This window comes from Falco peregrinus, chromosome 11, assembly GCF_023634155.1.
Source record: "Falco peregrinus isolate bFalPer1 chromosome 11, bFalPer1.pri, whole genome shotgun sequence".
Classification (NCBI taxonomy): domain Eukaryota; kingdom Metazoa; phylum Chordata; class Aves; order Falconiformes; family Falconidae; genus Falco; species Falco peregrinus.
Window position 1 is genome coordinate 1,232,794 of NC_073731.1, and position 510,338 is coordinate 1,743,131.

General features: G+C 44.5%; 21 protein-coding genes and 1 long non-coding RNA gene across 44 annotated transcripts; 12 read left to right on the forward strand and 10 right to left on the reverse strand.

The window, feature by feature from the left end:
• Positions 1-15,605: 15,605 nt before the first annotated feature.
• LOC114010175 (GDNF-inducible zinc finger protein 1-like) lies at positions 15,606-28,752 on the forward strand. Of its 2 annotated transcripts, none has more exons than XM_027783271.2 (7): positions 15,606-15,684; positions 21,357-22,646; positions 23,765-24,697; positions 26,247-26,341; positions 26,573-26,740; positions 27,244-27,401; positions 28,179-28,752. In XM_027783271.2, exons 2-7 carry the CDS (start codon positions 21,358-21,360, stop codon positions 28,422-28,424), a joined length of 2,889 nt encoding a protein of 962 aa, XP_027639072.2. In that variant the 5' UTR covers positions 15,606-15,684; position 21,357; the 3' UTR covers positions 28,425-28,752. The 2 variants fall into 2 exon arrangements, with proteins under 2 accessions (XP_027639072.2, XP_027639073.2); XM_027783272.2 differs by lacking the exon at positions 15,606-15,684 and adding an exon at positions 15,754-16,179.
• On the forward strand, positions 28,188-41,231 carry GZF1 (GDNF inducible zinc finger protein 1). 2 transcript variants are annotated; one of them, XM_027783273.2, is made up of 6 exons: positions 28,188-28,320; positions 32,487-33,853; positions 35,755-35,849; positions 36,879-37,046; positions 38,177-38,334; positions 38,850-41,231. In XM_027783273.2, exons 2-6 carry the CDS (start codon positions 32,508-32,510, stop codon positions 39,201-39,203), a joined length of 2,121 nt encoding a protein of 706 aa, XP_027639074.1. In that variant the 5' UTR covers positions 28,188-28,320; positions 32,487-32,507; the 3' UTR covers positions 39,204-41,231. The 2 variants fall into 2 exon arrangements, with proteins under 2 accessions (XP_027639074.1, XP_055672175.1); XM_055816200.1 differs by lacking the exon at positions 28,188-28,320 and adding an exon at positions 28,884-29,035.
• Positions 41,232-41,668: 437 nt separating this feature from the next.
• On the reverse strand, positions 41,669-53,161 carry NAPB (NSF attachment protein beta). Its single transcript, XM_055816201.1, has 11 exons — positions 52,946-53,161; positions 49,992-50,071; positions 49,218-49,334; positions 48,117-48,163; positions 47,923-48,000; positions 46,844-46,899; positions 46,350-46,434; positions 45,495-45,599; positions 45,139-45,207; positions 44,634-44,684; positions 41,669-44,425 (listed from the first exon to the last, which is right to left on the reverse strand). Exons 1-11 carry the CDS (start codon positions 53,041-53,043, stop codon positions 44,321-44,323), a joined length of 891 nt encoding a protein of 296 aa, XP_055672176.1. The 5' UTR covers positions 53,044-53,161; the 3' UTR covers positions 41,669-44,320.
• A 4,512-nt stretch (positions 53,162-57,673) lies between these two features.
• On the forward strand, positions 57,674-66,805 carry LOC114011476 (uncharacterized). The gene is made up of 4 exons (XM_055816163.1): positions 57,674-60,579; positions 61,305-61,475; positions 61,781-61,953; positions 62,278-66,805. The coding sequence occupies exons 1-4, from the start codon at positions 57,703-57,705 to the stop codon at positions 62,402-62,404; spliced, it is 3,348 nt and encodes a 1,115-aa protein (XP_055672138.1). The 5' UTR covers positions 57,674-57,702; the 3' UTR covers positions 62,405-66,805.
• A 155-nt stretch (positions 66,806-66,960) lies between these two features.
• Positions 66,961-95,853, reverse strand: ZC3H6 (zinc finger CCCH-type containing 6). 2 transcript variants are annotated; one of them, XM_055816161.1, is made up of 12 exons: positions 95,166-95,853; positions 83,180-83,360; positions 81,704-81,829; positions 80,413-80,668; positions 78,506-78,627; positions 75,946-76,062; positions 74,341-74,454; positions 73,651-73,758; positions 72,631-72,884; positions 71,474-71,994; positions 70,947-71,186; positions 66,961-69,383 (listed from the first exon to the last, which is right to left on the reverse strand). In XM_055816161.1, the coding sequence occupies exons 1-12, from the start codon at positions 95,255-95,257 to the stop codon at positions 67,879-67,881; spliced, it is 3,636 nt and encodes a 1,211-aa protein (XP_055672136.1). In that variant the 5' UTR covers positions 95,258-95,853; the 3' UTR covers positions 66,961-67,878. The 2 variants fall into 2 exon arrangements, with proteins under 2 accessions (XP_055672136.1, XP_055672137.1); XM_055816162.1 differs by lacking the exon at positions 95,166-95,853 and adding an exon at positions 94,760-94,959.
• A 5,767-nt stretch (positions 95,854-101,620) lies between these two features.
• FBLN7 (fibulin 7) lies at positions 101,621-107,629 on the reverse strand. The gene is made up of 8 exons (XM_055816663.1): positions 107,451-107,629; positions 106,019-106,178; positions 105,282-105,452; positions 104,678-104,803; positions 104,458-104,595; positions 104,233-104,370; positions 103,246-103,384; positions 101,621-103,070 (listed from the first exon to the last, which is right to left on the reverse strand). Exons 1-8 carry the CDS (start codon positions 107,529-107,531, stop codon positions 102,698-102,700), a joined length of 1,326 nt encoding a protein of 441 aa, XP_055672638.1. The 5' UTR covers positions 107,532-107,629; the 3' UTR covers positions 101,621-102,697.
• A 1,071-nt stretch (positions 107,630-108,700) lies between these two features.
• MERTK (MER proto-oncogene, tyrosine kinase) lies at positions 108,701-129,537 on the reverse strand. The gene is given in 20 exon segments (XM_055816430.1): positions 108,701-109,055; positions 109,057-109,267; positions 110,900-111,036; positions 111,419-111,578; positions 111,780-111,889; positions 112,497-112,615; positions 112,744-112,836; positions 113,144-113,224; positions 113,527-113,622; positions 113,731-113,816; positions 115,227-115,380; positions 115,703-115,856; positions 118,938-119,089; positions 119,396-119,579; positions 122,077-122,192; positions 122,868-122,954; positions 124,589-124,762; positions 125,002-125,102; positions 125,395-125,758; positions 129,390-129,537. Coding segments are annotated over 20 exon segments (2,919 nt in total). The 5' UTR covers positions 129,460-129,537; the 3' UTR covers positions 108,701-108,785.
• Positions 129,538-135,512: 5,975 nt separating this feature from the next.
• On the forward strand, positions 135,513-169,111 carry ANAPC1 (anaphase promoting complex subunit 1). 4 transcript variants are annotated; one of them, XM_055816237.1, is made up of 47 exons: positions 135,514-135,905; positions 136,044-136,205; positions 136,384-136,435; positions 136,673-136,782; positions 137,163-137,245; positions 138,398-138,471; positions 138,752-138,900; positions 139,429-139,649; positions 140,225-140,434; positions 141,069-141,164; positions 141,628-141,718; positions 141,835-141,900; positions 142,828-142,965; positions 143,279-143,419; positions 143,777-143,837; positions 144,370-144,557; positions 145,392-145,466; positions 146,469-146,734; positions 147,691-147,782; positions 148,615-148,763; positions 150,432-150,510; positions 150,617-150,653; positions 150,759-150,829; positions 150,955-151,133; positions 153,811-154,037; positions 155,274-155,392; positions 155,911-156,182; positions 156,482-156,716; positions 157,915-158,006; positions 158,188-158,322; positions 158,485-158,567; positions 158,720-158,798; positions 159,217-159,291; positions 160,045-160,121; positions 160,359-160,449; positions 160,543-160,596; positions 160,904-161,097; positions 161,474-161,560; positions 162,102-162,219; positions 163,063-163,140; positions 163,581-163,648; positions 165,262-165,400; positions 165,781-165,867; positions 166,464-166,559; positions 166,908-167,106; positions 167,586-167,720; positions 168,757-169,111. In XM_055816237.1, exons 1-47 carry the CDS (start codon positions 135,693-135,695, stop codon positions 168,870-168,872), a joined length of 5,859 nt encoding a protein of 1,952 aa, XP_055672212.1. In that variant the 5' UTR covers positions 135,514-135,692; the 3' UTR covers positions 168,873-169,111. The 4 variants fall into 4 exon arrangements, with proteins under 4 accessions (XP_055672215.1, XP_055672212.1, XP_055672213.1 ...); XM_055816238.1 differs by having other exon boundaries at positions 148,624-148,763; XM_013297278.3 differs by having other exon boundaries at positions 138,755-138,900.
• A 2,038-nt stretch (positions 169,112-171,149) lies between these two features.
• Positions 171,150-199,852, forward strand: LOC114011477 (uncharacterized). 2 transcript variants are annotated; one of them, XR_003553381.2, is made up of 4 exons: positions 171,150-171,849; positions 177,788-177,913; positions 178,120-178,160; positions 199,711-199,852. It is a non-coding gene; the product is annotated as an uncharacterized LOC114011477 (long non-coding RNA). The 2 variants fall into 2 exon arrangements; XR_008749160.1 differs by lacking the exon at positions 199,711-199,852 and adding an exon at positions 193,104-193,243 and having other exon boundaries at positions 171,151-171,849.
• LOC129785304 (uncharacterized) lies at positions 172,227-180,821 on the reverse strand. Of its 3 annotated transcripts, XM_055816101.1 has the most exons (5): positions 180,592-180,821; positions 178,290-179,108; positions 178,089-178,135; positions 176,414-177,806; positions 172,227-175,475 (listed from the first exon to the last, which is right to left on the reverse strand). In XM_055816101.1, the coding sequence occupies exons 2-4, from the start codon at positions 179,104-179,106 to the stop codon at positions 177,492-177,494; spliced, it is 1,179 nt and encodes a 392-aa protein (XP_055672076.1). In that variant the 5' UTR covers positions 179,107-179,108; positions 180,592-180,821; the 3' UTR covers positions 172,227-175,475; positions 176,414-177,491. The 3 variants fall into 3 exon arrangements, with proteins under 3 accessions (XP_055672076.1, XP_055672075.1, XP_055672077.1); XM_055816100.1 differs by having other exon boundaries at positions 172,227-176,215; positions 178,290-180,821; XM_055816102.1 differs by having other exon boundaries at positions 178,089-178,149; positions 178,290-180,821.
• On the reverse strand, positions 191,635-204,409 carry BCL2L11 (BCL2 like 11). 3 transcript variants are annotated; one of them, XM_055816104.1, is made up of 4 exons: positions 204,280-204,409; positions 203,685-204,048; positions 199,082-199,194; positions 191,635-195,404 (listed from the first exon to the last, which is right to left on the reverse strand). In XM_055816104.1, exons 2-4 carry the CDS (start codon positions 204,037-204,039, stop codon positions 195,315-195,317), a joined length of 558 nt encoding a protein of 185 aa, XP_055672079.1. In that variant the 5' UTR covers positions 204,040-204,048; positions 204,280-204,409; the 3' UTR covers positions 191,635-195,314. The 3 variants fall into 3 exon arrangements, with proteins under 3 accessions (XP_055672079.1, XP_055672078.1, XP_055672080.1); XM_055816103.1 differs by lacking the exon at positions 204,280-204,409 and having other exon boundaries at positions 203,685-204,198; XM_055816105.1 differs by lacking the exons at positions 191,635-195,404; positions 199,082-199,194; positions 204,280-204,409 and adding an exon at positions 199,774-199,894 and having other exon boundaries at positions 203,685-204,220.
• Positions 204,410-213,356: 8,947 nt separating this feature from the next.
• On the reverse strand, positions 213,357-247,634 carry BUB1 (BUB1 mitotic checkpoint serine/threonine kinase). The gene is made up of 42 exons (XM_055816213.1): positions 247,229-247,634; positions 246,969-247,051; positions 244,349-244,463; positions 243,593-243,721; positions 243,233-243,349; positions 241,992-242,110; positions 241,712-241,813; positions 240,412-240,538; positions 239,443-239,644; positions 238,646-238,790; positions 236,873-237,058; positions 236,356-236,420; positions 235,984-236,071; positions 235,625-235,694; positions 234,839-235,058; positions 234,525-234,615; positions 234,113-234,226; positions 231,436-231,438; positions 230,409-230,465; positions 230,188-230,332; positions 229,637-229,833; positions 228,617-228,657; positions 228,238-228,344; positions 226,773-226,825; positions 226,473-226,663; positions 224,858-225,018; positions 224,161-224,495; positions 223,353-223,405; positions 222,690-222,827; positions 221,557-221,649; positions 220,807-220,897; positions 220,327-220,408; positions 219,468-219,648; positions 218,801-218,879; positions 218,075-218,280; positions 217,445-217,585; positions 216,660-216,775; positions 215,062-215,223; positions 214,712-214,869; positions 214,441-214,618; positions 214,088-214,194; positions 213,357-213,651 (listed from the first exon to the last, which is right to left on the reverse strand). Exons 1-42 carry the CDS (start codon positions 247,247-247,249, stop codon positions 213,456-213,458), a joined length of 5,265 nt encoding a protein of 1,754 aa, XP_055672188.1. The 5' UTR covers positions 247,250-247,634; the 3' UTR covers positions 213,357-213,455.
• A 1,635-nt stretch (positions 247,635-249,269) lies between these two features.
• Positions 249,270-267,223, forward strand: NPHP1 (nephrocystin 1). Of its 6 annotated transcripts, none has more exons than XM_055816432.1 (20): positions 249,270-249,373; positions 249,462-249,526; positions 250,073-250,133; positions 250,609-250,745; positions 251,193-251,388; positions 251,698-251,799; positions 252,634-252,725; positions 253,157-253,199; positions 253,774-253,858; positions 254,487-254,581; positions 255,229-255,357; positions 256,512-256,586; positions 257,326-257,436; positions 259,184-259,266; positions 260,540-260,616; positions 261,469-261,568; positions 261,970-262,082; positions 264,479-264,552; positions 264,999-265,043; positions 266,790-267,223. In XM_055816432.1, the coding sequence occupies exons 1-20, from the start codon at positions 249,305-249,307 to the stop codon at positions 267,066-267,068; spliced, it is 2,031 nt and encodes a 676-aa protein (XP_055672407.1). In that variant the 5' UTR covers positions 249,270-249,304; the 3' UTR covers positions 267,069-267,223. The 6 variants fall into 6 exon arrangements, with proteins under 6 accessions (XP_055672407.1, XP_055672409.1, XP_055672408.1 ...); XM_055816434.1 differs by having other exon boundaries at positions 266,859-267,223; XM_055816433.1 differs by having other exon boundaries at positions 261,472-261,568.
• Positions 267,224-267,364: 141 nt separating this feature from the next.
• Positions 267,365-271,463, forward strand: MALL (mal, T cell differentiation protein like). The gene is made up of 4 exons (XM_005235037.4): positions 267,365-268,910; positions 270,015-270,182; positions 270,451-270,579; positions 270,936-271,463. The coding sequence occupies exons 1-4, from the start codon at positions 268,809-268,811 to the stop codon at positions 270,996-270,998; spliced, it is 462 nt and encodes a 153-aa protein (XP_005235094.1). The 5' UTR covers positions 267,365-268,808; the 3' UTR covers positions 270,999-271,463.
• Positions 271,313-294,726, reverse strand: ASB3 (ankyrin repeat and SOCS box containing 3). Of its 3 annotated transcripts, none has more exons than XM_013297276.3 (10): positions 294,488-294,726; positions 282,113-282,315; positions 281,592-281,750; positions 279,998-280,110; positions 279,378-279,429; positions 278,329-278,506; positions 276,763-276,960; positions 275,316-275,567; positions 273,022-273,155; positions 271,313-272,030 (listed from the first exon to the last, which is right to left on the reverse strand). In XM_013297276.3, exons 2-10 carry the CDS (start codon positions 282,306-282,308, stop codon positions 271,762-271,764), a joined length of 1,551 nt encoding a protein of 516 aa, XP_013152730.1. In that variant the 5' UTR covers positions 282,309-282,315; positions 294,488-294,726; the 3' UTR covers positions 271,313-271,761. The 3 variants fall into 3 exon arrangements, with proteins under 3 accessions (XP_013152730.1, XP_005235105.1, XP_027639091.1); XM_005235048.4 differs by having other exon boundaries at positions 279,294-279,429; XM_027783290.2 differs by lacking the exon at positions 294,488-294,726 and having other exon boundaries at positions 279,294-279,429; positions 282,117-282,275.
• On the forward strand, positions 282,388-291,200 carry CHAC2 (ChaC glutathione specific gamma-glutamylcyclotransferase 2). Its single transcript, XM_055816443.1, has 3 exons — positions 282,388-282,570; positions 284,773-284,808; positions 288,283-291,200. The coding sequence occupies exons 1-3, from the start codon at positions 282,436-282,438 to the stop codon at positions 288,664-288,666; spliced, it is 555 nt and encodes a 184-aa protein (XP_055672418.1). The 5' UTR covers positions 282,388-282,435; the 3' UTR covers positions 288,667-291,200.
• Positions 294,727-294,805: 79 nt separating the features above from the next.
• ERLEC1 (endoplasmic reticulum lectin 1) lies at positions 294,806-308,761 on the forward strand. 3 transcript variants are annotated; one of them, XM_055816439.1, is made up of 14 exons: positions 294,807-295,050; positions 295,584-295,688; positions 296,954-297,034; positions 297,940-298,017; positions 298,164-298,227; positions 300,174-300,214; positions 302,646-302,869; positions 305,311-305,440; positions 305,863-306,024; positions 306,666-306,725; positions 307,214-307,338; positions 307,742-307,819; positions 308,016-308,091; positions 308,472-308,761. In XM_055816439.1, exons 1-14 carry the CDS (start codon positions 294,898-294,900, stop codon positions 308,541-308,543), a joined length of 1,449 nt encoding a protein of 482 aa, XP_055672414.1. In that variant the 5' UTR covers positions 294,807-294,897; the 3' UTR covers positions 308,544-308,761. The 3 variants fall into 3 exon arrangements, with proteins under 3 accessions (XP_055672415.1, XP_055672416.1, XP_055672414.1); XM_055816440.1 differs by lacking the exon at positions 296,954-297,034 and having other exon boundaries at positions 294,806-295,050; XM_055816441.1 differs by lacking the exons at positions 298,164-298,227; positions 302,646-302,869 and having other exon boundaries at positions 294,806-295,050.
• A 144-nt stretch (positions 308,762-308,905) lies between these two features.
• On the forward strand, positions 308,906-321,866 carry LOC101915501 (toll-like receptor 2). Its single transcript, XM_005235036.3, has 2 exons — positions 308,906-314,015; positions 315,135-321,866. Exon 2 carries the CDS (start codon positions 315,136-315,138, stop codon positions 317,752-317,754), a length of 2,619 nt encoding a protein of 872 aa, XP_005235093.1. The 5' UTR covers positions 308,906-314,015; position 315,135; the 3' UTR covers positions 317,755-321,866.
• A 285-nt stretch (positions 321,867-322,151) lies between these two features.
• On the reverse strand, positions 322,152-325,539 carry GPR75 (G protein-coupled receptor 75). Its single transcript, XM_027783314.2, has one exon. The coding sequence runs from the start codon at positions 325,459-325,461 to the stop codon at positions 323,854-323,856; it is 1,608 nt and encodes a 535-aa protein (XP_027639115.2). The 5' UTR covers positions 325,462-325,539; the 3' UTR covers positions 322,152-323,853.
• Positions 325,540-331,904: 6,365 nt separating this feature from the next.
• Positions 331,905-401,102, reverse strand: PSME4 (proteasome activator subunit 4). Its single transcript, XM_055815935.1, has 47 exons — positions 400,819-401,102; positions 393,237-393,377; positions 392,560-392,676; positions 387,621-387,665; positions 386,073-386,222; positions 384,827-384,890; positions 381,516-381,590; positions 380,936-381,058; positions 380,359-380,451; positions 379,179-379,444; positions 377,444-377,630; positions 376,663-376,752; positions 374,887-374,951; positions 374,643-374,793; positions 372,901-372,999; positions 372,485-372,554; positions 371,956-372,023; positions 371,183-371,398; positions 368,997-369,154; positions 366,761-366,856; positions 357,617-357,672; positions 356,463-356,519; positions 356,216-356,271; positions 356,035-356,133; positions 355,523-355,585; positions 355,267-355,362; positions 354,325-354,456; positions 352,635-352,844; positions 351,796-351,932; positions 351,405-351,458; positions 350,449-350,578; positions 349,740-349,821; positions 349,048-349,201; positions 348,450-348,519; positions 347,612-347,737; positions 347,109-347,261; positions 346,235-346,339; positions 345,297-345,388; positions 344,780-344,911; positions 343,918-344,126; positions 343,529-343,614; positions 342,453-342,581; positions 341,185-341,340; positions 336,474-336,636; positions 335,030-335,163; positions 334,150-334,288; positions 331,905-333,489 (listed from the first exon to the last, which is right to left on the reverse strand). Exons 1-46 carry the CDS (start codon positions 400,992-400,994, stop codon positions 334,154-334,156), a joined length of 5,466 nt encoding a protein of 1,821 aa, XP_055671910.1. The 5' UTR covers positions 400,995-401,102; the 3' UTR covers positions 331,905-333,489; positions 334,150-334,153.
• Positions 401,103-418,034: 16,932 nt separating this feature from the next.
• ACYP2 (acylphosphatase 2) lies at positions 418,035-460,344 on the forward strand. 3 transcript variants are annotated; one of them, XM_055815936.1, is made up of 5 exons: positions 418,035-418,256; positions 418,897-418,913; positions 419,982-420,091; positions 453,460-453,617; positions 459,382-459,516. In XM_055815936.1, exons 1-4 carry the CDS (start codon positions 418,187-418,189, stop codon positions 453,611-453,613), a joined length of 351 nt encoding a protein of 116 aa, XP_055671911.1. In that variant the 5' UTR covers positions 418,035-418,186; the 3' UTR covers positions 453,614-453,617; positions 459,382-459,516. The 3 variants fall into 3 exon arrangements, with proteins under 3 accessions (XP_055671911.1, XP_055671913.1, XP_027639104.1); XM_055815938.1 differs by lacking the exon at positions 453,460-453,617 and having other exon boundaries at positions 418,050-418,256; positions 459,382-460,344; XM_027783303.2 differs by lacking the exons at positions 418,035-418,256; positions 418,897-418,913; positions 453,460-453,617 and adding an exon at positions 418,365-418,774 and having other exon boundaries at positions 459,382-460,344.
• Positions 460,345-475,856: 15,512 nt separating this feature from the next.
• Positions 475,857-490,633, forward strand: C11H2orf73 (chromosome 11 C2orf73 homolog). The gene is given in 5 exon segments (XM_055816451.1): positions 475,857-475,926; positions 478,332-478,457; positions 488,393-488,490; positions 489,520-489,559; positions 489,562-490,633. Coding segments are annotated over 5 exon segments (657 nt in total). The 3' UTR covers positions 489,885-490,633.
• The last annotated feature ends 19,705 nt before the right edge of the window (positions 490,634-510,338 follow it).

Here is a 510,338-nt window from a genome sequence, read left to right on the forward strand (position 1 = left end):
GGTGTGAGTGCTGCGCCCTGTCTTTTAAATAAAAGGGTGAGGTTACTGCTTTGTTCGGTGCAGAAGCAAAGATGGGATGTTCCTTCCCATGCACTAATGTTTTCCAGAGGAACGGAATTCCCACCCTAATTCTCATGGCTCAACCTGCAGTGATGGGTACAGCGTGACTCTGTGCACCTTGTCCTGCTGCTGCTGGGCCTCTCATGGGCTGCTCAGCACCGGAAAAAGGCAGGAAACGTTTGCGCACTCCAGTGGCTGGCATTTACTGATGTGAGATTTCTGGGCTTATAAATGGCTGTTTGCTCATTTCTCGGTTCTAGGTGTGTGTCTTGAACTTCCAACCTCTTGCTCTGGAGAGGAAAGTGCTATTTGCAGAGCCACACTCACACGGGTCCACTCATAAACTTTTCCATAACCTCTGCCGACGAGTGCACAGTTCCCTTGGGAAGTTTTAAATGTCATGTTGTGCATCTACCATATCTCCTGGCAGCAAGGGGCGAGGAAAGATCTGCTGTGTTCAGAGGCAGCCGGTCTGCTCCTTGGCCCCAGAGCCAAGAAGTCCATCCAGGCAAGATGGACTTAAAAATCAAAGGTTGATGCTGGAGAACTTTAAGTTCTTTGCTTGAGACCATAAAGCCTTTAAAGCCAGTTGGTAATTGCTGTCAGCAAATGGTTAGTCTGGAGATGGTCATCCCTTGGGGGCTGTGAACAAATGCAGAAAGAATCTGGGTGGACAGTAATTTCTGGTGGCTTTCCATGGCCTCTGATTCTCCTCTGCTCTACTGTGCCACCAGCACGTGGGGAGGGGGGGAGCTCTGCCTCACAGTCGTTGAACATGCTGTGGCAATCTGTGCCATCGGAGGTCATTGGCTGAGCTGCAATAACTCATGAGATCAGCTTAAAAAGTAGTCTCGGATGTTTTTCACTTCCTCTTGGCTTCTGAGCCTTGCCAAGGCATTTAGGTCTCTCTCAGATTTTTCTCTGACACTTTAAGGATACAGCTTGTTTTCTTTTATTTATTTATTTATTTTAGGGTGGGTTTTTCATGTTTTCATGTGTCTGGGACCTAGGGCTTAAATACAGCCCCATCATATTTTGCGATGTTCTTCAGCCACCCAAAGCAAGCCCAGGCTTGGCAGCCTCACCTCTGGTCATGCAGCTTCATGGCATCCCGACTGCAGCTGGACCGGCACCATCCCACGCTCACAAATGCTGCCAGGGGGCTGGTGGCAGCAGAGATTTTGGCTAGTTATGTGTGCCAAGGGGACATGCTTGTTTAGCCACCAACACGACCAGAAAAGCAGGGAGCAGCGGGTTCAGCGCAGCAAGATGTGCTTCACTTGTGGTCTAAGCCTGGGGTGGGGAGCAGGTTGCATGTGTCTCCCGAGGAGAGAGAGCGGAAACATGGGATGTCCAGGAGAGCCTTTGATGAGGGAAGCATCCTGTGCAGCAGCGGGGACACGGCCAGGCCTGCCCAGGGTGGTGCAGGAAGGCTTCGACACGGCTGGCACGCACGGCTGGCGCACCCTGCCCTTCCTCCCACCCCGGCTGTCTTGCAAAATGCCTTGCCCCGCTGCCTCCTCGCTGGTGTCCCCAAAACTGGGGGCAGGTGGCTGACCTCAGAGCCAAGCCCCCCAGTAAAACGGCAGTGGGCTCTGGAAAGGGAAAAGCTTTTGCAGAGTTGCCAGCTCCTCTGTAACAAAGCATGTTAAGTTTCCTCTGCTTTCTGCCAGTGGTGATCTGCTGCAGAGCGGCCAGGAATGGTGAAATACCATTTTATTTATAAAATCCCAGAAAAGAGGCTCTGGCCACACAGAGCAGCAGGGCTGCAGCTTGCAGCGCTTCCCTGAGCTGCCTGGCAGGACTGCAGGCGAGGCTGAGGGGCTGCAGTGGGTATTGCCTGCTCCAGCTGGGCTTCCACCTCCAGGAACCCATGTCTTCTCCTGGGAGAAGCCCGCAGCAACCTGGTGAGACCACGCAACAGCTTCAAGCTGAGGTCCTCCCCTTCATCGGAGCTGAAAATCACCCCATAGAAATAGCAAGTTCAGAAACCTTGTGTTCATCGTTTTATCTTCGACAAGTGAAAAGTCTCCAGGGTCACCAGCATTAGTCAGCACAGGGTGGGTGGAGAGAAAACAGCCTGGCAACTGAGCAGCATGCCAGTGGGAATGCTGTCGTGCCCCTTGGGTTTGGTAGCGTGCAAGTCATCTGGGATCAGTCTTTGAATATGACTCTGTAATGTGTTACTGTGAGTGGCGACAGCCTGTAATTGCTTCAGAGGTGTGGAAAGCCCTCGCCATGTCACAGCGCTTTTGCCAGCTCAGCTGCTTGTGGGGAAAGATGACTAAGTTCCCTCTCCTTCCTCACCTGTCATGATTTTAAAGGCTCGGCCCCCTCGGCTGTGCAGCGGTGATGCTCGCTGTGGCTCAGGGCAGGGTGCTCACCATGGCTCGGGATGGGATGCACGCCTGGGAGCAGCTCTCCTTGCAAACCCTCCATGGGTTGAAAAAGTGATTTGGGAATGCTCTGCTAGCACAACCAGTGCTCCATAAATCGGTCTCCAAGGCTCTGTGTAAGTGTGGTTGGGATGCTTTGGCACATCCCTAATAAAGATCATTATGCTAGCTGTAGGTACCTGGCACTGAGGAGTGCTTTACAACCATGACCCAATTAATCTTAATTATGTTTCAGCATGATAGGTGAAAACTTTCTTCCTCTACATAAAAACATGCTGCTTAATGCACTTGGAGAGCCTCCTAGAATAAGAGCAGCACAGCTCCAGGTCTGGCGTGCCTCTGTTTCCACGCTGAGTGGGTACTGAGGTGGCAGGGACGCAGGGCCAGCTTTCGGCTGCTGGCAATCCTCGTGCCCCCCGGCATTCCTCTGAGCTTCGCTGCTCTGACAATTTCTGAGCTGCAAAAATGGATTCACAAAATATTGCCTGCCTTTTGGACACTGGTGGGGACCCAGTCCCTCTGCCGGTGTGATTCCTTAAAAAAAAAAAGTTTTAGTGTGAATAGATGTCTTTGTCAGGCCTGCGTTGTGCTGCGAGCCAGTGTAAAACCTCTTTTGCCTCTCCAGTGGCTTCGTTATGTTGTCCAGCTTCTACAGGAACCGGTTATTCAAGATGATTTATACAGATTCTCTACATAATTTTTACAGCTTTCAAACCATGAGATAATTGAACTCTCCAGGCCCATGCAGCAATTAAAAACACATTTTGATGAAGTGACATGGCTGCTTACAGAGCCTACCGTTAATGTCAGAATGCTTTATTGCTGATACGGCTCGAGCACAAAGATGCAGAGGAGCCTTGGAAAGACAGCACACACCTAGTCGTATTTAACCAAAAGCCCCTGTATTTGCCCCATTTCTGAGGGCACTTAGAAATAAATCAAACTGAGCTGAGGTTTTTGCGTGCATTCGGGGAGGGCTGCAGCTCGTTATCATCCCTGAGCACGTTCGTTTCACTGCATGGGTTTATGTAAATGGTGTGTTAGCTGAGTGAGGGGGTGGCTGAAGGAGGGAGGCAGGTCGGCCCAGCCCTAGGTTGATGAACGAAAGCCCTGGTCTTTGCTTTATTTCAGAGCTTCTGGCAGGGAGTATTATTTTGAGAGCACTAATGGAGAAATGAAGCAAACTACAACTCCAAGGTTGTCAAAATAAAACCAAAAAGAAACATCAGCCCAGTATAAGCTTGTATTGCTTCATCTAGCCTCACCCCACTGTGATTTATCTTTCTTTTTTAAAAAAAAAAACCAAAACACTAGTGAAAAGGCAGGAGTTTCCAAGCTGCAGCTGCAGGAGGGTCAGGGTGTGTTTAGGCTAGTGTGGTGACTTGGCAGTAATGCTGTTTTGTGCAGCTGTGTGTTTTTGGTGCAGCGTGGATTCTCCTCCCCTCACGTGGGAGGTTGGAGGAGGTCAGTAATAACAAGACCCCAGCCACGCAGGGTGCCATTGTTCATTTTCCAGTTAAGCAAAGCTGACTAATAAATTAATAGATGTTAGGTCTGGGATAGGAAGCTGCCTGATCATGGCCGTGATATCTGTAATTGTTCAGTGGTCCTTCTTTCCCAGCCTGACTTTGCTCAGCCCCTCTTCTTGCTGGCTTTTCCTTCCAAATCATATCAGCAGTGCCCAGCTGACCATACCTAAAGGTCCTGTCGTGGAGGAGTCCAAGTAAAGCTGGTTCTGTTTGCATTTCAACTTTTTCCCTGCAAAACCCTGCACTTGCAGCGCCGTCTCCTCTGCATGGCAGTATCACTCGCACCCTTCTCTGCTGTCCTCTCCCTTTGGTTTCTGTACAGCCTCCAGCCAGCGCAATCTAGGGACCGACGGAATTTACATCTTTTTGTTTTGATATGTGGGATTAAGAAAGCAAGGCACACCAGTGGTGGTGTTGCAGGTTGCTCAGCAAGTCTATGTGCACAAAGCAGGGTTGCTTTGCTTATGCGCGTGCTCAGCAAAACTGTGATTTTCCTTACGTGTGTGTTTCACCTGGTGTGAAGGAGACAAAAGGATGGTGCTCAGCATAGGAGGGGTCACATCTGTACCTTTAGGCGTTAATTTTGTCTGTGCCTATCCCGGTAAACTCAGCCTTGCTCAGAGCCTACTCCAGCCCTGCACCCATCTTCTGGACTGGCTTGCACCCTCGCTGCTAGATCCTCCCCTTACTGAAGCTCAGCATGTGCAAGCTGCCTTCAGTTCCTGCTCAATCTAAGGCCTTCCCAAAGCACTGTGAATATTCGGGTGCTGCCTTGTTCAGGCAGTCACTTAGATCAGGCACATCTTTCTTTGGACAAATCCTGACTTCAGATGGACAGGTTCAGCGTCGCTTGCAGAGGGGAAGCCAAGCTGCACCACGTAGATACAGCACAGTTCCTGCTTCAGGTACAAAAGGTTTAGGCTCATGTTAAATTTCCTATGACAGCATGTTTGCAGAAACATTTTCTAATTTCACTGCAATGCTAGTTTACAATCTTATAAAGAGTTACAAGAATGCAAAAGCCCATCAGTGCATAACATTCTGGGATTTTAATTAAGGTGAAGTCAAACTTCAACTCAAACTCTGTCCGAAGGAGTATTTTTACTTTCTCCACACTGGCATTTCTACAGCTCTTGAATTTGTGCATTTCTGGCGCTCTACAATCATTAAATATCCTGAACTAAAAGCAGATGCTTTTAACAAAGAGCTCATGGCCCAAACAAAAATCACTGCCACCATACTGAATATGACTTCTTAGTAACCCTATTACTACTTAGAATTTTTTTTTTTTTAATGGTAGTTGGGGAAATATTCTTTTTAAAAAATCAGGCATACATCTGGAAACATTTCTGTATATTTATTTTGTATATTTGAAGAGCAAGGTGGCCATCGTTCTGCAGCAGAGAACAGCAGGTCTCAGCTGAGCTTATGCTTGGTCCTGCTTCCAGCCACAAAAACTGTCCCTGAGATTTAGTACCCTGTAATTATTTGAAATAAGCACAAAGCTGGTAAGTTATTGTGAACTTGGTGAAAAACTTGCCAACCCTTCTCCTCCTCCTTCAGCTGGAGTTAGGAAAGCCCCCTCACCTTAGGCATGGATTAATTCTGACTTCCACAACTTACAAAGCCAGCTGTATCTTGACAAAAACAAATGCAAAAAACAGCCTTCGGTTTAAGCTGTTGTTCTGTCTGTTCAGTCCATTAACTCCTGCACAGATGATGCCGCATGCCGCTGACCCATTGTGAATCTCCTTAGACAGATCAATCCTCCTGTTTATTAATCATCCATACGCTCAGGCAGTGCGACCCCACGGACGGCTGCTGAGCGGCGGTAATGCAGAGCAAACCCTCGGCAAGGCAAGCGCTGCGTGCTGACCGGGAGGAGAAGCAGTTCTACAGCCAAGGATACGTGCCGCAGTTCTACAGCCAAGGATACGTGCCGTGAAAACCAGTGGGGAAAAGCAACAGAACAAAAGCAGAGCTCAGAGCACCAAACTGCCAGAGGTTCCCTCCCCAGCCTGCCCTTTTAACCCCGAGGGTGGCATAACCCTGAGCTCTATTAGATACCCTGCCCATGAGAGGCTGATGGAACGCCTGCTGCCAGCTTCCCCCTCGCGCTGTCAGAGCCCTAAGGCTGCCAGGCTGTGCTCGTGCTAACAGACCTGTGCTGGGACCAAGGTGCGAGCAGCCTGCGTCTGTGGCACAAGACTCCATCTCCTGCGCAGGTGGTGGGCCTTCTGGCACATCCAAGCCTCATTTCCCAGATTGCTTTTTACATTTTTCTGGCAAATCAGGAAAGACTGTAATCTCTGATGGCTCCAGTTTTTATCATAATTAATATCTGCAAGAGCGAACAGTCCCATCTATGCTGAAGGCTCCTGTACAAGTGGGGCATCAGTGCCGCTCCATCGTGGCTGGAGCGCAAAAGATCAGGTCTGCCCCTTCCCACCCTCCCAGGAGAGCCAGACCCACCTCCTCCTCATTCTCATTTATTTCCTTTACTTCTCTTTGCTGTTATTCTACAAGCAAAATAATGAATTATTTCCCATCCAGACATGGAGCCGTGGGGACTGGGGAGGGCAAGGAGGGCTTAGGGGAAAAGCAAAACTCTCTGCGAGGAGTCCAAAAATAACCAATTTGTTAACTTCCAGCACAAAACTTCCCTCCTCCTTTTCAGTGTTTAATGACCATGCTGGGAACAAATATTGATGGTTAAAAGGGGATTAATTGTGTTTTTAATGAGCTTGAACATTCCCCTTGCACAGAAACTGAAGCTCACCGCAGACTGTGTGGACATCACGATGTTCCATTGGCATTTTCTGTTAGCAGTGACAAGGACGGCTCTCGGCGTGGCCCTCCTCCAGGCAGGACAGCCAAAAGGAGCACACAAAGATGGAATAAAATATGAAGGCAGATGAGAAAACCGGACTGAGCTGATTCTGCATCCAGGAAACCTGAGTCAGGTTTTTACACTAGTGAAATACTGCAGCTATACTAAATGTGTCATATGCTTCCATTTATGTGAGTCTGTTATCTAATTACCCCTACAGGAAACATAAAGCCAGTGTTATTTCAGTAGTCTAAAGGAGTTTTCATGTCTTTTTTTCTGTTTGATATCTGGTAGATAATTACGCCCAGTGCTGTAGTGTGAACTTGTGGTAGTATCAGAGGAGATACTGCAAATTACAAAACCTCTGGAGTTATGCTTGACAGGTAATTTGATGAATTGTTGACAACAAAACCAGAGGCTTGAAAGGTATTGCTGTTGGGTATCTGTGTGAATCGCGTATTTAAAAAGGCAAGCTTCGTCCCCAGGCTGGCACTGGTAAACACAATGTGCTTCGTGAGCAGCCGCTGCATGACACAGCAGTTCATTGCCAAGAGTTCCCCTTGCCTTCTTTGCAGTGCCGCTGTAATTTGCCACAAAATTGCCTCTCTGAAGCCAGAAGCGATGTAAGAACCCATTTATCTGCAGGTTTACGAGCACGAAGAGCATTCTCAGAGTCTGACGGCAAATGCTTCTGATCTCCAGTTGCAGCTGTGAGATGACAGATCTCTCTGATTCAAAGATATCTCATGTCAAGAAAAATTGGGGCTTTCAGGCTGCGCCCTACTGGCGTGTGGCTGGGTGAAGCCCACCAGCCCCACCTGGTGCAGTTTCCCCAAGGCGGGGAATGCAGAGGTGACACTGGTATATAAGTACAGAGTTCATTCCCTGAACCAACCTCTGCCTGGGTAGGGTCACCCAGAGCTGGTCTCCAGGCCCATGCCCAGATGGCTTTTGAATATCTCTAAGGGTGGGTGGAGACCGCACAGCCTCTCTGGGCAGCCCACCCCAGCATTTGACCACCCTCACCATGAAAAAAAGATTTTTCTCAGACCACTCCCAGAACAAAGTGGCTGGAGCTCAGCAGCCAGCAGCAGAGCTCCCAGAGGCAGGGGAAGATGTGGATCACTGCTGAAGGTTTTAATGGGGCAGCTTTCCTTCCAGTGTACCCACTGAAATGCCTTGCCCTCAAATTCTCCCTCTCTTTGGCGTAGCATCTCCTTCTCCTGGTGTGTCTCCTCTGTGTTGTCTCTTTTTTCCCTTCCTGCAGCATGCTTGCTTTTTCGTATTTCAAAGTATATGAATCGGGTTTCTTGGATCTGAATCCCGGAGCTCCACATGTGGCTGCTTGTGCTGACTTTAACCCAGATTTCTGGCCAAAGGAAGAACATGGCATTGCAGGACCTCGTGGTGATGACCAGGAAGTGCCCACTCCCATATCATAACAATGACAATCCAGCGCTTCCCGCCCAGCACCTTGGACACTCACCACAGAAGGGCTGCCACCTGCTTTGGAGGGAGCCCCTTGAACCCTGGAGCAACCCTCAGATGACATTTCAGATGCATTTAGTAGTTAAAGTTTGTACATGCCGTGCCTTGGCATGTCCTCAAGTACATGCTTTGTTTTCAGACTGCCAGGCGCCCTGCAGATGCGCTTGCGTGTTTTCAGGTAGCTGTACCTTCAAGTCCATCCTCGCCTCCTCACAGGGGTTCAACAGCTGGGCAATTTACACACATGAAAATTCACGCAAATGTGCTCTGACCAACAGTGTCAGTCCATCAGCTCGAACCAAGACGCCTTGGTTGTCTTGTGAGGGTTTGTTCCCCAGAGCTATTACCAACTGATGTAGGAAAGGGGCACCTTCAGGCCAGCATCCATGCTGGAAAACTGAGGTTATGTTAACATATTATGCCTGTTGACTACAGATGCCGCCTCCGGGAATGCTCCCTGTGACCCAAGCTTCACAGCTGGGGTCCAACCAGACAATGACTAATCGTGAAATTTCCAAAAATATTTTGCCAGGTGTTTATTTCTCCAGGCAGCTGCCTTTTTCATGTTTACTCATTGCAGGCAAAGACTCCACGCCCGATCTGGTGATAAAAGGGCATTTTCTCATCGCAGGCAGAGAACAAGCAATAGCAGTTGGAGGTACGAATACGCCCACGGCAAAAAGTTCAGAGCCAGATCATAGCTCCCTGAAGACGCTTGGGTCCAGGACATTGGTTCTACCCCTCCAGAGAGAGCAACCAGATGCAAATCTAGATTCTCATCTTTTTCTAAATAATTTGGACTCTCAGATCATGATGAGGGCCCTTCAGTAAGGAAAATAATCATGCCAGAAAAAAATATTATTGCTGCAAAGACAGGAGTTGTTTACATAACAAACAAACAAAAAAAGCATAGCCTAATGCAGGTGTCTGAAAGTCAAGGGGCTTCTCTTAGATGACAGAGGGGGCAAATCCCTCCCAGGGTGAGTCTGTTCTTTTGGACGCGTTCCCCTCTGCTGTATACGAAGCACCCTGGGCTGGCTTATGCTGGGACTGAGATGGGTATAGGAACGCAAACTGAGACCTTGGCAAAATTGATAGCCACGTTATCGTTACAATACTGAACTATGGTCAGAGGTGAGGAAAGCAGCACAATTGTCTTTTTTTTAAAAAAAATCTTATGGTGGCAAAAGCTTGGTTGAGGAAGAGCTGCAGGAAGATGCCTAGCTCTTAGCTTACTCCACTGTTTCCCAGTCCCAGGCAGTAGCCCAGCTTCTAGGGATTGGTGTCGGTGCACAGCAGGGATTTAGACACCAGATGTAGCCTGTGGGCACACGGGATGCTTTGCTGCTTGCCTGGGCTTCACAGGAGGGTTTTTGCACTGATTTCAGCAAGTTTGGGGTCTTGCAAGGCAATGCTGCTTTCTGCTGATCAAAGGAAAATACAGCTAGTTGTTGCCCGAGAGCCCTCGTCCAGTGTATTTAGACTGACTTTTCCTTAGAATTCTCAATGGTCAACAGCTGGGATCAGGTGGAGTTTGTCCGGCATCATCTTAATCAAATTGGCAGCTATTTTAATAGAAGTCTTGATCAAAATAAAGTGTGGTAACATTAACAGTGCAAGGCTGGGATGGTAAATCTGGCAAGAAATTGCTATTTTCTTGCCATTAGGAATAACTTGGGGGGGGGGGGGTATACTTTATTTCTTTTGGCAGGGAGTAAAGTGCTAATGTTAATTTATTCTCTGCAATCCATTTGGCTTTGGGGGGGGGGGGGAGAAGCAATTTTTTCTCTCCCCTGCTGATTGCTTTTTTTTATTATTATTTAAGTGTCTGTAAACAGGAGGCAGTTTGTTTCCAAGAGGAGGAAGCACTAGCATCCTGCAGATACCAGCAGTGTCTGTTAGCCAGAGACTAAACATCATCCACCTGCTTTTTAGATTCTTGACAGAGAAACAAGATCTTTATAATCTTTCGCAAACTCCCCAGACTTGGCAAACTATTTGAATATGGGCTTGACTGGAAATGTGAGGAGTTACACAGTTAAAAAAAGTCTTGTATACAGACGGAAAGCTTGCCTGACCTCTCCAGAGTTACATCAGACCTTCAATATTTTCTGGAACATGCTAGAAAATTGTATGCTTCCAAAGGCTGGTTTTGATGCCTGTGGGTTTAGCACGGGTTAAAATATTTTGCTTCTCTGGAAGGTACAGGAAGAAACAGAAGTTTACAATGTGCCAACAGCTTAAATATGTGTAATAAACAAGGGCACGTAACAAATGAGCTGTGTGGAGAATTTATTTGGTAACAAAGGAAAACCATCCACTGATGGACCTCTTACGTTTGGTTTTCCATCGACCTAACAGGCCACTTGTCAAGAGCATGGTGTCAGGGTTGTAGTGAATTAACTCAAAACCAGTGCCCCCCGAAGCTGTGGGAATATATCCTATCACAAATGCCTGAAGGCAGGAATGAGCCTCAAAGAAAAATTAAACAGGAAAAGCACTGCTGTCTTTCAGTAATTCACAGGCCAGAGCCAAAATTGCAGACACCCTAATGCCAATCAGGTGATGCTCACCTGGCTCTAAGTTCATTTCCAAGAGACCTTCACAAATAAGGGTCTTGGCTAGGGCCCTTGACCTCGGTGGGAGCCTTTTATAGACCTTGGATGTGTCCCCACATCAGAAACGTGAAGTTATTATCAAAACTATTGTCTCAATAGCATGAGAGAACAAGAAATGGTGAAAAAAGCTTTTCCCACCACTCCAGCACACCGGACCTCTTCTCACAACCCCTGCACAAAAACGGGGCTCATTGAGCAGGCTTTCTTCCTTCCTATGCAGCAGCACTCAAAACTGCTTGCTGCATTGGTTACCGTAAGCCCCATAGTAGGTATGTGCACTCAGCTACCTGATAGTCCCATATCAGGAAGGTGACAAACACAATTATGTTTTCCAAGTGACAGCTTAGCAAGTGGTTATTCGTTATCTTGGTACCAGACGAAGGCAGACATTAAGGTCATCAGTTTGTAAAGTCCCAAGTTCTTATGGGGAACCAAGCTTCAGGTAGGAAAGGACTGTGATTTTAACCACTCGGTTGAACTGACTCATCTAGCATAGGCTTGGAGAACTTGATAGATCTTAACAACACTCACAGATTTTGAAAGCCAGGAGGGGCTGTGAGTCCAGCTAGTCTGATCTCATTTACCACAAACCATACACTGTTATCTGGCTATTGAGTACAGTCATGGCTGTCTAAAGCTTTCCTTCTGAAAGGGCACTTGAAATCACCTGGAGATGAAGAAGCCACCTTTTCCTTTTGGTGTGCTCCAGCAGCCAGTGAATCAAAAACTGTACCTTGCCGACAATTAAATTTTGCTTCCCTTTAGTATTCTAACATCTCCTTTTTAAGACAAAAAACACCCAGGAACTTTTATCAATTCACGTGTTTTTCAAGTGACACCAAGATCTTAGAATTTTTGCCAGAATATATGTTAACTGCTGCTTTTTGAGACTTAACGTAAAAGCAGCATGAGGGGGAGTATGTATGGTAAGTTTGATTTGTAGCAAGATCATATGCCAAAATGTATTATGTAGAATAGCATTAGAGGCTAACCAGTATGCACTACTGACATATGGACCAAGAGCCTGCTGTTTGTTTTTCATTAGGATTTTGTCTGGAATTTGCATTTTTAGACTATGCTGAAAGCTCTGTCTCTGTTTTGGGGACAACACTAAGGTTTGCTGAGTGGTGGCTTGGCTCCCATTCAGGAGAGCTTCAGTTTCATCAGCTCCAAACTTGGGAAAAATGCGTTTTAAAGGCCTTCTCCTCCTCAAAGGCTCTGCAGACATGCGGCCAGATTCCTCCCAATGCAACAGTCAGCTGAACAGCATGGGGGATGAATTTGTCCGCTATGGGAAACTATTCAGATCGGCCTTTCTCTATTCTTCCTAGAATATTTTCACTCCAGGATCCTTAACTATTTAACTCATCTTTTTCTTTTCTTCCTGGCAAAGGGGAAGCCCGGTATAGACTGGGCTCCTGCTGTGAGGCTGTCAGGTAAGGATACCCTTCACAGGTATGCCTCTACTCTGCACAGGTCTGGCCAGCACTCCCTGCCTGCAAATCTGGCGGTGCCACCAGCACACCAGAGAGCTACTGTGCTGCCGGTGGGACCGAGCCCACCAGCCGGTGTGGAGAGGCCGGTGGGAGCTGGTGGTGATCCCGAGCAAAGCTGCGCGGTTCGTTTCTCTGACTGCAAGCCCGTTAAAGTTTCATCTTGCATGTAAGGAGGTCAGGGTTATGTCAGTGAGCAACTGGACACTGATCTCTGGCTCCTGGAAAGGATGAGCAGGTCTGGGCTGATCTTTCCAAAGACTGCAGCATCCTCTGGTGGAGCCATAAGGAAAGGATGGCCAACCAGGGGAGAGGCACGATGAGGTTTTGTCTTGCATTGCCAGGGATTTGGCACCTCTCAAAATACACCCCAGCTTTGCTCATCTGCAGCATAACTGGGAAGAGCCAAAATCGCAAACGCCCTAATGCTGATCAGGTGATGTTGTGCCTGGGGAGCTACCCGCTGTGCTCCAGCGAGGAAGAGGCAGCCCAACAATCAGCCTGGGATCTGGGGACATTTCCATTTCTTAGTTTGCTGCAGACATCCCGGCTGACTTTGGGCAAGCATCTGCAAATTTCTGATGGTTCAGCACAGCAGGAGCAGAACCTGTATCCAGAGTGGAGTAATCTGCCTGGCGGAGCTGCTTCCCAACTTCTGCCTTTTCCTGGTCTTAGTCACCATGATTAAAGCCTGAGGTGTTCCTTTGCTCCCAGCCAAAGGAAGTACTCAGATAAAATCTGGGTTCCCAGGCTGCGATTCTTTCCTGGACTTTGCTGTGTTTTGGCTTAAAGGGCAAAATGGGTTGTTGCGTCCTGTTTTATTACAATGGCCCTGTGTCTGTAGCGCTTGCCCCATGCACAGGGCACCTGGGTTCAGCATCTTCCTCAGCACAACAGGATTCAGACACCTCTCTGCTGCCTCTCAGCTGTTTCATCCCTCCTGTTGAAACTGCAGAAAAAAATTAATGATTCAGAGAGAAGCGAGTAAGACACCCTTCCTTCCCTCCCCATCCAGCAATCAGGATGTTCATCAGGGATGAGCGAGACAGGGCTCAGTCTTCTGCTCCCTGATGCATCTGAGCACCCAGGGCATTTGGAGAATCAAGTTCATCTCCTCCAGCCTGAGAAATAGGACTTGATGGCAGGAGGGTAGGGTGAAATCCATCCTGGAGTCACACAGCTGCTGGTGTGCAGGAGTGTGGGGAGAATCCCTCCTGGGCAGCTCCGCAAAGATTGACACACTGATACAACCCAGCGCAGCAGCGCTGCCAACTTCTGCAGCAATTCACTCAATCCTTATGAAAGCAAGACTAAATTGGACAGGAGCCTGCACTTCATCTTCTCTCCCAACTCCTCTGGGTGAGAACTGTTGAGCAGACCAGGTTTCCGATAAAGTAAAAGCAAACACCATTCCCTTGTGCTAAGATACAGGAATATTATCCTGACATTTTAGCATGGATCACTCATATTGCTGCTCATTCTCTCCACTCCTAGAGCTGTGTCTTGACAATAGAAACATTCCCCGAATACAAACAAAATAATCAGGGTTGAAAACCAAATTCATGGTGGAAGCACACACTCCTTGGTGGGAGCTATGCTATCTGTCAGGCTAGATCTGCCTCTCGGCCTGTACAAGTCTAAGCAAGCTGAGTTTGCACTAATTATTTTTATTCTAAGTATTTTTATTTTGTCTTTCCTATGATAGTCTTGTTTTCACACAAATGTGTGAAAGTTTTCTAGTGTCTGGCCAGCAGCCTGGTAATTATAGGATCTAGGTTCAAATTTGCGTGACAGAAGTATAGAACAGAAAGGTGAATAGCATAATAACTTGCAGTGATGTCTGCCTCTTCCTGATTACCTTTTTTTAATGGAGGAATTTATTTCACATTACCTCAAGGAATTACAATAACCATCCAACATTTTTACGGGCTGTTAAAATTTAAAGATTAAAACCTGCACTTATGTAAAAAAATGTTTCTAAGGAGGAATTTATCTGTCATTTGTCTTGGAAACAAGATTTGTGTGCTTAAGTACTTGGCAGCCCATATTGCGACTCGTCCCATCCGTTGGCTGTTTAAAATCATTTCACGTGATAAATGACAGCAGTATGGGGTCACCAGTGAGAAACACCATCTTGTCCTGCAGGAACAGCAGTTCTGGGAGACGTGAGACGCTGTTTGTGCTTCTCCTACGCCCAGATTTACCACACTAAAGTTCAGACCCTGAAGGTAGTAGTTCCTATAAACCTCTCTTTTAGCACTGGCAATAATCTGCCAGTATCCATACTGGGAGATGGTGGGGAGCCGGAGCTGGCTGGCAGAGCAAGATGGGCTGTATGGTAAGTAAAGGCATTTAACACACCTGAGGAACAAACCCACCACAGCCACTGGCAACAGAAGCAATTAAACCTGATTAAACAGTGAAACACCGTGCTTTTGCAAATGTGAAAACGTATTGTTTTGACTTGATTGGAATTTTTTTCAGCTTTGTAGAAACAGCTAAGCACAAGCTATGAAAATTCATGGATTTCCTTCAATCAGCTCTTCCTAATGAAGATGTGGATGGATCACTGGGAAAACAAAGTCCCTACAGGTATGAATTTTGTTGTAGTTGCGGCTGGAGACAGAGCATGGTACCACACCTGAGTGAACCGAGCCCTGGCTGGCAGCTTGTTTTGAGGTCTGGGGCCCTGAAAGCTGATCTGCTGTGAGCCTGGAGCGAAGCTGGTTTGTCTTCTCACAGCAACAAAAAAAACCCCAAAACACTCGCAGAAAGATCTGAGATTTTCTTCTACCTGGGGCACGGCACCTCCCAATAATACAGCTAGGGGCTGCTTTATGTGTGTAGGCAAGAGCGAGGCCTGGCACCCTGAGGTGACCAACGCGGGAGTTACTGCGGATTCTGGAGAGGAGGTAATTGCAAGCGTAGCGGCAGGCACTCCCACTAACGGGGTAAAACTGACCCCCGCTTGCAATTCTGAGGAGCTGTGAGGGCTTCGCCCGCGGGCCGAGCCCAGCTGCGCCTCTCCTCACGCAGCGCGGGAACGCCGCCGGTGCCCGCGCCCAAGATGGCTGCCCGCTCGTGGCCCACCGCCTCCCTCACTCAAGATGGCCGCAAAAGACAGGCGGCTGCCGTGGTGACGCTGTGGCGGCCATGTTCCTTTCGGGCAGCGGCGTCCCTTTCCTCGGGCTGTACCATTCCGCAGGTGGGGGAGCGGTGGTTGCGCCCGGGGCCGGAGCGCGGCGGGAGCGGGGCGGCCCGCCTGGCAGGGTAAGGCCGGGAGGCGGCCCTGAGGGAGCGACGGGGAAGCGCCGCCGGGAGGCGGGGGAGGGGGCCTGGCTGCTGCTGCCACCGCCCTGCCCGGCGGGAGGGTGGCCGTGGCCCTTGGGGTGCAGGCCGGGCCTCGACGCCTGAGGCGCAGGCAGCATGGCGGCGGCGAGGCCTCGGCCTGCCCCGCGGCTCGGCAGGCCCTGAGGAGACCTGCGCTGGTCTGAAGCACAGGGGAGGTGTCCGCCGTGTCCAGTTCCCCTGCGGGGCTCGGGGGTACCTGTGCGCTGTGGGCCGGCGACGTGCCTAGGAATCTGTTGGCCGTGCAAAGTGAACGGTAAAAGCCAGAAGAAGGTCGCACCTGCATGTGGCCCATGGTGCGAGGAGTGACGCGGCGTGGCACCATTGAGCGAGGTGCAAGCGTTAGCACTGTGCCCCTGCGAGCGTGCCCAGCCGTGAGCTCCTCACGCGAGGGGCAAGCCCTGTTGGGGCTCACAGGTAATGTACCTGGGGTTTAGGAAGGCAGAAGTCAGAGTTCTGTACGTTTTAAAAAAAGACCCCAACAACTTTAAATGATTGTTGGAGGAATTTGTCCAGCGGTGTGCTGGAGGATGAATTGGGATGCTCTGGATGGCAGTCCCTCAGCTTGCCCAGCAGTGCACAAGCAGGCCAGAAACTGTAGCGGGGTGGTGGTGGTGCAGTTACTGTTTGCTCAGTCTCCTGACAAACCTAACTTTACATATCTGCGTCTTGTGGGAATTTATCTGAATAAGCTCGATTTTTCAGATGATTGATTCAGTTGAGTAACTGTAGCAGTTACGTCCCTGTAATGTTCTTTTTCGCCTATGTTAGCCTTTTATCTCACTGTTATTAATATATTTTTACCATCACAATCCACCTTAAGACAGGTAAATGTTACCTGATTTTACAGGGGAAAAAAAGCAAAAATCAGAAAAAATACCACAGGTATGGCTTATTTAAGGACTGAAGTTAGGTCTTACACATCTGTGACAATGAGTCATTGCCCTTTACATAGGGAGGTTTGTGTGCTCTTAAATATTCTGCCTGTTGTACTGCAGTTCTGGTTGTTTAACCTGATCTCTTGAGCAGTTCGTTTTATCAGTCAGGATCCAGGGTGTTGCGCCGCGCCACTGTTACGATCTACCTGTGTTGTTCTTATTTTACCAAGTGATAGCCCAGGCATCAAGAGGAGCAATTATATGCTCTTACACCATATCAACACCTCAAAAAGATACTTGGGCCATTTGTGCAAAGGATAAAGATGATTAAGTAAGAGCATATTAGGACTTTATATTTATTATTTATTCACCTAACACGATTGATACTTCAAGGATTCTCATTTTGGTCCTTGTCAGAACCCTTTTTTGTACATGTACATGCAGCTTTTGAGAGTTTAAAGGAAGCCTTCCCGGGAAAGTAAGTTAAGGAAGAATTTCCTCCTCACTTCTCTGAAGAGAAACTTAAGATCTAATTGAAAAGGCTTGGGAAGAATCAACCAACCAAAGGTTAAATATATACTTTGCAAAAAGCAGGAGATATTTATCTGAAATAACAGAATTTTTGAGAAGTGTGCGGTTCAATTTTTTGTGGGGGTTTTCTCCCCTAGATAATTGGGTCTATGTATCAGTGTACCTTCGCTGTCTTCACTTCAAAAGGGCTACACTGTATCATACCAGATAAGGCTCTGGCCTATCGAAGTTGTAAAGTAGGTATGAACAGTGAAAGTCCAAGAAGCAAAGATGTTTCAGAAACATCCTTCCTAGAAACATCTTCACGCAGCACATATAAATCCCTTCTTAGAGCTTGGAAACCACCATTAAGCTTTAGTTTTTAAAACAGTTGTACTTATTCTAGTGGCCTTATCGGGAACTGTAATTGAATTGAAATACGTTTTGGTTTTTGCAGTGGTTCTGTTAAATTAATTATGTTTTCTGTAAATCTTACATACATGCAATTTTTTAAAAGTATTTATTTCCTTATTACTGGTCAAAGAGCTGAACAAAGTTACAAACAGGCAAAATGCAATATGTGGAAAAAAATGTTACTTTCATTTAAATCTTCCCATTGAAGTCGATGCCTCAGAGGGCAGCAACTTGCTGCTTTCAGAAATAGCCTCAAGGTACAGCAGAATGATTGTTTATTGGAGCTGTTAACCTCAAACCAGCTGCGCTTTGCTTCCTGGTTTCAGAAGCAGTAGCGGGTTCAGGATGACCCGCAGTGATCAGTGGGCTGTGAACCCTGCTGCCTCCCAGCAGCCGCTCTGAGAGGGTTTCTGAGGGGGTGAGATAATAGCAGAGGGGTTGTGGACTCCTCCTGCTGCATTGCACTTTTTCCACCTTTGTGACTGTCCTGTGTCACCGGTTGGGAGCTTGTTCTGCTGGGTTAGGGGCATGTGTTTGAGGTGGAGCAGGAGAGAAAGTGCCAATCATTTTGAGATTTGGGCTGTCAAGAGTGCTGGAAAGTGAAACACTCGGGGTGCAGCTCGGAATGATTAGTTTACAGACGCAGTTGGGAGTGAAAATCTGGATTATGAAGACTACACTGTCTTGTCTTCATAAATGGAGGGACACAGTTAAACCTTATGCTATCAATAATGTTACCACTATTTTTCCTATTTGTTTACTGGTGGTTAATTCAAGCCAACATTAACCTCCAATTCGAACAAAACATGTCCTACTCTTTGATTCAGTAACTGATTTACTGCAATGTTTGTCATCCTTATTCCCATTGCTGTGCATGGGAATTCCTCAAGAATCTCTCTTGTCATTAAGTGGTAATGAAGTGTAAAGAGTAAGGAAATAGTTTTCCTAATCCTTTGGGGGTAATAAGCTTCTTCCTTACCCCCAAAATGTAAGCAAAATACTCAGAAAACTTTCATTACTTGAACTTTTTTTTTGGGGGGGGGGGGGGAGGTGTATAATCTTATATACTGTTTTATACCCCAAAACATTGTGTTCAACTCTCAACCTCCTGAAACTGTAAAAACATATGAAAACAAACTATATTCAACACCACTTCAGAAAACTAGATCAATTTCCAGTTTTGATCTTCCTCTTCAAATGGTAACGAAAAGTAGTCTCATTTTTTCTGAAGAAAAAACAGAGTGAGGATTGATGAATCTGTGGCATTTTTCAGTGGAAAGACTTTTTCAGCAAACCATTTCTGGGCTGGTTTAATCTAGAACCAGCTGAATTAAAGAGATGATGTTGGAACATGCCTCTCCATTTGGCTTAGTATCAGATATTAGTGTTAGCAGAGCTCACATGGGAGCATGTATTGAGAATTTATCACAGATGGCAATCTGAAAAAGGAGCTGGAGGAAATTAGCACGTGCTCTGCTCATTGATTTCTTTAAGCGCTACTGATCGGTGAGCAACCCTGGGGTCAGTTCTGCACAGAAGTTAAGGAGGATATCCTGTTGGAAAACATTAAGAAGGGCAAGCCAGGGGACAGATTAAGTGGAAGCTTTTGTGAATTTGTGGTCTGAATATAGGTATTAAACCCTGATCTGTGCTTCTACCTACAGCCTGCAAGTCTGCTGCAGGAGCTGTTAGGGTTACGTCTCCATGTAGCTGGTGATCATTGGTAGGGAATAGTTGGCAAATCTTGAGTCGGGAGCACTTCAAAGATGCTCACTGGCCAGAATTCATAAGGCAGAGATGGTGATCATGATGATGATTTGTAGGAGTCTGGGTGCAAGTGGTCCTTTTCTGATAGAATTTAGACAGTGCTGTTTTGCACATCCCCCACTTTCTAGCTTCTGTGCGATGTTTCAGCAGAGGCTTTGTCTTTTTCTTTTAGTTAATTTCCCTCAATATTTTTCCTATAGTAATATTTTTGTTTTTTCTGAGTAAGCATCTTTGAATTTGCCACTAGTGAGGAGTCCAGGAGTGAGGAGGTTCTGCACCAGTTAGGTGAGAAGGCTGAGATCCCCAGCAGTCCCATTGATTGGGGTGGGACTTCTCACAGCAGCTCATCGAATACTCGGGATCAAAGCCCAGACTAAGTACAAGTATTTGAGGTTCTGCATAACTCAAATATACAGACCTTTTTATCTGGTAGGAATCTTGTCCGTTTCCTAAGAATGTAGCTGTACGTGCTCCAGCAGCACTTAATGGGGTCATTAGAAAATTCGTTTAAACCTTTAAATGCGGTTTTTAAAAAATTATTTGGGATGTTCCAAGCATTGAGTGATTTATGCCTTGCAGATTAGAAGATGATTGTCCTCTACGGTGCTCTGCTGCAGTAGCTTGTAACAGGAAGAGTATTCTCAAAGCTATCTCTTAAGCTTGCTATTCAGACCTATTCAGTCTAGGCTATGTATTGTATTTGACTTCCTGGTACTTTATGTTGAAGGCACATTTGTCGTCTTAATCAGACAGTTTATATCTGCAAGGAATGTATTTAATGTAACATCAAACACAATTTAGATGAGAAGTGAAAGCAGAGCTTGGTGTAATTTTCTGCCAACCATTATTACTGTGAGAGGGAAGCACAGCAAGCCAAGCTTAAACAGAGCCTTTAAGCAATAACAAGCTGATTCTTCTGTTTATTTTGGCCTAATGTTCTTCCCTTGGTTACAAAGCTGCTGTAAGCATGTGCTAAATAACAGACATTTAAAAACTCTGCTGGATCAGGAGTATCAGCATAGAGGATCAGATCAGAGCATCTTAAGGCCTCTTGGGAAGGTTGACAGCATCTTTGTGGTCCTTTATGTGCAAGGGTAAATGAGACTTCTTGTTCCAGTGGAGTAGGTGTCATATGCGGGCTGACACAGGAAAGCCACAGAGTTCTCAGGTGTAAGATTCACTGTGAGGATAGCTAGTGTCCGTCTCTAGAGGTGGTGGGGAAATGCAAATTGTTCTTTCTGAAAATGCCAAAAAACTTCTGGCCCCTATGTTTGTGGATTGAGAAGGAGCAGTTTTGAGATATTTTTCAAATAAAATACTATTGCCTCCTCAAAAAACTTGTAGCTTTTTCTAGATAAGTAGTTTGTGCCTGTATATTATTTAAGTGGCCAAATACAATAGAAGCTTGCTAACTATCGTTATTAACCCTTAGGTCTGATTGTTTACGGGGGGGGGACGACGACCCCAGAAACAAAATCAAACCAAATCCAAAGATTTATGCCCCTGCTTTGGCACAAGGGGCTGCCTGGCACAGTGTGTGGAGCCTGATGCAACTGTGAAAACACAGGCCCTGTTTCAACACCAGCCTGGAAACAATCGAAAGTGACTTGCTATATACTTCAGTTCCCCCTCTGTGCAAGAGGGGTGGGGAAAGATGCTCATAAATGGTTGTGACCTCTACTGTTGAAAAGTGCTTGTATGAAGAATGTTTTATTATTTAACTGGGCCAATGCTGTTACCCTTATTTTGTTACTGTAACCATCTGTGCTACAGAATATTCACTCTGAGGAGTTATCCTAGAGTGTAAATCTAAATCTGTGACTGTAATAAACCAAGCATGTTTGCAGATGGTGGTTGCATTGATAGAAATAACCTTAAGGTCTTTACTATGTCTCGTAAATGAGGAATGAGGACGTGGATCTCTGCTGAGCTTTTTCTTAAGTGATTAATGTAATACACAAGTAAAACAGTAGCTCATTGAAAAGGGAGAGCTGGCATTCAAACATTTGTCTGTTTTTCTGGCAGGATGGAGAAGAGGAAGATTCTAATGAAATCCAAGGTTGCTGCTCCTAACCTCTTGAGGGCACTGCATTCTCTGTACCAGTTCGGTCACCTCTGTGATGTGACTGTTCACACACAACATTTGGGAATTCAGGAGGAGTTTCTGGTTCACAAAGCTGTCTTGGCAGCTTCCAGCAACTATTTCAAGGGGCTTTTCCTCCATGATGAGATGTTGGACACGAAGAACTGCACAGTGACTCTGCAAGATATTTACACGGAAGAGTTCACCTCCTTCCTGGAGTTTGTTTACACTGCAGAAGTGGAGATTGAGGCAGAAAAACTGCAACGGATGAAAGAAATAGCTGAAAGACTTGAATGCAAGGATTTGCTTGACATTTGTGAAGAAGTGAAAGCAGAGGGCAGGAAGGGTTTAGATTTGAGCCTCCATCTGAAAGGTCAGCCACAGTGGACTCATATCCAGCAAGAGGAGAACTGCAAACTGAGTAACTCTTCCCAAGTTGCGGCAATACCCATGCAGAGAAAACTTTGGGATAGGCAAAAACATAAAAAGTTGCTGGCTGGCTATGACCTCATTGAAGGGCAACCAGCAAGCCTGGAGCAAGAGGACACTGCTTTTCCAGGCCCAAAATCCAGGGCAGCAAAGCTACCAAAATGTAACAAGGCAGATACCAGAAACAGACTTGGCATGGATATCGTTAGTCTGGAAAATGAGAATAGTCATCCTCTCCTAAGTCAGACTGAGTCAAAGGAAGCCCGCATAGCAGTTAGGAACACTCTGCCTGAGCAGTGGGAAGATGAAAACAGTTTAACTTCCAAATTTTCTAGTAAAACGGAGCGCAGGAAGACACCGCGGCACATGGAAAAAGTCTTGCCACAGATTGCGTGCGAGAAGTGCAATGAATCATTCCGTGTTACCAAGCAGTACCAGTCGCACATGGAGCTCAAGCATGACATTCATCTGGCTGTCAAGTACAGCTGCAATATGTGTGAGCAGCTCTTCTCCACTCACCAGAACCTCCGGCAGCACCGCCTCACCGTTCATAGCGATGAGCAGGGCTTCTCCTGTGTGTTTTGTGACAAGAGTTTTAAGCGTCAGAAGGACATAAAAGACCATATCCGCAGGGTGCATGAGAAGAAGCAGGATCCCCAGGCCTGCCCGTACTGCGACAAGGTCATCGGTTCCAAGTGTGGCCTGACGGTTCACATACGAACGCACACGGGGGAGAAACCTTACAAATGTGAACGCTGCTCTGCCAGCTTTGCTCAGAGGTCTGCTTACAATACTCACGTAAGGTACAGCATTCTCTGTGTGTGTGTCTGTGTGCATGCAGGGAAATGTGTTTTCTCTCTGGGTGCCAGGCTAAAAGCATTCCTGAAGTCCTCTTTGCTTTAGTTTCAGAATTCCTTGGATCTGATCAGGAGTGTGTTGAAATCGGCACAGATTGTTTCTGTTGACCTCATCAAGCTCATAGTCCGGATTAGTGGGTTGAGGTCTCCCAGAGCGGGAATGTGGGCAAATGTTTCCTGTTGACTCAAAGGGGACTTGTGCAACTGGATCTCTTAGGTGATTTCGGAAGCCTCAGGTTTGGGTTTTTTAATAGGACCCTCAAAAGAACTGGCATCTGTTTAAAATGCACAAGAAACTGCCCATTTCAGAAACATCAGGGCAGTATGGAGCTTTTTAGTATGGTTTTCATGGGCCAAGTATCCTGCATGCTGTTCTGCTGGGTAGTGTGAGCTTCCAGATGGGCTTATGAAGTGTTGCCTGACTGAAAACAAGATGTTGAAATTGCACGATAGTTTTCAGAGCTGCAAAAGCTACTGTACGTGTCAAACGTCACCATACCCTGCCTCTGTGTTGCAGGAGATAGGTGGTTTTTCGCTGGATCTCATCGTCCCTTTAAAAAAATGTCAAAATTTGTTTGTAGTTCAGTCCAGTAGCGGAAAAAACGTTCCAGTTGTGTTGCAATTGCAGTGACATAGCTTGTTGCATGCACTGAGCAGTGGTAAGTGGATTAACTGCTGAAGTTGATGGCTTACAAGGGGATATGTTTTATTTTTCCATACAGGCATTTAATCTATATTTCCCTTGGTTTGAGTCCATAATTTCTTATCCTTTCCATCATGGCCTTGGAGGAAAATTTACAGTCTGTCCTATGTTAGTAGTCAGACAACAAATATGTATACTTGAGAGGCTCCATCCTTGATGAACTAAGATATTTTCTTCAATTATCCAGTCCAACTCTACACAAAATTTCCCTGTTGTTCAGCTCTCCAAACATGCTGTTAATTTCTTAAATGTTTTGAAGAACAATTAAAAGGAAGCAACTCTTCCTCTAAGGCAAACATGTCTGAATTGGAACAATTAAACTCTCTGAATTTGTGCTCTGTTGTTTGTTTTATTTTGACAGAAAAATCCATGGGTCTGGGCAAGAGAGGAAACTCATGCCTGTTTATTGGATGGTCATTCCGCCTGCCCATAGACCAAACGCAACGAGCTGTGACAAAGATCCTGGCAGAGACACGTGGGATGGGACATCAGAGGCTGAACAACGAAAGCGTGTGAGGCACAAAGAGGCCAAAAGTTGTGAGGAAGAACCTGGGCATTCATCTGTTACCGAAGCAGACTGTGGCGATGGGCAAGAAGAACAGAAGCGGAAACGTAAAGAAGCTGCAGCAAGAACTGAAAAAGTGAGTGAAGAAGGGAATGAAGGTGAAATGAGTGTGAAGGGCGAGGAGGAGGTAGATTACGAAGCAGGCTATTCAGAAATTGAAGACAGTAGAGATAACGAGGAGGTCTGTACTGAGGAGGATGATGAGGATGATGAATGCCCTAATGAGAAGGATGGTGAAGAACATGAATCAGATGAGGAGTTTAAATTAAAGAAGGTAAATAAAAGCAGGGTGAATAAGAAATCCACCTATGTAATAAGATGTGATAAGTGTAATGAGCAGTTTCTTTCCCGGAAAAAGTATGTGGATCACTGCAGAGATGTCCATCAGTGCTTGCCTGGCAAAGTCTATCAGTGTGACATCTGCAGCAAGTCGTTTGCTAGTTACAACAGCTGGAAGGAGCATCGAGCATGTGTCCACACGGAAGAAAGGCAGTTTGCCTGCACCCTTTGCAATGCTACTTTTAAAAGAAAGAGAGATGTAAGGACACATTATATGCGGAAGCATGAAGGCAGAGTCAAACGCCCTCTCTGCTCTGTCTGCGGGAAGATCCTCAGCTCCCGAACAGCCCTAGTATTTCATATGCGGACACATACAGGAGAAAAACCTTACGAATGTGGCATTTGTCATTCAAAATTTGCTCAGCCATCACAACTTAAGATCCATACCAGGTCAGCCTACAGCACTGCTGTTCCCGTTACCACGCCCTGCATGCCCAGTGTACTTCAGCACTTCATTGTCCTCTTCTAACTTCCCAGTTTTGAGTCATTCTTGCATGTCCTTGTAACAGGAGCACTGGGATACAATTTGTACTGTAGTGTCTATGATTAATTCTTTTACGTAAAGGCTTTGTTGGCATCTGGTCATTGCATCAGGTTTGGTAGGGATTTTGAAACAGATGCCCTGTCCAGATTTGTAAGCAAAAGCCAATCATTTGAGATGATCATAAGATGATGGCCCTCACTGATGAAAAGTAGCATAGGCTGGAGAATTACTCAGGGACCTCAGAGCCCCAGATGTGGAGCCCTACTCGCTCTTTATCACTCTGAGCAAGTCATTTAGTGTGGGATTTAATTTCTGGTATGCAATACAAAACCTGGACTTATTTGGGCTCCCTCTGTAGTCAGTGGAGCTAGACTGGATGAATTGCTCTCTGGTGGCATCGATATTAAATGTGTCCTCTCCCAGGAGAGGGTGAATCATGCCATGGAATTTCCCATCTTTTTCCAAACAGAGAGCCTAGCAGATGGCTTATAAGAGGAGGTTAACTGTTGGAGGGCTAAACTAGGTGAGAGAAATCCTGTTACTAAAGACTGTGGACCCATACAATAGGGACAGTGGCTGTCCTCTGTCTCCCAAGTGTTCTTACAGTGATTTAAAAAAAAAAATTGAGGTATACTGATTCAGGACCAGCAAAACATCTGAATCGTCAAGATAATCTGTCAGCTGAAACACAGCAGAGCTGCACTGCGTGTGAGATGCAGTGTGACTGCAACAAAACGGTGACTCATGGGGTTTATGTTGGGTAACTGGCTGTCTCATATTTGCAGCATTTTGCCTGACAACTCAAAATTATGCATGGTTTTGCACATCATACTGTTTGGGTTGGAATAAGGGAAGTCAGCATAGTGTGAAGACCAAACATGAGGCTTAGGCTTTCTCTGATTTGAGCTAGTTTAAAATCAGGTGTCCAGCACATGTTCAGAAACACTGCCTGCCTGCCTTTCCTTAGTGTCTCTTGTCTTAAAAATAGGAATATCTTGCCAGTTAAAAGTTTGCAGGGCAGAGGATGTGGGGCTCAAGGGTTGCAGAAGCAATAACTTGGCCCGCGATGTCCCAGGAGGTCTGCTGCTGGCATTGTGCTGGGGATGATCTGGATGCACTTTCAGTCTCTAGCACAACAGCAGCTTGTCATCTTCCCTGCTTTCTGCCTTCTGATGCTGATCCCATGAGCTGTAACTTGTGGAAAAAAGCTGGATTGTATAGTGCCCGAGAGTGAGGAAGAGGTAAACCTTACGTGGGAATTTTAGTCTTTAGTGTAGCACCGATACTTGTGAACATTCCATTTCCTGAGCAAGCAGAATGTCCTTTTTTCCACTTCATTTAAAAAATGAAGCATGCTGCCTGTAGTGTGTAGAATGTAATTTCAAATACAGTATTTTAAGAATGCACTACAAGAGTTAATTTTATTAGTAGTCATTTGTGTTTTGCTTCATTTAGGTCCCATACTGGGGAAAAGCCATATATTTGTGAGGACTGCGGGGCCTGTTTTGCTGATAAAGGCAAACTCACTGGCCACAAAAGGACACACACAGGTAGGCATTAAGCACTTCTGTTCCTTCCACCTGCTTTCTCCTATCACCACCCTTTATACTGCTACAGATTGCTAGTTGGGATATTTTTATTTTTTTATTTTTTTTTGTAACTTACAGAAGAGACTTCAAGTACCAGGAAAGAACTACTAGGGATAGAAAGATATTTGAAAACCAACTCTGAAGTACAAAATTCTGCTGAAAGAATTCAGGCTGTCTTTTCTCTTTACTCAGGAGAGCGCCTTTTTAAATGTGATGTGTGCGGAAAACATTTTGCCACCAATGAATACTTAAAATGCCATAAACGGTGCCACATGGGTGCGAAGCCCTTCAAGTGCGAGGTCTGTGGGAAGACATTTGGACTGAGAGCCTCGCTAGCCCAGCACAGTAACGTCCATGCAGGTAATGAAACAAACTGTTCGGGGCTGGGAAAATAACTGGCACTGCAAGCTTGGGTCTGAAGTACTTTTCAAGTTTGGATGGAGGTGTTTTATTCCACCACCACTTTTAAAAGGTGCTTAAATTAGGTGATAGGGAGAAGCAGGGCTCACAGCTCGTTACACAGGGCACGATACCATCTTGTGTCATACTGGATGGTGCTTGCCCAGAAGACTGAGGCCTGTTCTGTGCTGCTGAAGGACGTCACAGCAGAGAGTGGCTGTAGTTGCTGCTATTCCCCTTGCAAGATCAGAGCGCTGTTCTCAGGCTTTCCATTGCAGCCAAGAAGCATTTGCTCTATCACATAACCTTAAAACCCGGGGCCTCAAGCATCTATCTCCCATGTACGCTGCTTTATCAATATTGGATCTTTTAAAAATCCTTTACGCTTTTTGTCTGCTGAGATCAGGTCCAAAAGAACCCGCCTTCTCACTCTGTGCTTCCTAGGTTTTTCTTGTTGTTTTTAGAGACCCGTCCGTATTTCTGCGAACAGTGTGGGAAAACGTTCACCCAGCAGGGCGCTCTGCGGCGGCACCAGCGTATTCACACCGGGGAAAAGCCATACAAGTGCAGAGCTTGCGAGAGAACCTTCACAGACATGTCCACCTTGCGCAGACACGTGTCGGTATGCTGCCCCTTGGGTGTCTTTGTGGCAGGCAGACCACGGTGGTGACATTTAACTACTGAGAAAAGTTTCTTGCCTTAATGAGGGTTCACATTGGTGATGAATAGTAGGGTTGGGGGATTGATCTGCCATCTGTGCACAGCTTGTATTTCTGAAGCATGCAGTTTTTTCTCCGACAGCACAGCAGCTCCCACTACTGGCTGTCAAACCAGTCATCTCCCAGGTACTTCAATTGTCTTCAAAAGGAAAATCTGATTTTATAAAAATGTGTGACAAAGGACTGGTTATTTAAAATGCTTATTACTGATTGAATCCTTTTCTTAAAAAAGGAATGGTTCCTGCATTTTATATTACTGCAGTCTCTTAAACCTCTTCCACAGAGGCCACAACATGCTGGTTGATCACACCTTCATGTTGCAGATCAACATGATTTTACATGTTTCCAGCAGAAACATGTTCTCAGAGACCTTTGGGTCCTTGAAGTGACCGCTAAGACAGAATGTAAAGGTTTTTTTCCAGTTACAAGTCTTTAAGTTAATATATGTCTGTGTGCTAAAATTCTAGCCACTTCTCGAAGCACTCTGCAGCAGCAGAGCCAGGAAATCAGCTCATAGTTGGCAAAACAGACTTGTTCAGCTTTTGCGTTTGAGCCCAGTATCACAGAGTTAACCCCAGTACTATTTGATTTTGTACTGGTTTAAATCTTCAGTTATTAAAGTTACTGTTAGGAAAAAATCAGATGTAATTGTTTTCCACTTTTTTTCTCCCCTCCTCTAGATTCACGACCGGAATGCTCACTGGAGGAGTTTCTTAATAGATCTGACGACCAAAAAGGACCATAACTGGTCCAAAATAGAAACGTTCTCAGAAGCCTGTATGGGTGAAGACTCTGTGCCAGAAATTTGGTCGGTTGACCAAGGTAAACTTTATAAACCTGAAAGCATTATTCGTAAAAAAGTAGAACATGTGCCATCTGGCGTTAGTAACTCAGAAGACACCGATCGCTCCCTTCTTTACTTGTAGAGTCAATTACCGCCAGAAGACCGTGCGGTCTCTCCAGGTCGTACCAGGCTAAATTGTCTCAAGTGTTAATTGCGGCTGCCTCGTCACCCTCTGCAGTGCAGCGGTGGCTTTGTGCAGGTGAGCCGGAGTTACGGGCACTGCAGGCAGAGAAGGGAGCTGTAGTTCCACTTCGCAGTGTTTATGCCAGGTAGAGTTTAGATCCGTACCGGGTTTCTGGTTTGTAGTGCCCGAGCACACCGTGGGGTACCTCTGCGCGGCGGCCGGCCTGGGGCAGGGCGCTGGCCGGTCCTGGCCTGGGGCTTTAAATAAAGATGCGCTCATGACGTAAGCGGCCCTCCATCCCGTAGCTGATTCGTTCGCACAGATCGGACCGCAGAGACCCGGTGATGCGCTGAGCAACACCCAGGAACGTGGGGTCCCGGCCCGGGCCCCGCCGGGCCGCGCTGCCGAGCAACGGGGGTCGCAGCACTGACGCCACTTCCCGCGCGTCACGGCCGCGCCCCGCCGGGGCCGTTGTCAGGGCCGGGGCGCGCAGCTTCCGGCCGCCGCCCGGAGCCGTGAGCTGAGGAGCGGCGCGGCCCGCTCCGCCTGCGGGGCCGGCGGGGCTGCCGGTGAGTGCGGCCGGCGGCGGGGCGGGCTGCCTGCCCCGGCCCGTGCCCGACAGCCTCCCCCTCGCGGCCGCCCGCCCTCCCCTGCGCCGGGAGCAGCTCCCCGCCCCGCCGCCGCCGTGGGGAGGGAGCCGGGGCGGCGAGATCGCCCTCAGTAGCCTCGTCGCCTGCGCTGGGGGCGAGCGGCCGGCGGGGCACCCGCTCCCCGTTACCTCGGGGACTCCTGCCCGCTCTGCTGGCGGCGGACGCGTGCGGCCGCCCTCGGGCCGCCGGGGCAGGCGGGGCGGCCGAGGAACCAGCCCGCAGAGGAGAGGGGCTGGCGGGCCTTGTCGTGTGAGCGGGGGGGGGGGGGGGGCACACAGCGGCGCCCCGTCCTGCCATGCAGGGCCCCCCGGCCTGGGCTGGGGTCGGTGTGCGGCTCCGAGTTGCCCCTGCGCTCACAGAGGCTGGCGGCTCTTGGGGTGCGCAGGCCTGGCACCTAGGCGGCGTGCGGGGTGTCTGCTGCAGCGCGCCGGCCTCTGCTTCACAGGGCTTCTGCCTGCGCCCGGCAGGCGGTGCCCGTTGCTGTGGCACCGTTATTGCAGCTTCGGTGGTGGGAGCAATCCGGAATGGGGCGGGGTGGTGCTAGCAGTAATGCCTCTTAATAGACCCTGTGGAATTGCTGGTGCAGGAGAACAGACAAGCTTGCGGGTCCACAATCTGTGAAATCTGGCTGGCTCTTTTTACCTCTTTTTATCTCTCCAGCTAGGTTTGCTACTGGGAGGGGACGCGTTCATGTGCGTGATGAATGACTGACCTTATGCAAGAGTTGCTTTTATTTGCATCTAGGTTCTGACAGGCTAGTCCTAGTGAGCAGGCTCAGTCTGCAGATCTTTGGGCTCTGTCTTTTTTGAGGTGAACATGGCTTACTTCTCTTGAAGATGCTTTGCCAGCCCAGTGCTCAGCAGCTCAGTATACTTGCCAGAGGAGTGGTAAGCCTTCACAATGAAAGGCCTTCATGGCGCAACGTATCTTACTGTACATGTTGGATTAATGCTCCTCTGAACAAACTCAAAACCAGCGGGAGGCTAGCAAAGAGAGCAAGCGATGTGTTTTCATAGTGGCTTTTGATTCTGCAAATACTATGGAGGGAAGAACAGGAGGTTTCTGCTTTGCAGCCCTAAGAAAAAAGGAATTGGCACAATGTGTCTGTTAACACATGCGCCTGTGGTCAGCTCCTGAAACGAACGGCTCGTTGAATATTTATGAGCTCATTCACCCCAGTGGGAGAAGTTTGTGGTTTGGGTTCTTGTTTCCTGCTGGGGATTGCTGTTGTCTACACATGACCACAGTTTTGCCGTGCGATCAAATGGAAAATAGATGGATAGTTGTGAAATGACAGGATGAGTCGTTCAAAAATAATTGTTATTGAGGAGGAAAAGTTATGTTTTGATATTGATTATTTCAGATAAAGCATTCAGAGAGTCTTTGCTTAATTCATCCTTGCATACTTGGGGTGCCAGTGTGTCGTATAACTGAGAAAAAAATCGCAGAGTGTGGAGAAAGGGAAGCAAAGTTTAAACATGATCTTTTATGCTTCTTTGAGTCAGCCTTTCAGTCAGGAGTCAAATCATGTCATTCTCATTCATATAAAATTTCTATCAAAACTGAAGTGCAGCATTGGGGTTTGCTTGTAAAAGTGGACAATGTTTTGAGATGCCTGTTGAGCTCTGAGCTGGCACAGGCGATTCTTTATCCCTTTCTAGGTCTTTTGGTTTAGGTGTAGTAAAAGTAACAGTGGGATTTAGGTATTTGTTAGAATAATGTTAATAGAACTATTTAAATCTTAATAGTAAGCTGACTGAGCTGAAGATTCAAAAGCTAGGAAATGGGAAAGTTTCATTCTGAGAATAATCTTTTTCCATAGAACCTAAGGAAGGGGTTTGGGTGCCCACGGTGGATTCTGTTTGCTGTTCTCCCACTTGCTTGTTGCATGAGGTTGGGGAAATGATTCTACTTCCCTCACGTCCTGCCTACCTTACTTGTAAACACCTTGGGGCAGAGGCTCCCTGGGGCTTTTTGCCTTGCGTAGTATTAAGTTCACAAAGCACTCGTTTTACACAGCTGCTGCCAAACTGCACAGATTGGTGGAGATTATAGCTCTTCATTTTACGGTTTTCTTGAAAATATTTTATCAAGATGGTTTTAACAGGAAATTGTATTGGGATGCTAGTCTAACTTTTGGTTTGTTGGAATGAGTGTAGACTAAAAATTTGAGTTTATAGCTCTATTGGAAGAGAAGGAGCCTCCTTCTGATGCGATGAATATTATTCTTGTGTCTCTTTCCTGTTTAATATGGTTTCCTTACTGTTATATTAATACAAATTTTGTTCCATTTGTACACGTTTTTTGTTTGTTTGTTTTTTTTTTTTAATTTACCTTCCTGAGCAAGATTTCTGGTGTTTTGTGTATAAAAGACTGCAAGTCTACTGTACCTGAGCATGAAGAAAGAAACCTTAGTTAACTTTCAGGAAGCAGAAAGAAATTTTTCAGATTCAAAATGCATGCATACATAGTAGTTAGGAACACAGGAAAGCGAGATAGATTGCACGGGGGGTATTGCTCAGAGTGTCTTCAGAGTTCATAGAAATATTGTTTCTTCTGGGATCAAACCTTTTAAAAAAAACCCACCACACCTCAGTTCTTTTGAGAATTTTGGAGCAGCTTAAAACATTACTAGGAAATAGGACATAACCTGAAGGTAAAGGGTAGTGGAAATTGTGAAGCCCTTGAATGCCCATTTGCAGCCTTACAAAATTTAAAGGGTGTAAATCCATTTTGAGTGATGAATATTTTAGAAAAGAAAACACTTTGGGGATTTTTTTAATGATTTCTTAGGTTTACAATTTGCAAATATGATTACATGGTCTCCTTTGCTTTGGTCGGTTAAGCATTTGGAATTTTATCCGAGTCTTGTTTAAAAGTCTTATCTCAAAAGCCTGTTTAAGGAAGTGTTTATTTAGGATTGCAGTTAACTTTTACTTAATCTTACCTTTCTCTTACTGCCTGATTAAGAGGGAGAATAATTTCTTGATTCCACATGCCTTAATAAGAACATTTCTTTTGATCTTTCTCTGTTTGCTTCATCCCTGTTGCAGGTTCTAATAGTCTGTGGTGTTCTAGGAAAAATTACAGTTGAGATTTAAACTTAAATGAACTTCAGAGAAATCCCTGTGGATGACTGGTGGTATGGGTTTAGATATGACTGCTCATGGTGACGCTTTCTGAAATCTGCGCTTCTAGCCAGACTTTTCACAAAGCTTCTGTAAAAGTCTGGTCTCCTGAGCTCAATTACCTGAAGTGCTTAAATCTGAAGTGAAGCACTCTCAGAAGTCTGGACATGACTTTTGGCCGTTGAAACCTTTGAGTTTTGTTAGCTTCCATGCAAATAACTAACATGCAGTGTTGTTAACAGCTTTTTGCAGAGAGAAGAAAGATGGAAAGTAATGCAGTTTTATTGGAATCCAAGTCCTCCCCTATCAACCTGCTGAATGAAATGCATCAGCTGCGTCTCCTGGGCCACCTCTGCGATGTGACAGTCAGCGTGGAATATCAAGGCGTCAGGGCAGAGTTTGTTGCTCACAAGGCCGTATTGGCAGCAACAAGCAAATTTTTCAAGGAGGTGTTCCTTAATGAGAAGGGCATGGATGGCCCAAGGACCAACGTGTTCCTGAACGAGGTCCAGGTTGCCGATTTTGCTTCGTTTCTTGAGTTTGTGTATACTGCTAAGGTAGAAGTGGAAGAAGACAGAGTGCAGCGTATGCTGGAAATAGCCGAAAAGCTGAAGTGTTTGGACCTCTCAGAAACCTGCTTTCAGTTGAAGAAGCAGATGCTTGAGTCAGTGCTGTTGGAGTTGCAAAACTTCTCAGAATCACAGAACTCCGAGGAAGAGAGCACGGCCCAGCCAAGCATTTTGCTCGAGTCCAAAGGAGCTGCTGTGGCAGAAGCGGACCAGGCAGACTGTCCTCTGGATCCTCCAGATTCGCCAGTAGACAGGCCCAGCAACGCAGCATCTCCTGAGATGCCGGTTACCAAATCAAAAGAGAAAACAGACAAAAAGAAGGAAATGATGAAGCCTCCTTATGCCAAAATCAGAAGGGCGAGTGGGAGACTAGCTGGGAGGAAAATATTTGTGGAAATCCCAAAGAAGAAATACACAAGGCGGCTGAGAGAGCAGCAGAAGAATGCAGAGGTTGCTGTTGAAGAAAACAAATATCCTCAAGATCAGGATATGTGTGACATGGAGAGAGAGGAGGAGCAAGCGGAGAACAGCATCAAACCTGAAAGCGAAGAATGCGATGGCAACTTTGAATTGGAAGAAAACCTGAAAAAATCTGAAGAGGATAAAAAGAAACGAGGCAGTAACTTCAAGTGCAGCACATGCGAGAAGGAATTCCTCTATGAGAAAAGTTTTCTCAAGCACATAAAGCACAGCCACGGCATTGCAGCTGAAATCATTTATCGGTGTGAAACCTGCAGTCAGACCTTTGCCAACCGGTGCAACCTAAAAAGCCATCAGCGCCATGTCCACAGCAGTGAGCGCCACTTCCCTTGTGAGCTCTGCGGTAAGAAGTTCAAGAGGAAGAAGGACGTCAAGAGGCACATTCTCCAGGTTCATGAGGGTGGTGGGGAGCGTCATCAGTGCCAACAGTGTGGAAAGGGGTTGAGCTCCAAAACTGCCTTGAGGCTCCATGAAAGGACGCATACAGGCGACAAGCCTTATGGGTGCACAGAGTGTGAGGCTAAATTTTCTCAGCCTTCTGCACTTAAAACACACATGAGGTATGAACAGACTTAACTGGCCTTGTTAGATTCTGGGGGGAGAAGCAGAATCCCCTGGAACACACCTTGGGCCTTCAAGTGAAGTGGGGATGTAAAACGTGACTGACTGGAAAGTGTCCGTATTTCCTTTTTTCAGATCTCTTTTCTTTTTTTTTCTTCCCTGCTTTTTGGGTTAAGTGAGTTGCTGTCATTTTCTTTAAGCCGAAATAGGGGTGCGTGGGTCGAGGCCTGCTGCTGCCAAAGGGCACGGTTAACTTTTCCCATGGGAGTAGAGTATTAAGAGTCAGTGGGACGTTTCACATGAGAAAAGCAACCCCCGTGCGGAATTATTTGTAGGATTAGGGCTAGAATTATTTCTGCTAATTTGATGCCTCTTTAGTCAATAGAATAATGTTATGCAATAAGCATGAAAATATTCTAAAAATATTTGGTCACGCATTACATTGAAGAGTGCCCAATTTGGGTCCTAAGCTTAGAAAACAACCGATAATGTGCCTAGAAAGAGGCTGACACGTCACCGTCTGGAGGTGAGTGAAGCACCGAGGAAACCCACGCGGAGCTAGTGAAATCAGTTGTAGTGCTTATATTGCAGTGAGACCCAAAGGTGGAGGTGCAAATGCATGGTCTTGAAAGGTCAGGGGAGAGACATTTTTATCAAGGCAAACATTATAGCTGTTACGGGCTTTAGCCTGCTTTGATCAGTCTGCCACAGGGGTCATCTGCAACCAAAGTTGAGATTAGAGCCAGGGAGTAAGCATGGAGAGGGAGGTATAGAAGAAATATCCCTAAGTACTACTACTCTGATCCACGAAAGGAACACAGTAGTGTCAGTGTGTTCCCTGGTGGCATTCCCTGCGAGGTCGAAGGGTTCGTTAGCTTTTGCTTTCTTTCACCGCCCCTTTTGAAGTCAGCGGGTTTACTCCCAGTGGTACAAACCACGTCCAGAAGGGGAGCACTGCTGTGGTGTTATTGCTGATGCAGGGGTATGGAATCTCTCTTTCAGCATGTGTCCTTTCCTAACCGCAAGGAACTGCTTTGTACTGCTTAAAAATTATTTTTTGGCAGAAGGGGAGTTCCTCCTCCACTGTGTACCACTATGACTACATAGTAAGCTTGTTGAATGCTGGAAATTCAGTGCTGTTCTAATTCGTGTATCATGACAGTCTGTGGTGGGAATTTCTCATCTTTTTTGTGTGTATTTTTACATCTGTGCTCTTCCTGTTGATGTATATCACCGTGAAAACTGACTTGTGCTGGCTGCATTCCTGCAGCGCTATTCAAAAGAGCCCTGATGCGTGCAAAAATCTAAGCAAAATAGTGAACTGCCCTTCTTGTACACACAGCCTTCCTCAGGAGGTGATGCCACAGCTTGGGGTGACAGCAAGAAAACTGTGTAAAAGTGACGTCTTTAATCTGCTCCTTGGGTGCCACTTGTTCCAGGGTAGCCAGTGACTCTGTGTGTTGGCCTGGCAAGAGCAGCATGCCAGGGGACATGTCGCTCATGTTCTGTGTGGAGGGTTTTATTAATAGCGTTAGCAATATAAAGATAGCTGCTTTCCTTCAGATCCCAGAAGACCGTTACATTTTTATTTCAGTCTATCTGGATACAAGTTTTCTACACGTTACTTAATTTTTAATTTAAAAATTTGGTTTTACCCTAAAGAAATTTCGGGATCTGGCCTTGATCATGCAGCACACACATGATTGAGCGATGAAAGCAGCACTGCAGAAACCACCACGCAGATTTTGGCCCAGCTGAAGGTATTTTTTAAAAGACAGGAAAGTCTTGTGCAAGCATACGGTCACTCTTCAGAGAACAGCCACAGAGTAAAGACAGCTTGCGTTGTGCTGCAGAGGAAGGAGGTATACCTTGGTGCTTTAATGTTGCCTTCTCATTTCAGAATCCATACTGGTGAAAAACCTTTTGTCTGTGATGAATGTGGTGCCAGGTTCACGCAGAATCACATGCTTATATATCACAAACGATGTCACACAGGTAAGGCTTGCTTTTGTGATGTACTACGTGTAGGAGGAGGCCTGCAGTGAAACCAGACCTTAATTTCATTCAGAAAATGCTTTTTTCTTGTCGTTTTGTATATAAAATCAGATGTTCTCATCCCTAGGCGTGATTTTACTGAGAAAGGTTCCTATAGCTGGATAGGCAGACAGCAGAGAGAGTAAAAGGAGCTGATTAAAGAGAAAAGGCGGCGTTCCCATCTGGCTGGGCTCCGCCATCTGAGGCATAGACTGGGGCTGCTTTGAATAGCCTTCAGTGTCCACAGATCTGTCATCAATAAAAGGTGCAGTTGAATTCTTAAGAGAAAAATGATTTCTCTATGAATCTGGAACAGTTAGCCAAGGAATAAAAAACAGCTGTCTTGGCTTATCCTGATCTGCAAAGAAATCTTTTTGAAAGCACGTGTCCTTCTCCCAGGTATCCTTTGTAGTATAAATTGGTGTTTTGAATCGACCCTTTGTACCTCCTGCAAGTTGTGTGTGGTACAGCAGCATCTTTCAACTGACCTGCCTTAGAAAGGTCTGCCTTCTGCCAGTAACTCGTAACTAAATGTGGGCAGCAGAAAACCTTCAAATGACAATGAAACAGAATTCCAGGCACACTCAGCAAGATGCGTGTAACTAAAATGTGCTGCTGGCAGGTGGAGGCCTTGCACCAGAGGCATGCAGCCTCATGGTTATGATGAAAGTAAGCCAGAATGCTCCCAAGGCGGCAAGAAGCTGCTAGCTAGCTGCAGATCTCCCTGGGCTGCTCGTGCACTGCGCAGCGCTGTCGGCGTGCTGTGGGATGGGTGCGGTTGCCCTCACGCTGTGGAGGGTTTTGTGCAGGTTTCTGGGAGGCAAGCTCTGTGCCATACGCAGAGATCGCTGCTGTGGCCCACACAGATCCTTTTGTGAGGCTGGCATGTGCTTCGTTGTGTGTCTAATGGCGTTTGGGTTTTGCATGTGATGTTTAATAGTGTTCTGAAACACTACATGGGTGTAATTCTCCTTTTCACCCTCGCTGCAGGGGAAAGGCCTTTCATGTGCGAAACGTGCGGGAAGAGCTTTGCCTCTAAGGAGTACCTGAAACACCATAACAGAATCCATACGGGATCCAAACCATTCAAATGTGAAGTTTGCTTCAGAACGTTTGCACAGAGGAACTCGCTGTACCAACATATAAAAGTTCACACAGGTAGGAGGAGCTCTTTTTGTTTGAAACAAACCACCACGATTTAAAGACGTAGCTCTCACGCTTGCATGATTTGGACAGGGAGTGTCTCAACTAGGATTTCCCAGTACTTTAATTCCTACCCTGTGCGTGTATTTTGATTCTTGGTGCGTCACGTTCTTTTCATCTGCTTCTGGTGCCCCCTGCGCTTCTCACCAAGTTACAGCAGTTCTCTGAAACACTTCCAAGAGCTGGAAGTGCATTGTTAAGAATGCCGCCAGGATTATTAGTGACCAAAGGACTATGTCTGGTTTGGCTCTGAGCAAAGCGCTGCGGAGTGCTGATTGCGTTCTTGCCCACTTCTCATGTTTGCATTCTCTCCTCCTTGGATCTACTCTTCAGTGTCTGTTCTTAAGTTTTTCTTACCTGCTCTAGTCCCTGTTATTCAGCAATACTGTAGGTTGCAAATGATGGTCTTGCTTTCATCACATAATAAATATGCTTGCTTATCCCGTGCCACCCCCTAGGAAGTGTCCTTGCCACTGTTCTCGGTGTTAATGAAATCCCTGTTCTGTTGCCGTGCCTTCCATGCCTCTCCGTGTCTAGTGTGGCATTACTGAGGGGGACCAGGGGACACTGGCATGGCAGCGCTGATGTTGGCGGGTTTTTCCTGTTCTGGAATATCACCTCTCTTTCTGTGATGCCACTTGCATCTGTCAGCAAGTTTTCTGGTATCTTTTCTTACCCTAACCAAGGAAGGAGTAAAGGTGGTTGTTTCAAAAAGTGTTTGATAACACAGAGAATACAGCAGTATGATGTGTTATGGGCAGCTCTGGTGTTCATGCTTACAGAATGTACCTTGTAAATAGGAAAACTTGCATTCTGGGCAAGACTTCAGTTGCTGGTGGAAAATACGTGGAGGCTTCAGTGGCTGTACAGATTTATGCAGGCTGTGGGTCTAGCCCTTACTCTGTCAAGTATCTGCTTATTTCGGATGCGTCCGTTACCTGACTGTGAGAATTCTGAAAACATCGTGGTTTTTTCCTGAAGATGCTTGTGTGTGTATTACCATTGCACAAAGTACGGGGGTTCCCCAGTGAGCAGAGCTCGTAATACCCCAACATCACCACTCTAACGCTGCGCTCTGCTTTCAGGTGAGCGACCCTACTGCTGTGACCAGTGCGGTAAGCAGTTCACGCAGCTGAATGCGCTGCAGCGTCACCATCGCATACACACTGGGGAGAAGCCGTTCATGTGCAATGCCTGCGGGCGAACTTTCACCGACAAGTCCACCCTCCGGCGGCACACTTCGGTAAGAGCCTGCCAGCCCACTTACGAGAACCTTCCTCTGCGGCCACGTACTGACCCATCAGCACCTCTCGGGCCTGGAGGGCAGTTCCTGTGTGGTTTTTGCTGGGTTTAGCGCGTCCTGCTCTCTGGCGTGGCGTTTGGTGTTGAGATACTCACATGGTTTGTGTGCAGTCCTGAGGCCACAGTGAAGCTGTGCTTAATCCATTGTGGCACAGCCCATGTAGGTCACGCCTGAGGACTGTTCAGAGGCACAGATTTGTTCTGTGACCTCTGAGCACGTTCCCCGTGCCACTGGCAGGTGACAGGATTCGCTTTCTGGGCCAGGCTCTCTGCTGGACCAGGTAGATGCTGTGTGAAAAGGGGAAGCTCACCAGGGACACAGATTAGTGCATGGATGTATACCAACCTAGTTCTGGGATAGTTATGTGGGATGACAACGTGGAGATCTTTTTGACCAGCATTGAGCTTTTGCCTCCTAGACTGTCATCTGGTTCTTTTTATTTTTTTTTTTCCCAGATACATGATAAAAACACACCCTGGAAGTCCTTCCTTGTCATTGTCGAAGGAGCATCTAAGAATGATGAAGGTCACAAGACAGAGCTTCCCGATGAAGAATATGATGTGTCACCTAAAATACCCGAGAAGCTGCTGTCTTTCTCCGAGAACAGCCACTATCCAAACTTGACTGCCGTTGCGGGGAGCGTGACTGCACTGCACGATAGTTCTACCACGGGAACAGACTGTAAGTCAGACGGGACTCCAGGGCCACAGGAGGCCCTTATAGCCACCACTCTAAGTGAGCTGACAGTGCTGCAGACACAGACAGATGCTATGCAGCCACAGCTTCATGCTCTGGTGAATATGGAATAATTTGGTATTTACAAATCCAGTTTAAGCTGCACCCTTTGTATAGTCCTTTGACTTTGCCGGTAGCCTACTGAGGGAACTAGGGGAAGCTACAAGGAAGCAGGCACTGGATTTCCAGAATTTCCTCTGAAAATTCATTACCTGCCTCCAACACATACAGCTCCATCTCCTGAAGGCAGGGCAGAGTAGCACCACAGCAGGGCAGTGGAAGAGGAGGCAGAGGTCCCAGTAAGTTTATTTCCGACAAATAAACTTTTTTTATTTTTTTATTGTGTAGCTCAGCTCCTTTGCTCTAGCCGGCCTGTACTGAAAGGAAGTACCTGTATTTGGGTAGGTTATAAAGAAGGTGTGAATGTGATTTCCAGTTGATTTGATGACACGCGTACAATCAAGAGAAATTATGTTGTGTTTCTCAGCCTAGTAGCTTAGCGGAATTAATTGCGTTTTCCCTTAGTGGGAATTGATACGTAAAATTTAATTTGTACTAAGTGGCTTTTCAGGAAGTGTTGGTTTCTCTCTGCTTTTGCCAAAGATCCAAGCAGTGAGCCAGCTCACTCCTTGGGAATATGAGTGGGAGCAAGCTTCGGAAAGACCTGGAGTCTCGATTCTCTAGTAGCAGAAGGGGCAGGTGGGATCCAAGTGCTGCATCTGTAGGGGCGGTGGTGATTACATTTCCCTGAAACCTGGCGCAGTTTGACACTTGCATTCAGTCTCCATGTTCTAACGGCTCCAGCTTACATATAACGTGGCAATTAAGACTAAAACATCTTTGGTAAAAATGTCTGTGAGAGGTAGTACCTCAGTGATGCTGGGAAGGCTGGTGTAGGAAGACAGCTTACGGCGTTCTCCTCTTGTACCCGAGCCGTTTTCTGCTGGTTCAGATAGGTCAGCAGCGCACTTTTCTCCACCGTGGCTCAAACACCGCTGCTGCTCAGAACTGCAGACCTGCTTCTAAATTACCCACTGCTCTGGTGGGGAAAAAACCTCTTACTGTTTTGCTGCGGACTTGCTACAGGGAATTCCACCAGCGCAAGAGTCTCCAGTGGTAAACCCAGCTACACACAGGAGACAGGCCGGGTGCGTTTGACTAACGGCATAGAAAGATGCAACCAAGTGAAAAACGTGGCGGACTATTCAAGGGGTTCAGGCCTTTGTCTCCCAGGTGGCGCAGACCTTGTGAGTAAGACGGGGTTGGGCTCTGAACAGCAGTTCCAGGCTGGTGTGGGTTTCACTGTCCCCAGCGGGGCGGGGCAAGGGTATGAGGCTTTTCCCCGTTAGCATCGGCTGCTCAATTGTAATAGAAAACCCTGGCACTGCGCCTTTGTTTTAAATAAGGGAATGTGGCAAAGCCAGCACTGGGATGGAGGGTCCCAGCTGTGACTTGGGTGACCGCAAGGTCACACAGCCTGCTGCAGCAGCCCCAGTCTCTGCAAGAATTGCGCTTTATCTTAATTCATCCTAATCTAATTGCAGCTTGCTTGTATGGCTAATGCTTCAAAACTGGGGATCACATCCTAGCGCCACCATTTAAAAATGGAGCTTTTCAGAGTCATTTTCCCGTTTCTCTTCATTTTGCTGTTAGTGTAGTATTTCCACAGAAACTCTCTCAGCTGAAGCTGTGAGAAACACGGAACGACTGCAGCAGTGTAAAGGTAAGCACAATCAGGCCTTGCTGAGGCCCGTTCCAAGGCTTAGGGGTTGGCAAAGCAATAACGATACCTAGACTGTGGCACAGAGCTATTTTTGGACCTTAAAGGGATGTCTGATGCGTTACCATGGAATCATAACTTAATCTATAGAAAGGGAATTTTTTTAAAAGATAACATTTCCAAGAGGTTATATTTGAAATATTTATTCAAGCAGGCAGTTCCTGTCGAAGCTCAGTATTCCCCATGACCAGTGTCAGGAGTTTGTAGATATATTTAAAGCCTGAGCATTAGTACCTGTAGCCAGGGAAACTTTTGTACTCCATGAATGTACGGAAGTGAGTTACTCGTATGAACTGTTCTTATTAAAATATTGAAACCTTCATTAAGACTGACCCTGGCAGTGATTTGATGATTGTATGGCATGTTTCTATACATACAGGCCCTTGTTGCTGCGAGCGCGCCACATCCTAACTAGGCCCTGCCAGAGATGCCTGGGCTAGTCCTGCCCTTCCCGCGAGGGATCCATTTCGCTTACCTTTTGCTGGGCATTAAGAAACACGCCAGAAAAACTCTTAGTGCGATGCCTGGGCCCGTTCCCCGTTCCTGTGACCCGTTGTACCACAGGCACGCAGGTGGTGCAACCGGCGCTGTAACGCGGATCGGCCAGCACTGTCCCGTACGAGGGCTCACCCGAGGCACGCACCGGGACGGTAAGGGGAAGGAAGCACCACATGCACCAGCTGGTACCGTCACGCCGCCAGCTTTATGGCAGGCTGTAGCTTTAGCCTGCGTTTTCCAGGAAAGAACGTTTATCCTCACTTACATTGATGTTTTTTACTTTATTCATGTACAGATTCACACAAAACATTATTATTCTTGCTAAGGCCATTTCATTAATAAGTTTTCGTAGTACAGAGTTGTGTTGGGGGGGGGGGGGGGAAATACAGCGGAGTTGCAGATTGTCATCTTAAAACTGTCACGATTTACCACTGATACACTGGAGGACATGCTTTAGCCTACTTATACACAACTAACATTTGTATTTTAATGATATTACTCCAGAGCACAGTAACAGACCTCGCAACCCCACGGGTACGGTCCTCTGGTCCACCAGCTCCGTACGCATCTTATCACAACTGTGCATAATATTGACAACTGGAAAAGTGAACCACAACAAAAACAACAACAGCATAAAATACTTGCCTGGGCTCTGTGTGACACTAGGAAAAGCTCGCAGCCTGCGCTTCCCCTCACCAGGGCTCCAAAGGTGATGGATACAAGTCAAAACAAAGCCATCAATGCGAGGGGAAAGAAACGAGTAAATTAAATAAAAATTATTCCAGCTCCCTCCGTTCACCACAGGTGAGTTCAGCGGCACTTACATCTTTGGGCCCTCTCGTCCGAAACACGAGCAAAGCCGCAGCGAGTCTGACTTCAGCTAATCCAATGACCCCCTACCGCGCTAGCTGCACCCTAAGCCTGGTATTTTCTCTGCCCAGCGGAGGCGGCACAGAAACGGGTCGCCCTTGGAAAACGCCGGTTAATCCTCGATGCGTGCCCGCCTCTCGGAGTGCCGCAGGCCACACGCTAAAGGGCATGTGAAGTGTTTTTCTGCCGTGTTTGTGGGAAGGAGGGGCGTGAGGCAGGGTGGTCTGGGTTTGAGTGATGGTTTGCTGCGGACAGAGGGCGACTGCAAGCAGCGGCCTTAAAAACACATCTGAGAAGTGAAGACACAAGCTGCTTGGAAGAACGAGCAGCATCCAGGCTTTTTCAGTGCATTCAACTTGCCCGTTAGCAGAGCTCACGGGTCTTTTCTGTCAAGGGAGGGTGCACAGAGAATGTCTATGGAAAATAGACTGGGGAGATCAGGCAGGAAAACAAAAAATTAACAATAATTTGACATGTACCAGGAGTGATTTTTGGTTTTCTTTTTCATAAGCCACTGGTAGAGATGAAGTACCACTTAAATACAATGCAACCCTTTCGACCAGTAAGCCAAACCGTGTTCTACTCAAAGCAAGAACCTAGATGAAAAACAAACCAAAGAGAAGCACAAGAGCTGGCATGGTGGTCACCAGACACTGTCACTTCAGCAAGAGAAACAAGGGGCAGTGCCTGCCCTGGGCAGCGCTCCTGCCCTGGCTGCGGAAGAGGGCCCAGCTTAAAGAGCAGTTGTGCCAACTAAAGCAGTTAATGAATTACTTTTTCATTCTTTGCATGTCAGTAGTGCAGCTGAAAAATCACTTCATTACAGGGAAATACCGAGTGACAGCTCCCGCTGACAAATGGCATAGGCTCCCAAGTCCTCCTTAATATGTCCAAGTAACAAGTAGCTTAATTACCTCCTGTTAAACAATGCATTGCAGGGAAGCGTCTTGGTTGCAGACACTTTAAAACCTGTTTCTAAAATGAATGCAGGCATTTTTAAACATGTCTGTGCCTTTTCAAAGCAAGCTCAATTCACCTGTCACCCAGACAACTAAAACGCGGTTTCTGTGCAACATCAAGTCTCAGCCAACACCTTGGCACGTCCCAAGAACGAGGCGGCTTCGCCAACAGCAGAGAGGTCAGAAACTAACAGGTATTGCCCAGCGCACACAAAAGACCTGTAGTAAAGACAGCAGCGGGAGTTCACATAAATGAAACGTTAGAAAAATAGATTATTACTTGGGTCAAGTCATCTCGGGGGAGGAGGGATGGGATGCGCCACAAAATAAAGTGGAAAAATAGATCCAAGAAAATATAGAAGAACCTTACATTTTTATATTTAGATCTGAGATACAAAACACCATTAACTAGGTCTACTGGCGATGACTGGCCGAGGGCTTACACCAATCTAGGCGGTCCTGTCCTCTCACGTGTAATGCTTTCAGCTCTAAGTCATCAGGTATGCTGTATACGTGCACACGTGTATCTGTATAGGATGTACACACACACGGGCACACTGTATTTAAGAGTCACACTAAAAGCCTTCCACTAGCACCGTTAAAAAAGCTCAATCATTTTAAAAAAACCCCCAAGATCCAAGCATATCTGACAGAGGCCCATTTGGAAAAGAAAACTGCAACGAGACAGCAACAGATCAGAAGCAATCACTTGTACTGCACTGGTGCAGCCAAAATATTTACGTGCTGGAATGAACGGTACTGAGCCCGAAGACAGAACAGCGGGGAAAAACCAGCAGTTGCTGAGTGCAGCCTTTGGGGTTGCCTGCTAATAAAACCAAGAAAGGATTTCTGCCAAAAAGTTCTTATTTCGCCTCAGAAAGATGTGCCAGTGCTACCCAGAGCATCGCTTCTCATCTACCCACATTGTCACGACAAAGAGCAGGATACTAAAGAAACACACAAGTCATTGGATTTGTAAGCGACAAAATAAAGCTAGGTATTTTATCACGTATCCCGTAGTGGTCCTTGGCTGTAACACAAGAACGGATTACATAGGCCGCATGCCACAAATACCGCACACAATTCACTTCAGGTCCCCGTCCCCTTCTCCTTGGATTGACTTCTTGATGCGAAGCAACATGGTTGTAAGCCACTGATCCAACCGCGATATTGAATCAAATTCTTTAACCTATGAGTGCAAAAAAAAAAAAATTAAAAATCAACACACTTTTAAATTAAGATACTGGAAAGCAAACGAGACAGCTGCAAAAGAAGCATTCTGCAGCCCTCGGGCAACAAGTTACCCGACATTTAACAGTGCACACACTCCACTAAAAAATAAAAAAAGAACAAGCTGCCATCCACGAGCGCGTCTCAACAAATTTGTGACTACTTACTGCCTCGGTGTACGCCTCGCAGTTCTGCTCCTCGTGGGCTTCCAGCAGTTTCTAGGAAAACACCATTAAAAATCAGAAAATAAAGTATTCCCACGTGTCCCCACACAGCCGGTGCACAGGGATCTCACCCCCAGGAGAGGGGACCCATGCGTCCATGCCACGTGGCACCCGCCTGTCCAGCAGCAGCACCTTCGCAACCACCTGCCGCCAACGCAGAAGTAGCTGGGGTGGGGTTTTTAAGTTACAATAATCATCTTTCTGCTGCAGCTGCTTCCTGGTGCATATAGATACATATATATATGTCTGGTATAAACCCAGCACAAAGAGAGTCTGATGTCCTCAAGAACATTAGAATAAATGACCGAGATCTATGGCACAGTGAAAAAACAGAAAGTGAAGGGCAGTATGTCTTTTCAAGTGTGACTGTATATAATTTTATTGATAATATATATAATAAATAAATCTATAAATATAAATATAGAATTTCAATACTAGCTTTACTCACTTTCAATAGCTTGCATTCCCGTGAATCTGTGAACGCTGGGAACATTTCTTCGTATTTCTCAAGTGCGAGCTGAAAGAGAGAAGATAACCCTTAACGCCTGTTTCACAAAACCACTTGCTTTGTAGTTCAGTTTTTGCCTTCCAGTCCTAAAACCACACAGAGAGCTTGGAAAAGTATTCCCGGTACGCCCAAGAGCAAGTATTCCCAGCAACTCCAGTGCGACACAATGGCATCCAAGCTTCAGTCCGTGCAACAGCCACACAAATCCCTGCGCATGCAAGAAGGTGTCTCAGCCGGCAAAGGTTGATTTGAGAGGGATGCGGGAAGCCTGGGACAACCACCCTGCGCCCACTGACCTTCGCGTTCAGCTCATCCACGATGAAGTGGCACAGGGCGGCTTTGAAGAAATACTCCTTCGCGCTATACTTAAGCAAAGGATTATCCATCGTGTTTGTTCCGACCTAGGCACAAAAAGATATTACTAGTGCTGGGAAAGAAAACGGCATCATCAAGCAATGAATTAAAAACAGGACAGCTGATTGAAATTACATGCAGTGCCACACAGCTTTCCGTGAATAAAGACCGTGGAAAAAATGCCAGCGTCCATACCAAAAGCTATTGGGAAGCCAGACAGGTTTTTAACTAATCCCAAGCAAAGTCAGAGACTCGCAGGCAGCTGCAAGAGCGCAGCCAGGCAGCCCACCCTCCTGGGGAGCTGCTGCCCACCCCAGGGGTATCGTGCCGATACCTCAACACATCCTGGCTGACGCAGACCGGGGAAAGCAAGCTGACATGGTGGAAACCCCCTCCAGTATGGGCTAACCCTCCAGAAGCGCAAAAGCAGCGCTGCCAGTATTCCCAGGTAAACACCTGACACAAAGGCAGAGCGATCAAGTTTCCAAATCCGGGGGGAAATTTTCTGCCAAATGTATTTGTAAATACAATCGAAAGTGTAATTACGGATTTCCCTCTCCCTGCTTCCCCCAGCCTTTCTCTAGAAACAACAGAATTCAGGAGAAAAAATGCCTTTGGCAAGTTACAGCAGCTCCTAAAAGCAAAGGAGCAAACCGTGTCTCGTAAAGGCATCATCAGCCCAGAAATAAGCAAGGTTAGGCGCTTCCAGGCCACGGCGGTTCTGCGAGACCACCACACTGACCCGCTTTTCACTTTCAAGAATTTTTTGCCCCTTCAGACAAAGCACACGTTCTCACCTGCTCGTAGATTTCTATTGCCTTCTGGTACTGCTCCAGCTGCGCGGCATAGGCAGCCACCTTCAGCAGACACTTGTTGGCTGAGCTGCAATCAATAGCGTTACAGTAAGTAATTGCGTCCCAGGGACAACCAAATCCACCCCCCGGTACCTCCAAGCACTACCTGAACTAAGCGTAAATAGAAGTGGGGCCCAAAAGCTGCGAATTCAGGGAATTTTCTTTTTCACAGCCAGAATTAACACACACGGAAAGGCAGCACGCAGACCTGGTACCGGACACTGTTCAACTGCTCCGTGCCCAGGACGGGTGCCCAAAGAAGACAAGCCCGCGTGCAGGATCGAACCTTTCAGGGCAATCTAAGCAGGACTCGGGCATCCCACCGAAGGAGGTTCAGCAGAGGCTGGCAGGCGAGGCGGGCGAGAGTGCGGGCCATCTAGGACAAATCCCTGTCTCCATTCTTTCCCTGCTGTGACCCTCTTTGTAAGACCACTTGCCTGTTAGACTCCTCTCCTTTGTAATAGTCCGCAGCCTGCTCGTAGTGTGCGATCGCCTGGGGACAGAAACATCGTGCTTGAATTCCAGTTCTGAAATACAATTTTTGGTCAGACCAGCGTACAGTGAGCGCGTTCCCGAAAGCTTTTCCATTCTGAGCACAAAGGGAGCAGCAGCACCGTGTCTGGGGGGGGTTCTGGTGGAGCGAGGAACGGCCACGCATCCCCTGCACACTCAAAATTTTGTGAGGCTGCCCTTGGAAATTTGACCATGAACGTGTTAAGCATCCCGAACTCCAGTGCAGGTTTAATACAGGTGATGCTGCTCTTGAGGTACCATCTACAAACGCTTATAATCATAGCATGACAAGGCTTCTGCCAGGTTTGCCACCATAGAATAATTTATTCTTAAATAATTTATTCGTAAATCACTTAACAGCCCTGACTTAGCAGGGCTTGATGTAAGTGGGCCTGCACATGGAGAGGCAACACTGAGGTCATTAATAGAGACAGATGGGATCCAGTGAAGTGGAGCTGAGGAAGCAAATGACAGTCTAGAAAATATCTAGAAACCGTAAATTTTTACTCTGCAAACTTCAAACAGAAGATCTGCAGACAGTTGAGCTGCTGCAGGATTCCTGCTCAGGGCTCTCTGTTATGGGAACAAGAGAGCATCGGTGTTGAGCTGTGAGCTAAAAAGGCAAGTTTCCTCTGGGTGCCATCAGAAAAAAGCTATAAAACCGCCCCGCAACTTCCCCAAAGCACTTCTCGGATGTGAAATGCCACTTTGGTCAAGGTTTTGCACCTGGGCGCTCCTGCTGGCCCTGCCGCGCTGTGGCTCAGCAGAGGGACACGCCAAAGAGTCAGGATTGCCCCACGAGAGACGCGTGCTGGGCAAAGCACCACTAGCCCTGGTAAGGCTAACTTCCGAGTTCAGGGCGACGATGTAAAGAGGCCTGGTGCCGGACGGGAGATGGGTTTTATCGGCCACGCTGAGCTCGGCGCTGCTCTGGCCGGGGAAGGAAATGCAGCCGCTGCCGCAGCACCTGCAGAGTAGTACCAGCAGCACCCGGCGCCCTCACCTTTTCAATGTCTACCAGCTCGGCCTCATAGATCTCCGCAATGGTGATGTGGTGCTTGGCAGCGATCGTGAATCGCCCCTAGAGAAGGCAGAGGGTGCACGTGAGGCAGGGGCTCCCCCCCGGCCGGCACACACAGCAGTTACCGAGCTCTTTACAAGCACATCGGCCCGCGAGCTGCCAGTGCAGCTTCTTACCATGTCAGTGTAGATATCGATAGCTGCATTTAAGCAGTTGATGGCCTCTGCAGCATGAGTGTTCAGGAAAAACAACAGTCAGCCAGCACGTCAGACCGCCCAGCCCAGCCCAAGACAACCCCCTCCAAAAATCAGACCTCTGTAACCACGACTCTTCATCACAGCACACACCAGCTTCTCAAATTAATACCTACTCAAAAGCTCCATGTATATCTGGAATGACAGACCTAACATTTTCAACCCCTAAGACCTTCAGATGTAATGTCCCCACCGTTTTTGTATCTATAACTCTAACCCCGATTCACCCAGCCCCTACAGTCAAAAATTTGGATGAGCAAAATACAAACAACTCACACCCTGGGTTTGTTGGGCTGCATCCTCAAACAGAGCAAAATACAAAACACCGAGCTCCTAGAAGTGCAGGGGCTGCCATTTTCTAGGAAATTTGGGTGTTTTACAGCCCTGAGTTGGTTTCTTCAGCCCCCTGGCACAGGAAAGCTAGCTGGTGTGTTTCCAAACACTCAGCGAGGGTAAGGGGAATCAAGCCTTCCAGAAAACCACAGCCCAGCTCTCTATGAACCAGATTTAAAGAATCCAGATCCTTTATCCTCATCCCATCAAAGGTCAGTCCATTTTCCTCCCATCTCTCCTCTGTCCTGGGGAAACCCCTGGGAACGGGGCTGGGGCTAAGGGCATGGATCCCACTGCGATCCAGACCCAAGACCTGCCTTACATCTTCCTTAAGTGAGTATTTCTCCAAAGTCAAGCTACCGAGGGGCAACGCTTCCCACCCAGTGCGCTGCAGTCTACCAAAGCTCACCAAAGGCTTTGGTTCAGCCAAAGCACCAGAAATCACCTACAGGAGACAACACCCCACACATGCTGGTCCACGCGGTAGACCAAGATGATGCTGACTAGCTTGTGTCATCTGAAAGCCCATCCCAGAGAAGCCAAAGCACAGGAGGTATCACGGCTTCCGAGTAGCCTGTAGCAAGGATCCACTGCCCCACAGAGCTGGTGACTACCCAAGGCCTCAGCGCACCACCTCCTCTGCTGCTAAGCAGCTTTGCAAGAAACAATCTCGGATTTCGCCCCCCTTACCTTGTGGATCTGCTTTTTTGTAGGCGTTCCCAGCGTCCACGAAGCTGGTGGCCGAGTCGTGTTTACTCTGCAGCTGCATGTGCAGCTTGGCCGCCTGACAAAACGCATTTCCTGCAGCTGGGAGAGAAGCACGCACCGACCCGATGTACCCCTCCAGCCTAGGAACCAGAAGGATGGCCGCAAACCAGCAAAGCACGCATCGCTTCCCAGGACCCAGGGAGGTTTAGAGATGCACCAACCCCAGACTGTCTGGCTCCAGGCCTGCTTGCCTGCCAGGAGCTGCACCTGTTCCCATGGGCGCAGTGGGAGCATCCCACATGCATGCTCATCCTTGCCCACGAGCGTCTGTCTTTGCTACCGGCTGCACCCTGCACCTACTGGATCAGCAAAGTGGATCCCCTGGATCCCAAAGCCCATCAGACACGACGCCCTACCCCGAAGGTATTTCCTTGCTCAGAGAGCGAGCCCAGGGCAGCACCCCTTTAGCGGACTTACTGGCTTTCATTTTAAAACGGTAAATAGCACCCCAGCCCATTTAATGTCAAGAACATTCGGGTGACACCCCCCCTTTGCCCACCCTCCCAATATTTCAATTCATCAGAGGGTCGGGCAAAGTGGAGGAATCGCATTGCCATAGGGACCATCCCTGTGGAAACAGCTTGGGATGTAGAACTCCACTGCAATAATTTGCAGGAAGATGCTCAGGCGCTCGTGGGTCACCCCAGCACCAGCAACCCCCTAGGCAGCCCCCCCACCGGTGGGGGCTGTACTCACCACTCCAGTTTTTGGCAATCTTGAACATGTTGGCAGCCCTGGTGTACATCTCGCAGGCTTCCTCCACCCTGGTGTTGCCCCTGAAACACAGCGAGAGCTCCCCTGACGCCGTGCCGGAACGGAACGCTGGCCCCAAAACGGGGGCGGAGAGCTGGGGGTGCTGCAACCCCACGTGCTCAGGCAACGAGGCCCCCCCGGGCCTGATGAGGCTGATAATTTTAAAGTGCAGGGTGAGCACCAGGCTGCTCAGAGAGGGCAAAGCTGGATTTAGGGGACCAGCAGCCCCCCGCCTCTGCCAGCCCGTCTCTCCTAGGGTGCCAGCTCGGTACCAAGGCACAGTACAGGTAGCAGAGACTGGGCTAGTGCCCAAGGGGGCCCCGGGGCCAGCAGCGAGCAGGTGCAGCTGACACACACCAACCAACCAAGCCCTCGCTACAAAGGGGAGGCAGCGTTTTTCACTGCATAAAGCAGGAGAAGGCGGCAGACAAAACTCACTCCTGACATGGCAGCTTCAGGTTTTTACATGTTCCTGAAGAGTTCGGAGCCTGGAGTAAGCCCATCTGCTCCTTGACCCAGGTCCCTTCTTTTTGGGCCAGAGCAGCTGGCTCGTAAGAGTCTTGTGAGACGCTCAGCAAAAACACCCGCAAAAAGCAAACTCTAGTTCACAACCGACTGCTCTGTAATTTAGAGAACATAAAGCAAATCAAAAATTAAGCGATGCTGGACAACTTGCTGTGGAAAAACAACTCAACACAAGCCTAACTGATGGGGTTCAGCAGCGTCACTCAGCTCCCCAAACCGGACGATTCATTTATCTCGAGAGAGGAGTTAAATATTTTTGTTAATGAAATGCAGACTTCTTCATGGAGCAGCTAAGGGGGCTGGGGGTGTTCAGCGTGGAGAAAAGGGGGCTCAGGGGAGCCCTTCTCGCTCTCCACAGCTGCCTGAGAGGAGGCTGTAGGCAGGGGGGGTCGGTCTCTTCTCCCAAGTCACAAGCAATACAAGACGGCACAGCACCAAGTTGCACCAGGGGAGGTTTAGCTCGGGTATCAGGGAAAATGTCTTCACCAAAAGGGTGGTCAAGCATTGGAACAGGCTGCCCAGGGAGGTGGTGGAGTCACCATCACCAGACATGTAGAGATGGCACTTAGGGACATGGTTCAGTGGTGTCACCATCACCAGACATGTAGAGATGGCACTTAGGGACATGGTTTGGTGGTGGCCTCGCCAGTGCTGGGCTAACTTCCCAGGGTTGACTTCCATGATTTGAAACACCTTTTCCGACCTAAATTAGTCTCTGCCTTGCTCCTACGAGCTCAGTACTGCCTCTGCAGCGCACGCTCCTGCTGACCCCGGGCAGGGCTGCAGCGCGGGAGGCGACATCTATCACTGCTTTATTTTTTTCCCCTTTTCCTTCTTCTGGCAGAAGACCACATTTCATTTCTAAGCACAGGCGGGTTTTTTGGACCGCTCCTTTGCCCTTGAAAGCTGCCTTTGGCATGAACTACAGCCAAAAGAGGCAGCACGAGGTAACGCTATACCCTGTACGGCATCCAAAACCAGGTGGTTTTCAGTCTTTTAGTCTCAAACAAAAAACCCAAAAAAGAAAAGCTCTTGTGCAAGCTAATGGAGCTCTTCAGGAAATAGCCTGGCTGTCGATAACGCTTTTGGCCAGGTACTCGGCGGCATGGGTACCCCCTTCACCCAGGTGCCAAGAGCAAAGTCACCCACCACCTTTTCTTCCATTTTAAAAGCAATTTTTCTTGCGCCTATTTTTAGCCCAAGAAAATGAAAAATTTGCCTCTCAAAATCTCCGCCAGTTGACTCCGAGGATTTTCAGCAATTTGCCACCCGGATTACGCCCCTGGAGCACGCCCTGCCCGATTAATCTGCCAGAGGCCAGGAAGGAATTTATTTTTAAAAATTCTGCTTTTAGGGCTGCGGGCACTAGATTTTTCCAGGCTGTTGTTTAGAAACATCAGGGCCTCCACGGGAGCATCGCTCCATAAATGCTCTTTCTTTAACATTAAAAAAAGCCAAGACTGAGGTGGCCAAAAGGGCCTGTTTTTCAGCCCCCTTCCAGGCACAGCTCCCGCACCCCCAGGAATATCTGCTCCGGAACAGAACGACCAGGACACGGGGAACTCTGCCATTTGCTGGGGTATCGCTCCCCCCGGGGGGCTCCATGCCCCACGCCGCGGGCTCGCTGCCGAGCTGGGCAGAAAATCATCCATAAACCCCTGAGCCTGGTCCGAAACCCCCTGGAGATGCCAAAAGCCTCATGGAGGACGGGGGGGGGGGGTCTAAGCCTCGCCTCAGCACCCTTCGCAGCAACCCGAGCAGAGCCCTCGGGTGCCACTGCCGCCGCCCAGGGGGCGAGGGTGCCCCCAGGATAAGGGGGAGCCCAGCCCTCGCCAGCGCGAGCCTCGGTGACGCCGCGGCCCTGAGAGGATTACCGGCAGCGAGTCCCCACCGGGGTAAAGCTGGGATGAGCGCAGCTGCCGCGGAGCTGGACCTGGGGACAACCCCCGCCAGCCGGGGGGGACGACGCCCCCAACCTCCGCCGGCAGGGGCCCGGCAGGAGCCCCGAGCTGCAGAGGGCTCGCTGCGGGCAGGGACAGCTGCAGGCCAGGCACCCCGGGGGGGCACGGCGCGGAGGGGGGGCTGCTGGCGCACCACGCCGCTATGCTACGGGGGCTGCGGGGCCCCTCGCGCTTAGCACTGCCCACCCGCTGCAGAGGCTAAGGGCGACGCGCACCCACGCCGGGGGGGCACAGCACCCGTGCGGGGCAGCGGGAGCCGGGGTGCCCCCCCGCAGCCACCCGCACACAGGAGGCCCAGCGCCCCTCGCACGTCCCCCACTTGCACACCGCGCACCCCCTCTTGCAATCCCCCCCACCGCCGAAGCCCGCTCCCCCCGCACCCCCTCTGCAAACGGGCATGGCCCCGCTCACCCGAAGAGCCCCCGCAGGAAGGAGTGCGAGCCCTTCACCCGCTTCTCGGCCTCCGCCATCAGCTGCACGGCCTCCCGCTCCTTCCCCGTGCTGTCCATCGCCCCGGGGCTCCTTCGGCCTCCGCCGCCGCCGCCGCCGCCTCCTCCTCTGCCGCCGCCGCCGGCGCTGCACCGGCGCGCGCGTGCACGGGGAGGGCGGCGGCGGGCGCGTGCACGGGGGCGGGGCCTGTGCGTCATGCACCGGTGTTGCACAGTGCCTGCTGCAGGATGCGGGTTGCACGATGCACGTTGTGCACTGCACAGCTCACGCTGCACGACGCCGGCTACGTGTTGGCCCATTGCACAGTTCTTGCTGCACGCTGCATGCTGCACGCTGCACAGTTCATGATACACGATGTGCATGACGTGCTGCACAGTTCATGCTGCATGAGCACATTGCATGTTGCCCACTGCACAGTTCATGATGCATGATGCACGACACACACTGCATGATGCACAACACTCGCTGCACACTGCACCTTGCAACGTCACCCATGGCCCAGTTCATGCTGCACAATACACGTTGCATGTTGTCCATTGCACAGTTCATGATGCGTGATGCATGATGCGTGATGCACAGTTCATGCTGCACAATGCATGTTGCATGTTGCCCATTGCACAGTTCATGATGCACAATGCATGATGCACATTGCCCGCTGCACACTGCACCTTGCAATTTCACCCATGGCACAGTTCATACTGCACAATGCACGTTGCATGTTGCCCATTGCACAGTTCATGATGCACAATTCATGACGCACATTGCCCGCTGCACAGTTCGTGCTGCACACTGCACCTTGCAGTGTCACCCATGGCACAGTTCATGCTGCACAATGCATGTTGCATGCTGCCCATTGCACAGTTCATGATGTGCGATGCATGATGCACAATGCATGATGCACAGTTCGTGATGCACAATGCATGACGCACGTTGCCCACTGCACAGTTCATGCTGCACACTGCACCTTGCAATTTCACCCATGGCACAGTTCGTGCTGCATGCTGCGCACCCCCTCAACTCCCCAACATCCCACACACAACACCCACCCAAAGGGGGGAAGGCAGGCACACCTGGCAGGGTTCTACCTCCAGCTCTCCAGCGTTTTGGAAGTGGTGGCATCAAGACACAGGCCTTTTGTATGCTGCAGGCAGGTGGTGCAAAGGCCTAGAAACTCTCACAACTCATTTGCAGCTCCTTTGAAAGAAAGGATCCCACACCTGCACCTACAGCTGGACTCAATCAGCTTTTGCACCTTCACGGGGGGGAGACTCTGCAAGAAGGTAAAACTCGCACAGCTGTGCTGCCCCAGAGGCTCTGGAACCCTCAGCATTACAATAGTAATTTCTAAAGGTAGAGTCATTCATGACCTCCGTGAAAATGTAGGAAATCAACTGTCGCTAGGATGGAAGTGCTTAAAACACGAGGAAATTGGAGCAAGATCCAGCTCCAGCACTTTATTAGACAGACATCCACAAACAGCACACCTTGCTAACGGTCAGATCTTAGTCAGGATCAATCCTTACCACTCCACAGCAAAGACACTTACCCACTCCCACATTAGCTGCAGCACAAAGAACAAAAAGTGGATTTTTCCCAGCCTGAAGGTCTTTTTTTTCAGCTCTGATTTTGCTTTTATTTACGTTACTCTCTGAGTTTCCACAGAATTATTTCAGCTTTAACGCAGCAGGCAGCGCTGAGGCTTATGCTCCCGGGAGGGTCGTCATTTCCCAGGGATATTCTCCATTAAGTGGAAGGATACAGAAAAAGTTGGGATTTATCTGCCTTGCATTTGTGTCCTACCGCCCCAGTGAGCACAGAGATGAGACCCTGCCTGTCTGGAAGGGCAGCTCAGCACAGGGCTTACAAACCTCGCACAGACGCAGCTCGGGAGGAGAGAAGGTGGGAATCATGCCTGCTCCACCCTGTAAAGCCGCACCAGCCTCGCTTCTTAACCGAAGGCGAAGCAGCCGAGGCCCTGCGAGCAGGCCCGGGTGAGGAGGGTCCCGGCCGGGTAACAGCTCTGCCTACGCTGCCGCCTTCTCTCCTCAGGTTTTTAAGGCAAGAGTAGCGCGTCCCCGGGCGCCCAACCCCACGGCCGGCGGCGGGCAGCGCCGGCACGGAGTGAAGGTTCGGGCGCCGGGCGGCTCGGCGGCCTGGGCCGGGGGCTGCGCCTCAGGCAGGCGGCGGCCCGGACTACAGCTCCCGGCGTGCCCCGCGGCCGGGCGCCGGGCGATGACGCCACCGCGCCGGGACGCCCCCGGCCCGTCTCCATGGAGACGCTGGCGCATCCCGGCGGCCGGGCCCCCCCCGCACAGCCATTCCCCCGTCCCCGGCCTTGAAGCACCGCCCAGTAACCCCGGGGGGGCACCCCCGGCGGCCAGGCAGCCCCCAGGCCCCCGGAAACGGCCTTGGCCTCGAAAGAGCCGGGGGGGGGGGGGGGGGGCCAAGGGGTCGTCAGCCCGCCGCGGCCGGCACTGGCACGCAGGCGCTGGCCTTCCACCCTGTCGCAACAGGAACCGAGTTAATGGTAATGGAGGTGTAATCAATCCCCGCACCGCCCGCCCTGGGTGCGTATCCCTGCCCAGGAGGCCCGTGGGGCAGGTAACGTCACCACCCCGCCAGCACCCCCGCCCCGGCAGCGGCCCGCCACCCTGTCCCAGCGCTCGCCCGCAGGACTGTCTGTGCCCGGGTAAGGACACAGGGGCTCTGCTGTCCCTGGGCCCTCGGAATGATGTCAGTACAGGACCGTGGGGTGGGCCTGGGAACACGGCTGTGCCGCGGAGCCGGGCGGCGCTGGAGGCCTGCCTGGCATTGCGGGACTGCGGAGCTGGGGTCCACACCGGGAAAGCCGGGGGAAAATCCTGCTGCAGGGGAAACGCAGGCTGCTTAGCTCGTTGCAGGGCTGGGAGAAACTAAACCCAGTAGCAGCCATCCAAACCCAAGGTCACTGGTTAAAACTGGTAACTGTTACCCATTGCAAAGGATCCCAAACAATCCCACCTTTTGTTTCCCTTTTCCAGGCGGGACAAAATGGAGCCTTTTTATCTCTATGATCTCGGGCTCCTAACAGAAAACAAAGTTATCCAAAGGATCCTCTGCCCCATGGCTGCACAGCTCTGCCATCTAATCCTCGCCCTGGAATGGGAAGATGGGTTTTGTCAGGCCTTTCCCAATTTAGAGAAGAATGCAGAAAAATTAGCCAAAGCCACAGAAGAACTCGCTTCTGTTGCAAGAAGGTAAGTTTGCTGGGTGTCTCCCAGGCAGATCTGGGGGCTAGGTAAGGAAGAGGAAGGGATGGCAAAGAAATTGGCAGGGAGCCTGCCTCTGTAGCCTGCCCGCCTGCACCTCGCTGGAGAGGTGGGAACGTGAGGGGTAAGGGATGGGCAACACGACAGGGGGATAGGATTTAGGAAGGGAAAAGGAGAGATAGGACAACGCAAGGGTTTGTACCTGGAAGTGGCAAAGTATGCATAACCTCAGCAAGCAATGTTTAACACACCTTAATAGACAACTAACTGAACACTTCAGTAAATTTACTGAACGTTTCAGTAAAACTGGAGCCCTAATCCACAGATCAGGCACTTGCCACTGACTTATTTTGCTGTTACAGCTAGGAGCCGGTAGAGAGCAGACACCCCATCTTAAAGTGAATTTCATCCACTGCAACAGGTTCTGAAACAGTTCTTGCAAATACAACTAAAATTAATTCAAGCCCAGTTAAAGTCTGGCATGGCTAATTGTTTTGCTAAAGACTGAGACTGGCACAGCATCCTTGCTCCTACCCACCGAGGCTGGTACTTACGGGATGGCGAAGAGCTGAGTGCAGTGGCTACTGTTCCAGGTTGGCTGAGGAGTCCAGCGACAAGGTGTTCAAGGAGGAGACACGTCCTGCGGCAGAGTCCCTCGCCCTGGCAGGGAGGTGCATGCTGCTGGCAGCCCGCAAGCTCCAGGTACAGCCAGACAACCCCAGCGACAGGGAGGAGCTGGCCATGTCGGCGAAGAGGGTCTTAACAGAGACAGCGAAGGTAACCGGTGGAGGGGGCCAGTGCCAGAGCAAGGAGGGGAGGTCAGGATGGGATGCAGCAGTGGCTAAGGGCGCAGCTGTAGGAGGGACAAGAGCTGCCCTTCACAGGGACAGGGGCTGGGCCTTGGGGAAGCTCTAGCTGCAGCAATGGCTGCTTCTTCACCACATGCTCCCTAGGGCAGGTCTGCTGAGCAAAATGTGCCTCGCCTCTTCCCTACGAGGGCTGCAGTGTCATCTGAACTGCACGGGGGATGAAACAGTGAACAGGGATTCTTGAGCCCTAGCCACAGTTTTTCTCCCTTTTGTTTTTTCTGGTTAGATCCTTCAGATCAAAGATGCTGCTGGGACGAGGAGGATAATTCAGGCTGCCAGCTGGCTTCTGGAGTGCCTGAGCATGCTGCAGGATGCAGGGGACATGCCAGGACTGCTGGCTGCTTTCCAGGCCTTTTCCGAGGCCTTGCTTCTGCTGAGCAATCTGACAGCAAAGCACCTTGAGGAACTCAGAGATTGTCCTCGACAGAAGAGCTTGACCCAAACTCTGCAGCTCCTTCAGAAGTGTGTTCCATTGCTCCACGCAGCCAAGCACAGTGATCTTAAACACTCCTGGGCTCAGCGAGTCAACGTCTCCAAAGACGACGCTTTCCAGCTGACGGAGGGGACCATCAAAGAGCTCACTTCCCTGCTCATCGACAATATGGGCAGCAAGGAGCCACAGGACAGAAATGGGACCTTTTCCCAGCACATCAGCAGGCTGCTGGCTCTCCTCTTTCAACCAGACCCAGCGCACCTCTCCGACAGCGAGTTCAGTGCTCATGTGGAAGCGGTCATTTTCTACTGCATGCTTCTAGCAGACTCGTCCAGGCCAGATCTGAAGCTGGACCTGGTAAAACATTGCTGGGTTCTGCTACGGCTGAGGAAAAGCATCTGCAGCCACGTAAGCCAGCAGGAGGGACGGCCAGAGCAAAGCTGGGGAGAAAGCAGGCTGGAGAAGGAATGTCACACCATGAGAGAGGAGGTGGAGAGTCTCAACCAGGCAGTGCTCACAGCTACTCTGTGCCAAATCCTCGACACCTTCTTTGAGGGTAAGGAGCCCCTCAGGCAGTTAGTTGGAGATGCTCTTAGCTTTGCTGGTACAGGGTGTTTTCCTGCAGGACAAGAAGGATTTTTAGAGAAGCTTCAGCCCCTCACTGCCACCTTCTTCAAGCATGCCCAGCAGATGCTCAAAGTGGCAGACTTTGTTCTGGCAAGGTGCACCAAAAGCCAAACTGCCAGAGAAATCAGAGAGTGGGTAGAGTACCTGGAGAGACTCCTCGCCAGTCTCCCTCCACTGCTCACAGAAATGAGTGGAAACACAGCCCAGGTGAGTGCTGCTCAGCAACTGCAGTCCTTGTACCACGCTTGGGCTGGAGCAACAGAAAGCCTCTTGTGGTGTTTTGAGGAGACGGTCAGCATGCATGATTTCCTTCAGCTGTCCGTCCAGGAAATGGCCAAGCACAGGGACCAGTCTCAAACGGCTCTGGGAAGTCAGGATCCTGAGCAGTTCTCTTGGCATGCAACTCGCCTCACCAGCTGGGCTCGCTGGGTGGTTGAAGCTACCACCAGGTACGTGGACAGAGCCACAGACCCCATTTTCAGGAACGGCTTGCTGGTTTGGGTTGAGCAACTGGCCAACTCCATCCTTGAGCTGAAAGCGGTCACAGCCCTTTGTCCAGAGAGACTCTCCTGCCTCCAAACGAGGGATGCCTTTTCAAAGGCAGCCAGCTGCCTGATGGATACTGCTCACCACGTCCAAGATGGGCTGGATGGGTCCAACCACCCAGATATCCTCAGCCCTCTCCGGGAACAAGTGCGAAGCCCTGATGTTGCAAAGGGGCTTGAACTCAGCCCATTGCGGGCTGGGCTAAAAGCCACTACGGATGAGGCTGCATTGCCAGAAGACATCTTAAGTTGTCCGTCTTCACGACCAGGTAACTCACACCCATACACTGTTCCAAGGAAAGGAGACACACACCCTGTCATTACAGCTCTCCTAGCAGCAACAAGAGCCCATGACATGGCAGGTGTGAATGCTGCTTGCTCCGCCTTGCTTGAACTCTGCAACAGCTGTATCAACGTGGCAAAGGAAGCGCTGCCCGTTGCCAAGTCTCCCCAGGTGGAGACGCTGGGGCAGTACCACATGATTGTATTACTGACACCGTGTGTTATTTCCCTGGCCAGGGAAACAGCCCTAAGGCAGCTTCATCATTCAAGCAGACTTCTCCAAATGGCACTCACGCTCTCAGAAAGGATCTGTGAGACCAAAGAGTGTCTGGCAGCTGTGGCAGGCTCTTGGTATAGTCTGTCTCAGCAAATACTTGGCTTCATCTCGTCTGCAGACTTTCTGAGAGGCAAACAGGCTTTGGACGAGACCACAATGGGTTTAGCAGGAGCAGTTCAGTTAGCAGGACACATTGCAAGCATAGCCTGTAGTGAGGGAAATCCCATTTCCCCCAGTGTCTGGGAGAGCTTTCTACAGGTCCAAGCCAAGTTTTCACATGCTCAGACGAACACCAAAGTGTTACTTGAGAAAGCAGCGTCCTTCGAGGGCTCCTGCAGGGTGGGAAAGGCCAACCTGGAGTTGCACTGCATCGAGTGGGCTGTCAGCATGCATGTCCTGCTGGGTGCTGTGGATCGGTTCATAGGCAGGGACGTCCTGTTTCTGAGGGAGCTGAGAAGTGCCGTGAAGAACAAGCTTTGCTCACCGAGCCTCCTGGCTGCTGTGTCTGAGAACTCCCTGAGGCTGCAGGAGGCCGCCCGGCTCTCTTACTTGTCCTGCCCTGAAGACCATGGTCGCAGTGAAATCCTGGTGCTCAGGGAGGAGATAAAGGTGCTAATGGAAGCACTGCTGGATGCCTCCAATACTCTCTTGGTCTCTCCGCTCTCAACTGCCAGCTTGTACATTCGCTTTGAGCTTCTGCAGAGAGACTTGGCCCTCAGGGCCAAGGCGTTATTGCTTCACCTGGAGAAGGTCAACACCGAACACCTGCGCGTCATCCGAGATGTCGTGGGACCAGCCCTGTCCTCCCTCTCCCAAGAGGAGAGAGAGAGGAGCAAACAGGCCTTTGACGAGAAGGCAAGTCGGCTAATGGCTAATGTAGAGTGGGTCAAAACCACCCTCCAGGACATTCTGGAGGCCAGCGCTCAACTGCAATCGCAGGCAAACCTGCTCTCCCTTGCAGACCACCTTCTGGTCCTCACGTCTGATGCAGTGGGCAGCGCCAGCCAGCTCTTCCAGGGCTGCCAGGACGAAGGGCATCTCCGCCTAGACAGTACTGTCTGGTACTGGTCAGCAAAGGCACACTACCTTGTCACACAGCTTCAGGCTGCCCGGGGCATCAGCGGACATGTTCTGCAGCTCATCAGACAATGCTTACAGAACGCAGGGGACCAGCACTTTCCAAGACAATGCAACAGCAAAGCCAAGCTCTTCCCAGCCCAAGAGCCTGGTGCTCTGAGCCACACCACGCCAACAGAAACCTGCCCAGGCAGGAGCGGACAAGCAAGTGGAGCTGCCAGGGAGGCACATAAAATGGTAAAGTAGCTCCTTCCCCCATCAGCTCTTACTGCAGGGTGACAGTGAGGGCTGTCTGTCAGTCCTGGTACTCACACCACAGAGCATTAAGATAAGTGATGTTGGCAGGGACCTCTGGAGGTCAATAGTCCAACCCCCTGGCCACCATCAGTTAGATCAGGTTGCTGGCTGCCCTGCTCAGCCGAGTTCCGGATATCTGATCTGATGGGCACCCTTGCATAAAGACACGCGCATCTCCCAACGCTGTTTTGGAGGGCGGGGAGGCTGTACTGCTCTCCCTGCCCTGAAACACGACCTGTCTCTGCTCAGCTTGCCTCCCCACAAGCACCCTTTGGGAGTACCTCCAGCTCCACTCCCACAACTGCTCGGTTGTCAGGAGCTGGCAAAGGCTCCAGTACACGATCCAGATCACTTAGCACAGCAGTTTAGAGCACTTAATTGTACTTCAGAATCGTGAGCGCTGTCAGCTCATATGACAGCTACCACCCATTTGGAGATAGCTCCTGGAGACAACGGCACACAGGGTATTTGGATGGGATAGTCCCACTGTGGGTGAAGGCAGGGGAGAGAAGGGCTGGCTGGGAAGGCAGAGCAGACCCAGCGAGGTGGTGGGCAGCTCTCCCATCTCCTTTACTCACCAAAAACTGCTTCAGAAACACACAGGCAGAGGCTTCTCAGCACCAAATTCTCCAGACTTCGCATCTGTTCAGTTATTGTCTCAACAGCACCAGAACGGTCCTCCCAGCATCTCCCTTGCCAGCAGCCCTGCGAAGAGCGAGAGAGAAAACAGTGACACATGGCAGGGTGGCCCCAGCAAGATGTCCCAGGTCACCAAGGACATGGCAACAAGGATGATTCACATGACTCAGTTCCTGAGGAAGAAGGGCCCCATCTTGGTACGCAATGTTTCACCCCCTCCACCCCAGCACATTTTTTCCTCAAGAGCACAGTCAAAGCCAGTGAGAGGCATGCCCAGTGCCTGCTGAACCCCCTGCCTTACCCCACTCTTGTTAAAGAGTGGCACCAGCTGTATTTATGCAAAGCACTAGAAATTACTTCCTCCTGATTAGATGTGAACTTGGTGTCCAGTCCTTTCCTTGCTTCAGAATATATCCTGGCTTCCTGGACCCTCTTCCCTGTCTTGCAAGAGTCTTTTTTTCTTCTTCTCTCCTCAAATATATTTATTTCTATTTTGTTTTAGAGCAAGGACCAGCTCGTTGCCTGTGCAAGGCAAATGGCTTCCGATGGGCAGGTGTTTGTTAGATTTGCCCACATTGTTGCGAAGCACTGCCTCAACAAGAGATGCTCTGCGGAGCTGCTGCGCGCCGCAGAGCAGACCTACACCATCAGCAGCCAGCTTGGCATCGTGGCCAGGTGAGTTGCTGGGGTCAAGGACAATTCCTCCCAAGGCTGGTGTTCCCCTTTTCAAAGGAACAGGCAGGGCTGGTCTCCAGAGGTCCTTGATGGCTTCTGGGTGTAGCCCTTGGAGTTCAGTTACAATCCAGGGGGTTCCCTCTCCTCTTCCTATTGCTGTAAACAGCCCTTTCCTCCCCTGGTGTGCCCACCTCTCTGGAAACCTGCTTTGAGAGCACAGGGGACAATCTTCTGGGTTGGGAGGGACTGACGGAGTACTGGCCACACAGGGGAGGAACACTGTCTGATGTTCTCCCAGTAGAATCCTTTAAAATATCTTCTAAGGGTAAAAGCAGTCACAGCAGAGAGCAAGTCGTCTTCTGAGCTGCTCGTGAGCAACACACAGAACCTAATTCAAGCGGTTTTGCACGTCCTGAAGGCAGCAGAGGCAGCATGTATCAAAGTAAGTTAATGCTGATGCCATCAAACATGTTTTGCAAGGTGAGTCCACACCACAAGGAGCTCCTGCAGCCGGACCTCTGTTGACCCCAGCTGGGGGTAAACATTCCTCCTGTGATGTTATTTTATGCCTTTCTGTCTTTTTTCTGAAGCCCACTACACATCTTTCCAGGCACTGAATCTGCTCTGTCACTGCTACTGACTCCGAAGTCATCTTCAGCTGGTCTGCTTCCCCTTTCATTTTTGGATAGGGGAGCAGCAGCATCTTGTTGGAGGCCTTTATTTGGCAATAGTCCATGTCAGTGTTGGCCTCTATGTTGTCTCAAGGTGAGCTTTCATCAAAACTCCCAGGAGCTTCCCTTGCAGCTGCCAATGGTGGCTGACTGATCCGACTGTAAATAGTTTGTGAGAGCAGGCTTTATCTGAAAGCACTCAGAAAACAAGTGCAAGTACAACCAGACCCTCCACTGATGCAGTTTTCCATCCTGTACCCTGGCCTCCCATATGATCCTACAACTCTTGCTGAGCTCCAGCATGTCTTTTTAAGAGAGGCATGGTTTCTACTAGAATTCCGTTGGATAAACAAATCGGCTACAAGGGTGAAAAAGTTCCACCTGTGGTTAATTGCTCATGCTGCTAAAAACTTAGTATTTGTGTCCATTTTTTACTTTGCTGATGTTGGCCTGAAGTAACTGCCCATTCTTTCACCTTGACTGTCCAGATTACAAAGTCCTTTATGACCTGGCTTGTTCCCTTTGGAAATTTCCCTGCTTATCAATAACTTAACTATACTGCATTCCATTTATCTCTCTGTAAGCAGGTTTTTAACCACTTTTAAGCGTTTTAAGCATTAACAAGTAGAGAAGCCATGCCGATCACATACACATTGATGCATTCAGACTTGTGTATTATTTAAAATACTTCAAATGAGTTCATATACAACAGTACGTTAAAGCATATATTTTTATTCTAATAGGGTTTGCAACAGCCCCCGCCTGACTCTGAAGAAGAAGAAATAGCTGCTTTTTGCATGCAGTGGAGAAAAAAACTGTTGTGGCATAGAGCCAAGGAGTTTTTAAATTCAGACAGGGATGAATTAGGGCTCCGCAAGACTCAGGCAGGGGCTGAACCCACCCTGACAGCTATAGTGCAAGAACTGTCACCTCAGACGAAGAACATCCCCCAAGCATCCAAAACCTATTAAAGGACACACAATTACCGACAGCCACCCGTAAAAACAGGAAAGGGCATCTGCTGGAGGGGAACGGCATCGCTAACTGGCCTCAGCAGAACGAATGCGGCCCGCGCTGCACTCCTCCCTGCTCACATCTCTTCTGCTAGAGCTGCTCTTGCAGGACTGAAAGTGCAAGGCCTGAAAAGGCTTCTGTGTGCTGGCCACTCCTCCTGTGGCACCTTCTACCCTGCAGAGACACTGCTTCCTTCTGGCGACTGAACAAAGCAAAGGATAAAATGATGCCACACATTAGTGTATTTCCTAAGGGGCCTCTTATCCAGAATGTGTTTGCAGTTGAGTAATAAGATGCGATACCAAGACACAGAGGACATAGGAGCTGGCAAAGACTAAGATCCCATGAAAGGGAAAACAAAGGGTTTCCTGTTCAAGTAAAATATCATTCATTGATCTTTGTTACCTGGCACAGGAGTCACTGAAACCATTACTCTTGAATCAACGGCTACCAAGTGGAGCTACAGTTCTTTATATTCATATACTGCATGCCCCTGCCCAGCTGCAAGCCAGATCTGGCTCTTACATCATCAGTCAGGCTTTTTTTTTTTTTTTTTTTTTTTCTTTGGCAAATATTGCTAGCATTTGAAGAGGTACCTTCATCATCATCATTACTGTCAGTAACTGCTGGTTCTGCATTCTTCAGCACCCAAGATGTGAACAGAAGGATGTAGGAAGGCACTTGCAGCACTCTGTCAGCTCCTGCATAAGAAAGCCTCAGAGCCGGGAGGTCTTTCTCAGGCCCCTATCTTTAGCACACTATCAAACTAGTTTTGCAACCATCACCTTTTCCTGTAGGCATAGCAATCCCAAATACTGCACAGGAAGGGCAATCAGAGATACGTAATCCTGCGGAAGAGCCAGGGCACTGGGTGGGGCTCATATGCAAAATACGAACTCAGAGGGTAATGTGAACAAAGGCGCTACAAAAGCTGGAGGAAAGAAGAACTGAATGAGAAGGAAGACTAAGGGATAGGATCTGCCAAACAGGACTGTAATTAATTATTCTCTTCTTTGCAAGAATAAATGATTTAATTTGCACTATGAAGGATTCATGCTAGTCTTCTCATCATGGTAGAAATATTACAACAGGCTACCTAGTTTTAAAACAGGGTAGAAATCTCCCCTACATGTATTATCATGGGGCAGCAAACACCAGGTAGTGATCTAGCGATGCTCAGTTTTTCTGCAGTGTGGAGCACAGATGGGATCAGAGACAAACATTTCAGTTTCCCATCCCCAGCCCAGCAGAAGTGGGGAATATTCGACCCTGCAGAGAAACAAGACCTTTCTCCCCCAAATCCCTCTCAGCCCCAGGACTCTCTTTTACCCCAGAGCAGAACATCCAGTGGTGATGATCACCCACCTCACAGCTACATGCGTCCAGAGCATCCAGGACCAACGACACCGGCTGCTCCCGCTACTGCTCTCCGTGTCCGTGCTTCGCAGCCTCAGAGGGCCGAGTTGCAAGCGTCCGAGGGAAGCGGCGCTCCCTGCCAGCACACTGCACTGGGGGAAGGGACAGAAAAGAGCCTCCCCTGCAAAACACAATCAATCCGCACAACAGATCAGACCTGACTTTCCCAGTGGCCGCAGCCCATTCCAGCCCACCTCCATGTGGCAGGACTGTCCCCACCTTCCCCACGTCAGACAGTTTTTACCACTTGCGCTGTAGCAACAAACCTCCTCCATCTTTCGAGGGCAAGCAGTAGCAGCGGGCACACTGGAGACTCTGGGAAGAAAGCTGCAACAAATAAACCACCGGTGGATGGAGGAGCCAAGCAGCATCCCACAGATCCTCATGCCGCAGCTGGAGAGCCCCACGGGGACCTGCTGGATCAAGGCCAAGGCTGGATCTGGGAAGAAGGAAGGAGGCAGTTAGACATGGAGACAACGAGCCGCAAGGACTAGTTGGCCCCTTCTGAATTACGTTTCCTCCTTACTCCATACCCCTTCTTCTCCAAAATAAACTGTATTGTATTAAAGATGCTGAGGTGGCAGTGGATCTCCAAGGTTCAAAGGCAACACTCTGGACCACCCTACTGGAATACACCCTGCAACTCCAAAACAGGCGCTTCACCAGAGCAATGGCAAACCGCCCAAGATCCCCTTCAGTTGTCTCAACTGTAAGGCACGTCACTTCGCTCTCGGTATCAAAGCTTTTCCTTTGACTTTCATTTTTCTAGTACTTTCCAAAAAAACACAGAGAATCCAATTCAGTGATGGCGTCAGCACCACCCTACAAGAAGCTGTAACTTCAGGTCTGAGCTGCGCATCCTGCAAGTACTTTCCACATCTAAATGTGAAACCACACGTCTGGCTTCAGTACCGTCACTTTTCCTCTTTGTTCCCCTACCAATCCACATGGCATTTCCAAACTGTTTCTACTTTTCCCTGCTGTCCAATTTGCTGGCTTCTTTTTTTGATGAAATTCTCAAACAGCCAAACTTGTGACCAGATGAAGAAGAAGTAATTATGTAGGACTAACAGATTACTTCAAAACAGCAACCACATTTCACGTCTGTTACCTAGTTTTCAATTATTTGGATTGAGCATGGTTCAAAGCATTGTAAAATCAATACAATTTATACTCTGCAAAATTAGGAAGGCCATTATTGCTTTCCACGATGTCTCCTTTGCCATGTTTTGTGCATATAGAAATCAGCAGCTTCCCTCGGTTCATCCAAGCTGTGCTCATCAATGGAAGACGACACATGTGTTCTTGCCCGTTTGTCTCACAGGCACAAGAAACCAAGACCTCAGGATTGGTGATAAGCACTATACTGTCGCAGTCGCAAAGCATTACTTGGGCCAACCAACAGAAGCAAAAAGAAGGTCACTGAGGAAGAGACTGAATGCAAAGAAACATTCTAAGTGGGCGGGAACCAGGTGGCAATTGAGCAGACGGCAAATTTTTATTGTAAACGTAGCTAGCTAGGTATGACTACATTTCCTCTATATAAAAAGCAACCCAAAAGGCAAAACAAGAGAGGCTTTGAGGACAGTTGTGCTCTCGGCATGCAACATCTTCAGAAATGAAAGAACATGCACGACATTTCTCACAGCAATACTGTTAATCGTAGTCAGAGAACAATGACGACTCTCTAAAGCAGCAGTCTGATCCTGGAACCATGCCCCAAGCTAACTCTGGCTGGATCCAGTACGAGGTTAGTTTAAACCCCCACCACCACCTGACTGTATGGTGGTGCCGTGACTGCACTGAACCCAGGTTTAGTCACCTGCATCCTTCAGACAGCCCCACTGCTCCTTCCCCAATGCTGAGCGAGCTGCCAACATGTCAACATCACAGTCATTACCAGACGTTAACTGTACCCTTTTTAATTTTTTTGTTAAAAATGTCATAAAGACACCATGAATACAAGTACTGCAGTTACATCAATACAAAAAAAGCAATACAAATTAAGCAGCTGAATACAAAAATACATTGAAATACATGAACACCACAATGTAACTTATAGCACTAATCAGAATTGTGTATGCGTGAAAAAATTAAATAAAAACCTTTTTCGTATTAGACAACTTAGGTATTCTCCACTTTAACAGTAACTTTCTTCTAGTTATGTACTTCACAATTTCTTCTATATACAGCATAGAATAAAATACTTTTAAAAGATATGACATTTTAATCCTCAATATGCGATATAGGTCTCTTTTACACTAAGAATATTGACTGCATGAATAAAAACTGTCAATGTCTTACATCAACCGATCTGAAAAGGAAGATCAACGTTTTCCTTTTAAATCATTTATGTAGGTTTTGAATCAGTTAGTAGGTTTGGCTTGATGCGTCAGACAATCCTTGTCAAACAGTGTCTCTCACAGTAATGTACATAATATTGCTTGTATCTATACAATCATACAAATGTGGCAATCATATCTAAATGTTGTTTATGAAAGAGACAGCTCACACATATACAGGTCTCGGACTTTCTTAATGACTTATTTACAATGAAAGTGCTTTTATCAGCTCTAACACAATACATGGGGGGGTTCTACATGTCAATTATTAGTCTCCCTGAAATTGGAAAAGTATTATATAGAAAATACCACAGCTTTGCAAACACTATAGCATACTGTATAACTGCATGTGGTTCTGAGATTAGCAGCTGAAAAGTGTTGATAATTATAATTTAAAAATAAATAAAGCAAAGAGGTAAACCAGTTACAAAACAGCAGAAAACTGCAATATTCACAACAGTAAAAAGACTTAAAATCAATTGCTAACAAAACGGTGAAGCAGTCGGATCGAAAGTCTTGAAAACATCTTTTAATGACTTATCATCTGATTCCCCATTCGGATCATTATCCTGTGTCTGAGTTACCTGTCCAGGCTGTCTAACCTGCCTCGGGTCGCTGTACTGCGGTCTGATTAATCCCGACAAAGCTTGGATAGGAAGATTATGCACCGCAGGTGCAGCGCTGGAGTGTTTAGCCTGAGATTTACTGGTGCTATTTGCTTTATCTGAAGTAGCTTCCGATGATGATCCTTCTGTATTTTTTTCCACATTTGAGGCAGCCTTCTGGAGCGACGTATCTTCTGAGAGACTGGGTTCATTTTTACCAGAATTTTTCAAAATACTTTTTTTCTGGTTCTCTCCGTTCTCTCCTGAACTAGCTGGAGCTGTGTCCAATGACGAGCTGTGATCCCTTGGATCGTACAAACTAATACCGCTCAGTATCGAGCCTGGAGTTCCCAGTCTAACACCGCTTGACGATAATTTGGGGGCATATGGAGGCAGAGCATCTGGGTCAGGTTTAGTAGCCGCAGCTTCCGAGGGCTGTGAGGAGCCAGCAGCAGATCTGGCGAGGCGGGGGTCAAACTTCGGAGGGTGTGGATCCTTTGCGACTCCGTGATGCGTATCCGCGCTCGACAGTCTGTGGAGTCTGGGATCGACGTTTTTCTGTAAGCGGGGATCTCCTAATTTGCTTGAGCTACTGGCATGCGAATCTGCAGACGGATCCAAATAGCCGCTCCTGCCCGTTAAGCTGTTTTTTGCCTTTGCAGCTAGTCGTGGGTCAGCTGGCATTGCATTTGGATGGGGATCGTTTTTCAGATTCCGCAGTTTGTTAAGTCTCTGGTCAGCAATGAGTGGAGGAAGAGGTAAGTTGATTGAAGAGACGGGGTCAGGCTTAGGCAAAGGTATAGGGAGCAAGTCTTCGGGTGCCCATACAATATGCTTAGCAAAGTTTGGTTTCATCAGGGTAACATCCATTTTAATGTGGCTGAACTGCCTAAGCTGAGATCGGGGATCCCTTAACGTCACACCAGGCAAAGGTTCCAACGGTATCAGAAAAGCTCGTTCTCTCAGTTCTCTTTCCGAGTCCTCTTCGTCATCATCCATCCCTTTTTGCTTGACTTTAACTCCAGCATGCGCGTGGTGTAAATCTAGCTTTGCTCCCCCAAGGGACGAGCTGGCATGAGCACCGTCACTGACCTTGTGCATCCTGGGATCTCGGACGAGCCGTGGGTCCAGGGATGCCGACTCTGAAGGCTTTCTGGGGTTGGACCTTGGAGAGGCCCGAAGTCTCGGGTCAGCAGCCTGAGGCCCTGTGCCTTTTTCTTTTGCCAGCCGTGGATCGGTAGGAATACCGAGCATGTGCTGCTCTGTGGAATGTTGCTGACGATTCCTAAAATTTTCACTTTGTTTCTTTAATGTCTTTAGTATTGATTTAACACTGCTCCCCTCTTCCTCTTCACTACTGGAATACCAGTTGACATTGTCATCTAAAAAAAAAATATTCAAGCAAATAAACACCAGGGAATGCATCACATTTACTCATACAACAACTTTCCAGTAAAATCAAACAGAAAAGACCTGATATTAAATCATCACTCCCTGTATTATAACAACCGTAATCTAAAATGATAAAAATAAATTTCAATGAAGAACTGACATAACAAAAAAACTGTAGCTAGTTGAGATACTCCCCAGCTCTGCTGCATTCCCTCTACATATCTCTCTGTCAGCATTAAACTGGGAAAATAACCTGCTTTCAAACTATTATTTCTATCAGTACTAGTAGAAGAAAACTAACCCATTTAACATCTTGAGTCTTGATGAAAATGACCTTCATCGTGGGATGGCAGAATGAAAAGTAAAATGACACCTTACAGCAGCCTTGAAAACAGATGAATTACAAATGTGGAACTTGCTGCCTTATTACAATCCAAATCACAAGGTTTTAGGGAGAGGTCAAGATTCAGGAAGGGAAGAAATAAGAATTTTTAATTTTAAAGGATAAATTCTCAACTGTCATGCAATTAAGGAAGGCCTTATCGACACAGCTGTGTGCTCAGGTCCACACCTTGAACCTGCCTACTCACTGGAGACTAGTGGTCTGTTCTGGCTCAGTAAAATGAGAAAGAAGATGAACACCAGCGCCATCCCCAGTACCTAATGCACAATAACGCGTGGTTCCACGCTGCTAGCTGTACCACACGAATATCCAACAGGGAGCAGAAGCAGTTAATAGGAACGTTTTTCCTTTATGCTGCTTTCCCAAAGCCCTCCAGACAGGAGGACCAGTCACTCTAGAACACTGGTGAGAAGGCTTCACTTCCAAGTAGATAACTCTAGGTCACTCTGGTTTTGTATGGAGCTGCATCTCCAAGCTCACTCTCACCATTTGATCAGAATTATATTGGCAACGCCCTTAAAAACATTTGATACAGCCACTGCCTTTTGGTCACACAGAAGACGCGTTTCTGGTCACACAGCCTAGCAGCCTCAGAAAAGAGGGCAGCAAGCCAAGGGACAAACGTAGCCTGTGTGGCTGAATCTGATCGGCAGGCTTACTGCTCTGCGCCATCCAGGTTACAGAAAAGACACTCGAGATTAAACACTGCAGATTTCAGGTATCACAGAGGAAAAAAATACTGCTCTAGAGAAATGGAATATGCAAAAAAAGATCAAGAGGCATGACTGAATAAACAGAATCTAAGATGTGCCTTGCAGTACTGGCAGTCAGAAATAACCACCTTTCTGTTTCAGTCAGGGATTTTAAGAAGTAATTGAGCAACACAACCTTTTAAAAGTGCAGGCTATATCTAAAAATTACCCACAGATCTTTCTACTTGGAACTGGAATGAAGCAACTAAGCCTATACTGAAGTCCTAGAACAAGCTGGGAAGGAAAGCAAGGATATTCAGCTGAAAATACTGTGCTGATACTTGCACATTCACAGAAATTGTGAATGATATCATGATGAAAATCCAAGTAAACAGATTTGTCCCAGGCTAATACACAGACAGTAAGTATGTTTAGAACTTTAACAAAATTATCTTTACCTTCATCCTTGCTCATTGCCCTCTGACCCTGGCTGCTGACAGAGTCTCCATCTCTTTGATGCTTTTGACTAAGTCTTACGTACAGGGCCTTCTGCATCGCCGGAAGAAAATCCGGCACATTAATGGCTGGTTTGTGGCCCATATGGCTACTCATGCAGTCTGACTCGCTTCCACCTTGGTGCGACTCTTGAGCCATGAGGTGAGCCTGGTGATCTGCAAATTCTCCATGCCATGTTCCATCTGCAGTACAAAAAAACCCCAAAACAAAACAAATTAGAAGCTATCCTATAGAATTTTTTACAGCAGAGGAGATAAAACATAAAACGCCATCAAACAAAACTGATGTGACTTATATCACAGAACTGGGAAGCACCAGCTGGGAAAGCCTATACAGCAAAGACATTCCAGGAGGTTTGGCTTTCTATCCAAAATTCTTTCAGTTGCTCAGCTTTGGAGCCATGACGTTTTAATACTGCACAACTACAAAGCACCGTATCAAAGAACAATTAATTTTTAAATCTCCTTACCACCAGAGTTATTAGCTGGCTGGAAGTTATGTACAGCTTGATGAGAATAGTAATTGTCATAGAAATCAGCTGGGTTCTGAATAGGCTCATAATTCATATTGGGCTGCCGTTCACCAGGAATCTGCTGGTATTGTGGCCCTGGAGGACAATGATTCTCTCTTGGCACGTTCACCATATGTCCTTGAACTCCCGGGGCATTGTAAGATCCACTGAGACCCGGCGGTGTGAGAGGCGGACCACCCTGCTGTCCTTGCATAGGCATACCAGTCTGGTTCTGTGGTCCAAGAAAGCCTGGTGGAACACCCTGCATAGGAGGACTCTGCGGCATTCCTGGGCCTTGAGGCCCTGCGCATGGATGATGTCCAGGAGAACCTGGGTGCATTGGTGGCCCGTTATGACCTTGTGACATGCCAGGTCCTGGCCCTGGACTTGAACCTGGATTATACATATGCTGAGAGTGCGGGTCGTTTCCCTGAAACGGTGGTCTTGGCGGTGATGCACTGTTATAGAAGGTCGGTGGCCTGTAGGCAAAAGAAAATTAATGAGTCAAATTATGCACCTAAAGATCAACAGCCTGTTAGTTATCTCCTCACTCTTACAGACGTCTGCTTGTACTTATTTGATCTTCAGTTGGATAAACATTTGGAAGCAGCAAAATAATTTTTGAAGAGAAATATACAAACTATATACATCACATACACATCGTAACACATGAAGAGCTTGTTTGGAAGTAGAACATTTTTTCAATATAGCACATGCAGAACTGGACTTTGCTTCGACAAAGGGTTTTAAACATCCCAGGGCCAACAGTCTCCATCAGGAGTCTCCGTTAGGTTTGATCAAGAAAAAACAACCTATAAAAAGACTGCAGGAGAGAATGAACCTTGCTCAACCTACACATGAGGACAGGCAAGGCAGGCACAGAGCCAGAACAAGAACCAATGGAGTGACTTTCTGGAGGAAGGTCAAGGTTCAGTAAGTTCTCCTCTATGGAAAGCAATAAATAAGTAAATAATTACGATAGCCAACATTTGACAGATCATTAACTTAAGCAATACATTCGGAAGTATATACTGCTGACAGAAACAAAGAGAATTGTTTAAATATTTATGCAGCCATGCTTTAAGGAGAGTTCTACACAAAATTCTGAAACCTACTTTTTTCCAATTTTGTGTGCTAAATCCACAGTAGGCTTCACAACTATTTCAAAAAGAGATGGGATTTTCTTATATTCTCCTGAAGGATCTTGATAATTTTCAATGTCAGACTCAGAAAATGGATATTGCTCTGGCGGGGTTGGCAGAAGTCCAACACCCGGTGGTGGCTTAGGGAGGGGAACTATGCCACGCTTTCTGAGTTCCTCCAGTTCTTTCTCATCTTCATTTTGTGGTTCCTCCTCAGTATTCAAAACCTAGAACAATGCAATACAGCAAACACTTCATAAATTTCACAGTATATGCAATTCAATTTAGTCTTGCACTTTCCTTTTAAATATAATTGCCCTCTGCAATACTACTATATATTCACATCAAATTCAAATGCACTATAAATCTATTATTTCTTGTTTTGCAGGACACTGATTCGCAGTTAGGAAGAAAACTATTTCTGCAGCCAGGAAGGGACAATTTCACACAAGCCCATTTCCTTCACACAGTAGTGAGAGAAGCTGAACGACTCAAGTCTAAGATTCACAATGTTTCTAGTCTTAATGTAACTTTTCTGTTAAGGTCTGTTGTATAGTAACTGGAGAGACACGAATATCCTACTTAAAACAAAGGTCAGCATCTCATGAACTGTCCAGAGGAGGCACCTTGTTCTTTTCTCCACCCTGAGTGCAGAAGTCAGCTAAAGTCAGACAACATAAAACCCACACTTCTTGTTACAGACTACATGAAGATTTCCACAGAAAGGGACGCAAAAGAAAGTTCATGGGCAGAAAGATGAGTTGTGAAAATAAACGAGTCTGATGTGGCTAAAAATAACTGAATAACTGATGGTGAAGGAAATTCCTGGTATTGAAACTGGTCACAGATTTACTGTGCTAAGGAGCAACAGGGAATTTTAACATTGCTAGCATTTAGCATCACACTCCCTGAGAATTTCACAGAAATTTCCAGCACACACCCCCCGCTTCATTTAGCAACAAACCTTATGTTTACAGACCATAAACTGCTCACCTTATCCAACAGCTCTTTTGTTTCTGCAGTCAGGGGAGCATGAGAAAATTTGCACTTATCTCCTTGATAGCATTTTGCTCCTGTATGGTAGAACTTGCAAGGGAATTCATGTAAGCAATGTATTAAGGATTCCTAACAAAGGCTGATTTCTAGTTCACACTGGCAAGTTTATAAAATTCAGCTGTCAACTATCTTTCAATTTTTAACCAGTACTTAATCTTTCCAAAGCAATATGTTAAGAATTTTGAAAGCTAATAACCAACTTACTCCTAGTTCCATTTAACACTCTACTAATGTCCTTAACATTATTTTTGACTTGATTCTAAAATTACTATTAAAAGATGAAGGTGTCAATTCCAGAGTATAACACAAGTCCTTTAGAACAAAACAGATCAGGGTTTTAGAACTATGTGAACAAATGCATCTAACTTCAAGGGGGTTTATCTTTTAAAACATTACAAATCCTTAAAACATAAAACAAGCCAGTAATTTTATACATATCTTCTCCTCCTAAGTATATGAGCAGAAAAATAATCTTTTTGTAGTTAATCTACATAGTCTTTGGTATAGTCTCTTATGAAAAGAAATAGCTACCCTTAAAAATCAGTGATTTATCACTTAAATACTTAGAAATCAATTAAGAGTAAATATAACTTTCAGTTTAATTCAAGTGTATATATTTTTAAGGATATTGTGCAAATAAATGCAGTTCTCTCCTTTGGTGCAGTAACCCTGTATATAAAACTTGCAGATCTCCTTTTTCTTTTCAATCTCCGCATCATGATCAAATTTACACTGCTCTCCCTATAAATAAACAAACAAGAAAAAACATTATAAATCTGAAACACTGAGTAATTCCATTGCATATTTAAAAACAAGCATCCTCCTCAGCTGAATTTAAACTTTTTCTCTTTACTAACACAGAACTGCATTATTAGCATGTCCCTAAAAACTGTGAATAGGGCAGCCTGGACAGAGAGAAACACTTCCTGCATTGGGATTCAGAAGAATATACACAGCGGTCACAGAAAACAAGCTGCTCTTACTAGTCCCAGTTCTCCTCTCTCCACCTAGCAATCTGCACTAAAAAAGGCATTTGAACAAATACTTTACCAAAAATATTTTCTATCTAAACAATTATCTTGTTCTGAAAACCCGACTGTTTTAAGGGCATGCAAGAGAACTTTAAAAAGTCCAACAAGCAAAGTATTAAGACTCTTCATGTAGGAAAAACAGAGTCCAAATAATATCAAGTTTATATCAACCATATCATGTTATACATTAGGATAACTTTGCTGGAGAGGATTTTTGCGTATTTTTGTATTTGTTTTCATGAAAAACACACTAATTGCTCTTTCAGCCACTTGTTTTAAAACTGAAGGTGGCAGCAAACACTCATCTTGCTGAGGCACGGCATTCTGAAATATATAAAGGCAGCAGCATTGTTTTCAATTCCCCACTGGTTTGGGATAAAAGCACACTGATTTTCACCTTTACTTTGACCATTTGAATAAGAAAAAGAACATGTTTTATCTCTAAATACACAGAAGAACCAAACATAAATTACACACTCACTGATTCGAGAAGCATGCAGTTTTTCCTAAGTGTGTTTTATAACTGACTGAACTAGTCTGACATCACAGGATTCAACTCCACAGCAGCACAGGCTTCAAAATGAAGCAAAAGCAATTTTTTCTATGTAATAAGAGACTGTCTTGCTAGGGCTTTTCCTTGACAGCTGACTGCTCTGAATAGCACTCTCTTCTTTCTGCTGCTTTCCACTTGCTGCCTGAAGGAAGATGATTCTTTGGTAGGGAAACTATTACTACAACCCCACTTTTTACTTTAGAGAGAGAAATAATTTAGTGTAATTAAGCAATTCCTTCAATGTTTCAAAATTAGCAGTATCACATAACAGAGAAATAATCTAATACATTTGGAGATCATTGCCTATTTACAGATTCCATATTTATAAGATTTGATGTATATTTACATATGATACATTGTCAGTGGAATTTTATGATACTATCACAGATGTTTTTACTGTACATACTAATAAGCAAACAATTATTTTAAATAGAATTTGTTACAATTCAGAACATGCAACAGAGGTGCTTATTCTTCCACAAGTACTTCTGTTGACATTTATCTATAAATACTCAAAACATTAGAAATCAAAACACTGAGTTTCAACATGCAGGTTTTCTTTGTGTCAGCTGAAGTAACAAAGAACTAAGCATCTTCTCCCCTTCCTCACACCGAAGAAGCAGACTGACAGACACAGCGTATAATTACCTTAATACACCTCCCTTCAAGGAAATATTTACAAATTTGTTTGCCTTTGTGTTCCACTGTATGCTGATTTATGAACTCCTGACTCATATTAACCCATTTCTTCACTGGTTTGCCATCCTGTAAGAAAAATGAACATCCTACTGACGCTTGCTTATTAAGTGCAGTTGCAAAAATATTAGAGCATACTTGGTGCACCAGTTACCCCAAAATGTGATTAACTATACCATGATTTAAGTTCTCAAAATTATTATAACCACAGCTCAAACTAAAGGTAAATATACATACTTTTCCTTAGCTACTTTAATGCAGAGTCTTTTTTATAAATGCAACCAAATTAGAAACTTACAACACAACAGACACAAATAACTTCACTGAATAGACAGAGTATCTTGTGCTTCATTTGCCAATGCTGGAAAGCAAGGCTGTCACCTGGCACCCAGCTAAGTCAGCACCAACTGCCCCTGATTAAGGGCACCTCTGCAGACAGCCAGGAGTTGAGTAATCATCCAGGCTGCACCATCTTAGTCACAACCCTATGCTTTGCCAATTGTTCCCCTCTACGTGCTTCTCACACTGCTGTGATCTCCAGATTATCCACTTTCTTTTTTTCTCCTGTTAGAAGAAAAACAACCTGTTTGCTTATACCTTAAGGCAAAAAGAAAGGAAGCACAGCTCAATTGTAACCTAACACCTAAGAATTATTACGTACTTGGTGAGGCAACTAACTGTTCTTATGGTTTGATTCCCACGTGGCATATGCACTTGAGATAAACTAAAGAAACTGCAGTAAACCCATCTAACCATGGAGTCCAGGGCAGGTGCTGAGGGGGTCTGGCAGAGCTAACAAAGTCATGGAAGCAGATGGCCTTTAATGAACTGCTGTCTACGACACTGCGACAGAGGCTAGAACAAATGTAGTCTTTGCAGTGCAAGGTGGTTGCCTACTGGATGAAACAGGCTTTTCCAATTTCCAACATTCTCAAAAATGAGTAGGGATCTGACTGCTGAGTAAGAACTTCTGAAACGGAATGGATGTGGTTCTCCACAATCACCACACTGCATCATGAGCACACACGGGCATCAGTACACCACGTGTCTGATCTCATTTTGCTGGCAGATTAAGCAATGTCACAAAACATTAACACTAAGAATGATCTGCGGATTTTTGCTGATATTGAGAAGCAGAAATCTTTGAGCTTGAAATGCTACTCCTGGATCAGCCAAGATCCATGTTCTACTCCGAACACATTAAAACCAGAGAAATCTCAGTTGCTTTAGACAAGGCAGCTTCAAATCTAATAACTGATCCTCTTCACGGTTAACACAAATATCACAAACACAATGCTCTAAGGTCTCTCTGGGAATGTCCCACACCACAAAGCACTTGAAACAACCACCCAAGGAAGGTTGAAATGCTCCCAACCATGTCCCCAAGAATACCAGGGATGTCCCTGTGTGGCTTGGGAGTCTCGCAGTTACCCCTCCACACCACGCAGCTCTGCATCTGTGTTTCAGAATTCATTATTTTGCTGTAGCTGGCTCAGCTTTTTGTTTTCTGCCTGCTGGGACCTGCCTGCAGCTGCCTCCTCGCCTCCACCCTTCCCCACAGCTTGGGAGATGGCACTGGAGAACAGGGCATGCTCCACAGCAACAGGAAGGAGGAGTCCTATAAATGAGGCATCATCGTCCTAACAGATCAAACAGCTGCCCTTTTCCCTACCACACGCAGGGCAGGGACAGGAAAATCTGACCAGGACCACCCAGGAGCCCCAGAGACCAGGGCTGGAGGTCTTCATAGGCCAGCTGGAGAACACAGGGGAAAATTAACGTGGCTCAATTATACATCAATGCATCAGTGAAAAGCCAGCCGTGCGAGTTCTTGAGTGCACGAGGAGAACCACAGACATTTTAGTTGTGGCATAAAGACTTAAATATGATTTGGCTTGTATGTTTTTATATATATTTTATATATAAATAATGTTTTTCAGCTGTGGATGGATTTGATGAATTAATCATCAATTTTGTGTAGGTTTCATTTAAATGAAGACTGGAGTGAGAAGTTTACAAATATGAACGCTGAACTGCGATGTTTTCTCTAATTCCTGTTCAAAGAACAAAGAATTAATAAATGAAAACCAAGGTCACATATATTTCCATTTTCACAGTCACAGCTATGGCAAGAGAAGGAGAATCCTTCACGATTCAGATGGAAACTGGAAAAAGCTATTTTCTTTGCTAAAATGTCTTGAGGTAAACCAGTAGCGGCAAAACATCTTATTTCAGATACAGTTAACATTGATGTTCATGCACCATTCAAAACCAAAGCTCATGAACAACTTCCTGCCAGTTTTATGTAATGTTTTTGGTTTTCCTGGAAATATGAATTAGCTTATCAACCATATGTTGTACATCAAGTGTTCAAAAATTCTCGCAATTTTCTGGATAAGAGGAAAAAGTTTAAAGATACATACTTTAAAATACTCTTCTGTTAAAGCAAAGCATCCAATAATTTGAAACAAATACATAACTACATCAGGAATTCAGCTTCAATCCCACGTACCTCATGAAAGCCATCAGATCCTTTATTGCCCCCTCTTCCCCTTCCACGATCTTTACGCTTCAATTTCTTTTGCATGCCACGCCCTCGACCAACATTGTAATTATTACCTCTTTGAGAAATGCCTGCAAAATAGCAACGACCTCTTTAAATGACTTCAAAGTGAAGAAAAATGGCTATCTAGTAACATCAAATACAGACAAATCTAACACCTTTTTGCAGTCTGCATTGCTAAATACTATCTTGAGTCACAGCTGGCAAGCTCAACTACACCAGCCAATTGTAATTCTGTACAACTGCCTGCTCTTTGAAAAGCTATTCAAATCAATAGCAGACTGACAAACTGAATATAAAATTAATCTTGTTCAAAGAAACGCCTCACAATTAGAAGTGCAGTCATGTTCTTTCTAACCAGTCCAAATACTCGAAATATTTTGTGCCATTTGGTCATTTTTTGAACACAGAACTAACCAGTACAACTGGCACCCAGGTGTGCATGCACGTTTCACTGCCACAACATGCAAGAAACCTGAGAGCATAACCTAAGAAATACGACAGAACAGCTTTGAATATAAAAATGGTTAATGGTAACTGTTTGGAAGCCTTAAGACAGTAATAATCCAGCCAGCAGCATGCCAGGAGTCACAGTCTCAACTAAAACCACCGAGACAAGAGTATCTGCTTTCTCATCAATTTAAAATCAAAGAAAACCAGTTAGAAAGTCCTGTGGACATTACACCCGCTTCAGGTGGCAGCCACTCCGCCACAGCAAAGCTGATTCCAGTGAAAATGCCTTGACTTCATCTCAGATGACTTGCAGAGAGAGATACTGAAGCAGTATTGCCAAGCAGCACACGAAAAGCCATTTTTGTCTCAGCAAAAAAGATTCTGCCCATCTTTTGCCTATTGATTTTATTGTGAACCAAAACAGAATACAATAAATATTCACTGTGGTAAATGAAAGACAGCTTACTACCTTTGTGTAACACACAGTATCTTCCTGAAAACTATTAAGGTATTCATACCGTCATCATACAAAACCATGCTCAAATGCTGCCTGGGAGACAAAGTTTTAACCATGATTAACGGGTGTAATTTCTGCAAACCCAGTCAATAGTTGCTGAAATGACAACTTGGATCTCATTTAATAAGGCATGAGAACAAGTTCAGCACTTCTACGGAGGCCAGAGATGTAAGCTGGCTCCATGAACTGCACTGCAATGGTAAGGAAACGATCAGACACCAAATGAAAGGTGCAAACCAGAATGCTTGCATAACTTTGCTTATGTAAGTAAGGCATGAAATAAGGACAGCAGGACTCTTTCAGGAGTATGTTGCTTAAGAGGAATGCTTTTTCACCAGCATTTGTACCGGCCCAGCTTTGATTGCAAGTAAAATTGTGAAAAGAAAAGTAAAAGATGCTAGCATACTTGTGTGGGATATAGTAATAAAAGCATTCAGGCAACTATCAAAATTTCTAGTTACTTACTTTTTTGGGGAGGGGGCCCTAAATTAGATTTTGAAATCTATATATTTACATTCTTTCCCCCAATCAAGTCCCATTTCAGACTTTCAGAAACTACTACCAGAAAGTCATTTTACAGCCCTATGATTTCTTACTCAAACTGTTATCCAACAAAGATCTTGGCTTTTTAATAGGGTTTTATTTCTTTATTTCCTATGTACACTTTGCCCAACATTTGATTTTTTTCTTCACTATATGCATCAGTGCAACCATATGATATTACTCCCTTACGATGAACAGCATTATCAGCATATTGGGAGACCAACCGCAAGCTCCCAGGAAAGGCACCACTGGCAGTTTTCTTCAAGACAAACATCCCAAAATGATGCATGATACAACTGCTGCCACCATCCACTACTACAGTTAATGATTCAAATTATCTTACCTTTCTGGATCCCTTTCATCCCCTGTTTTTTCACTGGTTCTTTTGGGAATGGAGGTCCCAAATCAGTACTGGAGGTCTCTTTAGCTTGCCTGTATTGTTTAAGCTGATCAGCAAAATCTTCATCCTTTTCTTCTTCATTATAATTACCAAAGTTTTCATCACTGTAATGACTATAGTCATCATACTCCTTGCTTTTAACATTTTTTTTATGTTGCATTTTCTGTGAACTCATGTAATTTCCTGATACGTGTCCATGCTGCATGAAAGGGATTGCATTGTTCAGAAGCAACTCAATATTTCAAAAAACACCCCTCCAATCTGCTCTACAAAACCAGTTGCTTTTAAGCTGTTTTATTGTCACGCTGTCTACCTTGCACAAACAAGCATCAATAATGCACAGTGAAAACCAGTTATTCAGTGAAGATTACTACTTTTGATTCTGAACGCATCGAAATTGGAAAAAAAAGATAAAAAAGAACAGCATCAGCATCTATACTCCAGAACGTTTTTCAGTGAGGTTGACAAAGCATTTTAACATGCACAGTTCTAAGTGTTTTAAGTGCTACTTAGATGAATTATGATTAAAGTAAGTTCTTTTCCCTTCATGATCTCCAATCCAGATGCTCTTGGACACAGATGATGCAATCTGTCCTGTTTCTGTCAGTCAGGATGAAATACTGCTTATGGCCACTCCTAAACCAGCACTGTCCCTTCTCCTGTTTCTGCAGACAGGATCTTCAGTTTGTTAATAAATTCAGCTGGCTTAGAGGTTTCTGGAACAGTTTCAGGCTAAACAGAAAATCTCCTCTCCTCTGAAGTACCAGAGTTTCATCAAGCCTCTAGCCACTCTAATGCAGCTTTAGAGAATGCCAGTCTATTTCACCCCACGGTCTCAGAAGGGTTATCAAGCTGCACAGGCTGAGAAAAGCCAGGACAAATTGAGCTATCAGAAAGCAGAATCAACTCTAGATCTTTAAAGGTGGCTTTTCAGGGGCTGTTTCCTTACTACAGTCTAAATCCAAAGCAGGAAATAATAAAGGAATCTTAATTTTTGCCTGATGGGGGGAAAAAACCAGTATCAGGCTCGATTACACCACTTAAGATTCATGCCACAGAAGAAGCTTTACATTTGGAAATCTACCCAAGCAGATGAAAACTAGATGTGCTTCCTGAAATCTGTGAGAATGGGCACTGTGATCAAGTCAGCCTTCGAAAACCGCATCATTTACATCTGCATTTTTTAAACTGCACCTAAATAAAAACATGAGAAATTGGTTTAAAACCATACTACCTGACTGAACGAAGAATCATAATCTCTATATGAAGAGCTGCTACTCTTTTTATGTGGTCTTTCTGTCCGTTCAATATCAGAGTCATGGCTGTAGTCAGAACTGTCATCACTGGAAGGGGAATTATGCTGAAAAAAAGAAGAAAACAGTGCTCTCAAACATTATTATATAATTCCCTGAGTAACTCGGCTGCTGCATGTGAACTTAAAGGAAGCATTAGTCTAATAACTGAAAATATTTTCTTAAGTCTCACAAATCTCTGCTTCTGGAGTAAGCTAAAGAAAGCACAATCTTTGAGGACCCACTTTTTTTATCAGAGATCTGATCTGATGAGTCTTCCAAATGTAGTCATTGAGGGCTATGTGGTTTCTCTGGGTTCAGGCAGCTTCCTATGAGTGTCTGAGCCCTGCCTCTTTGCGACAGCAGGGATGCTGCTGGAAGGCTAACAAACCTGGGAGCTGGCTAGAAACTTGCACATGACCATAGAAATGATTAGCAGCCTGTCATTTGCTGTGGGGAGAAAACTCAGTGTTACTGCATTACCAATGTTTTATTAAGACATATTGTTTTGCAGAAAATTTAGAGGGGAACCATATAAGAACATTGCATTTTTGTGACCTTTAGAAAATGAAACCTGATGTTCCTTTTCTAGGACAAAATTTTGTCAATCTCTTGCATTTAAGTTGATTAAAATATATATTAGACACATTATCATAGTGAACTTTACTAAAGAATTTGCTTAGCCTGAAATGTTTTCTTCCCACAGATATGATAATTAGCATGAAGATTGAACTTCCTGAATTTACATTTTGCCTCTTATCCTAAAAAACTCTCAAATCTTTATGGTTTGGTTACCATTGCTGTGGACAGTAGCCAGTGCTTAATTTACACTGCTGCTTAAGATTTAAACAATTTAAGGAGAGGTTCAGCACTTGAGCCTTTCATGTCAGAACTAGCACAACCACTGACAAGGGCAGGGAGTAAAACGCTCACAAATGTCGGTATTTTGTAAACTGCTATTAAAAGAAATACTGAAATAAATAAGCATCCAATGAAGATGTGTATCACAAATAACACAGTTATGCCCACAATCTGATTTTGTACTTCTTTTAAATATAAACAGATGAAAACCAAGTTTATGAAAACGCATTTAGGCGAAGCTAACAGACAACTTTCCAAACTACCATTTGCAATGTGCCATGGCTGGATTATTTAATGATTTATTGTCTCTTACACCACATAAACTGTCACTGAAATGTGTGAATATGCACTTTCATGTGTCAAACGTCTATTTAAACAAATTGTTTAATATTGAAGTGTATTGGTAAGACAGGAATTCCCAAAACTTGCCCTTGGAGACCAAAGATTGCCAAAATTGTAATAAAACCATTTTAGTTTTCTTCACTAATTCCCTGGATTCTTGTCTAAATCTGGAATTAAAATAAGCACCTCCAATATTCTGGTTTGCATTTCCTAACCTTATGCTTATCCCGTCTTCTCCTTTTTGATTTTTTCTTTTCTTTTTCTTTTTTGCGTTTCTTCCGTGATTTTCTATGTCCTTTTTCATTTTTCTGTTTATCATCACCTTTTGTACCATGTTCTTTCACATCTTCATATGCTGCATCATCTATTTCACCATCTTCTAGCTCTCCATCTTCTCTGTAGGAGGAGAAATAGCAATACAATACAATTACATGTTATGTTCCACCTCATCTGTCCAATAGCACAGTAAAAAGAAACACACCCAGTATTTCTTTCCACCAGCTACATTTTTATGCATGTGCATATCCTTTTAAAACATGTAATACCCCAAGAACTATGTAGGATTTTAGAATTTTCTTTTACAGTTCAAGAAAAATGTAATGCAAACCATTAAATGGTCTTGAATTGTACCAAAAAACCAAAAAGTTTTAAACCAATGCATTTTTATTTTCCTTCTCAGAACAAAGGTCTTCTCTTCTTACAGTTTTCTCCAACCTAGATTAGAAAAAAACAACCTGCTTCGACACACAGGATTCTGTTGCCCTTAAACACATTTCGAACTGAAGAGGTCATTTAACTTTTTCTAGAAATACTTCTATTACAATGCTACTACATGCCTTTACAGTGCTGTATTTGCAGAACAGATATGATCAAAATTAAAGGCAATTAAAACTCTATGAAAGCCACACAGTGAAAGAGTAGCAATAATGAGAAATGGTTGGGTACTGCAGGAAAAACAACGCATAGTAATACAAACATGTTTCCGTCAACACACCAACTCCTGGAACTAAAGACAGGACAGCAGTTATCTAGGGTGCAATGGCCAATGTTATAAGCAATTTTAAAAAGGAGGATTAATTTAGCGCTTAGGTGAATTCTTCAAAAGAAATTAGTAGTTGACAAGAAAGGAGTAGTTAACACTTGAATTTCATTTGCTAGAATCTAAAAACAGACACCAGGCATCTGACAATGCTATTTTTCTAAGCTACCCAGGGTGGGGTTTGTCTTTTTAAAATGTGCAACTGACATTTGTAGGGGGTCATTTCATACATCAATAAATAATATAAATGGAACAATATGCATGTGAACATAACTTCTGCATATGAATGTGACTGTCTCAAAAGTCTTCAAAATGAAGTATTACCGAAAGATGATTAAAAAAAAAAAAAAAAAACACATAACGTTAACACTAAGTGCTTGTAGACCAAGTAACAGAACAGTTTGTGCTTATCGCCATCAGTAGGGAAAAAAAGTTGCTACAACTGGGTCAGACTTTATTTAATAAAGTTTTGTCTACTGACTGGAACAGTAACAACCCTAAAAATCTTTTGCCAGGAAAGAAACACTTCAACAAAACACGAGTTAACCTATTTCTTATCCCTATTTCGAACATACCGCCAAAGCGATCTCAACTCCCCTTCTATTTGGTACTTGCTGGGTTTTGGTTGTGGAAGAATTTACTGCTTTTGAACATTAATAATTGGCACTATATAATTATTTCTACATTACCACTGCTTCTGGAATTCAGCCTTTGCAGGTACTGTGGAACCCTGCAGAAACTCAGTCCTGAATTTTTACATGGAGATTGCTTGAAAATGCCATCAGTATCAGGTTCAGCAGATGGCGAGGGCAGCAAGGGGAGAAGCTTGTAGATATTAGAAAACGATATATTTAAAAAAAAAACAAACACTCAAACCCCAAAACAAGATCAAACTAGTGCTGAGGGCAGTAGAAGGTATTAGGACAGAGGCAGTAATTAGGCTATATTAAATTGCCTTACGATTTGTCCATCACAGTCTTGTATTCGCAGCATATTAGCTAACCTGACAATCAACTCTGTCTAGTTCAAGGTGGGACTGCGAACAGTAGGAAGGGGGAAGAACTCAAAAGGAAGCCAAGGACCTGAGTCTCCACAGGAAAAAAAAAACCCAGTGATTAAGAAGTTAGAAGCAACCCAAAGTTGTGACTTTTTGTGAGAGCAGTAATGGATATGCCAGAGAGAAGAAAAGGGGAGAAGACACGACTGCTGTATTGTCACCTCATACAGCCTGGAACTTCTTAGAACTACTCTTAACAATTGCAGCGCAAAAAGGAAGGAAAACAACCCAAAAAACCCAAACAAAAATAAATATATAATTCTAGAGCACTAAGCAGCCAACAAATGAAGGAGGAAAAAAATCCTCACATCCAGATTATCAACTCACATAAAGGCTCTGGAGAAAAACTAAGGAAATCCATCAATTCCAAGGCAGCACCTCTTCACCTTTCATTCTCAACTACTAGTGGGATCCTACAGCAACTGTGACACTTCCCCATCACCTCACGGCAGCCCACTGCAACCACATAAAGGCACATTATATACATCCAAGGCTCATGAGGATGTTTTGCTGTAGTACATAATCAAGAAGGGGGCTCTAAGAACACTTCTAAGCAATGCACAAGGGCAGCTTGCCTACCTAGCAATTGAAAAAAGCACACTGGAATATGGGAGAAAATAATCTTCTGGACAAATACTGAAGATAGTTTTGTTTTGCTAAGTACCATGAAGTAACAGGACTGGAAAGAAGGAAAGTTTGTAAGGAGCCTTCAAATGTCAAAATATTAAAAAGTGGCATAAAAAGAAATTTAATCTGAACAAGATGCTGCTACAGAAGGTTTAAAGACCATCATTCATGCTGATGGGCAGTAAAAGCTCACGGCTGTAGTGAGCGAACTTTCAGCACTGACTGCCACAGGCAGTTGCTGAAGTAGAAAGGGACTGGGCAGTTTCACAGACAACAAGGCATGGCTCTTCCTGCCAGCACACCGAACACAACGGGGCGCTAGGAAGGGAAAAGGGAACTCGGAAACAAGGTAAGAAAAACTGCTCAACTGCTATTTATTAAGTTTAGCTACACTGCAAATGCAATTGTCACCAGCTTTGTGTATGGCCTTAAACATTTACTTGGAAACACTTTGAAAAGGACAGTATATTTCAGTGCAAATATAAACCAGTAGGAAGCTCTGAAGCCAAGGTGAGCTTTTGAACACAGAATGGATATTAATAATTACAATGATAATAAAGGTATGCCTACTACCAAGCGGGCTCCGAATGTGGAGAGGTAGTTTCAGAACCCATTTTTATGATTTTTACAAGTGCTCACGGAGATCTGCTCATACACAATCCTTACGCTGCCTCACAAAGGACAATGTAACACCAAGACACTCCCAGACTTGAGATAAAAGATCTTCAGAGTATGTAACACAAGCATAAAACAAATCCTGTCTTCCAACACCACAGTGTCCATTATCTCCAACATTCCTTGACAAATTCTGAAGTATAGCAGACAATATCCCAAGAAAGCATTTGTCACATCTTTCCAGGAGGCACTTGATTAATAAAGTATGCCTAATGAAACTGGAACACAAATATTTATGAAACGCCTGCCGTTATTAGAAAAAAAGTCTTTTGTATTTTGACAACGTCAGCTAAACTTACTCTCTCAAGGACATCCACTCAATTAAAATATCCTCTCATGTAAAATGCCTACTGAAAACACTCTTTGGGAAATAAGGTATTTAGCAGTTACCAGTTCCTTTGAGAACTGCCCCCATATGTTTACACTTCTGGGATGCGCACAGGACACAAGTAACTTTCTAGGTAAAACAATTGTGCAGAATCTCAGTAATACTATCCTTTAGATTGCATTTCAAGGGTAAGATTACGGAAGTCCTCTAATCCCCAAATGCCTGAATTCTTTCCACAACATCCTAGAGTTTTCCAAGCATCAAACCTCAAGAATGCAAAAAAAAAAAAACAACCCACCCCAAAACCCAAAACCAAACAAAAAAAAAATGCAAAAAACCCCACCACCAACCCAGACATACACAAAAAAACCCTACGTAAATATGATTTGAAAAGATAATGGTCAAAAATGTATCACCTTCTTGAAAATACTTATTCTTCAAAGAAAGTTTAAAGGAAGTGATAGGACAGAAACTACCTTCCATTTTATAGGCTTTTTTTTGTCCTGTTTAAAATACAGACTGGAGCTGTACACTAGAAAGTGAGTGCAGAAACCACCCCCTTTAGAAGTTCACTTCCTAAATATATCCCACAGGCTTTGGGAAGGGCTTTCAGTGATGTAACCCAAGACTACCTCCTTTTCCACTATGAGTAACAGAAGTCAACAAACCCATGTGATCCAGAAAAAACACAGCTAGCAGATGATTTTCTAGGAAATGGGTCTGAATGTTAGGTTGCTTTCCCTCTGGCAGATATCTACAGCAAACAAATGGCAACGTTCATCTAACAAGAGACTATATGAACTTAGGTTTTGCAAAGTAGAGGTTCTTGCTTACAGAATAATCTGGGTTTACACAGTACCTTAGTATGCTTTATTATTGCTGGAAACGCCTGATACACAAAAATAAAAATTGTCTTGATCTAGTATAACTTTGTTGTCTTTTCCAAGATTCACTTCTCTTTCAACTACCCTGCCCCACAAAAGAATACCCCACAAAACCAAACTTCACTGCAATAATGCCAACAAGCTGTGGGCGGAACAGTTTACGATGCCTACACAACGCATACCTCTGGAGTCTAAAAGCCTCTGCGCTGAAGGAACAACACTTGCAATTTTTAACTTCTGCCCTGTCTTATTTTCTTGTATTCTGTACTAGTATATGCAAAGGCTGAACTAGATCTGATACATGTCTTCAGATTAACAGAAATTAATCCCTGGCCTATTACAGAGCAGACCTGTGGTATAAAATTCTGGCACTGAAAACAGCAGAAGAGGTTAACACATCTCTAACCAGAGATCTCAGCCAGCATTACCAAGCCTGTCCCATCCCAAGCCCCTTCCAAACACCCATATTTTGGAAGAGAAATAAAAGCATCTTTATTAAATACCCAGTTTAAATTGCTCAGGGGCGTTTGGCTAATGCTGTCTGACCTACTGGAATTCCTTCATAAAGAGCCCTGAACGATTTGAATGATTAAAACAAGCTGCCATACAGTACTACTCATAACCCATGGGCCAGCAAATGCAATCTTGCAGTCCAGAACACAGGAGATGCAAAATTAAGTAACATCACCTGGACGCCACAAGCTAAATAAATCCTAACTAAACAAAACACAGCATACTGGCCGTGATCTTTCTTATCAGCCCCTGACCAAGGACTAGAAAGGCACAAAAAATATTTGGTTCATCTCCAAATGCAACAGAAAGCACTAAAATCCCTGATGGATCACTCCCTCTTCCACAATCTCCAGATAACTCAGAGATTGATGGATATGTGAAAAGAAAACCTGAAAGCGCTTCCACTGTCACAAGTGTATTTCTAGAGTATCTCCAAAATGGATTAGAAAGGCACAGAAGCCAAATTGTCTTTCAGGGAGAATCAGCCTGGTGAAATCACCGAAAGAGCAGTTATGCAAATATTCGGTTAGGGAAAACAGAAATCCACGCATAAAGTAACTCACCATTACTCTAGTGTTTACTATTTATTTCTAACATTCAAACTCAGCTTTAACTTAACCTTTCCTGTCCTTAGTCTGAGGCATTTTTAAAAATAGCATTCTTTATGTTCAAAGAAGATTTACAACTCAAGCTCCTTAAGTCCAAGATACAAAAACAAGACACATTTTCTCAGTACACTGACAATTGTAGCTCTGAAATATTTTAAGAAAACTAAAAAGAGTTTTCCCTGTGGGACTGTTTTTCCAATCTTCCTAACAGAATTACTTCACATACTTGCAGGTAGAGCAGATGCTACATGAGAACCATAGCTCTGTATGTTTTAAGACGTTACATGAACAAAATTGTGCAACCAAAATGTGACTCTCCATCATCAAACGTTATTTTCTGTTCAGTCTGGTTTTGGTAGGCTTGATTCACAGCTGAGGTAAGGTCTCATTTAAAAATAATTACATTTTGGTTTACAATACGATGCTTTTGCCTTTATTTATTAGAATAAGCCTTAAAAATAATATTAACGGCCAAGACTTTCCGAAAGTATTACCAAGACCAGAAAAAGTACATAGTAGAAAATAATTAAAGGCTGCAAACATCTCCCATTTACTTCTTGTACACACAGAGAAAGAACACAGCAGCAGGAATGGAAACTTTACACATGAGAAGATCTCTAACACATTAATTAATAAATTATTTTTTTAGCTACCAATTTCTGGTGATGACTGAGTATTACTGTCCAAAAAGAAAACAAAATTGATTTCTTCCTAGAGTGAGTACATTGTTAAATCTTAACCTCTTTTTTCTGTGATTAGTTCTAGAAGAGATGGGTTATCAGAAAACATCAAGGATGTCCAAAAACTCATCTTCTCATACAGAAACAGTACGGTTAACAGCCCTTTAATTCACAGGGGCTGGTAACAGCATCATACACCTGCTCTGCTGACCTCTGAGGATCTGTGATAAGGACATACAATGCAGGAGAGAGTTTAACCTGATGGTAAGGTACTCGAGTGTTTTTGATAATGGTCAAGACTTATTTAGTGAAAAAGCCTTACACCCCTCCTGGACATTTTTCCTCCTTAGTTTCCTTTGGGCACGGTCTTCTTAGTACCCCAAACTAGTTTTCTCCCTTAACCCCTCTATTCTAGGCCCTCACACACTCCTGCTGCTTCATGTAACCCTCCTGCACATATTTTCCAAACCAAATGCATCTAGAATAACATGGTGCTATGCCACACTCGTGACCACACAGACACACACGGCTATCCCTTCTCATCATTACATGCTTTCTCTCTGTCCTGTTTGTGATCACAAGACAAATGTGCAATACTCTCAACAGGTAAGATTTTGGTTTTATAAAATTAGGAAGAGCACGATAACTCAGATGCATTTTGATGACATGAAATTACTCGTCCAAAATGAGGGCTAACATTCATTAAATAAATTTGTCCAAGCATGCTACTAAAGAATTTACAAAATAGGGAAAATAACTACAAAACTAGAAGGTGTTTTTGCAGTTAACACAACAAGCCAGCATCCACTGATAATCAGCACTGGCTTCTTTGACAATGTTACGCAGCTCACTCATGGCACTTTTCAGCCACCCATTAGTTTTGACCACTCTGTAAATATGAAGTTATTTTAATCCACAGCCAGGCGGTGAAAATGCATCACAAAAAGTTATAGGCTAGATTGCTTGGGTTTTTTAACCTCTGTTTTGTTTTCATCCCCAGAGGAGGCCGTAACAGATACGGTGTTCCCGTAAAATGGAGGAAGGAAGCGAGAAAGACAGCAGTGAGGCGTGCCAAAATATAGCTTCCTGTGGTGGTACTGGAGGCCAACGAGCAACTTCTGGCAAGCCCACATTCTCACCCTGCTGCCTAACCATCTCCAGGGTTGAATACCATAGAAGAAATTACTGGAAGTCACACAGGCCACCACCTTCTCCTCCCCAGGAGGATGAGGAGTAACAGCTACATAAGCCAGCTACGTTTCTGTCACTCCTGCAATGTTTGCTATGGATGGCGAGCAAGCCTTGTTTGCCCACAGGGCGTATTTGGGAGCGATTATCTCTTCGCTTCCTAGTTTCCTAATGTCAAAGCAAGGTTTGAAATCATGCTCAAAACCAATAAATCGCTACAAGGCTGCATTCAGTGATCACAGCCAACTTCAACTTAACACAGACACATTCCCCAGTGATTAACTATCAGTGAAACAAAAAATATCTCTAAGAACAGCTGTAAGTAAACATTTTCAAACCAAATATGCACACGTGGACAGAGGGCATTAAAGCACCAGGCTGAATAAAAGAGATACATTTAAGTAGTCAAGTTTAAATGAAGATGGTTGGAAGCCTTGTGGCAAAGGAAACCGGCAGAGCAGTCAGGCTGGACAATAGCAACTAGGATTTGAGATCTTTAGCCCTTCTGCTCCACAAACACTTCCCTGATCTGTAATGCTGTGGTGCTTCACAGAGCTGAGGAGCCACGCGGATCACAACAAGACACAGGCAAAGCCGCTTGCAATACAATATTGGCTAAGCAGTAACGGAGAAAACCTACAACTCAGGTACGTAACACAAATTTCAGTTTGCTGTTACCCATCTTGGTTACAAACCACCACTTGCATTTTTCCCTTTACTTGCCACTGGCTGTAATTTAGCTGAACAGGTCTCCATTACAGTGAACCAGACAGACCTGTTAGAGCAGCAGTGTAAATCATGCTTGATGAGGACAGGAGTGCAAAACTGGTACAGGGGAAGGGAGCAGGCAATTCCTAAGACAGCTGCAAGAGGAAACTGGGAAAATAAAAACAAAGGGGTGGCTGGGTAGAGCCTCTATTCACCTAGCTCATCTGGATGTACACCATGCACAGGCAGCTGGTGAAGGAGAGGCTTTGGAAGAGCAGCACCACAGCAGGTGGACTCGCATAACCAAACACTTCAGCTACACTTCATAAAACTCCAATCAGTTTATCTTGAGTAAGAAAGTGACTGTACCAACTTCATTTTAAAATGTAAAAATGGTATCAAATACGTAATGAAAGCGTACAATGAGGATTAGCCTGCCTCTCGGGAAAAGGAACCTGAAATGCAACAGACAAGCCCAGTTTTGAAGCGGCATTTCCAAACGCCCTCCGCAAAAATCAGGACAATTTTCTAAAGCAAGTTCCCTAGCCACTCAGGTGTCTGTCAGAGAGCTGTCTCCAATGTCGAATTTCCTTTATTGTACCAGGAGCATGTTAAAAGGGGCCTGATACTTACACTCGCAGTGCAGCTCATAAGACCATGCTGGCTACAGAAGCATTACTTGCACTTCTGTGATCTGTGAGTTAGCATCTCAATGTTCAGACCTATCGTTAGGTCACTGCTATTTTTACAGCAGATAATGGTTTAAGAAATCTCCAAGTCTGGAGATTAAATGACAGTAAAGCAGAGATAGCCAACAAAGTATCACTACCAAGCTAATATTTTAGATTTTAAAAATAAATGAGCTCCAAGTTATTTTCTGAAGTTCCTGGCAATTGTAAAACTGGCACCGATTTCAAATGTGGAACCAACTGTAGCAAACAAGTCCTTCTCATGCCTGTAATAGCTCACTATTAGTCAGACAATCAAAGTCCACCGAAGTCTGCACAAGGACTGATTGCTTTTATATTTGTGACGAGCATTTAGTTCTTCGCTTAGGCACGTACACTCACCAACAACATGACATATAGGTGGGACAATGCCTACAGAACAAGAGTTTAGGAGAAACGTGAAGCAGCCACTCCCGCAGATGATGGCAACAGCAACCACAAATTGGTGCAAGTAATCAGACCTTGCTGACCTCCAGAAGAGAGCAATAATCCTGCACATTTACACAAACTGGTGTTTTTCTTTACTGTAACTGAGCATGCCTGCACCCTGCCTCAAGACTTTTTTACCCTGCCTATGTAACAAGCAATCCTCAATAAAATCTAATCTTACAGGAAAAAATTTTAAAGGACACCCATTATCTATGTGTAGAAAGTCTCAAATACTTCATCAAAAGACAACGTCTCCATGATGAGTTAACTAAAAATATTCAGAGAATGAAAAACCCTCCTCACTTAATCAGGTGCCCCACCTATAAACCAGGAAAAGAAAGACTTTGGATTAAAACAATCTTTAACTCAGAACATTCAAAGCATGGACAGACAAGGTTTTTTTACTGCTTTCTACTGCTCAAAAACACTAACCAACTTTGTAATTCTACAGATCAGTTCAAAATCAAGCTAACTAAATGTTAACAGAAATGCTATTAATTTAGGCTGCACAAATTGATCTGTTAAATGATTTCAGCAGCTTCCTCTTATAGGCTGTACCTACAGTACACTAGACCTGAGCTACCAACGTAGTAAAAAAATGACTGCATGATAAAACATACTGAAACGAGACATGTTAATATCAAAACACCAAACAAGTATGACACTGAGACCCCAGTTCAAGGTAACTCAGAAGAATATGAGCTATCAGGTACTTGCATCCTTTCAGCAGACCTTGCAACTGGTTTTTCAACTGACAACAGAGACTGGACAAAACCAACACAGCACTAAAAAAAGAAAAAAAAAAAAGTGTTCATAGTTAAAGCTGTGCTGCCCCTCCCCTTAGTGAGTCAGCCATGTTGTCTGTGGACAGGAAAGACCCTGTTTCTCTTCAGGCCTTCACAGAGGGAAGTAGGGAAATCTTTTATCAACTTCAGAAAGTTAAAATATTAGATTTTGACAGGATTACGTTTGCGCACCTAATATCATACAAACACTTCTATTTGGGGCCTTTTTTAAACAATGGTCTAGGTGTATTAAGAATACACTTTACTACGCTCATCTCGGATTAGAGGGGAGCAGAAGTTTTATAGAAGTCTTGTTTACAGAAAGTATTATTTAACAGGTAGATGTGTTTATTGTCTTCTGCTCTACCAAGATTAAAACATTATAAAGCCATTTTAATAAATTAACCTGTATTAAAAGGACATTAGACTATTAGGTAGTACTTATTTATTCTATTTCATAATTTACCAGTGTAACAACAGGCGTACTGGTGAGAACAGCTGGTTAGAGGAACTCTACTTGTCAACATCACATGAGTAACTCCAAGTTAGAAAAACTACGCTTCCAGCAGAACAGCGGGTAACTTGGGCTTGTCCTCAAGGAGGACTTTAAAACATGAAGTATTTTCAATCCCTGAAACAGTAAAAAGTCACAGACTTACTAACTCCAAGAACTCTAAAACACTTTGCCTGCTACTGCTGCGCAGTTTTAATACATAGTTATGCCCTATCTTCAGCAATCCCAGTGGATTACTAGTTTGCTTTTTACACAACACTTTTTTTTTTTTCTTCCTTTTCTTTTTGGAACATACAGTATGACACAACTTAAACTGTTTCACAATTAAAAGCAGGAAGGTGAAAACAAGAATCAGCAGCTCGGGGATCTGCCCTGAACCTGTCACTAAATCGCAGTACAATTTTTGGACCAGTCATTCGGCTCGTGCGGCCCTCCACTTCCCAATTTGTAATGCAGAATTAGCGGCTCTTTCTCCAGAGAGGTGACAGTTATGCTCGCTCACAAGCCCCCTTTCCCCCCCCCCCCCCCCCCCAGTGTTTTTCAGTCTTCTGAAGCAAGTACCAAGCACGGTTGTGGAGTTGTGTGGGGAGGACAGACTGAAGCCCAGCTGCTGAAAAACCAGCATTTTTAACTCCTGCGGTTGTGTCATGAATGCTCTGAGTAGATGTAGACTGAAGGACTGCTAGCTGTCATCCTGGCATAGTATTTTTGGAACTAGTTCAGGAAGGCCAGGGCTGCCTGGAGAAAGGATCTGAATTTCCAGCAGCTGCAGGAGAGAAAGGGAGGGAGGAACAGAGGTCCTTTCACCAGGAACAGGACTCTGGTTTTCTGCGCATGGGGATTGAGAGGTAGGAAAGATAACGTCAGTCAGACCTTAATCTGCATAAAAAAAGATCCAGTTAAATGTGTAAGGTGTAATCTGGCAAGAAAATGAAGTTAAATATGGATCTAGTGAGAGATTATTGTATAAACAAAAACAACAAAAAAACCAACCCACACCAAACCACCCCAACTCAAAGCACCCTTTCCTACCTGACTAGCAGCGCCAGGGCAAGGGAGAAAAAGAACAATGGTGACATTCAACAGACACCCCCTGGAAAGTGCAATTTATGGAAAGAAATGGAAAACAGTCCCCCTTCCCAGCCAGAATAAATAAATGAAGATGTAAAAGGCATGCATTCCAAAAAATAAAACCTTACTAATAATGCACTTCTAATTCAGTGAGACCCCCCCCTCCCCTCCTCCTTGCATTCCCACCACCACCACCCCGGTCCTCACCGCTCTTCCAGCCTGAAGGTGACCTGCCCCCACAAAAACATTGTTAACCCCCTAGGCACATTAACAGACAGCATCATCATCATCATCATTATCAGCATCATCATCACCCCACTAGTATCATCATTATGAGAAGCGGAGAGAGAGAAGAATGTTACTCGACCTTTCGTCCCCTGCATGTTGCCTGTCAGAGTCGGGCATGTTTGGGTCAAGAACTGGGTTTGGGGGTTTGGAGAACAGGCTTTCAAAGGCCATTGTGCTGGCTGTGGTGTGGTGAGGAGGAGGGAGGTGGAGGAAGGCAGGACACTGCCGCTGCCCGTGGTGCGGAGGGAGGAGGAGGAGGTGGCGGCGGCGGCGGCGCGCACAGCCGCTCTGGGGGCGGCTCGGTGAGGAGGAGGGTCGGGTCCCTCAGTGAGGAGAGATGATGAAGGTTTCACTCACGGTTACTTAGTGAGACACTAACGGGCACTCAGTGCAGGGCGAGGCTGCACAGGCTGAGCCCGGCCGCCCCGCGCGGGCAGGAGGAGGAGGAGGCAGCAGCGGCGGCGGCTCGGAGGAGCAGGCCCGGGGCACAGGAGAACGAGAGGACACACACACGGGGGAAGGGAGGTGCTGGTGGCCGGAGATGGCTGCCCTAATTCTTCCTTACAAACATGGCGCCCGCTCGAGGCACTCTCACAAAATGGCGGCAGCGGCGGCGGCGGCGGCGGAGGAGGAGGAGGAGAACGGCGGCGGCGGCAACGACCCCCGGCGCTTGCCCCCAGCTCGCTCAGCGGCCGCGGCCCGCACGCGCCGCCACCACCACTGCGTCTTCCGCGCCCGTCGGGGCCGCGATGGCGTCGCCTCACGCTGGCCGCCGCTGCCCGCGGTCCACGCTCCTCCTCCGCCGCCGCCGCCGCGCCGCCCCCCGCGCGCCGCTATTGGCCGCCGCCGCGCCGCGTCACCTCACCGCCCGGGCCGCCCATTGGCTGCGGCGCGCCGCCCGTCACGCCGCCGTGACGTCGCGCGAGCGCGGCGGCGGGGCCCCGCCCTCCCCCGGGGCGACGTGCGCGCGCCAGCGGGGGGGCGGTGTGAGGTGAGGCGAGGGGGCGGGGCCCCGCCGCGTGCGGGCTGGCGTCACGTGCGCGCCCTGGCCGCCGTTATGGCGGCGGCGGCTTCATGGCGGCCGCTGCCCCGTTATGGCCCTTCCGGGCCGCCCCCTCCCCCTTCCCGGCTCCCCGGAGCTCGCTTCCGCCCCGCGCCGCCTCGCGAGAGCCCGTGTCCGGTTCACCTCGCCGGGCCGACCGCGGCCTGCGCTGGGCCCCCCGCCCCCCCCGGGAGCCCTAGGCCCGCCCCCCCGGCGATTAGTTGGTTCTGAGATTGCCGCTTTAATTAAAAATAACGTTTCCCTCCCCGGTGCGGTTGCAAGATGGGCGGCCCCCCGCGGTGGCGGCCGTCGCCCTGCCGTTCTTCAGGCCAGGCGGCATTTTAAGACAGAGGCCTAGAACACCGCGCTGGCTGGCGGGGCCCGGTGAGGGAGCTGCCCCGGAGGGGGGGGGCCGCCGTCACGGTGCCGTACAGCCGGCACCGGAGAGGGTGAGACAGTGACCGTAGCTGTACGAAAGCATACGGGGGTCAGGGAAGGCACATTTCTGCTGGCGTCACGCCAACAACTTGTTCTGTGTATCAGGTGGCAATTAAGTCACGTTAAGAAACCCACCTACGGAGCAGAGTGCTGAAGAGCGTTATTGAAGCCAATAAGGCTGGGGGGTGGTGGTGGTGGAGGGTGGACACCGCCAAACTTGCCATGTTTGCATTGATAACTCTTAATTTTCACTTTGTGCTTAACTCTGTAAGGTTAACATGGTGCTGTCGGCAGGGCCGTGACCAGACCCGCACCTTGCGCAGCTCCTGCCGGACCGCAGCCGCTGCAGGCCCGTACTGCCCCGGGCCCTCGTTGCGCACCGTCCAGGAACTGGCAGTAGCTCTTGGCATTTTGCATTTTCAGTGCATTTCATGCTCTTTTGCAGTACTGCATCTCCAAGTTCAGTACCTTCACTTCAGGGCGGTTTTGTCCATCTCCAATAGCATCAGCTGCTAATGTTGTCACCTCATTGCTCATCGTTTCTTCCATAAACTTTATGTGTCTGTTTACAACAACGCTGGCACCAAGACCGTGATATCCCACCTGCTAGATCCCCGCATGCTGAGAGCTGGCTATGTATCCCTACTCTGGTCCTGCTGACTCTCAGCAGTTCACAGTCCCCAGGAGAAGCTTGTTTGTTGTTCTCTAACCATTTTACAGTCTTTCTTTTAACATTGTCTTTTGAGGGACTTTGTCAAAAAGTTTCTGGAATAATCCCAAATAAGTTACATCAACTTATTTTCCTTTACAGGCTACTCTCCCTGGCTTATGGGGCTTTTTGGGACATATGACTTTTTCTTTCCAGTGCCAGCAATCCTAGCAAAAAAATAAAATTAAAAAAAGAGAGAACATCCACATCAGTTCCCACTGGGTAGGGGCATTTTTCCACTTACGCAGAGGCAAAGCGTGGCCACACATCCACAAGGAAAGAGCCATCTCCCCATGGTCTCACATACCAGGCTAGTACCTGAGCAAGAGGAGCAGGGCAGGAGATCATGGCCAAGTTCAACCAAGAGTCCAGGTCACCAGACAAGAGAGATGAGACAAGTCCAAAATCAAGCCACAACACTGAACTAAAGACCAACTCACCTGCGGCTCCAGGACTGAAATAGGGCTTCAGGGAGCATGGGAAGGGTGTGGGTGGCGGCCTCAGGTGGGGCTGCTGAGGGCCATTAGGGCTGATTAAGGCTAATTAGTCCCATCAGCAAGTCTCAGAGTGGTGTGCAGCCCAGGAGCTAATGTCTACAGGCAAGGGGGAGGGACGACACAGGGACACACCCCCAGAAAAGGGGGATTTAAAATTGAGAATGAAAGCCTGGCTCTTGCTTTTTTTGCAACACACACATGTACAAAAATTCGTTTTAAACAAAAATGTGTCAACACAAGCAGCGTGTAGCTGTTGTTTAAATGTTCCTACGCATGTTTACTTTGTCGGGGAAAAAGGTATGCTTCTGAGAAGCTCCTGAATGGCTCTTTTTTTTTTTTCAAAGTGTAACTAAATTTGGCAATAGCAGCTAAACAAATCTCCAGTACGCGCTCTCAGATATCACAAATACACTGGGATTTGGGGTACGGTGTGGGGAGCATAGCAACATACCTAGCAACCACAACAAATAAAAATGTCATGGTTCAGCTCTTCATTAAGGCCCATAACGGGATTAGTAAGTGTTTTGGTGTGTGTGCTTGTGCTTTTGCTTCAGCTACGATACGATCCTGTGGGGTGGGAGGAGATGTGGTAGCACTGATGGATGCACCGTGTACCAGGCATGGGCTTCTTGGGGACGCTAGCTAGGTCATAAAATTCGGATTTTATCACCTGCAGTTGAAAATAACCTGATGTTCTCTTGTGCGCTGAGAGAGAATTATCATTCTTTTGTTTGCAGGCATGTATCTTGTTAGGCTGAAGGGGAGGAGTGCAAGGATGCTCAGCAGGGAAAGGCCCATCAGGAATGCATTTGGGAAGGAGGAGGATGAGTAGGAGGAGGAAACAGGACGTGAAGCTGTGGTCGCCTCCTTTCACCCCTGCCCTGAGTTTGGGGCTTGTCTCCTCTCGTGGGGTGAAGAAGAAGAGAGGGAGTGCTTCCCCACACAGATCTCAGAATTTCCAAGGCACCGTATTTCTCTCCTGGCACCTCGGCAGGTGCCGTGTAGCCTCCCCCCAAGGCCACCTCCATGCAAGGTCTTCAGTGCTTGTATCCTCGCCCCCCAGCCATTTGGGGTCAGAGACAGCGGCTTTGGGGCTGGGGCAGGGCAGCTGCCCCCTCCCAGGGCACACGGAGCACATCTGGAGCCAGCTGTGCTGGCCACTGCCTGCCCTTAGCCCACGGACGGGGAGCACAGGCAAACCAGCTATTTTTTGAGCTCCAGAATATTATTATCCCGATGAGAAGTTGTATTTACTGGGGCCAGAAGAGCCTCTCTCTACACATTCCAGGCTTGGGAAGTCTGCAAGATGCCGGATCGGCTGCTGTGGGAGGGGGGAGGAAAAAAAAAAATCTCCTTTAGTCAGCTCAAATGCTGGCCAGAAGTATGCAGCCCAGTCCAGACACTGGAGAGCCGACCTTAAACGTTTCTGGGGCTGAAAGGGAGATCTGCAGCCAGCTAATGCTGGGAGAGGTGGCTGAGCTTCCCGGCTCAGCCCTGGCCCTCCAGGCGGGCGAGAAGCGGCTGGGAGGACGGGCACGGCTTCACAAGCCCCGGCGGCGTGCCAGCCCGTCCCGGAGAGGGGAAACCAGTTCACCCTGGCCTCGGGAATTAGGAAAATGTTGTCAGTTCGGGGTTGTGCTGCAACGAAAAGCCTCCAGTGCAAAGGTCCAAGCGCCCGTCTCCAGCCTCGTTAGCCAGTTAAAGCATCAGATGGAAACTATTCTGCCCCGTCAGGAACTTATCCTTTTAACGGACTCATGTATTTTGGCTCCTGGAGCCTGGCGAGGCGAGGTGGGGGGGAAAGTGCCGTTAGTGCGAGGACGATGAAACATCATTCACCCTGCCAGAGGTACCACAGCTAGGGACCGGTGATGGAGACGGCAGGAGTAAGGCACCGGGAGCTGCTCCTGCCATGCTCCCAGCCTCCTCTTCCACACCTCTTGGAGGGGCGCATCCCCAGGCACAGGGGTTTCTTTATCATCCCTAAAACATGGTAAATTGGATTTACTGTTGCAGAAATGCGTCCGACCAGGCTGGGCCACTGCGATGGGGCAGCCCCTGCTCCGGCAAAGCCACAGCCTCCGGGCTGCCCACTCCATAGCCTCCTTTCTCATAACTTTGTTTTTTTTCCCCAAAGCTGTCCATCCGTCTTCAGCTTCTCCTGAAAGATAAAAAAAAATTAAACAAAATAAAATACTCCTCATTTCAGCTCAGTTCCTTTCCTCTTACAGCTTTTGTCTTCCAGCAGTGATTTTCGGTGGCGTACGAGGATGCAGCCAGCCGCCTCCGCAATGCTGCTCTCTTATCTAAGGCGCTAATGTAAAACACACGCCAGGCTGGGTTCACGAGGATAACTGCTCCCTTTCCTGGACAAAATGCGACTTGGCCGGGGTCCGGGTAGCTCCGAGGAACACCTCGTCGCCTGCTGCTCGGAGCATCCTGGGATGCAGGCGCACGGTGGAGCAGTCCAGCGGCATGTCCTCCCCATTTGCTGTCTCTCCTCTGACCATGCCCGGCATCATCCTCTGCTCGCAGCCCGGCTGCACACTGAGCTGGCACGTGCAGGATTTCACCCCCAGCGTCCCGGCAGGGGAAGGTGAAGATGGGTTTCCCCAGGCATTCTCCCCCATGGACCAATTTTTTCCCAGGTGTTTTTCTTTTCCTGCATCCTGTGACCCTTTGGCAGAGTCTTGTCTGTTTGTGGCTACATCTGGCTCTGGCTCTGCTCTTACGCCACGGAGCTTTAAAGGATATCTCCCCTGGCAGGCTGCATCCGTCCCCACGTACGCTGGGGAAATCAAACCGGGCACGTCCCCTGCCATCCATATCGCATCCCAGTTTCTCTTGCAGCACAGCCTCCCGCTGGGCCTTCCCAGGCTGGCTCCACAAAGCTTTCAGCCTCCCGGTGCTGAGGCCAGCGGCATGGTGCTGGGTGATGCCACTGCACCACCCAGGGCTAACAGGGGGTCCCCAGCAGGACAGGGAGCGGACAGCCCGGCCCCCTGGGAGGGCGGCAGCACTGAGCCGCCCCACCAGCTGCTCCTTTCTCCTCTCAGGATGGTCCTCCTAGGCATTGTCCTCCTGCGCTGGGGGGTCTTTCCCTGCGGATCTCCACTCGCCCCCAGTCTAAAGGTGGGCAACCCCCAGAGCTGCTGCTCTGCAAGCACCTGCGCTCCCGCTGCAGCCAGGCCACCCCTCTCCACCACCACCTGCCTTTGAAAGCAGCTACACTTTCAGAAAAGCATTTTAAGTGTGTATATATAAGTTTTTGAAGCACTCGGGTGGAGCAGATAGCCTGTTGGGTTGTTTCCCTCCCCCGGCACAACCCTGGGATGCATTTCCCTGCCCAGCTCCGGAGCGCAGCCGGCGTGCCCGCCAACCCAAACATCCGCCGTGCCCGGGCTCCGGCAGCCCCGTGCCAACAGCGTGAGGAGCAGGCGCTGAATGTCCCTCCTTGTTCTGCAGCGAGAGGTCCTGCCCACCCTTCCGAGCTCCCACGGAAAAGCTGTAACCCCCTAAAAAAATCCAGAAGCTTGATCTCCCAAAAGACGCAGCACGGATCGGTCTGGTGAAGCCTTTGCCCCTGGGGCAAGGAGCGGGAAAGATTTTTGCAGGTGTAGCTCAGCCCCACAAAGGGACTCTGCCCCGCTGCCTTTTGTTTGGGGGGCAGCAGTGGGCTCCTCCCGAAGTCTCTGGAGGATGCTTGGGGACAAGCCACCCTGCTGTCAGCCAGCCCCTTCCAAGCAACGTAAGGCAGAGAAATAAAAATGGAGACAGGTTCTCACTCCACAGGCCCTGACCCCACCGGCCGCCCGTGCGCCGGGTACCGGATTCTGCTGCGCACCTGCTCAGAGGCTACATCATCCTTTAATTGTACTGAAACCAGCATAATGGAGAAACATGCATAACGTTGGGGTTTTGTGGTTAACATGCACAAGCGCTGCACCAAGGACCGGGTACCGAGAGGGCAGGGTGCAAGCCCAGGGTGGGGGTGCCTGTCCCCCGCCCGGCACATGCTGCCGCGGAGCCCCAGCTGTTCCAGGAGCTGCATACACACAGCGGGGCGCGGGCTGCGGCCGACTGGGAAAATGAAATATTCACACCTCGAGCTCCCTCGACACGAGCACCAAGCGTAGCCAAAGCCCTCCCCAGGTCACGGCATGGTGCAGGCGGGGATGTGCACTCATAACCCAGTCCGGGAGGTTTAAGGAGCGGCTGCCCATGGGCTGAAGCACAGGGCAGCCCCAGCCCATCGCCGGCGCCCACCACAGAGCCCCGGGACCCCTCCTTCACCCAGCAGCCACATCCCACACCAGGGGGGCACTGACAGCCAGCCAGGTCTCGTGGGGATGGATTTTCCGGTCCCAGTCAGTCCCCAAGGGATTGAGATGCCGGAGCAGCCCCCTTCCCATGGGCTGCCGTGGGTTTTCTTGGCATCCCAAGGGGAGCGGAGGCATGTTTTTTATGGGGCTGGGGTCAGTGTAAGCAAGCCTGGGCCAGCGGGGAGGAGAGCAGCAGCTGCTGTGAGCCTCCCTCCTCCTGCTTCACTTATTTCCTAAAGAAAAAAAAAAAAAGGAATTAAAAAGGAAATAAGGGCCGTGATTTCTATCCGCTGTTTTCGACGCTGTGTAGGCACTGAGACTGCAGGACACCATCCTCCTGCGCCTGGCGCGCGGGTCACCCCTGCACCTGATTTCTTTTGCACCTCATTTGCTTTCTTCTCCCCCACGTAGGTGGGTGTAAAAGCTGCCTGGGCAGAATAACCCTAACACGGAGGAGAGGATGGTTGGCTGCCGAGAGGCTTTGGCATGGGATGTCACCTGGAGCTCCCGGGATACGCTTGCCCCCAGGGCTGGTGCTTTTGGGTGGAGGATGCGGAGCAGGGACCATCGCCATCAGGGAAGCTGCTCCGGCTGCTGCCTCCCCTAAAACTCGTAGGCGGAGACGAAGACTGTGATTTTGGACACGTGCTTGGCCTGGAAGACACGGTCCAGGTACTCAGACATGTCCACATCCACCTGGATGGTCTGGGGACCCTTGAGGCTCTGCACCAGAATAAGCTCCCCAGTCTGCCGGTCCGAGCGCTGCATCACGAAGTGGCCGCGGTTGTTGCCCCCCACGATGCCGAAGCGCAGGCTGTCGGGTCCCGGCCGGCCGGGTGCCGCGGCTGTGGCCATGCGGAAGAGCGGGGTGGGTGTCAGCAGGTTGGATGGCAGGGGAAGGTAGTGGAAGGAGATGGTTTTGGGTGCTTGGTGGCATGACCGGCTCTCCATCGGGCAGGGGTTGCGCTCACACTGGCTGCAAAGGCAAAAGCCAGGGCAGGGGACACAGGTTTTCAGGGAGCCCCAGGGATGTGGGGTCTGTGTCCCCCACCTCAGTGGCACTGCATCCATGTGGATGCTATGCATGTATTTTTGGGACCCAGCACCCAAAAAATGAAGTGGGGACAGGTTTTGCGCCCCACCGCACTTACAAGGGTGATGTTTTGACGTAGGTGATGTTGCCAGCGGGCTGGGGGCACTGGGGGCTGACGCACTGGAAGCCCCCCCCCATGTTGATGCAGGTGGTCCCCCTTGTGCAGTTATGCTGGGACAGGGCGCACTCGTCGATGTCTGCAAAACAGGGGCGGACAGCAGGTCAGCCTCACTGGGCACCTCAAACCAGCCTCACTGAGGGGTTCCTTTCGGCAGAAAATGGGCAAAAGCACTTTGAAATGGGTCAAACATCAAATACTATCAAAAAAGTAGGAGAGTGTGGCTGAAAACACCTAAATTCCTGAAATCCAGTTCTGCGCCTGCTCTCCTCAACACCTACGTAACGACTGAGATACCTGGCAATAAAATCAGGAGCTCTGAATGCAGGAATTTGCTGGCAGCATTAGCAAGATGCTACGAAACATGCAAAAATCGGGGAGAAAAAGAGAAAGCATGAGTTTTCTCACTGTGAACTGCAACAATCAACACTTTATAGCACAAAAAACAATCCTTGTTTTTCAGGAGGAGACTTTCATACCAGCAGTTCTGGCCACCCACCTCCCTACCTGCTGCCACTTCTGCTTTGCTCTCAACCCGCACCCCAGCTCCCCTCTTTTTGGAGGAGACGCTGCCGGCCCCCAAACTGACCCCTTGCTGTGTAATTCTTGGGTTCTAACACAATTTGTGGTTTTTCCTTGGGGATGCCCCGGACACAGGGGACAGCTCCACCACCGCAGTGGGGCTCCCATGCTCTTTTTTCGGCGAGATGCTGCCCCAAAGCATCACACCGTCTTTGCCTGTGCTTGAACCTGCATCATTCTTCTCCCCTCCATGCCCAGCCCAGGAACCACCTCTCTCTGCAAACCCACCAAGATTTTTGTGTGCAGAAGTGCTTGCAAACCAGGAGAAAAAGGGGAAAAAATAAAACAGCAATAGTGCAAGTTGGGAAAAAGTGGTAAACCTGTGGATTTCCCACCCCGCCTCACCTTCGCAGCTCTTGCCATCACCCAGGAGGACGTACCCGCTGGGGCAGGTGCAGCGGTAGGAGCCAGGGAGGTTGACGCAGGCGTGGGCGCAGAGCCGGGGACCCCCGTCCCGCTTGTAAACCTCGCACTCATTGAGGTCTGCAGAGAGATGAGGGGAGTGGGCGCAGAGCCGGGACCCCACGGCCCCCCCCGTGGCCCCCCCCGGCGCAGCACGACTCGGCTCACCCTGGCAGAGGCCGTTGGCGGCTGTGCCGCTCATGTGGAAGCCGGGCTCGCAGCTGCAGTGCTGGGTCTGCTCGATCTGGGCGCAGCGGGGCTGCCGGCTGAACGCCGGGTCATCGGTGACGCTCCAGGAGGGGGGAGCTGGAGGGGGGACGTGGGGGGGCGGGGGTTTGAAATGAGGTGGGGTGCCCAAAACACACCAGGTGGGTGGAGGGTCACCCACCTGTCTGCGCCTGGTACTGGCAGGTGGCCCCGGTCCACTGCTGGGGGCAGAGGCACTTGTACTGGTTCAGCCCCTCCAGGCACATCCCGCCGTTCTGGCAGGGGCTGCTCGAGCACTCACTGATCTCTGCAAAAAAGGCAGCCACGTTTCGCTTTTTTTTTATTTTGGGAACAAGCCACAGGAACGCCACGCACGCCGGCCACTCCGATACCCCACAGCATGTCAATCATAGCCATTTGCTTCGCCAGAGGCGGACACTGGCTGTTCCTGACACGGCGGCATTGCCCTGGTGCAAAGGTTTGCTGCAACGCAAGGAGCCATCGTAGCGCTGATGTCTTTTCCCCTCATCTCCGCTGCCAAGCTGCAGGTGAGGCTCCAGCTGTAAATCCCAGCTTTCCTTGAGGATGAGAGACCCCAGATCACCAGCCATGGGAGCTGCAGCATCCCCGGGACGTCGGCTGGGACTCGGGGGCAGCTGCGATACCTCCCCGCCGGGCAGAGCTCATGTTTAATTAAATAAACCCACATCGCACCCACTCTGGCGCCTGACGCGCAGGGGCAGCCACACCATCCCCTGCCCCCACTCCTGCCCCCGCCGCAGTACCTGTGCAGTGGGGCTCCTGCCCGCTCCAGCTGCCATTGGCCTGACACGTCCGCGTGCTGGAGCCCAGGAGCTGGAATCCCGGGTCACAGGTGAAATGAACCTCATGCTCCACCAGATATTTGGTGCCAAACTTCTTCCCGTTGGCGGGGGCTTGCAGGGCAGGGCAGGAGGCTGCAAGAGCACGGCAGGGAGGGAGGTGTCAGTGTTCAGGTGGGTGTTTTGGGGGATCGCCCCCTGACCTTTCCTGCCCCCAACTCTACCTGAGCCACAGTTCGCCCAGTTCCTCCAAGACCTCCTCTTTAACTGTTATTTTTCCTTGAATATTGGCCTGCTGAGGTTAATCGGTAACATCCAGCCCCGCAGTGAAAGCCCAGCAGGGATGCTGGGGCTGAGCATCACCCGCAAGGGGCTTGGGGCCATTTTTGCCACCCCTCTCACACTGCCAGCATAGGGCTGTGGCTCTTATCGCTGGAGACGTGGTTCTCCAGCCCGCTCACCTCCAGAGCTCTGCCACGAGCTCTCTGCTTTGCGGCCAAGGGCTTTTGAGCCTCCCCATGCCCTACCAGGCTGGAGAAATGCTCAGATTCACAAGCACGAGTTGCCAACCTGGATACAGGTATCTCCACCCGTGGAGATGCCCAAGCCCCCACCCGTCATGGCCCCAAGCACCCCGACCTGCCCATCCCAGGGTCTTTTGAGGCCACAAAAGCAACCAGTGGCACCCAGGAAGGACTCACCGGCCGGCGGCTCGGGGGCAGCCTTGGCCAGGGAGGCATGCAGGGTGCTCAGCCGGCTCTTCATGACGCGGAGGCCCTCGGCGAAGCGCGTCTCCTGCCCCTTCAGCAGCTGCTGCATCTGCCGGATGGCAGCCAGGAGCTGCTGCCTGCTGAGGCAGCTCTGTGGGGACGGGGAGGCCACTCAGTGGGGGGCACATCACTGTGGCCCCCATACTGCCGTGCCACCCAGCACCCACACCCAGCACCCAGCCCACGGCACGCAGCCTGCCCCGGGTGCGGGTGATACTCTTGTGGGAGCTCTGCAGCATCAAAGGCCCCCGAGATACCTGATTTTATCCGCCCCCCCCCCCCCCCCCCCCCCCATTCACCCAGATGCAGGAGGTGTTTTAGCCCATGCGAGAAGTCCCTAGCTCAGGCGCCCTCTCCTACATCTAAACGGGTCACGCAGCTACAAGCAGGGCTGCAATCGCGCGCTTAGCCCTGGGAGAGATGCTATAACTCATGTTTCGTCCTGCTGGAGCTAGAGCCCTGTCCCACCTCCACATTACAAAATAAGCGGAAAACAGCTGTCTTGTGAGTTCTGCCGGGGCCAGGAACACTGGTGGGACTCCTGCCTGCAAACCCATCGCCGCCGCGGGATTGACTCATGCAGGAGACGGGCATCGTTATTGTAGGTTTCCTGCAGAATTGACTTAAAACCGAAGAAAAAGGGCAAGGGCCGAGCAAAGCCCGGCAGCTTTAGAGCTCAGGGGGCCGCAGAGCGCGCAGGGCAGTGAGCACAGGGGTCTGCTCTGGGCAGCGCCAGGCAGGGGGCAACGGAGCTGCAGGGGAGCGAGCGGAGCCCACCTGGCCCAAGGCGGGGTCTTTTAGCCCCCAGCCACGCCGTGAAGGGGTGAAGTCAGTCCTGGTCCCACGCAGCTACCGAGGGCTCAGGGAGCGCTAAAAGCCAGGTGAAGCGGCCACCCCTCGCTTCCCCCGGTGCAGCTGCGGGGGGTCCCGGGCCGGTGGCGGGGACGCGCCGGCCTGTGCCCACCGCCCCGGGGTGCCGGGGGGGGGGGCAGGGAGCAGAGCGGCCCCGGCCGCGGCTCGCAGGGATGCGCAGCTCTTTGTTGAGGCTGCTCTGAACTTGCAGCGCAGCGCGCTCCCCGCGGGATGCTGCGGAGCCACGGCAGCGCCGCTCGCCGGGACACGGCGGGGCCGGGCCGCGCCTGCAGCTGCGGGGGAACGCGGCAGAGGAACGAGCCCGGAGGGCACCGGGCCCGAGGTGGCCCCCCCCGGTTTGCCCACCTGTTTGCCGGGGCAGGGCCGGGCGGGCACACGGAGAGGAGAGAGGAGAGAGGAGAGAGGAGAGAGGAGAGAGGAGAGAGGAGAGGAGAGGAGAGGGACACCCCCCCCGCCCCGAGCCCCCCCCCAGGGCCCCGGCCCCGCTCACCTGGGGCGCCGGCGCAGCCGGGAGCAGCAGCAGCAGCAGCGGCGGCAGAAGCAGCGGGAGGCGGCCCCGCGCCCCCGGCATGGTCCGCTCCGGTACGCGCCGCTCCGCCGGGCGAGGGCTCGGCTCTCCGGGCGCCCGCGGCCGCTTCTCCCCCGCCCCGGCGAGCCCGCCCGCGCCGCCCCCGCCCCACGCGTGGCCACGCTCCCCCGTGGAGCCGGACGCCCCCCCCCCCCCCCGCGACGGGAGGACGGCGCTTCCCCGCCCCGGCTCTGCCCCCGCCCCGGCGACCCCCCGCGTGTCCCCGGCACCCCCGTCAGCCGCCTGCCCAGCCCCGCCGAGCGGGCGCTCCGTACCCCGCCGCGGTGCCCCCCCGGGGCGGGACACCCCCACATCCTTCCCAGCCCCAGCACCCCGCAACCCGGCACGCCCTGCTCCAGCCCGGTACCCCCCCAGTCCAGCGTCCCCTTCCCAGCTCCTGCACCCCCTTTCCCCAGCCCCAGCGCCCCCGCGCAGGAGCGGCCAGAGGCGGCCGGGCGGTGCGCGGGGTCCCGGCTCCATCTGCCGGGCACGGCGCGGTGGCCGCTGGCTGCAGAGCAGCCCCTGCTGTGGAACGCGCAGCAGCACCCCCCCTCCCCACAAATGGGGAAGGGGCAGCGGGAAAGGCCCCGGCGCGGAAGCAGCCCCTGCCCGCCCGGGACCCCCCTCCCAGACTCCCGTTTCCCGTTTGGGCCGGGACAGACGGCAGCCTGCCGTGCGGGACGGGGAGCTGCGAAGCTCCTGCTGGTGCGGCTGAGGCTCTGCTCCCGCTTTTCCATCGGGATGTCTCGAAGCGTGAAACCCCGCAGCGGGCAGCGCAGGAGGAGCCCAGACCATCCGCCGGGCTGCCCGTCGCAAAACCCACAACAAACGGCGAAAAAAGGAAAAAAAAACCAATAATGCCACGCGCAGCTAGCTGGCTGCACCCTCGCCGTTCAGTGCTGGGTGAGGGGAAGCCAACCCCGGCATGGGGATGCTCGCTGGGGACCACCGTGCGCCCTTGCACCTCAGCACCAGCCACCTCAGCCATGCTCTCTTACCCCTGGGGGGGGCAGGGGCTGCCCCTTACCAGGGAGCCACGGGGGGCTCAGGTACCAAAGCCTCCCGATACAAGAAAAAGTTACAGCACTTAATTACAAACCCGCCGTGACCTCAGCCCAGGCAAGAGTACCTGGTCAGGGCTGACTCCGCCATGAAAATCACGCAGGAAGAAATAAACCAGACTATTTTATTAAAATATACCCTCACTGTCCTTTTCTTGGAGGCCGTTTACACCCCGCTCTGTCCAGGCTCCCCCTTTCACAGCAGCACTCCGGAGTCCCCAGCACAGCTCCCGGCACACGGCAGCCCCGGTGTGAGCGAACCGCCAGCGGGCAAGGTGCTGGCCTGGCTCCATGCCGGACCCTCGCCAGCCGCCGCAGTGGGCAGCAGCGGGACGTAGGCCTCCTCCGTGGGGCCACCGAGCTGCTCCTCCAGGACGTACCTTGTCCCCCATGGTTCATTGTGGTGGACGTCCACGGCCACCAGCGCCGCCTCTGCTTGGGGGGAGCAGGGCTCGGTAATGTCCCCCAGGGTCCACATCAGAGTCCGCTTGGGGGAAGCCCGAATCCTGGGTGGAGTCTGGGCTCTCATCGGGCAGGCTGGTGTTGATGTAGATGACATCCCCAGATCCTCTGACGGTGGGCAGGTTTTCCAGCAGCTTCTCCAGATGGACCTTCAGCTGTGAGAATGTCGGGCGGGTGGCAGGGTCGGCTCTCCAGCACGCAGACATTATTTCATACCTGGAAATTGGGAGAAGAGCATGGTTATCACAGGGGATGTAGCCAGGTGCTGGGCAAGGGGATGTACAGGGGCTAATTCCCCACTTCTCTCTAAACTGGGCAAGCCCTGAGCTGCTTTGCATTAAAACAAAGCAAACCCAACTCCCTCTGCTCGGGCTGTTTGCCTGACAAAAGGGATTTATCAGCCCAAGCTGCTGTCAGGAGTCTCTTCTAGTGCCTGGCACTCGCTGAGGTTCAGGCAGACACAGCCAGCTGCAGCCCTGTGATCTGCTCCCCAGGAACATCCCAGTCCTGCTCCCAGGACACAGAGTCCTTCTTCCATCCCTCCGACAGGTGCCCATTCCCAGGCTGGATGTCAGGGCACACTGTAAGCACATCGGCGCTGGGCATGCACTGCCTCCCCTGCCCTCTGGCAAGCTGGATCTGATACAAGGCTTCTTTCCCACTTCCTTCAGGGACAGGCGTTGGAGAGGGGCCTCTTAGGAAACGTTGTGCAAGTCTGAGCAGCTTTGCTAGGTTAACTGTTTTGTATTTGCAGCTCTTAGCCATGGAGGGGGTTTAAATGCTCTCAGCTGTAATGGCACCAGAGAAAAACTCAGGAGAAAAACCTTTGCTGAGCTTATCAGCAACGCAACATTTTGAGGTTTTCACATTTTCCCTTTCCAGATTCATAGGTTGTAGGCGCTGATGGGCTCTCTCTGATTAACTAGAGGGAGTTTTGTGGGGCAGAGGAGAGCAAAGCCAGCCAAGACCTGCTGCCCAAAACTATCTTAAAATAAATAAATAAAATACTAAAAAGCCCGATTCCTCCGCCACAAACTGCTGAGGGCACTGCTCCTGTCCTTGCAGGGATGTGACCTCAGCACTTCCCACAGGCCCCACGCCACTGCGCGTCCACCCTCTGTGACAGCCCCACAAACACATCGCTTTCTCTCAGGATAGATATTTGTTGGGATTTCTGTGTGCCTGTTTGCCTGGAGTTAAGATGCTTCTTCCTCCCTGGGTGATAGGCTGCTCTGCTCTGGCATCTGCCTTTCACCAGGCACGTCAAAACTCGGGAGATCAACACAAGCATTAAGGGTTTTGAAGTTTTTGTTTCTGTGGTACTTTCATTTAGAATTTGATCCACAGCATTCTGGCTAGCTTTTGAGAGCTAACCTGCACGTGCATTCTTCTAAGCTCCCTACCTGTCAACCCCACAAGGAAGAACAGGTTAAATCCTTGCCAATTAAAAAAAAAAAAAAAATCCAGTCTTTAATAACTGTTGTTCCTGGGGACTGTGGAAGAAATGGAGGGGGTGAGGCAGAAGGTGACCCCCTCCCTGGTACAAACTCGTCTTATTCCACTTGGAAAGGCAGGTCTGCAGCAGGTGGGAGCACGGGCATGCTGGAACGGTCTTTAATTGCACTGTGACGCACGGTTTTGCAGGCTTTTGGCCACATGCAGTGCTAAGCCACAAATCCACAGCACAAGCAGTTGTGTCCTTAAAGAAAGGACATCAGCAACTGAGAGCCACAAAGCACAAAGAGCAGAACAACCTCAGCTAAGGGCAAGTGATGCACAGGTCACCTGCAGGCAGACAGAGAGCTAATGGGCTGCGCTACAGCCCACAAGCAGGGTTACAACACTCACAGCTCATCCAAGCAGTCCTCAGGCTTCTTCAGGCGCTGCCCGTGGAAGAGGTACTCATAGATCTCGTGGTTCTGCACTCCTGGGTAGGGCGTCATCCCTCGGGTCACTATCTCCCACATGGTAACACCAAATGCCCACTGCAAGGACAAAGGGAAAACAGGCTGAAAGGACATTTCCAGGGGGAATGAATGAATCTTTTCATGGGGAAAGGTCACTGCCCAGCGTCCACTGGGCATTCGCACAATGCTAAGAGTTGTCGCTCCAGTCCTGCCCTCCCCAAAATTGGAAATAATAAGCAATGCCACAGAAGAGGCAAGCAGCCCACTCAATAAACCTATTCCAGGAGGCTGAGCGGGCAGCGAAAGGTCAGCGCGTCCTATTACCAACAGCTCCTCTGGCTGTGCACTTCCAGGATACAAGAACAACTGTAACGAAGAGCGGCAAGGGTGGATGACAACCCAGGGATCAGTCCCCAGCTCTCACCTCCTGCCACCTGACTGCCCAGCCACAGGCACCTACCACATCGCTCTTGGTGGTGTAGACGCGGTCGGCCAGGGACTCAATGGCAATCCACTTCACTGGCATTTTTGCTATTCGGCCCTGACGGTAGTAATCACCGCTGTAAATCTTCTTTGACAAACCAAAGTCTGCCACGCATACTGTCATGTCGTCCCGTAACCTGTCAGGCAGAAACAGGGATGGCAAGACAGAAGAGTTTGAGGTGCCCAATTCTGAAGCAGAAACGTGAGGCTAAGCTCTTTTCCCATGTCTCCCAAAACCGAGGGAGACTTTACTGAAGGATGCCAGGTTGTGCTGTAAAACCACAGGGCTTCCACTGGTGTTTGTTTAGCCAGGAAGAAGCAGAGGAAAACAAACTCACATGCAGTTTCGAGCCGCCAAATCCCTGTGGAGAAAGTGCCGACTGCTCAGATACTCCATCCCCAGGGCGATATCGACCATGAACTTCACCAGTGTCTGCAGGGGCACAAACTGGGAAGGGAAGGTGCAGGTTAGGCAGTGCAAGCCCTTTGGGAAGCACATGTGGTTTGATCTGTAAGGCCTCCCTGTCCAGGGCTGCTGCCTGCCTTCAGATCACATATTTTTGGCTAGAAAACAGCTCTGCAGAAAAGGGCCCTGGTGTAGAGCAACTTGGCCGTGGTTCAGCAGTGCACCTTTATGCCAACAATGGCCAACCTTGCAGCAGGCTGTGCTAGCGAGGTCAAGAGAAACCGTTTTCCCCCTGAATCTGGCACTGGTGAGGCCACATCTGGATGCTGCGTCCCATTTGGGGATCCTCAGCAGGAGAAAGCCATGTTGGAGCAAACCCACAGGAGACTACTAAGATGGGGCTGGAGGAGATCGTGTACAAGAAGGATTTGAGACAGTTGGGCTTGTTCAGCCTGAAGAAGGGAAGGTGAGAATCCCACAGGCTCTTGTGGAGCTGGAACCCACTGCTGCCACCCGACAAAGGCAGGAAGCAGGACTACAACCAAGTACTCTAACATTCTCAAAAAACCAAAGGCAAATTTCCCAAAAGAGGCACAGTACCACCTTGCTCCTTGCAGACATGGGGCCCTCTGCTTCCCGTGCTCATTACCTGGGGGGCCATCTCCAGCCGTGAGCGAAGCAGGAAGCTGTGCAAGTCACCGTATTTCATGAATGGGAGAATCACCATGGGCTTGGGGACCTGCTGGGAGCTCAGCTCGATGCACACACCTGGAAAACACACACAGGTCGCACAGGCCCATGGGCAAAGGCACCATACTGCCCCACAGACATCTGTGTGGGATTCCAGCACTCCCCAGCCCAAATCCCAGCTGGAGGGTGGGAAGTGAAGCCCATACCTAGGAGCTTGATGACATTTGGATGGTCGAAGTCCTTCATACACGCTGCTTCACTGAGGAACTCTTCTATCTCCCTCTGGGAAAAGTTATCCACTGGGAAGCAGAGAAAAAGGAGGAGGTTTAAAATCCCAAGAGCTTTAACACTCCAAATCACTGCTGCCATCTCCCTTCACAACACAGCTCCTGTGTGGATGAGGGGGAAGGGACCACCGGGATGTCTCTACCATCCTTGGCCATCTGATATGAGTGCTGCTTCCTGACTGGCAGCAGGAGCTGTGGCAGAGAGGCCAGCATCCCCACAAAATGGTGCCAGAGAGAGCACCTGACATGGGTAGCAGGAATGCTGGCACCCACTGGGACAAACAACATTAAGTTCTGCAAGGCCAGGGTGATGACTTACGTTTCATGGTCTTCACAGCCACCTTCTGCGGGGTGCCTTCGGGCTGGCTGAGATGCCCCTCCATCACAGACCCGAACTCCCCTGCACCACGGGAAAGCAGCAAGCACTTTATCCACAGCCAGAAGCACCACCTTTTAGGACACCACTATGTCCCTGAAGATCTGAAATGCTCTAAGATGTAGACCTCGTCCCTAAAAGGCTATGAGGGAGGCTTCTGTCTCAGCGGCAGAAGGAGGAAATGAACCCAGAGGTCCTGGCACTCAGTCATCTTGGCCCACCATCTCCCACACATCCCCTGGGCTTGGAGCTTGGGGATGGTGTAGGCAACAGTGGCAGACCCTGCCCCATATGCCCATCCCCAGCTCTCCAGCCTCAGCACTCACCCTCTCCCAGGACCTTCCCCAGGCTGAGGGCATTCCTGTCCACGACAACATCCTGCAGCTTCTGCTGGAGCTCACTGCTGACACCCAGGCTGCCCACTGCGGGAGATGGGAATAGAAGTTCAGGTCACCTCCAACCTGCAGACATATTGCTGCTGCCATATCCCCATCAACCTCCCTGCAGAGGGATAAAAAAAAAATACTTACGCGTAAGTTCAATGGCTCTCCGGCAGTAGGACTTCTTGGCCGTGTAGTTCACTGCCAGCTCCGAGTTGTTCCTGCTGAAAGCATTCCTGGTGGGATAGAAACACACCCCGCTGGGCCACATGCGGCTGCTTCAACTCCAATGAAGGAACCGCCGCTGCAGCAACCACAGCACTACCAGGGGTATCGGCGGTAAAGGAGGAAATGCACATTCACCCTAACCTTTTTCACATCCCTCTTACTGGATCAGTGCCATTGTTTACAATGTCTGAGCAAAACAGTCACTTGATAAACAAGGCTGACCTGTCAAGGAGTGAGTCACAGAGGCTTTTTGGGGAGGAAATGGAATACTCATTTCCTCCTCAGAGAGCAGCCTGTGCCGGTAGGAATACGGTGCCCAGATCTACCACATCCTAAATTGATCTCTTCTCCTGCCCAATGCACAACTCCAGCCTGCCAGCGCTCTTTGTTAGCATATGCAATCCTCATCCATTAGCCAAAAAGAAACCAAAGGGAGCTTCACACCATGGCCCCAAAATGGTGGTGATGGGCATGCTGCTGGGAGATGCTGTGCAGCCCCTCTAGTATAGGGCTGTGCAGAGGTCCAGCTCCAGGAAACAAAACCACAGAGGATGCTCAAGAGGTCCCAGGTAGCTAGCATCAAAAGGAAAGAGTGACAACGCTACACCACTCAGGAAAGGGGTCCTTAGATACTACCAGTTTCCAAACTGGGATGGGGGTAATGCTATGGGAGATCAGAGTAGGTGGGATTCCTTCACTAGCTCAATAAACTCCCTTACTGAAATGATGCTCCTCCAAAGGAGTTAATTATATCACATTTCCAGTTTCACAGCAGACACTCGAACGATAGCGCTTGTAAGAAAAGCTGCTGGCACCACAGTTGTTTAAAAAAAAACAGCAGCATGGGGCAGTTAAATGCCACTTAGAAAGTCACAAGCGTGAGTGAGTAGCATCGTCTTATTGTAAAAGAAAACAGCCCTTTGTCCACATTATTAAAACACCACTTATGCAGTCCAGTGGCAGACTCTCTGCCTGGCAGGACTGGTGCCATGCTTAGCCATCGTACCAAGACAAATGCGGCATGTGACAAGGCAGGAGGGGTTTCTCTAGGCCAGAGGATGCAGGATATTATACATCTCTGGTCTCTCACCTCTGTGTCAAAATGCTGAAGCCACCCTCACATACCAAGCTGCGCAAGTTTACTTCCCTTTAAAAACAGGACTAGTGAGCAAAAGGTGAACTGCTGGGCTAAGGAACGGAGGGGAAGTACCACCACGGCAGTAAAAATACACTTAGTCCCTCATCACAGGCATAAAAAAATGCCATTTGTGGCAACAACATCAGTACTGGAGACAGAAACCTTGTCCCCCAGTCCAACACGGGCTGCTGGCCTCTCGCCCTGCCTGCCTGTGTCCCACATGCCTGTGACACCTGCCCAGCTCAGGGCACCTCTGCAAGCTGTTTTCCCTTCAGCTTACCCGTATTTTGTTTCCACGCATCTTTTCTGGATGACCACGGACAAGCAGAGGATCAGCCCAACGGCAATCGTCCCACAGATAAAGCCCAGGGCTACAATAAAGGAGTCTGCGTTTCCGGAGGCTGGAGTCGAAGAGGGAGCTGAGGTTATTAATCCTAAGAAAATATCCCATTAATGGAGCTGGTGAAAGAGTCAGCCTGCAGCACCCGGGGATTGGGGAGGATTTCCCAAGGGCTGAAACCAAACCCAGTAAAGCCCCAAGGATCACACGGGAGAAGAGGGCATGAGGACCAAGGTTGCATGTGGAGAGCGAGTCCCTCCTGGCTACCAAAGCACACTGAAGGTCCCAGATTCTTGGCCAATAGCCCATCTGACGGGGAAAGCGTCTGAAGGAGGATGGCAGGATGCCAAATGGTCTTGGCTGGGCAAGGAGAGCATGCCCTGTGTGCTTCCTCACAATCTCCCCCCCCTCCTCACCGCTGTCAGGGATGAAGACCTCCACTGGGCTGCTGAAGGGTCCCACTCCCCCTTTGGTGACGGCAGCCACACGGATGGAGCAGGTGGCGTTAGTGGCCACCACAGGCAGGATGGCCACGCTAGCATTCTGCCAGGCTTCAGCGGAGACGTTCTGCTGAAGAGAGGAAGGGAAGAAAAGCCTGGGCTGGGGGAGACAGCAGCCCATCCCTACAGCAGGAGGGAAACCTAGAGATTTATTGAGAATTGTCCCCTTGACAAACTTCATCACTGCTTTGCTTTCACAAGCCCAGAGGAAATGCAAGCGATTTACAGAGAATAATAGCCCTGCCTGCAAGAGCCGGATGGGATCTGGAAAGGGGCTGAGCAGCATTTCCCATTCAAACCCTTTGCTTGTCAACAGCAGCGAGACCAGCAGCCTGAGCCAGAAAAGAGGCAGGAAAGCTATCGCGCAAGGAAGGGGGAAGGCATTTCACGCACTGGTGGTAACATGGATTTTGACCCCCAGCCTTCATTGCAGTCAGCTTGGTCAGCAGAGGCTCGCACCCCTCTTTGCTGCCAGCCAGGGATGCCCGTGGCTCGTGCTGAGCAGCCCCACGAGCCTTGGCACCTGCAGAGCCTTGGTGCGCACCACCGCCGCTCCTCCATAGAGCATCTCTGACCGCTTTCAGCCACAGCGCTCCTGGTTTGATTGTTCAAGTGCCCTGCCACAGAAAGTAGATCTTAGGGCAGATATTTTCTGACTGTGGTTTTTGTGCCTAGCTAATAATATTTTCAGTCTTAAGAGTGTGTTTCCTTGCCTGGTAACATGGCAGGAGGCAATGTGCCCCATGGCACAGACCTTTTTCCTTGGTAAAAATACAAGCGAGTCTTTCCCTGCAATTCCCTGGTGTTTCCTGGTCTTCAGCTAAGAAAGTTCTGCTGCTGCTCTCCGCTGATCCCCAGGTGCAAACCAGCTGCCCAGCAGTGTCCAGGACATCTGGCAGGCTGCTGCAGACTGTGGAGCCTGGCTCCTTATCCTGGCTGAACATCACGCAGCCAAGCAAAAGCAGCAGCCAAGGGGGATCGGTGGGCAAGGAGGAGGAAATCAGAGCTGCTCAGAGTTTCTGTTTGCAGTCATAAAAAAGCCACAGAACTGGCTGTGAAACATGCCCCAGCCCTAGGAGCGTCCCTGCACCATCAGGCAGCGGCACAAGCTGTCACCCACTGCTGCCTCTGCTCCTGCACCCCTGCTTTCCTCGCACCTCACGTTCATGGCATCCTTTGGCAGAAATTCACACAAGATCCTTTCCCTACCACCCCCCAAAAATGCACCGGGATTCTTTCATATCGCAGACAGCTCTGCTGTGTCATCTGAGGACAGAGCCCAGCTGATATCAAACAGACCGTGGAGAGCATGAGCACACTGGCAAAGCAGACAGCCGTTCTGGCAGGACAGAACAGCCAAAGTTAATGGTTTTTTATGAGTCTTGCAAGTAGTTCTTGTCCCAGTTCCGGCAGCCTTGGCTCAAACAAGAGCTGCTGATTTAAGAATAAAATAAACGTGTTTTTTAGGTTTTAAAGTAGTTTTTAAGCTGGTTGTGGAGAAGAGGTGGCCTGCAGGTGGCCCTGCTGACACAGAAATACAGGACTCCCCTGCCTTTATCGCTGGGGTTGTTAAACTGATGGTTATTTTGGGGCATTTCATGTTTAGCCCGCCCAGAGCCAAAACTCAGAGACTTTATCTGAGAAATCAGAACTCCGATAGCAAGCACATTGCTTGTGTGCTTCAGACTGTCTATCCATCGGCTCAGGAGACCCTTGGAGCATGGGAGAACTGGGTACCACACCAGCCCACAGTGCTCTGCAGGAAGGTTACAGCACAGGCTCAAGCCATTCTCGTGCTCTTAATTCTGCAACAGCCCTCATAAAAAGACGTGCTGGCCCCTGTGCTCGGCTGGCTCTGACACATGTCTCTGCCTTCCATAAAATCTGGAGGCTGATTAAACAAACCAGCAACAAACACAACTGCTTCTTTTGGTCTGCAAAGAGCCAAGGTCCCTTGCACAGCTAGCTCCCACCTGAACTCACTCCCCACTGGAGGGGGTTTCTGACCTTCCTGAAAGACAGCATTAATGAGGACAACTATTGACCAAGAATCCAAGCAGAAATTTCACCCCATAAGCATTTGACTGGGGAAATTTACTAAAAACCACCACAACAAGAAAAGACAGTCTCCCAGGGTTTAAAGGGCAAGTCCTGTTCTTTGCTTTCTGCTTGAGAGACAACAAATATGTCAGCATTTTTTTTCCACACTAGTCACAAGACCATAATAATGTTTCCCTGACTTCATTCAGTCTGGATCTATACATGCTCTTTTTCAGAGGCGCAAAAGGAGAACAGAAAATGCAGCATCCTACAAAAAACAGGGTGTGAGTCACTTTTTCCACACCGGGTTCAGGCCATCAGTGCCTTTCTGTGCTTTCAGCCTAGGACAGAGGAAGATCAAACCACAGTGCAGAGGCGACAGCTGGACACATCTGCGCTATTATCCAGAGGCTCCTCAAGCACTGGCAGAGCCTGGACGGGATGCTCTTTTGTCTGGTAGCTGAGATGAACCAGGACTGCCCGAGAGGCCTGGCTAACCTCACCCTAGCAAATTCCTGAAGGCTGCTTCCCAAATCCTTGGAAAGGCAAGCAAGGTTGTGCCAGATGACTTCATACAGTCATGGACAGGCCCCTGGCCCCAGATTGTTCCTTGAGCTATGGAACTCTGTGCCATGGGTTTACAGATGAGTTAATGCATGGAATAAATCCCACCTGACTAAGGAACAATTCAAAATCAGGGAACAAATCCTCCCTAACACCTTATGATTGACTCCATTTCTGAAAGTGCCAAGAGATGCTGCCAAACCTTGACTGCCACTCCAAAGGCCATACCAAAGATTGCCAACACCAGGAAGAGTATCTCACTTCCACTTTAGAGAACAGGAGCCATGGTAGCAAACCTCTCGTCCCCTTCATGCAGAACTGTTTATTCACAATATTAATGACGTGGGGCATTACCATGAGTTACACAAACATGCGCAAGAAAGACCACTTTTATTAAAGAAGCCCAGATGAAAGCAAAAGACAGCAGACAAATAGGGTCAGGAAGAACATATGGAAGCACTAAGACCAAACTGTACATTCCTGCTTGATGCCTGCTGGGATTTTTTCTACGCTTTAGCCATTCTTCCCCATTTCCCCAGTGACTTACCAACCCCTTGGAGTTATGCCACCTGTACCAGATGTGATAGCCCTGCAGTTCCCCATGGATCCTCCCCAGGGATGGCTTCACCCATCGGATCTCCAAGGAGGAGCTAGATTCATTGAACAACACTGTGACATTCAGTGGTGGGGTGGTTGGAGCTGCAGGAATCGAAGAGAAAGAAGGTGAGGGGATCCAGGTGGATGAGTGCAGGGACATGGTAGGCTGATGGAGAATGAGCTGTAGCTCAGCCAGAAAACACAGGGAATTTCCTACAGCCTTTAACATTTCCAGCAGGTGACCACCTATGGGTCAATTTCCTTTCCCTGATCAACAGAGTCAAGATGTCCCAGCTCATAAGCAAACATGACTCTGGACCAGCACCTCATCCAGAGAGACCTGCACAAAGCACAACTGTGCAACCAAGGCGGGGAAACGCTTTTCAGTCTTCACTGCTCATTTCCTACCTCCCTCGGTGGTGCTGGCAGTTATCCAGGAGCTAAATGCTGACCAGCCGACTTCATTTCTGCAGGAAACGCAGATGTTATAGTTTGCCATGGGCTCCAGCTGCTGGATGTGATACATGTGGGGAGGCACCGAGGTGTTGAAGAGCAGAAGTGAGACGTTGCTTCGTGGAACAGCTTCCTTGACCTTAATTGAAAAATCAGTCCACAAACAGGGATTAGTCAGCAACAACCTGCAGCGTGAGATGGGCAGCATGAATTTTACATCTGTAAACAGGATCCAGAGCCCTCACTCCCTCCCTCCCTCCCATCCAAACACCAGCAGGGCTTTGTTCCTGCATGCTGGCTAGTCTCTGCCGAGCGGAAAGCTGACAGCAGGCCATTCACAGGGCCCAGGGCAAGGGCTCCAACACACACAGAGAAGAAAAAGGTGTGATGGGGACATGGCAGAGCTGTGGAAAGGAAGATGAAGGGATGATTTACTGTTTCTTGTGGTGCGGAGCAAAAGGAGCACCCATTAAAATTACCAGGCAGCAAGTCCTAAACGAACAAAAAAAAAAAAAGTCCTTTTTCATGCAACAGATCACTAGACTACAGGACTTATCGCCATCAGACGTTGCAAGACTAATCACAGACCTCGTCAGACTCCACCATTACATTTAGCAGCATGGATGAATTCAGTGTATCAAAACCAAGTCGCGCTTTTTACACAAAGAGAAATGGTGCTCTCCCCAAAGGACTGGCTGTTGAGGACCCACGTAGCTGCCAACACAGCCCTTGCAGCTCCCTGGAAAGCATCTCATTTCATGGGAAGCACCAGGAGAGTGGCCTGGGCCAGGACAGTGGGAGGAAAGAAGGAAGAGCAAGAACACCAGTGCAAGCAAGACAGTTACCTTGGAAGATAACGCACAGGACATGTTTCAGCGCGAACTTCAAGCAGAAAGTCATACAATCCTCCCAAAAGACCTCCATGCATGGTTTTGGGGCGGCAGAAGATCTGCCCTTCTGCTTAAGCAACAAGAATATGCCCCTGCCTAGCCCAGGACACTTTGGACAGTCTGAGAATCAACACCAGCAGTATCTTCCAGCCAAAATGAAAGAGAATAGCCTTCAGCCTCACAAACTTGAGAAGGTCCCCAAGCCATTGCTAGATGCTTTGAGGTAGGTGAGCAGTGATCAGATGAATGTGCAAGCCACTCCTGAAAGAGCCACTGGGACTCGCTGTTCTCCTGAGCATCAAGCTGAGCTCAGCTATCTCAGTCCTCAACTTGTCTTCTGGAGAGAGCCCATCAAGTTAATGTTTGGGGTTTTTTGTCAGGCTTTTTGCAAACTTAAACCATTTGAATTTGGCAGGCATGACAGCAACAGGTTCCCTTTTAAGCACCATCATCATCAGAAATGAGTCACTTGGTCGGTGGGCCATGCTACCAAAGCAAGGGGATTATCAAAGGGGACAGAAGCAAAAAGGCTTAGTCACAGCTGTGTTTTTGCCAGAAATCATGTCTTGTTTTCCAATTTGAAAGGCTATTTCCTAATGACAGACTGTGAATGTTAAGTCATAGGAAATTCCTTGGCTCTCCACCCCACTTCCCAAGCTCCAGCTGGAAGGCAGCAGCGGATGCGATGCTAATATTAGCTCTGGTACCTTTCCTCCCTGTAACTCCTTTCACTTTTAACTGGCTTCAAACATCGTCTCTCTTCACACGTAATCTCAGCCAGAGTATAGATTAGGCAGTATAAGAAACATATCCACAAGAGACCAAGCCATGGGTTTGAACTGTGAGACTCAGCAAAGTCAAACAGACAGCAGGGCTGTACCCACGGACATGGCATTCTCTGACTTGGTAAGGAGACGGGCAGCTCCACAGCTCCTTCCCAGTACCTGCAAGCAGTGGAGAGCCAACAGAAACCTCCGAGACTAAATCCCAGCGACAAGGCTGCTTGGTTGGGAATTGTTTGACCGGGAGGTAAAAGTAGGGACAAGCATGTGCCTGCAGCAACTCAAGGCTTGTAAAGTCTCCCAAAGAGCTACTTGGAGCAGTTCTACACTTCTCTCCATGAAGAGTCATGCCAACCTAACTGTCTTGCCCAAGGGGAGAGATTCTTGCGGCTCACTTCTGCCCGCATCACAAGCATGAGCCCAGATGGGCTCTTCCAGGTAGGCGGCTTGCCTGCTCCCATCACCCCTTGTTTCTATCCCCATTCAACCACTCCACTCCTGGGAAAAAAGCCTGCTTCACGCTCCCTGTGTCAATCTCTCTGTGGGACCCCTTCCACCAACCATCCCCCACTCCTCGCAGCTGTCAGAGCAAAGATGTGTTTTTGTGAGCTGACACCACGAAGCTGCTCTCCAGCAGCTCCTTCCAAGCCTTCTGTCCACCCTGGCAGCGCTCTGGCTGCCCCAGGTCCCAGCACCTGGGGACTGCTGGCTGCTCAACTCGGACTCCTCAACATCATGCCACCACAAATTCCACAGCCACCCGGATCGCAGAGCGTGGCTGCAACACACAAGGAGTGTGCCAGCTCCCCCTTTCAAAGCCACTGGGAAAGTCCAACTCAGCTTGCCCAAACAAATAGCCTGGTCAAATCCATGCAGTTCATGCCAAACGAACACCAATCTCCACCTGCCTCAGAGCATCCATGTGAGGGGGGTTGCAGGGGCAAGGGACGTTATGGATGCTTACCTGGATACTGCAGCTGTTCAAGGCAGAGAATGCATCAAAGCCTGGCACCCAGGATATCACGATACCATTGGCCAGTCTGTTGATGACATGCACGCTGTCAGGTGCGGATGGTATTCCTGCAGGGAAGAGCCAAGGGCAGTCAGCTGAAGGCCTAAGCACAAACATGGCCTGTCTGACTTCCCCCTGGCAGCTCCCAGGGCTCAGACTGAGGATGTGTGAACCCCAGGCACTGCTTTGGCTGCAGTGCAGCAGCATCTTTGATCAGTGTACCATGGCTGCTTCAGACAGGGAACCAGAAAAAAAAAGTCATTTGCAGGACTATTTTGACCACGTTCTATATTTGTGAGCTGAAACATCACTCTGGGTTGGACGTATATTGGGGAACACCTTTCCTGCATTGCCAGAGTGACTTCTATCAGGAATGTCAGGAATTTCCACCATTTCCTATGGAAAATTGTCAGCACTGCCCTGGTTTGAAGGAAGGAAAAGAGTGATACAGCCCTTCAGAAACCTGCTCCAGGGCTGACAGTTCTGCTTTCAAATGTCCTTTTTGGTGCTTCCTCCCACAGTGGCAATACTGGGATGACAGAACTGCACTGGGTGACCATGCTACTATGTGCATCCCGCCTGATTTTAAACAGAGGTTTAAAATGGGGAAAAATAAGTATGACAGTCCTAAAAACATCTCCTTCAGCTTGTGCAGAATGAGTGCCTGGAAGTGTGGGATCAGGACAACTCCTGCTTGGACACATTTACTTAACAGGTAAAGTGAGCATCATGTTGTCACTTACCTTTCACGTTCACCTGCCCTGGGTTGGATGCAGTCAGCCCTTTACTGTTGTGAGCCTCACAGCTGAACAGTGCTGTTTCATTAAGACCTGCAGGGGAAAAACAAGGACTTGTTCCCTGGACCCGCAAAAAATGCCCAAATCATAGCAATTCTCCACCTGCTGCTCACAGAAAACCCTTGCAGCTTCCTTTCTTGTACTGCTGCTTTATTTTATTCCCATCAACACAAAAGACCTTTTCTTTTGCACTCATTGCTTCCCTCTGTGGCACTTGTGTTGACTGCCTGGGCGTGACCCCCATGACCTAGCTCACCCACCTTCCACGCTGCAAGCATGTGCGTGCCATCAGTGCAAGACGTGGTGCAGTGGCAGGACTGTACGTTTCTACGGCACCATTGCACAACCTCCTGAGTAAGCACTTGTTTTGTGTTCAAAAAGGGAAAGGCAGAAAGCAGAAGAGCCCACCACCATGGCTTGAATCAGATGACTTATTGCTTTTCAAAGATTGCTCAAATCTCCCAGCTGATAATGGAGAACAACTGCTTTTGGGGGCCACTGGAAATACCCGAGTGTGGACAGCTGCTTGTTTCCCCGGGGGCGTTGGCATGGCCTGTGTGAGATGACCCTAGGAAACAATAGCGCTCAGGATTTTCAACTCATGCAAAGGACTTCACCAGAGGTGTAGGGCTGTCTCTTCTGGGCACATCACTTGCTGCTGCTGCAAGGCGAAGGGCTTGCCATGGTGTGCTGGACATGCCAAGCATATGCTCATGCCAGCAGCAGTGCCCTTCAGTGCAATAGGGCTCCTGGGCCAGGAGGAGGACTGTTCAAATGACCCGATCTAGCATGTGCCAGCCGGATGCAAGAACATCCAAGAGGAATGAGTCACTTCTTCCGGCTTTCACTGCCTTTTAAAGCCTGCCTTTGGACACCAAGATGAGTACGTTACAGTCTACTAATTAGCTAGCAGCCTTCTCCTCATAAGCAAATCAAGAAATCCCTCCTCTCTTCTGCCTCTGCAGCAAAACCATGATGGATTTTACATTACATGAAGGACTCTTCTTCCTGTGCTCTGCCAGGCTGGCACAGCGATATGCTGCAGGGGCCAACCCAAAGTCTTCCAGAGGCATTAAAAGGGGACCCCCAATCAAGCTGCCAATTAAAAGCAGCAGTGTACTTGTTGACATGACCACAGGCTAGAGCGAAAATCTACTTCTTGCTTAGGGAAGAGTAGTTTGAGTGTCCTGCCTTTCCCAAGGAAGAAATTTCTGGCAGTAGCCAGAGGGGGTCAGATGGGGGTTCCGGCCCCCAGATCATCCCTGGTAGAGTGGTCCCCAGGGCTGCCAAATGGTGCTGGGCAGAGCTGTGTTCCCAACGCTGAGGACAGAACAGTAACAGGCTGGAACTTGATTTTGCAAACTGATACCTCTGTGGTACCTCTTTTGCAAAGCTGGACCCCCGTGTTCCACTGTATACAACCTGATGGCTGCATTTTATGCCAAACCTCCTGGGAAATGTACCTGTGCTGAGCTTTCCAGCAACACACAGTGTCACAGAAAAACGAAGCAGGCTGCAATGGCCTTGTGATGGCGCACAGGAACACAGCCCCTGCCTAACAGGAGTGGCAGGCCAAGGGGACAGGCTGTGAGACAGCACAAGACACCTTCCCACCCTGCCCTTCCCAGTAGCCCCACAGAGGTGTCCCAGGACACTGCCAGGCTCACCTGGCACAGTCAGGACTGATGGGGAGATGTGGGGCTTCTCATTGACTCGGATGTTGTTGCGAAACCAGTAGATCTCCACAGGCTCCGGCGGGCCCACAGCTTGGCATGTGAGGTTGAAGGGGCTGTTTTTGGTGACGTTCAGCTTCTCAGGCTGACGAATGAAGTGCGGGAGCCCTGCACAGACACAAGCAGAGAAACAAAAGATTCAGAGAGCTTGGCAACACAGCCCTATCAACAACTCCAAACTGTCCTGCCCGGGGCTGTGCCCAGCTCCAGCAACAAGCCCCTTCCCAAGCAGGACTCCCCGTTTCTGGAGGGACAGCTCCCAGCTCATGGTCCCTGGGGCTGTCACTCAGCCAGGGCACAATGCTCCACATCTCCGGCATGTCCACCCTCGCCCTCCTCCAGCTCACCTTCCAGCTGCACCAAAATAGGATCCGACACCACCTCCATGCCAGAGATGTTGAGTTTGCAGACGTAGGAGCCATTATCTGAGCGCTGGGCAGCAAGGATACTGCCGGAGAGAACAGAGACCATGTCAAGGCTCTGGCAAGGAGCCTTGCCCCATACACAGCTCCCACAGGAGGACACAGTAACACTGCCAGCCTGGGCATGGGTTTCAGTCAGTACCAATGACCCCACAGCACCCACCAAGCAGAACCAGGCTTTGGGGGATAGGGAGCACCTGCCCATCCTAGTCCCAGTCTCAAGCCCTTGCTAGTTTTCTGGTCTCCCTTCTCTCCCCAAAAGCCAGCACTCAGGACATCCCTCCTCCCCATCTGCACAGGAAGGACAGCACCAGTTACCTGAAGGTGGAGGTCATCGCTACCTCCTCCTCGTCAGAGATCTCGAAGTGGCTGGTGGAGATACGGTCCAGAACATGCAGCTCCCTCCCATCTTTCCACAAGGAAATGCCCGAGGCATCTGGCCGGAGCAGCAGCTGAGGTACTTTGATAGAGCAATTAAACATGACATCCTTGTGTTCGTTAATCACAATGTGTTGCACTGTGGGGTTAAACTTAATCTGTCCTAGAGAGCTGGCTGAGGGCTCCTCTCGGGGCTTCTCTGTGCTCTGGTGAGGCCAGTGATCAACGGTGACCACACTTCGCTCAGAGCGGTGGGACTCTGCTGACAGGTACGGCCTTAGACCTGGATTTCGGTCAGCATCATCTGAAAAAAAGACCTTGGTTTTGTTACCATCAGGTAGCAAGCACCTCCCTCCAAAACCCTGCAAAGCTCCACTGCTGCCATCAATAATTAACAACTGCTCATTTACAGATGCTCCAAAAATTCAAAATCTCTGAAAACTCTTGTAAGAGCCCCAAGGACGAAACTTGGAGCAAGACTGACTATGTACAAGCAGCACCTCCAAAAAACCCCACTTTTAAAAACAAACTGGAGCAGCTCAGAAAGTGCTGGGCTGCTTCTCTTTCATCAGGGGAGAGGCAGGAGCTATTTCTGCTGCATTGCACCCCCGGGATTGGAATATAAAAGGATCCCTGGGCAGGAGGAATTTGGGACTTCACTTCAGTAAACCCCTTTTGGGGCCTCATCTCAAGCATTTTCAGCTGGGACAGAGAAAGAGTCCCTGGCGGGGATTTCTCTGATTTTAGGCGCTTTGCTGGTGACGCTACTCCCTTCCCAGAGAAGCGTCAGCTGCTTTGGAAGAGGGAGATGCTAAACGAACCACAAATGATTTTGCTAAGCTAAGTGCCTCCACCGAGCTGCTTTTCTCAGGAAAGGAGCTGCAGCTGGATGAAGAAATGCCTTCACACTACGTGTAGGAGCCCACTGCTGTTTAGTGTTGTTCTCCCAGGGTCTCTTCCCAGGCATTTTTCCCAAGGGAAGGCTATTTACCAGCTCTTTCTGAGGGCTTCATGCCCCCCACCTACAAATTGCTGAACATACCCAGTCCTGTAACGGCATAGTCCCCCCCCCTCCCAGCACTTCCCACCCCAGCCACGAACAAGATAAAGAGCAGCTCCATATAAAGCAATCCCTCCCCCCCCCCCCCGAAAAACTGTATATTTTTTAAGATACAAGGTCTAGAAAATATACCATAAGTAGATGCTTCTACTAGAGTGTTTCCAAGCTTTCTGAGGTTTTCACAGGCATACAGAAATCCAAAGCAGAGTGGTAAATCTCCCTTGCTGCTTTCAGCAAGCAAAGGCATTGTGCCAGACAGGAATTTCAACTAAATTCATTTGTCTCTTTCGAAAAGAAAACAATACTTATTTACAGTTTAAAAGATCATACCACAGGTCGAAAGCACAACCTTTTTATTTCACTGGAGTTCAGCTGAGTTTGTTTTGAGGCAGGTCTTAGTCCTCAAACAACAAGTTTTTAAAGCTACGTCATCACTATTGTGAGTAATGGGGCATGAGCCTAGTGTGCCTTCTCAAGAGCCAAGAAACACAAACTAATTTTCAGGCTGGATATAGTTCTTTGCTAAATTGCTCACTATTTTTAACTCTTGAGAAATGCTACTTCTAGACAGAAATTTGAGAGGGGTTTTTAAGTTCTGCCGGGTCTGTTGGTGGAGAGGAAAGTGCAAGGCTCTCCCTGGCTCTCTCACAAAACAATGGGTTTCCCTTTCAGAAAAGAAGAAAAAAAAAAAAGACCCTAAGCTTTTCTAACCTGCTTCCTAAGCTTTACCATCCCAACACAAACAAAGCCCATGTGACTGCTGCAAAATGCAGCCAGCTGCCATTTACTTGCAGGCTGGGTCACCAGCTCTCAAACAGCCAGACAGCTCCAAAAAGATTTGCCAAATGCAGACAAGTGAGCGACCCCAAACCCCCTTCCCTCCCCTGCTCTTTCCGGAGGTTACCCTGGCTGGAGCCACCCGCTGCCTGGCACAATCCAACCTCAAACAGCTGTTTTCATGCTCCATTTTGAAGTTTTCCAGCTCTGGCTGGAGCAGCAACTCCGGCAGGGACCCCTAGCTGAAGAGGACATGGACGCATGCTGGCCGTCCCTGCCCTTGGCAGGCACTCTGCCTGCTCTGGGATGATTTCTGCTCCCCCAGGCTGCTTCAAGTTTAAAGGCAATGAGGATCTTAGCCTCGTTTTCTACACTGATTAAGTGGAAAGAGGTGTTTGCTGGCTCAGGAATGAAATACTTTCCCCTCTGACTCATGTGACAACAGGAATTTCTCATGTCTAGTGCTGCCTTTGGGTACCCCTTCCATCCCCAGCTGTCTGGTATGCAGACACCTTCACAGCATCTTCAAAAGGGATCTACCCTGTGTGGCAGGACACCCCCTGCCTGTGTTCAGAGTGATTTTCTTAGGCTGGCTTTAAAAGCCCCCCCTAGAGCCGAGGAGCTGAAAGCTGGCATGCCTGCGTGGGAGCCTGCTACCCTGGAGCAGCTCTGCTCGCTTACCGCAGCTTGGCCAGAGGGAAAAGCTGGCATGGAAATAAATCCATTTGCAAGTACAGCGCTGCTCTCTTGAAACACCTGGGACCACAGCAAAACTAAAGAGCTATTAAAGACAGATCTTTTGTGCAGCCTGGCCAGTCCCGCATGCCCTTCTCCATTACTAGCCTGGAGAATGGAGTTTTAATGAGAAAATCTGCCTGCTATTAAGAGGCAAGGTACTCTATTACAGGTGAAAAACAAAAAGCAGGGAGTTGTACACCCCACGACTGAAATACCAAGTTGTTCTGCTGCAGTCACAGTAAGGAAGGTATCAGAAAGCATCCGGGTCTGCCAAAAAGCTCCCTACATCCTTAGCCTTGGATTTCCCATTACTGGAAATAGTTCACCTGCTGACAACAGCTTTCTGTCCAGGCACTTATTGAATGTCTCTTTGTACCTGGATAGGGCAGGAGGAATGAAGAGCCCCAGCCTGCAGGGTTTCCAACCTCCCCATCCCCTGGGAGCCGTCAGCGGAAGTGAATTTCCCGCTGGGTAACACCTGACTTCCAAAGAGACTCTCGGAGTTCAAACACCTTTATTTATAAAGCCAGGCCAGGATTCCCGGTTAAACTTGCAGTGAGTTGCCCTCCCGGCAGATTCCTGCTGTTGGAATCAAGACTTTTAACTCCGCCCTGGCCAAAGCAAACACTTGCATTCCTGCCTTCCTTGCTAAATCCCATCTGCACACCGACTCAGAGACCCCCCAGCATCGCTGAGCAGAGGCGATAGACTCCCAGGAGCTCACAGCCCACGACCAAACGTCGGGATGACGGCACAGTTTAAGGCCAAAAACTACGTTTGTCTCTGCATTTCTTTTTGCAGGTAACTAAGCACGTGGAGCTGAAAAGCCAGCAGACTGACGGCACCGCAAAGTGTGTCCCTGTGCCACAAACCGCAGTGTTTCCCCGTGTTTTTTTCCCAGTACCGGCACCCAGCTGGCTCACGGCTAATGGGATAAATCCCAGTCCCACTCATCTATCGCAGCGTTCGGTCCCTGCCCGTGGCGGTGTCCCCAGCACGCAGCGGCACCTCACCCAGCAAAGTGCCGGGACAGGACCACGCTGCGTGTGCCCCAGGCCAGCAAACGCGCTCCCGCTGGGGCTGGCAGAGCCGTGCTGCCCCAGGACCCCGCAACGGCACCCCGTGCTGAGCTTCCCCCAGGACTGCAGCCTCGCCGAGGGTCCGCAGGCCCGGGCAGCGGCAGGGCTGCGGGGGTGACCGGGGTGACCAGGGCGCCCGTGCAAACCCCCAGCCGCTGGCCGGGTGAAACGAAGCAGCATCTGCCGGTCAAACGCTCCCCGTGACACCCCTCGCCGGACACCCGGGCGCCTCCAACGGCACCCGAGCAGCCCAGCCCCCAGCCCCGCCGCCCCGGACTCACCGGCCCCGCCGCGGGGAGGGCGCAGGGCCGCCAGCAGCGCCCAGAGCAGCGCCCAGCACCCACCGCCCATCGCCCGGCACCGCTCCGCTCCGCCGCGCTCCGCCGCCGCCAGCGCGCTGCCACTCCGCCCCGCCCCGCGGTGCCCCGGCCCCGCCCACACCGGGCGGCCCCGCCCACACCGGGGCCCCGGGGCGGGGCCGGGGCAGCCGCGGGGCTCGTGGCCCGGCGTCGCTGCCGCCCCACAGGCACCGGCTGGGGGGCCCGTGCGCGGGGCTCGGCTGGCGGCTGCCGCTCCCCGGCTGCGGGCTGGTGGCCAGCCTGCCCTGCGCGGCGCTCGGCCCCGCGGGCGCGCACGGGGAGCCCGGGGCACCGCGGCCCACGGGAGGGCCCGGCTCCGGCCGCCCCTCCCCGCACAGCCCGCCGTGCCGCTCAGCGCCACCGAACCTGGTATCGGTCTCAGAACGCAGGTTCCTGCCCCGCCGGGTTTCTTTTCTCCGAGTTTAAAGGTCCCGGTGCAGCCCGCCGGCCCCCTGCAGGCTAGGGAGGGGATGGGGCGGAGCTCGGGCCCTTTGCCTGGACCAGAACAGCGGGACGATGGGGGGACAGAGCCAAACCAGAGCCACAAGGAGAAAAGGAGGAAGACCCAAGTGAAACAACACAAAGCGTTCAACATCTAGGACTGAAACAGAGCACTTCTCCTGATGGCACGGGAAAGAAACGAGGGAGTTTCTGGGTATTCAGAGCCTGACACAAACACTGGCTGTGCTCAAAGGGGGTTTAGACCAAGCTGTATTGAGACCATCAGCATTTCCCCCACCACAAATGGGAAGTGACTGGGATCTGGGGAACTGGCAGCCTGACTTGATGTGACTCAGTGTGTTTCTCTGCTTCAGCCTTTCTGCTCCCAGCTCATAAAATTCTTTGCAACTATGACACAAGTGTAACTATTTTTTCCAGCAGCCTGCTTTCATCTTCCCAAAGACCTGAAGTCAGGAAAGAGAGATACGCATTTTGCTCATTTAGTACTAGGTAAGCATCAGCACGCTGTGGAAACAGAGATATGGGAAGAAGACAGTTCTGTGTTGAAGCTGGTCATTTATGAGTGTAACTTATAATGAGAGCTGGGAAGGGCAGTGCAGTTCTCCGACTGTTACAAAGAAAAGAACCATACAAAATTCAGTCTGAAATCTTTTCCAATCGGGAAGAAAAAAAGTCTTAAGTTCTGTGAAAAAAAGAACAACTCACTCACAGACTTCCCTGACTTGCAAAGCTGCTTATTCACTGCATATTCTCAGGTCTTGGTGACAGAGATTGAATTTCCTCCCTTGCTGCCTCTTTTTCTCCAGACCAGCTTCTCACATCTTGAAGTGATCAGCAGCTTAGGAAGGGTGCATGTCACTAGAGGCCCAGATTAAAGGGGAGAAGAAAAATGTACCAAAGCTGTTGCAAGAAGGCTGAGCATCTTCAGCAGTGCCTAAGAGCCAGTGCCTTCTGTGCAACTCCAGCAGCGTCACTTTTTCTCCAGATTTTGAGTCTATTCCCCATGCAAGCAGCGTCACTCAGGGAGTAGGAGGAGACCAGGGGACAGGCATTTGTCCCTCTGTCTTTCCAGGCTGGCTGTTGATATAAGCCTGTCATTTGTGGTCAGCTTTTGCCACATGGGTACACTTTCATCTGGCTGCATTCGCTGTCCCTGCCGGCTTTGCAGTTTTTGGGAACAAAGCAATGGGAAGGCCTTTGGACTTTGCTGGCTGCAGAGTGGAAACAGCCCCTCACATTAGGATAATGTCATATAATTCCCTCGCTAACATGGGGTGAGGAAGAAGGAGCAATTTCTATGAAAGAAGAGGAAAAAGAAACAAACAATGAGAACACATGGGCACATAAAGAGGATTTAGGCAGCTCTCTAAAATCCCCTAATTTGGGTCATTTCTTTACAGTAGGTTGGTTTCTGCTCAGTGCTGGTGCAAACTAGTCTCCAGCTTGACAGGGTTTGTTGCAGCTCATTTGAGCACAGCTTGACATGAGGAAGAAGCCATTGCATGGAGGGGGAGGAAGAAGCAAGGAAGAGGAGAAAATAGAGGAGAAACTCTCAAGCGAAGTTTGTGATAGGAAAGGTCTCGAAGCAGCTGGCAGCAGACAGCCTGACCACCTTGGCTGCTCTCGGGTTGGTGATATGCAGCTTCTGCCTTGCCCAGCACACTGCTGTCCTCAGTCTTCTTCCAACAGCAAATGGAAGGTAGGCTCAGGAGCAGCCTCAACAGCCTTCGCCAGAGCAGATTACTGCCACAGCACTAGCCAGCTGCTACAAGGCTTTTACCATCACATACCAGGTTAACTTCAATAAGAAGTTATCACACCTTGCCCCAGCAAAGCCACCAACCCCCCACAAGGTTTCAAAAGTTTATCTACTGTCCGTGCTGTTTCTTCATACTTTTCAGACCAGTCCACCCTACTTCTTGCCTTTGCTGCATCCAGATTTTTCCTTCTCCAGGCTGCTCTTTCAGCCAGCCTCTCCTCATCCAGGCCCCCTGCTTCTCCCTGGGCCTCTCCTTGTCTCGCCTACATCCAGGATACTCTCTCACCTCCCGCTGCTTCTTCTGAGTTTCTCTTCCTCCAGTGCTCCTCTTCATACAGTCCTTAAAGCTATTTAACTACTTAGGAGGAACCAGCCACAGCTGCATGTTATCCACATCAACCAGCCCTCAACCCCTGTAGCCAGCCCACAGCTGTACATTATCAATGTTAATTAACCCAGCTTCATTCCTCTATAATTCCTTTACAGATTACGTATTTCCCTACCTCAGAGTCCAAACTCAACAGTTGCTCTGGGGGTCTCCACACAAACTATGATTTTTAGTCCCAAAGTACATGTGTGGCCAGACTCACAAGATCTCTCCAAATAGCATCCCCTGTTCTTGCTACCTGGGGCTGGGCATCAGTCAGCATTTGGCCCTAGAAAAAGTCTTGCAGCCCTCCTGGGGCAGTGGGAGAAGGAGAAAGGCAACTGATGTCAAAGGTTTCAGAGGACTGAAATTAAGGGAGAACCTTTAACTGGAAACAAAGGCTGCCTGTCTTCTCTGAGCGCCAGGAACCAGCTAAACCAGTCATGCTCACAGCTCTCCAGGTGCTGTAGTGCAACAGAGGCCATACTGGAGGGATCGCCTGCCTCTCCCCTTCCGAAGGAGGAGGGCAGAGCAGAGTGCAGGTAACTGCATGGGTACCAGCTGTTTCAGAGCCACGCTTTCGGCAGTGGCTCTCCAGTGCAAAGCTTATCAGATCCATCGCCCAGGTCATCCCACCCAGGAGAGGCCACTGTCCTTTGAGTCCCCGTTTCCTTGCTGGGTTGGTGCACCTATGCATGTGGAGTTCTGCTTGTGAGCAGAAAGATGCTTATCTTTATTACAGGCTTCTCCTGCCTGGATGAGAAGTTGTAATTCTCTTCTGATAACATCAGCAGCTGCACAGGTCCTCTCAGCTTTCTCTTAGCAGGATCCCAGCGAGCATTGCAGGTGCCCTAAGAGGCACCCCAGAGCATCGTGGTGCCAGGCTACCGCCTGAACTTGTCCCTTTAGTTTTTTTGCAGTTTCACTTCAGATCATTGACATAATTTCTTCACAAGACTATTCAGAAACTTTGGAGGCAACATAATACTTGTGAAATCGGACCATTTAGCATAAATGGCACAAGGCAATCAGACTTCAGGCTATCTGTTGTGATTTTTCCCCTTTGCTCTTTCTGTATTTTTATTTTCATTTTGCTAAATCTATTCTTCCCTTTAATTCTGCTTCCTCTTTATGTCTATTTTTATCTTTATTTGCAGGGGCTCTTGTTCTTTTAAATACCAAACTCTTTCGGCAGTATGTTTTTAGCTGAAGGCAGACGGCCTCTTTGTGTCAACTGTTACATCCCAGTCACAGGATGCAGCTTGCAAACAATTTGCAGAGAAAACTGAGTATTTTGTGGTGCTACTAAAATGCCTTTTTTCTTGTGCTGCTTTCTTTGGGCACATTGTACATGCTACGTCTCTTTTACCAGGCACATTCTGTCCTTTGGCTCAGCTGTTTCTTCATAGGACAATTTCTCCTGGTCTGCAAATTATTTCGCAAAAGCAGAAAGCCATCTCCAAAGGTTGGACACTGGCTTGAACCTTCCTTGTTCTGAGCCCTGGGCATTCTTACTTGCCCACAAAACTGCTGTTTGTATTTCACAGTCTTATTTGTGTAAATCCACCCACTTGTCTCCATATGGAAATGTGGTCTGTGGCTGGATCTGCAGATCCAGGCTACCATTTCTTCTGCTTGTCTTCCTGCCAGCAGCTGCAATAGGATTTGAAAGCACCCTGCAGCCTTGTGAACTCTTGCTTCTCCTAAACCTGGCTTTCCGCAGCAGGTTGCTTCTCATTTCTGAGAAAATGATAGTGCTTATTGTCATGACACCTTGAACCAAGAATTCCCCAAACTGCATGCTGGAACCATGGTTTCAAATATGCTTTCAATTCTTCCACAGCTTCTCCCTTCTTCTTTGACTTCTCATGTGAAACTAGTACATTGAAAAGAATCATCCTCATGAGAATGCACTACCCTTTCTGTTCCCGTCAGGGTACGTCACACAGGTTTTGTTCTGTTACTATTGCCTGTCAGACAAGCTCCTTTTGCACTTCTTTACCACAGATCTTAATTACCAAAAAAACCCAACAAAAAACCCAGCATTTTCTGGTATGGTACTTGCACACAAATGGAGAAAGTATGCTGCTGCAGGAACGGCACTATGCTGAAAGCTAGTAACTGGCTCTGATTTATAGCCAGCAACACCCTCTTGTTTAGGTGAGCAATTATAAAGGTGAAAGGTAAAGGGAAGAGCTGATTTTGCAATGTATGAATGGTTGAAAAGACTGCAGGGCATGTCCACGTGGGACAGATGCCTGTGTGCAGTAGTGCCTGCAAGATGGGCAGATTAACAGTACAGTGCTGATCGCATCAGTGAAACTTGTTCTTAAAAGAGTAAAAATAATCTGATTGTCCCACCCAATTTTGGCAGCTGAGTACATCCCAGAGCACTATTTCTGCATGTTTTGCCGTGACACCACAACTAAGGCAGAACAGTAGAGGCTGGAAGCCAAAGCCCAATTACACACGAGTGACATTTGATTGTACAGAAACTCACCTTTGGCAAAATCTGGCGGTTCTCATCAGAAAAGCCAGGCTAACTGCCTGACACCTAGTGCTGGTAATCAGAGATGCAGCTTGCAAAGGTTTTTTGTTTTTTTACAAGTGTGGCAGGCTGTCAATCGCCGGTTCAGGATTGAAGGTGGATGATACAACATCTCTTCACTCAAGACGTAACAGTCACTGCAGGTGCTGACCACCAGCACCTCAGGACCCGGGTTTTTAGCTGGTCTAAGTCAGCAGAGCCCAGACTTCTGATGAGTTACACTAATCCGTATCACAGGAACATCTGAAAGTTTGTGAAGAGGCTTGTACAACACGGCTGTTGATGACTGCAGAGGGACAGAGGGCTAGGACGTCCTGCCAGTCCTATGAAATAATTGAATGTTCTATTTTCTGTTTCCTAAGCACCATGCCTGCCTTTGGAAAGTAACTGCTCATACATACTGTTTAAACAGGTAAACGAATTCCACACTGCATGAACTTTTACACCTTAAAGCAAAAAGACATTGACGCACCAGTGTAGAAGCTGTTAAAATATTTAACTGCAGAAATACAGGCCCAGCCGTAAGGGGGGGTTCTGTTATAGGCCTCAGATTTAGAGGACAGTCCTTTGGATGGTTGCTAGGTACAGTTGGACAAGAAAGTGCAGAGAGACTATTCGGTTCCCGAGGGGTGCAGCAAGTCCAAGTTCATGAGGAAAACTGCCACGGGAGGCGGCGGGGGAGGGGGGGGGGGGGGGCAGCGGACGCAGAGGGCTGAGACAGCAGCTGTATGGGAAGTACTCTGCTGCCCGGGGAGGCCCGCAAGCCAGCGATCCCACGTGAAAGATCGGTGTGATTATTCTAGGCCAAAACGGCGTTTTGAGCAGGATTCCCCTCTGCAAACGGCCCAAAGGCCCTCGGGCCCGGCATGAGGCCCCACCGCCATTTCGCTCCCAGCGTCCTCTGCGCGGCACCGCGGGGCAGGGCGGGGGCGACAAGATGGCCGCGCCCATGTGAGGAGCCGCCGCCGCCGTCCGCGCTCGCTTCAGCCACACTGCCGCTTCCCGCGTGGCCCCGGTAGGCGCGGGAGCCGGAGCCCGGTCGCGGCGGCTGTGCGTCCGTCCCAGAAATAATGAGGATATCGGGCCCCCATGTCGGACCACTCTGACGAGAGGGCGACGATGATTGCGGCCGGCGACCTGCAGGAGTTCGCCCCCCGGGGCCGCGAGCACTGCCGGCGCCACCCCAGCGCCCTCACCCTCCAGCTGCGGCGGCTGCAGCCCGCCTCCGAGCTCTGCTCCTCCGACGGAGCGGCCGGCCTGGTGGGCTGCCTCCGCGAGGTGACGATCCACGAGCGGCAGCGGGTACGAGGCGGCGGGGGCTTCGGCCTGGCCTCCGGCTCCCTCAGTAATCGCCCCGCCGTGACCGCGCAGCGATGACCGGCTGCTGGGCTCACACCGGCAGGCCCCGTAGCTTTCCCTCAAAAAAATCTTGGTTTTCAGGAGAGTTGGCAGTTGAGGAAAGGCGTCAGTGATGTTGGGGAAGCGGTGGACTTCGATGAAGAGCTGTACGTGGCCAGCAATATGGTCATCTGGAGCAAAGGCAGTAAAAACCACGCGTCTGCAGTGTATAAGGCTTTCACGGTCGACAGCCCTGTTCTGCAGGTATGAGAACCTGGAAAGGTGGCGACTGAACGAATGCGCCTTAGCTAAAAAGGACCCGCTGAGTGTTTTCAGGGGGTGGCCTGAGCTGGGGTTATTTTGGGAAATGGGGAAACAAGAGATTGTGTAGTAGCATCAGCTAATAATCGTAAGTTAGTAATTATACTCTGTTTGGTTTTAGGCCTTATGGTGTGATTTCACTATACCCCAGGACAAATCTGAAAAAGCTGATGGTAAGTTTCCTGCTTATTGTAATGCTAGAACAGACACTTCGAGTTCAGCTCTCATGGCTTCAGAAGCTTCTTCACAATGCTTTGCTGTGTTAAAAGTCTAAAGACTTGCTGGTTTAAAGACTTACTGTGTTAAAACTGTTAACCTTACTCAAGTGTACTTTTTGTGTATAGGGGATGCCTAAAGAAAGAGAGAAACTTCAATGTGTAGGGTTTTTTTTTCTTTTCTTTCCCCCCCAGTTTCAGGCAGTGATGAAATAGTAGAGAAATGTATCTGCATATTGCAGAATTCCTGTATAAATGTGCATAGCATAGAGGGAAAGGATTACATTGCTGCTTTACCTTTTCAGGTAAGTGCTGTCCTTTTTTTTTTTTTTTCTTCCACAAATGGGCTTGTTATGTGTTTGCACACTGTGGTGGGGAGTTGTGCATAAAGTGCTGCTGGTGGTGGTCACCTGCGGGTGAAAGCGACAAGGCTGATGAAAGTGTGGCCTTGTGGTTTGGGCATTGAATACTGCTGGAAGTAGTGGAAGCTGGCTGTGTGATGTAGGAAAGTATGGGTATGACTGCTTCGTCATCTGAGAGCCTGTTCCAGTTTACATTACTCTTCTCTCAAGCAAAGGCCTAAACACCTTATTTTGCTACAATGAGATACTCAAACATGAAACATAATCAATATGGTAAGTACGTGATTGGTTTTTGTCATAAAACTATTTGTAATTTTTTATAGGTCGCAAATGTCTGGCCAACAAAATACGGTTTGTTATTTGAGCGCACCAGTTCTTCACATGAAGTACCTCCAAGTCCACCCAGGTATGTAATGAGCGGATTTTATTGTTTCATTATAGACAGTTTGCTAATCTAATACAGGAGAGAGTGCAAGAGTTGAAGAGCATTAATGAAAGGATCAGTGTGTTCATGATGGGGACAGGTAAAATCAGGTGAAACACAAGGAAATAGCAGGAAGGAACTGAATGCTGACAATCCATATTCCTCTGATACTGTGTTCAGAACTAGTTGGGAGTGATGATCCTGGGAATGGGATATGGGGGGCATGATATGGGTGTTACTAGCCTGATTTCATTAAGGTTTGTCTGGTGAATTGGTTTCAGGCTGTGATGGATGACTTGGAGATTCACTGAGGGATTGTCATTGAGACACTTTCTCTCAGCTGCAGAATGTTTTAAATATATGGAGCATTACCTGTTTGGTGAGGATCCTAGACCCATGCTCTGTGGCTGGACATACAGCTGAGAAGCAGAGTAAGAAGTTGGATGGTGTGCTGATGAGCAGCTTTAATACAGCCACTTGCTCTTTCGGGCTTTATGTGTCCATTCCTGGCGCTTGTGATTCTCTAGTCCTCAGAAGAGTTGGGATTAGAAATGGAGGTCCTGGAAATGTTTATTGAACACGCTCATGAAAATGTGCATTGCAAAAATCATGATTGACCCAACTCCAGCTGGCCTTCCATGAAAATTCTTCCTTTTGCTACTGCCACCACAGATGGGTGGCTTGATTGCTGCTCTGTGATGGATACAAATTACTTGATGGCGGCCGGCATGTCTGGGTCCTGGGAGCTGTGGAACCTAAACTCTTAAGCTGAGTCTGGGTTAAAGGCTTTCTCCTCTTCCTGCCTCCTCCTCCTAACTCGGCTGGTGCCACTCTGTTCGCTCGGGCCAGCAAAGCCTGTTGTGTGGCCACTAGGTGGGGTCATTCTCAAGTGCTCCGAGATGTAAAACAGGACCTCATCAACCTGTTTGATATCCCAGCCTTTGTCTGAGAGCGCTCCGTTAATCCAGCAAGCTTCTGTGAACGAAATATATGTCTCTACTGTTAAAATTCAGGCTTTGATTTGTTAAGGTCTGAAATGTTTTGGGATCGCAGCATATGTACCAGCTACAAGAGAGAGCAATTATGCTTGTTAGCATGTAGGTTTTGAATATGCTTTGTTCGGTCTCTTTCTAGAGAACCTTTGCCTACTATGTTCAGCATGCTACACCCATTAGATGAGATAACACCTCTTGTCTGTAAGTCTGGAGGTAAGTTTGCATCTTTAGATGTATCACTTGGAGTCTCTCAGTATGGTATCAAACGCTTAATGTGTCACTTTACCATTTTCTGTGTTACAAAACTTGCGAGTAATCACTCGTTCAAGAACACAGAAGCAGGGTGTTTTAGCTGCTTCACGAACAGGGAAACTGTTCAGGAAAGAAACGCAGATTGTGGAAGAAAGAGGGTATGAAAAATGCTGATCCTGTAACTGATAACACTGCTGTAGAAATCATCCTTTTACCTTAACTGAAGTTACTACTTCTTTAGCAGGTGTGTTTGGCTCTGCTAGAGTGCAGTATGTTGCTGACTATACCTTGAGGATCGTGTTTCTTAATGCTGAGCCTTCCATTGTGATGACCTATGATACTGTGCAGAGTTTACATACAGTTTGGGCTCTTCGGAGAGTAAAGCCAGAGGTACAAATTTATTGTTGACTGAATATCATTATAAAAAATTTTGGTGTGTGTTTACGTGTCCTTCTGGCTGTGTGTGTTAGAAATTATTTGTGATTTTGTGTGTGTGTGTGTGATTTTCTTTTATTTGAAAGAGAGTGTTTGTTGGTGTGTTTCTTGGTTTTTGGTTGTTTTTTTTTTTAAATAGTTTATTTCATGTATTTGCCTGGACCATAGCCAGGGAGATCACCTGATGGTCATGAAGTATATTGTGCTTATTGTGATATTCCTTATGTTGTACCAGAAGGTTTGGACTCCTTAAACTGTTGTGTTCTGTAAGAAAAGTGACAAACAATTTAGTGCCGTGAAAAACCATTGGAGTAGTTTCTGCGACTGAGAGAACATGGTTGGTAGAAATAACTTCTTAGGCTGAACACCTCCCTGGGCATGAATTTTTAACACCTAACTGATAAAACAAGCTCTTTGAGCATCTCCCTGGCTGTTACTGCACATGTGCTGTTTGTGCATAGACATCTCTGTTTTCTCTCCCAGGAGCAGAACATGGTGCTGAAGTTCTCGGAGCAGATGGGCACACCACAGCCCATGGCCACGAGCAGCTCTTTGACCGCTCATCTCCGAAGCCTGTCAAAAGGAGACTCGCCTGTGGGCTCCCCTTTCCAGAACTACTCATCTATCCACAGCCAGAGCAGATCGGTGTCATCGCCCAGCATGCAGTCCCGCTCACCATCTATCTCCAACATGGCTGCTTTGAGGTGGGTACTGAACATAATGTGTGGGCAGATGACACCGAAGAATACGAGCTATAGAATAGGGTGGACATCTGGTATTTCTGTCTCTGCTGGTGCAGGTGCCTCTTCTGTTACAGCATCTGAAAGCCTTCTTGTGCCATTATTCCTATAGCACAGAAGGATAATTGACGTGCAAGAGCCAAAGAGGCTGTTCTGTCATTACACAGCCGGTCTGTAGCAGAGTCGAGAACTGTCTGCCAGTTGTTTTGAGGCCCAGGAGTGTTTTCATTTAGCTTTTCTAAAGAAAGCCATATTTAGAGGAAAGAGCGTGGGAGAGATTTTTGGTGGAATGGACTATGCAATTTAAAACGTTGGGTTTTTTACTTTTGAAATCTCATCTATTGGATTCTGACAGAGATGGTTGGAAATTAATTAGTCAACTGTTTTCCTATGCTGGAGGAAACAGATACTGAAGTAGCTGCTGGTTTAGGGTGGCTTTGGTTTGTTTTTAAAGTTTCTACCAGTATATAAGCTCTCTGGGATTCTGTATCTATTTTGAAAATCCACTTTTCAGTAAGGTCTTTCATCTTTGCTTGCAGCCGCTCTTACTCCCCTGCCTTGGGAGTGCATTCTTTCTCAGGAGTGCAGAGGTTCAACTTTTCCAGTAGTACTCAGTCACCGAAGAGGCACAGTATTACCCATTCGCCAAACAGCACTTCCAGTGATTCCTTCCTTATACCAGAAACTGAACCAATTGTTCCTGAGCTGTGTATAGATCATCTGTGGACGGAAACAGTCACAAACATGAGGTTAGGTGCTTGTGTTGGGTTGTGAGAAGTTCTGTATTTCTTTTGCTGGGGTGGGAATAGAGTAAAATGACAGCTTTTAGTGTGTGTTTTCTGAAAATGGTGCCACCTTAAAGTAGATTCGTGGACTTGTATGTCCTATTTTTTTAAAAAAAAAAAATTATGCTCACTAAGTGCCCAGCTCCCTTCAAAAGAGAATTGGGGTAGTTGGAACAGTTTTGCCTGTTGTGTTATTTGTGGCTCTCTGAATTGCGGAATGGTTTTATGAGATCTCTAAGGCAAAGTAGGTTCTAACCGGGTCATTGCTTTGGGGTTTTTCTGATCTTCTAGGGTAGAGTATCTCTTTCTCTGTTACCATCAAAAGGAGCAAAACACAGCATGAAACCCTAAGGCTGAACAGGAGAACAAAGCCAAAGAGCACATGCTTTGCATGCCAAAAAGTGGGGAATGTGAAAATTGGAGTGCCAGAAAATCAGTTTCAGGCTTAGTGACTGAAACTGAGACTGGTGCCTTCTGGCAACTTGATGCGCTGCTAACTGAAGTCTAGTGAGACCCTACAGCTTGTGACACTGTTTTCCCTCATCAAAACTCTTACAGTAAACCAAACAGTGTGCTGATCATTTTGTGTATTTTACAGAGAGAAGAATTCCCAAGCATCAAAAGTGTTTATTACCACTGACCTTTGTGGGCAGAAGTTCTTGTGCTTTTTAGTGGAATCCCAGCTCCAGCTGCGGTGAGCATCCCTATCTTGGGGACAGGTGAACAAAGAGGAGATGTCTACAAATCACCAGCTAGATAATGGTTTTAACATACTTACTCCTCCAGCTAGTAGAATCTGTTATGGCAACATGTGGTACATCACTGGCTCTCACATGACATGTTTTTAACTGTGGTGGCATAGATGATTTGAGCTATTTAAATAAAACTGAAGCTGAGGGAGAACATTCACTCTAAGTTGAATGGTATTCTTACTTATTTTTATCTTTACCCTTGGAGTATGTTGCGGGCTTTAATTAGACTAGCAGAGTAAAAATAAGTTGACTAGCAGGGCAAAACAAGCAAAGGAAGGAGGAAGGAACCAGGCATACCACAATAAAAGTAACTGTGCCATGCAACACTGTTTTAATTCTCTGTCTTCTTTCCCTAACGACAGATAGGACAGTCTCTTTGTTTCTGTTGTTTTCTCAAATCTCTAGGTGTGTAAAATTTCAAGAGAGCAATGATAAGTCGCAGCTGATATTTGGTTCTGTTACCAGTATTCAAGCAAAGGATGCCGCTCCGGTGCAGGTATGTAACCCTGTGTGGACGATTAACTGTGGAGTATCCTGCTTTGTCACTTGTTGTCCAACTGTTGTCATTTGTCTTAAATACAAGAAGCTGAATACGCAGCTTGATTCTTACAGGGCATTGATATGCTGCTGGTTCTGGAAGGCAGCGGAAATCTAGTGCTTTATTCTGGAGTGGTTCGGGTAAGTAACAGTTTCTCTGTCCTAAAAGAAATGTTTGAATCTTTTTGGTTTATGAGGGGATCCTGTGTGCATCATACCATACAAGGTGTCATTTTAAGCTGCTGTAGGCTGCTGCTCACTTGGGACTTGCTTGGGAATGTGGCTGTGCTCACGTACCAAGTGTAGTTTATGCGCAGTGCTTGAAAGGTAGTTCTGAAGAATCAGTGACACTTTGTGATACAATTAAATAATCTCTTGGTCTTATTGCCAGTGCTGGTAAAATACTAAAGTAACAAAATGCTTTCAAAGAAAAAAACCCTTGAAGAATATGGAAAATAAGAATTGTTCCTGAACAAAAAAAAACTTTCAAACTTCTCTGTAGCATGCCAGATGGTTTTAGTAAAACTGTTAGATATTAAAGCAAATTGCTTTGCTTTACAGAGGGCTGTTATTGGAATGGACGTGATTTGATTAATCAAAAATAAAAGTTTTTCTTAAATTCTGTAGAGATGCACTATGCTCTCTGTGTGTGCAGAAACCTTGGACACTGCAATTTGTACGTGTATGTGTTTCCACACATTTGTGTGCATGTGTGTATATGTATATATAGACACACATATGTACACAAAAAAGCATATAGTCTCGAAAGTAGAGCTTTCTCAGTGAAGCCCTGCTGGAACTCTTAGTTGGAGTAGACCTGTAGCAACAACATACAGTGCTGACCATATATGGTAGTTTTTTCAGTGTGCCATCATCAGAAGAAAGTAATTACATGAAGTAATCTTTAATCTTCTCTTCAGAGACCTTAGTTTAAGTACGTTGCCATTTTTCTTAAAACATTTCCTTTAAGATGTTAAAATCTGATAATGTCTGTATATGTAAGCAAGCTTGTGGAAGCACAGGCATGAAAACCAACTATTTGTTTTCCTACATACTGTTCACAAAAAGGTGGGGAAGGTTTTTATTCCCGGGCTGCCTGCTCCATCCCTGACAATGTCCACCCAAATGCCTCGGCCGAGCACTCCCTTGGATAGTGTCAGCACTCCATCCAAGCCTTTAAATAAGCATCTGGGGCCCCTAGAAGAGGTAAGGAGAAAGGAAGTCCTGCCATGGAAGGGGCTTAGTTGTAACAGCTTCAAATGACTGCTTGATTTTTAACTCTCAAGGTATCTTTTGGAGCTAAATCTTTTATTTTTCTTCTGTAAATCCCCAGTATAAATAGCGTTTAAAGAAGATCTATTTAGTGTTGCCCTGTTTATGATTTTTATAAAACTTCTGAGGCAGAGATTGGATTTATAGTTATTTTCAAAATACTTATTAAAAATGGCAATTTTAGCTGTCCTTTGCTCAGAGCCTTGTATTTCAACAATTCTAAGCAATCACTTTCACCACTTTTCAGGGTGTGCTTTTGTCACCAGTTCCAGAGCTAAGGGATTCTTCCAAACTTCATGAATCAACTTACGTTGAAGACTGTACTTTTCAGCAGCTTGGGACATTCATTCATGCTCTGAGAGATCCTGTCCACAACAGAGTAACTTTGGTAGGCATATCCTGTTAATTTGAGTCGACGCTTTGTTAGCAAAGTGAAATGAGGGTAACATTCACTTCTGCATAGTGAGACATAGCTGGCAGCTCCTGATCAGCAGCAAAATACCACACCTGCATAGGCGGTTCCACCTTTTCCTCTGTAGAATACTCTAGAAGTCAGAACTTGATTCCTTCAAGTGATTCAGCTCAAAATCTATTTCAAGGGTTTCATCTGGGGTTGCAGATTTTTAACGTAGCAAATAACCAGGAATGAGGAATATGCTTAATAGATAAACAAGTTCTGAGTTGGTAGAAAAGGACCCTGGCTTTACACATTTCATAATTTGACTCTTACCTTCTTATTTTTCAGGAACTCAGCAATAATACAATGGTTCGGATTACTATTCCTGAAATCGCCACTTCAGAACTAGGTAGGGTTCAGAATCTGTCACGTGAAATATGTTCCATAATTTTTGAGGGTTCATTTTTGAAGTAGTTTGTGCATAGCCTAGGCTGTAATGATTCAGTGCCACACAATCCAAGCTCTAATAACTTACCTTCTAAAGCTGCTACCATTTATTTAGGTGCGCTCTGTTGCTTTCAGTCCTTCACCCACTGCTTTCTTAGAACTTCCTTTGTTCTTTAGATTGCTTTGCTCTCTACTATAGTGTATATTATCGTTCGAGGAGGGGCTGAGATGCCAGTTCAGACAGAAGTTGGTTTCAGTAATGAGCAACAGGGAACTTTTTTCCCCTTTTGTGTGGTGAACTAGGGGCTGTGCTCAACCTGAGCTAAAGGAACAGCCGTTCAAGGTTGTCTGGTGTGGCTTTTATTGAAAGAGTATCCGGAGAGTTAAGAGTAGGTCCAATAAGAGGACCTGTAGAGATTTATAGTACTGATTGGAAGAAGTACCAGGAGATAAGATGGAAAACACACCTAACTTTTTTTCTTCTTTTCCAACAGTAAAAAGATGTCTGCAAGGAGTCAAAGCTATTCTGCCCAAGGAGATAGCTGTACAGATGCTTGTCAAGTGGTACAATGCTTACAATGCTCCAGGAGGACCAAGCTATCACTCGGAATGGAATTTATTTGTAACATGTCTCATGAATATGATGGGTTACAACACAGAGAGATTGTCCTGGACACGTAATGTAAGCAAGCTCATGTTTGTTTATCAGCAGCTTCAACATAAACTAGGTGACTCTTCAAGGTTCAAATGGTTAGAGAGATAGTGAAGTCAGAAATAGATGGTGTCGTGTCTTAAATCACAAGATACCATCGAATCAATTCTGTATTTCTAAGTTTCAGGTATACGTTTTAGTCTGTGTTTATTATGCAATATATTTATAAGGTACTTGCACCAACTGTCTTGGTAAAATAAAAATAAATTCTGAAGATTTTACCCCAGTTTGTGACTAACACTGATGAATTGAAGATTTGATTAATCCATATTAAGCTTACCCTTGCTAGAAACACAAGTCGCAACTCAGACTCCTGTTTCCTAAAGAGGATTTTCCATGAAGTTTTCAAATTAGTGTTTAAGGATCTGTGTGTTTTCAGCTGCTGTACTTGAATGTATTTGGAGTTTTCTGCAAGTGGGTTTCCTGCTAGCAAGTATGTTTGCAGTACTTGCAGTGGGGGGGGGAAAAAGCAGCAAGGGTATGCGTGCAAGTGAAATGAAAGCAGTTACAGTACAGCTACATTACTAGCATTAGCTCATCCACAGTATTTCCTCAGTCCTAGTAAATGCCAGACGTTAGGCAGTCAAACTGTGGAATTTGTGCACTGTACGCTAGAATAATCTATACACAGCCAGTTAATCTAATTGCAGTATAGGTTTTATATGAAAGCAAAGTGTAGAAGTACTTAAAGTAACTGTCATGTGATATTCGGTTTGAATTCAGGTGATACAATTGGTGATTCACGTATGCAGCCTTGGGAATTTCAGTACTGAGGTACTTTTTGATATTTTTTATTTCTCACAGCTTGATTTTGAAGGATCGCTTTCACCAGTTATTGCTCCAAAGAAGGCTAGACCATCAGAAACGGGGTCAGATGAAGTGAGAAATGGTTCTCTTTTACAAATAAAAGGCAGGGGGTGGGGATGGGATGTTGGGTTTTGGTTGTTTGGGTTTTTTTAAGGGCAAAGCAGAGGAAACGCCCTCTTGAGTATTGCATTTCATCTGAGCTCATCTGAGATTACAGGCCTTTGGGGGAAAGAAAACTTCTTTTGCCCTGTGTAGTGGCTGCGTCATGTGACCTTGCTTGTCAGGGTTCTCGCTTCCAGAGGGGCAGGTTGAACTTGGGAATGGATTTAATACGGATCACAAAGCAATCCCAGATAGTCTCCTGACAATGTCAAATTTCTCCTAGATGCTTCATCCCTTTAAAGTGAAGCTCTTACTCCTCTGGTTACTCAGCTCCTTTAGCCAGTTAGTAGCAGCAAATTACATACTTCACCGAATGCACTGATTCTCAACAAACTTGTGGAGTCTTTAAGATCAATTCATGGAGCTCTGCCTAGACAGGAATAGGAAGTTTTTGTGTAACTAAACAGTAAAGTGGATGAGGCTTACCATCATCCCATCATAAGAGGCTTATGAGCTATGGTGGTCCAATTGTGCTGTTCGCTTTTTGTGTTTAGTCTGCAACCCCTACAGTCTACAGGCAACAAAGATCAGGATCTAATGCCTGATGTGCTGTGGCAGGGGGGATGCAAAGAAGGCTGGGATCACTAGGTGAATTGCATAAATACTCAGTGGGGTCTTATGCACAGAGTATTGGAGCAAGCAAGGTACTCTTGGCTTTCTTTTGTTCTTTTAAGTATAAGGCTTTGATTCTTTTATGCATCACAGGGGAGGTGGGGGAAAGGATGAAACTTAACGATTGAATCTCTGTGGCTTGCAGAGTTTGTGCAGCGCATTTACCATACAACAATCACATTTGTATTGGTTTATGGGTGGAAAAAAACCCTCCTCTGTAACAGTGCTTTGGAATTACCTTGCTTGAAGTTGATGTTCACTTTGGAACCTCTGCCTCTCTTTCCTGTTTGTTTGGTCTAGGACTGGGAATATCTCTTGAGCTCAGATTACCATAGAAATGTTGAGTCTCATCCTGTTGCCAAAGCTTTGCGACTGGACCCTCTGGAAGTTTTGGCTCCAAAGGATGATTTTTTACAGAGCCTTAGCTTGGATTCCTCAACCCTCCTTTTCACCCATATTCCTGCTATTTTCTTTGTTCTTCATCTCATCTACGAGGAGCTCAAACTGAATAGTCTTATGGGAGAAGGAATTCGTTCACTTGTTGTTCTTCTGGTTCAGCTGGCCAGGTATGCCCAAGTGACAAATTGTGGATATTATATCTTGTGCAGTGTCTCTTGATGGTGGGTGTGTACTATTTTTATGGGGAATTTGGGGATTGCCCAAATGGAGCAGACTTTTCAAGTATTTAAAGAAAATGAATGAATGTTTAAAACCTTACTGTGCTTGGATATTTGCCGTGGTAAATCTCTTGTATGGTTCTGGCCACTTCCCAACATCAGTGTGACTCACAAACCTCAGGTGCTGCAGCTTGTGTTTGTTTTCTCTACACATGGTCACACCTCAGCTCATGAGATCTGTCAAATATTGTTGTTTGTTGTGGTGTCTTTACTCCAGCCAGTGACTGCATCTTCTTGTCTTCCACAACCACCTTCAAGCTGCATTGCATGTTTAAGTTTTTAAGTGTTTAAGTAAAAGGCCAGGTAACATCTCCCAGAGTTGTATTTCCTATTTCTACCGGGTTTTTTTCTATGGTTATAGATTCTTCCCCAGTAGCACCTGCTATAGCCAGCTGGCTAAATGATTCCCAGAAGTGGCATCTACTCCCTTGTGCTGAAAAGGCTTTCGTCTGAAATGAAAGATGGTGTCTTTTGAGGCTGGTAGCTGCTGTATGCATTCATGTTTTGCAGATAACCCAGCAGGTTATCTAGCTTTGACAGTTAGAATTTGGAGGAAGCTGTAGTGACAGGAGTCACACCTTAGACGGTGGTGGAGGTGTGGACAAAGCTGAACAACAGCTGAAGAGAAGTGCACTGGCAGAAAAGTAAACATACAGATTTACTGCTTAGAGAATGGGCAGTGCCCGTGAGTGGTCTTAAAGTTAAGGAAGTCCCTCCTCCTATCTGCTGCATACACAAGCATTAAAAAAAAACTTAACAGAAAATGTCAGAGAGGTGCGGGAAGGTAGAGTAGTTTTTTGGTTTTTCTTTTCCCCCTCCAATGTGATTCACCTCTCTCATTCTAGGGACTTAAAACTTGAAGCTTATATAGATTATTACTACAGAGACTATCCAGCCCTTGTAAAAACCTCCAGACAGGCTTGCGTAATTGATCAAGGTGAGTTTAAGGCTTTTCAAAGCTGGGTGTTTGGTGATAATGACGTGGAGATTTTCTCTAATGCTGAGCATGTTGGTAACTGTTCCCTTTAAAGCTGGTCAGGACTTAATCCCAGTCCAGTGCCTCATGGGACACACCACAGAACAAGGTCTTGGGAGGGAATAGTGGTTTCATCTTGGCAAACGCCCAGCTCACGCTAGCTGACAAATCTTAGCAGACAACTGTGGAAAAGCCTGGTAGTGAGATGTGCCTCTCTTGTGGAAAGTATGGCTAGGCTGGCAGACTCTCAGTTTATAGTTCATAAAAACTAAATGAAAGCTAAACGCAGAAAATTTGAGATTAGGTTATGCATTGTCTGTGTACCTGTTTACTGTCCTACCAGCTGAAATTTACTAGCCATGTAAGGAAAACTACTGTTTCTCCTGACCGGAAAAAAAAAAAAAAAAATCTCGTAGCTTTGCTACTCCTGTTTGTGGGCAGGGAAGGCAAAGAGGTTGTAGATAGGTTGTATTCTCACTTAAGCAATTTGATGTCGTTGAAGAACAGTACAAGGCTGTTCTAGTGCAGTTTTTGAGAATGACTCTATATTTACTCCTTTTCACTGTGGGGTGAGGTGATTTTTGTTCTTGAAAAGGCAGGTAGGTGTCTCAAGTTTTCATTACTGTCTAGCTATAAACTTCCATCTAACAGGAGGAAGATGTGATCTGTAATGTTTTTGGGAAATACTATATTTTTGTTGTTGTAGAAGTGCTGTAGGGCTTGCTTTGGGAATAGTGGAGAATTATTGTGCGTTTGCCGTGAGCTCTGTGTCATTGCTGTTCATATGATTAAGTCCAAACAGGTTTCATGCACCATCCTTCATTTTTTTCTGCTGAGCCTCCAAGTATCTTTCAGTGGCTGAGTTCCTGTCTGAAGGGAGGAGGAGTGCAGCCTTATCCTTACCTACCAGGCATCTGTGAAAGGAGCAAACTAGTAGTACTGGTGCGTACTTTGGTAAAAAGGATATTTTTTGTTCTGCCACCACAGCAGCACTGTGGCCCGGGGTTTGCTCCAGCCACTTAATTTCGCGCAAGTGAAGCGTCCCTAGCGGGAAGTCAAATAACAGAGCGTGTAATCGCGCTGTGCAGAGCAGCAGGGGCATACTAGAGGGGTATGGAGCCTGTGATCAACAACTGCTGTAGCTGTACTGTTTGGAGACTTAAGCATCTCCAAGTGTTGCTGCTTTGTACTAAGCAACCTCATTTGTCTGCATGAAATCCTCTTGAGTATCCCTGCGATATAGTAAACTGTGCAGCGTCTGCCTCTCCACGGGGGGAATAATATGTATTTAGTAGGGAGAAATCCCTGTGAGTCCCCTCTTCTCTTTTATTACTTTAATGTTACTGAAGGGTGAGGATGTTTTTTTTAACAGATGGGAGGGAGGTATTTGAGGTTGGGAAGGAGAGCTCATGAGTACAGAGTGAGTAGCCTATGCTTCACTGCTTACGTGTATTCTTTTTTTTTGTGGTTTGCAGTAGTGGCATGTGCAAAGTAATAGTGTAACTCAAAGTTAACTGTATTTTGTAAGTGAGAATTTCCCGGCTTTCTTCTTGGGCATGTATCAACATAAATATTGAGTCGCATGAGTAGTTGTAAGTGCTGATGTTATCTCCTGGTCAGCCTTGCTCACTTATTCACAAAGCCTTTATGGAGAAAACCTGCTGATACAGGGCTTGGAGCAGAGGTGTTGAGCCTGAGGTGTTTGAAGGAAAAAAAACCAAAAAACCAAGGAGGAAAGACTCTGCTTTGACCCAGGTGTCCAAGATTAGTTGCAGAATCTCTGTTATGAGCTGCCAGGAGTCAGCCTGTCCTCTGCTTCAGAGCACAGAGGGTTGAAGCAGCAGCACTGAGTCTGTTAAAGTGCTGATGCTTTTGCTTAAAATTTGTCCCTGCCCTCGAGCTCTGAAGAAGGGTAACCTTCCCCTTGGATGATCACCTGTGTCTGTCCAGCTCTTTCTTCCTACCTCTGCCTGATTTGGCACTGCCGAGGACAGAGCTAGTGTGTTGGCAGTGCAGCTTATCAGAAGATCTTCATGAAAAACACAAAGGAATTTTAACCTGGATGTGATTTTTGCCTTTGGCATGCCAGGTTGTCTGGCAGTATCAAAAAGTAATAGGGTGACAGATCACTTTGATTTTTGCTGGCTAGATAGCTGAAGTGGACCCTGCCTTGAAAGGCAAACAACTTTTCACTCAGAGACTTCGCAAAGTAGACAAAATATTCAAGATGTGGAGGAAACTGAGTGAAAATGGTGTCTGTAGAAGTGTGTGTTTTGCAAGGAAAATTAAATGAAATGTGAGAAATGTTGGAAAGATAACTAGGAGCTGTTTAGAAGATCTTTTTACCTTTGAAACAATTATTAGGGAAAAATCAGTTAGTTGTTTCAGGATGTATTTTTTCCAAACTTCAAGATAGTAAACTTTCATGCTTTAGATTTCTTGCTTCAGTTGTTTCAGTCTCCTTTTACTAACAGTGTTTTCATACTAAACCTGTCCCCACTCTTAAAGTTATTAAAGTTATCTTCTGCCTGTGTTGATAGGCAGCATAGCAATTGCTACACGCTGCATTATATATAGCACTTTGTATTATGGTGTCTCTTTCCTATCCAGAGTGTGGCTCTGTATGTCCTTGGTGATGAGAGCGCTGTGTCTAATGAAGCTTCCCATTACTTGTATAAGATCACATCAGGTAATGATGCCTTAATGCCATCACAGTATATCCTAGTGTCTTGTGCTTCTTATGTGCTGTCTTTTGCTTGGAGAATGTGGAAGTAATGTGGCTTTGTCTTTCCTAGGACAACGAAAACAGCAAATAGAACAGGATGACAGTCGGTATGAGGTTTTTAGTATTATTTTAAACTCTTGAGGTTTTGACTCTCTGCTGACTTTTTGGACGAGCTTTTATTGGCTTCTCCTTTATTCCCCTTTATTTTACAGATGCAGTTTCAGACACAACACATCTGTTTCCAGCCTGGCTGAAAAATTAGTTATTTGGATGACTAATGTTGGTAAGAGCAGCTTTCATCATTGTGCAAAATGGTAACAATCATAAGTAATAGTCTTTTGCTTGCATAATATGAAATACCCTCTATCTAGCTTGATAAAAGAGGATTTTTCCCTCATTAATTTTAAGGTTTCACCTTAAGAGATCTGGAGTCTCTCCCCTTTGGCGTAGCACTTCCTATTAGAGATGCAATATATTATTGCCGAGAGCAGCCTGCCTCAGACTGGCCAGAAGCAGTTTGTCTCTTGATTGGGCGCCAGGATCTCTCCAAACAGGCGTGTGAAGGGAACCTGCAAAAGGGTAAATCTGTGAGTATGGGCATAAATTGATTTCATGGTACTGGGTGTTGGTTGGGCAGAGAGCTCTGGTCAGAAACTTTCCCACCATCTGCTGATGCTCAAGGCGTCAGAAGGTGCAGAATTCAAGACCGAGGGCAACACAGGGTTTACACGCATATGAGGGTTTCAGTATAAAAACCAGCATCCGGCACAGGAAGAGTATGTGCATAGCTGTGGAAACTGTCAATATAAAACAGATTTTGAACTTAATTTAGGCATGGTGCTCAAAAGTCTTTCCTACAGAGCTATTTGCTTGCCTCTGTAAGTCTTCCTCCTCTCCAAAACGGCCGCACCTTTGAGAAGTGTCAGGTTTTGGTACTCCGTCCAGAGCCTTTGCCATCAAAACAGCAGTGGCACAGAGAGAAGGAAGTGGGTATTTGTCAGTCTGTCTCCTTCTTGGGTTCGCATGGGTGGCATCTATCTCCCTGTCTTCTGGAAGAACTGGATTGCTTTCTGATCATATTTCTCTTTTTTTTTTTTTTTTTTTTTTTTTTCCTCTCAAAAAGGGTTTAGTTGTTTGTATCCTCAGGTAAAATAAAAACAAAAAAGCATGTGGTGTTTTTTCTCTTAAACATTTTCTTCTGATGGTGGGAATCAGTAGCATCTCATAGAGTTGTGGCTTGCTGAAGTGTCTTCTGCTGAGGACACTCTGGAAGCCAAAACTCTTCTTGAAAGTTGGCTAGTGGCATGCACAAAAACACTTAATAGTAGCAGATTGTCTGCAGACTTTTCGGAAGTCAGGAAGAGAGATTTTTAGTCTCAAGTACATCTTGGTCAAGATCTGTTTTGCTGTCAGCTTTGCAAGTGATGTTAAAATTATTCCAATTTTTATAACAGGAGCTTAATGACTAACTACATATCAAATTAGTTAATTCATTACTTGGAAAAGTAAAAAAACTACATGTTCAAATCCCACGCCCCACCACTCATGAAAAATCTGTTTTACTTTCTGCTGGTGAAGTTTTGCCCAGCAGTCACAGTACTGAATCTTAAAATGGTGATAAATTTGATTTTATCACTTACTTTATAACAATGCCTCGAATGTATGTAACCTTAAAAGGATAAAGTGATCTTCAAACACTAAATTGTTTGTCATTTCTCAGGAGGGCAGGGTGGAGTTTCCTGTTTCAAAACGGACGCTGGCTATATGGGTGGTGCAGTTATGTATTGAGATTTTGTGCGTATTTATCAGAAGAAATTGGTTTTCATTCATCAGCTGTTAATTTACTTGCACTCCTGGTGTCATGTGTTACCTGTGAGCCTTAGGGAAGACCCTGTGTTCAGTCTAGTCTGTGTGATTCTGTATCTTTCCGCTTGCTGCAATTCTGAGGTATAGAACAGGAAAATGACCAGTTTAGAGAGAGATGTGGGGGGGTTTTGTTCCTAGATTTGTCATCACTTGCCTTGTTTGGTTTTGTAAATTAATGTCTCATCTGTGAAAGATGCAAAAGAAAGAGGAATGTGCTGGTCCACCTTAGGGTCAAGTCCAAATTATTTTGTCAGACCATAAAGAAACCGTATATTCCGCAGGAAAGCTTATTTCTGCAGCTGTCTAAAAATAAAATGATCCATGCTTCGTGTAGAGTGACAGGCTTGTCTGAAGCGAGTGTGGGGCAAGCAGACTGGGCATCCTCTGTTGCATCCTGACCTATGCTGTCTTCACCATTCTTGTTGGTGGTCCTGTGCATTGCTTGTGTGATGTGAATAAACAGGGGAGGACAGAGACTTAGGTGAGAATTTCATAAATCTTGCATAGAAAGAGGACTTCCACAGCACTTCAGAGCACTTAAGTAGCTCAGGTGTGGAAGTTCAAAAAAATACTCTGGTACTCTGGTGAAACCCAGGTTGGCTGACGGCAACAAACATTTAGAATTTACTGCCATGCAGGCTCACTCTTTGAGTAGGTAACTTGGTTTTTCCAAGGTTGTTGCAGGGGGAAATCCAAGTTAAAGCTCTGATTCATGAAAACATCAATGATTAGAAAAATAACACAGGTGTCTGAGCAGAATATGCAGAACAGCAGCCCTGACTGAGTTGAGAATTTAAAGTACTGGCACTTTAAAAGCAAGTTGTCACCAGGGGACTCTGTCTGTGCCTTCTGGAGTTTAGTCTCCTTTTTAATATATATCGAAATGCTCATCTAGGTTTCTGTTTTTCACTGCTTAACTTGAAGAAAAAAACATGTGTGTTTTCTTAGCAGTCATAGACAATTGTGTAGGCAGGGAGGGGAAAGCCCTTTCCTACTATTGCTCTGAAACAAGAAATAGTTTTGAAATAAAGATAAGTATTTCATATGTCACCTCTTCAAGCTCCTACTTGTCTGTCCTTGCTCAACAGCCTTTGCTGCACGTTTAAGATGTCATCTCCTCCTGTCTTGATAGTTATTTATACCATTTAGATGTGCAAAAATGCTTGATTACAATGTTCGGAAATCCTTGTGGGTGCCTAAATTAACATAAGGACAGCACGAACAGTGTCATTGGTGATTTCATGTGTGTCAGTCCATTCTATTTACAGATCCGTCTCGATGCAGGTAACTACTGAGTGCGTGCAGGTTGTGGTGCTGGTATTTGCTGGCTTTCTGACAGTTCTCAATATTCGTGTGCACTACTGGAAATGACTTCATTCCGTTCTCTTTTGCTTGCAGTCTGTGGGCCCAGTGCTGTCCTCTGATATTCCCTCTGGAACTGAATCGGAAGAGGATGAGGATGGCATGAATGACATGAACGAGGAAGTGATGTCGCTAATATGGAGCGAGGATTTGAGAGTGCAGGAAGTACGCAGGCTCCTTCAGAGTGCCAGTCCTGTACGTGTTAATGTAGTGCAGATGCCAGAAGCTAGTGACCATGAATACATAGAAGAGAAAGAAAACCGGTAAAGAGCTCTGTTTCTAGCCGTTTCTCATTAGTATTTCACTTGGGTGAAAAATTGTGTGAATATTTCTGGTGGCTTAAAGTTAAGTACATCTAATTGAACAGTGCAATCTATTTTAGTCTGAACTGAACATTAAAGTCAGCAGACCTGAGCGAGGGACACATAGAAGAGGGCTGGATTTCATAATCCAGGTCTTTGAAGCTCAGTGTACATCAAAACTCTGCTGTATTGGAGTTGGAGGGCTCTTGGGATTGGAGCAGCATATGGGAAAGACTGTTAGTTTGAACCCCAGACAGCAGGTTGAGATCAGTTAGGGTCTGAAAGCAGATTGTAGCCATTTTTTTCCACCTAAAAAGTGTGAAATACATGCAGGACCTACTCTGTAGAGAAAATGCCTCTGTAGCAAACAAAGCAGCGTCCATCCCCTGCCTAAAACTGGGGGGCCTTTTGTTCAGGGCTGATCTTAGGTCTAAGCAAGTCTTGGGTCAGGGGACCTAATTTATTCTACAGAAAGCAAACTCACTGTCCCATCCCTCACTGAAACCTCCTCTTGGAGCCATTCTGTGCCCAGTAGCCTCACAGTTGTCCCTGTCCTGCTTCTTTATTCACTTATTTTGGAGGTGTTAAAAGTATTGTCTGTATAAAACAAAAAGAAAAAGCAAAATTTGGAACATCATTAACATGCAGAACACTCTACAGAAATAGGAAGCTGAAGGAATGCATCAAATTATTGTCTGACCTAACAAGCTGAGTAATCTAACAAGTCTAGAAAGTGTTTCCAGAGTAAATCATAGAGAATTGTGGTCAGCATTCTTGGAAGCACATTATTAATTCTGTACACAGGTTATTACTAGATGTGATTACTAGTCATAGCAAGATCCCATATGGCAGTCGGCTTTGTTTTGCTTTCTCCTTTCACCTTGTTTCCGATATGGCTGCTAGATTGTTCGTAGCACAGATTTATTTAGCTAGCACCTAACTTAAAGGGAAAAATAGTGGAAAGTTTCAACATTACGTCAGCTAAAGTGTGTCTTTGAGGTTAATCTTGTAAGAGCCAGAGATTTGGTTCAGAAGTTTTGCCTACTAAAAAACGAAAGACAACATGCTATCTCATAGCTGGGGAAAAAAAATGGTCTGTCCAGTGCTTGTTGTCTGTGGGTTCATTTTATATCATGTATTTGGAAAAATATTGCCTATCAAGCAATTGGATTGGTTTTGCTTTCATCTTCCCAACAGGCTTTTGCAGCTGTGCCAGCGAACCATGGCACTACCTGTTGGACGAGGAATGTTCACTTTGTTCTCGTACCATCCCATTCCAACGGAGCAGTTGCCTATCCCTAAGCTGAATCTAACTGGTATGTTGGCCAGTATTTTCTTCCGAAGAAATTCAGTATTTAATAGAATGTGATGGAGCAAAATTGTTATCCCACTTCTTTCTGAAGTTTCATGTAATTTTTGTAGTATGTTGTGTGTCTTTTTCTAAAGAGTTATGTAGCTTGAGTGTGCTTTTTGTGAAGTAGCAGCTCGTTTTGGGTTTGAATCTGCCACCTACCAGTTTTGTCTGGGATGGTCAAGGCCGGTGTTATCAAACACCGAGACCTTGTATCAGGTACATTCTGAGAAGCAGATAGAAGTGAGGGCATGTCGGGGTCATACAGCACACAGATACTGCAAAGTCCGCGTTGCTGGTTTATCTACTATGTTGTGCTTCTATCTTCTGTTGTCCCTGAAGACAGCCGAGGCTGACTCGGAACAGAAGTGTTACCTAGCGTGCTGCCAGTGTTTATTCACTTGGCACCCTGCTGAAGCTGAGGAATGTTTCTGAAGCAGTTTGGATTTACCTGATGACTTTTAATGATTCTGTCATTGGCAGGCCGTGCTCCTCCTAGGAACACTACTGTTGATCTGAACAGTGGGAATATCGATGTGCCTCCTAACATGGCTTGCTGGGCCAGCTTTCACAACGGGGTGGCTGCCGGCCTGAAGATAGCACCTGCCTCACAGATAGACTCTGCTTGGATTGTCTATAACAAGCCCAAAATTGCTGAACTAGCAAATGAATATGCAGGCTTCCTCATGGCTCTGGGTCTCAACGGGCATCTCACAAAACTTGCCACGCTCAATATACATGACTACTTAACAAAGGTGAGGGCTTCTTGCAGAGGCAACAGAGAGATCTATAGGACTTGAATTCTTGAAACGAGAGTCAACAGATTCCTTTAAGATGCTGAATTGCATGTGTGTGGGAGAATATCAGAGGCACTTCGTTAATGTTAGTAGTGCAGGACTTTGTTTCTGTTTAAAAGATTTTCAGCACTTTTATCGCTGTATCTTCCTATACTGTGCACAGCTCACTGAGATAAGTGAATGGAACACTGGGACAGGTTTTCCTTTTCTGAACACATCTGCTTTCTTTGGTTACTGATATTTGCCTCCTTTCTCAGGGCCATGAGATGACAAGTATTGGACTGTTGCTTGGCGTTTCTGCTGCCAAGTTGGGCACAATGGATATGGCTATTACGCGCCTCTTGAGCATCCACATACCTGCCCTCCTGCCCCCAACTTCAACAGAGCTGGATGTTCCCCACAATGTGCAGGTGGCTGCTGTGATAGGAATAGGCCTGGTCTATCAGGGCACTGCTCACAGGCACACAGCTGAGGTTCTGCTGGCTGAAATAGGTAGGTGCTAACACTGGAAAAAATGGGATTGTGGACTGGGAGAGTCACAACATATGAATGATGGGCACAGTGCATCAGGGAGCTGAGACTTTTTAACATTTCTGTCAACTGTACATCTCCCACCACAATATTCACCTCTTGTTTTCCAAAACTTACTTTCTGTTTTCAGAGGAAAAGAAGTTACTGTGAACTGTTGTTTGCATAACATAGAACAACCATTGAATTTAGTAGAAGAAACATAGTAGCATCACTGCTGGACCTAGATACCTTTGTCATCTGGAAGTTTTGTCTGCTAAGAGCTAGTCTGAGGTTTCTGGGGTTGCCAGCTACTTGGTAAAAGGACTGCTGTAACTACATGTTCCTCCTGACCCAGATGCCACATCTGCAGAGATCCTGACTCTCTACAGCTTTTGGGCAGATCTGTTGCACACTGTATACTCAGTGCTTCTGATGCTTCCTAGACATTTTTTGTTTTTCACGTCTCCATGAGGTAGTTGCCGCTGTAGAAACTAGAGACTGAGGCACTGGGTGGGTAAAAAATGCTTTCCTCTTGCAAGGACAGTCTTTTTGGCTCCCTAGGTTGGTGGAAGTACAGCCATTGTGTTGTCAATTCTCCTGTTCCGAATTTTGTTTAAGGCTTTCTAAGCAGTAGCCTTTAAGAGCTGATTCTGAACAGCAGATTTCTGATCTGAATTGTCCTCATTCTGTACACAGTTGTTCTGATTTTATTTGTAACGGTTAAGTTGTTATTCGTGTTTATATGTAACCTTAGTTAAGAGACTGTGTGGTTTATTAAATAGAGAATGGGATAAATTTTAAGGGTGAAATTGTATCTGTTATGTTTCTAGTAATTTGATATACACAATCTTTTCTAGCAACAGCTTTTGAACTGTGTGACAGTATTTGGATAGGTTCAGAGGTCTTCAAGTATACGCAGTTGTAATGTGGCATTTTCACTGCGTCTCTGAACTTCAGCCATATCATTTAGCAATATATACTGCTTCTGGAGGGGTTTATCATTTGGTGATGGATGGGTTAATTACACGTAATTCCACTGAGAACTTTCCTGACTTTGAGAAGGGACAGATTTTTTTCTGTTTGTTTGTTTCTCATTTCATTAGGAGTGTAGTGCTTAATTAAACAATGTTTACTTAGCTGAAATTTTAGAAGATTAATTTCACTGTTTTGTTTTCTCCAGGACGTCCCCCAGGACCAGAAATGGAGTACTGCACAGACAGAGAGTCCTATTCACTTGCATCCGGGCTAGCCTTAGGCATGGTTTGCCTAGGGGTAAGTACTTCTCTTCGTTTCAACTAAAAATAGTAGAAGGATTTATATAGAGAGGGTGGGTTAATAAGAGCTGTTTCATCCTTGATGCCCAATTGCCTTTGGCTGAAAGCGTTTTGTTTTTTTTTTTCTCATACATATGGAAGCCACTTCCATATTATTTCTTCTCCTCTTCATTCCTTAGCACGGCAGTAATTTGATAGGTATGTCGGACCTCAATGTTCCTGAGCAGCTTTACCAGTACATGGTTGGGGGTCACAGGCGATTCCAAGCAGGAATGCACAGAGAGAAGCACAAGTCCCCCAGTTATCAAATCAAGGTATGTGGTGATGGTGTTTGCTCTTTTAAGCTGAAAATAGCAATGGTTAGAAGTCTGAGGTGTGTGTCTCGATGCATCAAGTGACTTGGAACACATACACATAACTACATGTCGCTGCCCTCCTAGCCAACTGCTCTGAAAGCCTGCATTGTGTTTTCACAGGAGGGAGATACCATAAATGTGGATGTGACTTGTCCGGGTGCCACACTTGCGCTTGCTATGATCTACCTAAAGACTAATAACAGGTATTAACCTTGGAATTGCTCAAACATTTTGCAGTAACTTGTGGTAACAATTTAAACTGCCGTAATGTCAGCTCTGCTTTGTGTGGGTTACTCAGTCTTGTGAGTTGCTGAAGTACGATGTGGAAACCCTGTTCCTTTACTGTGCTCTGTAGATCTATTGCCGACTGGCTTCAAGCACCAGATACCATGTATTTGCTGGATTTTGTTAAACCAGAGTTCCTTTTATTGAGGGTAAGATTTTCTTTTGGTCTACTTAACGATACAAAAACACAATTTTTTTAAATCCAGCCCACATGCCTATCATCGAGAATTAGCTTTTCACAAATTAATTTCACAGATAAATAAGTTAGGCCTCAGCATCTGTTATAAGTACATAATGAATTTTTATTTCAGTTTACCACCTAAAGATACAGACCTTGCAAGGATTTATCTTGTGGTGTGGGTTTTTATATTTTTTTTTTTCCCCTGCAAGCAGGGTTTGAATCTCTTAAAATAAAAGCTATTTTGTAATTTCTGGTATGAAGGCTGAGAAACATTGAAAAGGTTGCTAGTGGGTAGCTGGATTGTCTGTGTTTCTGGATGTAGTTAGTACATTTAAAAATGCCGTTTGTGTAGGCTTTTCTTTCTTATGCTTTCTCATTTTTTTTAGACCTTGGCTCGATGCCTGATTTTGTGGGATGACATCTGGCCCGATTCCAAGTGGGTTAATAGCAACGTGCCTCAAGTAGGTATTTGCATTTAATGCGTTTACTTCCCAGTTTTACACCTCGATTGTTCTGCAGGTGAACATTTCTGTATTCATGTCAGCTGCACAAGAAAATGTATGTTAATTGTGTTTGCGTGATAGAGATAACTGTTACATTGGATTCCTGGGCCGTTATGGGAGCACTGGGGATTCCCATCCCATCATGCTAGGAAGGAGGGGATTGAGGAGGGGTGCAACTGTTCAAGCCAGAAAATGGTGCCAGGGAGAGAAAGGGGACTTCTCTCCACATTGACCAAGCAAGAAGCCAGGTGCAAAACTGCTGCAAGGAGGTTTCAATTGAGCATTAGGAATAATTTTTCAACAGTGAGATCTTCCCAGATAAGTTGTATGGAATTTTTAAGACCAAATTAGATAGGTATCTGTCAGAAATATAGGACGTTGGTGGTCTATATGGTCTCTAGAGGTCTCATCCTATTCTGTTCTCTTTCATATTTGAATCCATACAGTAACATCATGTTTCTGACACAATCTTGCTGTTGTTTTAGAAATCTTTAAGGGACCAGATCCAGGAGCACTGAAAGGTGTCCCTTTTGGATCAGATGTATGATGGAGCAATAGCACGTGGGGGGGGGGGAAAAGAACAAGCCAGCTTTTTCTATGCCGGTGGAACAGACCTGTTTAGTGTCACTTAGGAACCCTCGATGCACAGAGTTTCAGTTAGTTAGTCAGTTTCCCCTGGATTAATTTTTCCAACTCTTATGTTTTTTATAGATCATAAGAGAGAACAGTATATCTCTTCATGCAACAGAGCTGCCTTCATCTGAAGACTTGAGTTTAGAAACACTGGCGTAAGTAACATGTAAAAAAATTCTTCCTCTGAAAAATGCAGCTGAACTATTTTAGAGAGATACCAGGGTGCACAAAAACCTCTCCCTTGATATTTATGGAATTTTACTCTCTGTTTTCTGTAAAGGGTAAGTCTGTCTTTTTAATTTCCCCTTTTTTTAATTATAAAGGAGTTTGTGATGCATATTCAGATGAGGAAAAGAAACATTTAGTCATTTCCTGTTTATGTTGCTTATTAGGCAAGCTCACGTCTACATCATTGCTGGAGCATGTTTGTCACTGGGATTTCGATTTGCTGGTTCAGAAAATCTGGCAGCATTTAAATGCCTGGTAAGAGGCTTTTAATTTTTTTCCTTTTAATTTCCATAGAGCTATAACTTATCTTTTGTATCTATTTTTAGTATGCATTTCTTTTCTTTCCAGTACAAATATGCAACAGACTTCCTGAAATGTTTGTCAGCACCAACAGCTTCAATAGTAAGTTTTTTTTCTAGTTTTCTCTCAATGAAAAGGAGGCTTTGTTGTGTAATGTACTTTGATAACCTTCACCAAAACATTAATGGAAATAAAACCATTCCTTTTACTTTTCTATATTACGTTTTACATTTTATTACTATTTAGAATGTGGCAGAGCTGAGAATCATTTTTAAGGACTTTGCTGGTTCTCCCCTCTCCCTCTTTCTGTGGAATGTGGTTTTTGAACTCTGGGGTAGAAAGCAGCACATTAGACTGACGTGTGTTTGACCACAGAAGTGTAATAGTGCTTTCCCTATTCTACTTGAAGACAGGTCACTATAATCTCGAAACATGTTTGAGCGTCTTGCTGCTTTCTCTCGCAATGGTGATGGCTGGCTCTGGAAACCTGAAAGTCCTTCAGCTTTGCCGTTTCATGCACAAGAAGACAGGTGGAGAGATGAACTATGGGTTCCACCTGGCTCACCACATGGCTTTGGGGCTCCTCTTTCTGGGAGGAGGAAGGTAACTTGCCATTTCCAAAGACAGGTGTTTTCTTTTCTTCTTCTTTCGCCTCACCTGCAAAAGCTGGAGCAGTGTGTGGTTTACTTGATTTTTTTTTTTTTATTTATTTACTTTTTATGTAACATATGGATGCATACAGCCCTCTTCTATTGCAAATGAAAGTCCTGTTGCCTTCTAGATACTGCATTACTTAAATGCCATGGGAATGTTTCTGGGTTGTGTTTATTTCCTACCACTAAGTGTTTATTTTGACTGCTGTAAATTACTTGCCTGGCTTTGCTACTTTCCTTCCCTGGAACACCAAAATATTTTGAGCACCTGTGCTAGTGGCCAGTGTCTGTTTGCACAGAAACTAATGTATAATGTTTTTCTACAGATACTCACTGAGCACTTCAAATTCTTCAATTGCTGCTCTCCTTTGTGCTCTGTACCCTCACTTCCCTGTTCACAGCACAGACAATCGGTAAGGGTTTGCTAGGGTTCATGTTTCCTTAAGCTCAATCTTCCTCCTACAAAAGATGTGATCTAGAGACAAATGCTCTAAAATTTTTACCTAGGTGCTCTGTAAATAATTTTTTTTTGCTTTACAAAAAAAACACAACAACAACAAAAAACGAAATAGAAGAAGTAAGTGAAGATACAAGATGAAGGTAGAGGTCTTTGAACAGTGAGGGAATGCACACAGGCTTGCTGAGGCTTTATGCTGCATTCCTGTGACTTGAATGTTGTCGTTCACTCAGCTGAAAAGATTTTCATGCAAGATCTGTGCATTTGTGACTCTCTACCGGTTTTAGTTAAGATTCATTAAGTCCTATTCTGTTAGCTAACCCATACGTGTAAAAAAAATCAACAACAACAAACCAAAAAACTACTACATTACTACAAATTTCTCTTTAGTTTAACAACACAGCTGTATCTGGTTATCGAGCTGTGTGTACTTAGGTATTTGGGGATTATTCCCGACCTGTACTGCACGGTGCTGAATCCTTTATTCACACACACAGGTACCACCTGCAGGCTTTGCGTCATTTGTACGTGCTGGCAGCAGAACCAAGGCTCCTGACACCTGTTGATGTGGATTCAAACACTCCTTGTTACGCGCTGATAGAGGTTACATATAAGGTAATGTGTCTGGGAGGCAATAAGGAGCAAAGGCCTTTGAGAAGGTGTGGGAGACAGCTGAAGACTCTGATGTACCAAAGATACACTATTTTCATTGTTGTGGCCAGCAGTCTTGGGTTTGTTTTCAAGTTGTGGTGGAGACAACCTGAATTCTACGCAAATAATTGAAGGGTTGTACTCGACCCACTCAAACCTTACATGTGCTTTGATGTCACCTTGAGAGCAGAATACAGGACAAGTTTCAGTCAAGTGTGTAATGACTGACCCAGGGTCATAGTCCTCTTTCTGAAGAGGAAGGACTTTCAAAGGCACAGAGGTGGTTGGAACCATCTGTGGTTTTAAAAGCCTTCTCCTAATTCTTCTGAAACGGACAACTTCATGTTTCTCCTTGGTGCTTGCATTATGTACCTTTTGGGGAAGATCCTTTCTGCGGGATTTATTTTGTACAGGCTTATGTGAGATAGGTGATGCTCATGGAAGCACTAAAGAAAGGATTCTTGGGATTTCAGGGGAGAAGAGATGCAGCATGGATCCCTTGTGGTTCTGCCAAAGAGTTCTGTGTGATTGTGAAATAGTTTACTTCTCAAACCTTCAGATTTCAGTTGAAACATGCCTGACTTGTGCAGTGTTATGTGTTGATCCATCCATGGGAAATACACCTTTAATTTAGGCTTGCATTTTCCTGGCATTAAAGGCAATGCCAAGTCATGTGTTTACTCAAACTTGGGAACAGAAACTGACTGACTTGTGCCAATGGAGCTGTTATAAATGAGATGCAAATTTTCTTTCTTTTCACACAAAAATGAGCTTTGCTAATACATGAATGCTGGTGGCATTTTGAAGGGCACACAGTGGTATGCAGAAACCACCGAGGAGCTGATGGCACCCACACTTCTTCCAGAGCTTCACTTACTGAAGCAGGTAAAGGAAGTCTCCCATTTTAATGAAGAATCTAATCACCCAGTTTTCGTGTCGCAAACAGTGCAAAAACAGAGACTTAAGTGACTTTTCACTGATTCCCTGGCCACCCTTAGCCAGACCTGCGACAACATTGTCCCATAGTAATGGCTCCAAAGACAATTCTGTCACTATGGAGCACGTGTTAAATAATACCACACGCTTCTATTTGGTCTTGATCATAATGCTTTCAAGATCTGATGCAGCAGGGAGTTCCCTGTGCCAAAAAGCTTTGCTGTAGGAGACACAAAGCTAGGTGCTCTTCCTTCAGTTTTCTGGGTGGGTAGCACTGTAAAAGGGCACATGTTCTTGTAAGGGCCCAGAAAGAACTGTAGGCCTGTGTAGAAAACTCCTAATTTGATCATTCTGGTTATATCTAGTAATAAAAATGCTTATATTGACAGATCAGAGTGAAGGGACCACGGTACTGGGAATTATTGATAGATTTAAGCAAGGGAACAAATCATCTAAAGTAAGTATTCTTTATAATACTTAACTGAATAACGACTTTGTAATATTATTTTATTTAAAAAAAAAACAAAAAAACTCCTGCACTTGTAACACCTACGTTTTGGAAAGAAGTCTGGGTTTGATCAGTTCACTGTTGTGCATTTGACAGCACTTTAGGGTGAAGAAAGAAACTGTGTAGTTGGTTTCACCTATTGATGTGAATAATTCATGCAAAAACAGGGCAGGGGAAAACCTGATAGTAAAAACCGCAGATATTGGCAGTGGGATTGAGCAGTACCAGAAACTATCTTAAACTCATGGTTTTAGTTTAGTTTTGAGTTGATGTGATGTCATGTTTCCCAGACTGTTGATACAGTAGTTAGCTAACTGTTACTGCTTTGTGAAATACTATTTTTCTCATGTTACGTGAAGTATACAAAGTACTACTTACTGCATTTTAACTCTCCGCTGGGCAACTGTGAAAAACAGAAATCTTACCGGAATACAGTATCTGTGGGTAAAATCATTCTCATCTTTGCATTTAACAGCCTACAGTGTCACTTGTTGCTGTGAGTAGTTCAGAAGAAGCCAGCTGCATCTTTCACCAGTAACATGTTTTTTCTAGTTCATTTAAATGCCACTATTGAGATTAAATTAGGCACTACAATGCAGCTTCTATTGTTCCGTGCCTTTAAAGATAACAGGACTGAGGCAGAGTGCAGATTCCTGCGGATCAGGAGGCACGTGCTGATGCATCTACCACACCAGAACTGGCAGAGGCCAGCTTTGCTGTCTGGCGTTGAGCCTTTACCACACTTGAGCACTTCTTTGTCCAAAAGAGCCTTCCTGTGCTGCCACAGCAGAAACCAGCGTGGGTGACTGAGGAACTTGCTGCCTTTGGGACCTACCTATTCTCTCGGTCTCCAGATGCTTTGAATCTGGCAGCTCTCATGTCACAACATCTTGTCCTTAGCCCTTCATAATGGTAGGGACCTGGCTGGCAGTGTTCTGCAGATAAATACACGTGTGAGAGACAATTTTCCCTGCTGCTGTATTGTTATGCTAGGGAGTTAGTTTCAATACATATAATTTAGTTACTTTAAGGATGCTGGGTGCCTACAGTTAATGGTGCAGCTGATACTCTGAGTCAGGTAAACATGCAGCTGCTTTGCAATAGTGTAATTTTGAACTGCTGCACACTTCTGGTTTTAGGCTTGGTCAGGAATAACAGAGGTTTGTTGGGTTTGTGTTTCTTTACACGGAGAAAGGCCCATCACAGCATGCCTTTAAAGTTGTGAATACCAACTTGGGTGGTTTTCCTTGGTGCTGGGAGCTTATCCTAGAGGAGTCTAACAAGAACCTGCAGTGGCTTCAGGAAGCTGTATTCCTTATATCAGTAGGGCTCCGTCCCTTTTTCATCATCATTGCCTGCCATCTCATCACCGTTTGATAGCAGCCTGCCCTGAAAATATCAAGATTCCTATCTATATGCAAGTGGGGCAGGGTTTAAATCATCAGGACAAAGCCTAAACAGGGATATTGGCACATACGGGCTGTTGGAGTTCATGTTTTCTTTACAGGTCTGCCTCACTGTGTGTATGTATCAATTTAAAGTAAGCACCATTGTTATTTCAGATCAATTCTTTCAAAGGGTGGTGTCTTGTACGTGAAACTGAGAGCTGGGCAGCTCTCCTACAAGGAGGACCCGATGGGCTGGCGCAGTCTCTTAGCACAGACCGTTACTCACCGAAACTCTGAAGCTCGGGCATTCAAGGTATTGCTCCCAAACTAGTTTCCTGTCGGGAATTCTGTCTGCTGAGGGAAGCACAGCAGGTCGTGCTGTGTTTACTTACTTCCAGCACCTAGCTCTGCCGCATGGTTATGAGTACTGAAGTTACTTGCTTTGCCTGGGGGAGAGGAAGTCTGGCAGCTTTCACAGGGCACGCAGCGAGCTCAAGCTAAGAGCAGCTACGTGAATGTACGCTTGTCATGGGCAGACACGTTGGATGCATTTTGCCCATGATGTGCTTTGTGTAGGTTACAGTCGTCTTACTTGTGTGTTGGGGAAGGAAGGACTGGGTATAAACTGCTATTACATTTGTGCAGTAAACCAAAAAAGTTCATTTTAAGAGTGTGTTTTAATCTGTTTTCTAGCCAGAAGCAATTTCAGCTTTCACTTCTGATCCTGCTCTGTTTTCATTCGCTGATTATTTTTGCAAACCAACTGTGAATATGGGCCAGGTATGATGGCTAGATGTGGACTAGCATGGTTTCTTGGTTGTATGTATAAAAGGTGGGGAAAAACCTATGTTAAACAGAGGAACAGAATTCAGTCCTTCAAATAGTGGGGACAGGGAAATATTCTAAGGGTTGTTTTGTAATGCAAAGGTGTAAAACAGCATTGACCCTGTACATTTTGTTGGTTTTGTTTGCGTTCTTTTGGTTTGGTGTGGGTTTTTTCCCATTTAGTTACATCACAGTTGCTGCTAGTTGTGTACACCAGTTGTATTCATTGTAGACTGTGTTTAACAAATACTGAGAGCCCTGTTCAGTCTCCTGAAGCAATTAGGTGAAGTCACTGCAGAAGGGTTAGGGTGTTTTGCACTGTATTTCTTTGCATGAAATGACTTAAGAGAGGGAGTAAAATACAGCTGTATTATGCATAGTTTTCATAAGCCCAAGAATGAAAGCAAGCTGTGTAGCATTGTTAGCTATCATTAATTTATGTAATGTCAGTGCATGGGTTAACTTTAATGGAAGGAAATGTGAGCAATGCAAGAACCTGAAATAAATCGTACCTAACATGTGTGCTTTGTTAAACATGTGTCTTTTATCAGAAACAGGAAATCCTGGATCTTTTCTCTTCAATTCTTTATGAGTGTGTTACCCAAGAAAATCCAGAGATGCTGCCCACATACATAGCAATAGATCAGGTGGAGTAAACACTTTTTTCTTTTTTTTTTTTTTTTTGTCTTTATGCTTTGGCAACGGGTATTGTTCATTGCACGTGCTTTTATGGTGAACAGAAAGGAAGGACACATATTAGTAAGGCTACAGGGAGGTGGCAGAGATTTTAAAAGCAAATTGGAAAATAGTCTAAGGTAATGAAAACTGAAATTACTCAAGAAACATTAGCTGGCAGTTTTTCTCAGTAGGTGCTCGGAAGGGCAGCCCTTGGCAAGGCGGGGCTTGAAGATTCATTTACTTCATGCTTGACAGCAACGTTTCTTTCCTCCTCCAGTTCACATTCTCACAGTCACTTTGTATTTCCCCTCTGCTAGGCTGTGAGGAGATTAGAAAGAAGAGAAATGTCAGAGACGTTTGAGCTGTGGCAGATAAAGCTGGTGCTAGAATTTTTCAGTTCCAGAAGTCACCAGGAAAGGATGAGCAGGAATCCAAACCGAGGACTCTTCATGAACTCTGAATTTCTGCCTGTGATGAAATGCACTATAGATAATACTTTGGATCAGTGGCTTCAAGGTATAGAGAAGCTAACTTGAATCCTACGGCCGTGATCTCAGTTTAGCCTTCTTGCTGATCTGGGTTGACTTTTGTCTCAAATGTACTGAAAGATGGTAACCGAAGGGAAAGCACTTGTATGTTATCATGAAACAACGTGTTTTGAGCGTAGTGCGTTCCATGTGAAACATTCACTGTTTGACTGTATTGGTGGGAAGTTTAGTTGATGTGGAAGGTTATGTTTCCTAGACAAAATGCTTTCCTAACGTCACACTGGGAGAATTTTCTAGGAGCAAAAGTGAGGGGTGACCACAGCAGGGAACAGGGTGGAGGGTGGCCATGGCAGAAGGAAGATTTGCAGACGAACCCCTAGCCCACCTTCTGTGGGGAGACGGAGACTTTTCAGCGGGCTTTTTCTGTGAAAATACTGTTGGTCGTGTCTTTCTGTTTCCTCCCACAAATGCTCCCTAAATTTCATCAGTGTGTCTTACATATTGCAGCTGGAGGGGATGTCTCTCTGCATTCCTACCTAAGTGGGCAGCCCACGGAGGAATCTCAGCTGAGCATGCTGGCTTGCTTCCTGATTTACCACTCAGTCCCGACACCAGGTCAGCTGGCAGCTGGAGGCTTGGAAGGTAAGGCTGGAGTACCAGGCAGCGCTCTGAATTGTGTGGAGACACGGTTCTGGCTTGGCCCTGCATCCTGAGAGGAGTGTATCCTGTAGATTATGTGACAGCGTGCATTTCCTCTGAAAGCTGTTCCGTCCATTTTTATTCTTTGTTAATCGTCTCAAGTCTAGACAGAAAAGGTAGAAACTTTAAGCAGGATTAAAGAAGCCAGAATAAGCCTATATTAAAAAAAAGTCTTAGTTTCTTCCAGTCCTGCAGGTAATATGTTCTCGCAGGCAGCAGGACCAGGTAAGATGAGCTGTGACAGGGAAAAGTGTACTTGTTGGGCTAGCCATATCCCCAATGTCCCTAAATCTTTTTCCTGTAAGTACCTAATCAGAGCAATTGCCCACTCTTCTAGGTTTCCAGCAGCGGTCAGATTTGGGTTCCAGGGAAATTCTGGGTCCTTTCACCAGGCAGCTTTTTCTTGCCCTCCATCATCTCAACCTGGGGATAGACCAATCCTCCTCTGCTTGCCTATGTTTCTCGGGTTGCAAAAGAAATGCAACTGGGCTTTGATTTGGGGAACTCCCAGGCTTGCTTACGGTTATGACACGAATGGTACCACCTCCATGGTGAGAGGAATCTGTTGCTAAAGGCTTCCCAGTGGCCGCAGCCCCCAGCCTGGGGGTCCTGTGCCAGCAACAGCACCCTGAGCGTGCAGGCTCCTGTGTCTGGTTTTGGATGTTTTCCAGTCAGGTACCTGGGTATCTGTTGAGGTCAAAAGACCTTTATGGAACTCCTGGGTTTCTGTGTCCTCTCCAGCTGTTACACGCTTTTGTTCTGGGAGCTCCTGCTACATTAATGGAATTTGGGATTTCTTAAAATTCTAACATAAAAATTAACTTTTTGACCAGCACTGCAGCAAAATGAATAGCAGTGAGCACATCTCCAAAGATCCACTCAGAATGCTGGCGAGCTGTCCTTCTTCTGTTGACTGTTCTTTTATTGGACAAGTTATACCTGTTCATGCTCATTTTCTTCCTTTCTTTAATCTCTTTAGGAAGCACGAACTTCTCTGAGCTGCTTTCCAAGTTCAAACAGTTGAATATGCCGGTTCGTGCGTTACTAAGGCTCGCTCCTCTGTTGCTTAGAAATCCCCAGTCCATGGTGCTGTAGGTCCATGACATTCGTTCTGTGTGCGGTTACTGACCGACAGAGCCAGCTATATGTTGTTTCGTGCTTTTCAAAAACATACAGGTAAAACGTACTTAATTTTGTAACTTCTCAAACAACACAAATTTCAAACTTGTCCCCGGATGTGGTGACTATGACCAGGAGTTATTTATAAATTGTTACAATGAATTTAAAAAAAAATTGTAAAGCTGAACTAAGAATAAATTTACTTTTGTAACTAAGGATTGTTTACAAATATGCCTTTTTGTGGAGAATTCTGAAAAAAAACCTTGGCTGGGAACCATACGGTTTCCTTGGTTTTATAACTTTTTTGCTTGTGATGTATCTTAATCTGCTTCACGTGGTACTGTAGATCCCAGGAGACAGGCAGCCCAGAAGACACCAGACTTGCTTTTCCGCTTGGGTCTCAGGCTGGAAGGGAAAGCAAGCCACCTACCATGCTGCTCGCATCATGCCAAGTATGCTTTTCAAGAACTGGCATGATCTTTCAGTCTCATTCATGGGATTATTTTTTTTTGTACGCTTATGGAGGAGATGTATAGTATCCTTTGAAACATACTCTGTAAGTATAAATTGCTCTCTTCCGACTCATCTGCAACATACTCGCTACTGCACTGTTTACATCTTTTCTTATTTTTTTTTTCTAATCTTTGTTCTGCAATTAGTCAGTGGCTGCTGAGAAAACACCTGCCTCCACGATGTTACGTTATGTCTGGGCAAGAACTGAAACTGCTTACAGACAATTTAAATAATTGGGCATTCGTTTGTGTTTCCTTCATCTCGGCTGTGATGCCTTATGCATTTCCCCAGAGCACTGAACTTGGAGTGTGGCTGGTTCTCTATTTGTTCTGGGCGGGCCAGGCACTTAATTTTTCATTTAAAAAAAAAAAAAAAAAAAAGTGGAGTTACTCCAATAAAAGCAGCCAGAGGTTGAATGATTACTACTAGAAAAGCAGCCAGAGCCAAGCTGTTGGACTCTACGTTTTCTGAAGTTTCAAATTTGATCTTATTCTGTGAGACTTGTGCTGGTCTTGGTCCCCCTTTTTTTTTTTTTTTTTTTTTTTCTCCCCAAACCCTCAAGTAGGGAAGCCAAAGGATTTTAGGGAGGGGACAAATGGATGGAGGAGGACAGCTAGGAGTGATTATGCAGAAAGCAAAAGTAGAAAAATTTTACAGACCTTCTAAATTTTATTGAAAAGAATGTGTTTAATGTGTGTTAAATAAGGTTTTCAGTTGGTTAAGATGTCCTGAAGGGAGGACCTGAGCTCCAACCATGTGGAGCCTGTGACAAATCCCAACCCCACCCCTTTTTTTATTTTTTTTTTTTTTAAGCTGTTCAGAGGTTGATCTCATTTCCTTGGGAACCCACATAGGAAAGTCAGTGTCTTGTTTCAGGGGAGGTTAAGTCTTTAACCAAGGTGATGGGCAAAGCTCCGAGCTGAAAGGCAGCTGCTTGGGAGCCGTAGCTGGGATGCCTGTTAGGGAGGAGCTGGCACAGCTCCCTGCGTTGTGACGGGGGTGGGGGGGGGGGGGGGGGGGGTGGGGGGTGGGGGGGTGAGCGGGTGGATTCTCTCCGCAGGCAAGAGCTGCCGCCAGTGTCCTGGGGGCGATGGGCTCCCACAGCCTGCTGCTGGCTCCAGCTCAGGGCAGGGGTGGCAAAAAAGGATGAGCCGGCCCACAACAGGCTCGTGGGTGGAGCAGCGAGCGCAAGAGGCAATCAGATGTGTCCTGGGGGAAGTTCCTGTACCGTGCACAGGAGATGTCCTGGGGTGAGGGTTTGCCTCGAGATTTTGGAAAGGGAGCACGTTGCAGTGCCTCTCTGACACTTGGAGCCCAGAGACATTGCAGTTTAGGTTGTGGGATTTTTTTAAAAAAACAAAAAGAACTCTTACTCCAAAAGTGCCATTTTTGTTATGTGAATTAAACAGATCTATTGACAAGTAAGGAGAACCTGTGGTCCTGGCCGCTCCTTCCCCAGGATGGCAGTTCGTGCCGGGCTCAGGGCTGTGCACACTCCCTTGCAGCTCGGAGAAGTATTTTTCTTCCTCCTAAATTGAGGAAACGTGAAGCATTAAGCACTCACTTCCCAAAACAAATGTAACTGTGCTTTCCCCAGCTCTCCACCCCTCGCTTTTCTGAGGGCAAATGTATTTCAGCTTCCTAAAGCTGTCCGCCCCCCCCCCCCCTTTCCCAAACAGCATGCATCGTGCAGGTTTATCTGTTACTTTTCTGCCCTGTGCGTGCTGCAGGAGGAAGAGCAGAAAATGCTAATGCTGGATATTGAGTGAAAAGCTGAGAAGCCTGGACTGAAGGGTGTGCTCATGCCTCACTCCCCTGCATAAATGGGGTTTTGTCCTGAGTTCAGAGGAGTTCTGGACAGCAGTCTGGTGCCAGGGGGCTGTGGTCTGGCTGCCATGAGCCTAACGCTGCCTGGTGGCTTGGCGAGCTGGAAGATGAAGATGCATTTGACCACAGACAAAATGGACAAGTAGAGCAGGCTTTATGCAAGCCCCTGTAAGGGGGTGCAAAGTGCAGCTCCTCTGGGGCTGGAGGAAGCACCTCCCCGTGCAGCCGGGGTTGGGATGCTCACAGGTCCAGCCTGACGCCAGGAGCACAGCGTGCCCTGGGCAGGGCTCTACCCTGCCTGCCATGGCCAGGGCCTTGGGTAGGAAGGAGAGTGTGTGGGTGTGCGAGTGCGTGTGTGCATGAGCCTTGCGAGCTGCATGAGGTCAGGAGCCGAGAGGCTTCCTGTTTCCTTTTTAAGGTTTAACAGAATTTGAAAGCAGCCGCCGCCACGACCTGGACCAATGATCTGGGCAGAGCAGCGGGGGAGTTTCACCTCGGGGTGCCTGGCGCCCGTTACAAATGCCAGCTCCGCTCTCCCAGCCCCACGTGGAGCCCCCAGCTCCCTCCAGCCCTGGGGGGCCGCCTCAGCCCCGGGCTCCCCCGGCCTGCCAGGGTAAGGTGCTGTTTACTGCTGCGGGCAAGGCTTTGCAAGTGGTTTGAAATGCTGGTTACTTTAGCTGCTGGCCATAAATTGCAAAATAAATAATTATATATGCGATAGATTTTGCAATGCCTTCTGCTCCTCGCGCTGCCGTGTGTTGCTTGGGCCAGGCTCTTGGAGGGTGAATATTTTACATTTTGCATATTTAAACTGAGCGCTGGCTGCTGGTTGGGGTTCAGGCTTTGCCTCATCCCACTGCAGGTCCGTGGGTCGTGGGGGGGGGCTCTGCGTGGGGAGCCCTGGCTGGGGGCGGGGGGCAGTAGGAGGGCTGCGGGGGTACCCTGGGAGGTGCAGGGTGCAAAGCAGGGGTAGTCTCAGCACCTGGGGACCCCCCTCTGCTCAACAGAAAGGGGTTCCCCCCCCTCCCTCCTCTGCATCTCCTGGCATCCCAGCCCCTTGAAGCCTCCCCCAGCTCCCTTGCAAGCTCTTGCTCGCCCCTACTGCAGGGGGGTGAGCACCCTGCTGGCAGGGGAACACCCCCCCCCCATCCAGCCCCCTGGCGAGCCCTAGGCTGGGGGGTCCTTGGGGCAACCCTGGGACCTGCCTCTGGTCTCTGCCTTCGGGTGGGAGCTGGGCTGCTGGGCCCCTTGGGGGCTTGGCAGAGGGCAGCAGCTCTGCTCGGGCACGGCACGGACATGGGGCAGACAGGAGGCTTGCTGCCACCCATCAGCACCACCTGAGGGGCTCTTGCTGCCACACTGGGGTCCCATGCCTGGGTACCCGCGGGCGGCAGCTCACGGCTGGGCGCCTTGGCGTCATGCCTCGCTACCCAGAGTGCTTAGTCACCTTTCTGGGCTTTTATTTTTACGTCGCGCTCACAAGCTGTTTGCATGCTCTCCCCTGGGCTTTGGGGAAGCAGAGGCAGCAGTGAGGTGTCCTCCTGCCACTCCCGGGGTCCCACCACCTGGCACCTGCCCCTTTATGCCATGGGGAGGAAATGCACACACACCCCACCCCACCCCTGCTACATCCCAGACCCTGCTTGCTTGGGGTCCCTCCCCTTTCCTGATGGCTGTCCTGGACCGGTGGCTCTGCAAGGGGTTGAGCAGCTCAGGGGTGCCTGCAGGAGCCTGGGTTCCCCCCTCCTGCCCCCTCCCTCGCTCGGCTTTCGGCCTCGGGGGCACCCTGTGGCAGTGTGTTCCCCCTCCAGCCCCACGCAGGCTGTTTCTTTTCCTCCTTGGTGTTTCTTGGCTTCTAACCCCCATCGCTGTGTGCCTTTGGTGGTCGGGCTGGGGTGGGGTGGAGCACGGCATCTCCAGCGCATGCATGGACCCGTGCGCTGTCCCAGGGCTCTGCCACCGGCCCTGGGGATGGAGGTTCCCCGGTGCGGTGGTCTTGTGGCCGCTGGAGCACGGCGCCCGTTCATAACGGGCCTGCCCCGCCGCCTTCCCGGCCGAGTTCCCTTTTTCAGCTGGGGCACGCAGCCTTGCGGCAGCACAAGACCCTGTCGGCACCTCTGCGGGGCTCACGGCCGCCGCTTGGCCCCTGCCATCACCCGGCTGCATCCCGGGCGCCCATCGCTCCCTGGCACCTGCCGCCTCTTCCTCTTCCCATCTTGGGCACCGATGGGAGAATTAGGTGGTTGGGGGGGGGGGGGGGCAAATCCTGCCCACCGGGCATCACCTCCGGCCCTGGCTGCTGCGTAATCGCACGGCAAAGCCCTTGCTGCTCCTGCGGGCGTTTCGGTGAGCGCACTGCCCGGAGGCAGCTGCCAGCTCTGCTCAGAACTGGAGAAAAGTCACTGAAAGGTCTCCCGAGGACAGCCCAAAAACCAAAAATCCGGCGGGGATTTAATTTAAGAGCAGTGCAGCCACCTTCCATGACTCATGTAAATAGAGATGTTACAACCGGTGACTAATCCCCGTAGCACTTTCTGTGAATGTTTCATCTCCATTCAAGTTTCACATGAGTACTTTTCACAATTTAAAATAATAATAATAAAAAATATGGGCGCTTTTACAGGGAAGAGGGGAAGGAAGTGTTCTGGCTGGAAGTGGTGCGGGCAAGCGGGGGCTGCAGGGTGGGTTTTGGCTCAGTGGCAGATGTGGGGTGCCCGGTGGCTGCGGGTCTGCCCCGTTGTGCCCAGCGCTCGGTGGGAGGGCGATGGCTGCCGGCAGGGCAGGGGGCTCTGCTACCCGCCAGATGCGCAGCCTGGCCCGTGCCATGCCGGCGGGCTGAGCACAGCTCGGCAGTTTGGGGCCGGCTGCAGGTGGCGACGAGTTTTGGAGGGCTGTGGGGCCGTGGTGGCGGCCGGGGGAGTGACTCAGAGGCACTTCGGGGCTCTGTGGTTTTGCTTTCATGGTTTTGCTGTGACTTAGCGACTTCGGTTTTTGCTCTGCGGGAGGGCAGGTGCCAGCATGCCCGGCAAATCGGCCATCCCGTGGGATCCCGGCTGGCTGATAGGACGTTTTGGGGTTGTTGCTTTTGCCCGTACTGATTTCTGCAGCTGAGCGCCAGGGGAGATGCAGGCGGTGGCATCTCATGGCATGTGGGCCCTGGGGGACCGCATCTCCCCGGGGCAGGGCAGCAGGGACCTGGCATCCCTGCGGTGCTGCCAGCCGACTCAAGAGGATTTCCCTGCAAGGCTTTGTGCTCCAAAATGTGCTCAAAATAAAAGATAAACCCAAACCTCTTGCTGCTGCTTCTTCAAAGGCACCTTCACCCCACACTCCCTGGCAGCAGAGTCTGACAGGAAAATGAAGCCAAGGCAGCATTTCCACGTTTCTTTTCTTTTTTTGCAAATTTTCTTCTCTTTTTTTTTTTTTTTTCCACCCCAGCCCATGGCACTGAGGGCTGAAGCTCCATGACTCCAGTGGTTTCCCCAAGCAACTGGCACTGCTGATGCTGCCCCCCTCCGCGCACTGCCCTGGGCCCAGCTGGATGAGTTTCCACCCCTTCAGGGCTGCTTATTTTCTTTTAAGAAGGAAAATCAGATTTTTGACAATGACAAAAAATTACAAAAAAAACCCCAACCCCCAAAAAAACCAACCTCCAACCCGCAACCCCTTTTCTGCAGAAAACTCTGGCTTTCCATAAAGCTTGCAGCCGCATGCTGAAGAGGTCTGGGGGTTTCTGGCAAACTGGATTTTGAAGCTGGGCCAGCGAGCCAGCTTTTTCCAGGGAGATGCTAGTGGCTGCCAGCATATTTTCCATTTATGTTGCAGTATTGGGGGGAAGGAGGTGGGAGGGGAGAGGGTTGAGCATTTTCCAGCCACATGTGCATGTGCCAGCCCTCCTCCTCCTCTTGCCCGTGGGATGATTTCTTCCGCTGTCCCCCCAGGTAGGACATTTCCCACCGGCTTGTGCTCTGCTGGGGCAAGCTCCAGGGATGTCCCTGGGGAAGGCTGGATAAAGAGGACCACCCATCCCCCGGCTTTTTTGGGGGCAATATCCAAGCGTTAGGGGCCACGGCGCAGTGAGCGGCTGATGCAGCTGCCAGGTAGCTGGTGTCGGACTCCGCCGCCTCCAGCCCTGCGCAGCTCCTGGGTTCATCTGGGGGCTTGTGATCCCTCGAGTCCCAGCCAAGTTGGCCAGGAAACAGCACGCCGCTTCCAGCACCGGGCTCCCATGGCCACATACTGAAATAATTAGGGAGGAGGGATCATGCGCCGGTCCCTTGCCCCGCTTCCCTCTCTGCTTGCACAGCGCCTGCCCCAGCCCCTCGGGGCAGGGGACAGCCAAGTGTTCCCAGTGAGAGCGGGGGCTGGCAGCATCGGTGCTTTAGCGTGGATGAGCATGGATGAGCTCACCTACAGTTAGAGACTTGGTGATGGGACATGAAATGGCCCAAGGGCTGTGCGGGAATGTAGCAGTTCAAAGTGTCACAGGGGCAATGCACAGAAATATATAATTAACCCTCGAGTTCCCTCTAGACATTACAAATAAGCATCATCACCACAGCCAACCTCTTTTACGGGATGTTTCTGCAAGGGAGCGGCTGCGACATCTCAGTGTGGGTGACTTTTGCTTCTCGTATGAGAAATCGGTGAAAGCCACAGATGAGAACGTGAAGGGGCTGGTGTTTTTCCCTGGCCTGTGGGCGCTCGCCCTCATCAGATAAGCCAGAGCGTCAGCCGTCACCATCCCCGTGGCAGCTCCCTGGGGCATGGCCAGCGGGGGGGTCGCCCCAGCGCTGTGGCTGCAGGGGTTGCCACTGGAGTGATTGCGGCGAAGCAGAGGTTAGGAGCTGGTGGTAGCGGCACTGGAAGGGTTAAAGCCACCACTGAGCAGTGGGAACATGCTGGCTGGAGGCGTCGAGGGACCAAGGGCAAGGATGCTCCTGGGGATGCTTGGCTGGAGCGCTGGCGAGGCTGCCACACTGGAGAGAGGCATGGCCAAACCCTGCTGGATCCCAGCTGCGGCTGCAGCCGCGCTGGTGTAAACCCGTTTTTCAAATAGCACGAACTTGCGGAAGGTTCATTAAAGCAGTGCCCCCCCCCCCCCGTTACCCCCTTCTGGGGCTGTTCGCTGCCACCTGACTCATTTCTGAACTCCAGCTGAATCAGGGAACACAAACCTGCTCGTAAGCCATTTTCAGGTCGGTTCAATTTCTTGAAACACATAAGAACCGTACTCCAGGCCACGCCGAAATCATGCAAAACAGAAATTGAGTGTGAAAACCAGGGAGGAGACACACACAAGCAGGGTGACAGCCAGAGCCTGGCAGCGGGAGAGAGGGAAAGGGTGCCTTACTGGGCAGGGGAAGGGCTTGTGTGGGGCGAGCATCCCAGATGGGTGCTTGCCGGAGCTGTTCCCTGGGGAAGGGTTTCCATCACCTGCGTGACAGCCAGCAGCCTTTCCCGCAAGGTCTGCAGGGAGGTCATGGCTTTTTTTAGCCCATCTGCTAGGGATGGCAGGGGGATAACAGTGTCCTTCCCAGTGGGCAGGCTGGGAGAGCATCCAGGTGCCCGAGAGCTTGGGGGTGCTCTGCCCAGAGAGTTGAGGGGTGGCAGAGCCTCCTGCCACCCCCCGGAACCATGGGGTTTGGTGCCTGCATCTCATCCCCTGCTGCTGCCGCGGTCCCCATGGCTTTGGCTGCAAGCCCTGGGAAATGAGATTTTTCCCAGCAAAGGCCCTTCCTGATGAGACCCCCCCCGCCTTTCCCAACGGGTGTAGCCAGCTGCTGCGGGGGGAGCGGGGGTGCCCGTCGGCCGTGGGAAATCTCCCTCCCCGCGCCTCGACAGGGGGGTGACGGGCCCTATAAACCCGCCGGCACGTCCCGGCTGGGAGCTGCGGCGAGGCCAGGCCAGGTAGGGCGCGGGGGGATTGTTCGGGTCTATGAGGTGCAGGGGGTCCCCGCGCAGCCTGTCCCGCTGCCGTCAGGACCCTGAGTGCATGTGGGCTGTGTGGGCGGGGAGGCCGGGACCCCCGGCAGGGTGAAGTGGAGACCCTGAGCTTGAACAGGCTACAATTTCCCCTGGCTGAGGGACTTTTTATCTGCCCTAAGGGCACACGCTGTCCTTTCCCCAGTGTGGACCGCTCCCGCAGCCCAGGGAAGGATGCTAAAGCCTAACTTTCCTCTGCTTCCCCAGCATTCCCTCCATTATTTTGATTATTGCTTAATATTTAAGCATTAACGGTTAATTAATTAGTATTTAGGCATTAATGGCATTCAAGCAGAAACCACACGGGTTTGGGCTGTGGGCTCTCCCCAGAGGAGCTGATCTTAAACCCTTGTTGTTAAATGCCTGTAAAAAGGGAAGCGTGGGAAGCGGAGGGCTGAATCCCAGGGGCAGGGGTTGAGCATCCCACCGGTGGGCGTGGGGGGCACCGACCCCGGCACAGATCCACACTGGTGTAAACCTGGGGGCAAGGCGGGTGAAGCATCCACATGTGGGGCCCTGTGGCTGGCGTTCCCGTCCCTGCTGACGGAGAGCTCGTCCCTCCGCAGGCGATGCCCTGGCCCTCCGCTGAACGGCAAGAAGAGGTTTTTCAAGCACAAATGAAGAAAAGCCCGTTTCTGCCGCGGGGAGCGACCCTGCCAAGCTGGCTGGTGGCACCGGCGGAGGCAGCACGGGTGAGTTGGCCAGGGCACAGCTGTCCCGCTGGCAGCAGGGACTAGGGGGGAGCGGGGGGCTGTTATTTTTCCCCTCCTGATTATTTTGCCCATCGCTTAATGGTGGGCAGTAAGTGACATTTGTGCCCATGCAGCCAGTGCTTTATTTTTTTAACCCGGTCCCATGAAAACATACCCAGCTCCAGTGCTTTCTCTCCCTCTCGCAGGCGCTGGCTCTGGAGGCTGTGGGGAAGGAGCTGCGGCTGGGGTGAGTGTCTCCATGGGGTGTGTGGCACAGCTTCGGGATGGTCGGCTCGGGGTGCCCAGCGCACCCCGCTGGGTGCTGAGCCGGGGGGATGGCCCCGGCGGGGAGCCCACCCGTGCCGGAGCTCCTTACCTTCCAGTCCCAGGGCCCTGCTCCGAGCCCTGACAGCAGGGAGGGGGCTGCGGGTGCTGCCAGGACCCCGCGACCTCTGAGGGCATCGGCGGCGCTGCTCGGCTGCTGGAAACGTGTGTTTATTCGAGGCTGTGCAGTTCCAGTAAATGAAAGCAGGGCTGCTGTATCGCACGCCACGTGACGAGGGGTTTTGGTAACTCAGTGCCCGTTTAACAGAGAAGAAGAAAGGAAAAACCCTGCAGGGTGGCGGGAGGTGCTGTGCCTCGTGTGGGCTCGCTGGCCAAAAATGAGTCAGCAGCAAGCACGGTTGCTGCAGGAGAGGGGAGAGCGGCACCCCGGGATGCTCTTCCCCTTCTGCCGCAGTCCCTCCTGCTGCTGCTGCTGGTGCTGGCTTTGCTGGTGCTGGCTTTGCTGGTGCTGGCTTTGTTGGTGCTGGCTTTGCTGGTGCTGGCTTTGCTGGTGCTGGCTTTGTTGGTGCTGGCTTTGCTGGTGCTGGCTTTGCTGGTGCTGGCTTTGTTGGTGCTGGCTTTGCTGGTGCTGGCTTTGTTGGTGCTGGCTTTGTTGGTGCTGGTTTTGCTGGTGGTGCTGGTTCTGCTGGTGCTGGTGGTGCTGCGCAGGGCCATGTGGGGATGCAGTATCTCACCCGGGCATCAGCGTCTGCCTCTGCCCCCGCTTGCCTCGTCCCCTGGCAGAGGAGCAGCCTGGTGTTGGGTGCTGCTGAGCTCAGGGCGGCTGCACGAGTACAAGCGGGGTGGCCACCCCCGTGGCCTTTGGGTAGCCCATTTTCTCTCACTGGGAAGCGCCCAGGTGTCCCCATGCCTGCATGGCAGAGGAAGAAAAATGATTTTTGAATGGAGGTGCGTGTTAATCACGGAATCCTTAAACCAACCACAAAACCCACTTTTAAGCCTGAGCATGTGGTTGTGTTGTGCTGACAGAGGGGTTACTGGTGCCGGCAGGGCTGGAGTGCCAGGTCTGGCTTTGGTGTCCCCATCCTTTGGCTCCGGGGGTGGCAGGGGGTGGCAGCAGGGGTACAGGGGTAGGGCCCAGCCGGGGTCTCCATCGCCTGAGTCACGCCGCAGCCCCTGGGCTGGGCGCAGGTTGGTGATGCCAAGTTTTTCCAAACTCAGTATTTCTTGAGAATTTTGGCTCACGGGAATTTAAAAAAAAATGAAAATGCTCTGAATTAGGGCAAAGCTGAGTCTTTTTTAATCACCTGGCTTTGCCATGGGGCTGTAGTGGAGGCACCAGGGGAGCGGTGGGGACGAGGGCAGAGGTCTGCGCAGGAAAACGCGGAGTCATGGCTGAGGCGGAGAAACAGGAACCGCCTGGTTAGAGCTGACAGGGAAGTTGGAGCCCAGAGGAGCCGAAGGATCAAACCCAGGCGGGGCGCTGAGTCCCAAGGCGGGGAGGACGTGGGCAGCCAGGGCTGCGGCTGCCTCCCCACTGGCTCTGAGCAGAGCCCCAGGCTCAGGGCTGTGGCCAGCCCCGCGTCGGACACCTCCAGGGTGCCAAGCCTGGGGTTTGTGTGGCTGGGCTCACCCGGCCACCCCGCTCCCCTCCTCTGGGGTTGGAACCGTGGGTGAAGGCACCGGCATGGCTGGGGCTCACCATGCCCAGAGCGTCACCGGGAGAGGTGCAGGGATACAGGGAACTGGCTCTGGCTGGAAACCCCCTGCCTGCGCCGCCCCGCAGCCTCGCGATGTGCTGCTGTCCATCCCGCCATGTGCCACTGTGGCCCCCCGGGGGGCAGCTGCCCGCCGCCCCCTCCCCAGCAGCACGGCCGCACTGGGGGGAAGAGCTCCCTCGCACCGTGCAGTCTGGCGCACCTCGAAACTGAAACCAATGCTCCCCGTAGGTGGGGATTTCTCTCCATGTGTCAGCAGGGCGCTCCAGCCAGCCCCCGCCAACGCGCTGCCCGCGCCCCTGCCCACAAGCAGCTGGCAGGCAGGAGGGTGGCTGCCGCCCGCCGCCCACCCAGCCGCTCTCCCACTGCCATGCGGCTGTCGGGGGGCTCTGGCCAGGCAGCACTGCAGGCTGCAGCTTGGGGCCTTCTGGATTTCAGGATTTATTTAAAAAAAAAAAACAAACTTTGCCACTTGGGACCAAATCCCAGCACGAAGGTGCCCCTCCCTGTGCTTGCTGGGCTTTTCCACCGCACACGCAGCATTGGAATAAAGCGAGTCTCTTCCCTGGGTGTTGCGCTGCTTTGAGCAATTGCTAAATATTGGGTTTTCCTACCCATGTAGGAATTTTTCCATATTTTCATAACATTACTTCATGCCATACTTTCAAAACTCACGTTTATCAAGCGTGTATGTGGCAGATTTGACGGTGTGGTGTCTGGGGACAGCAAGAATGTCAGTCCTACTCCAGGTATTTTTTTTTCAATGCAATAAAATCCACGTTTGTCACTGTCGCTGCAGCTGGCAGCAGGTAGCTGGCGTCACCTCTTGCGTGTGTCAGAAATTTGGTTGCTAGAAAAACTGGGACATCCGAGTTGCCCGGGCTGGTGTGTGACGCGTGGGTCCTGGCAAACGCGTGGGTCCTGGCAAAACCACAGTGTTGTTCAAGTGGTGACGGGGCAGGCGGGGGGGGGTGGGGTGGTGTCTGGAGATTCCTGGTGAAGAAAGCACGAAATACGCTGGGGGCTGGGTTTGGGGTTTTTTTTGCCTTGGGTGCTGCTCAGAGGTTTAGGGGCAAGAGGCGTGCTCTCCCACACCGGCTGTCCCACACCGGCCGTGCTGTGTGCTCCCCTTCACTCTCCACGCGTGGAAAGGAATTCCCGGTGCATCCCAGCAAGTCATTCCCAAAGCGAGTGAGCGGGCGAGCTCTGCGAAAACCCCAAAGCACTTTCCTTGCTTTCAGTATCGCTCATGGAACGGCAAGGCAGGCGTGGCGGGGGGCTCGGCCCCGCGGTGGGTGCTGTGCCCTGGGTGCCACAGGACCGAGGTGCTCGGGCCATCCAGTCGCTCTGCAGGGGTTGACACGGGCTGTGAAACCTGTTGGGAGCGGTGCACCCTGCGGGGTTCCTCTCTTCACTTTCTTTTCTGACGTGCCTGTTTTCTGAGAGAGAGATTTATGTATTTTTTAATTTTTTTTTAAATCGTATGGGAACTCGGGGAAACCTCTTTGGATGCACTTTGCTTACCTCACTTGTACCAGACTGATTTTAATCCGCCCCCCCCCCCCCCCCATCACCTGCGATCCCCTCAGCCCCCGGGCTGTTTGCCCTTGCCCTGGGGCAGCTGGGCCGGGGGGGGCGGGCAGAGTGCGCCGTGCGCGGGGGGATGGGGAGCAATGAAACCAATTGGGGGCTTAATTAAAAAAAAATTTTTTGATAATGGGAAAAAAAAAGGGGGGGGGGGGTTGTTTGCCGGCGTTATTTGGGGTTCCGCGGGGCGCAGTTCCCGCGCAGGGCCGCGGGGGGGGCGGGGGGAAGGGGCGGGGGGAGGGGGCGGGCCCGGCCGGGTCCGCGCTGCTCCGAACCGCCGGCGTCTGCACCGTCTGCACCGCCTGAAATGTTTCCAATATTTCCATCATCTTCATCGCTTTCGTAATTTGAAAAATTTTTAACGTTCGACATTTTCATCGTTTTCATTACTTTTTAGTGAAAGTTTTTAGTATTTTCATCATTTAAACTACTTTGAACATTTCCAACACTTGAAATATTTTTAATATTTTCGATACAGTCACCATTTAAAATTTCTTGAACATTTTCAACGGTCAAAATATTTTAAATGTTGAAAATGTTGCTGCCAGAGGCGGGACGGTGGCTCCGGCCCCCCCGTGCCGCAGTTCGGGGGGTGGGTGGGGGGGTGGGGGTGGGGCGGGCGGGGATGGGGGCCACCTCGCCGGGGGTTGGGGGGGGGGGGGGGGGGGGGGGGGGGGGCGCGAGCGGAGGGCGAGCCCCGGCGGCGGCGGCGGCCCCTGCCAGAGGGGCGGGTCGGGAGGGCGCTGCGGGGGTTGCAGACAGGATGCCGGGGGTGCGGGGGGATGCCGGGGGTGCGGGAGGGATGCTGGGGGTGCGGGAGGGATGCTGGAGATGCAAAAAGGATACTGGAGCTTTGGGAAGGATACTGGGGGTGCAGAAGGTATGCTGGGGATGCAGGAGGGATGCTGGGGTTGCAGGAGGGATGCCAGGGATGCAGGAGGGATGTCAGGGATGTGGGAAGGATGCTGGGGATACAGGAGGGATATTGGGGATGCAGGAGGGATGCTGGGGGGTGCAGGTGGGATGCCAGGGATGCTGGAGGTGCAGGGGCGGATGCTGGCAGCGTGGGAGGGAAGCTGCTGAGCACAAAGCTGCAACTGCACATCTCGAGGGTTTTGGTGCTTCAGGATCTCAGAGGTGCTGCTCGACGGGAGGGTTTCAAAGCTCATTTTGTATTTCCTTGAGCTCGGCGATGTTGGTGAGGCCTCGCCGGCGCTGTGCTGTGTGGCAGGTGTTTTGCTGGACATGGGGGGACCCGAGGGCCCGCCTGGCGGGGAGCCCGTGCCAGCAGCCGGCAAGATGTGCCAGTGCACGCCGCTGCATGGACCGACTGCCAGTTTGGGCTTTAAATCCTCTTGGGCTGCACTTTCCTCATTTACTTCACTTGTACCAGACTGATTTTAATTTTCTTTTCCTCACCCCCCATCACTTTCGATTACACGCAGCCACGCCGGCTATTTTTTCCTTGCCACGGGGGGCGGCGGGGGCGGGATGTCGGTGCTCCTGAGGAAAAGAGGGGCAGTGGCTTTATAGTGCTTTAAAATTGTGCTTTTAAAGCGTCTTTTCTCTGCCTGCGTACTAGAGATGTCGAGCGATCTCAGAATGACTCAGAAAAGAGGGAATGGGCTTGCTGAAAGAAACCGCTGGGCTGCACGGGCAGGGCAGGCGCTCGCAGCAGCTCCCCACGATTTGAGGCCCAGCTGGCAGCAGCCCTGCCTCGCTGGGAAGGGGTAACACCGCCTCACCCTCTTTTTTTTTCTTTTTTTTGGAAAGTAAAAGAATTCGGTGCTTAGGAACAAATATGCGCATTGCAAATAAATGCACCCATTACAAATAAATGCATGCGTTGCAAACAAATGCAAACCTTGGGAGCAAATACATGCATTGCAAATAAATGTAAGCATTGCAAGCAAATGCAAGGATTGGAGATAAAAACAAGCACACTTGCATTTGACATGAACCATCACGGTGCCCTCTCTTGTGGTGCCATGCGAATGAGCAAAGCGTCACAGCTGGCAGTGGGGCAGTGGGGGGAGCAGGCCAAACCACAGCCTTGGGTTGGATTTTGGGGTGTGGGGCGGTTTGTTTAAGCTCTGCCAAGCGTTTGGGGCTGGAATGTAAGGCAATGGATGCGGCTTCCTTATCTTATCCATGCCTGGGAGCTGATTCCTTGCTGCTCCTGATGGCCCCCATTTGCCCTGTGGGGTGAGCCGTGGATGGGAGTTAGGGAAAAGCCTCTGGGGACTGAAGTGGGGCCTGAGGAGGAGCTTTGGGGGTGGCGGGTGGCTCCCGTGTGGGGCTCAGCGTGGGGAGCACGTGAAGCTGCCACGCTGGGTGAGCCTGAGGCTCGCTTAAATGTCAGGGACCTCACAAACACTGCGAGCGTCTTCTCTCACCATCCCCAAAGGTTTTTTAAAATATATATTTTTATGTAAATACATTCTTGTCAAACCACAAGCTGTTTCTCAGTTTTGTTTTCAGCGAGCTTTGATGAACAGATTGGCATCTTCTGGCCCAGGCAGCAGTGAGAAGCTGAGCCGGGCGATGTGTGGGGATGCCGGGGGAGCCCAGGCAGCCTCAAAGGGCATAGAGGCTCTGGCCACCCCACCGGCCGTCCCACCGGAGCAGAGACGGGCTTTCCCTGGGGAGCCCTCCTTGCCGGGGGCCAGCGCACAGCAAACGCCTGTTTTTGGCTCGCCAGGCTTAGGTTTCACCCGACACGTGGCAGTGACCAGCCCTAAAAATTCCTCCTGGGGCTCATTTATTAATAAGTTTTTTTTCCAGATTAATTCTGAGAGAGGCAAATTGCCAAACCTGTCTCTGAAAGTCCCCATATGATTTTCCAGGTGGGGGTTCATTTTCAAGCCAGCTGCTACTATTTTACCACCTTCGGGTGAAACCCATCTCTCGCCAAAGTAGGAGGTGATCCCTCCCCCCAAAAAAGACCGAGTATCATTTGAGAAATTACGATGGACCACAATCAGTTCACCCACAAATTCATCCCCTGTCCCTGCTTCTTCTTTCCATCCAGCCGCCCAAAGTGTGCTCAGAGGGCACAACGGCGCGCGTGTGCCGAGGGGCAATGCTCTAAATTTGTGGCTGAAATTATCCAATATTTGGTTTCTTCTCATGCGGTAAATGGTGCAGTAAAAGCCTGGTGCACAGCCCAATTTCAGGGCACTCTCTGTGTTTCACTCTTTCCACATGAGTCAAACTAAAATGATTTTTTTTCTCGGTCTTACCAGTGGGGTTAGTGCTCCCCTCCGCAGAGCGGCAAATATTACTGCCACCAACGGGGTGTTTAATCACGCCGCAGAGAAATGGATGAGTCAAAATCTGAATTTATCGAACCCTAACTATTTTAGCTGCTTTTTGATTCCGGTTTTAAATTGATGGGGGGGGGGGGGGGGAAGCGTTTGACTTGTGCAGCGGTGGGACGAAAATAGTGAAGTGGAAATTCACCTTCAGCTAGACAGCCAGCCCTCCGCGGGCGAGCTTTTAAATGAAATATCTTGATAAGTGATGCTTTGCCTGGCTGAAGCTGTGTCGGCTCGGCAGCCTTGCTCCGTCACCTGCCTGGGGGGCGCAGGCATGGGAAGGGGGTGACGGGGGTGCAGGGTGGCTTTTTTGGGGTGCTTTTGGTCATTATTTCTCGGCACTGAATAGAGGAAGAATAAGTTTCAAACGAAGCATGTTTTGTTTTGTCACAGGAAGTGGAGAGAGCATTGGGAGAGCCCTGAGAGATTGACATTAAAAAATATATATAGAGAGAGTGAGATTCTGGCCAAAAAATGATGATGTATTTGTGTCTGGCATAAATAGGGGGTGAACTGAGGTGAGGGGTGAGTGGGGCTGTGGGACCCCCATCCCCAAGCATCGCTGAGGAGGAGGCTGGGGGCGGTGGGGATCGGGTGGGGAAGGCAGCCCTTCCCGGAGGGGCAGCCGGCAGCTCTGCCCTGTGCCGGGGAGTCCAAAATTGTGGCCAGCTCCCTGTGAGGGGCCAGCACCCCTCCGGCGCCTCCGCTTTGGGAAACCGTTTGAGCTCTTTCTCGGGCAGGGCTTGGGCTCTGGCGCTGACAGCGGTGGCAGCCTCAGGAAAAGGAGCTGGGTTTCACAATGTCTCATTCCTCCCCCAGCCGGGCTGCCCCGCCAGGCTTGCTAATTCTTTGAAAAACCCCAAAATTGGTTATTGCAAAACTGGGGGTTCGCCGGGGATGCAGCACATCACTTCCCTCCCCGGCAGCCCGGGAGAGCATCGCGCTGCCCTGGCCACAAATGACACCAAACCCGCGGCGGGGGAAGGCTGCGAGCCTTTCCTTTCAATTTAACCACCCCCCCAAAATGCCAAATTTAAGTCCCCCCCGGCTCCCCAAGGGCTGGCGGTGGCTGAAATGGGCTCCCACATGTGAGCGGGGCTCTCCGAGTCTGTCAGGCGCTTACATGACTTTCATTTTATTTTTTTAAAATGCCTTCATCCTGCAGTATTAATTTGCTTTTTTGGTTTCACTATTAATATCGAATAGATGCTAGATTGGCAGCATTTGTTTTCGGTAGTAAATAACAGCTCAACTGATTTAATCCACGTCACGCTTCAAAAAGGAGGGCTTGGCCAGGATGGCTTCGTGCTGGTGGCTGGGAAGATAGAGAGGAAAGCACTGTTCAGGATTGGGAAAAATCCAACGGGTCACGTAGGGACGGGTTTGGTGTCTCCCGGGACAGGGAAATGCAAATAATTCAAATTAAAGTGAGGATGCTCGGGCAGGGCAGGGGCGTGGGCTGGGGCTGGCTTGGCGCTGCCCATCGCTGCCCTGGGGCTCGCCCCCACCTTTGGGACAAAAATATGGCCAAGGGATGATTTGGGGGTTAAAGCTGCCCTTTTTCTCGTTGTGCTGTGGCTTTTCTCTGCCTGTATTCGAGGCTGTACCTTTGCTGAAAGGTTGCAAACAGTTTTGGGAACAAGATGTCTGCCTAAAGCATGACAGAATTGGCCACAAATTGCAGATGAGACTGATAACAAAAGCCAACAACATAAAATATGTTGAAAAACAACACGTTAAAGGCTACAAGACCACTGAAGGGCTTTTTTTGTGTGTTGGGTTTTTTTTTTAACCAGTTTTTATGCAATGGAAGTGAAAACACATGAAAAGAGAAATGCCTTTTTTTTTTTTCCCCCTCTCTTCTCTTAAATCAGATGCTCCCTGAGCAGATGGTGGCTGAAGCCAGCGGCCAAGCAGGGCAGCACCCCCAGGGCATCCCAGGGCAGCACCCCCAGGGCAGCCAGCCCCTGCCTGCACCTGCCCGGGGCAGCTGCACCGCTCCCCCTCCAGCCCCATGACTTTTTAAATCTTCATTTCTGCAGCCAACAAGGGCAGTTGAATGGGTTTTTGTTGTTTTGTTGTTTGGTTTTTTTTAACCTTAAATATATTTCACATGAAACACACCGGTAACTCGGGGTTGTTGGATTTTTTCTCAAAGCAAAGGGGAGAACAGCCCACAGCTACCTGCTGCGGGGGGGGGGAAATTCTTTGTTTGAATAAATCAGGCTCGACTCAGAAATTAGGATGAGGTTTTTGTTTTTGTTCTACTTATTTAATCTTTGTTTTTATAAATAAATACAAATAACTCAAACTGAAACTCGATGGCTTTGGTGATAATAAAAGAGCAGCCCTGGGGAAATTTTCTTCATTAACATGTTCTTTCACAGCCCACACTCGGGTTTCGGTAGGAAAACTGCTTAACCTTTGCAGCAGCAGAAGCAAATGCTTTTTGAAGTCCAGGCACACTAAAACACGGGGTTCGTATTGCGAAGCTGGCTGCACATCGCCGGGCTTTGCCTTCATTTTAGGGGACATGAGTAGAGAAGAAATTATCTCATGCCCTAGCAGCATGGGGCCCCCTGCCCTTTCGCCCCTCGAGTCTCCCCTTTTCCCCTTGCCAGGAGGGAAAACATAAAAAAACCCAAAACAACCCCCCCAAGAAAATATTATAAAAAAACCAACTGCTTCGGTTTTTTGGTTGTTTTTTTGGTTTTGCGGGGCAGCTCTGTGCTTTACCAGCTCTCTTATAACATACTAGTTTTTAGTATTTGTGGCTCACTTCCTGTATGAGGTTAGTTTGTTTATCATAAAATCCCTATTTTTAAACCCATTTCTGCCAATAAGTAATTTGAATTTTAATGTCAGGCGCTCGTGGCTGTTCCCCCCGGTCCCTGGGTGATAGGAGGGCTCTGCCACCACTGCCGGCCCCAAGCAGGATGGACGCTGGGGTGCTGTGCCGCCAGCACACGGTGAGCTCTTGGAGGCCCCGTGACCCCATGTCCCCTCTCCTGATGCTCAGCGGGGTTATTTGTGCGTTTCAGAAAAAAGGGGGAAAAAAAAAGGGATTTCAGAAAAACCTGTGGTTTCTTTAACACGGGACGCACCGGGATGCGGCGAGGTGGAGATGTGGCTCTCATTGCCTTTTCCCTTTGCTCTTGCTCCTGTGCTCTTCACATCCTTCCTTGCATGCCATCCTCCAGCCTGTGCCGTTACAGAGGTGCCAATTAGAGCCAATTAGTGCTGGAGCCACTTGCCGGCACAGGCAGCTGAGGTGATGCTCGGGGAAGCCGTGGTTTGCTGCCGTGTGTGTTCCCCCCTTAGGGAATGGCTATTGCTCCATCTTCCAACTTTATTTCCCCTAATTAATATCCAAGATAATTATGTCTTTGTCAAAAAATTTTTCGCTCGGCGCGTGACATCTGTAAGCGTGCTGAGATGAAGCATGTGTTAATTAACAGCCCATGAGGCTGGGAAGGGAAGGCTTCCTGCGTGCCCTCCCGGGAAAATTAACGTATGAGCCTGTCAAAAGGCTGGCGAGGAGAAATTTATCAAACGGGGGAAGAAAAGGCCCTGTATCCCCGCGAGGGGCCCTGCCCTCGCCCAGCGCTGGCCCCAGTGAGCCACGCGGCGCTGAGCAAGCCACTGCTGCAGCACCCAAGGTCGTCCTGGCTCCCCGGGAGCGGCCGCTGCAGGGACGGCGGTGTCACCGGCAGGAATAACCCCACACCTCACCTTTACAGGGCAGCTTGAGTATGGCAGGTCTTCATTTTTAAAACTCCCCAGAAAAGACCCAGAATAGGTTTAGGATGCTCAGGAAGGGTAGCAGAGGGTGGGCAGTGGCTTGCAAGCACCTTGCAGAGCCCTTGCTGGCGGGCAGCAGGAGGGGCCCCTCGGTCCTGCCACCCTTGGGCTTGTCTTGCACCCTATCAACGTGTTCCCTGCCCCCCTATAGCATCTATAGTGCCTCCTTATTGCTCCTAGGGGCCTCCCTGGCCAAGTGCCGGGGCAGCCTGCACAACCCTGCCTAAGCCGGCCGTCTCCCATCACCATCAATGCCGGGTTTGACGAGAGCAGAGGCCAACCAGCCTAGTAGAACCTGCCAGAAACACGAGAAAACCCGCTGGAAACAGTGAGCTTTGTTGCAATATGAAAATCAAATGCAAAGCTCAGTTGGTATTTTTAGCTGTTTAAGGCTGAACAGGTGTTTGAAAGGTCAGATGCGAGTCATTGGAAAAAAACCCAACAGTATATATAGAGGGCGAGCCGGGCAGTGTGGCCTTGTCACTCCGGCGGCACTGGATGGCCACGGCATGGCAGCTGGTGGCCGACAGGCTCTGCCGAAGCCACCGTGTTCAGCCCGTGTTTGATGGGTGCTCTGGCTTGTGCGCCCCCCAGCCCCTCGGCCGTCAGCACCCAGTGGGGGCTCTGGTCCTTAGCGTCCGAGGCAGGCAGGGGCTGAGGGACACCTGGGCTGGTCAGAGCTCGGGGGACGGGCTGAGGGCTCTGTGTCCCCAACAGGTCTGCACAAGGTGGCCTGGAGCGTTTGAGGAGTGCAGAAAGGCTTCCTTCTGGGTGTGGGGCTCTGCGGCCGCGAGGCTTTCAGATGGCTTTTCCATGAGGAAATTTTTTATTTTTTTGTTTTCAAGGAATACAGGAAGTTTGTCATCCTTAAAACAAAACTGCAGGTGGTTTTATGTAGTTACTAAAGCAAAAAAATTAAGACTGCAGAGAGAAAGCGCCTATCTCTTGGGGAGCACCCAGATGATGCGTCTTTGGTGGACCTGGGCCATGACCACCTTGGACTTGGCCATGGCCAACCTCAACCTGGCCATGTCCAACCAGGGCCACGACTGCCTTGGCCTTGGCCATGGCCACCCTACACCCGGCGATGGCCGGGCACGTGCCCAGAGCTGCGATGCCGCCTGCGCTCTGCAGCACGGCACGCTGCCAGCAGGACAGCGCTTCCCTTCCCTCTTGCCTCGGCAAGGTCAGCGGGTGCAGGGAGGCGATGAGCTCCCTCCAGCGCAGGGCACAGCGAGGACTGCTGGAAGCACCAGCTGCGGCACCTGCCTGGGCAGGCCGGCGGGCTCCCCAGCACCAGCGGGACCAAGGAGCCATGGGCACAGCGAGGCTGGCAACAAAGCCTTTTTTTTTTTTTTTTGAGTTAAAGAAGCCCCTAAAATAGCATCTGAAACCAATAAACTTCCCTTTCAGGAACTTCTGTAATTTGAAACACACACAAGAACAACAAAACAAAACAAAACAAAACAAAAAAATCCAGAATTTTTTTAAAGTTGTTTGTCAAGTAGGACTTTTGGGTTTAAATACATTTCAGCTAGTGGGTGCTGGGGTGCAGGAGCACTCGGCGCAGCGTGGGCTGCAGCTTCCCAGGGATTTCTCAATCTGCTTTTCCCCCAGTTTCTTCCTGCCTCTCAGCCTTTCCAGCTGACGCACAGTCTCGCTGTGTTGCGTCACGCAACCTAAACTCTGGCTGCCCAGCTGATATTTCGGAACAAAGCAGCTAAGAATAGCCCCCATGCACACCCGGTGCGTGGTATGGGCCAGCAGCTCATCGCCTTTGAGCAAAAGTAAAGAAAAAACCAGCACTGAGCCCACACCCGCATGTAACAGCCTGGTTTGTGCCCATGGCATTGGCACAGAGCTCCAAAATGGGAATTCAATGGGATGCCAGGCAGTAAGGGGGAAAAGCATCAGCCCAGGGATGCGGGCGCTCAGGTGTGATCATCTCGTAAACCCCTGGATGTTTCTGTTACGTGCTACCTTCCCCGCCACCCTGTTCTTGGCGTGCAATGCTCTCCTTCCCTCTGCGACCACCACATTGATGCTCTTGGTTTACTCATTAGCCTTTAAAACAATTTATGGGGGCTTCCAAAAGAAGCATGCAGGCCTGGTCCAAGGGGAGCCACCCCATGCACCTTGGCTGGCCCGTCCCCAACCCACTCTCATTGCTGCCCCCCCCCCCCTTAACTCAGAGACCTCTGCCACCACCTCTTCTCTCTGCCCCTTTTATGCCGAAAACCACATTGCAGCCATCTCAGCGGAATATTGTTCCAAACCTCGGCTGATGCTACTGGTTACCTGCGGTGAAATAAAAGCAAGAGTAAGCGGAGGGGTGGGCAGGGGTGGGGACACCCCTCTCCTCCCCAGGGCACCCGGTGTCAGCCAGCGGGTGCAGCAACGGGATGGACACCGAGGTACAGGGAAGGAGGATGGCAATTTTACAAGCAGAGTGATTAAACTTTAAAATTAAAATAAAAATAACAGAAAGTAAAAATAATATAACAAAATAACATAGATACTCAAATAGAGTAAAAAAAAATAAAATACACAAATAATAAAAGTAAACCCCCATGCTTCCCCAAACTTCAATACACGTGAAAAACAACTGGGGACAGGGAGCACCCTGAGGGAGCAGAAGGGTGCACAGCAGCTGGGTTTGAGCCCATCGAGGCAGCCCATGGCTGCAAAGACACAAAAATGTAGGGAAAAAAAAGATAAAAACCACCACCAAAACTCAAAGCACGCCTGGCCAGGGCAGCAGAGGTGCTGCTCTCAGGTTCGGGAACACTCAAGGCAAGATCTTTACAAACCAGCTTCGTTTAACAGATGCATTTTAGCCACCCAGGAACTTCAGAGCATCTCGGAACAGAGGGAAATGCCAGGCACGCACCCAAATCCTGGGTCTGGGGAGAATGGGTGATGATGAGAACTGGCCAATGAAGCAACAAATATCCCCTCCCCAGCCCTTCCTCAGGTGACCCTCAAGCCCCCAAAGAAAACAGCACTCATGACAAATAGTTGAAAGTTTTTATTCATATAAAACTCATATTAAGAACATAAAAGATTGCATCTTAAAAAAAAAAAAAAAAAAAGATCTGCAATTATTTACAGCAGTATTGCACAAGTAAAGTGGCAATTACCCTGTCCAAAATTCATCAGTGCAAAACACAAGTAAGCCAGGGAAATTGCAGTAAAAATGCTACATATGCTGGGTCCTGTGGAACGAGTTAGTGATTCATCGGCGTATCAGCACGCGCCGGGGCGGTACCTCATGTTAAAGCCGGACCAGGGAAAGTGGCCGAGATGGATGGCTTTAAAGATGAGGGTGGCAAAAATCACGGGGATACATAAACCAAATTCCCACTGAATTTCACTAATGCTGAAGTCTTTATTGTGCCTAAACCACTACCAGGAAGCGGGACTTAGGCACTTTGAGAAAAAAAATAATAATAAATCTCATTATCCAAACCATGTTGGCTGCGCTGCCAGGAGAAGACAGTGTTTTGGAAGGTGATCCATCACTTATTGCAGGGGCAGGGAGGAGAGCAGGGGGAAACAAAATCTTTACAGGAACTTAAATAAGCAGAAAATAAATATACAACATTTCTACAAGTTACAGCATTATGGAACAGTAGAGTGCATTAACGACACAGGGAAAAAAAAGAATCTACAGTATTTAACAAGTTGAACTCTAAAAAAGTTTAGGAAAACAGTTTTGGTTGTTTTTTTTTACTTATTTATAAGCTGTACAAAACTTACATGAGAGAAAGGAAAGGAAATACATTGCACACAGATATCTGGCTCAGATGATGAAAAATAATACGGTGCCCTACTCTAATAAATATTCAGGTATTTACAGTTATGGAGAAAGAGAAGCATTAACACATTGTGTGAGACTGCCCGGGAATAAATCTGGTTTCCCTGCAACCAAGGAAAACTCTTCATCACATCCTTTTGGTAGAACAGAGACCACAGGTTACACTAAAAATGATCCAGAGCAGTCAGCCAACACAGCAAAGATGAGCATAATTGCTATTTAAAAACAACATTCTTCTGCTCAGAGGCTTTTTGGGTTTGGGGTTGTTTTTTTCCCCTAAACCTCACAGCTCTACATGGGTAAAATTTGTTTTTGGGGGCTAATTTTCTATGCCTACCTTTTGGCCGGGAACTCCTCCTTATGGGAAAGTTCCAGGCAGATAGTGCCAATACCTTGATTTTTTTCCCTTAAAATGATATATAATTTTTTTCTCCGTTGTTGGCTGGGACGGCCCAGTGGGGAGGACGGGGTAAAGTGCTCAACATTTCTTTGGTGTACTCCAAGGGACACATTCTGGGCGGGGCGGTGCCTGGACGCTGTAAGGCTATAAGACCCAAAAAGCACCATTTCATCCTCCGATGACAGATGAAAACTCAACTGGGAAAAAGAGCTCATTTGGTTTCCCCCTTGGCTGCTGAATTTTGTACTTTTTCTTTTATCAACAGCCATGCAATTCCACATGGGTTCCCTTGAGAAACCCACAGCAGCAGCCACCCCGCTGGGGATTGCTACATAAACCCTACAGAAAAATGGCGATGGCTGGCACACGGCTGGGGCAGCACGGCTACGGCGAGCCACAACCCAGGGGACAACCAGCAGGAACCTGCCCTGGCCAAACTCACCAGTTAATGTAACCGCTCGCTCTCCACCAGTGCAAAGGCTCCCCCCAGGACTCTCTCCACGACACCCTTTCCAAAACATCCCCTGCTCCTGCAGCTGAGGCCAACTCCTGCAACCGATGCTCACTCATCTTGCAGGTCCAAAAACAGTTAATAAATTTACAATAAAAATTAAAAATCGCTCCGTAATCCTCCAGAGGAGTGCAGTCGGAGGCACACAGCCCTGCACCGACACCACAGCTCGTCACCTACCCGACAGGCACAGGCAGCCAGTGCATAGAGGTCAGATTGTACAGTCTGTCCATCATTAAAAACACTAATAATCATACATGGCACTCAACAGCTTCTCCCTGCACACGTATTGCAGGGAAAAACAATATCGTGGGCTTGGGTTTGGTTTTTCTCTTTTTCTGTTTTTGTTTTGTGGGGGGTTTTTTGTTTGTTTTTTTTTTTTTCTCCTCCTTTTTTTTCCCTATGGTGCTGGTGAAACCAGAAATAAAACCCACGGTGTTTGGAAGTGGGTTTGAGGCCCACCTGCACCAGCCAGAGGGAAGGGGCAGCTCCGGAGGCAGAAGGGTACGTTTGTGCATAGATACCCTGCTGAAAGCGTCCACCGTGCAGCAGCCGCCCGCTCGCGAGCTGAACCAGAGACAGCGGGGGGGGCCCCCCCCAAGGCAACAGATGCGCTTCTTCCAACAAGCCTTCGGGGCTCCTCCAGCAAGGCTGTGGGGTCTCCAGGTGGAAAGGGAGATGCCCTGGGACAGCATGGAGCACCTGGTCAGGTCTTCCCAAGGGAAGGAGGGCAATCTGGGAGGAGATGGGGCAGTCAGTGGGGAGCAGACCCCACACAGCAAGTCCCCAGCTGGATCTGCACCAGGCTGGCATCCTTTGGCACCTCTTCCAGCTGCATCCCTGCACACCAGCATCCAGGGTCTTCATGCTGCCAGTCCTGTCCCGCTCATCCCCCTGCTCCAGGCTGGCCTGTCTGAACACGGCGAGGATCCCAGGGGGAAAAAAAAATAATAAAATCCAGCGCCTTAAAAACTCTCCTGGGTTCAACAGCAACTTCAAACAGTTCCTGAAGTTATGCAGCAGGAGCCGTCGTCTCCGGGTGCAAAGCTGCGGTGTGCTGGGAACTGCTTCTACCTGCCTCCGAAAATGTTTTATTGCTAATTACTCAGTCACCAACATTATATATTATAATATACAATACATAAGCGTATTCACACATTTTATAGAAAGAATTTCTAAAAAAAAGGCAACCTGGTGGATTGTTTTGATTTTTGTTTTTTGTTGTTTTTTTTTTGTTTTGTTTTTTGTTTTTTTTTTGTGATATTTTGGACCCTGGGAGTCTGACAGCTAAATCTTGAAATTCAGAGTTTAAAAAAAAAAAATGTAAAAAAAATTAAAAAAAAAAAAAAATCAGTCAGCAGGAAATAGGCTATTTGCATGATGCAAATGAAAGTGGATTTGGGGTAGCATTAGGTATTTACAGGTAAAAGAAGTGCTGATTTAAATCCCTCTGCCCTTCTTCCATCATCGCCACCCTTTCTTACGGACAAATGCCCAGGAGGCAAAAGAAGAGGGGAGGGCTCCATGAGTCTCTGCAATAAGGTCTGCAAAGCAAACCGAGACGGCTCTGCCCATTAGCTGGCTCAGGTTTTCCTTTTCCTCGCTGCAGGGTTTATCCCAGACAAGCCAACACGCTTCCAGAAATGATGACCAAAAAAAAAAAAAATATTCCATTGCTGTTGAATATTTTCTCTGAGACTCTTTAGGAAAAATAAAAATAATAAAAAATGAGAGGTTGAGAGAAACGCAGTAAACACCACTCTCTGACAAAATCCTGCAACGGAGAGTCCCAGCAGGTCAGCATGGGATGTCCACCCTCATCTGATGGCCCCCGCCACGTGTCCTGGGGGAGAGGCAGGGTGGGAACCGGGTGGTGCAGGGAGCCCCACATCCGTCTGTCTGTCCATCCTCCCCGGGCTTTCCCAAGGAGTAAACAAGTCCGGTGCCTTGGGTTGTGCCCTGTGCTCACTGCATCCTCCAGATGAGGCGGATGATGTAACGCAGGAGGCGCAAAATGATGATCTGGGGATTTCCTGCCTGGTTATCCAAGAAACCCTAAAATGAAAGGGGGGGGGGGGGGGACGGGGGACCAAAACAAAACAAAAAACCAAACACAACCGTGACTTTCATTTCCAGTGTGAAGCCCCTGAGCTACAAACACCTTCTGCGGTGCCACACATATTTCAGAGGCGCGAAATCAAGCATTTCACAAAGAATGAAAATAAACCCCATGACCTCTCATGTTGTCCTTCAACAGAAAGCTTTGTAATACTCAAAGGATCGAAGCTACCTGCTCCCAGCCACGTTTGCCTCGAAGGCAGCCACTGCGGCACCGCTCAAGGGGGACATCACATGCGAGCCCCTGCACATGGGCAGAGAAGCTGTGTGATGCTGCCAGGAGGTTTGAAACGTGGCAAAGGAGCAGTAAGCCCTGCTAGCATGGTCAGGAGTTTTTAAAAACCATAGTGTAGGAAGGGTGGTAGGAAGAATTTTAAAATAAAAACAATGAAAACACCTCAGTAGGGAAAGAGGCACCCAACTCTGCACAGGCAGGTCCCTGCCTGCAGCAAGGGGACACGGATTTTAGTTCAGACCGCTCCAGGTGTAACCACCACCTCATTCATTAAACACAGCAAGCCGGACGCCGCAGCAAAACACTCCTCCCTCAAGCAAGGGATCAGAACAGCGTACAACGAAAAGAAAAAGGAGTGCACGCCAAAGCAGTATTTATTTTTAAGGCTTTTTTCTACAGCAAAAGAGCAGCCCAGAGGTTCTCCCTCTCCCCGTCTATACCATCCCAAACCGATCCAATTCACACTATATTCAGTGCAGTAAAATCATGCCTGTGCATGCCCCAGAGAGAGAAATTATGCTGTTTACGCTGATATGCAAAGTGCCTTCCCCGCTACAGAGGCATAAGGCGGGGAGCTGTCGCCATGGAGAGACGATGCTCAAGCATCCTCTGGCCAGGTACCCACGCCAAGCACAACTCTCACACTGGGGCATCCCTGCGCCCCAGAGCATCAGGTCCCTGTGTGAGTGGGATTTATTCACCCAACAACTGCATGACACAGCCCACCACACTGCCTGACCACCAACGTGGTGGAGAGCAAGGAAAAAACAACAAAAAGCCCAACCGCCTTAGAGAAGGACGCAAGAGAAGTGACAAAACTGGGTTTACTGTATTACAGAGGTATAAAAAAAGTTACAGAGTTGAAACAAGACGTTTTCTACTTCTGCAGGCAGCTCGGGTGCAGGCAGCAAAGCTTGGGGCACGCAATGGCAGCCAAGCGATGTACCCTCTACCGGCAAAAGCCTCAGCGTGGAGCTGGCCTCCGTGGCCATCTCTGCTCACTGGACCCAGGAGCTTTGTCAGGGCAAAGAGGGGCTGGATGGCAAGTTGATTCCCTGTTGTCTTGCCCAAGACAGTCCCCGGGGGGAAGGTGACACACAGGGTGCACCAGTGGGGAACACGTGGTCCTGACCTGTTCGACAGCTCCGACCTGCCCGGCAAGTGCCGTTTTGGCAGGGCTCTTAGTTCCCCATTTCTAACCTCACACTTAAAGGGCAAACCCCAGCGAGCGGCAGAGCCAGGCGCTGCTGCCAGGCACCAGCCGTTCCGGTAAGGCGTCCTGCCTACCCCTCCGGCCAACGGGCTCCAGCTCCGCAGAGACCACCCTCTCTCTGAGCAGCCAGACGCCTGGCAGAAGAGACCCCTTTCTGCAAAGCAACAACCAAGCACATTGGGAACAATAATTCTACAGCAATTGCTTAAAAGCTCTGAAACCTCCTCGTTTCTGGGCACAACAAGCAAGAATTAGTCAGATGCTAATTAAGCCAGGTACAAAGTGTTTTTAGGGTCACGCATGACAGCCTCTGCTTGTGTCATCTAGCAAGTAGGACGTGGTCCTCTGTGTTTCAGTTCTCTCCCTGGGGCAGCAGGTTGGGAGCTTGGCCATGGTGCTGGAAACCACACTGTGCAAACCTGCGTGATGCTCTGCGACCGGGCACGTGCACCCCATCCTGCTGCTGGCTTCACACCCACCCTCTTGGACCAGTGGGTAGAACACCCTTTTCCCACCCCTCCTCAGCCCCCTGTTGGATTCACACCCTCTTATACACCACGCAGCACAGACCGTAGTTTTTGTACAGGGCGGCACGACGTGCCTGGTGCAGACTTCCAGTGTGCAAGGTCTCATGTGGAACAGCGCCAAGAGCGCTGACCCCCATGAGATAATGCAGGGAGGAAACTCTTGCTCACCACCAACCTGTTCATGGAAGGCACTGGAAGGGCTTGCCCACACTACAAATTTGAGGCACTGCTCCCTGAGCCAGTGAGAAGGGACAACACGGCACTCTGCATTTCTGCCAGCCCTTCTGGATCCACTCACTGCTACCAGGGGCCTTCAGCTTTCTGAATACCTGAGGGATCAGCCTGGTCCCCACCTTTCATCAAAAAGATGTCCTTCACAGAAAGAAAAGCAGGTACTTTGCATCACGAGCGATCAGCCTGGATGGGGGAGGTCACAAGATGCGCATTCCGGGTTTGGGATAAAACGCAGCATATTGCCAGGTTGTTGCGTGTCAGGAAAGCCAGAGTGCTCGGAAAGAAAACTGTCAATGGAGAAGTCTCCAGCAAGGCAATGCCGAGAGGCCATGTGGAAGGAACCAGACCGCAGCAGCCTGGCACCAGTTTTGGGGAAGAGCCCCTGCCCACAGGCATCCACCATATGGACTCTGGGAGCGGCAAGGGAACAGGCTGCAGGAGCGACTCACGAGCTGGGGAGGATGGATAAAGATCCGGGCAGTCAGCATTTCATCACCGGTGCTGCTAGCTAACACACTTCTGACTCCTCTTCCCAGAGACAAGCACAAGGGCGAGTTGATGGACCAGAAACCACATGCACGAACACGCAGCCATCAGTAACACTCAGCAGGCAAGTTACTGGCTAACGATGCTCTTCTGAAAACTACTGTTACTTCATCTCTCTGGGTTGGTTTGTTTTGGGGTTGGCTGTTTTTCTTTTTTTTGTATTAATGCCACCTTTTTTTGTTGCAACACTCAAAGGTGAGCGTTTACAGTCTTATAAATACATGGTTCAAAACAACACTGGCAGATTCTTTGCAAGAAAAGTTATCAGACCAAATCCATCCCTGTTTCTTATTTGCAACTACACTTACACACAAACACACACAAACACACAGGATCCTCCACAGCAGGGATCTTGGGAGCAGGACACAGAAACCTGCTGCATTCACTCCCTGCACCTTTCCCTAAACCCACCGGTGCCAGCACTTGACTGCTCCGCAGCTCCCAGAGCGGCTCCTCCCACCACTACCCCAAAAATGCCCAAACACACCCCAACTTTCCTGGCCTCTTCACTTTTAGTGTTTCTTCCTCATTATTGTCAGGTCCAGTTCCAATCCAGCAATACATTTTATTGGCCCTGGGTGCTATGAAAGATACTGCAAACCTTGTACCCAAAAGACAATTCAGGTCCCAACTTAAAGGTTATTTTTAATCGATCCAACGATGCTGTTGCAGCAGCAGCCGCCTCGCCGGCACAGGCAGCACACCCCTGCGTCCAGGCAGACACAACCACCCGCGCACGTCCTTTTCTACGTTTGAGTGAACGAAACATTTACCGCAGAGCTAGTTTCCAGAGATGATTAAGCTTTTCCCTTTTAGAGACCGTGTGTAAAGAAATGGAAAGTAAAAAGATGAAAGTTACCCTTCTTGGACAATAGGAGGCATTGAACTCGTCTCCGATGCGCCGCAGCTCCTGTGCAATCCAGATTTCAGGCTGTACGTCTTCTGCTAGCAAGTGAGACTGCCACCGGGAAGCTGTATGGGACAAAACCGGAGCACTTAAAACAGATGAACAACAACAAAATACTCTATTAAACTTGGCACAAGTCAACGAACTACTACTATTATTTTTATTACTACCATTTTTCAATTTTCTTTTAAATACAGTTCTGAGGAGTTGCACAGGTGCCAGGCTGCTAGAGCCTGCATGTGGTATGCAGCGCAAGTGGGACTCGTTGCATAAGACGTACATGGCAGGATAGGCTTCTATTCCTTACTAATTTTATATTACCAACACTAGGCTTTTCCTCCTTTTTTTATTTATTGACTGCCCTTAGGAACATCTCCTCTGCTGTAATCAGGCTCTGGTCTCTTAAATAAGGAGGATAGCAGAGATGCCACGTTCCAACCTCTTTCCCTAGCAAAACCTCCTCTTCCCCCTCTTTCTAAATAATTTTCTTTTCTTGCAGGCACAGTAGCAACTCCTCTCTAACCTTAAAAACCCTCTGTCTGGGTAGTTTATTCAAATTCTCACATTTCTTCCCCAAACAGATCTGAAGTGCCCAACAAGAAAAGGAAAATGATTGGTTTTGTCGTACTGAGAAGAAAGCCACAACTGGATTTGTATGCCGAGAAACCACGCTTCCAGCAAACCAAAGGACTTTCCATCCGCAGGAGGGAACCGAGACGCTCGCCTCTCAAACAGCACCTTCCCATGCTTTAGCAGAAAATAAACCTGACGCAAGAAAACAGTGCTGGCTTGTAAGGGGAAAAAACAAACAAACAAGAGCTAATTTATCAATTATACTGTACTATACACATCTATTCCAGTCTCTACTTTAAGAAGTTATTAGACAAGTGATAAACCCACTGTGCAATCCCCCAAACAGCTGGGGGAGAAAGGGGCAGCCTGTGACCCAAGCAGGACCCCACAGAGTACCTGCACTGGCATTTCCCCCCCTCCCACAAACCGAAGTACAGGATCCAAGCAAGAATCACAGCCTTAAGGAGAAAAAAAAACAAACCACCAAGTAAATAAAAAAAAAAACCCCAACCCTACACAACCCAAAAAAAACCCCACAGCACAAAACAAAACAGAGTGTTTTGGCACGATAGCTTAGAAGGAATCACAAGGGAATAGAAATAGCTTCCAATCTCAAAATATTCAAAGGATTAGTGGGGCAGTAAAAAAAAAAAATAATTTTTTTAAATAAAAGCCTGGCTCCAACCTGACTGGAAAATATATTTCCAAGCCAAACTAGCACTGCTTGGCTCGAGGATCTGTTTTGTTTTCAAGCTGTAGTAGTGCAGGAGTAGTACCCGCCGCCTGCCCAGGGACAGCCCCAGCTTATTTATTTTCCTCGCTGGTGAATGAAACGCAGCGGAGCCCTCGCGATACTCCAGCCCAGCGCTCTGGAACGCAAACAGGATTTCAGCCAGGGCGGGGCAACCATCCGAAATCCCACCGCCACCAGAGCCAGCCCTGGGCTGCCTGCCCCAGCGAGAGCCAAGCTGGAGCTGGGGGGAAATGGGGGAAAAAAGAAAGGGGCAATGGGACAAAAAGACGTGAGAGAAGACCCAGGGATGAAAATAAAACTGCATCAGAGAGAGGCACCGCTCTCTCTCCATCCTTTCCCCCTGCCCCGGCATCACACCCCAGAGCTCATCCACTCAAGAGGTGAAGGCTGGGGTTGGTGGCTGAGAGCGAAATCGGGCTGAGGTTTTTAGAAAGGACTTTCTGCGGCGCTGCCAAACAGCAGCATCAAAAGGGTCCAGTCATAACCGGTCCCAAAAGCTGTCAGAGGTGCTCTTGGGGTGGGGGGGCACTCAGTCATGTCACGAGCCAGCTGCCACGGGGACAGGGACAAATGAGAGGCCAGCAGTACTGCCGGGATGCCTGCGTCTTGCTCTACTCCATGGGATGCTTCAGCTGGGGACTAGCATGGTAACGCTGCAGTCCCTGCTTAGCAGGAAAAAAAGAAAAACAAACCCCAAACTGCACCTCCGTTTCCCAGGCTTGGTCACCCAACCACCCCTGGAGAAAAACCCCTCGGACAGCTTCACAGGAACCACACACAAAGCTCGGAGAGAAAACAGCAGCAGCTCCCAAACAAGAGCAACAGAAACCACACTGCCAGCTTCTCATCTCAAGGTTCCCCCCAAAATTCAACCATTACACCCACAGGATTTCCTTCACAGGCAACGAGAGGTTCATGCTGCTTCTTTCCCCCTTCCACACTGCCTGAAAACATACTGACATCAAAAGTGTGCCGGGAAAACCCATTTACAGAACACTTGCACGTGCCTGCTCCAAATACACCCCAAAACCCTGTGTGTAAACGCTGCATTCCTGTGCCTTTAGACAGATCAGCTCTTTGAGCAAAAAGCCCAGCTTAAGAAAATTACCAGCTCCTGCTGAGAGCCAAAGACTTGAAATATCAGTCTAAGGTTTGCACAACCCTACTAAAGGGGGCGGATTTCTTGTCTCAGGTGACTTCACAGCAAGCAGCTCCCAGCAGGACAGCCCACCACCCCTGCCACCACACTCTTCTGCAGAAAGCAGGCTTGTCTTTTCCCTCCATACCTTCCCAGGCACAGCCAAATAAACTCATCCCGGCTCCCCTCCTACTCACCCCCAAAAGCATCTTCCCAGTTACACCAAGCCAGCACTGCAACGCTCCCCACCTCCCATCCAAGAACATCCCCTCGCTGCTTTTGTCTCAAAAAACAGGCTTTGGAGGTGACCAGCTGTACCACCTTGCACCATCAGAGAAGCGCAATGGCCCAAAGCATTGCTGCCCGCCACCTCCCACGCCAGGGACAACTCTTCCTCCAGCAATTAGCACACGCTCACACACCCGCACACAACCCAAGGCATTCAGTAATTCCCCAGGGCTGCCTCCACCTTTTTTGTCTGGCATGGGCACTTTCAGTGCTTAATTATACTTGGCCCATCATCACTGAGAACCTTGGGGAAGGTTTTATGAGATTTAGAACAGGCAGCTTCAGGGCAGAACACGAGCTTACTTTGCTCGACCAGCCTTGGAAACAGTCCACCGCTGCCCATGGGAGAGGCTGAGAGCACCTATCGCGCATAAACTGCCCTTGCTTAGAGGAAATGCCTGTTTTTTATTATTATTATTATTATTAAAGGCCACTTGCTTGCCCTTCCTGGAGAAGCTCTCCATCTCCCACCCTGTGCCTCATGACAGATAAAAATCAGTGCATTAAAGCACAACAAACAAATTATGCCCTTTGCTTCCTCGACCCGTTCCCATGCAGAAAACTTAACAGCAGGCATCCGGTGGGTCACTGCTGAGGCAAGGGGACCGAGGAAGAGGCGTGCTGGGCAAATCCGTAGCCCTTTCTCCAGGCAAGCTGCACGGTAAGTCACAGCCTGGGCATAAAACGGCTCCACGCTCCCATTTAAATAGCTCGAGTGTTTTCCATTTGCTTATAGTTGTTTAGGATGATGTCCCTAGCAACAATAACTGAACAAAGGCTTCAGTAAAACCAGCATTTCAACAGCTTTCCTAAGCGATGAAAAAGCAGGAGCTTGGAAAAAGTAGCAAAAACTTTGGTTTCTTCCTGGAGCACAAAAAAAAAATCCCAAAAAACAAAAAACCAGAAAAAGTAAAAAGTCACTAGCTGCGGCTCTCCCTGCCGAGGAACTCCAGCATCCTTGCCTGGCTATGCCACGTGTGTTTGCACTATGCGAGGTTGTGAAACTTGCATTAAGCTGTAATTACTGCAATAATGTCAGAAAATCTTTCCTAAGGGCATATTACAGTAAGCCTTCTGCAGCTGTAACCACAGCCATTAACCAGGGAGGGAAAACAACAAAAAAAAAAAACCAGCCAAAAAAAAAATGTTTTGATCACGTAAAGCTTGGAGCCGGTGTTTATTGTCCCCCGAGGAGCGCTACCGACGCGGTACCTGCCTTGCTCCCACCTTCCCCACGGTTTCGCCCGGCGGAAGTTTAAAGGCTTCCTCCAATTAAGGGGAATTAAAGAGAGGGGGAAGGCACGGCTGGATGGCCGGCGCGGCTCCGGCGAGCGTGTTCTCCCCGCCACTAGAGGCTTCCAGCCAGCCCTACCAGGTACGGCACATGTAAACACCGGACCGCCCGCCCCGCTCGCCAGCGCCGGCCCGGCGGGGAGGCGGGAGCGGCACCGGGGGCACGGCGCCGGGCCGGCGGCCACTTACCTGGCTGCGCCGCGCAGGGCCCGGCAGAGGGGCGCCCCGCACCGCCCTGCGCGCAGCCCGCGGGACCGGGGAGCCGGGCAGAGCAACGCCGACCGTCCCGCTCCTCCCCGAGCAGGGCCGGCCCGGCCGGAAAGGCGGCGGGCGGCGGGGAGGGCGGGAGCGACGGGCACTGCCCGCCCGCAGGGCCCCGCAGCCCCGGCCGGGCCGCCCGGCACCGGGGCAGGGCGCTGGCGGCAGCCCGGACCCCCCACCCCGCGGCGGCAGGTGCGCGGCCCCCGGCGGCGGGGGGCGATGGCGGGCCCGGTCCGCCGCGGCCTTACCCATGGCGCTGAGGCAGTGGCTGAGGGCCTGGCAGGGCGGGCTGGGGGTCTGCGTGGCCTTGTCGCAGCTGAGGGGCGCGGGGCTGCGCTCAGCGTCGAAGGAGAAGTACCCGCTGGAGGAGCGCGACAGCAGCGGCGACCTCCGCACGAAGATGAAGAGCGGCGAGCGGGTGGCGAAGGGGCCGGGGCTGGCGGGCGGGCCCCGCGGCGGAGGCCCCGCGGCGGCGGCGGAGCCGGGCAGGGCGGCGGGGGCGCCCGGGCGCAGCTGCGCGGCCGGGCCCGGCCCCTCCGCCGCCGGCAGCCGCCCGCCCTCGCCGTCGCGTTGCGCCTTCACCTCAGGGGGCTGCTTGGCCATCGGGGCTGCCTGCGGGCGGAGCGGGCCGGCGTGAGGCGAGCGGCGGCGCGGCGGGGCCGCCACCGGCCCCGGCCCGGCCCCTCCCGCCCGGCCCCATTGTTCTGCCGAAAGTGCTGAGGCGGCAGCTCCGCGCCGCCCGCCCCCCCGCCCGGCCCCCCCCCGGCCGCGGCCGCCCGCCCCCCCGCCCGGCCCCCCCCGGCCCCCCCGCGCCCGGCCCCCCCGCTCCCCGCCCCGGCTCACGGTGCTCTCCCCGCCGGCGGCTGCGGCGGAGCGGAGCGGGGCGGCCGCGGGGCTGCGGCGGTGTGCGCGGCGGCCCTGCCCCTGCGCCTGCCCCGGGCCCTGCGCCGCCTCCGCCGCCTCCCGCCGCCGCGCCCCGCCCCGTGTTTACAGCGCCGCCGCGCCCCGCCCCGCCGCGCCGCCCCGCACGGCCCCCGCCGCCGCACGCACCCCCCGGCGCTCCCCGCCGTGCGCTCCGTCCGGCTCCGTGCGCTGGGCAGTCCCGCACCGCTCCGCTCCCTGCGCTCCGCACCCCTGGCACCCGCCGCCCCGCACTGCCCCCCCGCGCTGGGCTTGCACCGGCACACGCCGCCCCGGCACCGTGCACACACACCGGCACACGCAGCCCTACACCTCCCCGCTTGCACACACCCCTGTGCACCCTGCGCTCACTTTTGCATACCCCTCTTACGTTCCCACCCTTGCATGACTCCCCTCACCCTGCACACTTGCACCCTGACACACACCGTGAGCCAGGTGTATACCCCCTGCATGCACGTGCTGTGCGCATGCCCCTTACACCCCCCACGCACGCCCTGCTGCACCCCCACCGCACTGTGTGCACACACCTTGCGTGCCCCACGCCCCGTGGGTGCACCCCTTGCCTCCACCTGCTCGGCCTGCACACACACGCATCGCCGTGCAACCCCTTGCACACACACTGCCCCCCTGCCGCACCATGCACACCTCCTCACACCCTGCAAACTCCCCATGCACTGCCCGCTGCACCCCCTGCACCGCACCCCCGACCCATTGTTCCCCCTCACACCCCTGGCTCCCCACCTTGGTGCAGGTCTGTGGGTGCACCTTGGTCACCGGGAGGTGTCAAGCGGCAGGAGAGCAGCCCTGGTGGGTGGCACCCAATTTCACATGGAAGAAAAAAAATAAAGAAAAAAAAAAGAAGAAAAAATAGAAAAAAGGGAAAAAATCAGGAAAAAAAAAGGAAGAAAATAATAATAAAAAAAAGAAACAGAGAAAAATAGAAAGAAAAAAAAAGAAAAGAAACCAGCAAACCCCAACCCCAGCAGCCTCATCTACGATATGTTTTGCATGAACAATCACAATATTATTTTGCGGTGATGAAGCCAACCCTGCGCCCTGGCAGGCGGGAGCTGCCGACCGCAGCTTCCTCCGGCCTCAGTGCCCACGCAGGGCACCCTGCCAAGCTGCCTGCCCGAGCCCAGGGCCGCAGCCCCCAGCCCCCGCAGCCCCCAGCCCCCTGCAGCCTGAGCGAGTGTGGCAGCCGCTGGCATCTGGAGTGTGGGGGACACGGCCAGGGTGGCGCAGGGATGGGGCTCCTTCGCCTGCTGCTGCTCCCACGGGGCCACTGTGCGGCAGGTGCCAGGGGTCCGGAGGTCCCGTAGTGCCCCCCCTGGAGAGGGGGCCGGGCCGGGGCAGCACCCTGTGGTGCATCCTTCGAGCAGCAGCAACTGGGCAGGAGCCAGGCGGCCCCGGGGGGCCGAGCTTCACCGGTGAAGCTGGTGCCAGGGTGGCACACAGACGCCCCCATCGTGCCCGGCATCCCCCCGTCCCAGCCGCAGCAGGGCCCGGTGCTTTCCCAGCCCAGACGAGGGTCTCGTCCCCCCGGCCAGCCCCTCGCCCTTGGCCACTGGGCAAACACAAGGACGGCGCCGGCGGCCTCAACGCTCAGCCCTTGTGGGAGTCAATGAATAAGGAGCAGCACGGATGCCAACGCTTCTGCAGGCTCGCCTGCGGAGGAGGGAATTTTCTTGGGAAAAGTACCATCAGCACCAGGGAACCCCCAAGGTGAAGCAGCCCAGCTTGCAGCGCGGTCTGGGCCAGCAGCCCACGGTGCCCGGGGACATCTTGTCCCCCAGCCGCTGCGGCGAGGGTGTGCCTTTATCAGCCCGGGCCTGGCCGCGGGGCATGGCCCTGCTGCAAACCCTGGGGGAATGGCCCCCGCCCCTGCCCCGGCCTCGCCGCTGGCGGGGTCCCGTGCTGCCTGGACCACAGACACACACCCAGTTTTCGGGGTGAGCCTGCCCTCCGCCATGCGTGCTGCGCTGGCCACACCGCCAGCACCGCGAGAGCTGCGGGGAGCGCTCGCACTTCCCTAGAGGGATGGCAAAGCTGGCGTGGAGAGGGAAGGTGGTCCCAGTCACCAAAAGCTTGCTGCCCCTTGCAGGGGGTCCCCAGGGCTGGAATCCCTCTGCCCAGCCCCAAAAGCAGCCCCGGGCGCTCCTGCCCGCCCAGCTCGCCCACTGCCAGAGCATCCTTGGCTTCCCAGCTGGCGGCGGCTCTGTTCCCATCCCCTGCACGCCCCTCCGACCGGGTGGGAAGGAAAAAGGCCTGCGGGTGTTTGTGTGGGAAAAAATAATAGAGGAAATTCATTAGGGAACCTCATCAGGGAAAAATGTGAGGGCAGGGACCAGCAGCAGAAGGGAAAGGCTCGAAGGTCCCTCCTGCTGGCTTGGCAGCACTGTCACCTTCCCGCTGCGGACTGCGGAGCATCCCGGGGGCGCACTGGCAGGGCTGCGGGGGGCACGGGGCCGGCAGGCAGATGGGATTCTATTTTCTCCTGCTGCTTCATTTTGGTTTCTGTGTGGGTGGCTCATGTGAACAGAAAGGTGATGGGGAAAGCATTGTGCGAGAACAGCCTGGCCTTTCAAACACCTAAATTTAAGCTGGCAATTTCAGTGTGTTTGCAGGGCTCACGTATGCCCATGATTTTTTCGAGAGCTGCAACAGCCACTAGCTTCACTCCCTCTTTCTCCGAGCGCATTTTTCCCCCGTGAATCATGGCACCAGCCTCCTGGAACAAATCCGTTTCGACTTTGTCCTCGTTCCCATTGTTGTGAGCCAGCTGAGAGGCATTTGCACCGAAGCCACTTCCCAAAGGTCATCTCATTTTCATCAGTCTGGCACAGCACTCGGCGGTGGACATGGATGGAGAGAGATGGAGTTTGCAAACTCTCCTGTCGCTGCTGCCCCGGCCCCCGCAGCATCCATACCCCACACCTGGGGGACACCGGGCCGCGGGTGCCACGTCCCAACCCTCGTCCTGTGGCACCGGCACATGCTAGCACCGATGAGCAAAGCTCCCCTTAGATCTGCCCATCCCTGTCACAGAGCTGCCACCAGCCGTGGGGCGCTTCCTTGTCTCCCCCATGGATAACAGCAGGGAGAAATCCAAAGGGAGGTGGAGAGGGGTGAATAAGCAGGGTGGTGGGGAGCCCGTTGCACCCCAGTCCCCCAGTGCTGGCCGGCACCGGCCACTGCCTCTCCCACCCAGCCCTCCCTCCTGTTCCCTCAGCAGGCTGTCCCCACCACCGGCGAGCATGTGGGGAGGGCTGGGGGACAGGAGATGGTGCCCGGCTGGCGTGGGAGGACCTGTGACACTGCCAGCACGGCCCCAGAGAGCTGGACCCCCCCAGTATCACAGAGAAGAACTTCCCCCAACCCCCCCCCCCCCCCCAACCAGCAGCTGCTCATCAAACCCATTTTTAACCATGCAACACACCAACGGAAAAAAGTGACGCCGTCTTCTTCTTCTCCAACCCATTGTGATAAATGTTATTTCACTCAGCGCTGGCAGATAAAATCAAGTTTAAGCCACATGCCTTAAATACAAGGCTTTATCTGAGCCGGGTTTGGAGCCTGACCTTTATGGCGGTGCAGTGCTGTGTCTGCCGAGCGCTGCTGCTTTTCAGCCCTGGGCACGCAGGATAACAGACACAGCACCCGAGGTGCCTCCGAGGTGGCCCGGCAGCCAGGGAAGAGGAAGGGGAGAAGAGGAAGTTTTCCTGGCCGGGGAGAGGAGGAGGTTTTCCCGGCCAGGGAAAGGAGGGAGGGCTGGGGGAGCTCGGGGATGGATGTGCTGCCCGGCGGAGCAGGACGAGCAGGTGGCACACGTGGGTGACGGCAGCCTGCGCCGGGGCAGGCAGCTGGGCACAGATGTGGTGAGAACAGCCGTGGGACGTGCACCGAGCTGCCACCGGGCTCAGGCACCTGTGGGTGACATCACCAGCGCTGAAAAGCCCCAATCACTGCCCACCCCCAATCCCTCTCCCCACCAAGGGTGGCTGTGTTGGAGTGAGTGGGCATCACTTTCCCCACACCTCGGGTCTGCATCCCTGGTGCTGGGCAGGGACCAAAACCTACATCTTCCACATCCCAGCTGAGCACTGAGCTGCTGAATTAAAAACAAACAACCAGAACAAAACAGTCATTACTCCTCCGTCAGCTTGCTCCATGTCCCCAGTGGCTACTATGAACATGCAAAGGTTTTCTCTCTATATATATACAATAGAGGGTTTAAATATATATATATTTATATGTATGTGTGTGTGTGTTAAAGAAACATGTCAACCACCCATTTGGGGGATGTCACTACTCTTCACCCATCCACAGTGGTGACGGAGGCATGGTAATGGACCAAGGGATGGTCCCGCAGCAGCAGCAGCCTCTTCTGGAGGCAGCAGTGGCTGAGAACGATCCCATCATGACCCGAGTGGTCCCTGGGCCGGGGTATCCCCCGGGAAGGTGTTGCTTTGATTCACTGCTGACCCGAGTTAATTTGTTACCCCGTTAATGGGTATTTCTTGTTCCTAATGGGGCTGAGTGACATTACCCTGAGTGACATCAATGCCTCCCCTGCATGGGAACCAGGACTGCTGCTTCGTTAGCATGCATCTAACCAGTTAGTGGTGCCTGCAACTTTTAACAACCTCAAACTTTCTATTTTTTAATGCTGTAAAAACCACAGTTAAGAAATTTGGCCTCTGCTGAGTGACAGGGTTACTTGGTGATGGGCCGCCACCAGCAAGTGATGGAGAACCTGGGAGGGAGCAAGCCCCAGGTCCCAGCTCATCACTGGGGCACAGCACGATGGCAAAGGGAGAAAAGTGAGTAAACTTGGGTTTTCTGCAGAAGAAAAAGTGAGCCACCCACACGCCAGGAAATCTCTCCTCTCCGTGTGGGTGGTGGAGGCCCCAAGATGAGTTATCTCTAAAGGGCGACTCTGGGGATACCTAGAGATCTTCATCAGCATGGATTTGGTGTGCGCTGAGGAGGAAATATCAGCATCACCACCTGGGGCTTTGGGGTTTTGTGTTGTTTTTTTCAAAGCTCTTTTTTAGCAGCTCATTTTAAAATCGGTTAGAAAATAAGAGCCTCCACCCCAGCCCAGGTCATCTCCCCATGGAGCCATTCCCACGGCCGTCACACCACTCGGCCCCTCCTGGGATGGTTTTACCCTTTATCCCTCCTGCTTCCCCGTGGGATGCCCCGTGGGATGGCAGGAACAGGCACCCGGCAAGGGGGCTTCTCTTTGAGGCTATTTAATAGAAAGTAACAGGGCACGGGCAGCCTGGACCTGATGCCGCAGCAGTGCAGGCAGGCAACTACCCCATCCAAGACCTCTGCTCCTCTCTAGGGCTCAGCTATAATAATTTGTAGCAAAACTAAGAGCCCAGAACGCTAAAATCAAGGTGACTGCAAGCAAAAGTCCCATCCACTGCATCCCTGCGGGCATCCTCAGAGCTCACACCCACACACGGCTTCCCCGGGATGCTCTTGGCCATTGAGCAGGAGCAGCACTTGCAGGCAGACGGGATGCTTGCCAAGCAAGGAGGGATGTACAGTGTCTTACAGCTAACACCTATCTACCATATATAACGATGTGAAACTCCTACACCCACGCGAGCTCCTTCTCCACTTGCAGGGGGGCTGACATTTAAGCTGCGGAGGCTCCAGCCCGGCTGGCGGCACAGCTGGCAGGGACATACCTGCACCGCAGCTGCTGCTAAAAAAAATAAATCACTACCCCGAGGTGGGGCAGGCAGAAATTAGTATTAATGAGGGGCAAAGACACAGGTAAAGAATACATTGTGCTCATAACGCAGTGTCATATGCTGCTCCAGAAAGTGCTCTGCACTTTTTGGAGCGGCATATGATGCTGTGTTATGAGATGAAGAACTAAATAAATATGTTTTACTATACATATAAAATCTTGAGGCTGGCAGAGGTTTTTGCCTGGACAGAGAACAGCTGGCTCCAGTTCAGCTCAGAAAAAGATTAAACAGAGGAGGAAGGGCAAAAAAAGAGAAGCAACACAAGCGCTGAATGTTTTTATTTCCACCAGCTACACGGAGGTTTCTCCAGCTGATCTGCCTCACAGCGCGACTTGCTGCAGCTAATTTCTTAACCAGCTGCTTTGTATCAAACCCAAAGGCTTTTCCATACACCACGGGAAGCCTAACAAGAGGCAAGGCAGCATGCAGTGGAGGGTAATCCAAGAGTTACTTGCTATAAAAGGGGGCAGAGGAGCCCCAAAGCAGGGAGATGCTGGGATCCATCCCTGCCAGCATCCCTGCCTCCCTGGGCATAACTCGCTGCCCGCTGCTGGGGTGGGTGGGGGGATCTGCAGCTGAGCAGTTCAAGCAGCAGGAAAATACTGCAATACGGTGAGAGGCAGGGAGATTTATGAAAGTCTGTTGTTTGTCTCCCTCCTGTGGATAGATGCACAAATAAAATTAATGCCCTTGCCTCCCCCCGGGGCTCTGCGGGTAAAACATCCTTTTTTCTATCTGCTTTGCAGGATTGTCACCCAGGCCCTGCACCAGCATGCAGACGAGCGGTGTCAGGGTGGCCGCATCCTGCAGGCTGTGAGGGTACTGCTGCGAGGGTGCTCTGCAGCTGCCCGACAGGCGATGCCCATGCACTGCTCACCCACATACTGCTCGCGTGCAGCTTAAGCCGGGAGGGTCTGCGGGCCGCCCAGCTGCTGGCAAAGCCCAAGCACCACACTTTTGCATGCTGTGCACGGGCTGAGCACTGATTTCCCCGTGCAGCACTGCTGGCTCTCCGCTCCCCGCCACGTTACCTTCTCCACAAATTACCCCAGGTCCCGTAACTCTGGGTTATGGCTCCCCATTTTATCCACGGGTGGGAAGAAGGTCTTCAGAAAGAGAAGCGTCTCGGTGCTGGAATTGTCCTGGATATCCTGGCCCCCCAGCACCACACCAACCGTTATTTACCACCTGCAAGGCACCAGTGCAGAGCACTGCCCACCTGCGTGGAGCAAAGCCCCGTACAGATTTACTCCCTGAGATCAGCTAGCAGCCACGGAGGCTCAAGCGAAGGCAGCAATAAGCCGCGGTGCAACTCCAGCGTGGCTGGCACAGCCGGGGAGCTCTTGCCCCTGTATGGGAATCCCAGCAGAGCAGAGGCAGGGCAGAGCAGGTCCAGCTGGGAAGCCCTCCAAAGCCATCAGAGCTGTGGCTCCAAAGGTCTCAGAGACTAGTTTTAGCAGCAAGTCTCAGCTTAGCAATGCGGGGAAACAAAAAGAAAAGTGGCTCGGTGGGAAGGGGAGCTCGAGAAGCACCATCCATCCTTTGCAGTGACTATCGGCTGCATCCAGCTACTCCTGGCATCCTTTCAAATGTTCAACTGCAAGAATAAATGCAGCAAGCGAGGCAAGCAGAGAAAACCTCAAGCCGAGCCATTTGCTCGTGCGGGTCAGTGCAGAGGCTGTTCCCAAGTAGCAGCATCCATCCGCACCTGAGGATGCAGGCAGCCTGGCACGGGCGCTGCCGTGGAGGTGGTGTGTCCAAGGTGCCTGCCAGAGTCCTTCAGAGTTTGTGTAATTCAGGTGATTCAAGTTAATTTGATGTTTAACATTTGACAAGATGGCAGTAAAGCAAAGCCAACCTCGTGCGAGCTGGAGTGAGCGACAGCATAGACAGCAACGATTCAGCACGTTGGTGTGTGGCCACTGTAATTAAGAAGTGTCAAAATAGATAAAGGGGAATAGGGGGCACTTGTAAAGGAACGCTTTCCTGGTATATTCCCAGAGTATTTGCAGAACATTCTGCCACAGTAAAGGAAAAAACCCTCGTAATGAACAGAAACCAGCCGTTCCAGTTCTGGCTGGGAGAGACACCTGCTTCGCGGTCTCCTCCTCATCTAAGACTGTCGTGGCTGGTCAGAAGGGAACGTAACACCAGTGGCAAGTGTGCCCCCGGTCCTACCCCATTAACTCTAACCTGCAAACCTTGATTGCTCTCAGCCCAGAAGCACCCAAGAGAGAGGGCAGAGCAGGAGGGCTGAGTGCCCCAAACCTCTGAGAACTGCAGCGCTGCGAGTGCTGATGCTCAGCTGCATGTTTGCCTCATCACCGGCTCACAACAGTGTTTCCTCATATTCATTAATTATCTGCAGCGGCTTTTTTGAGAGAAGAGAGACCTACACCAAACCTGCTCTCCTTACACCTACCAACCACAGCTTTTTCTCTGGGCAGGTGTATAAAGCTACACAAGATCACACCCACATAACCCACATTACGTACACACTATTTCACTTCCAATCACTGGCACAGATTTTTTTTTTTAATTGTTATTATTCCTTAATATCCTATCCCACAGGCGCTGCTACCCTTCCCAGTGGACTTGGCCTCTGCCAGCAGCAGGTCCAGCTGGGACCTGGCCAGCATTGGCCCCATCGGGCATGGGGGAAGCTTCTGGCACCTTTTCACAGAAGCCACCCCTGTAGCCCCCCACGACTAAAACCTTGCTGTGCAAACCCACTGTGACCTGCATGCCCATTTCCACCTCGCTCCTCCCCAAAGGCTCTGCTCACTATTGTTCATGTTGGGAAAATGAGTCCTCAACCTGTCACACATGTTTTCCATTGTGTGGATGAGCCCGCCCTGCACATGGCTGGACCGCATGTATCGCCGGTACACTTCCCGGCCTCCGCATGACAGCCACACTTGCCAGCATCGTCGGTCTGAACCTGGCATTGACCCTGCTTTCAGGTCAAAGCAGCAGACTTCCCAAGTTCCCTTCAACAAGGAGTCGTCGATGGCCTTTTTTCAAAAATCCCAGGGGAGACCGAAAGCAATTACTTCATCTGTACAATACTTTTCACCAGCTTTCTCCCTCCCCTTTAGAAGTACAGAACATTATGACAATTGTCTACAGTCTCCAGCATGCCCATGCCTCCCAAACTGGACAAGTTAAATTAGAAAGTAATTTTTTTCATGCCATTTTTTTTTCCACAAAAGCACAAGAAGATGCAAGTTATTCCCAAAGTTAGCCATTTATTGTTAAAACAAATTAGTATAAAAAGATTTCACATGACTGAGATGCCAGTCCTCAGGAACTGTGCAAACTACATGCTTATTTTCGTGACCGTTTGTTTTCTATAAGCAACACAACAAGCCTGTTCCGAAGGAACTTTATTTCCTTTGCATATGACTTGCAAAATAAGTCCTTCAGCCTTTTGCGCAGAACTCCTAGAGAAGGCAGGCTGCGGCAGCTGGGGATGTTTAGCATGCTCTCAAAGAACTCCTTCCACAGGTCAGCGTTGGGAAGCCTGCAAAGGAACAAAAATGCATCAAAAGTATTTTCTTCTACATTCAAGCAGTTAAAATACTGTTTCCCGTATTTCTCCAGCTCCCTCCCCAGTTGCAGGCTGGAGCAAAGGCAGACATCGCTGCAACACAATGCAGCTCCCGCTGTGGCACTGCTTAGCGAACCGCTGGGATTTTTCCCGGTTTGTTGTTGTTCCCCCCTTCCAGGCAGCAAGCCGCCAAGGATGCCGTGCAGCTTGCCACGTGCGCTGCTGAAACGCTTCCTGTGCTTAAGCTGGTGAATTCTATGCAGCAGTTTCCACACACTGAACGCAGTTTTCAGGGCATCAAGAAGCGCATACAAGCAACACAAAATGGTGACAGAAACTAACCTTCAACCTGGTACTAATGATGCACCTTTCTAGGCAAGGGAAGATTTTGAAAAGATTCGACACCAACCTTCTGAAGGTCCCCTCAGGCTTCCAGATACCATTTTCATTCTTCACTTTCATGTAGGTACCAAAAAGCATGCAATACACCGTTGCTGCAATGCCAAAGTAGTCCGTCTAAACAAAGTATAAACAAGTTTCATATTACAAGTGTGTTGAGACCACTAAAAATTAGCTGAAAAACATTGTGCGGAGCCAACAGGGCAAGCTCTGTAAGAAGAGGGTTCAGGACTGAGCTTTTAAAGCAACAAGCTGAAGATACAACTCTAGTGCAAAAGTCCAATATTTTTGCAGCTCATTTATTCAGGCCAGATGCATTTGCAGCAAGCTCCAAACGTCCAGGCTGCCTATGCGGTCTCATACCTGGTAGTTCCACGGTTTCTGTGTCAGCATTTCAATACACTGAAATCCAGATGTTTCACACTTTGCGGTAAACGCCGTTCCTTCAGGGAAGAGTTTCATGTCTATACTTTGGCCCAAGTCAATGAGCGTCAAGCCATGAGAGAGCCCATCTATGTCACACGTGTCATTGTCCAGAAACCTTCAACCGTGACGACAAGAAGTGATCACGTAAATATCAAGGCTACAATATCACGATATGCTGGCATCTCAGGCAGCAAAGGGAAATACTTGCCTTTCTCCAAGTATAAAGTTGTCAGGTTTAATGTCACCGTGAATGATTTTGCAGTTATGGAGCTCTTCCACCATATAAAGAATTTTTACAGCAAAGTAGATGACAAGTGCTTGAGGCATCACCTTTTCAGGAAGCTTTTTGTAAATGTTTATGGCATTCTGTAAACAAAAATAGTGAAGAACCATCAGCTGCACAGAAAGAACTTGGTACGGATTACAGGTCTATGTTGATACACACAGAATAAGTTCACAATGAAGGTCTGTAAAGTGGAGAGGAGACGTCTGAATATCGTAATGTAATAGCACTCCAAAGAATATAAATGTTCTGAGGCACGAGCTGATTCCACTCACCAGCAATGTTCCATAGTTGTAAAGCTCACCAACCAAAATGCTTCCATTTTGAAATAAATGAGCAGAATAAAAGTGGATGTAGAAATGGCATATGCTTGGATCGAGCCTTTCTACCAGTTGTGTTGCTATATAGAACTCCCAGGGGTTGGCAGGCTTCTGGACCTGTAACCAGAAAGTCGATTTACTAGAAAAATCTATTAGTATTAAAAGCAGAAGTTCTTCTCAGGTTGGTGGGTTTTTTTGTTGTGGGTTTTTTTTTTTTTTGTTTTTTGTTTGGTTGGGGGTTTTTTTGTTTGGTGTTTGTTTTGTTTTTTGTTTTTTTTTTTTTTTTTAATAGCAGACCAGGCATTTTTCCTCTTAACCAAATAAAATGCTTATATCTACAGTAGTTAACCTCAAGTTGATACACTTAACGATTGAGGCTCTTGAATCAAGACTTCAGTTACACGCCACAATTCCATCCTAGCTTATACAGTCTTCCGCGTTATCTGATAAGTCTGTCCGCAACATTGATATTTCTGCTGGCAACAGACGTTTAGTGCAAGACAGACAGAAGGCTTTTTAAGTCAAAACAGGGAAATCCTTCCAATTCTTTCCCCTACTATTTCCCCCGCTATGCTGAATACCTGATGCTCCAAAAAACCAACCAAACAACTGAAGTCACCTTTACATACTAGAAAGGTCCCGGTTAAGGTGTTAACACAAGAAAGGATTGTTTTTCTGAAAGATTAAATGTTGCAGAGGAAATCCACAAAAAGGCTGGGAAGGCAGACCTAATGTGGAAAGGCTAAGGGTGCGTGTGGGGGTGTGTGCGTGTGTGAACTCCACCAAGTAACCATGTTTCAGCCAGGCTGTAGTAACTGCTCCAGGTGCCCTCCCCGCCAGCAGCAGATGCGGGGTTGTGTGACCCAGCAGAACCCTCGTGGACTAAGCTGACCCTGCAGTCACACACTTTCCTTTTGGCAGTGGTTCCACTGTAAACACATGCTATCATCTGTTGCTCATTCCTGCACTGAAGCAGCCTGGAAGAAGACAGGGCAGAGCCAAGAGGGCTCAACCTACAATCGCCATCAAGACAAGTGAGTTTATTAATAAAACCGCACCAGGGAGGTACCACCCAGCCAAGTCACCATAACCGGCCAGCTGCCAGCAAACAGGCTGGCTGCACAAAGTGCAAAAACGCTTGTGGAAAGCTAGTGGGCACGTAGCTGGGACAAAGAGCAGCCCCAATGTCATTGCCAATCCACATACATTTTCTGTGGACTAAGAGCATTTGCTTAAGTAACTGCCTTTGTCCAGCTAAGAAAGATAGCCTGGTTGTAATTCTTACTCCTTGGGATACTTGTGACTACTTTATAAAGAAAAGATGAAGCAGTAAGTCGAGTCAAGAGGATAAATAACCTCTTCTGATGTAGAGCCAATCAGACATCACAGCATCCAACCTGAACAAGGCTTTGAGGACTGACCAATATGCTTTACTTCATATTTGTAAATACATATTTGTAAAAACACTCAGCAGAATCCACCCAGGGTAGCTGTCATTATAGTTAACACTCCAGAAGTTTCCAGCAAAGCTATTCCAAATCAACACTTCTTACCTTGAATATTACTTTCTGATTGTTTCTAGAGTTACTGGCATCCAGAATGGAAGCTTGATAGACTTGGGCAAAAGCTCCCTCCCCAACCAAGCAGTCCACATGGAATGAGTTGGAACCTTTAAGAGATTAACATAATTAAGTCTTGCTTGCAAGCTTCACAGAAGAGACATCACTACTCAGACAAAGAAAAACAAAAAAGCAGCAAAAAGCACCAGCTTGTATAAGTTATTGCTTTAACCATAGAGCTAGTCTTTCTTCTACAAGTCTCTCCTCGCTAGTTCTCCTTCCCATACAAGGGAGCCTGTACTCGCTATTGAGAACAAGAGCGCTGTGAAGTGCCACATACTAAATAAATAAACAAATAATAATAATAAAAAAATCATTGTTTCTATTTTAGTCTGACTCCCTGGAAGTAATCAAATTCCAAAATCCATTCTTTACAAAGTAAACACTAATGTTTAAGTCGTACAACTATGTTGCAATTACTGTCATACAGATTGTGTTGACACAGGACTGCTGCTGTTCTATACAAAGTTTGAGAGTTGTGTCACAGATTACTGGGAAAGGAAAACTAGGAAAATCCCCTACTCTGAATGCCTAATCAAACACGCTTATGCTACAAAAGACAAACAAAAAAACCAGGTCTAATTTCCAATCTGAGGTTTAAATAACCTGGAAGCTATCTGGATATACACGCAAGTAAACTGAATTAGAAAAACACTTCAGAGTTTCCCTGAAAAACTTCAAGAAATGCTTTAAAGTGAAATGTTTGAAGTAGCTCTTACCCAGTCGGAATTCAGCCTTCAGTGTGATGGGTGGAAGAGCAGACTTCCATTCAAAGTAGTTGCTGTAGGTGTGGAGTGGTTTAGGAAGCTCTGATAAGAATTTGCAAATCAATTCCTTATCCCAAGGGTTTTCAACAAGGACTTCATGGAAAGAAGAAAAATATTTAAGCTCTAAAAAAAGTGTCATTTCAAAGAGGTAACACAAGCTTATACTTGAATAAGCGTCACTGATCTGGAAAAAAAACAACAACCCAAACTAAAAAAAAAAAAAACAAAGAGGGATAAGTTTAGACTGCCTCAATTTTGACAATCCAGCTTTTATACCTATGTCTTCCCGGTTAAAGTTGCTCCAAAAGACACATTTCTGAAATATTTGAGCCTCAACTAGCAAAGAACCCTTAGGTACTCTCAAGTACTCCTGTACTTCAGAATATCTTTGGCATTGTGTAACAGGTACAACGCACGCTTGTCCTTCCTTACATCCCTTGTGCCGAAGCAGCAATCTCCTTGCAGGAGCCACAAGAGTCGCTGACTGCAGTGACCACCTTCATGCTGGAACAAAGCTGCAAGAACGTGACACTGCCCTGCTCTTGGACTTGATGGAAGAAAACTGTAGGCAATGGTCCGTACCTGCAGCTCTAACACTCTGGGCTGCCCTGTACTGCCCAGCTCCAGACAGCTTGTCATGGAAAATTTTGTCCACCCCAGATGACAAGGCATATTCAGTTCTTCTCACAGCAGTCTTTTCATGTAATGCCTGAGAAGCAGCTGTAGCCATTCCTTGAACTCCATTTCCTTGAAGCTCCTCTTGTTCTGCAATTTGTTCTAGAGCAGGGCTATGTATTTAAAACAAAATATTATTAATTGACAGTACTGCCAGGGTTTTTTGCATCTGCATTAAGCACAAGTGTGTCAAATCGCCATGTTGGAGACCTTGCCCATAACCAACATTAAGATGAATAAAATGGACATTTCTCAAGAAAACAAGATTTGATCGTATTGTACTGCCCATACCCTAATTAAACCTTTGAGTTTGTTGGCCAACAAGTTCAGCCAATATTGAAAAGAGAGCAGTAGTTTTACATGCACAGCCATTAAAACTTTTGGGGCAGTTAACTTTTAATTTAAATGTGTCAGAAACTTAAATCATAGGAGCATTTTTAGGAGCATTATCACCATACCAAGGTTCCTTTGCCTCCACAAGGTGCCAAGATGTATGCTAAGCAGAGTCAGCCTGACACAAACATGTCAGTTCTAGACTGCTTGGAAAATGTGCATCGAGAGCAGCAGAGCAAACCTGGCATAGATTTGCCCAGCGCTCTCCAGACTTGGAGGTCTCAGCAAGTCGTGACATACCTTAGCTTCTTAGTCTTTGTCTGCTTGTGCAGTTCTTCAGGAAACTCCAAATCCATTTGCCGTAAGTCATCCCCGCAGGCTGAACAAAGGGAGCAGCAACAATAGCAAATGTTTATTTTCCCCAAAGGCAAGTGCATTTAGAGTATTCTTACAAAGACAAGCAGGTTCAGTCACACCGCAGCTGCGAAAGCTGGTAAGTTATCCAGAGCTCAACAAGTAAAGGTAAGCCAGAACTCAACAAGCCCATTTAAAAATACATGAGTAAAGATAACAGCTTGATTTCTTTAGGGAGTAAATTCCAAGACTAAAGAGGGCCAGACAAGCATAACTGTGCCCCTCGAAGAAGGTGCTGGGACTTCAGCCAATTTTTTTGGCCATTTACAACTCCTTGGAACAGTTCAGAACAGCAATTTGACAGTACAGTCAAAGCCTCTCTTGTCCCTCGCCACCTTCTCCTATTCCCCCAATTAAAAATTCTTGGAAAGCTTATGTGCTCGGCCAGCCCGAGCTCCCAGCTGCTGTTCTGCAGGGAATGCGTGCTCAGAAGCAGCAGCAGGAGCCATACCTGCACGGTACTTGGCAAGGGCTGCAAGGTGACCCAGGCACAGGCAAGGAGCTAGACAGTACTGAATGAGATGCTCCCGACCCGAAGCGCTCGTTATTTTACCTTTGTACCCCAAAGCTTGTTGCGAACATGCCGACAGGTAATTAAATGGCGTTGATACAAGCTGGGCAGCTCGTGCGAAGTCTCTTGTGTTGTTTGGACTGGGAGCTAAGGTTTTATTACTGCTTGGTGCATTCCACACTGTATAATCATCCCTCAAGGACTCCAATGTCCCTGCCTCTTCCTAGATGGGGAAAAAACATATAAAGATTTAAAACCAAGCCATCAAAACTATCCTGCCAGAGCTGCAGCTGTAACCTATCAGCAGTCTCTGCAGTCTGTTTCAGTAATGTTGAGTCTGCACATGTCAACTTACAGTACTAGAAAAATAAGTGAATGGCAATAACGTAAATCTGTGATTTACATAATTTTTTTAATCAGACCTGAACATCGGCAATAATCAATACCGCAGCAAAATAGTAGACAACAAAAAATTGCCCTAAGTCTGAGAAATCCCCTCTCATTACTTAGTGATCACTTATAACCATCCAGACTGAAGTTTTATGCATCTCCTTGGCTATGAGAACTGTTAGGTGGTGATCAGAATGTTCAGTGTCTCTTGCTCGCTGTCCTTCCTCTCTCAAATAACACCAAATCCACACATCAACTGCAGTCAGGTTTGTTCTAGGGACTGACATCTCCACTATCAAGCTCCTAGGAGTTTTGTAAAAATTAACAACTGAAAAAGTTCATCCCGTTGGCAGGAAATGGGAAAGGGGATCTAGACTTCAACTAGATATCATTCATAAGAATAATTGCAGGACTGGGACAGAACAACGGTAAATACAACCACCTCTGAGACCCCCTATAACGACATAACCCATTTTCAATGCCAATTCTTGCAATAAGATCAAACACTCACTTCTGTACTTGCTGTACAGCCAGACAAGGGACGTTCTCCAACACTTCTGGGCTCTTCTGGCCTGTTTTTATGCTGTGGGATCCTGACAAAACAGGTAGTTTAGAATAGCTTTTCCCCAGAAACTTTCCCAGGCAGACAATCATAACAAAGATTTGTTGGTTTTAACCTTTTTTTTTTTTTCCCCTAAAGAATCCCATTTGCAGATACTTAGAGAAGCCGCAGCAGCTCAAAGAAACAAGCTATCCAGAATTACCCAGAAAATTAAGCATCTCAAGCATGCTGTCCAAACAGGGAAGTTGCGCAATTCCACAGAGAAGCAACTACAGCTTTCTCATGCCACTTCCACACAGCTGCTAGCAATTGTATTCAAGCCAAGCCTGATACTGCAAATACGGTCACAGCTAAGTTATATGGAATAGAATCAATCCTATACATAACCCTTAATAAACTGAACTCAGCTGTTACTTTTTTCCTCCTTACCTGCTGTTCTCTTTTTCATTTTCATCTTCAAAGATAGAAAATGCAGGCATGACAGGAGCAACAACATTATTTTTCACACTTCCATCAGGCTCTTAAAAATAAAAAATAACCAATATAATCTTCATTGGGTGAAGATAATACAAACAGTCACATTTTCACCCCTAACCAGGCAACTGACAGCTACATCCAGCTAGATCAACAGCATCCTCAGAATTGCCACTCAAATCATCTTTCCTATAAGGTCCTGGAAATGGGGAAGACTTTTCCACTTCAAAATCAAGACTTGCCAGGAGCACAGAAGCCTTCTTGGCTGCATCTGACCAGTTGTGAAATCCCTGTGGTCACTCCTAAAAGCCACTGCTACTGCCTGGTGCTCAGACAATTTCAACCGTTACAATAAGCTGGCAATTCAGATACTAACACCCAGTCTACAAAATGTTTCAGAAGAAAGCTCTACTCACATGAAGTACCAGCTGTGCCCTTTTCAAAGTTAGGTTTTAAATACTAGAGAAGTCTCTATGGACAAAGCAACATGTTCAATGCATACATGAATAGACTTGCTAACAGTAAAGTGCTTCTGCTGTTTTCAGGCTGTGCATCAGAATTCAGAACTTGTCAGTAAATTAAATTATCAGGAAAGAAGTTACTTCTTCACACCTACTCATCTCAAAATTATCAAGACTAATGGAAGGGGTGAATGGGAAATAAAGGAATGAAATATCATGGACCGAAAAAATAAATAGTACATACCACATTTTCTGCAAGAGACTTCAGATTGCTCCTTGCTTTCTTCAAGAGACAGCTCAGGCAAGATGGGTGTTTGAAACATATCCATGAGAAATCCTAAAAAAAAAAAAATAATTAAAAATTTTCACTGGAATATTAACCCCAGTAAAAGAAATTTTCTGATGTTCTCCCATTGTATAGTAGTCAAATCAAATGCCAATTAATTATAATCTTATCATTTATCAAATACTATTCCCCAATTATTCCTTCATATTGCATTTACACACGCCAGACAGCTGAACATACATGGGAAGATCCAACTTGGCCGGCACATACTTGTTGATGCCATGGCCTTTTTTTTCTTCTTCTTCTTCTTCAAGATGAGATTTCGAGTTCTCCTAAAGGAGCAAATTCTCCTTTATCTTCTTAGATATTTGGAAAACTAATGAATACCACAAGCTTTCTGTTTTTGCAGATATATATTTAGCTGCAGCAGTTTGCTACACATTAGTGGGTTAGCAGTTAGCGGGCTTACTATCAAAACAGAAAAACATGGCAGAAGAGTACAAAAGGGATAAGACAGCATCGGGATATTATGGCTCACATCTGACATTAGAAACACAATTGCATTTTCCCTTTTAGGATTTTGAAGCAGCAATGTTTGGAATTGACAGTTTGTTAAACAGTCAAAGACCTTTCGCATAAGTCATCCTTGTTTCAGCTTTGGGGAAGCTCGATACCAACTAGAGTTGCCTTACTTAACTTCCTAACACTCTTCCACATTAGTCTGTTGTAGGTCTTCACCTCGGGAACCGGAGTCCCTGACAGCACTGACAAAGGCAGCTCAGAGAACACGCTGCCCACACAGCGTGGCAGGTGTACCCCCAGCAACCCACCCGGGAGCTTATAGCATGTGGCTGCTGGGATGTCAGTAAAGCACCTACTTTTACAAAAAAAAAAAAAAAAAAAAAAAAAAGTTTTGGGTCATCCAGACAATTGCAAAAGAAGAGTACCAATTTAATTTTATTTTCCTCTTTGACTGAATGCTGTGCACGCCCATCGCTAGATAGCCTCCGCGTATAATTTGGCTCCACCGAAATGACCAGGCAAGGTCCCATTAACTCCAGTGGAACCAGCATGTTATTCCAGATGCTTACCCAATGCTTCCTTCGTATGAACTGTAGGTGAAGGCTGCACTTTGAATGGTGTTGCCTGCCTTGCTCCTCCCAGCGAGGTGTTCGGCGTAGCTTGAGAAGCATTTCCAGAAGCAAAGGCAGAATTTCCAACTAGAGATGCTAGAAAGGAGAACAGCGAGATCACTTCTGAAGCAGCCTGGGATTGTTTATTCACACTGCGGGAGCTAGCAAAATGTTAGTAAGAAAAGTAAATAAGATGAGTAGCAGAATGACAACCCAGAATTTTGGGAGAGATTTTGGCTTGTTCAGAGATCTGCTTGGCAGATTCCCAAGGAGTCTGCCCTGAAGGGCAAAAGGGACCTCGGAGAGCTGGGTGGCCTCTGAGGCTCAGCCTTCAATTCACAGGAGCAATCCACTCAGACACAAAGTCAAGCAGGCAGGAAGCCAGCAAGGACAAACAGGGAACTCCCGACCGAGCTCAGACAAAAAGGAATTGCACAGAAGGTGGAAACAGGGACTAGCTCCACGGAAGGGATACAGAGACATTGCCCAAACACGCAAGGATGGAGTTAGCAAAGGCAGCAAGCGTAGCTAGGGTTGGAACTAGTAGCCACGTACTATTGACTCCCCACCAGTATCACTCATACCAACAGCACCAGTCCTTACCAAAGCTGAGCCCATTACCTTCTTTCGCACCCACAGAAGTAGCTAGCCCAGCAGATCTCTTGGTAGGGCACCTTCAAAGGGAATATTAAGAGCATTAGTTCATCCCAGACAGACAGCAGGTAGCGATTCCCTCCCCCCTGCCCCCACCACAACTGACTTCTTTAGTCACACAAATGAAGCAACTGAGAGATCCTCTAGAAAATTGTTAGAGGCTGCCCCCAGAGAGATTCTCATACAGTTGCCAATAGGTATAAAACCTGAAAGGCAGCAGAAACCTTTAGAAAAGCCAAACTGCAGGCACTGAATGCTCTTCTTGGATACAGCGTGTGCTCCATAACGTAAGCGAATGACAACTAGTTCATTTCCTCTTGTTGGCCAAGCCCCTCAGCCCAGGTTCCCCCTCGGCCCCCCAGTATTAGCTAAGGCACACAGGGCAGGAGTGCAGAAGGTAAATACAAGCACTTTTTTCTTCTCTGGAGACCTTTGTGGCCAAGACACAACGTGTGGGATCTGCACGAACTAAGCATATCGTGTTACTCCAGGCATGGCAAGGACAGCGATGCTGAATAATCACTTCAGTTACACACTGAATTTCCTCTTGATTATTACAACTAAAACACAGGGTTAAAGGAATTAAAAACTGAAATGAGGACTGTAAGTTACGCAAGTTTGATCTATGTCTAAATATTGGTTTCCATGAGCCACTTCAGATTTTTATTTTTTTCCAGAAGAGGGAGATTATTTCTTTTTTAGTAATTCTCAGCTGAAGTGTAGACAGTGAAGACTGCAGAATTTGCAAAGCAAGAATAAGCCTGTTCATACGTACTGTTCTCCAGCGCTCCAGTTAAGAGTGGATCTAGGATGCGCCTGTTCCTGAGCTGAAACATTATTGGACAGAGAGTGTAACAAACTGTTCTTGAGCTCTCCAAGCTCTAGCTGAGTTTTGACTGCATCCTTCTTATCTGTTACTTCCCAGAGGGAGGCTGATGATATCTGGTGGTCAACGGGTCTCACTGGCTGCAGTGTAAGAGCAGTGGACGATAAAGCGCTTGATTGAGGCTGGTCTGGCACCAGAGCTTGGGTGTTTTGCAGATCTGAGTTTTGACAAGATGCCATCCGGTTCTGCTGTAGAGCTGCACTGGGTATCACATGTGGATGCACCTTTAGAGGAAAAAAAATGTTCTTTAACACTCAAACACCCCGCCCCAAGTATAGCCTTTTCCAAGTATAGACATTTTCCCTTTTATTTCTGCATAACTAGAACAGTTTTCCAGGCATAAGAGCACTTCCATATGCAACCAAAACTAAATTGTGGAGAAGCAAAAGCAAACTTTTGGGTTTAATGATTAAAATTTACATCATCAAGTATTTAAAGTTATGCCAGCTATCCATACTAGTCAGATATTGCAGCCTGAACTTCCAGATTTGGTTAACCAACTACTCTGGCTACTGTCTGAAGCACGGTTAAATGTTGTGAGCGATGTTGACGAGGACTGCCCCTGTGGATCACACTACGTACTTACCACCCTCTTATTTGGTTCAGCTGATGCTGTAGGTGCTGGCTCCAGTCTAGTTTCCTCCAAGCTTCTGGTGAGCTGGGTGAGCTGCTCCAGCTTCTGCTGTAGGGCTTGCAGTTCAAGGACAGCTGACTCTTTTTTCCTTACAGAGTCTCTCTCTTCTTCTTCTAAGGATTAAACAATGACATTAAGCTAGACAGTTAATCAATACCCGAATGAGTTTCTCAACACAGACATTACAAGCTGCTTGAATTTAAAATTTAGATCTATAGTCTGTATGACAACAGGATGACACTCAGCCTTAGATGCCTAAGTTTGGGAGAAGGGGATGTCTCCCCCATGACCCACTGTGTCCAACCTCTTGCTCCTGATCCCTCAGGGGATGGCTACACAGTGCTACCTCAGCGTGAGCCCGGCGATCAGCGGCAGCCAGCCCTCACGCTTTCCAGAGGAGGCGACAGGCCAGCCTACCTCCCACCTGCTGCGTGCTTGCGGTGCCAGGCCCCGTGCTGCTGCAAGCACACTAGTGGCACCCATCCTCACCACAAAAGGAAACCAACCCAAAAAGATTCCACCAACATGCCCCTTTGGTAAGGCTTCGGTGGGGATGGAGCCTGCCGTCCCCAAGGGAAGAGGCCCAGCTGGGAATTATCATACACAGCTGCTGGATTAAAAAAAAAAAATAAAATCCAGACTCAAACATTTGTTTTAAAAACACATTGCCACCTACACTCCCACTGAATCTCTCCCTGTCCCGCTGAGTACAACTCATCCGTTTCTTCCTTTACCAAATGAGATAATTCCTTCTTACGTCCAACAACATTCCCCAGCAACCTTTTTTCTTCCTCCTATAAATGGTCAGATAAACAACTAAATTCCAAGTAGCGGCTCTTTATTTGCACTCAGTTTTGGCTTTGCTTCTCTACGACCTAATCTGTCCATTTGAAAGCCCACTACTTGTTCTCCAAAACATCATCATTCAGCAAACAAAGGTATTACCTCTAATTACAGACTTTTCTATGCCTTGAGAACCCTCCCAGCTAGAAGCCTGCCAGCGCAGACTATACAAGAGGCATCCCGCAGCCACATTTGCCAAGGCGGCCAAGTGAAGACAGTGTCACTCTGCTGCAGCACGCCTTTGACTGACTGGGGCCAAGGACAAAATGTGGCATCATATGTGACCATATGGGAGTTTAAAGCGTACTCTGAGCTCTCTCTGATTACAGCCTACTGATAGGAACCAAGACACTCTCAATCTTGAATTACTGGTGGCAGAGCGCCACAGCTAGAGCTCACCCCAGGGTAACTAGTACTGCTAAGAGCTGCTCACACTTCCCTCCTGTTTCCCCAGAAGAAACTCCATTCTCTATGAAAAACTAGGTTTGAAAAGACAAACCCAAGGGATGAGCTCAAACAGTAAATATCGATGTCAGTTGTTTGGCATGTTACCTGATATTCCCAAGCTCACCCCACCCTGTTTCTGTACAGGGATGCTAACCTGGGCTTTGAGGACAGTTTCAGGCTTCAGTAGAGAGCTGAAAAGAAATGAATGCAGCCAACTACTGTTTTTTCAAGAATATAAGAATGTTTCTGAAATAGCTAGATGGAAAGAGAAGAATACCCCATTCTTGCTGTCTTCTGAGGCGCTCGTGTTTCTTGAAGTATCTCTTGGCTCTTAGCTCCTCAAAGGAAAGTTCAGAGCCTTCGCATACGAGCAGGTTTTTATCATACATTGCAACCTGCTCACATTCAACAACAGTAGATGATGACTTGGGAAGAATTTCAGATTTGGAGATGTACGTAACATACTTCCTGTGAGGAAAAATAAGAAAAAACTCTATTCAAGTTAATTGGACTTATTCTGGGAGCGTGTTAATTTTTCTACAGTGCGACTTAAAAAAAAAAAACCCTACACACTTACACTTCTTCTCTTCCACCAGAAGAACTGGACTGAGTACCAGCAGAATCAGGACTCTAAAGCAGGGCAGGGGGAAACAAAAAATAAAAAAAAGAAAGAATTCCAACATTATAGTTAGCCATCCATTTCAACAAGACCAGCAGCCACGAAGCCCCCAATATTTAATTCTGACTGAAGCAATGACAATACAGACCACGAGCGTGGCAAGAACACATCCGAGTGTTCTACAAGTCATCAGAACCTGAGGAAGTTCATCCTGAAGAATTAACCATGTAACAATTTGCCATAATCTCAGAGAACTTTTGGAAGACGAACTAAGATCTCAGAGAACTAAGAGAGACAGATGTAGTTCTGGGAACTGCAGTCCAGAAGGACACGGGAACTAGTTGAACAGGTAGTTTCTATTACAAAAAACAGGCACGTCTGTTAAAAATCACTTGGGTTTGTTAAGAACAGACCGGATGGCCTCACCCAATTTCTTTCTTTAACAAGCTATCCGACCTCAAGTGAAGGAATAGGCAGCAGACATGGTAAGTTTTAAGCTCTATTCCATCATGCAAGATATCTTTCAGTATTTGCAGGCAATACCAAATGGAAAAAGACACAAGCACTTTAGAAAACAGGACTGAGTTGAGAAAGGTTGCATCAGTTTCTTACCCACAGTCTTTCACTCTTTAATTTCACCTCCTGTTCACTTTTCATCTGACTGCGTTACAAAGACTGAAGAATTTTAACTAGCCCTGCCAAACCTCAGAAGAACGAGCGCTGCATTCTGGTACTTAGCCGAGTTAAAAGAAGTATGGTTTCTTCTTTTGTTGTTTTATTGTGGGGAAGGGGGTGCAGGAAGACAACTACAGGGTGACAGGATTTGAACTGTAAAGTTAACTCAAGACCTCCACAAAGTATGAACAGAACCTCACCTGGAACTTTTTATGAGACCCAACTGGCAAGCTACAAAGAGGCTCATGAACTGTGATAAAGTAATCCCCTACTCATTTCTCAACTCAACAGATTGACTTCTACAAGAAGCCACCATCCCACCAAGTACCAGCCCGGAAATTTCTCTTCTTCCTCTGGCATTATCTTGTATTCATTCTTAAAGAGGGTATTTAAGAGGAATTTCACCAAAATTCAGTGTAGGCAATTTCCAAGAAGCATGGCTGGCACAGAATCTATTTATAATATTACTCCTCTGGAGAATGCTAACCGGCTGGATGGATCACTCTGCCTGTGGTTCTGGAAACTTGTCAAGTGACTAAAAAGTGTGTCCCAATGCTTCCCCATTGAGGTATTTCTACAAAGATGTGATGCTTACAGGATAAAACCCTCCAGTAACATTTTTGAGCTACACGAGATGTAGCTAGCATATTTTATCTTTGTTATCCAGTCAAGATCATCAATCTAAACTTTATGCGAGGGCACTGCGTTTTCCCCACAATGTACAAATTGCTCATTAATAGTAATTTACCTGATTTTTGCAAGTGTATGGTGGGTCAGTAGGACTTGAAAGACCTTTTCCAGTAGTCATCTGATTTGCAGCCTGTGAAGTTTGAAGTGGTTTTATAACGGCAGCACCTGGGACAGATAACATAGGTTTGCATTAATGAGTATGAATAGTTTTCTTATTTATGGATTTCTATTAACTAAGCACTAGAAAACTAATACCTCATTTTGAATACACTCCCCTTATGAATTTTAAATATGGCCAGGAAAACAGAAATCACCACCACCACCCCCCACCCAGCTTCTACAGGAAAATTATTTTCCTCAGTGACAAAACTCACTGATTGAGTTAAGAGAGTCATCTAATCGAGCTGCAGCTCACAGGCAGGTGTCTTCAGCCTCACCTTGCAAAGGAGGATTCCAAGGATCATAATTCTGCAGCCAGCTAAATTGCAAGAAACGTCAGTTATTATTGTTGAGTCAGTCATTCCTCCCCATACCCCAGGAACCTTTGATTTCCTCGTATGGTCACCATGCCACAAAATTTAAGACTAAAAAAACCCCTCGTTAGCCAGAGGACGCTCATTACTGTATACCAATATACACTGTTAGCTTCACATTCACAAAAATAAAAACACCTGCAATAGGTGGCAGTTTGTGTTTTATCATCACCAGAGGGAACACACAGCATCACGATAAGCACCAGAGCTTCCAACAGCTAAGCGCTAAACTCCAATGGGCACCCATTCGCAGCTAAGTACTCTGTGATAAGCACAAGTAACTGGACACACATATTATGGTCAACACATCCCCAAAGTGGGCTAAAAAAGTCCAGCTCTGATCAGCAACTGATGCCCGATTTCACTGCAGTTCCAGCTATGGCCACAAACCAAAATCAAAGAGGGTCCAAATGAAGCAGCAGCTGCAGTATGCATTCAGCTGGCAGTGCCAATAGATGCACAGGCAGCTACGGGATGAGCCACAGCCAGTTAATACACTCTGGAAAACATACAGATGTCCCAAACTTGAAAAGTCTGGTGTCATTAGCATGGCCAGCTTGCTTGAACTTCCAAGTAAGGAAGCTCACACACAGTATTCCCAAGGTAGACAGCCTGAAGCGGACCAGGCTATGCATCTTTATAGCTTCGAACTACTTAGCAGATGCTAGGCAGGGAAGAAAACCCCTTCATTGATTCATTTTTGGGCCTTACTTCACTGAAGACAGTCTGGTACAGCCCTTCTCGATACACCCTCCAAAACCTCCAACAAATACTGAACAGCAAAGTATTGTTGAGTTTATACGTGCCTTTAACTGAAATAATCATTGGCCTACTCTGCTATAGTACAGGGCACATACACAGAAGACAAAGAAATAATTATCCGTGTGCTATTTGAATAGCTCAATAAGATGGGTCAAGAATTACCAGTAGAGCTGTTGCAAGCACTCTCGTGGCTGTGCCTGGTTGTGAAGCCCTTTTTGAAGGACAGCTCCTGCACATTGCACGTTGCCTTCTTTTACAAGCTGCTGAGCCCAGGCAACATAGAAGTTAGATGCCTTTGTACCAATTCCGTATCCGTACAGGCAGTCAAAATACTGACAAGGAGAAGTGATGAACTCTGCCTGCACAAGATAAAGATGCAGATGTTTCAAAAACGTCCAAGGAAGTCACAGGCAAAAAAAAAACCCAACAGCAATTTCCCAGATACCATCATAGGAAAGCGTTATTTTCCCCAAGATAGAAGCAGCTGGTAGGTAAGTTACCTCCCACCAGGTAAACAACAATGCAGCTTCAAAACCGCACGCTATCCTTCAGCAAGGCTGAGAAGTTCGGAGCCCCTGCAGAGAGCAACGCAGCGGAACTCCCTGCCCTCCCCCGAGGGCTCCTGCTGCTCCCACAGCTCTCTGCAGCCACAGGGCTACGGACCGCCGGGGCAGCTTCAGTTTTTGGGGGCAGCTTAATACGCGTGCACCTACCAGCTTCACGCAGTAGCTAACGAATCTCGGATCCTGGCGGTACCTCTCGTGGCCGATCCCCGCCTGCACCAGGCGCTCCAGGAGGCCGGGCAGGCGGCTCTGCCGCTCCGGCAGGGGCAGGCATCCCTCGGCCCACCGCGCGTACCTGCAACGGTCCCGCCGGTCAGCGCCCGGCCGCGGCCCGCAGCCCCCGCCGGCAACCAGGCCGCGGCCGCGCTGACCTGTCCCACACTTCCAGCGGGTCCGGCCCTCGGTAGCTCCGCAGCTCGGCCTCGTAGCTCCGCATCTGGGCCTCGTAGCTCCTGCAAGGCAGACGGGCGCCTCAGGCCAGGTCAGGCCGAGCCCGGGGCTGAGGTCTGCAGCCCCCAGCCCTCAGGGCGGCTGCCCCGCCCCAGAGGGCCCCACACCCCCAGCCTACCCCTGCCCCAAGCCCCCCCCATTCCCCCCGCCAGGCCCGGCCCCCCCCTGACCGCACGGCGCCGTCCATGGCCCCGCTCAACCACCGCCACCGATTCAAACCCGGCGCGCAGGCGCGCAGCCGCCCAGCGCCGCCTCCCTATTGGCCACCCTCTCCGCCAATCCCGCCTGCGGGCCGCCAGGCTCTTGTCACCCCATTGGGTGAGCGCCCGCCGGCGGGGCGGGGCCGGGAGGGGCTGCCGGCAGCAGGGCGGAGGCCCGCGGCGGGAAAACCCGGCTATCAAAATTTAATAAAAATATTCCAAAATTAAAAAATAAAAGTTTTTTTTTAATTAAAATCTTGAAAAATTAAACTTAAAAAGTATATAAATAAAAAGAATATATAATAAAAAGAATAAATGTACAAAGCAGTAACCCGGCCTTCGCAGGACGCTGCTGGGCAGAGGGACAGGGGGGCTGCGCAGGGGGACATACACAACGGCCACCTTGGGGCTGGCACGCGGGGGCCACACAGCCCACTGCCCCACAGGAGCAGCGAGGGGAGGCGCGGAGCCCCCCAGCCGGGCCCCGCTGTGCTCCCTGCAGGGTTGGGAGCCTGATGGCACCACATGTCCCATCGGGGGCAAATACACGAGGTGTCCACTGCTGCGGCCAAGGCGCAAGCAGGAGCCGTATCATCCATCATCGTGGCGGAGAAGGTCGGGAACCGGACCCCTCACACTTCAAGGAAATGATAAGCAGCAAGAATGTAGATAAGGAGTCTTCCGACAAGGCAGAGAGATAATTCAAGGATGCTAGGGTAAAATAATTGTGGTAGTGGGAGATTGCAACTTCCTACGCAGATGCCCTCCCCCCCACAGAGGGGGAATCCCCCGGTCAGGGAAGCGCGCACAGTAAATTTAAAATGAACTGTATCGTTAAATGAAAGCAAGAGAACTTTACACCAATCATAATAAAGGAATGTATGACTAGAGTCACTCAAGCTCCACCTGAGAGTAAAGAAAAGTATAAAAGGTGAATGAATGAGGGGAGAAATAGGGAAGAGACCACCGAGACTGACTGCTGGGACCAGCTGACAGGCTGAGCCTTTCTTCTCCCCTCCCCTCCCCTCCCCGCCCCCCCCCCCCCCCCCCCCCCCCCCCCCTTAGATGAGACTTAAACTAAGCACTTCTTCAGGAAGTTTTGAAATATCTATTAGAGAGTTACTCTCCGATATTTATAACCAGGCTGTATCATCTGTAACTTTTCCACATGTTTTACACTTAGTAACATTTTACCTGCACATGCTTTTCTGCAGACAGTCACTATCACCAGCGATCCAAAAACCTGTATATCTGTTGCACAAATCAAACTGCACTGTTAAGTCACTAGTCATCACAGTTTCTCATAGAACATGACCAAACCCCAGAGTGTGGCTGTCCTAGTTCACGAGCACGGCTGGACTGGCAGCACAGACCGCTATTAGTGTATCCAGATCTGCAGCAGTTTAATATACATATTAAATGCGACTGGACTGATGGCAGTAAATTGGACATCACTTAGAATTCAAACCCAGTCACACCTAACCTCCCACCTTGTGAGGAGAGTTAGAAGGCAAGGGGGTTTATTTTCTGCCAAATTACTCCATCCCCTTTAACACAACACCCATCATCATCATCACCACATCCCAGGACCCTGCGCCTGGGGGAGTGCGAGGAGGATGATACGATGCTGTACACCCAGCCCCTCCCATCAACAACTCCATGATAAATGGTTGCTTTTTTTCAGACTGCTGAATTTAATGCACTAAAAAGCTGTTTAATCCAGCTTACATAGGTCCACATATGCATATAAAAGTGCTGTAATACAACATTCCAGTTACAAGTAGGTATTTCATAACATACTGCATACGGCACCATTACTCAGCCGGCACGGTCAGATACACCAGCTCTCCCTCTGCTTTCCCATAAGGGTAGTTCCAGTTTCAACATTTATATGAGACTTTACATGAGAGAAAGCTCCTTTACATGATGAAGCTGTTTCCAGCCTCAGCTGTCCTTTCTGCTGCTTAATCCATTCCCCACGTGCTGAGCAGCCAGCCAGGGAACACGCTCCAGACCGGGGCAGCTGAGAATTAGCTTTTCCTTCTCGACCACCGTGGGTCGCCCCCATTAGGCTGCACTCTCAGAAGTCAGATTACTAGGTACAGTGGTGGCAGGGGACAAGTTTAAGATCTCTTCAAATGAAGGGCCTTCATCCTCAAGGGGTATCTCTGCCTCAAACATGCGCTGGAGCAGAGCATCAACCGTCCTGTAGCCTGCAGGTGGCCAAAAGAAGAGTCATTGTAAGCATCCATTCCTGTTCTTCAGCAGAAGTGAGGTAGCAGCTAACTTAAGGCAGCTCTTAGTCAAAGGCTGCTCCCCACGCTTTACGCTGAACAGGCAAGAAAACACCCCAAATTATGTTTCCTGGCGTTTTACCTCCACATACTTTTAAGCAGCGTAAGCACTTGTAAAGGGTAAGACCATTATTTTAAGTGCTTCTATTCCCGTGTGTCCTTCAACGGATTTGTGATCCCAGTGAGCTGACATGCCAAGAAGCACAAGCCTGGTGAACTGCTAAGGCATAGCAAGAAAGCCCACAGATCAAAAAGTAGCCACTAAGCTAGAGGAAAGAAGCATACAGTCACCCTGTGATCCAAATCAGGACGAATACAAAGTGCATGTAGGAACGAGAAAAGAAAACCAAGTCTCGGCAACAGCAGCACCACAGCAATGTCTGCGTGGGCTGGTAAGGAAGACAAGCGTGCACAGAAGGGCAGAGGTAGGAGAGAGGAAAAGGAGTTGCTACAGAAGTAAAAAGAAACAGCAAACGTTAGAGTGTCCACAATTCCCAAAGTCTCCAGCTGGGTTTAGCAGTCTTTGTAGCCCAAAGGAAGCAGATGTGCTTAGGAGCTTCCTCAGAGAGAGGGTTACGATCAGGGACAGTTCAGAGCCTCGGCCTCTTAAACAAAAGACTGAGCACACTGTAGGGCTGCACTTACGTTTGGAGGCAATTTTAAACACCAGCCCTTTAGACTGTGGCTTTGTTTCACCTTCCCCCTCGAGGTCATGCTCGGCACTCTCCATGTTATCAAGGAGCTGTTCATCCTGGAGCTCATCCCTACACAAGAAGGGCCACAAGTTACCTAGAGGGGAGCACGTTCTACCCTGGGGCCCACATGTACTCAGAGGCAACGGATTCTCTCAGACAGGGCAAGCACCAGTCACGGTGTTAGCATCCAGCATCCTCCGGGCAACAGCCCTGGGCTGGAAAAGCTTGGCAAGGCAGCTGCAAGGCCAATGCAAGAAGCCTTCTGGTAACACCTAGACCAAGCCTACATGGTCATGACAGGTTAGCAAGAACTTTGTGACAAGAGGAGTCTCAGCTCACACCTTGGGACCAAGGGTGGCTTTTTCCTCCAGTCCCACAGCCCTCACATGTGCCATACCAGCCACAACCAGCACTGCCCTTTTTTGGGGGGGCTTACTCTTGAACTCCCATTCCCAGCTCCTGGATTTTCTGTTCAATGGCTGTTTCTACTTCACTCTTCTCTAGGGAGTACTCCACAAAGAAAGCTTCCAAAATGAATGACACAAAGATACTGAAAGAAATGATGAGCAGAATTACATGTCAGCGTTTCCTTACTGGCATGCCCCCTGCTTTTGGGCATCATCTACCATCTCCCAGGCTCATCACCCAGCACTCCATCCCCTCCTCTGCCAGACACGGAGAGCTCTCAGTCAGGGGAGATGAGAACAGATGCTGCAGATTCCTCTACAACACATCCTGCCTGTCTCCAAGGGCCACACCACCTGTGACACTGGGGCCATCAGCAGTGCCCTGGCAGCAAGCAGAGCCCCTCTTCCTTTCAAAGTGGCTGAGAGCAACCCAAAACTTACTTGACAATAATTATCACCATCACAATATGGAAGGCAATGAAATACAGCTTTGCAGCTTGAACTGTCACGCTGGCAAATCCATTGGCAAAGAGTATAACGGGAGTTAAGGGCAAGAACATTAAAGGAGAACGTCTTGCTGGAGAGAAGTGCAAAGAGAAGAACCAGATAACCTGGCCAGCAACAACCTTCTGACCAAAGCCCTCTGCAGGGACCATTTCTCTGTTGCCTGGCACTACGTGCACGGGTGTGTGCAATACAAGGGGAAGAGCACGGATCACTGCACTCTCGTTTGAACCTTCCGCCACAAAGGATATCATGCCACTGATTGACTACAGTGAGCTCCATCAGGACAATGAAGGACGATGCAAAGTTGTTGAAATTATTCTTGCAGTATTTCCCACGGGCAAACAGAGAATCCTTGAGAGCTGGGTTTCCGCATTCCAGGGCGTGAGGAGCATTTGAGTTTGCAGGAAAGAACTGGATTTTCCCATAGAACAACTCCATGCCAATGATAGCAAATATACAGTACACAACCTGGGAAGAGAAACCCCATTGCCTGCTTCTCCAGTGACCAGCAAGCTCCACAGCAATTTTAGAGTTCCAGCAGGTTTTCCAGTTTTTACAGAGCCAGCAAGCAGCTGAGGGGCAGCACAGAGTCCAAGAGACCCAAGCCACTGGAGAGCGATTACCAGGCAGGAATAAATAAGCCAAGAACTACAGCCCAAGTACATAGAAATGAAGTATTCTCAAATCATAATAGAAGCTATTTTTAGGGAGTTATTAGAGAAACAGATTTCTCATTCAGCTTCTTGCCCAAACCATAGTTTGATTTCTCACAGTGTGAGACCCAGACCGCAGAGAACATCTTCACTGCCCCATGGAGCAAAGAAGGATGTCCTGACCCGGCAGCCAGCAGGAACCCAGCCCCTCTGCACACATTTACTCGTGCAATGACCAAGGGTCAAGTGGACACTTACAGTTTCAAGGGCCCGCCATCCAGAAATTTGCATTTATCCTCTTGGAAACAGCATGAGCCTGAGACTTAAGACACATTCCTGTAAAACTGGAGTGCTTTGAGCTAAGACACCATGATTTCTTACCAGAGTCAGCCCACCAAATGTCAACATTGTTGGTACGATGTTTATCAGCGTGTTCATGATGACCCGGAACCTACAGCAAACGATTCACGACAACACCTGGTGTGGGGAGGCTCTTATAAAGGCCATGCCCATGCTCCCCACATGTCTTTATAAATAAGGAACCCTCCAGAGAGGCTGCTGGGCTTGCCCCAGGCATGCTGGGACAAGGCCTTGGGCTGCTTTGTTGAGTGGCCATGGTCAATCCAAAGTAGCCATGCAGAGCAACTCAAGGCACTGCCTTGGCCAGCTTCTGACACAGCCTGCCCACCCTCATACCCTGCCCCAAACCAACCGTATCCCTATCCCATTCTCTTCATTACCTTTGAACGCTGTCAACAATCCTTATTAGCCTGAGGACCCTTAAGATGAAGACAATATCCAGGATCTGTTGGCTGTTGTACTTTGTGGCTGAGAAAGAAAGAAAAAAATAATTGGTTTGTTATGAAAAATAATCAGGGAAGCATAGAGATAAAGCATGTTCTTACATTTGTTACAATTATGTCCTTGTTAAACATATATATAACAAGGTAGCTATAAAAAAAAAAACCAGAACAGACTGGGTTAGTTCTTAGACACCCTATAGGAAATTCATTATCTTGTCAAAAAGTCTCCCAAGCCTGAGGCGATAGCAAAAGACTACTCAAGACCACCGAGTTTCCCAGATGCATGCAGACTAGTTAAGCTGCACTTACTCGATTTCAGGGTGGTATTGAGTATCGTTGCAGTCAAGGCAGCAAAGATGATGAGAGTATCAAACCTAGCACGAGGGAAGGCAGTGCCGTTAGATTTATGGTGACAGAAGGGGTGCTTAAGCTGCCACATGACAAAAACAAGTAGTGACCCCTCTTCCTCACATCTGCACCACACAGCCCTGCACCATCTCCAACTATTTGCAGGGTGGGAAGATGGGAAAGCTAGGTTTAGGGAAACACTTTCCCCTGCCCAGCCACCATCTTCACATGCTGCAGAGCAACCCCTGACTGAGAGAGCAGAGCAGAGCAGAGCACAGTAGTCTCTGTCAGAGCCAGATTAGGCCACGAAAGAGCACAATGTCCTCTGATGCATCCAATCATTTCAGTTATGCCCTGGCATGTGAGTTAAGCAGCCCATCTCTCCAAGAAACTTTCAGGTTTTGAGGAGCTGAACACAAACACAAAAAGTCTCACAACTTTTCACACCATCTTTAACACAAACATTGATCCCACTTACCAGTTCCAGAACTGATTTTTGCCAAAGAATGCTCTCGGTTCATAAGTATACACTTTCAGGAGTATCTCGGCTATATACAAAGCAAGGAAGACCCACTCCGCGTAAGAAATATAAGGGGTTTCCTCATCCAGAGCAATGAAGATAGCATTTATTAGAATGATTATGTCGTAAGTCCAAACAAATCCCCTGCAAGAAGAAAAAAAAAAATCAGTTTGCCACACCCAAACAGGTAAAAGTTACGCAGTTATTTCAGAAGTTCTTTGCTTCCTGTCTCAAATGCTGCCATTTAGGAAACTATCTTTACCCATCAGTTCTCCCCAAATGTAAGAGTTTAGGAGAAGTTACTGCAGAGTTTAGCTTTGCTTTTGAAGTTCAACAGAAAAAAGAGCACAAGCCTTCAAAGTACACCAGTGTCAATGGTCTCAGTATTAAACAAACTCTTAGAGACTGCTACTGTGTTTCCAACATGCCAAGCAGCATTTCCCAAGCAGAAAGGCTGGATGGGTAAACCAGAAGACTATACAAAATTGGGAGGCGTGGCTGGTACACCCACTGGGTGCGCTGGAGTCAGAGGGACCTAGACATGCTGGGAAAGTGGGCAGAGAGGAATCCCACCATGTTCAAAGCAAAACGCAAGGTCCCGCTCCTGGGGAGGAATAACCTCAGGCACCAGTGCAGGCTGGGAGGTCAATCATCTGAAAAGCAGCACTGCAGAGGGTCTGAGCAGGTCTTGGTTGTCAGATTAAACATGTGCCAGTAATGACTGCTGGTGGCAAAGGCGGCCCAGAGCATCCTGGGGCTACATTAGAGAGTGCTGTTAACAGGTCCAGGGAAGTCATCCCCCCCGCCATCTAGTCAGTACTGCTGAGGCTGCATTTGGAGTGTTGTGTTGAGAACTGGGCTCCCCAGTACAAGAGACATGAAAATACTAGAAGTGAGTGCAAAGGGTCACAAAAACAATTAGGGGATAGGATAGTCTGACATCTAACATGTTGAGAGGGTTGGGATTGCTCAGCCTGAAGGGGAGAAGGGGCAGCTCAATATGCATAAATACCTGATGGGAAGGTGGAGAGAAGATGGAGCCAGACTCTTCTCAGTGGTATCCAGTGAAAGCACAAGAGGCAAGGGGCACAAGTTGAAATACAGGATTTTCCATTTAAACAAAAAAAGGTTTTTTTGTTTGTTTGTTTTAAAACAAGAGGATGGTCAAACACTGGAACAGGTTATATGGGGGTTACGGAATCTCCATCCTTTGAGACACTCAAAACCCAACTAGACATAGCCCTGAGTACCCTACTCTAGCTGACCTTGCTTTGAGCAGGGGGTTACACTAGACCGTTTCTAGATGGTCCTTCCAACCTCAGTAGTTCTGCAATTTTGGGAAGACTCAGATCTCTAGCTCTAGCTCACAGTACCATCTCGGTAAGAGCTGATGAAGCAGCACGATGCAGCTTTGCTGCAGAGACTGCTGAGGTAAGATCACCTTAAAGTGAAGCGTTTAGTCTGGTCCTTCAAGGCACATGAAGAATCTGAGTAAGTGGGACTGGAATAGGTATGGACTTACCAACAGCCAAGTCTAGCTTCTCCACAACACTTAAGGTCACCTAAGATCAGAGCTGGTCCACAGAACACTTGAAAACTGAACGCCTGATGTTTGCCTAAACGCACTTTGTGCTTTCCAGCAGGACACCCAGATAAGCTTTTGCTTGCACCACCGCTGCTCTGCAGCCCTTTGAATGTTAAGAGCTGCTTCCTCCACCAGCAGAGGCTTACCTGTGCCTAACCATGCTGCGCAGGAACCGACTTGCTGCTGACTTGTATACACGAGGCATCCACTGCCCCAGCGGATGGCTGCGTATTTTCAGAGTAATCACCTGGATGTTGAGGAGATCTGCCAGTTGTACAAAGGACTTCTTGTCTGTAGCAGAGGAGAGCACTACACATCAGTCTGCTGTCATTAAAAAAAAGACACCATCTGGCAAACGCAAACCCATATGCACATGAATTGCAGCAACCTGGACTCAGTATCTGTTTATGGCAGCAGGCAATGCATGTGCCCACAGGACAGGCTGCACTCTGTACTCAAACAGCTCCTGTGCCCCATTCCTGGGGGGACTGGCTCAAGCCACAGGCCAACAACCAACACAAACCTTTAACAATCAGGATGGGCATAAACTAGCATGACTGACCCATCTCTCCTGATATCCTGTCTCCAGCAGGAGCAGGGCAAGAGGCTCTAGAGGACTGTGAGGGAAGCCACATTGCTTGGCAGAATCTGGTAACAAGGGAGGCTTTCCTTGCCCTGTGCTGACAACAGGAGGTCCTGTTTGCCATGGTGAGCTTGGCCTGATCTCAAATGGCTTTGAAGAGCCACCCACAGTGTACACGACGTGGGCTACAGCACAGGCAGAAAGAACACCTTTCAGGACTTAAGCAGTCCAGAGGGAAGCAGGAAGAGGGGCCTAGAGTCCCTCTGGGTCCATTACAAATGACCAGTCCCAGTGCCAAAACCCTTGAAGCAGCAGGCTCCTGACCACAGGCTCTCCCCAGTCCCTTGACCCACTGCTCACCTATGAAACCCTTCTGCTCATCATCCGAAATGCGTAGCAGCAGCTCTCGGTGGGAGTTGCTGGTATCAGGAGCCACCAGTTTGACAAGCTGTTTCCACCGGGCTTCTCTAACCACAAACTGTGCTCCCTCCTCTTCCTTCAGGAGGTTGAAGGCCTCTATCATCTTGCGGTGCTTCATGTAAGCAAGCTTGCGGATCTCATTCTAGAGAGATTATTGTGATTCAGGCAATGGCAGTCACCCTTTCCCCTTTTTGCTTTTAAATATCTTATTTTCATGGCACAGAGATGCAAGAAGAGACTCAGAGGAACACAGTTGGAGTGGTATTAGACACAATGAGTACAGCACAGTCAGCGGGGATGATGAGAAATGCTATTTAACAGGCAGCCATGGGCTCTCTTGCACAGCACACTGGAAGTATCAACAGATTGCTTGCTGCTGGGAGATGCGTTGAAAAACCGGAAGAAAAGACAAAGGATAGTCCCTAACAGGAAGGAGATGTAAAGATCACAGGATCTGCATGTCCACAGGTCACAGAAGCAAAGAGGATGTGCCCACACATGCTTCCCATCCGTAAGTGAATACTGCTGAGAACAGGGGTGGAGATCCGCTTCTGCACATGATTACAAGCAGGCTGAAGAACCTTATACCCTTAGGAGACCAGCTTCTGGGAAGACCTAGCAGCCTGCTTACTGAGAAAGAGCCAGTTCCTTCATGGGAACACTCAGGAATTCCCAGCTCTCACCTTTTGATCACAAGTACCAAACCACACCTACTCAGTTTGAGCAGAAGCAGCAAAGAGTAACTATTTAATTTGGCCTCCCTTTAAGTTCCCTTTGCTTTAAGGGCACACGCAGTGGCATAAAAAGCGTGCCGTGCACTTAGAGCCAACTGAAAACAGGTATTTCCTTACAAGGTTATACAGAACAGCAGGCAGTCACCAATTGCAACTCACCCCCTCCAAACATTACCTTGAGGTGTTTTTTGTAGTTATTGTACACAACAGCCAGGAAGAGAGACATGAAGATATAAGTGTTGACAATGACAAAGGCAATGAAGAACAGGGCGTACCATGAGCTGAAGTCAAATGCTGGCATCCTAAAGAAGCAGAGAGATCGCTACATGTTAGGCAGACCAGCAGGAAAATAAAAGAAGCCATAAGAAAACAATCTTCCAGATGGATTTCCAAGTACTGTTTTCAAGAGGCAGATCAAACTTGCTAGATAACAGCCAAGCTAAAACCTGGATTAGCTCCTTTGGAAAACATTTTTTTCCCCGCTAGGTTTTCATCCTGTTTATCAGGCCCTGACTGAAGGGATACAGAAGAGAAAGCACAGACATGAAGTTTCTGTCAGCATGGCTAAATTTAAGTGCAAAGTCTTGAGGTGATGCCTTAGTCAGAAGCTGGTTACTGGCTTTCCAGACCCTCACTGCGCTCAGATCTCCTCTTCTACTTAATCTAGGAAGACTAGAGGCATTTCTCAGTCTAAATGCCCAGGGCCCCTGTAACATTCCAGTTCTGTTCAGCACATCTCCAGTACGAGTGTGCCATTCCTGGCCTGCCCTTCCTCTTTGATGGCACCTTGACAATAAAAGCCGAAATGGGAACTTGGAACAAATAAGGATGTGAAGCCCAACTCTCACATAAGCTTAACACAGCTGTGAAAATTTTAAAAAGTCTGCCTAGAGAGCCCTGCAAATATTATGAAAGAAAAAGACATCTGATGATTAAATCACACCCTTCCTTTCCAGGAAAGGCTTTTAATCCAAAAGCGTGTGTGTTTGTCCCTCTAGTGCAGGGGTCCTCAAACTATGGCCCGCGGGCTGGATACGGCCCCCCAGGGTCCTCAATCCGCCCCCTGGTATTTACAGACCCCCCCGCCCTCCTCCGCCGCGGGCTGGGGGGGGGAAACCAAGCAGTCGCAGATGGCTTCCTGCCACTTTATCCGCGCGCCGGCCCCCTGGTTAAAAAGTTTGAGGACCCCTGCTATAGTGTAAGCCTTCATTGGAAACTGGGTCACTTGGAAAGCAGGATTTTTAATACAGATTTTCTAGAAGTCTTCCTAACCTCAGATCCTGGTTCAGAGCCATTTATACAACAGATAGCTGAGAATTCACGAAACCCTCGCAGGCTGGAAAAAGTAAGAGCCCTGTTGCCACTCTGAAATACCTTGTTGTGCAAGACACAGGATTGTTCTAACCAGAGATCCTGCCACTAGGAGCGGGGCACCAGCATTCACAACAGAAAGACTGCAAGCTCAGCATACTTACATGACATCCGGGCTATTTGCTGCCGTCACCAGCACATAGAGGTCAAACACAATTTCTAGGTAGTTTTTGAAATACGGCATACCTTCTGCCGTCTGGAGATTCCTAGAAGGAAAAGGACAGTCCAAAGTTAAGCACAGAGATCACATCGCACCACAGGAACTACACATATCAGCAGTGCTTGTATTCACTAGTAATCATTTGGAGTTGCCAGATTCTCTCCTGCCCGAAAGTATCACACACATTCTTCCCATCCAGCTCTGAGCAAAAGAAATATTCACACCTCTCACCAAACAGCTTCAAGGCCATGAGGGAGAACATGAGAAGGCTAAACATGAAGAGCAAGAAGACGTAGGTGATCTCTGGCAGTGTGTTGCGGATGCTGCGGAAGGCTCTCCGAATCTGCCAGGGAGAAAGGAAGTGTTTAGAGGCAAGGTGCTACTTGTCTTTCCCCCTTATCAACCCACCTGGATCACACACCTACACAGGGACAGGCAAGCAAAGTGGTTCCACAGGTACACTTCTGTCACAGGGCAGAAATTCTGACCCAGACATGCCAGCTCCGTTCTGCTAAAACCCGTGCAAGGGTATCAGGCCTTTCCTCCTCATTCCCCAGAGGAGATGCAACAAGGGCAGATCCTATCCACACACCACCACAAACTCGGCTAGCCGAGGGACAGAGGGCCCTGCCGCACTGCTGAGATGCTCTTGCTGCAGGGGACCGATCAGGGACAGAAGCCCATCACTTTAGGCCACAAAACACACACTCTGAGCCCAAGAGTTCAACTGCTCCCTGCCCCAGGCCTCCATACCACAACAGCTTATTCATTTCTAAGTCAGGACCAGAACAGTCTTGGGCAGCAGGGCAAAGATCTCCCTGTGACAACAGGAATCAGAGTCCAAATCACCCATCTGGACTGCAAGTTCACCTTCCAAGAACAGCACAACACATGTGGTTGTTCACCTCTGAGACTTCCAGAAATAAGCAACCTGGTCCCTGACCTAGGGAGAAACAGTTTTCTTATCTGCAGCACTGCTCATGCTGACGCCTCCTGAGGACAGCACCTAACTCTGCTTGGAAACAGAGGCTGCTCCTCCCATACAGGCTGGACTAAACACAGCACACAGGCTGACCTTACAAGAAACATTCTTCCTTCTCCTTGCAGTCTTACGCTTTAAGCATGATCTTCCCTAAATAATCACAGCACCATGTTTGGTGAGAACCTCTAGTTCCAAGCATGCTCAGGGTTTTGGACAGCAATAACCCAGCCCGTAGGTACAGGCAGGAGCCCTTTAGTGCTTTGCACAACACCCCAAGCAGCACCAGTGCTAATGCACCCTTTTTTCTGTCTCAAATTATTGCTTTGGGTCACCTCTGAAAGAAACCTTCACTCACAGGAACCTGAATTCTGCCACTTCTGCACAAAAACCTTTCTACTAAATTCCCTATATCTCAGAAAGCAGCAGGCTGTCTAAAAACAGGATCCTGCACCAGGGGTACATCCCACCAGGTCTCTTCCTTACCTGGCGACTCTCTGCAAAGTTGATCAGGAAGATGGGCCTCACAATTCTTGACCATCGAATGCTCCTCACATTGTATATCCTGAGAACCCCACATATGGTCAAGTCTGTTAGGGATAACTGTAGAAGAAAGAAGGAAAATTCCCAGAAGTAATGTCAGAGATGTGTCTAGATGGTGATGACAATAGGGTTATCTGATAGAAGACACGCACAGGTGACAGGTTCATGAGAACAGGCCCAACTGTTGGTTGATTTGACCAGGGCTCTTGTACATCAGGCTTGTTACCAGGAAAGCAACAGGGGGAAAACGCCACCTCCGCATCAGCCACTTCAACCTTGGAGGCTCCCCTAGGCCTAACTCACCAGGATTGCAACCATGATGCAGATGTTCTTGGTATCCTTCCAGAAGACGTTGCGAAGGGTGACTTTTGCAAAATGTACCAGTCGGCCAAAGAACACCAGAAGGCACAACACCTCGACCAGTGAAGTGACCTGCAGAGAGAGAAGGGGCCCAAGTCAGGACAACTGAGAGTGGTGCTAGCCCTTTTCACACAGATGAGGATGTTCAGGCTGGGGTACAGGCAGAGTCAGTATAAAAGTTTTTCCAGCAGGTTTTGCTGTCGACTGTTTCACAGGCTCATGTATCTGGCACTGAGCAATAGCTTCAGGCTTCCTTTTGTGAAATTCCCTGCCACAGGCAGGTTAAAGCCTGTAAATTTGTATTTGCTTAGCACACCTCTCACAAACACACTAGTGCTGAATGAACAAAGGCTACAGAGAAGTCAGTCCTAAGGGCAACACTCCACTTCTGCCTTCAGACATGAGGACTGGGCTCAGGTCACACAGAAGGCTGGAATTGTTCTGAGGTGCAGAAAAGCAATGTGACTTTTTCTGCAGTCACATCAGCCACTGCTGACAGCCACGATGGCTCCCATAGTCCCTGTGTAACTTCTATGCTCTTTTTTGTCCCCATTTCAGTAGAGCAAAGGTATAAACGGAAATATCAACCTCAATTATCTCCCAACACCTCTGACAACTAGTTTCAAGCAAGAAACCCTTGCTTGCTCTACCAAGCAATGCAATGCTGGCTGCATTGCTGCTCCTATGCTGAAAACTTACCAGGAAGGGGAGCGGATACACAGCAGGTTCTTCAAACACCGCAAGGGACAGGTTGAGAAAGATGAAGAAGTAGGTGGCTGTTCGCATAATCCAGTGGTTATAGAGATAATAAAGCCTGTAGAAAGAAGGCAGTGGCACCATAAATAAAGGCCTCAGTGCACATACCCATGCGCTTACCAAACGCATCTTGGAAGAACAGCGCACACTGTCCCAACGAGTCATGGAGGAAGAAGGGTAACAGCAGCACAATTTCTGCCAGCCAGGGATTTGGCAATTTGTTTCCTGGCCCTTTCTTATAGCATCATAGCCAACGGATGCCATACTCCCTTTCAGGGAGGAAAAAAAATCCAGGAAGGTGCAACACAGGTGTTCTCCAGTTCAGTTTAGGACTGCAACATGCAGATTTGCTAAAGCTGCTTCCTTTTTGTAATTACCTTGTTCCTTAATTTGAGTGCAAACTTCTGCTAAGCTCAGGTATCCACAGGACACACAAATTAAGTCTGATCAGTTATCTAGCATCCTTTTTTCTTTCAGGTTAAAAAGCAAAGAGATAAGAAGAGCCACCAAAGAGAAGTATGGACTTGCACAGCAATTTTTTTTTTTTTTTCATACACAGGTCAAGCAGCACTCTAACTCCTACAGCAGCAAAACCTCTGGTGAATGCTAGCAAAAACCATGAACATGTCCAGCTCAGCCTCCCACAGGAGGTTTCACACTATGGCATACAACAGTGGCTCCTTTAGGGAGATGCAGAGTAGCTCTATAGAGCATGTAGCTTCCCTGCCAATAAAAAAACCCTGCCAACATTGCCAAAGAGTCACCTCAGCTGCCAATTAACCACCTGCATAAACACTACAGGGCAGGCAATTACACAGATGACATGATATTATCCCCTTAATTACACCATCAAGACACAACCATGTAAAACCTAATAATTTCTATTAGTTATACTAAGCCTACTTGGGCAGGTGTCCTGGTTTTGGCTGGGATAGAGTTAATTTTCTTCCTAGCAGCTGGTACAGTGCTGTGTTTTGGATTTAGTAGGAGAATAATGTTGATAACACAGTGATGTTTCAGTTGTTGCTAAGTAGCACCTACTCTAAACCAAGGACTTTTCAGTTTCCCATGCTTGGCCAGCGAGGAGGTGCACAAGGAGCCGGGAGGGAGCATAACCAGGACAGCTGAGCCGAAGGGCTGTCCCATACCACAGAACGTCAGGCTCAGTATATGAACCGGGGTGGGGTGGGTGCGGGGGTGTGTGTCTGGCTGGGGCCTGCCGATCGCTGCTTGGGGGCTGGCTGGGCATCAGTCAGCGTGGGGTGAGCAACTGTATTGTGCATCACTTGTTGCTTTTTTTCTTTTTCCCTTGTATTTTACTCCTCTTTCTCCATCTCCTCTTCTTTACAGTTACTATCGTTGTTGTTATTTTAATTATTGAATTGTTCTTATTTCAACCCACAGGTTTTATCTTTTTCTGACTCTCCTCCCCATCCCACCAAGGTGTCACTGAGTGAGCAAGGAGCTGTGTGGTACTTAGTTGCCAGCTAGGGTTAAACCACACCAAGATTATATGCACACACTCAGTTTTTTTCCGAATCAGACAGGCACCACAACTATGCAACAGCATGAACCTGCTCAAATCCTTTATAACAAACATACTTAACTATACTTGCATCTCCAAAATGTCCAAGAAACTTCATTAGCTAAGACACAAGAAGTAAGAGGGAAGGGTTTTGTGGGGAGGGCTACAGGACCCATTAATGCTCACCCACCGCTTTGCTGGCAGTCTGTTGTATCACCTTTCCTTTCTACGCTAGCCACTTTCTCTTAAGTTTTACACGTGGCAGGCGTTTGCCTAAAGCAGCCCCAACCTGAAGGAAAAGTCACTTCTCTGAAGTTGCTCAGCCTCTTGCCAGCAACTAAAAGCAAAGAGAGTCACCACTGCAGGTAAAAACATTCTTGACTCAGGGCACTTATTGCCAATTAACGTAACCTTTTAATTACTGCTGCCCCTAGCTAGCAGCAACCACCCTTTCTGAAGCACACCTGAGCAGAGGTGCCATACATTCCTTTGATTAGCCGAAGTTTTGGTGTTGCATTGGGCTGGTGTCACCTGCTGCCAAGCCAACCTGTAACAGCTGCGATGGCCTGGGACAGGGCTGTTCTCCCACACAGGCCAGCTGTGCAGCCCCCTGCTGCCGAGACCCTGCCTCTTACACCCAGCACAGCCACGCTCCAGCATGCCCTCCCAAGCTTGGTGAGGGCTGACCAAGCTTCCAAAACTCTTCATCCCCACAGAGCGCTGCAGCTTGAAAGTTTTTTCTTTCCCTCCAACAAAACCCAAGTTTTTATTTCTTGTCCCATCCTCAACACACAGATGCACCGAGCCCCATTTAACACACACACTTCAGTTTAAATCTAGTTCTTTGCATCCTGCCCACCCAACGTTCTCAGCATCCAGCTGGAGAACCCGAGGTCTCCCGCCTTGCCCTTCACCTTTTTTGGCTGTTGCTCTTTTGACACAGTTGCAGTGGGTTCTCCCCCGCCCAGCTTGAGACCAGCACAGAGCCCTGCCCCAAGGTGATGGCGCGGGTGTTTGCGGGCACGCAGAACTCCTTACCTGACTGCCTCTGGGGAGGTTTTAAAAGGGATATTTCTGTTGTACTGCGCATCAGAGACAAATGCTGCTGCCAGCAAGAGGTCCTGTGGAAAAGGGAGAAGTGCAGCTGGTCAGTAGGTGCTGGAGCTTGAAACGAACTCCGAGCAGAACCCGAAGAGGCTTCCTTCGGGGCGCTTCTCGCCTCTGTAGCGTGCCCAGGGCTCGAGGGACGGCGCAGCTTCGCGGACCCCCCCCCCCCTCCCGCCGGGCCACCCCGCTACCTGCGACGCCGCCTCCGCCATGGCGCGGGCAGACGCGCCCCGCGGCCCCGCCGCCTTTAGCGGCCCCGCCCCGGCGGAAGCGGGGGCGGCGCGAGCCGAGCGGCCGGGATGGCGCTGGAGGCGCTGCGGCCGCGGGCCGTGCGCTGGGCGCTGCTGGCCGCCTTCGCCGCCGGCGTGCTGGTGGGCTGGCAGGCGGGCCGGGCCCGCCGCCGCTTCCTCCGCTGGCGCCAGCGCCGCCTCCAGCGCCGCCTCGCCGCTGCCCAGCAGCAGCTGGAGGCGGCCTGAGCCCGGGGGAGCCGCGCTGCCGGGAGCCTTCTGCCCTCCCGGCCCTCGCACGGCCCTCTGGCTGTCCCCTCCGGCTGCCTCACCGGGTTTGGGAGGTCGGTGCAACCCTCCGGCTGTTCCCCTCCAGCAGCCTTGCCAGCATTGGGAAGTCAGCGCGACCATCCGGTTGTCTCCTCCAGCAGCTTCACCAGGTTTAGGAAGTCGGCGTGACCCTCCGGTTGCCCCCTCTAGCAGTCTCGCCAGGTTTGGGAGGTCAGCGTGACCCTCCAGTTGTCTCCTCGAGCAGCCTCGCCAGGTTTAGGAAGTCAACACGATCCTCTGGTTGTCCCCTCCAGGAGCCCCACCTGGGTGGACACTCTGTGAGCAGAACTGGCTTTGCCCCACACTGCCGTCGGAGCTAGTTTGAAAAGGGGTGGTGAAAGCAATGTTGAAGCGCTGCTGGAAAAGGATGGCATCCGTGGAATGCTGGGGACTCTCTTCTGTCCTTTAGATGACAAGATCCTGAACTGTGGGAGACTTAACAACATACTGAGGATGCAGGAACGATGACACCAAACATACTTCTGTATTTCTCGAGGTTGTCTGTGTTGCCTTGCTTTAGGTCTGCTACAGAGATACGCTGCTCTGCCCTGGCCAAGGAGTGCTGCCGATACGTTAAACTGGCAAAAAACGTGACACGATGTTCCTGGATGTGTTTGTTTCTCTGCTAAGCAGCATACCTTACAGGTGCTTGTAACGAGTGACAGATCTCGGTATGAAAGTGTGCACATGAAAAAAAGAACTGGGGACAATTAAGTGGTGAAATAGCTGCATGCATTGGTAGAATAAATGAGCAAATTACACGAAGGATGCTTGTGCTTTGGACTTTGAATTTCTTCTTGCGCTTTGGACAAGGAATTGCGGAGGTAGCTGTAGTGTGTTCCTTCTTCCCCTCCCATTGCTAGCGTGTTCTGGAAGAGTGTTTCCTTGCGCCTGACAGGATGTGCTCTTGCTTTGCTCTGGAGGATTTACTGCACGCTGTGCAGGCTGCTGGTTTTCAACTATATTGCTGAACTGTAGAAGTTCAAACAGTTTTGGGGAAAAAAACCAAACCTGCCTGGCACCCCTTAAGATCACAAAGTGCACGTTTGTAGCCCCATAAGCAGTCCTGTGGCTTTTCGGTAGAAACAAGGTTTCAGACCTTTGGAAGTTCCTTCAGTGCAAAGGCCGGGGAACACAGTGTTGGGTGCTGCTGTTGACTGGACCACATGGTTCCAACTGCCCCAATTCTGCCTGAGCTGTAGTTGCCTTACCAGCGAAGCGCTGGTACCTTTTCATGGTGCGTCTTTTGTTTTACATCTCGAGACTGGCAGGCTGTTAGGAATGGGGTTCTCGTACAGCTGTTGGGGCCGTGCCTGCATACAGGTGCCATTCTGTCGAGGCGGGGGGGACTACCAGTGAGCGGGAGGTGTGTGCTCCGGCGCGTTTTCCAGCAGAAGCCAGGGGTGATGCACCACGGCTGCGGGAGCTCCCCAGGGGAGGGCCTGGCCGGCGGGCCAGGGCGCGGTGAGGCCCTGCTGGCTCCTACCCGCGGCCTACAGCAGGGCCCGGCGGGTGCCGCTGGCGGCCGGGCGGTGCCGAGCGCGGCCAGGCCGTGCCCGGCCAGGGCTGGGCGATGCCTGGGGGCGGAGGCCGCGCAGCCCCCGGCTCCCCCTCGGGCGGGCGGGCCGCGGCGCCTGCCGCTCCCGGCGTGCCGCGCGCGCCGGAAGTGACGACATCTCGCGCCGCCGCCGCGCGCGTTGCGTAGCGGCTATGTCGGGGCGGCGGGAGCGGGGCCCGCTGCAGCGGGTGCAGCGGCGGAGCCGGGAGCTGCAGGCGCAGGTACCGCGGCGGGCGGCCCGGCTGGGCCCGGGGCGCTGGGCCGAGCCGAGCTGAGCCGGCGGCTGCCGGTGCCCCTTCTGTGTTGCAGGTGCAGGCGCTGCGGGCGGAGAGCGCAGCCCCGGCCCCCGGGCGGCGGGAGGCCCTTCGGCAGAGGTGAGGCGGCGCCGCAGGGGTCCCCTCCCGCCGGAGCTGCGGGGGCCCGGCCTTGCTCCCAGCCCCTGCCCCCGGCCTTCCCCTCTCTCTTTAAGAAGCGCTCCGTGGCCAGGAGTCGCACAGCTTAACTCTGTGTTGTGGGAAGAACCATCTCCTGGTGGCTCTGAGCAAAGCCTCTGCCAGGTTCGCCGCTTCCCCGTCACCTTTGCAGCAGCAGAAGGAGCAGATGGTTCCCTGGGTGCCTTTCCGTTTTTCTCCTAATCGTACAGATCTCTTCCCTGCCCCTTCTCATTTGTCTGTTTTCCACAAGCCACAGGCCAGCTGCTTCCCAGTCCCGAAGGGCTGAGGGAGTTTTAAGTGGGTATTTGCCCATCACAGGTATCAGTCAGCTAAGTTGCCATTTGGGCGTACATTGGTATTTGTCAGGCTGTGTGCATGCAGGCAGGCAAAGTTCGGAGTATCTATATTGACACGTTTCAGTAAGCATGCGTGATTTGGGTCACACGTTCTGAATTTTAAGAAAACACCCTCTGTCTTTCAATGCAGATGTATGCAGCTGAAGAAACTGGTGGATGAGAATACAAATGCTCTTTATGCTTTGAAAAAAGTAAGTATGGAGACAATTTGTTAATGGTTTTCTCCAAAATACATCACCAAGAGTATTTAGAGAATACCAGCCTCCTTCGATTTTAGATGTCTCATGTCAAGAGCAGTGCCTAGCCCTGCACAATCCCCAACTGGGATCTCTGAGATCCGTGTATATTATTTAAAGCACATTTTTAATGCTTTATTGTGTACAAGTTCCGTGCTTAAAATCTTTATCAACCCAATATGTTATAAAATAATGTTTATCAACCCAATGCATTGTATTGGAAGCAGGGAATGCAGATTTGAAATTTAGCTTGAAATTTTATCTTGGCAGAATGCAAGGGCAAGAAAGGTCTCACTAAACAGGGAGTGACAGTGCCCAGGAAGGTGCGGGTTTGTAAGCCATGTCTGGAAAACTAATTTTCTAGGGGAACTTTAACTGTTTTACTTAAACTTTGATTCTTTGAGCAATTTGTTGTGTTTTTCTTTCTCAGGCTGATGAGCCTGCACCTGTGGGGAATTACAGTCAGAGGAAAGAAGAAGAAGAAAAGCTATTGCTAAAACTTTCTCAGCAGCTGCAGAAACTTGTTCTTGTCTTGGATCAAGATAATGTGACTACGAGTTACGGGGTGTAAGTAGCTTAAACAAACAAATACAATCTGTACTTTTGTAGATTTGTAAATGTACGGTTGGAAAGGACCCTGAAAAATTTTTAATCCATCCCCTTTATTGTCTTAACACACAGTTAAAAAAAAAGTGCTCCTGAGCCAGCTCTTACGGGCTTGTTTTCTTGATGCAGTCGTTAAGGACTCCCTGGAGTTTTCAGAGGGTGTTGGTTAATGGCTGAAATACAATGTGGCGGTTGAGAGGAGAGGGTGCAGTGTGGCCTGTAGGCTCAGGAAGGAAACACCATTGGAATTTTGGAGTTTTTTCAGATCAGGACAGAGAGTAAAACAGGAATGACAATTCTGTATCTGGATAACATCTTTGCAGAGAAGCCCATATTGCAAGGCTTTACAGAAATTTCGGGAAAATTTGTTAAAATAATAATTTTAAAAGTTTGATTTATTTTGTTTAGGGATCAGGAACATCAGAAAGATCCTCAAGCAGAAGATGAGAATGAAGAGGAGGAGGACAGTGAAGATGAGGAAAGTAGTGAGGAGGAAGACAGTGAAGAAGCCGATGAGGATAAATTGTTGGATGATCCGAATGTTAAAGAATGTATTGCAGTTGGGAACTTTAATGCACAGCAGGAAGGAGATCTCACATTTATGGTAACTATGTCTTTGTAAAAGTTTTTTTACTGCAGATCATTCTGTATTAAGCAATAACTGTAATTAAATCCTGTTCTTCGGGATTCAGCCAGTTCCTTGTGGGATTCAGGAGAAATGGCTTTTCCTGGTGTACAGTTGGCTTAGTGGAGTCCAGTATCCTTTTGCCACCTTCTGTAGTGGCAGGGTCTGTCACGGTAGTCTTGTGATCTCTGTTGTAGGGAAAAATAAGCTTTTGTTTGTTTAATTGTGCCTGGAGCCCTTTTGAAATACTTGGTTGTCTTTTCTCTGTCTCTCCTTCTAATGGCAAAGAAAGGGGAAGTCCTGCTTATACATGACAAGAAGGCAGATGGCTGGTGGGTAGCCGAAAACTCGAAAGGGGAGAGAGGCCTCGTTCCTAGAACCTATCTTGCGGTTAGTCTTATCTTGTTCTAGTCTCACCTCTGTTATTTTATATCTATTAATGATAGTGTGTCTGCGTAAGATTGATCATAATGCTTACGTGGGGACACACAGTAGTGTTTTGCCAGTTGTTTGGAAATAATACTATGCCTGTATACATCTATGGAGATAGCTAGCAAAAGCAGTATTTTTGTGCCTTGTGAAGATGCGACATATAAATGCAGAGAAGTTTCTTGAATATGAAGGTCATAATCTTTTTCACTAAAGATCAGCTCTGAAGATTCCAAGCTGCTATGGACTAATTTGGGCTTTTCATAATTTATATGAAATGTGAATCCTTGTGAATGTTGGAGTATTTTGTAATTTGACACGGAAGAACCTTCTAAAAATTGATTTTAAAGCTTTGTAACTTGTATTTTTTTTTTTTAGAGTTGCTTACACATGTTAGTTTATGTACTTACGCACGTGTATATCCAGTGGTGGTGGACACTGAAGTGTGGGTGCACAGCTGGGATTGAGTGATCAGATGGAACAAAGCTTTTTGCAATGCAACTAAAGAACATGCTGAGTAGCTAGCTTTTTACTTCATGGTGCTGATGTATTTCTCTTTAAAAATCCCTTTGCAAATGCATTCTCTTGCTTACTTGTAGTAATACTCCCAACCCCTTGCTGTAGCTGCAGAGCTAAGGGCAGTATTCTGCAGTTACAGTGCTATGGAGTAATACATTACAGATGGAAAAATCTCCTCTTCTGAACTATTGAGATGTGCTATGGTTGGAGAAAGCATTTTTAAAAACAGAACTGTGAAGAAATCGAGCCCTTTGCCATTTTGAATCTGATTTACAGGTCCATAGTGAAGGTGGTGAAAGCCAAGCGCAAAGTGAAGAACACATAGAAGTGGTGGATGAAACAGCAAGTGGAACTGAAATTAAGAAAAGGTAAATGGAGTGATGTGAAGGCAAGTAAGTATAAAATGACTCTTCCTCCTTAAATCGGGCAGTTTTCTTACATTTCTGACAGTGAGAATACCTCACAAGGGTATTTGCTTGTTTGAATTTTTCTTTTCAGTACAGGAGTGCACTTGCTTTTTTTTTTTTTTTTTCTCCAGTCTGCAGGCACATTTTTACTTGAGCGGGTTTGTTGGGGAGTTTTGCTTTGGTCTGCCTTTTTTCCCCTCAAAATCAAAGAATGACTGGGTCATGAGACAGTCTAGCAGTTAGTCTTAGTGACTAGAAATACGTTGTTAGTAGTTTCTCAGATAGATACGGTTATTAAGCTGCTGCTATTTAAAAACTAATCAATATTTAGTGTTCAAATTTTTGTCCACATGAGGATGATGTATTATAAAAAATAATTATTTTTCTTCCAGAACAGATTCTCACTGGAGTGCTGTAAGAAGAGCTGTCACGGAGGTAGGTGTATCTCTTACATAGCAGCTTCATTTACTGTCATGTTAATTATTTTGTAGACAAGGTTTGCCTTTTATTACCAAGCGCTGTTTCTCACATTGCAGGCCACTGGTTTTAAATGACAATTTTTTTTTTTTTTAGCAAGGAATACTACAGGAATGTTCTCCCATACTTTAGAAATGGGCTGCAGCCCAGCCTATGTGTCCAAATGAAGATGCAAATAAGATGTCTTTTGTTGTTTTGCCACAGTAGGGCTTTACCAGTTCTGTGCTGGGTGTGACTTTGTTCTGTAACTGACTGCTCTGCTGCAGCTTGGAAATGGAGGGGGAGTTTAACAAATTGGGTCTGGCTGGGTTCATACAGGAAACAGAGCAAAAGCTCCTGAGGGTGGGTGAAATTAGCTTCAGGTGAGGAGAGGTGGCTGATACCCTGGATCTCTGATACTTGTTGTGTGAGACTTCTAAATTAGGATAGAATTACATGTTAAGTAGCAGGAATACTAACATACTTTTTCTTTGTCTCTCTCCCCCCCCCCACCTCCCCTGGCCCTCGCCCCCCCTTGTCGTTTTTTTAATAGAATGACACAGTAGAGGTACTGGCAGCCACAGGAGCAGTTCCTGCAGGATTCCGCCTATCCACACTTTTCCAGCTCTTAGAGAAAGGTAAGGTTTTCTCACAATAATTGCAGTGCAGATTTCTCAGGTGTCTGTGGTGAGTTCCTTATCCTGTTTACTAGCCTACTGGACTAAAATCAGTATTGCTTAATTATAGTTGGGTAATCTGTACAGGCTATATTTGACCTATCAAATGATGTATAAAAGGCTTTTTTTTTTTTCCTTTTTCAGTTAAGTTTTGATTTATCTGTGTGAAATCCTGGCCATGCTGGCAATGACAAATTTCCTAATGATTTTAAAGATTTTCCTCTTTGTGAGATACTTCCTGTGGGTGTTGCAGAAAAGGATGCTTTTTTTTTTTTTTTAATCTTCCCTTTGTCTCAAAGGCCTTTTGGAATCTCTTCAAATATGTTACACGTTTCCTATCTTTTTGTTTAAAACTGTTTCAAATCAATAGTTGTTTCTGTTAATTAAATTACTGTGCTTGTGGAATGAAATGCTGCAGAATGCTTATGAATAGTAAAAGTACCCTTTTTGAAGGGTGCTTGTAGAAGATATCTCCGTGGTTTTGTTTGGACCAGTCAAATATTCAAATGGACATCTGAATTTTGGGTGTTGTGGCAATAAAGATCATAAAAAAAAAAAAAGTAAAGTTTTAAAATTATTTTTGTTGTAGGCAATCAGTTTCGAGCAAGCTACTTTTTGCAGCCTGAGCTTACTCCATCACAGGTGGCTTTCAAAGACTTGGTGTGGAACTCTGAAAAAAATACTGTGAGTATTACTGGTAAGAAAGCTATGATACTTTTGGCTTGAGAGAAATTTCAGGATCTCTAGATGCGAAATGCTGCAATATTTCATATTGGTGGGTGGATACTGCTGTGGAACAGAGGATAGATTTCTATGTCAGTCGAGACTCCTTAGGCAGTAGATGTTATCACATGCTACTCTCTAATAGGCAAAAAATCAGTACAAATCATCGTGTTGGGTAAGAATCATGTTTCATCTTACATCTGTGGGTTCCTTCCCTGTCTGGGGTGAAGCAGATCTGCATGGGTGACTAGTCTGAATCTTTATACCATAAACTTCTGCTAGGCACTGTGAAATCACGGAGTTAATTTGTCTTTCATTTTGGCTAGTGTTTATGCCTTCATTTGCCCATTTTTAGAATATTTCTTCTCAAACTTTGAATAGGACCTTCTGTCTGTCATGCTAAAATGTCTGTAGCAATCTCCTTAGAAGAGAGCTAAAGGCTTATGAAGAAATTTTGGTGCTGCTGCTAATACTACACAAGCATTGTGGTTAGAGGAATCTGGTTGAGTGAACATTACACTTGGTCATCTCAGGAAATAAACACAAAATGTTACCACGTGTAGGAAGACCTTGTAGATTTAATCCTCCTTCTGTTGTCTGTATTTCAGATTTATCCTAGACCAACTAGAGTATCCCTGATTGTAACTTTATGTAGCTGTAAAATGATTCCTCTCCCGGGACTCAGTATACAGGTTCTCAGTAGACATGTTCGGCTCTGTCTGTTTGATGGCAATCGGGTAAGTTGTTTGGCTATCAAAAAAAGTCTGGATGAGATGTGGATCTTTTCAGGATCTTTCACGCTCTGATTCCTCTGGTAGCCAACTCCTCCAGCTCCTCGCTCAGAGAGACACACACACACAAAATCTGCCTCCCAGCCACTTAACTCTCTCTCTGTACCCTCAGTGTCTCACTTGAGGTCGTGTGGGCCCCCAGTAACCTGTGGTCTGGCTAGTTGATGGCACCTAGATGTACGCACACACATGCATTTGGAATAGAGAGCTCATTCACCCAGAAAAATAGTTATAAATGCAGTTTAATGAGTAAACAGGGCAGACTGCACTGATCAGGTGCTGTGCTGGGCATGGCCAGACATGCATACTTATCCCTCTGTTTTCCCACCCTTGTTACTCCAAAAGCACCTTGATCCCTCCCTTTTTCTGCCTTTGGTTTCTCCCCTGAACATGCCTGTAGTAAGTCACGTGCAGTCCCAAAATGCCTTTCCCCTGCCTGCCAGCACCTTGTACCCCTAAGCAGTGACCCCTTTCAGTCTGTAAGGTGATCCAGCAAGCTGCTCCGGTTGACTTGTCACAACAGGGCTCACACCCAGGCCCTGGGGCTGACAGCTGTCCTGGGCAGCCCTGGGAGGGGCTGGGGTGGAAGCTCCATTTCTCCGAGTCCATAATTTCAGTTTCCCCACCTGCCATTGTGCCTCTTTGCTCCTTTAGGTTTGTGGAGATGAGTGTGTTCTGGGCTGATCTCCTGTGATGGGCCTGGGAGTAGCTGTTGTCAGGGTCATACCAAGATTCCTCCACTTGCTGTTGATCCTCTGTGTTCCTCTGTGCGCACATGTAGCGCATCTTTTTTATAACAGGGTCTAGCGCTGACGATCTGGCAGTTTTCGTTCAGCTGCACTGAATGCTGTTGCGGGCGAGGGGACTGTTAGTGGTGTATATGAAGCAAGAATGGCTGGAAAGTGCTCTGTGGCTTCAGGGAAAACTTCTGCTAGTCCTTTAAACTGAAGCCATCTGATAAAATTGAAGAGAAAGTGTAATTTCATTTGTTGTGTGCAGTGTTGGATTAATCAGGGATGGTACTGCATGTTCTTAAAGCTTAAAGCATAGCTTTCCAGAAACACTTGCCATAGCTTTTTTTCACCGCTGTCATGCTTCAGGTGCTGAGTAACATTCACACAGTGAGAGCTACGTGGCAACCTAAAAATCCTCAAACATGGACCTTTTCTCCGAGGGTAGGTATCTTGCTCAGGAGGTGACATAGCCAAGTAACTGTCTGTTTACAGCTGCTTATTTACTGACATCTATTACTTCTGGTATTTGTGTTAGAAATAAAATGTACTGCAACCAAAATGAATATGCAGAAAAGACATGCTGAAGTGCGTGAATTCAAACTAAACTGAGTGTTTTAGCAAAAACACTGGAGAAAAGAGTTGGGGGGAAGGAAAAGTAGCAGAAGGGACTGGTGATGCAGCCGGTGACACTGGTTAACTTTGAATCAGCATCAGGCGGACGCTACGCGGTGTATGTGGAGAAGGGAAGAGACTAGCCACTGTGCATGTGAACTTTTGCTTTGATTTCATTTTAAAAAGAGCACATGCTTGGCCCCATGTTTCAGGTGCCATGCAGGGCCACGCTCACAGCAGTAATGTTGTCATCTTACCCCAGTCGTTGCTGTGTTCTTGTAAGGAATTAAGTGCTTTTTGACATCTAAAGTTCTTTAATGGCTTGTTAGCGCAGACGGAAGTACCTTGGTAGCATAGTTGTGTTGCATGGCAAGATAAAGAGTAAGGGGAGCAAGGTTTCAACTGAAATCGGTTCTCTACCCTGATCTTGTTTTATATGCAATGGGATTGAGCTTGAGATCCTACATGAATGAGTGATTTGTTTGATGGCCTTTAAAAATTAGTTGTTTTTTTTAATAGGTACATTCACTTTTTTTTTTTCCCTCCCCCACCCCTCTCCCTGTTTTAGGTAACGGGCATTTTACCCAGCTTGCTTGATGGGGATTGTTTTGTCAGGTCCAGCTCTCTGTCTTCAGACATTGGTATATTATTTGAACTTGGCATCACTTATCTTCGCCATGTAAGTGGGTAAAGTTGCAGTATAAATTGTTCCAAGCACAGATTTATAAAGTGGACCAGCTGTTCCAATATTTGATGTTAAGCTGTAGTATCCCAGCAGCAAACTGTGAGATCCAAATGGAAATTTAGCTGAACCTTTCTTGGCTTACTAAAAGATTGTCTGCCTTTTGGCTTCTGGGAGGGAGGAGAACGATGGTGGATTTTGGAACTGTTTAGAGAATTTTTAAAAGACTTCCTGACTGGTGGACATGAATGTACCTTTACAATGAAACAACTTCTGTTCGTCTGTTAAAGATCTCATGTAACGTGATCGCAAAGGACCAATTCCCTCTTCACTCCTTACGTTGTTTTTCTATCTTTGTGATTTGTTTCAGACTACTGTGCTATATAGTTTGGAAACTAAAATTTTAACTGTTTAAATAGTATGGACTCTGGTTTGTAGCTGGAATTGATACAGATATTTCCTATCCATCTAGGATATGCTTCTGAGAATTACAACGGGTAGTAACACGATAGATGGTAAAGCCCATAAGAACTACCGTAGTAGAAGGCAGATGCATCCAGGAGCATAAGAAACAGTGATATTTGGAGGATACAGTGGCTTTTCAGAACAGGCCACTGCTCTGGAAGGTCTCAGCTATTTTATCAACAAGACTGACTTGAGTCTCGCTGCCTCTTTCCGAACACTTACGTTTTCGTTATGGTCACGATCTTCCTCAGTTGAATCTTGGCAGTCAAGTAAATCGTGGGTGAAAGATGAAAAGCAGGGTAACCCAGAACAGCTAGTAAGCAGGGTGTTAAACGGTGGGCAGCAGAATCCTGAAAAGATGGAGCTAGAGAAGTTGCAAAGGGTGCTGTTGCTGTATTTTATCTTTCACTAACACGGGTGTGAACTTAGTGTGCAAGAGTGTAGTGCCTGTGGTGATGGGGAGGAGAGACCTGCCAGGAGCGTGGTGGGGTTGCAGAACTGTTGCTCAGGGGGATGAGCAGAGCGTACATCTGTAGGGAGCTGGGCTGTGACAGTTGTGGTGATGAACAGCGTGTTGGTGGGCAGTGGTTCAGAGCCCTAATGGGACAAAATTGCCCTCCTCACGCTAATCTGAGTAGTCAAGTTTAGGCGAAGTTGTCTGCTTCTGTTTATGGAGTAAGTTTAAATGAAAGCTGAAGTGTTTACAAGTTCCTACCTGCTGTTACTGGTGCTTTTGGGGTCTGGAGGCGGATGGGCTGGCACACAGGATCCGCTCCCATTCCCGGGCACTGTCTCTGGTACTGCAAATAAAGCCTTCTGATGCGCTGGGTCTCTGGCTTGGAAACTGATGACTCTGGAATCAGATGGGTAAATCCTCTGGACAAACTTCTTCCTGTCCTTTTCTCTGTCCTGCACTCTTTAGAGCATCAGTGCAGCTTTGGGTGCTTTTACATTTTGTATCTGTGCATTTCTTCTCTTTCAGGAGCCTGATGTACTCGGGTTTCCCTTATGTCAAACTTAAATGTGTGTCTCTTGGCTTTATAAATCCTCATGTCTTAAATATGTTCATAGATGATCACCTTCAGCATAACTGTGTGTGCTGTTTGGTAAACATCTTCAAACACCTGTGAATGTGACACAGTCAGTGTTTGCTTACCGCTAATCTGGGGCTTTTACCATTTTTACAATTTTCGTGTGATTATCCTAAACAATTGTTTGTGGTTCAGTTACTCATTCTGGTTTACCTGCTCAAATTATTGACGTTTCTCTTTTTTGCTAGTCAACAGGTGAAAGAGGAGAGCTAAGCTGTGGCTGGGCATTTCTGAAGCTTTTTACTTCTGATGGAATGCCTGTTCCTTCCAAGTACGTTTGCTATGTTTTCCTTCTCTCTTTCTCTCTGTGAATTAACATATGTATTTATATGCATATATTTTAGGCCAGGAGTTCATATTTCATACTTACACACCAAGAGGGGCAGGTGTAACCCAGACTAAAGCGCAGGTTGTACTGGGTCTTTCAGTGAGAATGCCGGTCCTGCTTCCACACCCGGTGTACGTTCTACCAAGTTTGTGTGGGAAAAGTGCTCCCTGTGCCCAACATTCAGGTTTGAAATGTTGCAAGTTAGTGTGTGTTGAAAAATATTCTTCAGGAATTTTAAAACTATGGAAAAGCCTGAGTTAATAGGGAGTTTTTTAGTGTTCTGTTTATATAAAATAGAATCATTACCCAAACTGAAGGTGGCAGCGTCCTTTTTGATTCCAGCTCTTCCTGACGTGCACTTTATATCCATTTCACATGTAAAAATTAGCAGATTGGTTTCCAAGACTAAGCAGCTAAGAGTTGTGAATTTATCTCTTACCTCACTCGGAGAGTGTGAATAAGCTTATGTTTTGCAGTTGATTTTATGATTAATGATAGTTGGACCCATGAACTAAATAATAATGAAATTACATATTTCTATTTTATTAAATGTAGGAAAGCTTTTTATTAATTTACAGAATTATTCATCGTAGATAAGACTTGTGATACTTTGGTTTTTACCAAATATATATAGATATGTATGTGTATTCTGAATATACTTGGATTACAGGGCAAAAAAAAATACCCACGGGAGACCTCTACTGCTCTATTAAGTCTCTAAATCTCTTCTAAATGTAATCTCTAATGTTATTTTTCTGTTTCATTATTTAAATTTGGTGTCTACAGAGTGAAATGCCATGCTTCCTGCAACAGTGACTTACTCTTGACAGAACTGAGATTACCTTATTCTTCAGTGTTTTAAATTTTCCATTTCTAAAATGTACTATGTAAGCGATGACTCCTTAAAAACGTTTTAGTGAAACAATTGCTAAATTTCATATAAGAAAAATACTGGGGTCATGTGGAAAAAAAATCAATGTTGCTAATTTCTTTCAAAATAATTAACTACTTTCCCAATATAATACAAATCTATCATTTGAGATTTGGCTACTTAATTAGGCGTAGTCATTTCACATAAAATACTAGTCATAACATCAAGCACCATGTCAGTTTTTTATTTGAGATAGCAGGCAGCTTGCTTTCTCAGGAAATGGTTGTGCTGTTCTCGCGTATCCTTTTATCTTTTTATTTTCACTGTGTTGCTTTTCTTTCACAGGATGCATGAGCTGCTATTAAATGGTGGTACTCCCTACGAGAGAGGCATTGAGGTTGACCCATCGATATCAAGAAGAGGTGTGTTTCTCCTAAACACTATAAAACTAGAACGATATCACAAATGTTACACCGATTTTACAACATGCTCTCGTTATCTCCTGTTAGCACGCAGTCACCACAGCCTGGTTTGATTTTGTTTTGATGCCCTCCTGAAACACAGTTTTGTGTGTTCTTATTTTGCACAAGAGAACTGGCTGGTGGGATTCGGAACCATCTGCCAGTGCTGATGTTTCTGTAATATCCAGCGTTTGCAGGTTGAAGGTTAGTTCTGGGAAATGGATTCAATTATTTCCTTAACTGCACTTAACAGTTCGTGGCTATGGGCTGATGGATGGTACAAGGCTCAGCAGTTACACTGGTCTAAAGAGTTCCCAAGCCAGCCTGTTCAAGTCCCGTATCACTTGCGCGTAAGATCCACGCGTGCGTAAATACGCTACAGAACATCTGTACTGGGTCTTCCCTGTGGGCTTGAATAAAGCTTCCCCAAGAGTTGGTTCAGATGATAGACCACTTGTGTTTTAAATAAGGGTGGCCATGGCTTTCCTCCAGAAGCTGTAAAAATACCCGTTTGCCAGCGACACATGCTGCGAGCAACGGGAGGCCTTTACCATTTGGACGCTTACCTCTGCGTTACTCCAGGCATATCATGAATCCACCGTACTACAGAGAGGCAATAGCTTATGTTCAACCAAATGTTGATAGAGCCGATGAATCTTCAGACGTGCAGTTCCTCCTGGTTTTTAGACTATCCTTAAACCATTACAGTTTTAGTAAAACATCTCATGCCAAATTTAAATGCCCGTTCTTGTAATATAATTCTTAATGTTCTTTCCAAATGATTGATTTCACAGTGAGTATTTCTTTCTTCAGCAGGCAGTGGGGTTTTTCATCAGTTTATGGCACTCAGGAAACAGCCTGTGCTTCTAGTGAAACTGAGGTCACTAAGTGTGCAGTCAAAAGCCGTCCTGAAGTAAGTATTCGTGTGTGCTGCCGTAAACTGGAAGAGTATTTCACATAGCCTCGAATGGTCCCAGAGATCTAAAGTATTCCCCTTCCCTGGAGCACTGGCCATGGAAAAAACCGAGGGTCGTGTTCCCGGCTTATCATACTTGATCTCTGTTTGATGCTCAGAGCTATTTTGTTGAAAACAAAGTCTTTAGGTAAGATTAAGAACTGCAACAGCAGGAGTCTGTATCCATGTATGCTGTATCAATGTATGCCTTCAAAAGTTGTGATGGGTTCGTGGAGATGACAGTATGAGCTAATGAATAATATCCGTGAAGCTGTCATTACCCTCAGGTTTTACTGAATGTTTCATAGGAGCAGTTTTCAATAAAAATCTCAACCGCATGTTCTTTATTTTCCCAATAGTTTGCTTCCAGAAACGTTACTGGGCAGTATGTGCTACATCCATCTCTTGATATTTTATCGACAAATGCTTGGTGATGCCCTCCTGAAAGACAGAATAAGCATACAAAGCGCAGGTAAGAATTGCCGTTGCGGAGAATTAACTCCGTATGGAGAGTGTGTTGGAGAAAGATCAGGTTCATAAAGAGAGTTACTCTCTCCAGAGTCTCCCTTTTGTAAGAGAAAGCAGGCGGCTGCAGGAGGAACTCTCCCAGCTGCAGGGCGTGTAGAATTTTGTTCCTTTGTAGTGCTGCCATTGTCCGACCATCTCACAAGGTGAGGAAGTCATGCTGCCTGTGTAGAGGATTTCAGTGTGTTTAATTTTCACTCTGCAGGTGTTGTGGGGACAAACAGAAAGCTGTTGTCCCTGTAGACAAAAGGGAACAGCCTCTTGCTGTGAGTACCACCGCTCGGTGTGTTTGTATTTCAAACTAGTAATACTTCAGCCCGCATCTGATGTGTTACCCTGTTTGACATCACGTAGCAGAATGCAAACCCCACCGGAATAGTTTTGTTTTCCACACGGTAGGAATGAAGTGCTTTCAGTGAAATTCTCATTTTAAAAAAGCCTGTGCAGGTAGGTAGAGTTATTTCTAAATAAATACAAATAAATGGAAAGCCAATAAAGGTAAAGGATTATTTGGAAGATAAATGTTTCCTTTTCACCACCCATAGGATGAGAAATTAGGCATGCATACAGGTTTACTCATTAATTTCTAGTGTCTGCATGCTCTCTGAGTTACAGAAGAGATTAGGCAGATGTTTCTGTCATTGAGGCTAAGTAATCCTCTTTTTTTTTTTTTTTTTTCGTTATTTACTTATTGACTAATGCAGCAGGAAGAGACAGAACTCTGGAAGAGTTCTGGTTTTAGAACTCAGTATCTTGCTCTGATTTTGTAACTGTCTTAGTCCTTCCACATCTTTCAACAGCCTTCGACAGAACTGTAATAGTTTATAGTCTCCTCCATTTTAATATCAATTTGAAATATGGAAAAATTACATTTCTTAACTGTACTACAGGTGAATTTGTACACCAATACAATATATATTGGTACTGCAAAGTTGCTTTCTTGTGTTTTCTCCCTTTTCTTCTCCAGACTGAATTATTGTCTGTTCCTATGGCAAATAAATTTGCATGTGCACTTACGAGCATTTTTAACTTACATTCTTTAGCCATACTTAGGCACCTGAATTACAGGTTTGTCTTTCAGAGGTGCTCAGAACTTTAACTTCCTTCCTGATTTTCTTGAGCTTTAATACACATTCTGCGTATATGGACTTCGGTATCTGGAAGGCAGACCCTTCTAGAAATTAATGCTTTATTTAATAAACTGACCACAGAGAAATGAAACTGCTTAGTTTTTAAAGGCTAGTTAGGAACTGTCACCCTTACTTGATTTGATCTTTATAATGTAGGACAATAGATAAGGCTAATGACCTCTCCTGGAGATAAATTGCATCCATTTGGATTCAGGCCTCATTTGAAATGATTTAAAGGCTTTCCCCCAGGGTTTCAGAAGTTGTTCTGTTAGCCATTTTCTGCTTTTTACTAGTGTAACGGGAGATTTTTCTTATTTCAAAATCAGCTAACAGGTAGCTTAAAATGCCAGTTATATTCCACAAAAGTAATCAGTTCTGGCTTGCTTCCATGTTTTATTATCGGTAAATTACTAATGTTTACTAAACTTTCCATCAACTTGCACATAAAGAGACAAGTGTAAAATCACAAGAAAACCAGAATTCCATTGTGTGTCACTTGTAGCGCTCTTGTAGTCTTATCCACAATCTCATTAACTAAAATAACGACAGGACCACCGCGCCGCTGGGGTCAAGGCGTGCTGCCCTTCCTAGGAGCGAGCGCTGGTTCCTGCGGTCCCAGCGAGGCGGTGCTGCCCTGCCCCACGGTTCTGACACACCAGCCTGTTCGGCTGCACCAAGACCGCTGGCCCCAGCAGCTGACGGGGGGGCACGCGGGAGGCCTAGGCGCTTTGGGGATGTGCCCCATTTGGTACGTTTACTCTGTCACTTGTTACCCAGCTACCTTAAGACCGCACACAACGTGAGCCAGGTTAAGGTAGAATGAAAGCATGTTTACTCATCCAAACCAAGCAGCACAATTTCAGATGTTTATTAAAAAGACAGGTGCAAAAATGAGGAAAACCACCTCAGTCTACCTGTACGTGAAGCCAGGCAGGTCTCCTGCTTGCTGGCTTCTCCTAAAAACCCAGCAGTTGTGGTTTGTGTGTCGCTGTCAGGGTAACTGTCTCTCAGCCATTCAGTTTGCTGCAGTCAGAGAATGCAGTTGATGGAGAGCTCTTCTGCCTTCCCTGCTGCTCCGGAGTACCATTGCAGCTAACTTTCCCTTTGAAATTATCTGAGGGGAGGGGATGTGCTGAACACCTTGATGTGTTGATGCCCTGAAAACCATCCTGTTTCTTCCTTAGCCTTTGAGTGTGTGTGTTTTCTGTTTCAGATGTAATCTGTAGTCCTATTTTAGCAACTTTCCCTCAACTCGTGGATCAGCCAGACCTGATGGATGCACTTCGGGTATGTTATCTATGCAGCGTTCAATTGCATCTGTTGTGTCAGGATTTCCCAGATAGTTTGCAGAATCTGAGTTTGGGTTTGTTTGGGTTTTTTTTTCTTTTTTTTAATGGCATGAAAAGGTAACTTTTCTGCTGTTTGGTTTTCCATTTAACTGTTTCAAGTACATACAGCTCTTGTGTCTTAGTGCCTGCAAAACTGCAGGAGAAGGCTCGAGTACGTTCCGAAGGGATGCAGAGACATGAACTGGCTAGTTTGAGTGCCGCTAGCCATGCAGCCACAGCAGGAGCGTGCTCGGGTGGGTTAGTGCCAGGGAGGAGTGGGGAGTGTGAGGGAAGTGGGACTGTGGCAGGAGCTGTGGGACTGCAGGAGAGATTTTTGCAGCTAAAAATGGAATTGCTTTAGATCTCCACCATCCCAGTCTGATTTGACATTTCACTTCATTTTAGAGCGCTTGGGCAGATAGAGAAAGAACGTTGAAGAGATCCGAGAAGGTAAAAAATTAGAGTTTTTTATTTGACATACGTTCAATCTAATTTGAACAAGAAGCTTTCTGTCAGTGTTATTGCTAGTTAACTTTTTCTCTTGCTGTACATTTATTTAGAAAATGTAGATATGCTAAATGCAGTTCTTAACGTTTCTTTACCCATATTTATACCAGTAAGCTAGGAGGAGTATGAAGTTAACTTGTAACCCTTTGTCTCTGCGTTTGTGTATGGTTGTTAGCGGGGAACCTGTGGCAGGTTCATACCCGAAGCGTGGCTCCCTTTCACGAGGTGCTTCCAGTACTTGACTGGTAAAAACTTTCCACTGATACAACAGGGGCCGTGTATGTTCACAGAATAATCTCTCCTCCTCCAGCCTCTGAGCTCCAGACCTCCCATCAGTCTGCCTGAAAAAGACCTCTGAATTCTGCAAGTCTCCCTACCTCAGACAGATGTAACCTCCATCCAGTTTTGGTGTGTAGACAGCTAGGAACAGAATTGCCCATGCCACCAGGCTTACCCTACCTTGGTCCTACCGCCTGTTCTCTGGACAAAGAGAAGCTGTAGGTAACGGAACGGGAAAGGCACTGGCTCTTGGTCCAAGGCACTTCATTTCTTGGGAGCAGCAGCAGGGTATCTCATTCACTGTGCGTGCTACTGAATAGAGAGGCGAGAAGATCTCCTCGTTTGTGCAAACAAAACAAAATGCTGTTGAGTCAGAATTGCTTTTTCAGGGTCATTTATCCAAAACGAAAGCTGATCTGCTCAAAGAATTAGTAACTCCTCGGTATCCCAGAACCATCCAGTTTTACCTGATCTGTCATGTGCCACTCCCGTGGTAGGATTGCTGCCTGGTGAATTCTTACTCCTTGCACGGCTGTGTGACTTGTTAGCTTAGCTGCTAAATCTGCTGCTGAGGCGTTCAGTGCCACTCATAGCGCTCACATTTCTGGAAGAGTCTTGGTGATCGAGTTTTCCAGGAGGCAGCGTGTTGCATCTGCCCTCCTTGCATGAAGGGGTTTTTCTAGTGTGCGTGTGGGAAATGAGGCGCACAGATCTTGTCTAGTTACAGCGTTGGGATCTTTCAGTGTTTGATCACTGACCGGGCTGCTGCTTAGTCTGAGTTTTTCAAACTGGTCTTTACAGGGGAGGGCGTAATTCTTGCCATGCACAAAACGTCCTATGAAAGCTGGAAGTAACAGTACGTACGGTGTGGCCTTGCCTCCCGCCAAGAGCCACATGCTGCCAGGAGTGTGGGATCATTCCAACTCTGCCTGGGGCAGTAGAGAAACAAGTGGAGTTTGGGCTTCCAAGGCGGGGAGGATGTGGCACTACCCTGGCAGTCTCTGTGCGTGCAGAGGCTTGGGGAGCAGTCGTCGCATGCCGGTGTTCTTGGGAAGAGATACAAAACCCCCGGGAACAAAGGGCTCTCGGTGGCTGTTTCGTGGCACCCAGCAGGGTTTGGCTGCGTATCGCTGCTCTCTGTCGTTTGGAAAAGTAAGTTGGCTGGAGAGCGGATTTGTTGATCTGTGGTTTATGTAGTGTACTCCTCGGTGGCGAGTCCAAGGCCCATCTGGCCAGCCGATGCTTATTTAGGAAGGTCAGATCTTTTCCCGTTGTAATCCTGGGAACCAGGGGTTAGCCGAATGTTTTCTTCTTTGATCTTTTTCCCCCCCTGTGCACAATACTTCTGGAGGAGTGCTTGGCAACGCCATGTATTTGAACTGAAGTACTTTCAAATCCTCTTCTCTGCAGAGAGATGGAGAATTTCTGAAATCGCTGTTCGTCCTGGTGTACCACAACTCTGTCTTCCCTCTCCTCCAGTCCACTCTCCTCCCTGACCACAAGTGGGCTGAGGAAGAGTCTGAAGCATCTCGCTGGAGAGTGATTGCTGACTTTCTGAAAAAGAGCCAAGAGAATAATGGGGCACTTCACTATCTGCTGTCATCAGAAAACACTCACAAAGCCTTTGATATCTCAGAGCTGACTTATGATTTCTTAAGAGAAGTGAGGGAAAATAATCCTGGAGTCTGAATGGATTACAGAAGAACAATTCAGGCTCTATACAAATAGGGTAACAATGTAAACGAATTCTCAGCAGAGTGAAACTGCGTACCGTCTGAATTGTAAAGAATATTTTAACACATATAAAAACGTTTTGAGACACTAAAATGTTTTTATCAGTTTAACTAATGGAAATTGTGTTTTAAATGTTTGACTTTGCAGTCTTAGACAAGGCTATGTTGTCTGTTACTCGGTGCACCAACTGTTACAGCCACGTCGAGTGTTGTATTTTGCCTAAGCTGAGCAAATGCTGTGGTAGCACTTTTCTCCTCTCTTGCAGCTTCCAATTAATTCCCAGTTTTGTTTTAATTAGGGTGAACAAAAGAGTCTTTGTCACAGTACCCCAGTAGACTAGTAGCAGGCCAGGAAAACAGCAGTGATCTTTAAGAATGCTGCTGAGCCAGGCTAGGAGAAAAAAAATATCGATCTCTTGCCCAGTCAGCGGACAGCAGGATGCTCTGTATTTAGACTGTTTTACTGTTTTTCTTTCCCACTCAGGAAAAGGTTGGGTTATTCATAGGAATGTGTTTGACCCACCTAATACAAACAAAAGCTGGTGCGGATTCAGGGCATGCTGCGTTTCCCCTGGGCATGGCTGTGCCGTATGGTAGCTCCCTCTGTGCTGAGTCACATGGATTCAAGGCCGAGCCAGGCACTAGTTTTGTCTTCTGTGAAATGTTTTAAAACAAGACCTTTCAAAGACCGGAGCATGCTGCACGGAGCCCAAAGCCAGCTCCCACTGACAGCGTTTGTAAACTAGAGCCTCCAGAAACGCCAGAATATGCTTCCACCCAGCCTAGGAAGGGCTCGGACAATAAACATCATGGATTTGATCTTTGTTCTGTATCGCGCAAGAACTTGGCATAGAAGCTGAATTCCTAGGGCATCACTCGGCTCTCCTGACAGACAGGGTATCGTACTGTGCTCCTCCTGCCGTAGCGTGTTGCCCGGGTTAGTGGAGCCGTGCTGTCCTCTCTAGGCTGTGAGGCAGAGATGCCACTTCCAGCCTTTCATCCCACCAGTTACCCACGAGTTAGGGGGTGAGGCCAAGTCCGCTGGAGGAAGCAGTGCGTGCTTGTCGAATCCAACGCGCAGCTGCCAGGGGGTGGGGATCGAATCTGTCCCAGTAGCTGTCCTTCAGACCCTTCTGGGCGCTCAGGAGTACATGGGCAGACCCTCCCCTCTTTTACTAGTGTGTTGAGTTGTCTGTAAAATATGTTTGGCTGCAAGTTTTCAAAGGCTGGATGTGCCCAGTGGGTGTGGGGGAGTCTGACGTGACCATGGGCAGAAACCTGAAGAAAAAGGGGAGGAGGCAACAACAGTGGAAGCAAAAATATTTCAGGCTTGAAAGCATGCCAGGGGAAAGAAAAAAAATTGATAGCAGGAAACGTTTTTGCCCTGCCATGGTGTAGGATGTTTTTTTCTTTCCCCCCTCCCATTAAAGAGCTTTGACTGTGCGCTGGTGGTGGGGCCGGGGTCTCGCTGCTCCCCCATCGCGGCGTTGGCAGCAGGGCGCGTGAAGCTACCCGCAATAACGGGAAGGCTGCCGAGGGCTCCTTCAGCTGGCGGAAGCGGCGTGGTGCCAGCCTGGGCTGGTTTCTGTGATTACGTCCCTGCGGGTGTGTCGGTTAAAACCCCGCACGGGAGCGGCGTGGTCCAGGCAAATGCAAGTAGCCGAGCCGGAGTGGTCGTGGCATCAGCTGAGAAGAGATGGCCTCGGCGTGTCCCCCTGCGGCCTCCACACAGCCCGCCTTGCCCTCCGGACCTGCCGTCTTCAAAACAGTCCCCTACGCCTTCATCCTCCCGGAGATAGTGAGTATGCCGAGCTTCGCCGCGGTACGCCCCCACTAATGGCTCCAGCAAATCATGGGGCTGAAAACCTGGGAGTAGCCCCCGACATGATCCCAAAGGTGGTGTTAATGGGAAGTAACATCTTCTCTTCTAGCTTATTCTGAATGCACAAGGGTGTCTTCGTGATATGTTTTTTGGGAACAGCTTGAGGAGGAGATCCGCTCCAGCTCCATCCCACAGCTTGGGGAGGGGTGCTGGCTGGGTGGGCTGAGAGAGGCTGAAGAGCTGCAGGCACCTCCAGGGCAGAAGCAGCTCTAGTTACTGCGTAGAAATTGCTTGAAAGTCAGGCGAATTTCCTCCTCTGTATTAAGCCTTTCCAAGGGCTCCAGGGCAATTGGGTGTCTTGTAACGTGTGACACTGATTCAACTGCTCATGGGTCCAGAGGGCACCCGGTGGGCCTGGCTGAGATAACTGCTGCTGTACTTTGGCACGTTAAACGGCGCTGGCGACCCATGCCACCCGCGCTCCACGGGCGCAGTCGTGTGTCGTGGCTTTGCCGTGAGCTGCCTGTGCCGGTGGGCTCAGCTCCCTGCTGCAGACGGGGGGGAGCTTCATCCATCGGAGCTCCAGCAGCATAGGGCAGCATCAGCTCACCCAGATAACTCCGTGCGCTATTTGTGCACTGTAAATATTTTAGGTGGATCAAGAGTGAGCGACTCAGCCCAGGCTGTGCGTGGAGTCAGGCACGCTGCAATTTCAAGCCCAGGAGATTAATGAGCGGGCAGGGCTGGGCTGACGCAGCCCTTCACCTTTCCCAGATTAACGCCTGTTTTCTGGCTTCTGCACCAAAGCCCTCTGGGTGAGATGTTTCCTTATGTTGAACACAGCAGCATATCTTTCCCTTTTGTAAAAAAGTTGTTTTGAAGCATTTCCCAGCAGCGTTCAGGGAAACTCGTGCCATCTTGCAGTGCTGCTGGGATGCTCCGGGAGGCTGGTTGGTGCTGCCTGAGGACGCAGGGGTTGCTGGGGGCCGTCCCAGGGGGGAGGCGAGGAGGGACACGGGGAGGAGAAGGGGCTTTCCCCATGCTCAGCTCAGTGGAGGTGCCTGTGTTTGTCCCTGGCAGCTCTGCGGGACCTGGGTGTGGATCCTCGTTGCTGCTACCTCCGTCTCCTTCCCACTGCTGCAGGGATGGGTGATGTACGTGTCCGTCAGCTCCTGCCTCATCTCCCTGCTGCTCCTCTTGAGCTACCTCTTCGGCTTTCACAGAAACAGCGAGAACTGGAAAGTGCTGGTAAGGAGGGGCTGGGACTCGGGCGCACGCTGGCAGCAGCAGCGTGGGTGCATGACCACTGCGCCTGGCAACGAGGTAGCCAGCCAGCCGCTGGCCCTTCCGCAAACCGGCCCTTTCGCCTTGATTGGAAGTGCTGGGGGGAGCAGTGCTACACCACTGCCGCTGCACGGGGAGGGTCTTGCAGGTGCCGAGGACAGACCTCATCCTCGGGGTGAATCGGAGGGCAGTCCGGGGCAGCTTTCATCCACGCCGCTGCCTTCTTTTTCAGGACAGTTTGTACCACGGTGCCACGGCCATTCTGTACATGAGCGCTGCTGTCTTGCAAGCCAACGCGACCATCCGCTCTGAGCTCGGCCCCGACTCGCCGCTTCACTACCAGCTCAACAGTGCCGCATCGGTGAGTGTCCAGGAAACATCGGGCAGGCTGGAGCACCCCCAGTTCCCCTCGGGGAGATGCAGGAGCAAATACTGAAGCTGCAGCAGAGCCATCCCAAGCCCAGCAGTGTCACACGGGCCAGAGCTTTAGCTCCTTGTTCCTGCTGTGTCATGCAGCCAGCATGAGCTTCCTGGGGTCCAGCAGCTCATGGCCAGCCTCATGTGGCTGCCTTCTGCGAAGGGGGGGGGCTTTGCCTCTTCTTTGAGGCTGGAGAGAGCTCTAGGCTGGGAGGCTTCCCCAGGGCGAGAGCACTGAGAGGAGCTGGGGTTAGACTTTCCCAGCTGCCCCCAACTTTCGCTTTTCTTCTTCTCATGCAGTTCTTCGCCTTCGTCACAACCTTCCTGTACATCCTCCACGCCTTCAGCATCTACTACCAGTGAGCCTGGCAGCGCTGGCCTCGCCTCTGCAGGACGAGGGCTTCCCAGCGCAGGGGATGGAGCTGTCTTCCCCCAAGGTGTCCCTGCCCCGGCCCCGCCACCCACCCTGTGGGGACAGCAGCTACTTTTTGACTCCGTGGCAGGAGGGATTTTTGTGCGGCGGTGCTGTGTTGGTGTGCTTGTGGGGACAGTTTGTGGCTTGCCCGTGGGCTATGCGAGGGGAGGGACTGGGTCAGGCTCTGAGCCGGCCTCCCACTGATGTTCCACCACATATAGATACCAAGGAAAGGGGAGAAAAAAAATATCGATTCCTTGAGTAAAGTTTCCTTTCTTTTATTATTTTCTTCTCTGTGGTTCAGCTAGATTCACTTCCCAATGCAGAAGTGCATAATATACAATATTGTTCCCTGACTTTCAGATAATTTTATTTCATATATGCAGTACTTAGAATAAAGCATCTACTAACAGTGTCTGACCAAACAGGTTTTGACCGCTACATAAGCCATGTTCATTGAACAAGCTAATTTTACTCTGTAAGAGTTAAAAATTTACTTTCAAAAAACAGAAAACAGTCACAGACTTAAAAAGCTACAACAGGCTTTTTAAACAAGTAAGGCATAGAACTTCTAACAAACTTCTAGATAAAGTATAAAACTACAGTGTGAAAAGACTTATTACTACAGTTATTCACAGCAGTTCTTCCCCCGTGTCTGCTAATTGCCATTACAAAATGTGCAGCCACAGCGTTCAGTCACTGGCAGCGCCATCACCTAGTGCCGGTGACAGATGTGTCCCTCCTCTCTGCATCTTCAGCAGCGGAGTGACTGGTAGAAGGAGCTCCCTCCTCTCTCTGCCCCAGGTAATCCTCGGCCTCTGGGATAGCGCTGACTCGCAGTACGTCCAGGTAGAGAAGGTAGTCCTGGAGACAAGCTGGCAATGGCAATTCCCGAATAAACCGGTCTGAGCGCAGGCGTTTGCTCGTTAAAATGGCCCGAATCTCAAGACGACAAAGATGAGAGAGGGAAGGAATGAAGGCTGAAAAATTAAAAAACAAATCGAACGCTGAACAGGACACCATGGGATTACATCAGTTGCCTGTGGTCACCGGGTTTAGCTGGATCCCATCCGAATCCCCGTCTCTGGCAGGTAACAAGGCAGAGTTCTTGACAGTAAAGGGCTGTTGCCTGCTAGAATCAGCATTTTTGGAATTTCCCTACAGTAGCTAGAAAAGCTACCTTGAACTTCCAGAAACTGTGTCAAAGAATCATTTTATCCTTAATCAGAAAGTTTCACCTAACCAGCCTAGAACAGCTCCCTAACCTGGGGGGAGAGGGGCTCATGCCACCTTACAAGCACTGAAAACTTAAGTCTAGAAGTAAAGCCAGCAACAAAGTAACACATGGGAAAACACTTCTAGGGCAAGTACCAAACTACACGCCAACTGAGTCGTTCTAAGGTGCTGCTAAACCGCTTGATGTGGGACAACCATTGTGTGAAAAGATACACAAGGTCTTGGTAGCGGGGGGCTACAGGGGTGGCTTCTGTGAGGAGGTGCCAGAAGCTTCGCCCATGTCTGATGGAGCCAGAAGGTGCCAGAAGCTTCCCCCAAGTCTGATGGAGCCAGTGCTGGCTGGCTCCAGCCAGACCCGCTGCTGGCCAAGGCCCTCAGTGACAGTGGCAGCCCTCTGGGATAGCATAGTTCAGGGGAAAAAATGGTGCAACTGCAGCCCAAGAGAGGAGTGACACCATGTGAAGGGAGGGAGGTAGAGAAAATCGGGAGCCTAAACTGAGAAGACCTACCCGAAACACACCCACGCTGAACTGAACAATGCAGCGAGTAAAATCCATTCAAACGTGTTTTGCTCGTTTAGGGTAACAGCTGGTTTTGCTCCCCAGTATGGACAAGCAATGTGTATCAACTCGGAACCTTCTCTGCCAGCGGGCGTGAGCCCAGAGAGCCGTTTCCCACTTGGAGCCCGGAGGTGTTAGAGGCAGGGACTTTTTTTTCCCTAATGGTATTGCTTACCGAAATGGCTCTTGGGAGTCCAAGTGAACTTCTCTTTGTAGTCTGTCAGGTCTTGCTCTACAGCTGGAGGGAGTCTCTTCCAGTTTGTGAACTCCAGGATGAAATTCAGGGTGCTCTCACTCACAGAGAAAATCCTGCATAACAAAAACCCCCGTAAAATATCATTTTACACAATAGTATAAATATAATAATGGAAAAGCTTTACTATTTTCTAAAAAAATCCTCAACAACCGACATCCTAAGTCCAGAGACAGAAAACTATTAAAGAGAAAGTGAAAGTAATTCTGACAGCACAGGCCTCTATACTAATGTAATTTTATCTTCCTCTGTTTCTTTTTAGGAGTAAGTTAGACTGTAAGAGGAAAGTATCTGCTCTGAAACTTAAATACCTCAGAAATAGGCAGTATTCTCCTCTGCACTAATTTCTTATTCCACTTAAATTTTAATAAGGGGTCAAGGCACCAGAGCTTTACTACCACATTTGGGGGGAAAATGCACATATATTCAGATACTTAGCTATTAAACCAAACCACGAAGTTTACAAGTGTTTCAAACTCTCCTTCTACCAGCGATTGCATGTATATGTATTCAGAAATCAGTATGATTTACTTTTAAAATCCTCAGCATGTGCGAAGAACCTTTTAACAGCAGCTTAACTGAACAGAGTGTATAAAGAGGTTTAATTAACAGCAGGTACAATGACTGTTCTAGTGTTACACATGAGGAGGAGCCAGGCGATTTCACAGAATGTTGGCTAGATGTGTACAACCCTGAATTTTCATCGGAATGGAAATGTAAATGCTCTAAAGACAACAAAAATACCAGGCTAAATATTTTTAATACACTACTTTTTACAAGAGATTAATGTCAAAAGTATTTTATGTCCCTTCTAGTCTTTACTATTTCATTCTTCGCATTTGATTGATCTTACATACATTCACAAAAAGCATACAGGAGAGAGGTGCGATTGCCTAGCTTTCTGTAAGAGAATGATGGTTTTACTTTTCCCACTGGTAATTAAAATTGTCAGAGCTCTAGAGTGACCACTTTATGACTGATTATACAGTTGTTTTGCACAACGAGTCTGAGACAGTTAATGAACCATATGAATATATGTCATTTGTTGTCTACTATTCTGTTACCTGCCAGGACAGAAGTTAACAGTTAATACTGAAGTTAAATTTACAAAAACGTTAACTTTGTAGATTATGATGCGGTAAGTGTTCTTTTAAAAAGTGGACACTTAAGCAAAGGAAGTAATTGGTATAGAAGTGTTTGTGGTTTAGGTAACAAGAATGCCAAAAAGCACCATATATGAGACACATGGACAGTGCGATTTGTTCAGGCACTAACTGGAACCTTGGAGCATGTTTACTTTGGCAGCCAGTCTCTTGGTCTTCTACGAATAAATGTGATCTACAGAAGCACAGATACACCATGCTTCGTATATGCTCCAATCACTTCAGAAAACCATGGATGCTAATGATTAATGGAATCTTACTGAGTCATAAACGAATGCAGTTAAAATGACCGATGATAACTTAACCATGATATCCTAAATATTGATTTATATTTCAGATACTGTTAAGTAAACCTTAAAATCCTCTTTCTTTCATACAGTTATGTAAAGCATGTAACGAGTTTACACGTATGACATTAGGCACATGGTGGTAGTGAAGTCTAAGTATCATCTTCATGGACAAGAAAAACACAGAAGAAAGTACAGAGACTTCATAATTTTAAATATAAGTTTAATTCTGTAGTGCCTAATTAAATATAAAACATCATCAAGCAGCTATTTGTACGTGGAAGAACTTAAAAAAAGTTAAAACAACAAAATCAGACTGGAAGTTTTGCCACATCACTTTGTTTAACACAATCTCTAACTGCATCCGTTTCCTCTCCCCCTAGCCTCGGCCCAGCTTCACTTTACATGTTTCCCATCCTTCCTGACCTCTTCCTTGCCATTTTAAATTCTTCTTACCGTTACAGTATGATACATACACAATTTGCAACTAAATTTGGGGGCTCATAAGAGACGTTAGATATAAAATTGCAAAATGATGCCTTTCTCCAGGGTAGTGATAATACAATTTCCATTCTAGCTTTCTTCCTAAAATAAACAGGTTTTTAACTGAATCCAGCCATTACGTGTGATTTATTCGGTAACCCCACCATCACGGCAACCAGTTATCAAGTACTATCCTCTGACAATGCTCATTAAATAACATTAGCAACAGCTTTGCAGATTAGCATACAATATTTAAGTAAACAAGATAACATTATCTGCTTACCAGAATCTGCGCATTAAATTCACCGGATTAAAACCGGCCAAGAGCAGATAAGGCAGCCATTCCTTGTACTCCTCGTGTGCTTTAATTGTGTAACTTATGAACTCCAGTAACTGGTCCCCAGAAGGCAGTGAACAGCCCAGCTTCAAGAACCGTTGAAACAAAGTAAACTTTTCATGGAACAGGCAATATCCCAGATTAATCCCAAGTAAGGTGATCCCGTATTTCAGGAAAATATCAATGAAATAGAAGAACCTATGAACAGCACACAAGCAACAGGACACCCTATTAGTTTTTCCCCAGAAAGCTAATTTCACTACTTGCCTCCAAGAAACCAAACTTCTTCTACCAAAAATCCCCCCAAACTAAAGGAAAACGCAGCGTGCCGTCCTGACCGCAGCTCTTTCTGGAAAGCGCCAGTTTAAAATGCAGAACTACTTCAGGAGACTCCAGTCCCCACATTTAACACATTTGTTCCTTTTGTTCTGAAAAACCTGAGGTTTTGCCAGGCTTCCGACCCTTCAAAGCAGGCTTTCTGACCACAAACTGCCCAAAGTCATCACTGAGCAGCACCTGTAACACAGGGGTATCGCACCCTGCCGACCCCCACTGCCTGCCACCAGCAGCAAGCGCCGTGCCCGCTTGGTTAGGTTTCACCTTGAAGATACGCCAGTTGCAACAGACACATGGTGAAAACACCAGATGACTGCACCCCAGAAGTCAGGGATCAGCCCGATGTTCAGCCTTGCGGAGGGTTTAATTTACATCCAGCTGTATTTGCGGGAAGCTCTGCAAACTCGCTGCACACAGCATCCCAGTGACACACCACATACATATACACACACACTTACGAGTCAGGCTTTCATACCTTACTACTTTTTCTCCCAAATTATAGCCTTTGCATTATGAAGTAAGCATTGTTTTATCTCCTGTTGAACACCAGGGGTAGGCATCACTCACCAGGCGTACAAAGAAATGGCTCATGATCTAAAAGAACCCATCATTCAGTTCCCCAGCCCTCCTTACCGCTACAGTGCTGAGCTGATTAATTCTGCTCGTCTTATGCACAAGACTGGCATACAGAAATACAGGAATACACTATTTTTTCCCCAATAACTTATCCTTACTGAAAAGGATCTGGCTACTTCAGAGTCCTTGTGATCCAATTAGCATCACAAACGTGTTGATAAGCCCTTCTGGAAGCAGGAAAACTGCAATTATGTTCTACAAGACTCTTCTTCAAAGAGCGGGAGCTTCCCCTTGGGGATTTCCGCAAGGTTCTTCGGCTGGTGCGTGCAATCCAAGCCCCACACACCCTTCGGATGCTTACTGTTTAACTCTGTCAGCTCGAGAATTGAGGAAGGCAGGCAGGAAAACTGCACATTTGAGAAAAGTTAAATAAAGGCCAACAGAATTATGAATAGTTTCAAAATATACGAGGTGTACCTACTCTTTTTGGAAGACCATACACATGGGTGATCTGCAGTCGAAGTTAAGGCACTCCTGAGCATCAGGACTATAGCCTTCCTTAAGTAACATTTCCAGGCACTCTTTATTACCACCATACACTGCTGAGTACACAGGGCTCACTTTGCCTTTGCCTTTGTCACAAATGCGATCAGTAATTGGTATTAGCAACTCCAATATCCTGCAAAGATTTAAAAACACGATTTATTTTGTGATCTGATGCAATGATTAATTTTAAATGTATGGCCATTTTTTATATGGTCATTATAACTTAAGAGGAAAATCCTACCTGTTTTTCACTACAGAGTTCATGTAAAAGAACAATTTTTATCATTTCATACATAGATCCATCACGAACGTTGTGCTTTGGCATGGGTTTAGGCTGGCAAATAAATATTTTAATCCAAACCAGGGACAAGTTATTTCCTATCATCCAACAAACATTTTTATAGCAATAGAGCACACATTAAATCTAGACTTCCACGAAGCCTGAAAACAAACTGAAAATGTGGGTTGCAAATAAAACGAGTATTTACTTCTGTTCATTGGCACTCAACAAGATGCTGAAAGAGAAAAATTGTCCTATTTCATAGCTCACACTCCAGTCCACATCCTTTCCAGCTAACAAGGATTAGTGACAAACACCACTTCCTTTGCTACTGGAACTTACTGGTCCTGCTCAGAGGTCACCGGTTACGTATCGCTGCAAAAGCTATAAAGGCAGCATTTGGTTTACAGACATTTCTAGTACTGACAGCTTGGCTAACCCACCTTCCATTTCTGAGAAAATGAACAAGAACCAGCTCCCTCAGTACCTGCTGCAGCCTGCCCTCCTTGCCATTTTGAGTAGAGGCATCAATTTGTTGCACAAACTTTTCATGACAGCTCAGCTGATGATCTCCTTTTGCTAGGGGTTGAGATCAAACGTCTAATCATTTTGCAGTTAGTATCATCATGAATGTATTTACGTGCTGTCACACATGCAAATCATGGGCTTCCCGAGAGATGCTTCTCTGAAAAGACCTGCTACTCTGGGAACTTCCTTCTGCTCTTGGCCTTCTGCTGTCAGAGGGACTTGGATCACTGGGATTGGGCAAAGCCACAGACGTATTTCTAGAAGAATTAAAGGAACTGTTCCGTGGCTTTGATTTTCTGGCTGGTTCAGCTAACTCATTATTTGCATGTGACTACTTCTTCTACCTCATGGTTAGGAATATAATTCTAATTAGCAGCTGTTCAAGTCATGTGTAGAGCATATGTTATTGTTATTTGCATTGTAAAATGTACAATGGCTATCAAGTGAATCGATATCTGGTTCGGCACCATGGAACACCCTCTAAACTCATTAGGACGCGGCTCAGACCCAGGCTACATGCTCAATTAAAAGCAGTCGGTCGCTTTACTGGGACTACTTACAGACGTTTAAGATACGAAAATAATTAGGCATTCTAAACTACGGAACAGCCTGAGAACTCATTTTTCTTCCTTTTAGAGCTGAACTTCTTCTTTGACCAGAATCTTCTGTCTGAACGTCTTTTTAATCACCTACTTCTTATGGCCCATTTCCGCCGCTGCATGAATAGGTAACTGCCAGTTATCCTCGTTGCAGTAGAGGTTGGGATCTGCCCCCTTTGCTAAGAGCAGTTCCACACAGGCGACGTGGCCCTCCTGCGCGGCGATCAGCAGGGGGGTGGCTTTGTCCTTGGCTTGAGAGTTTACGTCTGCACCTGATAAAAAAGCCAATACTTTACATCGCCACTACAGGACACAAAATAAACAGCAAATTAGCGTTAATCAGTAACTGGTTTTCATGGGGTGGCTTCACAACACAACAGGTTTTCCACAGCAATAAGGAAACGTTAAGTAGCTTGTTGCTACGTTTTTTAAACAGTCAGTGCTTTAACATTACCTCTGTCAAAGATCAGCACACCACCAGAAAAATGTGCTGGAGGAAAGGCAATGCACCAGGCAATCTTTTGATTGCAATTATTTTTTTAAGATTGTCCCCGTTTGGTAGATCAGTACTATTTATCTGGTCAGGTCATGGCTCCCTTGGGCTTAATAGTTATGGCAATTAATTTTGGTTGTAAGAACACATGCACTTTGACATATAAGACTTGTCAACTATGTGAATGGAACTGTTGCTGTCCCTTTATGACCAGAGAGAGGCATCTTCACGTAGCCTAAACGACAGCCTGTTAAAAGAACAAAGTCCTCAAAATCAGACCGCTAACACTGTACTACTGAGGGCTTCTAGAAGACTCTGATGATCGTTAATCTTTTCTGTCGTTTCGATTTATTATTTCCTACTGTCACTTGCTGAAAACTCCATTACATTATGAAAATAAGTTTTAGGCAATTAAGATGGTTTTGCATAACCATCTGCAACTATAATTACATCAAAAAATACTGAAATTTGAAGTTACAAAGTGCATGAGTGGAACTATAATTTCATCTGGTGATGGGTTGTTGCAAGTTTAAGAACAGCGAAGCTAAATGAATGATCATTATTACCGTGGGATACAAGCAGCCTTAAACTCTCCAGCTTTCCATACTGAGCAGCAACAAACAAAGGTGTAATTCCAAAGTCATCCTTACATTCCTTGCTTGCCCCTTTCTCCAGGAGTATTTTCATTATCTCAGTGCATCCCTGAAAGAAATATTTTTATTCTTAACCAATAAAGCAGCAGGGAACTGACATAATCTATTTTCCCCCACCCATTCCTAACAGAAATAAGAAAAAATGCAATTTACTCAATAAAAGATGTACCGAATGATCTATGGCAGCCAATTAATTTTTCACATTTGTTCATTTACATTATACATACAAATGGAAATTAAACCAGTTTATTAGAACCATTAAGCTGACGTATTCCTATTCTGGAAATACGTCATACATCTCACTGATGACGACATACTATACGGAACTTTTTCTAAAAAAAAATCTTGTAAGAGATTCACTTCCCAAATACAACACATGAGCTTGGGAGCACAAGCAATGCTTATAATACTTAAATAATTATTGCTTCACAACATCGACATCTCATGTAGTTTCATATACGTTCTTCAGTGCAGTGCATGCCCTTCAGCGTTTAGACAACTTTAAGACTGATAGGGTAGGTTAGGAAAAATTACCAATAAAAAGGCAAAGAAATAGATATATTATCACTTAGAATACACCCGTTACATGGAAATTTTGTGATACACTTGCAGGTTACCTGAAAAGAAGCTTGGTGCAATGAATTCCATCCAGACCAACAATGAGGTCCTTTAACATTTGCTCCATGTTGGAGCAGCAAGTTTACAATGTCTGCATGCCCATTTTCAACAGCTTTGAACAGAACAGTAAAAAAAAAAAAAAAAAAAAAAAAGAAGAAGAAAAAAAATTCTAATTAAATGGGTTTAAAGAACTCACTGAAAACACTGCTGACTTTCTGACACAACAACCATAATTCTTTTGAACTTGCCTTATGTAAGATTAATTGCCTTTTACATTTACACCGCCAAAACAGTACTGGAGAACGGAAATTTATCCACCAAGTTTTTAGACAGACTTGTTAAAATTCCACCTATGTTGGGCTAACACAGATAACAAAAGCAAGTTTCTCTCCTCCCTCTTTTCTCGTAGAACATGGAAACAACTCTGCAGCAGGCACCAAACTGCATGACAGTTGCAATGGCCTCCCAAGCTTGAGAAGCCCAGCGGCTATCTTTCTTACTTTAAAAAAACCCAAAATTTTAAAACTGCTTTAAACACTTACATAAAATTAATTTATAATGTGTACATTTAATTTCTGCTAATGCAATTCATTGACAAAGCCTCTTTTAGCATCCCGATTGATCCTCAAGTTTTTGCCAGCAGCAGTTCTACCAAGGCACATTTCCTGCGTAACCCTAAAAGCCGGGTTTGGTGATAAGTGACCTGTGAACAGTTGCTGGTGACTGAACGCAGAGTATTAGCGCCCGAGCTCGACAAAGGAGCGCCCCAGCTTGTAGTACTCCATGTCCAACACAGCGCTGTGCCATAACCCCGCTGCACAGGCCGCACTCACCTGACCAGAAACATTTTCCTTTTTAAAAATCTCTTGGCTACGCAACCGCAGGAGTGCTCCCTGGCCCTGTCTGATCTATGTAAGCACTTGTACCCCGTGTTACCATTACGCAGCGTACTTGTAACGGCTCCCCCACAAGCACTACCTGTTACCAATTGTTTATAGCGAATCAGCTATTTGGATGCTTAAAAGTAACAAGTGAATAGACTCGTAAAGAAAGGTAACGTGGCAGCCACGATGTTTGCCTGGGTACAGAGGTCAGTAAAGCAATAAGTGTATTTCATTAGATAATTCAGTCTCAGAGGATTCACTAGAGCGGAAGCTTTAAGCACTTAATTATGACAAACATAAATCATAGAACCCCCCCTCCCTAAAATAATGGATTTTAATTGCCAAATTAGGGAATGCAAAAAGTCTGTCCACATAAGAAGTGGGGAGTAATAATAATAAGATCTAAAAAAAGACTTGAAACACCCTCATCTAGCTGCAATCCTATACCTCCTAGACCTTGTCGGTGCTAGAAAGAAAAGGTGATGCGGAAAACTGATTTGGCTTTGCAGTTTTGTTTTAAAACACAGTCTGAAGCAGATGTAGCCATAAATACAAGATAATTTCTAGACCCATTCCATCTCTGAGTCTACAGTGTAGTATTTAGGCTACAAAATACAAAACATGGCAGGCAGTGAATGAACTCTGGTGGGTTTAAGCTCAGTGAATAAGCTTTTCCCCACTGATGGGTTGTTCTGACAGCTTGCATCACCTAGGAATAATGGGGTGGTTGCTTCGGTGGTGACTTCATTGGGGTCTGCCCCAGCTTCCAGAAGAACACGAACACTTTCCAAAGACCCGTAGCGTGCCGAAAGGTGCAGTGCACACATCCCTTCAAAGGTCTTTGAGTTTAGGTAGTCATCGGATGGTGCTACAAATGAGAAAAATGGACAGGGGTGTGAGGGGAGAAAAAGTCTGTTTAGCAATGAATTACAAAACGCAGTTGTCTTAAAATAATGCAGTTATTTGGGTCGTGTGGCCTAGAGGGCACCCACAGATGCACCATTATCAGCTCCGTGCAGCAGCAGTGCAGTTGCTGCTGGCCCTGTGCAGGCACCTGTCTTGGCCAGAGCATGTCAGGCAACCAGCATGTTCCTGTTGGATCCAGCACGCTAGTGTCTGTGGGACCACACTGAGACACGCAACAGGACCGTGACAAATGTACCGCATTTCTGTCACATCCATCAGGGTGATGGGGAGCAAAGCGCGCACCTCACAGCCCGTCCCCCTCACCTGCCTGCAGCAGCAGCCTCAGGCATCCCGCGGAGTCGTGAGCCGCAGCCTCATGGAGGGGCACCCAGCCCCTGTTGTCGGGCACGTCGATGCTGTAACCCTGCGCCACCAGCTCCCGCAGCGCTGCCGCGTCGCCCCGCCGTGCCGCCAGCCCCGCGGCCGAGCACCGGTCCGAGTAAGCTTCCGTGAAGTCCATGGCGGTGCTGCGGGGGAAGGCAGAGCGGCTCAGCACCCAGCCGGGCGGGGGCGCGCCGGGCCCGCCCCGCAGTGGCTCCTCCCCCCCCGCCCCCGTTGGCAGCGCGCAGGCCCGCGGCGCGGCGGCCATGTGGGTGTTCGGCTACGGCTCGCTCCTCTGGAAGGTGGATTTCCCCTTCGCCGAGCGGCTGGTGGGGCGCGTCCCGGGCTACAGCCGCCGCTTCTGGCAGGGCAGCACGGACCACCGCGGCGTGCCGGGCAAGGTGAGGCGGCGGCACCGGCATCGGGCCCGGCCCTGGGCCCGGCGCCCCCCCCCCCGCTCGGGTCCGTGTGCAGCCCCGGCCGCTGCCCGGCCCCCGCTTCCGCGTCCCGTCCGTCCTCCCCCTTCTCCCTTATTCCTCTGAGGCGAGAAGCGCTTCCTGAAGTCCCCGGGGGCATTTTCTTCTCCGCTGTTGGTTAAAGAAACCCCAGCAAACGTAACGGGAGGGGAGCGGTAACAAAACCAAGCAGCAGCCCGTCCTAACGGCTCAGCCTAACGGAGCCCGGCCTTAGGGACACGACCCCGAGTACGGGGAGAGCCCCCGGTGCGGGGCTGGGCTTGGGAGGGAAAGGCCAGTTTAGAAGTGTTGATCTGAGCGACCACCTCGCTGGTTTGCAGCATTTTTTGGGTTTGTTTTTTTTTTTTTCTCTTTACTTTCAAATGAAAACTCGTAGAGGAGGAAGTACTTCCTATCTGAAAAAAAAAAAAAAAAAAAAAATCAAGCAAAACAAAAAAAGCCTCCAAGAAACTAAAATTCCAGAGCTGAGCGTTCCCAGTTTCATGCAGACACATGTATTGGTAAGCCAGGGGAATGAGAGTAACAGAGCCCTACTGTGCCTCACAGCCTGTACCAACACCCTGCCCACAGGAGGGCTGCTGCCCCCGCAGAATCCCAAACAGCTCCGCAAATGGTAAACAAACAGGAGGTTACGGGAGCATCAGCAAGTTGACTTTGGCGTGGCAGGACTCTTATTTACAGCTGCAGCTGCTGCTCACAGTGCGGTCATCAGAAATGCAAAGCAATCATAAATGTACAGAAAATGATAGCTGTGAACAGCTCTTGTAACAGTTTACCTACTTTGGATGCTGGTTTTGTATCACAAAAGTACGTTTTCTTGATGATCCCTGAAGCACTTCTCTAACCTGCACTCTAAAACTGGAGTACAGCTTTAAAAGAACCCCTTCAGAAAAGGCATAAGGATCCTTTTTAAAAATAAACCACAGCATGCTACATGTAGCATGGAGGAAATTTTCATCTTATTCTAAACAGCACTAGTTAGAACATCAAACGCATAACAAAATAATAAACAACACAATAAAACAACTTGCACAGTACGTGAAGATAATACACCCACCCCACCCCCTTGCATTTACTTTTCTGCAAGGCAAACCACCATGCTTCAGGTACTAACACAAGTTGGGCATCTAGTATTTAAAAAAAAAAAAAAAGCTTACTGCAAGGAAATAAATTATGTGCAGGCAGACTCTGGCTCGGCATGTGTGTTTTTCAGGCTGGAGCAGCGCTGTGCAAATGCAGCTGTCCCAGTTCTGAACTCGAGCCCCAGAAGGCTTCGCCACGTTGCTTTTGTTGCTTTTAAGATGGAGTCGAAAGCCTTGCTTTGTCACATGGCTTACATGCTGTCGCACACTTACATGCTGTTGCGCACACACACACGCTGTCACACACACAGTTCCCGTCCCCAAACCTGCCTGGCTCCCAGCGGCCAGCGATGCGGCATGCCCCGCGCCCGGCTCGGTCAGCTCTGCGGCCGGGCAGCAACCACCATTGGCTGTCGCAGTGGGAACGCTCACTCCTCCGTACTGGTCATCCCTTTTCAAAGACTGTGTTTCTATAAGCATCAGGAAATTTCTGTTCCCATGCAAGCTAGGTGTCTACGTTATGTTATTCTCCACGCCTGCGTATAAACTTTTTACATACAAGTGAGAAGGTTCACCTCATTGTGCACTCTGGAGATGAAAAAAAATCTCGTAGTACTGTGGAGAAGCAACATGACAGAGAAAGGTGTGCTCCTTGAGGATAGTTTTACATTAATGAATTATTGGCACAGTTTTAAACAGGAATAGAATTGAGTTTGGCCTTGCTTTGTATGTGCTGTCCATTCAAAACCTCCCTGTTAATGACTGCCTGTAATTTAGCTTCTGTGTTGCAGACACCTTTCACTCAGAATTTAACATTTTGTTTATCACAGTTTTATCTAATACAGATAAAAAGCTATTCTCAGAAAATATTTATACTGGATCTCAAAGAAATAGACCTTACTGAGACTGTCCTGGATTAGTTCTCTCACTCTTTCATTACTTTTAATTATTTTTTTTCTTGTTTGGTTTTGGATTTGCTCATGATTTAGGGTAAAAGCCTCTGACTGAACTATGATTTTTTATTTTTTTATTATTTTAATTTTAGCCTGGAAGAGTTGTGACTCTGGTTGAAGACCCTGAGGTATAGTACTCCTGTTCTGTCTCTGTAGCATACAGAATGTCCTGTTGCATTCCCAGACTGTATAGTAAGTCTATTGTTAATTTTTGCTTCTCTACAAGCAGATATTTGAGTTATCTTTACCACAGTGAAAAGTTCTCTCAAAATTTCTCAGTGTTACACCAGTGACTCTTGATTGTTTCATATAAATCAACCAATCTAAACTAAGAAGCTACAGTAGTTTGGGTCTGTTATTACTAAAGGTATATTTTAAAGTGTTTTTAAGAATAGTCACTTTGGCTAAGTTAAAGGATGCAGAATTTTACTTTCAGCATACATATAGTGCCAATGATATGCCAGTAGCAGACCCCACACGTTATGCCAGAACTGAAATCTTGCCCTCCCACAATAAAGCCTGAAACAAATCAAGATTACATTGCAGTGATTAAAAAAAAAAAAAAAAAGGAGATAACTTTGCTTCTGTTTTTACTACACAGATAAAACACTTAAGGAATTAAATGCCACAACTGTGCTTTTGGTTTCTATGTAATACTGTGAAATTAGCTCCTGTTTAGAGAAGATGGTCGTTGGCCTGAGCCGCCTGTTCTCGCTTACGTTTTCACCTTTTCTCCAAGTCTCACACCGACAGCGCAGTGGAAGCGTGTGCACGGGGAGCGCCTGGGCTGGGGAGGGCGGGCAGAACGAACAAGGCTTACACAGTCATGTGAGCTGGAGGAAAACCAAGATTCTTCTGCTTATAAAAGTACTTGGACTTACGTGTTACCCATTCCAATTCTGTTCGATAGTAAAGAAGCTATCTTCCAACTACCTGCAATTTTTTTAAGGGCTCTTGCCCAGCAGAACTCTCTCAGCTGGCCTGCTCACCAGCTGGGACAGCAGCAGCGAGCTGGGCTGGGGAAGCCCAGGGGTGGCTAGTGCAGGGTGCCCCTTGGATGCAGCTGCTTTCCTGCTCCCTGCTCATGCCGTGCCCCCTGCCGCCGTATGCCCTATTCTGGTGCCTTGCTGGGGACGGCTGCAATGGTCATGTCTGTCCAGCTTCACCCCTCTCCAGGAGAGGGAATCCCTGCAGGTACCAGTGCCTCCAGAAGAGCGGGAGGGAAGAAAGGATGGCATGGAAGCAGAGGGAGAGCAAGACCACATGACACTGGGCCATAAGACACGGAGGATGGGTGTTTTGGTCATGGTTAGTTAGTTGCCTTTCTACACGGTTATGATATTGCCGCCTTACCAATCTATTTCCCTGAAATGGCAGCCACAGAGAGATAAGTTTAGCAGCACTCGAGAACTTCTGCTGGTTTTTGCAGTTAGCAAAACCAGCAAAATGCAACGTGCTGTCTCTCACTGTGATTTTCTACACCTTTCTAGTAAGGGTTTTTTTCACATTACTGTATTGCTGCATACCACTATGTTACACAGAGGCCCATATCGACAAAGAATGGTTATGTTTGTTGTCACTCAGTTTGTATTGTTAAGCAAACTTACTTGTCACCACAGAAACCTTTTTCCACTTAGCAAACCAGTTTTGTTTGGTTGGGTTTTTTTCCCCCCTTTTCTCCAGAATCTTGTCGTGTGGCCAGATAATCACCCTTTACACACAAACATCAAATGACAGGACAAGTGATGTGCTTTAATTTCAGTTACTCATTCTGCAGTTTAAGAAGGTAACCTTGTTTTTAAGGCATCTTAGCAGACTACAGCAATTTTTCCCCTGCGCATACACCCTGAATGCTATGGTGACAACAGCAGGGGTACTTTACTGGCAATGCCAGCTGCCAGCTCTGTGCTAGCCTGTCTGTCCTTTTTCACTAGCGATACACAGAGGCTTGGAAACACCCAGTTTACAGACTTATTTTTACTTGCTCTATCTGAATTTATTTGCCAGTTAAGAGGAAACCACACAAGAAAAAAAAAGAGCATCACACTCCTTGTCAGGTTTCCAGATTATAATTTTCCATCATCTGAAGTAAGAATTCCCTATACTGAAAACTAAATAAATGAACTAGCAGTACTTGTCTGCTTTAGATCCATGTCTCCACCACACCCATATTTATTTTCCTATCAACACGGAAGTAGGTCTGAATGGCAGGTTTAATGGCAGAGAGTAACAGGCACAGGAGAGGTCGTTTTAAAAACAAACACATTTCCTGCAGACAGCTGGAGCGAACCCGCATCCCAGATGGTCCAGGGAAAGCAAGGAACCCATTCTTGTATTCGTTAGCATTGTTTCTGGCCACAGCACATCAAATGCTGTAACCACCTACAAAAGTAGGCAAGAAAATGACTCCTGATTATTATTTTTTCTCCCATAAAATGCCTTTGCCCAGCATACGGCCTCACTGCAAAATTCAATGCTCATGAATTAACACCACCACTCTAGCACTGTCTGATATCATGACTAAATACGAGGATCCAGTTTTAGGGGTTTACAAACAAACAAATAAATAAATAAATAAAAAGACCACAACAAAACAAAACAAAGCCCAACCTGAATTGCTTTGTCATCACCATTGTTGCACTGATACACATACCAACCGCAGGACGAATCCACATTTCACGTTGCCAGCAGATGAAACAGACTACCATTTATTGTAAAACAGCACTCCTAAGAAACATTTGGTAGTCTTCAATAGATAAGAGACCATCACCATTTTTCTATGCTACTTCAAAACAAAACTAAAAACCCATGCAAACCTATCCCTACACAGATCTCACTGATTTGTTCACATAAAACTTGGTAGGAGAGTATAACTAATACACACCACAGTAAAATACTTTCTCTGTGTTATCACAGAGATAACACAGAGATGTTATCTGTGAAGAGGGTGAAGAAATACTCTGATTCTCAGAGATGGAAATGAAATTTATCCTAACTGTTTGCTGAGGTCCTGCATATACCACACTTAATGGTGCAAAACAAAGGTTCGTGTCTCAACTTTTTCTTCTCTGATTCGGTTTCAGTCAGTAACATTACCACACTCGTCCCTCCAAGCAAGTCTAACAGATGCAGCGGACTCTTGGGTCCTTAGAAACGAAGCTGCAACTAAACAGAGAAAGGACCCAATCAAGATTACTTCGAATTTGGCACTATTTAAATTTTAGCTCTCATACAAATTTTGTGAGGTCAGGAAGACCCTTTGTATCCTTTCTGCCAGCTCTTTAGTAGGCCATGCCAAAGCTATTTACTGCTTCAACTTGAATTGTAGCAATAAATTGTTTTATAAGAAAGGCCTCAGCATTAGCAAGAAAGCGGATGATCAATCTGCATTGATCATTACCATTTTGACAGAAAATTACCTAAATAAAGCAGCCCTTTTAGCCTGGGACTCCTACAAACAGTGCGAGAAATACCAATAAAAAGACTGAAAATGGAAAATAATTAATTTAAGACGATTTTACCTAAACACAACAGAAATACATTAATTTACTAGTATCCTTTTAAACACTGCTTGGATTTTCTTTTCTTCTGTCTTTCCACAGGGGTCTGTATGGGGTGTTGCTTACAGACTCCCAGCTGGACAAGAATGTGAAGTAAAGGCACACCTGGACTTCCGAGAGAAAGGAGGCTACAGAACTACAACTGCCATTTTCTATCCAAAAGATCTGTCGGTAAAACCGTTTGATATATTGTTATACATTGGAACTCGTGACAACCCTAACTACCTTGGTCCAGCACCTCTGGAAGAAATTGCTGAACAGATTTTTAATGCAGTTGGCCCTAGCGGAAGAAACACAGAATACCTGTTTGAACTTGCTAATTCTATCAGAAATCTTGTACCAGAAGAGGTAGATGAGCATCTCTTCTCCTTAGAGACACTAGTAAAGGAACTCTTGGAAAAGCATCAAAAACTAAATTGTCAGTAAAATAACTTCTTACTTTTAATGATCTAGCTTCATCTTCAGAGGAATGGTTTCATTGCACAATGAGTATATCACTTGGAGGCATGTTTCTTTGTACTATGCCATCTTATTTATTTTAATATTGCCTTCAAAATAATGATTATTAAAACAGTTACAAAAATTATTTCAGGAGTCTATCGAAGGGATACCAGGAGAAGAGTTTTGGGTTTGAATTTGGTATACTGGTTTTTATCCAAAGACTACATCTTTATGAAATCTCAAGAGAACCACTTAAGCTTCTCTTTTTTTGAAGATTTATTTAATTTTATTATTTCAGGTTTAATATGAATCATTAGAATGTTTTTAAGATCAAAATCTGCATTCAGACACAACTCCCATTGATTTAAGTGATCGTTTTTTCTGATTCAAGACCACAGGCATGGAGCTCAGTGCAGCTGAAGAGATAAATGTTAAGTAGTTGTTGTAAATTGCAATAGTAGACCATTTATATCATCAATCACTGAAATTGTTATTCCACTGAGTTTCTCATCTTACTCTTTATATATTAGTTTGTCCTTAAACACAAAGGATAAACCATTTCATTATCAAGGAAATAATTCTTTCCCTTGGGTCGTTATGTCAAGCCCCTGAAAACCAAAGCACAGGGTACTTGGACGCAAACAAGCCATAAAGTATCAGTGACTAATTACTTTTTTTTCCCTAAGATTAATCTAAAGAATAAGCCCAAAAAAGTTAAAATTAACCAAGAGTACGACTTGAAGTCCCAATGCAGCAAGAACGTTCAAAACTCTCATCTTAGTTACTTGCCTTTATGTGCTGTTGTAACCCCGCCTCTTGGTGAAAAAATTCAGCCTCTAAGGATAGGTTTTAAGCCAGTAATTTTCAACCACTGTTTCAGGGATTCACAGACAAAAGGTAATTAAGAAAGGAACCCCCTTTTCAGTAACTTGATGTTTGCTCTATGGACATCCAGACAAAGAGAGATGGAAAGCCACCAGTTTAGGCTAGTAGGCTTACTTTATGCAAAACATAAGCAAATGCAGTTTCCGTCCCAACGAGGCCTTGTCTTGCCTCTCAAAAATGCAAGTTATTTCTGTTAACTGTTAACAAAGTGTATTTTTGTATGTTAATATAGGAAAAGTCCTATTTCAAACATCATGTAACATCACGTTTTCTCACACAGAACGTATGTGTGTTTAGTAATAGCTTGGAAGCCTGTATTTTGCATCAGTAATTGCAAAAAACTGTGTTTCTACTATACAGGTTGTCCCTTTCTCTTCTTTACATTTTGTTTTTTTATATTTGTAATTGCTTGAAAATATCAGGGTTATCTAAATAACAAGCTGCTATTATTTTACTTGGCCACCTATAAAAGCCAAGAAGAACATAAATGAATGTTGACAGGCAGCTAGATGAGTAGAAAACAGGGTATTAAAATTCAAACTTAAATTTGAGATAACTAGAGCACTAAAGTATTTAACCAAGATAGCTATGGTTTTTACATACCGTATTATAATTTTAGTGTGCTTCTGGCATCTCTCAAGCATTGAGAAAAACACAGAAGTGTATTAGTTTTTAGAAGCTACTGTTTACTATGGAGAGTTGAATGCCACTATTTTAAGAGTACACCACGAGGTATCACTTGGAGTACTCTAAACTGCAGAAGCAAATCCTCTGATCGTATTAGCAAGACAATCATACATACTGAGGCCTTGTTTTTCCATCAGTACACATGAGTTACTTGCAAACTGATGGAATATCCTTGATTCTTCACTGTACTGTGCTGGTTTAAGATTCTGCTCAGTTGTACTGTGCAGAAAAGCAAGCCCCACTAATGCAGCTGTACAGCAGGAGAAGAATGTGATCAGAACTTCCAGGTGTCTGTCCGCAATGACAGTCATCAAGACGCCCAAGACTGGAGCTGAATGACTTCACGCACCAAAGATGAACAGCAGCAACCAGCACTCAAATCAACATTGTTGAACACGCTCCATCACGCATACATTTTACTTTGACTTGACTTACTTGACTATCTTTACTGGATACTTCATTGTTATTAAAAGTGTTGTGTGTGATTTATGTCAAGCAATGTTAAGCATTGAAAATAGTACTCTCCAAAAAAACCCCAACCGACAACAGCACCTCCTTTCTTGTGCTTACTTCAGGTTTAAGCAAGCTGTGGTAAAGTTGACACATGCACTGTGGCATGTCCACTCTATATATTTTTTAAAACTCCTTCCTCAAAGACTTATCCTTGTTCTTTAAAACAGGGCAGGGGATGCTTAGACTCACTAATGATCCAAAAATGCTTAGACTCACTAATGATCAGTGATAACTCCCTCTTTAAAACTTTTAATTATTTAAACACTTTGTTGAGGCATTGTGATTATGTACGGTTCTACATTCTCTCTTTAATTATATTCAGGACATTGTTGGTTCATTTACTTTCCAGATTCATAAAACTTGCAATAATATCTGTCATGAAACATTCTAGTTTGTGCATAAAACTTCAGTACAATAAAAATGAGTCATATTTACTAATGGTGTTGGAGAAGGAAATTTTCAGAAATATTATGTTTATTTAAAGTGTATGCATATTAGGATGGACATCAACATGTGTCTTAATTGCATCTTGCTATAAAATGCTGTTAGATCTAATGATGAAAAACAATATGCAAGAGCTAGCTACTATTATGCAGTATTAAACTGCGTCAGCATTAGGAATTAATTCAAGCTGTGGTAATATACATTTGTTCTTGCTGTTTGGGATTTCAGCCACAACTCTGCCTACTGCCTCAGTCACCAGAACAAACCCCTGTAATTCTGTAATTTCTCAGATTACAGAAAAAAAGATAGATTAGCATACACTTTTTATGTGCTATGCCATATATGCTTAAATTTCCCCCCCCCTACTGGTCAGAACTAAAATTTGTGGCAAATTATATAGATTTTAGCTATGGTTTCATTATACAACCACACACATGAAGCTACCTCTGAACTAAACTAGTTTCTGAGCTGTGTTTGAGGAAACAGTAGTTGTATCCATGTTGTCAGATTTTACCCCCTAGGATCCACAGACTCAAATCGCCAAGCAGTCAGTGTGGACCTCCGTCCCGTGCACGAAGGAAGCCATACGTAGTAGTATGCAGCGTACCAGGTCCTCCCTGGTCTGACTGCACAGTAACATTTGTAAGGCCACTTGCAGGAAGAGGAACTTGCCCAGCAGTTGGTCAAGATATGCCCTCCCTATGATGGTGAAAGGGATTACTACTGAGCAGTACATAAGCTGATACATCTGTAAATTATTTTGGAATCTTCCAAATAAAAGTCCGATAATGATTTAGGTTAAAGGGGAAAAAAAAAAGGTACGGTTTGTACAAAGACTGCAATAAGAGAGTTTAGTTTGATCGTGCTATAACATTAATAAAAATAAAAATGCAGATACCAAAAGTAGCTTCTTGTAATATCTGCTATTCCTTAGTATGATCAATTAACCATGACAGCAACAGTCATTTAATGGGCAGTCATCTTCCGTCAATATACAAATCTGTAACCTGAAAATGCAACATTTCACTTCGGTTTTTTGTCTAGCTTTCGGTAATAAGCACACTTCATTACCCATTTTGACTGCCACTGACAAAATTAATGTGTCATCTGACTTATCATGAAACTTCTGTAAATAGATTTGCATTTTTTAACACAGGAAAACTATACGGACAGGGGAAATCAAAGCATTCTGTAATTACCAGACTCTTTGCAGCATCCCCAATGATTCCTGTCTTTCCTTCTTCAGTCTTTCCTTCTATGTGCTCTGCGCTTCCCATAAATGAGTAAACAACAAAGGTCAGATGGGACCGGCCTAACCTGTGCTGATTTGGAAACTGCTGGACCATTCAGGCATATGTGCTTATATCTATGTATATAGACACACAGAGAGAACTTCTTTTTTTATACACATAAACCTTCGTTTGCTTTTATCCGTTGGTTATCTCTAACAGCTTTGTGCATAAACTAAAGTTTGGAGGGTCACAGACCTTTTCAAAACAAACCCAAGCTAACTGTCATGCCTTCACCACACAAACAGAGGATTGCTAATGGTTTCCTTACTTTTGTATCACTACATCTTTATCCCCACTTTCATGCTTTCAGATTTTTTCACAAGGGTACATAAAGACTTTTTCTAGGCTAGGCTGCTTTCTAGAAACCAAAATATGATGATAATCCTTCAGAAAAGATAACTAAAGTGGAGTTTAGTTGCACAGAAGAATGCAAAGTTCGTTAATTCTTGAAATCACTTTAACACATCTAGCAAAACAATTTTCACCACAAATGCAAGAATAATATTGTGTCATATTGCAGCTCTGGTAACACCCGACAGAAAAAAAAAAACCAAACCCACACCAAAAAACAGGCAGTCAAGAGAAGCTCTGCAAATCTGAACATTTCAGGCAATTAAAAAAAAAAAAGAAGTGTAAGGAAAAAAATGTACCCGTTTGCTCAAAATACCATGGATAACTTACCCTTTACAAGCAGAAAAAAACCCAACCCAACATCAATATTTTGAACACCGCTAAAGCAACACAGTTACAAAATTGATTGCAGCACTGCCCATCTGCAATATATCACTATTGTATATCATTATTTCCTGAAGTTCATCATGTTTAACTGATTTGCGGGCCCTTCCCATTCCTTCTTTTTGGTATGCAGGTGGATATAGGCTTTACTCAAACTAAGGAGCTGAAGATGTTGAAAAAACTGGCTGCTACAGCTCCCCGATCCGATCTATTGCTGTACCTCCGACCGCGTAACAAAAAAAGCTCTTTTTTCACTCTGTTCAGCTAAGCCACTGACTGGCAAAGGTGATGCAAACAGACACCAGGACAGCAAGCCCCCAGCCCGTATCTTGACCATCTACTACGCAAGTATTTAGTGGTCACAAGATTACAAAGCAATGGTATTTCAGGTAGTTAGGCTTCTTTTAACAGTCTTCTGCAAAAGCTGGGCACTCACTTTGATGAGCCACTACAGTACAGCCCTGATTATTCCAGCTTTACGCTCCCTCAGTATTCTTAACATTCATTTCCTCACTCCTCCAGCTTTTTATTCAAGTAGCTTCCCTTTAATTGTTGCCCTCCTTTGTCTCAAGCATCTTGCCTGCATCTTTCTACAACTTGGGGCTCTTTTCTGCATATATGCCACTTTCATTCTGCACATACCTGAGCTGGCAGAATTCTTCTCCCAGTCCAGCTACATCTACTTTGGCACCAGTTTAACATGGAAAAAAAAAATACCGCTACACCCTTAAACAAGAAAGCTACAGCAGCAAAGCTGAAAAGCATCGACTAGATTCAATGCAGCCATTTAGTCAAGTTTTAAGCTATCTCACCTGTATTATCCCCTCTGGAAACTGTTCTTCCTACTGGGGCAAAGTCACCCCAGGGATTCCAGACCATTTACTTTAACGTTTCAGACCCAGCTGGTTTTGCTGACCGTGAGCGTGAAAGCGGGTGCACGCAGCACCCCATCAGCACGGCCGCGATGGAGCAGGGCCCCACACACGCTCCTTGCACCAAACCACCGACCCGGCCACGCATCACCCAGATGTCCCTGTCCCCTTTCTCCATTGCCACTGGGATTTTCCCTGGTGTCATCTGCTCCCTTTGCCTGTAGGTACTTCTCTCACCAAACGTTTCAGTGCCCAATGAAATGAGAGTTCATTAGGGTTAATTAAGAATCAATAAACGCTGCCCACACGCCAGCGCTGTCCCGGTACCTCAGGCCGCACTCCCCTACCCGCAGCTCGGCCCGCGCCCGCTGGACTCACTGTAACGCGCAAGGGCTGTCCTCGCACCCGGCCTGTGCCGCGGACACGGAGCTGGCGCTGCTCTGTCGGGAGCAACTTGCGAAACACCGGAGGCAGAGGCAGCCCCGCCGGGGCAGGGCCCTCAGCGCCGGTACCCGCCGCCACAGAGGCCCGACGGCCCCGCCAGCCCGCGCTTGCAACCCGGCTGCAGCGCGCCCGCGCCGCTTCCCCTCAGGGCCTCGCAGCGCTCCGCCGCTCTTAGCGAGCCCGCGGCTGGCGGGGCGCGGGTCCCAGGCAGCCCCACCGCCCCTCCCGCCGCCCCGGATGTTGATGGCGGCGGCGCGCCCCGCCGGAAGCAGACGTGGCGGCGGCGCTGGCTGCTGCTGCCCGGCGCTGCCCCACCGCCCTCCCGCCCCGGGCCGCCGGCCGGCATGAGGGGCTGCCGGCACCGGGCGCCCACCCCGCGGGCGCTGCTCTGTGCCTTCCTGGCGGCCGTGGCGGTGGCGGAGGGCGGCCGAGCGCTCCCTCAGCTCAGCGACGACATCCCCTTCAGGGTGAACTGGCCCGGCGCCGAGTTCAGCCTGGTGGGTACCGCGGGGGCGCGGGGTGTGGGGGAGCTCTGGGCTCGCTCCTTGGGCGTCTCCCGCCGTGAGGGGCCGCCCGGTCAGACCGGGCACCCGGGCGGTTGTTTCTGAAGCCCCCGCCGCCCCGCCGGAAAAACGGGTGTTGGGGTGTTCGTAACATCGCCCCGGGGCTGGGCCCGAGGGGGAGCGCCAGGCCCCGGCCCGGGGCTGGCAGCTAGGGAGATCCCAGGGGGATCCCAGGGAAATCCACCCCGGAGGCCTGCGAGGGGCTGCGGCAGCAAAATGTGGTGGTTATGGGGGTGATTTTTTAATAAAAGTCTGTCATAAGAGCGGGGAGCGTGTGCGGGGGGAGCGCGGCGCGGGCGGGGGGGCAGGGCACTGGGAGCGGGAGCGCGGGTGCTGTGGTACGGGAGCCCGCGCAGTGCCCGGCCGCCTGCCCGTGGGTAACCCCACCGCTCCGGAATTTGGGAACGTCTGTGACACGTAGCGTTAAAACCCCACCTGACTCATGCCTAGGTTGCTTGCTTCCTTAGCCTACAACTGGTGTCCTGTACAAAGAGGATAACTACATTATAATGACCACTGTGGACAAAGAAAAATATAAATGTATACTTCCACTGATAGCAAGTGGCAATGAGGTGAGTTTGGTCAAGTCTTTTTTGTAATTATAAACCATAGACAAACCTTTACAGTGTCTTTTCACGTCTTTATTTATTTATTTTTTCCTCTCCAAAGTAAAGAGAGGGTTTTTTTTTCCCCTAAAGAGAAAATGATCCACAGAATGCTTCATGAAGAGGGTTTTTTTCCTTTGTAAAAAGAAAATTACCTACAGACTGCTTCACAGTTTCACAGTTTATGGTACATGCCTTCACTTTGTATTGCTTACCAGCTCTGCACTAAGTGGGGCCAGTCTGAATGATCTTATTTGGCAACAAGCAATTGCAATAATGTTCTGTTCATTGCTAGGTCTATCGCTGAGCGTGAAATTCTTGTATTTTAAGTAACGTGGTCAGATTCTAGGCCAGTAAACAACTGTTAAGACTTGTCAACACTGCTATCGTGATCACCGTATCTGAAAACGCTATCCCCATGGTGCTTCTACCACCAGTAATTTTTATTCTCCATCATTGCTTCCTCAGTTGCAAATCTGAATGCACAATTTGGGGCTTAAATAGTGATAAAAAACCCCTATATAAAGACAGCTGTTTGTACAAGGGAAGGTGGATTGAGGAGGCCTTTGGTGAGGTTTATCATTGATTGTTACTCCAATGGTTCATTTTTTTCATACTGTGAAAGCTTGCACAGACAAGCTGTACTGCTGTGGTAGGGGCCTCTGTTTTGACACAGCCCTCCTCCTTTAACTGACTGACAGTATGGAGTGCTTCAGTCTAGGTGAGAAATCTTTAGTACTGAAGAACTCTGGAAATCTCTTCAATAGCATGCACAACTATAGAGCAAAAAAAAGACGCAGAAATAATCTTCCACAGTATTGCTTTATGCTTTTTTGATTAATTTTTTTAAAGTTACATAAAAGCTGTGTGATGTTCCAAGTATACTGCATCAGTATGGCATCAGCATTGACTAACAAAAGATTGTTGATGCTGTGTTCTTCTTCACACCCCAAGGTGCCATTCTGGACATGAGCAAGTTGAGAGCTCCTACTCTTTTCCCACGTGTGTATTTTTTCAAACCACAAAACTTTTGTTTTGACTGCTTTATTTGTGACTTTTATTTGCCCCTTCTTACTAAATTATCTTTTTCTAATCAATACACAGCTCCTTCAGGGCACAAATTAATGAGGTTTTGTGATAAAATTTTTATTTTGTTTTTTACTATTGCAAATGGGTATTATCTAAGCAAACCGCTGTTAATGTTAATGTAATGAAATATCCTTCTGTTCTAGGAAGAAGAAAAGGACTATAAAGGTCCTACTCCAGGAGAATTGCTGGAACCTCTATTTAAGCAAAGTAGCTGTTCGTATAGAGTATGTTACTTCTGTGTTGATAACTTAAATGCTAACCAGAAGTTTACAGTGTAGTTCATTTTTAGGTTTAGTGTAGTAAACTGTTTGGATAAATGAGTCTCAGACTTTCAGGTACCAGTTCAATCCAGAGTAAGGTCTCTACAACTTTATGACTATATCCTTAGTATTGTCGATAAAATTCTGTGTAATTGAAGATACTGGGATTAAATAAACTGGGTTGCTGTAGTAGCAGTTTAAAAACGTGGATTTAAAATATTTACTTCAGGAGTCAAGCCATAATTTATGACAGTCTAATGAAGAGCATTTCTCAGAAAGTGTTAGAAGACCAAAGCAAAAGTGTGTTTAGACAGTCTGAAAGTTTTCCAGTTTTTCATCAACTGTTGTCCTGGTTCAGACTCATCTCTTACGTTACAAGCTTAATACCAAACAAGCTGGTACTGAGAACCAGAGGCAGCGACAGTGGCCAGATACTATACCTATGCAACATCCCACACGAGTCCTTGAGGAAGGAAGAGTGGGTCAAGCACAACTGGTAAACGGCCCTTATCTTTGACAGTTGCCAAAACCAGTCTGTGCTGAGTCACTGCCATTTAGCCCCAGTGGTTTGGGGGCACATTTAGTCTTTATGTTTTATTTAATTTTTTTCCTTTGTTTTATCTGTGTGAAAGTTAAGGAAACCTTGCCTGGTGTATTGATTTGGAATGTCATCAAAATTCTTAGGGAACACAGAGACCATGCACTGTGCTATAGTTTTGTGCCCCAGTCCACCTGCGTGGGCTGCGTTTCATTGCTGCAAAAGCCAACATTTTGGGGGATTTCTGTTTTTTGGGAGGGGTGTATGGATGGGGAGTAATGCAGCTAAACAGATTTCTTTCTTAAAAAAAATTTTTGGTTTGGTTTTTAAGATTGAATCTTACTGGACTTACGAGGTCTGCCATGGAAAACACATCCGTCAATATCATGAGGAGAAGGAAACGGGACAGGTAGGCTTCTTACAGTTTAGTAGTCTGAACCCCCTTTTCCACTGGCGTGTTCATGCTTAACTCCTCCAGAAGACGTGAATTCCTGTACACTTGAAAAACTATGGAAAATGGTAACTGAAATTTGTTTTAACTTCTTTTAATTGTAGAAAATAAACATCCAGGAATACTATCTGGGGAATATGATGATAAAGAACCCATTGTCAGAACCAGGTTTGTCTTAGATTATTTTATTGCTGATGCTAATTAATTGTTTGGTTTTCAGTTATTACTTTCTGAGAAATACACTGTAGAAAACTGATTCCCAGTGTAATAGAACAGAATTTACTCATTTTCTACAAAATGTATCAGTTTTAATTAATTCCTTTTAGCACCTCGCATTTGCATCCATCCTGTCAGTTTTGCCATGCTGTTGAATTGATCAGATTCACTAATCTGCAATAATTAGTGTCAGGGAAATAAAATAATGTAATACAAGAAATGGAACCAATATATGACAGGCCATACTTTGATAATACAGCCTGTTACCACTCTTTTTGGGTGAGGAGAAATGTCTTTCAACCTGTGAGCAGAGGGCAGAGTGCACAGGACATCTTGGGCTCTGCTCTTCTGAAATAAAACACAGTCTGCAAAGCCGAACGCTTACTTTTGCAGGTAGATGTGATCCCTGGAACTGTTTGAGAGTCTTTTTTTAGGGATCCTGGCGCAGATCTTGAGCAATACTGAAGTGCCTGAAGTGGGACTTTGGTGGAAATTAGGTAGCTGAGCCCCAAACTCAAACTGCAGTTTAGAATAACTAATTTTCTGAGCGCTTGCATTTTTTGCCTGTAAATTATAGTAGATGCTGGAAGTTTTGTGGTCGCACCTGCCAATATCTGCTTTCCTGGCTGAGCTCTTCAGTAGTATATTAGTCCAAAGAACTCTTGAAAATCCACAGACTATAAGTGTTCATTCATCAGAGCTGATAGAAACAATATTAAGAACCCATCATCTAGGTTGGGGCGTTTTGTGTGTTTTTTAATTCTAGGCTAGTATGTAAAAGGCGGGCACCACTGTTTTTTCTCTTCCTAACAGCGATTAACTTGAACACCTCAGTCTTGGAGGGAATTTAGCGTTATTAATCCCATTCCTTTGAATTCCTGCCTGCAGCCTTCAGTTAGATATCTTAGTCCTGAAAAGAAACACAGCTTCAGAAACTGCATTGTTTGGCATTTCTTTCTTAGCGAGTTACAGTGCTTGTTTGTGCTGTCATTAATTCTGTGCAGAAATGCCTTGTTCTCCCTAGACGCTGCTGGACAGAAAACAAAATGTTCAGTTTGAGTTAACCAATTCTTTTGTGGGGCTAGATGTGGAAGTTACATGTGATGATACTTCAAGTCGTCATATCCGAGTATTTTGGGATGTTGTCCCTCTGTCCTTTCTGCTTAGGTGGCAGACTGTATTCTGTCTGTGCTTCCTATACAGCAATTCACATTACTTCTCTTAAAAAATAACAGATGTTTTTCAAAGCACTGTGAGCTGAATCCACAAGCGTCATACAGTAAACTTGGAGCAGCTGAACGGGTGATGGCAAAGCCGAATGGCCTTTTGCTCACCTGATTCTGAATGGAGTCCAGACTATCTCCTGAAGCAGTTCGGAAGGCCACGGATAGCTCTCACCTGTGACAGCTTGCCACCCTTGCCCTGTAACCATGTTTGCTCTCATGATCGTTAGTATGGCATGTGGTCTGGCCTCACCTCTTCCTATGAGTGTACCCTCTGAGGCTGGCTAGTGGGTGGGCTGAAGTACTTGCCTGTTTACTGTCCCAGCCTGTAATTTGCTCACTTTGAAAAGCGTAGTCAGCTACCCCTCAAAGAACAGGAGTGACATGTCCTGCTGCCCTGACCGGCCTTCCTGTGCTGCTGGGGCTGGATTTGGCCTGTCCTACAGACTCAAAATTGCTTTAAGGCTCTCATTTTGTTCTGTTTCCTCTGGACCCCAAATCACTGTTTATTTCCTTTCTTTCCTCTTTTGCACCTGCAGGTTCATGAAATTGAAATGTGGTGTATACACAAGTACTAGCGAGTACACAAAACATACGAACTTTGCTGTATATAATTTCATTTTATTTCAAGTTCACAGACTTTATATGCTTACCTCATTCTTAATTATTCCCTAGATCAAGAAAAGAAGGAAAATCCTGAAGAGAGTGCAAAAGAGGCAAGTAAAAAACATCTATTTTGACTTTTGCCGTCAGTAGTGGAGGTAGTTTATGTATGATGAGATGAGGTAACTAGTTGCCTACCAAAATGAGTGTCAAAACCAGAAGCTGTGTTCCCGAGCTGCACTGTTTGCACTTTTGATGATCTGTCCCTGCTCAGAAAGCTTATTTAGACTAGCTAGTTGAATGTCTTGCCCTTCTACTTACTTACATTAAAGTTACGCTAATCTTGAACTTAAATGAGGTGAATTACACACTCCTTTTCTATGAAGAGAATAAATATAACCACAAAGTCATATTATGGTCTGGCAACAGTTATTTTTCTAGCTACATTAGAAATCCCAATTCCCTTAATGACACTTCCGTGTGTTTTGGGTAGGGAGAAATGCTTAACAAAATCCTACAGCACAAAATCCCTAAAAAATTTCTTAGCTGACTTGATGATCAATCCCATACAACTCTGTGCTTCCCTTTTCCATTAGAGAACTTTTCCATTTGTTTAGACCCCAGAACTCAATTCTTAGTTACTAACTTTATAGCAAAACAATGAAAGTACCTGAAGCATGCTGGAGTTGGAATTAGCAATTTTTCAGACCGTGCAGTCTCTCTAAGCACACAGAATGAGTAGTTTGGTGCAACAGCTATCCTTAGAAATGTGACCTGTGGACAGGCATGCGCCTACCTTATTTCCAGTTATCCTTCATTTTAATTCTGAAATTAATTTTTTTGTGTGCATGTTCTTTGTAATGATGATTTAAATAGCACCGAGTGGTGGTTCTGCAGTGGATCTCAGAAGATACACATGCCTGATAAGCTTGTCGAAGGTAGATGGGGGAGCAGACGGAAGTCAGAAGTTGGCCTGTTCTAATGGCAGTGGCAGTTATAGCTCTTGGAAATTAAAGAAAACTAGGTGCTTTGTCGTGTAACTTTTCCTTTGTATTTTCAGAGAAGATTGAATCTTACAGATTTTTTTTTTTTTTTTTTTTTTGGACAGTATTTATGAGGTACATACACTGTCTTGGTTTCAGTCCATAAAGAATTTAGACTTGCAATTTGTGTGGAATCTCCAGTCAGGAAAGGGAAAGAATACATAACACAGCTGGGTGGTGCCTAAAGTAACCAAAACCTGCTGTGACTAGAGATTTATCTTCAGTCCTACTGGGGTGCCTTTCTGTTGTGTGCAAACAGGTGTCTCCATTTAGATTTCTTGAACAGTTACCTTCAGTGAAATGCATAGGTATAATTTTTCAGTTTTTAAGGAAAAGTCAGTAGTTTAATTCAGAAAGATAGAAAGAGAAGACGCTGCAACCCTTTTGGTCAGCTCTTCTGTACGCAGCCAGAATATATCTGAATTTCCCACCTTTTAATATTGAAGTATAGAGTGGATAAGTGACTGGAAGCCAAGCAGCACCTGAGCAATTAAGCTGTGGCATGTTAATTGTTTAAACTCATGAATGTCTCATTGCCTCATTCACGATAGAAGTTTTTAGGGAGGAGAGAGTCAGTGGCCTGTGACAGGGTAACATAGTTTGAAAACCAAAGCAGGTGAGAGATAGGAGGGTCTCAGATCCCCAGGTTAGCATCCCAACCACAGAAGGCACCACCGCCTTTTGGTGCAGGGCCTGATCTGTTGCGCGCTGAAAACGTTTGCTAGCTCAAGCAACATGGGTAAAAGAAGGTCTAGTTTGTGGGTTCAGTGTGGCTTTTGCACAAACAGAACTTCTGGTATCCAGGAACTTTAGCAGCCTCCAAGATAGGAGCCAGGCGAGGGACTTCGGCCGGTTTGGGGAATCAGTTTCTTAAGTGGAAGCTGGATGAAGGACGAAGGAAGTACGAAGGAACAAGTCTGAAGTGAGCTTACTTAAAGTGTGTACAAAAGTGGGATTTACTTCCTATATATCATTAACTTTGTTAGCCACGACAACAGGTGGTGTGGGATGCTCTGGGTAAGGAACAACCCCAGCTGGGTGTGCTGAGAGGTGTAATGCAGGTATTGGGATGACTTTGTAGGGGCATTTTTAGATTCTCCAAGAAGTGAAAGCACCATGCCTGGCCAGAGCTGAGCTGAGCCTGGTGGAGCTACTCACATCTCCCCATTTCCTAGACTGCAGGGTGAACGCAGCTGGCTTGGTGCTCTTCCAAAACATTGCACTCAGCTGGCAAGCCTTCTTAGAACCAAAACATCAGGCAGCCTGTGCAGAGGAACCAGCTGCTTTTGCAGTTGGAGCTCGCATGGCTTGGTGCGTTTTTGCGGGGCTGTGCTGGAGGTAATAAACCAGTCACGTTCAGATATTGCAGAGACACCAAGTAACTACACAGGGGCTGGTTTCAATCCAGTAACGCTGACTGCACAGTGTAATAATATTTTTTGTTTCAGAAGAGTCAAAGGAGCTTTGCTGTGATTCTTAACTTCTACTTTCTTTCACCTAGATACCTACAAAAAATATAGAAGGGCAGATGACCCCATACTATCCTGTAGAAATGGGAAATGGCACACCTTGTAGCTTGAGACAAAACCTACCCAGATCGAGTACAGTGATGTACATCTGTCATCCAGAAGCTAAGCATGAGATTCTTTCAGTAGCAGAAGTTACAACCTGTGAATACGAAGTGGTTATACTGACACCTCTGTTATGCAACCATCCTAAATATAGGTATGGCACTCCAATTTTGGCTGACATCACTTCAAATTTTCATCAATTTCCATGCATGTGTGTGTTTCTGTAAGTCATATATCCAGCTGTGGTTTCTGGTACAGAGCTGTGATGCTTGTACGTACTTCGGCAAGTGCAGTTTTGCCAGGTCTTAAGTTTTGCTGTCAAGTTGCATAGTGTTTGTGTTTTGTAAGTCTCTGGTGATTGTTCCCATATGAGAAGCAGATGGGAATTATAACTTTATTTTTGACAGGTAAGTTTCTAGGCCTGTCCTTCTGCAGAAACACAAACTAGGGCAGTAAGGCTGCAGGCAGATTAAGAACACCCTGTCTCCTTTTAGTTTATGATTTGAGTGTCTTGGGGCAATCATCTTCATGGTATTCACAGACTGTGGATTGTGTGTATGTGTGTTACATGTGTGCATGGACTTCAACTTCCCTCATTTCAGACAACAGAAGTATGGTCTTCAGCCGTAACCATAATGTTTTAGTGGTACTCCCAACTTAAGGAGCTCCTGTCTGTCTCTGTCCTGCCTCATTGCCTTAACCTTCAGCTCTATAAGTCATTTTCATACGAAGAATTCATAATTGCAGCATTATTTTCCAAAAATCAAGTTTAGGGTTCTTCCCCGCGCCCCCCTTCCCTGAATTGTACCGTGCATCGAAGGGATGCCCTTAGTCTCAACAGTATAGATTTTTGACCTTTCAAGGGGTGTAAACAGAATTGCAAAGGGAATATGATATGCAAATGAAGGGGGAAATAACGGACAGGAGTTCTGAATTTCCCATGTACGCAGATGTCGGAACAAGCGAATGTTTAATCAGTGTTCTGAAACGGGCAACAAAGTCTAGAGGACAAAATCCTCAGTTGTGCATTTTAGAAACGCTTGCCAGTTAGAGTAAATAATTTAGACTATCATTAAATATTTATTATCAATTATAAATTTTCTCATGTAGACGGGTTTGGTAATACTATGTTGTCTGTTGCACTATTATCTGTTTACTGGATGAGTAGAAAAATAGAAAGTGCGCAGGCAAATTGTCCTGTCGTTGATAACAATAAAATCTTGAGCTGCTACCTCCTTCCAAATGGAAGGAATGGAAGGCTTCCTGGCCAGGAAATACTTAAAATAAACACACAAGATCTTTATTCTTCCACTTACGTCATCTTATAAATATATAAATATAAATAAAGATGGGTGGAGATAGCAGGCTGGAAACGCTGCTTTCTGTCAGTGGAGGTAACAACAAACAAACCTCATGTTAAGTGCATTTTCCTGCCATGTGTTCCTGAGACAGCACTGGGCAGTACTGCCACCACTGTGCTTTTCCTCTACACCCATTTTCTTACCCAATAATGCACTTGCATTAAGTTACCAAAAGTATATCCAGTAGTTCTAGTTGTCATTTTTACTTGGGTACAATTTGACTTTTTTGAAATTGGTGGGAACTGGGGATGGGGAGGAAGGCAGTACAAAGCAATATAAGTGTACTGTAACTATTAGTCCTCATGTTCAAATAAAATTCAGATAAAACTAGGCTTCTTTGGTACCGGGCTTATTTAATCTAGAGTGTGGTTACTATTTAGGAAACATTTTCAGACTGTTTTAACTACAGCGGTGATTATTACACAACTACTGCTGTATTACAGAGTTCCTAGGAGGACGTTGCAAAAAGCCACTTGGCCTCTGAAGCGGTATCTGCACATGTATTTTGTAAATAAGCTTTGTCTAAAGAGGGCCTCTTCAATGAGACGAGCAGTGAAGGCTGTACAAACATGTCATTTATCAGTATGATTTTCATTTTGATGTTACTTTACTATTTCTGTTAAGGGATATTTGGTGTTTTAATGAGGCCTTGATCTGTGTAGACTAAGGGGAAAGCTGTGTTAGCTCTGCTTCATCTTTTCGCTTTGCCTTTCCTGTAATAAGCTGCTTTTTGCAGACATAGCTCATGAAGAGAGAGGTAAAGGAATAATGGGTATATATGCAGTATGAAAAGCCATACATGTCAGGTAATATAAGAAAGAACATGCTATTTTAATTATGTAGGAACTACATCTATCAGAAGTAAACGATTCTGTGATTCTATCAAGTTTCACCTTTGTCGTTTCCTAGCTTCTGAGAGCTCTGTGGAGCCGTGACACTGCGCTCATGGTACACGTACAATGCAGTTTGCCTGTTAATACGCAACTTTGACAAAGAGGGGTTAGACTGTTGCCAGTTGCCTGGCAGCGTTAGGAGCGAGACTATGCTGGGCAAAAAGCGTATTTACATCAGTTGTAAGAAAGTGTAGCTATGGCTGAGATGGTGTGAGCAAGAGAGAAGAAAAATATGTACCTCAGCATGGCTCAGTCGGAAATTTACAGTGATGGGGAAAAAAAAAAGTATGTCTTTACTTACAAAGCACAGTAAGTGATGTGTTGCTGACTTGTTTGGCCAGGTTCAGGGCTTCCCCAGTGAATGACATCTTTTGCCAGTCTCTGCCAGGATCACCACTTAAACCCCATAATCTGGAGCAGCTGGAGAAACAGCAAGAAATGATGAAGATGCCTTTTAGAAGGGTTAAGGAGGTAGGATTTGTTTAACTTCAAATAGAAAAATACTTATTTTCAGTGTTGGAACATGTGCAACTTTCAGTTCCATGGAGTAAGTTCTTTTACCCAACTTTATAAGACTGTGTCAGTCTTTCAAATGAGCTTTAAGCTTGTTGAAATCATCTATAACTTGCCTTGTTTGGAAAGAAAACAAAGCAAATATGTCTGGGCTGCTAATTTAAAATTTTTGTTGCCTTTGTAGCCTACAGTTTACAAACATGTTAAGATTTTTACTTCCGATCTTTTTTTCAGTTGTGCTGAAGGCAGTGAAAGCAATGACTATGCTTTCATACTGCAGCCTACTTCTCCTAACGCTAAGTAACTTCATGTACTTTGTAAGACTTTGCAAGGGGCTTATAAAATCTAAGCAGGTGTATTTGGGTATACTTTAATTTCAGGAAGAAATGCATTCAACAAAAGAAGAGAAATTTTCTTCCATTCATAAGCCTGTTGCTGTTGGAAGCCACCAACTATTAACTGTGGGAACAACCCACATCTCCAAACTGACCGATGACCAACTTATAAAGGAATTTCTTAGTGGTTCCTACTGCTTCCATGGGGTGAGAAATAAAGTGATGTATAATAAAATAGCTACTCCTTAATCGCACATACTGGCTTATGTATTTGTTTAGTTTCTCCATGAATCTTGACAGTTGCATTCTTATACCCCTAATAATTGCCTTTCCCTGCATTGATACAGGGAAGGCTTATATACCAGGGTCTGTGCCAGAAAGATATCATCAGCCTTTCTTTGAAATTCGATTTAGAGCAGTGAAATGAAGTAGATGGTGAGAATCATTCAGTGCCAATTTTGTTAATGAAAAGGAAAAAAAAAAAAAGTCTGATAAAACTTATCAAGAGGACAGCCAGCAGAGGAAAAGGCATCTGAAATTTTCCCTGTCCTTGAAAGGGAAAAGTATTTCTTTAAAAGACAAATAAGGGGGCCTACAAGTAGTTTAAGAAATTTAGTCCTACATGTCTTTTCCAAGAGTCCCTGCTTAAACTTATTTATTCGATCCCTTGCTTATGTCAGTCTAGTAAGACGTTTTCTCTCAGTGCAAACCTTGAATTAACATACCTAATTAATACCCATGGGGCTTTACAGCTAAACTAGCTAGTGGTTTAGGGTCTGGAGGGAAATGGATGTTGTGGTTTGGGGGGGTTGGTTTTGTTTTAATGCTGAGATTATAACTCTCCCTAGGGTGTTGGTTGGTGGAAGTACGAATTCTGCTATGGCAAATATGTTCATCAGTATCATGAGGTATGTTTAAATAGTTTTATATTCTGCCACTAGATGGCTGTGGGGGGGAAGAGTTACAGAATCTGTCTACAGTTTGAAAAAAGAAGCATCCTTTCCTTGGCTGATAACATCTTGGGTTTAAGAAGTGGGATTTCAGAAAATAAGTCTTCTGTGTGCTGCCTCAGCTTATGCAGGGGGAGGTAGGTGCCATGTCAGGTAGAGCAGAGTGATAATCAAAGCTAAAAAACGTGGATGCTTTTGTGGGAAGGCTCATCTGGTCGTTGAAACACTCTTACCAGCTCACGCAGCCTGGGTGGCTGGTTGTAAAGACCATCAACTTTGACCCTTGACCCTAATGCAAGATTAGTCCTAGTTTGTCCCAAATGCAAGAACATGTTATGTTGACAGCAGCAGACTTGCTCTAGAAATGACATTCTATATGTCGTTAACATATCCTTACTACTAATCATATAATACAAGGTGTAATTACCAGCTTTTCTTTTTTTTAGGATAAGGAAAGTGGCAAGACTTCTGTGGTGGTGGGTACGTGGAACAAGGAGGAACACATTGAGTGGTCCAGGAAGAATGCTGCTAGAACCTACTATCTCCGAGAAGATGGCACGCAGACAGTTAGGTACGGTTGGTGCCACCATGATCGCTGCTCTGGCTGGCTCTTCCTGAACTGGTCTCATACCTGTGATAGAGAAGAACAAATGCCAGGGCCCACTTGCGCAGTGCAGGAATGTGCAGTTTATGAATAGATCCACAAGAGCAGTGTGTACAGATATTTTTATATTCTCCCTAATCAACACACAACATCAGAAAAGGTAATTCAGCACTTTGGATATCATACAAAGAAAAATCTTCCAATAGTGAACAACTGTTTACTTCTGCAATAACTGAAAATACAGCATGTGTTTGTATATTGGAGTTAAATATGTGAAGAATGATGAGATACAGTATCATAGGGGGTAGCTGCATGCTTCAGAATTGTGTTTAGTATTTCCAAACTTTTCCATTCCAATCTTTTGTGGCAGGATGGTGTCTCATTTCTATGGAAACGGAGATGTTTGTGACTTAACAGACAAGCCAAGGCAGGTGACTGTGAAATTGAAGTAAGTTAACTTTTTTAGTAAACTGATGTTTTGCGTCTCTGCTTCCTGTGTCAGAGGGAAAAACTCTGTTGTCTTCATAAAGCTCAGGAAGCAATGGCTGTTAGCTTAGTAAAACCACTATAGATACTAGGGAAATACGTTTTAGTTTCGTACTTAATACATGCTGAATGCTACAGAATTTCTCTTCTGTTTTCAGATGTAAAGAATCTGATTCCCCTCATGCTGTGACCATATACATGTTAGAGCCTCATTCTTGCCAATACATCCTTGGGGTATGTAGACATGCTTGAACTCCCGCAGCTCAGGTGCTAGCTCGTAGATGCCTCCAGGCGCACGTTTAAAATAGCCCCTTCCTTCAGCGCCTCTTCACAAACAGTCCTGTGGTGCGCTGCAGCACATAGATGTAGCTGCTGAACACACACTGCTTTGTTCCGTTGCTTTTGCTTGGAGAAAGTTACGCTCGTTACACTGTAAATATGCTACAGAGGTCACACCCAACAGTAAAAAGCCCTTACTAAACTGTACAAAGCATGGCTGGAGTACTGTGCCTCTTGCAATCCCCGTCCTTCATCTCACCATCTCTGTTGCAATCTCTTGTAAAAGTGTATTGATGACTGGACAGACATTAATGTTTTGATCTCTTACATTCAAGGTGGAGTCTCCAGTCATCTGTAAAATTTTGGATACAGCAGACGAGTACGGGCTCCTCTCAGTGCCCAGCTAAAGACCAGGAAGCCCACGAAGCAAGCCATACCTGTCAGCAACCCCGCCGGCATTTTCCACATTAACAGCCGTCTGTGAGATGACAGAAAGCAGCTCTCAGCCAACCAACCTCACCAGCAGAATTCTGTAAGACGAGGGACTCGTGAACCACTTTGTGTATAACTATGTGTATATAAGAGGTTATTGATAAACTTTTAATGATTAAAATCTTGTCTTGCACTTCCTGTTCGACTTGTGTATGACACATTCTACAGTCATCGTCATCATTATTAAGACAGAAATTACCAACTTCAAAAAGGCAAAATAAACAAGGTCCAACTTTGAGTGAGGAGCTCACCTGCTAACTGAAGAAGTGAAACCGACACTTTGTGCTCAGGAGCCTTCAGCAGCCGCCACACTGCTAATAATTGTCCTGCTGCCATTCCTCGCTTTGTCCTGGCACAAATGGTACCTCCGTTTGATTGCTTGGAACGGTTCTCTCCTGGTACCTTACCTTACCCTTACCCCTTCAACTGTTATTTCTTCTCCCAGCCTGGGCTGCTTCCCAGGACCTTTTTTTTTTTTTTTTTTTTTTTCTATTAATGCTGTAGGGTTTATCTTAATATATTTATTTTGCTAAACATTGACGTCAGTCAGACTTGCTGTTTTGCTTCTAAGGATGCTAAGGTATGATACTAGTGATAAACAGCCAGCATTTTTGGTGGCAGAGTTGTCAATATGAGTTAGACCTCTAAGCTCCCGCTTGGCTGGATTCAGCCACGTGCACCTGAGTGGTTCCCTTGTTGGTGACAAGGACTGGGTACATCCCAGAGGCCTCTTAACAGCCAGTATCTGGCTGGAGGTCCATTTTCCGGTAGCTCGCCCACCTCACAACTAGTTAAGATTTTTGGTGCAGGCATGTGAAGTTTTAGTCTGCTGGCAACGTACATTTGTCACGTTAAGAAGGGGGGTTATTCGAACCCTTTATATTTGATCAGCCTTGTCACAGTTTCCCAAGAAAGATGAGACCCTTGTAGATCTCCATTGTATTTCTAAAATGGGAGTTTCTAAATAGCTAAGAAGAAAAGTTTGCAAACCAGTGGTTTGTAGCCAGCACACCCTCGCCTATTTTCTTCCCTGGGAATACCGTGGGGCTGGCAGCAAGCCATTTCGGCGCTGTTACCAGGTGCGACACCGCTGGCTTGTTTTCTGGCTGCGTTGCTCCAAAGGACACACGCTCAGCGTGAGGGCCGCTTGTGCAAGCCCGCTATGGTTCCTCTTCGCTAAAGCTATTGTGCAAATAGAAAGTTTCTTAACTGCTGTCAGACGGAAATCCGCCAACCATTTGGCATATGACTAGTTGAATGCTACCCAAAATAACCAAGTGAGGCTGCTAGACTGTCGCAATAGAACCCATTTTACTGTCTCCTATGGCAGAAAACCAGAACAGCAGCAGCAGGATGATACAGCATTTAAATTTAAAGTCATTGTTCCCGATCATGTTCTTACCTCTGATATGGCTTTGTGATGTGGCGGAGGAAGCAAAAAGGGGGAAGAGGCTTCTATCCAGGTTTTCCCCCCCCAGTCTTCCTGTTGAAGCATGAGATAAATGAGCAAAAAAGTTGCTTAAGGTTTGATCCTGTATTTAGCCAGTAGCTTTTAGAAAAGAGAAGACATTAGGAGCATTGTTCTCTGGAGTTTGGATCTTTAACTTCAGTTTCCCTAAAGTTCTTGTGCTTGCCAGAACAGTCAGCTGGCACAATCTCCTCACTAAGCATCTAGGTGGTATGAAGCTGGACCCCACACTGCCCAAAATTTGAGCAACTTGTTGCATAAGCTGCAAAGCTTTGGGAAGGGCTCCACACCTCGCTACCTGCCCTGCTGCCAAAGAGCGCTTCAGCGGCAGCTCCTCCAGCGGCACTGGCAGCCCTTCGCTGCCTTAATCCCAGTCCTGCGCTGCCAGGGGTGTCGCTCAGGGCTGCGCAGTGAAGGCGCATCCCAAGGCAACATCTGATCAGAAAAAAATAACAAACCTGTGGAGCCTTCGCCTCCCTAAGCCGTCTTTGCAAGGGGCTGGCTGAATCGCCTCATTAAGGTGCTGGCAGTAGGTGGAATCCATTGTGATAAGTTTTTATTTTTAATGGAGGCTGCCCCGAGGGAGGGTGGTACGGCTGCAGTGCTCACGCTGGGACTAGCTCGGGGGCACCGGGAGCCCTGCTGCAGAACGTGGACGGGTGGCATGGGTCGGGACGATGCCGGGCTCCCTCATGTTAAAGGGAAGGGAGATCACTAAACGCGCCCACACACCCCTCACTTGTGGGCATTATATCAGAGGAAAATAACAGTTACTTCACAGAGTGTAAAGGTTTCCACTTCCCCACGCAGGAAGGAAGTCCGCAGTGACACGGGGCAGCACAACCTCTTTGACTAAGCAGCCACAGCACCTCGATGCGCTGCTGATGCCAACTGTGCCACACTGTGAGCTAACCACACTGTTGCCAAACCCACGAAATCCATACATGGTTCTCCACATTCCTCAGCCTCTACTTCCCCTTGCACAGGAAGCAAGATGCTCTAGGATGTTCCCACCCTGCGTGAGCATACAGCTCCACACAGAGATGAAGAACATGCTTTTCTCTTCCACCCTCTCCCACCCCTCCCTGACCAGCAGTTGACTTGGGAAAGAAGCACCGAGGCGTGGGTGAGGGGAGCAGGGAAGATGCGTGCGAAAAACCCACAGGGCATGACAGACCATGAGTTGACACTGCTGGAAATAACTAACTGCAATATAATTTTAGGTTCTAACACATTTGAATCTAGAAGCAACGTACAACTTGCTGCTTCAGCCCTCTCCCAGACAAGCCCTGAGGGGCAGGAACCCATCAGTACCAAACCTGGGGAAAACCAAGGCCCTGGTATGCGGAAAGCACAAAGCAGAACGGGAAGGCAGCAGGTTTCTGCGCTGGTCTGCTTAAGATTTACACCTGAGATACTACCGTGGGTTTGCTCCTCAGCCTAAGAGGTACAGCTGCTCCCATGCTCATTTAAGAATCAGCAACGTGGAAAATAATGCGGATGGCAGACAGCAAATCTGCAGCGATGGTACTGATATCATCTGCAATTAGTCAAAGGGAATTTCATCAAAGAAAAGTAGGTGTGGGAAGGTGAAATGCGCGACTTCTGCAAGGTACTTCCTTCTCTGAGAAGAGTTCGAAGAATGAGATGGTTTATGTCCCCAAGGACAGGATTTATCCACACAGAAAGAGCAGAGACGTCACAAGCATTTAGCAACCCCCCCCGACCTGCCTGCACGGGAAAACTCCCTCATGGGCCCCTCCGACACAGCCCAAACCCGTGCAAGAGCGGCACTGCTGCCCCAGCGCCACAGAGGGCCATCACCATTTGGGTCACGTCGTTATTGCTGTGTCTGTCCTTGCATTTCCACTCAAAGGCACTGCTCAACTATTGCAGCTGTTTGACTTCAGAAAAAAGGGATTCATTCTAGAGCTCATTTTTAATTGTCACTTAAATCACAGATTATTAATTAGCTGCAAGACTGGATCAAAAAGTAGAGGGAATATTTATGTAAGACGCCTGCACAGCTGATAGGCCTGGCTGAGAGGAGCCAGTGGCTCAGCACGCGAGGCCAGGCAGGCCCTGGGAAGCCTCATGTAGCTGAAGGGGTGAAATAAGACCATCAGGCTCAGAAAGATTTTCTCAAGTGGTAAAGCAATGTGGAGGATTATTCCCTCTGCCTGCGCAGAGGCAGACAAGTGCATTTCCTGTTCATAAACACCTGATTTGTATAGCGAAATGGATGTGACTTGCAGTTTTCATCCAGCACCCAAATCTGAGCCCACCTGGGTAAGAGAAGCTCCTCTGAGGGCCGGTGCTCATCCCCCCTGGAGCTGAGCAGGTCTTGCACGGGTTCGGTTCTGCTCCCTTAAATTGCACTTCCAGCACAAACCCACATGCCCTGCAGAGAGGCAGTGAGCAAGTGGAAGGGGATCTGTTTCAGAAGGAAATCTGCCTGTGCCTTCCTACTTGCTCACACACGCCTCTCTCACGTGCCGCTTCTCCTCCACAATTCCCAGAATAAGAGGTTGCCTTCAAGAAAAATACAGGCATACGCAGAACGCACATTGAATAAAACAAATGTCAGAATAATGCCAGCACAGCATGTCGGTAGACAAACCATTTTTGTACTGAAAAATGCTTTTTTTTCACTTTATCTCTTCCAGCTGCTGTTTCCTCTGAGAGCCAGCCGAGGAGATGTGGTTTGACAGGCCCTGTGCTAGAACACTGCTGCGCTGTCTCCCCAGAGCAGGAGCCGAGGCCGAGGAGCAGCACAGCTGTATTTAGTGAAGGATGGAATACTCGGGGAGAGACGGCTGCCTACGGGGACTCACCCCGAGCTGAAAGCAGGAGCAAGAATCTTTCCGGATATGTCCAAAATGCTTTTAATTTCCTGTCTCTTCCACTAAACAAGTCAGGATCTGTCTGAAAAACTGATGACTTCAGGGCAATTCCCAGAACCTGCTGTGGCAGGACAGTGTCTGGTCAGGCTAGGAAGGGAGCACAAACAACCTTGGGGTTTTCCAGCCCCCCAGGACAGGACAGCAGAGCCTCTGGGCTACTGCAAGAGTTTCCAGTCACTGGCAGTTACAAAAGAGTTGAGGGGGGGACGGGGCAGGGAATAAAAATCCATAGTGGAAAAAGCAGAGTGGATAGCAGAGCTCTACTCCTTGTGCAATCTGCTGACTCCCCTTCTGCTGGCATCCTGAATCGAACCAGCTGCAAAGAGCCCATCTTTCCAGGCAGCACTACAAACACTGAGGAAATCTCCTGTTATTTCCCCCCGCTTAGTTCAAAGCACACGAAAGGTACGATCGCTCACTGCAGGAGCACTTGCAGCACGTGAGACCTCGTATTCACACATAAGGGAGCCCAACACAAAACCCTCCCCACCTGAGGAAACACCCGGCAAGACATCGCGTTACAGGAGGAAAAAAAAAAAAAAAAAAAAGGTTTTATAACCCTGTGGTCACGCCTGGCGCCTCCAGAGCTTCCCCGCGACGTTTGGGCAGGAGCGAAGCAGCGGGTGCCTTGGGACACCACCATTCACAGCGTCTCGGCGTTAAAACAAGCAACTTCCATCTTCGACTCCCCCCTCAGTAACAGGCTCGGCAGCTCCTGGTGCTGGTACAACGGGGGAAAACTTTACGGGTTTCACCGGGGAAAAGCGTCTCTGGCACAAGCCCCCTCCACCAGCTCCGCAAAGGGCAGCGGGGCGGGATGAAACGAATGTTGGAGTAACGCCAGCGCAGCACGCTGGTAGGATAACCGCCACGGGCAGGATAACCGCTGCGTGCTCCGGCGGGGCCGGGCAGGTCGTGGGGTGCCCCAGCCCACCCCGCTCCTGGTGCTATAAAAGGTGGCAGCAGGAGGAACCGGTGGGACAGCAGTGCTGAGGAGGAGAGTGGGGAAAAGCAGGGTAAGAGGGACGGGGAGGCTCGCCGGGAGCATAAGCGAGCTCTTAGCTGCCTTCCAGCTTTAAATCTGCAACGCTTTTAACACCCCGAGGGGTTGCTGACCCCTGTGGTGCATCAGCTCCCGGTTATTCCGGCTGGGCGTGAGGCGCGAGCGAGGGGCACGGGGTGGCCTGGTGGGGTCCTGCCGGCAGCGGCGGGGCCAGGGGACAGAGCTGGGGAGCTGCCGAGGTCCCTTCACTTAAACTCGATGGTCCCAGTCCGGTGGGCAGCAGCGGGGACTAGGTAACAGCAGGCTCCTCACCTGAAGGTCCGCGCCTGAATTTTCAGGTAATCAATAGAAGACGTGGAGCAGCGGTGTCGGGAAACCAGAGATCCAGGCGCGGCGCAGGAGCAGAGCTGGGCAGTGACGCTGCCGGGCAGTGGGAAGCCTCCGCTGACGCGGGATGCGCGAGCAGTGACCTCTCCTGGTGCAGGCTGCCTCGTACAAGCCTCTGGTACCCTACTTCAGGGCAAACCTACTCTCTTTACTCCGACAGGTAAGGCTAAATAAATGGTCACTGGCAAATTCTTGGCAGAGGGCAAACCACCAAGAGGACGGATCACAAGAAGACGCGCGGCCACACAGTTGCACGTGGCAGGGTCACTCTTGAATATGCGACTTCAGTGGCTGAGCAGGTTTGGATGGGTCAGAGCTGCCCGGCCGCGCTGCACCGGGGTGAGAACGCAAAGCCTGAGTCCCAGGCTGTGGTTACAAAGTGCATTTCAGATTATGTAACGGCAAGATACTATTGCAAAAGCTGCTCGCTACCTGACGGGGTTAGGGGAGAATAAAAATAAATAATAATAAAAAAGAGAATCATTCAGGCTGTACCTGCAACGATCTGAAATGAATAACACTCTCCTTCAAATTGTTACCTGACACCATCTTTCGGCACTGCCTCTTAAAAATAATAATGAAGCAAGGTGTATTTTTTTAATGTAGATAAAAAGGGATTTGTAGATATGACTAATGAAACAATTTCTGTATTTGCAAGCAAACTAGGGTTTCTTTTTTTTTAAAGGGCATTCACTAACACAGAACAAATTATAATGATGGATTTACTTTTTTTTTTTTTCTCCAGGATGAGGATTGTTATTGGAAGCCTTCATTTCTACTTCACCTCTTTCTTACTGAGTGGAGCAAATGGATTCCTAACCCTGAGAACACCTACAGCCTATGCCTTCCCGGTTTATAACTACTCCTATTTAAACCTCTCTTCTGTATCAGAAGCACAAGCTCCAAAAGCGGCAAAAGCTCTCAATTTCTCACATAATGTAATTGAAAAAATAACCAAGAGAGACTTGGAAGGTTTTGACACGCTGGAAGTTTTAGACCTTTCCTACAATCAGATTAAGGACATTGAACCCGGTGCCTTTGAGGGCCTGCTCAGCCTTGTTTCTGTGGATTTATCATTTAACGATCAGAGACTTGAATCGCGTCTTCCACCCCATCTGAAGCTCCTACCCACCAGCAAAGCCTCAGGGTCTTTGCAGCTTTACACAAACTCTGACAAACCCTCAGAGGCTGCTCTGCAGCCTCCTGCATCTGCCGGGGGGCTGCCGGCGCCCGGAGGCCCACCCGTCCTGCCAAACGGTAACCTGAGGCTCAGGCGAAGCGCAGGGAACCTGCTCCGAAGAGCAGAGAAAAATGTTACAGTCTCTCCAACGGCCACGGTAAGGCCTGGTTTCTGCGGAGAGCCAATAAATGGGACACTGGATCTGTCACACAGCAAGCTCTCTGAGGAAGAGCTGATGTTAATGCTGGATCCAGATCTCTGCCAAGCTCAGCTGGACCGTATTTTGGAGCTTGACATTAGTCACAGTGAGCTGCAAATGGACCTTCTGTCACTGTTCATGCTGTTTCTGCCAATGAAAAACGTGCGGTCCGTTGATGTGAGTTACAACAAATTAACAATTAACATTCTAGATGTTGAGGCGATCTGCAGCTTCCCATTCAGCAAGCTTTTGTTTTTAAATTTTAGCAACAATCCCATAAACAGCCTGGATACGCTGTGCCTCCCTCCAACCATCAAGATAATTGATTTGTCCTTCACCAACATAAGTAAAATACCCCAGAATTTTGCTAAAAAAATGCCTCACTTAGAAAACATGTATGTTCAAGGAAATCACTTCATATATACTGTGCATCCAGCGATCACCAATGCAGTTCCACAGCCCTGCCCCGGAACCGTACATATTAATGCCATTTCCTTTGTCAGAAACCAGGCTGGCACACCCATTGAAAGCCTCCCGAAGAAAGCGAAACACCTGAAAATGTCCAACTGCTCCATTGTAGAACTGCCAGAGTGGTTTGCCAGCACAATGGAAGAATTACTATTTTTGGATCTCAGCAGCAACAGGATTTCTGTGCTTCCTGACTTACCCACCTCCCTGCAGCACCTCGACGTAAGCAACAGCGATATTAAAATAATACCCCCTAGTTTTAAATCCGTCTCCAACTTAACAATACTTAACATTCAAAATAATAAAATTACGGATATGCATCCAGAGTATTTCCCACCGACTTTAACAAAATGTGATATTAGTAAAAATAAGTTGAACACATTATCATTAAGTGACGCCCTGGAGAAACTCAAGTATCTTAATGTTTCTGGAAACCTCATCGCCAGGCTGGAACCTGCCAGCCACCTTTCCGCGCTCACTAACCTGGACAGTAGTCACAACCTCATCTCAGAATTGCCTGATCACTTTGGGAAATCTCTTTCAACGCTGAAATATTTTAATTTATCAGGGAATAAGATCTCCTTTCTACAGCGTGGCTCTCTCCCAGCTTCTCTGATCGAGTTAGACATCAGTGACAATGCCATTACTACCATAGGGGAGGGCACTTTTGGCCAGTTAACGAGCCTGAGTGTGCTGACTGTTCAAGGTAAGCATTTTTTTTGTAACTGTGACTTGTACTGGTTCGTGAACGTCTACCTCCACAAGCCCCATTTGCAGATAAATGGCAGAGGGCATCTCAGGTGCAGCTTTCCACCAGACAGGAGGGGCTCGTCAGTGGAGAGCAGTAACCTCACGCTTCTGCGCTGCTCCCTGGGCATCCAGATGGCCGTTACCGCCTGCGTTGCCACCCTGGTCGTTTTGGTGGTAACAGGCTTATGCTGGCGGTTCGACGGGCTTTGGTACCTGAGAATGGGCTGGTACTGGTGTATGGCGAAGAGGAAGCAGTACGAGAAGAGGCCAGAAAACAAGCCCTTTGATGCCTTCATTTCATACAGTGAACACGATGCAAACTGGACCAAAGAGAATCTGCTGGGTAAACTGGAAGCTGACGGATTCAAGATATGTTACCACGAGAGGGATTTCAAGCCGGGGCATCCTGTACTCGGTAACATTTTTTACTGCATAGAGAACAGCCATAAAGTCCTTTTTGTTCTCTCTCCCAGTTTTGTAAACAGCTGCTGGTGTCAGTATGAGCTGTATTTTGCTGAACACCGGGTCCTGAATGAAAATCAGGACTCCCTCATCATGGTCGTGCTGGACGACCTCCCGCCCAACAGCGTGCCGCAGAAGTTCAGCAAACTCAGGAAACTGCTGAAGAGGAAAACCTACCTGAAGTGGAGCCCTGAGGAACACAAACAGAAAATGTTCTGGCATCAGCTAACAGCTGTCTTAAAAACAACCAACGACCAACTCGTGAGAGCAGAAAACGGATCCACTCAGATGTATGAGATGGAATGAAACACAAGAACATGTAAATGTTGTGCCGGGAAAGCCCGAGGTCAAATAAAAGCATTCCTGTGTTTACCTCCTGCCTTCGCTGTGTTGCAGTGGGGGTTTCTCTCAGATCAGTCCCAGGAGAGGTTACCCGTGGGTTCATAACACACGCGTTATTCTGTCTGATAAAAGAATCCATTATCCAAAGAGCTGAGCCCCCAGCACTGATAAACATCCTTTTCTTCCTGGGCGCTTCATGCTCTTCAGCTATTCACAGCGTTTCTTAAAATGCTGTGGGTGTCACCTGAAGGGAAGAACAGCTCGAGTCACGCCACATGTCCTAACTGTCTTCTTGAGACTGCTGCACTGCAAAGCAGTGCCGTTCAAAGGTAAAGCTCTAGTTCCAATTCTCAGTTCTAGTACGGCTTAAGACGGGACACACATAGCGTACACGTAAGAAAAACACAAACTATGGCAGTACACGGGTAACAGCTTCTTTCTGTGGTTTAGCGAGAAAAGATTACAGATTTACTTTACGTAGCCATCTGAGATGCAACTGCAAATCCACACTGCTCCGTGACTTGGTTTAAACAACCAGTGGAAAAGATCAGACTCAAAGATCTCTTATAATCACAGATTTAACATACACAACCAAACCATCAAAAAAGAGCCAGCCGACCGTGTTGGTCTCCACCATTAAATAATTGGTGTGAGCTTTATTGAAGTGCCGTTATCGTAAAATCTCTGAAGAATAAGCAGGAAAGTTCTGTATATTATTATTTATGTTTAGGAAAGTTTCACTTGACACAATCGCCCTGACCCATTTCGAGTGAATTCAGTGCTACCTCTGCAGAGCCCTCGTCATCACCTACTGCCTGTTAATAATTTAATTTATTCTATTTGAAAAGGAAAAAAAATAAATCAGCTGATCTGATTTTCACATTCAAGGAAAATCAACAGACCGTGATGGAAAATAAATGCCAGGTGAGAACAAATCATTTAGCATAGCACAATCTGGACTTGCCCATAAGATGAGCAAACCCAAACGACTTACCAGCAGCAGCTCAGACCCAGGAACGCGGAATGTCACTGCACAACATAGGGGACAGCACCTCTGAAATGCAGACTCTGAGAAGGAATTAGCTCTGCTGTGACAAAATGAAGAGTAGCACCAACCTTTCTGGTGCCAGAAGGGGAAACATGAGGCTACCATAGGGAGATACCCACAACACAACTTTGCCATAGTGTCTTTTGGAAAGGAGAAGGCCCAGCTGGAGCAGTATGTGATTTTCACCCTCCCCAGCCCCACCCTGCAGCACACAGCACGTTTGGCTCTGGCGACCAAGGTTCAGGGACGGCTCTTGCGATGAACGGAAGCGTTTCCCTGATATTAAACATAACCCCATTTTCAGCAGGAATTGACAACACCCCGTTGTCAGCATTTAATCGCACATAACAAATGACAGCTTTAAGTCAATTTGCCAGTACTGACTGAACTTAAGGATACTGCGCGTGGTGTATCCATGAAGCGCAGTGCTTGAGGTTGATTTGAATAGCTCTTTGGTTATTGCCAAAGAAACCTGCGTCAATTGCACTGCAGGGTAGAATCAGGGCTCACAAACCCGAGGCGCTTTGAACTGCCTCTTCATCCTTTGTCCCATGGTGCTGACTCTCTCCAGTTTTCCACCAGCACGAATTAGGAGGAGGAGAGCAGGACTTGCCCTCCTCTACCATCTGCATTTAGGGAGAGCTCTCTTTGCACCCTGTGCAAAGCCACCTCTCCGCAGTTAGCGCAAGGAGTCATGCACTGTTGTGGAAAAAGAATTATTTTCCTGTTCTCTAAACTGCTGTCAGCCTGTCAGCCAGCTACGTGGTGAAAGAGAGAGCTGGGGCCTTTTTTCCTGCTACGTGCAGCTCGAGCAGAATTGCTTACCAGCGCTGAGTGGAAGAACCACTTATGTAATCCTCCACCCACCCGTGGCATCGGTGCAAATACACTCCTCTTAAATACTTAAAAAAAAAATAAAAATCAGAAAAATAAATAATTCAAAACAGATAGAAGACAAACCTAGAAAACACCCGCAGGACTCCACCTTAATCGCTGCAAGTCTATTCTATTATTTTAAGACACTGTCCCCCCTGCCTTCTCCTTGTTTCCACCGTGAGCGCCTCGTGCTGCTCTCCATAGCCCTGCTTCACTACCTCGTGCAGGAAGGTGAAGAGATCGCAGTTCAGGAGTCCCTTTACTTTTCATTCCCAGTGCTGCAGGCAGAAGGGTGATGGAGATTACAAGGGGAATAACTTTCAGTGTTTTCCTAACAAGCGACAAATTACGTACCTGACCGATACATACCACAAACCCCCGCGAAACCATCAGGCGCTGACCGTTCTTGACTGTTGTCTGTCCAGTTTTTGCATCTCGCCCTCCCCAGCTTGCTGAAGCCTTACTGTGACGGCGGACTGGCTCTGAGACTTACCAGAAAATGCACGCAGAAATCTCTCTAGTCTAAAAAGTTCTGAGGTGATGTCCAACTGTTGAATGTTCTCCAGCAACTTTCTGAGATCATATAGATCTTGTTTAAAGTTATTTAGCAAAAGCAGCTTTCAGGTTTTATGCATAAAGGATAGAAAATACAATACCGCAGGCCACCAGCTGAAAAAGTCAGCCCTTACCACCATAAAGCAAGACCTAGGACTTGAAAAGACTGTGAATTATAAAAGCTTTTTTCACATCAACAACCACAAGTCACTTGTTAGTGGGATCAGCCCCAAGTAATGAATCCGCTGTTTTTATAATAAACTTCTTTATGCTTTCTTTGAGGCCACTCCTTGTTTCGTGAGATACCCCGGTCAAACTCTTAGTAGTACACCTAACACTGCAAACACAGATTTTTCAGTAATTAAGCAAAACCAGTCCTCGGGCTGAGTATCGTGACAGCAGTCAACACCAGCAACTTCAAAAGCAGCTGAGAAGCACGCTGAAAACAGGTTGGAAAATGTATTCCACCACGATGGGTTCATCCTAACCCCCGAAATCAAAGATTACTTTAATTCCCGGAGTACAAAATTTTACACGTATTCCAAAATGTGTTGTCATTAACTGTCTGGCTCCAGATACTTGTATTACCCACGGTGAATGGCTGTCACACCTTCCCAGTTTTTCCTAAACACTTCTGCAGCGATGAGGTCCGCAGCGTGTTAACGGACAGCAAGGGAAGTGCAGCACTTCACAAGTCCTGGATTTGCCACCGTTCAGATGTGTGAGGTGCTCTCTTGTTCTCGTGTTACAGACTGCACAAACCTACTTTTCCCAGACCATTCAGCACTGACGTACTTCCATTGCTTACTCTCTTGCCCATCTCCTCTCCTCACCTACATTTTCCATCTCCTTCATGCAGCCCTGTTGCTTCCCCTCTCAATTAGACTGCTGCTTTTTTAACCTCACAGTCACGCTTCACTGGCTCTGGCACCCAGAGGAGTTCTGATACAACGAGGGGGCTAAAGGGAAAAAGAAAAGTTATATTCCAGAAGAGTCTAAAAAGATTATTTTCTCATATGATAATCAATTACTTCATGATTCACTTTAAAGAAATTGTACCTACATTGGTACCTATTTTCAAAATCCCACCTCTATTCACCACATCCTTAAACCTGTCCTTAACCAGTTACTCAGTACAACGGACAACCTAAATCAGGTTTTGTTCCTACTACAGATTAAAAGGCACTGCACTCTCCTACCTGACGCTACAAACACATTAACACACGGGTTGTATTACGAATACAGCCGGCACCGGGAGGTAACAGAAGAGTAATACCACAAAGCGCTTTGAAGGGTCTTCCGTTGTTTTGTCTTAGTGCTACATCACGAGGGCAGTAAAACCTCCTTCTGTCCTACAGCTGCATCCTTCTTGCTTTACTCTCACACGAGTACTCAATGCAAATTACTTTTATGAGTACGGTGCGCGGGATTTAATCTTCCACCATGTGACAAAGTTCACGTGACCCAAACGGCAAGCACAGTGGGAGTCCTGCGCACGTGCGGCAAACCCCAAAACTGCTTAATGTTAAACCCAGCCTTAATGCATATCTTCACCTCCCTGAACGTACACACAGGACCCCGTCTCGCAACCACTCCTGGGGTCCTGCCCTACACTCCTTACCATCTGAAACTGCTGAATTGCCAATTGCAGCCAATTCCTGCTAACAACATAGCGTCTGAGCCCCAATGACAGGATCCCACGTATTTTTTCCCTTCAAATCAGTACACTTCGTACTGAAGAGAAACGCAAAGACAGAAAAAGCAAACAAGACAGACCTTTTAGTTACCTTTTCCAATTACTTTAGAAAGAACTATGTTCATCGAGAAAAATATCCACACAGAGAAAAAAACATATGGAAATAATTTCAATTTTACATTTCTATTAGAAACTCGTTCACACCCATTTTATTGCAAGAAAGCTGTCTTGAATTATTCAAAATTAATCAAAATTCAAAGTGTTAAACAAAGAACAGTGTTCATAATGTAGTAAGTCTTCCAGGAAAACATTGAAAATAGTTTAGTTAAATAACCTAAACCCAACAACTTACACACAGTGATGATGTGAATGTTTGTCGTCGTTTTTTTTTCTAAAATAAGAAATCATCTTTCTGTTGCTGTAATTTTGCTAAAGATGTGGCATTTTCCTATAATGAGGCACCAAAAAGTCTGTAGCATGATTATTTCAGAGATATTAAGGCTCTGCTGAAGCCCATCGAAGCTGAAAGGTGATTGAGTGCTTATTTTGAAAAGATCTGGCCACTTAAAGCAGCAATTGTCGTGAATTTAAATGCCTCCAAATCATTCCGTTTCATATGGAATTCCCACAGCACATGACACAACACAAATGGCCAGATTTAAAAAAAAAAATAATTAACTTCTGTTATTTGCTTGCTGTGTAGACCAACACAGTCTGTAAGTAGACCGATTATTAATCTTACATCAAACTGCCATTAGACCTCTTAAAGAAAACCGCAAAAACTTGTACTCACCCTGTTATATGGTCATTCTGTTTTTAAGAACGTTAACAGCTGTCAGTTCTACCTGCCAGGAATATCACAGCCGAATCCCCCCAGTCCCCACTTTTATACAAAGTCACAGACAAAAAGAGCAACCGGCAACACGTCTCTTTGCCTAACAGTTTACGTATTAGGAAACTCCAAGCAGACTGCATTACTAACAGCGTGTCAGTTCCGTAGTATTGCCATATTCATCTTTATCCTCGAGTAAAACCTGTAATTAGGTATTGCACAGTTACTTCTATCAGAGATAAAATACTTCTCCAAATATATTATTTTGGGATACATAATGCCACCGGTCCTTAAACGTACAGCAGAAATTTATATATATATACACAGATGTGTGAGCACACACATACTTCAGAGATTTCAGCGCCACAAGATTTCTCAGAAGTCCTTCCCCAGCAGCAACAGAACAGCTGTTTGTGAAATGCCTCATCCTGCTTTAGGACGCCAAGACCAAAATCCTAGACTTCAACTAAAGATCATGGAAATTTTACTATTTACCTCAATGGAACAAGGATTTCACCTTGCGAACAGAAAGGACTTTTATTACTACTGACACTCACTGCAACGAAACGCCACTGATCCTTCTAACCTCCTGCAACAGAAAGATTTTAAACTTAAATATCGTAATACCAAGCATCCTCCCAATTCCTCCTTCTTGAAAATATGGCAACTATAGAGTTTAACAGGTAACGCTTCTGGTGCGCCCAGATTGTTGTCCGAGGGATCCTGCTACATGACATAATGAATTGCAGTTATAGCGCTTGCTTTGTTTTTTTTCCCCTGCTTGTCCAGCAGTAAGATTCAGTAACAAAACCACCCTCACGTTAACAGTTCCAAACAGAAACCTGAAATACTGCCCTTTTTAACTTGCCACGGAAAATTGGTAAAACCTCACAGAAGTATCCGAGTATTTGCTTCAAACGCAAAGAGCTGGACATTAACATCAGTGACGTTTTTCTTAATTGGCAGCAGTACCGTTATCACCGAGTTCAGGATAATAACGAACAGCAAGTAAGGGGACTCGCTGCATCAGCTAGGCCAGAACCCTCTCCCCTACGGTTACACGGAGGGCACGGGTATCTGCTTGGTGGCAGCACTGTCACAGTCCCGCCCCAAGTTGTTGCTGGTGTGATAATGCATGGCAACGTAGGACTTGGCAAAGCCCAAAGTCGAGTTCACCGGCTGTAAGCTATTTGGTGTGCTCGCTTCCTGGGAAGGGCTGCTGTTATAGATACTGTAGTAGGGCTCGATCCGCGTGTTCATGGGGGTCGAGCTGCTCTGTGCGTAGTGCTGATGCCCGACAGAAGCCTTGGGGCTCAGCACACTCTCCTTAGAGTGACTGGGGCCACAGCCCTGGTCCACAAACTTCTTCTGAGGTTTTGGAGACAACATGTATGCAGAATTAGTCTCGTGGTGGGACGACTTGTTCCTGTTGACCTCCAGGCTGCCTGTCCCCATGGCCCGAAGCCTCGTCTTCTGCTTGCAGCACAAAAAGACCAGGGCCACGTACTGCAGGCACCAGAGGACTCGTCTCCGAAGTCCTGCGCTGTTGCGGGAATATATAAAAGGGTTTAATCCGGATTTGAAAAAAATGAGGGTAAATCCGCACAGCTCGAACTGGTAGAGAACAAAGCCGCCGCTGCTGGAGAGCATGTCCTGCACCAAGGAGATGCCCAGGGGCAGGCAGCACACCAAGACAGAAAGCACGATGATGACACACGTCACCACTGCCCTGGAGTCTTTGGCCGTGGACAGGTTGACGGCCGACACCAGCTGGAGCCGGCTGGTGGTGGCCGCCAGCGGCTGGCCGAGACGCTTGGCATAGCCGTGCGCCTGGGCGCGCCGTGCCTTACCGTAGCTCTGGTTCCTGTACAGGGCAGGTGCCCTGGTGGCTGGTGGCCCTGCAAAGGACTGTGGGCGGGGGGCTTCGGTGGCCACTGCGGGCGGGCACTTCCTTGCCTGGGCATTGCGCCGCAGGGTGCGGGCTATCATGACATAGGAGACAGAAACAACAGCCACACAGCAGATGAAGTCGGTGACGTAGAGATAGAGGATGACCTTCCCCTCGCCGCTGGTGAAGCTGGACATGGGCAGGCAGAGGCGGGAGCCGCGGGTCCTGAGGGTGGCCAGGGTGGCCAGGGTGAAGCTGGTGGCCCACAGCAGCAGGGTGAGGAGGAGGGTGCAGGGGAAGGAGGCAGCGTGGTGCGGCTGCTTCCCCAGCACCATGCGCAGCCGGTGCAGGGCAATGACCGCCACCGTCTTGAGCGACATGATGATGAAGCCGGAGCTGGTGAGATGGAAGGTGAAGCAGAAGGTGCCTGGGACGCCTCGGGCCGGGTCGAAGAAGAGGACGAAGGCGAACATGGGGGCGGCCACCCCGCAGATGAAGAGGTCGCAGAAAGAGAGGTTGAGGATCATGAAGTCGAAGTTGGTCCTGAATTTGCGGAGGGCCGGGTCGAAGAAGGACAGCAGGACGATGAGGTTGCCGTAGGAGCCGAGGCAGAAGACGAGGGCCAGCAGGGAGGCGCAGGCCGCCAGGGTGGCGGCGTGGGTGCCCTCCCGCAGCTCGGCGGGGCCGCCCGCGCTGCCGTTCCCGCCCAGCGGCAGCAGCGCCGAGCCGGGGGGCCCCGCCTCGCCCCCCGCCGGCAGCCGCCCGCTCCCGTTCATCCCCCCGCCCCGGCGCGCCGAGGCCGAGCGGGGGCTCCCGCCGCCCCGCAGTACGCACGGGCCGCGCCGCCGCCGCTCCCTCAGGGCTGCCCCCGCCGTGGCGCCGCCCGCCCGCCCGCCGCCAGCCCCCGCCCCGCCGCCGCCGGGGGCAGGGCCGAGCCGCGGGCACCGGGCCCCGCGGCCCCGCACCCCTGCGCCCGCAGGGCAGCGCCCGGCCCGGCGCCCGGCGAGCGGGGGGGCCCGGCGAGCGGGGGGGCCCGGCGAGCGGGGGGGGCCCGGCGAGCGGGGGGGGCCCGGCGAGCGGGGGGGCCCGGCGAGCGGGGGGGCCCGGCGAGCGGGGGGGCCCGGCCGCCGCCCGGGGCCGTTGGGCCTTCCTTCCCCCGGCGGCCCCGCTCGCCCCCGCAGAACCGCCCGGGCCGGCGCCACCGCCGGCCCCGCCGAGCTGCCCGCCGCTGCCAGGCCCGCCGCGGAGCCGCGTCCCCAGCGCCACGCCTGCGGGCCTCGGCCGCCCCCCCCGCCGGGCAGCCTGTGCCGGCGCTGACCGCCCCTGCGGCGGGGCATTTGCCCCAGCGCAGCGCCGGGCCGTGCCCTCCGGCCCTGCCGCTTGTGCCTCGGGAGGAGAGCGCGGCCCCCCCCACACCTACGGGCCCCTCTGGGTGGCTGCAGCGCGGGGAGGGGCCCCCGAGCCCCCCGCCGGCCAGGGCCGGGCTCACCCCGAGCCTTCCCCGGCGGGCAAGGAACCGCAGCGGGGCGTCCTGCTGCGCGCCGTGCCGCACCGTGCCCTCAGCAGGACACCGAGCCGACAGCTGGGCACTCCAAGGTGACAGCCCCTCCGTGCTGACACCAACAAAACACCTGCCCCAAACCAAACCCTGCTCAGCACCAGGATTTAATGCAGTTTGGCTTCTGCACTGCACCCTTACACGGGGTAGAAACGCCCTTTCCCTTCACTCGTCTGTGCCCACAGGTGTGGGAGCCAAGGCCCAGGGTCTTCCATATCCCCATGGGGCCGGGGGCTGTGGAATCTGTATTATTTATCTGTTTACTGCCAACTACTACCAACACAAATCCAGTAGCTGCAATTTAAAGCGATGGGAGAGTGCTGGATACCTGAGCACTTAAAGGGATCGTTTTGAAATACTTAGATGGGCCTGATGATGAGGCAGCAACACCGAGTGCATGTTCCCCGAGCCAGTCTGGCTGTCACGGACAGACAGCCGAGGGACATCAGTATCACACACTGGAAATACAGTTGGAAGAGGTGAAAGCCCAGCCAGGCAAGGCAGAAGAGTGCTATGAAAATACAGCAGACCCAGTATTTCTGGGCACTCATACTGTACATTTCTACATAAATTCATTATATATGCATATATCTGTGTATCGTCCTAATAACCTTCCCCTACCCCCAGAAACCATGCAGAAGCACAGTAGTCCTTTGTAGAACCATCAAGACAGCAACAAGAGTGCGAGGTTGACATCTGAAAGCTTGTCAGCGGTACCTGCTCGTTTATTTTTCAACACATTTCTTTCTAAAACTAAGAGCAATTTTTTTTTTTTTATAAACTTATGACTCACAACAGCAGCCTGGCCTATGAGCCATGCATGGTAAACACACTCCCAGCTGGCAATCAGTCCAGATTCGTTATCCAGGTCTGTGGCAGTGAAATGCCAGCAGCCGGGAGAGCCGGCTGCAACAGTGCTTTGCAATATGGGCACATCCATCAGGTTGAGTTTTGCCTTTGTTTTATTCTTAAACTAGCTGCACATGGGCTGGTTTACTCCTAGGGGTAAACTAGGAGGAGGGAAAAAGTCCAAAAACCAAAACATGATGTCCACGATTTCCTGTGGCTTCAAGCTATGTTCTCTCTCAGCTTGGCTACCGCTTTTATTTTCACTCTTACTAAATCTGTGCTTTCCAGTCATGGTTAATTTGAATTCTGTGGCTGAATCCTAGCCCTACTGAGCATGAGGGGTTTTTTCATTGACAAGCTGGGATCTCCCTCCTTGAATTTTCTTATTTATAAAAATCAGAGCACGTCAAGTTGTGTGATTGATTAAACAAGGCTGACAAAACACCAGCCTAATGCAAGAGTGAATTACTTCAAAGTGATTAACACTGAAGAAACAGTGATGACTGTCCTTCATGTGAAACTTAGGTGCACACAATATCCACCTCCTTTCAGAGCAGGTAATGCACTTCAGTTGTAAGCAAGACACCGCATAAAACCTGACCTCTGTTTCACGCCATGTCTAATCCCCGAGTCGACATCAGGCTATGACTGTTTCTGTGGTGTCACTGGCCAACAACATAGTAGTAGTAACACACTTCGCAAAACAAGAGCCCTTTAAAAAAGGTGGGAAGGTCTGTGTGATTCCAGGTGTTATTTGGCCAAACGCTCAGCTTTGGATGACCAGAGTTAAGACTTCTTAACTTCCTACAGTTACTAGATGAGCAGGTGGAAGCACACATGCAGAAATAAGGCTTCATATGCCTAACGGGATTGTTCTTAGCAAGTTCATAGGGTTGAGAGGAGCTACCAAGACTGAGACTGATCTCTCACATGCTTTTGAAACCCCTACCTGAGATGCTGAAAAACGGATTTCTGAGTCAAAACTGTTAAGATTTGGGCCTTACAGAAAGTTAGCCGTTTTAGAGCTAGTTATGTGCAAAGTAACAAAAAGAAAAGTCTGTATTTTTCTATTAGTAATAGGTTTAGATTGTCACTCATTTCATTAACGCAGTGTTTAGCAGGCCCATGAGGAACAAGGGTGGTTTTTTGGTTTTACAATGTTTTACCCCTCTATAGTTACTAACTGTAGTTCGAAATGAAGGAAAAGGTGTTCCTTGTTATAGCCCAAGAGCCTCAAACATTTCAGCAGAAAAGCCCAAGCTGGGTAGCGCTTTGGTGGTGCATGCTGAGAAATGCTGCGGGTGGCCGCAGGCATTCAGCATCATGCCACTGAACGCTGCAGGAGGTGGCGAGTGCAAGAGGTCATTGAACACAGGGCCTCTACTCAGGGAGAAGGGAACAAGCCGAGGCGAAAAGGATCTCCATGGGAGCAGGAAAGGCTGCACGGTCCCTTTGGCACAGCAAAGCCTCTCGCTGGCCTGCCTCTTTTAAAAAGAGCTGCCAAAGCTTGAGGTGGGGAAGGAAAGCAGTAGAAGAAAGCCTGTTTTGCAAGGCAGGAATCCCAGAGCAACTTTTGTAGCACCTTGCCCAGGAGGCTAAGATATTAACTTCTTCTGTGCAGTGCTCTTAAGCCTCTCTTTAAACTAATTCATTCAAAAACCCAGCACTCTCCAGTACTATCAAGCTTCTCAAATATTGGTCAGACATGGAGAAGGCGTGTTCCCATAACATTTTTTACAACAGTGTCAAGTTTTGCAGAGGTGTACCACAAGAAAGTGGAAATTGCTTTTAACTGCGGAAACCTGCCCCCATCTCAGCCTAACAACAGTACCTGATGATTTTAACAAGAGAGTTGTAGGGAAAAGAAAGTGGGATAATAAAAAGGGAAATTAACAAAGAAAATCAGAAATAAAAGCCAGGAGAGAATAAATAAAAGCTTTTAACTGATACTCTTTAACAGAATCTTTTCTGGGTGACTTGGCCCAAGCATCAACCTACACTTACCACTAATCTGACTTCACTTATTGCTGAAACAGATTTATTTGGTTTACTGCTGTTTTTCCTCAGTATGCCAATCAGAAATGATTGCACCTCGTGTTTCCCAGTACCCCTCACTATTCCCCAAGGCAGGCAGGTGTCCAGCTCCATCTCTAGCAACAAAATCTGCTCAGGTAATTACTACACAATACCTGCAGCAGCGACAGTGCTGAGCGCCCAGGCAGGGAAAGTAGGCCGAACTTCCACAAGCCTTTTGTGGAAAAAGCCATATAATCTAGAATTAGAAAAGCCATAGCGAGCAAAGCTCCCTCTCCTTTTTGCCCTTTGAAAAATTCAGCCTTGTTAGGATGCAGCTAACTCCTCTAAGCACTGTGCTCTAATCCATCAGAAATCAAAGATAATTTTGCTGATAATCTTTGTAGGCAACAGTCTCAGCTTTTCTCTGTGCTGAGAGAACTCTTGGTTCAAGAGTGCTTTGCTAAGAGTCACTCTCCTTCCCAGGGAGAATACTACTAACCTTTTTTCCCCACTCACCACATGGACTTTCCCTTCTAAATATCTCTTAATAGCTCTGAGAAGCATCTATTGACCAAGAGAGAAAAAACCCTCCATGCAAACCAACGGCCGTTTGCACTGCCTTAAGTAGTTCAGCAGTATTCTACCTCTTCCACACACAGTTTAATTTTCTTCTGTCATCAAAGAACCAATGCTTTGCAGTAGACTGAAACTACTGCTGCCTTAGTGCCCTGAGGACCTTGCTGGATTAACCACCACAAACCACCCACCTCCCTGGAGCACGGCTACCTCTAGCCTGCAGACAACCCAGAAGCCTAGACCAGCTTCAAGTGAAATTCCCTCCCCTGCCCCCTTCTTGGAAATCTCAGTCTCCAGAGCCTGTGCTGCAACGTGACTATGTACAGCGAGTATTTTATGATGCTTAAAACCACAGAAGTTGCCTTCCAGTTACTGCACGCCACCAGTGAGAATGTAAAACAAATTAGCTGGTAATTCCAGCACGGTTAAAGTTAAAATCCTGCAAGGACAATGGCCAGCAAAACTTTCTACTGATAAATTGGTTTATATTCCTTTTTACATCTTACCAGATTATTGTGTTTTCCACAGCATAGGGGAAAAGGAAGCTGGAGTCTCTGCTGCAGGAATCCAGGAAGTCTGAAGCTGTGGAAGAAAGTGCGAGACTGAACGCAGTGTGGGATGCTGGGGATGCCTAACTGTGAAAAACTGACAGGAGACATCATCCACGTGTACCAAGCACAGGACTCCCAGCAGCCTGGTAAAGAAGTAAAAAGGATGAGAGGGCAGATACCTGGACACAAAAATACAGTTCTAATATGCCATATCAGAAATAATGACCTTCATACTTTTTTCATTTTTTAAACAATCCATATACCAATTAGCTCAACACGTGAACAACACAATCCACCAACATCGAGTTTGTGGTGCCACCCAAAAGCACAAGTTAGAAGTCTTATTTGCTCACTTGATAACTTTCTTATACGCTTTTATCAAAATAAACACCATGTCTATGCTGTGATTTCAGCAGGTTTTCACATGCACAAATATATATGGAAATCTGGGAGATCACTTCGCTTAATACTCCAGCAAGATAGTCACTGAACAGTAAGTCATTGCAAAGCAAACAAAAAAAACCCCCACCATAACCAAACCAAAAAACCCAAACCCAAACCACCCAAGAAATGAATTCTACCTTACATCACTGTCATTCTTTGGCGCGTCAAACAGTGGTGGTCACCAAAATTATCTGTGCAGACTGACACGTGGTCACTAAGGCTATCAAGGCTACCAGACCATCTCCAAGGTATTTTTCCAAGGGGAAAAATTCTCTCTTCTCACACTAGAAATTTCCTCCCTCTCCAGACTGAGGTACTGCAGTTTTTCATCTCTAAGGCTTTAGGGAAAAGAGAGCATAAGACATCAAAGTGACAGACAGCTCAGAACTCATTACTTATGTATTTTGCTGGGGGAAGTTACGGAATAAAAGTAGCAATGGAATCACAGTATTTGATGAAGAACTAAGAATTGTTCCCACATTCTCAGAATGGGAGACTAACAATCTTTGGCCCAAAAAAAGTCAATTAGTACAAGTTCACTCACACTACCATAGGTAGGTACCCTTATTTTCCAGGCAATCTGTTCGGATCAAGTAATTCACCGCTGATTTATAAAGAGCTATTGTGAATTAATACCACCTACTTGTCACCATAGCTCTAGCTACAGAATGATTCTCTACAGAGCACTGGATCCTCAACATTGCAACCAGTTCCAGCTATCCTTCGGCTATAGACATGTAAGAAAAGAAACTCCCAGATACAGTCAAAAGCAGCAGAGCTGGACCGTACAGTTAGCTGCCCGTAGTGTACGCAGAACAGAACATAGAGTATCTGCTCCATCAGTTTGTCAGCCAACACATAAAGATGATCCTCTGCAGCAAATACTTTCCATTACTTTTAAAGTTTTTTTTTTTTACTTCTATTGGCAAAAGCCCCTCCACCTCAAAACAGTTTCTCCAATTTTAAGTGTACTTCTCAGAAGTTTGTAAGTTTTTTGGCAAGCCTCACCAGGTACAAGATATTTTTACATAAATATAAAAGCTAGTTTCCCAACCATTAGAAGTAAATCTTTAATTAATCCTTCATGTTGCCCTAACCTGCTGCCAAATCCCACAATAAACACATGCCTCATACAAAAAGCTAAAAAGCACAGTAAACAACCTCAAGTTAACACCTCAAAAGTAAGAAATTTCCACTTTAGAAATAATAAAAAAAAATGCAGATGTTACAAACAGTCCATTTATTGGGTCTTAAACTACGTACACAATTGAAATAATAATAATTTTGGCACTACGCTATACAGTGGTTACATCTGTGTGCTGACACTCGTTAAATACTGCACCAGGGTCACTGCTGTGCTTTGAAGTTTGGAACGAGCCACAGACTCAGCAGGTAGATCACTCAAAACCTATCAGTGCTCCTGTAGGATTGCATGAAAGTTGAAACACACACCAGTGCATGAATTATTTCAATGTACCTCACATTCTATGAGCTTATCACGCTAGATATGTGATGTCAGCATTCAGAGATGGCCACAAGTGTTGCATTAAAATATGAATGAGACATAGTAATAATGAGATACCAGAAAACCAAAACAAAACCTCTGCCTTTCAGACATAAAGAGATATTCTGTTAAAGAAAATAATTTAAAAAACTAATAATGGCATTTGATTTGATACAAAAGCCAGAACTACTACTGTATTAACATCTAAGTATGAATCTTTACAAATTAATCTCACAATGGTGTTATGTAAAAGGTTGCAAACTGTACAATGTTTTGTCAATGCAATGCCTCTACAATTTATACAGTCTTTTACAACTATGTAACACATATTAAACATGTTGTTAAATAGCCAATACATATCAGTCTCTGAACAAAGCTGCAGGCAAAAAAATACAGAGCTTCCACAATCTTCGAACAAGATATGCTTGCTCAAACAGTGACAATCTTTATGAGAATACACTGTCAAAAATAGTCAGCCATTCAGTGCCTTTCCACACCGTGAATTCAGCCATCACTTGATAGTCCATAATTTCATATCTGTGGGCCCTAATTATGTGGAAACACCCATAGTCTTTCACCCTTTAAAATACACAGATTATCATAGATTTTTATTCCACGCGTGGCCAAGCTATCTACGAAGAGCTGGCCAGGCAGTAAGAGCTTTCACTCCCCACGTTTTGTCCTGCCATCATCTATACTGCACGGAGAAGAGCAGCTATTTACATTTTGACAAGGAAGGTACAAAAAGGCAATCCTGCCCTGAGGTGGTCTGAATGATACGGAGCCCGTCACCTGATGGGCACTGAAATCCAAGTAGTGAAAAATAAACTCTGAGAAAGACAGGTTCCTGGTATTTGTATATACTGACTAGGTAAGAAGTTGCATCAACAGACTTGGAGAGCTTCACTCAGAATATTCTGGTTTGCAGCACTCTCTGGTTCTGCATATCTTTGATGTCAGAAACATCTGGGAAGAAGGGTCAGAAAAAGAGGATAAGAAATGTGCAGTTTAAGTCACTGTGTGCAAGAAAGCAGAAACAAAACAGATGTGTAATGCAGGCCAAGAAGAAGGGTCTTGCAATAAACTCATGATCAGGCTCTGCAAACGCAGTTACAAAGGATACTGTGGGGCTCCCACAGCTGCTCCCTGGGGAGGTGAAATTATTTTTGAATTTATGTTTGTTTTTAAAAGTGGGTTTGATTAGGCATCAGGATTTCCAACAGAGAGTTTCCTAAATGATAGATTTCTTTGAGTTTCCTTTATTTCACAGAAAGGTTCCTACATCCTCATTTTTTCCAGGAGAAACCTGAGAAGAAAGAAGAAAGAATTCAAACCAAGATTATTGCCTCATGCCATTACCACTGAACAAAACAAAAATATAAATTGAAACTTCTCTTGGAATACTGTCACAACACATCACAATACAACAGAGATCAGAATCTTGTAGCATAACAAAGAGAAACTCCAGGAATGGATTCACTCTTTGGGGACGTGCCTGTGTGAAGAGACCCGGTAGAAAAGCCATAATGTGGAAGAGAAAACCGTTTGGTAGCAGTCATTCCCCATCGTGAGATGTAGATGATACACTGGACTGGGTGGTAGGCTAAAGTCCTCACAGGCATCAGGAGTACAAAGCAGCAAATACCTTCTGCCTTTAGTGAAACTGCCAGGCATTTAAAAGGCAGCCAACTGGCAGAAAATGGAGAAAAGGAACATCAATCGTCAAGAAAACAAGTGTGTCTTAGCAAAAGATTAGTGTAGTACAGGGACACACAGAAAGATGGACAGCATTCAACCAAAAAAAATATCTGTTCTTGAACACTGGAGGTGCAAGGGGCTTATCTGGCTGTAGCATTTTCCCTGTAGTGAAGGATTCCTCCACACTCTCCATGCTAGACTGGAGAGCTAGAGTAGATTTCTTAAGACTGATATTTCCATCAATTTACATCAAAACAAGTCATCTTACCTATCTAAGCATAATAGCACGGTGAAACCAAGAGGTCAGTAAGCACTAGTAGCTGGTCATCTGTGAACTGCTGTTTATGCTCCTGCCAGTTGTCATGATGAGTCCTCCGGAAATTTGACAGCGTTTTTTTCACAGTCATCTGCATAGCAGACAATCAGCATTGATCTGTATCAGTTATGGATTTAAGCTCCAGGACAAAACAGAAGTTGAATACAACAAAAATAACTGTTGAGTAGAGCAAAGTCTTTGAGCAGTTGCAACTATTAGATGGGCTCTGGGGAATGAGGCCAAGCATATTACTAAATTAACAAAAGAAAAGTCCCATCAGTTCAGTTTCTTGATTCAGTAGAGCACACCACAGCAAAGTTTGTTAAATCTAAGGAATTCTTCAGCCATAAGCTCACTACTCTGGTTAAAACAGCAAAGGTCAATAAAACCAAATAGGGAGAGAAAAAAAAAAAAAAAAAGAAGTGTTACAGGTAACTATTTCAATACAGACTTGTTTCTTGGACTGCTTATAAAACCTTTTTTCGAAAATTTCAGAGTGACTGTTTTGGTTCAGGTTGGTATTTTCTACAATGGCATGCACAGAAGTGATATTTTTAATTAAAAAAGACTTATTGACTATTTCCTCATTATAGATATAGTTGTTCTTGCAGCTTTCAGTTTATGCTTTAGATTTGCAAGCAAGGACAGAACTACCACAAGAAAAATACTTAAAAGCAGTCCATGACGTAAAATGTATTTGAAGCCATTTAAGAAAAAGCAGCAGAAACTTTTTCTTAATAGGTTCCTGGCTTTTTTCTAGGAAAGGGAAACTAAGAGTAAGTGAAGTGTATTTTAGATGTGTTATATTGAATAGAAGAAGTAGTATTTTTACCTCAATAGGCTGAGGATCATTAAGATGGGCACTGAGATCCATCAAGAGCTGTGGCATCCAGGTGGGTACATCATACGGACTTGACAAGATACACGCACTAAGTCCCAGTACACCAGCATGGCGTTTAACCAAGTCTGCAATTGCAGGATATTAATTTACATTTGGCAAGGTGCAACTATATTGTCTAAGACATTCCTCAAGGACACAGCCAAACTTAAAAATGGTTATCACTGAAAATAAGGCTATTTTTAAGTGATGGGAATGACTGAAGAGAGTCTAACATATTAAACAGAGACAATCTAATTAAAATAACATATGGTTTCAACCCTGAATTAAAAAAAAACCCACCCTGCCACAGTAGAGATCTCTAGCTTCTGCAGAAAACCAGATAGTTCTAAAGACCATATAGTCAAATTCACACAAGTGTATAGATCTCCAAATTGCTTCTGCTTTCCTACAGAGTCAGAGATTCATTCTCTGATTCTATCTTTCATTTCTAATGGAAGAATGTGTAAAAGAATTAACAACTGCTATATACTTCATAAACATTTCAAATGAGCTTCCTTCTCTCAAAGCATCTTCCCCTCTACTCAGTAAAACAGCTTATGAACTACCTCTCCATGTTCTGCATGCAAGAATGTTTTCTCAAATTCCAGAGCTATTTGACAATATGGAAACCCAGTCCTTCTGCGTCACATCAATGACTCAGATGCACCAACTGTCTGGCCAGAAGCCAAAGTTCCTAAGATTCACTAAGGGGTTTTGGTTTTTTTGTTTGTATGTGTGCGTGCTGGGTTGTTTTTTGTTTTTTTTTTTAAGAATAAAAACTGCACACTGCTAACAAATAGAAGGTAAGGAGTGAAATTACGTTATGACAGCTAAAAAAGTTTATTTACTGAATAAATAGCTATGCCTCATCATCTGCATTCTTAACTACGTGAACTGTGCACATGGGAAATAGAGAAATCTCTTTAGTGTTAATTCTGGAAAAGTAATAAATTAGTTTAATTTATTATTAAATTAACTAATTTATTATTAAATTAGTAAGAATAAATAATAAAAAACATTATTCACTTCTTTTGGTAGTAGTGTATTCTTATTAATCATTTACAATGTAAATCAAATTCTTAAAGCACTTAACAAGGATTAGGATCTATACTCCATACACAGAAACAGACAATAAGGTACATAAGAACAAGTGATCTACCATTATGGTTTATGAACACTTAGGAAGGAAAAACATTTGCTTGGGCAACAAGCCTTACATTTCTTTATGTTTCTCTAAGTATATGTTGATTTTTCTAAATACTACTTAACCACAGGACAAATCCTATTCCATCTGGAGTGCTTGCAGAATAAGCATTTAACTGTAGCACAAAAAATCTATTTCTCCGTAACCTGCTATCAACATGCATGGGTTTAGTCTCCGAAGCAATTTTCTTACCACCAGAAGGAATTGTATCCACTACTGAACCCAGGTCTCGCTTTCGTTTTTTCGGTAACCTCATCTTGCACAGCTGTTCAAAATGGGTCTGCATGGGCCCATCCATCGTGAGAAAATTGCACTGTAGCAGACCACTTAGTGTGGTAGCAGCCATTTCTCTCACCTATGAGCAGAGAGAGTACATGGCACAATTACTAAGCACACATGCACAGCAAGAAACAACTGTTTATGCTATTACTATCCTTTTAAGCACATCCAGTTAGGCCAAGTTACCAAACTCTGCCCAAGAAAAGTCTTTTAAAATACTATCCTGTTATCTCATAGTTCATTAACTACTAGTAGTTTACTATATGGCTCTTTACAAATTCATAAACATAGTTCTGTTGTAATATATATAGAACTACCTTCAAGTAATCTGTCAGAAAGTGACCTATTACTCAAGCAAATAATAGAATGTAACTCAGTTGTCAAGACATGTATCAGACTAGCTTAGCTTTGGAAGGCTTAAAAACAGACTTTGAATGAGATCAAAATGCGGCAGCCCAAACAATCAAACTCACTTTACAGAATTTGTAATAGTCTCTGTCTTAACATCAGTTTTACCAAGGAAAAAAAAGTATACTTTTTTCAAAAGCATTTAGTTTTCCCCCCTCAAATGTAGGTGGAGACATTAGAATTGACAAAAGCAGAAGAGCTTTTCCAAGAGAAGGCAGAAGGTATGTTTATGAGACAAAGCTGATTCTGTTCTACCTGCAGCACAAGAATTCTTTGAGAGATACAACAGATGCTGGATTAATAAGCAATGATAACTAACTTCAGTGGTTTACAGCCAACAATTCAGGTCTGTAACACCCCAGCATTATTTACTTTGTTGTCCTGAGTAGCAGCTCTGTTTTTATTGAGGTAGTGAAAAGAATTCCAGCTTGGAAAAATATTCTTCCTTTTGTAACAGAGAAACCCCAAACAAGATGACTAAATTGCATTATTAATCTCCTTTTCAGTTCCTTTCTACAAGAGCCACAAGACATTGTTAGTTGATCACAAGTAGAGACAACTCAGTCACTTACTTTTAAAAGTAATACTAGCGGTAAACCCCACCAGTATTACTAATTTATCTCATGTACTCAAATCTCCTAAAACCATAAAGTTACAGAACTGTAAGACCATGTTTAAACTGGAGCCCCTCAAACTCACTTTAATTTCAATAACCGCAGGTGGACAAAACCCTACAAACACAGACTTGAAAACCAAATCAACTTGTTGAAATGCTCACAGCAGTCACCAAATTTTTTTGGTAAGAACATACTGCTACACGTAACTGTAAATGGAACATTTGTCTATCTGGAATAGAAACACCTACCAACACTCTGAGTCCAATGCAGCACATTATAATAAATTATATTCTTGAACATAATGTTCTGAACCTCCACAAAGCAATAAGTATAGCTGCAAGTGCTGCAATAATTAAACATAGTAAGTTAACAATAAGCTCTTGAGACTTCACTTTGTTCCATTTAAATTTCCACAATATATTATTCAAACGTGATCTACTTTTTAACAGCATAAAAAAGTACGAAGTGAAAGTCTGCCAGTACTGTTTATCAGCAATTTGTGAATCTCTTAAGAACTATGCTATTAAATGAAACACGATGTGCTAACCCAAGACCCAGAATAGAAAGAAGCTTGGCTGTAAAGTGAGCAAGCTCCCAAGTGAACTGTACCCATTTTACATCACTATTCACTGTATTAAAAAGTACTTTCATTTCTAAATTAATAAACTAAAAGAAACACTTGCTGCAAGGAGCACCTAGAAGAAAAGCCTTTAAAATCACGTTAACAAACTAGTAATTCATCACATCTGACACTAATTTACAGATCATCATACCCAAATGATGACTTAGAAAATATACAAACTACAGAGTAGCAGCACAGGAATAGTTTCCCAATCAAGTGTGGAGTTTAGGTTTGTTATTTTGGATTTTTTTTTTTGTCAGAATTGACTGACCAAGGTCGCAAAACTAACAATTATCAGAAAAAAACCACTGAACAGCACAAGCAAAACCTCGCTGCAGCACTTGCAAGGGGCTACTTATACAAAGAGAAAATATTTCCATTACTGTAATATTGCAGTGTAATATGAAAAATGTTTATCAAGGCATGAGTGCTATGTATACAGTACACTGATTTATAAAAATAGAAACATATGAAGCACCTACCCTGACAGCTTCCTAGATCATATTATGACTGAGAAAACTGAGAAAGATGCTTTCAGATTAACCAGGTTATCACTGTAACTGTAACTCCAAGCTGAATATAGTAATTTTCACTTTTCCACTACTTCTGAGTAAACAGAATTATTTAATGCAAAACATGCCTTCCCAAACTCAAACCATTCCTGCAGCTCTCTCCAACTGTTCGTATGACATAAGAATTAGACATGATACTCAATGGCGTTATACTGCTGTACACAGATCAGGACTCTATACTTCTTCCATGTATCAGCTGCAGGGTCACATTAGCTCTTACATCCACAGTACTCCATCAGCTCCATGACTCTTCCGACTTTCAGAACGAGCGTTTCCCACAATACCATTTAGGTACAGCTTCCTTCAATTCTAGAGACCCATGCTGAAAGCTGGATGCATGAAATTCGCATTTGGCAGAAGCCAAACTGTCCTGTGAGCCACATTCACTTTGTATCGCAGTCGTGTTGCTGTTTGACATTCAGAACGGTCATTTGATACTGTCATTTGCCAAAGTCTGTTGCAATGGTTTTATGAAAAAATATGAAATCAACAGGATATTTGAGAACTGTAATTCTAGCAATATTAGAAGTGCAAACTGTATATTAAAACAAAGCACAAGATGGGCTGGATCATCAGGTCTGGCATCTTTGTATCAAAATAAGCAAAACCCCAGCCCTATCTTTAAAACCAAGAACCAAATTCTCAGTTCTGCAGGGTGAAGACACCAAATACTAGTTAAAGCTAGGGATTCTCATCTTCAAAATCCAGCATTAAACAAATACAGAGGAATTTCTCTGCAAAACACTGCATCTTGCCAGTTATTATCAAGAAAGAAAAAGACTACTTTTCAAAGTAGAAGCTTCCATGGTAACAACACGATCATAAGTGGTTATGTGCATAGATAAGCTTTTTTGATTTGCATCTCTGTAGTGCAGAGGAATAATTTTGTACATTTAAAATAACTAGATAAACTGTATTAAAGTGAAAAAAGGTATTTTTCAAAATTATTGAGATTATGAGGTGTTCCAGCTGGTGTGGGAAACAACTTATCTAGGACTGCAAGCTGTTGCTTTCCAGCTCATTATAACAAACAGTGACATGAAAGACACGAGACAGCTCATCTGAAGACTGAAATCTGCATGCTTGGGCGAGTAGTTAAGTGCTGTTCTTCAAGTATTACATGCACTTAACAGAGACTGTAATGTCAAGCCTTTGAAGCCAGAAATTTTAATTTGTTTCCAATTCACGGTTCACAAAAGCAAGATTCACAGCTCAGGTATAACTACTGTTTTAGATGCAGCTGCAGGAAGACCGAAACCCGGATCTTTGTTTTGGCAGAAGTGTATCACACTTCAGAATCTTCTCTTTCTTCCAGAAGGAAAATAGCATCCAAGCACCCAAAAGTAGCATTTCGCTGATATTTGCCAACAGCACAAAAAACAGTGAAAACGATGGTGCAGGGGAAATGGTACAGACTCAAGGTTAACATTGAAGATTCTTCACTATGCTTGAACACGATCAAACATACTTAAATGCACATCATTTAATACAAGCCCTCAGTTCTGTGAATTAGTGATACAGAACAGAATACTTCTGTGATTTTGCCCCAGCTTTTGGAAGCCTGACAAACAAGGCCCAATGATTCACATCAAATGATTCACATCAGGCCTTCTTCCCGCCTCCCCTCGAGAAAACACTTCAGATCCTGGTAGCATTTCTAAGAGTACACATATACCGCAGTCAAGATTTTGGATTTTAGCTCCTTCCATTTCTATACACTGAAGTATCACTAGTTCAAGAGATGCACAAAAACTTGCCAGACTGACAAGTAAGCTTACAAAGTATTGTATTTTTGAATCATGTAAGAGCATCAGTAGCAGTATCTGCTAGACAAATTCTGTCCTATTATGTAAGCATCTTTCACAAAAGTAAGGAAAATCTACTTGTAACTAAAAAAACCCAACTTCCTTTGTAAGCTGGATGGAGCAAACAAAGGTATTTTTTTCATTAATAAGCTGCTGTGATTAAATGGGAAGCAGATCTGTAGAGTAATAAATAGTGGTTTTATACAGTTTTCACAAGGGTTGAAAATTGAATTTTCAACCAACGTCCATGCTAGAATTTGTAAGTAAAATGGTAATATCCCTGTTTCAGCTGTACTTAAACCAAGAATGAGACAAAGCAATATTCCAATTCTGTTGAAAAAGCATGAACAATGGAACTTCTAAAAATCACTAATGAAGTATTTTCTGAACAGCTTTTTCCTGGAATGAAATATTAAAAGAAAAAAAGGAATACGAAAGAAATAAATCCTATAAAGCTGGTTGTATTTTGACAGTAGGAAGAATGCTAGGCTAGAAATACTTGCTGTATTAACTTACAACTGCTAGCTTTCTCATAAAACTTGACAAGGGCATGAATTCAGTCATGTGAAACAAAGCATTTCAAGAAAAGGTATTACTTGCCTCAAGCTGTTCATCTTCCAGGAGTTTTATAACCAGCCATCTAATGTCATTGACCGCTTCTTCGTTGTTGAGAAAGATAAAGAGATTGTAGAACACCATGGTCTGGAGGTAGGTTAATATGGTATACCTAGCATGCCAAGAATTGCTTCTTGCTGTCTACAAGTATAAATAAGTAAGTGTGAAAAAGCAAGAATGTGAAAGAAAGTAGCTACCTGTTGTAAAGCCTACAGTATCTGAGAAAAAGTTTTTGGGGACAGCTGCAAATAACTTGCCTTATTCAGATATTTCTATTTCATACACTCTTCTTATTTCCAAAGCAGGCAATCGTTATTTAGAAAATAATTTTTACAGACTTAACTTCCAAAGCATACTGTTATTTAACAGATATCTAATTATTTAGCACATACCCAATACTGTAAAAGACTAGGAAACTTTCTCCATTTGATTCATTCCTGACATCAGTCACAAAGCAGACATAAATAAAACAGAAATTCTGTTCTGCTTGAATATATATATATTATACAGTGGATTTGGAAAGCCAAGGTTTTCAAGTTTATTTTGATTTCCATGTCCTAACGGAAGTCCAAATTATTGACAGTGTCAGGCATGGGTGCAGCCTGGACTGCAACACTGCAGTTAGTGTTCTGGCTGTGCGTACAACTTACACCAGTATTTTACAATAGGTAGTTTTACTACTGTAGATCACTCTTTAATAACTAGAGTAAAAAAAAAAAAGTGTTTCTTGCATGACAAGCTGAATACAGAATGAACCTTTCAATACAAGGGTGCATATTCATTTGTTTTGTTTTTCAGAAAGCAGCAGCAGTTGATAAATATACTGTAAAACTATAAAAAGGCAGAGATTCAAGTGCTGTTCTTTATATGATCTTTGTATCATCTATACATGCGATAGATATATAATTTTGAAACTGGATTTTGCATTATGCTCATGAGGAGGCATATTTGTCTAAAATTCATCCAGTACTGAACCAGATTTTAATTTATTAATATACTGTTCTATTTCTTGTCAAAATGCAAGTTGTTTAAATGTCTGGAAGTAGGAAACTAAACAAAACTCATTTACTGTTTCTAAGAATGTTTTAAACCACTATTCTAATAAACTCTTTGCTTCCAACTCTAAGAAAATCAGTATTTGATTCTCTTCAAACCACAATTATTGTATAATCTTTTAAAAAAATACATTAAAGAAAAGCAGCACAGACTGCATCAGATAACAAGAAGCTTTAAGCTTTTTACATCATACTCACTTGTTTTAGCACCTGAAGTACCAAAGGCACTTGCTGAGGATACAGCAAACCCTGAGACATTAATGACAAACACATCTTAGCATCTCTTTTGAGCTCATCATAGCTATTGTCATTTTCTACTGGTGCAATCTACAGAACAAGATAAGTGAAGGGGGGAAAAAAGGGTAGTATTAGTGAATAAACACTACTAACAGCAAAATCCTGAAAGAAAGTTCAATCTCATGAAAGCACAGCTGTCTAGGAAAAATAAAATCAATATAATGCCGAAAGATTAAGTTAACTAGAAAAAGCAATCAATATGACACTAAAATATTCTGAGCAATAAGCTGCAGGGAAAAAATCTTAATAGAATCAAGAGATCCTTGTTCCTTGCACCATGTATTAATCATCTAAACAGTATGGCTAGACTGAAGGTCTTGAGGAGGATTAAATGGGTGCCATTAAGACTTTGGCTCCCCATTGCAATTCTTCTGGTACAAATCCAATTACTTTAGTATTTTAGATGTAGGTCCAAAACTGAGAGAAAGCTTTATCAGTATTTCAAGTTCACTTTCACACAAGCAACCCTTTATTTTGTGGTCACATACATTATTACTGGATAATTGATTGATGTTTATACAAAGACAGAGGCTTTGGAGCATGCAAATAACATATTATTTCAGATATGTAGCATTGAATGACCTAGCTTCATAAAAGAATACGAGGATTAGAGGTGCCAGGAAAAACAAAAAGTACTGCCCTTTAGAAAGAATTGTATAATCATGGAACAAAAGAAAACAACTAAAGATAAGAATAGAAACAACATAAACTCATTCATGATTTAAACACTTTTCCTCCCCAAGTTACACCTATACAGGGCATTCACCTACAAATCGTTGTCAGGAAACCATTTAACAGGCTACATTACCAGCTGCAAACATACATAAGCACAAAAAAATAATTCAGGCTTCTTTGGTATGCATGTTTTTTATTACCATTATAGGTTTCTTTTAATTTATGCAGTCCCTTATAACTTTGTTACATAGTATCCCTTTTTAATCAAACATAACTAATAAAGGAGCAATTAAAGCATATACCTTGAAAAATAAGGGTAAAAGCTGGAGTTGCTCCGTGACAGCTGTAGAGAAGGACCGCCCTGCACTTGCCATCAACCACTTCAGAACTGTTTTATAGAGAGAAATGAACACTGATTAAGAAGATAAAAATAGCAATAATCCCAAAACAAGTTTAGACCAAATGTACTGCAAGACTTGCCTGTGAGATTTTCACACATTAGAGTGGACCTATACTCATAGTTAAGTTTGACCCTGTAAAGGTGACTTTATAACCCTCAACGCTGAAACATGTACCTTATTGCAGCACAGATCTGAGAGGAGAAATTATGTACCGCAATGGTATGATTTTCAGACCGCAATCATCATGTCCTAAAATACCCCCCACTTCTTAACCTCATCAAGTAACTCACTAGTTTTCAAGAGTTTAATGCCCTGAGTTCGCTCATCTTGTTCACCAACTCCATTTTCTTCCATAACATGATTCTGAATTTCTTCATCTGCTTCCATGAGGGGTTTAAGATTTTCAAGTATCCGAGCAGTAAATTCATGGACACGAGGAGATTTCGTTGCAGCAGTATTTGGCAAGGAAACGTCTATCATGAATATGTAGGTCAAAACACTAATAAAGCCAACAAAGAAAGCAAGAAGCTACAGTTAGAATGACTACTGTTCTAGAGAACATAGCTAAAAGTGATCCGAGATCAATCTACTGAACTTGGAACTTTAATATTTATAAAAAAATTCCTCTTATCTTTGAAGTTATTTAAAAAACAAGTGTTTTTCAAATAGCCTCTTCATAGATATTTAAATCAAGCAGGGTTAGATAATCACCAAGCTACAACCTCCCTCGCCTGCAAACAGATCTTCCAACTAGCTTTAAGTCACTAAAATGCTCCCTAAAGGACCCCCTGTATATTTATGGCTTATTAAAGCTTCAACACAGTAAATGTGGGCTGTGGGATGGGGTGGTTAGTTTTTTGGGTGAAGGGGAGTGTTGTGTTTGGTAGGTTTTGGTGGTGCTGGGTGGGTTATTTGTTTGTTGGGGATTTTAAGAGCTTTAGATATATCATACATAAACATAAGAGGCCACATACAATAAAAGACAAAACCAGAGAAGTCATCTGAAGTTTCTGAAACAAGTCTGTTAAGAATAATCTATGTAATTTCTATTACCAGCATTAATCCACTTCAGCGTAATTATTTAGATATCCAGTTACTCAAATAAAAGGAAGAGGAAAAAAATCCCAAAGAACTGCAGAACAGAACACTGACCTTCCTATTCTCTCTCGGACGTTTTTGTAAACCTGTGTGAGTTTAGGTTCCAAGTACTTTAGCAGTCTGTGCAACAGCTCCGGTACTCTCCATTCCTGCTGTGCAAGGCCACCTTGCAGTACGTAAAGTCGGCTAAGAATCAGAACAGCTTTAGTCATACAAAATTGTTCCTTCCTTCCCCAGTCCCCTCCACGCCTTGTTTTGGAATGTTTTGTGTGTGTTAATGCACAAAAGCGTCTTTGCGTGAGTTGCATGCAAAGATCGGTAAAGCTGTAAAACGACACAACAGCACTGCTGCTACACCAGTTCCAAACCTTCACATTCTGTTAAGCAGATTTAATTACGTTTTTAACGTAAATGAAGGAACTGCCATTGTGTGGGAAAAGCTAATTGGAAAGCAGCATTTTTGTTCCCTGCTTCTACAAGCCAGCTGGCACAATATGCTCTCAATGCATTTTATCCATGCTTTATTTCCTTCTTTATTCAGCCACAATAAACCACTAAAAATTAATTTTACCATGCGTCTACAAATGATCCTCCTTCACCACTCAATGGAGATTCCAACAGCAATTCAAACAGCCAGTGCAGTTTCCTAGGATCTCTACTCTCCTGAAAATAAACAGGTAGAGATATAAGCAAATCAGGGATTTAAAAAAAATTTAAGTGATGTATAAACAAGGACAGTTTTGACAGAGATTTTTTTTGCAACCCTTCAGTTTATTCTATTAAGCAAGTGAAAAATTAAGTATCTTTCCACAATGAACCTCAACACAAGGAAAACCCAATGAAACTACAGTTTTAATTATTTGGTAAATACAGTGAGAATAATAGAAGAAATTTTAACTTCATTTTTGGCATATATGAATAATACCGTCTGAATTTTGCTAATTAATTGTCAGGGTTCTGGCTAACAAACTATGCTGAATTTTGCTGACTGATTTCAAAGGACTACTGATCAAGAGATTTGTGGCTATCATTTACCCTGCTTTTCAAACACCACAACTTCCAGTCCACCACAGCATATAGAAATCTTACTGTATGTTAGAAGATAACTTAAGGTTTAGTTTTCACAGCATAATGCTAAGCTGCACACTATTAAAGCAAGAATAAATCTATAATCTGAGTGCAAAAACTCCCACAAAAATTGAACACACTACACACACATTAACATCACCCACTAACTGTATGCAGCTCTTCTAAAATACTTAAAAGAAAACTAATACTTTATTTCCTTTCTAAAATATTGTATTCGTCTGCAAAGGGCAGAAGAGAGTAAGATGTCAAAAAAAGCTATGAGATTTAAAATGGATGTTATTTTTATACTGTATTTACAGTTCTCAGACTGAGCTGATAAAATACCCACATACCTCAGTTCATAAAACTCTCATTTACATGTTATCTGTAAAATTTTACCATCTGGATATAGCTTTACAAGACTAAATATGGGGTACTTACACAGGAGGTTGCTATGCATGTGCCCCAGTCATTATATGTTTCCACCGTAATGTTGGATAAAGCTGTTCGAAGCAATGGACAGAGAAGCTTCCAAAGTTTTTCCACCTGCTCAGCAAAAAGGCAAAAGACAAGATTTGGCTATTGAAGGACAAAACAGCCATCTAAATCTCTGTGAACCCTAATCCTTCCGTCTTTTCAAAACATGGAAAAACAATACTGATTCTGGAAGCAGCTACAGTACCACGTTTATGAAAGGAAATAAATACTATCAGAGGTAAGATTTCAGGAATCATGTTGGGTTTGTTTACAAGGTGTTCAGAAATCTTGTGGACTATGTACGCACCATTTTCATGGTGATTTCAGTGCAAGTGTATCAAAGACTGCATACACTTTGCTTTTGGTAGGATAGCAGTCTTGTACACCCAAGGACTGACCCTGCCTGCCCGCTCCCCCTGACTCCCCCCATTTTAAAATTTATTTTTTACTTTTTATTAAGGAACCGATTTTCCCAGAATTATTTTTCAGCATAGAAACTCATTTAAAGATAATCTAGACAGCTAGGTCTAGACTAAATAAAGATGTAACAGTCTAGGATGGACATAAGCACCATGACAGCTCTGCTATCTCCTTACTAGCAAACTGTTCTTAAATCTTGAAGCATTTTACTAACACCTACTATTATACAAGCACCAAACCAAACTATGAATTGTGCTCAAAGTTTGGCAATGAAGGACTAGGTGTTGCAACATTTTCCAGCCCTTTCTTGGGCATAGGCAACACATTAAAAGCCCTCAACTTCATACATCTAATTTGTTCAATAATTCAAACTTCTTCCTTAACTTTCATGAACCACTAAAAAATATTACTTCAGCACCTTCTCAAATGTCCAGTGTTTAGAACCTCTTATTAAGCCAGCTATAATTTCAGCTACACATCTCTGGGTGCTTTCATGGGAGTCTGCCACCAGTTGCTCTAAATGGGGCTGAAGAACTGGCAAGAAGGCATCATCAAAGTTTCTGAAAAGGCCCTGTAAAACAAGATATGAAAGCGTCTTCAGTAATTATCAGTCTAAACCACTGTCTTTGTCAGAAGAATGTAAGGTCGTGACGCACCTGAGATTTGAATATGCAGAAAGTGGAATTACTCTGCTTTTATAACAGACTTATACCTGAGAATCCTATGTACTTTTCTATTACTCTAAATAAGTTTCCCTAAGTAGTTAATCAGAAGAGAGATTAATAGACTTAATCATAGCAGCATACCTTTAAAAATCAACATTTTGCAACAGAGGTGTATACACCAAGTAGTGCATGGCATTTTCGTGCTTTGCTAATTATCTGCAAAATGGAAGCACTTTAATTATTGAATTCTAGTTACCTTGAAGAGGCAAAATCTGCGAGGATTAAATTTGTCTTTTCCTTTTCTGTCTTCTAAAGACAAAAATTTAATTAACTGCTCAACAAACTTGGGATCAGAAAAGTGATCGTATATAATTTGTTCTGCCTGTAACAGGAAAAAAAGAAAAGGATTAGTTTTGAAGTACTTAATTGTCACAGTGATATCCCAATCTTTCCAAGTCCCATTTTTCATTTTAATTCTATTTTTGGCAAAAATCATGCCTCAGTTACCCATTTATCCCTTTCATTTTATAGGAACTAGTGGGTAAAGTTTTGCAAGACTCATGATTTTTATTTTAATGACTTTGGATTGTCACTCTTTTGCTAGCACAACCCCTACAAAGTAGTCATTCCTACCATCATTAATTACCTCGTTCTAAACTCTGATAAAAGATTTGAAAGGGAACAAGAAAGTGCTCATTAATACAATTATTCCATCACTGCTGACAGAGAGGCTGTGATATATTAAAATAACAATCTCTTTTTGTATGCTAACACAGTAAGTATGAAAATGAAGTAGAAAAATAAGATTAAAAATGTCTTGTGGGAATTTAGGTTTCAGAACTGTTACCACTTACTGCTTGTTAAAAGTGTTATTATATCCACACAGTCATGAAACTGTGTAGCCGAGTTCAATCTCCATCTCTGTTCACAACCAAGCAAAACAGATCCGTTTCCACCCATTTTGTGTAAGCACTTTCTAAACGGGAAGCCATACTTAGGTTAAAAGAGATCTCCACAGTAATCCGTGAACAATATTAAAAAAAGAAAGTAGTATTAGAAAAACCCACAACGTTGAAACACACTGAAACCCTTACCTCTGTCAGCTCATCTCTCCTTCGCCCAAGCTTTGGTTGATGCTCAACTGGCGCATAAACTGTCATAGTTCTGAATATTGAAAAAAAAAATACAGTAACACATTTCAAAGTAGAATAAAGCTTATGATTTTTTAATATGGAGAATACAGAAAACAGAGTAAAACTTAACAGACTTTTTTTGTTGATTTTCTTCTATTATAGAAGTTTTGATACAGCAAGCAATCCAGAATTCTTAGCGATAGAATACTCTGCATATTTCACAACTATAGAAATTTCAAACATGCATACTTCATTTTAAAACCAGCAGCTAAACAGCTATATGAAATATATGCCTATAGTACCCACAAAACCCAAAGAGAAACAGGTAGAAAATAAATAACAAAAACCCCAAACCAACCAACCAACAAAAATACTGCTTCAAAACCCAGCCAGAATTGGTAAAACGAGCAAGAAGAACAAAGGATGCAATAAATATTGCCTTTTTTTTTTTTTTTTCAATTAAAATATTAAATCTAACCAACATTATTTAGTTTCCCACAGGGTTGTTGTTTTTTCTGCTGACTCTCACAATTCTATCTCAAGGCTTAATGATACTCACTGAGGCCAGGTATAATAACCCCAGTGTGTTTTCTCCACAAAACAACACGACTCCCAAGCTTCCTTAGTCTTTGGTAAACTCTGACTGTCATAGTGCAGCCACTGGTTATCCGGTCTGTCACCGGCCTGAATGCTCGAAGGCTTAGGGTTTCCACCTGGTTAAAGAGGAATTTATACTCTATCAGACTTGTTCATTACAGTCCCAGCAAATGTTACAACTTACTTTTAATAAAAGATTCTAAAGAGCTTTTGTGTCTCCCTCCCCCCAGTCAAATCTGTACAGATTTATTTGCTCTAGGAGATTAACAGTAACAGTAACCGTAGAGATGCCTTTAGTAATTTATATAAATGTGCCACTTGAAATTATTAAAAAAAGAATAAAAAGGAGATACACAAATTATTCACACGAATTAAAGGCTTTCCGAAAGGACAGTGACCGTATCTCTGAAGTTTTAACTCACTTCAAGTAAGTGAATGGCTTAATACACACTTGCAAGTGTAACACTGCTTAAAAACAAACCAACCACCCTGAAAAATGAACAACTGTATCACCTGTTTTGTTTCCTTCAGACATTTACAACCACAGAGAAATGAAAAACTTGCGATTCTATGTTAAATTTCACCAGAAAACTGTTTTCAAAAAAACCCAGGATAAATGTTAGTAAGACATTTCTTACATTAAATAAAACCTACTTATTTCATAAGGGCAGATGGGCACTTTTTTGTGTGTTCTCTTAAGCTGCTTGAGAATACCAGCCACAGCTGAGATAGCCACCTAAAAAGAAAAAGCGGTTTGTTAATGTATCCATTCCATGTGTCTAATCATCTCATCACAGACACATTTTAAGCCAGCTATTCAGTGCCCTAAAAAGCCGGCGAACATTACAATGAACTTTGTCACCTCAGTGGCTGATACCTCCCATAAGGAAGTAATGTCAGTCATTTCAGGGGATGGAGGACACGACTTAAGTGTGACCTTCATAGCCCAGAAAAACATTCCCACTAATCATCTTCAGGAAATAAAGGAGGTGGCCATTAGTTCCAAGCCTCACTGAGGCAACAACAGCACAAGAGGTACAAATGTAACACATGGATGGCTCCCTTCAAGCAATAAGCTGCAGATGGAAAAACAAAGACTTCTGCAAAAGAATGCTGAAGTCAGTAAGAATGAATAGGTATGTTCCACATTTTCACAGTTTACAGACTTCACATCATACGTCACAGCTACAGCATTGCCAAGACTGCCATCTTCTTGGGTTAGGAACTTTTGTACTTATGCATGGCTGGAAGGTTGAGGAGGGACATACACTGGTTTTTGTGCCTCATCACAGCAAAACACCACAAACATCTGATCTAACCCCAATGAGCTGCAAAACAGAAAGTGTAATTATGTTGCTTTTACCTTACGAACTACAATTGCATCATGGTTGAGACACTGCACAAAAAATTTTATGGCACGGACAGGCAGTATCCTATCATCCCTCAGGAGCAGAGACAGAAAACCAATGCTTATGTGCTCGAACTTCCAGGGACTAAAAGAAAAAAAATAATATTAAAACCAGACAATAAGTAGCACAGTTGCATGTACTGCTTTTGCGCAGAAATGATTCTATGTATTAAGATTAAGTAAATATGTTTGGACTAAGGTAAGGAATGTTCTATGCCACTGCTGTAGTCATCAAGGTTAAGTGTCACTTAGGGAAACCTCCAGTGTTCTGGGGACACACAAGTGCAACCAGTCCGTTAATGGTGCCTTGCTGATCTTGGCATTTCAATGTAAAACACAGACCTTTAGGGATATTTTTTTTAAGTTCTTAAACACAAATATTATGCCACCAATTAAAATCTATTTGGATGTTCTATTATGCAGGCAGAATCATAGCTTCTTTCCCAGAACAAAACTTTATCAAAAAAATAACAGGTCAAACTAATTAACGACAAAGCTTAACTCCAAGATGTGATGATGTCTTCTATTAACAAATCAAGCTCCCAATAAAAATAAAGTCAAGACTCATTCACTTCTTTAGCTAGGAGACAGTAATGCAAGATTCCACTATTCTGGCCTTTGTCTTCCTGTTTGGGCAAGCAGAATCCACATGCAAATGCACAAGGACCTCCAGAAATTCAATTTCTGCAGATGCCTCAGCAAAAGCTTGCCAAGAAGCTAGTCACAATCCATTTTATGCAAGACTGGTACTGACACACTGCTTTTGGACAATCACCTCAAGGGTGAAAAAAACATATTCCTCAGTTCTGGTCACATCAACTGTAGTTCTTGATGCAACTGGTATTTATTCATGTAGACACCTCCAATCCACCCCCCAAAAATAATCCTCATGCACAGAAAGGGAGACTTACAGATTTCTTTGTTCTACACAGTCCAGCAGCATGTTGACTAAATTCTCGTAGTTGCTGAGGGGAAAAAAAAAAAGAGGAAACCATCAACCAGATGATACCAAGAGAACTGTTTAAAAATAGAATTAAAGTTCCTCAGCAAAAGGCGGGTGAAGACAATGCAGTAAACACAGCACCAACTGGGAGGACAGAGAAGAGGAGGAAGAAGGAAGGAAATGTGAGTGTAGAGGACAGAGGCTGCCAAGTCAAGAGAGAAGATATACCACAACAATCCTGGGGCATTCCGAATTTCTGATTCGTACTTAAGATTTACTTTAGCAATTCTGGATTATTACACTTCATGTACAACAAATGTTAGGTAGCATAAGGTGGTGTTAAGGGAAGTTTAGCTTACCGCAGAGCCTCAGCATTCTTTTCTTTCTGTCGCTGAATTCCTAACTGAATTTCTTCTGAATGAAGACCTGTGAAGTTTGAGCTTGGATGTTCCGATTTTTGCAGCATAACAGCTACCTCAATGCATTTCTCTGGAACCTATTGACAGAGAACACAAAGATTTGGGAGCAAGCAGCAACTTAGAAGTTTTTATGTTTGTTTCTGTTTTGACACAAGCAGAAGGCAGAACGTCCTGTCCACACAGACAAGTCTGTGAAGAAGTAGGGAAGACAGCTTTTGTCCTCGCATGGCAGTATTATTTATCCAAGTACATGTTTTATTCTATTTTAAAATAAAGGTAGAGACCAATTTCAGTATTTCATTAAGCACAATAATTGTTAATAAAAGATTTTTATGAATTGGCACTCATTCTTTAAAGTACGTACCATGCCATTTATCCCACTGATTTAGGCAAGAGGCAGTTCTGTAACGAGTGCTGCACGTTAGCACAGTGGGATAACTCTACTAATACTGACAATGTTAATTTGATGATTCTGTCCTTTCAACACACATTTTCACACCTGAACAGCATCACCCATACTAATTAACACTGAAAGGCAACTTAAACTTCCTTTCTCTTAACAGGCTTCCTTAGAGGTTAACAAGAAGTTATAAATTCCAATAGTATTACAACAAACTCTGTAAATTCAGTCTCAAAAATACATGTCCACCTTCCTCTTAACAGAAATCAGAATGTGACCAACATCAGAACACTTAAATAATATATATGAGTCCCAAGCACTTATGTAATCAAATGTTCTCAGAATCCAAGACATTAACACCCAGCAATCTGTCACTTACTGCAAAATCCAATCCAATTGTTTCGTACTGCCTGTGGATTTTTTCTGCCAGGTCATCAAAGAGTCTAACTATGGATGGTTTTTCCAAGGACATAGCTTTGCTAAGCCCCGAAGAAACAATTGCTGGCCATGTCTGTGCAATACAGTCCCAATCATGAAGATTTGCCAAACATACTCCACTGTGATTTCCAAGAAGACAATATAAGGCACCCTGTAGAATGAAAGACATAATTTTAGAAAGTCAAAGCATTGCTCATATATAAGTGATATCTATCTACATAAGCACGCACCCACACAGAATAAAAATTAATCTTCACATTACCAAATCATTAAAATGTACCGTAAACATTCAGCTACACAGCCTCACTGTCAAAATACTAAAGATCCTCTTCACACTAAAGAACTGTTTTAATGAGATTGGAAGCCCTGGTAATTAATTTATCCACAGAATGGCTGACTGATTTCTGATTTACATTATAGAGGAGATTGTTCAATGATCAAGTACCACACCTGGCCTTTTTGGGAACTTACTCATATTTGGGCTCCAGGCAAATACGCTCTTAACTAGGCACCTGAAATGATGCTGACTGACCAGGATGTGGATAACTACTGGACATGACAATAAAATGGTGGACATGACAGGTGATTGTGTGAGAAGCTGACAGAAGTTACAGACAGTGAAACAAAGGGTGGCTGGATTTCACAGGTGATTAGGTGGGAGTCACGTGAGAAATGGCCAATTTCACAGACAAATGGAGGGAAGTCTTCAGGACCTTTTGGAGAGCCAAGTCCTACAAGAACCACAGCGCCTAGGCCACCACACCAGTAACATCACATAGGCTAAGACTGCCTGGTGGCAGTATCGGAAACACGAATTCAGGTATGGTAGCAAATGCTGTTAAGTGTAGCAAAACTGGGACCAATCAGGAAAAAGTAAGTAGGCATGGGTTACTTAACTGGGAAGAGACAGGAATGGAGAAAGGGAGGTACAAGGATGGCAGAAGAAAAATAATCATAAAGAAACAAGAAAAGAGATAATAAGATATGCAAACAATGTAATCACATGCTGTCTGATAGTACCTATCAGGCAGCTGGAGCAGGATAAGCAGCCATAGTTCTGACTGTAGGACAAGAGTCCAGCTTGCCTCTGTGGCCAGGAGGCCTGAGGGGTGCAGAGGAGGAGGGGAACATGATGCTTTCAAACACCTGGACGGACAGACGGCATGCTGGCATCACTGCGTCAGCACCATTTCCAAGCCTTGACAACATCAGCAAGTACCCACCACTTTCTAACAAAACCCAAGTGATTTAGTATAACTTTTTTTGGTGATTAACTTTTTGTCCAGTTCACACTATTTTCTTGTACCGCTACAGCTGACAGAACTGCTTAATGAGTTTTACCACCTTGGAGTATAACGTCTCAATTTCCATTTCATAGTTTAAAAATAGGTGTTAACACACATTTTTGTAATATCTGAACACAAAATTAAATGAAGAACATATATAAACAGAAAATTTCTCTTGACAACCGATCTAATCCAACTAATTCATTACATTAGTCATGCATAAGCTATATGCCATGAAAATACCCGTCACCACCGATAAACAAGCAAATTCCACTTTCACCATTAAAACTTCTCCTATAAAAACACTTCAAAAAGACACATGAAACAAAGTTAATGAGACAGTACTTTAAATTGCTTTTGAGTGACATCTTGCCGGTCAGGACGCAGGAACTCCAAAACCAAGGGAATGATATCTCTGCAACAAAAATTGTACGTTCCCAGAGCTGTGAAGAATGCTTGCTGAGCTTTACTTCTGACCTGTGGGAAAAGAGATATTACTAGAAAGTCTTCTGAACCAAATACATGCTATACAAACCCAACATCCTTACCTATTTTGGTTACTTATGCACAGATTTTACATTGTTTGTGCAGAGAAACAAAATTACTTCTAGAAGGTTGTAAACAGCATGCTTCCCCTCACCCTTGCTCACAGTTGTTTATAAAAACTCTACTTTTTGTTTCTAGCATTTACTTGAGAACAGCTACAAAGTTAAAGAAAATTATGTTGCCAAAACCAGTCAAGGTGTTTTTAAGATAATTTGAAAAGCCAACAGCTAGAGTAACAAATACAGTTAGCAGAACTCTAAAGAGCCTGCAGACGTTGTGGATGGATCACAATTTCTATACACACACAGAGCTCTCACCATGTGAACAGTTCAGAATCCAACTGGTTTGTGTATTTTTAAGAACCAGGATGCCATCATAGCTACCTCCTAAAAACAGACTTAGCATTCCAAATAGCATCATGAATCACATCATCACATCTAAAAATCTCAACCTGGTATATTTTCTTTTCTTTTTAAATTGATTTATTGTTTTCATAAGCCTAGACTTAAGTGCCTCAAAAAGTTTACAATTTGTAACCTAAGTCGGCAGCCTCTCCACCCAGTTACTTGACAAAGGGGCTTAAAGTAAAAACTGCCAAAATTGGCAACTAATGCAAATGAAATAAGTAAATATTTCACGTTGCCATGGAAATAAATTGAAAAGGAAAGATCCTGAAAACATAACAGAAAGAGATCAACAAAAATTTCCACGTATTCCCGTTTAAAAGGAGTTGTTCCTTACCTGACCATATGAACTTGTGGACAAACATAGAAGATCTCTGATCATCTCCTGGTGGGAAGTTTTATATTCACAGCCTTCCATCGTTAGCGTTCTCAACTAAATTGCATAGAAAACAAATAAAGGACAGATTGTTTTTACATTTCATACATATAGGAGAAACACTAGTGCAGGATTATTGCACCTTTTGCTAAATGACAACATAACAAATCAGCTTTTCAAGTAAAGCAGTTAATGAAGATTTAAGTGAAAGTATTACCTCATGCTGCAACATAACTCTGTCTATCAGCAAAGCTCTGATATGCTGTTTCTTTCCTTGAAGCTGTAAACAAATACATAATTTGGTTTAGGTTTCAGTCCTCATATTAGCAACCTATACTGACTGAAATCCCCATGGACTCTTTTTCTTCTAGAAACAGGCAAATTTCACGCAGAAATTCTTCTTGGCAGACAACCTTGATATTTTTGCCCTGCCTAAGTTTCTTATTTGCCTATTCTCTGTAAGCAAAAGGAAGCTGACCACAGAAATTTCTGGTCCAAGGATATATGAAAGCTGAGGATTACTACAATTCAGAAATGCTAAGCTATTTAGTCATAAGATTTCCAAATAAAGGTACAAAAGCACTGCAAAACAATATTCTTATCAAGGAATTAGATTTCAAAATTATGAGAACCAATTAGGACAATAACAAAAGTATGAAGAAAGTCTTCCGGAAAACTAGGAACTATTCCCATCCCTCACCTAAGCTTTAGAAATTAAAAATCACTGACCCTGTTCTCCATTGATTTTTTCACAAGATTAAAGCTTTTCCATCGTGAATCAAACTCATGCTTGTGAGACCCTTGGAACTGTAAAACATCACTAATAACCTGTAGAAAGAAAAAGAGACAAAGAGTGATGATTTTGCTAAACAAGTAATCTTGTCTTAGGTATTACAAATTGTAAGCATACCTTTATTATTAGAAATAAAGACTTGGTATCATCTTCTGAATTATCAAGTATATAGCCTGCAGTTGGAAGAAAAGTAAACTTCATATCAGACAGTAAGACAGCTTTAAAAATTACCAAGAATTTTATTCCTACAAAGCTTTAAATCTAAGAATTACAGACAAAGTAAACAAACCAAGTTTCTCATCTATGAATTTATACTTAAAAGCACAACACAGTACTTTTTAGATAGAGAAGTGGCTAAACTTACGCAGCAATTTCCTCGTAACCCTTGCAATTTTTTCTCGGTAATTCTCCCTTGATAAATCTGCAAAAAAAGGAAACATTTTCTCTTCATTGTACGATAGCATAAAAAGCAATTTACAGGTAAGTAAACCAGTGGAAAGCCAGAACAGAGTATGCAGAAATAGCAGTACGGGCTATTATAAAATAACTGTCCTGTAATATCCAAGGACACCACTTTCACAGGGCCTCCCTGTGTTTAGCAAGTAAACAGTACATTTTTTTTATAGGTACGTAACTTTATTTGCCTGCCTTGACAGTTGGCTTCATTTGTAACCACAGACTAATGCAGATTATTTAACATATGAAAACAGAGTAACACATTAAGCAGGGTAAAAAAGAAATGCAATAGAACAGAGAGTTTACATTATCAGGTGATGAAGACAGTAAGAGCCAGGGGACTTACTCCCCTTCAATACATGAAAGGGAACAGACATCCCCAATCTAACCAAAAAAAGCACAAGGATAAACGACACAAGCACTCTCCTTGGAAAGTTTTAAACCAGAAAAAATTTAATTGCTGCGAAAGACCACTAAATAAATGCCCATTCTCTATTATATGTTATATGGCTACAAACTTACTGCTTGCAAACTAAGGGACCAGATTTCAGAAGTAGTATTAAAGCACCCAAAACCATTTAACAGTCTGATAGGCAATTACCATGTGCCTCAGCTCCTTATTTAAATAGCCAATCTTCTCTTGGAAGACTGTGAAGAATCCAGACAAAGCCTAAAAAATTCAGGTTTCTTTTAACGGAGCTGTCACAAACTTTAGCAGGTTATGCCTTGATTCCTTCTGTCTCTCAAGTGGAGTCCTTGGGCAATAGGTGTTGCTTATTGCACCTCATCTGTGTGGAAGTGCAAGGTCCCAACCCTTCTGACCCAGGGGTTGGACCTGAGCTCCCATTCTCAGCCATATTACTGCAGCAGATTTGTATCTTGTATTATCATCGCTGAAGATGAAACTGTGTACACAAGAACTTCTGTGTTGGCCAAAAATATCAAAACTATGGTCTCAGAAAGATCCTACTGTTTTTACAGCAGGAAAAAAAAACCCACAAAAAAACCCCAAAAAAACCCCACCACTTACAAGCTGTCTAAACAGAATTAAGATCTACTTACCATATTCAACACCAGTGTACAGTTTCGTCTCCTCCAAGGACACCAAACTTGGGACCCTGCATGAAAACAAACCAAGTATTACTACACATTACGTAAATCATTGACAGTGTGAATTTAATTGACATTTAATTCATTTTAACAAGTTAAATTTCATGCCAGTAGCACCAAAGGTGTTTGGATTTGCTAACAGTATACCTCAGTTCTAACACCGATGAATTGGTAACTGTCCCTGCGGGTCACACTGTTTGTCCAAGACAAGTATACCATAACGACACCACCTTGAACCCAGTAACTCAGCTTCTCATTTAAAGGAACCTCATCAGTTCTGTTAAATAGCCAGAGATTTGGCTTCATAGTCAAACCTCGAAATATACTCATTAAATCAAGCGTGGATCCTAGTTGTCTTAGTTTAGGAAGGACAGGTGAATTTGACTGCTGAGGCAAAATCCTTTCCTGACAAGTTAAGCTGATGAAGCTTTTCTGACTTTGGTCCTTCCTTTATAAAATAACATACCCATTAATCACAGAAGTCCTACTTATTTCTATATGAAGTTCACTATTAATAACCTTATCAAAAAATAAAGCCATGCTTCTTCCAGGATTTGGGTTAAACTTATCTATCAAAAATATTTATTTTAAAAGTGAATTATTAATCTTTTTTTATTTGCTTTTATGTAATCGTGGAAAAAAACCCCAAACCAGACTCAGATATCACATACCAATTAATTTAAAAGATGCAAGAACATATCCTACATGCACTTGGGGATTTTGTCTGGGTTTTTTTGGTGGTTTTTATTTGTTTGTTTGGGGGTTTTTTTGTTTGCTTGGGTTTTGTTGTTGTTTTTTTTTTTTTTAAACCTACAATCTCACCCCCTAAAACATTAAGGTACATAAGTTCAAGCTTTCAAGGACAAAATACACCAGTGTATTATATTAAACAAACAGTATTAGCAAGTAATCCCTACAAAAATAATCTTCACATAAAATTGCATTGACAGTATAATCAGAACAAAGCTAAGTGAAGCAATGCACATCTACTCCTGTTACAAATGCTGAACACTACATCAGAAAATGCTACAGATTCTGTATCTGAGCCTGTGCTATGAGATACTAAAATAAACTTTCAGATTTCAGTCAACGGCAAACTTCTATCTGTCAGAACCGGAAATAAGGGTCACATTTGTCCTGTGAAAGTGAACATAGTAGGACATGACTGCTACAATTATTGTGCTGACTAGATAAAGGAAACAAACTTGCAACCAAGAACTAAGTAAACTGACTTCACAACACTTGTGACAGTCACAGCTGCACCAACAAAACTCAAATGGCAATGTTTTTTTCCTAATTGATTTAGACATCAAGAAGTGAAGACCTAATTTCATTTTCCTCATTGCATTCCTGGTAGCACCAGGTTAACTTGAAAATAAGCCATTCCTAGTGTCTTCCCATTCCCCCCCACCCCCCAAAACTCAGCACTGGCATAGGTGCTTAGGGTACAACTTGGCCGCTAATACAATTTCCAAAATATCCCACATCAGTCCAGTACTTCGGTTCCGAATAAATAAATAAAGGTTTTATGGTCTCACACACTTGCTCTTTGAGAACCATCTACATGACTGACTTCAAAAGTGTTTGCTGTGTATTTCTCCAAGATCAGATCTTTCCAGTTGGGAAGATACAGTGAGGGGATGTTCCTGCAGTTAACATCTGGCAAAAAAAGAACCGTGACCCTCACCACCCCAAATAGTATTACTTCTTCAAAAGAGTAGTAACAGATAAATCCAACAATCTCAGGCTGCTACAGTTTGTTTTTGGTTTTTTTTACAGCATGCTCAATGTGTTGATAGGTAAATGAGCTCATAGTAATTTTTTCTACAGTATCTTTACGTATATTTACACTTAAACACCTTCCCTGATATAAATACACAAACTAAGTTCGCGTAAGGCTGTCCTACCTATGAGACAAGGAAAACTAAAGTGCAATTTCCCAGTCTTCTCTCAGGTAGTCTACAGAAAGATTACACATCTTCACACTTCCTTCCCACTCCCAGCAAAATACATTCAACAGTTCTTTGCCAGCTAAAGTTCTGAACCATTTCTCTAATACTTAAAACAAAGGAAAAACAATGCTCCACGATCTCTCAACACTCCAGGTTTCTGAGCAAACCAAGAGTAACAACTCAACACATAGCACTCAGTAATCAAAACCTAGTCTGGTATAGTCCTTACATTCACCATGACACTACTCCACAGGCAGAACCATTTATTTCAACCAGGCTACTAGTAGGATGGAAATATTATGTTCAAAATGCAATGAAGTTTTATAGCTGGCCCACAGACTAAGATCCATGCTAGTAATATTCAGCATTACGTCAGCCACTGAACCAGAGAAAACCAAGTATTTTACTTCAGACACACTAAAGGAAGAGGCATAAAACGTTCTTCTGAACTTCAGTCAATACTGATAGCAAGACTCTCATGACAATGCTTCATTCAGTGTATAAATAATACTGTGTTTCATTTTGTATCAACAGTTTTAAATACAAATTACCAGAACAAAGAGCATCCAAAATTATAGCTGGAACAGAAATTCCAGTTAAACAGATCTCTGAAGAATTTGTTCCCTTATTTGCCACAGTACAAAAACTAAAGCATCTTTATTCAAGAAAAAATTATGCTCTGTGTTCTTCAACTTCCAGACACTTTACAGTGCACTTTTATTCAAGTCTCTGTGTACGTATTCCTCAGTATAAATGCAGTTCAGCAAGGAGACACAGCTTTTCAGAAACAAATAACTTCCAGCATCACTCCACTGAACCAATTGCAGAGGACATTTTTCTAATTGCAAAAATATACTCCATGCCACGTTAAGGACTAGATCAAGGGCTGCATCAACCTATTTTGACATAAGAGTTAAGAGACAACAGTCGAAGGTGAACAAGGAGAAAACAGGGTTACTCACCGTGGAGGAGTAACTGTTTCCTTTTCTGTGTGCAGCTCCCCCAGCAGAGCTGGGAAGTTTCCTGGAGATGCCAAGAGAGGTTAGCTAGCCCTGCCCCTCAGCATATAATATCACATCCTTACACATTTAAAAGAAGTCATCTTATCCTTGACCTGTAGCCTGAACACCTTCAGTGAAAGGACATTAAGAAAGCTCCTACCAACGTCTGTAGCAAGAGTAGAGCAATACTGCATCCTAACCAACCAAGCCGTATTTAAGAGAGAAACAAAAATGGATTTCTGAGTAACTCTGGTTTTGTTTCACTAACCAGCTGCTTAGTGTTACCTCATTAATAAGTAGACGGCAAGGAAGGGAAGCAAAGCAAAGGGGAACTTAAAAACATCAGTGAAAGATTTCTCAACCTTAGAAAGCTTGTACTGTCTGCATTTGAAATAATCTTTATTTGCACACCATTAGAATCATCATAACAAAAGGATGTCGATATCACTTAACAGTTACAGTGGTCCCTTAAGAAAAAGGGAAGACTGCACAGCAGCATTACTTATACCTGCACACATCTCGTGCAGCAGAGCAACCATTACACTGTGTTTCCACAGGTGCAGAAAAAACTGCATTTGTTTTTCCCCAGTTACGTCAGCATAATTCACCACAGCTCTTGAACACCTTAATTCAGCCACAAAAAACTACCGCTGTCACAAAAGATTGCTCCTTGCAGCCTCTGGCAGCCTCAACTCCTTTTTTCCTTTCCCCTTGTAACTTGTAATCCATTTTACATTAAAAAGTAATTCACAGAACACACCTGAAATCAATGGCATCTCTACTAAAAATAAAGAGCTCTATGTGGAATAATATAAAGACACACTATTGAGTCATGAAATAATTTTCTATTTATTTGTTATGCATGGTACTTCAGAAAAGAGTTCATTCATCCTCCAGAAAAGATAAAGTTTAAACTCCTTGCTACTTGCGGGCTAATAAATAAAACATCAATACCAAGTGACATTTATTAAAGGTCTATTTTCTACTGAAATTTAACTATTCTTTTTAATTCTGACAAGTTTCAATTATGCAGTTTTTTTGTGCATGGTTAGTGCACAAACGTCTTTTTTAGTGAATTGCCTATCTCCTCCCTAAACCCCTGCTTGTGTATGACACACACAGTAACACTAAGCACTTCAAATAGCATTAGCTATGACGGGATTTTCAGAAGGATATGTTATGTCATCCACATAAAACACACATGGCAATTTTGCTCCCAAAATTGGGAAGAAAAAAAATAAAATTCACAAAACTACACATAAGAACTGCTTGGTCTCTGAAAAAGCTGGAGCATTTTAAAACCTAAACCATTCACGCTCAAGTCCACTAAACAAGGAAATCCCTCCTCAAGCACTTCACAACAGTTATGCTGACAGGTATACTGGGTGTGTGTATGTATACACACAGAGTGTATGCTTTTGGGTATACTGACCGTACCCAAGTGTTGGTCAATTTAACAGTGTTTTCTGTACAAAATTTATCACTTTTCAATTCAGATGCTACCAGTCATCAAAAGATAAAAAAAGGAATAAGAGAAACTAATGAATCAACACGAAAACTTCAACGACTGACAGGAGATTCAAGGCAGCTCATGCCAGTTTACACACCTGTAGACAAACAGGAGTTCTAAAACCTTCACTCTAACCAGTATTTATTAAGCCATGAAAGTAAGGGCATGACTCGATTCTGAGACTGTACCAGACCAATCCTGGGCTATTTTATTCAGTTTCAGCTTTATCAAACAATAAATAAAAAAAGAAACCAACAGGAAAAACTTTGTTCGTTAACTAATCAAGAAGCAAATTTATTTTCAGTAGCTAACAAACTGCAGAGACACAAACCAGACTACTCCTGACAAGGAGAAATGAAGACAGACATTTTGAAATTATTGGGTACTCTGAGGCATTTGACTGAGCAACAAAAAAACCCCGAAACTGTAAAAGTCCATAGAAATGGACCAAGAGGCTTCCCACAAAACTTTTCAAGATGAAAAGCTTCTGTACGTGAACAGCGCAACAGACTTTTAAACATTATTTTCATAAAATGATGTTGACGAATTGTAACACACCATCGTCTATAATCAAACAAAACAGAATCCAGGGTTGAAAGTACTACTACATTAAATGTATTAGTACTACATTTTAAAGCAGAAAGGTTAAGAACTTTAATCCAGATACACTCATTTTCTTTTCCCAAAACAGTGCTCATAACTTTAGTTATATTCTCATCCTTCTAGAATACTACTACATTTAGGAAATACTGTGATTTAAAATTCATCCATCAAAAAACCCCCAAACCTTGCATCTAATGCATGGGGATTTTATGCAACAGGTCAGTTATGACAACCAATAATGAAATAAATATTTGGCCAGCTTGTCACATCTATGATATACAGTCAATACATAGTTTTCATAACTAGTTTTCCCTACTACTAAAGCAATCCCTGCCCCCCCCCCCCCCCCCCCCCCCCCCGCTTACTCCCTCAGTCAAGTTATCTTGCTCCATACTAGCTACTGTTAATGACTGAGTCACTTCAATTAATGACCAAATCAGGTACAGTGGTCTTGTGCTATTACAGCCTGCTCCTAACGAAGAAAGTAGCCTTCCTCCTTTATTCCTGCCACTGCCTTCCCCTGCTTGTCACACAAGAAAGATTGTAAAGAGACCCTCAAAACAATGTCTGCAAATATATGGGTAGATTTCAGTTATCACACACAAAAATAAACCCCATATGTTCAGGGAAAAAAACATCTTAGCAGCAGGAGCAGCCTGTGTGCAGATCAAGTTCACACTACTAACTGAATCATCTTATCTAGTTCATCATCCTGCTACACACAAAGTTTTAAAGTTTGTTCTACCCACATATTTCTTTTGTCAAGGTTCAAATTACACAGCTCCAAGCTCTCCCCCATCTATGTGACTTTCATTCAGTGAGCACGCTCAAGGATTATGAAGGAACAAATATCATCTGTCTGTCTTGGCAAGAATCTTCAGGTATCCTTAACCATCAAGATAAAGGGAAATGTAGCTGTTACACCTACTCAGCTCTACTTTACATTCAGCACAAAGCTGTACTACCATGGCATATGATCAGCTATGGTTCATTGGAGTTAAGTGGTGTAGGAGGTATCTGACAAGAAATATCATGTGCTAGTTTGTTTTAAAGCATATTTAAATTAAAAAAAAAAAATCTACATGTATCAAATACCTGCATTCAAAAATATTCCTATACTGCTACTTTACAACAGTGAATATCATCACCACTAGTCATAACTACTAACCGTGAATACATAGGACTTAAAAAGTAAAGGTGTTCTGGGTAACTGGATTAGTTACTTTCAGTAAGAGTCCTTCTGTTTAAAATCAGAGTCCGTTATGTGCATTCTCACTGTATGTAACGGGAACAGGCTTGGGAACGTAAACTGTGATCTTACAAAGTAACCCCCAGAAACTCGCAATACACTAACAATTAAAATCAAACTTTTTTTCTGTTTTAATGGCAAGTTCATCAAAAGACACCTCCTACATTCAAAACTGGATATAATTTTATGAACATATGGACAGAAAACAGCATTCACAGGAAGTTGTTTCACACTGCTTTTTAAATCAAAAGAAAGATATCTCCGTCATTACAAATATTCCACTTATTTCTTGGGGAAGGAAGAGGAGGGAGTAAGGCAGCACAGAGAGGACATCTTCCTTCTTGGTACAATTCCCTTCCGTGACCCTTGCTAACACACCCATTAAAACAAAATATAAATTTCATAAGAAGCATCACTAAAATGAACACCATCTGTCCTGGACGGATAAACTCAGCACCATCTCTCAAAATGCTAACTTGATACTGACTTTATAGCTCTTCTTGCAAAGTAAGTTGAATAAACTGACAGGGATCTAACATTTATTTTATATTAAGTGCAACAGGATCTCCTTCAGTATTTAGTCCATCTTACTAGGCCAAAGTACCATCCACTGCGCACAAATGCACTCTGCCTCCCTCAGACTGTCTCCATTTAAAATCCACGTTCCACTTGCCATAATTCAGATCACACAGAGTAAGAACTAAAGTTTACTCAAAAAAAATTCATTCAACTTCAGTAGGCAAATTCCAGAGTCCTGTGTAAAGTCACTGAAAAGATGAATTGCCTTAACTGTGTTTTTAAAAAGCCTTTATGTAAACATGTTTGCATGCAAGACCTGCTCAAAGGCAGAAAATGTTTCATTAACATGCGTAAAGTCTGTCCAAAACCACATAACGGTGGATTCTGAAGTTCTGCAGACATTTAGCAGAATGAACTATTGAGTTCCCAAATTCAGACTATATGAGAAAAGTCTGATTTTGTTTTCTTCAGTAACAAATTGATTTCAGCATGTTCCCATGTAAATTGTCTATATTTAATAAGGCAGCACAGATAACTAACAGAATAAAACAAATCTTCAATAAAGTATACAAGTAATTAAGAAGTTAATTATAGGCCAGCATCCTAATCTGTACATTATGAATTTACAGGCCTTGCCTGGTAAAATAAAGAGGCGATTGAAAATAAAGAGATGATTCTAAAACAAGACCAAACCTGGAAACAGTTAACATTAACACGTTCTAACAGCAGCTGCGATTCCCTCTCCTTCACAGGTGGTGAGGTTCTTTCCTCTACTAAATGGAGGTTCAGTTATTGACAATCGGACAGCCTAGACAAGGGTACAAAACTGCTTACTCTTACACAGGTGTTTCTTCCTTGATTAATACATCACTACAGTTAAAACAGATTTTTTTTTAATTTTTGGTGGTGTAAACACAGTTTTGGGCCAAGGTAGCGTTGTATTTTGAAGGTCAAGGCATCCAAGGACAAAAAAAATCCTTCTCCTTTGAAGGATCAACACCAGAAACACTCTCCTTGAATCCATGAGCCGTATGAATTGCAAGTGTTTAGCAGTCGCTGCTTAACAGATGCCAGGGCAGGATTCAGACTGAATTAGGAAATGCTGGGAAAACGCAGAAGCACATTAGCAATACAGCCCAGCAGCACACTGCTGTTACAGGAACAGTCAATGCCTCCTGAAAGGTGTTCAAGTCCTTATTTTACAAGATAGTCATCATCAGCCCGAATGCCCTGCATTGCCTCTGCTAACTAAATTACTTCCCTGAATTTCTTACACAGCCAACAGCTAACTATGGCCTCTACAAAGCTCTCCAGCTTAACAAATGTTCTAATGTACACTCAAGAGAAGCCTCTCCCACTGTACAAGAAGGTCACAGAAGCTAGGCACCTGAAGTAATGTGTTTGAGACTGTATCAGCGCTCCTTTGCACTTCTAATAGCTGGCGCTTGGGCAAAAAAAAGATACATCTCAGGAACAACTTCACAGTCACCAAATACAGACTGGCCATAAGCTTAATTTAAGCCCTCCATATTTTAAACATGATAAGTAACAACAGGAATACTGAGATCAAACTCTTAATTGCCTCTAACACTACTATTTCAACATATTTTCTCAAAGAAGACAAAGCTCAACAGCAATCCCATCTATTAAAAATAGTCTGTTAAAAGCTGAACTACTGTAATGCAATGGAAAGTTCCTATTACTTCCAAAATGGAAGTTTACTCAAGCATTTTTGATAGAGTTCTGCTGTATGCTGGCACCAGTAGCCAAGTTCTGTTGCAACATTATTCACAGGGGTCTGAGTAATCAAATAGGATTTATTTCCTATTTTACTATGAGAAGACAGCTGGCAAGAAGTGAAGTTCAGAATGTTTATGACTTTACTCATTCAGGATGACATGAAAATTAGTAAGATGGCAGCACACTATGGTTTCAAGGCTTCTTTCAGAGGAAACACTTGAGTAAATGCCTAGCTTACATTACCTTCACATAAAGTAGCATCAGCAATGCGGCACTTACCTTTCTTAAACATTTTCAGTCTTGCATGAAAAAAGCGCTTAATATTCTTTCACATTTTAAGTACTCAAGTGTTTCTGTAAATCACTATTTCAAATTTCTGTACCTTTATACTAGTCTAAGAGTTCCTTAAAAACAGCCACTAGAAGCAGCTGCGTGCTAACAGTAATAAGAAAGCAATAAAACCCAGTATGAAGTAATAGAATTGCCAAGAACATTTGTGATATAAAAATAAATTTTACTTACAGATGAGCCACCCTTTCTCCTTTTAGAGGAGGCAGAACGTTCCCAGAACCGATCAAGCAGTTATGCACTATAGCAAGACATTGCTGCACATCATCTCTTAAACGAAGAAGAAAACTTGATTACTTATCCATTAAATGCTTGAAAATATACAAATGATAAAGCATATCTTTTAAGTTTTACAGAAGCCTTTTTCTTTAGCTGTATCAGTTCTAAACACAAGAGGGAGCACTACAGAAATCAAGCTGTGCTGCTCTGATCCAACCTAATTCTATTACAGAACTTGGACATTCAACTTAGTTTCCTGAAAAACTTGGGAGATTTTTATAATCTGAAACTGTTAAGATAACTTCAGTGCAATGAGATATACTCATCTCAGAACATCAGCTTTACCCAAAAAAAAAGTTTTAGAGAATTTTATCTAAATCCCAGATAAAACTAATGAAATAACTACTCACCCCAAGGCCAAGAAAAGTCCTTCCCACCAGGAATAGCATGAGGGAATACTTTCTTTATGAGTGACTATTTTACAGTCTGAAGATAAATTATAATGCAACAATGCAAACAATGTTTTTCCATGTTAGTTCAGAGAATTAAGGTATCTTTTTTAAAGCTATCTCACCTAAAGTAGTAGGCTTTATTATACAGTTACAAATTACGCCCTTTGTTCTCATCTTTCTGGTAAGCAGCTCTGATTGTAAAACAATTCCTCTCAACCCTCTTAAGAGGTTACTTAATAGCTCTTAGTACTCATGCATTACTTAACAATTCTCTAAATACGTGTGTTCAACAAAGACTGTTAGAATTTTTCATTTTATCTTTTGTGTTAGAAAATCCTACTCTGAATCTCTTAAATATATATATATATATAAAAGTTGGATTTTGAATTGTTACTCAGTGGAATACTAGGGAAAAAAACTGACAAGAATTTAAACTCCAGGAATACTGCAATTCAATGGAAAAGCAGGCTCATCTAGTATCCATTTATTCACACCTGTGACTCCCTCAGCAACTAATGGTATTCTCTACTCTGGCAGCTTTGCTATCTTGCCTTCCAATTTAATTTGCAATTCATGCACTTGGCTGTATTCTCCCAAATCACCACCATTTATGTTAGGTAGCTCAGTGAAGCCTTGACCAAATAAAAGTCCAATTCTGTTACAAATTAACAGCTTTACATACAAGGTGTCAAAAGAAAAAAACCACAAACAGAAGAAAAACACACAAAGAAACAAAAGACTTAAATAGAAAGCATATCCTTTCTTCTTTTAGTCTAAGTATACTTTTTGATTGCAGTTTTGTGGCATTGATTTGTCAAGCACATATTGTCTTTTTCAGATTGAAAAAGAAGTGGGAACTTGGTCAGACAGAAAAATATCTAGGAGTCAGATACACCATGCCCTGTCTCATGTAGGGTTGCACTTCACAGCACGAGGTATAACGTCACATGCTATGAACATCAACTGAAGTATATATAGCTTCAAGCACGTGAAGATTTAACATGAGTAAGAACGTTCAAGATTTAATGCTTGTAAACAGCTTTAGCTATTTGATACTTATAAATGCTTTAGCATGTAGTACACATTATTATCTTGTGCTTAGGAAACTACCCTTATGAAGCCACGGTTTCACACTAACAGAGTTTAACAAGATTGGGCAACAGTATTGCCTCCATTCCAATTTGTTACGTCACTGACTCTGCATTACCTCCTCAGTTTCAACACCGTGACACTTTTTCCAAGGACACACTATGTACTGATTCCATTTACTCATAGGAAGGACACGGAGAGAGGCAGATTTCCAAGCCAAATCAGTTCTGTATTCTACTTCATAGCTCAGGAACAAAAATGGTTATGCCAACATAACAAGTTAAGGAGTCTAGAGGAAGAGGGTTTTTTATTGCTGACTACAGTTAAATGGAAAGATAATTTGTGGTATGTATTAAAAAATAATGTGGCACAGAAATACCTTTTTACCAACATAAAGCAGCTTAACATTTACTCGTATTTTAAACAGCGTTTCTGTTCAAAATAATGTCATCCATTTTATAAAACATACCTTCAAGCTACATGTACTCTTAAGAGTTAAAAATCATGGAAATCTTGGAGTAATACCAAACAGAGTGTAACATTATAGTATTTTACTCATTTTTTGTAATGCCAGTATGATTGGCAATAGCTGCATAAAACAGACATGAGTGGACAAATGCACCTTCTCCATATTACGTATCATCACTAACCTGGACATTTCTAGTTTTCCAGTTGCATACTGCTCTAATTTGATGAGTTCAGGCTGAAGAAAAGTATCCAGCAAATAAAAAGCAAAGTTTATTTCCTCAGATGAAGGAACATGCCATTGGATGTCCAAGTTCCACAGGTCACCTGGTTTACCCCAGTCCTATAGTAAATAAAGACACTTATTATTAATCAAAACATGAAGACAGTATTTTTTTTTAAAAAAAAACAACAGCATTTAATATTACTAAAAAACCCCTAACACATGAACTTGAACTAGCTACTGCTGTAAAGCAATTACGCTGACAATTCTGGGGGAAAAAAATCCCAAGAACACAATAAACCCAAACAGAAATCCCAAACCTACTCTAACGTCTACGTGTACCTGTAAAATAACACATACCTGAAAGGACTAAAAGGAAGAGGACTGTACTGGTCTAACTGAAATATAACTTTATTATTCCTTTGGTTGTATACAAATTCAGAAATACTACATACAACTCGGACTTTTGATACTCCTATACAGAACAAAGCAGCTAGCCCATTTAATAGTACTTACTTTCAGTCCTGAACCACAATCAGGAAACTTTCTATTTTTAAAATAAAAGTAATAAAGGAAAGCTAAATTTTAAGTTGGACTTTCCATACAATGCTAGGTCATCTCATAACAAAGACAACTTTTTATATTTTGGCTTACTAAGAGCTCAGACTTGCTATAGAATTAACCAGTTGAGTACTTGGAAGAGAACAGTCAGCATTTATAACTAATTCATACTCAGTCCAAGCTTAGGAGTATATTAATTAATAGACAGGCCTTCCAGTCTTTACTTTCCATTTCCTGTCTTTGTCCAATTTTACATGGTAATTTAATATTTCAAAACTTCACCATCTGTTCCTAAAATGCCGGACTGATCTGACTGACAAAAAATACAAAAAACTACAGTAATACACTTACTTAATGTAGCCTGCTATAACATATCTTCCTTGGAAGACCAGGCTAGTCCTCCATGAATATTACTTAAGAAAGTGACAGCAGTTTTACACTGGGACAACGTAGGAAGTATGTAAGTGACAAACTCAAGCTGTTAATATCAGTTAAGAGCTGATATAATATAGACTTTCTGTAGTAGTCATTGAGGTATGGAATAGCAAATTAATTGTGATTTTTTTTCAATTTCAGAGGAGGAATTTAATAAATCTATTTTTGTGTTGGGGCATTTAATTAAGATTTTTTTGTTTGTTTTTAAATTAGTATCTGGTCCAATTGTATCTTCCCATCAGTTTAGCAAACTGTACTAGCTTTTAGTAACAAGCATTAGATTATCTGTAATTGTAAAGTTATGTAAAAGCACTTTTCAGCAAAATGCAACTTTATATTCAAATAGGCCAGCTGAAAACTGCTGCAGTGTTCATCTGTAATACTGATAAAATGACCTCAAAGTCTTAACAGCAGGCTAACATTACTTTTGACAGTTTCAGTAATTTTTAATACCGCCACTTCCACTTCCATTTTATCTCAAGCTCAGTGCAGAACCATTGTTCATTTGCCATTCTGCCTACTGTAAAACACCGTATCTCCTTCCTTGCAGTTTTTTGCACTGATGTACTCTTATTTCCACACAGTCACCATAACTTGTTATATTTGATAACCATATTTATATGAAGAGCAACAAGGAAAGGCTGCAGCTCTTATCCACAAAAGCAGATGAAAGACTAAGTTCGTCCCAGTGCAATAATGCTTCCTATGACTGGATATTTAAGTAAAGTGAAGAGCAAAATTCTCCTGCTAAACTCCAAACTTAACTGTTTATACCACCATAATTCATGATAGCTGGGTCTCAATTAAATGCATCATCTATTACAAGATAAAGAAACATGAGCAGGCACCTTTGCTTTGTATTATCTTACTGTAGTCATGCATTCATTCTAAAACACACATCATGAAACTAATATGTCATGCTACAAAACTACTCAAAACAACAGTCAGTATTCATTGTTTATTATCAATATAACTTTACGTTAACTTGCAATTTGCTGTATGTTTCAAAGCCTAAAGCATCTTTCAATTACACTTTCCATTGCTGCTACCTACGTTCAAAAATCTCCAAATAAAACCAAATAATATAGTGTATGATTGTTTTTTAAAAAAGAAAGTAAAATCCTCTAATCCTAAATAAATGAAAATCCTTGCCTTGATAGGAAAGTATTCAGAAAGAGGCTTGTCAAAGCCACCTGGCACACTGCAGTACTCTGTGGGGTAGATAAGTGTAGCAGAACGAAGAAGATGGTGCAGTAGGTTACAAGACAGAATGTAACCCTGCTTACAGGTTAAATGTAGGGTTCGCTGCAGTATCTTCCCAAGCTGCTCCCTGTACAGTAGCAACTTCTTTCCATCCACTCGAGTGATCTAATAGGAAAAGACAAACATTTCGAAAGTAAACATAACTGATTTTGTTCTAGAGGACTAAAGAGAGGATTACACTGCTCAGTTGATCCTGTACCAAGTTTCATCCTGTATGTCACATGGAATTAAAACTGAAGACTGAATGTGCACGTGAACTACTACTACCGCAGGAAAAGTTTAAGAAACACTAAAAACTGTGGTATACATTGCTTCTCGACCCCGTTCAAAACTTTCTAGCAATATTTATATTAATTTTAAAAGATTTATCTTTACCAAAAGCATCTTATGATTTTCCCTGCACTGATCCCTTTTCTTTCTCTTATCTCTAATTGTACTAAATGCTTTAATTTTATGCCACATACACACTGTATGTTAATTTTCTTCAAACAGCAGCCACTTAGGTCCCATTTAAATTTAGACGAGAAAAAAAAAAGTTATGCAGTGTCATTCATACAACATTTACTTTGTTTTAAAAGCAGAAGTTTGTTTTCTTCATCTTTCAGGGGCATTAAACAGAATTAAAGGACATACATGCACCAGAACAACATTCTTTGCAATACCTCTGACAAAAGCTGGAGATTCCAAAGTAGCTCCTTATCTAGTTCTTCATCATGTAATACATCATCATCTAGAGGAACAAGTGATAAGCACTGCTGTAACAATACTGCAGTCAAGTCTTCCAAACAAGCTAAATCATAAACCTGATGCCTGCACCCCAGAAGTTTATTCTCAACTCTTCCATTGCAACCTTCCAATCACACTGCATCCACGTCCAGCTGGAAGTTACTTTAGCCAATTGAACATCTTGAATGCTTTTCATGAAATTGACGAGTGTCTGCAAACATTTTAAATCCCCACATTTTAAAAGAGGCATGCTCCTGTAGCTTGATAGATTTCTGCCTTGAAATTACACATAAACAGTTGTTGGTTTGGTTCGGGGTTTTTTTAGATTAAATAATGGACAGAATTAATTTTCCATTGCTGAAATGAAGTTGTGGAAAACACACACAAGTTTTAAATATTATTTTCATGTTTAGCAAAAGTCAACCCAAAACAAAGCAAGTAACACTAGAAATCTTACAAACTTACTGACTGTGAGGTGAGTTATAACATTGCAGCAATGCGGTACAAATAGCTTCAAGGATTCCTCAGGGCGGCACTGGAAACAGCATCATAAATAAACCAATTTCAAAAATTTTAATACTCTTCTATACAACGTTATTGAAAAAGAGAGAAGGATTGTATTTCATCTCTACAGTCAACCTGACATCATGATTTTTGGACACTCAAAACCCAAATTTAACATAAATGCAAGAAAAATACTTTGTGAATCAACCTCTTGAAGGATCACTATATGCAACCATCCAATTTTAAGAGGACATAATATTAAGAACCACCTGTATTTACATGAAAAATTAAAGATTGTGCAGAAGAAAAAGTAGTAGTATTGGCTTTTTTTCTTTTTTAAACTAAAGATCAAGTGAAGTCAGAGCATTTTCTCTCACTTTTACTGCAGCTCGGCACATATCGGCAACCATTCGACCAGCAACTCTAGTCTCAAATATATTTGAAACAGCAAAGTTAAAAACCTTCTCCAAGGCAACCTAAAAATGAGTACAAAAAGACAGAGGTTACTTTTTTTAAAAAAAAGAAAACTAGGTATCATAAAATGTTTGATTTATACAGAAGGCAGCATCTGTACATAATATGGTATTCTTTTAAAACAGAAGACTGCAACTGTGATTCATATTAAAAAAAAAAAAAAAAAATCAGAAGAGAGAGACAGGGAAAACTGACCTGTAGAATGCCTAAAGCTGACTAAAATGTAACTACCATCACAGTTTAAAAAGCTGACAATGCTATAGAATAGGAGGATTAAAAACTTATGTGAATAGGAACTGCTTAGGAAAAAAGTCCTAAATGAGATCATTACACACGACTTGCAATTTATGCAACCTATGTCTAATTGTACAACTACTGCCTTCACCAGAATAAAGGCTGCTACTGAAGTCGCAATGACACACGGTTTGTCAAAATAATTTGTTTACAGATTTTTCACTTTTTTTTCTTCTTTCTTACTGCACCACTCCGTTACAGCAACACATTGTAACAGGAAAATACATGACAGCATCGACTATCACTAAAATAATTCAGTTACAGGAAGGTCTATGTTCCCCTCCTCCTCCCAAGAGTTTATAAACAAAACACACTGAATGCTTTAACTGGTGGCACAATGAGACACTGCCTTCAGCTGGAGACTGGAGACACTTCTCAAATGTTGGCTTTGGGAAGAAAGTCAGATAAATCTTGTTGACTAATGAAAGCTTCTGGTGCTCCTGAGGAACTACACAGAACAGTTTTCCCTGAGTAAGCCAACAGTCCTCTGAAAGGAAAACTATGCGATTTCACATACAAAGTAAAGCTAAGACACCCCTTAGCTAATGAATAAATAGGGAATTAACTTATCAACCATTTAAGTGTTTTAAAGCAGCTTATTACCATCCAGTAACTTGCAAGGCAAGCTGAATTACATACAGCGTAGGTTACATATGATTACTTTAATAATGAAACACCAGGAAAAATACAAAGTAAATACTTAGACAAAGTATAAACAAAATATAAACAAAGAATTAAGTTAAGACTTACAATAACCAAAAGATTCCAGACAAGGTCATACCAAAATGTCCAACGTAATGGCTCAAAATGTATAAAACCTAGCACCTCCAGATATATACATAATGTAATGTAAACAGAATAAAATGTGTTAACCCAACGCGCAAGGAAAGAATCTGTCCACATAACAACATGGATTCTCAATCCCCATCCTTCAGAGTTTATTTTAATCCAGGTAATTTTCCTGATCCCATTAGCCACATGGCTCTTTTGCCCAGCTGAAGAAGTGGTAGAGAGAGGGAGAGAAAAGGAAAGCAGGGAATTGGGTTAACATTGCCATCAAACCCACAGTCTAAATCATTAAGTGATAAAATACGCTGTTAAAATGATTTCTCCTAACATTTGTCATCAGTTGGCAAGAGAGCACCAAGAACCTGAGAGCTCGGTACTGATGTATATGAAATCATAAAAAAAAACCCTGTCATGAAGTCCTAAAATTCGCCCCCTCCTCTTCCTTGCTTAAAAGTGAAAGTTTGTAACAGGGCAGTGAAGGAAGGAAGAATATGAACGTACCAGTAACTCAAAACAGAAAATTAAGCCTCTCAAAGACATGAAAAGCCAATGCTCTACATACCTTAAATATATCCTTTGAACACTGAGTAAGGATTGTACTGAAAGTAGAAGAGAGACCTAATTCCACTAGACTCTCTAGATGAGTCATTTTCTCAGTTTCAGTCTCTTCTCTGGTTTGTTCTAGTGTGCTGCTCTCTATAAGTCCAAAACATCTACACAAATACAACGAGTGAAATATTAGTAAGCAGAACTTGCAAGTTTTATAAAGCTGCTCCCAAGCTTTCAGCTATCCTTAGCTTACTTACCTATCCATAAACTGCAGTACAAAATCCTCAAATTCAGCAGTTGCAGAGCACAATTCTCTTTCCACCTACAGTTTTCCAATGCAAAAGAAGCACAAAAGGTTGGCTTTTCTTAATGAAACATAAGATAAATTTTATTTTCTGTATTAACTACTTCAAAAACACTTCCAATTTTTAAGCGATATAGGCTACAGCACATTTTCGCATTGAAGTCTGTACAGTCTCAAGTACACTACATGAAACAATTATTAAATTTTCTTTACACTGTCCTGTCCAATTTCCTCGCCTTGATCTCTAGCCAAATAACCTCTCAGGGTGAAATCGGGTCTGCCTCTACGGATACAACCTTTGCTCTTACTACTGATCCAGCTTTCCAGCAGAGGGTCAGTGGGTGCCAGCTATGGTGACAGACTTGGCTCTGCTGACATATTTACATTAAACATTCAGCGTACAAACTGCTCTGAGTTTTTGAGTGCTGCAGCTCAGGGACAACGAAATTAATCTTCCAGTAGCTGAGCATTCAGAATCTGTGCCATCTGTAGCTACTAGCTGTTCTCTGAGCTACAAGAAGAGTCCTCTAGCAGCAGACAAGACATTTTACACAGCAGTTGCAACTACCGTCATGGACACTGCTGCTGCCTCATTTGTAGTATGTCAGACATAGCTTCACTATTTGTGCCTGAACTCCTGTATTAAAAGCAGAAGCAAAAATCTAGTGATGAGTAGAAACAAAAGCTATTTCCCAGTCTCTCCTGTATTTTTTTCTCAGAACAATGCCAGAGAAAAGGAGTGCAAGGAGATCTAGAATTCGAGATGTCTGCAAACAGCCCTCCAAAGCAGCAAACAGGTGGGCTGACTGTGTCTAATAACAAAGGCGCAGCAAAGGAGAAAAGGGAGCTGAGGGCTCGCTGTCTTATGACAATACTATCTCTTGATTGGAAGAGATTAATAAGCATCTGAAGAGAAAACAGTAGAATCTTAATCAGAAAAGACAAGCATGACTGCAGGAACACTTTAAAGAAGAGCAAGCATTTTGAAATTATTTCCCACAGGAGGAAAACAGCCCTGAAAAGTGAAAAAGAACATTAGTTTTTTCAAAAATCACTACAAACAGGTGGGGGGGTTTTGGGTTTGTTTGTTTGGGTTTTTTTAAACACCTATGAAGTTTTCAAGAGGAGACCAAACTCTTTCCAGAGTCCCCCAATCAGTTAAGTTACCTCTTAACTCATTCTAAGACAGACGAGTTTTGAACTAGAACTGATGTATATACATCATCTGCTTTATTTTTTTCTTTATTGTTACCTTAATGTTTTATGGTGACAGGAAGTTTCAAAAATTTAATGGTAACAAAGCTGCTATTTTATTAGACTCAGAAAAATTTAGATGGCAAGGGACTGCTGGAGATCATGTAATCCAACCTCCTACTCAAAGCAGGGCAAGCTCAGAATCAAATCACACTACACAGGGCCTTGTGCAGCTAAGTTTTGACATAAAAATATTAGTGTTTCAATTTAAAAAAATATTTATGTGACAATCTATGACTGAGAAGCAATTGTAAGAATACGTGGCCAATTTGCACGCTGATGTCAGTGCTACAACACTGACCAGAAGCAAACATGAGCCACATCTTCGAGGTTTTTGTTGCATTTTTCTTTAACACAGTTACGCACACGAGAGACAGCAGCAAATCTGTTACAGTTCTAAAGAAATTACTACGTTGTTAGAAATTAAACTGAAACCTAGGCTAATTTTGTTTTTATAACTGCAAAGCACTCTTACCTCTGAAAGATCATCTCGTTCTTGCAATACAGATGAACAATCTACTAAAGGCACCAAAGTAGAAAATGTTGCAATGAACTGGAATGTAATCTGTTGAGAGTTGCAAACAGCTCTTTAGTAAGTGTTACTGTATTCTACAAATTAAAAAGTTTTTGCAATTAAGGTATGGGAGCTAAAGCAAATCATTACATTAAAAAAATTCCAGAGCCTAATTCTTCCACTGCAAAGATTCAATAGTTATTTCTGATTTCACATATAAAACTTCATAGTCAGCACTGCAAACATGCCTCCATTTTCTAAGTAAAGTAACACTGATTTTGGGCTGAACTTTAAAGTTTCAAAAACCCTATAATGTTTACATTGTTTGAATAGATAATTAATATGAATTCCAGAAGATGTGGGCTTTTAGGACCTAATTTAACAAAAACCTAGTGATAAAGGTCTTCCTACTCATCTTAAAAAACTAGGAATATCTGCTGGGAGCTTTGGAACATCTATTTTATCTTGTTTATTTAGAGCTGCCCAAAAAGTCAAGTAAAGTGATTATCACAATTTGGTGTTAAAAGATTCACTTTGCATTGTCGAATAAGCCAAAAGCACTATCGTAAGTTAGAGGCTTGTAATATTAATTTTTTACAACTAAAATTGTGCAGGAACAAAACCAGGCTAAGAACTGCTGGAAAGATGAGTTACTCACTTTCATACAAATGTAAAAAAAGCTATCAGAGTGAACTAGTTGGCTAACTATCTTCTAAAAAAAAGGTAAGATTTATATACTCACCATACATTTACTGAAGTCATTTGGATCCACTCCAGGCAATGCTCTCATCAGTAGAGGTAGCATGTGTGTTGGACCTTCAGGAAACCACTTGCCCCCAGACACCAGACTACGAGCTACTCCAATTACACAGCTTAAAGTAGCTGTGAGCTGATGAGGTTCTGTCAATGTCTCAAGTGCAGGATACGTTCTATAAAGTTTAAAAGCAGTCATATTAGGAACAATAATGTTTCTAAAGTCTTCAATGAAAAGTGGATTGTATGTGTTATTTTCTACAGTAAGGCTACACAATTTCTGCAAGAAAAATTCAAGCTAATAAATGGTTCCAACAGTTTTTTCTCATCTTTTTCCAATGAGCTTATTAACACTGCTCTATTAGAAAATGTTCATTTGGTCAGTCCTATTTACAACAAATTCAGGATTAAATCATTTGTTAGCAGTTGCAGCACAGGAATTAACAGCTACATGGGCTCCTACGTTCAAAGCTATGATGATTTTCATGTTTGAGCTTTAAGCAAAAGCTAGCTGTATACTTCAAAGTGTAAGGTTCTTGTGGCAAGTGTGAGATCTTGCCTTGACTGCCTCTAAATAGAGAAGGGATACAGTACTTGATGTTGCATTAAAGTCCATACCTCTTTAATAAAAACCCCTAAGTTACCGTAATTTTGAAACACTTTTCTTACACTAAGTACTTTTACCAAACCGCTAACAGTTCCTGCTGTAATCCACAACCTACAGCTCAAGCAAGAGTCATAGTGCTACCCCTGCTCTACGTCATCCAAAGCACAAAGGATCTATCTACATCTACTGAACAAAATGAATTCAGAACTGCAGCCAAGGCAAACAGACCAGTGATAGCTTGAACTACAGAGCAGAGCAGACATTCAGTCTGCTCTCAAAACAGAAAAAGCAGTCATACCCAATATAGGCCTGTGTTGCTGTCCTTCTTACAACTGTTATGCTTGAAATGTTTTTATATAAGAGCAGGTTTATGAAGTTTTTACAAACACTTGAGTCAGTAAGGTATGGAATTCAGGAAGGGCTCTTCAAGACAAACTCACTTCACTATTTTTACAATACGAGTTGTTCAAGTACAAAAGTCTGCATAGGAGGAGGAACATGGATAGGGGCAAGGAAGAAAGCTTTTCATTGGGGCAGGAAGGAGTTACATTTTTCTTTTGGAATTTTAGGCACCAAGGCATTAGTAATAGTACAGACTAAGTATTTTACAATAGCACATACTTCAGTGATTCGCTTATGAAGTCAGAAGCAATGACAGTGATTTTAAACAATCTGTAACTCAGACACAAAACAGAAATACAACATTTATGCTTATTACTACATAAACCCACAGTGCCATCATTTATATCTGGCTCAATTGAAACCTAGTGGAAAAGTACAAGGTGCCTCAAAGTTGCTTTTTCAACTGTTCCACCCACTATCTTATACAAAATGCTAACAGAAATGCAAACGACCTGAGGACTACTCTATCTTGCACAAGCTATGAACAGCTTCCAGAACTATTCTATTTGCCAGATGTTTAAAAAAAACAAACCAAACCAAATAAAAACCTAAGTCCTCCCTCACTCCCTGTCTTGACTCAGGGGGAGCATGTATTAGCAGCCCCTCCCACTGCAAGCACTTGTTTGCAGCAAGGAAATTGTTTATCAATTAATATGACTGCTTTGCTACTTATTTGTTTGGAACAGGGAAGTTGCAATGTTTCTGCAGAACTTACTTCTCAAGTACAGGTGGAATTACTAATTCAGGACGCATCAGTGCAAGGTTCTGCAGAGCTTGGGCAGCCTCCAGGCTTCCAGTTTTACTAAACATAGCCAGAAGAACAGGTTGAATAATGCATTCTACAAAGTCTGTAACATCTTGATCAGTAAGTTTATGACTATCAGGCACAGGAGTTAACCATGTCGTTTTCTTGTAGCGCTCACGATGCAGCCTTCTGACAACACCACTGGGTAACCTCTGAAGGAGTTTCATCAGTTTGTTCTGTTGAATACAAGAAATGCTATTCAGTTAATTGGCAGTAGCAGAATATGAGTCGCTAAGCGTACAATAGACAACTAATAAGCCAGTAACTTGAAATTACACAACTGCAATAAAAGAAAATTCGGAAGATGTTTACAAATTGTCATTAAACTTCGGTTACCAAAATAGCAATTATGCTGCCAGCACTAAACCTTAAGATTAAAAAAAAACAACAAACCACCATGAAAACAAAACATACAAAGGATATAGTCAAGAATTAAGATTACTTCACAGTAATTAAAGACATCTTCGAGAGCATTCGCTGCACATTCACAGATAAACAAATATCCTATTCTAGAACAAGTCACCTCCTTTGGCACTGCTTTAACCAGTCATGCTATTTTAATCTGTACTTTCCACCAGCTATCACAGGGAGATTCTTACATTCTCTAGCAGAAGACTCCAAGCTACACCATCAAAAAGTTATGCTTCATCAAACCAGATACGCATTAAAAAATCTTTTTGGCTTCGGTATACTCAAAGCTAGATTTCGCTAACTCGGAGACAGTAGGTCAGTAATACAAAAGCCAAGTTACACAAGGAATACTGAGGTGGTGTATCACCCTCCTTTGAAGTGCTGACTCCTTTTTCCTAGCTATATAGGAATTGGATACCTAGTTTTGGACTTCTAAACTGCACTTGTGTTAGATGTTTGAAGAATACTCCTATTAGCTGTGGTCAAAACTGCGGAATGAAAGTATGATTTGAATGACAGTACAATCATGTATCTTGAAAATTAAAGCCTCAAAACATTATACAGCAATCAGACAATCTGGCTGTTGGAGCACACAGGGCATCTATCAAAGTTTGATTTGACAGGTTTGACCATTGAAACGACAGCCAAAGTTATTCTCTTGACATGCAAAAAACCTCACCAGCCAGCGCCCATTATTTGAAGGATGGTAAAAAGATGCAATGCTATTGAACAATCCAGACAAGTGCTTCTGCACTAGTTTACTTGGTCCACCCTGTAAAATAAAAAATAATAAAAAAAAATAAGAGAATTTTATTACACGGAATAAGTTAAAATGAACATGTAACACAGCAGTACAAGGTACAAGTGAGCATACTCACTAAACACAGCAGTACCTCAAAGCATCAAATCACACCTGCAAATTCCCTCCCTTCCCCACCCTCAGCAAGCTTTCTCCATTTAATCTGACGAGGTTCACCCTAAAAGAGGGATTCAATTGTTCAGCAGGTCCCAAGTGCGTATCCACAGTGGCACTTACAGCTGGCTACTCCTTTCCAGAATGCCACAGACAGCAGCTGGGAAATAAACCTTTTCACCTACATTCCAAACTGACAGTGAAACAATGTAGTTTAACACAAAACTTCAGCAAAAGATAGCCTAAAACCATGCTTCTACAGTGAGCCAAACAGAACAAATATTAAATACATACTTGCTTAAAGCTTTGCATTAGGTTTTGTTTCACTTTATGAAATACTAACCATCATGGCAGTGATCCACATTACCGCATGTCCTACATCATAAGCATTTGTTAAAAATCTCGGAACAACAACTTGATTGCTTCCCACTGGAAGATTTAAACTCCTCAAAATTCTGGTAAATATCTGGAAAAAAAATACTGGCATAAATTAATTTTCTAATCAAAAGATGTTTGGTGGTTTTTTTAAACGATATAACTGCCACAAACATCTGTAAAAAAGTTCGTAAGCTGAAAGATTCAAAGGCTTATATATACTATTTATCTAAAGAATATCATTAAGAGCCACTTCCACAAGAACATGGGATTAGTTATACAATCAGAGAGCACTTATTTACTTCAGTGTGTTGTTGCTTCGTTTTGGAGTCCGGTGATGACAGTAACAACTTCCAGTGCTGCCTGTTAGAAAAGGATGGCTCACATTTTTGAAGTTAAACTTAGGTCTTCAAATGAATACACCTAATTTGAAAAATTGGGCCATGGCAGTGTAAGATCCATACACAAAATATGATTTTTTCTTAGCATAGTAACACTGAAGACTTGTCTCAAAATAGACAACAATTTCATAAAATGAGAAATATTACCTTTGGTACATAAGGATCCCAGTCTATGTACCCGATGTTGTCAGTGGCCAAGCGAGCAAAAAGATTTACTAGATGCTGAAAACAATCATAAAAGAAGGAAATATTCATTAAAACATATTCATAATAGAAGATGCACAAACATCTCAAGCTACTTGACAGATGCAAGATAAAAGCTACCCATGGCCAGTATATAATTTGTGAAGGGAGATTTCACTCTATCAGAAGCCATCAATATCCTATTTCATAATGCACCTGAATTCCTACCTTCAGGAGTCCACTTCATTACTCATCTGAGCACTGGCAGATTAAAAAAAAAAAAATTTTTCTTCCAATGTAAAGACATACTAAGAGTACTTTTAGAAGTTGTATTCATACTCTCCCTTTCCCCATGCTCTATTAATTAACATTAAAGGCAGAATGCATTCACTGCCATTTTAATTCTCAACCATTTATTGTTAGAACAACTCTGAAGAACAGTAGATGAACAACAGACAAACTTATACCTGAGCTGTATGTTGTCAAAGACCAGCTTGTGCTAAGAAATATCTTTTCTTCTTTTGAGCAGCCTGGAGTTTTTTCCCCTTTTTGAACAGCTTCCAGAGACCAGAAGACTCCTGGTAGTAGCTTACAGAAAGACACCTGTACTAAGCTTCAGAGTCCTTCAAACACTACCACTATTTTATCAACTGGGTGTAACAGACTATCTCTGCAGTGAGGGTTTGGCACAAACTCCAGGTGACAGTCAGAAGAGAGATTTCCCAGCAGACCCACAGCACAGCTTAAATAGAGTGAAAAACTCAGAACAGGCTCTAGCTTGGTGATTTCATTGACTTCTCTAACAGAAACCTGCTACCTACTTTTGCAGCCTTTACATAGAGGACTATTGGGATTGGTTCCTGGAAAACGCCCCAAGGAGTATTCTGAAGAACGTGAGCCTACCAACACACACATAAAGAACCCTCTTACATGCAAGAATAAGAGAGAGAGGCTCTGTAGAAGATTAGGAGGTTTGGGAAGAGGATAAACAGGTATCCAAATACAATCCACTTTCTGGCAAGGAAAAGGGCCCAAAGTGCGCTATCCACTGTGGCTGCCAATGCATCATCCTGGTTCTCAATAACTTCGATCATAAGAAATGGACACACCATGCACACAATTTACAGTAACTCTGAGTTGGAGCAGCTTAGCAAACCCTTATGATTGTCAATTCATCTTACGGTGCTTCCTCACCAGTAGAGCACTCTCCTGTGAGCTGAATATGGATACCAGCCTAAAATAGCATCTATATATAGACACTGAAGGAAATTCAACCACCACATCTTGAAGGACTATTTAGCTTCTGCAAGATCCATCCCACTTAAAAGTGTGTTTGCCGGTGGTGATGGCTGTTGCATTTGTAACTTTGGTTTATATGTTATCTGTGGCTTGTAAAGGTCACAGGCAGTAGCTGTCAGATGGGGTGGCAGTATGTGACTATGAAGAATTAGATACTCCATCGCTAGAAAACAGCCTCATGAGTACAAAAGGGAACTGAAATATGTCCTCAGGAAAGAAGGTTTTCAGAAATAAATAAAAAAGGAGATGAAGTCTCACTCCCATATCCTAACCAGGAGAAAGCACATAATCCACCAACGCTCCTTTTATGAACTTGTCCAAACACAGAAATACCTATCAGGCTTCCAACAACCTTGATGCTTCTGTCAGTATCGTGAAGCTAAAAGCGTGAACCTTAAATAATCCTGCCTAATTCAGAGACAGATCTTCACACAAGAGTTCCCTTCTCAGTCTGAAAACATGATAGCTTTGGAAAACCTATGAATTCAATTCAGGACAGTCACATCTGACACAGCCTGAAGACAAGCGTTACATTTTCTTAAATGATCTACCTTTTTCATTTGATACTAGGAAATACCCACTGAAAAAAACCCTTATCATGCACAAAGGCAATTGATTCCATAGGTTCCCTTCAAACAGCGAGTCTTAACTCCTGCCAAAGCAAGCTAAGAAAAAGCTTGCAGCATACAGAGGCTTAAATTGGCTTGCATAGTCAGAACCCATATGTCTAATTATCTGCATCCAAGCTTGATGAAATGAACAAGCCTGCCCTTAAGAAGTGGACAAGACAGAGGAGGAAACAAGTAGTGAAAACTGTCAGAATACACTGGGAGAGGGAAAAAATATCAGAGATCACTTATGAAAGATTGTTTATGTTATTTGTTAGTCTGTTTGACAGAAACAAACCAAATCATGATATTAAAGTGTAGGCTGTCATCCTTCTGTCAGAAAGAGTAGACAGAACTATGATTTTTTGGATAGCCATCAGAAAGATGCAAAAGTGTCTACAGACAATCTCAACTAAAACTTTGGCAATCACTCCTGTTCAAATCTGGACAATTGCCAACTGTTGGAATAAAGACTGCCTGCCTTCATTTGTGAGGAAACTAACTCAAACCAGAAAGACCTACACACAAGCCTTTTCACAAAGAAATTGCCACAAACAGAAAGTGCTACAAAGGTAGCATTCAACAGTGTTTTGGAAATCAACTTTCTCCAAAGACTCAGAGAATTCGTCCTTGTGAATATAGGCAGGAGATTAGCAAGAGGAGCCAGATGGTCAATAAGCTTATGTTCATACTGAGTATGGAAAAAATCTGGTAATATGCCAAGTTTCACTGCAGTAAAGCCAAGGCACAGGTCAGCCGACAACAACAGCACCTAAGCTGCTGGTGGTGGTGTCTCAAGCATGAGATTTTATTTTATTTCCCAAGTTTGTATCTAGTTATATGAGACACACAAAAAAGGCAGACAGGTACATGGTAGACTATTTTCCTTGAAAAATATTTTGGCCAAGGGGAGTACAGATTCTTTACTGTATCTAAAATAAGGATGACAACAACTCATTGCAGTCAAGGCAAAGCATTAATATTCAAAATCAGGGATCAGGAAAGATGTGTTTAGATATAAAAGATGGGACTTTACAAAATTATAATTTACAGAAATCACAATAGCACTTTGCATCATTGTAAGCATTAGCAGGCAGTCTGGAAAATGCCAGCATTCCCAATGCTGGAAAGAAAAGCTGGCTGAGCTAGCCATTAAACAGTGTTCACCAAGCACAAGCGCAGTCTCATTTATTCAATCAGTAACTGCTTGCTAACAATCATGGAATTATTGTCTCTGTTTTCTTGTACTAGTTAAAGCAGAAGGAAAAACAATCCATTATATCATTGTTTGACATCAATGCCTTGCAAGCACATTGTAGGAATATTTAAATGGATTTCTTCTAGTGTAGGTGAAGAGTAAATACTTACCCCTTCCCATTGGGGAAGATTTTGAACTGACACCCAAAGGCCTATAAATTCATCAAACCAAAGCCTGCAAGAGAACAGAATCAAAATAATTTTCATGTTGTAAAAGCAGCTCCCTCACTGGATATTTATCCCTCACTCTACCAGGTGGTCACACGAACTCACCTGCCCCTCAATTCATTCAACAAGAACAGGGATCAACATGGACAGACTAGTATCACTTTGCCTCGCAGGGTATTCCCCCCTACCCTCGCTCTGATCCTGAGTCTCAGTCCTTGCTTCTTTTACTTCTCCTCCTCTTATCCTTTTCTGACCCACCCCACCTTTCACACACGTGGTTCACCAGGAGTTTCCTTACCTACTTCAGCTTCACCATTTCATTACATATTGCCATCCCAACACAAGTAAACCAAATGAAAATAAATCACACTTCATTTCCCTCGACCTTAAAACCTAAAGTTTGTCCCAACTGACAAATAGTTACAAGTGTCATTAGCTTCTATACTGAATTCACCTGAAGCCAAGGATGTAAACCCTCTATACCAGTCCCTTGCTTAAATTCACCTTTATAAACTAAATTCACTTCCTTCCTTGAAGCTTTCACTAGCCCTGTAGCACAAATGTACTTTTAACCTAATCAGCCTAAATAATCACTACATGCACTAAACGTCACTGGTTTACGTTTCTAAGTTCAATAGTTCTACCTTAAAGACGATCCAGATACTGTCCCGTCCTGCAAATGCTTCTCCTTTAATTCTCTAACTCACTTCCTATAGCGGTCTGCTGACCATCTCACATTGCCACACCTTGACAGTGAATCGAAGACTTCTGCTTCACAATCCCTTATTTTTAGTTACAGCTGTACTTTAACCTACATGAAGGACTCATCAGAAGCTACCCTAAATTTAATAGAAAGCAGGACTTAAAAGCTGTGCTATGGTTAATGATTTTTACTTGTGAGAGTATTCCTTCAGAATTAAAGTGCACTTAACTCAATTTAGTTTGCTTTGTTAGTATACTGTGCACTTTCCTCTACAAAAGGGAGAACTTATTAGAGAATAGGTACTAAGATTCTCCCAGGTTACTTTTACAAAAGAATGGCTGAGAGAATTTCTGTCTTGAACTCCTTCCAAAAACGCTGTTGAAAGCCGCCATTCATTTTGTTGGTTGACTTCAAGTCATCTTGTAAAAGATAACGGCTTGCATTTGCAACAGAATACTGTATCAACAGATATTGAGTTACACTTACCTGAAACCTTTCTGGTGAAGTTCAGGGGGAAGGGTAGTAGGTAGAAATAGTTCGAAGTAGGTAATAGCCTTTTGCATGGTAACATCAAATGGACACATTAAAGGCCTCCATTCATCTAGCATCTCTGCAGTGGCATCTTCAGGAAAATATCTGAAAACAAAGAAACCATTAAACATACGCAGACTTAGCTTTAAAGCTTGGGTCTTTTAAAAATGTTCTTATATTAATATATACAAGAATAACATATATATATGTTAATATTATATATTAACATACAGATGTTATATAAAAATATATTTTAAACTATCTATGCATTTGTCATAAATTTTAGTTTTACAGTAAGACTGCATACCCAGGGTCAACAGACAGGCAGTCCTCAACTCCACTTAACCCTAACTGTGTTTCAGGGAGATAAAGAACGTTACGATGCATCATTTTAAGACCACAAATGTTAGATGATTCTTGTCTGGTTGAACCAGAAAAGATTATGTATGATGCAAAACCATTTCAGTGTGAAGGCTGGTCAAAATCAAACAACTACTATCCACATGTGAGGCAACATAAAAAAAGATTACTTAAGGCACAAGGACATCTACCAAAACATTAGAAGAATGCTAGTTATTTATTTTAAAATAAACTAAATATTCATGCAATGCAGTATTTAAAATGCATACCAGACAACTGTTCACACAACATAATTATTGCAGTTGATACGGGGCCAACTGAAAGCAGTATTATCAGTGTCCCAACCTTAAATCAGAATTTTCAGGAGGCAATTACAACTTTTTCATTTTAAAAACAATCTGTTTCAGTGACTTACGTATTTATTACAGATACAGAAAAATCAACACGGAAAACTAAGGGGTTTTATTTAGCTACAAACCCCTATTTATATGGGAGAAGTATAAGGTGGTTTTATTCTTATGTTCCTCATACTAACAGTATGTGTTTAGAACAGCATCTCCTACAGGAATGCTCAATGGAGTAACATCAGTATCTGAAACACCTGCTTCCATGAAAGCAGATGCTAATGACAAACAGCCATATGAGTGGTAAACAAAAGAGAACAAATCCCTTCTCTGCATCTTTGCAGTATCTTAAGCTGCTAAAAAAGTCATTTGGTGCAGGGAGCAAGTCTGGTTCAGGCACACACATTCCCAGTGAACAGCCCAAAAGAGCAAAAGCAACAGTGGCCTTATCTAGTGATATCCTGGCTTAACTTTTAACAGATTTTCAACCAAGACTGTCAAAAAAGACGCGAACAACCTTACGCTTTGTTTAAATATTATAACATGGAGCCTACTTGTGATTATGTTTTCATTTTAAGCAACCTATGAACGCGAGGTATTGATCATTCATAATGCAGTAAAACAGAAAAGTCTCTACACTCCACCCCAAACTTACTGAGTTGGGACAACATCAGCTAAAGAATGACTAGTAGGGTGGGTTTTTTTGGTTTTTTTAACACTTTTCATCCCCCTCAAATATTAAAGATACAGGCTTAAAAAGAAAAACAAAAACCACCAAAAACACCCCACAAACACTTACGGTCTGCAGCTCTTCACAAGTGTTTTCAGAACACTTTCTACAGAACTGAAACAAGAAAGGAAACATTAGGGACAGCGCATTACCAAATTTCAGTGACAACATAAAATAAATATTTGCTGATTTTTCCCTCAAGAACTTAAGCTAATGTTGATGCAATTAGATGTCTTCTGTGAACATGCAGTAGCTAATTGGCTTCTACACAGACCTGATCATAACAATTAAAATTGCTCTGGTAAACTCCCAGTTCTACTTTTCACATACTACTCTTGTATCTATTGCATTTAAGTGAAAAGAATTATTATCACTTCTTGTAAGTAATATCCTGCATTTTATCCATGAACAACCACACAACAAGGTAGCTTCTTGGGGAAGTTGAAAACACAAACAGAAAAAATGTGTTTATGGACTTCTTAAATATTTGCAAGATAAATAAAGGCAACAGACTTCAGACAGTTGTTATTGTTAGACTCCAAACACCACATCTGTCCTTTTCAATCTGTTTTTGGGTTTTGTCCCATGTTTTTAAGAAAGAGAAGTGAACTATCTGCAAATAAATGGGTATTTCATTAGCTTCCTTCACAATTCACAGCTGATTTTAAGAGTGTTGTCATACATAGCAAAAACTTACTTGAGAAATCATGTTCATATGACTTGCTACAGGATGCCATCAAACTATCTAAAAAAGACTAAACCTCAGAATAAACTCAAAGACTAGAAGGGAAGGGGAGAAGAGAGAGAGAGAGAGATATCAATTGAACCATAAAGGTAGTAAATTGTCATGTTCTTCAAACCTCCTGTTTATTACAAGACAAGCTCAAGACTAAATTGCATTTTTACGAAAAAAACATTCCCTGAATGAAAAAAGAGTGTTCTGGCAGAAGAACTTCCTACATCTCCTGTAGACTTAATAGAAAAATTGCATCCTTCAGTCCACCATTAAAAAACAACATACAGAAATGCTATTTTGATCGGAAAAGATGATGCAAACATATCATCTTCATAGAGTTTTACCAAAGATCAGCTTAGGTCAATTAATTTTGAGAGACACAAATAATGAGCATGCACACACCCTCTCTCTAGTCCTCCACAAAATAAACTGATCCCACGCAAGCCAGGAGAAATATAAAATGGATAACCCACTATTTCCCTTCAACACCTCAACATTCAATGAAGCCAACAAAAGCCCACCCAGCCCTCATAACATTATTTCAGTTCAAGTAGCACTCTAGAAGATGCAAAATTTATACATTTCATACAACACTGACAAAGTAAATTCATGACCTCTCCCAGAATGGTAATTATGAGCTGGCTGATAGCTTCTAAAATTTGAAGAGGAATGCATAACAATTCATTAAACAAAAACAAGATTAAACCCTGCAAGAAGCTCATAAAGATCCTGGGCTAAAGTGAACACCATTCTTGAAAGAGTTAGGAAATAGATAACAGTTGTTCCAAGCGTTGATAAATAAAGCATGAACCAGTAACATTCCTTAATAGCATTAAAGATTAACATGAAAAATGTTAATGTAACAAACAAAAAAGCTATCCCCATACTACTGCACTCCACTGAAGTAAACTATTACTAAGAACTTGAAAGAAAGAGGAATTTTAAGAAACACTGATGCCAGAGATCATCTTTCAAATTCACAAGCTTCTGGTCAGATCTCAGCATTTGTTAGTGTAAGAGAACAAAGAAGGACTGGAAGGGATGTCCCCTCCTGTCTTCTGATGACAAATTTACAGTGGAAGCTAGAAAGAAAAAACAACAGCAGACAACTGTACACAAAGAAAGTTCCATCTAAGACACAGTTCAACTGCAGACCGACTACAGAAGACATCTTGTCAGATTCCTGTTTGATGACAACTTAGAAAAGGACAGCACAACACAGCCGAGGAGAACAAGAGACTGCTGGTTACTGCTTTTGTTACCACTTTGAACCAACTCTCGAACTCTTTCACAGTGGCTTCTGTTCCACTTTTGGCTAGGCTTTTTGCATAACTATTACTGCAGAACTAATTGCTCATCTAGTTATCGCACTCGTGTATTCCTGTACAGTACTCCACCACTGAACCTATCCATGGATTAACAGAGCACAACAGCAAACAACTATATACATAAACCACACTGGACTGATCAGCCCACTGTAGTTTGTACTCCTTGCTCAGTATTTAATGTTGACCACTTGGATAAGGTATTAAAACTTTTGAAATCAAGAGATAATGAAGCTACTTACACTGGAAGGTATCTCCTATTAATTACTGAAACAACAGCATATTTAATGAGATAAATAAAAATTTCTCATCCCATTCAGTTTCCTTTTCTTTTAATTCCTCCTTACTACCTGAAATATTATTAGCTCACCATTATATTATTATTATTGTCTTGCTGCATGGGTATATTAAAAGACACCCAACAATACTATTAACCCCTATCATTAGTCCTCATTTTGGAACTACACGATTATTTTCTTCTTTTGGGAAGAACAGGACCATATATTTGTAAATCTGGGAGTTTTTCCCCCTGCATTTTCAAAGAAAAATTTTGTTTTGTTTTTGTTTTGTTAGTTTGTTCTTTGTTTGTTAGTTTATATGTTAAAACAATTAACATATAAACTAACAATGTTAACTCTTTATCAAAAGATAACTGTTGACTTATTGTCAAAAAGCAGTAAAAGCACATTTTTAAGTTTTTCAGGACAGATTTAGGCCTCAAGTGACTTCTCACCCTGCAGCAGGCACTCCATTACAAAAGTTTAAATTCAGACAATGAAGAGCAGCGAGCTCTAGTTTCACAAATTATTTTAGTGGATTTCAAACTACAGTGAGCCAAATATCAGTATCTCACTGGATTAGTACAAATAAAAATCTCTTCCTAAAAAAACCCAAACAAAGCAAAAAATGCTGCAATTCCACTGCACTTGTACCAGTTTTCTGAAATTATAGATATATACACACCAAAACTCCTGGTATGGTTTTCACTGCAAAAATTCACAGTAAACTCTTCTTTGAGAGACAAAGTTAAGTTTTGTTTCACACTTCACAGCTACAAGGTTGTTGCTGGATGTATTTTCCAAAACCTATGACCTCACTGCTAAAGCACTTTCCATGATTTCATCGTTTTTAATAGTAAGGTACACTTACTCTGTGTAACATGCACTCCTACACCAACACTGATTTTGTCCATATTCAGACACAGCAATTATTCAAATGTAAAATTTATTTTTCATTTGACCCTTGAAATATATATATGCTGGTTAAATTAGTTAGCACAGAGCCACTTTATCAGCCACTTCACACACGCTATCTTGTTCCCCAATTAGAAAGGTTCACATACAGTGCGACATTCTCATAAACAGTGGTGTAATGTTAACATTGGTTTTCCAATACAATTATTTATGCAGAAAATTACACCTGTGTGACAAGTGTTACAATCTAACAGAACATGCAGAAGATTACACATCGGCCAGAGCTGAACAAAACGAAAATTCATTCTTACCACCTATGTAATACATTAAGCACAAATGTTTTAGGTGAAGACAAGCCTGGTCGATATGAACTGAATGTAGAAAAAGAATAAAATTAAAACAGTAGTTAAATTAACAGCTATAAATTAAATCAAAGTATCTCTTGACTTTCACCAAAAAGATACCCCTCAAAATTGACGTTAAAAAAAGAATGAACACCGTATGAGAACAAATCGCACTGCATAGTAAGATGGAGTGTCTGATATCTAATACAGTTAATAAAAGTAAACCATTTCAGACAGACCATCACAACTGATGCTTTCCTCCCAGCTTAACCTCCTCGCCTCTCTTGGAAAAGTCCCACCTCACTACACAAGTTTCTCACGCAGTAAATGAGAAGCGACTAGACAACATCCCCACAGAGCAAAGCATGCAGTTTCAGTAGGTGCTGGCATATGCGTACAAAACCAAACTAAAATAGGCTCTGCTCTTTCGGATTTTCACTTACAAGTAGTATCTGCAGTTAGCAAAATAATGCAGTTTAGCAGAATTATTTTTCCAGCTACGTAGGCATGAGAGAATTTCAGCATGAAATGCTCTGTAACAAGTTACAAGGCTACATATACTTTCTGTTTGTGTCATTTATCAGCAATAGAATCTTCCACTCAGTAAAAGGAATCAGTGGTAGTACTTCAATATCCCTGGGCAAAACAAATTCTTTTTAAAGCTAATTAAGTATTTTCACCTGCATTTCTTTATCTGAAGTTTCAATTCAAACAAACATAATGAGTTAGCCATGCAATAACTTTTATAATCTGTAATTATTTATAGAGCAGGACATTCTCTAATTGGAATTATGAGGAAAACTGTCAGACAGGAAAGGATTGGCAGCCTAAGAAAAGCAAAGAAAACAACCAGTAGAACATTTTTAAAATTAACTGGAAAAAAATTGATTTGTCCAGATCATATCATCACTTTGATGATACAGATAGGTGTATTTTCTATAGAAGGCACTTCGTTTTTCTTTGTGTACATACTGATTTACACCTAGATTAGATACTGGGAACAATTACAGTACATATATTTAAGAACAGTACCGTTTCTGTTTTATCCCCAAATCCTTATTGTGTTATAAAACAGAACAGTAGACACTTAACGTGAATATTGTTAAAAATTTAACATAAAATCTGTTAAACCATGGGTTATCTTCCTAAGTAAGTTGAAGACCTGTGTTCCAGCATATTTAGACGTTAACTCAATCACATTTATGAAGAAACATCACAACAAACAATTCATTGGCATAAGGATATAGATTTAGTACAGTCTTGCATGCAATTATTTGAAATATACTTCACAAAAATACAAGCAAAATATTTACCATATCTCAAATTCCAGATATTAAAAGCAAATTACAAAGTACTTTCAAGCATTACACGTACTTATAGTCTATCAAATGTTTTAGAAAGCAAACTTACTTGGGAAACCAGTTTAATCCAAGATGTTCTGTTTTGGAGTATAATATCCTCTCCAACATTTCATAAAGTGGTCTCCATGGTAACTCTAAATCATCCCTGGAAAGCAGTTCTTTTTTCCTAATAGGAGAGAAAAAAGAAAAAAAAAAAAGAGCGCTTTAGGATTAAATATTTACATTGATACAGTGCACATCAGAATACCCCAGCTCACTGCTCTGAATTAAGCTTATCTTCAGCATTTGGCACAAACTGCAGGAAGGTCAGGCAAGAAAAAAGCTAGCCATTTGCAGCATTCCTGCACGAACAGAAGCTGTCAAGATTTTCAGGAAAAGTCTGACTAAGTGAAATAAACATTATCAAGTTGCAAGAGACAGTTTTCATCCTCTCCCTGTTTGAGATTCAACCTTAACACCTGGCTCTCCGTGATGTTTCCTTCTCCTAATGGCGGAGCAGGGGTGGGGGAACCTGACATTCTTTCACTTTCAACAACACTCCTAAAGCTTTGAAAGGTCATTGCATAGTGAGAACTCTTCTTAGCCAACATCATCTGTACAGAGGAGCTTAAGTGAAGTAGCCTGTAACAGAACATATTATTACATTACAGTATATAACATTAAGCAAGAGAAGTGAGCAACTACTAAGAGATGGAAGTTTCAGTAGTCAGCAAAACCTGTACTTACTTTAACAGGTTTATCAACAGGCGTGCAAATCCTTGCATCATGCTGATCTCCAGTTTTGGAATTGTTACCAACTCATACAACAATTTGATAAAAAGCACATGATCTTCTCTGCTAAATTTTCTCCCATATAGTCGGATATATCTACAAACAAACAAAAGATGAGTCAGCAATATTTTTAAACATTTCTGTTTTATTTAAGACCTGAGCCAGACTCCATCTGACACTCTGTTTAACAAAAAACTAAAACCTGGTTCACAAGTCCCACAAGTAAGAATCTGAAGATATATGCCAACGGAAGGTTGGCAATGAAAACTTATCTACAGAAAGAAAAAGAATGTCCAAATAAAGTCCGCAGTCTTCTAAGATTCTACAAATAGCATTAACTTCATGCTCACACCAGATGCCACAAAACCAAGGATTATACTCTTTCACCTCAGCTCAAAAAATTTCTCATTTAAAAAAACCCCACCAAACCACAAACAAAACAACCCAACAACTGTCACAACCAGCCGTATTATACTCTATCCTTTTCAGCCAGGGCACTTTAAGGAGGAGACAAGACACAATCCAGAAGATAATTAAAAAAAAAATAATAAATTAAGTCAAGTCCAAATCTGATAGCTTCCCGTGAGGCTGAACAATTGATTTAGACACCGAGCTTTGCTGGTGGGGTGTCCCACTGCTATCCCTTACATTTACTATTTTAAGAAAGTATAGAACCATTAGGACTAAGTCTGGAAGAAGTGCTTGCTATTTTCAAGTTGAGATTGAAAAAAAAAACCACCCCATGTTCAAAGTCTTAAAAAATATTCCATACCAGCAGAACCACAGCATTTTACACCTCACACAGCTGTAAATTACTGCTTGCCTGGGAAGCACACTTTCCTTTTTACTACTGCTCCAACTGTTCTAAAGATTCATAAGAAACCTCACTAATATACTATCCGCCAAGCAGCAGTTAGACAAAGCATACAACATACGAACCTATATAAAACAATTTTTTGAGAAGCCTATTCATTGATTTTGTTTAAGATTTAGAAGAGGGTGGACTGATTTGTTGCCAAACATACACCAACAGAGCATCAAGGCTTGTTCTGGTAATGTGAAGAATGCCAGATCTCACGCGCTTATTTGGTATGCAGGGCAGCACACACCGCAGAACCTTACAGCGGAACCACCACGTGAAAAGATTAGGAAAGAAACATCTTTGAAGGACACCTACTTGGAAGTAGTAGAGGCCAGTTAATTTTAAAGGGGCAAACATTAGCAGCTACTGATCAAACAATAAAAACAAACTGTCTTGATTCCTGAATTTGGTTTCTGAAAATGACTCCTGTAACATTAAGTTTAGTTTAACACTACATCTAGTTTACTTTCAAATGCTTCATGCTCCTCTGTAAACTTTCACTCCTCGCAGCACTGCCAGTGGGAGGACTGACTGCTTGAGAAGTAGAATTCAGATCCCCTAATAAAACATGCTGACATGAAGCACACTTCACTCAGTGACACATGGGCACCTGGGACCTGAACTCAACTGCTTGAGTATTTTTTTCTCACTTCCCCACATCCCCATTCCTCAATTCAAAACGAAATCATCTCTGAACTTTGAGGATCACCCATAGCTAGTAATCTTACCAAAAGGAGTTAAGTTTCCTTAAATATACATATACCAAGACCCCTGGCTCCTTCCTCACAAGATTTTTTTTTTCCCAACCTTCTTCCTCCAGTTTCCTTTGAAGACACTGCAAAACAGCTGCAGGGCTCTGGCAAACCAATAATCACCAGTTTTCAGAAAAACAAAATAAAAAGCCAACCCACTCTACAGCACAATTTTCCACTTCTCTTTCCCCATTGACTTCAAGGGCAGATTTTTACATTTGACGGGCAGTATTTTCACTAATGGTCATTTCAACGTGTTTTACTTAATTCAAATACAGAAGGAAACAACAAAATACAGGATAACCCACCCCTCTACCACAGGAACTTAAATTACCTGGATGGGCCAGAAACACTATCTACCTATAGAATTACACCATCAACAGCTGACCACCTACACTTTTCACATGCTTCAGACTACAAGCAAAAAGAATCCTCGGGGGTGGGGGGTGTGACACCTGATTTTGTGAGGATATAACTTAAACTTATTTTAGTTGTGGTATTTTACCTTCTAGAAGTATATGTTGCTCATATGCTGTATGGGAAGAACCCAATGTGAAAGTCTGGAAGCTTTTTTCAAGATAAATGAGGTAATAATCAGGACAACACAAAAATTTCATAAAAAGACGTAAGAGCTATTCCCAGACTTTCAAAGGAACAGCACATACTTGGAAAAGTCTTCTAAACTGATCAGGCAAATCACTTCCCATGACCATGAGAGAGATGACAAGCCACACAGTCCTATCACTCCCACATAGTCATTCCCCTTAAGTCTTCACTTACTGTTTAATGAAAGTCAGTCTGATGCAATGACCAAACTTTAAAGTTAGTTTGTAAACAAAAGTGTTTGTACTTTTCATGACAGTACACATCTGGAAAGGAAAACACCAATTACACAGCAGCACCAAGGGCTCATTTTGCTGTGGAAACAGAAGGTTCTGAAATAAGTTTAACCTTTAAAAATTTCCATTCCATTATCTTTCAGTCATATGCCCTTGCATGTACTTCACTCTCAAATCTAGGTATAAAGTAACAAAGAATACTGGATTCATGTCTTCATGTATAACAAAAAAACCCCCAAAAACCCAAAAAACCACAAACTTCAGGAGCCTGAAAAGTAAGTCCTAACTACAAAGAAACACTACACAAGAGAGCCAATTAATCTGTCAGCGTTGCTATATATAACCAAAAATAAAATGTTTGGCTGGTTACCTCTCTTGACATTTGCTAACCGCAACTCTATTATACAAAATGCTGTTTAATTAAGAAACAGAATAAGGAGTAAAGTACACAGAAATGTACTAAACACAAAGATGTCACTATGCCCAAGAAGCAGAACTAGATGCCAAATTGCTCCACTGTTTACAGCTTCTTTATGTAAGAGGGTAGGCAGATTTTAAAACTGTCAATTACTTGTCTTAATCCAGCTGTGCATTAAGACAATGACAGAAGATAATTACTTCTAGAAAGTGGCTAATCATCTTTTCCTCAAGATCAAATGAGCAAAATCTACAGAAGGGAGCTGCAGTATTTTCAGAATACCCCCTCACAAAGGATGAAACAGCACCATTACTAAATTAAAGAATATAGGCAGAACTTCCAGCATCCTGAAGGATGCCTAGGGGCTGATCACACAGATGCATGATCATCATATAAATGATAGCTCTTCAGGATGAAAAGAAAATGTTAATTGCATTATTGGGGAAAAAAATAATTCTAAAACTAAATTGCTGCAAAACAAAAAATAAGACTTCTTATATGAAGGCAAGTAATGCCACACTGAGGTAATTCTGGAAATCTTAATTCCACTGCCCTTCTGATTCCTCCTGGAAGAAAACTGTCAAAGGCTTTATGAGCTGTCAACATCTAACAGTCAGTTGCAAAAAGGATAAATAAGTTGTCCTTCATTGTGCTAGTCCATTGGGTTCTGATTTGGAGTTCAACTAAACAGAGGAAAAAACCACCAAAATCCACATACCCTAAAAAACCAACCAACCAATCAATCATGATTAGGAAGTGAAAATTCTGTTTGGAGCTCCATCCTTTCCATACAGAGTACAGGATCTCTGGAGATTACGCAGGGGGAAAAAACCCAACAGAACCGGAAAGCCAGTTCCCTGTTCTAAAAGTATTAGGTATCCAATCTCTCGCTCCGCCTTTACAATAGATCTATTTTTAGGAAATGTACTATCATATCAAGTGGACATCCTAAAATGCCCTAGAAAGTTGGCCGCTTTGCCACAGTTCAAAATTGCCTTCACTTACAAAGCCAAATAGAGCACTCTCCTACATTCCTAGCTATCTGTTTTCACAGGACAGGATTATGATTGGTCTAAACCTCAGTTTTTGACAAATGATATGAAAATCAATGAATCATGCTCAACAGGACTACTTAAATCACATGTACACATATATAGTATACACACAGACCCCTTATACATCCAAAAGGAAACCCTGTATTTTTCTGATAAAGATGAGAGAGAAATAGATGTAAAACAGTATTTATATGCAATAGTGAATAAAATATTTCAGCAAAGTCCCACTAAGATGTTTTTATCCTCACTGTAACTTTGCATCCTGTCATTCTAATTAAAAACTGTCAAGCTGCATTTTTTCCACACCTTACAGCAAGGCACTTAAATGTCATTTCGTAACAGGCCTATACCCAACAATCGCATAAAATAACATTGTCAGGAACAGAAATTGTGTCCCTCAGCTCTAAAAGCTCTAGCCTTGCCTACTGAAGTAGAAAGCACAGAAAGAGATCTGTGTGTTTTCCAGGCTGCAGAGGCAACTACTTGTACAGCAACTATTACATGTTCGTATTATACTATTATGCTCATTTACAGGCTATGTTCTATTAAAAAAAAAATAATAAAAATCTACACACAAAGTTTCTATGTAAAACGTGAAAGAGGGAAAAATTGAAACAGCAGCCTAGTTTTGACCTAGAGACCATAAAAGAGTATGACGCAAGTCCATTTAAGCAAATTATTTTGATGCAACCTGCTTTTGCCACACACACACTGCAGCAAGTTATACAACTGAGGTTCAGTCTTCTGCTTTCACAATCGGATTAGTGTTTTATAAGATACAGATTTTACTAGCCAAAGTTGGAGGAATCTTGGGGTGATGATTACAGATTTAAATGCAACCTTTGAGACAAGCAGTTTTACTTGCCTAAGAAGTCCCACTAAGTCATGAGTTAACTAACCCCACTATTCCTGTCTTCACGGGAAAGTTCTCTCACCGTACTCCACACAACCATCCCAACCACAGAACCAGTTTGCATCACTGAAAATTATGTGTATGAAAATTATGCAAATCAGCTTACAAACACTATAGCTGATAAACTCCAATTCTGCTTTTTTCCACGCCCTATTCAGCTCGTGACATCAGACAGCTAAAACAGCTGCCCCTAAGATAACTATGTGCAAGTCATGTTTTCAGCTGTTGGGAGTATAAGAAATGAAAGATTTTGGGTTCAGCTGTCATCAAGAAATAGTAGCTGATACTAAATTTTTTAACTAAAAAAAATAATTTGAGTTTCACTTTCATTCTTCAAACTACGGAGTTTAATGCAGGTTGTATAAAGCTGCGAGTACCTGAAAAGGTGTAACTAAGCAAGTATATCATCTGCATGCAATTTTTTTCCTTTACTTATTGATAGGTATGTACATATTACAATTTTGTATTAACAATTATACCTGTGCAAGAAATAAATTAAAAGATACGTCACCCACAGTTCTGAACTACAAATTATTTCACATAACATTGCAAGAACAACTGGCTCTTCTAATTCAGACATTTGCAACAAAGTTAAGTAGCAATCATACCATTATGAAGATTCTGGGCTTCTTCTTTTTTGGCTTTTTTTTTTTTTTTTTTATCAAACAGATGTGCTATTTATTATAGCTGGCCAGCAAGGAAAAAGATATTAACTTGATTATGAGATTAATCACCTGCTATCAACAGACAGTAAAACTTTGATTTTATTATCATTATCCTATAATTAGACTTAGGTATGACATCAGAACACCATATGGTTGGAAGTGTTTCATCTAGGCCTAAACTTTTATTAATGTATGTCATTCCGCAGAAGTACCTTGTCAAGTTAAACTAAGTAGTAAAACATCTCTCATGTAAACTACACCAGCTTATTTTTAAACCAATCCCACTGTTTCCTTCGCTGCTACATCTCAGCATATTCAGTCTTGGTGCATGTAACATGCCACAAAGAAATCTTGGGACTAACAGGCATCAGACAAGTTGCAAACGTAGGCAATAAATTCAAACTTCAAAGAGTAGGTGGAAAACCACAAATTAGAGCCTCCTGACCTTTCTGTGATTCATAAAGTAGCATAGCTGCGGTTCTCAATAGGCTAAATTCACTGCCCTGAAGCCTAAACTGGTCGCAGTAATTGCAGTTTACAGAGTAACAGGGTGATTCTAACACATCCCTGCATATTTTCAAAGGACTCAAGTACCACATTTAGCCTATTCGGCTACTGGTAGTAAGAACTGCTACAGTTTATTTCAACTTGATTACTATATGAAGTTCTACCACGGGTACAAAGCCAACAGTTACCACTGAAACCAGTATGAGCTAGCAGATAGCTGGGGGGAGGGGGGGGCAGGAAGGGAAAGAGCATTGAACTCATTCCAAGCAGGTTCAAACTGTCACATAACGCAAACATGTGAGTCATTTTGCAACCACCAATGTAATTCTATCTAAGAATGCCTCTTGGCAAATATAAAGACACTTACATTTCAATACATATGTATCAAACAGATTTGACTGCCAAATAGGTACTAAAATCCGAATTAATATTAAAAAAAATTACTCATGTGAGGAGGAAAATTGTAAGTGAAGATCTCAAAATTGTACAAAACACACATATTTAATCATTTCTAGCACACAGGAAACACCATTTATGAAGGCACACTGAGCGTTCAGGGAAAAAAAAAAACACCCCACGGTAAGCATCCACAGAAACAGGATCTACTAATTGAAGCTACAGGAGTCATTGTCACATGATGCCACTTCAGTGCCAGAGTGCCCAAGACAACGAAGTATGCTTTGTAAAATTCACTCAGAGAAACCTGTGTTCTACTCGGTGCTGTGAAATCACCATGGGTTTATCTGTATTAAAACCACCTTGCCAGCACACGCAGCAGAGCCAACATCAACACGAGCTACACCGTGCTACAGTACAGGCAAGATATCAAGGGCACCAACAGTGTTTACACAGCATAAAGCCAGAATTTAATCCTGTCGGCACTGAACTATCAGCCTGCCTTGAGCAAGGATTCATGTTCCTACAGCAGAAGTTACGCAGAGACGGCACCTCGTACAACTCGCTCAAAAAGGCAAGAGGTGAAAACAGGTGGCCAAGCAGGCATGAAGGAAACAACAAGTCAACAAACCGGCCCACGAGAGCTCGATTCGTACAAATCGGCAAGTTTAAGCGGCGACGGGCGAGCTCTGGAAAACGAAGCCACCTTTGCCCCCATTTCCTATACCGAAGCACTCGCGGGCCTTGCGTAAGCCCGGGGATGGCGCCGAGCTACCGGCAGGGAGGCGCGGGCGGCCAGCGCTGCCCCGCGGAGCCGGGGGGCGGTGGGGGCCCGCGGTCCGGCCCCAGCAGAGCCGCCCGAGCCCGGCCCGGGGCGGCCGGCACCCGCTCGGCTCTGACTAAGCGGTGCAGGGAGGAACCGTTATGGAGCCGGCCCGCCTCCCGCCGCGCTCCCCGGCCGCCCCACCGGCCCCGCGGGGAAGGGACGAGCCCGGGGGCCCGGTTTCGCCTCCTCCTTCGCCCGCAGGGCCCCGCTGCGAGGCGCCCTAGCCCGGGGCGTGGCCCGGCCGCCGCGTCCCGCCGGGGAGCCGCGGCTCCGGGGGAAGGGGAAGGGCGCCCCGGGCACTCACGTCGAGAGCTTCCTGGTCCAGAAGAGCCCGCCGGGCCAGAGCTCCTGCAGCTGCACGGCCCGGGCCAGGTTCTCTTTGATCTGCGCGAGAAAGCGGGCGGCCTCGGCCTCCAAGCGCTCCCCGTAGGGCAGCAGCTTGTTGTAGACGATCTCCTTCTGCGGCGGCGGCGGCTCCATGGCCGGCGCTGCGCTGCTCCGCGTCCCGCCGCCGCCCCAGCTGCGCGCCCAGCGGCGCGCCGTGACGCCAGCGCGGGGAACGGCCGGCGAGGGACGGGCCGAGCGGCCGCCCCGCCGCACCCCGCTCACTTCCGGCGCGGCGGCGGAAGGCGGGGGTGAGGCCGCGCGCGGCTCCGCACCCTTCCCGCTCCCTCCGGCCGCGGCGGCGGGACTGGCCCCGCTGCTCCCGGGCCGGCTGGCAGAGCCGGGGAGCTGCGGGGGAAGGACCGGCGCCGCCCGCCCGTGCTGCACCGACGTGAGGCAGGCGGTGTGGCGGAAGGCTGTAGCCCCCGCTCGCATTCTGAGCCCCCCGTCCGTAGCCTCGCGGTTCTGGAGCGAGCCCTTGCCGTGCAGCTGCCACTAGCCCAGCACCGAGCCGGGAACGAAAACATCCACCTGCCAGCTGTTCCCCGGGAGCGCCCCGAGGGCCGGCCCGCGGCCCAGCGCTCCGCGGCCGGGCGGCGATTAGCCGGGGGGCTGCCAGCAGGCTAAGAGGCTTATTGGAAATAATATCGCTAGTCAGGCCGGCGGGCTCGCGCCTGCGGGCTGTGGGCGTAAAGCTCGTCATGAATAGTGGGAAAAGCCCTGGCAGCGCTGGTGGCTGCTCTCTCCAGCTGTCCTAAATGTAATTGTTAATTGAATTTCCCCTGAAGAATTACATCGTGACTGTACAACAGCTGCAAACTGATTAGATTTAAAGCTACTGACAAGGGAAAATCCTGTTTTCTGATCTTTATGCTCAAACTAGCTCCGCTTAAAATTAAAAAAAAAAAAAAGCTAACTAAATGCTGAAACGCATTACGCAGAGAAGTGCCACAGAAAACCCAGTACGATAACCAAAGACCATAATGCTCAGATATTGTCATGGCATTTTCCTCAAGAGTGCATTTATGCCATCTTGTTAGATGCCTTTTATATTGGGTATTATTTTTATTTCCAGCCCACCACAGCAGGAAATGGTCCTGTGAGTTAACGTTCACGTACACCTGTACGAGCAGAGACCCACTGCTTTGGCTTAAGAGTCACTGGTAAAATAATCAGCGCAAGCACTGTGGGCTTCTTCTGACAAAACGTACTAATAAATCAGCATCATGTAAATGAGGTTTTTGCAGGTGCCCAGAGACGGCCTAATGCTACTTCATTGCTCTCCCATCAAGTATTTTTCTTGTAATATCTTGGGAAAGTTAAAGTGTATAATCACTGTAAGTGCACCAACTACCTCCTTTTCCTAAAGCTCCAGTGACTAACCATTCTGGGTTACAGGATGAGACTAGAATAAAACAGATACTTTGCTAATTTCCCTTGATTGAAGTGTTACAGAGGCCGAGCCTTTTCAAGCAGTATCAAAGAAACAGTTAGTGCTACCTTCTCTCACTTCCCTAGACCTGTACTTTTAATAAAGGAAGCACGACAATTTTGTTTAGCGTTCAATACTTTGGAAATACCCTTCCATTCCTAGAAGATTTTGTATCACATAATCTTGTAGATTATGTATATAAATTTCTGCGTTATTAGAAAATGGTTGGATGTCACTCTGTTATTGCCATTTGGAGAGTATTTGTTGACATCTTTCACAGTAGCTTTACAATTAAATTCTATTGCCTCATATCTACATTATGCAAAACAATTTATACATTAATTTCTGTCCTTTCCAGCCTAAATTAAAAATGAAACTTGATCATGGCCAAATGTCTAAGGGGAAAAAGTGTTATCTTGTTTCAGTGGTTTGTGCATGAAAACGAGCATAAGCAAAAGGTGTGACTAGACACTATGAAAGGAATAGTTTCACCTTCCATTCAGACAAGGATAAATTGGATAACTGGCCCCAAAGCTGTAATAAAAAAAATCCATGTTTCAAGATAAGAGAAAATACATGTGCCTTGAAACGGAACAGCCTAAAACTAGTTTGTCACTTACAGGCAATTCCTTATTCCTACTTAATTGCAATGGCGGTTTGTCCAAACAGCCGTTTCCAACGTGGGAAGGTGTTTATTAAATTGCATGCAGTCTGTTTGGATTTGGAGGAAAAAAAAAAAATCAAAATTACAGTCCAATTTTCTGAAATTGAAGTTGGCAGATACATAAGGACCTTCAAAGCTGCATTCTGTTGCTTCATAGCTACGTTATCACAAAAAATACTCCTGCAGTTTCTGCCCTTTCTAACCTAAGTTAAAACTGAAGCTTGATTCTTCACACATTTCTGAGTATCTTGCGATGTGAATAAGCACCTCTGACCTCTGGGAGCCTATTTTATCCGAACCAGCAAGCCTCCTCACCTGTGACCATTGTACCTTAGACACACAAGTGCCTTCCACCAGAATTACACACTTCTCTTTTGGGGAAAAACGTGCGAAGTATGCCATCAGCACCTCAGCCAGTCATTGTACTAATCTGACCTCCTTGTTCTCAGAAACTTGATTCCCATTTTCAAAACCTGAAAAAGGAGATTCTGCGTCCATTCACAACTACAGTAGTAAGCATACATATAGTACTTGTATTTTGAAAGTATTTTCTGCATATTATTAATTACATTTACTAATTCTTAAAAAAATAATCCTTTCCCCCCAGTATGCTGGCATTCTGCTATTTAAAAGGAAAAAAATAATACACATTTTGCCAAGTGAGTCAAAAATAGATTTGTTCTTCAAGTTTGCAATATGTTTTGGCTGCAGCAGTGTGTAAAAGCACATTTGGTTCCCAAGTCATATGATGAAGGACTAGCTTTCATAACAAGGAACCCGTCTGTGCTACTTGCATCAACAGCTTTTTCCTCTCTTATTAAGTAGGAGGAATATAAATCAAGAGCAACCCAAATATGGCTGCCACCTGTTGTTTTTGGCATCAAATCTTGAGAATTGATGAATCCAAGTGTTGTAGTTGTGAAAAAAATACAATCTTTCCATTCATGAGAAATTTCAACTGTTAACAGTGGCTTAAGTCACGTTGTGCATTGTTCACACATTCCCCTGCTGGATGGCTTGCTGCCTTAGGTCAACTAACACCACCACTGTCATCAGTATTTAGCAAACTTGTCACTCAACCTTAACCACAGTTGCTCTCAAGCACCTACTTTTCCTATGTAGACATTTTTCTTAGTGACCCATCTGCCCTTTCGGACCCAAGTTAAAAGTTGAGTAATTTTCTGAGTTACAGACTTCTCCATATTTTACAATTTGGAAAAGAGCACCCAAATCCAACAGGAGCTTCATATTACCTGTACCATACCTGTCCTGGTCCAGGACCTCCCATATCTCAACGAGCCCCACTACAAAACTAAAGAAGAATAGCTTGGGTTTTGAAGTTGTCAGTGATGAGGATCATCAGACTTTCTCTCATCCCTGTGTTTCTGAATTGGTCAGTCACCCAAAGCAGGCACTGAAAGATGCCAAAGAGTCAAGAAGCTGCTGCCATCCTGCTCGCTGCCTTTCAGACAAGATGGCAGTAACTTTCTTTCCCCAAGAAAAGCATCTGCGATTACTAGCTGCAAGTCTTTCAGCTAACAAGAGCATTTTCATTGCAAGGATCTGCTCTGTCCCTTGAGGATGGGGACATGAGAAGAGCCTGTAATTACAGCCTGCTGCAAAAGTGTTTACTCCCCTGTCCCTGGGAAACTGAGTTGCTCTAAAGATTTTGGGCAGTAGAAGTTCCTTGTCTGGTATAAACAGTGAAGAGCAGTAATTACAGCTGCTTCTCTCTCCTCCTGCACCTAGGAACTTAACTGCAATTACTAATTTCTTCAGAAACAATGAGCAAGATGGCAGTAGAATTAGTCAGTCTAACCAACCTTCTGAAGTGTGTGAATGCAATTTAAATCACTAGTTTTAAGTCCAAGAAACAGAAACACTGATTCTAAAAACAACTTACATATGCTGGTTTGTAGTTAGAAAAATCTCATCTGGAGATGTGTGACCTTTGCCTTACTTAAAAAAATATATGAGAAACACTGCTTTACCTAAATATAGATGAAATTTTCATGAGCCAGAAGACTACAACTTAGAAATCTACCCATTGCATAAACTTCTGTTTTACAGAGAACTTATCTGTTTGGAGGATGGGGGCAAGAGTGATTACAGCATCTGAATGAGGTGCCAAGGAACTTGTATAGCTTCCTGTATAGTACGGAACAATAGGTTCTGCTAAAGCATGATTCAGAACAACTAATTTTAGGTGTCTAAAGTAAGGCTGTCTAAATACTCTATTACATGTTTCTTGGATGGGGGCCGGGTTCAATATCGCCTAAAGCACATGCACCGAACACTGGTACTGTTCTGTTCCTCTAATGCCTGTTTAGATACACATGTTCTAACATCAGTGGAACGTTTCTCAGTTAAGCCTATATTGAACAGAAATAAAAGGCACATGTGAAAGGGCTGAAGCATTAATATGGGCACCTGTATAATTTGTAAAACTTCACTACATAGACAAGGCTGACCAAGTTTGTGCAACATTGCTATCCTTCATTTTACATTCTTTGTGGATCTGTTTATGACAGTTCAGGCGGTTAAATCCATCCTCAATCATACCAATTCACAAGCTATTATTTGGCCTCCTCTCTTTCCCAGCTAGAATTAGTGGGTTGCTGTTCATACAAGGATGGAGAGTCACTGTACAAGAAGAGAACCAAAATCCTCCTTGGTGAAATAAATTAATTTATAGCAAAATTGTTCTTTCTTCTCCACTTGTTCTTTTTAGGTGTCTTATTGCCTAAGATTTGGAAAGCTAAATTGTCCCAAATCCACACAAGAGAATCTGGCTTTGACAGTCTGTTTCCTCTACATATCTGAAACTCCTGAAGATATCCCTGGAAACTACTGCGCCTGCGGGGAGAAAAAGTAATAGACTTGAGCTCATTATAGGAGCTTAGTGCTGATTTCTTTCCAAATTACTCATTGCTATTTGAAATAAATAATAATTTCTCGGACACGAAATACATGCAGCCAATGCTGGTGAAAGAGACATTACTCTTTTTGTTTTCTTCCCCTCTTGAGGCACTGAGATGGGTTTTTCTGTCTCACTGTCTTGCCAAACAGAAACCAGCTGCAGAGGAGCATGTGATAACAATGAACTCGCAAAGGTTAATTCTAGGGATTCTGCTGTTCTAGGAAATCAAGGAAACACAGTCCCTTGGCAGCCTGCAGTCACTTACACAGAGACGGCTCATTATGGACTTTGCAGTTTCATACAGCTACCCTGTGTTTGCCAAAGCAGAATTGTGACAGACCTTACGCCAAGTGCTTGAGTAGCTAACGGTATTTTTTTTTTTCAGCAGTAAATGCATCTGTTGCATCTTCATCTGCATTTCTCTGTTCTCACATTTGTCTATTCATTTCTCTCATTTCAGTCTCCTTCCAATTCCTGGGTTAGCAAAATGCCAACTATACAGGATTTATCTTTCCAAATAGGAAAAAATTGTGAAATACCAACTTGATTAATAATATCCTACTTTACTAGTAGTCCCATTGACTACGCACAGCAGTGTGCTTCTTCACATTAAGAGACTGTAAGTCTTTCTTTCAGAAAAGCTTACAAAGCCCATTTGGGTGTCACTGATGGATGGAACCTGTGAACCATACTCTTCATCCTAAAATATCTGTAGTCTTTCCTTTTTGAACTGGGCATTAGCTGAAAATGTAAGATCTTACATTTTTTTTCCAGTTATGAAAAAATATCGGCAATGTCTATTTAAAAAAAAGAAAGAAGTATGAAGTCTCTTTTCCCAACCCATAATAAATCAAATAAACCCCCAAAAATATTTGCTCAGGTTTCCAACCTTGTTTCAAGCAGCATTCAGCACAAATAACTGTTCTGTTTATCACAGCCATAGCTCAGGTGGTTGTTCAGGCTTTAACTCTTGGGGTGGATTGTGTATTCACTGATTCGACATGTGGATCAGAAATATTTATGAATTCTGGAAGAGAGGCAAACTCACTTAAATATTCCCTTAAGCAACCAGTTCTTTCTCTTCTGCTGAAGAATTATTTATACTTTGCTTCTGGCTGCATGGTTTTATGCATTGTATCTGCATAGTAGACTTTTTGGCACATTTCGAAAGCGGCAGCTTCTCTCACAGGGTATTGCAAAGACATTCAGCAGGTTAACAAACTTTTGAGAGGATCACATGAAACAAGCTCTGAGCTATCTAGCATTCATTTTGTCTAATGTGGCAAACTGTGCTTATGCCCTAGTAACATGGGGATAAGAAATATAATTGTGTCAGGGGCATAATTGTGGCAACGCAGGTCCCGCTGAGTAGAAGTGCGATTCAAGGAACTGTAAATTGCTGGGTTTTATTATTGTGTCAGGTGTCCTGTTAAGAAGAGTTCAAAGTGAAACAATGACTGTAAATTAACACTTCATAACAACCTTGGAAATGTAACTGCCAAAAAGGCCATTTAGGACAGAAGGAATGTTCCAATTAGGGAACACAATAGGACTGTAAATACAGAGAACGCCCAGGGAGAGGGGAAAAGTCACTTTTGCCACACTTGTATATTGTAACTTAAAGGATAAGTGGAAAAATAAACCATATTTAGTATAAAGCCCTTCTGCTGGGCAAGGTACCAAGAACTGGGTGAAAAAAATTAGGAGGCTTAAAAAAACTCAAGTGGGAAAGAGAATCTGTCTTGAACAAAAAGAGCAGAAAAGATAGCTTGTAATCTCAAATGAGAGCTCTGCAGGTTAATACAGCAGGTGTTAACTGTTATTTCCTCAGATAGTGATACCGCTATCTACAACACACGTGTTTTCTTTTTCAGTAACTTGCAATGGATGAATACAAAAACTGATTCATGCTTTCTTGGTTTTGCCAAATACATGCTCAAATCCTGTAACCATGCTATGAATTAATCTGCTCACTCAAAGGTCTGATGAGACATGGTTGTCCTTGGAGATTCCAGCCCTCTTTGCCTGGGTAAAATGGAGAATGGGATTGGTCATCAGCATCTGGAATGGTATCAGTAGGAGGCCTGACAGGTTCTGATATTAGAGGAAACCAGGTCAGTCACTCTGGTTACCCCCAGCAAATGAACACCTCTGAAAAGCAGGGCATTTTGAAATGGGAAGTTGGGAGGAAAGGGAATTTGGCATGGTGTCAGTGATACCAGAGATGTTACCAAGTAGGGATTGCTTTCTGATCTCAACAGAGGATACAGTGGCTTGATGTGCTTCAGCTGCCGAGCACAACACCTCTGCATCACATCAGCTGCAGCACTTAAGACTGTAGGCTATGAGAACAGCTGTACCGGCTAAGACCATCAGCCCTGTGTACCTAATGCTATCCTGCCTCTACACAAAACATGGGACAGCATCCCCCAGTTCTCCCATCTTGTTTTTTTTTTTCCCAGAGAGTGACTGGTACCATCAGAGTTGCTTTGTTTAGTATCTCTTCCTGGTCCCCTCATTTTGGATTTGGGTGTGGTTTTGTTTGGTTTTGGGTTGTTGTTTTTTTGTTTGGTGTTTTTTTTTTTTTTTTTTTAACTTGGATACTCACTTCTTCTATCATTAGATTCCTAGCTCTGTGCCTTTTTCTCTCTCCAGCCCACACAAACTTTCTTATTTCCAGGAAAGCTTTAATTTTCTTGAAGACTGGCCTCAGTCTTTGCTGTGGAAGCATCCAAGAATAGTTTCCTGTGACAAGACTAGAACTAAGAGCTAAAGACCAAGAACTGGACACATGTACAATTTCACTTCCCTTCTGTACACTTCCCCTTTTCACAGGCAGACATCCTGAATAACAGGCTATTTCATTGTGCTCAATAGTGATAAATTATTTTTTCATCCCCTCATTTATCTGCTTTTTAAGCTCATTATGTTTTGGCTTCTATATTCTTTAGCCGCAATTTCCGATTCACACACAGTGTGAAAGGTTGCTCCCTTTTGTTTGTCACAAACTTGTTACCCAGTAATTTTGTTTGATGCCTGCAAGTGTATGTGAGAAATACTGAGGCCTATTCACCATTTAGGGTTCTACAGACCTGTGTGGTATCCTCTGCTAGACAAACTAATACTCTTCTGTCTCAAGAAGACACAGGAGAATATTAGTCTATTTAACTGTCCCTCATATGAAGCTGTTCCAGGCTTCAGACCATCCTTACTGATTTTGTCTGCTACCTTTTCTGTTGTTTTTGAGGTGAGGAACAGCTAGAGCAGGATATTTGCTGCAGCCAGGCTCTGCACAGTGACCTGAGGGTATCTTCTGTTTTGTTCCCTGTTAACATTCTTCTCCTAAGAGCTCTTCTTGACATCCCCTGAACATTACACTGATCTTATAAAACTGTTCACAACAATTCCAGAATCTCTTTCTTGAATAATAAGTGGCTCATCTAGAAACTGCTGCCCTGTTTGCACAGTTTGATGTGCTTTTGCTCTGCACATTAATAACACGAAATTTAGTCTGACTTTTTAATGCCCAGTCATTTACTGAGATACTTCTGTGATTCTTCACAATGTCGCTTGCTTTTATTGTCCACAGTAACCTAATATAGAATTTGGCAATAAACACTCTATCAACCATTCCACATAATCACTGATTTCTCAAAAGCATTCAAGTTGATTCAAAAAATGAATTTTTGCTATAAAAATCATGTTGATTCCTCTTGTTTTACCAGGGCAACTACTGCTTTTACTAGGCTGGATTGGGAAGATGGCATCAAGGTAGGAATGGATAGAAGTTTGGGTCCAACAGCAGCAACCTTTTTATCTAAGCATAAACCCTGCCAAGTTAGCACAAAAGAAAGGGCACACAAGGCCCCACTGTAGGGGTCTGTTTCATTACCTTTCGCATGCAGTAGGTCTGCCTGCTGCATCCAGATAATGTAAGTGTTTCTAGAGCTTCATAAAATGGTTTGGGTTGGAAGGGACCTTAAAGATCATCCCACCCTTCAGAGGCAAAAGAGTGTCTTTCTTCATCCAGATGCTGATTTCACCATCACAAGTTAATGTCTTTGAAACATACTCTACTCATTTGATTGGAGCTGGCCAACAAATTCCAACTTGGAGAAAGATACAGGAGGCTGACAGGCGGATGGACACAATGAGCAGACAAATATGGCTTTTTCAGGAAAGAATTGTTATTCTCATCAGCTTTTACCAGCACAAGGTCCTGTACCAGGGAACCATGAGTAGAGAACAGAAAGACTACCTGAAACAATCTAAAAGTTTTCATGTGTTACAGTATAGACAGTATCTATGGATATTACTATATCCATAGATATATCTATGAATATATATATAATATGGATATTACTGCCTTTCATGCTTTCTCTTTTTATCTTGGCAAGACAAGCATATCAACATGTTTTCATTGTTGCTAGTAATTTACCATTTAATTTCCTAGCAGAAATAATAACTCAATGTACCAATTCAAGGAGGCAATATTATGGGAACCTTAAGTAAATGTTTGGAACAGACTATTCACTTTTCCAGAGAACATCTGAATTAAAATTACAAAAAGACAATATTTATTGTTAAATCTAAGAAGCTATTCTGACCCCCCCACTCCATCAACACCAGTTGCTTAGCCATCACTGCTTCTCAGATATCCTGGTAATAATAGTAGATAGATCATCTCAACTATTTCAACAGAAATTGTAACTTAAACCTTTGAAGTACCCATTTCCAAGAATTTAAACCGGTAATCAAGTCAGCAAGACTTGACTGAAATACCTGATGGTACAAGCTGCACTAATACATTTCAATATTCTGAAATACTAATTAGGGTTTCTCTTTTTTGCTTTTGAGAAGAAATAGTGGGCTAATGCAATTAATGATAATGAATCAAACAGTTTCACAGAACTGCAAAATGTAATAGCTGTCAGCCCACCTCCATTATAAACCATCCCTTCACCAACCCACACTCTTTTGTGCTTTCCTACATCTTTTTCATAGAGCCCTAAATCCTCCACAAAATCTGACATCATTGTTCAAGTGGCTGTGGGAAAGGTGATGCTTACATTTCCCGTATTTTAATGGGAATAAAGGACTAACTGCCTTAAACGACCACACCTCCTCCTCAGCATGTCACGTAAGAGAAAATATAACCATCAGCAGCATCTCAGTCAATACTTTCCCCCAAATTTCAACGTGTTTCCTGTGAATGGATATTTCATAAATCAAACGTCAGATAGAGCTCCTTCTGCTTTCCTATCGAACCACGTGACTAAAGACTTCTAATGTGCTCCTTCTACATATAAAAGGATGGCCTGGGCTCCCTTCTTCAATAAACCCCAATCCTTTTGCACTTTTTTCCTTTGGAGCTCACTGATGTCTCCAGTAAAGCCTCAGGAAGTATGACATTTCAAACTGTCCAGTTATAATTCAAGTAAAACAGAGATCATAAAGACAACGCCAAAAGAGCAGTTTGCCAAGTTGAAAAATTTTAACATTCTGGTTGCATGTAGAATAAACTTTTTCCCGAATAAAATTGCTTTTCCATGTTTGTTAGTTTAGGATCTAATCTAATTCACATAAAACTCCGAGGTCTTGGATTCACAAAATTAAAATATTATTATGGTTAAATTGTTCCTTTGTTCACAAACTGCTTATAAAGACAAGTTATACTTATCTTCCGTAATGAAATCATACCCAGCGAATTTAAATCCTTGCAGGCATTACAGTAGGTGGGTTTATGTTTAGATTTAATCATGAAGTGAAGACTTACTTGATCCATCATAGGACTGACAGACTTCACCCCAAATTGCACCCTCTGATTCTTATGCTTTAGAACTCAATAGTATAACTTTATCAGCCATATTTTTGCTTGAGATGGATCTTTTTTGCTGTAGGATACATGAGTTCACATTCTCATGTTTTATTTGCCAACACTTTAAGAGAACTTTGCAATGATTATGCAAGTTTTCAGGGCCGATTTCCTCATACCAAGCATTTATTTGTATGTAGCAGTTTAGTTTTTTACTATTTTTCAGATTAAAATTTGTACTACTACTAACTAGAACTGATTTACCTGAAGATTCTTTTTATATATGACTGAAAATACCTTTCAAAGCTTAATTTAGACTGAAAAATGTGAACTTTATTTTCATATGGTTTTCTTGGTGGAGGTTTAGTGGTTTATTGCCTTAGATCTTTATGTGGAGGAGTGTTAAGCAAACTAAGGACTTTGACATGGCAGTTATAAAAAGTTGTCAATAAGCGGACAGAAGTTTAGTTTCATTAAATATTCTTATCTATATATTACGTCAAACAATTATCAAACTGTGAATAGGATCACAAGCAAAAGAACTTTGAGGATTACTACTTTAACTTAAAAAATAAAGTTAATTTCAGAGAAAAATAAAGTTGATAGTTCTTCATGCTCTAGATAGAATACAGATGTACTGAATCAGGGCTTTAATTAAACAGTCTTCCATGCAATTCACTGCACAAGAACATGGTTGTTCTACATGTAGGCTCTCAGAATAACTGTTTTTTTCAAACAATATAACACAAAGAGTACACAACATGGTCTAGTCACAGTAAAATGATAGCTTCACAGTCTTTCATATGTCCTCATCTGCCTTGTGTTACTTTATGTAAGCAGTCCATGAATTCAAAGCATGAGAGAGACAAGTTTAGGTCCCATCCACACAAAGTTTGGCTGTAGTCCTGTAATCTGATCTGTGTGGGCATGACCCTTCCCCTGCACAAGACTGCACTTGCTTAAGCGGGCCTCTGCACAGGTGTGTAGGTCCTCCCACACAGATCAGCTGGATTTGGATCTTGTATTATAAATGGATCAGAAAACAAAACACAGTAACCAGGTCACCTACCTGTGTTATGGGTACACTGTAGGTTCATCTATAGCATATGTAATCAATCAGCCACCAAACGAATATTTTAACAATTGGTCTTTTTGTCCATACATTATTACTTCAACAATCTTTCATTTTTGTGTTTTTTTTTTCAGAAGAGTAATTGAATCCTCTTTCAAAACCAAATGCAGCAGTACTTTCAACTATCCTCTTAAAATTTTTCTCTAGGTTACCAGGCAGATCATTACCAAAGACTTCATAAAATTTATATTCTTCAACTTCAAGTTTTGCATTTCTACAGTACAAAGTAATTTTTCATTTATGATGCAGCTAAAGAAAACAGTTTCCTCCTCATATGTTGTTCTATATTAACATAAGGCTTGATTTTTGCCAGACAGTACTTTGCTTTTTGCTTGTTAACTTCTATCCAGATGCTCTCCCTTAACAAATACCCTTTTTCTATGCTTTTTGACAGAGTGCTTAGACTCTCTGCGCTAAATGAATGTACTACATGAAAAGGATATAAAGCTTTAATTTTTACTTCAGTTGACACTTCTACATCCGTTCTACTTGATTTTTAATTTCCTCTAAATAAGCTGACTCATAGATATTGGTAATAGCACCAGCAAAACCAGGCTCTGACAGGCTAAGAAGACTTCATTGTCTTGTGTCAAAGCTTATAATAGCTTTATATTCAAAGCTTTATAAAAGCTTGGAATAAAAGTTATTTTTTGTTTATTTCTGCACAATTACAACATTTCTATTCAGTAGCTCTACAACAAATTTTTTAATATCTTATACTGAAGAAAGCAAACTAAGGCTATTCCAAGAATCCAGTTGTGTGCCTATCTTGTCATTCAAGCTTTAGTGCTAAAGAAAAGACAACAGCTACTGATAGTCAGTGATCTGCAAAAAAGAGAAAAAAAAATGAATGAAGCAAGGCCATCTCTTATTTCCCAGTTGGTCAAGAAAAAGCCTTCAAAAAGTTTTGGTGTATTTAGATATGATGCAAATAAAGACTACAAAATAAAGACCCTGGAAAAGCTTGTACAGCATTGAAATAAAGTCTGCAAAATTGGAAATCCTCTTAATTGTCATTCAGAAATAAAATAATAAGAGCAAATGCAATTTAGAAGAAATGTGATGAAGGAGCAAGAAAAAAAAAAGGCCACTAAAATTAAGCAGAAAACATATAAGGGAGTAAGAAGGACACTGAAAAAGGAGAAAAAACTTATTACTTCACTTAAAAAAGTAAACACAAAGGAAGAACTTTAAACAAGACACTAAAAGAGAACAAGCTAAACTTACAACCTTCTTCCTAGGCATGTAATGCTCCTTAGGTAATACCAACAACCAAGCAAGAGAAGCAGTAGCTTCTTTTATCTAGAGGCTTTGGTATCGTTTGGGTAACCACTCATGAAAATCAGCTGGGGACCATTTACATATGAATCAGGTTTATAATTTGGTTGAGGTAAACAGTGATGAAACTGAGACAGTTACTCAAGTATTAAAATTTCTAAAGAAAACATATAGCTAAAGATACCAACTAACAAGTTGATGGCTAAGAAGGGTGAACTCCAAAGAGAAGTCAAGAATGTTAATTGTTTGTAGATGGTGCAAGAGTCTCTACAAAAATGTAGCAGGAAAGCAGAAATGCAATGTCTGAGAAGGAGCCATGTTAAATTGAAATGGTGCAGAAGACCAGCAGCATAGTTACAAGTTGAAGGATGAATTAAGACAGTAAAGTGTGAGGTTATGTGCCTGATAGGACATCCATGTGAAGTTCAAAGATAGTAATTTTAGGAGCGGAAAACATTAAGTAGATATGGAGGTGTGAGATGACAGCCACGTAGAGAGAAAGCAGGAGTAGTGGGTATTGAAAGAGAAAAAGGCTTTAATGGTTTTCCCACTATTCTGGGCCAGAGATGAACAAACAGCGTAACTAATGAAGTTATAACTTTCAAAATAGCTTTAATGACCAAAACAAAACCTCAATAAATAATAGAATCTTATAAAAAACCTTTTTACTGATAGTGGTCAATGTCAAGGGCACTAATAGGTGTAATTATCCTGAACAGTCTCACCTTCGATCCTACCACACCCTCTCTGCTCCTTGGTCCAGAAGCTCCGTTTAAGCTCAGGGCTCATCATATCTGCTTCTGAGTCATAGGCAGACTAGTCTTTAGTCTTGTCTTCAGCCCTGCCTCTTGGATACACTTTGTCTCTATACTATAGCTGTATTTTTGGTCTTCTACTTCTCCTGGCTTTACCTGCCTTGCTCAGGTACTGTGAGATTGGGTCATTTAAGTGCTAGGGTCAACCTCGTGCTATTCCCTGATATTTAGCTGCAATAGAATTATTGCAGGCTTTTGATGTTTTCTGATAATAATGCTCTTTAGTCTTTCTTTATGCTATGATTAAGAACAGAATAGTGGTAAAACTTAACTGCACTTTGAGCAACTACTGAGAGGAGTTTTTAAAGGCTTAATCACAGAGCGGAGGCAGATGACCTAGTAGTGAAACTGGTCCTATCTACAATAGTTTTCCCCAATTGCAAAGAAAGTTGCTAAGCAAAGCATCTTTTCTTTAGGTAGCTTTCAGAACAAAGCAGCCCTTTGTACAAGCTTAAGTTACAGTAATAATTGTTACTAGATGATGCTGTGCTGGGAGTGAAAATCAGTCTATTATCAAAAGTAAAACCATAAAACAGCTTCTGAAAGAGACAGAAGACTACAAGCTGGCTAGCACATACTTGAATTCATGAGGATTTATAATAATCGGACAAGAAAAAGTTAAATTAGTATTGTGAAATAGGAGCTTAATCTTAAAAAAAGCAATTACTGTAAGCATAGCAAAAGCCTGAGCAAACTGGCACTGTCATTGTTGGAGTTCACTGCAGCCTGGAATTTCTCACTCAGATATTAATCATGACTGTTGCTGCTTTGTTTTAGTAATAAAAAAGGTCACCCTTATTTATGGAGTAGGAAACTTAATCCAACATGTGGTAGTAACTATGGTGGCAGCAGTATGAAAGGCTCTGTATTTTATCTCCAGATGAGCTGAAGATGTTAATGATATTACATCTTCTGTTCACCCTGAAGTTCATCCTAAAGGTACAATGCTTTGTTTCAGGAAATGTTTGTAATCACTTGCATTCCTCTGCAGTACCATCGAGGAATATATCTTATGCCTTAAGAGATGTAGGTATTCTAGCATTTTTTATGATTGTCTGTAGCTTTAGGATGTGCAACCAGCTGATTCTTCTTAGGCCAGTATCACCACCCTAGAGTAAACAGCTGAAAGGGGAGGGGAGGATTCAGAAATTCATTGATTTCATACAGACTGCCTACATTAGTGGATAGTGTATGCTAAAGCTCCCTTCCTAATCAGGGTAACTGAATACTGTTTGATTACTTAGACTGTAAAATATTAGGTGTTTTGTGGTATCGTCTTCTGGAGTTCTTCAGGCTCTGCACGGTATCTCTGCTACTCGTTATGAAATAAGGAAACTCAGACCTGCCTAGGGAGAGAGTGGCAAAATGTTGTTGTGGCAAATAAAAAAATCTTAATTGATTTTTCTGGAAAAAAAGACAACAGCAAAGGAACACAGGAGATGAGAGTATCTCTGAGCCAGGAAGCTGTCAAGGACAGCAACAGGAATGGACTCCTATCCTGAGAATGAGTCAGTGCAAATGTGAGGAGACCTACTCAAGGAGAGAACTCACTTGAAAGGTCAAAGATTCCCCTGATAAACAAAGGCTGCCATTGCCAGTACTGGAATCTGCAGATAGCAAAGTGTAATCAGTACCAGAATAAGCTCTAGTTTCAAGGCTTGTGTTACAATGCCTTATACTATAAATAGGCTGCTATTGTAAATTTTTTTAAACTGTCTTGTTCTTCACTGCTGATAGATGGCAGCAAATAACAAGAGATATTAGTCTATGCTGCATTCTGTTACTCCTGTAGAATCCTCTTCTTTAAAAACAAAATGGTGCTGATTCTACACTAGCAAAATGTATGACCCCTGAGAAAGGCAAGGGTTTGATTTACCATATTATATAGGGAAAGAAAATGATGAAACTTTTCCTATTGTGTTCCTATTCTTTATGATACTGGCAGCTTTCTATGTGCATGTTTGTTCTGCCTGAATTGAATGGTTGTTTCTCTAGTTAATTGATGTGTCTTGGAAAAGCAATTTTATTTTTTTAACCTCCCTCTAGTCTTGAGATCCAAACATGTAAACAACTTGGGTTATGCTGCGTTACTGCTACGATGTGACGTGGTGTGTGGGAAGGAATTGCCTAATGGAGAGAGCAAATAAAATTTTCATTTCTATTGTGAAGTCACAGTTAATCTGCCTTTATCTGTTGGCAAGAGAAGGCTGAGTTCATTTTCTAAGGTGGGTTAAATGTTGTTTCTAGTGTACAATTCTGCATGAAGACACTTAGATATTTCTAGAAAAAGCAAATACAGGGTGTGTGTGTAGAGTTAAACCGCAAGCAGACATAGAACACTCCAGATAAAAATATTTCTGGTGTTTGGTTGGAGACTTGGCCTACTACATAACTAACTTCTGGCTGGTGTTTTTGCACATGTAGCATCTACTTAAGGAGTTACGTGCTAACCCTTCTGGAAAGGTTTGCTAATAAAAACATGAGCACTCACAGATACCGCTGAAGCTTTGGTGAATAGTTTGAGGTGAGCTTCGTTACCTCCAAGGCTTGCTGCTCCAGCAGAGTCCAGCCCCTTGCTGGCTTGGTGTTTGCCTCAGCACAGTGACTGAACAGGGAAGAGAAATGAGCTTTTAAAATTCTGGGTGAAAGCTTAAATAATGTCAAGGTGTGAGGAAAAATCAGTCATGGAGCCTTGCCAGAGAAGGATGCCCAAGATAAAGTTGAGGGGTTTTTTGTTGTTTTAGCTTTCAACTACTCAACTTTCCACCTTATCAGTTGCCTCATACCATGTCAGGAAAATACTTTGTTTCAATGATTCCTGTGAATCCCTGAGAAAGGCTGGTTACCTGTGTGGTGGATGCTTGAGGTGGGAAGCCCAGCTGGGCACCTGCGCCTTACTGCACCAGCCCTCAAAGAGAAGACAGTCTCGGTCGGCCATTTATTCTCTTAACATTGTTCCTAGTCTCAAATATGAGGGAGTAACACCTTGAATTCGTACCTCACGACACGCGGCCGGCCGCTGCGCACCGCACACCCAACGCGGCGGTGGCGGGCGGTGCCTCCCCTCAGCGCCGCGTTCCCGCCCGCGGAGGGAGAGGGGCGGCAGGGGGCGGCAGGCCCGCGTGAAGCGGCCGCTCGCGCGGGAAGCTTGAGCCTCGCGCGCTGCCGTCCGCGCCCCGCTCGGCCGCGGCCTGCAGAGCAGCACCCGGCGTCTGACTGCTCATCCTTCGCCATGTCTGCCCTAGCGAAGGCCTCCGGCGCGCTCAAATCAGTGGATTACGAAGTGTTCGGGCGGGTGCAAGGTGAGGAGGGGCTCGGGGGTGCGGCGCGGCTGCCGCGGCGGTGGCAGGGCGCGCATGCGCGCGGGGCCGAGCGAGGCGGTGGCGGCGGCTGAGGGTGCAGGGGCGGCCGTCGGCCGCCGCCGCCACCGCCCCCGACGGGAAAAAAGTTGTGAGGATGCCCCCGCCTTAAGGCTCGCCCGGTTACCTGGGGAGCGCAGGCTGTTCTGTTAAAGGCGCTTTTCGTTACCTGCATTCATGGTCGCGTCCTGTCAGCACGGTGGTGTGGGAATGAGCGCGGTTCTGTGGGAATGTCGCCCCCCCCCCACTCCTCCGCCCCGGCGATTTGGCGGCAAAACCCTGAGGTGACAGTTCGGTCAGAGGCGGGTCCCGCACTGCGGCGCCTCCGGTGAGGGAAACTCTGTGCGCTGACCGCGCTAATGAGAGCGGTTTGCCGAGGGGAAGGCTGGAGGCCGGCTCGTACCCAAATTCTGTGGAGTTTGCCCGGTGTTAAAATTTCACAACTGCTCGCTGAAACTTCTGTAAGAAAAGGCCATAGATGACTTGTGTGCAATTTCTGGTAACTTTATATTAAAGTGAAATTCCTAGAACTGGTATTATTTCATGTTACTTCAATGGATTTTTTTTTTTCTTTCTTTTCTAGGTGTTTGTTTCAGAATGGTAAGGCAATGCCTGGTTTACCAGTTCTCCTTTACAGGATAGTATTTCCAGTGCTAAAAATATGGCAACAGGTCGGCAGGGTATAAACATATCCAGCCTGAATTTTGAGTTCTAGGTTAGATGGTTACATATTGCAAGTGAATTTTAAAGGAAAAAAATACTTGTTTTACATTAAGGTTGTATTAAAGTGGATTTTTAAAAGTTTACTAATGTGTGTTGCCTGTTTGTATAGCTTCTAAAGATTGTTTGGATTACTTGTGATAAAACAGCCACAAGAGCATTATAACATGTTAAACTTTAAATGGTTACATCTGAAGTTTCTTGATACTGGCTTCTGAAACAGTGTGTTCCAGTGTCATTCTTTTAATGGCAATTACGGTACCTGTATTTAAGGAAACTTACTGTAACAATGTGCTACAAACACACAGTCTGTGGCTCATGTCACAACCAAATATCTCCACAAGCTCTGAACATGCAGCACGTGCAGTTCACAGAAACCCAAGAAACAAGAGAGAACATATTTCAAATAAGAACAATTATTTGTCTGAAACTAGTGTACCATGCTTAATATTAGACTTTAAAGTTTTTATGCATTGTTTATATGTATGATGAAATAGAATAATTACATTCAAGACATACTATATTGTAAGCCTCTATCTATTTCAATTTTGCACTATCAGGTGGAAAGCGTATGTCCACACATGATGCGGTGGGCAGGTGCAAGTTTGTTCTACCTTACTTGGAGCTGACCTGGAGCCATGTGAACATACACCAGAGTGCCAGTCCTGAGCTAATAAGCAGTATATAATAAGCATATATAATATGAAAGTGGTAATTAATTTGTGCATTTATTACGTATATGTGAAATGTCATTCTTATTCAAAAAATGGGTGCTTCTGCTGCAACTTCAGAGCTGGCAGAAACATCTTAATGTCTGAGTATGAGCAGCATCCATGGATATTTTTCTTAAGCGTAGGTCTTAAACCTATGAAAATGAAAGTGGGGTTTTAAGTGGTGTACATGTTGTGTATGTGTTAACACTGATTTTTCATTATTTTTTCCAATCAGTACACAGAAGAGGAAGCTAGGAAATTAGGAGTGGTTGGCTGGGTTAAAAATACCAGTCAAGGAACTGTAACGGGCCAAGTTCAGGGCCCAGAAGATAAAGTAAATGCGATGTAAGTATTTTTGTGGCTTTTTAGTCTTACTAAAGTAATTTACAGAAATGTTTTTGATACAAAGTGACTAGTAGATTCATATATCAGTAGTGTACAGTACTTTAAATAATCAGTTTTAGTTTTGTGGAGTTGAGGAGATGCCTTCTTTTTTGAGCAGTAAAAAAGTCTTTAAGCTTTAAAAATAGTGTGTATCATTAGCCGGTTTTAACTTCTAGTGTCGCACAATTTGTCAGTGTGTTTCCCTAACGTACTCTTCTCTTGTGAAATGAAGAAAAAGCCTTTATTCCTACATGTGAGCAAAGACCTGGGGTTTAATTCTTCAAAACTTCTCTGTTACGAAACACTGAAGAATTTATCAAAATGCTTGCTCAGCATGTACTTAAATCAATTTAAACTGAGTTTAAATATGATTTTTTTCCCCCGCTTTTTTTTAAAAAAGACATAAATACGCATTTCAGCAAATGTCAGTGTTCTCTACCATCTGGAAATATATTCTGAAGTATTTTGATGTCTTTAAAAGAATTGGTAATTATTTTCTTTATTAAATTGCCAGTTTCCAAAAGCTTGAAGCTATCACTCTGAGGAAACGATGCCTGGAAAAAAACACAAAGCCCGATTCAGTTGCTTCCAACTATCGTTTTTTGCAAGCGTATAGAGGGAGATTGTTGAGAGTTTTAAAAAATCCTTCAATGGTTTGCGCTCTCAACAAAGAATGAATGATTGTAAAAGTTTCCTTTGTAAGCTTTATTATGGATGGGCAACTATTAGTGCAAATTCTGCCAGCACTTTCTGATAAGGGAATTGCTTCAGAACTGAACTTAGATTAAGTGAAGTTGGCTTTCTGCAGAGAAAATATGTGTTACACTTTCAGGTAAAGAGATTTATATATGATTATCTAATGTGACAGAAGTATTTGTAGCCATTTTCTTGGTGTGGAGCTCAAAGTTAGATTGCTTATCTTGGGCTGCAAAACATTTACAAAGCCAGAGAAATAGCAGTTGTTCTCTTAGGTTAAGTTTATACTCATTTTCTTTAAGACCTTTGTTCATAGCCTGATGTAAATATCTTTAAAATTTAGTTATCTTGGTGCCATCTCTAGTTAATTTAGAGCACTGAAAATGGACAACTGAGAAATCAGGATTTGGTTTCTGTTTGTTGGAGTACTTTTTCACTTGAAAATTTCTAGTCAGTTGATTTATTTTCATTAAGCAGGTTGAAGTCAAAGCATAGCTTAGCAGCTGATACTTCTTGCGTTTGCATGAACTAGGATTGCTGCAGAATGCGGTGTTTTCATCCACCCTTTTCCCTTTCCTGTTATGTCAATGGGATTTAAAGGAAGCTACATTTACTCGCAACACCAGATAGTTTGTGCATAATAGGGGATCTTGCAATAGAGCTGCAGAATTACACTATCAAGACTCGGCTTGTTTGCAGAGATGTGTTGGCATGCAGACTATTCGAAAAGGAAATCAGTTTTTATTTTTCATTGTTACACAATTTTAAATAGGGTCAGCAAGTGGGATTGACACCAAAGAAAAAAGTTGTTGAAGCTTTTGATGTACATTGTATTTGATATTCAGAACAAATAATAAGTTGTTTTGAGTTGCTGCTGCTTCATTTCATGCTGGAAATAAATTTTCCTCTGATTTAGGAATAATGTTGCAATGCTGAAGTGCAATTTTGAAGTATGCATAGAGATATGGATTATTAAACTGGAGAACCTAGAGTAGAATGCTGAAGGAGAAACAGTTCACTTTTCCTTGTTCCCTGTGTGTGCTCTTATATATCACAAGGGTAGTGAGCTTATTTTTAGCACTAAACTGGTGAACTTGCACATGAAAAAGGAGCTCTTGTGTATGAATAGCTACTTGGAAAGGCTCTTATTTCTCTCTGCTAGTACATGTTAATAGGAGATCAAAACAGACTTGAGTTTCTCAAGTTTTTTTCCAGAGCTTACAGCATTTTTTGTAATGCTCAGTCGTGCTCCCTGGGAATTCATAATACTGTGTTCTAGATTCAATTGTTATTTAAAATGCTATATTAAATAAAAACAAAATGAGGCTTGCTTCTGCTATGGGAAATTAATATAAACCGGTAATCCTAAACATAGATTTGTATTAAAACTGTGATAATCAGTGGGAAATTCTGGCACCGACTTCCTATGCAAGCTCTAGTTTGTATTTGCTAGATATTTAGAACTTAAAATTGAGCCTGTATGTGTAAGACACTTAAAAATTTGGAGATCTCATATGTTCAAAGAAACTGAACACTTTTCAGAGAAATATGGTACGTGAATCAATGTTGCAAGATATTTCAAGAAAGGTTCCTGGTAAAGTGCTATTTCAAATGTTGGAGCAGTATGTTACCTTGTAGAATTCTTTCAAGAATAGTTTGTGCAGTGTCTTTTGGACAGATATTTTCAGACTTAATGTAAGTTTCTAGTTTAAACTTTAGGCCCAAAAGGTCTGATTTTCAGAGGTGCAGCACTTGGACTTTAAAAAATTACATATCAATGGTAATAAAATTATTTGTCAGTAGTTTTACTGGTTTTGGCGTGTTAATGATAGTACTGTTTAGGGAAAGGTGGAAGGGGTGTTTTGGTCAATCATAAACAATGTTTATCTTTTCATGATGCTAAATAAAATCAAAACCATAAACTATGAAGTGAGTAGAGATGCCATTAAAGTATAGTTCTAGAACAGGTAAATGGGAAAAGCAATATGGGATGGAAGAAAAGAGGGATAAGAGTTTGAGGGGAGGATAAAAATAGGGAAAGTGTAACAAATGTGGGGAAAAACAACATGAGGCAGTTCAATGTTACCAGAAGCATGGAGTGAATCACAAAGCGTGCCTTTGTTCTGGAGCAGTAATGCGGCAGACCTCTAACGCAATGGTTTTCCAGCAGCAGTCCTTTGCTCCCTGTTTTCTGACCCTTTTTGTTCTATTTTGTATCACTGCTTGTATTGTGAGGCACAGCTATGAAGCATCCAGTACAGGCTCAAGAAGCAATGCTGTTAAATGATTCATTTTTTTTTTACACAGGCTGCAAGGTAAAATATAATCTGGGAGGAATTATGAGGATGGTCCTGGTGATCTATTTGAAGTGTTATTGTAATGCACGTGTGGAGTTTAGATGAAGAGTGACCCAAACCAGTATAAAGTGGAGAAAATAAGATGTAAAGCAGGAGAGTTGGCAGCATGACTGTCCACACATACTTAAAGCTCTCTAGTGAAGTGAGAGCATGTTAGGGAAGGTCTAGTCTGAAAATCAGTTGGCCAGGTAACTGATGATCTTTGGAGAGTTTTGGGTAGTCAAATACAACTTTACTGCATTAGAACTGTGGAATTAGGTGTAGGAGGGCAGCCAGAGGCGAAGTATCTACTGCTGCAGAGGCAGCACAGAAGAGGGTTTGCTAGCGTCGGCTGTGTGCTTGGTTCCTTCCCATCCTGCCCTAGAAAAGAACTGGCCTCTCTTACCCAAGTGTGGTGTAGTTTCTTCAGCAGAGTGCCAAAGCCTGGATTTTTTCCTAAAATGTGGAAGTAATTGTTTTCTTGCAGACATGAAGTATGATTATGATGAATTGCCTTGAAAGATGACATGCAGAATAGTTTGCTCTGGAGAATGTAACAACTTAGCAGGGGCATTCTGACTTTTACATAAATAAGTGGAAAATAAGTAGGCATGAAGGGTTGGGGCCTGAAAAATGTTGCATGTGCTAGTGATTGTATTCCTTATTGACCCATTTGCTTAGTGTTGAACATGGGTATAAATTTTTGTTGAAGTGGTGCTGGGAGGCAGACTTCTTTAATTTATGTTCTGTGGTGGTGAAATCTTGATCACGCTGAAAACTGGCAAAATTTACTGACTTCCTTGAGGCTAGGATTTCAGTGAGTTTCACTGAAATACAAGAAGCTTAAGATTTGAATGAGCAGTTTTTGATTTGGGGTATTTTCATTTGAAGATTTGCCTTCAGTTTGTTTTTAATCTGAAACTTTTAGATTCTCAAAGATCAGGCAAATTTTACATCATGTATTTTGAAACCAATTTTTTATTTTAGAGGGTATTTTAAAGAAATCTTGAGAACCTTTTACCTGTAAGCTTGCTTTAATATCTCTTGCTTTTTAACCTCTAGATGGAGCTGTTTGTTCTGTAGAAACTTTCAAGTATACATGCCTTATTTGAGGTGAATCTATTTTTAGACTGTTGTGGTAGAATCCATATTTTTCTTCACTACCTTTTCCCCTGCTATATTTTATAGTTCTGTTCTGTCTGCTGTTACTGCTCCACATAGATAACACCCATTATCCTTAGATACTAAAAGCTCATTTCCAGTCTTTTACCTGTCTGTAAGCCAAAGAATACTAAAGTCACAAGAAAAGCAGTTGCAGCATTTCTAAAACATAATGACATAAGGTTTTATGGTAAGCTGAAAGCCTTTTTGCCAGTCTGGATATTGTTAAATGGAGTAGAGGAGGTAGTCCTTTTGTTTCTTTTTTTCAGGACGACTTGTAGGACAGGGTTTTTCGTTATAGTATCTTGCGATATTTTTTCCATTTTCCTCATTAAATAAGGCTAGAGCCTTTGTGGTTGTTGCCATAGCAACTTGCATTGACAGGCTAGAAATTGCTTTCATATGAGAATTTTTTTAACTTTGAGTGATGGCATATTAGTTATCCATTAAAAGAGGAATATAAGACATGTGTAGATTGTCAACTTCAGAATTTATTCCAAAAATCAAAGATTTCAAATCAGGCTTACATGCTAAAATATAAAACCTTAGGACACTTTTTAGGCTCTGGTAGTATATAATAACGTAGCAAATATTATTTCTGTCTTTGTAGAAAGGCATGATGTTAAATATAGATTGCTTGTCATGGAAATTATTTTTAATTAGTAAATTAATGCTAATTTAATTTGAATTTTATTCTTAATATCAGTTTTGGTCGAGAAGTAATACTAAATATATACGTGACTTGAAAATTACTTCAGTGTGTAGCTGCATAGAAAAATCTAGATTTTTACCACATAAGAGGAGAAGGGAACTCTGTATCAGTTAATATTGCAGCTCTCATTCTCTCTTTCGTTAGCCAGGTGTATCCAAGATTCTTGTCTTTGCCAACTGGCATTGAGTAAATATAATTCAATACTATTTCTCAATAGTAGAGAATAGTCCTGATGGCATGAAATGGAACTAAATGCTAGTAAGAAAAGCCCTCCATATTTAGACTGTGACTGGATTCCTTGAGCAAAATCCCAGATCTTAATACCCAATTTATGTTGAGATATAGAACGATTTTAGTCTGTATTTTGAGATTTTTCTCATTTTAAGAGGATATATTTTTAATTTTTCAGCTCAAGCTAGATGTTTAGGAGAAGAAACTGTAACACTTTGTTGCACATAAAGCTAGGCATAATGGTAGAAATTAATCTGAAAGGGACACCTGTACAGACAACAAAGTGGTTTAGGTTTTTAAATAAGTTAAAGGCATCTGATATATTCTGCTCTTGAAGCTGCAAAAGCCTGTTACTCAAAAGAAGACAAAGGCAGTTGAGTGAGAAGTTCAGAGAGGCTGGAAGTATTGATAGATTATGAAGAGAATATGGATGTCAGTTTGAGTTTGGCAACAGCTGGTAAGTAAAATAATGATTGTGGACTAGGAATCAATAGATTCAAGAAGTGTTGAGTAACATCAGACTAGTAGAAAAGGTACAGAACTTCCAGAGACACTTTTATGTCTAAGGGGCAGAGGCAGCATGGTACAGTAACTAAAGGTGTGCTATAATGGAAAAAAATCATGATGGGAGATTGGTCCTGGAGATAGAAGCAGAATTCTGAAATTTGTTATTGTGGGGGAGGAGAATATCAGAGGGATGAGCTAATTGCAGTGGAAGTGAAACGCCAAGGGGAGTTTGAAACCAATATTATGGTCAAACATGGTAGAGAGGATTTAACAAGAGATTTGTTAGACAATCTTAATACAAGTACTTCTAAAACAAATTAAGTAGGCTATGAGAAACTCTTACCATTATTCAAAGATGAATGCAGTTGTTCTCAGAATAGGCTCCAAATTCACAGGTGTACATTTTCAGGGTGGTATGATTAAAAGGTTGTAAAAATTTGTTACTGGGCTGATTTAATTACTAGCTATGTTTAATGGGCACACTGGCTGAAATTCCATTGTATCTTTTTTTTTGTTTGCATCCCACATATCCAGAAGAGCATAAAGACACAAAATAATAACTGCTTCATTTAAAGCAACAATTTCAAGTTGATCATACAAAGAACACTGGTCACTGTATGCTATGCTTCAGTGTTATAGAAAATACTTATAAAATTGTGAGTTATAATACTTTTTGCCATGCTTATTTTCTATGAAAATACAGCTGCTCTGATGCAGAGCACTTCATGTTTACCTTGTGTTTGTCAATGAGGCAGCTATGTGCCATAATAGTATGGCTGAAGTATCTCCTGGATGTGCTGTTCTTGGGAAGCTAACAGTGATACATTCTGAAGGAAAGGGGAGAGGGAAATTCAAATCCCATTCTTTAAGCTTTCTTTTCTACTTTGCTAAAATGCAAAATAGTGAAAAAAGCTTTGGGTGTGTTCTCATTTATGATCGTAATGAAGTACAATTGTTATGGTAATCACTGCTGAAGGTCATTTACAATGTTTCATGACTCAATAGCAGTCTGATGACAAGAAATATGATGGGGTTTTTGTGGTTCAGTGTGGGTCCAAGTATAACAAGCCTACTTTTCATTCATTTAAAGGTAAAATAACCTAACTTGAAAACTAAATCGCGTTAAGCTATAATTTTTATGGCTAGTATAATGGTAGGTGTGACCATCTCTTTCCATACCAAATTAATATCTTATCTGTGATTATTTGTTTATTGTTTAAAATTGACAGGCTAAACTGAACTATTAAGTTATGCAGGCTCTGAGCTTGGTCATGTAAATTGAATTTACGAAATGTTACTGCTGGTGACATGGGAAGGAATGGACCTTGTTCTTTGGGGGTTTAGCAGTTCAAAACTAGATGATTTCACTTACCAAAACTGATAAATGAAGAACTAATTACAGTTTATTGTAGCAAGTGTATTCGGCTGAGAAGGAAAGGAACGGGTAGGTAAGTCAGAAGACTAGTTTCTTGTTACTGTCTTCAGAGAATAAAACCAGTGAGACATCAATGACTCTTAGCTGAAGGAGAGAGCTGCATGCTTCCAACACAAAACTAGAGGCCTGTGGCTTACCTTTGTTCTACCCTTGCTATTTTATACTGTACAGCAGTGCTGACTGCCCCTAAGTGAAGCCTGCTCTTGTTAGTGGCTTGGGGGAAGAGCAAAAGGCAGTTCTCTCCCTGTGGACCAGGAGCAGTTGAAGGGAGAGAGGTGTAGCTTTCCACTGAAGGTCACACAGCCCACCAGTGGCAGAGCCAGAAATAGAAGTGGACTCCTGGCTCAGGTCCTGTCCTTTAGACTGTGCTGGATTGTCACTGTTCTTTACTTTGAAATGCCATAAACCACTAAAGCTTTTAACCGTGGTTATGTCTTTCTGAATATGGAATAGTGCAAAAAGAATGCTTTCCACACCCCCATTTTTTTCTGTTGGGTATAAAGATAGCTGTCTTGTATGACCTTGTAGACTTTTTCAAATCCAGTAATTTTTACAGTTGCTGTGAATTTGCAGTTGCTCAGTGGAATTGGAATTCTTTATAAAGTATCTGCTTCCACTTCTAATCACTGAAGTGTTCATCGTAATATTTTGATAACAATTATAGTTTGTTCTAAATTAACAATTCACACTAAGTGTAGGCTTATAATTCAAATAGTTAATTAAGATTTACTAAGTAATGTCTTATTAGAGCTTAATACTCGTGTTTTCTTTAGCTTTTGAGTATTGGATTTTTGAAGGAGTGCAGGCTAAGCAGTTAGTTTTGGGAATAAAACAAAAGTTCCTGTTGGAGATCACGTGTTGTCATTGACACTTAGGGTTGCTATGTTAGGGCAGGGTTTAATTCCCACAGTATTATTCCAAATTTCCCAAAATTCCCACAAAATTATTCCAAAATACATGTTATAGTTTAGTCTCATACCCTAAACACAAGTCTGCTGAGGTATTTTCATTTGTTGGAGGGAGGGGGCTACCTCTCAGCAGCTTATGGTATTTGTGCCTGAAGTGATTCAATGAGAAATGTTTCTTCCTTCCATCTCCCTCTGAAGCTGCCAGAAATGCTTGCTTTACTGAGAGCCATAGGACTCCTTTTGTTCCTTAAAATTTTAAGGTATTCAATGCTTTGCATATTTGTAGGTATCTGTAAAGGAGTCAGGGGGAAGTTGCTGTTGGCCTCTAGTACATATCTAGTCTCCTGTTCTTGTTACTAGTGGGATTATTAATATTTGTTTTAATGTTAGATACACAGAAGACAAAACTGCTTTCCTCTTATGTTTATAGACCGTCTACTTATTCCTGCATTTAAACAGGACTGAATTTTTGGAATAAGAAGTGTTAGTCTGTACAGTGTCTTGGAAAACCCAGTATGTGATCTTGGACAAGGTGCTTAACTTCTTTTTTTTTTGTACTATGTCTCTCTGATGGCTTGCTGCTTTGGAAATAATGGTTCCCCTGGGATGTTGCGTTAATGCTTCAAAGACCTTTAGCAATGTTAGTACATGAAGTCCTAATTTGCTACAGAATTCCAGACTTTCATTTGCTTAGCTGATGACTATCTGTGATAACATTCAATTCTCAAATCTCTGTTGCACAGTTGAAAGCAAGTAGGAATGCGAGGTTACATTGGATTGTACTATAAACAGGCAAGTGGAACTGTTCTCTGAGCACTCAATTTAGGCATTTTCTTGCATAAGAGGAAGTGATATACCTTTTTCATCCACACTGAAAAGTCAAACTTATTTTGACTCTAATCTTTGTAATTAAACCACAGTAAGTCTTCTGCAACAGCTCTGTGCAGGATTGGTTGAGCTTTTTGGGAGACACTTGAAATACAAATTCCAGTATGATGAGTTATTTCTGCTGGAAGCTTTTTAGCCATTTGAGCCTTCTAAGCATTTATGCTTTTGATAGTTGATATTATTGGGACCATGTGTAATGTTTTGATATTTTCAAGGTGGAAGTATTCTCTTACTATTGATACAGTAAGATGTGGTACATTTCAATGCCATTATTCTGGCTTTTTGTGCTGAAGAAAGCATTCAACATGTCTCTACTCCAACACAACATTCACAGAAACACTAATGAGTAAACTAGTATTTTTAAATGAGGATTTTGCACTCCAGCTTATCAAGGGGAGTAACTATGTACCCACTTAAAAACAGGTCTCTGGCAACAGCTAGTAATTATCAATAAAAGCATGGACTTAGGGGTTTTTTTGAAACTTATTCTGTATGCTGTATTTGACAAGGCTGCCTGGGTTTTTGCAGCATGAAGCAAAACTAGAACTTGAGTGATGTAAGGTTCTAAATGTTTGTACAATAGAATATGGCTTATTCTGTTGAGATTACTGAGACAATGTCTGTTTTCTTAAGGCACACTCTATATCTGTGCCTGTTGAAGCAGCCAAAAGCTGTGGGACTCTGTTTTCACAGCAGTGAACCTGAGCTGCTCTACTTCGCTTCTCAGCAGGGTTTTCTTGCTTGAGCTTGGTGCTTCACAGATGATACTCTGTAGCTTCCAGTCATCTCAGCTCATGGTAGAGTTTCATTATGTTTGCCTATATGAAACTGCATAAACATAATGGGAAAGAAACAGAGAAACTTGCTATAATTTCCTATGTAGAAAAGACTTAGATGCTGGTGAGACTGAATTTATTCATGCACATGGGTTACATGTGCAATTGTATATAAACTGCAGTGAGTTTATATACAGGCGTCTTGGCCACGTGATGTTTCAAACAAGTTCTGAAACAATTAATGCGGTTCTTAAAGAGCAACTCCAGGAAAGTAACTTACTGGTTTGCTTTTTTAATTCAAAACACAAATTGACCTCAAATTCTGAAGTGTTTTTTCTACTGAAATTAATTGGGGCATTTGAAAAAAAAATAATTTAAATTGCATTGCTTAAGGCTAATGTGTTTCAGCAGTTTAGGCACAAAGATTGTGTGGGATTGGTGTGACTTTTTTCCATGGCAGAAAGTCATGCCAAAAGTATGGTATAAATTATGGTATGAAAAATTTTGGTTTGGATTCATGTAAATTCTGATGTTTCTTCCTAGGTAGGCGCTAACATTAGCGTGAACCAAGAAATAGCAAAGGATACCTATGCTGTAGCTGGATGTCATAGTGGATCTTTGCCTTCTCAAAGGTGCACAGGCGTAAGAATTAATAATTCTTCTGAATGCTGAAAGGGTAGCTAACAGTGTTTGTACAAAGTTATAATTTGATAAGGGTGTCCACTTGATGTTCTAACATATAGAAGCTTACTGAGAAAGAAAAGACTTCAGCTAACTGGTCTAAAAATGGAAGTTAAATGTGCAGAGCAATGTTAAAAGATCATGAGTGAATTTGTAAAGCCAACCATTCAAAAGCCAGTTTAGACTAGAAATGAGTTGTGCTACAGGGCACTATGATGTCTGTTTTGCTCTCTGATCTTCCCACTTGATGGTTGGAGAGGTTTGTTTTCCTTTTGTGTGTGCTGATTATATTTGGAGGTTAATGGTCCAGTAAGTAGGGAACAAGGCTGTTGTGACCGCTTCTCTATCTTAAAAGGGATGAAGGATGTTACTCTGGGTCTAGAGATTTGTGTTTATAGTCCACAGGAGAAAGCAACATTTAACTAAAATTCAGGTTGCATAATATAAAGATGAGGAGATGTCTACAAGAATGCCTAGTTCATAACACTTGTTTTGGGGAAGCAGCAGCAAACAGATTGAGGATTAAGCTAGTAGTAGCCCTTGCTTCTGGTGACAAATCAGTAGGGAATATCTTTCAGATGTATTACATTATGTGCCTAGTACCAGATGTGAGAGCTCTTCTCTAAGAATGCAAAGATTGTGTATTCCAAATGGACAGCATACGAAGGAGGGGGCAGACAGCTAACCATGAATTCTGTGTTGAGTGGGTGGATTTGATCTAGTTCTGAATTCACTAATGTAATTATGCACATATCATATGGATCTTGCTGCTGTTGATCTTACCAACATTCTGGTGGTAAACACACTGACTTGGAAAAGCAACATCTCTCTAGGATTTATGCACTTAATTAGCTAGGTGAATCTAGAACTCTAAGTGAAATCTTTGTAACTGCACAGATAGCCCAAAAGGAAAAGGAAGCTAGTAAGAGCTTGGTTTATGGGGAAAGAGCTCAAAGCCTTTTTGTGTTGCTGAGAGATAGCTTTTTGTTTTATTCCACAAATTACTCTAGTACTGATTTGATTCATGGGCAAACTGTTCAGTTTATTTACAATACTTTTATAGAAGATGAATGTGTTTCATGCTTACGTACTTAAGACACATTTTTTGCCAACAGGAGAAAAAAAAAATAAAAAATTGCTTCTGATACATTGCTCTTCTCTCTGCTGCTGTTAATGCTTTGCAGCAGTAGAAAAAAAAGTATTTCTGGGTAATGTCACTATATAGTATGTAACTCAATTTTACCTTGTTTTTTTTCCAAACTCCTCCCTCTACTCCCTTGTTTTACACTCCAGAGAAATACAGTGTTTATTTGCTTAATGTAGTGCCCTGAGATTTTTCCCTTGAACTATGCTGGATGTTACCAGCTATCCTGCAGAGTTAAAATTACTTTTTGTATCTTCGCCTTTCTTTTAATGTGGCCCCTCTGAAGGGAATACTGAAGTCTCTTTACAGAGAATCACTTATATAAACTTGGAGAAGACACTGGGTTTCATGTGAAATCCTTTTACTCTCGAGTTGATTTACTATAGTTAGTCTATGTTACTGGATTAGAAGATTTCTTTCTGAAGCTGGTATTCTTTGTGATGTTTTTTCCATAGTTGGGGTAAAACAGCTGGCTGTTTTAATCTATAATGAATGTGCTGCTTGTATACCTTAAATGCTTTCCACTGGTGTTCAGACTTGTGCTCCAGTGTAATGATGCTGTGGGCTCTTCCTGCTTGTTTCCCTGCTGTTAAAGGAACAGAGAAAATCAGTCTGGAAAGTGTTCAAAACTTAATGAAAGAAAAGCAGGCTTTGAAGTGGGCAGCTGATACTATGTTTGGAAAAAGATTCCTTGAACTACCAATGACCATTTTGGTGGGAGAGGGTCCTGGACAAGTAGTTTTCCTTCCCCTTTTTAACTCCATAAACCCTAGAATTTTAATACATACTAGAACACAAACCATCTGGAGCAAAAATCCCAAACTATTCCAGCTCATGAATCTCCCAGCAATCATTTAATGAGATTTTAGTCATCATATTTTTGGATCTGAGCAGGTTTGGCCTACTGTAAAGGAACTCACCTGAAATGCTGTTACACTGCACAAATGTTAATCCTGAGCCTCTGGCCCTGCTTATTACATAATATAAACCGTTCCTTGAAATTAGATTTCAGGGATAGTGCTGGGACACTTTTCAGACAGCACAGCTATGCACCACTGTCAAGTCTATATAGGTTTCAAATAATCTTTAAATTTAGATGGCTTAGTGTTTAGGAAAATGAGACTGTTTGGCTCTGTATTCTGGGAGGGGTGCAGAAGAGTAGCTGGCTACTGTGGTTTGAGATCTCCCCTGTCCTGCCCTGCTTTTGCAGACTGTGGGTCAGGAGCTGGAGCCTGGCAACAGGTCTTCCCTGCCAGTCTGGGGGCTGCGAGGAGATCAGCCGTGAGAGCCCTGCAGAGGCTAGTGCAGAGCCAGGAGTATTGGGAAGGATTGATCTTGAGCAAGTCCATATAGCACAGCTGTCTTGGGGGCTGTGAATTTTGAAAGGTCATGCTCCTTAGCAGCTGGATAGACAAACTGGCAGCATATTCTGATGAAAAACACTTTGTTGGAGTGCAACTGCAGTGTCTTTTGGAGATCAGTCTGTTCAAGCTCTTATGTCAGTTGCCTGTTTGCCAGTGGATCGCACCTGTAACCTATCCATGGTTGGGAGTATATAGGCAGAATTTTTACTTGTGCTGCTGCAATTTACTGTTGCGTGTCCTATGCCTGCTTGGCTGGGAAGCTGTGCTTGAGCAGTATTACTCAGCTCCAGCCACAGGAGAACACATTTGCTGTTTCCTGCTGTTTGTCACAGACATCACAAGTGATGTCTAGTTAAGTTTAAAAAAGTCATAGCTAGGATGTGGTCAGCTTTGCAAAAGTTCAGGTGAACAGGGTTCCCATGATGCCTTGCAAAATGAGTGCTGTCCATTTGGCTGCTTTTCCAGATCTTTGTTAGACCATGAATTGCTATGTTATGTTATCCTGCTGCCCTCATGAACAGTCAACAGTAATCCCCACAATGTGTTCCATGAGACCTGCTAGGGAGAGCAAAGCTGATTGAATGCTGGCTGTCCTACTGATGAACCCTGCTAGCACAGTTGTGTTATTTGTGTTTTCAGCTTTCCTCTAACTGCTATATCCTCTCAATTAGGGGAAAGTGCTAAACATTAGCATGAATGACATGAGATACACCTCTGCTTCGTTTTAGCTTGAAGTGCTTTGTATGCTAAGTGTGCCAGGGATGTCACTGGGATCCTCTGAAGATCAAGATCAATTCACACAACACATCAACGGTTTTGTAAAGTTCCATTGTCAGGACCTACCCAGCCTAGCGGATGCTTGCTGCTCTTGTTACTGCAGTAAGTGATGTCATAAATACATCAGTAGCAGTATAGTGCAACTTCAAAAACCTGTTAAGAGTTCCTGTTTACTTCTTGCTATTGTAATGGAGCTGAAATGGATAGCCATGAAGGTACTATGTGTATTTGGAGTGAGGACTGAGGCAAATTTTGGTAAACTGTCTTTTTAAATTCCTGGCACAGATGTGAGTTAAAATTGAAAACAACTCTTAGTAGCTACATATGGATTATTCCCATGCTGTAAAACTGGGGCACAGAGCAGCATCAGTACAATCTCATACGGCAAATCTGTGATGGATTTGAGAGGGAGGTGTGGGACTGATAACCCCATCCTAAACTAATCATTAGAACAAAGTTTCTCCCTTTAAGTTGTGGGGGCTCTGCGCACTGGTTAGCTAATGTCAATAAAGCACTGAAGAGTAACACCTTGCTCTAAATTTCAGGGTATAGTAGGTTTTTATCTAGGTTCTAGTGACTGCATTTGGACTATTTCAAGCTATATTGTTGCATTATTGTATCTGCTGGTTTCTCTGGACCAGCTGGAGCAGTCAGTTTTTGCTGGGTTCAGAAGAAATTGTATCTTTGTGATATCAAAATCACCTTTGTGTTGAACAGTACAAAGAAAAAAAATAAATAGGCTGTAATCAGTCAGGACCCTGTTCTGCTTTATTAATATGTTACAAGAGATTCCTACTACCAAAGAACAGATAGTAAAATTAAGAAATAAAGGCAGAGAATGAGAAATATTCATTTACAAATGGAAACCTGTAGCACAGACATGAACTGATTGGCTCAATGACACGGTAATTTTATTGCAGTCTCTGAATTAAAGTTGTTTCCTGACTCCCAGTCCTTCACCACTGTGTTCTCTTCACCCTTCTGATCCTGTAGTCTAAAACAAAACAAAACTGTTTAACTTTGTCTGTATTTTATAGCTATTAATAAGAAAACAAATGCCTTTTTTAGTTCTTTCAGAATAGAAGTGAAGTGATTGTTGTGTATGCCAGCTGGCATTTTTTGTTAAATGCTAGCATTAATAATAATTGGATAATTACATAGAAAGTTTCTTTCTGGCTCATGTCCATATGGATAGTATAGGCAGAAGACTCTGAGCCATAGCAGTGTGGAGTGGAAAGTACGAGCAATTAATCGTTTCAGTGAGTACTTGTAAACAAGGTCAGCTCAGCAGGCATTCAGGAAATCTCTTATGAAATGTGATGCTGTCTTCATTATCCTTTAAAGGGTTTTGGTGTAGCACCAGAACAGCAGGCAGGATTTCTCTGACATGCTATTTGGGTGCATACAGCAGATTTCTCAGGACTTGCAGACCCATAGATAAACACTTAAAAAGATAGACCTGTAGTCTTTTGTTGAAACTGTATATTATTTTAATCTTCTGAAAGCTGTTCTTTTGCCTGAGTTTAGTCCTAATTATTCAGTGAATTTAGGCTAGCAAAAATTTATTCAACTTAGTGTCAGGTTTACTATTTTAGCTAATATTAAGAGATGTTCTCCTTATTCTCAACCCAAAACATGTAGAAGGCTGACAGTCTAAATATCGATCTCCACATATTCTGAGAAGTGCTGAATGCTTTGCTTGATTGTGTTGGGAGCAATCTAATAGACTTAAAAATCATCTTGAGTTTTCTAGTTGTCAGGCATGTAAGGTATGCCTGCCAGAGACAAATGGAAATTGCAAAGTACGGAGCACATACAGGACCTGGGTATGAAGCAGCATGTTGATGGGTAGGTGCCAGTGTTTGCCTTGCCCAGTGAGTTAAAATATCACATTGCTGTATAGGATTGATGTGGAAGGGGATGCTGGAGCTTGTGGGACAGTGCCATGACCTGTGCAGGGATCACTGCAGAATCCTTCCCACTAGGCACCTGCCTGATGCCTTTACCCTGACAACAGTGCCCCTAAGGAAGCCACGCTGTGCTATTGGCTCTTCTCTTCCTGACTGGGCTTTAACCAGCCTTCCAAATGGAGATAAAAAAAATGAACTTAGCGGCTTTAGCTGGAGTCTTACATGGAAACCTGTCTTTTCCCAAGGGGTTCGTGTCACTGGAAACATGACGTCCTGTAGAAAGCGATGAAGAGGTCTGAGTTACTATGTAGTTTGAAAATTAACTGCTCTAATTGTTTTTGCAGCTAATGTGGCTATTAAAATATTGGCATTATTCTTGAAATTGATAGCTTCTGTATGAATATGGAGCCCAGGTATCTTCGGTGGGACCCTATAGATGCAAGAGTCTGTCTGTACATATCTCCCTGATAGCATCATGGCACTTGTTATGGGAAACATTTGCCTTACTCTGCTTCATCGCCTGTTCAAAATCACAGCATGTGCTTTGAGATACAGGAGACTTGACAGAAATAGCATATTTTCTTATTCTTTGCCAGGCGATACGTACTGTCTAGCCCAGTATTTTTGGTGAAGAAAAGGGACAGAAATGCCAGAGCACTGAAGGCAGTAACTAGGTAGTCCTTTTGGTTACTGTGAGTCAGTGTTCTAGGGTAGTGAAGTGTTTGTTTGCATTGGTGGTTTCCCTGGTAGGCAGTTGCTTATTGTTGCTGTGGTTAGAAAAAACCTCTAAGGACAAAGTGAGAAAGGACAGATAATTTCAATAATGTATTGATGTCAATAAAGTATATCTGGTATGTAGCAAGTGTTAATTTTAAACAGCTGTCTTTATGTAGAAATAAGTTCTCTGATCTACACCTCCTAAAATACAATCCAGAATCATCATGTTCAGCTGGTCACAAGACTAAGCAAATCCGCAAGGAAAGTTAGCAGTGGTGAAATGAACATGAACAGAGGTGACACAGGCTTGCTGGAAGGTGGAACACACAGTCCATTTCAAATTAGTGTTGCTGCCACTTGTTTAGAACACTGTGGCCAGTAACCCTCAAACCCTGCTCTTAAGCTGCCTCCCTGCTCTTCAAGTGGATCAGCAGTGTTAACATGCCAGTGACTTCTGTAATTAATCTCAAGGGCATATCTAAATACAGGAGAACAAAATGGAAGAGCTGTGCTACACATTTCACACGCCTCACCCCCCCACTCTGCTGTAGGCAAGCATAATGTATACCCTGTGTTGTTATTGTACAGACATCCTGGTCTTCACAGTGAACTTAACAACTTTTCCAAAGTGCATGTATTTAAAAAAAATGAAATTGAGGTCAATGGCAGTGTGCCATAAGCCTCTTGGTTTAAAACAAACATTTATGTTTGATTAGTATATAAGAAAAATTGACCACATTTACCTTAACTTATTTATTATTACTGTTATAGATAATATTTCAAACAGGACCTTGTGAGCTTGTCCTCTGCTAAGGTTACAGGATTGTTGGTACAGTAAGCAAAAGATCTTTTTCTCAGCTTTGGAGTTGATGGGGGCAATGAGATGAAGTTCACTTAAGAGGAAGGCATAAGATGAAGTACTCTCAATGCTGACATAAAAGAAAATGTTAGTACTCGTTCTGTAACCAGCTCAGAGGAAAGAGTAAGATGGGCAGGAGAAATCGTTTAGAAGTACTTAGTTATATATATATTTTTTTTTTTGTCCTTGATTGTGTCACTCTCCAATAGAAAGAAAAGCAGTTGTCTTGAGGCCACCAGACATTGAAATCGATGAGTACTTTTGCTCTCCCGCTTGTCCTGGCTCTACTACAGCTTGACAGCAAATAAGTTCCTCTTGTGTCAATTTAAGTTGAAGTTTTGGCTATGTTTATGACACTATAGTGGGACAAAGTGATTGGATGACAAGTTCTGCCTTGATGAAATTCAAGCAATCTAGTGATACATGAATCAAACCAGCTAGCCTCATAAAGGGTTTTTTCAAAACATATGGATCTTGGTGGAAAGGTTTTTTTTCAATAAAGGTGGAAAAATTAAATTCCTTTAAGAGAAAGGGCTATGACTTGAGAAATTATGCTGAGGGCTATTGCACTAGCAAGTAACTTCTGGTGTGTTTCATTTGGTGAATAAAATGTCTAGAATGGGAGGTTAGTTTTTAGTTAATTATAGAGAACAACAACAGCCTGTTTCGTGAAGCTTGTCTTCAGGTACACTGATAATACTAAATTCACTAATGACTGATTGCATCTTGATTGAGTGCATTGCTAGTTAAAGATTTTTGTGACGGTACTTGGATGTTTTTTGTTGAAGCCCCAATGCTTGGTGGAAAACTGTTATGTAGGAATTGAAATTCTGTTTTAAAGAAAGGCTTCCAGCCTTGTGTATGGCAGAGAAAATGTTGGCACTGTTAAGATAATGCCAAAACCCAGAAGCAAGCAAAACCTCTGGATTTTATTTTAAAGATCTCATAAGACTTCAGCTGGTCTCATGATTTTCTGGCACTTGATTAATAAACCTGAACATGTGGTATTATTACTAATCTTTAGTGAAAAGGAGATACTAAGTATTTTGAATAGTTTCCAGATATTTCTTGTTCTATGCCATATCTGTTCCGGTTCATTGCACATTTTGTTGTTCTGATATCTAGTTCTCCTAATAAAAAGGATGGTAAAAATAAAACAATTATGATCAAGTAATGCCATGATATGTTTTAATTATTTTTTTAATCAGACCCAGTGTAATACTAATGACAAATAAAAAGCAGATCCTGAAACTGAGTTCTGAATGGTTTTTCTGGGTAATGTTTAGCTAGAGCTATAATTGAGTCTAGAGAAGGGGCCCTAAATTTCTCAGCCTCACAACAAAGTTAAGTGTGGTGTGCATAGTTCATGACCCAAGAAGGTATGGTATGAAATATCAACTGCTTCATAACTAGCGATTCTCCACAGTGGGAATCTCAGGTGTCACTTGTGGATGCATTCACTTCTTCCATCCATTCAGTATTCCTTTCTTCATCTCCTGCAGTCTGTTTCTGAACTGTGGAGTGTTTGTATCTTAGGATGTAGGGAGGTATGTGTAATTTGTGGTTTGCATTGTGTTTCTCTTCCTGTAGTTGCATACAGATATATCTTGATCTATCAGATTAAAATTCTTCACACTGCCTGTGTCTAGTGAAAAAATACATGTGTAGAGAGTAGGGCTGCTAGAGGAGGTCTTAAGGTGCTGGGATTAGTGTGTGAAGAGGTGAGACGCAAACTGCATTTGGTAGGAATAAACTTCTAAAGTAACATGATGAACTATAAATTACATGTCTAATATGTAAAATATAATGGAGTTGAGTAAGTATAAAGAAACTTACTCTGTAGATCTGTTATACTCAAAGAAAAAAATTAAGCTGTTTGTTCAAAATATGTAATTTTCATCTGCTTTCAGTTACCTTGGGTGCAGTCATGGATCTTTATTGGGCATTTCTCCAGTTAGTTTTGTATTGTTGGGTTGCTAGTGCAAAACCAAAATTGACAAGATGAGGATTTTTTCCTCAGGGTCTGCTTGTCTGCAGTTTCTGAAAATTCTTAGCTGGACGTGCAAAACTGGAGATTGGCGAGGTCTTTCATATTGAGCAAGTTCTTCTTAGCTTTCCTTTTAGAACTCTGTAGGGTTTAAATGATGCCAAGAAACTATTTTCCGGCTGACTTGACATGTACAGTGTAGTTACTGTCAGGAAAGTTTTACTTTGTGTAGGCTTACAGTTCTCTGTTCTGTGCCCTTGCAAAAAATAGCAGTGAGCAGCTATTTGTTTCGTTTTTCCAGATGTACTTACCATTTCCAGAGCTTATCCTGAAGTAGTCATTCACTTCTGACTCATTGTGCAGAGGTTCCCTTGAGTCTTAAGCTTTCCTGAGTAAAAGCAAGCCTTTGGTCATATCTACAATATTAGAAACTTTCAGTTGTTTAATGATTAACATATTGAGTCAGTCAAGTGAAGGAGTCGTATTTACTCGTAAAAAAGAATTATTTTTGGCAATTTGGCAAATTGCCCTGAGTGGTTATCAGAACACAATTTAATCATCAGTGCTTTTTGGATTTGATGCAGTTAACAGAAAGAAAGAATTTAGGAGTTGAGGCATAGTAATGGGAAATATAGAAACTAATAGGAGGTAACTTTTATTTTAGATGCCTGTATGTACCACTTCTCTGCTGTTGACTGCTCCTTAATACCTGTTTGGTAATGTTAGGTAAATGCAGAATAATAAAGTAGTGTGTGTGGCCTGAAGGCTTCCTTGTGTGAATGTAGACAGTCAATCAAATACGTAAACCAAATTTTCTTATCAGTACCTTTAGGTTGTCTTGTCCCTGTGTGTAATTATTTCCATGCTCCTGCGCCTTTCTCTCGAGGCCTTTTCAAAGGCTTTTTAATTCCAGAATTCTGTGATTGAGGGGGAAATGAGACATCAATGTTTGTGATCCATCTAGTGTGTTCGTACACTGAGCATAAGGATGGGGGTGGACAGGCTATGAGCGTTGCCTCTAAATACCTGGAGTGAGAACATACATGCAGATGACATCCCAAATGGCTCCAGCTGCTGCTGTGTAATTCCGCTCTTATTTAGCAGGAAGCTTGTAAACTGTTTTTGGTTAAAAGTGTGTGTTCTGTTAAAAGCTGTTTGCAACACTGACACTAAAGCGGGGCTGCAGACAAGGGCCATAGCACAGATAATAGCAATAGGCTGACATTATCTGGAAAGTTTCTGATACTGTTTACGAGTATGAGATGAATAGGCTTGAGGAGATTTTGGCAGGGGCCAGAAGAGATAGCTTAATATTGTTACAGTAGATGAATCATAAAGGAGTTGGGAGTTGTAGTATGAATGCACTTTTGTCAGCTCTTTAAGATACTATTTTTTAGATAGAACTTTTACAAAATTACTACAGGCAAGAAGGTGCAAATAGGCCTGAAATAACTGAAAGTGCCAGGAAAACATGCTTAGGTCCAAAATCTCACCCAGTGCTACTGTAACCTTAGATGTGATACTGTTAAGAATAAAAAGGTCACAAACACTTTTGAGATTACATTGCAGGAATGAAAGCACCTTTGACTAAAGGTATTTAAAAAACTAGACTAGGATAATGATGTTGATACTAGGGTTCAATCTTTAGTCCTTAACTATGAAAAGCCTTTTGTTTATTCCACAACATATCAACTGTCTTTCACGGCTATATGCATTGTGCTAAAGAACATAGTTGCCTAGGAACTACTTACAACGCTCCTTATCAGTCTTTGGGCCTACATCACAGAAATTAAGGTGTTCAAGATCTTTTTCAGTCATAAACTCTAAAATAAATCATGCAGTCATTCTGCCTTTGTCTAACTTTTCTACTTCACCTTATTCAAGGCTAGAAAACACTTCTGCTTAACCAGCTAGCGTGTGTTACTTTCCTTGGTCTGAGTTTCTTCCCTGATTCTGTTGTTGGCTTTTAGGACTCATGGCTAACATCTTGTTTCTTCTTTTAGAAGCTGCACTTCTTCAGTCATTGTAACAATTTTTGGCCCTTTGTAGCTATTTGAAAAAAATTCAAGGTGCTTTTATTTGGAGGGTTTGGTTCTCTTGTCATTTAAATAGATATGTATTTTTTACTTATTTTAAATTAATAATTGTTGATATGCAGTATAGGCTTTGTAGTTCAGTGTTTTCACACTAGATGTCAATCTTCTTGCGTATGTAGAAGTTGCTGTCTGTTTTTTGCCTTCTAGATATTTCTTTCACCAGCTATGCTAGTAGAATGTTTTCCATCTACTTTGCAGGGGAATTGATGCCATGAGAAAAGGGATGATTTTAAATACCAGTTTTCTTTTGGTGGCTGATACTGAAGAACACTTCTTCAAAATAAGACAGGAATTTTGGGATTACCAAATGTAATGAAAATCTTTGATTTCAATAAGTCTGGTTGACAGCTTAAATGGAAAATAAAGTTTCAACAACATGGAAGCACAATTTGAAGACCTAGGTAGAAGTATCTTTTCTAATTGCTGAACAGCTATTTAATATACCTATTAATATTTGTTAGCTGTCACTTGCTATTTGAGCATTGTAGGTACTGAATTTAGGAAAAAGGTTCAATATTTGTGTGACTAGTTTTTTGTTGGCTGTGTAAAACTTCTGTTTGCAAGAAGAAAAATTCTAGGTTCCCAGAAAATGGAGATTGCAGAAATATGGATGCTAAGCTAGAGGAAATCATAGATGTGTGCTCATGTCACCCCACCTCTGGTCTACTTTTTACTCTTTTCCTGTAGCAGGCAGTGTGTTGAGGGATATAAGATGAGCCAACGTGAACTTAGTAGGAACGCTACCATTTTAACGGTGAGAATGAGAGGGAAACTTGAGTATGAATCATTTGGAAGTCTGAAAACATTGATTATAAACATACATACAACAAATCTTGTCCACTATTTTGTATAGAAAAATGTATAAATCATAAAAATGTGGAGAAACTTGTTCTGGTGCTAATTGCTTAAATCTCTTGCCCTCTTTTCAAATACCATTCTTGCAAGGTCTTACCGAAATGGGAAGGTTTTTGAATTAAGGGAGGAACACTGATATATTGTGTTGTGCTTGCAAAACAAAGTTCTAGGCTTTACAGTATCAGACATGATGAGGCATTTGAAGTCCATTTAACATGGTATTCATCTATAAGCCAGGAGATGTCTTAGCTCACATCTGTACTGATTTAAGGATGAAATGTTCTGGATGGGGGTGTTTGCAGCTAACTGCTATTCTTAACTCCAGAGAAATCTTGAAATTTTTCAGTGATTAAGTACTGCTTTTGAAGAGGTAGGAGTATTAGGAAGAACAGAAACACTTCAAAAACCCTCAGTTTTAATATGTTTTATCAAATCCTGCTTCTGTTGTACCTTCTTTTTTCTGTTGTAATTTAAGAAATGGTGGGGGGAATAAAAGTAGTTGTTTGAAGTGTATAATACTGTATGGAAGTCAGGTCCTCAGTACCAACCATTGTACTCTACAAACCTGCTCTTGCTGGTCTGTGCTCCTGGCTAATGCAGGTGTATGCAGACCACACTGTTTCTAGTTAGCCTGTTTGAGTACTTCAGTGCCACTCATAAAAGCATTGCCCACCTTGATGCTGTGGAGCCATTAAGAGGATTGGAAAATCTTTTAAGACTGGCAGCAGTACAGGTAGAAGCTTTGGCCTCCTACTGGTTTTTCTGCATACCTTTAGTATCTTACTCAGGGTAACTGTTCAGAAGTAAATGGGACTAATTACTGCTATGAAAGCTACTAGCAGAATTCAGTGAGTTACACTGAAGTTTCTAGTCACAGAGTGAGTAATAGTGGTTGTAACAATATAACTCTTCCTCATTACATTAACCTCTTCCATTGTGTTGTAAGGCCAGTTTTGTGGCAGACCTTCTCTGTCTTCTGAAAGAAACCTAGCACATTTTTAGATACCATTGCAGTAGCTAATTGGTCTAACAGCTTGTATAGCTTGACACAGGTAAATGTGATTCAATATGAAACTGTTGCTAATATGCTTTGTCATCTCTGCCATCTGGATCCTGGCTGGCTTCCAAAATGCAGTTACCTCTTATAAATGGCTGTGGAGGTTTTCCATGGGCAGGAGAGCCTGCCTGGTGGGCTGGAGCAGTGTCTGGCATCTCTTAAGGTATGGCATATAGCTGCCTTCCACCTGAACTGCCTCTACTGGTTGCCACATGTCCCAGCTTAAACCCCAGAGTTCAAAAGCCTTTTTTTTTCCTAGTCAAGCAGTTTTAGACATGTTTTAATTGATGTCTGTATAAGGTGAACTTGACCCTAGTTGGAAATAGTCAAACAAATTATTTCCACCATGAAGATGTTTTGTGTTATACTCCTGTCAGATTAAAGCATTCAAACAGTAATTCTGCCCTTAATATCATGCAGGAGTCTTGTTATAATTTGGGGATGTATTAGTGGTATACCAATGTAGGTAAAAATCTTCTTACAGAAACATATTGGTTTTTGCATGTCCCTACCTGTATGGATCAGAGTTAATACTTTTCTATGTCTGAATAAATGAGTAAAAGTTCATGTACTTTTAAGTTTAATATGCTTTATAATTGCATCCTCACTGATTGTATTAACTACTGAATTCTTCAAAGCTTTCAGTGCCTTGGGGCAAAATAAAATACCCGGTGATTTCTTTTGATTTTTTGAGTACCTATCAGTACCTTATGATTAATATAATTAATTTTCAAGATTTTGCTATTTCTTTAAAAAGATTCAAGAGATTAAACATTTCAAACATCACTGAAGAACCAAGCTGGCCAGTGTTTCTCTGATTTGGAGATGTGATATATATTGTTTGGCCGTGAAAGAATACATTCAACATGAGAGTAGAACAGAAAAGCCAGGCAGAGCATCATGGCATAGCTAAACTGTGTTTTCATTCAGTTTGCATAATCTCTGGTGTGAGTAACCAAAATGTGTAGCTGCAGCTGCCTTTTTTTGCACCAGGCTTATAGTTGTAGTGAGTTACCTGGGTGATTGCTGCCTCTGTATACTGACATGAAGCACCCTTAGAAAAAATGAAGAGTGAAGGCAAGGTAGGGCCCAGTGCCAAGAGACAGGCCATGCTGCTTTGCATACTTATATAATAAACCTCAATAGTAATTTAGAATGTAATTTCTTCATGTTACCTATTCGAAAATTATTTAAGAATTTTAAATATGCAGAGCCTTGTAGAATTTGTTCTTCTTCATTATGAAGTTAATTGCAGATGAAGAGTGAGGTGGACCTGAATTTCTAAAAAACCTCAATTAACTTTAACTTCTTAATTAATGTTCCTTCTTACAAGGTCAGAAAATCCTTTTAGCTCACGGAGGAAGTGCTGTAAGGTTAGGGAGGACTTACAACTTTGAATAAAGAGATTAATTGAATTTTAAGTTCAGAGTGGAATGTAGTCCCAATTGAGTGGCAGCATCTTTCATTATTTTATGCTATAATGAAGAACAATCAGAATTTCACTAAATACATCATTAACTGAAAAGATTGGATCCATATTGCAAAGAACAAACTGCAGTATATGATGTGAATAGAACAGAGTAAGTGAAAAGAGGGGAAAGAGGAGGTGTTTATGTAACAATAGGTAACAGATCTCTGGCTGATCCTCAACTATCTGTATATAGTATCTTGGTGGGATGACTTCAGGGACCTGTGATGCTGCCCAGTTGATGCTGCCTTGACTGCTTTACAATTTAGAATTTCAAGGCTGAATACTTAATACTCTGGAGGTGCCAGTCTGACAGCATTACAGGTGCCTGGACCAACCTTAAAAGCATGTAACTGAAACCAGATGTGAGTGCAGACTAGCTGGGAAGGGAAGGGGGAACTTCATCATGGCAACCTGAAGCTAAAGAAGGTATTTCTAGCAATACCTGGTACTTCCAGGTACAACTGAAACTCTGACTGCAACTGTTGTGTAGAAATGTATCATCCTGAAAACACAGTATTCTAGGATTTCAGTTCTACAATACTGAAAGGGTTTTTGGTGCCTAATTCCACTTGTAGCTCAAAATACTTCTGAACTCTTTTAACATTATAAATTGCTTGATTTGTGATTTTTAGGTGGCTTAGTCCTGTCTGTGACTAGAGGTTCCTGGAAGGTGTGTGTAGAATGTGGTCTTTGTAGCTATGCTTTGTTTATTTTGTTATTTCATAGGGCTTAATACCAGTTGAAGAGACAATTTATACACTGAGTAACTATTTGCAGGGAAGGAACTTAACAGGGCCATTACTATTACTTTGTAGCTAACTGATACCAACCCTGTTAAAAACTTTGCAAACCACTGCTGTGCTGAGAGCTTGATCTTAACATATGGGGTGAGCGTTGAGTCACATGGGCTATATTCCATGGATACTGCTGACAAAACTAGATGTTGAATGTATATTATTTTAACATAGTTTTGTCTCAAATACCTATTAAAAGCGGTGAAAGTACATAAAGTAATTAATGAAAAAGAACTTTAAAATCCTTCTTTTTATCAGCTGGAATGATTTGTGGCCTCTATCCAGTGTCTGTCATGCAACAGTTTCATTATCTGAAAGAATTTTGCCCTAAGGGATGTGGTTTGCATTCCTTAGAAACAGTCTCCTCTTAGAAATTTTGAGGTGCCCTGAAGAACAGTAAATAATAAGTAATTTCTTGGGACTTGGATTTTTCTTTAAAACTGAATCTACTTTGAAAATACAAGGAAGGAGTGCAATTTGAATGTTATATAGTAGCATCATAGAACAGATTTAGTAATTCTTTATCATATTTTACACAAAATCCCCAGTTTCAAGAGCATGTTACTTTGGAGCAACCTACAAAGTGATTTCTGTAGGAGCTCATGAGTGATTCTGTTTATATATGTCCTGTTTGAAAATGTGCATAGTTCTTTGTTTCTCTTGCTTCCACATTTGAGCATATGGATCAAAGTGAATCTTTTATTCATCTTCACCTCTCGCTTGATCTTCCATCATACACTGGAGATGTTCTGTCTCAGGTTTTACCCCTGGTGTGAGGCTTTACTGTGTGTCCTTAATTCCTGTTATCTACAAACTACCCAGAAACCAAGTAAACCTCATCAGGAGGCTTAAGGTGGTGTCCTCATCCTCCATGGACTCTTCTGCCAATGTTCATGCAGGTTGTGGTTGTTTTTAGCATAATAGTGAAAACTAGAGGGTGTGAATGCTGATGTGTTGCAGAGTTTTGCTGTAATGAGTTCTTCTGTCTTTAACTGTGCATATTTAGGCACATTATTACTCTACATACTTGCCTATTGCTCTTTGCTACATGCAATTCTCCTTAAAACAACTTGTTTTTCCTGTCCTTTTTGCTGATAAGTAGTTCTTTTCTATCTTGTGTACCACTAGTTCATAAGGAAGCATTGGCAGCTGCATCTTTGCATTAACAAGGACCGATGATTTTTGACTGTCAAACTTGGTCATGGAGCAAAAGGCAAGCAGCCTAAGTTAGAGCTGTGTCCACAGTACTCAGGTTGTGCCATGGAGCGTGTATGTGGCAAGGCAGCCTTGATTTGTAGGGGTAACAGTAATAGAGATAAAGAAAAATTGGAAAGACAATGATTTTCCCACACATAAATGAATTGAAAAGCTAGCTGTTACTCCAAATTAGAAGTGCTCTTTGCATCCCCCTTAGCGTCTATGTTTGGGTCTGGTGTCCAGCCAGGTTTCTATCAGAGTTGTGTGGCTGTTCTATTTAAATGAAGCAACTTTGAACTGCTTATGGTTCATGTTAAAACTACAGCCATGTAACCATTTTTGTCCCATGTGCTCATAGTAAATGTAATTGTAATAAAACTATGCATACAGATCAAGGTCTGAATTGTTTATGCATAGTTTTCTGTTCTGGTAATTTGTCTTCATTTGAGTTCTCTCTGTTACTTTTTTTTCTCTCCACTGTATTTTTTTTTCTTAATCTTGTAAGGGTTGTGTACATGTTCAGGTAAAAGAAAGTTTTTATTATCTTCCAAATGCCCTGTTGCTTCAGGGTTTTGTCTGTTTCCTAGCTGGCATTTGCTCATACCAGTGGTGTATCAATTGTATATCTGGGAAAAACTCATGACTCTCTTCCTAAAAAAACCCATGGGTTTGCATTTTGTGAAAGGTAAGAAACTTGTCATCCGTTTATCCAGTTCTTGGATGTTGTCCAGCCTTTCGGATACGTCAGTGCTGTGGGTTTTGGAGAGAACCTGCTCTAGCAACTTGAGTGATCTTTCTTTGTCTCCAGACACAGGGAAGGAGCAGTAGATAGGCCCAGTGCTGTAACTTAGGTTTGAATATATGGAGAGGAGTCTTAAGGTTTTTTTCCTCAATCATCAATTACAGTTTTAGTTGGGCAAGATTTTTTGGCTTTGTTGGTTTATCACTTTACTGCTGCTGTAAGAGCAAGACAAAGCAGTAGATATTAATATTTAATTAAATATTCTGAATTTCAAATGTAATCGCACTGCTTTTTGTCTGGATTGAAAAAGGTGTTGCCTCTTCAATTTCACACTGGATTTCTTTGTCTGAGAAGCTGAATCCACATTTCATTAACTACTTAATCCTCGAGTTAGTTATATTGTATATTTGTTTCTGAGTGGTGAATCGTGACTAGCCTGTTAGCATTCAGTATTTATCCTTTTGTGCCTTTATGAGGCGCTGGTAATTAGCTACAAAATCTAAGTTTTGTCAAGCATGATATTAATGGCATATTTGTACATAATACATTTCAATAAAAACAGCTGCTAGTGAAATTACTATGATTTTTTTTGTAGTTCTCAATTCATGTTACAAAACATACATAGTCCCAGTAGCAGTCTATAAAAGTGATCAGAAACAGATCTGTCTGCTTTAACTGTCTGGGCAGAATAAAATATCAAAAGAGCAGGAAGAAAAGGAGTGAAAATGGCATAAATTACAGAAAACAAATTAGATACTTGATAGTTCTTGATGACACCTGGAACTTGAAGGAAAGATGAAAATATGGGAAGACTTACAAGTTTAGGAACATATTTATACTTTGCCTGTAATTCTTACCAAGCATTTCACAGAATTTCAAAATCTGCTGTACATGAAGAAATTACACCATATTACTCTTACTCTGCTATTATTAACTACCTCTGAGAGACAGTAGTTAGGTCGCAAGGTGTCATTGCCTGAGCAATGCTCTTGAAAATCTAAAAGGTGATATGCTTAGTTATATAATCAGCAGAGAGCTGACTTTACCTGACTCTTACTGCTTACTTAAAACCTTAGTGTTTCATTATTAAAGCATACATTCTTAGCTCACTGTCCATAATTCTTCTGAAAATGTGTTTTTAAACAATTGAATGGAAACCAAACAATTTATTTGGACTAGAAAACATTAGAGAAACTCAGATATTTAGCTAGGTGATAACCGTGTGAAAAGAATATGCAGTTACCCTAAAAACAGATCAGTGTTTTCTAAAATTGAAACTCATTGTAGTGGAGAATATTGCCCAGCTCACTGCACATTTAATGAGTTTGAGCAGTGTTTCCTGGGTCTGTTAGTGTGTTAACCCAAAGCATCTTTTTTCCAAATTTCCTCCTGATGCACACTTTTGCTGTGGTACCTTACATCATATGAAGCATATGTGACAAAGTTAAAACTCTGTGCAAGTCAAGGTGCTCATTATTATTCAGAATACCTGTTCAGGAATATTTGACAATACTATAGACCAATTGTCTTCTAGAGATGGTTTCCTTGGTTTGGGCTTTTTTTTGACGTTCATTTTTTGTAAGTAGTTGTAGATCTTGGTTTAAATTTTAACAGTGATCAAGTCGATCTCGCCATCTTCATTAGAAGCGTTGCTGTTGACTGTAGTAGAAATAAGATGCTATCTTCAGTAGAACTCTGCTTTTATTCTAGTTTTTGAAGTCTGAAGCTGTCAGTACCAAAAAAAAAGTACTGATAAAGGGCAGGCTGTAATGAGTCAGCAGGAAGATGTCCAAAACTAATGGAAAGTGTAGGAGGAAAGATCAAGCACATTAACCTCATAATTAAAACCAAATAAAAATAATCCATAAATCTGCTGGTTTGCTTTCTGTAAGTGGTAACTTTAAGTAGCATGTACCGTAGCTGCCTTAAAGGTGATAATTTGGGATTTCAAGTCTCAGTTTATTTCTGTAGAAAAAAAAGATACATAATTTTTCTAGAAAAAAGTATCTTCTCTTTTGTCACAGTTGCAAATTGTTGCACAGGAAGACATTTTTTTTATGAATACTGCAAGAATCGGGTTTAATAAAAATATCATGTGGCACAGGAACCACTGAATAGCAAGAACATGCATCGGATCTTATTTCAATAAACATTAAAAGCCTTGTTAAAATAACATTTTTACACAAAACCATTGAAATAAAATATGTGTTCGTGCTCTGATAGCTTCCTTATATAGCTTGGAGCTTTGAAGTTAAGTGTTTATTCCTACCAATGAGTATATTCATAATGACAGTTTATACCACAGAAATGGACTTTGCCATAGGCGTGCCTGCAGCACTGTTGCAACTCACATAAATCTTTTTTCTATTGAGCTTTTCATGATATTGATAGAAAGTGTAAAGCCTAACAATCAGAGATGTTACAAAGCCGATTGAATAATGTAGACACATAAGAAATCAGGTAGCCTGTGCTTGAGAATTGTTTTTGGTTCTCTTACTCAAAATCTCAGCTAGTATATGCAAGATACCTGCTATCAGGGTATTTGGGATGATGGCTTCAAAGGCTTCTTCAGATTATGTATTTAATACCTACCTGCGAAGATAGCCTGTGTCGTCTTGTGAGCTTGAGACCAAAGTGCCCACAAGTGAAATGTTATATCTATGGAACTTAAAAAGCCAGTAGAGAAAAGCAGTCTTTATATTAGAACTTTCAGGAATGGTATTTTTAATGTATGTGAAGTCATAAGAAAAACATGAAGAAGTAATATGCTAAAGAATGAAAATAATTTTCTTGCTGTAAATGAAATACAGTTCTTTGGGATGTGACAATGTGGGAAGATGCAGTCAGTTCCATAAGGTGTCTGTGCCCTTCCCTCAGGGACAGCATGCCAGAGGCTTGGTGTGTCTCACTTTTGTGCCTCTGCTGCCTTGGGCTGTCTGGAGGTTTACCTCAAGGCAGATGAGACAGGCTAGTCTTTGGGAAGTATGTGACTGTTTTTAAATACAAGATCTATTTCTGTTATTTATAGAAACAATAAATAATACATATCAACAAATCCTAGTTTTTGTTAGATAATCAGTTGTGAAGGGGATTTAATTTCCAGGGACTATTATATATGCATCTAGTATATGATGGGTACAAGGTTACCTTTGTTGTAAGCATACCATGCTGGGTTTGCCTCAGGAGCACGTGCTTGAAACCATAAGAATAAAGAGCGTAATAGCTGTAACGTCCTTATGTTAATCTTTTGCTTCCTCCTTAATGTAGCTATATTCATAATGCAAAATAAAATAGAAAGTTAAGTCTTGACAACCCCTAAATTTTCTCATTGTGTAAAATTTAAGCAGACTATTAGCTAGTATAACCTACTTGGTATTTTTCTGAACGGTTGTGCTCTCTAACATTAGTACAACATTTTCCTGTTGTTTTAATTTGTATACTAAAATGTCTACTATGTTATATCACAGTTGGTTTAAAAAAAAGCTCCTTGAGATTGCAGGTTAAAAAGATGGGTGTAACTCCTTCCTTTAAGTGTGCAATTTAAATTAACAAATTAAATCATGTAAAGTCAGTGGGAAAAAATGGAGCTGAGCTAACTGAATGCTTAATAAGAAAATTTCAAAACACTTTAGCGAGCTATAAATAAAAATAAAATTCTCAGTTGTTACATGTTTTTCTGTCAACAGCATCCATTTCTAAAGGGCAGACACGTGTGTGTTGCAGTTATCTTTTCTTTAAAGGTAATTTGTAAGTCCCAGCATACACTTTGGTACTATTAGGCCAACTGATCAAGGTATGTGAAATACCAACACAATCAAAGGAAGTATTTCAGCTTGGAATTGCTACAGCTGAGATTTTTGTGACAATCTGAGGGGGTGGGGTTTGTTTTTTTACTATAAAAATAGACAGGCAGATGTTTTGTGCATTCAAAAGCAATTGTACATGTACTTCAGCATGAGGAACAGCTGGACAACAAACTGCCTAATCTGCTCCCATGTGGATGCTTATATAAGGTTCTTTGGAAACGGTCACTCCTGCATATTTTGAAGTGAGCCAACCTTTTAGCCTCTGAAATATTCAAACATTGGTATTCTAGGGAAAGGTGAATTCATATACAGTCACTGCAACGCTGGATATGATAAATATTCTCACTCAGACTTGCTCAGTGCTCTAGAATGAAGTGCTTTAAAAATAGTAATGCTTCCCTTTTAAGATACCTCTCTTTTTTTTTTTTTTTTTTTTTTTTTTAATTGGAAATTGCAGCTTCTCAGTGAGTCTTCTTGTTTTTCAGTCTTTTGTCTATCCTAAGTACTTTGTAAAGGAAGGGAGACTTCTGAGGAAAGTAGTAAGAATCCCAGTGGTGCTTGAAGGAATTTGCTGTGTTTTGGTCTGGTGTTATTTCTAGTTCTTGCATAATAAATTAATCTGTATTTTTCTGTGTGAATCTGTCTTCTGAGAATTGCATAGAGGATACAGCAAGCATGGTAATGTAAAATGTAGGGGCTGGGCCTCATGCAGCTTTTGTCTGTCTTCCTTGCTGAACCTTGTTACCAGAGAACAGAAAAGTGTTGTCTTCAAAATTCTTGATTGCATTTGTTATCTGGGCTTCCTTTACTGTAGTGGCTGTTTTATTTTTACCAGGCTTATAATGAAATGGATTTTAAGTAAAACTGAATTGGTCAAGGTATGATGATTCATTATGGTCATCCAATAGGGTTAGTTTTAAATGGCCTAGGTAAGGGTTTCATTAACTTTTTTAGGTATAAAATTGATGGTCAGCAGCAATAGTACATCACTCTTTGTTCAACTCTATAATACAGCTATTTGTTTTAAATACAGTTTGTGGGTGATGGGTGCTAGTCAGTTTCTAAGCATTAGAATGAGTTCATCTTTTCCAGGGGCCTGAATTGGTACAGCAACGGTTCCTCTTCACTTAAGCTTCCTGTGGCCTTAGATTTAATAGATGTGGAATAAGAAATAACTTCCAATTGCATTCTGTATAACGGAGTGGGGTTAGCCAAAATTCCTAGTCTGCCTTGTGAGCCAAATTGTACCCTGTAGAGGCAGACATATTACAAGGGGAAAATACAATAAGCCTTTTAGCTGCTTCTGGCTTTCTGGTATGTTTACTGATTTGGGAAGATAGGACACAAGCTTAACAGGAAATTCTCTTTTGTCTTGTACTTTCTGTAGGTCAGTGTGGATATAAAAACTGTTTTGAGTTACTGAAATGGCTGAATCTGGTTTTACTTTTCATTTACTTCTTTACTCCTCTTTGTTGGAACAAATTTCTGCAACATTGCTTATTTTTTTCTGATAAGATCTATAAAAGAAGCCAAATGTTACTTGCCTAATATGGTTTAAACAAAGAGGTATTTTGATAACTTTTTAATAAAAATACACTTCTTATGATCTCATGTTTAAGTAAATAATTGAATTTGACTTGAAGTTTTCAAAAATGGTCAATGGGAAAACCCACCACAGATCTTTGCATTGTATACAGGAAAACTTCAGCCTTGGTTTCATTCATTCTGGGATAGTTCCTACTCTTTAAGAGGTGAAGACATTTAATATAGATTTGATATGAACAATAAAGTGAACTTGAGGTACATAGGGTTGAACTCAGTGCAAATGCAAACTAGTAATGATCATTTTTACATGAAAAAATCTTGCCAATAACATACACAATGTGGTGAACAATACCATACAAGTTTTTTCTCAAGTTTATAAATAGAAATGTGACACCCAAAGTTGTATTTGGAGCTTATTCAGTATTGTCACACAATTTTTTTAACATATCGGATTCTGCTGATTTGCCCTTGCTGTGGATATTACTTTCAAATCATACCTCAAAGAAAAGCTCATCATATATTCTCTAGAGAAATACTGGCCTTGAGTGCAGCAGGGTTTGATAGAAAATGAAGAAATATAAACAAATTAACAACATTCATCTGACAGCTGTGTTTAAAAATGCAAAGTCAAACACTAGTTTTGATTAAATATCTCTTTTTCCCCCTTTCTAAAACAGTTACAGAACTTCTGCTAAATATTCAGAGGGCCAAGAAATTCCTGTTGTCAAGATGCCTGGAGGAGCTAGTGAACAGGCAGAAGCAGCAGCGCATGCAGTCTTCCCCACATCTACAGGCTCCAGCTCTATTCTGGGGCACCATGCCTACGCCTGAGCAGGTTGCTTCGTTTCTAGCCCACCTACTTCTTGGCCTGTAGCCTTATACTACTGCTGGCATTCTCTTTTTCTTTTTTGTTTTAATCCTCTGAAGTGACCTGTCACTTGGCTTTAATTTGGTTGACTGTGGTGGGGTCATCCTAATAAATGTGTTAAAATTTCCTTCCCTTCTCTTGGCCTTGTTCTCCTAGTGCTCCTTCCCCCTTCCTTTGCAGGTATCTATATGCAAAAGGCACAGCCATGCAACAAAGTGCAGACCCCTGATCTTGACCTAGTGTGGGCTGCTGCTGGCAGTGGTTTTGGTGGTGTATCAGGCAGCAGGCACAACAGTTTAAAAACCAGCCAGTGCCCTTTGCCTGAAGAGGTGCAGCACAGAGGGCTCTTGAGCAGAGCTTTAGAGGCAGCAGCTTTATGGCTTAGGTGGCTTCAGGTTTCTACCCCAAGCTAGAACCTAGTTTTGAGAGCTAATGAAAGTACAGGGAACAGAGGATGAAAGCCAATAGGAGCAAGTCGACTGTACATATTGAGTCCTCTTGACCTAACCCTGCACCAGAATATTAGTGATTATTCCCAGGATTCTCTCCAGGATCCCTCGTGTATTTTCTTCAGAACCAGTTTTCTTCACCTTACTAAGACATTGATTGCTTCTGCTAAATTAAAATGCTAATTGTGGTATGTTTTTTCAGGCCACGCTGATTCAAATCATGTCAAAAGCTGGTATTTTCAAACATGCTTCAAAGGTTTTTATCCTTCCTGCTACTTTTCTACAACAACATTAAACCCTATACATTTTGTTTCCAGATTCCTATTTTACTATTAGGCTCTGGCAGCAGGAGCAGCGGTGTAGGGGACCATGGAATGGTTCTACAGTTAGCTATGAGTTATCTTTACTATGCAGGCTACTAGAAGCTTTACCTAGATGTGAATTTCAGGTTTATAAAAATTGGTTTCAAGTAAAATGTTCCTAGCCTTTACAATTGTAGAGAAAAGCTTGAAAACAATGGCTAAAGTTCTTCCCAAAAGCTCAGAAGCCAGACAGGAATGAAAAATTCCACATTTCTTATACAAACATTTAAATATCAAGATTTATGAAAACTTGGCAGTACTGTTTAAGAATACGACAACGTTTTGGAGGTATTTTATAAATATTTGCAATCCTTGTCTATATGCTGTCACAGATGTAAATACAATCTTCAAAAAGCAACATTCTCCCCAGTATTTTATCCTAAACAAAGGGAAATAGAGTGTAAACAAACCAGTACCTTTATTTTCTCTCCTGCTAAGTAAAAGCAGACATTTCTCTTGTTCCACTGTAACTGACACTGTGGTTAAGGTGAAGAGAAACTTTCCTAAACTGTGCCCAGCTCTCCTGGTATCAATGCTGTAGGTCATTTTCAGGTCCATTTCTAGCACTATAGATGGTAAATTGCTTCAATCTCAGGATGGAATAGTTTGGATTTTTGCATACAACAAATGCAGAAGTGTCTGATCTGTACTGATGGTTCAATACAGAGTCTAGCACAGGAAAAATGGCATTGTTCTTTCACGTGCTTGCTTGGCATGCCTGCTGTGTAAAGATGCCAGCGCCTGCTTCTTCCTCCATCAGAGGTGCTGTTTCCTTATCAAAGCAGAAGATTTCAGTTGGAGAGTAATGCCAAACAAGGCTTTTATTTTAGGGAAATCAATATAGTGTAGATTTTAGTTAATAAATCTTACTCAGGGAAAACATAAAGCTACTCTACTGTCTGTAGTATTCAAAGTGCAGTGTTTTTAGGGCTGTGCTATCATTATCTTGTCTTACAGAGGTGAGGCTCCTTAAATAGTATTTCCAGGGAGCTCTTCGGAATTTGACCTGGTCATGTTTCATTCTGACAAGTTAAGTTAGGCATCTTGCAAGAAAGATGCTTGCCTGGAAAAATATACACAGGCAGGCTACTTGTGCAAGGATCGAAATCGGGATGGTGCAAACCCAGCTCTTCAGACGTTGTTTTCCAATAATATGTTGACTGGAGAGAGCCCGTTGCCTGGGTAACAAGACAGAGCCGCTTGGCAAGGTTTGTTTCAGTTAATGAAATGATAAAAGGAAAAGAATGATAGATATGGTTGTTTTAAAGCCCAAGGAGTAAGCCACCGTGACTATGGGTGTAGAGCAGGCGGGTAGGCTGGGCTGGGAAGCTGTCTCTGGCAGGCCGTCCTCACCGGGCCGAGGAAGGAAAGCCCAGAAGGGTGAGAGAAGGTGCTCCCAGTTGCTCCAGTAACAAAGCCTGGTGTGCCCGCTCTGCTTGGGAATGCTGCTCAGCTTGGTTTTGGGGTACTGGTGTGAGCAGACCGCCCAGGTGTGGCAGCGCACCGGCTGGGGTGGTTACTGGCTGGTGAGCTGTGGAGAAGCTTCCAGAAGGAGGTGGGTGGCCCACACTGGCTACAGCCAATTGTTGGGTGCCACCTGTCTGAATGAACCAATCAGGTGGGTGTTCTCAGCCCTGTGGCGGGAGTGCCAGGAGCGTTGCATGCCCTGAGGAGAGACCCCGGGGCACCACGGGACCTGCCTGGCTTCTCCCCCGCGCAGCGAGGTTGTATTCCGTGTAAATTGTAAATCATGATTAAAGTGCGTGGGGGTCGGTCTAGTCCCCCCACTGCCAGCTTGAATGGTGAGGCTGGAGCATGGCCAAAGGCGGGTGCATGAACATGTGGTACTTCAGAAATAAAACATTGTAGGAAATAGCTCGTTGGAGATGAGCTCATGTTTCATACTTGAAGCAGCGTAGCTGTAAAACATCCTTTAAAACTGAAGAGTAAGCTATATACTGTCCTGTCGCAGAGTAAAGGAATGTCCTCCTTTGATTCAGACCTACCCCTTGTGACAAGTGAGGTGGAGGCTGTCTTTTCTCACTCCGGAAGAGAAGTGGGTAGCAGCAGTAAATGTTAAAATGGATGCTATAAATGGCAAGCTAAAAAACTTCAAAAAACTAGTAATTGTAGCTAATCTCTTACATACATTGGGTGATCTGAAATTCATGACAAGTGAAATAAAGCTAAGAAGGCTGAGTGAAGGAAGAGGAGAATACAGAACCTTTTCTTAATTCAGGCCTATTGATCTGAATACAAATGAAATATCAGAGGTGACATTTTCTGCTCTGTAGATAAATGAGGGAGCTGTAACTGTGTACTATTCTTTGCAAAGACTGATTTCCTGCTTTCTTAGCTTGTAAAAAAGTGTGCTGCTTCATACTGTTCAGTGAATGTTCTGTCTCGAGCAAAGTGAGGGAAGATCAATGAAGAAAGTCCTCTTGCAAAGTGTTAGCATCTCAATGAAGAAGTGAGCCCCTATAGTCATGCAAATCCCAGGTAAGGAGCAGTTCTGTCACACTTCCTTCTCTACTTCCTACATTAACGAAGGAATAAAATACATGCATCCTATAGTTTCCATGGAGCTGAATTTTTTTATTGATTTTTTGTAATTTGTGCTTTGTCCTTATACATGTGAGAATATATGGAGTTGGCAATGAATGAAGTTTGCTCCGTGCAAAGCTTGCGGAGTTTCTTCGTTCATGCAGTGGAACTTGGGAATTGGAAGCAGCCATGGATGAATTTTGGTCTTGGGGCCAGTTGTGAAGGCTGAGCAAGGAATGTATTTCTTCTGGTTTTGTTCAGGACAAGGTCATCTTAAAAATGAGAAGAAAAGGAAGCAGTTTATTTACTTGTGGATATCACATTAGTCTTCTAAAAATAGCACAGATTATTTTAAGTATTTCAAGTACATGTTCTTTTTTCTCACTCGAGGACGTCCAACTGTATTAGATACTTTTATGCTAAATAAAAAAGGGACTTTTCTGATATTTCTTTTTAATAATATGGAGCAAAATGTACTGGTCTGTTATGAGACTTCTTTCCTTCTGTTGAAATATCTGGTCTGCACTGGGCTCCAGCAGAGTGGATAGTTAGGTTCTTGCCTTTCACTCATGTACTCCTATTCCTGTGTTACACTCCTTGCTGGAAAGGCTTCATCGTCTAAAACGGATGAGAAGGGAGGTTGTTCACAACATGAAGCAAAGAACAAATGGTGTGAAGGTGTATAAGCATCTGATGGAAATATTTATTAATTTTAGTTGCTGTGTACTATATTAAGGCTTGTCATACTTTGAACATGAGACTCATCTGGTTTGTGTTTTCTAGGAAGTCTTTCTATAAAGACCCTCTATTTTAGTGGTCAAATAGGAAAGAGCTCACATAGCTTTTTGACACTGCAAGACTGTAATCCACCAAGTGTTCTCCTAGGGTTACATTTCAGAATATGTGAGTAGAGGACATACCTGCTTTCCTAAGCATATCTATTTCTTCCTGATCAAGAGACTGTGTGTGGAGTTTCAAGAACAGTGTTGCTTGCGTAGGTTCTGAATGCAGGTGTGGAACAGTCTGTGCTAGTGATGAGACCAGTCTTATGAAGGACTGGCATGGTCTGGAGAAAATTACTTGTCTCTGCTAACCAGATAAGACATTTGAGACATCTTGTGGTGTTATGCAGTGTCAAATTGTCTAAAAAAATCTTTGTCACATAGGGTTTCTAACAACATACATTTCTATGTATAAGGTGTGTTTTATTTACTAGCTCAAGGTAAGCAACCTCTATGCACAATTCTCATTATAAAGACATCAAAATTAAGTCCTGCTGCAAGAATATTGCATTTTAGAATGCTCAGTGTGATTTTGCAAAGGATTAATTAACTGTTAATAAGACAACTTTTATGGTCTTAAATTGAAATGTGAATGAATAATGACATTTTCTAATACTAATCATAGTTGTGTATCTCTACCAGTTTATGCTTCATAAAGGTATTTATGTGGAAATATATTTCTCCTGAAATAAGGTATACTAAAATACTTTCTCTTTTCAATTTCTGAGACTACTACAACAGAAAATGCTGAGAAAGTATTTCTGGTAAATAAACCTCTCTAAGCAGTGTTGTGTGCTGCACTTGAAGTGTTATGCACCTCTGTTTATCACACAATAGCTTATCACTACTGCAAATTAGCAAATTGGTGCAGGGATAGGAATATAGTGGATGTGCATGTAGGAGCAGCCATCATACTGTCAGCTCCCAGCCTTGGTTACTTTATGGTAATTTGTGTTCAATACAGTTTTCTCATGTGCTGTGGAAGAAGGCAACCCCAGAATAATTAGAGATCGGATCATAATGCAAATACATGCAAAATCCCCACTTAAGAACGCTTGTATAAAATTGAGTATTTATTACAATTTATTATTGCTTTGACATAATTTTGATTTTTGTTTGCTTTATGTCTTTTTGGTGGTTTTGAACTTATTTTCATTTCACTTTCCACTTTTTTTTTCATTGTCAAAGGGCAAACTGGCTGTTAATTATTTTTTTTCATAATATTTTTCAGTTATGAATGGCTTTAGGTCCTTGCTATAAGTATAGTATTGAATCTGCAAAGGTGCTTGTACCTGTTTTAATGCTATTAATAAGCACTTAAGAGGGATCATTACTGTAAATCTGCTTTAGTGTTTTATCAGATGTATTTTGATGTAATATTATGTAATGCTCTTTGTAATGCTGATTCTCCATCAACAGCAAAACTGTTTAAAAAAGTAAGGGACGCAAAACAGAAAAGAACTAAACATATTTCAGGTAGTTATTTCACCAGAAGGCTGCTTCTTATGGATCTTAACAAAAAAAGGTGTGACAGGACATGAAATCCCACATGTGCCGTTCTTCATATGCTAACCCTCTCTTATTTTTCTTGCAGGAAATCATGGCTGAGTAAAGTTGGAAGCCCAAGTTCTCGCATAGATCGAACAAATTTTTCCAATGAAAAGGAGATTTCCAAGCTTGACTTCTCAGGATTTAGCACTAGATACTAACAGAAGAAAACATCACTAAGCACAAAACGTTTCTGCTGCATGAAATTTTCTGTGCCTCCTTACAGTGTCACAAGAGCATTTGGATGCTTTCTGTGCTAGAGATAATATAAATGGTCCCTGTTCACATGAAGTAGGAATTCTTAGTTGATGTAATTGAACGTTTAACACCATGAATGTCAATAGCTAGTCTCTAAAATGCCAACATATAATTTATTGCATCTTGAAAGCTAGATAAATGGTTAAAAGTGTCAGTGATTATTTGTGCACAATGAGACTTGTTATATATAACCATATGGCATCTAATCTTTACACTGTGATTCATAATTTTGAATGAAAATAATGCATTTCTGTTCTACTGTTTGTAATCTCACCAAAAATACTTAACTACAGAGCTGGACCACAGATCTATTGTGGCAGCTCTGTATTATAGATCATGTTGTTTGTGATAATTAAAATATAGTGGTAATTTAAATATATACTGCCTTAAACTAAGATTATCTAACCAGCTCTGGTTTAAAGTTCTCTATAATAACGCAGATAAGTCTTCAAACAAGATGATGAAATGTGTGATCTCTCACCCCTTTTTCGTCTTCTACCTACAGCTTGCATATGTACTGACTATAAAGGATGTTTTGATCATTTTGCTCTTTTGATGTTCTTACTAACATTGAAGATTTCAGTTATTTTCCTTGTGGATGCGTATTTGCGCCCTAGTTAAGAATGTGTGTTGGAACCTGACTCAATGTGATGCACCCACATATATGAATGATATCAAGTACATGGAAGGTCCTGAGAAACTTGAGTTATGTGCTTACAATAAATACTGGATAATTCTTTGTAGAATTGGATCTAGTTCTCATATGTAGTGCTCTTTTCACAGGCACCAAGTAGTCTGTCAGGGCCGGAACAGACCTGTATCCTCACTTCTAGAGTAATTCTGTGTCAGGATTAGTACATACTGGAAGACTTTGGTTAGATCTCTGATGTATCCAAGCGGGCACCTGTGTGATGCAGCAGTACTCCCAGTTAACCAAGTGTGATGCAGCAGTACTCCCAGTTAACCAAGGTTGGTGTGTTCATGCTGTGACGGAGGCTTACACTGTAAGTCCCTGTGAGGCGTGTGTGATAATAAAGCACATGAATACTGCAGGAATGTGACACATGGCCTCAGGTTGGCTCAGGCATGGGCAGAGCCTGGGCTGTATCCTCTAAGAATGCCCTTCATGAGGACATTTAACCTGGTATTTCTGCTAGCTGCTCTGTACCCCTGCTAAGGATAGGTAGTGTCAATTTAGGCAACATCCTCAAGTTTGTGGTTAACTTTTTTTTTAATTTCAGGAAAGGACTTAACTTAAGCATTGTGCTTTTTCATCTGTGCAGAGCAAGATGTGCATAGAAGGGTATTTCAACTACTAGATTTATTTTCACTGGGCCTTTGTGCATTAAGCAGTAAAATCTCCCCTCTAGAATTTGCAGGAGTTATTTATAAGTTGTTATAGTTCAAACTGCTCTTGACTTCTGTGATTATACACAAGAATCCTCTGTTAAAGTGTCAATAACTCTTGGTCAACTTGAATGGTAAATGGCAAAGTTCAAGTGTAGCGGTAGCTCAATAGCTGTTACATCCTCTCTGAAAATTGTATCCTGCTGAACAGTAGTTTGCATTTTCCTTGAAGCTACCTGGCAGGAGATACCCCCTCGGTCAAAGGCTTTTCCAGCCAAGTTGCTTTGCTCATATTTTGAGCAACAAAGATAGAGAAAAGCAGAAAACAAATGGGACATTAGATACACAGGAAGAGCAGCCAAAGATGAAATTCTTTTGTTGATGTGTTGACATGGGTGGAGCTGGATGCTTATGAGGACTCAGTAATTTTACGCTGACTCCACTAGAAATGCAACGCTTGGGGAGGGGGAGGCAGCCATCTAAAGTGCTCATTTTATGGGAGAGAAAATGTGCAGGTAGAGAACTTTCTCAAAGTTGAAAGATGAAGAACTGTGTCTAACTTTCTGACATATTGAAAATCAAGAAAATATTTGAAGTTTTGATATGAGCTCTACACCAAGGACTTTAGAATGCTTTTGCCAACCTAGTAGTATTTTGGCAGAAGTTATTAAATATAATTCCTGTAATATGTGGCCTGTATGCTGTAGGCTAGATCTCTTGTTGCATCTGTGTCACAAGGTGGGGTTTTGTTCTATGTCTGTGTGATAACACTTGGCATCTGCTTTTATGCTTGATTTGAGTCTATTTGATGAAGAGGTTGATTCTGGAATACCTTCCTCTTTGTTTGTGAGTCAGCAATACTGATGTTTTCTGTTTTTAAATGCACGTCCCTAACATCAGTGATATGACAAGGGGCAAAAAATACATGCAGGTTCTCTAGTGAGTTTAGCTCTGAGTGTTTTTGACATTCAAAACTAAAATACATGTACTTTGTGTGGTGCCATCATGTATTTAACAGTTTCCTAACAGTACTAAATAAATTGCTCACAGTATGCTTTTCATTCTTAGAAGTTAAGGTTTTGCTGAGCAAATAAGCATTACATGTGTGTTGATGTTTCCCAGAAACCCTGGGCAGGTTTTTTGGAGGAGAAGGGAATAAGTATGATATTCCATAGCTTTAGAGTTTTGGAAACTCTTGTAGCTGGTTGTACTTCTAACACAGAGAATTTTCTGAAGTGAATGGAGTTCCAAGGGGCAAAGCGATCTTGTCCATTATGCTTTCTCATTCTAGCTGAAGGTGGCGGCCCAAGATGGTGCCAAGGTTAACAATAATGCATAATATATAAGGGGGGGGAAAAAGTACGTCCTTGTGAATTTAGGGGTTACTGAGGCCAAAGCCCATCTGTTATCAAGCTGAGGAATTAATACTTGACTTAATGAGGCCTGCTAGCATCCGGATGTGTGGCCATGGAGAAATACCTTTACAGACATTTTAAGTTCCTTTTACATTGCACTGAAATCACACTTCAATGCATCATATATCTGTTCTTAACTGTGTTGCATATACGTGTTTTATTCATGCAAGTGCCTGCAGTACAGTTAGGATCCTGTATTTGGCGAGGCATATAGCTAGCTTGAAGTAGCTTGCTTTATGGAACAGGAAATATTTGATTTGCACGAAGTGGCACCTGCTTTATTTGTGGGTAAATACAAACTTGTAGGACTCTTGCCCAGGTGATCAGCAGCAATAAGCAAATAACCCTGCATCTCCTTGGAGGTATGCTGCACACAAAATGGAGGGTTGTACTGACTGCAAGAAAGAAAATAGATTGAAGTTTGTAGTTGAAGTTGAGACGGTGTTGTCAAAAACACGTTGAAAAGAAGTAGTCTAGAAGACAGTGTGTCATTGTTGCTCTCCTGAAAAGGCTATTATAAGTGAACAGATACCAGTTTGTTTTTTATAACTTGGGTGACTTTTTCCAATCCAGATATTTGAAGACTGTTCAAAATAACTTCTGTTCGCTGTTTGAAAGATCCTTCAGATGGAGGCAGGATGCAGCCCTATAGTCCAGGCAGCTCAGGGCTTAATGGTGAGCCTGTGGCATAGCAGGAGATAGTGGTAACTTCCATCTGTCAGCTTCCTGGGGAGGCTAGCGAGGCTGGCCTATGTGCTGGTGAGTTCAGGGGTTCTGAAGTTGGATGAAGAGCTTGTCGGAGGAATTGGATGCGTCTGGGCATGTAGACACCTTCACATTTGGGGACAGTGGAGCCTTCTGTAGAATTTGGTTGCTTGGAAGTATTTTTTCATGTTGCAAGTTACATGTTGTTGTGTTACTGCTACTGATGAATGTTTTCTTGCACTGTACGCATTAATCTTCTAATCTTACTTAATCTTCAGATTCTGTTAAAATATCATGAGTCCAAAAATAATCTTAATTTGTGGACAATACAGTGTGTACAGAATATCAGCGTAGTATCTCTAGATTTAATGGAAACATCTCACTGATTTTGAGGAGCCAAGAAGGAATTCCAATGGTAAGATAGAAAAAAAATGCAAGAACAATTGGCTAATTAGACATCAAAACTAAGCTGATTACTTTTTCCTCTTCTACTACACACTAATGTCACTCGGTTATAACTGTAGATATCTGCTAATTTTATTTTTACTTGTTTTTTTAAAATGCGGTGCAGCAAGAATGAATGATATGTAGGCCAGCTCCAGTCTTGCTGTAAGTAGAAACAGTTTCTACTTACATAAAGAGTTGAGACTTCAGGAAGTCTGTTCCCACTATTTCCAAGTTATGTGTGAATGCTAGACAATGCTGACTTTCTCGAAGGAAAGTTTTGTGCCTGACTTCTAGTCTACTGTAATTTAGGAAAGTTCACATCATTAAACCTTAAGACCAGGCATGTTAATTGAAATTGGAGCTTAACTCCTAATGGCCAGACAATTTCAAAAATTTATGGGTTTCTTAATATTAGATTAAAGAATAAAAAAATTAAATCTTCCCTAAGCAGTGAACAGAATGAGAGCATTCTGCCTCATCAGGAATGATGTAATCTTGTATTACTCAATTTACCCTCAATACTTAGTGTTGTAATGCAGAATAGGAATGTTCTCTTATACCTACTCATTCTTGAGTCTTCATACAGAGCCAAGCATGATAGTATCTCCTGCCATACTTTCTCTTATGTGACACCAATCTGTCACTTTTTATTTTCTTGATATCCTCTGGAGCTGCTCTTCTTGGCTGGCTTTCTTCTTAGAAAACGGTATGCATGTTTGCTGGAATCCTTTTACTAGACAGAATGAACTGGCTTAGTCAGGAGAGCTTAGTGATTAATGCATAGCTACGTACTGCTACCTGCTGAAAGTACTCTAACGTGAAGGGAATGCTGAAATGAAAGATGAAGAGGGCAAAAACTGGGGTATACTATAACTTTTTTAACAAATCTGTTTATATAAGGGTGATGCTGTAAGATGGAATTTCTGTAGTGTTCATTCTTCAAGACTCCTCACAGTATCTTGTGTAGTGGATAGGAGTACTAGTATTAGAGTCAGAAGTTATTTCTGCATCAAAACTAAAAGCCGTTGCACAGACAAAATAACTCTGCTTGCCCCAATTCATTTGATGCTAATACTGACGTAACTGAGTAAGAAATACTGAAATGGAAGATCAGAGAAGGAGCAACCTCACATTTGGTTGAAAGGACTGCAGAAATGGATTGAAAGATACTGCTAGTCAAAATTCGAGAATGCTTTATGTATGAGGATACTAGTTGTCTTCTGCAATTAGGTGGTATTTCTATAATAGTTAATATACAATATACATAACACAAATACATAAAAATATCTTCCCATGAATTGCTTCATAAATCAGTTCTGAAATGTAACTGTCCACATCAGAAGGTGGCAGCATGAAGAATTACACTCTAAATGGCATTAATGTGGAGGAGTATGAGAAGTTTGACCCAGTCTCACCAGAGAAGAGATCTGCTTGTTTGAAAAGGTGCTGTGGGCTCTTTTGTAGCTGTGCAAGTAGCTTCTTGGGGTTAACTAATGCCCATGATTCCTCTATTTTAGAAATAGTAAAGTGTTGAAATGTTTCTTTTTGCATTTAAGCTTTTTCCTGAATGTGGGCAATAGGCCTTAAGCCATGTTTTTGATTCACAGACATTTGACCAATGTCAAGAAGTAAATTTTGTCAGTCATAACCATGCACTGGTGTCTAGCCCAGACAACAGGGATAATGCCCTTTAGGCTTTTTGAGACCAATTCTTTCCTGGATATGATACACATAGCACACTAAGCCCAGGCTGAATTAGAGGTATACCCAGAATCCTGAGGTTTCTCCATTAGCTGAAAGGTAACCTGGCATTCAGTTGTATTTGGCAGGGAAATAACAAAACAAACAGTGGAGAGACACAAGTTCTGTCCTTGAGGCACTAACATGTTCCATTGGAACACTGCCACGGACTTCAGTGAGAACAGTAATTGGTCATGCAACTGGAGGAACACGACCAGGCAAGGAAATGCATTATTAATGGGACAGTGTTTGAAAAGTGGTAGATAAGGTAAAGACACTAAGTCACTTTCTAGCTTTGTTTTTTCCTACTTAAAGAAGTATCGCTGTGGCTTCAGGAACATTATAAAAGCCTGAACTTTCTTGCATGAAGTTCACCACTTGAAAACATGCCAGATACTGCACAATCCCAAGCAAACAAGTAATTACCAATTTGCAGTTAAAAGTTGTTCTGCAAAGTGGGAGCAGAGATAAGCGGATACTTAGAACCCTGCAAAGCATTAATAGTAATAACAATGAAATTCCAGCTGAGGCATAGGGGTGGTAAACAGAGCAGGAAGGGTACACAGACTGGACTTCTTAAAAGCTCAACATGGAGAAATTTACCTGAAGTTAGTTGTTTGGATCTGTGATTAGTGATGTAACTGGAAACCAGTTCTTGGTGAGCAGCATAAAGAGAAAAGGGCTAGCTGGGGAAGAGGATCTCAGCAGAAGAGGTCCTACCTTGAAGGAGTCCTTGAGCTTGAGAAGTCATTCAGGAGCAAAAGCTGAGGAGATAACATTTGGAGCATAAAGAGAGGTCAAAATAACATATCAACTCGTAAGAATCATCTGTTCAGCTGGCTGCCTTTTTGGTGCTCTGGGCAGATTACAGATTAGACTTATTGGGAGTTTTATACAACTGTTCACTGATACTTTGTAGTTTTTTCCCTCTTCAAAAGCCACTAGCCTCAAAATTTCTATGACATATAGTACTGAACTGTACAACTAGTGTACTGCTGAGCAGCTTGCTTTACTTGGGAGGAGAAATCTTAGTACCCCCGTAGGAAAATACATGTGAATTGTGGTGGGTCCCTCCAGATAAGGGAGGGGCTCACAGTAACATCTCCTAGCAGAAATAACCATGTCTGCAGTCTGGAAATAGGCAGACAAAAAAATTGCAGACCAAGTTAAAACTAGTTAATGACCCACTATATAACTCAGAGGAAAAAAAAAAAAAAACAAAACGACAAACCACCACCAACTGTTCAGTTATCTAAGTTTGCTGACACTTTCAAAACAAAATGATGACTAAATAGTAATGTGTACTCCAAAGAATGAGTGATATACCAAGATGAATAGGATTTAGGCACTATTTATCACAGTTAAGCCATAGCCTGAATACCATAATGCTGATTACTTAAATTCATTATGCAGACAGTATAATCTAGCAGTCAGTAATGTGCCTGTGAGAAGGAAGAAACTATTTCTGTTGTTTTAAACTGAATTGTAGGCAGAGATTGATTGACATGATTGTGCTTTCTCTTATTTCTAAGATATGATACTAACATTGGTAACAATGCTTTTATCTGAATTGAAGTCCATTAAACCCACTGAATTCTTATATTCCACTGTTTAAAGTATTTAGAAGAACTGTGAAATTCACACGGCTGATGAAAGACCAAAGGTGGAAAATGGGTCCTTCAGTAACATGACATTTAACCTAGTCTGAAGCTGATGTTTCTCAAACTGAGAAGTGCATTTTTTCATTCTTCTACACGTAGCTCTTCAAGTTTGCTGGATCCAGAGAATATGCAATGTTTGTGATAAATGCCTTCCCAAAGCTTTCCTGCCTAGAACCACCAGATGAATGACAATACTTAGTGCCTTTCAACTTCCAGTCATGGAACTACTTTATCAAAGGTAGGAAGTGTGATTTGCCCTATGTGGAAGCTAGGGCACAGAAACATTAGAAGTTCTGGTTTAGATAGTAATTTCAGCTGTGAAAAGGGATCTTTATACCTTTGCAGCCCTTAGACTTTGGAATTGTGCTGTTCATTCAGCACCAAGGTGCAGGTTAGGAAGAGAGCCTAGTACCTTCATAAGCAAGACTTGAGCAAACTGTTGTATACTTGCACTTAATGGATATAGTGGTATGTCCCTCTACATATAAAACATGTTGGTGATGCTTGCATCATTTCTGTTCAAATAGCTGGTAGTGCATGGGTGCACTACCAGCTTCTATTTGTGACCACTTTGTCCTGTGGAATAAACAATAGTGCATTTCTATGGTGTTAATACTCACTCCTGAGATTCTTCTGAGCAGAGTGTTACAGCTCTGGACACAATTTTTTGTAGAAATTATTATGTATGAAAAAAAAATTTTGTCCTGACCTAGCCATAAAATGTAGTCCTCGGGTGGTAGGAAATGTTGCACTTCTGACCTGTGCTTTTCTTCAGTGGAAATCCTGTAGTATTTTGGGAAGAAAAAGAAGGTACAGAAATAGCCACAACTCCTGAAATTTTTGACTTGGTCAAGGTATGTTTAAAATGCACATGTGTTCTGAATGAACTAACTTAATGGTTCTGAAAATACCAAGGTGACATTTCTGCCTGTGAGAAATGCCAACAGGTTTTCAGCCAGGTGAAAAGGGCAGATCCTAATGGGTAAGGCCGGCAGTGCTTATTTTGGTGCTTATACTATCTAATACCAAAGTAAATTAGCCAAGTGTTTTATATACACGTGCAGGGTGAGCTGCAGTGGCTGCTTTTAAATTTTCAGACAGTTTGTGGTACAACTGAACGCTAGGAGCTATTTTAGTGTCTGATGTAATGGCTAGTGAATCACTTCAGTGTTGCATCTTCAAATATAGCATTGGGTTAAAGAGAATTGGAAGAATTGTGTTGTATGCCTAATGAATCCCTCTTATGTCAGCAGTGCAAAGTTTCACCTTCTGTTTCTAGGTGATGTACTTTCCCTCCCGCCCAGCCCTGACCAGTTTCCTTTAAGTCAGGCACATACCATCCTTTTTATCCTGTTGGCAAGAAAGTAGTGAGAAGGGGAAGACATAAAGCCCAGTAGCAAACCAGCTTCCTATCTGGCAGCTCTGCTGACCAGCAGCTTTTTTCCTCTGAGTAGCACTCCCAACTCACTGGTTGCATTTTTAAATTTTTAGGTAGTATTAATGAAGTGCAGGGAACAAAATCGCATATGAAAGCAGAGATTTTTCTTTTTTTAATGTTCTCTTTCCTTTTTTCTGAAAGACATAGCCAGGACTTATTTGCATTTTTAAAAAACTGTTTGGGGGAGAATGGAGACATTAAAAGCTGTAGTGGATATGACATGGCTGTGATAATTAACATGATATGCTTAATACAGACTTGCCTTGAAGCAAATAGACATAGAAATCCAAGTTGTGTTCAGTCCCTAGGAGAAGAGCCTGGATATGTTATTTTGCTTTGTAGCAAGCCCATAGGGTAAGATTTTTTGAGTGGTCTAAAGGAGCCAGTTTGCAGAACCAGGGCCATTTGGCTAGAAATCTAACAACTATCAGTTTTGAAGAACCTTAGCAATAATGTATTATCTATGCTGTCACTGCAGAGCAGAAGAGAAAAAATGGATTTTTCTCTGTGCTTCCACTGCAATACAGGATGCATTAACTTCTGGAAACTAGGAGGCAGAATAAGATGCTCGTATTCACTGAAATAAAAAGACGAGATGCCAGCTCTACATTATTTAGTATCAAAGCTGATGCATCTAATAAAAGAACAAGGGAAAATACCCTCTGAATTTTCAAAATATGCTTTCATTCAGACAGTAAACAAAATAGATGCAGGTCTTTGATTTGTGGCTATGAGAAAAACGCCTTATAACAACCTATTTAAAAGTAACCTGAAGCAGCAACTAAACTAATGCAACTGAAACAAGTATTCAGAAAGAAAATTTCCCTGCTAACTATTAGAGGAATCTTTACTACTTTACTCGTGCTGCCACCCCTAATATCAGTGTATTTTTTGGTCTTGATTAGTACATGTACTACTTGCTGCTCAATGGTTAATGGGCTACTTGGTTATGCTGCTGTGTATCACAGTTGTTATAGATAATGCTCGTCTTAACAAGAGAAATCTTACCAATTTACTGCTTCACACTTTCCCGCTAATTTTTTTCCTCAAAATCTTTTCATATTTTGAACATCTGAGCTGCGATCCATCTGTCTGACAGAGATGTTTATTCTTAGTTCAAGATGGAATTTTAGACTTCTGTTTCTTAGTTACCATTTTCCTTCACCCAAGACCTATACGCTCGGATGTGTGATATTGACAACCTAAAACTTCAAGTGGAGCAACTTAAAGAATTGAAGCACCTTAAGCAGTTCTAGATGTCCTTTGAAATACATTGCCAAACTGTATCTTGATGGTAGCTGCAGCATAAAGCGTGAGGACTATTTACAGGCTTTTCTGCGCTGAGCTGCTTCCTTTTTTCCTTTTTTTTTTTTTTCCCCCAGTTCTTTCTTGCTTCAGATTAGATTTGTCATATCCTAATAGCTAATTCCAAGACACTCCCTTCTTGACAGTCTTTTTTAGTTCCCTTGAGTCTGAGGTCAGCTAGAGTTTTATAGTCTGACTCTCAGAAACCTTTGTATCTCTCCTCTGTCCCTCTGGGATTTGTCTTTCCATTTTATTTCAGGCTTTCACCACTGATACAGCTCCCTGTATAATGCTAATCCAGGAACAGCCTTATATTTCTTCCACTCCTCATTCTCTCCTCTAGCTATTCCATTTTAGCTGATAGTGATCGCTAATAGCTTAGGCTCCTCTTTGTGCTGTAGTTAGTCTCTTGCAGAAGTCCTGCCTCAACAGCCACACTCCATTGGATGCTTGGGGGTGATACTTCCTGACAGCGTGACACCACTGGGGATTGCATTACCCAGGCATGCGGAAAAGAGAAAGTGCCTGTCTAGCCTAATAAAATAAACACAAGTAGAAAAATACAAGCCAGAGGTAGAGCTAGGGCTGCACTCATGAATCCCAATATAGGCTTCCGCTTCAAAAATCCTTCCCTACATAAGTATCTTTAATATAGTCTCTGGCTTCACGTTATTTTTCTTAAAGAAAATGCTAGGAAAAGGAGCTTTGCTTGGATCAATATATCTGATCCCTTTCATCAGGGCACAGTGTGTGCTGCGTTTCTTGCAGGGGGAGGCTTTGGAGGATACACCCCGAACAGGGGAAAATTGTAATGGCAAATTACAAATGTTTTAAATAACCAGTTCATAAGTAAAATGCTGAATTGGGCATTACCGTGGCATAACATATGCCACAACTGCAACTACGGGTAGATAAAAGGTAGCTCTGGACTGGCCTGCTCCTTGAGGAGTGACTTGAACAAGTCTATTTTGCAATGCTACAGATGAAGGAGACAAACTTCACAGCCAGTCAGAAGTAGTAAAGCTGTCACTGGTTAAAGTATTATCCTTTAATCTGAAAGCTTTTTCCATAAAGCTTGTGATTTTTTTTGTTCTGTAGGCATCTAGTGGGCTTTCCTCTGTACAGATTGCTCTTCTCTTTCATTATGAAGAAAATTTTAATATTGGAAAAAGTCATGTATGCACAGGCTTAGGGAAATTGAATCTCAAAACTGACCAATCAGTTTAAGGTCAGAGTCAAGTAAATTTAATCCAAGAAAACAAAATTAGGTGAATCAATCTTATTTTTTCTTCAACCCACTTTACAGTGAATATAGTGTTATTAGGATCCTGAAACTTAGTTACCCATCTCTAACCACCTCTAGCTCCTTTCGTGAAGCTCCCACTAAATCCCTCTCTGAACACATCCTACAGTCCTTTCAGAAGCAATTGGCTTACAACAGACAAGTGGAAGCCCAGTGTGCCACCTCATTGCTATTCTGCTTTCTCTTCAGGAAACCAGAATGACTAAATGCTTCCACAAGATACCAAGCCTAGCAAATTATTTTATTTTTAACTCTCAGTATAGATACAGTACACAATTTTCTCCATGCTTTCATATGCAGTGCTGAGATCTGCAGTGCACCCACTTACATTTACATAAACATTACACTTGTGATTCTTTATGGAGGGGACGATTCTGTCATGGGGAGAACTTTAATCCACCTGTGATCAGGTGAGTGACTCCTGTGACACATCAAGAGCCATTTTCTTCAAATGCTGGCTGTGAATTTAAAAACCTGAACCCTCACATACCTCTTGGGGTATGCTTATATGTTCTTTAAAATGTGTTTGTGGGAAGAAATGGGCAGGAAAATTTGAACTTGGTCTCAGTGTATACTGAGGAAATTTACTAAGGAAACTTTTTTTTTCTGCAGGTGAGCTATTAATAAATTGATAGAATCCCTTTTTCTCTTGCACTTAAACTTATTGTCCCTTCCTCTTCAGATAACTTCTTTCCCAGGACTAGGTGAGGATTGTGAAGGAAGTACGGATTGGAGTTCTCCAGCCACAAAAGGAGCAGCCTCCAAAAGAGTGATGTAATCTGTGTGTGTGTGTGTGTGTCATGGTACATGCCGCAGTTAAATGTCCCATCAGGAATTGGAAGTCGGGTCTGGCTGTAGAAACATTGCACTGGAGGCTGTATTCTTCCTTTTTAACTCATTTCTGCTTGGTGCTGAAACAGTAGCAAGGTGCCTTTTGATGTTAACTGGACTTACAGAAGAAACACTCTATAGGTTTTCCTGGGCTGTGAGCACCCACATACTACTCAAGAAGTGTCAAATCAGCTAGCTGGAGATGCTGAGCAGTGCAGGAAGGTAACCTCACTGACTTCCTTGCAAAGTAGTATTGCAGCTACCCAGCCTGGGAAACTGAAAATGGTGGGGTCACACAACTTTGCGTATGTGAGATCAGGAAGTATGTCTTGTCCTAGATTCCATCCTGAACTGCCGAAGGGGGAGAAATCTAGTCTATCAAGGCCATTTATCTCAATCAATATATGTTCTTTCACTCTGTGCAATTGCAGCAGTCTGCATGAACAGCCCCGGTTCTGTCCAGCCAAATAGGGAGCCTCTGCTTAGTGCTGCGTATTGAGCTGGTCTCCAGGTCTGCACTAACCGCTGTTGTGTTTCAGGCTGGGGTGAGAAGCTGGGATAGGCACTAACTGCACATGCGAGTGAGGGGGAAGGTGGGGAGGAGGTGCCCAGGGGGGCTGCCTGGGCTGGAGCCTTTGTTGGCAGAGCTGCTGCCGCCCTCTCCCCGAGGCTCTATACTTGCGGGAGCAGAGTGAACTGCTGAGATTTCTCACCTGCTGGTCCTGGGTCCAACGTGAAGCAGTATAATATCATTATGGGGTGGAGTTCTGCCTGAGCATTTTCCAGTTCAGGGCTCCCCATTCTTACTGGAGAGGTCGTTAGTTCTCGGAGGGGTGACTTGCAACGCAGAGAGTGATTTTAGGTATGTAACTGAGGTCTGGCAGTGTCAGGAGCTTGGGATAGAGGTCATGTAGGGATGTGCAGGATGAGGCTTGAACCCTCAGAGTGTGTGGCAGAGGAGGTATGTGCAAGGCAGTTCTGCAAAGTGGTATCTCCATAACCAATTATTTAACTCTCTTGAGAAACAGGGAAAATTGTCCAGGCTATTGGCGCTGCAGTGCTTCTCGAACTTGAGCTTGGCTGCTTGTGCATGGTATTGTGTGCTAGGCCACAAAGTCATAGCCTGACTTCAGCTGGGAGTTCCGCTCCTTGTGCTGTGGGTACTACAACGGGTCTCTGAGAAGCTGTAACTGTCTTGGAGAAGCATCAGGATATGGGAAAGTATCTGTCACTTACAATAGCTTTTCTTACGTGAACTGTAAAAGAATTTGTAGGTTCCAGGCATGGAACTTGGGTGCTAGTAGGCTTGGCAGTTTGTAGACAAAATGTGAACAGAAACAGTAAAAGAAGCAGAAGATAAGAGAAAAAATTGTTCCATAAACCTTGTAGTTCAAGTAGGAGCTGAGGTTGAAATTAAAGAGCATTGTTTTGGGGCCTGCAACCTGTCTTTTCTATAGATATCCTTCTTAAAGGGACTTCCTCTATCAAATTAGCTTTTTGAACCTTTTAACCTCTCCCCCCGCCCCCACTCCCCCCCTGTTATTTAGCCACTCACACACTGGATAAACAGAGTTTCAAAGACCTTTGAAACCCCAAAAGATGGGGACATTATACAAATTAATCCTACAAAGCAAGGTATTTCCTGGGAAAGCCTTCTAAAGGAATTTATTTTTCATTAGTGAGTCCTTCATTACAGGATTAAAAGCTAAGCTCCTTCCTCCCTCATTTCTTCCACAAATTAGGTTTTCATAAGACCTTTTATGTGTTTTTCTAAGTACCACAGATCTTGCCCCTTCTGGCAGAAATATAAATGTTAATAACACTAACTACTTCACACTAATCAACTACGTTTAGGAACTTTGGCTAGGAAAATCTTTGCTTGGAAAGTATATGAATTCCTCATTTTTATTTTTCTTTTATTTTTTTACTATGATACACGAAGTATAGTTGAAAATACACAGGGCCATATAGTAGATTAATTTCATTGACTTCAAGTCAGTCTCAATCGTGCAGAATAACCCTGTTTTGGCCTTCTGACGTCTTGCATACTGTATCTACTACTGGTATTTTGAGAGGGGATTTAACTTTTTAATGAAAACTTGGGCCTGTTAAATCTGCAAATTGGGTGAGTAGTGTCCACATGTGAACACCAGACCCTCTGGAGATGCTCTTATGTCAAGACTTTCCAATATGGGGCCAGTAAAGGGTCCTGAAGAGGGAGAGTGTAGCAGATTGCCCTGACTCTGAGGGCTCAAAGTTGGCATAAAGGAGTTTGTCTCTTTTGCCTTCTTTTCTGTTCATGTACTACTGTAGAATTTGAATGCTTCATAGTAAAACTTTTCTTTAGCAGATAGGCAGGGAGATGTGTATCAGGTCGAAAACAAAAAACATCTGCTGGAAGATTAATGAGAAGATTATTGGCCAGGCTTTTTCCAGTTCATTATCTCTGCCTTCCACGGAAGTCGTCACTGCAATCCCAGTGATTTACTATGGAGCAGAAGGGAGTCAACGAAATAGGACTGAATTCTCCATCCTATGAGCTAGACCTCAGGGTCCAGTCGTGCATCTAGTAACTGCATGCAGGGAAAAGCTTCTATTCTGTGATCTCTGAAAGTGTATGGTCACTATTATGGTACTGTGTTCTCTTGTTACAGATGTCTGTGGAGACTTCTGTGCATGTCCAGAATTTATGAGGAGAAAGGTAGAACAATGGACAATGACTAACTGTAAACAAAAAGAAAGGTCAGCCTTTTCTAGGCCCTTTTCTTTCCCTGTGAAGGTAATACAGGTAACGCCTGTATTATGTCGAGGTTGTTCTATAATAACAGTTAACCTAATACCATTCCAAACTTCCTGCTTTGCCTCATCTGGTCTCCAGCTGAACTGCAAAGAGAAAGAAAATATAAATAATTTGCTAAAAATACTCCCAGGAATAAAGTCACAGGAACATGGATACTCATTTTTATCAAATCAGGTAGATATGTGCAAGATACACCAAAGCTGGAATACTTAAGGTTTAGCAGCCTGACAAATATGCATGCTGTGGAAACTGCTGACAGGTGCTGAGCATTTAGGATCCAAGGGCTTACCCTCAGCAGTGACAAAACATGCACAAGAAAAAAAGGTTTGTGCTTCAAATGGAAGCGTAGAATTCCTGATAAGAAAATGTCTGATTTCCTGTAAAAAGGGTGATTTGTCTTGTCCATATCTAAAAAAACCCCAGGTCGGTATGTAATGTTCTTACAAGTTTCTCGCTTAATGAGATAATTTCATCCAGTGGTAAGATTTCATTATTACTTGGTTTAGGACTCTAGAACAAATGGAAAAATGAATAACAGTTAACCTGGACTTTCTAACAATTTTGTTAATCTTGCCTGATTTTCTAGACTGGAAAAACATGGTAGTGGAAATCAATCTTTACTTACAAGCAACGGATGCAGTAATTCCTGGGTAACATGAGAACGTACAAGTAAAACTAAAAAAAGATGGTCCCTGGTTCAAAAACTGGAAAGTGGGTGAAGAGCTGATGAACAGAGACAGTCGTATGGCAAGTCTGGAACATTGAGTTGAACTGGAAAGTTCACCAAATTCAGTCCTACTGGACTCATGCACACCTACATGAGTACATGTGCATGTTCAATATAAACATTGGGAAGAAGTGAAAATTTGCTTATTAAGAGGCATAATTTAGAGAGCGTGTCAGCATGATGAACATAAAGACCTAAACGACCTGGAAGTCTGTAGTAATAGCGCTGTATGAGGTCTTCCCAGAAGAGAGAGAGAAGTGTTAATACTGTTGTTCTGTGTGCTGTCTGACAGTTGAGAATGTACAAGGTGTTCAAGAAATTGAAATGGAGCAGGTTCGTTTGGGATGAGTATGATAATCATGGGATGCAAGAACCACATATGGGAGAGGAGACATAACCTGTCTTCTTTTAAACCTATTCAGAAAAAAACCAAAAATATTAAAGAATGTCATTGTTATTTCTGCTTGTGTTATAGGGGTAAGTGCTCAGGGTCACAGCAGAAAGAAATAACTAATTTTAGCTAAAGGATAATAATTGGGTAAGAATGACTGGGGCTTTATTAGCCCAAGAAATTGATCACTCTGAAAATGAGATGGCTTTTGACTTTCTGGGCAGTGAGGCTCTGGCATGGCAGGAGTAGGACTAGTGGGAAAAACCTGTAGTATTGTTATTATTGAGGTAGACTTAGTGAATACATAAACCTGGGATTGTATACCAGAGTTGCCTGCAATAGCAGGTTTGTTTGAATGATCAGGATGTCCTATCAACACTGTGTTCCTGAGGCCCTAAAACAATTTATGCATATTGCATACGAAAATAAAAATAGGTATGCGCATGACTTAACTTACAAACAAAAGTGCCTGAGAGGCAGCCCTGAACTGACACACACACACACACTGCTGTAGCTACACACCAGGAAGTTACTGAAGGAAAAGCTGTGATCTTTGCCGAGTTCAATAAAATCTGTTAATAAAAGACAGTTGTATGTAAGTAGAATTGATGTATAGAATAAAACTAGACAGGAAACTTTTCAGAGAGCTGATCCACCTTTTCCATTGAAAACAGTGGAAGAAATTACTACTTTGAGAGCTGGATGAGTCAGACTGGCTTTCCATGGCACATTTGCATACTGAGTGACATAAGGCCCAGTTTATATGACAGTCCTTCAGGTACAGCAATAAGACTAATGATATGTTTCAGTATGAAAGTGTGCTGTTGGAAACTTAGAAGTTCACACTGTTACTGGTTCTTTATCCGTTGAATATTTTGAGACAAAAGACCTGAGTTGTTGGTATATGAAGTTGATTTTCTTGTCTATGGTTTCAAGTCACTGCATACATAAAACTTTCTTATCAGAAAATAGCATTTGGTTTTGAAGGACAGGACTTCTTTTTTTTTTAAATATTAATGGCATATTTCAGTATCAGTTCTGTTTATAAAAGTACACTTCACTATTTCCTTGAAATTACTGATCTGGCTAGGTGAATGTTTTGTAATAGAGAACTTTTTCCTTTTGTAACTTAAGTACTTAATTGCTTCTAATTAGTTTCTATTGAAAAGGAGGCTTGGATCAAAATGATAAGAATACAGAGGAAAGGATGGAAAAGACAATACAATAGTAACTGCATATTATTAGCATGTCAGTAGTATGATCGGAGATGTCATTATGGGGTGGTATAGGAAAAAGGAGTAGAAGTCTGAGAAGATCTGGCAAGAGTCACAGAGGGGCAATTGAGGGATTCTGGGAAAGATGGCTAAGATAAGTTGAAAGAAACCACTGGCAACCAGAATCAGAAAAAACAGTATTTGATGAGGCAGTAGTAGACTTCACTAATCAGTGTCCAAAGCAGCTGATAGGAATAGCCAAAACCTTTTAAATTGGCAGTTAGTGCAAGTCATTAGCACTTGAGAGTGCTGGCACCATGGCCAGATTAAAAAAGAAACCAAACACCAAAACCCAGCCCACAGAATTAAATCAGGAATAAAAAACTGAACAATGTTAAAGAATCTCAAAAACAAGTAATCTAGTCCAGGAATTTGTATCAGTTTTGTGCTTTCAGGATCACATAGTAGATGTGAATGACTCATATTCTTAATCTAGAGGAACCAAGAAATTAACACTTTAAGTGCGACTTTTTGTAGAACCTGACCTTCATTTCTCTAGTATGACTCAGGAGTAACTAGAACAAAATGGGTGTGAATGGGAACAGAATCTAATTTTTGGTATTTGCTGAGACTTAAACCCAGATTATACCAGAATAACTGCACTGAAACCTTGTTCTGCTTTCGGAGCAGTGAATAATATCATCTAGAGGTTGCTGACTTCTTAACCAATATGTTTTTTCATTTGCTTGGTGTAAATACATTTAACTATTGTCAGTGAGTAGAGTACATATTGGTGTAAAAATTTCTTCCTTGTCTGGTTATGTCTTTCAGCCCAAATACTTACTTTATGTTTGTATAAATATATATAAAATTTTAATACTGACTATGCACAAGAATTGTCATCAGAGCCATTATAATCTTTTTCAAGTAAACACTGCTTATGTTCATCAGTGGTACAATAATCTGCGACCCCATTATGCAAGATTAGTTAGCTCTGATGTGAGGTTACTAAAGGAGCCAATGTACTCTATGGGAGCAAAAGACACCAGGACAAAACAGGTATGAATGATTTGCACTTCCTCTTTCAATATTGTGTAGATATGTATGTGGCATGAGAAACCCATAGTAAAAAAATTCTACACATCTGAGTGAGACCATCAGCCCTAGAACAATCCATAATTAAGATTTAAAATTACTTTGGGACTTCATGTAGCCACAGAATTTATTTCCTCGGAAAGCTAGTATTAGGTGTCAGAATGGGCTTAGCAGTAGTGGCAAGGTTTTGTTGTAGTGGATAGTGTTCTGAGGGGACACTTTAGAAGCATTGTAATAAGAGCAGCTTTGTGTTTAACTGTGTATGTGCAATTTCCTCTTCCTTCTTCTGCTATTAAAGCATCATTGGTGGGCAGCTGAGGAGTCCCACATGTATCGTTATATTCCACTGAATTACAGAGCACCCACAAAACTAATCTTCAGAAACCAGACTGTGAGTTGGTTTTGCCAGCTGAGTTCAGTCAGCAGCAGCCTTCATGTGGAATAGGTGAGAACCCTCGGAATTTTTCTCCAATGTTAGCTAACGTTACCTGACTGGATTGCACTGTATACACTGTCAAATAGTTGTTATCTGCCAACAGATTCCTAAGTTCTGTGCTTTGGTTTTGTCTGTATTCAGAAATTGCAAATAACATACATTTTTCTAACTACACTTTATGGGGAGCGCTTGTCCGCAGATATGATTTTTGTTTCCTTGTAACAGTATGTGTTAAGAATTACCATACTGATATCACTCAAGGTGTTTCCTTCTGACTATCTGCCATCTTGAGTAAATATCTATAAAAATTGAATGTCTCTGCTAGCAGATTTCACCTGTTAAATAACCCTATATTAGTAACAACTGTTTTCTTCTGGTATGTAAAAACAAACCTTTTTGAGTTACCACATGAGGAAATACTTCTATTTTAAAAATCTCCATCTGGAGGCTGTAAGATTGTAGGACTCTTCCTTCAGCTGTTTTAATGTATAGGTAGAGATACTATTTTTGAGTGTTTGAATTCTGCTGTCAGAGGACAATTGTTTGCAGTGTCCACTTTAGCTGACAGAATGTCCTCCTGCCTGAGTGCTTGCTTTGAGCTGCTGCATTGCACTTTGCAGCACAGACTAACACAGTGCTAGTGAAGGGCTGTCTCAGCAGGGCTCAAGGCAAGCAGAATACATTCTCTTGTCCTTTTTCCCAGACACCTCCAAAGCAAATTAATGAGAGCAAGTCTAGACCAATTTTTAAAAAACTGCTCAGACAGGCTCTCCCTCTTGCTAGTGTTTTGTCAGTATAATGACTGGCACTTTATTCTCTGTAAGTAGGGTATTTGGGGATCTAAGTCTTCTATAAAATCAGACTTACGTGAGGGGGAAAGACTCATCTAAAAGCATGTCTGTAACAGGTGAGCTAGCGGACTGGCTGGAAAAGCAGTACTGGTTAAATGTATCTCTTTATGTGCCTAGTAGCAGTGTGTTATCAGCAAGTGAACTCAAACTGCTGCTGCTGTGATTTTCATCGCTTATTTTAATGAGAAGAATTTGCTGCAGAGCAGCTGCAATTCTGCATTTCTTAACTCCACGCATATTTATTCTGAGCCAACTGGTTGATAAGCCAACACCCTCGCTGACTGTGCCAGGAGGATCAAAAGGGACTGCTGCTGTCACCAAAGGATTTTCCAAGAGAGCAGCATGGCAAGCATGTGACTGCACTCTTGAAGACTAGAGTGTTATGGCTGAACTGCATTGTCTTCAACTAAAAAAAAATTATGTGGATTACTTTTTTTAGTGCCAGATAACACTTTGAAACACAACAGCTTATACTCTGTTCAAGAACCCAATGCATTTTCTCAGTTATGAGAGCCTGATACACTTGACATAAGTATAATGCTGCTCTGATGCTCTGAGATGCATGGTTACTGTGAGGTAATAGGAAGCTTAGATTCTGAAGTCTGGAGAGAGGCTCCTCCTTAGCTGGCAATTTCAGAACAGTCTGAGATGTGCAGGAAATAGGGCAAAGACTATGCAGTGTTAAAATCTCTCCAAAAAAACCTTCGGCAATTATAGGGAGAAAATAAGGGAGAGGAAGGAGGGGAGATGTTGCCTTGAAGAGAGGGATAATTTCTTGTCTCCCCTGGACTAAGGACTGGGGTTGCTGCTTCAGGGCTCTTTCTCTTTAGTAAATGATGAAGCAGATTCATTCTGCAAGACACCACAAAGCCAGAAGCAAAGGTGATGCTGCCTGGGTAGACGCTGGAGTTCCCAAGGTCTCTGGCAGCAAAGGGAGGGCAATGGCATTTGAAGCAAGTAAATTTTTTTACATTACAGCAAGAACTATTGTGTGCTGGCTTGCTTTCCTCCAGAGTGGGAGGGGAAAGAGAATGGCAGTTGTTTCTTTGTCTCTGCTAGTGGAGGAGAACATATTAAAATGTTATAATACAGATAGGCACAAATCTTTCAACATATCAGGCTCTTGAATCTTCAAGAGGTCTCCATCCAACTATTAGCATCTAGGAATGAAAGTCAGAGATAATAGTTAACTTATATGTGTGGGTTTTGATATATACAGTATCGCTTGGTGTTAAGAGATCAAATGAGTGTTGTTTATAGCCTAACTGCTGCAAGTTTTTCAATTGTGTAGACCATTTTGCATCGAAACCATAGCCAAATGTGAGCGAGTTATGAAACAGTGTTTTAAGATTTACTGCATGTAGCTGAGCCTGTGTAGTGGAAAATAAAAAGCCACATTTGGAACCCTGACAGCTTTTGCTAAATGCTGAGGAGAAAGGAGAGAGACACAATTAAGGAATTACTTTCAGTTTTCTCTTTCTCTCTGCAGCAAAAGTTAGAGCTGTGCAGAGACGACTAATGAAATTTAGGATGACTTTTGAGTGTGGTAGTTAAGTTTACCTGAAGGATCCTAAAGCCTGTGACACTCTTCTGTGTGTTGTGTTGCTTGACTTAGTGACATAAGCATGTGCTGAACACAAATAATATGTACCTTTGTGGCAGAAATCTTTCAGGCTCTTCTAGGAAAGATCTTGGCTCTCTTGCCTGTTTGATGTTGGCCATGTGTCAAGGCAGATGGAAGTGGCCTGTAACAGAATGCTGTGATCATCCATCTGTGTCCAAGGAAGGAGAATGCTCTGAAAGGCAAGCCCTTCCCCTTGGCGACACCAGTTCACTGGTCCTAATATGACCCTGGTCATTGCTCCGTGGCTTTGATCAGTGATTTTTGGCCGTGTGGGAGCCCTTAAATAGACTTCTTGTGTCTCTGGAGGCTGCAGCACTACCCGTTTAGTAGTCTGGAGCCCCAGATGGGAGACTTGTGGAAGGCTTTCATAGAGGTACTTACAGAGAATACTTGGGGAACCTGTTCTGTTGATGTCAGCCGAACTGCAGGACAAGTATCATTTTGTTAAGTTCCAAGTGGCTTACCCAAGTGTTGTTTCCCATTGAGAAAGTTAAGATAATCAGGTTTATTAAGAAAGAATCAAAATAATCAACTGAAAGCAGCAACACTCATACGGTTGGTGGTTGGATCCTGTGCTGTGCTCCATCTGTTGCTGTGAAGCAGCTTGAGCAGTCTGTGGCGTGGGCTCTGGGCAGCGCAGGTGTGCTGTAGTAGCTCCCACATAGCTTCATTCCCCAACAGGCGGCGTGGGGGCATGGTAAGGGCAAGGGGTTATGACTGATCCAGGTCATTTCAGTTACTGCAACAGCAGAATGGGGCTGCAGAAGACTTGTACAATCTACTCAGATTTGTACCCTGAACAGTCCCAGGAGCAAGAGCGAGTAAAGGGCACCCTTGTGCTCTTTACTCCCTCTGCTACAGTTGAGCAATGCTCAACGCAGCTGAGCGTCTGGTCCTTCCAGTTACAGTAACTAGTCTATGAGAATGTTCATACCAATTAAATCTTATCATCAAATCATTCTGTTCCATCACTCCACTTAATTAGCCATGGTCTTTGGTATCTCAGAAATGCTGTACCATGCCAAATAATGAAAGTATTCTTTGTGTCGTACACACCCAACAACTGCCTGTCTGCCAGTTAGTCAGATCAACAAATATTTCTCCTGTGCCAGAGTAGTATCTGCTGGAAAACGTAATTGCCCACTTCTGGTTTTTCAAACCAAAATAAGTTGGAGGCCATGGTCTTTTCATCTGGGAAGTCAGCTTTTGTTACAGGAAAAGCAAGCTGGTTTCTCATCAGCTGGCTTGTGGGTTTTGTGTGACTCATCGCCGTTTATGCTAACAACTAAAACAGTTCCTCGAGTGTTATTTGTTAATACAGCCTTTCTATTTATAAAAGATAAATTCAGAAAGACTGTAAAGGAATACTAACTACTAGTCAGTAGGCAGCAGCAGTGGATCAGAGCTACTGCTTAGGTCCCCATCTGCAGCAGGGGCCATTGACGTTATGAATGTACGTTAGGTGAGGGTCTGACCTAATTTTATTTTATATGATTGAAAACATCCAAACCCAGGCAGATCATCAGCAAGAAAGGGCCTGATTTGGCAGCCTGTGCTCTAAATGGCTAGAATTTTTTTCTGTTCTCCTTATATTTGAGCAGCTCTCATGAGTAAGTGTGGATGGGGAGCGCCATGGCCTGCAGAATGCAGCCTGGAAGAGCTCATCAGCAAATGGTAGCAAGGGGATGCATTAGAAATACATTCTCAAAACAGTATAAGGGTTAGTTACCTGCTACCCACTGATGTTGAGACACATTTTCACTGCCAGTGAGAAAGTGGTTACCAACCTACCTGTGACAAGAAGTCAGTTTATTCAGTGGAAATATAATCTATTTTAATAGCACCACCACAAGTCTGTGCTATGCTATCTGAGGCATTTGTCAGATGTGACAAGGCACTCGGCCTATTTTTGTCATGCAGCAAATCCTTTTTCCTATTTTACTTGGGGCTAAGTCCCATCCTTAGATATGAGCTCACTCCTCTCTTTCACTTACATGGAAATGTTGGGCATATGAGTGAAGGCAGAATTTGGCTGTGATCTGAATAGATGACATCTGTAATCTTCTTGCAAATAGGGGACCCAAAGGACACAAACAGGTGCTGATAAACATCTAGCCTGCATAGATGCATTTGTAAATCCTACACGGTGCTCATCTGCATCTTTGAGTGCCTAAATACATTTAAAAATCTGCCTTTGAGAGACTTGTGTGTGTTATTGCAGGAAGGCAATACAGAGGTAGAAATTTAGTCTGTTTCTTGATTGCCTATGTATAGAACCTTAATCGTCATAATAGTCTTCCTCTTGCCAAAAAGCCCCATTGGTGGTTTCTATCTGCTATACATTGCAGCTAGGTGTGCTTCTGCCTGCTTGTCCTCCATGTGAAGGCCTCTCTTGTTCTATAATCCATAGAAGGACCTAATTTCAGAATTCACATTAACACGAAATAGTCAGTCCCAACACCAGTAGACTTCAAACATTCCCACAAGCCCCTAGCTTTATTGAAAGCAATGGAAAAGTATACGTTCACCTCCATTGAGCTACAACTTCATTTTCAATTTGTGGGTCTGTTCCTGGGATGCAGAAGGCCTCTGCCCAGACTAACTCCAAAAGTACCACCATCACTAGTGTTTATCAATTTAAAAACCCTGACCTTTGCTTTCTTTTCAGTTATACTGGCAGTTCTTTAGGAAGTTATTTGCCTTTCTTTTTTCCCTTTGCTATCCTTTGTTGTATGAACCCAGAAAACTATTTGAACTAGACTTTACTTGCATTCTCAGCAGGAATTTCCCTTCCTGATCTGTCTCCAGATCAGCCACACAGGTTCAACAAAAATCCTCTGATTTTTTCCTCATGTTGCAGCCCTTCTGTCATTGTAACTTCTTTGAGACAGATGGGCTGCTACTGGTGTCAAAAAATGTAATCTATGGTCAAATATTCACTATTAAACCTTTCCCCTTACTTTCCTTGCTGAGACAGCTAACGTGGAGATTTTCTGGAGTCCCAGGGATGATTAGCAGCTGGCACGGCCTTACTATGCAAGCATAATTTCAAGATTTAGCTGCTTTTGCATTAAACTTGAGCAACATCAATGCTGGTGTGTGAAACAGCCTTGTACAGAGAAGGAATCAAGCTCAGGGCACACTGTGGCTATCACCAGATAGAGGCTTTTTTGCTTTCTAGGGTGTGTAAATATCATTCCTACCCTTCACACAAGGCTCTAGGGATCTTCTATTGGATAATAAGTTTAAGTTGAAATAATGAGCCATTTTGAATGATTGATGGGGGATGTTGTGCACACACCCAGAATATGTCATTCCCAATGAAAAGGAAAGCAATTGTTTCCATATGTTGGCACACTTGTGATCTTGGTGTTGAGCCAGTTGTCTGGCTGTGATCAGGCAGCAGCATCTAACAGTGATGGAAGATTATACCTTGGAAGTGGGTGCTAACTTCAGGCTGTATTCCTTAAAAGGATATAAACTCTGAACACTTATCCAGGATGTAATTTATGGTTCCAGTATGTTTTGACTTTACATAGATGAAAAAATAGTCCTTTTGTGTATGCATATATGCATAAAAATTCCTTCTTGCTCAGCATCCCCCTGTCGTACCCCCCAAGGAATCCAATAAAACAATAGCTGGTGCTGTTTTATGTGCTAACTTAGCTGCATGGGCTATTGCCTGCTGAGGCCTGTAAGGATTCCCCCTTTTCTTAACACGACTCCTTAGAGGTGTTTTAATAGCTAGATCTAGTTTTGTTAAGTTTCTCAGCTGGAGTGCAGGCTCTTTGAATGGATCTTTAGATATGCTGTATACCTACTAAAACCATCTCTTTGGGATTTCTTTTAGTTTTGGGTTGTTTGGGGGTTTTTTTGTGTGTGTGTTTTTGTTTTTGTAGTGTCAAACTAGTTACGTATTGCTACACAAATAGATTACTAATTTTTAGGCTTCAGCAATGAGGTTCCTCTATGCCAAGGCCCCAAGCTAACTTCTGTATCAAGCACAAGTATGTACCCGAGGGAGGTGGTAAGTTAAAGATTGCTGGAAAAGGGTATTTTTAATATGTGAAGAAGCCACCAATTTAAAATACTCTGCAAGTTCCCCAGGTATCTGCAGTTCCCTGAACCACCAACAATGGAGCAAAGCTGTCTGATTATGATCCAGCCAATGAAAGATCACTGCACCCTTCCTGAAGCGTCTCCACCAGCAATACAAAACCTGCAGTGGATGTTGCATATGTGTGTCTGTGACCCCGTTTGAAAAACATACAGGCAGGTTGTTAGAGGCACACAGACTTCTTTCTGTGTCACAGCCAGGCTAGTCCTTTTGGAAAATCTCAGTATAGAGTTCTAAAAAAAATGCATTCTTTCACTCCCTAAATTGTGAGCAACTGTCAAGCTTTCAATTCTGCAGCCAAAAAACCTTTGCAACTGTGAGACACAGTGGGCAGAATCATTCAAACCACTGCAGCAATGCTAATTCCTCTTGCTGAGAATAACGAACATATCAAATCACTCTTCAACGCACATTAAATCTAGCGAAATTACTAGATTAGCATTTTAACTCTAGGAATGTTTGCAGTGATATCATTGGAGCATTGTGGGGATGTGTATTGACCACCCTTATGATCCTCATTGTGCAAGAATTGTACATGTATGGAGTGAATGTCAGAACGCTTATCGGCAAGGATGTGCGTTTCTTCCCAAGATGACTTGCAGTGCTGTGGAAGGAAAACACTACCATGAAATCTGTTTTTCTCCTTTTCGGTCATGTGCATGGGTGATTTTTTAGTTATTTATTGGAAATATTAACTCATTCAGGCTCTCTGCTGGAATATTTATGTAAGATATTATGAATAGATTTCTGATACCTAAAATTCCACTGAGAGAAATGAGCTAATCTATTTTTATAGAAAACAAATGTGCAAAACTAGTGTGCTGAAATGTATTAAGATAGATAATGTATTTGAGAGCTAACAAAACTTACTGAGTAATTTATTAAGAAAATGGGTTTGATCGTCTTTGCAGGTGTTCAGATACTGAAGAGAAAGTCCCTGCTACTTTTGTGAACTACATGCATACTCAAAATTTCGACAATGGCATTCACATGTGGTTTTGAGCAACTTTAGATTCTAACTCATGTCTGAAGAGTGGCATTTTCTATGCAGCAAAAGTAGAGTCTGCGGAATGGATAGCAACGTTGTACATGCAGCTACTACCATGGTTGATATATTTCTTACCTCTGTATTCCAGTATGATAATTGGAAACTAGAATTTCTATCTAATTTTATTTTTCACACAAGGTCTTCCTCAATTTCATATATAGATTCAGTTATTAAACGCCTGTGATCAGTAATCAGATAGGCAGTTTATAGTTCTACCAAAATACACTTCTTTATCTATACAAATAAAGGAGAGTTAATTCTAAACATATATAATTAATGCACAGAAAGTTGTAGCTAGCTCCAGGCATGCTTGAAGCCTGTAGAGCTCCACGAACAGCTACAAATAAGTCTTTACTTGTTCGTACTTTTGTAGGAACTTCAAAAGTTATGTTTGCACTTCCAAGCTGTAAGTATTACTATTCCCCTTCTGTAGCTAGTGAAACCAAGGCGTGAGATTTTACACATCATTGCCTGGCATTGCTTGAACATTGCTGAGTAGAAGATGATTGGCCTAAAACTGCTGGCACTGTACTTGAATGTAGATCTGCTCTATCTTCAGAATCACGTTAGTACTAATTAACCACTTCCAGCATATTAAAGGTCTTCAGTATATTTCTCACTACTAGTCCTGTGCTAATGTAGCAAGCTGCTCCATGTTAATTACAACCTCATTGAGGCGACCAGTTTGTGAAAAGACTGGGAGATACATATCACTTAGTGGTCTGATACTCATTCCCTCCTAGCCTGCTATGTCTGGCAGCCAAGCACTTAAGCACAGGCTGTCAGTTAAGTTGACCTTGAGGAACTCATATTGCTGACCTCTGTTTCCCTATCTTCTCAGTGGCGTATCTTGTTTGCTCTGCTATTACTCTAACAAAGGACTTTAGGTTTATCACACTTAAAAGACCTGATCTGGCCTTTGCTGCTCTAAGGGGCCCGTAGACCACTATTTCTGTACGATGCTGCATGTTACCCAAATAAATGTCCTTAAATTAGCCAGTTCAGTTATTAGGAGCAGTCTGGCTGTAGCAGCAGAGAGCTTGGTGTCAGCTAATTAATATTCCTGTATGTGTTTTTTGAGAAAACATGCTCTTTGGATGTTATTAATTATCTAGTTGCCTAGTTAATAATAGATACCTCTCAACATATTGATGGAATACCGTTATTGTCATATATATTTTACAAGAAGAGTGGGATCTTTCAGCTGATGTAGGTCTTGGTCCCGCAATGGCATAGCAGTAAGCCAGCATCTGTTGATATGCTGCTAGTTGTGTCATAGGGATGCCAACTATAAATTTACCGTATTCAAGCTCTGCTCCCACATTCAGGGTTTATGTAGAGTGTTTTGTGTCCTAGTGACTCCCAACAACTTTGCTGTGTTACAGCTGTGCAAATGGAAGTGCAGTGGCCTACATTTCAACAGTGATTAGTGAGACAGCCTGACCTGCTTGAAATGCTCTAAGCAGCCCTGCTTTTCAGAAAGCTTTGAGTGCTTGTTCACCAGTGAATCTGGTTTTATACCATGCCTCAAGCTGAAAATTAAAAATGTCTAGTAATTTTGGAGACTTTAATACAGAGTATTTAAATTGTGCTGGACATTTTTCTTCCTCTTGTGCCTGGATGTGTCATGGTTCAGTGTAATGGATCAGTCTGTGTTTCATTAAATATTAACAGTGAAAATTTTGTTCATTTAGAGGGCAGTACTGTTGTGTTAGTAGATGGAAAATTGCCTGGAAGACTGCTGATAAAGGTGTAGTGGCAACTGGTACTGATGGTGCAGTTTCTGAACTGTCCTGCAGAGGGGACAGGTAATATGAAGTAAAACATCCATGAGAAAACAAGAAGGAACATACTGTAAGAAGTATTCATGCACCTGCCAAATGATCCGACAGGACTTTCCTGTCCTGTGCTTCAAAAATGATCGCACTGAAATGCTGCTCCAAAACGTGCCAACCTGGCCTTCGTCTTGACTCCTGTAAAACCGCTGCTCTGAAGCCACCTCAGCAATGCTGTCCCTCAACAAAACTGTTGTTTTTGTTGAGGGACATGTGCGAGCACAAACATGAGGGACATGTTTGACATGTGCGAGCACAGCTGAGTATCTGACTCCTTTGTGCCCACTTCCCCTGGTAGTAAATGCTGTGGTTCCACTTGTCTGGCATGGAAACTTGAGCAGTTCAAGAAAAGCAGCTATCACTTATCTTCTGCGCAGCATGTAGCGTGTTTGTGTGGGCTACCCTGGACCATGTCGTTCAAGTGCTTCCTAACGATATAATATTTTTCAATTCCGTTTGCAACTCCTAGAGGCGTCCGAAGGTCTTCCAGAGGTTTTACAGGAACAGACCTCCTTTAGCCATCAGTACGATGCCAGAGACTCTGCTAATGAACCCATTCAAGGAAAGGTAAGACAATGTGCATCCTGTATGATTAATAGCATTCAGGAAGGTGGAGGAGTACGTTTATCCCAGAGCTTCCGACTGTCTGTTTTATATGAAGATTTGTTGTCGGATGCTTTAGAATTGTTAGCAGTTAATATTAACGACGTGCTCTTTTGTATTACTTGTACATGCTTTGTTTTGGATTCCTGTGTATTGTAGCACCCAGGCTTCCTGTAGTTTTGATGAACAATAACCTAATCATAAATCACATGATTTGGATTTCTAAAGAGTCTGTTTATGCTGTGACTTCACTGAACCTGACTGCCTCTCTGTGTGAAAAAGCTGGGATGAGTAAGATTAGAGCAAGGGCTAATGTATGAGGGCCTGTTTCGATACAGACTCTTTTGCCAGGCCTTGCCTCTTAGGGGTTTGTATGTATGGTTATGCGTTTCTTATAAACCAGTAGCTTCGTATAAATAGGGAACTGATCCACAGACTCTGATAGACTTAAAGAAGATCCAAAATATGGGGTTCAGTTGTGAAAAATATTTTGAGAAATGCAAGGTATGTTTGTTTGCATTTCTATCTGTTTTAAAAAAAAATATCTTATGTAGCTCTGATGAGCAAAATAATTCAAGATGCAGCCGTAAATCTCCTGGCCTACAAAAGCAGCAGTTCAGAATTGTATCCATAGCAACCCATGTAGCAAGAAATGAAATCTGATATGAATAGTCTCGTACAGAAGAGCTGTATGCAAGTCACACACTCTCTGAGGCAGAGTGGTTGTGAACCACAGAAAATAAGATGCATTTTCTTGTTGCTTCTTTCCAAGTATTCCTACCGTGCCCCATTTCATGAATAAAATGGGCTGACAAACCAGCTATTATTCCATTGCCTTCAGCTATTCGGACCTAGGCCAGTGGCCAGTGGAGAGGCCGAGAAACAAGCGTAAGCTTTGCCAGCACTTGAGCTAATAAATGAACTCAGTTCACAGCTGCATCTACGAGCTGCTTATGTTCCCCTGCTTAATGTCAACCTTGTTTCCCCTTCCAGCGACATGGAGCTTTTGTGTGTGCAGAGATAAAACCAGCAAGTAGTCGATAGTTCCTAAGGGAACAGAAATATTCCTGAGTGCTAGAGGGTCATGTTCACTAGAATGGCCAAAAACAGAGAAAGGAAGCTCAGTGGAAAGCCGAATGACCTCACCCAGTCTCTTCCTGCAGAATTCCTAGGAGACAGTAGGCTCTGAAAATCACTTATCAAAACCAGACGTCAGAGAAATAGCCAAGGCATACCCCAGAATTCCTGTGAGAGGACACAAAAGTTCAGGCATTTCTCAGACAAGCAAGGTAGATGTTGACTGCACTGCTGGGGAGGAGTCCTTTGCATCCTGCAATGAAATGGCCTTTGATAGATGAGTGAGGGGGTTACCTACGGTATGTAAAAACATGCAGACACTGATATCACCATCAGCAACTGAAACAAACAGAGCCTAGAGTCACTGTTAGGCCATTGCATTTGCTTATTCTAATATCAATAACACCAAACACAAGCTGACACCAGTGAATTGTTGGAGGGAACACAATACTTCTTTGACGTACTAACAGCTGCACTATGCTTTGATGTCTCTAGAAAACTGTATGTTTATCAGAGTCTTTTTTTGTTATGGTGAAATTTCACTGTCTTCCCTGGAGCCCTCTTGATTCTTTCTATACATTCTACGTAAGATGATTTTTACATTAGTAAATACTTTCAGAGCTGCTGGTTAGAACTCACTGTAATTCATGAAAAAGTACTTCATTTTTCAAGCCAGTTATACTTGTCCTTTTATTTTTTTGCTGGTTGCTAGGTGTTTTATGTAAATGGTTTGTATTTACACCATCTCTTTGGATGCTGCAGTGTGAAACGTAATTTTGCATGCCATGTGGTGTCAGCTTGTGATAAATGGAAGCCATTGTTGCTTCCATAGGAAACAATGACAGCCAAGAGGGACAATTTGCTGCAGTCCACAGGAATGCAAAAATAATATATCACTGCTCTCTACAGCTAATGAAGAGCTTGAAGCAAGCCCTTTCGAGGGAGAATAGAATGCTTTTACATAAGATTTAAGTCTATAATTTTTTTCATATTAGAGCACATTAAACAAGAAAACAGCTAATTTACTCTAGGCTTTCCCTCCATAGGAAAAGAAAACAATTGTTCAAGAGACTGAAGGACAAGTTTTACTAAGAATATTTCTCCATTATTTTTCCCTGTACTTTTCACTGGTATTCACAACAGATTTTTCGCTGTATTCATGTGTCGGAGAGATTCAACGTTTTAACTCAAAAATTTAACTTGCAGCTTTTCATAAAACAGACAAGAGCAAGTTATTTCCTGCAGCACTCAAATTGGCCCCTCTGACATGCTGGAGCAGTTCATGTATGCACTTTGCTGCAATGAGAGTAATGAAAAATCAACTGTCAGCTTTCTGCATCAAGAAAGACATGTCCTAACTATATATCATTTTACTAGACTTACACATTTGGTAAGTTTTTCTTTCAAGTACTGGTAACAGAATGGGAAAATAATCCTTGAACGTTTTGGGGAAAATACTTGAGATAGTGTTTACTTAATGCTTTAGATCCTGTGTTACAGTCAAAAGGAAAACACACCTTTATACCACATGCTGTGATAGTTCTTAGTTTTTCTTCAGTTGACGAAAAATGTATGAAACTGCTCTAATTTAGCCCTCCCTTGTGCAAACTCACCTTCTATTTGTATCGGTAAAAACTGAGCGAGATTACTAGCTGCACCTCTTCGGTTTCTACTATCATTGCCATATTGATAGTACATTGGCATTTGTAGATCAGGTCTTGCCAAAATGATCAGATATGTTTGCAATATAGTCGGGATTTTCCTGATCCTGTGCGTTAAAACTTTTCATTTCTCATAATGAGCTGTAAGTTTTTAAAGTAACTTGGCAAAGTGTGGGGAGTAGAAGAGAGGGTAAAATCAGTAAGAACTAAAACACTCTGTACACACCAACGCAGACATTAGGCACAAGGAGCCAATCCTAAAACGAGTAACAGCCTTTTGGGACATCTAGTACACTGTAAATAAACCTACTATGTCAGACTTCAGAGGTCATCCCAGTAAAATAAGAATACCTTAGTAAAGCTATCTGATAATCTCTATAAATTCAGTTCTTCCTTCAGTCACAGTGAACGCAGTTAGTATATTCCAAGCAGTTAGTTAAATACCTTAATAGCTAAAGAAGAGGAAAGCAGCTCTGCAGCCCTGGAATTCTTGCATACTTTCTCTAGATGGATTTTTTTCACATGAGGTAGCAGAAGCCCAATGTTATATTTAATTGAATATTTGTATAACACGCACACAGATCCCAAACCCGTGATAATTTACTGTTAAGTTTTGCAAAGTACAATTTTAGACAAGATATCTTAAAAGAACAAAATGCCAAAATTAAAATCAATGGGAGACCAAGTTAACATGATAGAGAGGACATTGCCATTGCATCTAATGCCTTGTCAGTCTCTTAAATGCCCAGAGCGTGTTCACTAACCGGTTTTAATTTTATCATTTCAGAAGCACCTGAACCTTGACCTGGATTATCTTATTTGTCGTCCTGTGCAAGTAGCACATAGTGCACATCAACTGTGTTTTCCAGAATCGTACTTTCTCTGTCCCAACTGGAATATTTTTCTCTCCCATGTGGAGTTTCCTGGAGCCTCTGTCAATGCCAGCTCACCTTCCTGAATAAATTAATTCTGTATTCTCCAAGTAGAGTAAATATGCAGGTATTATTATTTTAAATAATGAAGAAATGCCTATTGTAGGATAAGAGGACACATACATGACAAGTTAAATCAGAAAATTTGTTGACACAGGACAGCTATTAGGCATATATGTTGTTCAGTTGTACTAAGGCAGGATAATGATGCTCATTAAAGGACAGTCTGTGTCACCTGAAAAAGAAATTGGGCTATTAACCCATGTCAACAAAAGAACAGTCTGAGGGAACTTGCATTCTTGAATTTACAATCTAAAGAATCAGCAGGTGCTATGGACAAGCTTAGAGTTAGACTTCTTTCATAACAATGAAAATAATTTTTAAATTAATAATTCATGTTATTACTGTCCATACTTCAGTAGAAGGATCAGACTGCCTAAATCCTTACTAGTGTGACTGGTTTCTACTTAGGAGTAAGATTGCTACTCATGGCTTACATGAGTAAATGTTTCCAGGCTCTCATTCATATTTCCTAAAAGCATTACATATTGTGTAGTTTGTTTCATACACAGTAGTTTAATTCATATGTTACCCACTCTATAAACACACAGACCGATGCCAGTCCTACCCTGTACCACACCCGTATACCTGCACTTTAATATTTTTGATGACTTCTTCTCTATATCAGATCTGCTTTTTGAAGATATTTCATTTGTTCTGAGCATCTCTGGTGAATTCATAGTAACTGTACTGGCTGTTTGATTGTGTCCCTCTGCTGTGCACTCTGGAAGATCTATTATCCAAGTATATTCATCTTTTCTGCTTTCTAAGCTTGTTACTTTAACAGAGTTGCTGTTTCATTGGTGACAGTTTTCATTGAGCATTAGTGAAAGCATTTCATTAGTCATTGTACATATGGAGAAATCAAAGTTCCATTTCATTTGAACTTTTTACAAAATACCTTTCTATATTCTGAAGATAGCTTTGTATTCTGTAAGTGGCATCATATAACACACAGAACCTTCCTGTCATAGAAGGAAAAAAAAATCTGGGGTAAGTCTTCCTCATCCTTTCTTGTTCTGTGTCTGTTCAGATATATACAACTTAGGCTAAACTGCTGTACTCTTTGTTGCCCAGGGCCTCTGGTCATCATTTGGGGCTCCATTGTGCCAAGTGCTGCATGGTGGAACAGAGGAGTTTACCACTGAGGTGTTCACACTGCTAGATTTAATAGAAGGCCACATAGAAGTTGGCCATAAACCAAAGTATTTGGTCCCTATGCATCCCCAGAGAGCTGTTCTGTTCCTTGAGGCTTGGAAACAGTTTTCATGGGTTGTTTCCAGGTGGCAAATTTCAGTCCAGAAGGAAACTACAAGGGAGGAATTTTGTAAGAGAGCTCTAGCAGAAGGATTCTAAGCCTTCTCTCACAGATTTTGGCATGTGTGGACTATTGTTACGAAATAAATGCAATGTGTGAGAGGTGGGACTTGGTTTATCTCTCTTTTTTTTTTAATCAGACATTTTGTGAGCTAGAGACTTAAAAAAAATATAGTAAGATCTTTGAAACGTGCTAACATTTTAGGGGTTTTTGTAGTGGTTACTAAAACCAGAAGTTACCAGTATTGCTGTCCAGAATGCACACTTTAGTCTTCAGAGTGTTTACTGACTTTTTGTGACATTTGCGTGTATTGTTAGGAGCTTGGTCATGAGGAATGTCTTTAGAAGCTATGCTACCCGGTGTGCCTGGGTCATTGGTCTGTGAGCTAAAAAATCCTTCAAGGCAACAATGAGATGGTAAAAGCAGTTGTTAGATTCTCACAGGTCACCAACCCAACCTACAGTCACCCATACTGGCATGGTGAGGAGATGCAGATTATCCCCCTGTGCCAAAAAAGAAGGCATGATTACCATGAGTTGAGAGAATTCATTGAGAGAAGAGGTTAGTGTCCCTGCTGCTATTCTCTGTGGGGTGCGAGTGGGGTTTGGGCTTGTCTTGTGCTGCTCTCATGAGTCACAATAAAGGAAGAAGCGAGCAAGCATTGGCCTGGCATTCAGGTTTCATGCTGCTGTGCTGTTTAGTCTTTCATTTGCCAGGTCTTTAAGGTTACTTCTGTGTCTGAATGTGCGTGTGTCTGCTTAGGTCTGGAGAGTTGTACTAACTAAATCAGTCTAAGTGTTGAGCAATGTTAAAGTGGTGGGATAAAGAATAATCGGTGGCTGCAGTTGTTGCTTCCACCCTCCTCTCTTCCTGACCGTCTTCTGCAGTGAAATTTAGTGTAGTGAGAAGCCTAAAATCCAGTTGGTCCAGCTATGATCTGAATTGCTCAACCCTTACAAAATAGACAGCCTGTACTTGTTTTTGCTGTGGATGTGGATCCTATTAGTAGAGTAACTACAGAATGTGTAGTGCCTCATCTTTCAACCCCGAAGAGAATTTTTCACTGTAAGGAATGCACTAGCAGCCTCCAAAATCCAGCTATAGAAGTGTTCTTGCACTTGCTAGGAAGCCCTCTGTCCTGGTTTATGTGATGGAAGGCAGCAGAACCTTGCTGTGAATTCAGTCTATGATTGGTACAGTCCAGTATAAAATGGCAAAACTTATGGCTGAGGCTTCTTGCAGTTCCTGGCTGCATTGTTTGCTCCATAGCACACTCTTCCTTCAGAAGCTCTTGTCAGTGAGGTATCAATGTTTTTTTCTACATTGCTTTAAAATATATAAATAAAAGAGGAGCTTCAGGGAGGACAGATTTTTTTTTAAAATAATTTTTTTTCCCCTCAAGATACAGTTCAGGATGCTGAATAGGAATTAGGTAGACAGGCATGTGTGCATGTTGTTAGGAGCTCAGTCATGAGGAATTCCTTTAGAAGCTGTGCTACTCAGTGTGTCTGGGTCACTCGTCTGTCACTTCGATGTATTACCTATCTGTTTGCACACCTGGATGGGCAGAGTGTTCTGTTAAGTTGGGTGTTCTCAAAAAGAAACATGGGAGAAGATGCCATGATTGTGCAGGAAACGCCATTCTAGGTAAGTTGAAGGTAGCATGATTGAAGACCTTTGCGTTGTGGAATGAAGACAGTGAATGATTAGCCATATCATTGTCTCTATAGCACTGTTTTAACAGAACTTGTGAGATTTAATCTATATGGTTGGGCTAGTGAATTTCTGAAACCTCTTAGAGCGGTTACTGTTGAGTACTGTTGAGCAGAAACCTCTTATAATCAGCAGTTGTAATTGCAATAATTAGTCTGTCACTGATCAGCCTAAAATGTTGTGTTGCGCTCAGCTGACTGGTGCTTCATGAGGACGTGTCTGCTTCTAGTCCAGTGGCAAGTTCATCAATTTTATCATTCTGTAATATGAATGCCAAAATAGCTGGAATACATGACATTATGGCTTATTACCAGACATGACGGCCAGTCACAGGTTGGGAATGGTGTCCTCCACTAGGCTTTGGGACACAAAACTGCAGCGCTGAGGCTAGGTTCATACGGCAGGCTGGCTGCTACTTGCATCTCTTAGAGCTTCACCTCTTTTCTATGCGTGGCTACTTGTGAAGGGCAGTGGAGCAGCCTGAGATGGCACGATTCAACCATTACGCCACACTGTCATTTTACATGCCAGCTTAAGCAGTAATACCCTCATGTTTCTGTGACATGTGGCATTATCGCTCTGCATTGTGGCGGTGGATGGTCAGCATGTTTAATAAAGCAGCAGCTACTGGTAGGAACAGAATACACTTTAGAGTCAGAATAACTTGTAAGGTACTATTAAGTCTTTTCCAGTCAATCTTTAGTTGTAGGGTGGGGTTGAAGTCAATGGAAATGCCACCACAGGCTTTAACTGTAGTTGGATCCAGCTCTGTGATGGCACTTTATGTTCTAATTGTCTCAGAGGACTGTGGCTTTCATCTGGTTGCAAGTTAATGAAATTGCAAAGTCAGTTGTTCCAGCCTAACAAAAGGCATGGAGCCTTAGTTTAATATGCGTTTCCCATTTGTAGTAAGTAATGGGAGCAGGACAAAACTGCGGTCTTTGAAAAAGGACACAGCCCTGTCGTTGCATTTCTTTGGCACAAATCAATGGGGATTAAGCTGTAACCCATGGAAGTTCCTACTAGAACTCTTCTGTGAATACAACTGCTGTCACTGCACATGGGAGGGAAGTGGTTTGTGCAACCACAGAGTGTCTATGAACCACTGCGGTTCTAACCAGGGGTGAAAGTGGGGAATGTCTGATATGAAGTGAATAAACACCAAATGTAATGGCTAATGGACATAATAGGGCCAAAACAAGTAAAGTTTACTCTAGGAAACTATCTAGGAAGTTTACTCTAGGAAATGGTGTCCTGATCACTGTCCTGACCAAGATTTTATTTAAATTTAACAGTACCTAAATAGAGAGATATACTGGGAGCTCTATGGGTGATCTAGAACTCCTTCGTAGCACAGCTCAGTGCAACTGTGCCTGTGGTCTTCCCTTGTCTCCAATCACCCTCCACTTCTCCTGCAAGAAAGACGTTTTTCAACATGAAGCTTATTTGTCAGTACTTGAGGAGATGTGAGAGCAATGGGATAATTAAAAAATACTAGTCTTTATTTGTTTAACTTCTAATGTCTCGGGAGAACATGCAGTTTACAGATGCCAGGAAGCAGTTAAGAAGCTGCCTCATGCTCAGGGAAGGTGAGCGTTGCACACAGATTTGGCATTGATCTTCCTCATTCATATTCTCATTAATCTTTCCCTGTTCCTCCCTTGACTGTCTGGAAGCAGCTCTAGACAGTGGAATGTCTCTGAAGGTAGTATGTGCTACATAGACGCTGGTCTCAGCTGCTCTGTGCTTATTCTTATGCAAGGAATAATACAGAGAAAACAGTAAAAGACTTATTAACTGCAAATGCCAATTAAAACATTAATAAAATGACAAAGTAGATTGTGGGCAATTTAGGCAGTATTCATCCCACTGCTGAGTTTCCGAATAGCTGCTTGATAAGAAAAGTGTCTCATCACCTTACTTTCATTTCTAAATCTGCTGAAACTCCAGTGAGCTCCCTTTTAGCCCTATGCAAAGTGATCATAATGCACACAAATGCCCAGAAAATGTCTCTCATGATAAACAATAGATATTGATTTGAACTGAAGACAGTTAGCTTGAGAGGTATGGCTTAGCCCAGTCTAAACATTTGGCTGATGTAACAGAACTGCTGTCAGTGAAGGTGCTTTGCTTGACATTGTTTTGCATCATGTTCAGGAGTCTTATCACATAGGCAGCTAAATTACCTTCAGATGTTCATTTGTTCGTTGTCTGGCTTTCTTGCATTGCTGCAATGAGTTCTACCACATGGAAGGAAATCTAATCAACAAAAATTAAGGCCCCTTCCTGTGACACTGCTACATGTTGGTACAGTGCATGCTGACAAGGGTGGTTTAATGTAGTGGGGGGTATAAGCTCTGTTCAATTAAAAAAAAATACTTCTGGACTGTTTTGTAGTGAACTTGTAGATTCATTCATTTATTAGCATAAGCATCAGAATAGTTCCAGTCATACAAAATTACAGAAAAAGTGTTTTGTTTAAATAATTAATAGTGAATGATTTTATAATGCTTTTTGCATATTTGGGATGCTTTACAGAGCTATAAACCATTTACATCTAGCAATTGCTATTCCTATTGCTGAAATGGATCAATACACTGTGTCTTTCCATGATTTGTGTTCACCTTACATATTAACACTGCAAAGGCAAGGTACCCTGACAGTATCATTATGAACTGTATCTCTAGGCTGAGTGATTTCTCACCCCATTGAAAGCATATGGTTTTGGAAGCTTTGGTTCTCCCGAACAGAAACAGAAGGAATTTCCTAAACAGAACAATGGGCATCTGGCTTTAGGCTAGGACTCAGATCTGTTGATCTGTTTGATTCCTGGCTCTCAGCTCCCCCGTCCATATAGCGACTGTGAGCCAGTCTATTTTTATGAGCATCAGCGCTTGCTCAATGAGGATGATGCTTTTCTATTTTGCAGGAGTCTTGGAAGTTTATCATTAATTTAAGGAACCAAGGCAGTATGGTAGTGGTGGCAGTATTACTAGGTCAGCCATATCTAGCTTTAATTAGCCATACTGTGAATCTGCTGATGTGGTAAAATATTAAACAGAGCCAAAATCCAAATATCAGGAGAAGTCTCTGAATGTTCTAACAGTCATCTAAAATGCTGCCTCCTGATCTCCTAGGTTACAGGAGCTTGTGTCACTAATTATTGGTCAATGAGTGTGCAGCACGGAGGATGGCATAGATGAGGCTAGAGCATAGCAATTACAGCTTAAGAGATTTTGTAAAGAGCGCAGTGAGAACAGACAGTTGGGCATGTATGCAGAGGATTTAATAAAGGTCTAGTATAAATTCCTGTGTTTGTTCACACAGACCTATTGTCTAGTGAGTGACTCTGAAGAAGAGACTCAGGCTGCAGGATCACTGTAAGAACCATATTTGGTAAATTGTGTCTTTTCTGTGACCGAATCATTGGTACAAACCAAATTTTTTTGAGAAGCCAAATCTGCTTATTTTGTGCTCGCCTTGCATGCACAGGCCTGCACCTTTACAGTGCTGCAAAATTCATCCTTTGAGTAGAGTAGGTATTTGCTATATATCCCATGAATTACTTTGATGCTTTCTTGGTAGCAAGTTAAAATAGTGAGTCAGCTATCTGAGCTTGAAAAACAGTTTAATCCTATTACAGCACAAAAGGCATAATCTTTTTTGTTTTTCTTTCAATAATGCTAGTTTGTGCACTATTCACAGATGTTAAGGAACAGGTTTGTAAGCGGTCTTTCTAATCTTAAAAAAGTGTGGATCCACAGCAAATGAGTATTACATTTTGCAGTTTGTATCACTAGGACTTGAGATTCATTTCACCTGTGCCTTGTTTTATTACTATTTTTTACAAACTGTCACACAGATGGGGATAGTTTGCTGAAATGTTTGGTTGTGATTTTTCCTCATACACTTAACCTGTAGCAGAGATCTGGACTAGAAGAAGCATGTACCAATAAAACAATGCATTTTTTTTCTCCGTGTGAGACAATACACTCAGAAAGAGAAGAGCAGCCTCCTTGCTTCATCAAAAAGGAAACACGTAAGGGTTGGGTTTGTCTGATGGGGCCTCCTTAATGAAGTTGGGCTTTCAGTAAATATTCGGCTATGGGGAGAATTCTTGGTGTGAGAAACCCTCTGCGTTTGGGGTTGTGGCATGGGGCTCTGCTGTGGCCTTGCAGTACTGCTTGTTGCTTGCGGAGAAACGAGTTTGTGAGTTCATTATTGCAGGGAGTACACAGCGAAACTCTCTTTAGTACCCATGACTGTTTCATGCTTGCCGTGGGAACTCTGAAGTTGGCTGCTTTCCAGTGCTCCTGCACTCCTGTTCAGTATGACCCTCAAAGGAGAAACAAAGTTAGATTGTTCCTTTGTACAATGGCCTGTTCCGTGGCGTGAGACTGTATGCCACAGGATGGTCAGCCACCTCACTGACCTCACTTCCTCCACCTTCCTAATAGCTTTGTAAGCATAACCCGACGACGGGGACAGTCTGTGGCAGGACCATCACATTCTGTAGTACTCTGCTGAAACAGAGGCATGCAGGTAATGGATATTTTATTTCGGTACTTTGTGCATATTGAGCAATATATTTCCCTACTTATGTGTCAGAGCTTGAAAGGACTATCCATTTTTAATGCACTATACCATGCATAGCTAATGCAGAAACTTAATTTTAGATACAGATTTGGGGTTTATGCATTAGGGAACCACGTAAATTGCTGCTGTGAGTTAGGATGACACAAGAAATGTGGTGTTCAGTGGTGGCTTAAAGACCCAGGTGCAGGTGAAGATGGTCCTCTTGATGCCCAAATCCCAGATGATAGATATTGTCAAGTATGAGCTGCTGCATACATAATATAACAGTCTGTTTCAGTTGGCCCATTCCAGAGCCTCTTATAGGCTCAGTTCCCTGCAGGCAGGGACTAAAAATAAACCATCTGAAAGTGGTACTAGCTTAGCTAATAAGCAGAGGAGCAGGGCCCTCAAGTTGAGCTGGATTGCTGTACTGTTGCATTGATAACAGTACCTAGTACCTAGATAGCTTGTTCTAGCCCAGCGGTGGGTGCCAGGCACTACTGACTGAAGCTCTTGCCCAAAGGTGAGCTCCACGGTACAGCTGCTGTGTTGAAATGAGGTGCTTCTCTAGTTAGAGATCCAACCTGTTTGGTGAAATCCTCAAGCCAGCTGATCTTAATGTTCTGGTGGTATAAAGCATGCATAAAGTATAGGCGTCCCGACAAGTAATTCCATTTCTCTGAAGACCAGTGATCTGAGCCCTTGCCTGCCAGCAAGATAATTCAAATCTACCGTGATCACGTTACTGTCAGGGCATCCCAGAATGTTTTAGGGTACAAATGTAAAAGGTCAAACTTTCAGTCAAGCTAAATAAAAAGACAGAAATTCCATAAAAGGAGTTTCTCCCACCTTTGCTTTCTGTTGTATCACGCTTCTTCACCTGTTTTTTCTCACTGCAAAATGAAAGTTGTCCTTCCGTGCTTTGGACCGCTAGTTTGGGGTGCAGTGTAGACTTTTCTTTGTTTCTCATAATTCTGTCTTGTTTATATTTTTTGTATTATTTTTTAGCAGTCGAGGAGGATTGTAAAGTACTAAATTTATGCTGATTGCAAGTGGCAGAGCAATACCACCAAGGCCTTTGTGCCCCAGGAGATCACTGGGGCCCTTTATGGCTGTCAAATCTATTCCTCTAGAAGCATCTTTTTCTCCTTCCCCTACCAGTTGTTTATTCACGGATCAACAATGAGAAGCAATTGAAGGTGAGCTTATTTTTATAGCATATTAAAATTAAAGAGCTGTGCTTCCAAGAATTGCACTCTCCTTCCTCAAATGAAAAAAGAAAAAAGACAGACCTGAGCAAAGTGCAGCAGGAGATATGATGTGAAGCTCGTTCAACTCACATAATTAAATACAGAGATTCACAAGATCAAAGGGCACCCGGGTAAATTAAAAGAAAAGCCTACATGGAATGGATCCATCTCTTGAGCAGCTTCATATGGATTAGAATGAGGTGAAGCCTCATCAATCAAAGCAAAGATGAATATGGCTGGGAATGAACCGTTGGTCAGAGTGCACTTCTGGTTTGAATTCAACAAAGGGTAAAAACAGCGCTGCAGACTTACATTGGTGAAATGGCGTGGCAGCTTTCTTGGACCTTAAAGAAAATGGATGTCAAAGTCACTGGGAGTCTTTCCATTGGCAGAAAGTGATGCTGGGTTGGGGTGAGGTGTCCACAAGATGTATGTCACCATCTTGGCCAGACAGGATGAGCACGAGATCCTTGTGGTACGATGCAGCAGGGAGGCAGGGCAGGGAAGTGAATGTTGTGGGTACATGGGTGAGTACAAGCAGTGGTGGATCAGAAACTTTCAGCAGCGTTGAAATTAATCAAAGCAAGCAGAGAGAGTGAAATGTGTGGAAAAGGACAGCATGTTCCTGGGAGCGTTCTAGAAAGACACAGACTCAAACCTGAAATAAGTGGGAGTGACTCACATGGACTTCAGTGGGAGCTGAAGCTGTTCAGACTTGTGCAGAGGTTGGTCCAGTTTAGCATGGATTATTTTCCAGGGATGGGTGAGAGCATCTCTGCTTGCCCAAGGAGTGTTTTTCATTGCAAGAAGCCTCTTATTCCAGTTCTAGAGATTTCCCACAATGCCAGCTGAGTTGAAGGCACTTCAGCATCTGTAAGGCACCACTCTTGAGCGTCAAGGAGATAAGGATCTGAGGCCAATAAGCAGAGTTTAGAGGAACAACACACACTTGACTTTGTTATCATAAATTATCCCATATCCTTCCTACAACACAAGTTGCTGGGCCATCCAGATACATCTGCAGGGTAAACACATGTCCGTAATAATTGAGTGCTTATGCCCTGCTTTGTTAAGCCCTCTACTAGTTCAAAAGTCAGTGGGGATAAGTAATGGATCCTGGAGCCAAGAGAGATGATTGTATGCTCATTTACATTTCAATGTCCGCATTGCTCTTTCAGTTCACAGTGTTGATGATATCTGGGCACTAGGAACAAAGTGGCAGATCTGAAGGCATATGTCTGTGTACTGAGCTCTTTCTGCAGCAATTAAAAATCAGCACTTTGATTTACGTGGGACCCTTGAAAAACTTATCTTCAGAGCTGTGAAGCCTCAGAGGTGCTAAAGCACTGTCAGCCTTGCTGCTTTGCAGTGTTCTCCAGTCTCCACATATACTTTATCCCTTTTGCCTTCTTAAAACGAGTACAGTAAAGTGGGTGGGGTGTGCACGGGGGTCTCAGCGGTACAGCCTCTGGTGCTGTCTTGATCGCGGTATGACTGAGAGTGCTTAAATGGTGGGTCTGTGCTGAATATCAAGTCTTCATTAGTAATGAGCAGAGATTCCCATGCAAGGAGTGGGGATGTTAAAAACGTTAACTTTATAAAATTAAGATGATAAATTGGTTACTAGGGCTTACTGCTAATTTTAGACAAATTAATTTTCAACATTTGGCTAGGCCTTTACCAGTCTCAAAGGAGCTGTATATTCATATCAACATCCATAACCTTCAAAGCCTATAAGCCAGTGTTACTAGTTCTGATGAGTAAGAGGTCACTTCACCGCTGAAAAACGCTGCAGAGCCTGCGAGCAACTGTGCACTGCTGTGGGACTCCCTCTGGAAGTCTGTGCGGAAGCGCTGCAGAAGCAGAACATGCAAATGCAGTATTTCTATGCAATGACAGGACATCTTACTGCAATTACTTTGGTGGGACTAAAGAGGGATTTCGGAGGCTCCAAGCAGTCAGGAAAGGGATGGAGAAAACAGGGTGTGGAGATCTCTTAACCATTTCCTCAGTGTTTGGTGCGTGACTGTGACAGTGTGATTTATTGTGCCTAAACCTAAGTGGAGGGTATAGGATCTCAGAGCTTTGGGTTCCAAGAGAGCAACATACAGGGCTAGAACAAGTCATAGATAGATCCATATCCACAGAGGACATTCACATTGCTGGAGCCCATGCACTGTTCCACCTCTAAATTATGAGCAAAAGGCCTGCTTTAAATTGCTAGGCCATTTTTCCACCAACCTTGTTGTTTCTTGCAATAACTATAGTTTTTCGCTCAGCTGGCTGCTTGTGGGTTAAACATCATATACATACATTTCTTTCTCTTATGGCTGTAGGAATAACTGTCTTCTCCATTAGACAATTCTTGGATATTAATTGCAGGCTTATTAGCTTGCTCAGAAGTGTTCATTGTTTGCACAGCTGAGCTGCGTGTCTCAAGAGAAAATAAATAAATGTTCTTGTCCTAGGAAATGTCAGTGACAGACTTTCAGGCTTAGCAATCAGTTTACAGTAGTTCTTTTCAGAAAACAGAAGGCAGGACATTTGGGTTTAAGGAAGACCCTTTCTAGCATCACTGGAGGTGGGCAAAAGAGCAGTTGGATGTGAAAGTCACAGGGCCTGGCTTTGAGCAGTGGAAAAACAGCCAAAAGAGCTTACCATGGCTGAGCATTTCCTAAACAGAGCTGCAAGAGAGGAGAGCATCTGGTGGAATTAATTGCCTGTAATTCTTTGAGGTGATGCCTGAGTGTGAATGGCTGCAGCCGAGCAGAGATCTGAAGGGTGGGAACAGGTTTTGTGTTTTCACCAAAAAATGTAACTGGTAAAGCATCTCAAAAAAACTCAAACATGCTATCTTATCACACTGACATCTCCCAAAAGCTTCAGTTGCTAAGAAAACATGTTATAGAAAGTTCAGGTGGCTGTGCCAATAAATGACACAGAAACTTTGTCTGAGAGACTTCCGATTCCCTGTTTTCAGTAGCTTGTAAATGTCAATTTGAACTCTTCATACTGAAGTATTTTGCCCTGTGTGTCAGGCTCACATTGAACTTGCTTTTGCTGTGGTTTTTAAACTTTCAACTAAAGCTCTTCAGCTCTTTGTCACAAGTGTATCCCATGTTATATGATTTTTTTTTTTTTTTTTTTTTTGTAGTAGATCGGTTAAACTTTATTGACTTTGCTGTTTAGGAAGGCAGTTACCACAGATGTGTGGTTTGCAGCTTCTGTGTAAGTAGCCCAAATTTAGTCATCAGAAAACCTCAGAAAACCTGTAACGCCATCTACCAGGGAGAGGCTCGTTAGAGTTTGTCAGCTAAAATCAGGGGAGAGTTTGTTGGCACTGAGCATGACCTGGCACAGGCCCACCTCTGAGCAGACCATCATGGCGATTCTTCCTCCTACTGATGGTCAAAAGCTGTGAGTTATAAAGTGCAGGGGAACACTGTTTCCTGTTCTCTTACTGATTCCCCAGCTGCTACATCAGCTGCAGGAAGTGAAAAGAGAAAGCAACTGATCTTAGTTGGGAGATGGAAATAAGGAGGGAAGGTGGCCTAATCAGAGGAGTAGGTAAGGGACCAAGATGTGGCACAGATGGGTGCAGAGCTGGGGTTTGGGGCCAGCACTGGTTTTTCAGGAGGGGTAAAATCCAGCACCAGAGGTGGGCAGAGGGAAGAATCTGGGATTGGGACAGAGAAAGGCAGGAGAGGAATTAGGTTGAGGACAACCAAGGGAAGGAGCATCTAAAAACCATTGAAATGCTTTCCACGAAGGAAACTGCATGTTCCTGAATCTTGGTGCTGCTGTGTCATCAGGAAGTACCTCTGCAGCCCTCGGCAGTGGGTAACTCCCTCTCCTGCTGGAGGCTCAGCTAGAAGGCAATGCACAGCAGTCTTCCAGCGCTGCAGTTGCTGCTACTGAAAGCTTTTCCTGGGATACCACTGAGCGTTGTGCCTGTGAGTACTCACAGCTGCCATTGATTCACTGATGTAGGGGAGGTGCTTGGATATGTGCTGTCCTGGATACAGTTCAAGGTATGGATGGTGTGTGGCGAAACAGGCCTTGGATGACTCACTGAGTGAGAACTGCAAGACTGCTTGAGCACTGAGCTGGGAATGGCCTGATCCAGCAATGACGAGCAGCTTGGATGCCAAACTGAGGCATTTTCTAACCTCCTGCTGCTGCTGCACAGGCTGCTCTCAGATATCTAATGTTCCTGAAGGATGGCAAGTAGCCAGGCAAGGCAGTCTGACTGTAATGGAGGAGTGAGGAGACGGACCTTTTGAAGATCTATCAGAGCAAGGTCTGGCAGAATGGAATTTGGTAGATCATCGTGAATGAAACTGAGAGGTTTCATGGAGCCCGAGTCTGACTAGATAAACAGGTAGAGATTGGAAACCAAAAACTGGGGATTGATTGTGATGGCTAGGATGCAGCAGGGTATCTTCATTGTGAGCAACAGGGAAAAAAAAAACCCCAAACCAACGAACAAAAAAGGCAAAGAAATAAGAAATGCAAAAGGCAGGCATCAAGTAACTTGTAGAAAAATGAGGAGAAAACAGAGTATCTACTCGTTGCTATTGGGGACCACTTTTCCTGGAGACAGAAGGCTGGGGCCAACGGAAAAAACAGTGTGTAATAGTCCATAATACAAAGAATGCTGAATTAAAATTGTGCAAGCAGCTCGTAATCTGTGGAGGTGGGAGAGGATGCTGAAAAGTTAAATTGAAGTCAGAGGAGTGGTTTGGTATTTTTTGTTTGTTCCGCAGGTTTTTTTGTTTTCAACAAGGAGGGTAAGTAATTACCGCAACAATGTAATAGGGTACATAATGAATGAATAATGAATCCTCTTCTCCTTGGAACCACTGAGTCTCCTAGGAAGATAAACCTAACCAAGATGTAATCTGTTTTACCCAGAATTTATTGCTGGTGAAGGAAATGATGATGGGGGGACACTGTGACTTAGGTAAGAGGGGGCACTCATATTCCTAGTTGTGAAGTCTCTGTTCCTTAAGTTCTGGCACTTCTATGTGAGGTGTGCTTGACCACTACTTTAGTGCTGCTCCTTTTACAGTCAGGTTTCCATGTGCCTGTGGAGCTGCAGAAAGGAGCAAAAAAACATTTACTGGCTTGGTGGCAGCTGACTCAGTTGTGTTGGCTCCTATCTGATGCACAGGCGTGGCCTGGCAGTGTGAGCATCGCAGGAAAAGCCAGAGGAGGGGTCATTTGGGTAGGGCCCAAATCTCCCCTGGAGTTCCAAGGTCAGCAGGGACCAGACTGTGCTAGAAGATGCTTTTGGTTCTGAGCCTGCTTGGTCCCATTTCCAGGCTTCCCTGTGTGAATTGGCTGCAGAGAGGAAGCTGACCCTGACCTTCAGGCATGTGCTTGTCCCTCGTGATGAAGAAGTTCTCCTGCACCACACCAATGGTGTGACAAAGGAACAGGGAGCAGAATAGGGAAGGCTGGTGGGAAAGAAGGGAATCTCTTGGGTTTTTTTCCAAACCTGACCGTTATATTGGAGCTTTGCAATACGCCTGAATCAATGAAATAGTTTAAAAACAATTTAGGAAACCACTGGAAAAATCTACTGCAGAGGGAGTGGCTGGCCTGTGGGCTCTGAGTGGTGGTGTCACAGCAGGTATCGTGCAAGTGTTTCACCACACTGTGCAGTGCTTCCACATGGATCTTTTTTTGAAGGTAAATGTGGGGCTCATGCACAGGCCAGGGGGCAGCTGGAGAGCTTGTAGGCAGAATCTGCAATTGCCAGCTGAGCCTGTACCATTTACAGTGCTGGCTGCTGAGGGATCAGCACCTCTTGAGGCAGTTGCAAGGCCTTTTGTGTCCGGATGGCACAGTTCTGCTTTTGGCTGTCATGGTGTAGTTAAAGATGTGGAAAATAAGAACAGAATCTGGCCTATAATGTCCTGTCAATGCCAAACTGCCTTGTAGATAGAGCTCCTTACTGCTGTGATCTGGTACCAGGTGGGTTATCCCTGTCCTAGTGTGGATTTCTAACTCGTTCTGCCTAAGTCAATGGTGGGAGGGATATTTCTCATGTTTATAAAGACCGCAAATGCATTTGGCAGGAGGATCTCCCCTCTGTTTCTCCTCTGTTTCCCCCTACTGCACCCAGTTCTCTCCTCGCTCCCTCCCATCCGTCCTGCTTTGGGAGCAAGCTGTTCCTAGGAGGGGACAACCCTCCCCATCCCCAGCAGCCATCTCTGGGGGGGGGCAGGCAGTTCGTGCGCTGGGGGTGCCAGGAGCCAGCAGCCCAGGGTGCAGGCAGGTGACCCGGTGCCGGCAGGCCAGCTCCCTGCCTGCCTCTGCCATCCACCCTCCTCCTGTGGCTGGAGCAGCAGGGAAGAGGGAGTGCAGATGGGAGAAGGTGAAGGTGCATGCCTGCCAGCCTACTGTATCGTCTGGGGCTCCAGCACAAAAAACAGGGCCTGCTGGTGTTTTGGAAGAGGTGGGAAGTCCACAGCTTGGGCTGGGTGTTGGGTGGAGACCTGTTGGCCCTGAGGAATGGGAAGCAGGCCAGTGGGCTGGGGCCAGATCCTGTGGCCTCTGCTATCTTCTGGCATGGAGGGCTCCGCTCCTCCCAGCTCTTGCAGCCAACGTATGCTGCTCCCTCACTGCACCCACGGTAAACGGGGGGGTGTGTGTGTAAAAATCCAGCAAAATCTAGTCTGGATTTTAAGAGATCTCTACTGAACTTACATGACAAGGTGCCCTGATTTCTGCAAAAGCTGATTCTTTTCTGCTGTGGTGGTTTAGCCCCAGCCAGCAACTAGGAAGAGAATTAACTCTATCCCAGCCAGGACCAGGACACTTGCACAGGCCTGCTTGCCCGTGGCTTGTTCACTGATGCCATCGGCTGTTGGTGAGGCCCTTAGCTGGTGCAAAACTGCTCCATTGTCTGTGATGAAGTCATGCCAATAAAAATCTGAGGATGTCAGTACTCCATGAAAATCCCACCATCCTGCTTTAGGATGTGCCACCATTTGGGCTGGATTTTAGGGCAAACTTTTAGAATTAGAATAGCTGAGGAGGTGCATAGAGAAGGAAGGGAACATTGTGGAGGCTGTGACTGAAAGCCTGTCAAAATAACAATCCAAACACAGGTCTGACTGTGCACTAGGGCTGGGAGATGGGCTGAGCAGTCCTCAGGGATCCCTTCCACTCCTGTTTTTCTCTGAATTCAAGGCACTGGAAAGCCAGACTCTGTTTTGTTTTTTGTCGATGGCGGTTTTTCGAAGAGAGATGCAGTGAAAAACATCTGAGATATGGCAGCCTGTCACCTGAGAGAATTTCTCTCCCTTTTAGCTGTTTTGGATTCCAGATAATTCCATCTATGTGTGCACATGAAAAAGATAATGTCCTAAGAAATTGGATGAGGTTATCAAGTCCAGCCAGCACTGAATTCATATTTGCAGATCTTGGAGAGTTTTCTCTGTGACACATGTGTTCAAAGCCAACCAAGCACACAAACATTTTGCAGAACACATCAAATCTTTATTATAATAATTTCTTCATGCACTGTCTCCAGCACCAGAAAAAATCTTACTCCTTTTAAGTATGGGCAAGGTGTTAATATTCTTGGCTGACGGGAAACCTAACAAATACCTTTGACATCCAGCTTGGCTGTGCATCTTGTTGGATCTGCCAAGCATTCTTTAGATGTCAAGGTCTGGGATTTATTTGCTGGAAAGCGCATGATATTTTGAGGGTGTAGAGTTAACCAGTTTTGCACAAAATGTACTAGTTATGTGAAACTCATTTTAAAATGAAATCAGTACCCTATGGAAAATACTAAGTACAGAACCAGGAACTGAAGCTCTCTGTTTATGCATAGTGCAGATGCAGCTGTAGGACTGGCTTTGCAGGCTTCTCACCGTCATATGTTACTGTGCTTCAACCATGACCTGAGGGGTTCATCTGAGAAGGAGAGAGCTGATTGGATTTCCATGTCCACTCTCCTAACAAGAGTTTCATCTGTGGTGGATTCTGTTTTGTTTTTCACTTTGGATGTGGGTGTGAAGATCTCATGTCCAAAAGCCAAAGTGGCCAGATAACACCAGGTGTTTTGCAGCGTAGACTAGTGGATTTCTCCCTGGCTCTGTGCAGTTCTGTTGATTCCTGTTTGTAATCAGAAGAGAAGAGAACTTTATGTGAGCTGGATGTCCTCCTCTTCACTTGGACCACTCACTCCTTTCACTGCCGCTGTTGCTAGCCTTGAAGTTCCAAATGCCTCAAACTACATCTTCCTGAAAAGGAGATAGACTTAAATCTTATGAAGTTGAAGAAGAAAGGAAGGCAGGTGAACCTTTTATTTTTGCCTTTCAGATTTTGAGCTTTCAGAGGTCTTGAACACATTTTAAAGCATTTTTCAACAGCTAAAAAAAGAAAATAAAATTACTTTCTCTTTGATGGGTAGAACAGCATGACCTGTAAAGAGATCTGATATCTTACGCAATCAATTGATTTCAGTAGCAGGGTCCTCAGAAAAAATGTCGAATATCTTACAGTTCCTCATAAAATTGTAAGCACTAGCAACATGGCTACTCTATCAGCTGTCAGGAAAAGCAGGAAAACACCTGTCCTCTTTACTGGCTGGAGCATGAGCCAGAGTTCACTGTGTGCACAGCAGTCTCTTCCCAGATCAATGTCCTCACCAGGAGAGAGCCTGCTGTTGCTTTTCTTTTTAATTAATATAACTTCTCACCTAGTCCCTCAGTTCTTGCCCAAAAGCATGATGTTATAACTCTTTAACATGAGACAACTGGAAAACTGAATTGTGAGAATAGATTGAAGAAATGGTATTTTGTCGGAAAGCATTACTGTGAGGCCTTGCAAAGACCAGTTGCTTCCTGTTGGTCGCCTGTGAACACCTGGTGGCATATCTTGGGAACAGGCTGCCCGTGGGTGAGTTAGGCAGGCGCAGCTGCCGAAGCTGCAGCTAGAGTCCGTGGGTGGCGTGATGCGAGTCCCTCTCAGAAATGCTGTTATTTCCTCAACCATTTCATGTGGGGCAATGCTGAGAACCTTTGCAACCTCTTTCAGTGCAGAGAGGAAGGGAGTCGTCCCTGAAGCTGGCGTGTTCTCATGTGTTGCTGTGTGGATGGTGAGACTCGTGAAGACGTGTACTTAGACAGTGACAGATTACCTCAACCCCCAGATCAGTCTGTGGCTTGTTAGAAGAGGAGCTGTTAAAGTCTCTTGTGCTAATAGG

What these genes read in the sequence shown, in the direction of transcription:
- FBLN7 (XM_055816663.1), bottom strand. Translation starts at nt 107,531, where the DNA reads ATGCCGGGGGCGCGGGGCCGCCTCCCGCTGCTTCTGCCGCCGCTGCTG. An exon ending in TGCCCCCGAGCCGCCGGCCG is followed by an intron (nt 105,453 to 106,018) that starts GTGAGTCCTTCC and finishes GTGCTCTTGCAG; the next exon opens with CCTCCTGCCCTGCCCTGCAA. An exon ending in TACGTCAAAACATCACCCTT is followed by an intron (nt 103,071 to 103,245) that starts GTAAGTGCGGTG and finishes TTGCCTTTGCAG; the next exon opens with CCAGTGTGAGCGCAACCCCT.
- LOC101915501 (XM_005235036.3), top strand. Translation starts at nt 315,136, where the DNA reads ATGAGGATTGTTATTGGAAGCCTTCATTTCTACTTCACCTCTTTCTTA.
- ASB3 (XM_005235048.4), bottom strand. Translation starts at nt 282,308, where the DNA reads ATGGACTTCACGGAAGCTTACTCGGACCGGTGCTCGGCCGCGGGGCTG. An exon ending in GCGGAAATGGGCCATAAGAA is followed by an intron (nt 276,961 to 278,328) that starts GTAGGTGATTAA and finishes AAATCTTTGCAG; the next exon opens with GATATTGGAGTTGCTAATAC. An exon ending in AATTTAATGCGCAGATTCTG is followed by an intron (nt 273,156 to 275,315) that starts GTAAGCAGATAA and finishes TTTGTTATGCAG; the next exon opens with GATTTTCTCTGTGAGTGAGA.
- ANAPC1 (XM_055816237.1), top strand. Translation starts at nt 135,693, where the DNA reads ATGTCGGACCACTCTGACGAGAGGGCGACGATGATTGCGGCCGGCGAC. An exon ending in TCGACAGCCCTGTTCTGCAG is followed by an intron (nt 136,206 to 136,383) that starts GTATGAGAACCT and finishes GTTTGGTTTTAG; the next exon opens with GCCTTATGGTGTGATTTCAC. An exon ending in TTTGGATCAGTGGCTTCAAG is followed by an intron (nt 167,107 to 167,585) that starts GTATAGAGAAGC and finishes TACATATTGCAG; the next exon opens with CTGGAGGGGATGTCTCTCTG.
- GZF1 (XM_027783273.2), top strand. Translation starts at nt 32,508, where the DNA reads ATGGAAAGTAATGCAGTTTTATTGGAATCCAAGTCCTCCCCTATCAAC. An exon ending in TCACAAACGATGTCACACAG is followed by an intron (nt 35,850 to 36,878) that starts GTAAGGCTTGCT and finishes CCCTCGCTGCAG; the next exon opens with GGGAAAGGCCTTTCATGTGC. An exon ending in CCCTCCGGCGGCACACTTCG is followed by an intron (nt 38,335 to 38,849) that starts GTAAGAGCCTGC and finishes TTTTTTTCCCAG; the next exon opens with ATACATGATAAAAACACACC.
- PSME4 (XM_055815935.1), bottom strand. Translation starts at nt 400,994, where the DNA reads ATGGAGCCGCCGCCGCCGCAGAAGGAGATCGTCTACAACAAGCTGCTG. An exon ending in CATGCATAGCAACCTCCTGT is followed by an intron (nt 345,389 to 346,234) that starts GTAAGTACCCCA and finishes GTTTATTTTCAG; the next exon opens with GAGAGTAGAGATCCTAGGAA. An exon ending in GGATACAATTCCTTCTGGTG is followed by an intron (nt 335,164 to 336,473) that starts GTAAGAAAATTG and finishes CTGCAATTGCAG; the next exon opens with ACTTGGTTAAACGCCATGCT.
- ACYP2 (XM_055815936.1), top strand. Translation starts at nt 418,187, where the DNA reads ATGTCTGCCCTAGCGAAGGCCTCCGGCGCGCTCAAATCAGTGGATTAC. An exon ending in GAAGATAAAGTAAATGCGAT is followed by an intron (nt 420,092 to 453,459) that starts GTAAGTATTTTT and finishes TTTCTAAAACAG; the next exon opens with TTACAGAACTTCTGCTAAAT.
- NPHP1 (XM_055816432.1), top strand. Translation starts at nt 249,305, where the DNA reads ATGTCGGGGCGGCGGGAGCGGGGCCCGCTGCAGCGGGTGCAGCGGCGG. An exon ending in GGAACTGAAATTAAGAAAAG is followed by an intron (nt 252,726 to 253,156) that starts GTAAATGGAGTG and finishes TTTTTCTTCCAG; the next exon opens with AACAGATTCTCACTGGAGTG. An exon ending in GGAATGCCTGTTCCTTCCAA is followed by an intron (nt 259,267 to 260,539) that starts GTACGTTTGCTA and finishes TTTCTTTCACAG; the next exon opens with GATGCATGAGCTGCTATTAA.
- BCL2L11 (XM_055816104.1), bottom strand. Translation starts at nt 204,039, where the DNA reads ATGGCCAAGCAGCCCCCTGAGGTGAAGGCGCAACGCGACGGCGAGGGC. An exon ending in CCACTGCCTCAGCGCCATGG is followed by an intron (nt 199,195 to 203,684) that starts GTAAGGCCGCGG and finishes TGTCCCATACAG; the next exon opens with CTTCCCGGTGGCAGTCTCAC. An exon ending in CCTCCTATTGTCCAAGAAGG is followed by an intron (nt 195,405 to 199,081) that starts GTAACTTTCATC and finishes CTTTCATTTTAG; the next exon opens with GGTTTCTTGGATAACCAGGC.
- LOC129785304 (XM_055816101.1), bottom strand. Translation starts at nt 179,106, where the DNA reads ATGGGGACACCTGGGCGCTTCCCAGTGAGAGAAAATGGGCTACCCAAA. An exon ending in CAGGGCCCTGGGACTGGAAG is followed by an intron (nt 178,136 to 178,289) that starts GTAAGGAGCTCC and finishes CCTTCCCCACAG; the next exon opens with CCTCCAGAGCCAGCGCCTGC. An exon ending in AGAGAAAGCACTGGAGCTGG is followed by an intron (nt 177,807 to 178,088) that starts GTATGTTTTCAT and finishes CTTGCCGTTCAG; the next exon opens with CGGAGGGCCAGGGCATCGCC.
- LOC114011476 (XM_055816163.1), top strand. Translation starts at nt 57,703, where the DNA reads ATGGGCAGCAAGGAGCCACAGGACAGAAATGGGACCTTTTCCCAGCAC. An exon ending in CCAGGGAGGCACATAAAATG is followed by an intron (nt 60,580 to 61,304) that starts GTAAAGTAGCTC and finishes TTGTCTCAACAG; the next exon opens with CACCAGAACGGTCCTCCCAG. An exon ending in GGAAGAAGGGCCCCATCTTG is followed by an intron (nt 61,476 to 61,780) that starts GTACGCAATGTT and finishes ATTTTGTTTTAG; the next exon opens with AGCAAGGACCAGCTCGTTGC.
- ZC3H6 (XM_055816161.1), bottom strand. Translation starts at nt 95,257, where the DNA reads ATGGCCTTTGAAAGCCTGTTCTCCAAACCCCCAAACCCAGTTCTTGAC. An exon ending in ATGATTCTTCGTTCAGTCAG is followed by an intron (nt 80,669 to 81,703) that starts GTAGTATGGTTT and finishes CCTTTCATGCAG; the next exon opens with CATGGACACGTATCAGGAAA. An exon ending in GATGAAAGGGATCCAGAAAG is followed by an intron (nt 78,628 to 80,412) that starts GTAAGATAATTT and finishes GCTATTTTGCAG; the next exon opens with GCATTTCTCAAAGAGGTAAT.
- MALL (XM_005235037.4), top strand. Translation starts at nt 268,809, where the DNA reads ATGGCCTCGGCGTGTCCCCCTGCGGCCTCCACACAGCCCGCCTTGCCC. An exon ending in CCTTCATCCTCCCGGAGATA is followed by an intron (nt 268,911 to 270,014) that starts GTGAGTATGCCG and finishes TGTCCCTGGCAG; the next exon opens with CTCTGCGGGACCTGGGTGTG. An exon ending in GCGAGAACTGGAAAGTGCTG is followed by an intron (nt 270,183 to 270,450) that starts GTAAGGAGGGGC and finishes CTTCTTTTTCAG; the next exon opens with GACAGTTTGTACCACGGTGC.
- GPR75 (XM_027783314.2), bottom strand. Translation starts at nt 325,461, where the DNA reads ATGAACGGGAGCGGGCGGCTGCCGGCGGGGGGCGAGGCGGGGCCCCCC.
- CHAC2 (XM_055816443.1), top strand. Translation starts at nt 282,436, where the DNA reads ATGTGGGTGTTCGGCTACGGCTCGCTCCTCTGGAAGGTGGATTTCCCC. An exon ending in ACCGCGGCGTGCCGGGCAAG is followed by an intron (nt 282,571 to 284,772) that starts GTGAGGCGGCGG and finishes TTTTAATTTTAG; the next exon opens with CCTGGAAGAGTTGTGACTCT. An exon ending in CTCTGGTTGAAGACCCTGAG is followed by an intron (nt 284,809 to 288,282) that starts GTATAGTACTCC and finishes GTCTTTCCACAG; the next exon opens with GGGTCTGTATGGGGTGTTGC.
- BUB1 (XM_055816213.1), bottom strand. Translation starts at nt 247,249, where the DNA reads ATGGCGGAGGCGGCGTCGCAG. An exon ending in TGAGCAGAAGGGTTTCATAG is followed by an intron (nt 238,791 to 239,442) that starts GTGAGCAGTGGG and finishes CCTCTGCTACAG; the next exon opens with ACAAGAAGTCCTTTGTACAA. An exon ending in CCGCTGGAAGTGTGGGACAG is followed by an intron (nt 230,333 to 230,408) that starts GTCAGCGCGGCC and finishes GGACCGTTGCAG; the next exon opens with GTACGCGCGGTGGGCCGAGG.
- ERLEC1 (XM_055816439.1), top strand. Translation starts at nt 294,898, where the DNA reads ATGAGGGGCTGCCGGCACCGGGCGCCCACCCCGCGGGCGCTGCTCTGT. An exon ending in CTGAAGAGAGTGCAAAAGAG is followed by an intron (nt 300,215 to 302,645) that starts GCAAGTAAAAAA and finishes TCTTTCACCTAG; the next exon opens with ATACCTACAAAAAATATAGA. An exon ending in ATGTTCATCAGTATCATGAG is followed by an intron (nt 306,726 to 307,213) that starts GTATGTTTAAAT and finishes TCTTTTTTTTAG; the next exon opens with GATAAGGAAAGTGGCAAGAC.
- NAPB (XM_055816201.1), bottom strand. Translation starts at nt 53,043, where the DNA reads ATGGACAGCACGGGGAAGGAGCGGGAGGCCGTGCAGCTGATGGCGGAG. An exon ending in GATTGCCAAAAACTGGAGTG is followed by an intron (nt 49,335 to 49,991) that starts GTGAGTACAGCC and finishes CTTCTCTCCCAG; the next exon opens with CTGCAGGAAATGCGTTTTGT. An exon ending in TGGATGAGCTGAACGCGAAG is followed by an intron (nt 45,208 to 45,494) that starts GTCAGTGGGCGC and finishes TCTCTCTTTCAG; the next exon opens with CTCGCACTTGAGAAATACGA.
- LOC114010175 (XM_027783271.2), top strand. Translation starts at nt 21,358, where the DNA reads ATGGAGAAGAGGAAGATTCTAATGAAATCCAAGGTTGCTGCTCCTAAC. An exon ending in CAACTTAAGATCCATACCAG is followed by an intron (nt 24,698 to 26,246) that starts GTCAGCCTACAG and finishes TGCTTCATTTAG; the next exon opens with GTCCCATACTGGGGAAAAGC. An exon ending in CCTTGCGCAGACACGTGTCG is followed by an intron (nt 27,402 to 28,178) that starts GTATGCTGCCCC and finishes CCCCTCCTCTAG; the next exon opens with ATTCACGACCGGAATGCTCA.